At 42.4% G+C, this 418,276-nt stretch overlaps 9 protein-coding genes across 25 annotated transcripts; 6 read left to right on the top strand and 3 right to left on the bottom strand.

Annotated features, from left to right (window-relative positions):
- Positions 1-63,528: 63,528 nt before the first annotated feature.
- Positions 63,529-127,661, bottom strand: prim2 (DNA primase subunit 2). Of its 3 annotated transcripts, XM_018749244.2 has the most exons (15): positions 127,581-127,661; positions 126,746-126,849; positions 126,071-126,234; positions 124,990-125,099; positions 124,186-124,262; positions 123,813-123,933; positions 121,727-121,822; positions 121,389-121,526; positions 92,288-92,355; positions 88,155-88,227; positions 85,491-85,676; positions 73,281-73,407; positions 72,778-72,860; positions 68,076-68,144; positions 63,529-63,996 (listed from the first exon to the last, which is right to left on the bottom strand). In XM_018749244.2, the coding sequence occupies exons 3-15, from the start codon at positions 126,213-126,215 to the stop codon at positions 63,769-63,771; spliced, it is 1,521 nt and encodes a 506-aa protein (XP_018604760.1). In that variant the 5' UTR covers positions 126,216-126,234; positions 126,746-126,849; positions 127,581-127,661; the 3' UTR covers positions 63,529-63,768. The 3 variants fall into 3 exon arrangements, with proteins under 3 accessions (XP_018604760.1, XP_018604762.1, XP_018604761.1); XM_018749246.1 differs by lacking the exon at positions 126,746-126,849; XM_018749245.2 differs by lacking the exons at positions 126,746-126,849; positions 127,581-127,661 and adding an exon at positions 126,334-126,476.
- Positions 127,662-127,721: 60 nt separating this feature from the next.
- On the top strand, positions 127,722-139,535 carry rab23 (RAB23, member RAS oncogene family). Of its 2 annotated transcripts, none has more exons than XM_018749565.2 (7): positions 127,722-127,752; positions 135,775-136,023; positions 136,823-136,908; positions 137,104-137,260; positions 137,406-137,488; positions 137,731-137,823; positions 138,118-139,535. In XM_018749565.2, the coding sequence occupies exons 2-7, from the start codon at positions 135,869-135,871 to the stop codon at positions 138,255-138,257; spliced, it is 714 nt and encodes a 237-aa protein (XP_018605081.1). In that variant the 5' UTR covers positions 127,722-127,752; positions 135,775-135,868; the 3' UTR covers positions 138,258-139,535. The 2 variants fall into 2 exon arrangements, with proteins under 2 accessions (XP_018605081.1, XP_018605080.1); XM_018749564.2 differs by lacking the exon at positions 127,722-127,752 and adding an exon at positions 131,068-131,510.
- Positions 139,536-142,326: 2,791 nt separating this feature from the next.
- On the bottom strand, positions 142,327-144,747 carry bag2 (BCL2 associated athanogene 2). The gene is made up of 3 exons (XM_018749402.2): positions 144,540-144,747; positions 143,234-143,343; positions 142,327-143,088 (listed from the first exon to the last, which is right to left on the bottom strand). The coding sequence occupies exons 1-3, from the start codon at positions 144,671-144,673 to the stop codon at positions 142,694-142,696; spliced, it is 639 nt and encodes a 212-aa protein (XP_018604918.1). The 5' UTR covers positions 144,674-144,747; the 3' UTR covers positions 142,327-142,693.
- A 585-nt stretch (positions 144,748-145,332) lies between these two features.
- Positions 145,333-155,112, bottom strand: znf451 (zinc finger protein 451). 2 transcript variants are annotated; one of them, XM_018749223.2, is made up of 13 exons: positions 154,823-155,112; positions 154,437-154,504; positions 153,906-153,989; positions 153,641-153,754; positions 152,184-152,295; positions 151,931-152,084; positions 151,725-151,851; positions 151,183-151,339; positions 150,865-151,021; positions 148,222-149,717; positions 147,126-147,203; positions 146,178-146,255; positions 145,333-145,473 (listed from the first exon to the last, which is right to left on the bottom strand). In XM_018749223.2, exons 2-13 carry the CDS (start codon positions 154,488-154,490, stop codon positions 145,433-145,435), a joined length of 2,652 nt encoding a protein of 883 aa, XP_018604739.2. In that variant the 5' UTR covers positions 154,491-154,504; positions 154,823-155,112; the 3' UTR covers positions 145,333-145,432. The 2 variants fall into 2 exon arrangements, with proteins under 2 accessions (XP_018604739.2, XP_018604740.2); XM_018749224.2 differs by lacking the exon at positions 146,178-146,255.
- A 460-nt stretch (positions 155,113-155,572) lies between these two features.
- On the top strand, positions 155,573-326,490 carry dst (dystonin). Of its 10 annotated transcripts, XM_029251530.1 has the most exons (104): positions 155,573-156,205; positions 156,859-156,893; positions 157,399-157,584; positions 168,727-168,943; positions 202,815-202,876; positions 208,872-208,961; positions 210,497-210,532; positions 213,627-213,704; positions 215,485-215,577; positions 226,692-226,858; positions 228,362-228,474; positions 228,813-228,919; positions 230,040-230,159; positions 231,038-231,133; positions 231,235-231,362; positions 233,923-234,016; positions 234,136-234,290; positions 234,887-235,346; positions 235,487-235,615; positions 235,730-235,807; positions 235,942-236,103; positions 236,773-236,877; positions 237,167-237,262; positions 237,373-237,498; positions 237,975-238,127; positions 238,280-238,434; positions 238,692-238,818; positions 239,144-239,327; positions 240,000-240,157; positions 240,620-240,798; positions 240,930-241,068; positions 241,244-241,437; positions 241,582-241,744; positions 242,003-242,086; positions 242,237-242,344; positions 242,444-242,542; positions 250,324-250,455; positions 252,106-252,194; positions 252,494-252,602; positions 253,357-258,552; positions 258,683-258,832; positions 259,006-259,221; positions 259,494-259,643; positions 259,734-259,967; positions 260,933-261,085; positions 262,000-262,233; positions 262,332-262,595; positions 262,903-263,451; positions 264,399-264,575; positions 266,426-266,549; positions 267,704-267,912; positions 269,512-269,829; positions 270,115-270,281; positions 271,088-271,244; positions 272,815-272,935; positions 273,188-273,244; positions 274,522-274,757; positions 274,968-275,097; positions 275,755-275,954; positions 276,207-276,702; positions 277,257-278,725; positions 287,749-287,910; positions 288,119-288,289; positions 288,642-288,808; positions 289,712-289,871; positions 290,107-290,433; positions 290,595-290,679; positions 291,014-291,255; positions 291,719-291,925; positions 292,490-292,609; positions 292,741-292,848; positions 293,520-293,738; positions 294,695-294,898; positions 296,330-296,561; positions 296,769-296,995; positions 297,129-297,251; positions 297,462-297,563; positions 298,206-298,307; positions 298,847-299,020; positions 299,256-299,411; positions 300,669-300,866; positions 301,817-301,945; positions 303,048-303,218; positions 305,092-305,247; positions 305,580-305,786; positions 305,869-305,988; positions 306,955-307,124; positions 307,574-307,733; positions 308,792-308,986; positions 309,399-309,527; positions 310,591-310,734; positions 311,068-311,256; positions 311,367-311,490; positions 311,708-311,871; positions 313,589-313,751; positions 313,861-314,015; positions 314,135-314,209; positions 314,961-314,978; positions 318,958-319,075; positions 319,624-319,689; positions 321,019-321,209; positions 322,959-323,069; positions 324,310-324,433; positions 325,363-326,490. In XM_029251530.1, exons 1-104 carry the CDS (start codon positions 156,025-156,027, stop codon positions 325,617-325,619), a joined length of 23,016 nt encoding a protein of 7,671 aa, XP_029107363.1. In that variant the 5' UTR covers positions 155,573-156,024; the 3' UTR covers positions 325,620-326,490. The 10 variants fall into 10 exon arrangements, with proteins under 10 accessions (XP_029107363.1, XP_029107362.1, XP_029107366.1 ...); XM_029251529.1 differs by lacking the exon at positions 210,497-210,532 and having other exon boundaries at positions 319,624-319,731; XM_029251533.1 differs by lacking the exon at positions 210,497-210,532 and having other exon boundaries at positions 155,574-156,205.
- Positions 242,554-250,375, top strand: LOC108932770 (desmoplakin-like). The gene is made up of 3 exons (XM_018749342.2): positions 242,554-244,219; positions 244,315-247,542; positions 247,778-250,375. Exons 2-3 carry the CDS (start codon positions 244,369-244,371, stop codon positions 249,842-249,844), a joined length of 5,241 nt encoding a protein of 1,746 aa, XP_018604858.1. The 5' UTR covers positions 242,554-244,219; positions 244,315-244,368; the 3' UTR covers positions 249,845-250,375.
- Positions 326,491-331,029: 4,539 nt separating the features above from the next.
- Positions 331,030-347,019, top strand: LOC108932740 (collagen alpha-4(IV) chain). The gene is made up of 26 exons (XM_018749307.2): positions 331,030-331,114; positions 332,872-332,995; positions 334,158-334,551; positions 335,378-335,455; positions 335,532-335,627; positions 335,719-335,772; positions 337,292-337,345; positions 337,434-337,487; positions 337,565-337,618; positions 337,998-338,051; positions 338,921-338,974; positions 339,066-339,119; positions 339,238-339,291; positions 339,894-339,938; positions 340,025-340,078; positions 340,182-340,235; positions 340,327-340,380; positions 340,562-340,633; positions 340,713-340,748; positions 342,981-343,025; positions 343,129-343,161; positions 343,747-343,893; positions 344,494-344,670; positions 345,827-345,917; positions 346,529-346,606; positions 346,814-347,019. Exons 1-26 carry the CDS (start codon positions 331,030-331,032, stop codon positions 347,017-347,019), a joined length of 2,301 nt encoding a protein of 766 aa, XP_018604823.2.
- An 8,852-nt stretch (positions 347,020-355,871) lies between these two features.
- col21a1 (collagen, type XXI, alpha 1) lies at positions 355,872-393,766 on the top strand. Of its 4 annotated transcripts, XM_018749261.2 has the most exons (31): positions 355,884-355,939; positions 356,087-356,167; positions 359,528-359,638; positions 359,946-360,506; positions 361,891-362,056; positions 362,176-362,404; positions 363,891-364,064; positions 365,410-365,487; positions 366,188-366,196; positions 367,207-367,290; positions 368,448-368,510; positions 372,445-372,498; positions 372,578-372,631; positions 373,492-373,545; positions 374,786-374,839; positions 375,336-375,389; positions 375,479-375,532; positions 376,527-376,580; positions 383,068-383,112; positions 383,831-383,884; positions 384,375-384,428; positions 384,914-384,967; positions 385,178-385,249; positions 388,381-388,416; positions 389,641-389,685; positions 389,778-389,810; positions 390,160-390,306; positions 390,669-390,723; positions 390,810-391,001; positions 391,397-391,474; positions 392,103-393,766. In XM_018749261.2, exons 3-31 carry the CDS (start codon positions 359,545-359,547, stop codon positions 392,288-392,290), a joined length of 2,889 nt encoding a protein of 962 aa, XP_018604777.1. In that variant the 5' UTR covers positions 355,884-355,939; positions 356,087-356,167; positions 359,528-359,544; the 3' UTR covers positions 392,291-393,766. The 4 variants fall into 4 exon arrangements, with proteins under 4 accessions (XP_018604779.1, XP_018604777.1, XP_018604775.1 ...); XM_018749263.2 differs by lacking the exon at positions 356,087-356,167 and having other exon boundaries at positions 355,872-355,939; XM_018749259.2 differs by lacking the exon at positions 355,884-355,939 and having other exon boundaries at positions 356,035-356,167.
- A 5,633-nt stretch (positions 393,767-399,399) lies between these two features.
- Positions 399,400-416,698, top strand: bmp5 (bone morphogenetic protein 5). The gene is made up of 7 exons (XM_018749367.2): positions 399,400-399,971; positions 404,568-404,760; positions 408,584-408,732; positions 412,688-412,885; positions 415,129-415,205; positions 415,655-415,765; positions 416,033-416,698. Exons 1-7 carry the CDS (start codon positions 399,476-399,478, stop codon positions 416,180-416,182), a joined length of 1,374 nt encoding a protein of 457 aa, XP_018604883.1. The 5' UTR covers positions 399,400-399,475; the 3' UTR covers positions 416,183-416,698.
- The last annotated feature ends 1,578 nt before the right edge of the window (positions 416,699-418,276 follow it).

Below are 418,276 nucleotides of genomic sequence, written 5' to 3'. Positions count from 1 at the left end.
ATTGTCAAATTTGTTTTGCCATAATTTGTCAATAAAGCTGAGATCCTTTTGTAAAAATAGAAACATTTGAATGACTTGTTTCTAGCAGTAAATGCCTGCTTGATTTCTCCTGTAGCAAGTGGCTAAAATGTTTTGATACATTAAAAAAAAAAAGGAAATCATCAAAATTGAATTTTAGCAACTTTGTCTTAAGTCCTTTTTGTGTAACAATAGATAAGCTGTGTTAATACACTAAGTATTGTTAAATAATTTTAAAGTTAAGTTTTAAAGAGCTAAATTGTTCCTTGGTCAGTCACATAATTGTATAACATGTTAATGGAAAGAAACTGTTTAGAACAATAAATGGATTTTTAAACTATCCTCTAAGCTTTCATCTTACTAAACACAAATTCTGAATGACTTGTTTGCCTTAGCTTGTCTCTGAGAATGTTATGGAGTAAAACGAGGTAAGAATGGCCCCTATGTCAGAAGGACTGTCCAAATGCTTTCACCCTCTGGGTTGGCCAGCATATTCAATTCTCCCCCTCCCCCCATCAACACTTGAGCATTGCATAAATTCACTTTCTTTGTCTTCACTCCTAGGAGTGGATGGGATGCATTATTTAGATTGTCTTTTATTAACTAACCCATCAGTGTTTATTTTTTCCTCCTTTTTTTTGTTATTCAACCCAAGAAAGATGCATATGTAATTTCCAGTGCTTTAAATATGACCACCTTTGAAGGCCGTTTAGAACTCTGAATTCTCTTTTGTGACTGGTAGATCCGAAGGCTGACGCTTTTAAAGACAATAGATCGCGGGACTCAAAGGATGACTAAACATTAAGCAGGTAACCCCAATAATAACTCTAATTTTGCGTATGCCAGTCATAAATGCTAAAGTTACTAATAGTTAAAAAAGTAAACCTTCCCAACCTAACCCCAAATAGGTACCTAGGCTTTTTAAAACCGCTAATTAATGTTAACTAGAAACTTCCGGAAATTACTCAACCACAAAAAGGAAAAATAACTCATGCAATCAATAAAAGAAACTAAAACTAATATTAATGTTTATCCAGCTAAACCTCAGCTACATAACCAGAAACAAAAAGATTGCAAGAATGGCATAGGGCAATCAAAGTTTTGCCTTGGAATGTAATTTTCTTATTGTTACAATGATATCTGTCCTTCCAATACCCTCTGTCCTCATCCCCCTGAATTGGTTTACTTTTTTGATAGTAACACATGCTAAGATATTTTGTGAATACTCAGAGTAACTTGCATGCTTGTCTGGTATTCTGTTTCTTAGTGTCGGCTTTGTTGTCTTTGTTACTATTTTCAGGGCATTTTCACAAAATTAATATATTTTCTTTCAACAGGGGGCACAGGTCATACGAGGAGCTCATTGGAGCCAAAGACGTAAGTAACAGGTAAGTCAATAAACTCTAAAAAAAAAAAAAAAATAAGAGAAAAATCTGTGCAGCTTCACTGTGGATGTGAGCCAGATGTTATTTCCCATTTTAAACGCACAGGTCTCATCGTTGTAAATGAGATGCAATTAATTATGTCACGCAATAAAGCTATTGATGCACTTAAGCTATTATTCTTTTCCGAAATGCAGTGAGTTCGACAGAAACAGTGAACAATTCAGCTTGCAAAAATTTCATTTGACTGCCTTCTGAAGACGCAAAGAGCAGAAAAAAACAGCAAATGTTAAGAAGTTCCTTTTCACATTTTATTATGTAAATGAAAGCACTGAAATCAAGTAGCAGAAGGTAAGTTGTCAGTATTTGTCATTTGGACGACTAGATGCTTAAGCTTCTGGTGGAGTTCCAAGAAACAATTACTCAAATTAATTTTATATATTTATATAAATATGATTAGAATTACAGACCATATTGGATGGCAAACTTGAATCAAACAAACTGCCTGGGTTTTACACTCCTTGGATGTGATGAGATTGATGCCACCGGACACAACTGAACTTGCATTATGAGCAGAGTACTTCTGCTTTCTTCTAGATACTTCTAGTCCCTACAGAAGTAAGGACTTTGGTCATGAGGATAACAAGTCAGAGAAAGCCTTTTGACTGGCTGCACTTGTTTTCTGGGAAAGGTCTTCAGATGGGGATGTAATGAGTCACACATTAAGCTGAGGGAACATTTTTGTCGCCTAAAAATATAGCGAGTATGCAGTATCGGAAGTGAAGCTACAGTGACAGTTTTAAGGAAATTTGCTCTCTATGACATTATCAACTGCAACTGGGCTCTATGTTGTAGAATTTATCACCATTATTCTGCTGCGTGTTTCTGGCTACGTGATGAATAATGTTACATCAGCTTTAGAGATTTTCAAATTGCAGAAGTGGAATATATAAACCCAGAGTAAACCATTTTACTACATACTGTTTTTTGTGAGCTATGGTTTTGGTCAGCTCTAGAAAATGTTGTAAATAGCGGCATGAATGAATCAATAAAATAATTAATGAAGTGAATGCCATCAATGAACGAATGAAAGCCATGAAATCATTAAGTAGTCTACTAGACTGATAGTTATGTGGAGAGCCTTTGGATCTTGGTTTAATTGTAGAGCCTCAAACACCGAGCTTATTTAACATCGGAGATTCATATCTAAATAGAGGAAATGGGATTTTGAGCTCACGCTGGTGATCGGGAGTTGTAAGATTGTTCTGCATCTTACGCATCACTCTCCTGGGTTCTGCTATTGTGTGTGGACCGTTACCAACCAATTTTTCATTTGAAAACTTTTAGTGCAGAAGTCCTTTTGTACTTGTTTTTGTTAAAAATGAATGACAAAGGTGGTAAATCACTTTTCCTTTGCCCCAACCCCCATTCCACTGAAAAAATGAGTCAGTTGAAATTAACTGTGCCCTTTACTAATCTTTTTACTGCAGGTCCCAGGAATTTAATTAAACTGTCTGGCAAATTCAACCCTTTAATTACAAAAACACAAAGATTGATTTTCTTTTGCACCCAACAGAGTCCCTTAAAGAATATAGGTGTTCTAATTGCATGAAAAAGAGAAAGTGCCTATGCATATAGAGGTTCAGCAACTTTTCAATACCAAGACCCACATCTGGATGAATCCTTAAAATGTTTGCCCTGTCAGAAAATGTATGGTACATGCAATAGATATACATGTAAGAGACAAAATATCAAATATGTATGCAGGTCAAGGAACAGTAATCATAATTTCACCACGCATACCTTTAAAGGCATATTAAATGATTACATTTACATTAAATTAAATTCTTTAATTGTTCCGTTACTTTTCTGCACTACCCTTAACACTTGCTCACGCACTTCTGCTTTAAAAGTCAACCAGTGCTCATTTATTTTTATATCTGAGCATATCTGTTTGTATTACAGCTCAACTCCATTGGATTATTGTTTTGGGATATAGCTGGTGGCACATGAAGGCTCTGGAAATCTTTGGAGGTAGCAAATGTTTTGTTCATGACCATTTTTTAAATGAATGGAATAATATATGCTGGCACAGCATAGCATGTCTGTGTGAGTTTCTTCCCGGTGCTCTGGTTCCCTCTCACCATCCAAAGGCATGCAGTTCAGGTTAACCGGTGACGCTAAATTGCGAATAGTGTGTGAATGGGCGAGTGACTGTGCATGACTCCCCTACAATGGACTGGTGTCCAGTCCAGGGTGTACCCTCACCAGCCTTGCTCCCACTAATTCCAAGATAGGATCCAGCCCACTGTGACCCTGATCACAATAAGTGCTTAGTGAGTAGAGTGAGTGAGTGAGTGAGTGAGAGAATTACTGACATACCATATTTGTGTGTGCATGTTTGTGACCAGTCAATATACAGAGGCTTGCTAGAACATGACCTGCCTAAACATAGGCAGGCATACACACACACACACACACACACACACACACACACACACACACACACACACACACACACACACACACTTTCCGAACCACTTCTCCCATTCGGGCTCACGGGGAGCCAGAGCCTAACCTGGCAACACAGGGCATAAGGCTGGAGGGGGAGGGGACACACCCAGGACAGGACACCAGTCTGTCGCAAGGCATCCCAAGCAGGACTCAAACCCCAGACCCACCAGAGAGCAGGACCCTGTCCAACCCACTGCACCACCATGCCCCCCCTGCCTAAACATGTATATGGGTATTTCTAACAGTGTCTACTCAGCTGAAAAAAAAAACATCATAGCGGCAGCAACAGCATAGTGGCAAAACCTGAAATGAAATGAGTTTTACAGGTTGTTTATAGCAAAGTACCATGTTCATTACCTTTTCCCTGTTACATAATAGTCTCTGTACCTGAAACCATGAACAACCCCCAGCATCTTGTCATTAATATTTTCTGCTTCATATTGCCAGAGGAATAAATGAGCGATCACAGCTCTGTAATGAGATGAAATATCCACTCTATTTTTCAGACCTCTGCCATCTAATCATGCAGTTTACCTGAACTTGGCCTAAGCCGTCTTTAAGGATTCACTGAGTCGCAGAACCTCATTTTATCCCCGTCAATTATGAGACACGGGTGAGGAGGAAAGGATTCATTGTGATTCATTTTGCCCTGAGACCAATCAGCCAAAGTAAGCAATTTGCCATGATGAGGTGCTTTAAAGTTGTTTAGCAAGCAGATACTCATCTCATTATATTCGCCGGCACTGCTTTCAGCAAGAACGGGGAGACACTTCTCTTTGAATTAAACACGTCAGTAAGACACAGGGCGATCTGGGGAAGCCAGGATGGTCATATGTTTCACGTCTGAAGGATTATTATACCAAGGTATGAAAATCTAGCCATAAATACCAAGTCCCCATCAGAAGAAAAGAAAGAGCAATGAATTCTGCTGTGTGTCTCTTTGACAGGGTTCAATCTCTGCTATAAGGTGACAAGCGCTGTGTACCATAGAGTACACACAGTTATTTCAATACAGACTATGGTAATACTATGTATAAATTCTCCTCCACATAGTTCCAGAACAAATATATTATCAGCGTGAAACACCTGCATTCCTGGATTTGAAATGTAGGGTTCTGAGATTTATGCATGCATTGTGATTTTACTGTGAAATACTATCCCCCCAAAGACACGAGAAAAAGTTTGAAGTTTTTTTTGTCTATCTGACATTTCATACGGACATCGTGGGACTGATTCAAATGTAAGAGAATCTCAATGAAAGTAGAGCTAATCAAAGTACTTCCAAATTTTTTTTTTTCGTTTGTCGCTTCTGTTGTAGCATTCTCTACTATTCATAAATTGCAGTGTTTATAAAAATAAGTCCTGATTTTAAGAAATGGGCAAAATATTAATGAGCATTTCCATAAGGAACAGACAAACCTTCTTCATGAATATATGCATGAAACACATTTATTTATATGTTTAAGTTCGTTTTCTGTTCATGGGAGTCGTTCAATCCTATTACAGAAGTGTGAAAACTCGATTAATATGTTTTGTACGACAGACATTTCCCCGCAATGCTTATGAGCAGAAAAACCAGTTTTGTGTTTAATAAAAAGTAGAACAATGATGCTTTTTAATATTCCGTTAATGGAACAGCAGTATGAAAGCCTCAGTGTTATCTTTAAGAAATGCAATTTGTTTATATTTCTTAACACTGAAAAAATTAATCACCTCAAACGAAACAAATTTGGAAATGTGCCATAACACAGTATTTCACATATATACAAACAGCTTAAAGACAATTTGCCAAATCCTTCAAGAGCATTTAGTAACGTAAACAATTAAGGACTTTTATCCAAGACATCCTGTGACAATTTTTTCATATGTCATGCTCTGAAACATCTCTAAAACACACACACACACACACACACACACACACACATATACAGAGCTTCAAGTCTGATAACGTGGGAAGCGGAATTTCTGAACAGTGTGCAGGAGAACAGCAGGGTAATTGCTACCATTTACAGTTCTTATGTCTGTGAATAGAATTGCTGTCACTGAGCCTCCCCAAAAATAAAGAGATAAACGGGTGGGGGGGTTCATCTATGCGAAAGTGAGGTAATTACACAGACCGGCATTTGCTTTTGATTAATTCTATGCTGTCATGCTCAGATTTTCATGTGGGGATTTCAAGGGACAGCTGGCTTGCCCCCCAACACCACCACCCTCCCCCATCTCAACCGCTCCTCCATAAATTTGCAGAACGGCTCTAAATGTATTGGTAGTTGAGCCAAAAACTATACTGACCCACAAACTTATTTTTTGGACTGTATTACCCCTTGCCTCAGGTTAGATGTGATCATTAGTTACACAAGTCTATTAATCTGTTTGACTTTATGGGCTGTGGTTGGGCCCCTTATCGCCAATATGCAATGCAGAGATATGATGATAAGTCCCACAATGGGATGGAGCTTTTGAAATGCTGGCTGCCGCCGAAAAAAAAAAAAAAAAATTACTTATCTTGATAAAAGCCGGCAAGAAAATTAATTCCACATTAAATTCTCATCTTGGCCAGGGGCCGGTAAATGATTCCTTATGTATTGATTCTAGAGCAGCAATAAACAATTAATCAGGAGTCTTGTAGACAACACATGTACTGAGGATATATTAAATATAACTAAGCAAAGTTTTGTTAGTGAATGGAATCAGTTTTGTGGTTCAAGTATTGCTGTCAGGGTTTAAGTATTGAATCTTTTGAATCTTTAAACAAGGGAAAATTTAAAATGAAAAGATTTTGACATGACTGACACTGCAAAGAGCTACTGTACATTCCTTCACTGGGTAACTGAGAAATTACTGGCAATGTAAAGTCTGTTTTCTTATTATTTTTCATTATGCATTTTTACCTCGCAATTGTTAAGTTTAAATCATCAGTACTTTTCTTTCTTAACTGCTTAAAGATCCATTTCTGTGTGCGTGTTGTGGATTCATAAACGTTTTCTCTCACTTGAAAGATATTCAAGAACATTGATAATTCTACTAAAAAAGGGTCCTATACTGGGAAATTTTACAAATCATGTGGACTTATTACCATAGCTAAAAGCTACTGAGTATGTGCCTCTTTCACCAAGCATAATGTCCAGCCTAGTTATATAATACTATTTTATCTAGGGGAACAGACACAAATTCTAACAATAACACTGCATGTTTAATCGAGGCTACCTATATTATAAAATACATTTAGTCCCTTTGCTCATTCCTGGGGTGAAATGAATTTCGTTACAAGCTTTAGTACCCTTTGCTTGCTTTAGTCCTCAATTTCTTTAGTCTAGTATACAAAGAAAACAATAGATCAGTGTCAGTTGCAATAAAGAATATGAAATATTACTCACTGTTTTCAGATACGAGTATACATGTACAATATTGACGTGTGTTTGTAATTATGTTTCTTATAAGGGGGATCATTTTGCAATATACTGTAATGTATTTGTTCAGACACTGTGTTTTTCATTTCATTCATCTAGTAACAGCCATGCAGTTGATGCGGAGGTTTAGTGAAACGATGCACCTTTTCCATTGCTCTTGTCACTTTCAATGCTGGGGCCTTTGCTCCACACTATGGAAAAAAGCTACAAATTTGCCTTTCCTCCAAAGGTTCGAGAATGCACATGATTAATCTTTGACATGCAATCTGCACAGTGCGCTTTGCTTGGGTTTACTGGTTCACTGACCTTTATGATCATAAAAAATAACTTCTACATTAACGTTGCTGAGGATGGCTGGTGTTTTGGCTGAAAGCTAGATTCTGTTGCCGTAGCGCACCTAGATCATGCAAAAAAAGTTCAACCCACCTTAAAAAGTGTGCCGGTGTCATGTAGGGCTGGTGGCCCACGGCTCGATTGTTGTGGGTTCAGATCCATCTGTGTCTGTGCAGAGTTTGCATATATTTGTGTGTTTCCACCCACAGCCCATGTTTAAAGTGAATTTGTGACCCTGAATTGCCCTTAGGCTTTCAATGTTTTGACTGTATGTGTGAGATTGAGTGTGTGATGGAGCAGTTGCTCCACACGTGTGTAGTAGGTCATGATGTTTAGAAAAATATGCACAAGTAAAGGGAACATTATGGAAAATATGTAATTTATGTTACATTACGTTACATTATCTTACAGGGCATGTATATTGTAACTGTGAATATATGTATAAATGTCTTTTTACAGTGAGTAACAAATGCATGCCCTACCATGGGAAAATGGAAGCAGATGCAAAGATGGCAAAATAGGAATTAGTACTGACGGGGAGAGTCTATTTGAAAATTAATGGCAGAAATGGATACATTTTTTGTCAGAAATACTGTTTTCAAAATGTCATATTTTTAACTGCTGTTCTCTTGTACTTTAAATGCAAGAGGGATATTTGTAAGGTCGATATTTTAACGTTAACTGGCCAATGAAATGATGGGGCGGAGCCTATTGTACGCAGTTGCTTCAGTTTAGAGGGAGAAAAGGAGGAATAGAGGACAGAGAATAAGGGAAGGAAGAGTACTGCTATAGTTTTTCACTAGCTGCAGTATTAAACTTGTTTATGGTCATTGTTGGGATATTTGCACCTGTAAATAGAGCACTGGAGGGCTGCTGAAGAAAAAAACCTTTGGTGGATCCACACTAACCTCACGCTCACCTCATTACCTGGCCAACTGGGTCATAATGTGAGACCCTGCTAGTACAGTGTGTGTTACAGGGCATGTTATATAAACCAGTAAATGATTATAGGTGGTTAGTACAGTGTATTAAGCACTGTAAGTCAATCTGTGCAAATTCATCAGTGTATAATGATAAAAGTACGTACTTAGTCCTGTGAATCCGATGCTGGGAATGAGAACACGATGAGGATTGTAAAGTACAGTAGTGATCAGGTTCTGTGGGTGTTTCTCAGTTTACAGCAATACTCATCACCTCAGATCAGTATTTACACACATTATTTATCTCCATATAGTTCTGCGATATACTGAAATAACAGGGTACAACCATAGCATCGACTGCATCGCCTACACTTTTTTTGTGCAAAAAAGTTTCTGAATAGGGTGGTGTGGTGGTGCGGTGGTACAGTGGGTTGGCCCGGGTCCTCCTCTCCACTGGGTCTGGGGTTTGAGTCCCACTTGGGGTGCCTTGTGATGGACTGGCATCCTGTCCTGGGTGTGTCCCCTCCCTCTCCAGCCTTACACCATGTGTTGCCAGGTTGGGCTCTGGCTCCCCACAACCCTGTATAGGACAAGAGGTTTCAGATAATGTGTGTGTGTGTGAGTTTCTGAAGAATATTTCAGTGGTGCTACGTACCACTGAAAGGGGTCCAGCTTCATTGTTACCATCCTGATGGTTTAATATTTTCTGTTTATTCTTGGCTTAAAATTTGGATGTGTTTTCTTTCCTTGTGTTTGCAAGCAGTGGATTAGCATAAAAACTCCAAACACTATTGGAATGTATTATATGACTGGACAGGTTTGACATCTGCATGGCTTTGGGCTGGCTAATTAAAACAGCCAGAGCCTTTCCAATCAGAGGAATGCAGGTGGTAACTTGTGTCATCTTTCAGTTGCACCCCTGGTAGGGCTTGTCAGGAACCGGTGTTGAAGCCCATTTAGTTAGCGTCTCATACGTCTTCCCCGGAAGAGCATGCGCTTAATCGATGACGGAACTGACGGAAAATCGCAAACTGTCCTCCGGGTGACGGAATGGCTACTAGTTCTGCTGGACATGCGCAATAATGAGCAAACATGGGACAGAGACAGTAACAGTGCAGCTGTTGGGATTTTTTTTTTTTTTTTTCCGCAGACTGTTAAGTCACATTTCAGCCGGGGTAATTGGGTCCAGCAAGTCATAAGAGCAGAGAATATTAATGATTAATGGTCTTTGTGTCAGTGAAGTGGCTGCTTGTAATACAGCATTAGTAGCTGGTAGATCAAAGGACAGAATTAATGAGGGGAGATTTGCAGGGATTCATCATGTCTGCATTACTTTCCCTGAGCTAATTAATTCTGTTAATTTAGAGCGGGAGCGTTTCCACCACAGAAGTATGCTTTGTGACAATATCATGCTAATACTTAGGAGCTTTCAAATAAAAATACTATATAATGTGTGGTGAGCAATTAGAGCTGGGTGTTTGCTGTGGTTTGTATGGGTTAGGGTTAAGGATGGGCCTTTAAATTTTATTTGAGTAGTTTAATTAGACTGTTCAGTTGAGGTCATAAGAATGTCACTGGCCAACTTCCCAGTGAAGCTGAAATTTATTTTCCATTAATTACATTCAAACATAGAAATATTATATTGCTCAATCCAAGAAAAGGTATCATACTGGTCTACCAAGTAAGTCATAAAGGTGACAGATTGATGCTCAACGATTCAGTGCTTTTTCAAAGGCAGAAAATATACTATTACCAAATTCAAAACTGTGTTACTGAAAATAAAATACTCATCGTTTAGTTTCCTTTTGTGGGGGGGGCGCAGCGGGTTTGGCCAGGTCCTGCTCTGTGGTGGGTCTGGGGTTTGAGTCCCGCTTGGGGTGCCTTGTGGCACACTGGCATCCAGTCCTAGGTGTGTCCCCTCCCCCTCCAGCCTTGCGCCTTGTGTCGCTGAGTTAGGCTCTGGTTCACCACAAGATGTCTCAGACTGTGTGTGTAGTTTCCTTTTGAATCTGATCACTTCAACCACAGGAAAAGAAAATATTATGTATATCCTGCTGCCATGCAACTGATTCCACAGCAACTGATACATGTTTGACATCCACATACTTGTACAATGACGTGTGCGTACTTTGAAAAAGTATTCAGACCCTTTTCAAAAACGTTTACCAAATCATTTTACCATTCCCAGTGAAGCACATACTATCTACAGTTTTCAGGGAGCAGCTCATTCCGTGTCACCATAGGACTGCTGTCCATCCATCCAGCCATTGTCAATAACTGGTTGTCCCGAGCAGGGTCGCGGTGAGCCGGAGCCTTGCTGGAAACATTGGGCGCAAGGCTGAAGGGGTGGGGGTACACCCTGGATGAGACGCCAGTCCATCGCAAGGCATCGTGCAGGACTCGAACCACAGACCCACCAAACAGCAAGGCACTGGACCAACCATAGGACTGCACCATCTTGAAAAAACTTGTATTGGTTTGCCTTTGCGCTGTTTGTGACACTTAAGCTGGATTCTTCTAACTTTGTCATATCTTTAACTCTCTTTGTTGGACTAAGCACAAATGTAACAGAAACAAACTAATAAAACTACCACACCTACAACTACAAAATAAGCAGTTTTTGTTAGCCTAAGGTAAGATTTGTTTGCAGGTAGCTGGGGCTCCGGTGGATGCTGCATAGACTTTACTTTTCATCTCGTGGAAATTTCCTGTTGAAGCTGTACTGCCAGTACCAGCGTTAGCTATGTTTTAAAGTCTCTTTTGTAAAACTTCAAAAAATGCTTTATTCTGCTGTAAGCCTCCATGGAGTGTTGCTCAATTAACCCCACTGGGAGCCAAATGGTCTGTTTTAAGGCCTTTCCTGGACACTTCTTGTTTGGCAACCTAGCCTAGCCTGACACAGGCTAGTTGTCATGTTAGTAGAGCCTTAGGCACCCTTTGTCTGGGCTTAGTCTGGGCCGATTTAGCTGCAAGCTTCACAGTAAGTGTCTGAGCAAGTCCTTCAGCTCACCATGATGCCTTAGCTACATGCAGTCCCTGCCTGTTAACCTCCAGGCTGTGCTCTGCTGCATTTGTGTATGTCTTGCTCATGATTTAGCCCGCTATCCCTAGCCTCTGGCATGTCTGTTGCTGAGCAAGCCTCCGTAAAATGTCGGTCCTCAAGGCCTCCTCCCTTGTCCAGCCTCAGGCAAGAGAACTCATGCACGGCACACGGTTCCCGGTGCAGTCCGAATCAGTGCTGGAAGCAGCTTGGTATGACCATGTGGTCTATCCTCGCATGCTAAGTGCTAAATTCTAAAATCTAGTTCCTGGTCCATGATGTGCTGGCGCTCCAACTAGAGTGTACCCTGCCTCATGCAGTGTGCTTTTGGGGTAGGTTTTGGACCACCGCTCCCCTGAGTTAGGACAAGCGGTTCTCATAATGGGTGAATGAATTAATGCGTAGTTACATGAAAAAGCTCATTTTCTGCTGTGTCGCTATTCCATTTTGGTTCTTTTGACTTCTTATACAGTTGGAGATCTTTGGGCTCTATCTGATGCCGCAAACAACATGACTGAAGATGCGTAATCCCAGAACAGCTCCCAATTTGCACAATTTCCTACATTTTTGACAGCCCGTTTCACACCCGGCATTCTATTTCCCTGATAGGCTCTGAACTTCCCATAAATGGAAGAAGCAGGACAGCGGCCGCTTGGACGAACAAAGCTGCCATTCGCCTCCTGTTAGAGGAGGACAAGGTGGCCAGGAGTGCCTTGCGCTTAAGTGCGGTATGTATTCAGAGTCTCACCCCAATGCAAGCCATTGACCCGCCTCAGGCGAGCCTACACACACTGCATGAGGACCTTTTGACACAACTGATGGACCACAAAAAAGAAAAATCTACTGAGGGAGCTAAAGAAGCCAGAGGCTTTCCGTAATGAAAGCTCCAACTACGTCCCACAGCTAATACACTTTATAACCCTGGTCCTTGCTCCCCCCCCCCCACAACCTCGACTGCCACCATCACCGCCACCCACCCCCATGCATTTTCAGAACTGCATTCCGAGTTCGGAGATTGATTCAGGAGGGGGGATAAGGCAGGGAGGCGGAGTGCTGAAAGAAGGAATACAGTTCTACAGCATGCACATCAGCCTTGTTACGCATGTGTTCTGGGCAGCTCCCGGGTTCTTGTTTTAAAAAAAAAAAAAGTGCTTTAATGATCTTCTGGCAACTCGTATATTAATTATGTCGTGGAAGAATACTCTCTTCCTGAATGTTTTATGTATTTTACAGTCATATTTTTTTCTTTCTTTTTATAGAAAGTCAGGGATCTTTTGTTTCAAAAATAGCTTTATGGCGGATCAGCTAATATGAATTTTGATGTTATTATTCTTTGAACGTTGCCATAAAAGGAATGTTTGGTTTTGATATGAAAATTAAATCTCACCAAAGGGTAAGGTTTTTTTTCAAAAAAATACTATGTTGTATTGCTTTCATTTGATAATTATGTATGCTTCGTTATCAATTTGAAAAAAAAAAAACAAATCCTCTATCATCTATCCCACAGTTCACAAAACCTCCTACAGTTGCACTACTGTTTGAATAAATAAAAAAATTGAATCATGCCAGCAGAATCTGATTAAATCTTGCTGGCATGTGTGTGATCTTTTGCTCAGTGTTATTAATGCAGCTTGGGTGTGTAGAACCACTAAAGTATAGTGCATGTGCGTACTATTATTATGTATTCATTTTGTTGATGCCTTTTTCACCCGTTTGCAATGACGTACCCATAAATTCATCATGGTAATTTTTACTGAAGAATTTTTTAGGGTTAGTACCTTACTCAAGGGTACCAGAGTAGAAAAGCTTCGGTTCTTCAGTTCCAAGACAGTGGCTTTAACCACCACACCACATGCTGCTCCACGCTAAAAAGAGAAAGAATTCAAGTATCCGAAATAACTGAAGAACATAATAACCCTCCAATAACCATTTGTATTTGAAGTGTGTAATTTTCAGTGCAATGGCTGAACAGTATTAAGAATGTACTAAAACTCCAAACCCGAACTTGACTGCAACCACAGGCTGCTGCTCCCTCGGATGAATCTCCTCGTGCTGAAATTGTTGGAGCAACGAACCATGTTGCATAGGTCTGTACCACGTTACCGATTAATAAGAACAGCTGTCCGCCAGCGCAGCTGTCATCCCTTTCGTGAGGTCCACCTGCGAGAGCCGTCCCTCAGGACAAAGGGCTTAGCCTGAAGCAGGTGTGTCCTAAGCACCCTCCTCTGGATTGAAGTTGTTTATCGAGACAGCTTTCATTGTGTGGTGAAGGATTCCTATTACCAAAGCAAAGGAGACCTGCAGTGTTGTTCAAGCAAAAGCTGGCTGGAGGCACTTTAAAATCCATTTTTGTAACAAGTATGTCACAGGCCTGACACAAACGATGGACAAAAATCTCATAGCACGTGTACCTGTCTGTTCCTGGTTGTCCTTGCAGTTGCTTACCTTCAGCTCTGGTCACGATTAAGACATCCTCTAATAGCCCATGCTTTGGCTGTATCCTTGTTATTCCCATCTTGGAAATGTCAAAGGCTCAGCGGTTTCGCATGAATGCAGCTAATGAATATTCCCGCTTTATGAAAATGTCTGTATTACAAATGCAGCCTGCTGGGTAGAAAATTAAATGGCCGCCAATGGCGACTTCATTAAATGCATCCAAACACAATACGCTTTTAACCTGGATTGAATCCTATAATGGTAAGCTTAGGTATGTATCCTCTTTGTGCTTATCGATTCAGTGACTAATTCACAGAGAGTGAGTAAATGATCCAAGCAGCTGAAGCTGTCCAGCATTAACCTCGATAGATAGGAGCCCTGGTAGGATTGCAGAAATACCGACCATATTTTAAAAGTCCGTCAATATACTAAATACCTAAGAGACAGGTTATTGAGTGATATACATATTGTGCACTCCTTGTGTGAAAGTTGGTAAACCCACTGGAATTTCAGCGTGACCGTATTTCAGAAGTGGACAGCGGAATATTTCAGAGGTAATGGAAGAAACATCAATAAGACGAGGACTCAGTCCATCGACAGTTCCTTCAGCGATGCAGGGACTGTGAAGGATTATGTGATTGAAGACTAAATCATGCAACCTGACTGGGAATCAAAACGTTTGACAGTGATACAATGACACCATCTGTTTGCAGTTTGAAGGACCCCCCCCCCCAGCTCTCTTCCCCACCCGCAGATGTACTTGGCTTAGTCAGTATGAGAATTCACCATAAAATCAAAAGCCACAGGAAAGACACAAATGGAAAAATAAACCTCATCCCCATCATCATAAAGGTTATCAATTAATTGCACCGAGCCACGGTTCAATGTGCGCATGAGATCAAAGCTTGGAAATGCAAATGCGGATGGTACTCGGCCATAGGTGCGTGTGAAAGGATATTAGCTAATACCCTCCTTCATACTTTAATAAGCACACTAGTTGTGAAATTTACAGATGAGTGACTTACCCATGAAATGGTTGCACTTTCCATTATCTCTCACTTCTCCAACCATTCCTGGGATGATAGGGGCGACTCAAGTCTGGTTTCTGAATTAATCGAACACAACAGTAAAAGAGTTGTGATGATACCAGTGATAGTGCAGAAGGTTTTTTGAAAAAAGTTAAAAGTGTATGTATGATATTGAACTCATTCATGAGTTTTTGGGTTTTTTCAGCTTGAGCTTTGAAATAGTTTTCCATCCACTTCAAATAATTCAGATGTTCACAAATATCAGAGCCAAATTACTTTCAAAGATCCATTTAAGCAACAAATAAACATTTTGTTTAATTGTCCCAAATGTAAGAATATGTGATGTAAGAGGTCCCTCGCCAATAACAGCAAAAATATTCAGTTGTGCAGCAGAATTACTTTTAAGAGCTTAATTGATGTGTGAATTCTCAGATGAGAGTGCCAAGCATCAGTTCTCTCTACATATGTTTCATAATTTAGAAGCAACACTGGCATTCACTTTGTGTTACAAGTGCCTGTAATTTTATCCCTGCCTTTAGATCATAGTAATTGACAATCTAAGGTAATTAATTATGTGATGTAATGGCAGATTTGCATTGGTGACTAAAGAAAAATAAAGTTTAGCGCCGGTCAGCTCAACTCAACTCCACTACGATGCACATTTAGAAAATGGTTAGATATAATTCACACCACATTAAAAGTCTTTTTCATAGTCAAGTGTCCTTAAGAAATGCCTCGCAACGCAAGTCTTTTTCACACCATGTGCTCAGTTAATTCATACCAAATAGGCAAAATAACACTGAAACCTGGGTCTAACGCCCTACCCCAACAATGTTGGCACAGAACTGAAGCAAACACATGAGAAGGTTATGGTAAACAATTTACTCGTCCTTAATGACATTTGTAATAGAGCGAATTAGTTCAGAAGACATCTGATACATAATATAATGTATTCATTTAGCTTTCTGCAAAGCAACTTAAAATGTTGTGTTTTTACACTAGGCTTACAGTTTTTTACCCAATTATACAGCCCAGTTTTCTTTGCTCAAGCTCCTTACTCAAGGGTACTACGGGAATCTGCATCATTTAAGCACTAAGCAAGTGCTCTAACAACTACGCCACCTGCTGCCCTGGCTTGGTCATAGCTCCAGCTGCAATCGGCACAGAGAAGCACAGCCATTTGTTAATACGCACTTAGCCGGTGGTATACAGTAAGCACACGGGTTGACATTTAATTTAAATCCAAACCTCTTTGCCTTTTTAACTGATCCCATTGCCTTTCACAGCCAGTTTCTGTTGAATATGCTTTTCACGCTGTGAAAATTACACAAAACATCTCACACGTCTATATTTTCCACACATTCAAAATATCCGACAGACAATGCGTTCTTGCAATTTCAGTCACATTCTAGGCCATAATAGAAAATGTTTTTGAAGCCACACGCTATCACCGCATTTCTTGTCAGCTCTTTCTTGTTGCTCGCTGCAATACCTATATTTGCATAATTTATTTTTCCATTTTCTCCTCTGTTGCAGTCAGAGACTAATGCAGTTGTCCGGGGAAGAGCTCCGAATTGAATGCCGAGTTGTACAACAATGGAGCCTGTCATTTGCAGTTTTACGGACACACACAGCAGCAAGGTGAACAACAAACATGAATTCTTGTTTTCAGAACGCGCTATATCTAAACGAAAAGAAAGCAACATTTTTCAGGGTGAATAAAAAAAAAAAAATGCAAAACTGTTTACTCTCTTTTCCATTGTGTATGCAAAATGTTTTTTTCATACAGATTTCATTTTTTTCACCTTTATACCTGTGCTAACGTTTTTCTTAGCAATAAAAATATGATGTTTTGTATTTCAAAGGCCGTACTTTGATTTGAATAAAATTGATGGAAGCATCACACCTTGTTTCAGCACTCTGGACTATTTTTCCGTCCTCATATATTTTGATTCACCGTTTCCATCCATAAGTAAATGAACCTGTCACCCATCACCATAAAGGACGCTTTTTATGAATGTTCACACTATGCAAATAGAAATGTTCCCACAAACGAAAACACAGGCCCTTGTTCATCCGACGTTAGACAAGCAGGGCAGATCGCCGCAAAGAGGTTTGTTTCGGTGCCTTTTGGGGGAAAAAAAATCAGCATGATGCTGAATTTCTGCCCCGTTGGCAAAGTGTGCGATACTTGGATTGACCAAGAACAAATGGCGAAGGCCTCGCTGTGTCCCAGGCAAGCTGACGGCTCCGCACGGAAGGCAACGCAGGGCCCGGCTACGCCGAAGTTCATCAGCCATTCAGGCTTACTGCGAGGCCTTTCCAGCGCAGATGTCATGTCCTCTTTCCTGGCACGGCTGTGCCGCATCGCAGCCTATCAGCCGCGCAGAGGCTCTTCCGTACCAGAGTGAGCTTATCATAATCTACCGCTGTGGCAGCGTCTCAAATCTCCGCATAACCCTTCCCCTATGCCTCTGTTGTGTGTGCACAAACAAGCTTCCGTCCAACTTGCACCCGGCAAAATGTCACTGGGGGGAGTGGTTTATTAGCTCTTCCGACGGAGGCTGCGTTTTCGTAAGCTTCCTGAGCGAGACCATATCCCAAAGTCCCTTTCAGATCGTTCACATTTTTAATAATAAGGAATCAACTGCCAAAGAAAACCTTTCTGTGATATTTTGAGGGTCGTAATATATTTTTATATATGTATATAAATAGAGATATATTAGCTATACAGCTTAAGAAGGTTGGTTGCCCAAAGTCCAGATGGTTACAGTAGGTACATATAGGTTGCATATTGAAAAGAATTAAATTTCAACATTTTAGTATTTTTTATATAATATTATGACACGTTCATATTGTGTTTAGAAAGAAAACAATATTAGATGTTTTATTTGTAAAAATAGTTTATGTACAATGATGGGAATGTAAAAACTTGGTCAAATATCTACATATCTCCATGGTTGATATAATATTTTGTTGGGTTAAAACAAAACAAAGGCATGCTTAGCTATTAAGCGTGTTATTTTTTTACAGGTTTCATACAGAAGAAAGTATCCTTGATAAAAGTTGTTAATGCCCAAAGATTAGGGCTAATCTCGAGTAACCTGGTAAAGTCCAGCATGTACACTGTATCAGCACTAATAATGTGAGTTATAGATCAGCACCGTATAAGCATTGTATTAAAACACTTAATACAGAGGCCTCAAGGAGTGTATTCAAATTAATTAGCAGCCATATGAAGGAGAAATACAAATATTTGCACATATAAAAATGGTCTCAGAATTAATTTTTTACTGTGGAATATACTGTAATAGGTTTTATTCCCAATTTTAAGTTATATTTACATTTTTCTGTAAATACATTATTAATGTGCTCTTAATATATGTAGTAGTGAGGTCATTCTCAAATATTTATATTGTAAAAATGTATTTCAAAATACATTTCACTTGCTTTTCGGAAAAAAATAATGCTCGAGTCACATCACTAAATCCGTATACATTTATTTATTTATTTATTCTGATCTTTGCATTTTATATTGTCTCTTGAAAACATTATTATGCAGTCCACACAATGCCTTTCATATGCCTTGCTTGATAATACAACTGTATAATATTACCCGTTTAAAGTATAAAACATTAAATATTTACTATATCAATATGCAGCAAGAAAAGATCTTCTGGGAAACTGAATTATGAATAAGCTACAACAACTGGCGAAACCACAGAGAACTATCCGGCCGCTTAATAAGAATGAGAAGAACGGGTGTCGCAGACCTCTTTAGCGCCTCTCATCCCGCTGTTTCGTCAGATCGCAGGGCCCTGCCTCTGATGTGAGTGACCCTTCCCAAGGAGTGCCACTTGAAATGGGATTGAAGTAGATAGGAGGGAGAACTGGGACAACACTCAGTGTCTGATGTCTCCTGTTTGGCTCGCGCACAGATTGCTTTTTCATTCTGCAATGAAGTCACATTTCCGCTGCCTTTAAAAACTGGAGGATAAAGCTAGAGCCACAGCTTGAACACTTGAACACCACCCTCTTCTTGAAGCAACACTTGGTTTATTACAGTGGGTGCTGCTAGAGTGAGTGTCGGTGTGAATACTAATTAACTGTACCTTTAAGGATTAAATGTCCCTTTAAGGCCCAGGAAAGTCTATGCATATCATACACAAGTATTGTCATATTTTCTCCTGTAAATGTCAGCTCGCTGCAGCTGAAAGCGGACTCACCTCCAGAATGAAATATGCAGGCGTAACGGTTCCTTTTACGATGCACAAATGCACTTCCTATTGTCAGCAAAGTTCAGTATACAGGCATCTTGTGAAAAATGTCTTATTTGGTATCATATTCAACACTCATCAACAAACCGAAGGAGATCATCAGTTCAGCTTATTTCAGGCTTTTTTACTTGCACAGTGAGTACAACAAAGATCGATGCACAGAGATTGAAATCGCCAGGCTTCACATTTCAGTTAGATAAATATATATATTTACAAAAGTACATTGCTGGTCAATCTAACGTGGAATCAGATCCTCTCATACATACTGTAATGGAACAACAATCTGGTTTGTATAGAGCAAAGAAAATACATACATATATAGTTCAATCTGTATTTGAATGTATGTATCTTCTTCAACTTTGAAAATGTTTATATATATATATTATATGTATATATATATATAAAGTTTTTGATTCAGGGGGCACGGTGGCACAGTGGGCTTCGCTGTTCTCTGGTGGGTCTGGGGTTCAAGTCCCGCTTGGGGTGCCTTGCGATGGACTGGCAATCCATCCTGGGTGAGTCCCCTCCCCCTCCAGCCTTATGCCCTGTGCTGCCGGGTTAAGCTCCAGCTTGCTGCGACCCCTCTTGGGACAAGCAGTTTCAGCAAGTGTGTGTGTGTGTTTGATTCTTATATACAGTACTGTGCAAAAGTTTTAGGCACTTGGGGAAAAAAGCTATACAGTGAGAATGCTTCCAAAAATAATGCTCTTAAATAATACACTTCCTACAACGCTAAGTAACCATCCATCGTCAACAACCACTTTGTGTGGCGGGCTTGGCCGCGTCCTGCTCCCTGGCGGATCTGGGGTTCGAGTCCTGCTGGGTTGCCTTGTGAAGGACTGGCATCCTGTCCTGGGTGTGTCCCCTCCCCCTCCAGCCTTGTGCCCTGTGTTGCTGGGTTAGGCTCCGGTTCACCGCAACCCTGCTCGGGACGAGCGGTCTCAGTCAGTGTGTGTGTGTGTGTATTTTCTTTCTTTAACGACATACAAAACCCTTACTGTAATACTGTAACTTTTTGCAAAAGGAATGCTTGGAAATCTAAAATATGCTCTTTCCCATCGAGTGTCACGCGAAACATAGGGAGCTGGGACAGCTGGACCCAAGTGCAGCATCGTTCGTCCGGAGACGAGGGATGAGGCAAGTTCTCGGTGTCGGGGACAGGCGAAGGGTCGGTCGGTCGGCGGTCAGGGTCAGAGCGAAGATCCATGGGCGAGGTCAAGGGACTTAACGAAGGGTCGGTCGAACGGCGAACGGGACAGGAACAAGAATCCGTAGACGTGGTTGGGAAACAAAGCGAAGAGTCAGAAACCAGAGGACGTGAATGAAGAGCTAGCGATGCTTGTGAAGGAAGAGTCACGAGAAAGGGCGGTTGTCCCTGACGAGATTCCGCAAAGGTCTGGGAGTTGCGGAGTGTCTTTTAAAGGGTAGGTGCTGAACTGGAGTCAGGTGCTGTCGATTGAGTTGTGGGCGTGGACTTGACGCTGAGACTAATGCATAAGATATTAAATAACCGTCTAAAGCAAATATTTTTGTGAAACATCTAAGTGCCTAAGACTTTTGCACAGTACTGTATATGTATGTGTGTGTGTTTTTTATATATATGTATTATAATAGAGGGGGTGCGGTGGCGCAGTGGGTTGGGCCGCAGTCCTGCTCTCCAGTGGGTCTGGGGTTCGAGTCCCGCTTGGGGTGCCTTGCGGCGGACTGGCGTCCCGTCCTGGGTGTGTCCCCTTCCCCCTCCGGCCTTACGCCCTGTGTTGCCGGGTAGGCTCCGGTTCCCCGTGACCCTGTATGGGACAAGCGGTTCTGAAAATGTGTGTGTGTGTGTGTGTGTGTGTGTATTATAATACACATATATGTGCTAAAAATGCAGTTCTTTATTCTCTATACTGTGGAGCTGTTGAGTGTTATTGCTGGGTTTGGTAATTACTGTATTTTTCCAGCAAGTAGACTGAATATGACATACCCCTTGAATATACTGAAAATGTTTTCATATTTGAACAATTTTACCTTTGTTCAGTTGTCCAGTTTTAAATCACTTCTTAATACCTACTATATGATTTTCTGATTGTTCTGATGACTTTATTCTTTTTCCTCAACTAACTACTACTGATAGCATAAAGTAACAACTTGCAAGTAGAGGTGGTCCCCAACTTACGATGGTGTTATGTTCCGCGGAACCCATCGTAAACTGAAAATATCGTAAGTCGGAAATGCATTTAATAGACCTAATACACACCTCTGCGTGACAGACTGGGAGATGGGGATCGCTGCCGCTACCCAGCATCGTGAAAGAGTATTGCTCCGCATATCACTTGCCCAGGAAAAAATCGAAATTCAAAATTCAAAGTACAGTTTCTACCGAATGTCTATCACCAGCTCACCATTGTAAAGTCGAAAAAATCAGAAGTCGAGCCCTCGTAAGTGTGGGACCACCTGTACTGACTACTTCCGTTCTAAATTGGATGGATCTTTCCTATAACTCAACTAAAATACTTTGTAAATATTTAAGAAAAGAAACTTTCGATGACTTATTTGAATATTTGACAGAATATGGCCTTTTAAGAAAAACAGAAAATGGATAAATTAGTCAGACTTTCCTGCAAAGACTGTGAATAATGCAAGTCCCCATGGGAAGCATGTAAGCGCCGCCCTTGATCTATACAGGTTTGGCAGAAAAATGGACTATGTTCAAACAGTCTCTGTTCCTCAGTGAGCCTCAACAAACTGAACTGAGAATGAGCTCAAATGAAAGACTGCGAAAGCTCGCTGTGTCCTTGACTTGTTCTGCAGCACCACTGGAAAAGACCATATTGGATAGGCGGAGCGTGGGGTTGCATACAGCAAGCTGACCATTCACCAAAACAAATTTAGCTCTTTTTCTCTCTGCAAATAGCTCATTCTCTCATCCTGAGTCCTGGTTGTTTTTTAGAGTCCCGTGATATGATATGTTCACCCGAACCTGTAAAGGATTATTTGGAATTCAATTTACTGTATACTTCCTATCGATATTCCTTTTAAATTTCCAGGACATTCCAATGTCCTACTTTAGAGAGACATATGACACTGTAATACAGTGAAGAACGAATTTTATTTTAGGAAGGTATCAGCATATTTTTGTGTTTTCTTTCACTATAATTGAAATACGTTGTATAAATATACATTATACAGTCTTTTGAAGCTAAACATACAAAAAAATTGGACACGTTCATCCATTAAATTCCATGGCAACTGAACATATTTTACAGATTCCTCGATACGGCGCTATTGCCATGACTGTATATGTACACACACACACACACACACACACACACATTGTCTGAAACCTCTTGTCCTGAGTTGGGTCGCAGGAAGCCAGAGCCTAACCCGGCAGCACAGGGCGTAAGGCCAGAGGGGGAGGGGACACACCCAGGACGGGACGCCAGTCCGTCTCAAGGCACCTCAAGCGGGACTCGAACCCCAGACCCGCCGGAGAGCAGGACCCGGTCAAACCCACCGCGCCCCAACTGTATATGTATTTTACATTTATATGAATTTGCAGTTTTATATGTACTTTTTAAAAGGTAACACTGGTTTGGAGAGAACTTTTTTATCCTGAAATATTAAACAATGAGAAAAAAAAAGTAATTTTATGATAGGGCTCGTCTGTTGTGTTTCAGTTGTTGTATAATTAACTGTACTATATACGATATGAAACAGCCTGTTCTTCTATTTGACATCATCTATTTTAGTATGAGTGAGATTCCACTGAGAAAATTTTACAAGCCTTTTGTGTAACTTTAATATGCTCTGGTGAGATGGGAGACCACCAAAGTACTTCTGCACACTTTGATTTACATGGTGAGACCTGGCAACATATCACTGGCGGCAGTGGCTGGGTTGGGCCTCAGCTGACAGCTCGAACTTGTATTATCAGTGGAGACAGTGCTCACCTCATCTCTACGGAGCTCTTCTCTATGGTGCTGGGACGCGTTAGATTAAATCCCATTGACCGATGTTAACTCTGACTAGCCACAGGTCCGTGATGAATTCTTAAAAGCGCATATAAAAACATCAGAATTAAAGTCTTTGTCTGAACACTTATCTACTACACTTCAGACAGTGATGAAAATGTAAGGCAGAATTACATCCCTATGCCTTTTCTTCTACAAAGACTTGCAGTGATGTCTTTTGTACCCTAACATACCTTCCGGCTGACCCCAAACTACCTTTCAAGGGCACATATGGGCACAAAAAGTGACTGTGGAGCAAATTATGGAGCAGCTTCCATGGCTAAGTATCTACTAGGCAATGCAGAAATAAAGTCAATTCTGAAAGTACACAGTGCCCAGTTGTCCTGCTGAATTACTAGAATTCCTCTGGCAGACATAAAGGATGTCTTTGACGAACTGATTCTTGTACTTTCTGTCCTCAGGCCATAAAAAAATCACAGGTACAATTTAGCCATGCTTGCATTACATGCACTAAGTGCAACTAATTGTTAAGTATTATTATTCTACTTCTTAATGGCCAGTGGTTCATGATATGATTTGTGGGTATAAAAAAAAGATTCCAGTGTCAACATGTATCCTATGCCTGGGGATGACAAGCTGACTGCAAGCCTGTGCCAAGCGGATTTCATTAGCTATAGACCTTTCAGAATGGTGTGGCAGAGGGTTCTTCTCTGCAGATGACAGATAGATGAATTTTTTCTCCATTCTTGGGAATGGATCAATTTACAATTATTCAGTTTGGACTTTGCAAGGCCCCTGCCATCTTTAAGCACTTCTTCACCCATGCTGGCACACAGTATAACAACACCAGTCTCTCAAGACTCAAGTATATTATTGTAGAGCTGAAAATTCTATGTATCATTTTATTTATACATTTCCAGGGCTATACTGGAGCACATTTATGTGTCCGATTCCCCTGCTATTACAGTAGTAAACTAATGAGAAGCTCCTAGTCTAATTAAAAGGCAGCAAAAAAAAATCACTCCAAGGATAATTAAATCATATTGAACAAAATTGGGGATTGTGATTTGCTGATATCAATGCAGTGGAAGAAGTAATTCCATTGGATCCAATCAGGCATCTACCAGATTGGAATTGTGAACACAGCTCTTCCAAACATGCTTGATGCCTATTGGGATAAGATGTACACAAAAGGAGAATCAGTGCTTCTTTTGTCATATAACCTGTCCAGTTCATAGAATGAATGTGCTGAAAAAAGGATTGTAAACCATTACGAACACATGACTACCACAGTTTATGTTCTTTTTTTTGCAGTTTATAGTTTATTCATACAGTTTATAGTACTGCATTTAGACAGAGAAGAGGGTTCCAAAAATATTTTAACACTTACCAGGAACTAAAGCCCCATTAAATAGTATGATACTTCTCTTCATACCCTGATTCTGACAGAAATGCAATGAGTTTGCCACTAAATATTATAAAATGTTTGAGCATGACCATGTAGGAGCAGGAGTCTTTCAGATCGTGTCAGCTTTAACGTTTAAAGTAATTTTAGGTTTTCATTCCTCCACTTCTTTCATTAAAGAAGCTGTTAAAATTGTAAATGAAAACGTGAAATATCACGAAACCCAGCTGAACCGGACCTTCCACATTCCGACAAATGCAATGCGCTTGCATTCGAAACACATAAATCAGAAACCTCTCAAAACAATGAGAACCAGTGTAAAAGTAGACTGGAAATAACCAAGGTGCAATTTAACAATTTAGACCTGATGTATAATCACAGCAGTGTCCCCAAAAGTGACGGGAGCAATTAGGGGGGTGTTGGCACGATGCCATGGTGCTATGCATAGCACATTTCTTAGTGGTTCCTCACCATTATGAATTCTGCCTGCTCACGCGCCACTCACATCCCACGCTCCACTGCCCCACGATGCTGCTGCAAACCCACCCTTGCGCTTTTTTATCATTACAAAGCTCACCATTCATCCATAAATTAAGGCCCGGCTATAGCTATAACCGCTCTGACAGCGTGTAAACACGCACAACCCCGTGCACCGATCTTGTCAGACATAATTACAGAACGGAGACCCGCTCCTTTTCACGTGCTCTGCACGGAAAGATGTTTCCAAAGAGAGGCAATATTGCCAAACTCTCCGTTGCCGATGGCATATTTCACCCTTTCAGGAAGCAGGCCTTTGCACTGGAGAGAAAATTGTTTTGAAGAGAGGCTTCTGTGTTGCACAGCTGTGCCATAACACTGTCAGATGAGCGACAGATATGCCCCTGTTGAACTGAGTCCAAGTGGGTGAAGACATTAAACAAGGTGGGGTGGGGGGTGGGGGGTGCAGAATGAATCAACAAATGTATGATGCAATAATTTTGATTTTAGATGCCTCTATAATGAAAACCATTCTCATAGATTCGCTGCCGCGTATCTCGGATGGCAGGATTAAGGTTCGCTGATGTGCGATACACGTTTTCTTTGTCGAAGTTTCGGCAGTCTGTAAAAACCTGCTCCCACTCCGAAAGCAAAATAATTATTGTCATTTATGGGGATTTTTCTTATAGGGTGAGCTTCTAGCCCATACATGTTTTTGTAAAGATTATAGTTTGTTCTTTTGAAACGGATGAAAGTTCAGATAATTTCTAGGTACAGAATTAAAACTGGAAACGGAGATGATCCATCCACTAATCTTATGAATCTTTAAGTGCTAAGAATCTTAGGAAAGGAATTCTCCTCCAATACCTCTCATATTTTAATACAAGAGTATTTTGTCATATCTGAGCTTATGCTTCACATACCAGATGTCAGCATGCCTATAATTTACACCATCATTTTAATCTTGTCACACTTTCTTCTAAAATTATTTTGGTGGTATTTTTTTCCTCTGTAAAAATCATCCTTCTCAAGTATGATCAGAGCTGTTTCAGGTCGTCATTTATTGTGCATCGCTTGCAATTGGACAATGAAAACTATGGCAACATATTTTTTTTGTTCATGCCAGAGGAAATAGAAACCTTCTTCTTCTTCTAAATGTTATCATTATCTGATTAAATAATTGTGATTCATTTGCCTTGGTAGAAGGCAAATTATTCCTTATTCCTTATTCCTTAGCAGAGTGTAACCATTAAAACGATCGGCTTATTCATTTTTTCGGAAAACCAAAATGATGTCAAATTAAAAAATTGTCTGTTGTGAGTAACTGCAAAGAACTCGGAGTAATCTGTTTCAAATAGCCACCATGAACCATATCATGTAATATTGAAAGTAATTTATGCAATTTAGTTCACTTCGGATACAAACACACAGACTAAAAACCGCTTGTCCCGGCGAACCGAAGCCTAACCCGGCAACACAGGGCACAAGGCTGGGGGAGAAACACCCTGGACAAGACACTAGTCCATCACAAGGCACCCCAAGCAGCACTCGAACCCCAGACCCAGTCAAACGCACTGCGCCACCATGCCCCCCCCTTGTCTATTAAAGAAATAAATCTAAATATAAAGGTCATTTATAGCTATTAACATCAGTTGCAGTGTTACACACACTTGTATGTTACCACTTTTTAGCACCACTAAAAAAATACTGAAAGTATTGTTTTAGCAAGGCATGCTGGATCTTATCTGGGGTTATTTCTACTTGAGAAATCAAAATACATGTAATGAAACTACAGAGAACAACCTAGGGGCAAGGCTGCTAAGTAAATTCACAGTGGACCCGCTCGGCGTGTCAGGACATTATGAGTATGTAATGAACTCCGATCCCTCATAATAAATCATTTAAAGACCCTTTGTACTTCTTCACAAGCACATGTGCTGCAACTGTTTCCCTGGTACCCAGCAAAACTGGCAGCACAACATCACTCCGTGGATATCACTGGATTATAACCAGCTTAACCTTCTATATAGTGTTGCTCAGTGGCTATGCTCCCATTCCCGGAGGGCAACGGTCATAAAGTGTTCATGTCGATTACGGCCCCGCATTGACCTTACTTCATCAACAAGGCAACCCCTGGGCTTGAATTAGCTTTTTTTTCATCTTGTGACAACCTTAAAAAATTTCGCCTCATTTTCTGGAAATATATGAAGGAAAATGTCTAAAAATTTCAGAGAGCCACAAAGTGGTATTTTAAGATTTGATTCTTTTTCCTCCTTTACATTTTTTTGATTGTCTCTAGTCTCCCATTGGAGTTTTTAGCATTTCATCAAATAGCAATAACGGCCAATAACCTATTCACTAGGTGGTATACATCAACGGCACCAGGCCTAGCATTGTAAGTAATGGATGGTACCCCATGCTGCACAGTGGATGTTTTACCCTTACATAAGGTTTTACTGATGCAGCAGTTTGAGAAGAAAAGAACTCCCAGTACATTATGGGCTTATGGTCAAAACAGCAGTAGTGGAGAGGGGCTCAGCTTTAGAGCGGAATTAATGAAAATCTTCGTTGCCTTCCTTCTCTACCTTTGTGCGATTGCTTCTACTTCCCTGAACCACTGAGGTCCACCCAAGTAATGTGTCCCTCCAAAGGCATGATCGCAAAGGGGGAAATCACTGCACTCTGCGAAACACGCCAACGATTCCAGGAGAAATTGAAAACTTTATACGGAACCATCCCATGGGTCTTCACTGTATAATACATTCCTTTTTGTCCCTGAAATGGGAGTGTCCAGTGGGAACTCTAGCCCAGTCTCCCTGGTGAAATCTGTTCTGCTGTCTTGGTGTGACGGGTCCCCTGTCCCCTGTTGTCTCCAAAATTGAATATATGACAAAGTAATTTTTTTTCTCTCCGAAAGGAGCAAGGACACCAGCAGAGATGAACAATTTTCTCCTTAGGGCCCGCTTTGAGCAGCAAGATCATTTTTGAAATTGTGTAAAAAATTGGCTGGAGGGAGAGAACCAGACAAATTAAATTTAATAAGGGAAGAGAGGCCACATTGATTGGTAATATATTCTTGTTCAATTTCGTAATGGCTTGATCCGTCTTCCTGACGTCGCTGAATGATTTTCCCATCCCACGATGGTAGGAAGACAATTTGAACCATGACTAAAATTTAACTCTCTAAGAGGCAACACTAATCGTCTATTGTGATTCTTCAAAAAGCACAAAGTCGAGAGCTTTTTCTCCGCTGTGTTGATACAGCAAACTTTTAAAAATCTGGTGGGAGGAGTCAAAAAAGTGTCACGGTCCTTGTTATTAAATTTCTGACTAATGAAACTATGAAAGGAAAACAATCAGGCTTTGACATGTAATTTCATTCTTTGTTTTTTACATTTTCAGACACACACACACACACATTTTCAGAACCGCTTGTCCCATACGGGGTCGCGGGGAACCGGAGCCTACCCGGTAACACAGGGCGTAAGGCCGGAGGGGGAGAGGACACACCCAGGACGGGACGCCAGCCCGTCGCAAGGCACCCCAAGCGGGACTCGAACCCCAGACCCAGCGGAGAGGAGAACTGTGGTCCAACCCACTGCACCACCACACCCCCTCATTTTCAGACATTTTAGGAATATTGTTATATACTATTATATATAATACATATTACACAGATTTTTATTATTATTATTATTACGGGGGTGCATTGGCGCAGTGGGTTGGACCACAGTCCTGCTCTCCGGTGGGTCTGGGATTCGAGTCCCGCTTGGGGTGCCTTGCGACGGACTGGCGTCCCGTCCTGGGTGTGTCCCCTTATGCCCTGTGTTGCCGGGTAGGCTCCGGTTCCCCGCGACCCCGTATGGGACAAGCGGTTCTGAAAGTGTGTGTGTGTGTGTGTGTGTGTGTGTGTGTGTGTGTGTATTATTATTATTATTATTATTATTATTATTATTATACTACCTGTCAAAAGCTTGAATACACTTTCTGTAAACTGGTTTGTTTTCAAGAGGCATTTGGTGAACAAGTATTATCAGGAAATGAGCCAACGTCTGGCCAGCTCTTCTTCACCACCTCCCTGAGATGTAGAACAGCTGTGGGTTTCTTTGCGTTCCCTCTTCTGCCCTGTTTGTCCCACACACATATTGCCTCTGTTGCCCATGTGCACTCAAGCTTTTGGCTGTAACTTCCTCTTGCAAACCAAAAGATCAAGAGGAAACTGCCTGAAATATCTGCGCCCTGGATCCTACCACGACTTTGACCGAGCAAATTTGTGCTTGTGTCCTAAACTATTTCATAAAAAAGATACTGTTAAAATGTTGATCTTCTAATCCATCATAATTAACAACTTACACGATTCACTATTCCGCGAGAAGTTATGGGGCATCAACAGGATTGCAGAAAAATGGCTGTCACTATATGGTTTGCAGCTTTGGTGCACTGCAGTAGCCGGTTCAGGGTCCCAACCCCAACCTGCCAAAACGTCTCAATGATAAATTGTAACACAAAATCAGGACAACCTCAAGATGTTCCACTTAAGTACTGGCGTTTTTTCAACAAATTAAAGTGCTGGAGCAGAGTACCACCAGCTGAGACGAAAGTTCTCCACCATAAATTGAAGTAATAATGAAGGTCAGAGGTTGGTGAGCACAGTATTAATTAGCTGGAATAGAGATACTTTCATTATAAGTGCACATCTTTTGGTCATATACTCTATGTTGGGCAATTGGTATTTACCACATATAGTCATCAGAGTATAAAGAGTATGAGAATGACGAACCTGCTGCAGTAACAAATATTTCCATAAAAAAGCTAGATGAAAGGTTTCTCTTTGCCTAATCTCATCTATTTGTTCCCAAATCATAGCAGTCATACAAGATGCCTTTGTGTCGGCTTTTTGACATGCAGGTCTTCTGATGTTCTCGGAGTTTCAGAGAGATGTATTGAAATATTAAAGAAAAAACATACATTTTAAGTAGCTTTATTTCACAGTGTACTGCTAGCTGTAGTACAAAGGCAGCATTACAATGGAGGGGTAAAAAAAAAAAAAAAAAGACTTAAGGCTCAAAAAATCGTTTTCAAAAGTTCCCCGTCTGTGTTCTGTTTGTTTGTTTTCACATTCCTAACAACACATAAATGCCAGAGCGATCAGTTGTCAGCCAGTTTGCCTGGCAGAGACGCCCCTCATTTTTCTCTGGTGTGTTAATAGAAATTGCTGCAAACTAAAATAAGACTTGCAGAAAATGAAGATGTGTTGAATTTTGTTTTTAATTACTGTCGGTTGTGTAATTCTGCACAGGATGCGTTTCTCCTCCTTTGTTTTAATCCTTTTTTATGGAACTGCTACTATGGGATTTCAAAAGAACTAATTCCACATTTCATTTAAGGATCATGTGCCTTCAACAAATGAAAGCAAAAAATTCAAATTTCAAACACCATGAAGTCCTCTTTAGTCAGAGACACTGCAGCATTATTACTGCTAAATCTGTTATTGTGTTACTGCTTAGTCAACACTTTAATTCAAAGTTAATTACCAATTTTACCTATTTACACAGCAGATTTTTTTCCAGTTCATCCCGTTTTTTAACCAGTTTTTCAGCAAAAGTAGTTGCCCTGGAACTATATATAAATAGGTCCTGTGCCTGAACTTGAGCCCATAAATTTCAAGTCTATGTCAATAGTTACCATGATGGTCTCACTCCTGCTGTAGTACCTTTGATCACGATATTCTTAATTGCCACAGTAAAACACTTACTCAGCTATATGAATGTTGAAGTAATTGTAAATAGCTGTGTGTAAAACACAATAATAATAATAATACCTAGATGGGTATTATTATGGGTATTATTATGCAGTGACTATTTTTTGGTGTGGTGACGACCTGTTAGAGACCACAAGTAAAGCTGCCCCACCCCCCCCCACCAGGGTCCTCCAAGCCAACTAGCCCTTTGATGTTACCTGTGTTTTGTTGCAGTTAAGAGCTGTGGGGAAAGCCCAGATACACATAGGAGGCTTACAGGGTCATACATATCAAATCTACTCCCATGCCCACTACCCCCTCACATTTTTACCAGGTGGAGGCAAAAAGGCCTTTCATTGTCCTTCCCCATCCAAAAAGTTCATGGATTCCTTAATGAAAAGGAGAGAAAGACAAAGAGGGCACCGGTCAGGAGTGATAAACCCATCCCCTCCAAGGAGTTCAAACATCGTGATGGTGGATGCTGAAGCAGCCTGAAGAGACGATGGTGAGGGGACCTTCTCTCCAGACTCATTTTCACTTTAGGGCGAAGAATTTGGCTCTCCTTAAGACACCCCTTTTGAAGCTCTGCTTTCAAAGATACGACCCTGACATTGTGCACACGAGCAGGGAATGCTTTCAGCAATGAGAAGGAAGTGTTCTGAGCTTTAATTAAATGGGACAAACATCGGCAAGCCGTTAGGCTCCTCTTGACAGAGTGAGTGAATTGCAGTGATACATGTTGGATATTGAAAATAGTATCATAACAAAAGTCAGAACAACTGAAAAATACAATGCTGGCTAAACAAACACCAAAACATATTGATTAAAACGTCTTTCCAGGGCTTCTAGAATATTATTGTTTGACATATTGATCATGCATTGATTCACATAATTTTTCAGGCCTTTTGCAGTGTGCTCTGAGTTGTACATCAATTTGGAGAAAAGCATCAACCAAATAAATAAATGTAATATAAAATGTAGGAAAAATCTTTGTTTAAAGGTTATTTGGAATAAGTACTAAAAAAGTATTTGACTGACACAGGTGGAAAAAAGGTACCATGCACAGTGCTACTCAAAGAGTTTGAGTTTCCCACTTGAGTGGGCCAAAAAAACCTAGAAGTTTGAGAACAAGGCATAGTAGGAATGAGGCAATATGTTAAAATATAGGGAGGAGCAGGATCATGATCTGAAGCTCCTTTGCTGGTCATAGAGGTGGTGATGTTTACCAGGCCTACGTCATTCTCAACCAGTATCATAGCATGTATCATATGCAGTATCACATGTTACGGCCAGCTGGGTACTCCTTCATTCTTCAACAAGATACCAAAACCTGAAAAGTTGTGCAAAAACTATCTGGCCAAGGGGGAAAGTTGATCCAAAGTACCTCAGTCAACGACTTGGACATAAAAGGGCAGCTGAAAAAAAATTAAATTAAAGAGTTAGATTCCAGCAAATGTAATTAAACTTTTGACTGGTACTGCATATTAAACTACTTTTCCAATTAAATGTAATATTTTTTTAAATACCTTAAGTATATTTCTGACTGAGACAACTTGATGCAGGGATAAACTAAAAGTCATACCTCCTGAGACACTACCAGTGCATGGGTTTTTTTCCATGTTTCTGTCTCTTCCAGTCTGATTTACGTGCCCCGCCGAACGACACAGAGCTTTTGAATGCCTCTTCAAATACTCACCACATGCCAATCTCAGTTCACGCACAAATGCATTTTCCACGGAGGGATGGTCCTGTGATGATATTCTCTACAAACAGGAGTCTATTATTCAAACCATTTGCAGAAAGGAGATTTGGAAAGAAGAACATTCTAAAGTCGCTTGGGAAAGAGTTATGGTTGGGCCAGTTTACACAGCTGGACATTTCACTAAGGCACATCTGGTTTAGGCACTGGATAGAATGGCCTGCAAATGATAGTTGTTTAAGGAAAATCCTACTGCTAAATCACTGGAGGTTTTCATAGAAACACCCTAGAGCTGGTATTGTTTCAAACCTCAGAAAAAATCCTATGTACTTGTAACATGTGACAATTTGCTACATTATCCATTGGATTATGTTAGGAGACATGGAAAGGAAGTTGGTAGAGCCAAACTCAATGCAATCAATACGTGAAACCCGACTTCTCCCTGGTGGTTTCGGGACACAGAAGCTTTTAAAACTGAACCATGTGGTATTTCCCTAGGAAAAGATGGGCCACACCTCTCGACAAGTTGTAGCTGAGAAAAGCATTAGCGCAGAGAGAGAGAGAGAGAGCGTGCATTGTCTTTTCGTTCTGTCTAAAACATTCATTTTCTTACCCCGATTAAATTTTTCAACAGCAATTGCTGAAGCCATTTCTGCAGCGCTTTGCTTATTTATTCAGTCTTTCATTCATTAATTCTTAAAACCCAACAGAGTATGATCGCATAAATATATATATTTATCTGAATATTGAAGGGCTCTTTAGCTGTTTTCTTACACAGGGAATAAATGATAGGCCTCTGTGTTAGCAGCACATCATAAACACACACTGTCTGAAACTGCTTGTCCCAAGCAGGGTCGCAGGAACCAGAGCCTAACCCAGCAACACAGGGTGCAAAGCTGGAGGGGGAGGGCGGACACACCCAGGACAGGACGCCAATCTCTGGCAAGACACCCCAGGCAAGACTTGCCGGAAAGCAGGACCCAGCCAAACCCATCGCACCCCCCGACATCATAAACAAACTAGCAAAATTGTTTAAAGTGTTAAGCATTTTGCTAAAAACATGGTAAACCTCCAAAGAAACAAGATACAGTAAAATGTCAACCTAATATATTACATGGTAGAGTGATATGGCAGACGGTCTTAGAACTTATTGACTATCACATATATTCCTTATCATTTCTCAATCCACTGCTTTCAAAACATGTTGAACTAAGCTACAAAACATCTAAAAGCGTGTTTATCATGTCTTGGTATGAGGCATGACCATATATTCATCGAGTTACACATGGGAGACCCCTTAAATACTAAAAATCAGTATTGAAATAAATTTTAACAGACAATAAATATCTTATTAATGTTTTAGTCTAGGTGGGGGGTGCGGTGGCGCAGTGGCGCAGTGGGTTGGACCACAGTCCTGCTCTCCAGTGGGTCTGGGGTTTGAGTCCTGCTTGGGGTGCCTTGTGATGGACTGGCGTCCTGTCCTGGGTGTGTCCCCTCCCTCTCCGGCCTTATGCCCTGTGTTACCGGGTAGGCTCTGGTTCCCTGCGACCTTGTATGGGAGAAGCGGTTTGGAAAATGTGTGTGTGTGTTTTAGTCTATACTGTATTGTACTATACTACACTACACTATACTGTGCTATACTATACAGTGCACTATATATTTCTGCCATTAAATTCTCACCTTGTCTTTTCATTAAAGAAGCACTGCACTCACACTACCTGCAAAGCCAACAAACCCCTCCTATGTACTATAAGTGTCTGTTTTGTCGTCTGCCTGCACTGTGCAAACCGCATTGAACTAATGGCAACTGGAGGGCATGTTTAGTGTTATTTTCCAGCCTAACGCAATAGGGGACAAACAGGAGAACAGCAGAGAAGAGAGCACTTTGGGGGGACCAGCTGGAGTCTCTCAGCGAAAAAACAATAAAAGCATGTCTGTGTAGCCGACTGTCTCCTTCTGCCATTCAGCCCGTTCAATCTGATGCCAGCAGATGGGCGGGTTCCTGCCGGCTACTTACCACAAGGTCGCATGAGGATAATCCATCCTCCCTAGCCAAACAATCTCACCGGTCCACGGGGTGTCCAGCCCGACTCTGCAACACTGCGGCACGCAAATAAGCAGCTGTCGCACCCTTTCCTATACTGTGGGGGTACAGGTACATTCACAGAGTAGAGGGAACAATAAGTTAATTTGGGCAATTATCCACCAGCGCAAACCATTCATTTTGTGAGACTATTGAACGTGCAATATTGCAAACTCCCTCAATTTATGAACTCTCTGCGTTCGAAAATTCGATATTACGGCTCTTGGCTTTTCATACCCAATTTTCAATTTATGAAAAGTCAGTGCCGAGAAATTTATGCAAAGTTGGTATGAAAAAAATTTGAAATCTGAGCATCACGGAAGTGAAATAATGTACTGTAGTTGGCACTAGAGTATCAACAGCTTTTTCTTATTGGTGTCCTATCTCGTGTTCACTTTGTTTCCATGTATTTGTGCAGTGACAGTGCAAGAATGACTGCCAAGCCTCCTGCATCACAACTCACAATGAACTAACTGTTATTCTCTTCATTTCATGAGTACTGTAACAGTTCATTACAACAAATTGTCATGTTTATTTATTTTAAATTGTTGCTCCCCCTTAGGGGGGTGCAGTGGTGCAGTGGCGCAGTGGGTTGGACCGGGTCCTGCTCTCCAGTAGGTCTGGGGTTCAAGTCCCGCTTGGGGTACCTTGCGATGGACTGGCGTCCCATCCTGGATGTGTCCCCTCCCCCTCCGGCCTTACGCCCTGTGTTGCCGGGTTAGGCTCCGGTTCCCCGCGACACTGTATGGGACAAGCGGTTCAGAAAACGTGTGTGTGTGTGTGTGTGTGTGTGTGTGTGTGTGTGCCTGTCCTTATTTTTTACAAAAACTTTTGTGCTGTGTACTGGTCATGAGAAAAAAATTGCTAAATTAGTTTACTACTGCTGCCTTGAAACATACACAGTATTATCTTATAAAGTGTTTGATAATCACAAAGTGATTTATCTGTCTGCATATAGATGTCTGCATCTGTTGTATTGTTTCTATTGTTTGCTGAGATGTACATCGCTTTGGAGAAAAGAGATTGCTAAATGAATAAATACAAATGTGTTTCTTACTGTGCTGAAACCATGGGTTGATGTAGGTGTTTAACAGTGTTTTGTGATATTTGGGAAAATTGGTTTGGGCTTTTTGAACGGTCTGAAACACGTTATTATTTTTCCCCATTTAAAATAATGCGCTTTTGGTAATTTCCTAAATCAAGGGATTGCTGTATTCTCCTCTCACTGAACAAAGACTATGTTGGATAATTTGGGGTGTATAGAATTCAACAGGAAGTAAAAGGCAAACAGAGCTATGATCACCATAATAAAATACCTAGCAATACATATATAAACACGGGCAGCAAGCAGCATAGTGACTGGAGTCATCTTCCAGTTAAAGGTTTAAGGTTCAAATCCCCGCTTTTGTCGTAATACTCTTGTTCAAGGTGCTTAACTTGATTTGCTTCGGGATAAATTACCCAGCTGTTTGAATGGGTGAATAACTGTAAGTAGCTTAGCGTACAAACCTGATATTGTTGGTTGCTTTGGAGAAAAGTGTCAAAAAAAATGAGAAATATTTGGATAGGACATTTTACGAATAAGCCTGAAACTAGCAGCGCATCTTACGTCTTAAAAGTCACTAATTAATTTTCGGAACTTAAAAAAAAAAAAAAAAAAAAAAAATCGATGCTTGTGTTTACAGACTTAGTCGAAATCTCCAAATCGAGATGCACTTTCCCTCAAGGACACGCACTGCATGTGAGGATTAAATGCACTTTGTTCATTAATTGATAGATCCTTGTTCAAACAGAGCTGGAAGACAGTGGGTCTGAAAGGGTTCACGCAGACACTGTATATAAATGGCACGCGCTCCAAATTCTGATGATTATCTAGGCATTGGTATTCGGGTCCAGATCCTGGAGTGACAGAGGTGTGTTGATTGTTTGCGCTTTGCGAGGGGAGAGAAATTGGAAAAAATGGAGCTCTGACACTATCAAACTCAAAGGTAGGAGTGTTGGCGCCCAGATAAGGGAATGTCTATAGAAGCAGTCAGACCACGCAGTGGCCAAATAGCTGCCGTGAAGGGTAAAAAAGAGGGGAAAAAAACTGCCGTCGGATGACATGGCCCAAGAGACGGTGGTCTAAAAACAGAGACGCCGGCACTCGTAGCCAACTCCCCCGATGGGCAGTGGAAAAATCCAGCCTTGAGGATTCAAACAAAAAGCCCTTCGATACCTGCAGGTCACCAAGCTGAAGTAATTGGTCCAATAAATTCAGCACGGAAGCACGGATCACATATGCTCTTAACGCTACTGACGGACCTTCCCTTGCGGAGGATGGCTGTTCTTATGTGTGTTCGTTGGATATATTCAATTTCATAGCATTATTATTTTTTAAAGGTTGGCAATCCGTCCTGGAAAATAGCCTCTTGTTTCGACGCGGCCATTTTAGCTGAAAACGGGGAACGCGCTGTAGCCCGGAGGCTACCGTTCCCTCTACCTCTCTATTTCAAATCATAAAAACAAGCCATAAAAACAAGCAAGTTCACATTACTTTTTTCCTCCTGATATCAAGATACGGGCAAGCTTTGACAACAAACAATTATTCTCTGGGATATATACAGTATATCATATAAGTTACAAGTCGGCAGTTCGTTTTCCTTTCTTTTTGTGCGGCGTTGTGTTTATTGCGGCTTCAGATCTTTGAATAAACGACAAGAGCTATGGAGTTCGCGACGGTCTACGTGAAGCGTTGTGGTAAAGACCACCGAACCACACTACACTACATTATTCATCATTCATTAACAGATGCTTTTCTCCAGCGTAATGTTTAACGGTTATTGACTATCATTTCATTAACAAGGTGACTTATCAATGCTGGATTCGCTGACCTCAATTCACTGCTGTCACTCGCACAACTAAATAATGCAAAATTCACTCACTCGCTCATGGCTTTGGACCGCGGGGGGGAACCATGCAATTTGTAAACTGGTACGTCCTTCGGAACAAGTTGATGTTTTATGCCCGATGCGCATGTTACTCGCGTGCTGATCTTCTGGAAGCCCAGTGTCATGTCAGTATAATTTCTCATGAGCCTAATAATACAATAAATTCTGGACATTGAACCCCTCGCACGTCCCCAGCGGCTCACGCGAGCGCTAATTTCCTTGGACGTATATCGACGCTGGAAGGCACTGATTTTGTAAACTGCTGGTGCTTTACTGTGCTTAGGAGAAACTCCGATTTTGCGTTTGCTGAGGAGCGGCCTGTCATAAAAAGAAGAGATGGACGAGCGTTCTTGGATGGGCCTTCGTATACAGTCACGCAGCACGCAAAGGCAGCTTTCAGCTTGTCAGGATGCTAACAACCCCTGGGGTCTGGAGCTGGCCATGTGAGACAGCCACCATGATACCAGCAGTGATAACACGGAATTAAGAAAATTCGTATACGATGAAGATTCTCACTAACTTGCTATCATTAACTGATTGTCTAATCCGGGTGCACGGTGATCCGGAGCCTATCCTGAAAGCAGAGGGCACTAGAGGGGTTATGGTACTCCGTGGATGGGATGCCACCTTGTCTGAAGAACATACGTCAATTTAAATTTATAGTCAAAATCTTGGGGAAAAGACCTGAATTTTTACTTTTTTTTCAGGAAAAAAAACATCGCAAGGAGGCACAGCGGCGTTCCCCCGAAAACTGGTCCACTTACATTCGGCAAGAATAATTGTCCAACAGACTAATAAGATATTGCCTGTCATCCGCAGCAAGGTGAGAAATACAGGACATTTGCGCTTTGCTTTTTCTCTGTCAGCGCTGCAAATCGAAATGGAACGGAGGGCTGCTGCTTCGACAGCCTCTTTATTTTCTTTTTGGAAGCCATTGTGACGGTGTGACGGCTGCCCCTCAACCACGAGAGCGATTTGTTTATTTTTCCCAGAGCCGTCCCACCTTCCGCGGTTGCTCTTGATGCATTCGTTTAAAGAGGCGACAGTGTCAGCGCTCAGGACCGAAGCGTGTTTTTTAATCCATCAGTGTCAACGGGCCTTCGAGGGGATTACTCCTAACTGGGTCTCGTAGAGTCTTCTCGCTGCTTAATCTGCCCCCGGTCGAAGCCGTGGCTGCCCTGAAGGGTGCCAAGCCGAAGGAGACCCCCGCCGACCCGTGGTCCGCCCCGGATCGGGAGTCCCGCTCAATCGGTCGACTGAGCGCAGCTCCCCCCTCCGCCCGACGTCCTCCAAGGACAAGCGCCCTTGGGCCTTTCTCGGTTAACGGGAGATTTCAGCTTCCATTTCTCCTCTGGTGCGTCGCCCTGCGATGTGGACTTGTTTTTAATACGTGTGACATGATCCACTTATCGAGGCAGAGGGGCTATTTCAGGGGGAGTCTTATTCGTCCGTAGTGTAAACTTCGCCCTTGGCAGATGTGACTTGGGATCGCTCCAAGGCTTATATTTCAGCAAGAGGGAGGCACTTTTAAGACAGATCATTGTCATTAATGAGATAATTAAAGCAAACACACGTCAAAGCGGGTGGGAACTCCGAGCGGACAGGGCCGTGCCATACTGCCAGCTCCTCCGCTGCTATTTCTGTCTTTTTTTGTCACTTAATATTCCAATTATAATTAATTACATCCCCCGCAGCGCTGCTCTTGGGAACGTAATCGGGATAAAAAATGTCTGCCCGGCTCCTTTTTTGCAGCGATCTTCATCACGGGGTCAAAGTGTACATCTCCTTCGAGGGGCGGGGGGTGGAACTCAACGCAGATTTTCGGGAGGATTTGGCACGAGGAGGCTGTACGCGCACGGCCACGCCCTTGGTGGCGGTTGGGGGGGGGTCACGCTGCTCATTATAGCGAGTATAGAATAATCAGGCCTGTAGATACACCTAAGGTGGTCTATTTCCATTACAGCGTATGAGCTAAGAAAAAAAAAAACCCTGTTTACGAAGGAATCGCGGTGGCGCCCGAACGGCAGAGCGTTAGAAACATCCTGTCAGCTTTATGTCCCATCAAAGTCCTTTTCTTAATTTTAGAGGATGTCACCAATGTTGTGTTTAATCGGCTGCGACAGCGTGGCTGCAGGTGAGGCTTAGCGCGGCTGAGGAGTTGGGGGGGGGGGGGGGGGCAAAGTTAATCAAACGTGCAGGAGGTCACGTGCCTGTCGGGTCGCTAATGAACAGAACCCGAACGGAATAATGAAGAGTTTACACGCAGCCCTGGGAAGCAGGATTCCAATTTTACCACCAGCAGGGTTTTTTAAACGTGTCTCACAGCCCCGGCTAATTTTGTCCCAGGGAAGGAGCCTTTGATGCTAAACGGCACTTTGTTCTTTTTTGAAGGCGGCGATGGAAGTTTTATCCCTCGGTATTAAGCCGACCGCGGCACATTTTCAAGGTGTTCCAGGATACCGTCCGCTAACAAAACACAGGAGGAATTAGCATAAGCGTGTTTTCAAGCCGTATTAATCCTTTGTACTTCATTAATGCATGGAAAAGAGATTTAATTTCTTTCCCTTTCATTTTGGGAAAGGCCTGCCAAGAGCGTGCGGTACTGCGCCCCGCTGCCCCCGACGATGGCCGAGGTTGTCGTGTCGAGGATCTGAGCGGCAAACTGAAACTAAGGCCCGACCGGATATCGGCTATAAATGGATCTCGCTCTGATCTGGGAGTCGGCCGTCAACGTCCCCCTTTGTCTTCGCAGCTCGAGGGCAAGTTTCTGGGCAACGTGACACTATCTTGCAAGCGTCCTATTGTCAAATAGCGCACAGTTTCTTTCTGTTCTGTTTGTGGTGGCCAGGGTTCAGATCCCCCTTCCCGCTGTAGTACCTTCGATCAAGGTACTTCTATTTCGTCAGTAAAAATTACCCAGCTGTGTAAATGGGCTAAAAAATCGGAAGCAGCTCAGTGCAAACGGTGGCACGCTGGTGCAGCCGGTAGCACCGCCACCTCACAACGCGTGGGCTGTTGAGGCGTAGGTTTGAATGCAGCTCGCTCTGTGGAATGTGATTGTTTATCCAATGTCTGCGCGGGGCTCCGCCAAGTTTTCTCGTTGCCTCCCACAGTCCAAACACCATGGGATGGACTGGTGTCCCATCCATGGTGTACTCTCTCCCTGCCTGACGCCTCATGATTCCAGGATGGGTTCCGGATAGCAGCATCCCTCATAAGGACAAGTGAGTGAGTTCAGTATACAAAATTAAAATTCTACGCTCAATTAATAATAATAATAAGAAGAAGAAGAATATTAATAATGACAATAATAACAACAACAACGACAAGCACGTAGCTACAGGCCAGCTGGTAGTGTATTGCTAAGAGGTGTTGCCTTCAGATGTGAAGGTTGCAACTCAAAATCTCACCTATTACTGTTGTACCCTTGATCAAGGTACTTCTCCTAAATTGCTCCAGTGAAAACTCCCCAGCGGTGTAAAACGGTCAGTAATTACAGGTAACGGAACGTTGTAAGTCACTTCGGAGAAGTGTCAGCTAAACGAACGAATAAATGTACTACCGACGTCAGCTCCTCCTAAGACTGCACGGTGTAAATCTGACATAATTAGGAACAGACGGTTGGTTTGAAGGATCTTGCCAGAGTAATGGTGCCAAAGGAGGGACTATCTCGCAAGGCAGCAGCAGAAGAACACGATGTGGAACACGTGTGAGCAGAAGAAAGTGAGCGGGAGAGAAAGAGAAGAGCGGAGATGGTGGAGAGCGTGGGGGTAGAGCAGACGGTTGTGTCAGGACTTCTGCAACCAATGGTTGGTTCCTCCGATCCTGCTGCGTCACTATATCCTCTTCCCACCGAGCGCCGGGGAAATCACACACGAAGGTGATAGAATAAGGTGGGAAGTGGTGAATGAGAAGAAATGAGCAGGAGCCGTCCCCACCGCTCCATCTATGAGTTCATCGCAGCAGAAGATCGCTTGTCTTGCCAAGCTAAACTAGTTCCCCATTCTGCTATACCAAGTATTATAGTGCCCAGTGATTTAGTAGAAAACATGGTATGTGATACTGTCTGTGTGGTCAGGTGTTGTTTGTACCGTTCGAAATTATTAACCGTGTTCTCTAGATTTTCGGAAAGTGGGAGGAGCCTTTCTGTGACCACACCCCAACACCTGTCTCTCACTCTGGTTGAATTTCACGCTCCCTGAAATCAGGATCGGAAGGCGGCCGCTTGTGGCTTCCTACAGCTCCTGCTCATGCTAAAGAAACGACTGAAAAAGAAAACATCGTTGAAAAATAGCGAACATTCCACAGTAAAGAGGGAAAATGTAGCTTGAAATTAAATCCTGTAACTAGAGATATAAGAACAGGAAGGTACAGATGCTACTCAGCCCTTTGTCACTTGCTTCCACTTTTAGTGGAAAGTTTAAACTGTGAAAGTAGTTCCATGAGTCTTTTAACAAAAAAACAGAGCTCTGTTGTTACAAATTAATTTGATTTTAATAATGCATAAATTATAGGTTCATTTTTCAATTCCATATTGTATTATATTTCATTTATTCTGTGCTATATTGTGTTAGAATTAAATTAAACATCTAAATTAATTTGTTATCCATCACTGAGGATATTCTGCAGTGAGTAGCACCAAATAATAAAGGTGTAAATCTTTAAACACTGGGCCTGATGACATCAGTTTCTACAGCCTATAAAATGAAATATCTTTAAATAGTAATTAAGAGCAAAGTTTACTGCTGAAAATTCCAGATTTGATTAGCAATACATCTGCATTAACCTGATGGATGTGTTACATACTCTAAACCAATTAATTCTAATTAAAATTAAAAAAGTGTTTACTTATTAAGGTTGCAAATAAGACATGACATGTTACAATTATACAGAAGAAATTATACATCATTCTAGGATGAAAACTAAGTGCCCCAAATGCAGACTAATCAAATTACAGAGAACGCAAGAAAATAATTTGTACCAGTTATATTTAGTTGGAAATAGATTTAAAAAAAAAAAAAAAAAATGTGAACAAAGTAGCAATAATTGAAATAAGATTCGTAACAATTAGAAAATTTAAATTAAACCAACCATTTCGTAAAAGTCAGAAGGAAGAAGAATCAAAAAAGGTTTAAAATTTAAATTTTAAATGAATAATTAATCATTTTGTCACAGAAAGTGATGGTGGTCATTTCTTTGACAATAGAAAAGAACACACACACGTACACACATTGTCTGAAACCGCTTGTCCCGAGCGGGGTGCGGAAAAGCGGAGCCTAACCCAGTAACGCAGGGCGGAAGGCTGGAGGGGGAGGGGACGCACCCAGGACGGGACGCCAGTCCATCGCAAGGCACCCCAAGCAGGACTCAGACCCCGGCTAAACCTGCTGCGCCACTGCACCCCCCATGGAAAATAGCAGTCTAGAAAATTTTAAATGGCATTACTTATTAAAGAACACAACATGTAAAGTTTAAATGACATTATTATAACATTTACCCCAAAACAATCCAGTTGTAAGGTTATGATTTGCAGAAAACCAATCACCATCTGGCTTACGGGTTGACAGTTTAGTGGTTTTTCAAGTGTTACTTTTTCAATAAGCATCATTAGTGATCAATTCTGTCCTCTAGTTTTCATCCGAAAGTGACCCGCTGACCTGTTTGTACAGCAGGACACTTTACTGGACCAGTTCAGCTCAAGTTCTTTGGTGATGGACACAGCAGGGCTTTGAACTTCACTTGGCAACGTTCAGGTAGCAACTGCCCCTAACAACCTAAATTAGCGTCACGGGCTGAGCTTATGTATTGTGCTGTGAGGAGCAAAATGCTACCAGTGTGGCGCCTCGGTCACGTTCCACTGCTCATGTGCGCGCTCGGGGGATTCGCCGCCTCGGCATACAGCAGATACGGCCATTAAGGGCCCACCCTTTCATTTTGGTTCGCTATCCTTTTTAAACCCCTGCTCGGCTGCCAGACTTCCAGGCTTGGACCTGAGAAGATAACATTCCATGTAATCTTCACTGACAAGACCTCACAAAGTGAGGTCATTCATACCTGACCACAGGTACCACCGTAAAGTAAAGCTTAACAGCTACTAATCTCTCTAATGGAAAGAGTATTTTGGGGTGGTTTTCTGTGCTTACTAAGGATTAGGCAGAGACTGTCCACAGTTAGATGCTGGAAACAAAAGCAGGAACATAGACATATAAGATGTCATAGTTTACTGTATGTCAATTTAGGTGCTGCTTTCCTCCAAAGTAACTTAGATGTTGAAATATTTGGATGCTAGTGTTATACCATTTGTTTTACCATTGTTTTACTCCATTATTGTCATAGGACTGTATCTGTTATTTATTTTATCACCAAGGATGGCCTGGAGGACATGGTAGCGCAGTGGGGTTTGGCCAGGTCCTGCTCTCTGGTGGGTCTGGGGTTCAAGCACTCCTTGTGGTGCCTTGCGATGGACTGGCGTCCTGCCCTGGGTGTGTCCCCTCCAACCCTGTGTCCTGTGTTGCCGGGTTAGGCTATGGCTCGCTGCGACCCCCTCCCCCCCCACTTGGGTCAACCAACTTCAGCCAATGTATGTGTGAGGAAGGCCCATAGCTAAAACACACCTGTGTAGGTTTTAAATCCTCAAAAAAAGTGTGTGTATACATAGTTAGTATTAGAGTGCTGCCCTTATAACTCTTTATTTTAAATTTCTGTACTGGTGCAATTTTGGATCTCGATCGAGGCGTCTACAGCAGTAGCGAGGATTCCGACAGCACGCCTTTGTCGGGAAGGCAGTGGCTCTGAACGCCGCGCCGCCTGCCGCGGTGGAACGTTAGAGCCTTTTTGAACACAGCATATAAAATTAAGGTAAATGTGCAACACTTAGACACAGTCTCGCCGGATATGAGCTTTCAGAGGGTTCCCTCTGATGAAAGGAAACAGAATATTTGGATGAGCCAGAAACACGGCTCTTTGTTCTGCTGCTGTTCCGCCTTGTGTTCCTGACATGTGACGGCTCTGACTGGGCACGCGCTGATCCCGGGATGACTGATATGCAGCACAATTCAGGTGAACTTAAAAAGCAGCATCGAGAAATCAATAGAGCATAACTGGCATGGAAAATTCAATAATGCTTGCTATGTTAGACAGGGTAAACACCGGTGCTAGACGGGGTCCTCTGGATTGGCATTAGAAAGCACAATTGAGGAGGCCTGTAGGATCGATGCAGCGTTGAGAATTATTGAGCGCTTGGAATTCGGCGGGGGGTCTTCGGACCCGAGCGTCACACTGGCGCTATTCGGATGAATGTTTCGAGGTTGGAAGAGCACCCGATCTTGCTTCTCCATTGAGCCGTGCCATAACAAAATACCTCGAGTCGGTCTCGGCGCTCAAGGAACCGCTGGACTACGCTGGGCTATAATGGCAAAGCTTGTCACGAACGGCCTGCTGAACACCTGATAAATTCCAGACGAGCTCCCGACAACAAAACGATCAGAGTTCACGGCGATGCAAGTTACATTTTTTGTGCCACCGCATACCGGTATCTCAAAACAAGTCAGTTCATCTGGGCGCAACTCGGGCCGTCGGTGAAGGTTGGCGAGGTCGGCCAATTAAAGGAGAGAAACATTCGCTTTAGAATATCAGCAACGGCTCATCGCAAATCGAGTCAGTGTTCAAAACAAGGAAAAAAACACGCCTTTGTCTCGGCTGGTTCCGGAAGGACGCGGCGGACCCAAGCGCGGAGTGGAATTTGTGCTTTATTCAAGGAAATCCGAGAGACTTTGTCACAGGACAGGCAAGAGGTCTTCGAGGCGCGAACGTTGTTACGGGGACAATCCAAAAGGCAAGGTCGGTACACAGGCAAGAGGTCGATGATCCTAAGGAGGTACGAGGACTAAGGACTAGGGTCACGGGACAGGGAAATGACTCAGGGACTGGGGATCAGGGATCAGCAGAGTATCGATAAGGCGACGTGAGCGTGGCAGTCTTAAATAAAGTTGTACATTACCATTACTAATTTCCACATTTTCTATACCTCCATATAAGTCTTCAGGTAAGGTGCCATATTTTAGAGACTGTAACAGTGCATCAATGTATGTAAACTGGGTGATTACAAGTACAATTTATCCCTAAGCACAATATCTTAGAGTTAAGCACTGTCAACTCATGGACCGTCAAGGTCCTGGTTTCTTTTTCTAATCAGCCCCATTTCCCTGCTTTTTTCCAATTCGTAAAGCGATAGCAGCATAAATTAACGAAAAACACATTTTAAACGTAGAAATAGCCTCACTAAGAACTTCCGAGCAATTTACGCATCTGATTGCGGATTTACTGCATTGTTAGGGCCTCACGTTGAAATTGTTATTTAACCTCATCGCAAGGATGAATAACACAGAAACTATTGCGGGAGGTTTTTAAAAATATTTTGATGTTATCGCGCCACTTGCGGAGTAATCCTACAGCAGTGGCACAAATTACTTGATTATGAAATGCTGAATTATATAAACACTCTCCATTAAGTAGGTTATTTGGAAGGAAAGGAAGGAAAAAAGATAGAGGCGTTCGTCATACTTAGTTTCAAAATCATTTCCGACGTATTAGTTGATTAACCTGTGTCTTATTTTATTGTGAGCAGTTTGAACATATATACTTATACCTGCCTTCCCCAATATAAGAGAGAAGAGCATCTAAAACAGTTGACTGAGACGGCCGTTTGGAACATTACTGATACGTAATTAATATTAAACACCTAATGTACTGCAGGTAGTGTGACGAAATTTTGACTGGCAAGGTTTAGATTAAGTTTAGTCACTGGCAGCACTTTGGAAAAAAGTTGTACATTTTGTGCAGTAACCCTTTCGCATTTTTTTTTTTTTGCACATTCAAGGTTCGGCAATGAACGTCACTTAATCAGCTTACTATAAGAGAAGTAATCTCGGTACAGAAATTAACCGATCAGGGGCAGCCAGACCAAATAGTTCATGTTATGAAAGCACGCTCTAATGACACGTTGATAATTATTGATGCAAAACAGCACCAAACACAGCAGCGTGATTCCTTAATGAAACACAAGAAGCCAGGAGATGAGGATCAAGGGATATAATCATACCGGAATCCATCCTTACAAAGCAGCACATTTTTAAACATCAAATTGAGGGCACAGATAATTAACCTTTCACTAAGGAGCCAAGTCAAGCTTGGCAATAAGTGCCATTTGAAGAGAGGAGTTGATTAAAATCAAGTCTCATTCTTCCCACAGTTTGGATTTGTATTTTTCCTAATCAGCCCACTCCTTCACTCCCACACGTAAAGAGAAGTAACACACTGCTCGTTGCTGTACAGTTTTCAGAACACGCGGTTCGATTCAAATTCTCCCACTTCTGCTCTTGTGCCCTTAACTTTGGACAACAGCAACTTGCATTTGTTTTTCCCGTGGTTCTGGCAAACGGCGGAACATGGAGATCGTGCTGCCTCCGTTTTCTCCGATGCCACAAAGTACTGGTAAAAGTACATGTTAAGAGAAAATATCAGCAGTTGATAGTGTTGTGGTTAGAGCTGCTGCCTTTGGTTCTGAAGGTTATTGGTTTCAATCCCACCCACTGCTGTAGTACCCTTGAGCAAGGTACTTACCCTAAATTCCTCCACTGAACTTCTCCAACTGTATAAAAAGGTAAATTGTTGTAGGCTGTTTTAAATTGTAAGATGCACTGGAGAAAAGTTAGCTAAATGAATAAATATATTGCAAATACACACATTGACCAAAACCACTTGTCCCAAGTGGGATCGCAGCAAACCGGAGCCTAACCCGGTAACATAGGGCGCAAGGCTGGAGGGGGAGAGGACACACCCAGGACGGGATGCCAGTCCATCACAAGGCACCCCAAGCGGGACTTGAACCCCAGACTCACTGGAAAGGAGGACCCAGTCAAACCCACTGCACCATTGCAAAGCCATTCCTTTCTATTCAAAGGAGCTGGGTTTCAATACTGTTCCTGCTGTAGTACCTTTGAACAGAGTACTTATGTTGAAATGACACAGTAAAAATTACTGCATACCTACTATATAAAGACATAAATAATTGCATGGAATGTAGAAAGAAAAAGCATGCACACAAATACAGAACCCATGGACATCCCACTTTGGAGCATCACATATTTCCATTAAAATAAATAGAACATTACATACACACACCTGCTTACCATGCCCGCCACCCTAGACTCAAAGGACCCAGGTTTTAATGCTCCCCCTGCGGTAGTACCCTTGAACAAGGTGCATACACTGAATGGCTCTGGTAAATGTTACCACGGTGTATCACCAGGTATACAGTCTCACGTAGTAGCTAAACATTGTGAAGATGCCATCCTAACATATGTATCTAGTTACCAGTAAGAAGCTTCTAGTTGCCATGACTCCCCATATTTAAGCCAATGTTCAGTGAGAAGGGACCTGGGGTGAGAGACAGAGGAGATGAAGAGGGTTCCGATTCTCATCCCTTCAACACATCTCCCAGCCTAACAGTCAGAGGACACTCAATCCCAAAATTCCAGGTAAGTGAGTGCCCCCTTGGCCCAGGAACCTCCACATTGTCTTACTTACAAAAACTAAGTAGCTTCGTGTACAAAGCTACCACTGTATATCACAGGGAAAAAAGATGTCAGACAAATGATGGTGGTAATAATCGTCAGTTTTGTATTTTCCAGTTCAAATTTGTCTAATGGGCGGCACCGTGGTAAAAAGAGTAGCGCTGCTGTCTCACAGAGCCTGGGTGATGCGAGAGGACATGGGTTCGATCCCTGCTCAGTCTGCGTGGAGTTTGCATGTTCTCCCTGTGTCTGTGTGGGTTTCCTCCGGGTGCTCTGGTTTCCTCCCACAATCCAAAGACATGCTGTTCAGGTTCACCCATAGTGTGAGTGACAGAGAGTGTGTGTGTGTGTTCCACTGATGTATGGATGCGTGACCCAGTGTAAGTAGTGTATCTAGCAGTGTAAGTCACCATGGTGAATAAGGTGTGTGGGCTGGTAACACTTCGTAGAGTTCATTGGAAGTTGCTTTGAAGAACAGTGTCTGCTAAATAAATGTAATGTTTACCCCAGTGGGGGGGTGGTGTGGTTAGAGTCATCACTTTGTGCTCAAAGGACCCAGGTTTTAATACTGCTCCTGCAGTACTACCCTTGAACAAGGAACTTACACTGACTGGCTCTAGTAAACGTTACCACTTTGTATAAACATTTATACAATTTTATGTAGTAGCTAAACATTGTAAGTGACTTGGATGAAGGTGCCAGATCAGTGAATAAAAAATATGAACATAAAACACATATGAAGGGGGCGTGGTGGCATAGTGGGTTGGACCGCGTCTGGGGTTCGATTCCTCCTTGGGGTGCCTTGCAATGGACTGGCATCCCGTCCTGGGTGTGTTCTCTCCCCCTCCAGCCTTTTGCCCTGTGTTGCCAGGTTATGCTTCCGCTCCCCCCGACCCCGTATAGGACAAGCAGTTTCAGATGATGGTGCGTGTGTGAAAATACATATGATTGACAACAGAAATACTGAACTACAATACAAAACTTTTCAGACTTTGTTTGTATTGGTTGCTCTGTTTGACATCCAAGGAACTTGACCTTAAAAATAAGCGAGGTGTGTTTTTTTCTTTTTCTCCCGCACTGTGAGAAGAGAAATAGTTTTAACAGCTTTCTTCGGGGGAGGGGGGCGGGGGACCGAGAGACTGACCAGGAGGTGTGAAACGGAGGGCTAGTTGGGCCCGAGGGAGAAACCAGCTCCTGCTGATGAATGTGGAGGCGCGGAGCACAGTTTTTTTTTTTAACATGCCTTCCAGCCGCAGCAGGGGGCCAGCGGGATTTGAGTCATTTCACTTGGGATGTCATCGGCCTACATCAAGTTCAGCCATCGACAGCAGCTTATTGACTTTATTCGCTCCGAACCGTGGGCCAGTAACGATGTTATCTCCAATGCTTCCGGTAGCCCTTTTTCAAGATGATGTTGTGTTTTCTAACTTGCTTTGGACCGTGTTCTGGTGTGTCGATTCTCCACCATCTTTTCTGTTTTTCGGCAGACGGAACTCAGCAATACAATACTCTATGTCTATATAGTTTATTATTAATTACTTTTTAGCGGACGCATTTGTGCAAGACTTGGAGTGCTGGATGCGCTGCATCAAACTCCCTAGAATAATGCGCCCATCTATACCACGGCATAGCGCAATCAGGCACACGCTCACTCATTCGCTCACACATACACACATTAAGGGCATGTGGGAGGAAACCAGAGCACCCACAGGCAACCCACATAGAGGTGGAAAGAAGTGCGATCTCCGCACAGATTCAAACACCAAGAAAACGCTGCGTTGCTCACGTACGAATAATTGTTTTGAAAGAAGTATATTTGGGAAAAAAAAAAAAAAAGTTTTTTTTAAAATCCTCTTGTTCTATACTGCCTTTTTGTTCATCTTCGTCAGGTGTGTCAATCATTTCCGAGGCCTTTGTATATTAAATCAATGTTTTGCTCAACCCTGATTCAGGCTGACAGCTGTTTATAATAAAACAAACATCGTTGGCATTATAGCCAATTATGACGTATGGGCATAAAAATATCTACACATTTGAGTCAAGAGGAAAGGGGCACCCCCCTAATTGACAAATTTGGAGCAAACTGATATTGTGCATCGTATTTAAAAATTCAGGAGCTGGATATGGGAGGAAAGTGAGGAAAAACTTCACACTCGCTCAAAATCCTCTATAGACCTATAATTGTCTTTGTCTCCTTTCCCTTGTCAAACACATTACTTCATCATTACCATAGTTAGGAACTTTAATTGAATTTCCCCCACTCATTAAACCTCCCACATGAACATTATCAGAGATTCTGCAGTGCAAAATAACTACTGGATGTATCGCTAATTATTCAGCAACAGTGCACGTTGAACTTTTTACCCCCGCCAGAAAATTGCACTTGTTTATTCATGGCTCGAAATAAAGAGGGATGTGCTTGGGCGATATTCTTTGAGGGTAGTCGGGAGCAAGCCAAACCATGAAATACTCCATCCAGGAGCAACTATTTTATCACCTGCCAAAATGCTCAGACTCCCCCCCCCACAGCAAGAGGCAAAACAGCCATCTGTAAATATGTAGCTTAAGTTTTCACTGGACTTGCAAAGTTAGATTTCATTTGTAGTAAGGGGGGGGAAGTGCTGAAGTCACACATTACAGAAGATTCCAAGATACCCTACAAAATATTTAAAATGTCTAAAGAGTTAACTCAGATGAAGCTATAAATGGAAGAAAAAAAGGTTCCCAATGCTTTCACTTCTGGAATCTTATTCAGCTGTTGGAGAGCTGCATATGGTTACTGGGTCAAACCTCAGGCTTTTCGCCAATTTAAGTCCAGGTTTTGTTTCAAAGGAAGGGAGGTAAAGCAACCAGCAGATGCCAATACCTTCTCTAGCAGATTTCCATAAGTGCAGGATGTACTTTTTTTTTTTTTAAAAAAGTACCAAAAAAAAAAAAAGTTGTTTGAAACTATTTTAACCAAGCCACATTTGTCATATCTGAAACTCTAGTGTGCTGTCCTGAAAAAGAACTCCAAACACAAACATTATGTCACAGTATGATTTACAACTCCAGAAACAAGTCATCTTCAGGTAATATGATTTTTTTTTTTTTTTTAAAAGCAAACAGTTATTCTGACATCTTTACAAGTCTGGCTTGCAAAGCCCAAGGGTAATTGAAGTGAACTGGACTTGGAGATAATACCCAGTAGACATCACCCCATTTCTACATAGAAAAATGGATAAAACCAAATTGCATTCACATCGTAAGTACACAAAAACCAGTACGGAGGGATTTATGCAGGGAGAAGAAATCCACGTTTAGCCCAACAAAGAAAATTGGAAAATTCTGTTGGCACCATAGCAGTTTTAATAAGGGTTCTTCCCCCCTCAACACTCAATTACAGTACATATTGTGGTCTGTATGTGGCAGAATGTCATTTATTAGAGAAATTATTGAATTACTAAAAATAGTTGCAGGGAGAAGCAGTGCATTTCCAGACATAATAGAATATGATTGAGAATAAAAACTTAGAAAGTTCCCACAACACCAGGTGTAGCTGCATAGTTGATGCAAGACAGACAAGGTCATATGAAAATATTTCCTCTACTTCATAGTGCATAGAATTTCTTTTACACACAGGAAAATTAAAAACCGACACAAGCGCGTAGACATCAGAAGCACATTTTCCACATGGTTTCTTGCAATTGTTCGGGGCCCTTTTGCACTCAGCGACACCCACACCAGCGATTCCTTCCCGTTATAGCCAACAGTTAAATCTGGTACACATCTTAAACCTCATTTCTTATAGGCATGATATTCAAAAGGCCGTTTTTCCCCTGAAAATCGGCTTGTTTGAGGGAGAGTTGGAACATGGATTTAAAACATGAAGGCATGCAGGACAAGTGCACCACCCCGGTAAGGGGCAAAGCAAACATTTCAGTCAAAATGAATCTGATTATTGGTGGAATTTTCACATTCCTCAGCATTAATTCAATTTTTATTTAAAAAAAAAAAAAACCAAGTCTCAATTTCCACATAAAGTTTTGTTGCAATACCAAGGACAGAGGCACATAAAGGCTGAAAACGGGAGCCGCACCTGCTGATATTGACATTATGGGCGGAGGATCGCGTCATTCCGATGGATGGATGGATGGATGGATCCGCACGCGACGCCACGTGTCGCGCGACCCGTGAAATATTGTAACCATCACGGCCCCCCGAGGGGTTTACTTTAGGTTCAGCTCTTATCGTGCGGTACCCCTTCAGGCAAACATCCCGCCGCCATTATTTACCGTTGGCCTCATCTGCAAGCAAAATAAATTTGTCTCTCGTGAATGAGGCTCCGCGCTTCCGCCGATTCCGAGCGTCTTCAGTCACACTTTCGAAGGCAAGGACGCCGCAATAAACATTTATTATTCACACAGGCGAGTTTATATCCGCAGCAACTGACAAGTTGTGGGCAAACACCAGTGTCATCACTCAACGGCGGCTCCCCAATTACCTTGGTTAATTAAACATCGCTCTCCGAGACTAGTGACGCTTAATGCTTTGTGTACAGTGCAAATGAGAGCCATCACTTACAGGCATCCTCCCGTTCAGGAGACGTTCCCACGCCGCCGTCTGCTCGCGTTGAGCAGCTTGGACAGGAGCGCAATTTACGGCATATCAGCATCCATCTTATCAAATTAAGGGCCGGAGCTCCATAACGGGGAACGCGTTCTTTCGCGTCCCGGACGCCCAGAAGAGCGGTGCTGGAAGGACTAAATGGGTCACCCGGTACGTCTCCGCGGCAGAGCTCCGCTCTCCCTCCTCATCCATTAAATGAGCCATTTACGGAAACCTTAATAGATGTCCCGGCGACGCATTCGTTTTCGGGAAGCCCTCAGCAGAGGAGGAAAAAGAAAAAGCGGCGTGCTAATAAGATGCTTGCCACCCCAACCACCTTCACCCGTCGCAACGAGGGGCCCCCGGCCTCGGAGTTTCACAAGTAGCGGCACAAAAGAGCGATGGGGGTGGGGGCGGCGCCGGCACCGTGAGGTTCACGCTTGCTTTGCGTCGTCATCCCAGCAATCTGGCGTCTGCCTGTAGGATGAGCAGCAGGAGTGGGTGGAGGTGGGGGATGCAGGAACAGGTGCAAGAAAGTATTCACACCTAGTCTGTTTTCAGTCCCATTTGAGAAGGAAGTCAAGGTCTCTCAAAGACTCTAGCAGGGTAAAGCAGAGGCAAAAGGAAGGGGCTGGAGCTGGAGGGTGGCTTTCCTAGAAGGGAAAGTCAGACCTACATGATTCCCCATTTTATCCACAATCACCTAAGACCAATAAAACTGGAGGAACCAAAACAACCCCAGCAATATGGTTCCAACATAGAACACCACTAAGAGACACGTCAGCACCGAGTAGAAAAAGAAAGAATAAAGCGGCCCGCTGAGGCCGAAAAGCTCCGTGCCCATCGTGATCTCCAACCTCTTTCTTTTTTTTTCCCCTGTAGCCCCATCGGGCTTTTTAACTGGTCCACACACCTGCCTTCCGTTTCCACCTGATTGGGTGTTTTGTTCTAAAGACACAACATCCAGCATGATAAAGGGGCTCTAAGCTGATGCCTCACTGCCTGTCAATTTAGTGTATTTCAAGTGTATTCAATTAAAAAAAATCAACAGATTGAAAAAACTTGCTAATATACTGTAGTTAACACACACACACAATGACTGAAACCACTTGTCCCGAGCGGGGTCGCGGCAAACCGGAGCCTAACCCGGCAACACAGGGTGCAAAGCTAGAGGGGGAGGGGACACACCCAGGACGGGACACCAGTCCGTCATAAGGCACTGCGAGCGGGACTCGAACCCCAGACCCGCCAGACAGCAGGACCCGGTCGTATTAACATATAGTATATTACTTTTTCTTTAATCTGTTCATTTTTTTAACATATTTAATTGACAAAAAATCTGGTACGATGTTCTATGATGGACCGGCGTCCCATCCGGGGTTTGCTCTGCCTCACCCCCTGTGCTTCTGAGATAGGCCCTGAGCCACGGCGACCCCGCATTGGACAAGTGGCTGTTAATGAATGCATTAACGACGAATGCATCAAACAATCAATCAATCAATCGATCAATTCGGTACAGACAAGATATCGTTGGTGGAACTTAATCCTGGCAGTCCGGTTTGTTGTCTCCTACACAACCAAGACCGACATTCTTTAAAGTGCATATCCGGGATGTGAGGAAGGCACTCGGATGCACGCGCTCAGAAGATGGATTATAGTCTGAACCAGTTTACCGGCATTGTCCTCTACTTTACTTCCAGATCGGCGCCCCAGCATGAAATTAGAAAAAGGCGGCATAATAAGATCAAATTCTAATTTTGCTGCTGATATCTGCCTGAAATTGTATAATCTCTTTATTCAGTGAGAGGAATGGTTTTCCAGACTGATTTTTTTTTTTTTTTTTTTTTTTTTGGCCAATGGCCCTCTGTGTATGTGTGTGTTTGTGTGAACTCGGAACTCGGCATCTAAGCAATGATTATACTTGGGGAGCAGTAAATTTGAGCTTTTATCATCTGTGCAATTTTGGCAGCTGATCCTATCGCCCATACCCCGTCAAGCCAACGTCTACCGAATTTATGAGCAGTACATTCTGCTGGCTTTGTGAAAACTTCTCAGGTGCTGAGTATCCCCCCCCCCCGCCCCCAGGAAAGCGATAAAGAGGAAGAAAGTTGACAACTTAACCTAATCCAGATATCGCGGGACAAACCCGCGTGACGCGACTTAAATCGAACGGCGGAGATAAAATCGTGGATACGTTGAGTTCACTTTTTAATTTTACACATTTTTTTTTTTTTTTTTAAAAAAAACCTTAGCTATGGTATATCTTCTTCCAAGGCCTCGCTCCAAGATGCTCCCAGTAATTTGTGTCCCATACTGTGGCTCATAAGAAATGTAATCTGCCGCAGCTGTTGTCCGTAACTGTGGACCAGTAACTCATTCCGACAGCTGGGTTTGTGCTCCATGGGGAAAATATGATATCGCAGGAGCACCTCCTCCAGTTTTGGAAATGATATGTTGCTACTAGTGAGCAGAAGTGTTAAGTTAAATGGTTAGTTAATCTCACCCTTGATGTCCATTCCATCAAAACAAATCTGTAAAAACATTTTTTCCTCCTCTACACAGACACGATAGCCTTTAACGGCACTGTAAAAGACACCTGGGGCAGCAGGTGGCGTAACGGTTAAAGTCATCGACTTCCGATCGAAGGAACCCGGGTTGGAATCCCTGCTCCTGCTGTAGTACCTTTGAAGAAAGGTACTTTCCCTCTAGATGCAGTGGCGCAGTGGGTTGGACCGCAGTCCCGCTCTTTGGTGGGTCTGGGGTTCGAGTCCCGCTTGGGGTGCCTTGCGACGGACTGGCGTCCCGTCCTGGGTGTGTCCCCTTCCCCCTCCGGCCTTACGCCCTGTGTTGCCGGGTAGGCTCCGGTTTCCCGTGACCCCGTGAGGGACAAGCGGTTCTGATAATGTGTGTGTGTGTACTTTCCCTCTATTGCTCCACTAAAAATTACCCAGCTGTATAAGCGACTAGATAATTTTCAGCAGTTTAGCATACAAACCTAACATTGTAAGATGTCATCTAAATAAATGACCGTGATTATAACTTGATATGCACTCTATTTAGGTATGAGGTTGACCGTGTCCTCGGCACAGGGCGTAGATGGGTGTCTCGGAGCCCCTGAACCGCGTGATTGAACCGCACTCGCCGTGTGCAGAGCCTGCGTGTTTTCCCCACGCTCACATGGGTTTCCCCTGGGCGCTCTGGTTTCCTCCCACAGCCCAAAGATGTGTTTCAGATGAATTGGTGGCTCCAAATTGCCACAATAAATACGTGGTTGCCCTGCAATGGACTGGCATCCCATCTAGGGCGTACCCGACTTACACCCTATGCTTCCAGGATAGGCTCTGGATCAGAGCAGCCTTGCACTGGACAAGCAGTTATTGATAATGGACAGACAGATGTCAAATATGTACAATCTGTACTCTGTGCCAATAGAAATGTTGTGACAGAAGCAGCAAACTATACAGATAGTGGCACCGATATCGTAGAAAGACTCGTCCCAGGACCACCCGCTGCTTCCTCTTAATGAAGAAAATGACTTTGTCACTATCGTCAAGTGGGAAGATGAGATGCCGCAGATTACGGTGATTGAGGCAAAAGCTGTGTGTGCTTTCTGACGCTTGCAGGGCAAAGCCTTCGCAGAGCCACGCTCCGATCCTTTCGTTTTTGAACGCGGACAACCTCCTCAACTTTGAGTCGGCCTTTTTTTTTTTTATTTTAAACATCCCATCCATCTGTCTTACAATGGCCCGCCGCTTTCTCCAGCCAGGCACGGATCTCCGCCCCTCCTCCCGACGCTCGTTCGGCGCCGGGTTCTTTCTGTGTATTTTTTTTCTTACAAATTCAGAGAGTGCCTCCATGCTGTTCCCTGAAAGAGATCACACACCTTGCAGAAATAGGTACCCGCTGTTCGTATGATGGTAGTTTTGGTACCTCGCAGCTCCAGGTTGATGGGTACGACTTGGGCTCTGTCCGTGTGCAGGTTGCTTCCCCGGCACGGTCGAAACTCGCGCCCTGAAGGTATGCGAGTGCCCTGAGGTCCCTCATCTTTCTCATTTTATACGCCACCTCAGACAAAGGTATTAGCTAAATACATAATAAATAATAAAATATATAACATTAAATCCTCATGACAGCCACATACATGTAATAAACCCAAAGGAGAGATTATGGTGACACTTGCCAGACCTTATAATGTTCCCAAAGCTTCTCATAAATCCCTGTTATCATCAGAGGACAAACCGTATCATTTTAGCGTATAAACAGAAAATGCCTAATGGCCAACGGAGCAGTTATTTTTAGGGACTGTTTATTTGGTGTTAATCCATTGTTTCTTACACAGTTACATCAGAATGCCCATCTGCTACTACTGTTTTTGGGCCATTTCTGTTTACCGTCCCATTTTCCTTTCACCAGACTTGTTTTCAACGGTTTCCTTTAAAATAATACGAATGCACCGATGCCTCGGAACAGAACATGTGGATTCATCTGTAAATTACAGACCTGTCTGTCAAGATCCTGGTGACCACAGTGTGAAAAATAGAATCCAAGCATAATATCTGCTGTGGGTGTCAACGATGCGGCGGTTACACCGCGCTCTTTCTACGTAGTATATCAGAAGCTGGAAGCAATGATTTTAAAAATACATTTTATTTTGTGTGCCTTGCGATGGACTGGCGTCCCGTCCAGGGTGTTTCCCCTCCCCCTTAAGTCTTGCGCCCTTGGTTTCCTTGCTCGGGACAAACGGTGGTTGGCATTGGTTGGTTGGTTGGTTGGTTTATTTCGTGTTTTGGGAAGTCCACTTTGTTCATTAAAAAAAATTAAATGAAAGGGAAAAATGTTCCGAATGATTTGTGTCGATGGAGTGAACATCAATGGTGAAATATACCATTTAACTAAACACTTCTGTTCATAAAACAGAAGCAGGAGAGGAAGATACCTGGAAAAAGTGATGGGTGAGGTGTTATTCACGGTGAAAGTGAATTCCACGCGGTCGTTTCCTCGTCTTTCTGACAAACAGAAAGAGAAGGCCGAGCAAACGCAATAAATAAAAATTAGCGAATGTACCGGGTTAACATTCAAACAGCACAGCAGATCGTTTGACACAACTGCGGGTACCGTAGTACAGTGAAAAAGGTCGCAAAAACGGGCTCTGCCACGACGCAAATCCGTATATAATGCGTTTGGCCCCTCTCCGAAACCCACAAAAAGTTATATTATCGTTATTTTGTTATTGTAGCTAGTTCGATATTATTCACCTGCATATTTTGTTTGTAATAGTCTGTCGATTTCCTACAAGCCTAGTAAATGAAAACATTCTTTATTTCCTGTAAGTCTGGAAGTCTTAAAAAAAAAAAAAATATTGTTTTTCATTAACCTCCTAATAACGCGAGCCCACATGTTACGCGATCGATTTTTTTTGGACCCCGCGTATCGCGTTACGGCGGATTTCGTTGTAGCTGGAGCCATCACCTTACAGTCAAAGAAGCCCTGCTCCTGCTGTACCACCCTTGGTCAACACACTTACACTGAATGGATACAGTAAAAAAATGAGTAAGGGGTGTAAATTAGCAAGTCATCATAATTTGCTTCATATTTAAACTTCAGTGTCATTTTGGAAAGAAACGTCAAAGAAACACATAAGGAATAATACTTATGGCTTCGGTCCACCATTCAGCAAGTCCACCGCAGAGCACTGGTGTGAAGAAAGCCACCGAGGCCCTCGGTCACGTTGTGTTTCGACCGATTTCACCTAATAGAGCGCGGTGATGGCCCATCGTTCAGCAGCTCATCCAGACTTGCTTTGTCTTTGATTTTTTTTTTTTTTAATAAGACAAAAGCACAATAAGTTGCACCTCCGTCCGGAGTATGACTAATGCTTAATTTTTCCCTTCCACGGGGTGCGCCTTAAACGCAAAAACACTTATCCCACGCATTAGCCGCACACGGCTTGACCGCGGATTCCGCTTGTAGTAACTAATTCACAGATGCTGAAATTGCAGGTCATCATTTTTATTATGGAACACGGCTTTTCAGTTTCTTTGGTTCCCTTCCGTTTACACCGAGGCAAGCTCCTCCAAAGTATAAAATTACTCCCCGGAGAGTACAAGCAGCGGCAAAAAGTGCTTATTTATGGCATTTCCAGTGTACTTGCAGCAAGATTAGAGGGTGGAAAATTATACCAGCAGTCGATGAAGGCTTCCACGGGAGAACACTACATCAAGATAACCGAGCCTGTCACTGCCTTATAAATATGAAAGAGCATTGGGTTTCTTTTTCGAGGAAAGTGAAAATACACAATATTTAACATCTAGTCCCATTATTCAAGGCGTATCATTAAACATATTGTATGTGCACTGTTGTTACAAGGAACACGAATCGATTGTTCTAGAGACACAAAAAGGGCCTATAGGAAAAGATATGAAATCAAAACCGGGGCCACATAATAGGAAATTATTATTATTTGTTCATTTTAGCTGATGTTTTTCTCCAGCGACTTACGATGTTTGCGTAATACTTACAAGGCTTTACCCGCATAAACAGCTCGATAATAGACGTAGTTATAATCATGATTATGCAGCTGACATCTTACACTGTCAGGTTTTTACCCTAAAGTGCTTGCAGTGATTTACCCATTTATACAGCTGGGTAATTTTTTACTGGAGTAATTTGGGGTAAGTGCCTTCGTAAAGGGTACTAGAGCAGGAGCAGGACCGAACCAGGGTCCTTCAAGCACAAGATGGTAGCTCTTACCGGGACCCTACCTGATGCCCTCAAATTCAAGGGTTTAATAAAGTGGGCACTTGAAAAATATCAGCATCTCCTGCTTTTAAAGAGAGTTGAGGGAAACGGGTGTGTTTACACTTGTCCGTTTTGATCGGCGCTCTTTTCTCGGCATTGCCAGCCGCGGGGTGGGAGTCGAGCCGGAAGATGTCGTGCGGGAACCTGGGACCTGAAACCTGGATGTGGAACCTGGGATCTGGAACGTGGAACACGGCATGGCTTTCCCCAGTCTAACCACCCCCCCCCCCCGACTAAACCCTCTACTCAGCATTGAGCCCAAAGGAGCCTCCAAGGCTTGAGGGCACAGTCGTTGCCGCCAACAGGTCGAGAAGGACGGGGGGGGGAGCGCGCCACGGCGTCCCGAAAAACCCCGCAGCGGAATTCTGCGAGACGCACTAATATCGTGTTATAGAGAATCTCATTTTCGGCCGCAAGATGTACAGTACATGCAAAAGGAAATGGCACGGGAACATCCATCTTCCTTCCCCTAGATAAAGAGAACAGAATTACTCGTACAAAAGGAAAAGGCGAAGGCTTTTGTGTTCCGCCTGGCGCCGCACGGTAATCTTTTTCTTTCTTTTTCCGAATGCAGCACCACTCCAGAAAGGCTTCTGGTCCACCTGATAGGTAATGGGAGAGAACAAATCGCATTACGAGCCGCTGGAGTCTGTAATAAAGCTAATGATTGTAAATCCATTCGGCGAGGTGAGGACCGCCTCGGCAGAGCGACGTCAACCGCGGGGAAAGAAAGGGGACAGCTTTGTCAGCCGCTGTCGGAGCCGCCGAATATTAGGCATCGAGGCCCCGCACCTCGCCCGCGCTGGGAAAACGTGCTCGCTCATAGGGTGCTGCGAATCACCCCCGCAATCGCGAGCTCCACGCTTCAATCCCCTCGCCGAGAACGTGAAACCGATTTAGTTTTTTTGTGAATACGGACATTCGGGGACTCGACGCGATCAAAGGACGCGCGTCGATGATGGGACGGCGGCGCAAATCTGGCTCGGAAACTTTTCGCAGCGAAAGGCAGGTAGCGGCAAACCTACGCGTCTTTCCGAAATGCAGAAAAACACGCGGCGTGGGAACGACCAGGTAAGCGGTCGCATTTAGGTGAGCTTCTCCATTCCGATACGCTCGTTTGGAGTTCACACCTTACGAGTCCACGGTTCGTTTTTTTTCCACAACCTCAGTTTTATGCCTGCATAGTTTCTACAACTGGGGCCTTAACTCCTCGTTCGGGTACAGTTCTAAGATTTTCAGCCTCAATTACTGTAGCAATTAATTTCCATTTTTTTCATAAAACTTATCATAAAAGAATGTGTGTATTGTTTAAAAAAGCATTTTCTTCAAATTAAATCCGCTACAAATTCTATAGATACGCACACACATTTACAGCTGACGCTTTTCTGCAAAGCCACTTAAGTTATTTACAATTATTTACCCATTTACAAAGCTGGGTAATTTTACTGGAGCAATTTTTTTTTTTCTTCCCAGTGTAAGTACCTTGCTCAATGGTCCTACGGCTGAAGTTGGGATTCGAAGCTGCAACCTTTCAGTCCAAAGGCAGCGGTGCTACCTACTATCAGCTGCCCGTATCAATTGTATTATATCATACATATAATATTCATTTTAATGATTTAATGAATGAATAAATTGATTGACCAACAGCAAGAGCCAGTTCGGGGGCAGTACAGTACCGAAGCCTTTCGAATCCAGCTCAGTATGTGTGTTCACATGGGTTTCTTCCAGGTGCTCTGGTTTCCTCCCATACTCCAAAGACATGTTTCAGGTGCGCTGGCCACTCTGAATCGCCCGTAGTGTGACTAAATGAGTACCTTACAACGGATGTGCTTCCCATCCATGGTGCGCCTTGCCTCGTGCTATTTCCGGGACAGGGTGTGCACCGGACAAGCAACGGATAGTCCAGTGGATGGTTGTAGCCAATTCTTGCGCTTGTTTTAAGTCTTTAAACACTTTGCTCAGACTGTTTTATTCTCATTTGCAAACTACACATGAAGCAGCGAAACACCGAAGCTAGGAACATGAGAAAGCAACGGTCACGATGCGCTTAAGTACACACGCAAGTACGCACGCTGCCGTTTTGTCCCTTAATGACACCATTCCTTTTATTTGTCCTACCACAGGGACCAGTCACAATTCACAATGCCGGTCCAGCTCCGCTGAGTCTCTAATTGGCTCTAAATTTAGCCGCCGAAGCTCAGCCTGGGCAGACAGCGGACAAGGAGGGAGGGGGGGGCAGAGCTAACAGTCGGGTGCTCTGGACACGGCTGCAGGGGGCCGCGGCGCCAGGATGGACTGAAATAACCGGTGTGCAGAATGTCCTTGGGCAGACTCTCCTCTTCTCTCCTGTGTTCAAGCCCAGAGTGAGCATCATTATAACCAATGACGAGGAAATTAAAAAATTAAAAAAAAAAAAAAACACGCTGGAGGTGGAACGCGCACAGAAACGGTTTCCGAGGCGGTCGTGATGGCAGCAGACCGCACGAGCCGCTTACCTGTTAAATTTGGAAGGATAATTTCAAAACGGAGCGCCCTGCTCACACTTCTCAGAACATCGTGCTGCATTTTATGACGACAGAACCCTTGTGCTATACTCCCGTCCAAAACTGGGCAGCCAATTGTAAACGTTTATAAAGCGCTTATAAAACGGACCACCTAATGCTGTGCTACTCCTTTTGAAAACCTTCATTATTAGTCATTATCACAAGCTTGACACTTTTTTTTGGGGGGAATTTACAGTCTACAGGCCTCAATTACCTGAAATTACTACTTGTGTGTGTAAACTCTTGAGTCTGACATTTTAAACTATTTATTATATTTTATTTTATTATAGTCTCACCCATTCAATTCCTACAGCCGGCCAAATCTGACTGGAAACCCCACAGATGTATAAAATGAGTAAATGAGCGGACTCATTTCTGCCCTGATCTCACAAGTGCTCACTGAACATGCACATTTTCATTTTTAATGATAATTTGCCTAATAACATCAATAATGAAGCCTATATTACAGCTACTTGTGTGATATATACTGGTTCATATGGTGGAATTTGACAAATTGATTTTACTGAAGAATCACATGTCCGCATTCAAGAAGTCCCTTTAAAGGGAAGTGTCTCCTAATTGAATAAATGTAAATTTAATGTAAACAAAATGTGAATAGAAGAAAAAAATATTCAATTAAAGCTGTCATTAATTTCATATGTTTTGGATGCTGAGTGCAGAGGATGTCATAGATCCTCATGTCAATCAGATGAAAAACACCATATTCATCACAGATAAAAGCTATAACTGAGCCAAATTTGACCAAAACACAACCGGAGGGTTAAAATGTTTTGTAACCAACTGTAGCCAAAAGCTTAAGTCTGAAATAAAAAAGGAGGGAAAATAGCTGCTTACAATACGTTTTGCCCATTTGGCACGTTTTGCAAAATAAATCTAAGAAAATGCAGCAAGAATGTAAATCTACTGCTCGACCAAGAGCTCTAACGTGTCAAATGCCACGCAGAGTGTGTATATCGGTGGGACACTTGTGTTTACTTGGTTTACTCTGTTCCTCGGCAACACTGACATTTATCCTCATGCAGCTGGGAAATTTCCTGGTCATAGCCCAGCAAGCAGGCAAATCCCAGCTGGCGATCAGCCATCACAGTTTAAACCGTGGTGAGCGGAAGGGATACAGCAAACAGCACTGCTGTTCCCAGGCAGATTATCTCAAAATGAACCAAACTGCACCAATTTTCAGCATCGAATCCAGTGCGAAAAATTAAGACGCGGCACAAGGTCACGCCTTTTAGTTATCACTGCGGTCGGCTTTAAAACCGAACAGAAACTTTCACCACGGGCTCAGGATTGCCACTGCTAGGGCAATATGTGTGTATAGCATATCTCAGTTCTGCAAAACAGTCAGAGAGAAGAGCTCATATTTATTCATACATTTGAACAACAGTCTGAATGGAAGACAATTTTTATCAGTTTTACTTGAATTTTACGCTGCGTTATTATCTGAGGTCCTGGTTATTTCCTTTTCAATACATTGCAGCCATGTGATCAAAAACTACTTTCGTTATAAGCACAAGCAGAAATGTTGAGAGCCATCATGCCACGAAAAGAGTGACAGAAGAAAAAGCAGAATGGAACGTGTCATCTTCCACAAATCAGCCTTTCACTCCTCCTGGAAAAAGGAGTCCAAATCGTCCATAACCTCTTGCGGGACACGGTTGGAGCTGGAAGGTGTCTCCGGCGGCGCCTTGGAGTTCTCGCTGCCCGCGGCAGCATGCGGCCTTCGTGGGGAGTCCAGCTCGCGCTTGACCTCCTTCCCTCCAGTGAGCAGCTTCTGGCTCTCGCTAAAGTACTGGTTCGGGTGGTTCAGCGAAAAACCAGCATCGTCAATCTGGCGGAGAAAGAAATCATTTTTTGCTAATTTAGACATTAAAGATGTGATGCTACAAATGCATACAGCCAGAAGCACAAACCCAGTTTATGAACAGAAACACATTTTTAGGACTTTGTATTTCAGTGCTGGAAATGATACAACGCCAATTACTGCATATCACATCGGATTGTTGCCTAATGGAATTGCTTCAACTGGCCTATGTGACTGTGCTTTGCCGCAGACACATCAGCAACCTCCTCCACACATCCAGAGGGGCACTAGACACGGAGGCTCCGCGGGAAGAAAATGCTGCATGATCCCCTTCAATAAAATCAAAGGCGGTGGGCCATTGCATGCGCCCTAAAAGCATGGATCGATGACGATGTAATACTGCAAACTGACCGTATCCTTTTCATTTGTGAAAGTCAAAGTTCTGGGCAGTTTTCATGCATCTTAAAATACATGACCAAAAAATATTTTGGCACAGCCCACCTCGACCTCTCCGCCCCGAAACCCTCCAAGTCAGAGCCCTCCTAATACTGGAGAAAGATTGCATTTCCTTTTGATTTATTGTCCCCGCGTAAATATTTCATCAGTGAAGTATTGCATTTTGACCTTTTATAAATGCTGCGGCAGGAGGGAGGAACTGCGGCTATCTATTTGTTCTAACTCACAGCTCTGGAACAAGGCAGGACAAATGGCAATGATTAAAGTCCAGCATGGCGTGGCTGTTAATGGGCGGCATCGTCCAGGGAAGCTGGAATAGGCAGGAATGTCCACTTCACAAACAAGCACTTTTCATTGGGTGCTTTAATGCGCAAAATGGGCTTTTGCACTGCAACAATAAAAAATAGGGCTATGAATTCCATTACAGATTTTTTTTTTTTGTCTCAGACTACATTTACATTTATTCATTTAGCAGACGCTTTTCTCCAAAGCGACATACATCTCATAGAAAATACAATTTGTGCATTACATTAGGAGAAACAGAGACATAGTTACAGATGTGTGATTAAGTACACTTTCCTTCACTATATGGACCGACATTCAGCGCACAAGTAGCTGCATAAAACTTCACCAGAATATCGCTGATTCCTAAATCACCTGCCTGGTACTTTTTTTTGCGATACATATAAACATTTATGCTACATTGCAGTAATAGCTCTGTAAAGGACTGATCCGAGCACGATCATGAACATTTATACCTTACATGAGCTTAAGAGATCATGAGCGAAGTGAGATCAGGGTTTGTACAAGCCCTGCATACTATATTATATACAGCATATATATATATCAAAATTAGTCAATTAAGTAACTGACTAACAGCTAGAGCCATCCCAGGGCAGTACAGTAATGAAGCCCTTTGAGTCCAGCTAAGTGTGTGTGCTCACATGGGTTTCTTCCAGGTGCTCTGGTTTCCTCCCATACTCCAAAAATGTGTTTTAGGTGCACTGGCTACTCTGAATTGCCCGTAATGTGACTAAATGAGTGAAGTTACCTTGCAATGGATGGGCATCCCATCCATGGTGCACCCTGCCTTTTTCACAGACAAGCACTTTTTACTGAGTGGTTTAATGTGGAAAATGGAGATTTGCACTGCAAGAATAAAGTATGGCTATGAATTCCATTACAGGTTTTTTTTTTTTTTTTCTGTCTGAGTCTATTAGATCAGGGTTTGTATGAGCCCTGCAGTCCTGTTTATGGTTTCAGAGCAACACCACTTGCAACCAGTCATGCTTGAGGCCACTGGAATATGACTTTGACCTCATCACCAATTCCATCGCAGTTTAAATTATTTTTACTTATTCATTTACCTTTCTCCAAAGTGACTTACAATGTTTGATTTGTACACTAAGCTTACAATATTTATCCATTTATGCAGCTGCGTAATTTTTTCCGAAGCATTCAGGGTAAGTACCTTGGAAACAACCAGTACCGCATTGATTAGAACTGCCGTCTTCCACTCAAAGGACCCAGGTCTGAATCCCACCCTCTGCTGCAGGACATCTGGTCAAGGTACTTACCCTGCTTTGTTCTAGTAAAAATGACCCAACTGTATCAATGAGTAAATTATTCTACGTAGCTTAAAATTTTAAGCTGCTTTGTAGAAAAACACAGTGTGGGATCTAAATCTGGAAAGTTGATTGCAAGGAAACTTCTTTAACCCCCACACTACCTGCTGTCCCAAAATTATTTGTGACTAAATGGTTGTAGGTTTAAATTTTAGGAAGGGCTCTTCTGTTGTACCACGAAGGACACAAAAGCAGATCATGTATCAATAGTCCTAGAAGTTTAAAGCATACAGGGGAAAAAGTAAACATACGAGCGGTAAAAAGAGCAGGCGGTGCCAAACAAAGAAAGAACGGCTCATAATATTCCAGAAAACTGGCTTCTTTTAGAGAGCCGTTTAAACTCTTTAATGGAACTTTTGATAGCACTTCTGACAACGCAACATTCCCCAAGGGAGGGAAGACAGGCATGCAACTGCAGCGCAAAACTGTAATTATCAAAGGTATAAATTTCAATAGCAAATACATCAGGGCCATTTAGGGCAGCAGCCAAATTCACTGGCGTATGTGTTACTTCCCTTGGGGAGGGGGGGGTAGTGTTCTTAGGCAATAACGCTGATAGAATACAACTGTCTCATCCTGTGAAGTGAATACACATTTTATTGCAGAACTCGGTCCCAGCACCGAAAGAAAAAGTGCAAACTGATTGAGATCTATGATATTTCCTCTCCTGCTCTCATATCAGGCAGTTACAGTGGCAGAATCTCACGCTCAGCATTTGCGAGAGACCCAAATGACTGGAGAAATGGCTTTTGAGTGGGACTGTAGACTGGGAAAGCCATTAAAAGCCATTGTCATAAGTGTACGCTGACAAAGGCCTTCTTCTTAAGAGGCCAGATATCAGGGTTCGAGACAGGGGTGCGCCACTTACCCATAGTGACCAAACAGACATCCCTCCAAAAATTAAACTGTTCTTCTAGGGTGGGGACAGCTTAAGCCAGCTGTTTAATGACAGCTGACCTCCTCCCAACACCTTCCAGGGATGTATCGGAAAGCTGCGGTTCGGTAGTTACGTGAAATGAAGCAACTGGATATCCAGCGCTCATGCTCTCTAACCATGGATGCTCCTTCTTGCAAAGGGGCTTCATTACACGTTTAATGTTTGTGACGTTTTAACTTGAGGTCAAGAAGAGGACAAGAAGCAACGCAATAAAAAAGGGATAAAATGACTGTTATGACTGCCGATTATTGGCTTTCCCTTCATAGCAACACAGCAAGAGTGGCTTGAGTGGTTTTGAGAAAAGTGGTTTTCTTCAACTCACATTTAACACACAATTTTGAGAGTGGAACGAAATGTCCACAGTGTTTTAAGCATTTTTCTTAAAGCTCAGAGCACAAAAGAAGCTGTAAGAGCAAATCCGATTAAATATAATTACTCTCATCTTTCAGAAATAAATCAGTTTTGTTCTTGCATTACTTGAAGGAGCTTCAAGTTTCGATATAAAAAGATTCTAGATAATCTCTTGTTTACGATGAACAAGCGTCTGAAATCACTGGACAATTTGCACCAACTTCACATTTCTCAGTATTTCTGACCTGGAAATGGCTGCATATACCAGCTATGCCCTTGCTGTGGCATCCTTCTTGAGAGACATTTAACATCTCAGTGTCACGGTAACCTTGACAATCGGAATGCATAGCCAGTCAAAGAAAAACTACAGCAAAGACTAAATAATACTAAGTTAACTTAGTATTAACATAACGGCTTATCTTCTGACCTTTTTATATTTCTTGCTTTTATTAACAACCTTGAGTGGCACCAAAACTGCTGATCTTAAGGTCCCCGTTAAACAGCATTAGATCAGATAAATTAAATATTCATGGGGGTAAATGAATCTAGAAGAGCTATAATAAACCCATAAAAATTAAGCGGGTATGACAGCTAATGATGGATGTGATTACAGCGCCGGACCCTGTGGAGCCTTCATGCGCCAGTTGCGGCCCTGTCCCCCCGGTTGACAAAGGCACCCCCCGACTGCACCCCCCCGCTCCCAATTACAGCCCACTTCGAATGAGAGGCGTCCTTACGCTGTGTGTCAGCTCAAAGTACTTTTGGCAGGCCAGCTGATAGTGCATCCCCTTGACTAACTCCAGGATCTGCAAAGACAGAAATAAAGGGAGAGACGTAGAGCATTAGGTGGAGAGGGAGGGGTGGTGGGGGGAAAGCACATTTACATAAAAGTCAATTTACAAGAAACTTCGCTGTCGTCGCTTTAAAGAAAACGGAGCAAAGCGGAGCGAGCGCGACAGGGAGCGTTTAAACACTTTCTCGTGTCATGTTTCTATGATGGATGTGTTCGCGTGTGGGAGTTCAGCAGAGAGGAGCTGGGCCTTACGGCTGCTAATTACTGACTGACTTTCATGCTTCGCTTACAAAAGGGGAACTTCACTGAATTGGACAAAACCACATTTGAGTCAATTTATCACAAATTTCATATTGTGTTGAACGAAACACCAAAAATCTGGCTCAACATTAACAGTCCACAGCGCTCTCTGTGAATGTAGGCTACCGAACTGCGCCTACAGTCGCTACCAAAACGTCACACAACTTACGAAGCTCAACCTTCACTGTTCCTCTTGTGTGCAGGAACACTTCTTTTACTTTACATTCTTGAAAACAAACAACCTGTGACACCTAAACTAAACCATCTTATGAAAATTAACTTCAAAATCATAATTACATTTATTCACTTAGCTGACACTTTTCTCCAAAGCAACTATCAGCATTAAGCTACTTACAATTATTTAGCCATTTGTACAGCTGGGTAATTTTACTGAAGAATTTCAGGGTAAGTATGTTGCTCAAAGGTACTACAGCTGGAGGTTGGATTTGAACCTGTGACCTTTGGATCTAAAGACAACAGTCCTAACCACTACACTGTATTTCTTTTTATTTATCTATTTAGTTCACATTTTCCTCTGAAGTAACTTTGAATGTTAGGCTTATACACTAAGTTACTTACCATTATTTAACCATTTGTACAGCAGGGTAATTTTCAGTGTATCAGTTCCGGTGACATATACTGATTATGGGTACTGCAGCGTTGGAGAGGTTTAAACCTCGTATTACAAGGAAAAAGCTATAGCCATTACGCCACCTGTTGGGCAAATTAGGAACAAACTATAAATGTAATATACGGATCCACTTTCCTCCACATCAAATCCCTTCTGAACCCTTTACATGTAAGAGCAACGGGCATATTGACAGCTGCACAAATGCATTATACATCCGTCATTTTAAGGCTACATTCAACGGCGCTGTTTCACTTCCAGCTTTTCAATTCAATTTCTCGTGGCCCTGGCAGTTATTATCCAACGTTAGATTGAAGAGTGAGGTCGTGTGGGAGATCGATAAACGTAAAGCAAAGTTGGATGGGGCAGACACGTCGATGGGGAAATGGAGATAAACCCTGAAAGGGCTGTCGGGGCATTCTGGCTGCTAATCGCACAGTTCATAAACTCCACGTTGCTTCGTTTCATCCCTGTATTCTTTCATTTTCATGGGGTGTAAATAAAAGGAGATGATCCGAAAAGGGAGAGGTGGGATGCACTTCATGGAGGGCCTGTGCTTGCCTTGGGGAACAGGGGCATAAGTGCGTAGGAGGTCAGGCTGGTTTGTGGGGGGTAATAAATGCACATGAGGAATATTTTCAGTCACTGCAGCCCTCAGCAAGTCATTAAATGCTTTTTGAGTAAGAAGGAAACAAGTTTTGCTGTAGAAGTGCAAGAAACTGACTTTTAAAAACAGGCTCTTCAAGCTCCTCACCTCTCAAACACCTGCAATCTAATTGGGTTGGAAAAACACTTTAGTTAACCATTTTTCATAATTAGTATTCAAATCTAACCCAAAAAAGGCTTTCTGAAGATGATATGGTTACTGAAGGCAAAAAAGCAGAAGAGTATGCAATGGTGGGCACACAATCATGTGTGGACATAAGGGCCAGCTGGTAGCGTAGTCATTAGAGCTGCTGCCTTTAGATGCAAAGTTCAATTTGGTTCGATTCCCACCTCCTGCTGTAGGACCCTTGAGCAAGGTACTTATCATAAAGAACAAAAAAAAAAACTGCCCAGCTGTATAAATGGGCAAATAACTATCATCTTAACACTAAGTCATTTTGGAGAAAAGACTCAGCTAAACAAGTACGTGTAAATCATATCAAATGCTGAAATCAGAGTTCCGTGTAGCTTTTACTGGCTTTCTTTAAGAACGGCACACAATTAACAAAATGCAAATCCTTGTTCTAGAATCAGGTCACATCTTTCGGAAGCAAAAATATCTGCACCAAAGGTGGTCCCATAATTAAAGTGGAAGTTTTATTCTTTCCAATTAGCCAGCACTTTTCTCCAGAGCAATTTACAAAGTTATGTTCGTACATGAACCCACTGGCAAGGATTTACCCATTTATACATGTGTCATTTTTACTGAAGTGTTTCAGGGTACAGCAGAGAATGAATCCTGGGTCCTTTGCACTATTGTGGGCAGAAGGTGGCGTAATGGTTAGAGCTGTTGTCTAGCAGCAGAGAAGGACAGAACGGCCTGTAAACAGACACTAGAAACTACAAGGAAAGTCAGCAGAGCAGGTTAATTTTCAATTTGATTTCTTTCCTGAACAACTATGTATGCACGAAACAAGCGTCAGCACTAAAGGTGCGACTCCCAACTTCTCTAGACACCTTTGATGAATTCCTGACAGATATATCTGAAGCCTGAGTTATTCACTGTCAAATGTGATGCTCATAATTAAACTGATGGCTGTTCTTATTTATTTATTTCCTTACAACAACTGACATTATGTTTTTACACTAAGCTACAAGCTGTAACACACCTTGCACTTTCCCTCGCGTTTAAATATGGCGTGATCAACCTGGGGGGACAGAGGGGTTGAAATGACGAATTTAATCTGAAGAGAGATGTGCCGGCCCTTTGGGTCAGCTGTCCGAACAAATTAACACCCGCCCACCCCCCACCATTGCTTGCTGTCGATTTGTCGGTACCCTCACGCAAACTGCCCCTCGCACATGTATGGAACGTAAATGGTCGGAACATCCAAGGTCTTCCCTGGCGCTGGTTCTGACAGCTGCATCACGCGTCAGCAGACACAGATGTTGACACGGCGTCGCCAAACACCGGAACAGCAGCTCCGGTTGCCTCCATCAGTCAAGCCACCGATGACACAAGTAAGACAGTTACACTCTCATCGCTTATCTCCACTTGAGTTCTTCAGAAAAGTATGCACTTAAAAAAAAATTAAAAAAAAAAAGATCCTCCCACATAAGGGACTCATTAAAAGACATTCACAAACATTTACAACCTTTCTATGCATTTTTACTGCGAGTCATAAAATTTCTTTTCACTACTCTATGCACAAGGAGTACTTTAAGAGCTTCAGGGCGATACTAATCTCTGTTTATTGATCCTTTTTGTTTTTTCTCCTTGGGTTTTATTGTGTTTTAACGGTACAGAGCGATTTACTATCTGGTCATTTCATTTCACCAGAATGGCCATATGAATAGTGTTTACAAGAAGAAAACCCATGGCCCCTTTTTGGTTCCATAATGTGGAAAATCAACTGATAATGGAAAGCCTTAAATAAACCTCACCTCTAATTCTGTCTCTATCTGCCCTAATAGATTTTCTGAACATATATTATACAATCACAAAAGTTCCATTTCAGGATATGATTCAGGAAATAAAAACAGAGAAATGCTTCATATTCAGTATGTTAACTCATATACACCTCTCTGATATAACAAAACAAAGTTATACACTCTAGACCTCCACTTCCAACCCAACGAATGCACCTGGAAATGTTTCCAGTTCCACCTTGAGTATCACACTGCACGTAAAGATATATGTTCTTCGTGAGAGACCTTTATGGCATAATTAAAATAAGGCTCCCAATTAATGGAACATCTAAAGGTTCATAATTCCATAAGAACATTAGCTGATAGTGTCAGACCTTAGAAGGCTTTCCATTTCATTACATGCATCATTCAATTAAGTTTAATAAGGTGAAGAGTGCTTAAAGAGCAGGCTTAGAAATGTCCCAAAGGCCAGACAGAAACAGTGTGGGACAAGCGAACAGTTGAGCTCTCCAGAATTCTCTGAGATTTTGTCCAAAGTGGAGAACTTCTATGGACCACCTACCCACAGAGAGAACAGTCCAAGAATACATAGTGCTAGTAAGCATGAGATAACTGTCTTTACAGCACTGACTGGGTTCTACAGTCTGACTCACAATGAACCCCTTTTTTCTGATTAATCACACTAAAAGTATAATTAACTCCAGTTCTCTTATTAAAGCCCATATTCTCAGGTGTTCTGTGAAGTTATCGGCCCCTAGACAGTTACATTTGGGGTTAAATCAACTAATGGGGAAAAAAAAAAAAAAAGTGAGCTATGAAGGTAGCTGCAGAAGGTGCTACCTGCACTACATGATGGGAATTTTTTTTTTTTTGACAGAGTGGGGCTCTAGTAACATTTTTAAGCAGATGTTATAAATTAAAGATGAATATTTTCTCAGCCACGATTATAGAAGTTGGCAACGCCCATTTCTGAGATTTCAATAACACACCGCTGATCGGGGTTATCAGTGTCTTCTTGTGTTCTTATGATGGACAACAATTCTCCTTAGGTAGTTAGAACCTTGATTTTGCAAATACTGTTGGTATTTATTTAGCTCTGTGATACAGCAGAGCTCAGCATGTGGAGCTGGTGCAGAATACCAACCTGGTTAATCCCACCGGACGAGATTTTATAAGACTGCAGCTTCTGCTTCAGCAGCTCTGGGTCACTGTGGCGAAATGGACATCCTGAAATGACACGGTAAGAGGAAGGGGGCCAAAAAAAAAAAAAAAAAGGAGAGAATTACTCTTCACTGGCGGCAGAATCCTAAGGTCTTACATACATCTGTGCTGTTCAGTCAACATCTGTGACCTGAGGACCACAAAACCCAGTGAGTAAATGACATGAAAATCAACTCAATCAAATCAGCTCTAACCAGTAACCAACTCAAACCAATATTTCTGTTATGCACTTCTGATTTTTTAATAAACCTACAAAATTGTCAGATTTTCGACTACATATCATAAATACATATCTTTTTTAGAACCCGTCACACACACAAAGCATGAGCGGATGCCAAACACCCAGTCGTGCAATGACTCCAGGAGCTGTAATAGTGTCGCAGCTCCATCACGTAGGTAATGACGGCTCCTTGCTCTGTAACTTACCGTGATGATCGCCTTGGCTGGGGGGGTTCGACAGAATCACCTTCATGCAACTGTAGGGGGTGTAGTCGGTGCGCTTGCCCTCCTTCCCAAACATGTGGCGGATGCTGTAGGCGTACGCTTTGTCAAACTGAAAGGCAAGAGGTGGGTGGGTGGGGGTGGATGGCAAAGGAGGTGGGGGGGGGAGGCAGGAGGAAAAGCGGATACTGTGTCGTACATCATGTCGGTCGTGCCAGGGCGTTTTCCCACAATGAAATATTGAGCTATTAGCAGAAAAGCTGCTGTAGAGGTGTCGCCAAACGCCAGACAGCTGTGACTGGATTATGGATATCGTTGCCACTTTCCCTCTCTGTTTTACCTGCCATCTCGACCAGTACGGCTGAACACGCCGCAACCTTTCTACTCAAAGACAAACATTTCCAAAACAACCAAAGTGTGGGGAAGTCCAGTAGTTTAACAATCCTGGACTTGTGAATGTTCACATAACAAATTTGAATCTAACTTCTATTGTCTTCTCTTGCATCCATCTTCACCTGTTGGAAACGCACATTTGTTTTACTCAGAGTTGTATGTTGCGTCGGAGAAAATTATCTGGCAAATACATAACAGCAGTAAATATATATGTAATAAAATAGAAATCAATAACAATAAAAAACAAAGGCAAGGGCAAGAAGCTCCTTACTATGTCTGCAGATCCTGAGTGTAGAGGGTGCATTTTAACCACACCTCCTAAAGCTACACTGATCTCAGGTAGTCAGCAACCTCCCAAAAATATGGCGCCTGCTTAAGAAACCATTAAATTGTTTGCCTTTTGACAGGGGTCACTGCATCCAATCTTGCCAGTGATCTCTATTTACCGATCAAACACTCCCTGGTAACCGCTCAAACAGGAAATACAGCCTCCCCGCGATGGTAAAAATCAAAACGGTGTTACAGCACAGGGAGAAATCATTCATCATCATTGTACTCATCATAATCCATTAAACTTGCCATAAAACCCGTGAACTTGACAAGGTGACTAGCAGCAAAGTTGCAATAAAAAAGCCATAAAACTACTTACCACTCATATATTAATTATATGGAGGTTCTTAGGATTTAGGGAGCAATTTCTAGTTTAAAGATCACAACCTACTGTATTAAAATTGTTCTATGAGATTTCGTACGTGCCAAAAGCCATTATTTAGCCAAAGTGTCGCTGTGTAATAAATTCAGCCGCCCACATGTATATTCATGAGACACACGGCACGCTGCAGTTTAACCATAGAATACAGATGCGGTCCGATTGCAAAGGCTGTGCTTTTTGGTGTGCTGTATGAACAATACAGTAGAAGAAACAAATAATAAAAATCACTTTGGAAAATATACTAGATTGGTACTAGCAAAAAAAAAATAAAGATATTATAGTAGTGTACTACGGTCTGTGCCACCTTTTATCAGTAATAATGAGTGTGAACTATAACAGGCTGTAATGTGTACATACCTGGAACATATTTATAGCACTCTCACCATGTAAAAAGAGGAAAAACTGTTCTAGACTTAATTTATACAAGTGCAAGTTTACACCAGAGATGTTACCCTGCAAGTTGGTAAAGCGAACTGATGTGAAGACTGAACTTATGCTGAATTTACAATTCATTAAATAGGTGGAGGAGCAAGGGAGCGTCAGTGACGATGCAATGAAAGAAGCAACTGGATTTTAAAGCATAACTTATTCACAACTTTTTCAAAGGTCTTCTGAACACTATTTCCTTACAGATACTGTTTCCTATACTGACAATTTCAGGCTATTTAGTGAACTTTATGTACATGTCAATTATTTTTCACATGGTTGTTAATAAGCATAATGGTACTGTAATGCTTAAGCAAGGGGGGGCATTTATGTACTGTATTTTTAGTTAAAGCTACTATGCAGATTTAAAAAGACTTAAGCACATATCCAAAAAAAGGAAAAAATACAAAATACAATGGAAATTCTGATACGGAATTTTTTAAATGAATTGCTTCCAAGTGGGGGGGAGGGGGGGGAAAAAAAAAAAAAAAAAAAAAAAAACTAAAATCACAATGTCTGAGAAAAAATTCTGCCATGTTAAATATTTCATATACTACTGCATACTTTGCTAAACCTTTCCACCAATAAATTACATAAAAAAAAAAAGGTAAAAAAATAATATTTTAATTCAAAAACCTGCAGTAACAGCTTAAAAAAATATACTTTTTGATCAGTTGGAACTTCAGCTGAAGATGCAATACTTCTAGCTCCTAAAAGAATGTGTGAGGAATTTTCACGGCTTCAACATTCCTTGATTTGTGAATGCTCAAAATAGACTTTCACGTCTGCAATGGAATGTTTTACAGTCAATATTTTCATAGATGCAAACATTTCTGTTCACTTATGAGGCAGATTTTAGCACTTTTCAGTCAGCCCCCGTTGTGAATTGACACCTTGCAATCCAAGGTTTACATCTCTCCGATGCTGAGCACTGCGTCAAGGAACAGAATATTATTTTGTACGTTCCCCTCAAGGTGGCTGCTTGTGCTGTGTGCATTGATTATTTACTGTTAAAAATAAAACGTGAATCGTTTGCTGGGATAGTCATCTTCTTGCCCCTCAGTTTTCTTTTAATTAGATGATAATAATAATAATAATAATAATAAGCACAAATTACCTAGTTTACTACAAAGTATGAGTAATCTTTTTTATTTCTAACATTTTCTGTCTAATATTCCTTTCTCTTCATCATACATATATTATTCATTTTTGCACTTATATGTACACAGATGTTTAGTTTTTTAAATTTTATTACAGTATTTGTAATTCTTTAACAGTTATTGGAAACGTTGATAATATTACTCTCCGGTGAGACAGGAATATATTAGTTATTGTACGTGGCTTTCTGGGTGATTTCTGGGTGTACTTGGATCCATCCAGGAACAAGTATGAATTTTGCACATAAATATTGTTATATTTGTCGTTTCAGTTTACGAATTTTTCAATAATGTATGGATTTACATGGAGAAACTGGGTTCATAAAGTAAGCAATGGATGTATTTCTTTGTTCCCTTTTTAAAGTTGATGAAAATCTCAGCAAGAGGCTGTGTCCAACAACAAGAGATACCACAGATATTCAGCGATGCAGCATCTATATGACTCCTAATACCCCCCATAACCCCTTAGGACGGAAGTCCAGTATTTTTTCCAAGTAAAAATGCTCAGACCTTGAACAACACTGACAGCCAAGGAAAAAGTGGCAAGAGAGGATTATGAGTGCATCTGTGTTCAAAACACTGGCAAGGACTCGGCATTGCTTTTTGCCATATTTTTTTTTAAAAATAGAGCACTACTGAAAATGATTACCTTTATAAAGCTGTGTACCATTAAAAACTGTTATACAGAGAGGCAAAATTCAGTGAATCAGGTAAAAATGTTGTAAGAATTCAAAAATAAATGGATTGCTGGTTGCTGAAATGTAAGTTAATATTGTAGCATGTAGTAGTAGTAGTAGAAGCAGTGGTTGTATAAGTAGAATAACAACGAGAACAGTCTCCCCAGAAGACAGTATTAGCCAGAGGAAAGAGAGACATCTATGAGAAACACAGAAACAAAAAGCTTGGTAATAGATGCAGGCTGCAACAAAGAGAGAAACACAAGCATAGTAGAATTCAAATGTACTTCTATGGTTGCTGCAGGATATAATCAAAAAACAAAAATCTATCTCAAAATACATAATTATTCCTCAAAGACGATATTTATACTGTATTATTAACTAAATTGCTATGGCTTTAATTACACACAATGAACATTTCATACAGTCAGCATCATGCTTTGGCTGCAACCAGTTTAGAGCTTACTTTTTTTGCGGAATAGAGTTATCGGTAAAGAGAGAAAACCTCTTGAAGCCTCCCTGATGCGCTTCTTGAACATTTAAATTGCTGTTCCACATCAATGCCATATCGCTGATTTGAGGAACATGGCACATTAAATAATTAAATGTTATTATCTGGCATAACAGCAATGAGACGTCGCTGATCTTAATTTGTATTCTGAAACAGAGCTGCAAAATAAACACAATTAGAGGGTCTGATGACAGTAAAAAAAAATATTGAATTTTATGTTACATTGAGGGAATGCCTATGACGGTGTCACAGAAAAGTGCATAAGACACAGTTACCCTCCTTTAAGGACACCCGCCTGGCTGTTTTAATGGGATTCATTTAAAAACATTATGTGTGCTGTTTCAATTAGCGCAAATAAAAACAAGCACCCCTTGAGCTGTCTCATGTCCCAGATGTCAGTCAATTATGAGAATGCACACAAACTCTGTCCGGTAATGCAAACTTTGACTTGGGCGAAAACATGGGATGAGCTCATTAAATATCAATTTCCGTCAATTTGTTGTCTGTAACCCGCTGTGACAGGATAAATAAAATGCTCAAAGCCTGGAGGATTGAGCACTGAATACACAGCGTTTTATTATAATAAAGAGCTGCTTACTGTAATCAAGCTGTTGTAGCTCTGCTGTAAGTACAAGAAGGTTCTGCATTCATCTGCCCTACGTTATTATTATTAATATTATCAATATTATTATCAATTCAGTTACCTGACTCATTCCACCACAGTGATTTACACTTAAGCTACTTACTATGACTCTTACACATTTGGGTAATTTTTACTGGAGGAATTCAGACTAAGTACCTTGATAAAGTATGACAGGAGCAGGACTAAAACCCAGGTGCTTTTGAGTCCAAGGCGGCAACACCAATCACTACACTGCATGAGGCCCCTGAAGAAAGTATTGCATTAGGAACAACAACACCTACTACGCTACCTTGCTGCTAGACAATGCAAAACACACACACTCGCTCTGTATAGCCGCAAATGTTCGCACAGTTTTATTTGTGTTAATTAGATTAACCTTTACACGTGTTAATTAGTTTAACCTTTAATTGCATTTAATTAGATGAACCTTTCACACAAACGTATTTTAAACGCACACAAATATACACTGCACGAAGAGACACACACCTAAGGGCTATTTCCAGAATCAGCTGTACGCACTCGCACGTTCAGTTATGCAGTTTCATTAAATACTTTAGTCAATTCTTTCATTTACTTTCCAACGCTCGCACTTTCTCTTTAAAAGGTGGCCTCTTAATGCAGTACTCAATTTGCATATCTTACGGGACAGGTAAGGTACCTAGCTCAAGGGCACAGGCACGGCGTCCCAAGACTTGCGACACGCGATTCACCCCCCGGTGACAAGCCCCCGTTCGCTACGCTGTGTCCCTCCACCCACGGCCTCTCCACCGATTCTTCATCAATTAGCTGTAATAAGTCACTGTGACTGCCGGGCTCTGCCGGGGCCGCGGTGCATGTGGCTACTGGGGGCCGAAGGGAGAGTGTTCTCTGGGGCTGGCGCTCTAATTAAACAGGCAGTTGGTGCAAGAGGAAGCAGGGTCTATTTTTAAAAAAAGAAAGATAAAAAAAAAAAAATAAAGCTGCCGACGTCAATATCGGAGAGGGCCCCAGTGCCCTGTCACGTGCGGGACTCACTTTATTTGACATTGGATCGGGAGAAAATTTTTGTTCCATAAATTATGCCTGCTCTGCTCTTTCCCTTTCCCTGTGCACAGGGGAAGATGCATTTTCCTTGCCTGCACCAAGAGCAGAGCCTTACCCTTGAGCTTTTTACAGGGGACTTTGAGAGCGATGGAGGGCACTCCAGATTAGTCTTCACACACCAAACTTCCAACTTCAGTTGCGTTAATATTGAGCAAAGGGAGTGACATTATCATCCACTATTCATCAGAAAATATCTGTGTCAATTCCAATTTGTTGCACATTTTCTATCAAAAGAAATGCCTATGTCTTAATTTTTATGGTACCATGAATGCCGGCTGATTCTGATTTAATTCAAGCAGCTGAACTGCAACTGAGCATTTTCTGAACTGACTTAGTAGTCAAGAAGTTAACACTCTCCATGACTAAAATTCTGCTGTTCTCTTACACATTCTGCCCTACTCTATATAGCATGACAATATCTATCTATAGCCATGCAATGTAAAGGAAAGTACTTTTACATTTTTTCATTTAGCAGACGATTTTCTCCAAACTGCAACTCGGCGAAAAAAGAAGTGCATCAACAACAGAGATAGTGATGCGAACACATGACTCTCAAAGTCCGCTGAGTTTGACTGGACTAACCCTAACCGACAATATTAACAACAAACAGCCTTACATGAGGAGCAGCAAAGAAAATCGACAGGAATAGAGGAGTAATAGTGACAGAGAATGTGATGCAAATTTATGGAGAAGACAGGAAAACTAAAGGAAAGCATCCAGGCAGCTACAGTGCCCTGACCATGAGGTCTTTGATCAACGTGGCCAACCAACCAGAAAAGGAAACGGCAAAACCTTCTTCAAGCTTTCTTCAACCTTGTCTAGCACATTCCTCGAATTGACTTCATCTCCTACACAAAAGCAGTTCTTGGGCGTGCCCCGCATCGACAGCAGGAGAATATTAAGAGGCCCCCATTTCTTCTCACGTACTTGGCGAGTGAGATTTCGGGGCCGGGCCTCTCGTTTCCTTCCGCTTCTCTGCGGTCATTCTCCAGTCCTGCCCCTTGGTGCAGAAGCGCTCAGAAATGGGAATGTGCACTTCTCGGAAGGCTAGCCCCATTGTCGTTCTCACCCAACGGGGCGACATCGGTATGCCAAGAGCACGGAGGCTCATGCAAGCTGAATTAGAGGAGTCGCTCGTAGCGGAAGTAATCCACTGGTGAAAGAAGCGCTGGAGTATATCGGCGCGAGAAACTCAAAATGACGCATAACACGGGGAATTTTGCAGGCTGCGGAGCGCCTCATTCGAATGCAGACCACCTCCTTGCCTTCTGTCCTCCCGCTACACAGGTACTGTTCAGCCATGTACAAATAAAATGGGATACGAGGAATGAATAAAAGCACGGTATGAAACTCTACTCAGGCAGCATATGGCGTAAAAGATAAAGCTGACCGCCGACGTAATTACCGGATGCGCTTAAGGTCTTGTAGCTCTCTAACAGGAGGATGCTGCAAATTAAGTGCGGTATTCCTCTCCGAGAGCTGTAAAACTGATAGGAATCCAGAACACTCATAATTAAAGGATTATGTTAATTAGCCGTGCTGGGAGCACCGTTGAGGTGAGCGCTGTTGTCTCATAGCCTGTGTGTATGTATCACTCATATTTCCCCCTTGTACAAGTGAATGTCAACCTGTCAGGGTGTATTCTCACGATGAGGAAGGAGCGCCAACACTGGGACATCCAAACCCTGCCCATCCACACCAATAAAAGTAAAGGCAAAATTCATCCATCTACCAGTTGTCACTAACTGGTTATTCTCTGTCAAGGTCTTGTGGCAAAGAGCCTGGAAGCATATGGCATGAAGCATGGTACACCAGGGAGAGGACTCTACTCCATCACAGGGCAATCATATAACACACACTCATTCCCTCACACACTCATTCCCTCACACACACACACACACACACACACACACACACACACACACACACACACACTAGTGGAAATATAGTGTTCACCTGACATGTATATGGAAGGAAACCAGAGAACGTGCAGAAAACCCACATGAACACGGAGAAATCATGGAAACCGCACACAAGCTGAACCAGATTCCAAGCCCATATTTGAACCCACAGCTCAGAAGCTGTGAAGGACTGGTATTACCTGCTGCACCAAAAAAATGTTATTTCTATTTTTCTATCTAAAAATCTATTTAATCTATTTTTCTTCCCAAAAAACAGTGAAGCACCACAAGGATCTGTGTCACCATTAGACCGGTTGCTGTGTGACGTTCATTACATTAAAGTATTACGAGCACTGTCTGAACACTGCTGATGTGGGTGCTTAATTAGTCTAATCATCACATTTGTGGCAGCGTGTTTATTATGATCGGCAAAACCAACTGGTATCTGGAGAAAACATCACATTTTATTTGCAAGCTTCAAAACATGCCTTACTACTGTCAGAGTATAAGCCAACACATCAAAAGCAGAGAATTACATTGAGCTAGAATACCGAAAACTCATCCATTCATTATCAATAAATGCTTAGTTCACTTCTGGATTGTGGTGGTCTGGAGACATAATGCATGAGGCAGGATACAGACTGGATGGATATAAATGCATCACAAATTCATACTCACACACCCACCCACGTGGGCAACTGAATGGAACCAGTTTGTCTGAAACACGTCTCTGGACTGCGGGAGGAAACCAGAGCACCGAGAGGAAACCCACTCAAACATGAAAACTGACAGACAGACTGAGCTGTAGTAGAACCCACATCCAAACCCAGAACTAAAGCTACCTGGGGCAGTGCCCATTACTGAAAACTGAATGTAATAAATGTGAAAGTGTTTCTAAGAAAAGAACACTGGTCCATTTTTATCAATGTTTCTTCATTGGACCAGCTTAACAGTGGTTTTTTTCCTTTGTTCCTCTTCATGTGTTGGTCCACACAAACATTAGGTCTTGACACCGTGTAATCTCATCTAATCTAGTCTAGTCTAATATAATAAAATGTAATCTAATATCATCTAACATACATCTAATGTAACTTGTAAACTCAAACTAGAGTGTGAATGAAAAGCGGTCCTCTGAAGAACCAATCTGCCCAACCACGGCCTCGCAGAAGGCCGGTGGACATCTTTTAAAAACCAGCAAATAAAACAAGAGTAATCAAGTTTGCAAAAAGTACAACACCGGCATCATGCATTTATATGTCAGACTCAAAGAAATTCTAAAGTGCATATGATTTGTGAGACGTGTTTATATCGAGAAGCGCTGCTTCATGAGTGAAGCATTTGCACTCGGCCTTGATACAGCCTGGCGTTCACGCTCAGAAAATTAAAACGTTAACACGGAGTAGACATCTGGACATGTGCGAAGGAACAAACGCTATCTGGCCCAGTCGGTCTCCAGCCACCCGGAGGAGCCAAAGGTCAACACAAAGCGATCAAACTTTAATGTCGAAGTTAGTTAGCGCAACACGGCCTCCCTCGGAGTTCTGTCTTGATTTCCCGGGAAAGAGAACTCGCCAGACAAGTAACGCCTCTAGAGGAAGAGACCGGAGGCGCCGTGCAATATTGATGAGCGACTTCTAGAAGATGACTTGCTGAGAGCTCTAGAAAACACAAGTCGTCGTCATCATTTATTCAGTTTGAATGGAGCTCATGCACAAATAACAGCGGAGAACACTGATGTTCGTGGGGGCCCTGGGAATGCTACGCCGCGCAAAAAACATTCAAAATGATCCATCAGGTGGATCTTTATAAAGGGTTTACTACATTTACATTTATTCATGGCAGATGCTTTTTTCGAAAGCCACGTACAGCCCTGGATCGCTACTGCAGGCATCGCAGTGACAGCGCCTCACGTGAATTTCCCATGTCACACACACAGTTACAACCACTGACATCACAGCACCCAACTTAACTCCCCAAAAAAGATGAGAGTTCTGCACAAAAGAGCAAGATAAAAGGGCCTCATGACACCACTTCTAAAGAAACATCAAGGTCAAACCCAACGAACATTCGCTTATTCCCTGAAATGTGCTTCGTTACATACGGACTCCCACGCAGCGGCGGCAGTGCCGGTTTAGCATCTTCGTCGCATCGCTGACGACAGGCCCGGGAGACCCGCTCCGTCTGGCCCCTGACATGCAACATACATCATCTAGCAGTCCCCGGCCCCAGCAGCCTCAGCTCGAACCGTGGGAGCCGGCGCCAATCCGCCCGGAAGGCCTGACAGAGGGGGCCAGTGATTCCAAACATGGCGCATTTGCAATGGGTGGAGTGTGACCGTTTCGAGGCGCGCCTGGCAATGAGCGTCTTTAACAAGCGGGCCGGTGCTCGGCGGGTGTGCGCGCTTGGCTGTGTTTAAAAAAAGGGAGGGGGGTGGATTTGATATCTTTCGAGCCTGCGATACTGGCTTTGCGGGAGTCGAAGTGGAGTGTGTCTTTGAACTCTTGTTTGTTCCTTTCAGCCGAGTGCTGCGTGACGAATGTTCATTGCTTAAGAACCCTGCTAAGGGGAAGGGGAAGGGGGTAGCGCCGGATAGAGTCTGAGCTCAAAAAGAGGATTTTGGTACAGGCGTGCATTCTGAACCTTAAAGGGGGCAATAAGACATTTCCATCCAAGTATTAAACTTCACAAAGCCTTATCTGGCTTAACTCCCCCCCAACACACACAGAAGGGACTTGTTTGTATTTATCAAGCAGATAAACACTGGTGTACACAAAAAAGTGCTGAAAAGTCTCCTCTTCTGAATGTGAATAAGTGGCAGCTAGGGGTAAAATTCGATAACTCTGGGGGATGCTGGGAAGCAAAAGTCTCATTATTGGAAGAGTTCAAAGGCATCACTTTCATAGAAAATACACTTGCTTTTGACTATGGGAAAAATATCCTCGGACAGATGTTTCTGACAAGTTGACAGCAATGGGCAAGGTTGCGGACTTATTCATCTACTTATCCGTCAGTTCTCTTCAAGGCGCATTATCGATCAGTCCTGTTTTTCTGGAGGAGCTGGGGTAGGTCTGTCATGAATTTGCAGGCCTTCGAAATCTAAACTTATGTTTTGCCTTTTTTTTTTTTTTAATGTGTTTATCTCCAACAGACCGCTCCGCTTATACTAGGTACCGCAAACCTCTTGCAGGAAGACGCCCCAAAGTCTCGACAGAGAGGGACTCTCTTGGGGGTAGGTTAGCATCTTTAAATGAGTGCAACTGATGGACCTGGCATACTACACACCAAACCACTTCAATTCACGCTGTGTGAGAACGGTTCCTTTGCGTCTTCAGAATCTCTGTCTGCATATTGTTACAAGTGTCTTGTGGACTGATGTACATGTGAAGCAAACTTAAGGCGAAACAAGGACAACAAACAGAGATCTAGGGTCAAATCAAAGAAACCCTCCCAGGAGGTGCAAATGATGACACGAAAGTTGTCATACTTTGGACATGTCATGAGAAGACTGGAATCTCTGGGGGGGAAAACAGTAACATTTAGAAAAGCAGAAAGAGGAGGATGACCCGCAACCATACGGATGGACTCAATTGCGACGACGGACGGGCTGCTTACACCAGTAAGGACACAAGTGGAGGACAGAGGTTTCTGGAGGCATTCTGTCTGCGGTCACCAGGAGTCCCGAAAAATGTAAAATTTAACAAATGGTGGTTCTTCGACTGTGCTGAACATAACAAGGCACTAACTTTACGGTGACAAACTATCGATATGAAATTTGGTGTTTTAGACCTTAATTATACAATTAGTGGCAGAGGCTGTAGAGCCTACAGGATCCTTTCAAACTGTACGTCTCCAGCTTCTCACAACAGAAACAATTACATTTCATTCTCCCTAAGCCCAGATGCGCTCCTGTGCAAATATGTGGGTCTTATCAAGGCCTATTTGATTGAAGGCCAATTGGGAATAAACACTCTTATAAATGAGAAGAGCGCGCACAGCTGGCTACAGGGATGTAATTTTCTTGTTAAATGTACCATAGACATAAAAGTAAGATTGAATCTGGAAAGCAGCGCACTTTCTAAATTTTATAATTAAGAACATGAGGGGAAAGGCACAATAATCTCCACATTAATACAAATATCGATGCTGAAAACAGTGAAATAAACCCTACAGCGACGTGACCTTTTTTTTTTATAAGTACTTTGCCTCTATTCATGTAGCTTTTCTTAATACTCAAAAATTACCGAGGTGTAGAAAAAAGAAAATTATGCTTTGGAGATAAAAACCAACCCAGAAGTCTGAACAAAAATCGGTGCTGAGTCTAATTTCAGTTCAGATTAATTCCAATCCTGTGTAAGGTAGAGCCCAAAGGAAAATGACATTGTGCTAAGGACAAAACAGCAACGGCATTTCTGCTCTTTCCAAACCATTTCCAATCCATTTTAGTGGAGGGAAGGACTAGAACACCTAAACCTTTGTAAATTTAGAGTAGGGGCAAAAGAAACACACCCCAGTCTAAGGTCCAAATGAGATCAGACCACTGTTTGGAGCACACACCTTTCACCTCAGGGGTTACAAGAACTGAAATACTATAATTAAGGACTATGTTTTTTATGGGTGAGATTGTGTTGGGGGAAGGTTATTGGGGTGATGAGGAGAAAAGGACAGGGTTAATGGGGTAATGTGCTGCATTACCTTGTCAGCATCCACTTTGCCCCTTAGGAACTCAGCCCTCCAGAACTGCAGTGCTTGGTCCAGAGTGAGGCCGATGCCCTTGAGGAAGAGGCCGTACTGCATGCGGCCGCCGTGCCGCAGGTGGTGACTGTCCCGCAAAGCTTTGTGGAGTTGCCTCATGCATGGGGGGAAGGACTTGGTGGAGAGCTGGGCGTGAACAGGACAAGAAGGAATGGGCTTTCAAACACCTTCAAACCAACACGTAGCGGCAAAGCCAACACCTTGAATGCAGCAAAATGAAACATAAAGGTGAACCTGTCTACACCTGACTGAGAAAAACCAAGAAGCGGAGACCCACTACTCCAGTTCCCCAAGGACCACGAGGGGATCGGTCCTCTTTGTGAGGAGCCATCAGAGGATAGCGTGAAGGGCTCGAGTCAGAAATGAGTGCGGCTGAATGATGACATTTCGTTCTCTGCCATTCTCTGATAATAAACACATGAGATGAGGTGTTTATACAGGTGTCCCTAATAGTTCCTTGGTTTCGTAAGGAACACCTGCAAAGTCCAGAATCCATGGGGATTAAAAACTGTAAGGTGAGATACAGAATTTGGAACCATTTCCATTTAAACTGCATATTATCCTTTCAAAAAAAGTACACATAATCATATCATATCGCCACTCTGGCAAGGCAGTTTAATCTAGTTTAGACTTGTCTCTCACTGGGAGCTGGTAAAATGTCAAACACTAAAGATAAGTGAGATCACACCCAATTTCTTGAGGCAAAAATATAAGAACTGGAAAAAATGTAGGAAGCAAGAGTTTCTGACTGCAGTAATACCCCTTTCTCCACTTAGGGTCAGAGCAAGTATTTGAACTTGGACCTGAGTCCTTGTTCAGAGGAAAAAAAGTGGACTTCGGGGATTTATAGTGCTTTCCAAAGTCTTGCTAACTCCTGAAGGCATGAGCAACCCTTGTGCTAGCTGAGGAAGTGAGCGAATCACAATCGCAGCATCGTGTTTCCAGAGTTCTGAGGTGGTGTAACAGCGTACGGTGAACATACAAAATTAAGATCAAACACTGAATATGAAATTAGGTCATAAAGGTACTGTCAGCATCCAAGCATTCATAAATAAACCCTGTGTAAAGCCAAGATAATTTATTCCTGACTCATTAAATCACATTATTAACTACTTGGCTGAAGCCTTTGACCAAATCAATTCACAATTTGAGATTTATATAATAAGCCAATTACAATTATTTATCCATTTATACAGCTGGGTAATTTTTAATGCATTGATTCAAGGCCACTACTTTGCTCAAGAGTACTACAGCAGGAACAGGTCTTTGAACCCAGCTCCTTCAACTGTAAGGCCCTAACCACTGCTATTTAATGTCATGACTATATCATACTACGGTATATCAAAATTTTGCTAAGGAAAATGACAAAGTCATGGTGTTTGAATGCATTTCCTCTACTGCAGCCAAAAGTTAATTTGATGAAATCAGCATCAGTCCAGTTTACTTACAACTCTGAACTGGAATAAAGTGACTCGGCAGTCAAAGTTTCCCTTTCCGCCAAAGTGTCCATTAAAAGATAATGAGTAACATGCATCTATTTGACAATACAGCAAAAAACAATTAGTGTGAAGTTCAAGACAACAGTTCTCTCCTCAATAATTTGAATCTCAGCAGCCACATGAAAACAGGTGCAACAGAAATGGGAAATTCATCACAGACAATATCATTGTCCGGGTTACCTTCATACCAGCAGCAGACTTAATTATAATTACATAGCTCATTCCTGAATGGAAATTAAAAACAGAAGCAAATAGAAGTAAAAAGGACAAAAGCGACATGTCATAGACCAGCCATACAAGACAAGTGGAAATTTGTTCTCTTAACTTTTAAAAGCTTAAATATGTGGTCCAATGGATGTTTAAACATCTTGGCCTCAGGTGGAAATAACAGCAAACTACATGTATTCTTTTCCATTTTGAAAATCACAAACATAAACACTCACAGAGAATTTCATATAGCTTGACTGGGAATTCTTGTACATTTGAAGGACAAAATTTGCATTTGGTAATGGACCAATTAATTGGAACAGCAGTCGCCTCTAATGACAGAGTTGTCAGGCCTGGTGTTCGGGAGCAACAAAATGAAAAGTTTCTCCTTTCTGACCTCTGGCCCAGCAGGCTGATCTCCGCTCACCTTTTTTGCCTTGTGCCGCACAACCTGAACACCCTTCTCCATAATCATCAGATGAACACGCAGCATTAGGGAGGATTAGTTCCCGTCGCCTGGGGTGCTTTGTTTCCAGCTACCACTGAGTTCTTGGAAGTTACTGGATAATTCATAATGCGGAACAATGTAACGCAGATCCAAAACCTTGAAGGATACGACTTTTTGAGACCCAGCTGCACCTGCTTGCCTTTAACACTTCCAAGGGCAGAGTGGTAAACAGTTACCGCTCTGTAGTTCTGGTCGATATTTACATAACTATGTGTTTTAACAGAAGTAAGTTGAATGAATGAACTTCCAGCACGACCTCTGTCTCATGGTCTTGAAAAATAAAGTATGCACAAGCGGTTCTCCATAAGGAGATCGTGTTTAGGTTTTTCTTCTCCCTAGCTATCTATCGTAGGAGTTGCGGAGCAACGAATGCAAATACATGTCACATACCGAATCAATCTGTTCCAAGGAGATTTTGCCAATGTTCTTCTGGATGCTGTAATCCTGACCCACGTAGGCATGGCTGGCAGAAGGAGGGTGAGGTGAGAAGAGAGAACAAAACCGTCAAAATCACACACGAAGACAAGCCAAATGTAAAGATTCAAGCAAACACATCCCGTGTCATGTATGTGGGTATTTCCACCACCTCTGACCTCAATCAGTTGCTCCATTTGTACCACTGAAGAGCATCTGGCTATATGAGCCTCTTCAACCATTTCATGACTTAGGGTAATTAATGCAATTACAATAATTATTTTACCACATTTGCTTTATTTATTTCAAAATCTGTCTTATTTGCCTATGAGTTCTGCAAAAATGAAACAGATTTCATTTCCTCACTTGTATGGAACAATAAAGGTACAGAATTAAAAAAAAGGCAAACACAGCTGTTGAACTAAGTTAACAAAAAGTGTAACCCTTTACTTTCCAGCACACAACGTGTTGACGAGTAACACGGCACAGCGGGACTGATTGGCACTGGGTTCCTCAGCGCTCGACGTCCTCGTGTCCTCAGCGGTAACGCAAGGTGAGGCTGTCTGCAGTTGCCTCCTGTGAAAGCACAGTTTCTCCTACCTGGCACACAGGATTCCATTTATGCCCCCCCATCCCCAGTCATTTCCCTCTAGTGTGCAATTTCCGTCCCATCCATCAGAGCTTAGAGGTGACGGCAGCAGTGCTTGTTTAGCACATTACGGAGCGCTTAGTTCTCTAGGGCCCCTGCGCCCTAGCCCCCGAGGGCAAGGCCACCGTGCTAACGGGGGGTGATTCCTAATGACAGCCCGTTTCCTACGGCGTCAAGACGGATCACCTCTTGTAGATTAATTGAGCGGTGGTGAGCAGAGGGGCAGATGTCTCCACAGATTCATTAAAATGCTATCCAAAAACAAAGGGGGTAAAAAAAAGGCGTGGCAAACTGTAAAAACATCACTAAAAAGGTAAAAGAGTGAATGTGAAATTTAATTTTCCCAGCCGAGTCCAAGTACGCATCAAACGCTTTTCTTACGAGAAGCCGTTTCTGCCCCGGTTGTATATGAATTATATTAATAAAAAAAGAACAAGTGCCCCTTATGAAAGCGCCACACAGCTTTCCTTCCATTACAACAAACAGACAGGAATGCTGATGTTACCAAAAGATGCTGGCAATAAGACTCACACTTTGCTGTAGACCCCACAGGGAGCTCGACTGCATCAACACCTCAATGGCGAACCTGCTTTTTATAGTCCTCCCACACCGCCACCCCCTGCAAAAAGAGCCCATCATCACGGAAGACGCCACACGGCAGAATTTGCTTATTCCTCATCGTCTACTGGACCACGTTTCATGAGCTGTCATTTTTTCAGAGCGATGCCGCACTGCGGTGAGTTGGACTGCAAGACTGGACTTGGGTTCGAATGTGGCTCAGTGTGGGTGGAGCTTGCATTTTAACCCTTTGTTTGCATAGCTTTCCTCTGAGCGCTCTGGTTTCCTCCCACAGTCCAAAGATATGTGTTTCAGGTAAACTGGTGACTCCATATTGCCCTGCAGAGTGTGTATGTGTGATTCCTTTCAAGTACATTGGTATCCCATGCCTGCCTCACACCCTAAGCTTCTGGGGTGGGATCCGGATCACCATATCCCTCCTTTAAACAAGTGGTTATTGATAATGGTTGGATTGAAGGATATTACTTACTCAGAGGATCTTAAACATTGTATCTTCCTGTTTCTGAACACTGCCAAGGGCCCCAGAAGGCTTGATACTCACACATATTTTACCTTCTCACTTGTCCAGCTGTGACTTTGGAGGGCAGAATGAGAACTATCGGCCCACTCCACTTGTCCCCATAGACAAGGACATTACAGGAAGCTGTATTACCTTCCAGGCAGAGCGGCGTGAGACAGGGTGAAGGCTTGGTGGCCCCACTCAGGTGTTATTTGGCTAAAAGGTCCAGAAATAAATGAAAGCACCAGCTATGAGAATGACCAAACTGATGACGATTTCTAGTTGTACTTGCCATGGTCATCTTGACGTCTTAATTGTTCACGAGGAGGAGGAAAAAAAAAAAAAACTCTACATACCCTACTCACCAATCTGGATACAACAGGGTAATCAGGCTTTAAGGTAACAAGGTCAATGATTCTAATTAAGATTCATTAACTAAGGTTAAGTGAAGATGAGAGGCTGTCTCACCTATACTTGGCTTATGAAGTAATAAATCTAATTATAAATGGCAATGTAAAAAACTGCATGCATTACACAGCTGCAGAGATATGTATGGCAAACGCTGAATGTTCTGCCTTGTCAAAACAAAAATATTGTTAATATAATTATAATTACGCATTTATTAATGTGAAATTTCTCTAATAATTCCCTGTTGAAGCAGATGTTGAGTGCTGCCCACCACTTTGACACAGATCAAACTCCTCACAGCTACAGCAGCGAGTCAACCAACACTTGCGAGACAAAGACCATATCTGTCATCGGTTATACTGATGAGGAGCAGGTCCTGAAGTGCCAAGTGAAGAAGCTATGGTGTTGTTACAGCGCTCATTTACAAACCCACATCTACATTAATGCTCAGATGTAAAGGGCCTATTTCGGTGACCTTCAACTGACATTACTTTTTCTGTTCCTTTGGACTGGTTAGTAACTGTTCTCACATGACATACTGAGGACCTTACGCAAAGTTTCACAGCCAGCGCACTGTCGGCCTGCAGGATACCATCCTCCTCTGGAACCATTATAAATGAAAAAGTGTCACATGTTGGCACAAAAGCCATTCTTTTCACAGGGTGAATAGCAGATTAGTGGTAAACTCCTTTCTAGCGAGGACTCAAAAAGCAAAGAAAATGGCGAATGAGGTCCAATAAAAATTTACGGTACGTTCGATGTGGGACCAGCCTACAGTGGTTGCTTATTTGCCGGGATCCAAATTGCAGCAGAGTGCATATTTGCACGCATGTGTTCGGGGCCTAATCCCTTCTCGCTTTCCTTTCACGGTGAAGAAAGCAAGCAAACACATGGGGGTGCGCACTTGCACTGGAGACCCGGGCTGATGTGAAATGTGGCTTTATCTGGCTGGCCCAGCAAGCGTGCCCTGGTGACGGAGCGCCGCAGCCAGCATTCTGCCATTGTCACTTCAGTGTCGGCACCATCGCCAGCGCATCCAATTAAGTCTCCTTTCAGAGTTTCATCGGCGGTAAATAAAACAGCTGCCTGTACTGGTGTCTTCAGGGAGCACCGGCGTTGTTTCCCTCCTACCCCAAGCCTTGCCAAACGAGCGGCCAGGAATCGCCCGAGGACGCAGCGGAGCTGGACGGCCGTGAAAAGTTAAAGACTCTTCTTAGGCGCCAGTCCCAAGAGTGTCATTGGGCAAGTGCTGGTTTGTGTTTTATGCCTGTAGGGCCCAGGAGGTATCATTCCAGCTCTACAGAGAAAGGCCCACAGGTGGTCTGGGACTGCTGTCTCGCACAAGACAGGAATGAGCCAGAGCTATATGCTGTCCAATGGCGTGACAGACGGACACAGAGTGCTAAAAATAATGAACGAGACTGGCCGGTCCTGGCCTCACACATTAGCGTAGCTGTTCTCCATCCATTAGCACAATGGCGGCCACGGACACAGCCGACGTCCCAGAAGACAGCCATGCTGCGGTGAGCTTCGGCTAAAGGAGCGTCCAAGAAGGAAGCATCGCATGACAGGATAAAAAGAGCAGAGTACGAAAACTTATGATTACATCGATTCAGTGGGTAAAAGCCATAAAGACCACAAGACACAAAAAGGGGATATGTGAAATTCCTTCGCATGCAATTGCCACTAAGGGCTTGTAAAAGGTTGCCTCTAAATATAGAATTGTGACTGCGAACAAGCGAGAGGCAAAATAATCCTCGTCTTTTGTGCCTTTGAGATAGAGAAGTCGCAGAGCAATTCTTTATCCCCGCGGTCTCAGTTTATGAAGAAATGACAGAAAAATGAATGACCTTTAATTTGGAAGTCCTGAATACTCGCTGTTTACCTAATTACTAAAGACCTTAACCGTATCATAGACAATGGGCAAAAAAAAAAAAAAGCGCGGTTTACACCGCCGATGATGACAAGAAATACCTGAGGTGGCTAAGCAGAGGCTGGAGTCGTTCATCAGACTGCACCACCGGCAGGGACCGGGCTGTGAGCTGCAAGATAAGAACATACATGCTTGTTTAATCGCCACACAGGAGCCTCTCTTGCCAAACAGGAACAGAGAGCGAAACATAAAGTTTATTCTTAATCTGCCTATAATAAAGAACAGGACCCAGGAGGGTTGGGGAGAGAGGTAGGGGGGTGGGGGGGTTCACATCTGACTACTATTGTAACAAAGACATGTGATAATTATTGCATCCTGTCCATTGGTGGAACATTTTAATAAACTAAATTCTTTAAGCGGAACGACTTTGAAATTCTACACAAGCAGTTGAGCATCCCCCCCGATCCCCACCTTCCTTGAGCGATCTGACACCAACGCGCAGATGTGATTAATATGTTTTATGTAACTAGCCTTTGGAAATCCAACCACACACAATGGGCCCATTTCCCACTCCACACTAATGCCTCCTGAGTATGAGGAGACTTGACAGGTGTTGACGAAAGTCCTGCTACGCAATGTTCGTCGCTCTAACTACCGCCACGTCTGAGCTCGTTTACCTCGCCTCACTTCATATTTACACACGGATCTAATGTACTGATCGTGGCGTAAATGCGATGATGTTACGTAAATAATTGTCAAATGACAACTGTGAAACAAAACCGCCGCAGCCCTACTTCAAGCCCAGTCGCGTGGAGAATTTCCGAGGCCGCTCAACAGCTCCAACACCGTTCGTTCGGAAAACATGTCAAGCACAAGCTGGCCTTTGTGGGCAGGACCTGCGTTCTAAAGTGATTTCAGCATAGAGACAAATCAAGTCAGCTCTTTAGCGGCGATGACGGGGTATTTGTCAGCTCGAGCGGAAATAAAAGACAATGACAAACAGATCTGAAGTTCCTAAACAGCAGAGCTATTGAAGCGGCACTGGAGAAAAGTTTCGGAACAATTTTTGCAGGGCCCCTTTCAAGTCGATTGATGACTTTCCTCAGACCTTTGGCAAAGCCGGTATCCTTCAGAAATTAAAAGGAAGCTGTTTACATAACACTGACTCAGCAAAGTGCACAGTTTCCCCACAGGGAAAGTGAGACTGACATGCCTTTGAAATCGGTTTCCTTCACGGCGATGTGCTAAAACAGCAAGCAGACGCTCACACTGATTACTGAAAAGTTTGTATTAATAAGCTGCCAACTTGCTGATTGTAAGTGGATCATTTTAAATCGATGTATAGCAAAACAACAGATTTCACTACATTTCCCTTAATCAATGATGGAAATGTGAGGAGTTTAAAAAAAAAAAAATGCTAAGACAATCAAATTAACAGTATTTTTTATTTCATAAGGCTGACACTGCTTATTAAGTGACACAAAGAATATTTCCAGATGTGGTACAGCTGTGGTTAGTTGCGGTACTACCGCGAGGCAGAGGTCGAGGCAGTGTACCACGTACGAATCCAGTTTGGTAAACTGAAATTTAAACACTTCTTTTCGAGAATTTGCAAAGAGGTCAACAGGAAGAATCCTGAGTTACTACTAGGGGCTGCAGATGGTGGGGTGGTTAGAGCTGTCACCTTGCAATCAAGGGACCCAGGTTCAAATCCTACTCTAGTACCTTTAATCACGCTAATTATGGTGAATTGATCCGGTAAAAAAAACTACTTGGCCTGATAAATGAGTATATAATTGTAAGCAGCTTAGTGTACAAACCTAACATTGTAAGGTGCCCTGGACAAAGGCATCAGATACATGAATAATTAATTCAATTCATTCACACTAATTTCCCGAGGCCTAAACATTTAATTACCAGCAGCAGATAAGAAATCACACAGCATACACAAAGACACAAACAAATTCTGCCACTTCATATATTCGCTTTCCAAATCTGCTGCTATTTTTAAGCGAGAAGGGAAGTCCTTCTCCCACTTGGGATCCACAACTCCCCCATAGACCATAGAAATGAAACAAAGAAAACAGTTGAGTGTCAAGAAGTCATTGATTAATGCAAAAGGGAAAAAAAAAGACTAATAGTCAGAGACTGTAGGTGGTGAAAATTGAAGGAAACACATTTGACTGAAATCCTTCTGCAACATAATGGGCAGAGCACCAGAGGTCTTTTCCAACTTAAGTTCGTGGGACCTGGAAGCAACTCGCATTCTGAAGCTGCTGGAAGATCAATACAAGGCAATTGCACACGCTAAACACCATCGAACACAAATAATTGAACAGTATGCCATTACTGCCACAATTAAATTTCCCTTAAAAAATTTAATTGAGGACATTTTGTAGCATTTATGCTAATGTGTTCCTCGCAAACATTTGGCCAGCGCAAAAGTGCTTTGACCATTTCGCTTTCGCTGCAGGTCCAATTAGAACGTCGGCCCTGTGATATGCTAATAGGCAGACACGCTTGTTCATATCACCGCCCACGCCCTCGCCACCCTGAAAGTACTGCACTGGTTTGGCAATTACCGACTTTCGCAGCCCCCAGATTGACATTTACTCGTGCTGCAAGATAAGTGTTGGCTTTTTGATCCCAAAACAGGAAGGGAAAAAATGTCCTTAGAATCAACTGAAAAAACAAAATATCAAAGTGGACTTTCACTGAATATGACACCTGCATTGTACTAGGGTAACACACCAGCTACTGTAAGTATTAATTCTGCACAAGAAAGGCTGATTTTCTTGACCTTCAAAGAAAATGAGTTTCCCGGATGCAGCGTGTCCTATACATCTAAATCTTTGTGCAACTGAAATTGTCCCCCTTTTCATCTTTCAACTATTTTTGGGTCTCTGAGAGTGGCTCTGTCTGTAAAAGTAGGCATGAACTCAGGTTGTGATTCAGGTTTGAGCGGATCATCCCCGCAGCAGCACCTCCATGGGAGGTGTCAGCCATCACAGGTGAGAGAATCCTCCTCTCTGCTCCAGGCCGGAGATGTGTCTCCCCGCTCAGCAGCGCCGATTCTTAACTCCGGTATCGTGTGAAAAATAGTGCTTTCTTTGAGATGAGTGACTTTTGGAGGAACTGATTAGTGCAGTGTTTCCTGGCACGAGCAAGGGTGCACCACGGTACACACTACCTACAGAGTGCAGAGGTACTGGAGGTGGTGAGAAAACTTGAGCCCCTCATAAGAAGAACGAAATAATCCTGCAGCCAAAAGATAACACAAGTTTATTAAAATCCAAGTTGCAAAGCTTGTGCTATGCTCTCAGATTAATTCAGATATCAGTTATCCATCACAAATTTAAAAAAAAAAAAAAAAAAATCATTGTGGAACACTGAATTTTTAGTGTTTAAAAAACATTTAATTAAAAAGGAATTAATTTTGTGTGGAAATGAAGCAATATTTGGGGAGCATGATAACTGCTGCCTCATGTTTAATTTCACAAATGCCTGGAGAGTTACTGCTTTTCCTTTCTACACACCAAATCCATCACTAAATAAAAATTACCAAAGACCGTCTTCTGATGAAAATGAGTGTGACCCACTTCAAACAAGAGTCGTTATATAGTGCTTTGCAAAAGCCTGCTGATATTTCAATCTAATTATGGCGGCATTTCGGTCGGATGGCAGAGGAATGAATTAGCACAGCGATTTGGAGAATAATGCATTTGTGTTTCAAAGTGCGATCGTTCTCATTCCTAATGAGATGCTCCCTTTGCTGTGCTAACTTTGAAATAAAATGTAGCACGGGAGCTCGGGCGCCCAAGCAGCAGTGAGCAGAGCAAGGTGACGGCCAGCAGTTCCCTAGCATATAAAGAGAGCTCCACCCACAGGTCACTTTCGGGAAGAATGAAAAAGGTAAACCACCGATGTGATGTAATGTCATTCCTCACAGAAAAGATGTCCTACAGTAAGGCCTGCAGTATGTACACTTTTATGGAAACTAAAAAGCATTAAACTAAGTAATGGCGTTTCAACTGAAAAATGTACTTAAGACCATTATTTTTGTTACTATAATAAAAGGACCATAAAAGAGCTGGAAAATACACCATAATAGCTCAATATTCTGAAATCATCACTCATTTGTGCACATGGGTGTATATAGAGTAATCTAATATTAAGATTAATTGTGCATGTACAATAAGTAAACATTAAATAAAGACGACATGTCACTACTATTATTATTATTTAGCTGATGCCTTTATCCAAGGCAACTTACAATGTGAGATGTGTATAGTAATATACTTACAATTATTTACTCATTGTCAAAGCCATACATATTTAAAGCAGAGCAGGTATGGGATTTTGGCTCAGGGATTCTACAGCTAAAGAAGGGGATTCGAACCCGTGTCTTTGATAATGCTACAAGCTGTCCTGCACTTACTGCTTTTGTGCTCAACTCTATCTAACAGTAGGATGCAGCACAATTTTGCACTTTTAATTCGCTTAAAATCTTCGGGGGAAAACAGTGTGGAGAAACAATCGGAACAATCAAAAAAACTTCTATTAGAAATGAAATGGGCGACCTTCAGTTTCAATGAGTCAAGATGGATAGGACTGACACTCCGAGCGCCGCCTATTCGTTTCATTTACTGCACAAATGAGCCTGGTTTTCAGCATCCAAAAGAAACTGGAGGCGTTTCAAAGAGCAGAGGTCAAATGGCGCGAGCCAGAAGCACTTGTCAGTAGTGGGCGCTGGCATGGGCCTCGACGAGGAGTCGCCGAGTTCCGAGGCTCGGCTCGGGGGAGCTCCTCATTAGCAGCGTCTTGTTAGCGCCACACGAACGTGTTTGTTGGAAGTCAGCGCTGAGGACAACCGTACCACAGAAGTGCTGGAAAGCGGCAAACACATGGCAGAAGTGAACTGATGCCACGCACCACTCGGCAGACGTCATCGCCGCACTAGTTCCCGAGCACAAAGGTCAGGGTCTTGTCGATTTTTCCAGCTGCTGCTTTGAATTCAGTGAAGACCCCCAGCGCGTGACAGTCAGGATAAGGTTACCAGTTCACTGCATAAATCGGCTTTTTAAATCAAGTTCGGAATCAGGAGTTGACAAAAATGAGTAATTATTACATCTGATACTGGCAGTGTGGGAAAGGGTTTTCTTTGGCTTCCCCCCCCTCCGCCCAACAGCAATTTTCTCAGTGTTTTCAAATAAACGACAGCTGCACATGTAACATAACGCGCGAGTACATTTTTTTACCGTGTCACTCAGCTAAGAGGTAAATGACATGGCTCTGGCTCAGTTTGCTGGAAACTTGTAGCAGTTTTCCCATGGAACACGGCATCGTAACGCAACAGGCTCATCCCTCACTTATCTACTGCTCCAACTGTGCTTGAGTAAAAGAGCTTTTACTGTGCCTCTAGCACACAATACACCATTTGTGAGCTATGTCAGCACGCTGCATAGTAAACGGTATTGAGCCACTGCCCTCAACCTCAGTCTTTCCTCATTCTGTTTTACTATGTCGTGATTTAAAAAGCTCTTATTTCACTATCCACTTCCTTTGTTCCTCTGCTCTGTTCTCCACCTGAAACAAGTTTATACAAATAACGGAAGGCCTCAGAGCAAAAGATTGACTGGAAAAACAGACTGCCTTGTTAACATTACGGCAAAATGATGCGTGATGCAAATTTAACGCAGCCCTGGGAGCAACGCAAAGTGCAGCGTGAGCGCGAATGCTTACTTGGCACAGCAGGCAAGTCAACTGGCTGCTTCAAATTTATGCACATAGACCAACTTTAGAAATGCTGGTCTAAACTCACCGGTCAGCATCAATAGAAAACTTGCAAAATTAACTGGAGGTGAACCTGAAAATGTGTGCATCTTCTCACAGTGAGCAAAATGCGTGAGCTCATGTTCAGTGGAAATGAGGGAAAAGGACCTTCAGCATTGTTAAAACCTGGAATTTAAAAAAAAAAAAAAAAAAACAATGCTTCATTTTCTGCTCATTTTAGCATTAAAACCATAAAAAAGCACACCTAGGAAAATGTGCTTCTTTTAACCTCCCCAGATTTCATTTTCCAGGCATTTTCTGATGAAGAATATTCCAGTGGAGGCTGTATTGTTCACAGACCGATACGGAGAGACAACTTTGCCAAAAGTAAATCCTCATCTCTTTGCTCGAGTGACAAACTGAAGCCGCGCTGGCAAAATTTCAACGAGTTTCACACCACATGCCTGTATTTAAATACATCTTCCAAACTTTCAAACCAATTTCTGTCAGCTAACTTATTTCCTGTTACGAACGGTGCACTTTCATAATCTATAAATATGCAAGCGTTGCACAAAAAGGGGAAAGGCACCATTTACTTGGTGAATTTCATGTGGTGCCCCGAGGTGGCAGTGATTTGCATTAAAGGGCAATCTTGAGTTATGTTTTCCTACAAAGAGAACGCAGCAGCACACATATTGGCCATTTTAATGCTCAATCATCCACATGGTTATCTGTCCTGCTTTAGTGGATTTTTTTTAATTAACTGTAACAAATAGTTATCGTACCAATCCATTTTATTTGAAATTAACCTGCAGTTTTCAACACTGGGATCAGTATCTGAGAAAACCGCACGAGTTACAATCATTCCTGGGACCGTTTTGTGATATTTCCAAATGCAAGTCTGTGCAAAAACGGCTGGTCCGTAATCTGCCTGCAGGAACAATATTTGACTGACACAAATAAAAATGACAGCAGGAACGGGGGTGGGGGGCAGGAGGCAGGGTGAAGAAGTAGCTGAGCCGAGTTCAACCTTAGTGTCCTTCTGCTGCCATTATTTCATCAGTTTCGGCTTTTCTAAAGTGGGGGGGGGGGGGCACGCCCCCACATCCCACACAAAAGATCACGGGAGATCACGGAAGCAATTTCTTCCTCGGCTCGGGCCTGAGAGAGAAAGGTCACCTGTCTAAAAGTAAAAGGACAGCACGGCTCCCAATGTGTCCCTTATCCGCCAGGGACGGAGGCGGCGTGTTAACACAATGACAAAATTGCATGTCAGGTTGTGACACTGCAACACTCAATAATTCTGCAGGATAAAGAGCCGCTGAGAGGCGGGAGGAGGAGCAAATCCTGCCCACCCCACACTGACCGCAGCGTGAACGTTCTGTCGGATTGGCTGCAGCGTGGCGAGAAGGCCTCGCTCGAAGCGGAGCACGGGGGTCTTCTGCCATTAGGTCCCCTCCCGCAGGAAGTCCTTCACGCACGCTCCTAAAAATGAGTGTGTGTTCTGTTCTCCTGTGCCGTGATGTCCTGGGAGAGGACGAACGGGCCATGAGACACTGCGGAGAGGCACTTGTCATAGCCAATTGAATACAGAGTGGCTGCGGGCAGAGAGCTGGTTGTCCTCCGCATGGAGGTCCTCAACCTTCAAGGGCTCCTTATCCATCATTTGCCCCACGCCGATGCCCGATGCGAAAGCGTGTTTATGCAAAACAGCCGCGAAGCAAAACGAGAGCATTCCTCTCCTCGGCCGGGCGATGACAACCTCTTGCACGATCCACAGCAGCACTCCTTGGAAACCCCTGGGTGCTGATCACTTTAACCAGAGACAAAAATAGCACATGGGTACAGTGTTAGCAGCACCACTATGTTCCCTCTGCTTCTCCACACAACATTTACAATTTAATGAGCTGACCTGTGCAGCTTTCTGGCTGGTACAGGCAAAAGGTCACTGGACACTGGAAATGCTCCCTGCATTTATTCAACGGCAGTGCAAGTTTCTATAGTAATACACTAAAATTAAACTAATCCACAACAAATATGCTTATTAATGTATCTAATTCTATTTTGTACACAGAACAGTTTTTTTCCCCTCATCTTACACCTAACATTACACAACGAAGTTTGTTACAATAATCCATTATTACTTATGAATTCAGCTGAGACATTAAAACAAGTAAGTCTTAATGTGTCAAGAGCATAAACCCAAGCGCCCTTGTTTGACAGCACTTAATAGCTCATACACACCCCGACACTTAAGGTAGATGAGACAACTCAAGGCTCTAATGCCCCTAAACTTGCTTGTGTTATGAACATTTAGGAATATATTATCATTGGCTGTAGGGGTCAACACAGTGTTCAGCTTTTCAAAACTTAAGGCACTTAGTTTGTTGGCAAAGATGAAGAGAGGTGGCAACATCTGCAGCTACTATTCTCCTAACCATCACTTTTCAGTGCCTTACAGGCTCATCAGTGTGCAGTAATTATGTCACAAGTGTCCAAGTTGTAAAATGCAATCCAACTAAAACATTTACATTGACATTTACATTTATTCATTTAACAGAGACTTTTCTCCAAAGCAACGTACATCTCACAAAAAATATGTATGCATTACATCAGCAGAAAGAGAGATTTAGATGCAGACATGCGATTCTAAGGCCTAGTTTGGTTCATATGGTGGAAAGAAACTATGTATACATCACATGAGTAGCTGTATAAAACTATCAGAATATCCACGATTCCAAATCACACTGCAGTTTTTTTTTTTTTTTTTTTTAAATATATATAAACATATACGCTACATTACAGAAGTAGCTACGTGAAGGTTTATCTGTTGATTAACAGGTATCATCTCAAGGTGATAGTGTATGAACATTTACACATTGCATGAACTTAAGAGATCATGGGTGAAGTGAGTTCGGAAGAAGTGAGTTTTAACACCCTTTTTAAATGTGGACAGACATTCATCAGTTCTGAGCGAAAGGGGTAGGTCATTCCACCACATCGGAGCCAAAACCAAGACCTGGAGCCAGAAAGAAATCATTTATGCAGTTAAAAAATATTTTGTTTACATTCTTGCAACAAAATAAAATTACAGATATATAAGCCATGATTGTGGAATGGTGTACAGCAGGTAGCACTGGTGCCTCACAGCCTCTGGGCTGTGGGTTCAAATTCCCTTCTGTCTGTTTGAATGTTCTCCCCATGTCTCCATTTCCACAATAGGAATCAAAGTAGCGTGACCCTCCTTTGGACAAGCTATCCTCCAAAAATAATTTATTAACTGGTAAATTTAAAGCCCTCATTTTTGCCATATTTCTCACCCAATTCAGTAACCGCTAAGCAGGGTCACCGTAACCCAGAGCCTATCCCGGAAGCACTGGGTACAAGGCTGTGTGGGGGTACATCGCAGGGTAGCCACGCACACAGTCACTCACCAATTCACACACCTCAGGTAATTTAGTCACCAATTCCCCTGAGCTGCATGTATTTGGACTGCGGGAAGAAACGGAAGAGCCCAGAAGAAACCCACGGAGATACAGGCAGAAAATGCAATCTCCACACTAAGTGGGGATCGAACCCATGATCTCTCACACCACCCAGGCACTATGAGGCAGCGGTGCTACTCGTTACACCACCCTACCATACTTCTCACATAATATGAAAATTGGGTTGATTTTTACCACATGTAAGTTGGTTCTAATACTGATAACAAACAGGCCAAAGCAAGTTCTGCAATATCTGCCATTTATGGAGGTTTTTGCTTTGGAAATTTAATGTGGCGAGTGGTCCACTCAGGAATAACTAAGTCTTTCATCCCTGCATAAAGGCAACAGCACATTCAGAACTACTTAATAACCTTCCAAGGATATTTAAGGGTCATATTTCATTTCCCTGGACCAATATTCCTTTGCTATAACATTCACTACAGATAACCTGAGACAGTTTGTTCTTTGTATCTCACAATGACAGCAAAAGAGCTATTAAAGGACAAAAAAGGGACAATTGTCTTTTGAATTCCCCATGATTCCTTCACACCAATTATCATCATCTCGGGAAAACGATGCTTTAAGTTTGACAAAAGCTTTCCATGCTACAACTGGGAGGGGAAATAAAATCCTAACTGTGATCACCCATTTGCTGTGTTTAATAATGACCAGAGTTCTTCACAATGTCCAAAAAACTTCAGAATCGTATTCACTCATCCTAAGAATAAGAATAATTGTGTTTCTTTCATATGGAAAAATTCTGCTCCGATTGTTAAGTACTTCACCCAGTAAAGATTACGTGAACTATTGCCACACTGCATATTTAAATAAAACAAAAAAATTAAAAGGATCTCCAATATGTAAAACTGTGACAGTATCAGGGATCTTGAGATGTTTATAGTATTCGGATATAGTATTTGCAGATGATCTCCTTAAAAGTTGTATTTAAAAAAAAATCCAAGTTCGGTCACCAAAAGCCCACTTACTCCAGCTCTACTGCGAAATACACAATTTCCATGTTTCTCAGAAGGGCATCCTTAACACGCCGGCGGTGTCAGCCATTCCACCTCCAGACTCCCCTTTAAATATTCATTTAATTTCTTCACTGCTGCCTAGTTTGTCAACTTCTCTGGTGAAATTAAACTGTAGACAACACTGATGGAAAACTGGGGGGGGGGGGATTAATACAAAAACGTGTTGTACCTTAAAGCCAACACACACACACACAGTATGCGGTGGATATGTGAAGATTAAAACATTACTGCTTTAATGTAAAAACAAAAAATAGGATAGAAGTTCAATAAGCAATTTGTCTTTGAGAGGGGAGAAGAATAATAGTGCGCCGTGTCAGTAATTCCACTCTGGAGCCCTCTCCGCTGGAACGACCGAGAATTTCAGTAGCACTTTGACTAGGGATGAGATGAGGTGTTTAATATTTAAACAAACCCTCTCCGAAGAACCGGGGAGTCACAAATAATTAGAATTCTGAAATATTAATACGGGTGGCTTTGGCTGCCTGCTACTGACGCCTTTATCAAGGTTGGAAGAGAAACTTCTTTGGCTGCGACTGGCAAACTGAGGATGTGTGTGTGTGTGTGGGGGGGGGGATGACAGCCTGTTACCGTGTGAACGGGTTTCCCTGGCGACACTTTGCCAGCTTTCACATAGAGGGAAAGCTGTGGGCCGCTTCACACCATCTCTGAACCCCCCCCCCCCCATTTTTTTTCCTGATGTAGTCTGACATGTTCAATCTTTAGCCACATAAAAGGCAGCAAGGGAAGGAGAGAAAGAGGCACATGATTTCTGAAACATGGATTATTCATCTTTATCAAAAATTACTCCGTACCAGTGGGGCCACACCAAATGAACGTGTCATTTATTAATGGTTAAAACAACATGTACGTCAGTCCCTCGGTAAAAACACTGTCTGGCTTACGCCAAGTCCTGCCAACAGGGTGTAGGATGCCCTTTACAACACTGGAAATTCATGGTAGTTAAATACTAAACTAAGAATGGAGTACTAAGAAGTGCAAACGAAACCAAACAAACAGTGGAAATTATTAAAAAAGGGGGGGAAAAAAAACAGTTTCAGTGTTAGCGTACCATATACACAGACTGAAAACTGACTATTACCAGTACTTTGAGACACCTCGAAAAAGAAATCTGTATTCTTATTTAATAATTATAATAATAATGGCAAACAACTAAAATAATCAGTTTATTCTGAAGCAAGCTGAATATTAATGCCACACTATTCTACCTACAAGTCTCTGAAGCAAGGAGTTCATGTCCATAAACCAAACCAAGCCCCAAGGGTCCTTACAAACAAAACATTTAACTGATGGGACTGAAGAAAATGCTTTTGGTACCCCGAAAACCACCCAACTCATGGTGATAGTAGTGAAAAGCCGTACAGCAGACAATTTGCCGAAATAAAAAGTAATTATTAAGAACAAAGGGCCCATATTCCAAAGTACAATGGCAACAGTGGGGCTGTAGTGCGATAAATGTTCGAGATCCAGCAGGTCCCCCCCTCAAGTAGGGCCTTGTCCCTGACAAATGGGCGAGCCAAATAAATCAGCTCCCGCAGTTGCTCCACAAGGAGGTCATCTGCTCACAAAACATACATCACGAGACGGCGACCTGGCAGACCGACAGCTCCAAGACTTAAGTGCTACAGATTCCCCCTGTTCTTCGCTACATCTTAATGGGACTCTGCAGAGACGGGCCGCTTCTCCCCCAGCTTCCCGCTTTCGGCGGCAGGTAGGGTAGCAGTTAAGGACACGATCTTGTAACAGGAAGGCTGCCGCACGGAGCCGAACTCTGTGCTATTGATGCAGTACTCCTGAGCAAGGTACTTACCCTAGTCGGCTCCAGCGCAAATACTCAAGCAACAAATTAATAATTAACGACAACATAAAACTACTTCCTTTTCAGCAAATGTGCCACATTCATCTGTCTGTGTACTATTTGACAGGTATGTAAAATATTAATTCTAGACAGAACTACTACATGGATGTTACTGTCTTGTGTGTGGGAATTGCCCAAAAAATTGAGCTTCAATTAACCCCAACATGAGACAGACTGTAATGATTTGCATGGAAATGGGATTTTTCAAAGACTTGCATCAAGTTGAATTATTGGATACTGTCATCTCCTTATGCACATCTAAATTATTGCTTTAATAAGCTTCATGTTTCATTTTAGAAGGAAGAAGCCAGGCTATTTTTAATCATTTTGTAATAGACCTACAACTGTACGTCTCAGTTTTACAAGAGTTCGAGAGATGTAAAAGTGGCTGGGTGGGTGGGAACATCTTTCTATAACTACATACGGCTGTAGCGTCACATTGATAGATATCTACAAAAGGATGGCCATTTCATCTCGTCGGTTACTAAATTCCTCCTAGTGGACCAAATAAGCAGGCAATATTTGCAGCATAAAGCACGTTTGTCGCTGTGGAAAGCTTTTACTTGAACCGAGATGTATTGAAAATGGTACTTTCCTTAAAGCCAGGCAAGAGTCCAGCACTGAAACCAGTGTTTCCATCTAGGCCACATGGCTTTTTCAGGGCTACTCATTCTCTTGGTCTTTCCTGGTTACTACACATTCACATCCACATCCGAGTTCCAGAGCTTTCTTGTGGTTAACGAACACCCCCAAGACCTCGTCCACATACCCCCCTTTGAAGCGGTCGCAATAAAGCTACTACAAGAGCGTACAGTCGGTGTGGTAGATAGAGCAAAACGAGCATTTGAATTTAGATCGTATTTTTGCCTAAACTCCTTTTGGTGGAGCTGGGAAAGGTGGGCAAAGACTTCGCTGGCAGCATAAGAGAGATCCTGACAGTCTCAAGGGTAAAGATTCCCGTGAGATGTGAACATATGAAGGTTGAGTCACAAATTCAGCCGGCTAACCACAACTTCTCACTGCGAGCCCATCAACAGCTGTCACTCACCGTGCTGTGCAAAATGACACCTTTACATTTGACTGATACCTTGAGTGAAGTCTGCTGGTTTAAATCTGCTTTAAAAACAGGACAGAGTTTATTTTTAGCCTCTACCTCTGGTGGGCTTTTCTTTTCCATAAAAACGCTTAGCTGGAAACAAAGGTAGGATAATGGACTTCGGCATCTTTGAGCGGTACAGTACATGTCAACATATCTGTCTCTGCAAGACACACTCATCAACTGAGTGCATCGCATTAAGACTTTGCGGAAGGTCGCAGCTCAGGAGTGATTCCGGGTACGACTGAAATTTACTTTTCTGAAAGGTCACCTTAATAAAGATACTTTTGTGGTGCTGGGGAACACAGAGGAACCCAGCAGTGCAAATGGGGGGGGGGGCGATACTGAGAAAGCTGGGGTGAGAATACATCTTTTCTAAGGAAGAACTAATTTTAAAATGTGTGTTTTGAGAACAAGTGAGAACTGCGGTAGTTTATTGTTCCTCTCATTATGCTTTTGCTGGTAGCTTCAGCAGTAAAAGCAGGAATTACATTAAAAAAAAAAAACGTATGCGTATTCAAGTTTTTTCCACTTTTTTTGAAAATATAATCCATAGCTTTTTTTAAGTTACCAAGCAAAATTGATAAATCTACTTTGAAAACTGATGGCGGAGATTAAACAGTGCAGAAAGAACAAGCTGTTTCTGTGAGGAAAAACACACATTCTACTACTCATGGCTGTAACTGAACGAGTAAAGAAAAGTCCCGCTTCCTGAGTAGAAATAGGTGAGAAAACAAACTTTAAGACTTGAGATTAGAGTCTACCTCAGAATACATCTGCTTCTTCCTAAACTCCAGGCTCTCCGGCCAAGATTTACATTATTTGCTCTGTCACGGAGAACATTCTGCACAAAAGCAATTATACACACACACACACACACACACACACACACACACACACACACACACACACACACTTTCAGGTAACATTTTAGCTAATTTACCACACCGCTTTCTTAATAATGGAGCATTAGAGCTATGCTGAGAGAGGACCTGGAATTTATTGTGGAATGTCTGTAACTTTAAAAATCAGAGGCAAATTACTTTTTGGATCAATGTGTAATGGGTAAGAACTTTTAAGATCAATTCACAAAGTATACACAACACTTATCACACCAGAGCAACACAGCAATACTCAAGAAATTAATCTAATATGAAGAACAAAATTGATTCTCTACATCCCTGGACATGAAATTTTGTAAAGACCGAATAGGATTCCCGGAAAAAAGGTATACACACGCATCAGGGGCCTTTCGCCTGACCTCGTACAAGCATTATTTCTGGTAACTTAAAATTAAACACTAATTTCTACAGGCAAACACCTTGACAAAAAACCCCACTTCAAAGATTCGCAAAGGCTTTTATGTCTATTCCAACATATCGCTACTTCCTCGTGACAATACAAAGACAAGTGCTTGAATGAAACAGCATTACTGTATCGCCTTAAAAATTTCCGGCCCCTTTGATGCCGTCTAGGAGGAGAAAATCCATCTCCACTCTTCCTCGAGATGAAACACACGGGTGCTGTAGTCTGCGACTTCACCTCCATAGCCTGTCAGATTCACAGCAGCGTTTAAAAAGAAAAAAAGGAAAAAAAAAAAAAGCTAGAAAACGTGTGTGTCAAACAGATCGGACGTTCCCCTTCTGACATTTTTATTGATACAAACAACCTCAATACATTCTGCTGATGGCAGAGTGACAACTGTTTTACACTAGGGATACATAGGTATAATTACATTAAGGTTTTAATCAACATGTATCACGCAGAAAGACCCTAATAACCATGACATGTCAATATCGGCCACTTCCTGTAAACGATTACGTGCAAATAAAACCCACAGGCACATGCACCTAATGTAAAATGCACATACATTTATAAATGTACATGTATGAGTATTGAATCTTGTGTGGCAGGTAATAAGGTACCGCCGTGTTGATTAGACCAGACTCCAAACTACTGCACAGGGATTTTAAGTCTAGAAGCCCCAGAGGTGCATAATTTAAAGTTGAGCGACATATAAGGCAGAGTAGGGTAACATCAGGTAGGGTAAAGAGTTACCAAGAACTAGCAAGGTGAATGCTACATATGGCGCAGTTTCATTTTCACCGATTAATTTTAATGAAATAGACTCATTTTGGCTCTGTGAGGGGCTTTGGTGCTAATGAGGTTAGGAGAAGCATGAGGGACACACTGCCTTGTGTCATTACCAAGGACAAAATCTCTGCAAGACAAGCAGAGCACGTGCATCTTGGATCATGCAGAAGTGCGCACATATTAATACAAACTGTACCGAAACCAGTTTGAAATCAAAAACTTACTGGGTACCACAGAATAAGACCAGTTAAAGCATCCTGCTTTGACTAAGTATTTAACACCAAACAGCAGTACATAATCACTACATGAGACCATTTGTGTGTGAAACAAGTTTGGCAACAGTGTTTTTTCAAGTCTCTCAGTGAAGCACTTAGAAACTATGCTAACGCACAGTTATTAGGCAACAGGCAAACACTGTGCTTTCCTCAAGTTTTCGACAGTCCATGTACACAGGACTTATTCTTGAGAATGCAGGAGAGGGACTGATGCTGTAGAAAAGCTTCCAGACTGAAGCACAATGTGTGGATCTCTGTGTATATTTCGTCTGTGTGAGAACAAGGCTGAACCTTCCACATCCATATGAAGTTATGCCTCACTTATTCATTTATCACGATGACCTCTTGCACAATGCACTGTCACGGTGGTTCAAAGCACAGGCACAGGATGTGACAACCTGGTCGGAACACAAACTGATTGCAGAGAAATCACATACACTCATTAAGACACACCAGTTCATCCAAAATATGTCTTTGGGCTGTGGGAGGAAACCCATGTGAAAACAGAAAGAATGTGCGAAATCCACACAGACTGAGCTGGACTCAAACCCATGTCCAAACCCACTGCCCAGGCATGGTGAAGTACCAGCACTATCTGCACTGCTGCTGTGCCACCCTTGCTGCATTGATCCATTCTTGATAATTTCCTCATCCAGATAATTTTTTTGTGAACCAAATAGAAATTAATATATTAATAAATACGAATCAGCTGCGCCAGCAACATTTAGTTATTTGTATGGAAAATGTCAAGATTCATTCAAAAGACCACAAAACTTTAAGCTGTAATGGAAGGTGTTAGCAAAGGGTGTGAATTTCTGCAAAAGCATCGATTTCATTCACAATTCATGTGGTGGTGAACTGATTCAAAAATGATTTGTTGTACCTTTGAACAATTCAGCTTGACTCCATAAATATTTTAGGCTGTGTTTAAGAAATGGAGGGGGGGGAAAAGAAACATTTTCACGTGTTATCCCTTACAGAAGTAAAACAATGATATTTTCACGCCACCAGTCATTAATGTGTACTTAATCATTTTTGTCATCTCTTGAACAACTAATTTCTAAAGAATTTAAGTTTAAGTAGTACAAAGAAAAAGGTAACACTAATACAAATACACTTAAGCATTTTTTTAAAACTTGGATCATTGTTTTATAGTGATAAAGAAGCTGAGAGCTGTGACCTGAATAATTGGGTAAATGCTACTTGAATTTTGATGTATTTGAGCAAATTCTACATTAAGGGGCAGAAACAATAACCATCGTAGGTACAGCAAGACTAGGGGGTGCGAACTCCACCTCAGAGATAACGGGAAACATTAACAAGGACACATGGTCAATATCCATCACTAACATGTCAGTCTTACACAACTGCCAACCAGGAGGTAAAGGTCTTGAGATTCTCTTGAACACTGGTTCAACCTTTCCATAAAAACCAAAACCTGAAGACCACAGTGACCACCTCCAGCAATGTTTTACCTTCAAAATTTACAAGCTTAATACCAAATCGGTCAACATGATGCATTGCTTTCAGCGCAGTGCTTTCACTTTTTGGGTTCAGATGCAATTGGAATTCTTTTTAGCACTATATAGAGCACAAGGGCATAGAATATCAGTGAAAAGCATTTACCTGGTGCTTTTACCAAACGTTTGAACGAGACTCAAGTAAATGCCAGCAAATTCTGTAGAGTCCCTCTTACTACTGGGCAAAAACTTCAAACAGACTTTGAAAGGTAAATTGCTCATAACTATGAAAAAACCCTGGGGGGGAATACAGGTAATGTACAGCATGAGATCAAATAGTTTGATTGCTCGAACCAGGCTGATATGATATGGTAAGTTTAAACCAGAATATTCCTCCAACCAAGTTCAACATACAGGGGCCAAATGAGCAAGCTCCAAACTCATACTGAAGCAAGAACAGATTCTAAGAAAAAGTGTTGTTCACAAATAATAGCTGACCACACTTCTACTTGCTGAATGCCATTAGCAAGGACAGGAAAACCGCTTTGTGACAGTTACATTAGTTACATAAGGTTTTGATTCATCAGCAGAAACTGATTTACTGCAGGAAAGGGAAACAAAAACATTTCCATTACAGTCAACACAATTTTCTAAAGCAACTTTATTCAGTAGTTGTGGCTATTTGTTAAAGTCAACGTTATGCAACTTTAATAGTGCAATAGTTACCAACATGTTATTTTCCAAACAAAACCTAAATTCAAAAACTCATTTCTAGCGCAATTACACTGTGTACACTAACATTTAAACAAGTGTCTTACAATATGAAGCTATCCACAGTTAAATTTACCTATTTATATAACTAGTCAATTTTACTGGAGCAATTTGTGAGTACCTCAAGGGTACTACAGCTGGAGGTTGGATTTGAACGTTTGTGTCCAGAGCCATCAGCTCTAACCGCTTCACAACCAACTGCCCCATAAACTGTCATGGCTCTAAAAAAATATTAACTTGCTTACAGTCTATACTTTAAAATAAAATAAAATAAAAAAAAAAACTGCTGAAGAAAGGCACATTTACACATACGTACCTCCTGGCAACACGAGACAGTTTACATTTACACTTGCAAAAACTTTTCATATTAACTTGCAAGTGACAAAACATTTCACCCTTAGAATACCTTTTTTTTTTTTTTTTTTTTTTTAAAACTGTCGGGGCAGAAAAAAAGGAAACCAACACCAACCCCCATCAGCCTTGGAACACTAGGGGCCATTTCAGACAGCAAACTAATTTACACGTAACTCTCAGGAAACTATTTTGAGTCTCCTTAGGGCATCACCTTGTGATGGCGTGGGGGGATCCGCCATATGAGGATTGACACCTTTGATTTTCCATGCCGCACCTGATGTCTCGGATGCACTCGGGGCCCAGGTGTACCAGGTGTACCAGCAGCGCGTGTTTTCACTCGCCAAGGACGAGTGGGCTAACGACACCAACACTGGCTCAAAGCGCCTGTAAAGGGTGATGGTCATTTGGCAGCATTTGCGCCGGCTTTCGGGAAGCATTTGTAAACCAATAATGCAAAATGTTTTAATTATTTATTTTTCCTTAAGTGGAGAAAGTGCTGAACGGTGGTAAAGTTAACCAGAAATGACATATCCCTACCCTGCTGTCAGAGAATCAGTCTGGCAGAAATATAGAGGAAGTCTGGACTGCCAACAATGATCTTGACCTGTCAGTGTGAGTAATAAAAAGCCCTTTCCCCACCAAGCTGTGGTGCCATCTTCCTCATTGCCCCAGTTTTGCACATTACAGCTATTTTTACTAGGTACACATTAATGCATGCCTTCGCTTTTTACCTTCCTTCTCAAAATTCGTTCTATAGTGGCAACTTCCAACCTAAAATCCTCATGACTCATATTCATTTCTCAATCTTAAAAAACTAAGTCTCAATCCTCAATCCTTGCACTTTCAGATTCTTAAAAGTCTTGATTGTTATTAATAGGGACAGTTGGTAGCGTAGGTGTTACAGCTACTGCCTTTGGATCCAAAGGTCACAGTTTTGACCCCCACCTCTGGCTGTAGTAACCTTGAGCAAGGTACTTAGCCTTTTTTTTTTGCTCCAGTATAATTACCCAGCTGTATAATGGTAAATAATTGTAAACTTGTGATAATTGTAAGTTGCTTTGGAGAAAAGCATCAGCTAAATGAATAAATGAAATGTAATAGTATCCAATCTATGGTGAAATAGCAGGGACACAGTGGTCACCATTTCTTTGAAAAAATTCATCCAATTATGTTCTTTAGCTCATAGTTTAACTGTAAATCATATCACTAAGCAATAGACCCACACCCCCATTCCTTTAGCAGGAATTCAATGTCAGAGAAGAGGCTTATCTGAATATATGGTTGTGGTCAAATTTATTGGCACCCAAATAATTCTCACCATATCTCCTAAAATTAAAAGAAAATAGAAAATAAAAAAAAAAAAAAAAAAAAAAAAAAAAGGACTCCTCACTATATTCATTTCATTGATAACTTAAAACTAAAAACAGAATGATGGAGGAGAAAAAAAAAATTCACAACACAGCTTCTAGATGAAGAAAGGCTTGAAGAAAATTATTGGCACCCAAGAATCATGACTTTAGAAATCATAACCCCGCTGAACGCTTCTGACATCAATTAGATGCATCTTCCCACGGAAATTTTCCCCACTTATCAGCTGCAAATTTTCCTAATTCTTCAGTGTTACTGCAGAAAGATGTTTAGATTTTGTGGTGCACACATTCAAGGTGCCAAAGTAACCCCACAGCATTATGGATCCTCCACTATGCTGTAGGAAGGGTGGCCTTTTCTTTAATGGCCCCATTTTGCCACCTGTAAATAAAGGACTGATTTGCATTTCCACACATTCTCATTTTATTTCATCAGGCCACAACATTTTCCCAGAAACACTGAGTGTTGTTCAAAAGTTTAGTCCAGCTCCTTTGGGTCTTTCTTTCAGCGAATCAGTCCTACATTTACAGACAAGAAGAAACAAAAGCTCATTTGTTGGGTATTATTTTTAAGAATAGACTGCTGCAATGTGGAAAAACGCAACAAAATTACATCCAGACACCCATCACCAATGGATTCATGAAAAGTCCCAGTAACTAAAGGCAAAAACAGTAAAGTGTATTTAAAGCCAGTGAAACAGATTGAAACATTAAACATCTCTTTAGAGTTTGTGCTGAGGTTAATCTGGGGAAATATTGAGGTATTGAGGTAATAAAACCCAGAAGCTTAAACGGAATTCCCAGTCGTGTTTAAAATGTGTTGAGCTACTCAGCTAACCTGCTATGTGCTAGCAACAAAAGAACAGCCAGTAGTCAGCTTATCTATGAGCCTAGTTGATGTCAATCATGCTTTTCCCCCCCCCCTTTGTTGTCTAGTTGGTTGCAGGTGTAACAGAGTATGACTGTCTATCAGAATACATTTTCTACACCTAATCTAGTAATTTAATCCCATTGCAGCCTATGCTCACAATATCATAAAACTTCCAAGAACACAAAATGCTCTGAGGTTTTTTTAAGAGAACTTTCAGATATGAAATATGTACTTTTACTAACATATTTTAACATGATTCAGCATTATTTTAGCATAATGCTAAACAGGTCTTATAAGGATCTGCTTATGCTACAAATGCAACCTCAATGAATTATTCTTAGAACAGTCTTAACATCAGTGTACTTAACTCATTTAAATTAATGCTGGTGAATTAACTCAAGTACAATAAAATTAACTATATAACTCAGTTAAACTGCAAACCAAATCTTAATGTCATCAGATATTGTTTCTGTATGACAATGTTTGCCTCAGTGCCTGAAGTTATGATTTTCCACTTTCAAAGAGTTTATGTGCAGGGATTGATTACTTTAACAAAAACCCAAAGAAGCCATTTCTTCCAAAGTCAAACATAAACAAAGGGTTTTTTGAGCACATGAAAGTCTACCACTCTTCTTACCTGCTCTGGCAGCTTCCCTTTGTTTTTATTTCTCTTTTTCTTTTTTTTTTTTCCTTGCCTGAAGATTTCTATTCGGAGTGATCCTGAGACAGCAAAGTTGGTATAGTGATGAAACCCCGGATACGGCATTTGTAACGCCTGACATCAAACGGGATGCATTTGCTCACATACAATATGTTTTTTATGGTCAGTTTTGTCACAAATGACCCATTTTAATAGAATCAGCAGGTGGCCAATATCAAAAACTACAAAGGGGTAAGGGATACTGATTTAAATTATAATATATATATATATATATATATATATATATATATAAAAAGGCACTGGGAGTTCAAGTGCTACAACAGTGCTCTGCTCTCCTACCCTTGATCCACTTTAATGGTTTCAACAGATTATATTGGTGTAAAAACTTGTCTGAAAACAGGAGTCAAAATTGGTACTTGTGGAAACTGAATAAACGCAAATTAATTTCTAACTATATCGCCCCCCAAATGGTTTCTTTAATAGAGAAACAGTGGAAAATTCAAAAATGTCTTAACTGGAGCATGTTACTCCAACTATTCTGGGCCCATGTGAGAGCAACATCTTCTCACGTGTTCTGTTGACTAATAAGTATCCACACACATACACACGTAAACATCAGAAGTGTTACTGAACAGATACCCTTGGCAATGTGCTTCTTGGTCCATCTCATAAGGATATCTGCTCAAACTATCAGATTTTGGGGTCCCCTTTCCAAACATCCCTCCACCCATTACCAATACCCGCTTATCCAGTGCAGTGTCACAGTGGTCTGGAGCCTATTCTAGAAGTAGGGTACTCCCTAGATGGAAATTGCACACAAATGGACACAAAATAACTGTCAAAAAAAAAAAAAAAAAAAAAAAAAAAAAATCACTGAGTGACAACAGTTTTTCTTTTTAAAAGAAAGCTTTTTTTCCCTTGTCCCACCAAATTTGAGGCTATTTGTTCACAAAAAAGCTGAACTTCATTGTAGTATATGCAAGTGAAGGACTTATTCTTGGGTCTCATCATCCTGAATTTCATACAGCTTCATAATAATTAAAAATTATGAAAAGGTGGCACAAGTGACACACCGATTCCTGCAGTAATATATTTAAATAATATGACAGCAGAACTTTTGATAAGACTAGATGTCTGAGGAGAATTAAGTGGTAAGTTGGATGTAAATCAAGCACCCAAGAGAAGAGGAGCATGATTAGATTTCTCAAGAAAGTTTCATTCTGGCAGCACTTTGAATCCTTTTGTACAATTTCAATCTGAGATTATACAGATAACCTGTCTAGTTAAAGTGGAGCTGAAAAATTCCACCCACCATGAAAAAGTGTCTACAAAATGCAGGGTTATGTAGTCCAGAGCCTATTCTAGAAGTACAGGGCATGAGCAAGGATGTGCCCTTGAATGGGACACTAGTTGATCACAGGGAATGTAAATAAAGTAGTACACAAATGACTCTACATGCTTCAAAGCTTGACTTCCTTGAAGTTGAGAAATAGCTGCTGTTGTATAACACAGAACTGCGCACACACGTACATGCAAAACAAGGACTCTTCACTTTCCCCAAGCGTGACAGTTAACTGGGGAACTGCAGCCATGCACAAAACCCACACTTACGTAGTCAAGAGCTCACAGCCGAGTGGCACCCAAAGCGGCAACCTCTCTAGTTGGCCAGGAGAGGCAGCAATTGACAGGATCGCTGAGCCACCGAAACTGCGCTGTTGCATTTGCTGAAAGTGATTGGAGCCCCAAACTCCTGGATATTTCTCTCACTTAAAGCGATTGTTCCCAGAAGCTGCTTTGTCAGTTGATTAATATTCCATCACTCTCCCTGAACAGCACCAGTCTTAGAGTGGTGCACCATGGGATATTTGAGAGGAGCCAACGTATCCTAAAATAAAAGCGCCGTTCGATAACCAAGCAGACCCGAGTTAAAAATTACTCACATTGTATTTAATCACGCAATAACAGGCCCTTGTATTCCCTTGGTTCCGAAGTGCAAAAAAATGTAAATTGGAAACTGTAAGAGGTGATGCATCTTTCTTTGTAGTTGCTGAATAAATTTTTGCACTATGAAAGTGGAACTGTCAAAGAAGTGAATTTACAAGTTTAAAAAGCTATTTCAGTATTCAGCTGTCTCCTAGCAACAGGAATCTGCTGATGTTTTCTGGGCGAAATGTGGTGGAATGGATACAAATCTTGTTTCAGTTGTGTCAATGGAATGAGAAACAGAATGAGAGCAGTTCACTGGCACCGATTTCAACCGTTTCCATTTCCCTCTTGCACGGCAAATTCATTCGCCCTTATTTGAATCACAATGTTGACTTATCGACTGGTAACAAATGACAAAGATAGCGCTCGTGGCACCTTTATAATTTGAATTTCCCACAAAAAAGCTTGAATATATAGCAAATTGCTGTACACAAAACAGACACCTTACCACTTCCGCAGCTCAGTCAAGTTTAAGATTTAATCTGGCCATTTGCACAGAAACTCATGTCCACCCATCCCCTTCAAAGCTATTACCTGTCCTCAATGAAGAGGCACCACAGCGGCATGTATAAAAAACTAAGACATCTCCTGTTACCTTTTCTAAGTAGCTCCGCTCCAATTAATCAAGCGATCAATCGGTGTAACTGACCTCACCAGTGCTGCAGTCTCTTAACATTTAAATACACCCTTCAGATGTTTTCTAACTAAACTAAAATCTAATGTCAATGTGACACACTGATATATCTGTGGTCTGGAGAGTGACCTGGGCGGATTTAAGGAGTTTTATTGTAGAAGGAAAGCCTTTCTGCCAAAACCAACACCTGGAGCACAAAAGCAGAACTTTTGCCCATAACACAAATGATACACATAACAAAGAGTGTAGCACCTCATAGCTCCAGTTAAAAAGTTATTTCCTGGAATCCATTTTTAACACCATGGGGCCAGGCATCCCAGAGCGCTACTCCCATCTCCTCTCCAACCATAAGCAGAAGTTGTTCAGCTGAAGCGATACCCCCCACGCATCAGTTAGAAAGCTAAAGCTATTTTCTAGGTGGAATTACAGTGCCCCTTGAAAGTATGTGAACCCTATAGGGATGGTCATTATTTTAATATGTTATACAAGAATAAAGTTATAAAATCTAAATCTTAAAAAACTCATAAAATGAATAAAATGACTGATTTCTATACTTGATTCTACTTACCTACTTGGTTTAAGCAATGCAACTTAGGCCTCATGTAGTTTTGCATCTGCACTACTTCAGTGTTTTTACTATACACACAGGTTCCACTAAACCAACATTTAGAATTGATCACTTGATACAATAGGTGTGTGTGATTATCAAGACTTTCTCATTAAATAACCATTTTGTGGCAAAACTAAGAGACACAAGGGCTTCACATACTTTACACAAGCAACACTGTATGTGATCCAAGGTACTCCGTAGGCAGATTTGGGGGATCGGGGGGTGGGGGGTGAACTGTTAAACACATGCCCTAAATAAATAAAAATTAAAAAAAAAAAAAAAAAAAAAAGTTTTCACATTTAGCCTCCCCTGCCGTCAAGCTGTCAATCGCACCATTCCAATGGTTCTCTCTCTCTCCCTCTACACGGGCATGTGTCAAAACACCTTCTTTAGAAATCTATATATATATATTAATTTCACTTCAAACATCTGCTTTAAAAATCACTAGATTCAACATCTTGCATTCATACCACTTATGTGGCAGCTGCTGCAACCTTCAATAAGTTTTTCCAACAGCGGACCTCCGCGGTGCAAATTTATTAAGCGCAATTTTTCCCCATATACATTTACAGATGAAACACTTAAACAGCAATAGCATGAATTTAACATGTTATTTATACAGCAGTACACCAGAGTGCCCTGGTTGCCACAAAGGTCGGGGGCACAAAGACCTGTTTGCAGAGGTCTGTGATAAACGTACTTCCCAACCATTTCCATTTATCGTCCGCTTGTTCCCGTCTCGTTGACCTTATTGCACACTTTGCTATTTTAGACAATCCATTCTCATTTTATCAGGATGGAAGAGATTTATTAGCCTCAATAAGTGTGACGCTCCTTTATTGCCCCGTCTTGTGTGAGAAACCCGGGAACCAACTGAGACGCTGACGCAGCAGCGCGCTCTCTCAGGTGTGCTCACTGAATCTGTGTTTTGAGCTAGACTGTACAAGTCCACCAAGCCTCGCCGTGACCCCATACTGCATGAATTCCCGCACCTGCGTGATCTACCACGGAGGTCTGCCAGCATACAAAACAGCCAACCCAGAAGAATGAGATGAAGGAACAGGAACTTATGTAAACACACAAATAATATTCTGTTACTATTACCCTGGAGACCCCGTGTGGGGTCAGCAGCATCTACAGTATTCCCAGGGTATGCTTGAATCCGCAGGCATTTTTCCACTCCCTTATTCTGCCAAAGGTGAATTCAACCAGTAAATTACAACCACGGTTCCCTCATTAATATTCAGCAGTGGCACTAAACCTAACTATTATTTACATAAGAATAACAAATTTGAGTGACAGTAGCATTTATACAGCAAGGAATCATGAAGAGACAGCGATCATCTGCCTTTTGCACCTGAGCATCAGCGTGGGGTTATTTACTGCAGTTCTGCGATGTGTAAGAGCACCTGCCTATAAAAAGATGAACAAGGAACCGACAGCTGAAGACGGCAAGGGTGCTCATGAAAGCACCTAATAACACTGCCACATCCTGGGATGCAACTAAGCAAATCTCGCACTTAAATCTCAAATAACAAAAAAAAAAGAAAGAGTAAAACAGAGACATTTCACCCAGTGTAATATTTTTGCCACTTCTGCATCCTTTAGGTGTTCTAGGACTATTTTATTTCTGCTTTCTGGCACATGCTTCTGTTTTTAAGTAAAAAGGCCATAACTAATGCTCACAGCATAAATAAAGTTACTAAATGTCCAGGCATTAGGTTCTTTAAAAAAAAATCAAATAAATAGCATGGTGGGTAAATTAATGTTGACTGCAATATTACAACTTTGTTTTTTTCCCCCCCTTACATGATCCATTTATTGGAAAAATTCAAGCAGGAAACTCTGATAAGTTTGACTACTAATTCTAACCGTTACTATTCCCAGTTCTACTAGACCTGTCACATTCAAAACTCTACAATAATGGCATCCCAGTGGGGAATGGACGATGTCCTGAACGCGACTGCATATGTTCTGAATATTACTATACCATTGACAACTGGCATCTGCATCTGAAGGCCTTCAGCAGAAAATTAGAACTGATAGGATAAACTGTAATCCAAGTAAGCCAATAAACAGTGTGAAGTCTGCATCCACTCCAGATTACAAAGTTGCAGGGAAGGGGATGAACTCTTGACAAATAAATCAAAGCCTGTAAATACACTGGACAGATGAATGGATGGACAGGCAGGTGCCCAGACACTCTGCACAGTCAATACAGTTAAAGCCCATTGGCTTCCATCATTTCCAGGCAAAACTTATATGCTTCACACCCACACAGATCGATCCACATTTCTCTAAACTAAACCCATAGTTGTGCCACAAAACCCTGCATGTCTTCAAAACTCTTCAGATGATAGATGACCATTTAGACAAGCAGCAACATTTACAACAGGAGAAATAATCTCTGCATCTTCTCCTCCAAATGACTCAACTCCATTGTAAACTGTAAAAAACCATTTGCAAAAACCCAACTTGTCTTGCACTAATACTAGCATACAGGCAAGAAAACCAACTGGTTGGTTTTGTAAATTAAATTATGACACCCACTGAAGAAAGCAGCATTTCTGGGCCCCAAGTGTTACAGTTGCTGCTCTCACCCTCAAATCTCCATCAGTATCCTTCTGAGGCCTCCCACACCAGGGTAGCTTTTTTAATCTCCGGCCAGGGAAGAAATGACTCGTCACTCCCACGCCACAGTACATTGTTATCAGTTATGTCCAGGATCTCATTGGCACGACCGCCGTCGTCATCATCATCGGCGGCATTCATCTCCCCCAAACCCGCGTCACCTGAGCTAGGAAGCGGAGGCTTGGCAAATGTACAGCCGCCCCCGTCCGGCACAGCGGCAAACTTACAAGGAGAGGGCGACTTATCTCCTTAGAAAGCCTCTATCGGTGCTGGGTGGCCTCAGAGAAAAGCTTATGCTGCCACCCTTTCAACACACGCAGGATGCAGAGCAGTACCACGTGAGCAAATTAGAACATCCTGCAGACGGTTTAATAGCTCGCTGTGTGACAATAAGACCTTGGACCCAGCACCAATCAATCAGTCTCTCCCTCCCCCCCCCCCCTTGTCTCTTTATGTATAAAAGGATCAAATTAGCTTGTTCTCAAAAGGAATAGCTGGAGATCGGCTGCTTCACGCTGCATTCGGCTCGTGCCGTTTACACGGCTTGACAATCTCGAAATAAGTAAACCCCGTCGTAAGCTCGATGACAGCAACGGCAATGCTTTCACTGTAAACCTCTTAGAAGGATGAGCAAGGTGGAGAACGTTTTCGCAGCACTTCAGGAATCTGGCCAAAGCACGTCAGCCCCCGGCACCTTTCACACAGAGCGTGAGTATCCCCGGTAACGACAGGGGTGTTTTCCCAGCATTCTCCCAGCCATTGAGACACACAGCATTTGCCTTTCAAAGTTGTGCAAAAAAAGAAAAGAGAAAAAAAAAAAAAAAAAATCAAATAATCACTTAGTCAAGGCAAAAAGATATTTTTATTCAGTTTCCCTTACTTGATGTGAAGGCTGGTAAGTGTGCCATTTAATGCACTTCTACTAGCTATCAAAGACTGCAACTTCTTTCACATTTTAATGCGTGACCTTTGATGACTAGATATGAAATGCAGAAATACAGAATTTAATTTTCAACTTCAGTAGAGTTAAACATGCAGCAAAAAATCCTGGCAAAAACAACTCAAATGCCAATTCTTTGAAGTTCCAATTTTTACAACGTGGACTGTATTAGTCTAAACTGAACCTAAATAAACCCATGTCTCCCTGACTGCAAGTGAGTTAGCAGCAAAGTCCACGCATAAAGCCCGTCGCTCATGCTACTTTCTACACAACCTTAGTGAACTCACCAGAAAATTTTATTAATTTGGTTAAATTACATTTACACATTTAGCAGACACTTTTCTCCAAAAGAACTTCCAATAAACACTATGTAGTGTTATTAGCCCACACACTTTATTCATCCCAGGTGACTTACACTGTTAAATACCCTACTTACAATGAGTCACTTGGCCATACACCAGTGAAACACACTTTCTTTCTGTTGCTCACACACATTCTTTTAGAATCACTAATCTATCTGAACAGCATGTATTTTGACTGTAGGAGGAAACCAGAGCGCCCGGGAGAAACCCGCTCAGATACGGGGAGAACACGCAAACACCACACAGATTGAGAGGGAACTGAACCCACGTCCTCTTGCACCACCCTGCTGTGCCGAGACAGAAAAATTAAACATAAAAACGGAAGTGCATAGCTGCAGCACCAATCCTGGAGAGCCCGTCACATAGGTTTTAGAGAACATTTACATTTACGCATTTGACAGAAGCTCAATTCCAAAGCGACAAAGAACTCTGAGTAAACAAGTGCACTAGAAGATGAAAAAGAGGAGGTGCTGGGGAAAGGGGGGGGAAAAAAACCCCACTTACAGGCTTCATGAACACTGGAAACTATTTTAAGAACCTTATTTACACCTGAAACATCAGGTAGGCGTCATAACGCATTACCTACCCTACCAAAATACTTAAAGGGACGACTGAGCTTAAACTAGCACACTCCGAGATCCTTAACCACTGGAATTTTGTGTCATGTTATCCTGAGTAAAAATAAGTCCCCCACAACCATCTAGGAGCAGCACATAATATAGTGGCTACCCCAGAACAACATACTTAGCCGGACTGACAATAAAAATCAGTTGTATCAATAAAAAACAGTTGTTAAGTTGCTTAGTTTACGAACCAAATGTCTGAGTCACATTGAACAAAGATGTCATATAAATAAAATAAATATTAGTCTTTCCACGACAGTGACAGCCAATACAACAGCTCACGATGAAGCAGTGACTTACGGCCAGCGCTTTAGACAGTCTTGTGCGGTAGTCATTGAGCACAATGGTGACAATGTCCTGGTGGGGGACATACGCAAACCCATCCTTGACGAAGACCTTTCTCATCCGCACTAGATCGAGCGCATCTTGGAAAGGCACCTGCAGCAGAGAGAACAAAGAAGAAAAAAAAAAGTCATATTCCCCATCAACTGTTTTACTGTCAAGGAGAAGAGTTTAAGTACAAAGACAACAGCACTGCTCTGTCCTGTGCATCACAATGATGGCAGGACTACTGAGGGGGGGAACAGGATTAACCGACCACATTGTCAGAGTGTGGCTCCAGGAGCCGATCGTATCACCTTGTAGAAGTCCTGCTCCTCAACGGTGCAGCCACTGAAAGCATAACTGGAGTTAATCAGCTTCTCCATCAGGCTTTTCTTTTCCTCAACACTTATCTGTAGAGCAAAAAACATTTTACAGCGTTATAACTCCATCTTGACATGTACAAAGACCAACACGTCAAGCAGAACACTTTCGAGAAGAAACAAACCTATGTTATATCCTTAGTACAGCGCAGTTTTTATAACTGCAATCATTACTAGTTTACTGCAGTCCATTTTTAATTAAGACAAATTATGCTAAACTAGATGCATAGTCTAATTCTACATTTACAAGTTGTCATCAATTAAACATTTTATATACAGTTACATAACATTTATTCATTTAGCAGGCACTTTTCTCCAAGGCAACGTACAACGTTAAGCTACTTTTTTACTGGAGCAATTTACAGTAAGTATAGTGCTCAGGGGTCCTACAGCTAGAGGTGAGACTCAAACCTGCACCCTTTGGGTCCAAAGGCAGCAGCTCTACCCACTATTCTATAAGCTGCCCCTATACATACATAAATATGTACGTACATACATAAATTTGCTTATTCAAAAAAAAACTCCTGTCTTCCTTGAGTTTCACTGGAAGGCTTCAGGTTTGTTTTTTTTTTTTTTAAAACTTTTTGTAGAACCTGTGTTAACACTGAGCAGAGCAAAAAACCATTTTAATTTGGAAAGGCACAAATGGTTAAAGTGAGAGGGAATAAAGTCTACGGCCATAACTGGCTGCACTTCATATGTTATTTTGCTCATAGAACAAGACTAATATTGTCCAAGTTGTTATAGTCATCTGTCCAAACAAAATGAAAACTTAATTATCGATGTAAAACGTACGTGGCATTTCAGTCTAGATGGACATTCCAGGGGGAAACGCACACCTTTCCAACACCTCTTTGCCCTCTACAGAGGTCTCTCAAGAATCCACAGAACACCAACCCCATCTAGTGACACAGCACTTCGCAATCATGTATTTAGGGGCCAGCAGGCAGTAAAAACTACCCAACTGTATGAATGGGTAAACTAAGTACCCTAGTGTACAAATCTAAAATTAACATCGCTTTGAGGAAAAGCTTCAGCTAAATGAATAAGTTAAGGGAAATTCTGTGCTTTTGTGAGTCCTTTAAATCCCACTCCTCTTCAGCATTTCATTTTGGTAGATAAAAGGTTTGAGTTTGTCCAAGTTAGAAGTGTGCATTCTTATTAACAGGAGCTAAAACATTCATATTCAGTGTCTGTATCCTTCCGCTCTTCTCCAAGCTCTAACCATCCTGACTTCAGCCGCTCACACCGCTGTTATGACAATTCCAGTTAATGTACAACGAAAATCACGCAAATATTAAGTCAGAGTTATTATAAAGCACTCAGTGTTTAACTTTCATGTTCAGTAACTCAGCAGCACATCCTTTCAAATCAAATCCCTTAACTGGCATGTTGGGTTTCTTTCAGGACATGGCCTGGGATGCTCTCCAGCAAAATACAGCGCATTTGCGTCATGAAACACATAAATGATAAGTTAAGCCAATGGCGCCCCCCTTTGACGATATGGAGGAGCTTCAACTGTTGTGCAGATGTTCTACTCTCCAAAATAATAAACCCAGTAAGACCTCCACCAGACATCAGTTCACATAAATATGAAAGTTGAGCCATAAAACTGAAAATGTCAAGAACCAGAGGAAGGACATGATCATGATTTTATTGTAATTCCATTGAAACATTTTCCATAGCGAGAGCAAAATTAACAAATTTGACCATTTCATTTCTTGACATATTTATTGTACATCAGTTGTACACCACAGCCCACTTACCGAGTTTTCCACATTAGCTTGTGTCTGCTCATAAATGTCCAATATGGTTGCAGTATAGCTTTTGTTGACGTAGTTATTGTAAATATTAAAAACCACAAAAGTAATTTTTTGCTTATGTTTTATCCAAAGCAGCCTTGTGAAAACCAAACTAAAAACCTTCAGTCCACATCCATAACAATCATGCCACCTGCTGCACAGTAACAACACATTACTGTTAAGGCCATTAAAAAATTTTTTTAAACAACCCATCTTACCGTTTCATACTGCAGACTGTTTCGATGCAGAAAGTCACTCTTGCTTTTAGGACTCAGATCATTAAAGCGGTGGCGAAAAAGGTCCATTTCTTGTTGTATAAACCAGCGCCTCAGGTCTTCTCTGTAAATGGACAGTTTGCCCATCGGCCTCCATCATTTTTAGACAGACCTCATTTCCACAAAAATGTACACAGACAGCAGTGTGAGCCATTAGCAGAGCACCTTACACACACCAGAGGGCCAGCACGTTTGCAGACTGCTCCCCTTGAAATATTTTGAGAAAAGCAGTCACCTCCATTCAACAAACAACGAAACACACATAAGCACAACACACACATGGCTCTGGAAGAAGAACAATCAGAGTATGGCTCACGTCTGGCAGTAAGCAAGTCGCAGGATGAAGTGGGAGATGTGATCCTTCCTCCTTTTCTCATACTCACTAGCCACAGCCTGGGGATTCATAAAGTAACACAATCAAAAACAGATCCTCTCTCAAACACTTCCATGAACGTAATATGTTTTTGGAGACAAGGTTCTTTATGGTCTACAGCCCACCAGTGCTGAAACATCTCAACACCCCTCAAGTGAACTGCAAATACACAAAAATTAACATAAAAAGCACAAGTGGGTTTTTGTTGGTTCAGCTGCCTTTCAGAACACTGAATAGAATCATACAAGTCACGAGTCTGAGCACACACAGGCAACATGTGCAATATTTCTATCGGGAAAAAACCAGACAGAGGTGTCCTAGATCTCAGGGAACTGCTGCCAAAGAGCTGGGGACATGGCGCCTTATTTCCTGCTCACCAAATGGCTTGTGAAAAAACTGGTTCCCACTACATGTACTCAAACTTTTGACTGGTATTCTATTTCTAACAAAAACTTTTTGCAGGCATTGCAGAAGTAATAAATCCAACCACAGCTACTCACAGAAACAGTTAGGAAAATATGATGAATAGATATTGGAACCAACTGCTGAATTCCTTGTTTTGTGCTGAAGTCTAATCTAGACCTCATAATTGGAAGCCTTTTGATTTGGTTTCGGAAAAATATGAAGATTAAAAGCAGTTCCCAGCAGCCTCAAACTTTTAGGCATTACTCACAGTAAATCTTTTGCACGTGCCATTGTCGAGAGAATCCAGCTCTACTTGAGCACAGGAACTATGAAGGTACTTACTTCTGTCCTGTGAGGAAAGTTCAGGCTGGAGATCTCAGCGTGCAGTTTCTTGCTGTAATCTTCAGAGGTCTTGATGTGAGTCACGCCCAAATTCTCCACCGTTTTGAGCACTACGAAGTAAAATCACGTAATGAAACACCCTTTTTCCAATTTATTAAATTCAGGGAATCCTTCGGATGTACTCAACAGAAGTGCACCCATCCCTCGCATAACGGTATGAAGTGCCTCCATGAAATGATCCCACTTGGCAAATTCCTGTTGTGAGGGGACTGACTTATCATTACCATCCGTTATGGGGAGGGGAAATTGGTTCACGAGCAAAAAATGTAATTTCTAAAATATGATTCAGGGCACAAAGACAATATGGCACATTTACACTAGATTTAACCATGAAATAGACAAACTGACACGGGCGTAGGGAGAAACCTCTTGGGTCCCAGACAAACAGCGTATGTCTGTCCTACAATGACAGACACACGTCTGAAAAAAGCCACTGCGCAGAATAAAATGTCCACTGACCATATATACAGAATAAAATATCAGCTGATCCAAAATAAATGAATAATAGGCCCAAAAAAAAAAGCTGCACGCATGGAACCACGCATAAAGAAACCAATTCCTCCCAAAACATTTGAGGAAACTGAAGTCACGCTGGATGTTCTGAGGCAACATGCTACAACTTTCCAGTGTATCCATGACTTTACCAGCTATAGGTGCAGAATATAGATTTGTAACCAGAAGGCTGCTGGTTCAAACCCCACTGCTGCTGCAGTACCCTTGAGAAAGGTAATGATGCTGAATTGCTCCGGGAACGGGGGTGCGGTGGCGCAGTGGGTTGGACCACAGTCCTGCTCTCCGGTGGGTCTGGGGTTCGAGTCCCACTTGGGGTGCCTTGCGACGGACTGGCGTCCCGTCCTGGGTGTGTCCCCTCCCCCTCCAGCCTTACGCCCTGTGTTGCCGGGTAGGCTCCGGTTCCCCGCGACCCCGTATGGGACAAGCGGTTCTGAAAATGTGTGTGTGTGTGCGCTCCGGGAACACGCCCAGGTAAATAAATCTCAGGGTAAGAAAAGGCGAGCCTCACACTTCATGCGGTCCACGGCGAATTGCTCAAACTCAACCAGGGAGATGTTCTCCAGCGGCGGCTGGGTGTACAGCTGCAAGCAGTGTCCATAGAGCTCCGTCTGTGGGTTTTCGACTCCCTTCTTCTTGCGGCCCCCGAACAGCATGCTGGCGTGTCTGCGGATCCTAAAGAAACACAATTACAGTAAAGCATACAAGCTGTTGTGTAAAATAACTTAAATATTATGTAATGCACAATCTGAATCTGCCTCATTCTTCTTTTACCTGTAACTTTTTTTTAAAAACTTTCTTATATATTCTCTAGCGTGGTTTACTCCCTATGCCCGTATCGAGTACAGGCTCAGTCTGATCTCGTGTTATTGCAGATCAGTATTTCATACAAGACAGTCTGACTATCATCTGACTGTCTTGTGACCCTGTAAACACTTCAGCTTTGTACTAAAATAACAGTTACATAAAGGAAACAGCTGACTAAATAACAGAAAAACAACAGGTGGCACAGTGGGTAGCGCTGCCATCTCACAGCCCCCAGGGTGTTTGGACATAGATTCAAATCCTGCTCATTCTGTGCAGAGTTCGCATGTTCTCCATATGGGTATCCTCCAGGTGCTCTGGTTTCCTCCCACAGTCCAAAGATATACGGGTAAAGTGGACTGCCAAAAATGCCCATACTCACAACTGTATGTGTGGCAACCCTGCAACAGACTCTGCAATCGATCCCCCTTCCACCCCGAAGCCTTGCGCCCAGTGATTTAGGATAGGCTCCGGACCACCGTGGCCCTGACCAGAACAAGAGAGTGCGAGTAAGTGTGAGAAATATACTATATAAATATAATAACCACAGCTTACCAACTTTACAAATGTTACATTAGATCTGTAGTACATGTTTAAGTTAAAGCTCAAATAAATTAAAAACCAGTACTACAGTAGAGAGCCAGGCAGTGTCGTCTGTGTCTGACATGATGGTGAGTGACATACATCGCTGGAAAAGCAAACTGTGAGTGTGAGGCACAGTGACGTAGACAGAAAAAACAAACGAACACTTGACTTTAGCGATAATAATAATAATAATAATAATAATGATGATGATGATGATGATCATCATGCTGTTCTAAGTTAATAATTATAATAATCATGTGTTTGACTGGTGGTGGAGTAGTAGTCATCTCCAGCTGCTGAGCCAGCCTATTTTTTTAAAAAAAGAAAAAAAAAATTGATCCATAACGTATCACCGCAGTCGCCGCGGCTTATTATTGACAATTTACGTGGGGAAAAGAAAAATAATAAAACTGTGTGTTTTCTAAAACGCGTCATGACCGCCGCCGGCGTTTCTCCTCACACAGACACAGCAGCTCAACTCCGCAATTCATCTACTCATAGCCTTGATTTCGTCAGCGCTGCACCAGAAGCACACATATCTACACACGAGGAACGTTACAAATGTATACTTACTTTAGTTCTCAAGTATGTTCCAATTAACACACACAAAAAAAAAAAAATTCGTCACTTACTTTAACTACGTCAATGACGTCCGCAAGCTCCGCGACTACTTATCGATTCCCGCCAAGCCGCGGTTCTGAACAGAGCGCGCGTCTGTGACGCACTTCCGGAAAGATTCTTCTTCGCTATATTTTAAAACTACAAAGATGGAAACTGAAAGCACTTTACTACCATCTATTGGCCGTAAGTAGACGAAACATTGCGTTGGTCTTTTACTGATTGTGTCACGATTATTCGTTTTTATTTCCTTTTCTGACGCTTAAAGCGTTCATATTTGATCTATCGATGCAATCAATCAAGATGTAAGTTCGTTTTACAGGTCACAGCATAATGACCACACTTGAATGGTCACTCATTCCAAAGGAAGTTCTTGGAGAGGTACACAACAATTTATATGTATTTAGCAGACATTTTTGTCCTAAGCGACTTCCAGTGAACTTTATACTAGTGTTATCATCCCACACACCTTATTTACCATGGTGATTTACACTGCTAGATACACTACTTACACTGGGTCACTCATCCATATATCAGAGGGACACACACACTCTCTGTCACTCACACACTATGGGGGAACCTGAACAGCATGTCTTTGGAGTGTGGGAGGAAACCAGAGCACCCAGTGTAAACCCACACAGACACAGGGAGAACATGCAAACTCCACACAGACTGAGCAGGGATCAAACCCACATCCTCTCACACCACCCAGCACCGTGAGACAGCAGGGCTACTCAATGTGCCACCGTGTCTCCCAGCAAAAAAAAAAAAAAAGCCTACGGAGCTGATCTGGAGATGTTGGTGTGAGGCAGAGTATTCCTTTAAGGGGATGTATGTCCCTTCCATGTAATCTCACACACACCCAAGCAATCCAGAGTGACCACTTCACCTGAAACACGTTTGTGGCTGAGGGAAGAAACCAGAGCACCTAGAATACAGGAATAGCGTGCCAACTCCACACAGCCTGAGCTGGATGGGAAACTACATTCAAACCCACAGCCCAGGCACTATGCACCAATGCTGACCGCTGCACCACACTTGGCCTCACGTTGCCTTTCGGAGTATATTTTCAGGGTGGTTATTAGCCACGTGAATCCAAGCTCACTCATACCATAACCATAAAGTCATAGACAGGAAATGACAGATCAGCATTAGTGCAACATATATTCATGGAAATCCATTACAATGAATTATTTATTTGCCGTATAGGTGCTCTTCCCAGAACAAGCAACAAATCTAAACATTTAATATGGTGTCAGGGAAGACAAATACACAGATAGTTAAGGTATTCAGAGTAAGTCCAGAATAGCACTACTCTCCTCCCCCCAAAAGTTCAGTGATTATTTTTTTTTAACTTTGTTAATTTAATTAACTTCTTCTCCAAGTCAATTTAAAGTATGTTATACTATAAATTATCATACACTGTATTTACTAAGGGGTGCGGTGATGCAGTGGGTTTGACTGGGTCCTGCTCTCCGGTGGGTCTGGGGTTCGAGTCCTGCTTGGGGTGCCTTGCAGTGGATTGGCGTCCTGTCCTGGGTGTGTCCCCAGCCTTTTGCCCTGTGTTGCCAGGTTAGGCCCTGGCTCCCTGTGACCCCATATGAGACAAGCAGTTTCAGATGATGTGTGTGTATTTAATAAGGGTATCACTAAAGTTTTATTATACAATTTATACAATTCATCCTCAGCCCAGGAATTCATACAGATTTCCCCAATTCACATCTAGGGGATGGACAGATTATTTGCTGCTGTTGTATGTGTAAATCAATAGGGGGGCGCAGTGGTGCAGTGGGTTGGACCGGGTCCTACTCTCCGGTGGGTCTGGGGTTCGAATCCCACTTGGGGTGCCTCGCGACGGACTGGCGTCCCGTCCTGGGTGTGTCCCCCCCCCTCCAGCCTTACGCCCTGGGTTGTCGGGTTAGGCTCTGGCTCCCCATGACCCCGTATAGGACAAATGGTTCGGAAAGTGTGTGTGTGTAAATCAGTGACTAAGGTCTGATGTTCTGGGCAGTTTGTAATTAAAGGAGAGGTGTCCCTTTGCCTGTGTACTGGTATTATACCGACCCTGTGATCACACTGCTGTTCTGCCTTTGGCAAAGGGCCACAGCCCAAAAGAGTCCAAATAAAGACAGATTGTCAGTGCTCACGGCCTCCACCCTGCATATTAGCCATTTCTACTGAGAAAACCCCTTTGTGCTCTCAAACTATGCACAACCGCAATTCCTAAAAAGTTGGGACAGTATGGAAAATGCTAATAATAGCAAAAAGGAGTGATGTGTAAATTTGCTTTGACTTGTATTGAAACACAAACAGTATAAAGACAAACATCATGTTTCACATCACCGTGTTATTTCAACTTGCCACATCGATATTAGTCCTAAACTACCCTCGTCCCAACTTTTTTGGAACGTGTTGCGGGGATCAATTTCAGAATGAACGTATATCGTCGAAAAACAATGCAGCCAGTTAAGTAAAACATGAAATAACTTCTCTTTATACTGTTTTTGTATGAATACAAGTGAAAGTCAATTTACAAATCACTCCGTTTTGTTTTTCTTATTATTTTCCACAGTGTTCTGACTTTTTTTTTTTGGAAATTGGGTTGTAGATCTGTATCAATTTGCAAAAAAAAAAAAAAAAAATTGATCATATTGTATCCATCCAGCTTACATTTTTTCACCGTCACATTTTTCCAGGGTCGCAATGTTAGAATAAAGTATGTCAAATAATTTACATATGTATACAGCTCTATCAATTTAGGGTAAGTACCTTGCTTAGACATACCATGGTAGAAACTATGATTTAAATCTGGACCCATTAATTACACTTTACCACCATGTTGCCCAGTGCAGTCCCCCCACATGTACATTGCAGGACACATTTCCCATCATCTTGTCTATGTTTTTGTCCAAATTGACCTGGATCCTTCACAATATAGGTGTTTGTCGAAGGAAAACAGGCTTAAAATGCCAACAAGCTGCAAGTTTCTCAATTGCCAAGAGTATGTACACAACTGTTAATAGATAAAGCATAAAACTGTGTACCTATCTGGTATATTTGGCAGTGTACCTGCAAATAAAAATGGCATTTCTTTAAAAACAATATGAATTCCACATGATAATGATGATGATGATGATGATTATTATTATTATTTATTATTATTATTATTATTTCTGTGCCCAATATGACTTAAAAAGGATGTCTGGACTGCTTTTGTACGAAACAATAGTTGATGAACGAACAGATTGTATGTGTTAGGACTGTACATGACACGAGGTGGAAAAGAACAAGACGATCAGTTCTCGCGCTTCATTCCCTCGGGAGAAAAGGAAGATTCATCGGGAAAAGTGTGATATCACTTCCCTTCTGGCTCGTTGAAGTAGGCAGAGAACGCTGAGCCCACGCGCCGATCCGAGATCGGTGGGAACAATCCCCATCGTGCGCGAGACGCCCTCTGGGTACTGACTACAGCTGATCCTGGGTCGGTGAGCGGCGGCGCCGCGTTACCGGAAGCCGCGAGCGTTTATAGCAACCGGCCACTGCGGGGATAGAAGCAGCTGGGAAGGATGAGAATAAGTGTGCGGTGCGGCGCCGCGCTCCCTCCCTGAGCGTCACGAGTAGTTCGCTTCGAGTTCCTCCGTGTTACACACACACACTCGCGCATAAAGGCAGTTTGGGCGTTTGTTTTGCTGTGCGCCCGGGTGGAGCGAGGCTGCCTGGCTGCTGCGCCGCGGTTGGTAACGGCGCTCCGCTATGAAGCCGCAGCGTCTCCAAGGCCGCGGTGGAAAAGACCTCGAGAGGCGGTAGAAACCTCTGGAGCTCCTCTCCAGCGCCCTACGCTCGTCCTCCGCGCTCCAGTAAAAGCCGAAAGGGCCCAGAGCTCCTGAAAGTACCGTTGTTTGTTCCAGTGAGAGGTGTGACATGGTGGTGCGAGTTGCACGCAGGTAAGGAACCCCCTGGAGATGCCTTCAGAGAACCGCTTGAGTCTTCCAGTCCTTGTGTGAGAAGCTCCTAATGGAAATAGTAATCTTCTTATGTTATGATGTTGAAAACCTCTCTTCTCTGAGCTCCATGTCTGGTAAGGAGCCTGTTGAGAAGCTCTCCAACATGATCTTCTGACCATTTTTCTGCAGGTCTTCATTTCCAGATGATTGAGAACCTCCTAAGGCTTAATGGTCATGTTCTCTTACAGCAAAATGCTCAAAAAGCACTTTTCTCAACTCTTCTTCTCCAAGGTTTGTTTCCTTTCCTTTTTGAGGAACCTGTGGAGAACCTCACTTTGTACCTTATGTTCCCTTGACTCTTTCCTGTGGCTCCTCATATGATGGTCCAGATTCTGGTATCTCATGTTCATTTTGTGTGGGAAGAAACACTTTCTGAGAGGTTCTCCTCTCTAATGTCCCTTTTTGGTTTTGTAATTGTCTGATGACTGTTGAAGGCATTGAATGTTAATTTTTCTGGTGTAACACACCTATGAACCTCTCTCGGATTGTTAATTTTCCGTTGCGCGTGGTTTTATGTTGGACGTTGCGTTAAAGTTGACTCTCCGTGGTTCGTTTTCTGGTGTAATAAACGTGTTGAAAACCGCTCTCTCGTACTGTTTTCTCTCGATCATCATTTTCAGATTGTTTGTTTGTTTTTTTTTCCTGATGTTCATTTGCCGTAGTAACAAACATTCTGAAATCCTCTCTTGTGGAAAACTTCTCTTGCTCATCATTTACAGATGGACTCTTCTCTCTATAAGAAGTACATGAGAACATCTCTGGTGTTCGTTCCCTCTTGTAACGCGAGATTTGAGAAGCTCTCCTGCGAATTCTCGTTCCCTGTTGTGAAAGATGACTTTTGAGAATCTCTCTTCTCCATTGTAGTTGATACCTGTTGAGAGAACCTCCCTTGTAATGCCTACTGACTAACTCTGCTCTATTTTGCATTTTCCTATATTTACATTTATTATGTAAACTGTTTTTACCCAAAGCGACTTATAATGTCATGGTTACAATTTTTTCCCCATTTATACAGCTGGGTAATTTTCCTGGAGCAATTTAGGGTAAGTACTTTGCTCAAGGGTTGTATAGCTGGAGGTGAGTTTCAAGCCTACGACTTTTTGGATGTAAAGGCAGTAACTCCTACCACTATGCTACCAGCTGTCCAGCTATAGGAATAGAAATGCGAGGTTTTCCTATCGTTTAACTGGACTCTACTTATTTTGATCTTGATATGCATGGCACAAGTAGACAGTTTACTCACACTTGCCAGATGATTCAGATGTGTCTCCATCTCATAGCCCTCAAATATTGTACGTCGCCTTGGTTCCAGTATAAAGTGGCTTGAGTGATTGCAACATTTTTCTTCAGTAAGCGAGTGAGTTTTTTTATGTAGTATATACTGGAAAAAAAAATAAATTTCACTTTTAAGTGCCTAAACATTCTTCTCAGGCCTAAAATTGCAGCTAAACTTTAAGGGATTGTTTTAGAAATCTACGGAACTCGCGCATAGGCATCTGCCCACACACTTTATTCACCAAAGTGACTTACACTGCTAGATACGCTACTTACAATGGGTCACTCATCAGGTAAAAACTGACATTCAATTTGGAATGTGCTGGTAATCTGTGGGCCTTTAATATTTTTGCACTGGACTGGAATTGCTTTACTATGGCCTTTCATATTTTAGGTCAGGGTTATTACTTTGGATACATTAACTGTACTTTAGTTATTCACTTAGCTGATGCTTTTCTCCAAAGTGACTTACAGTTTTAAGGTTAGTTATCACAAACTTACAATTATTTACCCATTTATACAGCTGGGTAATTTTACTGGAGCAATTTAGGGTAATTACCTTGCTCAAGGGGACTGCAGCCGGAGGTGGGGATCGAACCTACGATCTTGGATCCAAAAGCAGCAGCTCTAACCACTTTAGAATCATGTGTCTGCGTTCTCGTGTTTCTCTCTGTTGATGTAATGGACTCATTGTATTGGTCCCTGAGATGTACGACGCCTTGGAGAAAAGCGTCTGCCGAATGAATGAATGTAAACTGACGTGTTGGAAAGAGATCTTCGGTTTGGAGTTTGCTGTCCGTGGTGTCACGTAAGGGTTGTATTGTTGCGTACTTTTGAGTATGCTTTCAGAATCTCGCTGGAGTGCATCTGAACAGAGTAAAATGGACAGCTGGTAGTGTAGTGATTGGAGTTACTGCCCTTGGACCCAAAGGTCACAGGTTTGAAGCTCACCTCTAAATTACCCAGCTGTATAAATGGGTAAATAATTGTAAAGGAGCTTAATGTTGTAAGTCGCTTTGGCGAAAAGCATCAATTAAATGTATAAGTTTGAAATGTGTATTTTCAGCTTGTATTGCTCCCTCTTCTACTGTCCGTGGCTCACCGGGGTATCAGGCATCATAGGCGCGGTAACTCTACCCTGTTGTAAGACATTTTAATACGGTCCTCTTGGCTGCTCTTGAAACCATGTTGGCAGATTGGTCTCCTCTTTGTCAGCACTGGCACTTCTGGCAACGGTCTAGTGGGTGTTTTTAACCCCCCCCCCCCGAATATAAAGGAATCGCTGCTGTGTACGTGGGCATGTTTATGTGAGGTTGTCATAATCCATTTTTCGAGTTGTTATGTGGTGATGTAAAATATGTGGTAAAATCCTGCGTTCTCCACACGTGACAGGAATATTTTGTTAAAGTGTATGTTATGCGCATTTGACAGAGCCGTGACCCGTTTTCAACACAGACAGCAGGGCTTAGTTTTGCGATGTGTGTAAATTTAATAAATAAGGATCGCACAGCGGGTAGCGCTGGTGCCTCGCCACTCCTGGGCTGTGGGTTCAGATGTGGGTCCGAATCAGGGCTTTGTCTGTTCACCTCATGTTTATGCAGGTTTCCTCCGGGTGCTCTGGTTCCCTCCCACAGTCCAAAGAGGTGCATTTCAGGTGAATTGGTGACTCTAAATGACCCTTTTTGTGTGTGTGTGTTGCAGTGCTCTTCTGTAAGGAAAGCAACTCTGCATACCCCCTAATGTATCTCGGGGAGGGACGTAGGTACCGTAGTCATTAGAGCTGCCACCTTCAGATGGGAAGGTTGCAGGTTCAAACTTAAGGATGACATCAGGGTATCCCAGCAGACCGTTCTATGGACAGGACAGGGTGCAGGTTTGCGCCGTGCGGGATGCCTTCCAGATAAGGCCGTGCTTTCAACACGTGCTTGTAAGGCCAGCGCTAAGCTCCTCTGTGGTTCATTGCCTTAGAAGAGCTGGGGGCGGGGGGGTGGCTGTGGAAGACTTCATTCTGGATTCCTCGGGGTGAACGTAATCTCCTCGGAGCCTCTGCCCGGGACCCGTCGTCCAATTTGGACAGTGAGCTCTTGTAAACATTACATCAGGTGCCGTATTGGGTTACGTCTCTCCATTCGGACACGACATCGTGGGAGAGGGACCTGCATTGTAGTTCTGGTGTGTGTTCTCGTGCCCCCCCTCCCCCCCCCACTGGCCCCCTGGGTGTGGATCATGTGACCCATGTTCCCTGCAGGTAAAGAGAAGCTGCAGTGTTACCATTGTTTCATCAGCTTGAGTTGAGTACTTTTACTACCCTTTTGAATTATTTTACATTTATTTATTTAGCGGGCACTTTTCTCCAAAGCGGCTTTGATGAACTGTGCAGTGTTATCAGCCCACACACCTTATTCACCGCAGTGACTTACACTGCTAGATACACTACTTAGAATGGGCCACTCATCCATACATCAGTAGAACACACTCTCTCTGTCGCTGTCATTATTGCTGAAGGCCTAATTTCTCTCATGCTTTTTGGATCATAATTTAAATCAATAAACAGGCACTGGACCTCTATTTAGCGCGGTATAATTACCTTCTCACTCGCTGTCAATAACAGCTTGTCCTAATGCTGGGTCCCAGTGGTCCCAAACCTGTCCTGGAGGCACACGGTTAGACAAGGTAGTATCGCTGATTTAATTTTTTTTCTTTTCTCCTCCTTCGTATTTCTGAGGATATGTATTTCTATTGCACTCTTTCCCCCCCTTCACCTGCAACACTTTTTCATTCATACACGATTTCAGGGGTAACAGGTTGTTTTTCCAGTTAAGCCGTGGCACACGGCGAAATTTCATTGTCGGTTACTGAATAGACGTTCATGACATTGTAGTCTTTTGAGGGGGAAAAAGGCTGCTTGTCGTTTTTGTTGTTGCTTCAGGTAGTGCCCTTGTGATCCTGTGAACAGTCTTGAGAGGAACCTAGCAAGACCAGAACTGCGAGGGAGCCGCGAGGCCCCCCCAGCACTCGCAATCATGCTGGAGGAGGACATGGAGGTGGCCATAAAGGTGGTGGTTGTGGGCAATGGGGCCGTGGGCAAGTCCAGCATGATCCAGCGCTACTGCAAGGGCATTTTCACCAAGGACTACAAGAAGACTATCGGCGTGGACTTCCTGGAGCGCCAGATCCAGTAAGAGAAGTCCTGCCGAGTTCCCCTTCCAAAGTGGGGCTTTGCCACCATGAACTCCCTTCTTTTCTCCCCTAACTGAGCTCTTCATGTCCTGTGATTTGGCTCTTAATCCAGCCATGGTGCATCAAGTGTGTTATCGTAGGGCAGTCAATACGCTTTTTTTCCCCTAATGTGTGAAACCACATTTGTCTAAGTCAGAGGTGTTTTTCTGGAAATTTGTAAAAATAGTCTTAACTTAAGCGAAAGTCAGTATGTTTTGAACCTTGATTGTATTAAATCACTGCTACTTAGCTAAATGTTACAGTATATAATCGGTTGACATCCAGTTTAAGGGTATGAATGGCAGAGGTTTCATTTTTTTACCGGCATTCTAAAAATATCAAACATTCAATTGAAAGCAATTTCAAGTAGTCATAAAATGCATTTAATGTATTATTTGAATCATACTCTGCTTTCAATCAACAGCCCAGCGAGTATCACTGAGTTCTGCTAGCATAAAAACTGCATGGGTGGACGGGGGCTACTCCCTGGATACATACGCAGCTATGTGTTGCATTTTTTTTTTTTCAAGGACTCATGGTTATCTGCATAATTACTGTTCAAAATCTGAAAAATTAATTACTTGATAATGATGGACATACAAGAGACATTGTTCACTGTTGACCCTTCTTGAACTCTGCATAAAATACTATTTTTGACACATTGACACCCCCCTCTGAAATTTGGATTTATTTTTGAATTTTGAAGTGTTATAATAAAACTACATTTTTAGTTTGATTAACTCCCCTCTGCTGTCCAGAGTGAATGACGAGGATGTGAGGCTGATGTTGTGGGACACCGCAGGCCAGGAGGAGTTTGACGCCATCACCAAAGCCTACTACCGCGGTTAAGTACAGCCTTCCCTACCGTGTCAGTCGCATGCGTCGACGAACGATTCTCACTTAAAATAATGGTTTTATTAGAGGCTAGGAACTCCGTGTGAGTTGGTTTAAGCCTCAGTATAAAGAAAAACATATGCCAGAAACTGCAGCCAGGTGAGTTTCTATCCAAACTTTCATGACAATTGTTTGGTGGCCACAGGGGCCCAAGCCTGTGTGCTGGTCTTCTCCACCACGGACCGGGAATCTTTCGAAGCCATCACCAGTTGGAGGGAGAAGGTGGAGGCCGAGGTTGGAGACATTCCCACGGTCCTGGTCCAGAACAAAATCGACCTTCTGGATGAAACGGTGATAAAAAAGTACGAATTGTGCAAGCGACCGAACGTGGAAACCCTGGGCTCTGTAGAATGACAGTGACATTGTAGTCTTGCTGTTGAGATGAATGTTGACAAGGGTTTCCCGCACATTGGCTTGTTGAGTTATCGTTCTGCTTTCATTCTGCAGCGAAGAGGCTGAAGGCCTTGCTAAAAAGCTGAAGCTGAGGTTTTATCGTGCATCTGTGAAGGAGGATCTCAATGTCAACGAAGGTGAGCTCCATCTCTTCGAATTGTACTCATCATCACACTTGTTATGGTTTACCTCAATTAGGGGTGTAACTCATCATGAAACAACTTCTTCGTCAATATTTACTTGATAAGATATTTTTGGCACATTTTGGAACTGTACAAATCCAGGACTGTGAGGTTTCGAGTAGGTTTATGGAATGATTGAAATGTGTTCACTCAGACCTTTTAAATGATTTGCTATTTGTTTCTGGTTCCTCCTTCAGTTTTCAAATATTTAGCAGAGAAGTATCTGCAGAGACTCAAGCAAAAAAGTGCAGAGGAACCTGAAATAATCCATACAACTAGCAATAAAATTGGTAAGGTCTTGCTCTTAAATGTCCTGCTGATGTATGCTTAATGGAAATATGATCCTAAACGATAATGTGAGTACACTTACGGACAGGGATTTTTTTTGGCTGTAGTAACTAGAGGTTTTTACAGTAATTAAACATTACGCACTGGAGATAGTGGTCTTGTAATCTGAAGGTTGCTGGTTTAAATCCCACTTCTGCTGTAGCACCTTATTGTATAAATGGGTAAATATTGTAAAATTGACAAATGTAAGTTGCCTTGGAGAAAGGTGTCAGATTTAACAAGATTGTTCCTAACAGGTGTTTTCAACACTGTCAGTGGAAGTCACCCCAGTCAGAACTCCAGCAGTGTAAACGGGCGTGAGGTCATCAGCCTGCGGCCAAACAAGCAGAGGACCAAGAAGAGCAAAACCCCTTTCGGTAGCTGTAGGCTGCTATGAAAGTCACGAGTGTGTTCACGTGGACTGCCTAGTGCGCTCCAAGACAGGTGTGCTGTCAGGGAGAGATGCTTTTGTGTGATTGTTGGGGCACGTTCACGACGCTCCGGGGTAGAGCAGCGACGACTCAAACCCAACCCATGTTCATAAGGCTGTTTGTGAGGTTTTGATGACCCCATCTAACTCTCGATGACCAGTGTTTGTTTCCATTCCTTTCTCAAGGACGCCAGTGCAGGATTCAGGAAGTATCCCAGAGCGGAAGCGAAGTGCGCAACTTCCAGTTACTGGTCTTGGCAGGGTAAAGATAATCTGAGCGGTTTACGTTTTTGGTAGCTATATTTGACTCGAATATTTTAATTCATTTTCCGCATTCCTCCTGGCATCGAGCGTCCGAGGGTTGCAGTCGTCCAGGTCTAGTGCTGCTTTTGATCCGCTGTCCTCGTAAACGTGCCCCGTCGAGCTACCAGACTACCTAGCTTAATCTGAATTGAACTCTAGCTCCTCCTCCTGGCTGTGTCTGGTAGGACAGCCAGAGAGAGCTGTTTAGAGAGCAGTGCACCAAGTCTGAATGGAACGTACATATTTCTTTCTAACAATTTAGTATATTTTCACACACTGTACAGATCAGCATAACATTGCACTCGTTTAGAAATGTATGCTTATAACAGGTTACCATCTGTGCATTTTACTGTTCATCTGTGCAATATGTTTCTATTAGATATATACAGATCACTGGGTCTTATTTTTAATTAGACATGGGATATGCTTCAGGACATGGTGAATGAAACATATTCAGGCAAACTTAAAAAAATGTAACCATGATATTTTTCTATAGCTTGAAAGTGTTTATCAGACATTGGCAGATTGCCTGCAGTTTTAGAGGTAACAGTGCCAAATTGTTTATATTTGTTGCCTTTTTTTTTTAATCATAATGGGGGGAAAAAAATGTTAATGCAGCATTTAAATAGTGCTACAGTAAATTTGTGTATTAAGTATACACATTTATACAGAGACTGGATTGCATCGCTGCCTGTTTCACGAAAGACCACAGAGCAGTGGGTTGTCTTAAGTGGAGCGGATGGGTTCGAATGAAGGCTTTAAACGTCCTTTAGGTGGCATCCTCCTTAACCGGTTAACTCGTCTTGCTACGATGTGTGGTCTTTCGTCATTCTTATTCTTTGGCTAGCTTTCTCACCAAGCTTTTGAAAAGAGAATAATTAGAATAACTAAGACGTGGAAGTGTGTAGCACTGCTGCATACAAAGGTGTTTTTTTTTTTTTTTTTTTTTTTTTTTTTTTTCTTCTCCCCTCCTTGCTTCTGATCAGCAGGGCACTGATTGTATAAATCTCTCGTAATATGTCAGTGATTTTAACACTCCAGTAGCTTTACATACTCATACTTATAGTTTTCCCTTAAGATTGCTTATGTATTGTGGATTGTTGTATTTCATGGTACTTCTTTATTGTGCCTTTTCTTTCCACATGGTACCAATAAGAAAATGTAACTAGCATACATGTATCGATGTAAAACTCTTGCTTCATATTTCTGCTGCTGTTCAGAAGACATTTAAAATTGTGCAGTGTATTTTATCAGTTCTTATTTTCTTGATTTGATGGTTCTTTTATTAGGAAACTGAGGGGGTGAGTAGAAAGACGTCAGGTACACATAAGGTTTGGCCGAAGTTTTTATTTTTTATTTTTTATTTTTATTTAAACTGCACTCAGTAGCTAGACTGGAGCTGTCTTCTGATTGGCACCTTTTCAGATCAGAATTGCAAGTGTAAGTATGGTGGCGGGAGGCCTATGTCATTATTAATGGGGGGGAAAAAAAAAATGCCCCAAAGCCAATGAGAAGGTGTTTATTTTTTAGGCAAAACCTGTGGATTGCTGCATTTTATCATTTTTAAACACATTTTGCACTTTAGAAATAATCAATGTTATTCCCAAGTGATAGTTTTCCTTCTTTTTGGTCACAATTCCCTAGTCATTGATTTATTTTATAAAATCAATCAATGTTCAGTCTCAGAACATCGATTAAAAGCAGTGCAACTTGCTCCCCCCCGCCCCGTTCCCAGTGAAGTCTTTCTCAGGTCAGAGATCCTCTGCTGGGGCTCAGAGATGTGGGAGGTGCTCTGCCAACACCTTTTCTGGACTTGGCTTTAAAGAAAGTGGGCATTGAATTTAAAAGGTACCACTCCAGGTTGGGCGATGAAATCGAGCGATTTTGCAGGTCGTTGTTCATTCAGTGTGTAAATGTGATTCTAATATGTCAGTTTATGCTTTTTGAATCTTCAGTATTGGGGAAACTGCATGCTGGTAAGTTTTCGTAACTGACTATGAAAGTTGTATCACGGCACAGTGCATCAATGCCTCTTCAACATGGCAGAGTGAAGTGATCGTTCATATTGTTCTTATGGTTTTTTTTTGGTAATTTGTTTTTTTTTTTTTTTATAGCTATAACTGTCTGCCTGGCCTCAACAAATAGGTTTTTATGCCATACTTGTATTTAGTTACAAAATACTATACACAGCTGGTTTTTGCTTTGAGGTTTATGTGATATATTTGGAATTGCCGATAGTGTTGAAATTAACTGCCCCATTTCTGATACAGTGAATGTTTGCCATTTTTCTTAATTTCCACTTTTTTAATTGGAAAAACTAGGTAGCAGTTTCACAGGAAAGTTTAACATTGCAATCAACCTTATTTTTTTTGACTAGAAAATAATGGTTAATAGTGGTTAAAGGGGTTAGTTTCACACGCATATTCACAGGACAAGGAAAGGTGAAGCTTTGTAGGAAAACACGTCTTTTGCATTTTCGATATGCTGTAAACTGACATTCGGTGAGGATTAGATGTCAGACATGCTGCTTTGTTTCAGAAGTGGATTCGTATCTGGAAAGCCAGTGTGCCACATGGAAATCTCATGTCCAGCGCTTTAATTTCTATCATCAATCTAATGGCTACTTATGACATTAATAAAAGTTTTTGGACTTTAAACTGGTTTTTTTTTTTGTGCGTAATGGAATGATTTCATTGTTTGTACAGATGACGTGTCTCAAGACTTGGAAGGTATGAGTCGGTTTTTTTTTTTTTTATTCACTGTCTATAGGTGTAACATTTAGATGTTAACAGCAAAGTGAAGTATGACCAAGTGAAAGCTGTTCCACTGCAAGGGTGAGGGGGAAAAAAAACACTTGGTGTCTGTGCAGGTTACATGAAGATCTGACTCTGCAAGAAAAATGTGACATTTATCAAAAGTAAAAACCCAAGGTGTGCACACAGTGTCATTTCATGTCACATAAAGCTTTTAAAAAAAAAAATACTGTTGAGTGCTGCTGTTTCCTCTCCAAATGAGTGACAGACACACTAATATTTGCCATGTGGTTATTGAGTTGCTGGGCTGACAGAGAGCAGAGGGCGCTTCACACATGCGCTAGAAATTCCCTCGTGTTCCATATTGGGTAAGATGCCTCTCTTTCTCCGCTGCAAATATAGCAGGGAACTCATTACCAGTGAGGCACAAAGAAAACACCTTAACGGGAGAGGAATCTCCGTTAACTTTTTTGGAAATTTATACAAACGCCTGGCTCGTGTACTACCTCACGTAGCCATTTGGAATTTTAAAAATGTGATATTTCAGCTCTGCCATTCCATTCAGATGGTACTTGGCCACATCGGTCCAGGATGGGCTCCGGATGATTGCGACCCAGCATTACACACACACACACACACACACACAGTCTGAAACCACTTGTCCCAAGTGGGGTCGCGGTGAGCCGGAGCCTAGCCTAACCCAATACCACAGGGCACAAGGCTGGAGGGGGAGGGGAAACACCCAGGAGGGGCAACCAGTTCGTCACGAGGCACCCCAAGCGGGACTCGAACCCCAAATCCACCAGAGAGCGAGCAGGCACTGATCAAACCCACTGCGACCGCCCTGACCCAGCATTAGATGAGCCATCATCAATACTGATTGTTAATCATTGTGTTAATATTAAGTACTTCGAATGACAATTACAGGTTTACAATTCTGATCATTTACATAATTGCCAAAGTCTTTTTTTATTTTTTTTTTTTTTTTTTTAAACTTTGGCCTGAACTAACTTTGCTATTACCTGAGCGTGGATGCTCACAAACGGCCGAACGCAAAAACCTAGTCATACTTTCACCGTATTTGAGGTATTGTGATACAAACAAGTTTTTACTGCCTTCCTTTTGGGCAATATTGAAACTAGGATATTAACCAAGTTTACAAGATGGTCTAAAAGTTCTTAGTATTTGGTCACTTACAAACATCCTTTTCAGAGACTGTACTTTGCGTTGTGGTTCAGCACCGATCGGTAAAAATGCGTGCGCCTAGTATCCCGAGTGACAAGAACGTGCGGTTAGAAGCAGAACGCCAGATCCTCTTGAACGTTGCTTTTTCGTACGACGTTAAGATTATTTGCCGTTGACGCTTTGAAACTCGTCAACTTTCTGGCGATCCATGATGCGAATCGTTTTGCTGGAGTTGTCAATGTTCCTGATCAGCGTGTCTAGTCTCCTCTTGATCTTCTTCTGGTCTTCCAAGGCACAGCTGATGACGATGTTCTGGAACTTCTGGTCGATGGGGACCGGGGGAGCCTCGGTGACGCAGGCCGCGTGCAGCGCCATGAGTCGCTTTCTCGCTCCGTCCATATCGTCTATCACCTTCGAGGCGACGTCATCGATGATGGACGTTGCCTTCCTCAGGGCTTCCTCTTGCTCGGAGTTACGGATGGTTTCCACTGAAACTTGGACCGTGAGGGTTCTTCCCAACAGGCGATGGGCGGTTAAAGTGAGCTCCTCCCGTTCTCCTGGGAAACCAAGCGGAGATGTCACACGAGTCAGCGATGCAGCGCGTATGCAAGGTCAGTTTCGCATTATTGTTGTTCGTCCTCTCGGTATGACACCGCAAAACTGATTAACAAGCACGTGCGTTTAGATCCACGCCGCACACACCGTCACTGATGGTGCGCATCTCCTGACTGTTCTGGATGGACTGGATCATCTCCAGTAAACTCTCCTTCTCCTGCTCCATGGCTGTTGCTGACTCGCGTAGAGCTTCCACCCTTGGAACAAATGAAAAATGTATCAATAAAACACTGATGAGGGTAGGAGATAGAAGTTTGCAGATGAGTTTGGTAAAGCAGTACCATAAATTGGAGAGCAAAATGTACTTATCGCACCATTATTTAATATCTACAACGAGAAAATAAAATGACAGCAGATTAACATATATGCTTACGTTTGGTAAAACTGAAATCTAACTTCCAGCGTAAGAACTGACTTTTCCCAACCTTATTATACTCATACAGTGACATGAAATTTTAAAAATAATGGCAGTAACAATGAAGATGGGAAATTAAGATGTGCTTATAGGTTTGGTAAAATAAGATGAATAATTGCTATAAAAACCCCACAATTATATAACCTGTAGAGCGATTTGACAATAAATCCTATGATTATTTTACAGTAATTCCTTCTTTAATATAACATGATAATGAGTGGTTACTTTTCAGTAATTGATTAAAGAAGGCGAACATTTTAATACTTAACAAATGATAAGCATGTGACGAAATCAGATATAAAGCATTAAACCATTTACATCCAGGTCCTGAATTACTATATCATTTGCTGCTGCCATTTAAAATAATTAATGAATGAATGAATGGGCAGCCCTGCTGTCTCACAGCGCCTGGGTGGTGCGAGAGGACGTGGGTTCGATCCCCACTCAGTCTGTGTGGAGTTTGTATGTTCTCCCCGTCTCTGCGTGAATTTCCTCCGGGTGCTCTGGTTTCCTCCCACACTCCAAAGACATGCTGTTCAGGTTCACCCATAGTGTGAGTGACAGAGAGTGTGTGTGTGTGTGTGTGTGTTCCACTGATGTATGGATGAATGACCCAGTGTAAGTAGTGTACCTAGCAGTGTAAGTCACTGTGGTGAATAAGGTGTGTGGGCTGATAACGCTACATAGAGTTCATTGGAAGTTGCTTTGGAGAAAAGCGTCTAAGTGAATAAATGTAAATGAATAAATAGAAAGTTTGGGAAAAGGCCCCACGAAAGTTCAGTTCACTGTCACGTTCATTAATTAAGGCACGCGGACTATTTCTATTTTTAGGCGCACGCCCCGTTTAATAAAGGTCCCGAAACACCTGCTCCTCGCGCTGGAACCCGGGAAAAGCGCGCGTTACACACACACACACACACACACACATATGGCGGAACATCCAGACAAAAGAGGGAGAGTTTTGTCCGGGAGACTCACCGGCGCTCCAGCTCGTCGAGACTGTCCAGCAGGCGGCCCGAGCGGTCGGCCATGGACACGGTCCGGTCGAACCTGCTGCCTTTGGCTCCGAGTCCTTCGCTCATGATTTTGTGCTGAATTTTAGCGTGGGCCATGTCTTCGCTCGCAGCCGCGCGCACCGCCGTCTTCCAGCGCTTTCTGCGGCGGGCCGCGCGCCACGATCAACATTTCCAAACATGGGCTGGACGGAGCGACCCCTCCCTCCCCTCCCCTCCCCTCTCCTCTCCTCTCCCGCAGCGGCGCGTGCGAGGTCCCTTCATTGCGACACCAATCAAATTTCACAACATCGCTTTTCCCAGCAGGTACAATATAAGTCATAAGATGTAGCGAGGATTCTGCTCCTCCAGCGGTGACTGTTGTCCCCGTCACACACAGAAAAAGAAATTTAAAAAAAAAAAAAAAAAAAGGATCTTAGTCCTCATCCTAGAATGAGCGCCCTCTGTGCCTCAACCCTGCTGAATCCCCCACAGCATCTAGGAAGGGCCCTTAAACCCGTCTCTTTCGGACTGATTTTTCTCCAACCTCTGAATAAATTGTTGGCCCATCAATAGCCATTTATCTGATTCGCTTCCACAGGCAGATACTTTAGAACTGATCAGAAGAAAATGCTTTAACCACTACATGTGTCCATCTAAAGCTCTTGCTGAAATGCCCTTTTAGAGTCACTTGGAAAACAGCTGCTAAATGAATGAATAATTCTTAAAACACCAGAGAAAGGAAAACACTTTATTTCTGATTTACATATTAACTGGTTAAATTTTTTTGCATTACATTGCTATTTTACAACTTTTCCTGGGGGGGGGGACGGGGGTACAAAATGAAACAAGACCACTTCCCTGACTCATTTTTCCAGTTTAAAATTCCTGGAGGCTTCGTTTGAGGGCTTCTTCCATCTCTGCAGAGGAAAATAAAGTTTATAAGAACATAAAATTTGATCCCAGGAGGCACTGTCTAATGCAGACATTAACCCTTCCTAAGCCATGGACCCTTCAGAAAAACACCCATGGATAAATTTGAAGGAAGCATAACACTGAATTCATTGCACTGACAGTTGATTACCTTCACACAGAATCATACCATATATATGTGTGTGCATATATATATATATTATATATGTAACATGACAGTTATAAGCAACTTTTATGTAATTACACTCAGGTTAGGAACTCCTAGTTAAAAAAATAAACCCCATTCTATTGAAACCAACCTCTTCAGTGTTACTGATTACACACCCAAGTGCTCGAAAAGTGCATTTCAGAAAAAACCCAGTCCTCTTTTTCATTACTTCATAGGCAACAAAAACGTACATTACAGAATCATAGAATTTAGTGCTAAACTACAAATTCAATGAAGCTGGAAAGCTCACGACATTACTGACAGCTCACTCGACCAGACTGAATAAAAATGGGTGTAATTGTTCAGAAAGCTTAAGCTTTGTAATTTAACATGCTTTGTGACAGTTCCCCCTGTGTGCACTGGTTAAACATACCAGACTGAGGTCATTCCTCATGCATGTATGGCTGGTAAAAAGAAATTTATATTAACACCCTGCAGGTTGTAAAAACAAAGCCAAGGGTGGAGAAAATTAATGTAACATGCCTCTATCAAATTCGGTTCTGGCCCTTGCTTCCTCTGCACTCAAAGCCAAGGCACACTTCAAATCTTCTTCAAATGTGTCTGGAACACACAGGGGCAAAGGAGGTCTTGAATAAGACTTATTTCAAACTGCTAACAAAACTAAGCTATAAACATTTAACAATGAAGAGCTCTGAACAGCCTATGAACAGAACTGGAACCGGAAGCCTGTCCATAAATCACTCTGTTTGAAACTACTACCACTAAACTGTAATCTATGATAATGCAAACATTCCTCTATTTATTTGATCCTAGAAAAATCTCAGAAACAGCTACAAAAATAAATACTTAAGACTTCTCATTTTAACAGTTCACCCTGTAAACGAGACCAGCTGGAAACACTGTGGAAGTGAGTTGAATTAGGTGGTGCCACACCCCTACTGTACATCAGCTCAGCAAATAAGCAGCAGTTTACAGACATTTCAGGAAAAAAGTAAAACTGGGAAGAAATAAGTATCTGGGAAAGTGTTTATCTTCAAAAATCCATAAGTTGACCATTTGTGTTTAGAGCCCACTTTTATCCTACGTCACAGTGAAATATGACATGGACCCTGGACTATCATAATGTGCATTTCTATTCATAAAATTTCATCGGGTTCGGCTGGGTCCTGCTCTCCGATGGGTCTGGGGTTCGAGTCCTGCGTGGGCTGCCTTGCGACGGACTGGCATCCTGCCCTGGGTGCGTCCCCTTCCCCCTGTGTTGCTGGGTTAGGCTCCGGCTCACCGTGACCCCGCTCGGGACAAGCGGTTTCAGACAGGGTGTGTGAATAACAAGCAGACATGATGTAAGTGTGCAGCTACAACCAAATGCAGGCGACTCATTTCGAGCAGCTCTTCCACCGGGGAACAAGTCTCCTTGGGCAGGTTCCACGACAAACAAGAGCAGGAGCGTGGACTGAGTGTGAGACCCACCTCTGTCGACTTCCGTCGCCTTTTTCGCTTCCTCGGAACTTAAGGCAATGGCATGTTTGACATCTTCAAATTCCTCTGCTGGAAAACAAGATTTTAAAGCGATTAAAAGGACTAAAATCCCCCCCCCCCCAGTTGTTTCATTATTTACTCTTTATTATTCAGTTCTTGCTATTTTCTGCTTTTATTCTAGTAATTTTTTTTTTACCGTTTCTTGTACATTTGATATTTTATTAGTATAACTATATACATATATCTATTTTTTCATCGCACAGTGCTCTGGAAAATAGCTTTAATTTCTTCCTTTTATGTTTAGTCGTACTTCTAAATAACCTCTACCTCTGATTATTTACGTATACATTTGGTCCACGACTTACGATGGGGTTACGTTCCGCGAAACCCATCGCAAGATGAAAATGCATTTAATACACCTAACCTACCGAACATCATAGCCTGGAATACGTGCGATGGCCATTACGGGCTTGCCGCCTTCATGCTGGGTAATTATCTTGAGTTTCTCCTCAAGAGTAATTGCCCTCCTCCTCTTCTTCCCAGCAGTAGCAGGAGAGATAGATGTGCATCCATAATGTCACAGAAATGCCCAAAACACAGCGTAGATACAGCGGGCAGTATATGTATAGCGACTGCATGGCAGACTGGGAGATGCGGAAGAGTGTGTCGCTCCACATATCCCTTGCTCGGGAAAAAAAGATTTAAATTCGAAGTCCGGTTTCTACTGAATGTTTATCGCTAGCACACCATCGTAAAATCTTAAGATTGTAATTCTAACCATCGTAAGTCGAAGAGCATCTGTAGTGGTCATTACTAAACTGTAACCTCATGCAATGTCCTTCAGGATTAAGTTCTCATCAATCTATATTTTAATGAAGGGATAAAGTTTATTATTATTTAGCTATATTCCATTGAAAAGCATCACCTGTATTTCAGACTTTTCAGGTTAACAGGGATTCAAGCACGGACTTAGTTAGGAGTGACTAGCAGGTAAGCTACATACATCAGGGGTTCCCCTGACTGGCACCACAGAATATTCCAGAAGTCATTTACAGAGAAACACTGTCCTGCTTTCGAAGGGACTTGCCATTCGCTTCTGAAGAAATCTCCTCAGCATCCAGTGTCAACGGAGCTGTTGCCGTGGCGACCGCCTTTCCTCCGGCCGTCCTGCTGCTCAAACAGGGTTCCACGGAGCAATGCTGGGAGTGGTAGTGGGTGTGGAACCCGGGTACGTCGGCGTAACTCTCCAGACAGGAGCCACACACAACTTCGAAGGTTTTCTCCTGCTTTGAGGCACCGTGAGCCACCTGCATGTGGACTTTCACCTGTCTGTATGAAGAGGATGGTACCCCGCACACCGAACACGTGTAGGAGCAGAGGCCTTCGCCAGCAAGTCGCTTCATGCAGCGGGTGAAGACGGAGTTCCTCTCTGCCTTGTTCATCTCCCTCCCCATGCAGGCACACTGCCGGCTCGCGCTCTTTGTCTCCGTGGCTGAAGGGCCCGGAGCGGGACTCGCGGAGGCGTCCTCCACGCAGCAGTAGTCCTCGCTGTGCAGGCTGCGGTAGTGCTCCAGGAACTCGGCTTCCGAGTCATACTGCATGCTGTCGCAGAGCCCGCAGAAGTAGCGCACGCTGACCCGTCCGCCGTGCTCGTTACTGCAGTGGCGCCGCACCGTCGCCTCTTTGAAGAACCTCTGAGGGCAGTGGCCGCAGAGGAACCTCTGGAAGCTGTGGCTGCTCACGTCCCGGCAGTGCTTCTTCACAGCCGCCTGGGACTCAAAGAGGTCCTCGCACATGCGGCAGAGCCACTTCTCGGACGGTGTGGTAGGTAGGATCCTCGGCGCCCCAGATTTACGCGATTCGGCAGAAGAGCTGGGCATGCTGGAGGATGACGGCTCATCCTCCTCCTTCTCTTCCTGCTCCATTACCTCCTGCTCCTTGTAGAAGGTGTGTCCGCGGTGCGCGTCACTGATGTGTGACAGAATGTCTCTCTGTCGCGGCATTTCCACCCTGCAGCGATGGCACCAGAAGAAGAAGTTGGAGAGGTGGGCACCGCCGTGGAAGCGGCTCATGTGCAACCGAGCGATGGAGGATTCGCCCATCTGTTTGCCGCAAACCCCACACTTGAGGAATATCTGATTGGCTGCCATGAGGTGCTTACTGGCGGACGACTCCTCGGAGAAGCGCAGGCCACACTCGCAGAACCATGCTACCGTACCCTCAGCTCCAGGCTCTTCCTTCAGGGACAGCTTCCGTCGCTTAGCTGGAGACCAGTTGTTGAAGTCCTCCGCATCTTTCTCCTTCTTCAGTGCACTTTCAGGATTCACACGTTCCGACCGTGATGTCATCGACTTCTGCGACCGAAGACTTTCGTAGTAGTTGCAGTAGTGCAGTACGGACTTCTCTACGGTGCTGATGACCTCCACCTCATGTTCCGTCAACTGTTTATGTCTCTCGATTTGACCTTGATCGCAGAAAATCTCCTGGCACTGGCTGCAATGGCCCTGCGCTTGCAGCTCTTTCATAATCTCCGCCACGGTTCGGTCCGACTCCGCGATGGCACCTCCCTGCCTGCAGTGCACACTGGGAAAGATGAGAAGTGTAAAACATGAGGACATGAGAAAAGAAAGGAAAGTCCTTTAAATTAGAAACACACTGTATCTTTGCTATTCTTTATTACTCTGAACATGTTTTTAGTATCAGGTAACACACTAGTACATTAGTTAGAAATCCACTTGATACAGTATTACATACACTACTTAAATACTTTCCCTCTGTCTCACACACACACACACACACACACACACACACACACACACACACACACACACAACGGATGACTTTAGAGTCACCAATCCACCTGAACAGAAAGTCTTTGGACTGTGGTAGGAAATGGGAGCACCTGGTGGAAACCCACACAGACACAGGGAGAAAACATACAAATTCCACAAAGACTGAATGAGGATCGAACCCATGTCCTCGAGCAACGTCCAGGTACTGTGACACTGCAATGCTACTCTTGCGAAGTCTGATGGAGCAGCAGCTCCCAGAGATGTAGAACACTTGTGTGCTGCTTTACTTTCACTCATACAGTATATCTGTTGCACAGACAACCTCATTATCAATGGGCGAAAAAGCTGGTGTTCAATGTCAATTTGACTGTCCCACTGTAAGAGTGAGGGGGAGGGGGCTGGACATGATTTGGGAGACAAAAAGATGGCCGATCAACATCTAAGGTTCTGCAAACATTATTAGCTTGAACCTTTCGATGCATATTTTCTTTTTTTGTCCTGTGCTCTAACGGACTCCTCATAAATTAACAGCCTTGTTATTCTTCCGACAGCTCGCGTTCGCTGCCCATCTGTCCTTTCGCAAACACCAAGTGTGACATCTTCAAATTTTATTTTTCAAACAAGTGACATTAAAATTGACAATTATTTTATCGCATTATTTAACCCTTTTTGACCCAAAGGTTTTCCAGTTGGATACTTTTTCAAACTGCAAAATTGCAGTTTTGCACATTTTAATATTTTTAGTTTGAATTAGGAAATGGGATTTGCAGTGCCAAGAGGCACCTGTGGGACAAAAGCAGTTAACTATGAATGTACTACGGTATTTCAGTATACAGGCTTTTATTGGTCAAAAACGTGCATAGAAATTATTCGGATCCTATGTAAGGAACCTACCGCACTTTCCACAAGAGTTGCTCTTATTGCACACACACACTTACTTGAAGTGTGCCCGTGCTTCCATGTGCGAACCCAGCACCTTCTTGCACAAGGTGCATCGGACCCGAAAGGCCACCTCCTTGCAAAGCGCAATGAGACGGTTCTTGGCGTACCGTGGTATAGGAATTGGGGTGGCTGTAGCATTTGTGTCATTGAAACCTGTAAGGTAGGGAGGAACAAACATTACAAATAAAATGAATTCCTGTGTATCTGCACAGTGGAAAAACCACACACGCTCATTTGCACCACGTATACTAAAGGATGTGCCATTACATTTATGGAATATGCATACTTTCATAGGTGAGATGAAGTGTCCTCACCGTCTCTTATGGAGTGAACAAAGTGATTCTTGGCAGCCATGTGCTGGAGACACTCGTCTCGGATGTTGAAGAGGAGGTAGCAGGCCGGACAGGCGAAGCACAGGATCATCTGGCAGGTCAGGGTACTGGTGTGCCCGTCTGCACTGGGGGAGGATGTCTGGAGAAAGACAGGTGATCAAAGACCCCAAGAATTACGCAGTACACCAACAGACGCACAGAAACACCAAAAAAAAAATGAGAATGGATCTATAATAAGGATAACAGTGTAAAGTATTAGACAGAAGTCAGGATACAAAGTATTTGAGTCTATTAAGAGTCCACAGCAGAGGAAAAAAGTAGCACATCACAACTAATTAGGGCCAACTTTACATCAGTATTTAGAAATGCAACAAAATACAGTTGCTGCTAAGTATGGCCAAGTCAACAACCAGAGAATTTTGCTTCCAGAATTTTCTATGTGCACTTGTGTTCCAAGGCTTGAAAAGTGTATGATATAAAATGGGCATGTTCACTTAAGGTTTTAAATGCCAAGTGGCTCTTACCTTGGACCTAAGGTGAACTCTCCATGCCTCTTTGGTGTCAAAGTGCCTGCAGCAAGCCACGCAGGCGTACAGTGCGGACGGACTCCCTCTTAGGAGAACGGTGGGGTCACAGGGCGAGTGATCAAATCTGCAGATCAATCATGGAGGTATGAATATGTGGAGGGAAGCATCAGCCATGATGTGGAAAGCAAGGACTTGAGCGCGACCTTTTCAAGTGGCCCTCCAGGAGAGGAACGCTGTCGTAAACTCGGCCGCAGTTGATGACGGGACAGGTATGCGCCTTATCTTGGGGAATAGGGTGCGGAGAAGGTCGGCGTCTTCCCCATTTGGCTCCAGAGTTGAGGACACCTGGCTTTAGTCCTGTCATTAAGAGACAATTCTGACGTTCTCTGCTTAAGAAATGTGCCCATATGTCCAGTTCACAAGAGAAAGTCCAATGTCGGGCTTTTAATTCAGCACCTGGCATTTTTAACCAGATGTCCACACAACGCTTGGCGTCGTAATTATCGCCGTTGCTGCGGCTGAAGGCCAACTCCTGACGACCATGGGCTTGCTGAGAGATTATCTTCTCCTGAAAGGAAGCACACAGACATTAAAGGCGCCACGTGCAAGAATTACAGTTGGCGCGAGTGCCTCACAGCTCCTCGTCTCTGGGTTCGAATCTGACTCAGCCTGTGTCAAAATTGCACGTTGTCTCCAAATAGATGTACTTCAGGTGAACGGGTGACTCCAAATTGTCTTAAGTGTGTGTGGGAGAGCGAATGAGTATGTGTGTTACACCGCTCTGCTGTACACGAGCAAACGATAAGGGGCTTAGCGTAGCGTATCCAATATTACAAGTCACCTAAATACGAGTCAAAGCTAAAGCTAAAGCACTGTGCTGCCAGGATAGGTGCCAGGCCACAGCAACCTTGACTTGAATAATCGGTTAATGAAAGCGATTGAGAGTGAATAATATGCACAAGCTGAGCGACAATGGCTTGCAACCACAGCAGCGTCACACAACAACCAGTCTTATAAATTACTGACTGTTTGACGTACTATTCAGCAGGAGTTTTGTGCCTCTGCGTTTGTGGGACGCACACGAGATAGTGTGGATCATACACACTGAAAGCACTTCATGCAGGAACTTGTACCAATTTTACCGCCCTGCAGGCTCTGCTGTTGACGCCCCTCTGCTTATGAAAACAGAACTCCTGTGGTAGCTGTAAAAATCAAAGAATCACAGCAGAATTGAGAAGGTAACACTTAGCCAGCTTCGCTTTATGACGCCAATGACTCCCTGCATGCTCACAGGAGCATTTAGAGAGATCCGACTTACGGCGGCTGCTCTTGTGCTTATAAACACCGCAAGTTGCATACACACTATGAAAAAAGTTGACAGCTGCATTAAACCATGTGCCACACTATCCCAACAATAGCACTCAAACATCTTGTCCATTCCCCTGAGAAGAATACTTCTCACCCACATATGACCCAACATCAAACCCCTTCACTCCTCTGTTATACTTCTTACCCTAAAACAAAGAGACATGTGTCTAGTACAGAGCAGTCCTGCTCAGCACTTCTACACATTCCTAGGTTCCCAACGATCAGAGAGGACGCCCCTCAACCTCAGCAGCCCTTCAAACCAGAAAAAAGGTTACAACATTGATTTCCAGCTCACACCCCATCTGCAAGACTGCCAACCAGTCCATATGTTCACAACAGACAAGTTCCTCACTTATTTATTAGTTTTCATCTCGTGGGGCCAAATGATAAGACGTTACTGAGCGCTCAAAGGACGACGGGTGCTAGACAGCTCATCATACAAGGGCCAGGAGAATTGGAAGCAATTAACAGCTGTCGCCGTGAACTTCCACTTTACCGATGCGTGAATTGCATGAACAAAACATAAACCTTTCGGATACACAAACCTTAAAGGCTTTGCACTTTTCCGCTCTCTCTTGTTTCTTAACTGCAACTTGGCGGGCCAGTCTATCCAACGTGGACGCAACCTGGGCTTTCTGCCGGTCAATCTGCTCTTCAATCTTCAGGAGTACATGCAAACATACATTGCACTTCATGAAAGACATTTCCAAAGTTCCACTAGCAGAGGATCACACAGAGGGAGCTTACTCCCTTACAGAACACATGTTGAGTTTCAAACACATACGTATGCCCCAGTCTGGACAGACCCACCGTCTCAGGAACTGTCTTGCGATCTTCATCTTCGACATCGCTCAGTAAGTCGATGCATTCCAGCACTGGCCTGAGAGGACCCTCCTATTAGGGGAAAAATCGTGAATTTCAAAGACCACTCGAGTAATGCATGACGTCGCTGGCTGAGGAGTGGGATCTCTACACGAATGGAGCAGTGCAGCCCATCGCAGGGCACTCGTTCATAAATTCACCCTCACACACCTCCTGGATCTGAACACACTCACTTTAGCCAAGGATTATACTGAGTCTGCTCATATTGTACTTGCTGCAAAGTGCAAAATAACATGTATTTCTTTAGCTGATGCTTTTCTCCAAAATTACTTACAATCACACAATGCTATCAACCCCTTTATACAGCCGGGTAATTTTACGGGAGCAATTCAAGGTAAGGACCTCGCTCAAGGGTTCTAGAGCTGGAGGTGGGATTCGAACCTGAGTCAAGGCAGCAGCAGCTTTAAGTGCGATCCCACCTGCTGTGAGAGCAACGACACCGACACGCGATCCACTTACTGAGACAAACTGCACCTCCTCTTCAGGGTCTTCTGCCACAGGAGAACTAGCCATCACCACTGCCTCACCTGCAAAACACAAATACACACACACACACGTGACGTGTTACTTTCCATGCACTTATTAGTTTAAAACCAGCAGTTTGCAGGCTGGATGCTGGGTTTAAACTAATAACTTAAGTGCATGGAAAGCAATGGGTCTGTGAAACAACTCCTCTGCATCCGGCATGATCATGACACCAATGGAACTCTTATGAAACCTTTCAAACACCCGAAAATAGTTACTTATGAATAAATTAACTGATTAAATGAAATTAAACCATGACAGACTCGCAATTGCACTAAGTTAGAGCAATTTTTAGAAATGTAAACAAGACCAGAACCTACCTGGTTTACGTTTCCTAACGCAGCTACTAGCCTCCTCAGTCCAGGCTCGGGTCACGAGTCCGTTATTTTATAAGTAATACATTATAAACTGCTTGGTTGGAGCGTTTAAACAATATAACCTCCTGTACACAAAACCGGGGGGGACAGCAAATCAATACCTTAACGCATTACGAAGAAAATATCACATTTTTGTCATTTAGAAAAGGACTAGCCTCGAAAACCACGCACTGCCTAAATGCAAGCGAACCCAAGCGCGCGATACATGCACGCAACGGCCTTCCGCGGGAAACGTCCGCGTAACCGGAAGCAGATTGAAGGGGAATTTTTGTTGATGGCGCGTTGATTTCTGGGAAATGTAGTCCAAACAGCTCTGCGACGCAGTCAGCCAGAATGCTGCAGTGTGCCTGACGTTAACTCCACAAGTGGTCAGTTCGTTCACCCAGAATGAGTCAGGTTGGTCTGGCTTCAAAGCAGATCATTCAAAAATGCGACATTTCCCTTAAACTGAAAGTAGCAGAAGAAAACTGCTTTCGCATTTAAATCTATTTATTATTATTTTCATAAGCAATAATGGCTTGATACGTCAAAAATAACTAACTACAGAGTAAGTGAAAGGCATGATCATGATGATGTCACTGTTTTTATTTTTTCTTCAAATAAATATATACCTTTATTAAGCGGTCCCATCGATATCCTTACTCTTTAAATACAGCAATGTGAAGTCAGAATTAACTGCGCTGATGCATTATGATTCTTCTGCAGACAGCCTTGTTTTTACCTGCTTTAGTTTAATGCGTTTATTGTAACATCCAGTAAGTAGTGTTTGATTGGGGATTCTGGGAATGAATCAAACATGGGGGGACATGATGAATACGTAGCCGGGGGGGAGCGAGACCTTTAAATTCCTCTCTCTGCAGCAGCTTTGCTGAGCTCAGATGCAGATGCAGATCCCATGCTATAAAAAAAACCAGACCAGAGCCCGGTGTGTGATGCTGAGTCATGGATTGTTGCCTTACATCATTGAAATCAATAGAGCTCAAGGCTGCTCTCCAGCCCGGCTCCGGATGCTCCGCCGGACCGCCGTCCTCTGTTCATGTGGACATGTAATTTCACTTATTCGGATGTGATCCGCGATACATTATTATATAAAGACTCCGGCAGCAGCATCAGCGTCCGCGGTCCTCCCGCATCCCCGTCCTACGATGATCGCTGCGGCGTTCCTGGTCCTGCTCCGACCCTACAGCATCCAGTGCGTCCTTTTACTCTTACTGCTCCTGCTCGGAACCATCGCCACGATTTTGTTTTTCTGCTGCTGGCACCGCAGGCTCCGCAGCGGCAAGCATCCCATCAAGTCGGTGCTGTCGGGACGCTCGAGGAGCCGCGGTGAGTGCTGCGTCCACGCGCCCTCCCTCCGGCAACACACGGCACTCTCACACACACATCTGCTCATTTTTTTCCTTGCCAAAAAAGAAAAGAAAAAAAAAATGTATATATAGGTATATTTCTCCCTTTTTCACGCGGTGCCCTATTTTAGCGGCGGGCGGCGGCGGCACGTGCGCAGCCCGCGCGAGCCGCGCTCGTGAATTATTATTGCAAAAATGTTCCTTTTCTGCGCACATCGAGACTGCGGCAGAAGCGTCGCGGCGGATCGCGGGGCAAGAGCCGCGATTCATGCCGTCCACACAAGACACAGCTCCGCGTCCTCTCCCCCATCCCGCCCGTCCCTCTAGTCTCACCCAGTTTTCATATTTCACCTCCGCGAGACATGATGATCATCCGTCCCGCGTGCTGAGTACCCGCGTCATGCAAATGACCCCCCAGGAAGATCACAAGTTGCTTTGCACGATCAGATGTTACATATCAGTGAAATAATAATACACACCTTTCCTCTATAAAGTCACACCTTGTCCACATCACTCAGGATATGATGACACCTCCTGGACCAGTTTGCTCAATTATGGATTTTTATGCGATGAGCAATCCCTCCATGTGATGTACTTGGGAAATGTTAGAACATTTTTTTTCCTTTGTTCCAGAAGTTGGTCTCCGGACGTATCACTTCAGGTCAGAGGTAAATACTGTATTTTTGTGCTGTGTTTGTCAAGGTTATGGTGAGTCCCATAGTCCCTTTGCTTTGAGTTCATGGACTGCTGAGGTCAAGGTGCTTTTTATTTCTCTATGTATCTGGACTTGAGCAGTTTTGGACTCTTTTTAGTGTTTGTGATGAAAGCTGCTTACAACTTTGGAGGAATAATGTCAAGAATATTTTACCAGCTGGTAAAACTGCCTTTTCCAACAGCGCTTTTAACGCTGCAGCCTTTGCATAAATCCAGCTGTGTTAAAAATAATAAAAAAAAATGATAATCATCATGAAATGTTTGCATCGCACACGGGTTAACGAATTGCTGCTGTGATGTGATCAGTGTTGTCAGTCTGCATTTAAATGAAGCCAAAATAAGATGTGTTGAGGAGGCTGCAAATAAGTCATTAGTATGGTAAATAACAATGATGGATGTAGTAAGAGAGCTGCGCCTCCGCTCTCCCGCTTCCTGGCCCATGTGTCATTCCTTCGACAGGGCTACAGGCACAGCCCTCGCCATGCCAGGCGGAGTACTCGGGTTCGAGTTCCCGAAGAAAACAAAGCTCTAGTGGAGATCCCCGAGAGCGACCAGGACACCTCGGTGGTGAGGAAGCGCAAGGTGAAGAAGAGGGTCCAGCCAGAATTCTACCAGTCTGTGCAAGTGACCCCGACACGCAAACCCGTAGGTGTCCTTCCCCTTCGCTTCTCTTCTCAAACATTCACAGTGAACTGAGAAAAAAAAAGAAGAAAAAAAAAAGATAAGTTCACTGATTATTCAGAATGTTTTAAAACATACTTAAGGAAATATGCACTGCCGGTGATTTTTTTTTTTTAAACACTTTCTATTGAAGTTGTATCTCTGAAGGTTGGTTTCTGAGGAAATGCAGGCACCTTTTTAGTAAGGAGCTAAAAATAAATCCCATGCAGGGACTTGATAGAGAATAATGATGAGAGAGGACATGGCTGGAGAAAAGAAATAATAAATTCCCTTTTAAGTGAACAATGGAGATGAAGAAACATTGTTGACAATGAACTAAATCCTATGAATCCTATGATGGCACATTTTTTTGTGTGACACTTGTCACAATATTGAGCTAAAACCACATAGGCTCTTTATTGAGCATGGAGCCTAATTTTATGTTTGTTGCAGATAGAATAAAACGGGAAGCTCGCAGTTCATACCGTGTGCTTGCGATAGAGAGAAAAGCGTGTGCTGTTTAGAAATTCGACCACAGCCTGGCTGAAACGCCACCGGATATGTATCAGCGAAACGATGCTCGTCTCTTTTTCTGGAATGGCTCCTTTCATTCTGATCTCATATACAGCAGGGTGCACTTTGAAAGGTTGGCCTAGAACAAACAAACTGTGTCAAAAGATGTGTGCCAAACTGGAAAAAAAAAAAAAAAAAATCTGAAATGTTCAGCAGTTAATGGTACATCATAAATCTGAGTAGCCCGAAGGCAATTATTTCAGAACCCGACGGATTATTAGAACGATAAATTCCTTTTGATATGACACACCGCCTATATTTTCCCATAAAGTGCGGCTATTTTAGTCCCGTTTGACTGAGCTGCCTGTAAGGGTTCGAAGCTTTGATTTCAAAGGTTTGCCAGTAAATTGCCATCCAGTACTGATAATATCGGGCGTTATTTGAGAGGACTGAGCAACGTGCATAAAGAACGCATTTGCTTTCTGATTTCTCCTCTGCTGTGCATTGAGGCTGATGGTTTTGCTGAGACTGTCTGGCCGTGCAGGTTACTCTGTTGCCCTCAGCGCTCGCTGATGCCATTGTCTGGATGCGTACGTAAAACCAAGCTGACATCACCCTTTAGGGAGGATGTTAGTTTTTTCCGTTTTATGACTCCTTTTAAAGATTTCCCCATGACAAGATTCCCATTTTCCCAGCACCGCCTGAGAACCTTCACAGCAGATGGTGACCGAGAAGCACTGAGTAAAAACCTCCTTTTGCAGGACACAAAACTGTTATGATTCACCTCACAGTGATAATAATTAGGAAATTCCTGACTCTTATTCTTGTGGTCATTGACACCATCCATCCATCCATCCATCCATCCATCCATCCATCCATCCATCAGTTGTCCAGTTCAGGGTCGTGGTGGTCTGGAGTCTATCCTGTAAGCAAAGTATATGAGGCAGGGTACAACCATGGAAGCGATGCCGGTTGCTCACCCTGTTTATGAGGGTAGTATATATGAGCCATAGCTATATACACACACACACACATTTTCAGAACCGCTTGTCCCATACGGGGTCACGGGGAACCGGAGCCTAACCCGGCAACACAGGGCGCAAGCTATATAAGAAATATGAAATATTTTTGCTTGTATTTTTTATGTGAAAACTTGCCATACCTTTGAATTTTTATTACTTTGGTCTATTATTATTATTATTATTATTATTATTACTATTATTATCAACATATCATCGTAAAATGAGCAATCACATCTTTGTGAGAAATTCGTTCATCCTATAACAACCATGGAGACAGAGACAGTAAATAAAGACACAAAGAGGCCAGTAGAGTGTTTGCCAGTAGCCTGCTGGGCGGCCCTGGGCAAACAGAATGGTGTACATTCAGTTTGGAACAAAGCCAGCAATGTCCTCTCACTGCTCAGTAGGAACAAGGTGCTTTTACCACAGTGAATTCCTACAGTTCTTACTTCTGTGATGAAGCACCACAAACGCTCTGTGTGTCTCAGGTCAGGGAAGATGGACAGCTACATTATTCTTTAGAAAGTTAGCTGACGCTTTTCTATAAAGCAATTAACAATTGTAGGTTTGTGCACTGATTTTACACTGATTTACCAATTTATGAAGCTGGGCAATTGAGGGTGCTGTAGAGGAATGGGATACAAACCCGGGTTCTTGAGTGGAATGTATTGGCTCTCACCACCAGCTGCCTCCTGCCCAGTGGATGGGAGCGCTGAGTATGCCCCCCCACCGTGTAGGAATGTTGCATCATGGGATGTGAGATATGAATATTAGTCAGGATATTAATATGCATCATATCCAGTGGAAATGAAAGGGATGAGCGTGATCAGACCATGCCAGGAAAACACACCCCACACCATTATGGAACTGTGATGGCTCTTCCCTAAGAACCGGGGTCTTTGGTAGTTTTAGATGTTATACACATCCGCAAACTTGCATCCTCAGCAGCCCGCATATGCTTTTCAATGAATCCATATCACTTTCAGTTATCCTGGTATGTTCTGCTACTTCCCGACGGTTCACTTTAGGCAACGTCTGTTCCCCAATGGCCTGGTGAGTGGGTCGTTGAGGATTCAGATTCTCTCCTGCGCAGTCAGATGGTATTTTTTTAATATTTAATCTTTCTGCGAAGGTTCTGTTGTGGTTTGAATAAATTAAATGTTTTTGCGCTGCAGGGCAGGTGGTTTGATTCCAGCCTCTGATGCGTCTGTGCAGCGTTAGGAGGTTTTGCTCATGTTTGGGTGGGATGAGGTGGGGAGGGATGGTATCTGCTGCACATTGGATCCCCTTTCTGACACCATGTTCACATGGGATCCCTTTGCTGACACCATGTGTTGGGCTTCAGGTCATTGTATCTCTGGTATGATAGACACTGAATAGAGGTATGAATCAATTCAGGCTAATCTGGATCAGTTGAAAACCCTGGAAAGGACAAATGGGTAATGAAGGTATATGAAAGTGAGCGAGCGACTAACTTGGGTCAGTGAACTTTTGCTCACTTTCATATTTATTTCCAATCAAACTTTTCATTCATAAAAGCAACGAGCCCTTTTCCGCTGCAGAACTGGTTTCATCGTCCTCCCTGTGAACTACTGTTATTCGTATTATTTATCGTTTTACAAACATCCGAATGCTCTACTTTTCTGTTCTACTCTGTGTTTCGCTGTAAAAAAAAAAACTAAAAAACGTTCCTCGGCCATTGACCGCGTTCTGAAGTCACGAAAAGATTATCGCACACATCGTGCAATGAGTAAATAGGTAAAAATGATGACACAAAATACACAATGGTATTTGCAGCTGGCCTGGATGCACTAACTAGCAAGTGGGACACATTTTTAAATTTAATCTTAACCCAGATATCGTGAACTGCAGCTAAGGCTGCATATAGTATCAGAATACTGCTCGGACGTGATGTGCCAAAACAGCCTTATTTGCAGTGTGTTGCAGTAGTTTTTATTACTCAGTTGCCTAAATGACTGCATCACTGGTTGCAAATGATAATGCCGTTAGGTCATAATCCTTCATATGGATAAAAAAGACAAAAATAAATTATCAGATGTTTGGAAAGAAAGGGGTGCGCGGTGGAGCAGCGGGTTTGATGGGTCCTGCTCACTGGCGGGTCTGGGGTTCAAGTCCTGCTTGGGGTGCCTTGTGACGGACTGCCATTCCCTCCTGGGTGTGTCCCCTCCCCCTCCAGCCTTATGCCCTGTGTTGCTGGGTTAGGCTTTGTTTTGCTGCGACCCCACTTGGGACAAGCAGCTTCAACCAGTGTGTGTGTGTCTGTTTGGAAAGAAAATCTATCTAGAGGCTTCGAACTGCATTTCATTTTTAAGCTCCCCGCTGACTTGCTGCTCCTGAGTAAATAAAAGCAGTAATATCAGGTTTGTGCAAAAAAACTTATACTGGTTTGCCAATTTATGCAGTTTGGCAGTTTTTGTCAGGCTGGCAGAATAAAGAAAAATGCTACCTGAAAAGCCCTAAGCAAGTCTGTTAGAAGGTTACTGGAAGTTTAGTTGTTAGAGCTGCTACCTTTGGTACCAAAGATTGGAGGTGTGAATCCCATCTATTGCTGTAGTACCCTTGAGCAAGGTATTTACCCTAAATTGCTGTAGTAAAAATTACCCAGCTGTATAAATGGGTAAATAATTATAGGTAGTTTATTATTGTAAGTTGCCTTGGAGAACAGCAAAGAGTAAATACGTATATTGATTCCCAGGTAGTCAAAACATAAAACAAGTCATCTTACACATGGTAAAATAGAGTGTTTCAGTTTGGTTCTTGCCATTATGCAGTAGGTTGGATAGCGATTAGATTTATAATCTGGAGGTTGCAGGATTGAGCCATCTGCTGTAAAATAAAAAAAAAAAAAAAAAACGGGATCCAATGAAAATTCATTCTCCTGGAGAATTTAACCCCTTTCTTCCTCCATCACTTCCATTCCTGGATTACAAAGCTCTACAAACTTTACCCATTTATACACTGTCAGTTTGTATATTGTTAAACTACTTGTAAAACTCAGAATAGATGTGATTTCTTCATTATTATTATTCTTATTATTATTAATTGGCAGATTTTTCCACGTGTTTTTTAGTTGAACTACTTGTAAAACACAGAATAGATGTGATTTCTTCTTCTTCATTATTATTATTAGGCAGATTTTTCCAAGTGGTTTTTTTTTTTGTTTTCACCCACTGCTTGTCCAGTTAGGAACCTTTCTTAGAAGTGTGTCAGGATAATTTAAATAATATTAAATTATGACAAAGAATTTATGCATTTTTTATATTTTTTTCTGTGAATTTCATAATTTCTTTGATATTTAGTGTGCGTAGAATAAAACATTAGCCTATTTACGAATGACCTAAGAGGGTCTTTGTCTCCCTCTAGTGGTCTCTTGGTGAAATACTGTACTTCGTGGGGGGTATTGGAGCAGCACGTGCCGGAGCTCCTCTGACTTCCTTCTAGATTTTTTCACATGGACTGAAAATATTTCGGGGTTTTAGAGAATTTCTCTTCTTTATGTCTCCTTTCTTAATGGTCTAGTGAGATTTTGTTATACATAAATAATTATATATTCACTTTGGCTTATTAATAGATTTACTACTAAAATTACTAATGACTAGATAATTATAGATTTATGTTTCATTGCTGTTCACACCTTACCAAGATGTATTTTTAACATTCATAATACAATGCCCATAGCCAGAATAACTTAAAAGAAGAAAACATTTTTATACCAGTAGGAATGAGTCAGTTTCAGTGTTTTGAATTTTGTCATCTTCTGTCCAAAACAACTTTCATAATTACAGTACATTTACATAACTTTTATTATTTATTATTTAACTATTTGTCTACCAATGGTTCCGTTTTATTTTTTCCCCCATTTTAAAATGAAATAATGCCTCTTATGCCATGTGAAAAAACTGAAACAGTACTACTTTAAATAATTTTTGCTTTGCTTTGAAACATTCACGAGCTTTGGTCGCAGTTTTGCACCATATTTTAATACTGCAGTTGTTTATTAAATCTGTTTTATGGTCATTTTAGATATGAAACAGGGTGTTTGAGAGCCGGACGTCCTGAGAACCATGTTGTTGGGAGTTTCACAGCACTCGCTTGGCGGATTGCGCCTGTGTTCGGAGAGCGGATGAAGACAAAGGGATCATGCGAGAGCTCCAGAGGGTGTGTCCATCCTTTTCCCCTGTTTCTAATTAGCGTCTCTCACACTGAAACAGAGCGTGTGTACAGCTGCGCATTAATCTGTTGGTCTGCAGGGGAGGTGACACATCTGGAATGAGACAAAGCACCAGCTCACTCCTTATAAATAAATCCGCTGTTGTGCATCTTCGCTTTCATTTGCCCCCTTTTCCCAATGAAATAATTTCTTTTTATTTCATTAATTTATTAGGTGCTCCATGCATGCGTAGCCTTTCTGGTACCGTTTACACAGGCGTGGGCCTTGCGTGTTCACGAGGGTGTGAAAATGTTTGTTTTTCTAGTTCTGGTGTTTCAAAAAGGCAGCACTGTCCGTCCTGGCCTCTGGGTCACAGTAGGAAGACCCGGTTCATCAGGAGGAAGGTTTGCTGTGGGTCCCCAACCGGAGGGAAATGCCAGGAAGGCCGGCCTGAGGGACGCGTGTTTTCAAAAAGGGGATGTACTCATTGTGCCGTCTTTAGCGGGGTACGAGCAAAAACGCTCCGCTTGAAGAAGTCAACATATTTGATTTATATCATCCATATTCATATTCATGGTTGGATTTTATGAGGATTTTGCAGGAGAGCTGAAAACTGCATCTTAATGCAAATCCTAAAAAGAAAAAAACCCCAAAAACCACATGCATACAGCCATGGACATATAACGTGTTCTGTGTTTATGCGGGAACCATTTCTTCTGTTAGTTTTATTGTCAGATGTCATAATTCAGTTTCTGTGTTAATTCTCCTCAAAACTGTACTGTAGGATGTTTCATACATCATATAATCCTCTCTTGAGTTTTTACCGTTGTCTTTTTAACTACATAAATACCATGAATACCCATATACCCACCCAAATACCCATCATAACTTGTTTACACGTCATATGAAGTTACTCCAGTGATACACTCTTTCTCTTTCATTTCCCTCTATGAATGCAGTCCTGCCAGGTGTCGTTTTGTTGTTTAGCCACGTCCTTTACTTTTTGTAGGGTGAAATGTTGGCTTTGTATTATTCACTGAAATTTAATATTTAGTTTTTGAGAGAATGTCAAAAAACAGCGTGGTCTTTAGTCGAAATCTTCAAGTTTGACTTCACTCCCTGCTCGGTTACTGTGCATTTTGTGTAATATTTCAGCGCAGTGCTCCTATTGTTCTCTAACGATGACTTGCGTTCAGCAATGTTAGTTTTGCAGCCCAGGAAGAATGCCAGTCGATGATAAAGCTGTTCTAAATGGACCATTACTGGTTTCCTTGATGTTCTCATTCAGCCTGAGACACCATTTGACTGGCAAATATACAGTTTGTTGGTGGCAGATTAAGACGGACTGCGGCAGGTATACATTGTCTCCCCGTCTTAAAAATAACAGTTACAAATTGTTGAAGAATGTAACATTTTTCAGTTAATTAAAAAAAAAAAAAGATTCACCATTCCATTTTCTGTTGCAGACTGACATGCATTTCCGCGCTCAGCCCTTAGTTGGCAGTAAAACGCTCTAATTTAAAACCTAATTTTCATGTAGTCCCGGGTTTAATGTAGCTTTAATTTAATAAGAAAGACTAAAATGAAAAGCCTTACAGAGTATTTTTACTGTAACTACATCCAGGATTTTTAGACAGCATGACGCAAAAATAAACTGAGGGAGATCTATATTATTTGAATGAGTTGGCTTTTTTGGTTACGTTAATAAAAGAAAACTGAATGTGGCCAGAAACTAATGAACTTCAGAACATCAGAAAAGCAAGAAATCGAAACGCAGAACAATGACAAAGTTTTTTTAGATACGGGGTCACGTTTGCTATCTCTTTGCTGTTAGCACCACACATGGGATTCAGAAAACTTTCCTAGTTGTGTGTGATTCAAAAACACTTTGCAGAGGCAATGAAATAAAACACACACACACACACACACATTTTCAGAACCGCTTGTCCCATACGGGGTCACGGGGAACCGGAGCCTAACCCGGCAACACAGGGCGTAAGGGGACACACCCAGGACGGGACGCCAGTCCGTCACAAGGCACCCCAAGCGGGACTCGAACCCCAGACCCACCGGAGAGCAGGACTGCGGTCCAACCCACTGCGCCACCGCACCCCCTGCTGAAATAAAACAATGTTTCTTTAAAAATTATTTGGTAGAAATAAACTACAAAAGTAAAACTCCATAAAAAAATTACCTAAATTTAAATTAATGGACACTGCTCTTTACTTATGGCTTTAGGCATCATTTTGCATGATTTGGAGTGAACGTGTGATGGAGTTGCAACTGGAATTTTTCCTCATTGAAAATAATGGAATAAGTAATTTCATTGTCTGGATTTTCAGAATTCCGGAGGTTTCCATGATGAATTAGGACCATTTAACAGGAGATAAGTGTACCTGATTTTATCTGAAGGAAAGCTTTTTGCGTGATTCAATGTTAGGTGCAAGTCCTGCCACGCTGATCAAGGCGGCTCATGTTCAAAGGTTAGGGTTCTTGAAATCGATGGGGTGAACCATGGATTCTTCTGAGTGGTTTAAAGGTAAAGGGATCTAATTGTGCGCATGACTTACAGTATGCCTTTCATGCTTGAAAGGCCTTGAAAGAGTTCAAGGTCTGTATCCTCAGGCTAAAATAAATGTGGTTACAATGTGTGCAAAACTGAAATCTGGTTGGACATTGAGTGCAGCCCATCTGCTGGAGAACCAGGTGGAGACCTTCATGTATGGCTGGCTAGACGTCATTCGTGACATTACTGCGACAGCTCGAAAGAAACACCCTGATGTGTCAGAGATTCATGGGGCTGACCTCATGTCTTGTACCTGTTCACGCTCTATCTGGTCACACCCTATCCGACGTTTTTCATACTTCTCATCACAATTCTTTTACTGCTGTTTCCTCTTACTAAAGCTATATATCCTACATCTGAACTGACAGAACTCATACACACACACAAAAAAAAAGATAATAAAACAGCTCTTGCCCATACAGTCTTAGACAGGCTCAACTCTAACAGGCAAAACATATGAACTATGTTCATATAACTAATGGAAAATATCCTGTATTTACTTCATTTTTCACTTAGCTTTTAGAAGCAGTATAGTAAATTTTTTTTCAAAGCGCCTTTTACAATCATGAAATACACCATATATTTTAAATAAAACTGAAACACTCATTTTTTATTTTTTGTAACATTTCATTTCAGATTAAAATGCATACTTCTTTGAGTTTAGCTACATATCTGTGATACAACTGATATCAAGGTACCATATAGCAGGGACCTTGGGTAGATTAGAATTAGTGTTACATAATAACAACTAGGTTTTCGACTTAACACAGCTGTGAAAGGAAGACTGTTTGTAACTCGATTTGTTTGTGACTCTAATAATAGACCTCTAATCAACCTCAGATAAAGCTATAAGGAATTTAAAATGAATTTTAAGACCTATTTTCATTTATTTCATTTTCGTCACCCACTCATTCCATGCAGGGCCACTGTGTTTCAGAACGTAACTGGGAAGCACAAAGCATTAAGCAGGGCACATTGTGAATGGGATGCCAGTCCGTCAGTTTACTTTTATTTTAATATATTTTATTAACTTGAAACAACGTGGAACATTCATAAGCATCTAGCCACTTTCACTTTGCTTAATTATCTATACAAGAAATAAAATAATAATAATAAAACTCATCCAAATCTATGTGCTTGGTAGGTTCAGTAAAATCTTGTTTACAGCTATTATAAATAAAAACATGCTGTAAGGCTTTCAACATTTTATTATCTTGGAGCTAAATTTAAACATATTTGAAATGACTGAAAATAAAAACGTGCGATCCCCACAACTTCCAATTTTATTGCCAATTTTGTACCGATTCACATCAAAAATCTGCAGTGTTTGTCATCTTGTTATCTGTTAGCAATACTCAGAAACAGTAGACAGCAGATGTGAACAGTGAAAGTGCATTGAACAATCTGGTTTTACACCCTTCCTCTGTCGAAGTGCATTTTACTGCCAACTAATGGGAGGATGTGGAATTGCAGGTAGCTGTGTGACAATTTTTTAGAAAATAACGAAAAAAAATACAGCTAACATAAATAAATGAATAAACATGAAGTTATCTACCTCAAACGTTTGTAATACATGGACTCAGAGTACAGGATATATATTATCACAGGCGTAACCAGTTGGGGGGGGGGGATGAAGTGTCACCTGCTTTGTCTCAGCGTGGCTTTATTTGGCTTTATTTGTCCATAAATTTATTTGTGTATAATTCCAGAGATTACTGCTGCAAATATTTTGGTTCCCCAATACCTGACAAAGTTCTTCTATTACTCTACATAAAAAAATATCAGAATTAGCGTTGTATAAATAGATTTTACATATTATCAATGTATATCAGAATTTGTGTTCTATATATGTAGCATATGTACAGTATTTATTATACATACGCACATTTACATAAATGGCACCATATGGTATTTATGATATTATATATCACAATTAGTGTTGCATAGGTGTGTTCTGTCTGTGTATATATATATATTCAAAAAAAAAAAAAATCAACAAAAAAAAAACATCAGTCCGCATCATCAGTAGACAACAGCAGGACAAAGGAGGATGTGGAGTAACACTCCCCGAATCAGGAACCGGGCTTCACACGTCACATGGTCTCCGTGGGGGACGGCGGCGCGTCCGACCGTCCGTGGGCGTCTGTCTGTGGGCGTTTGTTGTGGGATCGGAGCCCCCAACGGAGCGAGTCTGAGAGGAGAATGAGCGAACCCGTCCTCCGTCTGCGAGTTGGTGTCTCCCTCTCGGAAGCATGAGGCAGTGACGGCTCCCGCTCTCCACTGACTGCTGTTCACTTTCTCCGTGGATTTGACGACATCCCGCTCGCCCGCGTGGGGGGTCTGCGGGGCATCGTCGGAAAGGGCGTGGCCGCGGATGTGGATGCTGAAATGACACATCGGTGGGGGAGCTTCACCTAAGCAATAAGGAAATAAGGCGAAAGGCGTAAAGGAACACGCGTGCGGGATCTGCGGCGGCGACTCACACCATGTACACGGCGGTGAGTCGAACCCACGACCTGGCGGGGGAGCCACACGCAGTCGTTTTCCTCTCCCTTCTCCGCGGGGCCTTTTCATGTTATTTGCTTTATATTTAAAGCGAATTTCAGGTTACTTAGTGGTGTCTGGTGTTCGAGCGCAGGCCACTGTGCGTGTAGTGCGTGTCGCGTTCGCCGAGCGCGCGTGTGTCTCGGGCGTTTTTTTTTTCTTTTTGCCCTTCCTGATGGTAAGAATAAAGCCCGTGTGTACATGTCTGCATGACTGCCTTCATTGAGCGGAGAGCAAAAGAGAAACAAAAAGCCGACAGTTTTCCTTTCCCATTGTCCCCCTCACTCCCACTCCCACTCCCACTGCCACAGAGCTCCGGGTCCGGGAACGCGTCGCTGCGCTGCTCCATGTCCTCCTCGGCCGACCTGTCGGATGACGGCGACGATGCGAGCTTCAAGTCGGGCTCTATGTCGCCGGCGCCCGGGGACACGCTGCCGTGGAACCTGCCGAGGCACGAGCGCTGCAAGCGCAAGATCCACGGCGGATCCGTGCTGGACCCGGCCGAAAGGGCAGTGCTGCGGATCGCCGGTGAGTCCGCGATGTTCACTGCGTGGACCGAACAAATGAGGCATCATCATCATGCTGTGGCTGTGTAAGGCTTCGAGCAGCATGTCTGGGTTTCGCGTGTCATGTGGGCTGTGAAAGGTGAATTACACAGTACTGTACACTGAGACTGTTACACTGGTGAAGCTCTTTATACTTATATACATGCGTATGCGTAAATGCGCATGGATAATTATTAATGCGTATGTAATGCATTGTTCTCCATTGCTATGGATGGTCATAAAAAGAAATGCTGCTTTCAATTGATACAGCTTATAAATAGCTACATATTGCCATATAGTTAAGTTATTGAAGCAAAAACACTGTGCAATTAATAATGGAAATATTGTTTTCAGCAGGTTTTGGTAAAATGCACTCAGATTATAATATATATTTTTGAATAGGTAGAAATAGTGGTTATTTGCTGTGTAGTGTTGTTTTCAGCAGGTGCAGGTTACTGCTGAAAGAAATAGTGGGAGTTTTGTGTAGTTGTTGATTATTGATACATATTGGTTAAGGTTTTCCCATTTGGTGGCTCTGTTGGGTTGAAAAAACCTTTCAAACACAGTCCAGCTGAACATACTGTGGGTCTGTTGGCTTTGCAGAGCTGGAATTTAATGCTCATTTTGGTTGGAGGTACATTGTTTTTTACATCTCCTGGTTGCCTGTTTTGCAAAAATGCTGATCGTGGTAATAGATACAAAGCTGTTTTCTAAATCTCCTGGTCATTTGTCCTGAATGACCTAATATCGATGGTGTTAAATGACCTCGGACTCCTGTTTCTGACACTCCTGGTCACTTATGTCGAATGACCGCTGCTGGAACCCAGTGATCAAACATTGAAAAGTCGTTGTTGACTATTTTCTATTTGCTTCAAAACATCCAAATGCTGGAAAACAGCAAATAGGCTGAAATAATGCTTAATTTTTGATGCATGGATGAACTGAAACCCAGGAACAAGATGTCTGGTCGTTTTGAACGTACAAATTGCTTCGCAAAATAAACACAGGTCTGTAACAAAAATACCATGGCTAAAAATGAAGAAAGTATTCAATTTTGAAACATATGTATCCAACAAGCTATACAAAATTGCCACTGTACAATAGAGAAACACTGTGGATCGGCCCTTTCCTATTCCCTGTGGTGTCATGACAAAGGCATTGTTTATTTGTGGGTGACTGTGTGCCATTAGGTTATTATAAAGGGTGGCATTTTCCCAGGGAGATGTTGCCTTTTGTTCCAAACCTTGGCCATGAAGGAAAATTCTGTGCTAAATACAAAATAGCAAAAATACTGACATATAACATTTATAATGTGGAAGAAACACTGAAGCTACTACCGTTTGTAAAATAGCCTAGGCACCATGTTTCAAAAGATGCATTTAAAGAAAAGATCTAAAAATGTTTCATTTCTATTATTTATTTATGTATCTTTTCATTTATTTCACGTGACATTACATCAGCTGTAGGCTTTGATGAACGGGTTCTGTTTTAACTCTTCTGTATTATAAACCACAGGCGACTATAGCTCAGTTGGAACCGGTTTTTCTGGTTATGTTTATGAAAAAATAATCATCCATTGAAAAATGATTGGATATTAACGCAATAATTGCCCCCTGCTTGCTTTTATTGAAAACGCCTCGTCTGGAATGCCAGCCGGGACCCTTCTGACAGCCGTGAACTCGACGGGCACTAGGACCTAGGTGACAGACTGGCTTGCCGGCCCTTTTCCAGGATGACACATGTGGATCCGGCAATAAAGTCAAAAGACATGCTTTCAATAAACGCTAATATAAAAGATTGAATAGTTTCACAGAGCCGTGACATTTCTAAATAAAACTGTAAAATTCAACGAGAGCCGGCACAATTCCTGCTTATCCCAATATTAAAAAAAATTATAGCGGTAGGGAGCGGTTTTGCGATCGAACAGGTTTTCAGTTGGATAATATAAATAAAAACGTAAAAAAAACCCTCGATCCTTCAGTAATAATACCCAGCTGTATGAAAGATGTATCACAAGTCATTTCAGACAAATGAGTCAGCAATATATATCATGAAAACAATAAATAATATCGCAGCGTAAAGTGAATAATCCATGATGCATGATGATGATGATGGAGGAGGAAGGACGGGGACGCTGGTTAGACTGTCTTGATGAGCTGGGAGCTGCCGCAGCGATGATCTCGGGTTACTGGGACGCAAAAGGGTGGGCGCGTGAACGCGCGTGCCCGGCGCATACGTTCGATGGGGAAGGGTGGGTACGGGGGTGGCATCGCGCGAAAGCGGCTGCTTGGGCTTTAATGAAATTGGAGAGGAAGTCGAAGTGGTCACTGCTGGTAGCTGATCGGGGGAGAGAGAGAGAGAGAGAGAGAGAGAGAGAGAGAGCGAGAGAGAGGGGCGTTTCCTTTAATAGACACACTGGTCACTCTCGTCCCTCTGCGGCTCCCGGCTCGAGTCTCTCCCCCCCGGCCCGTCCGCGTTCGCGAATGCTGGGCTGCCCGACCCCCGGCTCCACCATGGCTCATTTCATAACCCCGGCGCCTTACATGCTGGCGGACGAGAAGGACTACCTGCAGGCGTACGAGGACGTGCTCGAGCGCTACAAAGGTAACGTTGCGCATCTCCTCCTCCTCCTCCTCCTCCTCCTCTTTCTCCCTTTTCCATGCGCGCCGCGATCAACTGGGACACGCGAGCGCGGCCGTGCCCCGAATAGCGCGCGCGATCGGACGGGTAAACAGGCGGTGCGCGCGCCACCACCCCCCCCCCCCCCCCCGCAACGGGACTCCCGCTCCCGAGACCCCAAATACAGCAAGTTTTCAACGTTGTTCCTTGGGCCGATTACCTTGTTTGTGCCGCTTTGTTCCACGTGAGCGCCTGTTTGTTGTTGCCCAGGCATCAAAAATCTGTCCGTTAATAAGATTATATTCCCCAGTCTCTTATAGTGCCGTGGTTGTGTGGGACGTGGGTAGTATACCCAGTCCCGTTTAAAAAGGATTACAGCTAATACAGGTGATCACATTAATACTTCTCGGTGCAGAAGTTGACGGGATAATGCGGGATAACCAGTTGGGTTATCAAAGAAAAAAAAAAAAAAAAAAAAAAAACTTTAATTTAAATTTCCTTCTGCTTATATTTAGCATGTGAATTCTAGATTTCAGAGCCCTTATGTGCATGAAGTATTTATAAATCTCTGCAGGGCACTTATTAATTCTAGACTTGTTCCTTCTATGTTTTTCTTACCAAGACTATTATTATTGTTATTATTATTATAATGTGTAATCTGCCATGTGCTGTTCTACAGTAAACTGATTAAATTTGCCAACACGCTGATGAAGATGGAGAGCACAGCCCTAAAGAAACTGTCTGCTTAGATAATGAGCACATGGCCTGGGGCTGTGGCTGAGATGCATTAGCAATGGAATATTAACTGCATTGCCCGACATCTGCCCCGAACCCCTTCCCTGTAATGTGTGCACCGGCTTGCCGTAACTGCAGGCCTTCGTGGCCCACGGGCAGCTCCGCAATCGTGGCAAGTGTGCAAAAGACATTAGTGTTTTTGTCGCCCGTTCGACGGCGAAGCTTCCCGTCAGTCTCGCGCTGAGCATGAGGTCATTGCTGAACGCAGTGGAAGGCTGAGATTTGGTGCAAAACTCTGACAATGAATAGGAGTGGGTGTCCACGGGCTGAACGGAGCCTGCCCTGCCCTTGACCAGTGTAGTGTGTGGGGAAAATGGTTAGGGGTTTCTTAGAGAAAAGCCCGAATCGTTTGTGATCTCTAGTCCTCCTCTGGCCTGGAGTCTAGTGTAAGCGCTGAGTTGGATTTTCTCTCAGCTGTTGACTGTCATAACTAAGAGACACTCAGCTGTGCCAGGGGCTTAGCCGCCTGGGCTTGAGTCTAATGGACTTGTATGATGTAGCACCATGGAATCCATCACAAGTCAAACTGTGATTTCACTCAAATGTCTTCACTGACAATGTTGTGGTTTGCTTTGAATGACTTTCACAAAATACACCTTTTAAATATTACTCATGTTGAATGGTAACTTATTAACTTACAGCAGGAAACATTATTTAAAGTATATAACTGAAAACTGGTGACGCACAAAGTTCACTTGTGGGACAAACCGATGTTATAGCTGATATGCTCATCGTTAAAATATTAAATTGAGAAACGTATGCGAAGAGAGAAAACTTGTGCTGTCAAATCTGTTGCCTTAGAGGCCTCTTACAATTAGAAGCAAAAAAAAGGTAGATGGGTTACAGATCTAAGAAGCGTCTCCTTCTTAGATTTTTTAGATTTTTCCAAAATCTTTACATTCTTAGACTTTTAGGCAAAGTGCAAAGCTCCTGTTGATGCTTTTCCCGATGTCTTTTGTCAGGGTAATTCCATTATTTTATTTAGAGATCTGGGTTGGCATTTAGGGACATTTGGTTGGAGTCAGCTGGGCTCACATGGCTCAGAGTAAAGCCCCCAGCACAGGGAATGCTGCTCCATTGTCACCCAAGTTCACTGTAGCAGCGCGGTCAAAAGCTGTTGATTTCACTGTGCAGTCCTCCAGTGATGAAAATCAGGATAATAGGAGGAATTCTGTGCGCTGAGAACATGTCAGGTTGGGTTGCGGAGCACTGCGGTGAGATGCCGGTCACTGCCGGAACACATTCCACATGCGCTCCCACAGTTATGCCTGCTATTATGAGCTGTCGGGCTGTTAGTCACATAAAAAGCATCTTGTGATCGGTGAGACACCGAGTGTGCTCCAACAGTGACTCGGCAGATCCGACACACTGCAGAACTCTCCGTCTGAGCCTTTGTGCTGCCGGTGTAAGGAGACACAACATAGCACCTTTGTGCGATTCCATCTCGGTGTAGTATGTGGGTTATAATGATGGATGTGAGCAAGTGATTCTTCGCTGGGTCGTGAGCAGAATCGCTGGCACTCACTGCACATGCCAGTTTGTAATAGTCGAGGTTCCGATAAATAAGATGAATAAACAACATGCTGAATCATAGCCATGGCTGCACTGGCGCAGGGCAGCTCCGTACAGTCCTTCACAGCACATTCGTGCTGTTTGAAGAATGGTTCAGTGTACTCGAGGACTACTTTTAAGAGTTATTTGTGTCCAAGGGTTGTTTTTTCGTTCCAGTTATTCTGCATTCCCTCATGAGGTAGAGGATGACCATGACTGAAATGCTATTTTTTTGAAAGAGCTTTTTCACTGGTTAAGTTCAAGACTTTAGGGCATTCTATTAATCACACTTCCCATGAGGCTCAGAACATCATGCCTCCGTAATCGCTGTTTTGAGACAAACTGTAGTGTTGCCTTGACACCAAATGTATTTCCAAGATGTCTGATAATTTCCTGCGCCAAAGCGTTTTATTTATTAGGATGGAGGACTTGGGCGCTTTCAAAATGTAGCGCTTAGATCCAGAAGGGGATGGAAGAATGAAATGGGAAGGTGTGTGTTTTGTGTACATGGGAATCAGGTGGTATTTATCTGCAGTTCTTGTATAAATTGGTTTTGTGTGACCACTCAAAGGTTAACTCTGGAGAATTAATCTGAGATCATTGTTTGCCTCGAGAAACTACTTTCGACAAGAAACAAAGTGGGATCATTTTGCTGGAGTTTTTGCATATTTCCACAAATGATACGACTTCCCACGTTTAGTGTGTGTCCTTTTACAATTATTTCTGCAACTTTTTTTTTTCCAGAGGTGGAATCAGAGCATGGCACCATTATAGTGGAAGGAATGAAACAGAATCTGAAACAAAACAGCCTGGAAAAAATTCACTGTATTTCCTCTATTTTTACTGCAGTATATTAATGCCTGTTTTTCATTGCAAGAGTGTGAATGGCTTGTAGGTATTTTAGCGTAAATGAGTTTAAATGTCACAGATATAAAGCAAATCTAAGTTACATTTGCTTTCTATGTTTTAAAGTCTCCTTAGAATGGAATCATAGCAGTAGTGATTGTAAATATACCATTAGAAATGTCTTGAAAGTTTTGGAGGGAAAATCTCGTATAGAAAGCCAATCTACAAAGCAAGCAACTAAAATGTATAGAAGGTACATGATTACTGTGCTGTTTCGTCCATTATCGTTTTGAGTCACTTTAACCTGTTAAGTCTTGATTTTTCAAACGTTAATGATTGTTTGGAAGAGCAGTGACAAACAGCGGCAGCATGATAGTGAATATGTTTTTACGGTTGAAGCATTCCTGAAATTGACTGCTCCTACTGATGGGAAGTGGAGAAACAGTGGCACAGCTGTTCTGGAAACAAAGAGCCTTACAGAAAATGACCTGCTTTCACTGTGTTCCTCAATTTTTCCTCGCTTAATAGTTTTTTTTTTTTTTTAAAAATTCCAGCCTCCATACATGCCAGGAGACTGTAACTGTAGGTCAGATGGTTTTACAATGGCAGTGACGCTGGGATTCATTAAAATGAAGGGTGGGTTCAGAAACGTATACTCTTCCTCAAGTTATGGCTTTATTATTTTCTTTGATTTTCCTGATCAAGTACAGCTAGTACACGTTTGAGACCTTCGTGGATGGCATTTGCCCCCTGACATGTGTTATCAAACAGATGACATTCGCTCAAAATAAATCGGTCCAGGCATCAGCCTTTCACGTTTGGTTTTCTGTAAGAAATAATGGAAAATGTAGTATAATACAGCTTGAAGACTGACCCACCAGTCTGTAGCAGTAGTGGTCATGAATGCCTTTAGCATGCGGACGTTCACATGAGATATATCATGAGGTGTACAACACAGGTGTGGTGTAACACAGTGTTCTGCTCCTCTATTGCCATATGTTCCAATAAATGCTTTGTTAAGGCCCATCATTCCATGCTGAGATATGCATGATCTCTCTTTGGATCTGACTTTGTTATTTAGAAGTGCGCCGTGACCAGCCTCCTGTACTTTGTTCTGCTAAGCGTCGAAACCAAGACGGGTCATATTTGCCACGGTGTGCAATGCTTCACGTTCAGCTGACACGTTTAACATTGTGAGCTGTTCTGTAAAGGAAAAAAAAAAAAATCCTGCGTGTTAAAGTAAAGACTTAACGTGATCCTTATGATGTGTATTGTGATGCCGAGGGCCGAACCTTGACGGAAATTGGGAAGTTTTTGACAGGCCGGTGTTCAGTTCACATGATCTGGAGCTGCGTTCTCAAAACCAAGGGATTATACTTTCTACTTTAGTTTTTTCCCGCGGTAATCCCTTGCCTGAGTGAAACAGTACACTGCTTGAACAATACCTGCACCTCTATAAGTCTGAGCATGTTCGCCTGGCTAAGTCCAGGCCATGGCTGGATAATCATTCACAATGGAGAGCGCATAGCAGCATTCTATCATGGGGCCGCAGTGTTCCGGTAAAGCCTCTTGACGGGCACCGTGGAGAAGTGATGTAACCTATTGTGGCTTCTCAAACGCCGGGTCCCCCCATCTGTTGGTTGCATTAAAGGAGTGTCGAGATTTATTGGGCGGTGGGTGTGTGTCTCGCTCCACTCCGCTGATTGATCGGTTGCCTTCCCTCGCACATTGTGCGGCCCTTTTTAATCATTTACGTAGACGGCAAGAAAAGCCGACGCATTGTCCTTTGAGTTGGTGAACTCGGTGTGTAACCATGTAGTGTGCGTGCAGACTCGAGGAATGTCTTTTTATAGCATTGTGACAATTAGCCCATAGCATCCACTTGGCAGCTTGCTATTGTGAATTCAGCCCAAGCTTTTAGCTTCTTCTTAATGCTCATGGTCATTAGTTCCCGAATTCACTGATTCACACCCTTAGTTATGAATGTACAGCATCTGAGGACAAGATGTTCTATTAATTCTTATGATATGAATACAGCTGGATGGCTCTCTCTGGAATGGCCGGGATTCTCGTAGTACCTCAAAAGCCAATTTCCTGCAAGAATGCGCATGGGGCAGCTGGTAGTATAGTGGTTAGCTTCTGCCTTTGGACTTAAAGGTCACAAGGTTGAATCCCACCTCCAGCTGTAGTACCTTGGGCAAGGTCCTTATCATAAATTGCTCCAGTAAAATTACCCAGTTGCATAAATGGGTAAATAACTGCAGGTCGCTTAACACTGTAAGTCGCTTTGGAGAAAAGCATCAGCTTAACGCAGCATTTAATTCCTCAATCAGAAACACTTTTGACTTGAGAAAGAGTTGCGGCGGATCTTGCCGAAGCACCGCAAGACTGATGTCAGACCGAGAAGTTAGTCTGAAAGAGGCCTTGTTTCAGGAGAACTGATTTGCATTTAGAAAGACCGTTAAGTGCGAATCTGCTCACGTCGCTCTGTATGTGGTGTCCGCATGGGGAAGCATCGTGTATGTTGTGTACACTGTTGACAGTAGTTAAAGTACAAACATACCTCCGATTTACATGCACTTACCACTGAAAATGTCGTTTTTTCACAGGTAACTGTCATGTGCTTTTTCTTTATTGAAGGAGCTGTTCTGCATTTCACAAACAGTGCATGTATATGATCAATGAAATATTATTTACTGAAGCCTGTTGCTGTGCATTTCACAGTGAATTATTAATATTTTCGCAGTTTTTTCCCATTTAAAAATGTTCATATTTATATATACATATCTAAGAATGTGCAGAAATATATATTTATTCATATAGTCGACACATTTCTCCAAAGCGACTTATAATGTTAAGCTACCAACAATTATTTGCTCATTTCTACAGGTAGGAAATTTTACCGGAGCAATTTAGGTTAAGTCCCACTGGAGGTGGACGTGAGATTCGAACCTGCTACCTTTGGATCCTTAAGCAGCTGCCCCATATATAATATGGATTTTTTTTTTTTTTCTTTGCTCTCTTTTGTGACTCATCCTATTAGCTTGCTTCTAGTTGGTTCAATGACATCAAAACTAAATCAAAGACCCGTAGATGGATTAAGTGACTAACAGATGGATAAAAACTGTATTAATTCCAAAGGAAACAGCAGAGGTGCCTAATGCTGAGTGGCTTTCGAACCTCTGACTGGCAGGGACCGTTTCCAGTAATTCCTGCCATCCTAAAATAACCACTGCTCTGTTTTCGGTGGGGAGCGCCGTTGGACCTCTCTGCTACCGTCTCCGGGAGGAGCGAAGCTGTACTTAGGTCCTGCGGGTCGTTCTGCACTAGCTGACGATAAGGAGTTCTAATTTAATGTTCCGCACCTCTCCGTCTTCATGGTCGCCACTTTTAGCTGAGCAGAACGTTATCCTTCATGTCTCTAGATTTCATGCTCAGATGAATTACCGTGACGCCGACCATGTGACTTGTCAGTGACTCATGGAGCAATCTAGGCCATAAAGTGATGGACTTCATATATCATATGGCAGCTGGGTTTAAAAAAAAAAAAACAGGATTTGAAAGATCCCAACGAAACTGTGCAACAGCAGTGTTTTTTATTTATGAATAATGTACCGCTATCGAACAAATGAACTCCTGGCAAGTACATGCCTCGTAATATCTTCCTGGAGTGTAAGAGCTGGTGTTGATATCTTTTTTGGCACCGGCCTTGTTTAATGGTCGGTGATAAGCGCTTAGTGTCTATGCAGTCTTATGCTGATTGTAGAAAATATGCTCATGGCTGTCACCACCTGGAATAGTCTTGGGCAAGAGGTGACATATCGGGATTTCATTTGGCTGTGGGTATAAATTTTATATATGGGGCCAGTGGGTGGCGTAGTGGTTAGAGCTGTTGCCCATGACTCGAAACAGCTTTGCATCTTGCGCTTGGTTAGCACCCTTGATCAAGGTATTTACCCTGAAGTGATACTGTAAATATTACCCTGCTGTATAAATGGGTGAAATTTGAGTCAGTTGTTAGATGCACAGACCTAACACTGTAAGTCACTTTAGAGAAAAGCAACAAACAGATCAATAAATAATAAAATGCAGGCATCTAGAAGCATTGACAGGTTCTGCCTGGAAGCTGGAAGCTGATAGTGTAGTGGTTACAATTGCTGATTTTGATTCCAAAGGTTGTAGGTTGAAATCCCACCTATTGCTTCAGTACCCTTGAGTAAGGTATTTACTCTAAGTTGCTCTAGTAAAAACCACCCAGCTACACAATGAGGTAAAAAATTGCAAGCAATGTAATATTTCTGCAGCAGCTGGGATAGTGAATAAGGATCTACACATGTGACTGAAAGGCTACAGGTTCAGATCCCTGGATGGGAAGTGTTGCTGGACTTCACTGGTTGCAGAAATAGTCCTGCTGTGATTTTGTGTCTGGTCAGTAGAAAATGTGAATAAACTGTTTACAGAAATGGGGGGAGGATCGTGTTTCCTTTCTGAGGACGATATTTTGAGGCCACATATATCTGCTTTGAGTGCCAGACTCCTTCCAGCACTGTGAATAATGTGAGAAGAGATCTTTGCACCTTCCCTGCACTTGAGATGATTTCAGCTTTTATATCTGAATACCGGGTTTGAGTGTTGCTCTTTGTACCGCGGGTTGGGTTTTGGTTTTCGCTCCCCGAGGGCCTCTCCACAAGACAGTTAACTGGCCCCGGGTGTCCAGATGCCATTGATGGGGAGCCGCACGTTCGGCGTGTTTTGCTGTAAGATCAAACTCGGTCATCTCAAGTCTTAAGGTCATCAAATTTCCAGGTAATAAAGGTCATTATCTTTCACCAGTTTATATGGAACTGTTACTTTTGACCTTTTCCGTGCCATTTGGTCTGTATCCTGCAGCACCGTGAAGCATGAACGGACAAATCCCGCTGCTGCAACAGCTAGAAAGCTGTGAAATGTCATGGGTGGAAACAAGATGGCAAAACTGCTCCTGGTGATAAAATGATTAAATTATAATTGCATTTAATAGCATGAAAGTGTGTTTTTTTTTTTTTTTTTTTTATGAGGACCTGGAAGGTATGTTGATTATTCTTACGCCTTCGGCAGGAAGATGTATTATATTATATTATATTATATTATAAAATGCATTATATTGGAAAGATCCAGTGCAGATTCCTCCACAAATATGTGGTTGACTCAAGTGACGAAGTTACTACCAACAGAAAAGTTAACATTGGAGCTGGATCGTAATTCTGAGGAACTTTGGACGTGTTGATCATCTTCTTGGAGCTTCTTCAATGGTTCTTCCTTTTTTCCTTGTGCTGAGCTTGTATCTGTATACATTTACATTTTCTTGGAATACTGATTCTATCTCTCATGTTGTTACGACCCTGTTTTGTTGTTCATAAAAAAAAATTCTTAACAGAAAAATTAGATTTTTCTCCAACTGTTGTCCTGATTTGATTTGCAGGGCAATCCTGCTGAATTCTTGAATATCCGAGCACCCTTATGGAAGTTATTAGAACGTGCTGCATGATCATACCTGCGATAAGTGATCTTTTGACTCAGAGCCCTCAGTCTGCGCATGTGGACATATTTGCATTTTCTTAGTGTACTGCCTCTGTCTGTATGCTGTTGTGACCCTGTGCTGTGTGCTGCTTATAAAACTAATATAGGTACGTATATACTGTACATATATACATATAAATATGCTGTTTCATGGCGTTACTTAATGAAGGCTTCCAGTTCCTTTTTTGCCGCCTGCACCCTGCTCAACCTTTCTGTTCTTCTCTCACCTTGGTGTAATATTGAGATTAAACATGCTTTTCTGTGCAAGAGATTGTTCTCCCTGTGTGCAGCTTTTGTTTGTTAGTGAGCTCCAAGGTCCAGCCAAAGAGGGATTACCGCGGTATTACTACCAGCAGTGTGCTTCAGACATTTTTCAGCCGCTCATTGGGGAAAAAACGCTACCCACCCGCCCGTCCAGGCTCTCGGCAGAACACCTCTGTAATGAGGGACTTAATCACACTTGCATAATGCTTCTCGTTGTGTCATATGTTATTAGTTAAGTGTTCCAAATGAGCTTGGCCATCGCTATGATAGAATGCCACTGGGATTTGTAATGTAAGACCCTGTTTTTTTACACGGGAAAGGTTTGAAGGTGGTGTGTTCCTGTAATGACAGCAGAGGCTGTATTGATTAGAGCTGTTGAGTGCAACTGGAAAATGCCGGGTCCGAATCCCCTACTTGATCAAGGTCCGTATCCTGAGTTGATCCGGTAAAACTTACCCAGCTGTATAAATGGGTGAATAATTGTTCAAAAATGAATAATTTCTAAACTGGCCCTATGGGGCGTGGGGGCGTGGGGGCGTGGGGACGGGAGGTAAACAAATGAAAGGGTAAAAGTCATGAGATTCCTATAAGTCACATGAAGGCCCCTTGAGAAACCACTTTCAAAGTTTCTTTAACAATATTTGTTGCATGTTATCATATTTAGGAGCAGATGACAAGCAGACCGCTGGCAGTTGACATTGTTCCTGTGGAGGTTTCCACGGTCACAGTTTGCTGACTTGTTCATCTTATCATAACGTGACCGCTCCTTATTTGGCGGCGTCCAAAGGTTTGCTGTTGACTGGTTACTGAGCTACAAGACCTCACAGGTTGATCAACAAAAGCAGCGATCGCCATAAATCGAATCACTGAGAGGTTTATGGAGTTGGACCACAGTAATTATGCTTTATGCGTGCCATATAAAGACACATTATGCTAATTAATAATCACAGTTATTCTTGGTTCCACCCCCCCATTTTAGTTTTGAATGAAAAGTTTCAGCTGTTTGTTTCTGAGTTGAAAAGCTTCCATGTTTAACATATTGTTTAAAAATTAAACAGAATAATCCCCCTGAGTTTTTAGAGATCTACGGGGTGCGGTGGCGCAGCAGGTTTGGACAAGTCTTCCTCTCTGGTGGGTCTGGGGTTCGAGTCCTGCTTGGGGTGCCTTGTGATGGACAGGCATCCCATCCTGGGTGTGTTTCCCCCCCCCCAACTTTATGCCCTGTGTTGCTGGATTAGGCTCCGGTTCACTGCAACCCTTCTTGGGACAAGCACTTTCAGTGTGTTTGTCTTTTCAAAGATGGACTTGATTTTAATATGGGTTCATAGTTGTACAGTGCTGCTGGAAAGTACAGGAAGCCCTTGTGTCCCTTAGTTTTACCACAAAACGGTTATTTAATGAGAATCAATGTTTCTCATGTGACGCAATATGTGTCTAACGACCAATTCCATATGTTGCTTTAGAGGAAATCATGTGTGTAGCAGAAACACGGAAGCAGACCGGGTCAAAAATAAGTGGAGCTCAAGTTGAATTGGTTAAACCGAGTAGGGAAATAGAATCAGGTATGTAAATCGTAATCCTTTATTAATTTTATAAGTTTAACATTTAGATTTTGTGAGTTTATTTTAGTTTTTTTTACAAGAAGATCAACCATCCCTATGGGGTTCACATACTTTCAGGTGGAATGGCAGTTTAATTGTTAATTTTGCAGGATCATTCATGCACTTTTCTTACAGGTCAGCGGAAAAATATCATTTGTCACTTATTTACCGAAGAGAATTTGGTAGCTAGACTTTTGGTCGTAAGAGAATTTTGTATTTCAACTCAATTTAATCTCCTTTTTCCCCTACGAGAACGACGGATTGTTGCCTGCTGAATTTCTCCAGACTATAAGATGAAATGATAACAAAAAATGTATAAAGGAACGTGACTAATATCTTCAGTGGTTCACACCGCGCTGATTTTAGGAATTTCATTGTAGAGCATTGTAGAAGCTTTAAGAAGACCTGCTGATTTAATAAGTAAATAAATGCATAAATAAATAAAGTAATTATTTAAGTAGATAGCCAAATAATTACTCTGCATTTTTTCAATGACTCCGCATTTTTTCAGAGGAAGTCTTTCATATCGTTGTCAGTGATCGCGCCCCACTGATGGCCCTGACCTCGGATCCAGATCCTACAGTAGATTACCATGTGCCCTTGGTAGATTTCCTGCTTCAGTGATTATTTAATTTTCAACCCTTTCTGGGAAGCAGAGACTTAATCTTTGCTGGCGATTGTATTGGCAGGTAGGTGTCAGATCTACTTGTGGGCTTTTTCGGCCAGCACTCTGAGAAAAGCCTCGTCGACAGACCTGCTCTATTGCGCCATTTGGTGTCATGTTCCTTTTTTAAAATATGTGTTCCAATCTCGTTCGGGGTGGGGACTTGGTATTGTCACCTGCTATTTTCAGGTGGGCGTGTGTAATTAATCTATTTTCATATCCTCTCCCACAGCCATGTCATAGACAGGGAGACAAAGTAATCTTAAAGATAAAGAAAATCCCTTTTTGAAAAGCTTTCATGAAATGGGGATCATATGTTCCAGAGATTTTGATATATTCTTCTGTGATTTATTATTTTTTTCATCCCTGGTAACAAGGTTCACTGTTTTGTTGTATTCAGTAAATTGCTTGACTGTTACATATTATACAGTTTTACATCATGTATCTTTGCTCCCTGTGACGTGGATGGAGATGATGGAGGGAACTGGGAAGACATCTGCAAATGGTCATCTGGTGACCCTGTGCTCTCTCCTGCCTCCCAGCATGCAGCTCCTTAGCCTTCTTTGGTCCTGCCTGTTGGATTCAGCATCGCCGCAGTGAGCTCAGACCTCTTGGGTCTTTTGGGGTGTGTGCAGCGAGACTGCAGAAAGACCGCATTGTTTCAGTTGTAGCTGCTGCTGCCAGGGCTGGGAGGTTCATCTGCGTGGCACGTCGCCAGGGTGGGTGGACCTTTGTTTCAGGGCACTGGGCGAGTTGCTGTGTGTGACAATGATGTGCTATCACCAAGTTCTTTGAGAGTACTGGACAGGGTGGGGAGCAGGGGCTTGAGCATGGACGGAGGGGACTGACTTGAGCATGGACGAAGGGGACTTGAGCATGGGCGGAGGGGACTGACTTTGAGCATGGAGGGCGGGGACTTGAGTATGGAGGGTGAGGACTTGTCAGACCCTTGGTGTCTCTATGCTTTCACTATCGACATGCAGAGACCGAGGGCTCCTTACCTGACTCAGGTGGGCGTGAACGGAGTTGTAGAAGCAGAAGTCTTTGGATAACACTGTTTTCAATAATACAAAAATGTGTTAAAACAGGGTTTTTTTTTCAGTCTATGGGTCATTATTGGTAAAGCTTTATGTCATTTACCAAACTTGACTGCAGGAAGTGTGTAATGTTCATGACGCCTTTAAATCCACTCTCAGTTAGGTCGGTGCTGCCTGTTTGTCCCAGTGTATTGATTTCCGGGACCGAAGAAGTTTCCGACCCCGGATGCCTTCCTGTCCATTTGTAAATCAATGTTGTTACTGAGCTGCAGTCGGAGTAGTGAAGCTGTCAGGAGAGGAGAAAGGGCGTTTCAGTGTCGACTGAGGGATACTGTGGTACTGAGTTTGAATTTGCCAACCGTCGGAGCCCGTGTTGGTCAGCCCTTGAAATTCTGTACAATTTTCATTCCGCACTTAACTGTAAGGTTATGACTCATAAACAAAATGTTGTTTTAAATTCAATTTTAAATGTTTCGTTTATTTTTAATTTATTCAGATTGATTAATTAAATTTTAGATGAAATTTTAAATAAATACATCATTCAAGTAGAAAATAATTTGAGACAGCATCATGGTAAGATTATGTAAATCAGGAGTGCTTAAATTGGATTTTATGACACCCATTTCAGGGTGGCATGTCTATGTGATATTCCAGAAAAAAAATAATTATTGGGTTTTCGGCTTGCTAAGGGACCAAATAGCGGGAGAGGTTAAATTTCAGTGGCTGAATTGCTTCTATACCGTTGTGCTCCAGACAGTAATTTCTCAACAGTTTCCTGTGTTACATGAAAGTTAAAATGAATTTTTCTTAACTGAGCTCACCAAACTCTGGTCCTTACATGGAGACGGAAAGCATCGCCTCTTGTCCGGCTGTACTTTATTTCATCTTCATAAATTCTCTTGCCCTTGCATCATATTGATTTATGCTTCATGTGCTGCTAGTATGTAGAGCAGAGAATTTTTCAAGGCCCTGCACTGAATGTGCCGGTGATTCAAAACTGGACTGAAAATGAAACACTGTCTGTTACTTATACAGCTGAAATTACAGGAGGTTTAATTTAGTCATCATAAATCATAGTCGGCATTAATACCAGACATATTGCCACGCCCACAGCACAAGCGACAATGCCTGACTCTGCACTAGCTCCTGAGTAATCGCTCACCCTATAAAGACCCTCTTCAGCTCCCGTACCGTTGCGGAACCTCGTTTGGGACAACCGCCCTTCGTCGCGTTACTTCGCGCACACGCTTACTCTATTCTCTGTTCACGATCTCCGGTTTTTGACTCCTTGCTTCGTTTTCCGACCACCTCCATGGATCCTCGTTCCTGTCCTGTTCACCGATCGACCGACCCTTCGCCCGTCCCTGCTTTTGAGAACTTGCCTCTTCCCTCAACTTCAGACGAACAACGCTGCACTTGTGTTCAGCCGTCCCGGCTCCTTGTGTTCCACGTGACACATATGTATGTTTAGCCAGTCATAACCAGCCCTATATATATCCTGCAAATACTGTACAGTCGTTCATAAAGGGCTGGCTAATATAACGGATTTTATGTAGTTTATTTATGGTCCTAATCATCATTATTTACTTTTATTCATTTAACTGACATTTTTCTCCAAACTGGCTTGCAGTGTTAAGGTTCTTACAATGATTTTTCCTGTTTACACAGCTGTGTTATTTTTACAGCGTCAATTCAGGGTAAGTACCTTGATTGAGGGTATTACAGCAGGAGAGGGAATTCACACCTTGGTCTGTGGATTGCAAGGAAAGGGCTCTTAATGCTATGCATCCATCGTTGTCATCCCTCTTACACTATATGACGCCACCCAGTTTGCTTTATAAGATTTGCACTTTGTTTTCAAAAATATCCTCTGTCCCTACATCTTGTAATTATAGTACCAAAATTTCTATAAAACTTTTGTCACATGTGGGACCAGGTAGAGAATTTATCATTTTTTTTGTTTGTCTCAGTCTTTTGGTCATATGTACGTAGTCATTTTTTGGCGTCGTCGGGAGCACAATGGCTGATAGGCCTTGACTTATGTGGACTTGTGGCATTCAAGGAATCGGATGTTGACATCCGAGCCTCGCAAGCTCAAGTAGCACAGAGCTCAGCTGTGAAGGATGTAGGAAAAATTATGCCTGTGTGTGTCGTCATGGTGACTGAATCTCAGTGCCGGGGCAACTCCCAGTAGGGTTGGGCCAGATGAGGTCATGGTGTGACTCACATTCACTCCCCTTGAGCACCGTCGCCACGGCGATTGGCTGGCTGCGGTTGACCACAGCTTCCTTTTCATTGGAGAACGGAGGGCGCAAGGAGACAACCCCCCCACCCCCCCCATCCAGCTGTAGCACGAAGATCTCCCTCCTTTGTTTCCTCCCTTCGTCCTCCCCTTCCTTGCTTCTGAATCCTTGCGGCTCCACAAAAGCCCCAGGGGGTTAACATGCTGAGGAAATTAGATTTTTTTTTTTTGATCGTCCATGTATTCCCGATACTCCACATTATGTTTTATTTTTGTTTTTCTCTTACAAGACAGACTACGTTAGATGAATACTGCGATATTATTTTTAATTTTTTTTTTTCATTCCAGAGTATGTTGCTCGGAAAAATATGATTACATCTGTGACATAGGAATTCTAGAAAGCTATTGCACCAGCCATTATTTATACTGCAGGACTCGGGGGACTGGAAATGGTTGGGTCGGACAGTCAAAATCTCTTTTTTTAAAGATTTGTGTGTTGCTCTGTTAGTAATTATTAAGTAACTGGAGTTACTAAATGCAGGAGTTATCTATTCCAAAAATTGTAAACGGTAGAACTCTCTGAGATTGAAGGCCTGTCTTAGAGGTAGTTCATTTGGTTTTATTCAGGGTAGTGAACCCTGTGAACTTTCATTCCCTTATGCCATTGTAACCATTAGAGCAAGAATATCGATTAGGCTGAGTGATCAAATCAATTGTAGTTTTTTGTCAGTAAATGGGTCTGTTTTACAGGATCTTTGTGTGTTACATGTTCCTGTTTCCTCACATATGAGCAGAAGAAGCTTTTATAAGTGGATTTTCTCCAGCTTGGTTTGGTTTCCTGATATACTTAGGTAATACGGTACATGACAGCAGTATTTTCTGGAATGCTTGTTTTGTGTCAGCTCAGCTGTGCGAGCTGTAAGCCTCAGGACACTGGCCTGATCATGAGTGTTGTTCATTCTGTCAGTCATGCACGCACCACCCATCCACTCCACGAATGTAGCACGCAGATCCATGTGGCCTGATCCATGATAAACAACGCCGCGCTTCGTGGCACAGGAACACGTTCGCACCGTTAAAACTAGTCAATAAGAAAGACGGAAATGCACTTTTCCAGGAACGGACCATGCGCTGACTCACTCGGATGTTCGCAGATGGTGATTCGTTGGTGGTCATCCTGAACTGAGAAGTGGAACAGGTTCTGGACACTTTGCTCCCTGTGGGTGGACTTCCTGGCTATGGTGCCTGTGTACATTTCTCCCCAGTGACTTCGATACCGGGATCCAGAAGCCTTCCTAGGAAGGGTACTTTGCGTATCGCCAGGCTGTTCTCCGACTAGGCCCAAAGTTTTCTGGCAGGATTGTGGGGGACAGGCTTGCTGGGGGGGAGTGTCCTTCCCTCGGAGAGCTGTACATCTGGCCCAGGAGCAACAGCAGGAACGTTGCCTCGACTTCCGACAGATCTGCGTTTCATTCTTCCCCTGTTCAGATTCTCCACGCTGATAACATAGATGAGATCATAATGGACGCGGGGGTGGAGGACTCGTGTAAACACCTGACGGGTTACGCAAACCAGATGGTGAGCAAGACTGAAAAACACGCCAAGCCTTTGCTCACCTGACCTGTCGCAGCATAACCAAAAATGGGTGATAGCAGTAGACAAGTAAGAAACCTGTCTAGATTGTTCTCCCTTTCAGAGCCTTTCAGAGCTTTTGGATGATTCTAGTTTATTGACTTGCTCCCGACGGGCCAACGCCACTGAAATAAAGGTGATGCCTCAAGTTTCTGCACGCGGTCTTTGATGGAAATTCTTCTTGGAATGCGGACTGTGCTAAACATGGCTTTTTCCTGCATTCTCACACTGAGATCGTCGCGTGGATTTTGACGTTGGGCGTAGAGCTGCCTTTCGCCCTTGGGCTAACACCCCACCCTACCGGCCTTCTCTCATGAATGAGAGGATGTGCTTCTGTGTTACACCATTGAGCAGCTCCTGTTCTGCACTTCCTGACTGGGCCTGGCTGCCAGAAGGTGGCTGATGTTGAGGGTTTGCCAGATTCCCAGCAGGGGTTCCCGTTGTCCCATTAAGACAGCTTCTGGCAGGCGGTTTGACTGCAGAAACCAAGTGGGACCAGGAGGTCACTTGCGGACCCAGGACAGTCTGCCTCTCTGATGGTTTCTTGCTCTCTTCTGTTCTAGGCCCGATGGTTAAAAAGCAGACATCTTAGGTGTCCATCGCTTCCCCTTCCTCCAGTCAGATTTCCACAGTGATAACAGGCATTGATGGTGCACCGTTTAATGGGGTCTCCACCCCAAGCAGCAGAAGATGGAAACCCTGCTGTGCAGCGTCGTCCTTCGAAACTTAATGCCGGCTCAGAATCTGCCCAAAGGGGTCTCGTTCTCTGGGGATAACCTGAAGGTCCATCCTGGGGTTTGCTGACAGTAAAACCCACAATGGAGCCTGTGTAAGTGTAAGTCAGCCTAACTTTTCTTGTGCTTGCTCGATTGAAAAACATTGCAAGCTGACAGATGTAAAACCCTAACACGGCTTTCCGAATTGAACTTAGGAAAGGTACACATTTAGTTACCCACAGAAGCTTGACCGTTGTTATTGTGGTTGACTTGGGCATCCAGAATTAAATACAAGTGTGGGTGGAAAGTGGTCATTTGTGGCTGCCATCTGAATTCCAATTGTACCAGGAAGAAATCGGGAGAAATAGCAAAACAGTATCAAAGTTACTTATTTTTCGATGTATCTATCTGTCTATGCCCAAAGATTGCTCTTCATAATCATATGATGGGATTAGAGGCCATTTTACAGGACTGGGTGCACCCTATGGTGCAAACAAGGTTCCCTCATGATGTTCCATGTTCTCGGATGATAATACCCTCATACAGAGTGCTAAACGAATTCAAGAGTGGTGTCATAAATACCAGCATGAAGTCAAATGTCTTCCATGGTCTCCCCAATCACCAGATCTTAACATCACTGACCCTTTACGAGAATATCTGGAGCACAGGGTTTGAAGAAGATCTCCACCTCCTTCATCCCTCGAAGTGGAGGCTTTTCTTCTTGCAGAATGGTGTAATATGTCCCTCACACAGGTCAGGACTTGTATGGCAGCATTCCACAAAGGAATGAAGCTTCTTTGAGGGCAAAGGGTGGCCCTACTGCCTATTCAATCCTTCATATTAATATATTATTGAGCGCTCACACTTCATCCAACCGCATAGTTTTGGTTGGACCATTGGGTGTAAACTAAGCGATTTAGTTATACTTTATTAGCTTTAAAATATTATGATAAATCATACTGGCATTAAGGGGGAACGGTGGCGCAGTGGGCTTGGCCAGGTCCTCCTCACTGGTGGCTTCAGGCAGTGTGTGTGTGTACGTGTACTGGCTACTGGCATTGTGCTGCATCATTTGAGATGAGTACTTCTGCCGGTAGAAAACCGTTATAACCCATGTATGAAATCGTCACGATCTGTAGCATTTAGCACTTGTACAGTTTTAAAGAGGTAAGGAGGCACCCGGGGTGTGTGATGGGCAGTGACTAAGCAGGACACACTTGTGTCACTGTGATGCCTATTTATAGCCATGCCCAGTACAGTACACTTGAGCTGACGGTGTTGGATCCACCTTTGTGCCAGATCAATGCCTTGCCCCCTAGACCACACTGCGAGGTATATGACCGAGATTGCTGCTTGACATCTGAAGGAGAGGCACTTGCTGGAACTGGTCCGGGTTACAGTGGTGCCTGCAGTCTGCCATGAACTTTCAGCCTTTTGTGTACAGGCCACTGAGGCTCCAGATGCCTGTATGAAAATAACAGAAAAAGGCACATACTGCAACAGCGTGGTAAATCATGTGCTGTAATATGAGTTATATGGCACAGTAGGCAGCATAGTGGTTGGACATGCCACATTACAGCTGAAGAACCCCGCTTTGAATCCCACCTCTTGCTGTAGTACCCTTGAGCAAGGTATTTATCTTGATTTATACTGTAAAAAGCAATACCCAACTCTATAAATGGGTAAATTATTTTAAGTAGCTTAGTATATAAACCTCAGATTGTACATTGCCTTGGGCAAAGGCATCCAATTGAATAAATGTACACTACGGTTTAGGAGAGGTGTCTGAGGAGCATGCATAGGGCAATCATTCCAGAACCAACGAAATAAGGAATCAGAACCCTAATGGCAATTACAGTTATTCACAGAAGTGAATAATAGGGTACAGTGCATAGAAGTGTAGTAAAAGGTTAGGTAATACTTTATTAATCCTCGATGTGGAATTCACACACTGGACCAGTAGCTCAACATGACACATAACATCAGAGACTTGAGGTGACACGTAATTGCAAAGTGTGGCATGGTGCTACAGAGAGTAGCGCTTGGTGTGAAAGGACATGGGTTTGATCCCCACTCGGTCTGTGTGGAGTTTGCATGTTCTCCCCATGTCTGTGTGGATTTCCTCTGGGCGCTCTGGTTTCCTCCCACAGTCCAAAGACATGCTGTTCAGGTTCACCAATAGTGTGTGAGTGACAGAGAGTGTGTTTCACTGATGTATGGATGAGTGACCCTTGTAAGTACTGTATCTAGCAGTGTAAGTCACCGCGGTGAATAAGGTGTGTGGGCTGATAACACTATGTAGAGTTCATTGGATGTTGCTTTGGAGAAAAGTGTCTGCTAAATATGTAGTGTAGGTATATTGACAAAAAATTCCTCCTGTTCATCTAAGCATCTAGTTGGTGGCCTTTTCAGTTTTGTCCCACCATTGTAGTTCCCATCCTCTTGGGCAGCAGATGGCGTGGCGTTAGCTGTGTCCGCTAATTGATTAGGTGGACCGAGGCCAGGCGGAAGTCGGAACCATGGGAACTTCTTTGCTTGCAAGTCTTACTGCAAATATGCTGACTCAAAAAACTGGAATTCACACCTGCCGATACATGTCGAAAGAGTAGACCACCGAGGGGGGATGGCACATTTTACATACTGTGAGTGGAGTTAATATATAGTGGCTCCTAATTTCACAAATGCCTAAGTTCTGAATTTCCGAAAAAATGAACTTCTGTAACATATACACACACACACACACACACTTTTAGAACCGCTTGTCCCATATGGGGTTGTGGGGAACCGGAGCCTACCCGGTAACGCAGGGCGTAAGGCCAGAGGGGGAGGGGATACACCCAGGACAGGACGCCAGTCCATCGCAAGCCACCCCAAGTGGGACTTGAACCCCAGACCCACCAGAGAGCAGGACCGTGGGCCAACCCACTGCGCCACCACACCCCCTCTTCTGTAATATACTTATTTTTAATTGCATTTTCTTTGCTTTTCTGTTTTATAAAATGTCAACTTGTTCTGTAGTGAAAGCAACTTGTTATTAAGGCTGCCAGCCCATAGCTGTCAGTAAAATGCATGCTACCATGGAATAGGAGTGTAGGACCATAACTATAGTCCCGTTTGCATCTTATTCTTATATCACATATTTACTGAATGAAATGATGAGCAGTCGTCATTGAATAGGAGCTTTTTTCAGTCTTTATAAATTTAATCAAGACTTTAAAATAAATCTTACAAGTTTTTTTTATTCGTTATAGCTGTACCTTCGACTTAAGTACAATTCATGTCTAAATTATTAAGCTTGTGTTAATAAATGGGGCTATTGTTATAATCAGGCTGTGAGTCCCAGCTGTGTCGCTGGGAAGCTGAGGAGACAGAAAATTTTGTACAGATGTATTAGAACTCTTGTATGGATCTTGTACTGCTGGTCTTCTTTGCTTCTGACAAATTACGTTCTATTTTTACACACTAATGCTATGTTGTGTGGGATCAGAGGAAAATAAACTACAGGCACCAGTTCCACAGTGTCGAACAGACGTCTACATTTGTTCGGTTAGCTGATGCTTTTCTCTAAAGCAATTTAGTGTTACTCCAGCTACAGTTCTTTACCACCGTACAGCTAGATAGTTTTACTGGAGGAATTGAGGGTACCTTGCTCGAGGGTACTACAGCATTAGGTGAGATTCAAACCTAACCCTTACCCTTTGGAGATAGCTGGTAGTGTAGTGATTAGAGATGCAGCCTTTGGACCCAAAGGTTGCTGGTTGAATCCCACCTCTGGCTGTACTACCCTTGAGCAAGGTACTTACCCTAAATTGCTCCCGTAAAATTACCTAGCTGTAGAAATGGGTAAATCGCTGTCAGTAGCTTATTATCGTAAGTCACTTTTGAGAAAAGCATCAGCTAAATGAACAAATGTACGTGCAGTCCCCGGATTACGAACGAGTTCCTTTCCTAAATCTGTCTTTAAGTTGAATTTGTACGTAAGTCGGAGCAGTTCGGTACAGATCGTGTGGTGGTCCGACTGAAAAGAACAATATCTTTTGTCCTGCCACGTACCCATGAGCCAACGAACCACTGTAGACGCGCAATGTTTTGATGCAAGTTGCAAAGTAGCGCCCGTTCGTTATTACAAACCATTTTATGTAAATCAAATGTTTAATATAATAGGCTTTACAGGGGATGGTTCGTAACTACGGGTTGTACTTAAGTCAAACGTTCGTAACCCAGTGACTGCCATTAAACCTTTGACCTTTGGATCCGAAGGGCGGAACTCTAACCACTACGTTATCAGCTGTTCGGATTTATGCTACGTTTTTGGATGTGGGGCGGTTTACTGTTCAAGTTTGAAATCTGTCAAACTCCCGATAAGGGAAGCGTTGCAGATAGTCTGCTTTCTGTTCATGCAGTCACCAGGCCCCACGGACAGATGGTCGCGCTGAGTGCATCCCTAAAATCATCCAGTTGGCCCTTCTTTTGAGCTGTGAAGTCATGTCTTGTGTTAACAGCTGTGTGGCAAGTTTTATTTACAGCAACAGTGACTAGCTGAGATTGCAGTTAATATTAGATGCCCATCATGCTTCAAACCAGTATTTCTTAACGTAAATAAGATTATCGATGGCTCAGTGGTTTGTGCTTCACTCCAGACAGGGCACCCTGTGCATTCTGGGATTGACCCTGGATTAGTGAGACCCTGAGTGGATAGGCAGTTAATGCAAAAAGACAAATGGACGGACATCTACTGGTATTTAAGCATTCTTGTAATTGTTTCCAGCAGTAACGGAACATAACTAGTTGATAACATCGCCATGGCTAGTATATTAACAAAGATAAATATTTGTTCATATAAGTTATGTAATGGGTTCTGAAACCCTCCCTCATTGCCAAGGCTGATGTGCACTGTTTACAGTCCCAGCGCTAGTCAGTAAGGTTGTATGATTAGGCTTTGCGTTACATTTACATTTATTCATTTAACAGACGTTTTTCTCAAAAGCGACGTACATCTCAGAGAACAATACAAAAAGTTCATTACATCAGCAGAAAGAGAGATTTGGAGGCAGAAATATGATTCTTGAGTACAGTCCATTTGTCACATAACACCATATGAACCAGCATACATTCCATGAGTAGGTACATATAGGCTTTTCAATTATTAAATGAATTATTAAATATCATTAAACACAAACACATCCACGTTTACTGAGCACGAGATCAGGGAGGAAGAGAATCTGAAAGAAGTGAGTTTTGAGAGTTTTCTGAAATAGAGAGGGAGATTCAGCAGTTCTGAGTGACCGTGGGAGGTCATTCCACCATATTAAGACCAAAACCAAAAACCTTTGTGCTTTTTATTTTGGATTGCTTGTGTGTGGGACCACCAAGTGGGCAGAGGTGGAGGAGTGTAGCAGTGTTGTTGGGATGTAGTGAACAATCAGGTTTCGATAGGTACCAGTGCGCAGTTATTTGCCTTTACCTCTCATCAGAATTCTTTTTGCATCTTATATGTGACAATATGGTATGAAACTTCTTGTTCCTTTAGCTGACACCTTTATCCAAGGCAACTTATTGCATGAGGTTTACATACTAAGGTCTTTACAGTTATTTTCCAACACAGCTTGGTAATGTTTATGCTAGCAATTCATGATAAACACATTAATCAAGGGTACTATAGGGTAAGTGGGAACTCGTACGTTGAACCTACAATTGCAAGGCAACACCTCTAACCCACAGTCCACTCACCTGTCCTTCCTTACGAGTTCCAGTTACTTTACTTGGCCTTGATTACTGTGCTGCTTGCTGTGGTGCCAGATCATTTTTTTCACGTTGCAACTGTCTCTAAGTTACACCCAAGGTGCTGTCCTTGGCAAACTGAGGATTAGGATGACTAGTTATTAGATGTCTACGATACCTTATTTGGCTCCGCGGTATGGGAGGGTTCTCAGATCAAATCCCAACATTAAAACACACAACCCATTACCTTTGCAGTTAGGCCAGAGCCCACATGACTAAAGTAATATTCAGAATTTGTACATTTTCAAAATGCAAAAGTGCTTTCTTTCAGCTCGTTCAGAAGTGGTGTATTGTATTCTTTATTTATCAAATGTCGCTTTGTCCTCCGAACCCTCAGCTGTTTCAGTAACTCCTATTTTCGGCCTGTGAACCGAACTCCCGGTCGATAGTGTAGGACAGACTCAGAGCCTTGGAAGGGGGAATAGGCAGAGACACATTAGTGTTTTTGGGAATAAAGATGGCAAGGAATTTTGAACAAGGTGTTTCTACTGCGTGTGTTCTGACAGTCTTAATTTCAGTTGCCTTTTGTTTTACAAACACAACTGGGGCCCTAACACACATTAGAAGCTCAGTAGTACAGACATCTGGTGAATCACAGTTTTGGTTTCATAAAATCCTCGTATACAGCTATATTAAATAAATTTAAAAAAAAAAAACCCACAACACCTTTTTTTTTTTTTTTCTTCAATATTTTCATTCACACTGACTTGCATTAAGATGAACCAAAATTAACTAATTTGAAATGACTGAAAATGAAAACAAAAATATTGTCTCTACAAACTCCTGTGTCAGTAACGGTGATTGTTTACTGAATCTTCCCCTAAACACGTCCAGTATTTTTCATTTTGATCACCAGCACTCATGAACCCTATATGTGAGCTGCAGTCTTTGTTTCTGTGGTCAGGGGTCCATAGCTGTCCACAGATGAGCATTCATGGGCCTGGACTGTGACATCAGTGTCCTCGGATTATAGCTGTCCTTTGACAGACATGTTGTTTTATATTAGACCTATTCAGTAGTGGGACAGCTGGCAGCATGATGGTTGGAACTGCTGCCTTTGGAGCTAAAGAGCATGGGTTCGATCCCCACCGCCTGCTGTAGTACCCCTAAGCAAGGTATTTACTCTCAGTTGCTCCACTGAAATTATCCTCCTGTGTGAATGAGTACATAACTTCACATTGTAAGTCCTTTTGGAGAAAAAGCGTCAGCTAAATGATTAAATGTAAATTTCAGTGTATCCACAGAGGCCCCCACGTTACCACAGTACAATTCCCTGGAGGAATGAGCAGGTACTTGTATTTGGACCCCCAGAGATTTATTTTTCTCCTCTTCTTTCAAGCTGGGAGTTTTTTTGTTTTCCTCTCCACAGTTGCCTGGCTGGCTTATTAAAAAAAAAAAAAAACAAACATATGTATATCCTTTGCTTTAGAAAAAGAACATCTGTATTGCATTCCCTTCCCTTCTGTAGCTTTCCTCGGAATGTCGTTCAGTGCTTTGTGGCTTTGTGGTGAGAAGAGCGCAACATACAATTTAAGTGAATTGAATAAGCTGTAAACAGTGTGGAAAAGAGTTGAACTCAGGCGGTCCCATACTGTTAATGTATTTTTCAGCTATTTAGAAAATAATTCAGTGGAAAGTACATATGCATGTGTGTATGTGTGTATATATATGTACACATACACACAGGTGGTCCCCGATTTACGATGGGATTACGTTTCCGCGAAACCCATCATAAATTGGAAATATCGTAAATCGAAAATGCATTAAATACACCTAGTACACACCTTTGCGTGACAGACTGCCGCCGCCTAGCATCACAAGAGAGTATCGCACCGCATATCACCTGCCTGGGAAAAAAAATCAAAATTCAAAATTCGAAGTACCGTTTCTACTGAATGTCTATCGCCAGCCTGCCATCGTAAAGTCGAAAAAATCGTAAGTCGAACCATCGTAAATCGGGGACCGCCCGTATGTAGGTATGTATTGGCATCTTTTGAAAATTCGTAACTTTCCCATTCGTAACACGAGGAGACGGCGCACTCTTTTCGGTTGTTCTCAGCACGCGGGAAACTCTTGTCTGGCACTTGGAGAGTGTTGCGTCTGCACTCTTTGTACAATCTACAGACTCAAGCACTGCTTCTTATTGTTGAATGGGGAAAAAAAATCGTGCCGAACGGCTACTATAGCGTCGCCATCTGGTCAAAAATGTAAGCCCCGTCCATCTGCGTGTTTCAATATGACGAGCAGAGTGGAGTTTCCTTTACTTTTCCTGTGCCGCTGTTTAAACTTCCTTCAGCTGGGGCAGCCGAGATCTCGCCTCCCTATTCTCTGAGCCTTAACACGGTAACCTGTTTACGCATTCTTTTTAAACCGCCTCTGGACCGGACAGGACAGGACAGGGCTGTGGTGTCTATCAGTGCAATAAGACGACGGGCACTGAACTGAAATCCAAAGGACGATTAAATGAAAAATAAAAGCACGAAACCCCCGCAAAGCATGTGGAATTTAGTGATATCATCTTAACGATGCTGTCATAAGTTTGATAAGACAAAAGAGGCCTTTTCTCCAGTCCTTTCACTCAGTTGACATGTCTCACAAAAAAACCGAAATTCTCCGTCTAGCAGATAGAGCAAAATAACCTGGCAGGTGGAGTTTATGGGCAGTTATGTGTTTATTGGGCGATTTAGCCAAAGTTTTATTGATCATCGACTCCTGACGACGTGATCGGCTGCTGTTTTGTTTCTTGCGATTGCTCCACGTTTCCTGAAACATAACAATATAGAGTACGGTGAACCCATAACCCGCCTATCTTCTAGTGACTGAGCTGTAAAACCGGAATTTTAATAAACTTTAACCTTTAATACCATTTGGCTGAAATTTGACATTGAAGCAGAATTTTTTTTTTTTTATTGTGCGTAATGTTTACATACATACCATCGCTTAAAGAAGAAATTAAATCTCCACAAGGGAGCGCTGTTCTCATCAGGAATGACTCCCCCATCGTACATACTATATGAAATTAATGTTTTTGTTAAAGGCCACTTACATTGTTAGACTGATCAAGTGTACAAGGATTTGTCAATTTATATACCAGGGTGTTCTTACTATTCTTACTGTCAGTTTAGGCTAAGTGCCTTGATCCAGGGTATTATAGCAGGAATGGGATTCAAACCAACAACCTTCACATTAGAAGGCATCATCCCTAATAGCTACTGTAGCTGCAGCAAGATGAACAGTTATGAATGAAATCAGTGGAGAAATAAGCATGAAACTTGCAGTATAAAAATCGTTTTGGGTTGTGAGCCGAGTGGCTAGCTGGGCGGGGGGGGGCATGTATTAGGTATGACTTCCGAGTTCACAGCTGTCTGCGGTTTACCGGGCTTCTGTGACATCTGGTGGAGTTAGTCCGCAGGTGGGTGTTGGTTTCACTCTTGAGTTTGACGGGACATCTGGTGTCATATTAAATCCAGTGCATCGCAGTGACTTAACGAGTTTTCTTCGGCATTCCTGCAGATATTATCCTGCAGATAATAATAATAATAAGGATCCCATATACTGTACTGTTTTTTATATGTTGTAAACCTTCCTAAGATTATCCATGCTGACATGCTGGTGACTACTGTCCAGGTACCATAACACGTGTCAGTTTGACAGCCCAAACCAAGAGTTGGTGCCCAGCCCTTGTAGTCTTGCTTTTTTTCAGTGGATCATCTCAGTTTATGTACAACAAGTGCTGAGAATGCAAAGTGTGTGTTGTAGCGACTTGCAGCGGCAGGGCTGGGGTTGCGGCACCGCGGCGCTGCGTCCCACCCGTTGACGGATCACAGTAAACAGCGACTGTCTGCAGGGTGGTGTGTCTAGCGCTGCCGGGAAGAGTCATGGGGCTCAGTAAGAGAGGCGGCCGTGCACCAGGCAGAGCGGGAACAGTGTGGTCACCTCTGATTTTCATATTATTATGAGTTTTAGTTCTCCAATTGAATTGGGGTTAAATGCTTTGAGTACAGGAACTCAGCAGTGTTCATCCCTGGGAGTCAGAGGCCCTTATTGGTAACTGTGCTGCTGCTGTCTGCTGCTTATTTGCATGAATTTCTGTAATATTTTCATAGTCACGTGTGTACAAATATTTTTAGTAGCATCGTGGTTAGCTTCATGGTTCGAATCCCATCTCATGTGCTAGTACACTTGATCAAGTAGTACTTACCTTGAATTGATACACTGGGAATAGCCTAGTATATAGAAATATCCAGCTGTATGAAAATGGGTAAATCACTGCAATTCACTGTAAAATTGAATATCTAACATTGTAGATCTACTTGGTGGAGTTTTCAGTTAAAATAAAGACCAGTGATGTTTAGTATGTGTTCTTTTCAGTGTGTGTGTGTGTGTGTGTGTGTGTGTGTGTGTGTGTGTGTGTGTGTGTGTGTGTGTGTGGTTCTTTCTCCTTCACCTGCTTCAGATGATCCTCGCTCTGTAATTTGCTCACATTCCAAGCAGTAAAACAACAAACTCAGCACTGTGTCTTCAGTTTCAAGCTTTTCATTTACTTTTTCAAAAAAGAAAAAAAAAAAAAAGGAATCCGTGTTGTGGATGGGACATGGTTCTGGAAATAGGGCCCCTTTCTACATGAAAACAAAGCGACTCCTTACATAATTTGATTTCAGTGTTAAAATGCAGTACACTAGCCTTTCAGATGAGCTTTGTGTGCTCAGTTGTAGACTGGAGCAGTTTGGGTTTCTTTTGTCCCAAATAATCTTTTTTTTTTTTTTTCTCCTCTCAAACAAAATGCAGTTTGTACTGCGAGCCGATATCTTTACCTTTGTACTCAGTTCTTCAGCGTTTCCAGCAGTTTGAGTCCAACTTCTCTGGAGTTCATTATATCTGAAAAGTTGCTCATCCAGTCCAATGAAACCATGCTGTTCAAAACTAGGACAAACATCTCCCCTGAAGTCACATAAATATGTGTTTCATTAATAAAAAAAAAAAACAAGTTTTTGTATCAGTCTTGAACCATTGTCATGTATACATATGGGACAGCCTTGGGCGGGGGGGGGGCTCTGACATTTAGGGCTGTGTTTAGGATGCATTTTAAAAATTAAGTCCTGAAGGCTCTGGCTGGAGACTGATTTGATTGGATCGGTGGGGGTACATCTGTGTGTGTGTGTGTGTGTGTGTGTGTGTGTGTGTGTGTGTGCGCGTGTGCGTTGGGGTTTCACACTGCTTATAAAGGAGGCTTCTGAGACTTCATCCTACAGCATGAATGACACATTGACACTTCAAAAAATGATATAAAATTAAGATTTCTTAATTTTTTTTTAATGTAACTTTTTTTATCGATTAACAAGACAACAGTTCTGGGTCACAGCGGTACTGAAACAGAAACAGCACGGTGCGAAACTGCAAATATATCCCCATACATAAAACAAGGGCGGAAGGTTACAGTATGTCACAGGTGTGATCATGTAGCACCGAGAAGTTCCGGAGAGAATTATGATGCGGGTGAAAAACCGGGAAAACAAACACAACAAGAAGTGGTCTACGAATACCTTACTCTGTTTAGTACACCATTTAGTGTAATTTTGTCAATTAAGTACTCAGGGAAGTGGCATCCACCCGTAAAGCATTGGTAACTTCTAGAAGAAAAAACAATAGATAATTTTTCCCGATTCGGGCAGGTCTAAGAAGAAGGAATCGGGCATGTGACTGAGATTTGCAATGGGTTTAAATTTTTGGCAGCTGCGCGGCTACCTGTTTAAATCATGTGCTGCGGCTCCAATGGATTACCGATTAAATGGGCCGCACCGCGTCCAGGAGTCACTTTATAAACACCAGCTGGATCGCGGCCGCGTGTGTCACATGTCCGCATACCATTGAGCGTGAAAGCGAAAGCGGTGGCGCGTGCTGAGCGGGATAGAGGCAGGTAAACTGCAAAAGCGTCCCGCGGCAGGACGAGGCAGGGCCGGGGTGCTGAGTAAACAATCCTCCCGCAGCCGGGTGGCGGAAAACCTGACGGGACCCGTTCTGGTCGGCCTGGTGGGAAGAGGGTGTAGCTGCCGCCCTGCGGGAGGGCGGGCGGGAGGAGCCTGGTGGGCCGGAGCTCCCCGGTGACCATGCAGTCCGTCCCGAGCGCTGCAGCGGGAACATGTGGCACCTCGCGGGGAGCGAGCGGGAGCGCCGTGCTCGCCTGGTGGCCTTGATGTGCTGCATGGGTCAGTGATTCTCCTCCGTTTCTCTGCCTCTTCTTCTCTCCGGAGCTCAGCTCCTAGAGCTTTTCACCTTTCCTAACACGTTTGCCGCACGTGCAAAACCCTAACCCTAACCGCCAACCGTTAACCTTAACCCTTGCGTAATTCAGTCCGGGGTCGCTGAAGGGTGAGGTTGTTCGTGCCGCAGCTCCGCTGTTCGCCGGATGTACGTTTGCTGCATTTCGGTGCTCCGGCAGGACGGGGATCGTGGCAGCTCCCTTTTGGCTCCTTCCGAGAGGCGGAGATTTAAACCGTACAGATGTTATCATGATCATGTAATTACTGTACTTCTCCGCTTGCCGTCGAGCTGGTGTCACCGCGCCGGTCGGCCCCCCGCACACCCACACACACGTGTTCTGGGGGTTTGCACACACTGTCTCACCGTCTCTGATAGGTTCCACACACCAGGAAGTCAGAGCTGTCGGTGACGTTGTCTTGGAGGGGGAAAAGTCAACGTTTACTTGTCCTGGTTAACGTTAGGATAAGGGGCTCACGCTTTGTCTCTGTAGTATTTTTGGAGATTAGTTTTTCTAGATACTGTTAGAATAGGTTGTGTTGTTTTTGACTGTCTCGGAGTAACCATTTCGAGCTCCTGTACAATGCATACATTACAATGTTTTGGGTTTTAAAACTTAAATTTAGCCTTCTTTTTTTTTTTTTTTTTTCTTCTACCAAATTATATCCTGCAGTGAGTTCAGATTTGGAATACACACACCGTGCCTTGGGCACAGTGTGCATTTCCATGGATACCAAAGAAAAAAACAAAAAATAGTGTGGTCGATGGTGCGCTTGAGGATCCAGCAATGAGTAATGGAAGTAAAGCCTCATGGAAGTTTAATCCTTTGAATCAAGCTGCTGGAAATATGAATTATAAATTGTGCTCGGGTGAATTGGGTTAATCATTGTATGTAACGGGCGCCATCGTCACTGTTCGAAATATAAAATCCTTGCGTAATTATGTTCGCATTTCACACTGCCAAAAAAATATTAATTTATCTTTATACATTTTGTTGTGATACTGTGTGGTAATCTCTCATTAAATATTTTTTTAATCCATCTCTCATGTGCCTGCTTGATTTAATATAATCTGTCAGTAGATTTCTTACTGTCATAAATTTATCATAAGTGCATCCATGCGGGACTTTTTATCATGCAAATAAAGGAAAATCATGGAATGAATACTAATGCATATGCCTAGATAAACAGGCAATAAATCTTAAATGGCTCAGCCGTTTGTTCTTTCGAAAACATTTAGCTAGCACCCAACATCTTTGTGAGAGATCTTGTGATGTCAGAAGATGTTCTTATTACTTATTAATGAATGTTTTTCTTTGCATGTTTCAAATTACAAATGACTGAAACAGTGTTTGCCTTCATTTTTAAAAATGCTTGGTAGTTTCCGTAGGCCATGTGTCCGTTAGCTATAGCAGCGTTGCTAGGCAACAAGCCACCTTATTTAAAGGGACCACACACGGGACTGCTTTTTTCAATTGGTCAGGCAGGCTGTTTTTTTTTTTGCCGAGAAATGTGGATAGCATGTATAATAATAATGAAGATAAATCAGCTGTTACTTGGAAGCTTATACATGAAAATGTAAAAATAAAATTGCTTGTAATTTTTTATCCCTTGTCGAAAATGTGTAAGCAAAATGTTTACCATAACAAATCCAATTTAGAAGTAATTTAGAGTTAGGTTTTGGAAAAAAATATTAGAAGAATGAAGATTTTTTTTTTTTTACGTTTTAATAATTCTTCAAATAGTGAATGCAGAATTGTTTCACTTTCTGAAAGGTACTTCTAATAAATGTAAATAATGTTTTGTGACATTAATGAGAAAGTCGCAGGGAAATTTCAGACATGTTGACTTGTTCACACATTGTAAGACCCATGAAATCTAAAATCTCCAAAGCTTCAAACTCAAGGTGACAGTGGCACGAAAGCGAGGTGCTACCCAGTAGTTAACATGTAAGACAGCCTGATGACTTTGTTATGGTATACTACGGTATGGCATTGATCAAACTTGCGATCAAACTCAATGAGTTATTTTGTTAAAATAATTTAATGTCTGTCCCTGAACTCTTGACACGCTTTGCTGGCTGTGCTTTAAATTAGTCAGTAGTTTGCGTGCTGTTTTGGTTAATAGTAAAACTTAAATCAACCTGCATCTATATCAATAGGCATAATAAAGCAGGAGAGGGGTGTCCCCCAAATAAGCCCAGTATTTTCCCCAAATATTTGTGTTTGTTAGCATGATAAACAATATGTTACTTCAGAAATTTTACTGATGTATTTTCCTTTTTTTCCAGATGAAAGAGACAGAGTACAAAAAAAGACATTCACAAAATGGATAAACCAGCATCTCTTAAAGGTAAGAACCTTTTGATTGTCTTCCGTACATGGTTTAATTTTTACTCACTTATATTACAGTTATGGATTTTAAAAAAAAATAAAATAAAATTTCTTCGTTGGCCGTACATTTAAAAAACAATTCTACGGCGTGAGCAAAAATAATTTGCTGAGTGAGACGGCCACTGTTCTTCAGTGTTTGAAGTACAGCTATGAATAAGATAAGTGATAAATGGTGAATCAGACCGATAAGAAGAATGATTGAATTATCTCACAACTAACCTGGCTGAAACCAATTTAGCATGACGACAAGATGAAAAGACAAGGCAAGTTAGGGTAGAGGACTGAGGTGGAATTCGGAATTTATGCAATATTCTGAAAGTACGATATTCTCTGGGCAGAGACTTGAGTACGGAGTGCCAACAAAGTGGTGCTGTGAAACAACCAAGGTATACTTTGGTTGTTGTGTCTATATCTAAATCTCTTCATCTGTTACTGACTGTATGTTTGTTTACTCAGGGGGGTGCAGTGTGTTGGACCACTGTCCTGCTCTCCAGTGGGTCTGGGGTTCGAGTCCCGCTTGGGGTGTCTTGCGATGGACTGGTGTCCCATCCTGGGTGTGTCCCCTTCCCCTCTGGCCTTATGCCCTGTGTTACTCGGTAGGCTCCGTGACCCTGTATGGGACAAGCAGGTGTGTGTTTTTACTCTGAACTGGGACAGCTGATGGCACAGTGCTTAGTGCTATTGCCTTTGGACCTAAAGGTTGTTATGTTCAATCCCCACCTCTGGCTGTAGTACTCTTGAGTACTTGCTCTAGTAACATTACCCAGCTATACAGATGGGTAAATAAGTGTAAGTAGACTAAGATGGTAAGTTGCTTGGGAGAAAAGTGTTGGCTAAGTGAATAAATGTAACTGCAAATTGCTTTGCCATAAAACATCTGTTAAATGAATAAATGTAAATATACTGTAAGTAGATGTGTATGGGGGGTGTGGTGGCATAGTGGGTTGGACTGGGTCCTGCTCTCTGGTGGGTCTTGGGTTTGAGTCCCGCTTGGGGTGCCTTGTGATAGACTGGTGTCCCTTCCTGGGTGTGTCCCCTTCCCCTCTAGTCTTACGCCCTATGTTGCCGGGTTAGGCTCCGGCTCCCCGCGACCCCGTATGGGGCAAGCGGTTCAGACAGTGTGTGTGTGTGTAGATGTGTATGATATCATTGGTGGTCATACAGATGAGGAAATTAAGGCTCTTGGTAAATAATGGTTTTGGGAGGTAAACATGTGGTATGTTACAGTATGTAGTCTGTATTTTACAGGGAGCTAAATGGTGCCGAGGTATTTTACACTAAAGCTTACTGGTGTCACTTGTTGACTTGTGTGAACACTTCAAGGCCTTGGACTGATCCTTCCTGGAATTGTTTACAGAGTTGATGAAACACAAATGGGGATGTTAAGGTTTTTACCACAAGTCGCTGCAAGGATGTTCGTCAGCGTTGGCTGGCGACTAATATATACTGTACCGTACCAGTCCTGGGGGGCACGGTGGCGCAGCGGGTTTCGCCGAGTCCCGCTGTCTGGCGGGTCTGGGGTTCGAGTCTCGCTTGGGGTACCTTCCTACGGACTGGCGTCCCGTCCCGGGTGTGTCCCCTCCCCCTTCGGCCTTGCACCCTGTGTTGTCGGCTTAGGCTCCGGTTTGCCGCGACCCCGCTTAGCACAAGCGGTTTCGGACAGCGCGTGACAGAGTGCGTGTAGCAGTCCTGCCCAAATTTTTGGTTGAATCATTATCCAAGTGGTGTTTCATGTGCCGTGCCGAATAGGTCCTCACACGCTCCGACGCTCCTGAAAAATGGCTCTGATTGACATTTAATTTCATTGTAGCGGCTCGTTTAGCTCGGCGTCGGGATGTACGGGTGCCAAGGAGACGTCTTGAGTTCCGTGTGCCGCCGTTTCATGAGCATGGCTTCCTCCCACCGCGGGGTAGTGCATCTGGGGAGCTGAGCTAACTTGAAAGGTGGAAATACATCTGGTTCATGTTCCACTGGAAAGCGAGAATCCGCAGCAAGCAGATACATGTGCAGCACGAGCGCCGTGGAGGTTTTTGTATGAAAATACCGAAGCGTTTGCTTGTGTCCGAGCTAACGGTGCTGATAAACGTGACTTTGTTCTTTCAGCTTGCACTTTTCTCCAAAGCGAGGAAAAGTGATTTACCCATTTGTAGAGCTGGGTAATTTTTACTGCATCAATGTTAGGGTAAATATCTTGCTCATGGGAATTACAGCAGTGGGTGGGGTCCGAATTCTGAGGTAGGGATCGAAAGATCCAGAAAAGGATACCAGCCAAAATATATATTCCAGAGGATTTACAGCACCAACTCTTAAAATGTCTTGTTTTTATACAAAGGCAACATTTTTATGTTTTTGAGCAAGTTTCTTCATTTCGCAACTCAGCTTTCAAACACAACTGGGTCAAGAGGTCCATTTGTTAGTAAATCCTTAGTCACTTTTACCACTGAATCACCGTCAGTAGAATCTTAACGGTACAGATGAACCTTTCCGTCAATTTATTTAATTGAGATGACGCTGTAATAAATAAAATGCACCATTCCAGTAACCCTGTCGACGTCGTCATACGTTGCAGAACCCCTCATGTTGTATTATATAAACCATAAGGACACATAATGATGAAAAATTTACATGCATGAATGCTTCCATTTATAATACTACATTTTTCATTAATTTTACATATTGCACAATGTAACAATTTTATTATATTTTTTTTTGCATTTTCCATTCAGTTTTGTTAGATGAAATATATTTTTTGCATTATTTCGTACTACATGTCAGTTTTTATAAATATATACCAGATTCTTTAAATTAGCAAATTTTAGTGAATTTTGATACTAGGTTCCAAGTACCAAATGTTCCAGTACCTTTTAGGATCTGATATTTTTTAGAATGTTTTGGTACTTTCTAGAATGTTTTGGTTTCTTCTGGAATCTTCCGATGGCTGTAAAATGCCAAACCTAAAGTGACACTAGAAGAACTTGCGATACTTCTCTAATCAGTAAACAAAATGTGTGTGTGTGTGTGTGTGTGTGTGTGTGTAATCAAGATCGACAGAAAAATCGACATAACTAACTCTGAAAAATTTTCTTGTGTTATTCATGTTAAAACGTTACATGTTAGAATACTAACACAGAATTAAAGTACTTTAATTTTTAAATCTGTTTTCTTTTGCTTCTTCTCCTTCGCACCTCCAGAATACTCACGTTTTCACTAGCTTGCCTTTGTACAAAAAGTGATGAGAAGAAAAGCACAGATGAAGCATTCTATACATAAAACATGATCAAAATAATATGAAGTGGCTGATAGACACACTGACTGGGTCAGCAAGAAATACGGTGCCTCGTACAGCAGGACTTGAAAATATTTTTCTATTGTATAATATTTTAATATTTTTTATAATGATGGGATGGCCACCATAAGTATGGGTCACAATCGTTGCACGTTGTAAGTTGAGGACTACCTGTAATCAACTGCCATGTCCCACGGAGCCAAGATTTCAGACTCGATTTTGTATCGTGTTGTAATTTCCTGGTGTTCTGATTTGTTTTTTACACCATTAAGCCAACGGCTAACTGTCCAATGAGTTCTACTGTAACTCCAGAGCTAGAATTCCTTCTGGAAGTGTGTCATACTCCAGTTTGGGTCCCCGGTGTCCTGTCCCCTGGTGCTAATCTGTCCTCCGCAGGCTGAGATGCTGAGTAATATGGGGGGGAATGTGGCTGACCCAGAAAGAGCGGCCGTTGCCTATTTCTGCTTCACAGCTGTGCCCGTCGAGTGGGCCTCGTGAAGGGTATTATGGAGATGTGGGAGGTCTAGGTGAAAGCAGGTCATCGTGGAGACACACTAGCCTCAACGCTGTGGTATTCGGAGCAGTCGGGAGATGGGGGACCGTGGTGAGGAATTTCTTTAGTATCTTTAAAAAAATGTCTGAGCTGCTGAGTAGAGATGGTGTGATGCAAATTTAGGGAGGTTTTAGCAGATCGGGGAAGAACTAGGTCTGATAGAGATGTCGCGAGAGCCTTCTTGAAGACTGAAAGGGATTCAGCAGCTCTGAGGCACAGAGGGAGCTCATTCCACCACATCAGAACCAACACTGAGAAAATATGGACTTTCCATTCTGAACCCCTTGTGAGTCGACCCTCCAGCTGGTGAGAGGCCTGAAGAAGAATCTCCATCCACCCTCTGGTTGTTCTTGAGTAAAATGGGTCAACGGGAGACCTTGTGTGAGGCAGAGAATGTGCTTTTCTGCAGGGAACTTTCATGAAAGGAGTAAACACAGGATTGAAGGGAATACCTCTTAGTTCTGTCTGTTTAGAGTTTGTGAACCATGAGGAATGTGAACGTTATAGATCCTGTAGGCAAGTGCACCAGCAACAGCAAGCATTGTGGGTAAGGAAGCTGGCTAATGAGGAAAAGGCATTCTGTCCCTAATAATAATTCTTACATTACATTATTACATTATTTTTGTACATTATACATTATACATATTATAATACATATAATATACATAATACATACATTATACATATCGCTATACATACATTATTACATCATTAATACATTGTTGCATATAATATTGTTATTTTGTCATCTTATTTGCCTAGTCTCGCTTTTTCATTTAAATTTATTCATTTAGTTCACTCTTTTCTCCAAAATGAATTTAAGTTACCAACAACTGTTTACCCATTTATACAGCTGGGTAGTTTTACGGGAGCAATTTAGGGTAAGTACCTTGTTGAAGGGTACTCCTAGTTCAAATCGAGAACAACCTAAAATGTGAGGATTATGTACTAAGCTGCGTACTCTTATTTACTCATTTACACAGCGGGGCAATTTTTCTTGTTTCGGTTCAGGGAAAGTTCCTTGTTCAAGTGTATTATAGCAAGGGCGGGGACTTGAACCTGGGCCCACTGAGTATAACAGCTCTAACCAGTAAACTTGCTAAGGAAAATTTAAAAAAAGGGTATAGATTGTAGCTGAAATCTGCGTAAGTCGCTTTGCATGTGTATGCTAGGAAACGGGTATTTTATTTGACGTGAAGGTGTTTTTGGTGTCCACCACCTCATGCAATAAAATGCTGCTTCATTCCTGGCTACCGAGAGAAAATCAACTGAAACCGTGAAGTAAAGTGTCTTCGTAAGGTAGGAAGGGCAACCTCGTGCTTCAGGTTTTCAAGAACAGGTTGAGCGGTATTTGAGGTAAAATTACACTGGTAAAGGGAGAGGTGGGGCCGGTGATTGTTTTGCTTCCGATTTTACCTCTGAGAAGGTGTCTCCATGGTGGAGGGGTTGTGAACACTATTATGCAAAGTAAGCACGGCAAGAGGGCGGAGTCAAGAAAAAAGGGGTGTGGTTTCATGCTCAAGCTGGGCCTTTGGTGAATGTTGACATTAAATCCTAAAATGTGCCCATTAGAGAGATTAGGACGCAGATATGGGAGCGGTTATGATTTTCTATGTGTTCCAGGTGATAAATCTAATGAGAAAATTGAAGGCAACAGGTGGCGCAGTACCCTTGATTATGGTACTTCTCTAGTTCGTACAGTAAAAAGGACCCTGTTACCGTAATTAGCTTAAGTTTTTTTTTAGTCGCTAGAAAAGTGTCAGATGAAGGAATAAATAGCTACGAGATGTTTGCAGCATATTCTAACCAATAGCGTAGCGTGTTTGCTCAGGACCTTCGACTGGTCGCCAAACCCCTTTTGTTCATGATTTCACACGTCTTATTAATACCAATATTCGTTAAAGTATATTCAGTATTTCCTGACGAGGCTTCAAACGGCGTATTTCGGACATTTTGTACAGTCGCTTGATGACTTTTCCGATGTCAAGCTGTTATGTGAATGTCAGTGTCCCTGAAAGTCCACCCGCCCCTTCCCTACCATACCAGCACCATGCCTCCCACACGGCCGTTAATACTCATTAAACGTTCCGGTCTGCTCCATTCCCCTGCCTTTAGGTACGGAAGCACGTGAACGACCTGTACGAAGACCTCCGAGATGGACACAACTTGATCTCGCTGCTGGAGGTCCTGTCGGGAGAATCACTGGTGAGTAGTGAGTGTTTCAGAGTTACACACACACACATACACATACACACACACACCAGCCAGCACCTCCAGCGCAGACCTCCACACACCCCTGTTCTCTCTCTGTGCTCCGCTTTCACATCGTTGGTCTTCACACGTCACCGGAGCTGTGCTTCACATCACCTCCCTACTTTCTGTCACTACAGTCAAGCTCCAGGAGGTCATTAAGCAGTGTGAGATGGCCTTTAAGGAACGGGACTCGTAGCCAGGATGTGCGCAGCAGAAGGTGCCATGCTGTTGTACCTTAGAGTGAAAATATGTATTAGTCATTCTCAAAAAAAAATTCAATTTGCAGAGCAACTGATTACACGGAAATATTTAAAAAATAGCCATAAAACCTTGAACATTTACTGTGCTGGATGTTCTAGTGGTGCAAAAACCATAATACTTGCAGTAAGTGTGTTCATATCAGGGTAAATAATTGAGCTGTGCAGATATGACTTGGTGAGTGATGATAACCAATCCATTAGATCACTAAAATGGCCACTGAAAAGGTTTGTGCCTCATGGCATTTACTAATATTCATTGTAACACATGTACATTCATTCTACATGTAAATGTAATGTAAATGTAACACCATTGCATGTTACATGTCAACTCCATGTACGGACATGGACCGAAGCCTTTTTACTATCGATGACCTAGAAGGTCATCGCAGATTCTCGGACAAAGTCTGCCAATGAGTGTATTAACCAACGAGTGTATTATTGTTCATGATACCGTATATTAAATTTCTTTATTTAGCGGTTGCTTTTGCTCAAAGTGGCTTGCAGTGTTAAGTTGCTTACGGTGACTTACCCATTTATACAGTTGGGCAATTTTTACTTAGGGTAATTCAGGGTAAGTACCTTGATCAAGGATAGTACAGCAGGAGGTGGGATTTGAACCCGAGTCCTTCTGGTGTCCTTCCAGTATTAGTTAGTTAACGGCGTAATAACGTGTATTTCAGTAGCTGTATGGGGGAGTGATGTGCTGAATTGTAATTGGCTCTTTCTTTAACAAATGCTTAAAATGAGAAATTTTTCCAGTTTTAAATCACACACATATAATCAGGACAATGAAGCCTTTCACATGATTACAGTGATGGCTCAGCTATATATTATTTACAGTTCATATTATATTTACAGTTTAACATGAATTCAAAAATTTTGGAAAGGCTTTTTGGAAATTTAAAAGCTTTTGAAATAACCTTGGACATGTTTATTAAAAGTACTCTATTATTGCTTCAAGGAACATAATGCATATTCCTTTCAAATTAGCATGAATTAACTATTTTATTTATATGCTGCCCCCTACTGGAGTGGAGGGACTTCTCCCGAGTGGCTGCCTGGTCCCCCTTTCGTTCATAAATCTTGTTTCTGCCTTCTTGTTTCCTGTCTTCCATTTCTTCATTGTCTTTTCACTCTTTCCTCTTCATCTGTGTCCTTGCATCTTCCCCATGTGTGTTTTTTCTTTTTTTTTCTTTTTATGTCCTCCCTGGCATTAACACGGGTAAGCCAAGGGAGCGTGATTTTCTGAAGACATTGCGGTTGGTGAGTGGGACTGAAGCATGTACGGTTGAGCAGCATGGAGATGCACAGGATGATGATAAGGGGGTAGGTGTGGATTCCCCGCCCTCCTCCCCCCTTGGTAACAACACTAATAGCGTGTGCCTTGGTCATTAACATGAGCGAGAATCTTGGGCTTTTTCCGGATTCGAGACAACGGTCTGAAGAAACGCCACCACTGGTTTGGCCATGAGGTCTATTGTCTCCTAATGATCTCGGCTTATTTTAATGTCGCCACTGTCGCTGAGAAAGTAGGAGCTGATGCTACACTCAGGAATACTAAAATTATTTTTACAGCCGCCAAAGTTAGTGCTTGAGCTGAGAACTAGGGCCCGGGTTCATTTTTTTATAGTTCAAAACATAATATATATGACTTTAATATGCTTTTCGAATTGAATGAGTACCTGTTAAATCCACAAAACGTAATTGAAAGTCCTCAAAAAGCTTGTTTTAACAAGAATTGTTTTGAAATCATCTTCCTTCTTTATACACAGGTTCCTCCTGTTACGAATGGCTTTTAATGAATTTTGAGAGATGCAAACATTTTACATCATATTTATTTTTTATTGTATTTTTTTTCACCCATCTATTTTAGAATTAAGTGAACGAGACCTGTTCTACTCCACAGAGTTGCAGCAAAATGCTCTTAAACGACAGGATTATGGACCTGCCTTAATTCAGCTCACTACCACAGTGTCTACATCTTATGTCTAGTATCCTGGGTGTTGCTGATAAGTAAGTAGATGCAGAATGTTACATGTGTTTATGGAATAAATCAGTCAGCAATTGAATTGGACTCCTTTTTTAAATAAAATTTTAGTAACACTTTAACACACCCATTTTCTGAACCACTTGTCCCATACGGGGTCACGGAGCCTACCCGGCAACACAGGGCGTAAGGCCGGAGACACACCCAGGACGGGACACCAGTCCATCGCAAGGCACCCCAAGCAGGACTCGAACCCCAGACCCACTGGAGAGCAGGACCCGGTCCAACCCACTGCGCCACCGTGCCCCCGCGCCCCCCCACTAATAACATTTTAAATTAATCTTGATTTTAATGTAGCTTGATTTGAACAAAAATATTAAAATAAGAAAGTTTTGTCATAGCTACAGCACATCTCTTATGTTTAGAGAAGCTAGACATTAATAAACCTTTTATTGAGTGTGACTTAGTGCTAAAGTAACTTCGGAGTTACAAACAAAACGAGTTATGAACAGTCCCAGTTGTGTTCGTAAGTCGAGGAGCCACGGTATAGTACGGTACATCTTGAACTCTGTTGTGGGCTGTGGACCGACAACACTGGAGTTCTGCATTGGAGCTGAACCCAGGCCCTTACTTCCAGCCTCATGTCCAGCTTTTTGCACCATGGCACCACACCAGCCAATTAATTTGGAGATCTATGTACATCGACTCTCCATGAAATGACATGAGATGAGGATGTGCCCATGACTCATCAAAGGAGCTGGACAGGAAATTAGTGGATGACTCACTTAAGCTGAATTACTGCTTTTGTGGACATTATTGCTTCACGTCTGCACTTGGTGTAATGCCTCAGCTTTTCCTGTTGGAGAGGGACGAAATGAGAGAATGAGGAGCGTCTTTAGCGTGTCTCTGCCGTCCCTGCGCCACGGAACTGTGCTGTGATGCATCTTTCATCTCATTAAGTCATGCTGCCGCTCCAATCATCCCTTGGCTTCCCGCTTGTAGAAACCACGCTGTTCAGCATGAGTTCACCGCAGTCTCTCCAACACATAGGGAAGAGTAGCGTCTTACCAGGATTTTATCGTTTAAAGTCATGTGCTGTCCATTATAAACATGAGCGCTTGGACCTTTAACCTCTTTTAGTCCACGACAGTTTTTGTACATTTGCATTTATTCATTTAGCTGATGCTTTAGTCCAAAGTGACCTGTGATATTTACCCATTTATACAGCTGGGTAATTTTTTTCTGCAGCATTTTTAGGGTAAGTATTATGACTAGAGGTGGGATTGAAACCTATGATCTCTGGATCCAGACGTGGCGGCTCTAACCACTACGCTACCAGCTGTCCCCTATATATTATGCATAGACTATATTTTGAATATACATTATGCATAGAGCATTGAGTATATATTGTGCATGAAGTATTTATTAAGAGTATATTATACGTAGAGTGTTAAGAGTATATATTGTACAGAGTATACAGTATGTTGGGCATATATTATGTGTATTAAGAGGATATATTCTGCATAGAGTGTTCAGGGTATATATTATACATAAAGTATTGATTGACTATATTTGATGTGTACAGTATATGTTAACCATATGTATTATGCAAAGAGTATATGTATGTTAAGAGTATCTCAAAAATAAATGTACTGAATTGAAATTAAGAAAAGAATGCTGAATTGGCAAAGAAAAATTTGCAAAGCACAATAAAGGGATGATGGGCACAGAAAATGGCATTTTTCAGCTGTTGAGACATTTATTTTCCGGACGCGGGGGGAACTGACACCTCCCTGTGTCGACACAGGCAGCCGGGATTGGAAACCTGGTGGCTTTTTCTGTTTGTGCCAAAAATCAAGGGATTAACATAGTTAAAGTACAGCTTGCACATCCAAAGCTGTGACTGTATCACATCACCCACCTGTGCACAGCAGTTACCAGGGTTTTACGGGAAAACGCAACCAATTAGCAGCAGGACAGTGTTTTTAGTTTGATTTGGTACATGATTTCCTCTGTTTTGCACTAGTCTCGGAGTCAGTGGCTTTTTAAAATTTAATACGTAGAGATTGTGGCCCGTGCGTGCATGTGTGTGTGCGTGTGCGTGTGCGTGTGTGTGTGTGCGTGTGTGTGCATGTGTGTGCGCGAACCCAGCAGCAGGGGTAGAAAAGCCTGCACTTCAGGTGGACACACTTCACCCTGTTCCCTGCAGAAGATAAGTGTGGTTAAGACCCTGGGGGGCCTGTCCTTCCGCTTCCCTGCCCCCGATGCAGGGTTGTTGGGTCGCGACCCTTTGAAGAGCCACCTGTGAAGGAGTGGCGGGACATGTAACTATTGTGTGGAACTGACAGCCTCCTCCCCCCTGTCCTGCAGCCACGCGAAAAAGGCCGGATGCGCTTCCACAGGCTCCAGAACGTTCAGATAGCGCTGGACTACTTGAAAAGACGCCAGGTAAGAGGACCGAGGGACATCCCAGCGTCTCGCACACAGTCCCAGTCACAAGTCTGAGTACGCTTACTGGAAACGAGTTCGTTTCATGTGTTCCCAGCTCTTCTGCAGCTGATCCCAGAGACGTAGGACACTTTGCTTTCCGCTCCTCTGTGCAGTTTCTCCCATACAGGTGTAGCCCGGGTGTACTCAAACTTTTGACTGATGCTCTAGGCCACGAGAGAACTTGTTTAGTGGGAGATTTCGGAGCCTCTCCCAAGCCCGGGTGTGTGACACCCCTCTTGTTCACATGTAGTGTCACCCTGGCCTCCCAGAATCCTTCACACGGGTCTGTACCTCACTTTCCCATTCGGCCGCAGTAATTTCGGGGCCATCGGAGCGGAGTTCACGCAGCTGTGCCGAGACATGACGTCACCGACAGCTCTCCGCGCTCTCAACAAATGACTCATGGTTTTGGGCATAAGGCCCTCGTTTAGAAAAGCCCCACACTGCCGTCTTTGTCATTTTCAGCTGGTTGTGCTGCACTGAACCTCGTAGAAAGCGCATCGCTCAACGGTGCTCGAATAATAATAGTAATAACAAAAAACAACAATTATAATAATAATTCATTTAAGTGACGCTTTTCTCCAAAGTGACTTTCAGTGTTATTTGTAATTATTTACCCGTTTGTACAGCAGGGTAGTTTTAACTGTACCAGTTCAGGATGAGTTCCTTAACCAAGGATACTGCAGTGGCAGCATTCAAACGAATGTCGGGGTTTGACTCTAACCGCTATGCCACCTGCTGTCCTGATTTGAAACACTGCAGGAATTGCAGTAAACCCTGCTTAGAAAATACACAACTGCGCCACTTTCTGTCAGAGGGGTTTTTATATTTTTCGAAACGCAGTTCCAGTGTTAGAATGAAGCTGACGTGTGTCAGCCCATCTTTTGTGTGTTTACAGCGAGAATAGAAAACACAGGGCTACACACTGAATTCCATTATCAGTTCAAAGGGCTAATTGCCATTATTGTCGTTGCTGATGTTATTATAATAATAACGACAACTATATCTTATTATTTTGTTCCATCTCTGTATTAAAAGCACTAACATGTTTGAACAACACGGGTTCGGTCGGGTTCTGCATTCCTCTCCTGATTTTCCTGCTGTGCACAGAGTAAAATTGTGTACAGAATCAGAATCACAAGAGATTTACCTTGTTTTACTGTATCCCCAGTTAATTTTTTTTTTTAAAAAAATGGTCAGGCCAGTTTTAAGGACTTGGTTGAAGACTGTCAGATGTAGTATGGAATCGATTAACCCTAATAGACTGGCAGCATTATATGTTATGGTTGGAAAATTATGATCTTTGTGATGCAAGATCCACTAATTAGTCGTAAGAGGTTTTCATTTTATTATTATGTGCTTATAAGATTAACAGTTGTTTGTGAAAGGAGGAAAAGTAACTTTCTGCTGCACTCTACTGGTACATTGTGGGTATTGGAAGGGTAAAACGCAGTTAAATATTGAAACAATTGTTAACACTGTACATCTAAAAAAATAAAATGTATTTGTTGTGTGGAATATTCTTATCCTTATCCTTATCCTTACTGTCTAGCTATACATACAAAAGGACAATTTTTTGTAATACTCAGCCTTGAGTTCGCAATAGAAACCATTAATACTGGAACTACTTGAACACGAAATGAATGTTTTTGGTTATGAAAAAACGGGGAAAAAAAAATCTTTTTCGTTATGACCCATGGAAATTAAAATGTATTTATTTATTAATTAAAATTGACAGGTTAAACTTGTCAACATAAGGAATGATGACATCACAGATGGGAACCCAAAACTGACCCTGGGCTTAATATGGACCATAATTCTGCACTTTCAGGTAAGACTGCCTTTAAAATGATCTTTTCACGAGATCCTGTTTAAAATGACTGCTTCAAGTTGTTGAAGTCTTTCCAAAAATAGCTGTGCTTTCTTTCGATGCATTTCAGACTGCATCAGCTGTTGCTTCTTGCAAACATTATGTGTTTTTTTTTGACATATTGGAATGAATTGCTCTGCTGTGAGGGGGGCATGGTGGTGCAGCGTGTTTGGCTGAGTCTGGGGTTTGAGTCCCATTTGGGGTGCCTTTCGGCGGACTGGCATCCCGTCCTGGGTGTGTCCTCCCCCCCCCCCCAGCCCTGCACCCTGTGTTGCTGGGTTTGGCTCTGGTTCGCCGCGACCCTGCTTGGGACAAGCGGCTTTTGATAGTGTGTGTGTTTGCGTGTGTGTGTTGTTCTGCTGTATCCTTCCAATTCCATCTATTCGAATGTGTTTTGACATTGTACTTCACATTCCGACCACTAGAGGCAGGATAGTCCAATAGCTGGCAGTACTTCCACTGTATGTTTAAAAGTTTTAGGTTTATTGTTAAAACCTAGGAATCACACACACAAACTGTATTCCTAAATGGTCTGAAAACTTGCTGTCAAAATTCACATAAATGGTTGATTGTGATGTTTTTTCTGTGATACTTCGGCGTCAGTGATGACTTAGTAATGCTTTAGAAGAATCCTGGTTCCTGTTTCAGTTATTACCAGTTTTGGTCACCTAATCTGATCGTGCAAGAATCTGGAATCGTGGCTTTAATAGAGTATTTACAGAGTTCAAAAAAACATTTTATCTGCGGTATTGTCTTGGGGGGGTGCGGTGGTACAGTGGGTTGGAGAGGGTCCTGCTCTCCAGTGGGTCTGGGGTTTGAGTCCCACTTGGGGCGCCTTGCGATAGACTGGTGTCCCGTCCTGGGTGTGTCCCCTCCCCCTCCGGCGCTACGCCCTGTGTTGCTGATCTAGGGTCCAGCTCCCTGCGACCCCATATTGGACAAACGGTTCAGTGTGTGTGTGTGTGTGTGTGTGTGTTGTCTTGAATGCATAGGTATGGGTGTGTGCAGCTGCATCAAGGTGTGTCCCTGTTGAGCTTACATGTTAATACAGGTCAAAAAAGGATTGCCAGCCCAAGTAATCACCCACCCAAATGCCAGCTGAAGAAGCTTTAAATGGCAAAACATGTTAACATGAATTTTCAAGAGACTATGCAGCAGTTCTGGGTGTGGATTTGCAGAAGCTGGTTGTGCAACATATTAAAGGCATAGTTTAATGTGGTCTGTTTACCTGTTTATTCATGTGGCTGATGCTTTTCTCCCAAACAACTTACAATGTTAAACTACTTGGAGTTATTTAGCTATTTATACAGCAGGGTAATTTCACTGGATCAATTCAGGGTACATTACTCAACCACATTACAGCTGGAGATGGGATTTGATCTAGCAACATGTAGATTTCAAGGCAGCAACTCTGACCACTATGCTACTAGCAACCAGTAGCACTAGCTCTCCTGCTCATTCTTGCAGTGAAATTTTTACCACAGCAGAAGAAATATCTTGCTCAAAGGTACTGGAACCAACAACAGATGAGTCACACGTCTAATTCTTGAACCCTTTTTTCTCTCAGCTGCTGAGATCCACCAAGATTAAACTAAGAGCGGAAAAACCTTGTTAAAGACCTTTAATTTTCCTCATGACTCCTTACAGATTATAGAGCACAGCTTCAATTTAGAAAAGGTGAAATACAGACGGTGCTGTATAAGGAAAAAAACATCGGCCACCCCATTGCATTGTGAGTTCAGTTTTGTCGTTAAGAATTTATTTACTCCCTTTTTTGTGTTGTTGCCGGGCAGGTAATCCGTGACTAGAATCGGATACAAAGCGCTCTATAAAGATTTTGTGCCGGTGCAGCTGTGTGGTTCAGCAGTGTGTTTACTTTTTCCACAACCTTTGTGTATGAACACTTTGTACCGTGTCCCAACGTCAGCAATTTACTTGGCACGGCTTTGACCCCTGTTTGAAGTCGGTATCTGTGCGTGGGACTTCTCTTCGCGGTGGCCACCTTCAGCGAGGGCCCCCAGGGCTCCGGGGCTGCATATTCTGGAGCGCACTCTTTGTGAGCCCCGCACATGCTGATTCCAGCTCTTCTGACGGTTATTTGTACGTGCAGCCTCACCCTCTGGAGGTGAGGTGTGACCAGGGGAACTGGGCTCTGTAGACTCTCAGGCAGAGCTTCCCAGGTCAGATCCCGCAGAGAAGAAAGGATGGATCTCGGTCTGACTCACTTTGAGTGTGACTCGGTGAGGGGAGGAATGCGCGGCTTCTATCCAGCGGCTTCCCTCCGCAATCCATTGCCACCCAATCAACCGAAATCCACAGCCTGTCATGTGCAGAAAAAATGGAGGGAAAAATTGATTGACCTTTTCTAAATAAGAACTGAATGTAATAGAACAGTTAATGGGATAAAACGGGTGTTTTATTAAGTTTGAGGTCGTAAAACATGTTGACAGGCAGTTTGGGTGACTTGTTGGCTTGTTTGTGTGTGGGGGGGGGGGGGTTTACCTTGAACCTGCCGCTGCCATTCTCACGCGAGGCTTTCAGCAGAAGTGCTGGTGGCTACGGACCTGTTGCTTCTTGATCGGCCGAGGTGCAGGGCACTGACAGCGACGCCGTGCGTCACTCTGCCTGCATCTCACCTCTGGCGACAGCGATTGCAGGCCCGGAATCGTGCGCTCGCTACGCGGCGTGCGTCAGGTTGGAGCCCTGTGGGTGCGTTGCGTGGTCACTCCTATGGTCAGTTAAACCGCTCAATTTAAAATACGAAAAAGCAATTACATTTCTTGAAAAAAAAATGTTTTCAGTCCGAGGTATGAGGTCTCAGTGTTTCTAACGCCTCAAAGTCATTCATGAATGTCAGGCATTAGGATGATTTAGCACAGGTACTGTACATGCGTAAGTGACAGTAGCCTTTCACAGCAGCCACTAATTAACTTCATATCCCCCACATTTGTGACTATTCTATCACAGCATTTATTTTTTTGGAAATATACCCAGTGTTTGACAGAAATCCAATTATGGAGTACTCTTTGTGACTTTTAAGTCTGATTCCAGCTCTTACATGACAAATAAATCCATCAAGGCACCTACATGCTGCTGCTAAGCACATTCGCCCCGAGGTAAAGTTATTTTCCTCATCACACTGTCTGTCATTCATAACCACCAAGTGTGGATATCGAAAGCTGTTGCAGTGAAAAACAGCACAAGTGAGTTGTAAACGGGTGATATCTCATTAACTTTTGTCTTTTAGTCGGCTTCGTATCTGAACGATAAATTTAAAGTTCAGGTTGTGGCGGTCAAAGCTCAGCCTGGAGTCACGAGATGACCTGAACACCGCGGCTGCTCAACGTAACAGTGGAAACTATCAACGTGCTTTCTCAGCCAAATGCCTAACCTTACACATGAGGTCATCTGTGGCACGGCAGATTTACGACAGCAGTACGTGACGCCTGGGTCCTGTTTAGCCCGCTGGAATCGAGCAGTAAATGGCAGAGAATTGTGCCGCTGCGTGTTTGATTGACTGATTAGCGATAAGTGGTAATCCTGCTGGCTGCTTTGGTTGCCTTAGCTACAGAATATTGGATTTCCGGGAACAAGAGCTGTTTTCTGTTTTCAGGTGCAGAGAATGCTGTCACTGCCTTTGTACTGCACAGAGGTTTTAAGATTAGAGGCTACATTTGATTGGCTTGGACTTTGTGTTATTATTATTATTATTATTATTATTATTATTATTATTATTGCTTATACTACTAGTGGGGGGGGATAGCTGGTAACATAGTGATTAGAGCTGTTGCCTTTGGACCCAAAGGTCACAGGGTCAAGCCTGATCTCCAGCTGCAATACTCTTGAGCAGGGTACTTACCCTAAAATTGTTTCTCTAAAAAATTACCCAGCTGTAAAAATGGGTAAATAATTGTAAGTAGTTTAACACTGTAGGTCACTTTGTAGAAAAGCATCAGCTAAATTAACTAATGTACTACTAATCATAATATTTCTATTATTATTAACCACCTGTTGAATTTATAATAATAAAATAATACTAGAATAGGGTGACAATGAAACATAACATCCAGAAACCAGAACCTGACCCAAAACTGAGACAGATGTTGGTCCCATGCTGCAAGACGACCAAACTCACATGCTTCTGTATGAAAATTAGGCTTTATTGTTCACCATTTTTTTAGCTGAAACCTTTCTTCGAATTATAGTGTTAAGTCTGTGCGCTGAGTTACTCGCAATGATTTACACTTTTATATGGCAGGGTAATTCATATTATTACTTGCACAGAAAATATGTTTGAACTCTTTTAGAGGAAGAAACTGCCAATTTTCTTTTGGTCTTGTCTCAGATGAATGTTACATTCCAGAGACCCAGATGCTGTACGAGAAAAAAATTATAGCAAAATGACTCCATCAATCATTACACGATCTGGCAAGTCGAAGCAATTCTGTAATCAATCAGAAATAATGATACAGACTCTAGTTTAAGAGAGTTTATGTGTTTTCAGTGGCAGGTGTGCAAGTTGCTGAATGCCATAGGCTGAGAGACTGTAACCTTCACACAGTGTGCCAGTGAGTGCAGCATCAGGTATCAGAGTGACACAGATGTTATTTTTAGTCCAGGTATGCAAAAATGTTTTCTGATGCTCGACCAGTGAGCATCACGTCCTGAGCAGATGTCAGATGAGCCGACAGCTCGTATGATCCCATGCAGATCTGTCATTCAGATTGACACAGAGAGTGTTTGATTATTTATTTAATATTATTATTATTTTCCTCAACCATATTAATTCTTGTCAGAAATATTAGTCTGTTTAGTGTGTATGTGCAATAGTTATTGTCGACGACTGGAATATAATGTTTTGCAGAGCAATACACTCAAAAAGTACCACAAAAGCATTAGCCGGCAATCTGAGAATGCGTCTCACGGGTTCCTCCTTCTGTTTTATGTCTCCTCTTGATTTTTGGTTTATTTCCCCCATTTCTGATTAATTAATTCTTTAAGGCCCTGTACTGTAATGTGACAAGTCCCCACTAAGGCTAGAAAAATTTTCATTTAAAGAGGAAATACTCCATTTGCAGCATTAGGTTATTGGCTAAAGTACATTTTCTGCTTGCAACAGTGTGAACTATAGGCATTTAACCATGTTGAAACACCAGACTCGTACATCTTGGCAGTGTTGAACCATTTAAAAGGGTATTGCATGTTGTAATTTAAAATCAGGATAGTTTCCGTTACATAACAGCAGTGCTCCCAGAATGAACCTTTTTTTAAACAGTTTTAACTTGTCGTCTTCAGTCATGCTCTGACCGCGTTTATCCGGATCGCTGGTCTTACTGCACACCTCAGCCTTTGTAATCATCACTTTTTGAGCCCCAGTTTAACGGGAAGCACAAAAGGCTTTGTGGGCTGTGCCAGATTATCTGCCGCTGTTGTCGATGACCCTCGCAGTTATTTTTAAAGCCCTCACCACAGGCCAGGATTCCCTGTGCCTGATGCCGCCCGGTTGGAATCGGCGAACTTGCTGAGCAGAGGTTTTCTCATACGCCGGCCGCAGCCCAAGTTGGGTGGTGAGATTGCGATCAGTTGACCCTGCCCTGTCTGCCTCATGGGAAAGCTGGCGTGGAACAGGCTTCTGCAAGGTATTGCTGCTCTCGTTGGACCTAGTCTGGACCTCACAGGAGTGCAGAGGAGTGTGGGCTGTGTCTCCTCGAGCTCCCCGGACAGTGTTTGTTTTGGAGCAGCCGGTGACGGAAAAGTTTCAAAGGTCACTGAGAATTCCTGAGGGCTGCGTGGAGTCAGCAGAGAGAGAGGGAGTGAGAGAGCAGGGGCAGGGGTTGGCAGCGGATATGCGGCAGAGCTGGACTGCGACCTGATTTCAGGACGTTTTTCAGTTACGTTTGCTTGGGAGTCTGCAAACCGGATCGTGAATGGATCCTCTCCTAGAGTGACTTCCACTGCGAGGAGACGTTGGTGGATTTCTTGCCAGTGCTTCCCCACCAGCTGTCTCTATCACTGTAGGAAAATGGCTACTCCCTTATAGGATGTGAAAGGAGGTCTGGATTGAATTAAGATTTCTGGAATCCCCATTGTGTGTGGAAAAGAACCGCTCAGGCAGACGGATTCCAGAAGCGGAATGTGCGACTGACAACTATGGGGAATGTTTGCGGGTGCGTACGGAGCCCCAAGGAGGAGTGCTATGTTGACCCGACCAAGGCTCCGCTCAGTCCTGAGTCGAAGGAACCCAGAGGCCGGCGTTACTTCCAGAGGAAGAAGAAGAGGAAATCTGGGGAGTTTCAGCCCACTGACTCCCTTAGGAGTCGAGGAAAGGAGAAGGCTGAAACTGATGTTTCTGTGGATGGAGGCCATCGTGAGAGTCAGTTGGGTTCAGTGTTAGGGTCAGACAGTGATAGTTTTCAGGTGCATGTGGGGGATGCGGAAGTCCTCCCTGATAGCCAGCATCGGAAACACTCACCCGCACTTCCAGAGAAGCAAGCGTTGGCTTGTGAGGACTCTGATGGTTGGGTGGTGGAGAAAGACCAGAAACGATCTCCATTAGAAAACCGGCTACACAAGGTGACAAAGCCATCTAAACATTTAGGTCCAAAGGAATGCGTGCTGGAAAGGCGACTGCTTCGACAGCAAGTCAAGAGGGCAGTGAGCTTTGGCAGAGTAGAAAACCTGCTTCGGACTCTGGGTAGGGTTGAGAGGGGGAGGCATGGGTTTGGGAATGGCCCTCGAAATGGCAGTACTCGTTGGAGTAGAAGCATGGAGGATCTGTTATTATCTGGAAAAAATTCTGGGCTTTCCAAAAGCTCCAAGAGAGCACAAGTCCAGAACACAGGGAGGAGACCCGATGGATCTTCTGCAACCTCCTTTGTCCAAGGTTCTGTGGATAATTTCCAAGCATCATTTAGTCACTGTTCAAGTCAAGATGAGAAGGTAAACTAGGCTGAATGCATGTCCAGACTGATTGGGTACATTACATAATTATATATATTATTATTTTTTTGCTAGCTGAGTCAAAATCATTTTGCCCATTTATACAATTGAATATTTTTCTGAATCAGTTTAAGTAAAGTACTTTGCTCAAGGGAACTACAGCAAGTACCCACCTGGGACCTGAACCAGCAGCTGTCAAATTACAAGTCTGTAACTGTCTGAGGAAGGACACTTATGTTCTTTACATGATTTGTTCACAAAGTTTTAATCAGATTTGTTCTGAAAAAATGTTCATTGAATATGAAGCATAAAGGGACTGTAGTTAAAAAAAATGCTTCCAATGCATTGCTTTACAAATCTAGAATGCAGTACATGTATTACTAAATATGGTAAACTTTTTAGCTAAGATAATAAAGCTCAACTTTGTTTGAGGTATGTGGTGCTGCTGTGAGTCCAAACTGCAGGCTGCAAAACTTATTTTGACAACAGCTGTTTCTATGGTGATGGTTTTCTAAGGATGGGCTACTGGCACTTGTTTGCTTGTTGGTTTGCTTGCCTGGTGTTTCTATTTTGGCAGTCTGGGAACACACAGTGTTCAGTTAGTCTCTAAAGAAGCCAATGACTTCCTCATTACACTCTTAACATTGTCTGCTCTTACCCGTCTTTCAGTGACAGTGATTTAACACCAGGAATCAGACAGGAATCTGCAGTTTTTGTTTGATTACTGGTGTCCCCCCGAATGATATTTGAATATACTCAGATTAAATATTATATCTTAAGCATTATTTTGGACCACAGTACCCGTCGAGTTGTTATGCTCCCGTGACTTTGCATGTCTTGAGCACGTTGCTGTAATAACACTTCGCCCGGGTATTTATTCCACTAGAGCTGTGAGGCATATTCTTACCATGTGCAAACTTTTCATTAATGTTGTTTACATTGAGGTTATTATACAAATAGCTAGTGATTAAAGCTGTCACCTTCCAGTCAAAGGTCCCTGATTTAAATCCCTACTCCTGCCGTGTTGCCCTTAACTTAGATACTTACCCTCAATTTTGAAATTACCCAGCTGAATAAATGGGCAAACAATTGTAGTTATACAGTTTAAAAACCTAACACTGTAAGTTTCTGTGGAGAAGGGATGTCTGCTAAGAAAAGGCAGAATTACTGGTAGAAGAAATAGAGCTGCTGACAAAGTGTTGGCATAACCAGTGAACCCAATGACTGAAAAATATGCCAGAGCTGTAACGTAAATGAGCATCAGACCTGTACAAGAGAGTAATGATATTTTTCAATGAAAGGAGGCACTCTCCATCAGTACAGATGTGGAATGTAAATCCAGGAATGGTGCAGTTTTCAGCAAGTCCATGCACTTTTGGCAGCTTGGTTGTGTTCTGTCAATCAGGGTGTTGTAACACAGGCCAACTTAATACATAAAGGGAAGTGTGGATTACTCCAAACACTTTCTACCTGCAGCGATATCAGAACTATAAATGCATTTATGTAGTGCTAAATCAATATTTGACTGACTTTTATTGACCCAGCACATGGAGAGAATAATGTTACTAGCATGGATTAAACACTCCAAGTATTCAAAAAGATGAGAATAGGATTAATCAAGCAAACATTAAGCATCAGGGCTTTTGATATGTAATTCAAGATTAGCCTTGAAGCAACAACAAAGACAAACCTAAATTATTTTGATCCAATATCCACTCATCGGGGGCGTGGTGGTGCAGCGGGTTTGCCTGGGTCCTGCTTTCTGGTGGGTCTGGGGTTCGAGTCCTGTTTGGGATGCCTTGCAATGGACTGGCGTCCCATCCTGGGTGCGTCTCCTCCACCCTTGAGCCATGTGTTGCCAGGTTAGGCTCCGGTTCACCGTGACCCCACTTGGGACGAGCGGTTTCAGACAATGTGTGTGTGTGTCCTCCCATCATCAACACCTGCTTACTCTAGGGTAGCTAATTATTGCATTATGAGCCAGGATGGTGCTGGATTTCCCTTTGCAATTTAACCAGAAAAAAATACCTTACAATTCAGCCAGCTGCCTTATTCGGTATTAGCGTTGTTAAAACCCACACCCTACCGGTTAATTATAATGACTCAATATATCTCATGTTACTTCAGCTAATTCACCTCCTGTTGTTACCAAGATTTTTAGGAAGGGCCTCCATAAAACCAAAAACTGTGAACAAATATTTAGATGCCTCTGGCTAGAGAAAATATATCATTACCTCTGTGGACAACTTAATTCTTTCACCCAGGGCAATTTGAAAGCTAACAACATCATGGCAAAATTAATATCTTAGTAATAATAAGAGATTTTCTATATATGGAGGGATCTAAATGCATTTTTATTTTTGAGTAATTTTTGGCATTTGTGTCAATATAATGCAGCAAAAAAAGTTATTGTGCCTTTTTTCTTCTTTTCCTACTCAGACTGACTAGCTGGGGTAAGGGTGTAATATGTATGTAATATGTCTTTTTTTTTTTTTTTTGTTTTTATTAATACTGGGCTCAAACCACCTAAACATCCCTGGGAAACTGTGAATATGGACATTTTTTCAGACTTATTTTAGTCCATAGTTTGAGGGTTTATTTGTCCAGAAAAGCAGCAGTAATTTAAATCTGATGCATTTAGAACTGTTGCACTGGAAAAGTTAAATGTCTGTTTTTCTCCCTCTTCAAAGCCTCTCGGTTGCTGCGCACTGGAAACTTGTTATTGTGATGTTCATTTCAGTATTGAACACTGTCATAACTTGTGCTAAACGGATCGTGTGCCAAGACTTGCAGGGCGTTTATTACCATTTTAATTTTTCCTTATTACGAACCAGATAGGCATTCATATAATTGCCTTAATGTTTATGTAGGAAACAGTGTTAAAGCATTATGAATAGATTTACCAAGAGAGAACTGTGTATTAATTTAGCATGAGCTTAAAGTGATTTCTTTGTGTATTTCAAAGTGAGAAGCACCGAGAAAGCCGATTGTATGAGTGTTTTTGTCGTTTTGGATGCATGGGTGTGCTGAGAGACAGACACCTTTGCAGAATCTGACAGTATTTCCCTGCCTTGTGAGAGGGGTCACTTTTGGGACACTGTGTGGCAAACCGTGAAAATATGAATTGGTCAGCAATACGCTGCTGAAAATAAACACATCTGACAACACTGTGAGTCAAGGATGACACCGTGCTTCCCGTTGAATGTTCCTTCAGTCAGCTTGATGACTTTTCAAAACCAATATTTCCCTTAAAAAGTCCCACTGTTTATAAGGAGTGACATTGTGATGTTGCTGAGGAATTTATTCAAAGGGTTTTGAATGTTAAATGAGTGGAGAGGGAGGCGGAGCCTAAAGCATTCAGGGGGAGGGGCTAAAACATTTGGGGTTTTTCCATGGATTTTTCATGGGTTAAAACCTTAATATCATAAACTGACCTTATAATCTTGTCTTTTAAAACATGTCTGTATAATGGTTTTCGTGACGGTACAATTCGGTGGTTTGATTGCGTGGGAAATAATTTTGTCAGACACATTTTATATATTTAAACATTTATGACTCAGAATGAATGTAAAGGTGACTTTCATTGACACATGAAACCATTTAACCTAGGCAGCGGACAGTCCCGTTTACTTTTGTCCGGAAATGTTAATATTTGTTTTTCTTTTCCCCACTGAGATCAAACCCCTTCGATTTTAAACGAAGCTTAGTACTATGCTATTACCTTAATGTAACAATTTAAACATGAAATTCACAAGTATTTACGTGTACAGTTTTTGTCTTTCATTTCTTTGAGGAAAAACACTGCCAAAAGTTTTTTGTTAAAATGCTGAGTTTTCTTAAACTATAGCATAAAAGTATAAAAACCACTGTGGCACAGTCACACCTTTTATTATTTTTTATTTACTATTTCTATTTTCTATTACTTTGCTCTTCGCAGTTTTGCTACTACATATTTTACCAGGATGATTCGCGTTAAGTATCTCACTCAAGGGTACAACATCAGGACCACTGCTGGAAGTTAGAAGTGGTACATAGCAGGTTTTCCCTTGTGTATCCGTATCTGTTGTCAATCCTTAAATGTCCATTTTCACTGGGAGCGGAAATTAATATCCGTTTTTTGGACCCTTTCTCCCCAGATCTCGGACATCCATGTCCCCGGGGGGTCGGAGGACATGACTGCCAAGGAGAGGCTCCTGCTCTGGTCACAGCAGATGACCGAGGGCTATGTGGGAGTCCGCTGCGAAAACTTCACTACCTCCTGGAGAGACGGAAGGCTGTTCAGTGCCATCATTCACAAATACAGGTGAATATCTTTTGACGTGCCTTTTAAACAACAGGCGCTCGGGACGTCGGAATAGCTGTCAAAGAGACGTGTCCACGTGTCTGTGTGGCATATTTCTGTTGGCTGCAAAGCTGGAATGAAGATAAATCAGTGCTTTTAACGTGTTGCCATTTGGGATGCGAGGATGCGGCGCCCCTGCTGCTCCTCGTTTAAGGAGGGCTCTCGTTGCCAGAGCCGCGATACACAGACTGTGATTTGTATGTGTCCGTGGCGTGAGACGTCTTGTCGTGAAGTTTGGAACAGGAAACGGAGGGAAGTCCCTGGCAATTTAAGTGCGGGAGCCGTGAAATTGAAACGTGAAGGTGCAAATTCAGAAGCACGGCCAACTGGTCTGTTAAGTTTTTTTTTTTGTCTTTATTTATGTCCCCTATGTGTTCATTGTATTTACCATGGTGCTACTCTTGTTTTCCTCTGCTCTTTGTGTCAAGGGGAGTCAGTAGGGCGTTTGCTTTGGGTACACAGCGCTTTGTGCACCAGAACCGTGCAAACAGAACCCTTTTCTAAAAAGCTACTGAACATGGAATTGTATTGACCTCTGACCTCCGTTGCCCCTGTTGACCCGATGTCCTTAAGCAAGCACAGATTCATTACACTGGAAAGTCCAGGGCTCTAAATAGTGCATCTTCAAGCATTTCCGCTCTGGTTGAGTAATAGTCAGAGCTGTGTGACATTCTGCAGTTTGGTGCTCATTAGTTCAGGGAACATTTGTACATCAAGTCAATCCATAACATCGAGACACAAAATATTATATTATATTATGATTGTCAGCTGTTTTTTTTATTTTATAACATACAGTATAGGTTTTGAGGATCTAAGTAGATACCCTCTCTGACAGCAAATAACAAAATTTCCACCTGTATTTGAATAATAAAAGTTAAAAAAAAAAAAGTGTTAAAGTAAGAGTTTTGCCCAACTGTACATATGGTTTTCATGTTTAACAGAATAACCAGATTAGTATTTATCAGGTATAGTATAAATTACTTATAGATAGCGTGTCACATCTTCAGTAACCTAAGTAAACTAATCTTGCAAACTAACTTTTAAATAAACATGTGTAAAATATGTATATAATACACTGTATGTGTGACACATATAATTCTGTATCATATGTAGTGCCTAATCATGTGCACAAAAATATGGTGCATAATTTTACAGTTATTAACAGTTTTAATAAGCTTAGATAAAGTAATGTGACATGAGATTTAGTGTTTTTCCCCCTTTTTTTATTTGAATCTTACTGAATTAATAGGTTGAACAGAATTGATGACTTATTACTTATGGCCATTGTGCTTTGTGTTGCTGTGCTTCTTCACTGGATTTCAGTGACAAGTTTACCACAGGTGGTCCTCAGCTTAGGATATAACAATATGTATTATTATTATTATTATTATTATTATTATTCAGCCAATTTATGTATGTGTTTTTGGCACTGGCTCACCATATGTGGCCTCTCGCTTCCTTCAGGCCAGACCTGGTGGACATGAGCAAAGTGTCCACACAGAGCAGCCGCTCGAACCTGGAACACGCCTTCTGTGTGGCGGAGAAGCTGGGCGTCGCCAGATTGCTGGACCCTGAAGGTCACCTTTTGTTTACTAGCATCACCTTTCAAACCAGATTGTCATGGTCATTGTCACGGTAAAACTTTATTCAGAACTTCCTGGTGTTAAATTACTTTTGTGTGTTTCGATGGAGATTTGAAGACGGTGTGCAAAGTTGAAATTGTTTAAGGACAGACGTGAATGAGGTTATCGATAGTTTCGTATGATCTGTACGGTGCATCTGTCTTCCTCCCGGTCTCCATCCACAGCAAACGCAGTTAGTGTCCCAGGCATGTAACTTTACCACATTTCCCATGTAGAGGTAAGCAGAGCTGACGTGCCGCGTGAGTGTAACTGCCTCTTTTCCCCACGATCAGACGTGGACGTGCAGTCTCCGGATGAGAAGTCCGTCATCACATACGTCTCGACGCTGTACGACGCGTTCCCCAAAGTGCCGGAGGGGGGCGAGGGCATCGGCGCTAACGTGAGTTTGAACGACTCCGTGTTTCTGCCTCTGCGAACAGCAGCTGTTTATGATTTATCAACAAAACCTGTGTACGGCAGAAGCAAATAAATCGTATTCCAAAGTTCCGCAAAGCAAACACGCGCTCTAAACGAATACACGTGGACGGCCGTGCAAAATGTTCCCAGTTAGCACGAGCTTCTCTCAGAAAGACAGACGCCAGAATTTTTAAGTCAACATGGATTCAGAGCAGATCCACGGGATGCTTTCTCTTTAGGTTCAACGAGCAATTCTGCAGAGACGAAGCCTTGAATCTCATCGTGTTTTTCGCGGTTGTGACTCTTTCGTATGAGAGGAAAGTTGTCGTAAGCAGTACTCGTGTTGCTCTGGAACCCGGCCCTCTCCCTGGTGCTCGTTTTCAGACCCGGAGAGTCTGCACTCCATAAATAAACACATCTCACGGCCTTTTCTCGTACTTCCACGTTACCCAGGCTACGCCCTGTGAGCGTTAGAAAGTGAAATGCGCCTTTTTTAGGGTGCTTATGTAAATAAGTTTAACCACGATTTCTGGAAGCAGCACCTCCCTGCCCCCCCAAACTCCCCTCCGCGTGACCGGTCGTGTTATATAAGACATTCCATCACGTCCGTGTGCTTTCGCGGAGAACTTTAGGCGCTTTTCTTCGCTCATGCCGGTGGAAACGTAAATGTGGCGGCTTGTTCTGGGATGTCAAAGTTACGATTTCAACGCTGGAGCCTTTGCCAGCAAACTGTGGCAGCAGCGTTCAGTCGCTGTGTCAGTGAGTCAATCAGCGTATAAATGCAGTTTTATTTAGTGCAGCACACGAGGGCAGACATGCTATCGCAAGTCCATATGGAATCAAAAGACTGTTAAGCTTGCCAATATTGTAGTTTTTCTTGGAACATTATCGGTTGTCCCTTTTTAAGGGAGCTGAATGACCATAACTCTTGAAAAATACAGTGATATGAGTACATACTGCATATAATGACCTAGGTTCGCTGATGAATTCATATGTCTTCTGGGTCAGTCGAGGAGGACATGGGTTGGTATGTAAAGCTGTCATAATAAATAAATGTAAAAAAAAAAAAATAATAATTAATTAATTTGTTTGTTTTACAACAGGATATTGACATCAAATGGGTCGAATATCAAAATATGGTCAATTACCTGAGCCAATGGATCAAGCATCATGTAGCAGTCATGTCAAACAGAACGTTCCCCAACAATCCAGCAGAACTCAAGGTGAGAATGCTCTGGTTGCCCTAGCATTCTACGTCTCGATGTTAAACATTATCGTTATTTACTTACGTGACAGCATTTTTCAAGGCGACTTTCAATGATGGTTTTGTGTCTTAAGTTGCTCACAGTTTTTCTACCCATTTATACAGCTCTGTAGTTTTTAACCAGAGTAATTCTGGGTACCTACCTTGCTTGAAGGTCCTACGCTGGGAGTAAGGGAGCAAGAAAATGAACCCAAGATTAGAACTACAATGCCAAGGTCTTCAACACTTGCAGCCCAACCTGCTCAAACGTCTATGAGTTTCTAAATAAACCTTTTTAAATAATACTCCATTATTCTAATAGCAACAGTATCAAGGAGTACAGCTTTCATTTAGGGTTATCTTCTATTTTTCGGTTCTTTCTGCATTAGAAACATGCAGAAAGTGGAGAAATACACGGTACTTTCGGAATTTATATGGAAAAAAATAGGGAAGAAAAATTTTCCCATCAAAATTGGAAAGTACTGTGTGTTCCTCCACGTTCTGCATGCCTGTAATGTTGGTTGGACCCTGCAATGCAGCTCTTGAAGGCCTGGGTCGGTTATAATGCACTTCTGTTCAGAGAATCATATGAGAACAGCACAGAGGTCCCCGTACAATTGAATATTAAGCGAGCGCTGCAGTGTTGTGCAGAAAAACTCAGGTTTGTTTCAGACCTTCTCCAGCTGCCGGTCAGGCAGGAGCACTCGCTGCTCTCGCACCCGCTTCTTTCCGTGTGAGTATTACCTGAGGGAGAATGAGGATAGAACTGCCGTGCTGCCTTCTTTCGTCTGCTCTGTCTGAATTTACAAATGCCTCCTTTGGAAGAAGCATACTTTTTATTTTCTTGTACCTCTCCAGGCGCTGTATACTCAGTATTTGCAATTTAAGGAGACCGAAATTCCCCTAAAGGAGAATGAGAAGTCCAAAATCAAGCACCTTTATAAAATGTTAGAGGTGCGTATACTGATTTTTGTGTCGAATTGCTGTCTTTCATTTATGCTGTAAATGAAGTCCAGTTTGGGAATCTAACAATGTGCCCTGTGTGGATCTGACAGGTGTGGATTGAGTTTGGCCGCATACAGCTGCCTCCTGGCTACCACCCCAACGATGTGGAGAAGGAGTGGGGCAAGCTCATCGTGGCCATGCTGGAGCGCGAGAAGAGCCTGAGGCCCGAGGTTGAAAGGTACGAGGAGTTCCCCGGTTTTCTGTCCCGCTCGGGACTGCCGCTCGTCGGACCACCCAGCCATCGTCATTCTGATTTATAGGTCCCCCGCCGTAGTTCCGCTTACACCGGCTACCTGGAAGTCAACCCTCAAATTTGCTTCAGCCGCAGGGTTGGTGTAATAAAAGTAAAGTTGAAATACACTTAATGAGTTAGTGTGTGACAAGCAAGGGGCTGCTGTTTTGGCCTTTAACTTAGACTTTTCTTCAAGGCATCTAACAAAATTAGGTTTGTACACAAAGCCACTCACAGTGATTTATACATTTATTCATATAGCTGATGCTTTTCTCCAAAGCTACTTGAAATTATTTACCTATTTATACAGCTGGGCAATTTTAACTGGGTCAAGTTAGGGTAAGTACCATGCTCAAGGGTACTACAGCTATAGGTGGGATTCAAACCTAGGACTTTTGGCTCCAAAGGCAGTAGCTCGAACCACTATCTTTGTGTCCACATACAGCTGGGTAATTTTTCTGTATTAATTAGTAATAAGTACCTTGATCCAGGGTAGTACAGTAAGAGAGGGGATTTGAGCCCAAGTCCTTTGAATGTGACATGATGGCTCTTAACTGCTACACCAACTTCTTTGCCCGAATTCTTTGTTGAATTATAGTTGTGTTTACCTGTCATGCAATATTTTATGATATGTAACCAGGGTTTGAAGGAGGACAGTCACACAATGGCTGGTTTGATTAATTGTGCAAATCTGTAAAATGCACATATCAGCGTAGATATCAGTGTCAGCCTAGCGGACACGGATGGTCAGAGTCGTACACACACTCTGCTCTCTGTATGTGATCGGAAAGACTGAAAGCTGCCTGCAATCACGGCTGAACGTTTCTCTTAGCAGTTTCTCAACTGGAGAATAAAATATGTGTCAAATATTTCTCCGAAGTTTGACAGATGAAAACTACATTTGATTTTCTATTATTATAACAAAAAAGGAGGGTGCTGTGGCGCAGTGGGTTGGACCGGGTCCTCCTCTCTAGTGGGTCTGGGGTTCGAGTCCTGCTTGGGGTGCCTTGCAGTGGACTGGCGGACTGGCGTCCTGTCCTGGGTGTGTCCCCGGCCCTGCGCCCTGTGTTGCCGGGTAGGCTCCGGTTCCCCGCGACCCTGTATGGGACAAGCGGTTCAGAAAATGTGTGTGTGTTATAACAAAGCAACCAAAGTGAAAATGAAAGTTTCCTTATTTTCCTTTCTTTTAAACGGACTTCCCAAAGTACGACTGCCAAAAAAAATTAAATCCAAACTGCTTCTTAGAATTGATGATTTCAATATATTGAGATGCAAGCCAGTATGGCGCATATGATCTGATGAGGAGTACTTTCAAGAGGTGGTTTCCAAGCAGAAGGTGACTGGGAATCGCTCTTTATCGAAAACTGGGAGATCTTTATCTTTACTGTAATTCATTTTGTTGTGTTAAGCATGGGTGTTGTGGTGTAAAATTTATGTTTTGAATGACTCATCTTTCTCGTATGCTGACACGGAGCAGATTTATATGCGCCATTCACTGTAAACGGCTAAAGTAACAACGGAGGAAATTTACAGTGAATCGACGCCTTGTTCACCGTGCCAGGATCTGAGAGAGATACAACCCCTTTCGTGAGCGCTCTTTAGCGGCTTTTTTTCAACATCGGGTTGGTCTCGACATGTCTGTTCCAGAGGACAAAAGCATTGGCACAGGTACCGCGGTGCAGGGTATCTTGGAGTCTGAGCCATTCTTTAGCTCTTACTGTGGTTCTGCACCGGGTTCTGGCAGGAAACCTCCCAGTTTGTTGTCATTCTGCGTGTGGCAGCGTTGAGCGCCCGGCTGTGCCGAGCATTTCGACGCTTTTGTCGAAATCCTCGCCCATAAGGGATGGAGTGCTCAGTAATTTGGAGTCTGCCTGGCCCTAAGTAACGCATTCCACACCTTCCGCTGAAAACGGGCCTTGTCTAAACCTGCGGCTCGTCGTCGGCGCTAGCATGAAAATGCGACATAAGCTTCGGCGCCCGGAGCGAAATATTCTAGAGGGGCGGATGGAAGTTCGTTGGATCCTTCTCGTCGTATTTGAGCAGACGCGTTGGAGCCTATAAATAGGAGCCGCTCGAAGCCCGGTCCGCCACTCGCTCGGATGCGCACGCCACGGACTGGTGGCTCACAGCCGAACTTCAGGGTGGGGAGGGTAGCCCGATTCTCTGGTGGGAGCAATAGGCGGTGGTAATGTCTGCCATGCACAGCAACCTGGCATACTGCAGCAGCATCTCGTCCGTGAGCAACAGCACCCTTGCCAGCCTCGGCTCCTCTGAGAACTTGCTGTCGGGTTCACCCGACCCGCTGTCGAGCACTCCTCTTATTCTCAATAACAATACGCTGTTTGAACCACGGTAAGCCACTACCCAGCGGGACTCAGCCTTCGTCCTGTGCCAGCTGGGCGGTTTCCTTTTCCATTGTATGCCTCTTCAGTTCTTCGCTGTCCTGGAATTGCGATCCGGTACAGTGGACCCGCTCTGATCGTCACTTGCTGTTTTCTTTTTCCAGGATGGACATGCTGCAGCAGATTGCAAACAGGGTTCAGCGGGATTGTGTGGCTGGGGAGGACAAGCTGGCGTTGGCGCGAAACGCCTTGCAGTCTGTAAGTGACGGCAGTGACTTTATGTGGTCCGGACAATGTCCTATACACACGATTCTGGCTTTGATGCTTTGACGATATTAAAAATTTTATGCTCTAATCCTTATTCACTCTCCGCCCAGGATGCGAAAAGACTGGAATCCGGAATCCAGTTCCAGAACGAAGCTGAAATCGCTGGGTACCTTCTTGAGTGTGAGAACCTCTTGAGACAGCAGGTCGTAGACATTCAGATTCTCCTGGATGGGAAGTTCTATTTGGCAGACCAACTTGTTCAACGGTGTGCAAATTACTCCTAACTTTTAAAACAATATTATAATTAATATTGTATTATAATAATTCTATTATGCTATGACAATTATACTGCAAGCACAACAGTTAATGATATTGATAGATGTAAAAGAATATGTATTTTATTTACACAAAGGAGTGTGGAATATATTGTGTCAGGTTAATACAGATTCTAAAAACTGAAAACTATGCAATTAACAAATACACAGCTTGTCTTAAGATCTAGTATTTACATATTCATATTAACATAATTTTATGATATGCAGCTAGTAGCATAGTGGTTAGAACAGCTGTCTTTGGACCCACAGGTTTGAGCCTCACCTCTGGCTGTAGTACCCTTGAGAAAGTTAGTTATCCTGAATTGCTCCAGTAAAAATTACCCATCTGTATGAATGGGTAAATAATTGTAACCTTAACATTGTAAGTTGCTTTGGAGAAAAGCATCAGCTAAATGAGTAAATATATAAGGATGATTATCCTGCAAAATATGTAGTGTTAATGTATTAAATTAATTTATCTTGCTTTTTCATAGAAATTATTCTAATCTATTAACGTAGTTTCCTTTGCGCCCCCTTTGTCTTTTAGGGTATCTCAACTCCGGGACGCTCTGCTCAACCTCAGGACCGAGTGCTCTTCGGTCTATAGCAAGGGACGCACCCTGACCACAGAGCAGACCAAGATGATGATCTCGGGGATAACGCAGAGCTTGAACTCTGGCTTCTCCACGAACTTGAACACGGGTCTGACCCCTTCATTGACCCCCTCACTGACCCCCGGGGGTCTGGTGACCTCTGGCACCACATTCACCTCCAGCCTGACGCCGTGCCTCACCCCATCACTCACGCCATCGCTCACCCCATCCCTCACCCCATCGCTGCAGCCCATGGTCATTCAGACCGTGGACTCCAGCACCCTGCAGCACCTGAAGAGCCTGCAGATCCGCAAGCCCCTGGGCAAGTCCTCTCTGTTGGACCCCAACTTGAGTGAGGAGGAAGTCAACATGAAGTTCGTACAGGACCTCCTGAACTGGGTGGAGGAGATGCAGGTGAGGGCTTTCATAAGAAAAGCAGGAACCTGTCAATGGAAGAGATCAGATTTGAGAGGAAAGATATTTATAAATGTACTAGGAAACTCGCGTTGAGGTTGAGATCTTTGTCCTTCATGCTGTGTTCCCTTTTCTTCAAGGTGCAACTGGATCAGGCAGAGTGGGGCTCAGATTTGCCGAGTGTCGAGTCACATTTGGAGAACCACAAAAGCGTGCACCGAGCGATCGAGGAATTTCAAATGAGCCTTAAAGAAGCCAAAATAAGTGAGGTAATGTGTTATTTTTTTTTTTACTCCGAACGCCTGTTTTATGCCTCCGCGAGTGTAAAAAGCGAATGAAATATAGCGATTTCAATGCCTGATAACTTTTTTCTTCTTGTAAAGATCCAGATGACCCAGCCGCTGAAGCTCAGCTACTCAGAGAAGCTGAGCAAGTTGGAAAACCAGTACGGGCGACTGCTGGTGAGTTTGCAGGCGCTCTGTTAATGTCCGTGCTTGTGTTTCCTGGTGGAACGTGGAGGATAAATAGTTGGGTGGTGCTGGTGTGAGAGGTCTCCTGTTTCAGTGTTTGTCCCCGTGCCCCCTCCCACCCCCAGAACTCATCAAGGAATCGTCAGAAACATCTGGAGAGCCTCTACGACTTTGTGTCGAGTGCCACCCAGGAGCTCATCTGGCTCAACGAGAAGGAGGAGGAGGAGGTCGCCTTCGACTGGAGCGAGCGCAACAGCAACGTGTCCAAGAAGAGGGAGTACCATGCCGTGAGTATCGGATGCTCGATTTAACCCTCGGCTGGGATGGGCGTGTTCGCAAAGGACCATCAGCATTTCACACATTAAACTTTAAAGACTGATGTTATACCAGAAGGCCAAGAAGGAGCGTTATCAGGTTGGGGCTTCCTCTACAGCCAGTACTGGTATGGAAACGTGTACAACTGCTGAAATATGTATTATGGGCAACTGCTTGTGTAGCGGTCTGAGTCACCACCTTTAGATCCAAAGGACATTGGTTTGAATCCCACCTACTGCTCTAGAACCCCTCGGCTAGGGATTTACCCTGCATTAACTAACCTGCTCTATAAATGGCTGAATAACTGTAAGTATCTTAAAATTGTAAATTGCTTTAGAGGAAACCATCAGCTAAATGAATAAATGTAAATGAAAAGAGTAGACTGCCTCTAAATGTTGTGGTTGAGTAAAAGCCCGGTATGCAGGAAATGAATATGTAATTAGTGTCATATTTATACATGTAGCTGTTTAATTAATACTCTATTTATACAGTCGTGCAGGGGTACAGCCTTCCCAAAGCATGCATTGGGCTTGATGTCGGCTGATGTTGGATCTGAGCTAGAGTGAGGAGAGGTACGGCGAGCCAGGAATGTGTCTGAATGTCAAGGACACGCCCTAAAGTGTTGCCTTTTGCTCCTGCAGGAGCTGATGAGGGAGCTGGATGAGAAAGAGACAGCGATCAAGTCTGTGCAGGAGAAGGCCGAGATGCTGCTTCTGGAGAACCATCCTGCCAGATTAACCATCGAAGTAAGACTGACTTCCCTGGAATATTCTGGAAGCACTGAACACCAGCAGTGTGCTCTTTTCCCTTTCTCTTCCGAAAATATTAAAGATCATCAAATATATATTTGCTAGTCCCTTTATAATTTCAGCTTTTGATAGGCCAACATTGACACAATGAAAACGTTATGAACGGGGTTAATTTCAATTGTCCTGAGGTCTGTGGTGTTGGATTATAAAATAAAGCGGATTATGAAGTTTGCTATGTATTCCAGCAGTGCCATGTGCTGGGTTAATTTTTGGACCCTTTTCTCAGGCGTACCGGGCAGCAATGCAGACCCAGTGGAGCTGGATACTGCAGCTGTGCACCTGTGTGGAGCAGCACCTGAAAGAGAACAGTCAATATTTTGAGGTTTGCCCTCAGAGCTGCCGTTACTGAACCGATTTTGCTTCGCCACAGCACTCATTTCAACGCGAATCAGCTGCCGTTAACTCTTCCGGATCTTTCTGCTTACCTTCCAGTTTTTCACCGATGCCAAAGAGTCCATGGATTATCTGAAGAACCTCCAAGACGCCATCCAAAGAAAATACGGCTGTGACCGAACAAGTAGCTTACACAGACTTGAAGATCTGGTTCAGGAATCTATGGTAAGGTGTAATTGTTCAATAACAATAAATACGTGGTAGTAAACACAAAAGCAACTTTTCAGACCTTGTTGTTTGTGGTCATTTGAGAAATCGGATATAGTAGTGGATTGTGCTATATCTTAACAACGTGAAGGTCCTGGGTCTGAATATCCTTCCTACTGTAGTACCCTTGAATAATGTACTTAACCCTGAGCAGATACAGTAAGAACACCCTGCAATTTAAATAGGTAAATCATTTAAAGTTAACTAATACTGTAAATCACCCTGCACAAAAGTGTCAGTAAAAGAATGGATAATAATAATAATAATAATAATAATAATCTTAGTTGAATCCAGGTTCTTCTGCGCTAGTAGGTCCACTATGAACTGACATAAAAGTGATCTGAGGTGTATATTATAAAACTGTAGTCAGATTAGAATTCAGAGTTAAACTCGGGCTCTGCGTACCGTTGAGCGTGGTTGCGGCCTCTTTTTAGGATGAGAAGGAGCAGCTCCTTCAGTACCGCGGCACTGTGGCCGGACTGGTGGGCCGGGCCAAGACCATTATCCAGCTGAAACCCCGCAACCCTGAGAGCCCTGTCCGCACGTCCATCCCCATCAAAGCCATCTGCGACTACAGACAGATTGAGGTATGGCCCATTTGAACAGAATACATTCCGCATTCCTTTTAGGAGAAAGACTTTGTCTACCCAGGATGTTTGATTTGGCAAAATTAAGCCCAAACTCTAGGGTTCTGGTTCCATTCCTCTTGCTTTGAGTGTGTTGCTCTTCCACCCTGCAGATTACAATATACAAAGACGATGAGTGTGTCCTAGCCAACAACTCGCACAGGGCTAAGTGGAAGGTGATCAGCCCCACCGGGAACGAGGCCATGGTGCCGGCCGTCTGCTTCTCCATTCCTCCGCCGAACAAGGAGGCAGTGGACATGGCTAGCAGGTGGGAAAAAGGGAATCCCCCAAGCAAAATTTCATACAACCGATGACTCTGGACATAACTGGTAAAATCAACTCGAAAAAACAAAGGATTCATTTTATGAAATAAAGGCTCATTTTATCTGGATCCAGCTTGATAGATAGAGAAGTGTGAGAAGCGCAAGATGTTTTTTCATTTTTCTTTTTAAATGAAGTCATTAGTTTTTGAACAGCATGAGAGTTACTGTTTGTAAATAACCTGTGATGTCAATGTCCTCTCAGGATAGAACAGCTGTATCAGAACGTCCTGGCGCTGTGGCACCGTTCCCACATCAACATGAAAAGCGTTGTCTCCTGGCACTACCTGATGGCCGACATCCAAGCCATCCGCAAAAGCAACGTCGCCTCCGTATGTGTTCTTTGCATGTTCTTGCATTTGGCAGCCGTAGTCATCATACCTAGAACATGTTTGATTGTATGAAGTTTAACTGATTTAAACACTGAAGTGCTCAGAGTGAGGAAGCCACTGATACTAGGCCTCCCAGGGGTTTCACGTTCTCCCCTTCCTCACAGTAGGAGTTTTTTTGTTTTCCTCTCCTCAGCTGTCAGCTTGCTTTTTGGAACTTTCTTCAGCACTCTGTATCACCTCGGTGAGAAAGGCACTGCACAAAAATGTACTGAACTGAAACTGAATTATTTTTGGAGTGTTGAGGGGTTTCTGCCCTGTTTCTCAGATCAAGACCATGCTGCCAGGCGAGCATCAGCAGGTCCTCAGCAACCTGCAGTCCCATTTAGAGACCTTCTTGGAGGACAGCGAGGAGTCTGAGGTCTTCACTGTGGTGGACCGCACCCAGCTGGAGAGGGAGGTGCTGTCCTGCAGGGAGTACTACGAGGAGCTGCTGAAGTCAGCAGAGAGAGGTAAAGCTGAATTTGTTTCCCCTTTACTATTGGAACTGCTCCCTTTTAATGCCACATTGATTGCTGGGAATGGAAACGGTACAATACGGAATTACTGCTTAACCTGCAGTCACCTTCATCACAAGCCTGTCTGAACATGACTGAAGTCCGGTATAATTATCTGAGGTTCCGTTTAAGAAAATAAGGTTATACTTACATGAAGGTAGAAAACCCTTGTTTCTTAATCAGTCTGGCGATATTCTGGTGGTAGTGCTTTGCCTTAACTAATAAATTCACACACACACACACACACACACACACACACACACACACACACACACACTGTCTGAAACCGCTTGTCCCGAGTGGGGTCACGGCAAGCCAGAGCCTAACCCGGCAACACAGGGCGTAAGACTGGAGTGGGAGGGAATTCACACAGGATGGGATGCCAGTCCATCGCAAGGCACCCCAAGCAGGACTCAAACCCCAGACCCATCAGAGAGGGGGACCCAGCCAAACCCACTCTGCCACCGCGCCCCCCAACTAATAAATATTAATTTAATTGGCCGCGAGTTTGTTTTCTTCCCCACTCTGATCAAGGCCATTTTAAAATGGTTCTAGATCGTTCTGATTTTCTGACATCACAGTTAAAACTTAGTTTGACTGATTGTTGCGCCCCCTTGTGATTGACAGAGGAACATGAGGAGTCGGTGTACAATATCTTCATCTCAGAGATGCGGAACTTCCGCATGCGCCTGGAGGGCCAGGAGGAGCACCTGATCCGCCAGATCCGCACCCCGCTGGACCGGGACGACCTGCAGAAGAGTGTGATGCGAATCGCGGAGCAAGAGGTGGGACCAGCAGCTGACTTTCAATTAACATAATTATAGTGAAATAATAGAGTAATTTATTCATGAGTTCCAGCACTTTATTAAAGGTATCAGAAAATACATTGCTCAGGATCATATGTACCAGAAAATATATTGCTCTGTTCTTCTTTTTGATCAATCCAGCATTCATGCTGTGTGTGCTTAAATAAACCTTTAGCCAAGGTAGTTAATGAAGAATTGTCAAATATTTAAGTACGCCTATAATCAAAATTAAACTCATTATACAATATTAAATAATGCAAATTGTGCTTTATGTTTTACATTAATAACGTTGCAGTGAATTTTCCATGTGATTTAAGCATTATTGGAAGAGATTAATTTTTATTTGTAGATTAAGAGAAGGCATTTAATGCTGTGTATTTTAGACTTTTTTGTCTGATGCACGGTTTCCTTTGTGGGTGACCCCTGTCCTGCTGTTCACAGAGAGCAAAGAAAGAGCTGGACCGGCTGAAGGAGGAGCTGGAGGCCATGCAGGAGAAGTGCGAGATGTTCATAAGCCAGGCGTCAGCCTCGCCCTCTGTGCCCAACCTCTCCTCTGAGCTCAGTATTCTCATTCAGAGCATGAGCCAGGTCTACTCCATGTCCTCCATCTACCTGGAGAAGTGCGTATCCACCACTTTCCATGGCCTCTTGTTCCACTGAGCTGGATAAACTGTCAGAAATTAATTAAGACTTGTAGCAACTGGTAGCAGGAAAGGTACAGAAGTGAGTGGTTTTGAATGTCCTCCTGCAGACTGAAGACTGTGAGCTTGGTGGTGAAACACAGCCAAGAGGCAGAGGCCTTGGTGAAGCTCTACGAGGCCAAACTCTGTGAAGAGGATGCAGTCAATGCTGACGCCAAGACGATTGAAGCGGTCATGAGCACACTCAAGGTAAACCAACAGATATGTTGACTTTCCCTGTAGTCCAATATATGGTCACCTGCTTTAATTCATGGTGTTTTTATTAACATTTACATATCACTGGCTATTTAGAAGTGTATGGTTCCAAAACATATTTTGTGAAATGTGTTAGTTTCTCATGGTAAAGCATGTTATGCATTTCCAGCAATGGCGCACAGAGATCGATGAGAAGCGGGAGGTCTTCCATGAATTGGAAGATGAGCTGCAAAAGGCCAGAGCCATCAGTGACCGCATGTTCAAGACGCACAACGAACGTGACTTTGACCTGGACTGGCATAAGGAGAAAGCTGACCAACTTAGTGAGAGATGGCTGAATCTGCATTCCCAGATTGAGAACAGGTCTGCACAAATAGTTGTATAATTTTTTCAGAAGTGCACTTAAGCAAACCCCTTTGAAAAATGAAAAGTATACCTTAATTCTGTTTTTTTTTTTTTTCCCCCCAAAGAAAAGGTCTTATGCCTCTTTCAACGGTTGTGTTTCAGACTTCGAGATCTGGAGGGCATCAACAAGTCCCTGAAATACTACAGAGACACGTACCACACCCTAGAGGAGTGGATCAACGAGGTGGAGGCCACACAGTTGAAAGCACAGCAGAACCAGCTGGAGGACAGCAAGGCACTCGCCGAGCTCCTCAACCAGCAGAAGGTTTCGCATTTCTAATATCAGTTACTACTTTTTTTGATTCCTTTAACTAACATTTTTTTCTAAAGCATTTTACGATGATTTGCGGTTTCGTGCAGAAAGAAAATTTTACTCCATTCAGTGTAAGTACCTTTTTGCGTAGCAACCTACCTGTTGCCCCATCTGTAAATTGCAGTTTAAAGGATTTCTATTCTGTTTTACATAATCTAACTGTAGAAACTAGACTATTGCTTCAAAATTTATTTTTCCATATGTCCGCAGATCCTTGTCTCAGAAATTGAACAGAAACAATGCAAGATTGATGAGTGCCAGAAGTATTCAGAGCAGTACTCCGCTGCCGTCAAGGTGACTGTTTCAACTGGTGCCTAATCTGGAGTTTTAATAAACACGTTTTCAGTCTGATGAAATGTAAAAATGCACCTGCTTCTTTGATAAAGTTCATATGGTCTTTGGATTCTGAAGTACTATGGATAACAGTGGTGTTTGTGCATTCAGGACTATGAGCTCCAGCTGATGACATACAGAGCGATGGTGGACTCCCAACACAAGTCGCCTGTGAAGAGACGGAGGATGCAGAGCTCATCAGATGCCATCATACAGGAGGTGAGGAGAAATTGCCCTTAAAATTACATTTAATCCATCTGGTGCGACTGGAACGTGTTGAGGAAATTAACTGCTTTAACACATGGGCCTCCTCTTCAGTTCATGGACCTCCGGACGCGTTACACCGCCCTGGTTACACTCATGACACAATATGTGAAGTTCGCCAGCGAGACCTTGAAGAGGACAGAGGAGGAAGAGGTAGAGTACCCTGTAACGATGCTTCATCACAGATACTTATTACAGGTTCTTATTCAGTCCAACTGATGATGCACTTTTGCACATAGAGAAATTAAGGAATGAAGCAGACTCATACACTGCAATGCACGTTTGCACTCAAACAGAGTTATGTTTTAGGCTGTCTTATTTCTATTCTGTTTTACTCTATCCCTTGCTCTTAATGGCATGCATAACAATTGAAAAACTATATAGTTAAGAAAAGATTCCAGTTGCACTGTTGTCTTGACCTCTGCATGATTTTAATTGCAGTTGCAGGTAGGGGGTAGGCTTTGCATGCTGGCTTATTTAGACATTTAATTTATAGACTGTCTGGTCTTAGATTTTTTTTCTTCCCATTCATTTATTCACTTCTAATGTAACCTGTGATGTTGTGCTCAGTATTCTTATGTTGAAGGTAAATTCTGGCCCTCTGTGGATATGGGAATATGTGACCTGTGGTGTGTAATGTGTGAGGTTGCACTCCATTGGACACATTCACAAGAAAAAAGATCATGAGTCAGGCTTGGAAGAGACATGCAGACCTTCTTTCCTAGTATCAGATCAAGGACTTGTCATCTGAAACAGACTGCAGCTCCAAAATGACAACAAAACAAAGTTTGATCATACATTGATGAAGCGGAAATCCGTGCAAGTGCATACCCCTTCCGACAGCCATAATTTTCTCTTACTGTTTACTGAAGACGGAGATGAGTTAAAATAATTTAAGTCAATTTTCATGGTTAAAAACATCAAGCTGTTCAGTAATTGGGAAAGATTTATGATGCGACAGTGAGGATATAGAAAAAGTTTATCCTATTTCAACAGGCCCTGAGCATCAAAGTTGCCCCGATGACCAGTTTGATAACTTTAAAATGAAGACTGCAGGAAATGTCAGTAGATTATAATCTGCACTGCAAGATCTTTCACGAGGGCACTGTTGTTAGCTAGTCAGTTCTGGAGGAAATACAAATTAAAGACACTTCCAAAGTAATTATTCAGCATTTCAACTCTCCATATGATCCTGAAGAGTGAAAAACATTTTCATTTGACCCTATGATGAGATGTTAAAAGTTCATGCAAATAACCAAGACATGAATTTGTTCTTAATACAAATTCTCAGATGCCAGTCAGCATTGCTGTCAAAACCACATGCAGTATGGTGGTGTTGAGATGCTGCTTTAAAAATATAGAAAATAAAGTCAGTGCCTGCTTTTAATAGAAATCTTCAATGACATCATAAAAATCTGGGGCATCTTTTTTTTTTGAAAAGGATAGAAATTGATTGCATTTGATTAATTGACATTATTTGAGAGTTCATACAGTCATTGCAGATGTTGTACATATGCCAAAGGAAAACCCCCCAGGTATCAAAACTGAAAATCAATATTTAAACAACCCTTGATTTTTATTTGTTCTTCTGCTTATTTTCAAGATAAATTGTCTTTTTTTCTTCTGGGTTTGCAGCTTCATTTCACACTTTAATCTGTGGGGAACTAAAATATCGATACAAAAGATGCAGTCCTTTGTATCGCTGGTGGTGATGGATGTTTTCCTGATCAAAAATGTTGCTTTGTAGCTTAGTGTTTGAAAATCATACGCGCTTTCACATGGTGGAAGGTGGTGGGAGATTCTTTATAGTTCAACTGAAGCTTCAACTTGGTAAGTGTGCCATCATGTGAACCATTGAATTGGAATTCTTCATTAATTATTTTTATTTGCACTGGAATGGTAGATGATATTGCCTTTCATTGTAGAGAAAGAGATTGTCCAAAAGAAGTGAGCACGTCACCTGGACAGAAAGTCTGGAGATGCAAAAAATGGCAAGTGAGGAAGAGGTTACCCGGTTAAAGGGACATGTTGCAGAGCTGGAGGCCATGCTAGCAGAAAGGCAGCACCACCTGGAACGTGTACAGGCAGAGGTGGATGCACAAAGAAAGGCCATAGACGATCTGACCCTTCAGAAGTCAAAAGCAGAATATGAGGCACAGCAGTACCGTGTGGAGCTTGAGACGATGGTGAAGGCCCGGGCTGCTGCAGAGCAGGAAGTTAGCCGGGCACGTCAAGAAGTCCAGCAGTCCGAGGCTAAGCGGGCTTCCTTGGAGGAGAGCTTGCGGATGCTGAAGAAGAATATTGAAGAGAGCACTCTGGCCAGAAGGAAGCTGGAAGATCACCTCAGGAGAAAGGACTGTAATGTACAGGACTTGGAAGAACTCAGTCGAACCCTAGAGCGAGAGCTTAAGGCGAAAGAGGCGGTGGAGGCTAACCTTTTGAGTCAAGTACGAATTATGGAGAAGGACCTGGCCCAGCAGTCAGAATCTAGGGGAACTCACAGTGAGTTTCATGGATCTGTTGTGAGGGACAGCATCCATCAGACAAGCTTCTCTAGCAGCATTCAGCACCTGGGTTCAGGTATGGACAGTGTGCTGCTGCAGAGGGACCAAGAGGCAAAGAAATCTGAAGTACTTCAGTACAAAGTGGAAGAGCTGTCCAAGGGTAAAATAAAGGCTGAGACAGAGGTCAAGACTCTGAAATCTGAGCTGAACTCCGTGCTGGTGCAGAAAACCATAGCAGAAGAGAAAATTCAGCGTTTCAGGGACCTCTTAGATGAAACAAATAACAAAATGAAAAAGCTCCAGATTGACATGGATTCAGAAAGAAGCACCAACCGTCAAAAGTCAGAGGAGCTGAGGCAGGAAATTACAGAGCTTAGGAAGTCAGTTTATATCTTTCAAGAACAAATCAAATCTTTGCAGAGAGATAAGTCCTCACTGGAGCAGAAAGCCCTTTTCCACAAGACGGAGGTTGAGGGTTTAAAGGAACAACTGAAAATGAATCAGGGGAAGTTACTTCAAAAGAACTCTGTTGAACAAGAAAGCAGCAAAAAAATTAGAAGCTTGGAGGAAGATCTGGCTGCTAAGCAAGCTGAAGGAGATCAGCTGAGATTTACAATCAATGAACTGACAAGGGCAAATGTTAAACTGGAAAATGACATCAAAAATCTAATGGTAAGTATAGATTCTTTACAGCAAGAAAAATCATTTTCAGAACAAAAGCTCAAATCACACAAAGGAGAAGCAGATAGTTTAAAAGGACTACTCCACAAAACCAAAGAAGAATTTACCCTGAAAACAAAGTCACAACAAGAAACTCAATTTAAAACTAAAGCTCTGGAGATGGAACTAGACAAGAGCAATCAGGTAGTTGCTCAGTTAAAAAAGAATGTTGACGAACTGAAGAAAACCAATCTGGAAACCGAGCAATCTATGAAGGCCCTGAAATCAGAACTTGACAAGGTCACTATGGAAATGGGCAGCAAAGATCAACAAATAAATATATATAAATCTCAAGCTGACAGCGCAAAAGTTCAGGTGAAAATCATTGAAGAAGAACTGTTAAAGAAAACCCAAAGTTTACATGACCTTCAAATTAAGTTGAGGGACTACAATGAGGAAGTCAAGCAAACATCAACTCTCCAAGAAAAAAATAAAGCCCTGAACCTGACCATAGCAAGCTATGAAAAAGATATCATGAATCTGAAGTCTGAACTTAACTCTGCTGGCATTGACAAGAAGATTACTGAGCAGACTGTACAAGAGCAGAGAACTGAAATAAATGATTTAAACCTTACATTAAGGAAAGCAATGGAAGAACTTAAGAAGGAGACTACAGAAGGTCAGAAATGCAGTTTTAAAGTAAAGGAGCTAGAAAATGAGCTTCAGAAATCTAGACAGACAATGAAAGGTATGACTGAGAACAGTGACAAAGTCATTGCAGATCTCAAAAGGGAGATTTCAGGTCTTCAGAAGGACAAGGCAATTGCTGACAAGCAACTATCAACTCTGAAGGCAGAATTTGAAGGACTGAATAGTTCTTTGAGGAGAACGACTGAGGAGTTACAAAAAGAAACCCAGCAGGGGAGGCTCCACCAGTCAAAAATCAAAGAGTTGGAAGGGGAAGTTCAGAGGAACAAGTTAACGTTGAAAGAAGTGACCTCAAACTCGGACAAGTTTATTTCCGGGTTTAAACAAGAAATTTCTGTCCTTCAGAGGGAGAGAAGTTCTGCTGAAGAGAAATCCCGCTCACTGACATCAGATATCTCCCTTTTAAAGCAGAAACTAGAACAAACACAGGAGGAGGTCAAGCGGAAGCAGAAAGAAACTTTGGCTTCCCAGCTGAGATCCCAAAAGCTGGAGGAGCAACTTGAGAACTGCAAACAAATGCTGGAGGAGTTGAAGGGCAAACTTGACTTGCAGAAAAAGGGCTATGAAAGACAACTAGAATTGGTTGAGAAGGAGATGGAACAGAAGCTGCTGATGAAGGAAACCAGTGCAAAATTTGAATATGATAAGAAGTCAAGAGAGCATTTGTATAGCACAGAAACTGCTGAAAGAGAAACCAAATTCCTGAGGCAGGAGATAGAACAACTTAAGATGTTCAACCAGAACACTCTGAAATTGAAGCAGGAGGCAGAGCAGCAGTTAGATGCACTTCGTTTAAAGGTTGATCAATTAGAAAAAGAAAAAAACGTTATGAACCAAGAGCTAATTAGCGCCAAAACTCGGATTACTCAGTTAGAAACAGAGAAAATTAAGTTTACAGCCAGTACTGTGCAGACAGACAATATACGAAATGTGACGGCACAAGAGAATGCAAAGCTTAAGCAAAAATTGTCTGACACTGAGCAGAAGCTGCTCTTAAAGGAAATGGAAGTGAGGTCCCTCAATGAGCAAAGTGTATCTTACGTTAAAGAAGTAAAAGGACTACAGGAAAAAATTCTGAAGTTGGAGGTTGCCATCAGCTCAGAAAACAAGAAGTTTAAGGATATGGAGTTGATGAATCAAAAAAATCATCAGTGTGCTAAAGATGAAGAGGTTGCAAAACTGAAGAATGAGTTATTGGTTGCTAAAAGAATGGTGCTGTCTGATGAAGAAATCAAGGCTAAACTCGAAGAAGAGCTAAGAAAACTGAAAATTTCATTGGAGGTAAAATCCACACTTTCATTTACTTCTGAGCCATACTTGTAAAAAGATGTATTCATTGTACTATGTAAATGTGTGATGTTCATTTTTTCCAGATTTTGGTATTATTTTTAGCACATACTGCTTTCTCTGAGTAGGTTGTAGCAATTTAGTTATATGGTGTATATTTTTTTGACAGTTCTAAAATTCTGTCTTGAAAACACTCTGTTCTAATGAATGTAACATGTTGTTTCAACAGATAGTAACCAGAGAAAAGGAAAAAGCTGTCGAAGAACTGAGGGCAAAGCAAGAGAAGACGAACATTTACAATGAAACAAAATTGCTAAAAAATTTAAGCGGACCACTGGAACCTCAGGTCAAAAATGTAGAGACTTCCAGTTACTCCCACTCCCAGTCAACCTCACTGGTCCACATACTGAACATAACTGAAAAAGAAGATTACACAGGAACTACAAACACCACCTCAGCATCTGAGGAAAGGTTATCCAGTAAAGGCCAAATGTCTACATCCAACTCAATTACTTATAATTTCAAAGACTTCCCTCCAGTTGTGAAAGATGTGGTGAAAACAAATGAAGTGGGACAAACTGACCATCTAGAAAGTTTTCAGTTGCAGGGTCTTAGAAGGCGTGTGACTTTTAAACATTTGGTCACAGCTAAAATTCTCGACATTGGCACCATTCAAAAGTTAAAATCGGGCCAGATAACCTGGGAAGAGGTGGAGGCTCCTCTTTGTAGGTTCATAGGAAAGACGTGTGCGATTGCGGGTGTGTACTTGGAATCAAGCAAGAAGAAGGTCTCTTTCATGGAGGCAGCAGAGAAAGGCTTTATAGCTAAAACATATGCAATAGAATTTCTCGAAGCACAAGCTGCTACTGGGTATATGATAGACCATGTAACAGGTACGACCTATTCGGTCCTGGATGCAGTTGGAAGAGGAGTGGTTGGCAAGGAACTGAAGGACAAGTTGCTTGATGCTGAGAAAGCGGTGTGTGGCTATGCCCACAGTGGCAAGATATTGTCTGTGTTCCAAGCAATGGAGGAAAGAATACTTGATAGACACAAAGGGCGAAAGATCCTTGAGGCTCAGATTGCCACTGGTGGACTGATAGATCCACAGAGCGGCTTAAGACTATCACCGAACATTGCACTCGATCTGGGCATCTTGAACAGAGCCACCTTACAAAGTCTGTATGAACCAGTAACCAATCCTAAAGGGTTCCACAGCATAGAAACAGGCCAGAAAGCTTACTACTGCGAGTTGCTCAAAATGTGTGTGTACGATGTTGATGGCGGCGTATTCCTTTTGCCCTTTGGCGATCGACATCTTTCAAATATCACCCCCTCTAGCACACACCGAGTTTCAGTTATCAACAGCAACACTGGTGCAGAAATGTCGACAATTGAGGCATATCAGACCAAATGTATTGACAAGAGGACCTATCTCTTTTTGTCACAGCAGGAGACTGAATGGAAGGAAAGTGAAGTAGTAGACTCCAGCAGAGGAATGTTGCATGTTTTGACAGACGTCAGAAGTGGCCGGCAGTTCTTCATTGAACATGCCCTAAGTTTAAAGATGCTGGATAAAACGGATCTGGAAAAATACCGGTTGGGGGTCCTAAGCATTAATGAGTTTGCAGACCTCTTGATCTCGAGGAACACCGTCTTTGAAGATCCCCACTCCCCTATATCTGGGCTGTGGGACATCAGTCTGAAATCAAGGGTTTCCATATTCAAAGGATTCCAGCAGAATCTTTTGGACAGGCTTACTGCAGTGAGGCTGCTAGAGGCTCAAACATGCACTGGTGGGATCTGTGATCCATGCACAGGAGAAAAACTGAAGGTCACTGAAGCTGTCCGAAAAGGGCTTCTGGATGACACATTGGCCCGCCAACTCTCACAGTTTGAGCAGGCTTATAATGGAATCGTCCACCCGCAAACTGGGAAGGTCCTCACTGTGGCTCAGGCTGTGCAGCAGAACCTTTTCCCCAGAGACATGGCACTCAGATGCTTGGAATTCCAGTCTCTAACAGGAGGGCTGATCCACCCGCAGACTCATTATAGAGTCCAGTTGGAAGAAGCTGTCCGAAGTGGATTGATCGATGAGGCTACTCTCTCGCAAGTGAAAGATGAGAAATCTCATGCGAAAAGTCTAACCTGCCCAAGGACAAAAAGGAAAATTTCCTTTAAGGAAGCTTTGGAACGAGGGGTCTATGACAGCCACACCGGTCTCAAACTCATTGAGGCAACTAAACCTTATTCTGTTGGTGGTGCCTCATCATTTCAGTATTTTTGGATGTATTGATTGAGTACAAATAACATCGTAATGGTTTGGTTTTCCACTATTGTAACAATTACGTCGGACTATAACTGTGGGTCAAATGAAAATGTAAATAAAGTAAATGTTGGTCGCTTTGTGTTGTAAACATGTATTGCTGCAGCACATAACTAATTACAATAGTGGTTTATGTGTTCTGCTGTGATTTTCTTTTTACTAAATTTCATATCAGTTTTATTTTAGTCCATGTAATCACTGTTTTGTTTTCATGTAATCTTTTTCAAATCAATTGCCAATGCTATTCTCAGTTATCACTTTCACACAAAAGATTAAGCTATATTGGTCTAATCGTGGCTACTGGCTGGGCGGTTTACTTTTTAAATCCTTATATGTATAGGGTGGAGGGTTACCACGTTACTTTTTTTTTCTTTTTTTTTTTTTTTTTTTTTTTTTGTGAGGTGGATTGATTTAACAGACATTGTGACTTTCTTTCCCCTGAATCCCAGAAATCTGTTGAGGAAGAGAAGAGAGAGCATGGTGACAAGGTTAGCAAGTTATTAAACTGGATGTCCAGTGTGAAAACACACCTTAGCAAAGAAGATGGTAAACCCAGCACAGACACGTCTAGTCAGCCCCAGGTAAACAGCATAAGAAGATCATAAATTAATCAAATCTGATGTTTACCTTTTTTACAGTTTTTCTCACCAGTGAACTGTGCCGTGTCACAGTTTCGAAGAACGCCTTGGCTGTTTATAGAGCGTGGTCAAAATGAAAGAAAAATAAAATGGAATGAATTACTAATGATCTTGGTTATTGACATTGTTTACATAATGTACATTTGCCTTTGTTCACCAATACAGTCCACAACATCGAAGTACCCCCCAAATATTTTAAAGTGATTTTCTCATATGACAGAAAATACAGAATGCATAACATCTAAAAATTAAACACCATTCTCATTAATATCTGTTTATTTATGAGGTCATAATAATATTCGTGTCTGGAATGTAAAATCTAAAGCAAGTCAACAACACAGAGATATGAATAAAGTTTAATGTTAAAAACACATATTCAAAACACTTAAATTTTGAATTAAAAAAATTAACAATAACTTACAACCCACACAGAGCCCCATATCAGTGTTTATTGCACTAATTTGATATTCTTTTATGTTGTAAAAGCATCTATTGACAACTCACAATAAGTGACACTGAAGGTGTAATACACATGGCCATTGTGTGTGTGTCATACATACTTCCATGCCTTTCCCTATTACACATTAATTCCCCCTTACTGATGTCATAGTAATAGGATTTACAAATGTGCAGAACATATTATATTTAAAACATTTTGTAGTGTTACTTACTATATGACCTTGTTTTTTTGGCACACAGCTTTATCTAAATTACCATTCAGTATAAGGCAATGGTTTGTGTGGGCCAAGTTGGCAACCTATTTCTCCAGCCTACCCACTCCATTCAGTTCATAAGCATACATAATGTGGCATCCCTTTTTCTGGAACCTCTGTAAATAAAACACGGTGTTTTAGGTACAGGTTACACAGCACCATAATTGTAGAATGTTGTTAATAACCCAAAAATTATACAAAACAATTAATTGTAGCAACTGAGTATTTAAGAGGAGTAAATTCAGCTAAAAACTATTCTACATTTTCCCCCCATGGCCTTGAAAGTTTCACTCCAGCGACAATGTTACCTAAGCATTTTGTTTCTGAAGCAGCTGAAGAGATTAAAGCGTTATGTACCCAACTCAAGGGTAAAAGTGCAAGTGCCCTTGTTCCCAACATGCTGAAAGCTTTTATATTTTGTCAGTTTCTAATATAATAGGGAGGACTATAAGCTGCATTACAGATATTATTATTATTATTATTATTATTAATATCAAATGATGACATTATTATTATTATTATTCTTTTTATTATTATTACATTTCTCTGTTACATTAAGTTGTTTGCAGAGAAAATACAAATTTTGCATTTTCAGCCAGGAAAAACTGCGTTTACCAAGTGTTATTGCAACAACAGTATACATATTCTGAATATAATTTAAGTATTTTAATGGCAGATTTATAAAGGACTTTTACAAATCGATGTAGATATGTGACCTCTTTCAACAACTTTACCATTATATATTTATCTGTGTTCTTCATAAGATGCTTTGAGCATAAACCAGTGTTATATGTTTATATATGTTGTAAATTTAATTGTGCTTATAGAGAAAGAAAAGCATGTTGCACAATAATAATATGCATCCAATTTCTGTCTGCAGGTTTCGATGGAAGAGTTGGCCACAAAGAAAGAGCAGATTGCGGAAGCACTACGGAGCACGCAGTTGATGCTAACGAAGCACAGTGACAAGTATGGTTCATATGATTGCACAGTTATAACAGTACAGAAGGGGCAGTGATTTCTGTTCAGTCATTGCTTTAAGTTGTGATTTTCTGTGCTATCCTTATTAATACTGTCTACTTTCATATTAAGATGCATCATATTAAAACATTATCTTTAATTACAAAGACAATGTTTTCTCAAGATTTTAACGGGCATTTGGTAGATCTGCACTTTCAATCATCATGTTAGGAAAATCAAAGTGTTATATACTGGGTAATGTAGTGTCAGTGATGAAGAAATACCACTGTGATTATTGTCTGTTGTAGAATGACTGAGGAGGAGAGACAGGAGACCAAGGAACAACTCAAGGCTCTTCATCAGGCCTACAGTGACCTGTCTCAACAGCGCATTCAGCAAAGCTCCACAGCCGAGCCGGTAGGAAGCCGCACACTTTTCATATTTTTTAATAGGGTCACTGAGATCAAATATACCATCCACGTCTGCATGATGAATTACTAACTGGGTTATACTTCCGATCGATTTGATCTATTGCATGTGAGGCCAAGTTTCTCTCGTTCCACTCTTGCGCAAATGTTTTAAAGGTCAGTTCACCTGACATCCAAAGGACAAGTGAGTACGTTGTGCAAATGATGAAATGAATTAATGCAACTGTTGTTCTAAGATGCTGGGTCTTCAGTGACGTCATTCTATAGAAACTGAGTATGCTGTAAACATGCATAGCATGGATGTCTAATATCACACACATCCTAACCTTTCACAGCGACAAGAGACCTGAAGATCTTCTGTCTTTCCAGGTGTTCAACTAAAATTATGCACAATGTTTTGTCTCTGACTAACTCTGTTTTTGCAAGATACACAGTACTCTGTTCACAGATGCATGGCTACTTTAATTGTGTCCTTCTTGCTGTTGAAACACTGACACAGCATTGCACTCTTGCGTGTCAACTGTTAACATTCATATGCCTGTCTGAGTGGTGAGTAAACCTTTAGATTATTATTATTATTATTATTATTATTAGTTTATTTTCCTGATGCCTTCATCTGTGGCATCTTGCAATATTAATATTATATGCAACATTTCATGTACTACTTTTATATCAAGTATAATGTGATAATTTTGAAACAGAGAAGGTACAATGGAATTAAGGTAATTTTGCTTCTTCTGCAGGATTTTCAGAACGTTGAAGGAATTTTGGATGTGGAAAGTGGATCAGTCTTTTCACTCTGTCGCTCAGTGCAGAGTGGTCTTATAGACCAGTCTACTGGGATCAGTCTTCTTGAAGCACAGCTTATAACATCTGGACTGATTATACCAGAATTCAGAATGTGTCTGGACTTGGAAGAAGCTTACAAGCACAATCTGGTGGATGAGCCCACTTACCAGCAGTTGCAGGATTTAAATGAGGCAAACAACTGTATCTTAAATGGCTTGTATGCTTTGGAACCTTTGCCCATCATAGCTGCAGTGAGAGATGGTGTTATTTCAGAACAGATGGCCCTTAAGATGATCGAAATCCAACTGGCGACAGGTGGGTTGCGAGTAACGTACACAGGGGATGTCCTGAATCTGGAAAAGGCTTTTCAGTATGGACTGATCCCCGCCTCACTGTTTGTCAAGATCCTAGAGAGGCAAAACAACTGGAAGGATTTGATTGACCCCAACACAGCAGAAAAGGTTTCACTCATCCAGCTTGTGCAGAGAAGCCTCATTCATGAAGAAACAGGCCTTCGACTGCTACCAGTGAAAAAAGGAAGAAATGGAACCATATCCCTAAAGTCTGGTAGAGAGATCAGCATCCTGAGGGCTGTCCACGAAGGCTTCATTGATCGTGAAACCATGCTGCGGCTTTTGGGAGCTCAGCTATTTGCTGGTGGCATCGTCGACCCTAAAACGGGTTGCAAGTTTACCATTGAGGAAGCCTTGACAGAGGGTTTGATTGATCAAGACACCGCAAGTGGGATACTTAGCCTTCAAGCCCAAAGCGGAGGCATAGTCCATCCTCACAATGGCAAAAGGCTTACAGTCGATGAAGCCGTTCAATGTAATTTAATGAGTTCTAGCAGTGCACTCTTAGTCCTGGAAAAACAAAGGAGTTTTATGGGTCTCATATGGCCACATTCTGGTGAAATTTTGACTGTATCATCCTCTCTGCAGCATGAAATAATAACCAATCAGCTTGCTTTCAGACTGCTGAATAACAGGCAAAAAATAGCAGCCTTTTACATACCTGAAAACTCAGAAGTTGTTGGTGTTGATGCTGCCACAGAGTCTGGACTTATAGACAAGTTAACTTCTGATGTGTTGAAAACAATTGAAATACCGGATGTGTTCCCAGATATTGATGAATTGAATGATAAGTTTTCCACATGGCTTTCTCTGCGGGACCTCCAAATTGAAGGTTGTCATCAAAGCACAGTAGATCTAGAGATCGATGGGAAAAGCATAGTTACTCCTTCACCTGCAGAAGCAAAGCAGTTGTTTATTTCTTACCTTATGATGAACAGCTACATGGATCCCAAATCAGGACAACGGCTTTTCATATTTGATGGCCAATTAAATAAAATGGCCAAACTTTTCATAGATAACATTGTGGATACAGGTCAAGAACTTCATCAGAATGCCAATCAAAATACTGATGTCTCAGACTCGAATGCCACTTTGGGAAAGGATATCAATGAGAAAATAAATGATGAAAGTCCAGATGGTAATGGTAGCTATACTACAGTTAAACAACGCTTACACTTTAACAAAGAGATGCAGAAGCTGCTGGAGAAACAGTGGACCCCAGATGTACATGAGGTTATTCTGAAAGAGGGTGAGACTAGATGCTGTGAAGATGAGAGAGGAGTACAGTTAAAAAGTGACTATGAAATGAATGACAAAACCATCCACAATGCGCAAGATTTCCAAAGATGTGAGATTTCATCTGAAATCAGCCTTCAAACCCAAAAACAGACCATCAGTCCCATTGAGCCAATCATCTCTGAAGCTGAATGTAGACCTTTCAATGCTTCAGACAGCTTAGGTAGAGATTCCAAACAATACAATATTTTAAGAGATGCTGTCAAAATTGAGGATAAAAGATTGAGTCCTACAGCATCCAGTTCGGAATTATACTATGATACAAACACAAGCTCATTTTCTACTGAAACAATCGCAGGAGCACATTCCACTGGATCTCCAGTTAATCGGTCAAAGGAGGAGAACAGCACTGTGTCTGCAACATTGCCAGCTGAGTCACATTCAGCAGCTGAAAACCCCCCAGAATGGCCATATTGTGAGGGAGTTTGGCAGGAGAAAGGAGAGAGAGAATATGCTATTCATCTTTTGAAAGCTCAAGTGGAAGAAGGAGGAATTTTAGATGTCACATCTGGAAAGCGATACAGTTTGAATGCTGCCCTCAGCAAAGGATTAGTTGATGAAGAGACCACTTTAGAGGTTTTAGCGTTACAGTTCCAAAATGAAAGCGTCATTGGTAATCAAACCCGCAGCATTGAAATTCTCAAAGAAGCTGTAGCAAAGGGCTCAATATCTTCACAAGTAGCACTGCAGATTATGGAACAGCAGAAAATTCTTGAGGGCTTCTGTGATCCACAGTCTGGAAAGTCCGTAAGTATTAGTGAGGCTTTGGAGCAAGGCCTTATTTCTGATGACTTAGCAGAAAAATTTTTCAAATCAGACAAAGCAATAGAAAATACTCCTGAAGAGCAAAGTTCAGCCCTACTGGAAGGCCCAGTTGCTACTCGTGTACAAGAAAAGTGGGATGTTTTAGCTGGTCATGTAAGTAAAGAATATGCAGATGCAAAGATGTCAACAAAGACTGTAAATACAGAGCAAATATGTGGAATAGGTGCACAGGCTGAAGGGGTGTATAGGGAAGATATAGAGTATATATCCGTCGACACAAAACCAATGAAGTACGCTTCTGAAGGGTCATTACATTCAGACGCTGTGAGTAAAGGACTTGAAGTTAGATCGGCGATTCCCTCTGTTTGCTCCAATGAGGACTTCGGGCCAACTGAAAATTCTGGTTTGAAAGGCCTTACTGGAGAGAATGCAACTGATCATGCTGTCATTCAAAGTCCCATCCATATGAAGGAAGCATCTCGTAGCAGTTTGAATGGTTTTGGTGGGAGTGTTGGAGGAGCAACCAAAGAGTCAAATGATACATTAAATCATGTGGAGCTAGGAGGCTCATCAGGAAGTTGTATATTGCTTAGTAACCCCGTTCCTGAGCACCTCTCTGTCAGTGCAGATGATAGAAAAAGTGAAAAAGAATATAATGACTACGATGCAAATCAGAAAGTAAATCTGTATCCGGGTAGTTCTTCACTTGTCTTCAGCGATAACAGCAATACCTTGACTGAGAGCGTTCAGAATGCTGATGGTCACAACATCACTGGAAAAAATGTATCTGAAGTGGACTGCCATACATCAACATTAATAAGTTCAGACAATGTTTTGAAGCGTGCAGTGTCAGATGATGTTCCATGTAATATTTCAACATCAGTAAATTCAGTGGCTTTTTTGAATAATGCCGTATCGAATGATGCTGTTCCGGTCGATCTCCAGAATGAAACTGTGCTCTTGAACCCTAAAAGGTCTGATTTTTCACCCAGAAGTATAATGCTTCAACAACCCATTTTAATGGATGATGGAGAAACTGATGATGTTTCCTCTTGTTATGATGTTTATCCCACTGAGAGTGAGGAGCATAAGCAAGGGGAGGTGAGTAAGGAGGAATGTTATGCTCAAGGTGACCAATCGAATGGCGAAAAGGATGAAAAATGTCCTGAATCACTAAAAGTAACTTTGGGAGGAAGTATAAATATGACTTCAACACAGATCACCAAAGTGCCCAATTCCACTGTAAACAGCTTAATGAAAACAGAAATGTACAAAGCCTCAGATGGACATTTAATGTGGAGTGAGATTTCACAGCTTCATTTGGAAGAAGATGTACAGAAGGAACCACCTCCAAAAATACAGTCTTCAGAATTTTTGGCCAATTTGCCCAATACTCCCCACAAGGATATAAGCACAATAGGTAACCATGGGCACAGTGATCATGAGATGCCACGTGTTCCTCATTCAATGTCCACAGGCATGTCCACACCATGTCCAGAACACACCTCTGAGAAGGAAAGCTCAGGAAGTGCTGTCAATGTAATGTGCATCACTGAAAACCCAATGAATGTTGCTGTTGAATCTGTCTATGAAGTAGAAGGATGTGGCACAAATGACTCCAGAGAAGATTATGGCTGTCAGAACAAGTTACTAACTGAAGGAGCCCAGGCAATAGTTGATGCTGTTTCGCATGTGGAAAATCATGCATCGAAGAAAAGTTGTGGAGATTCCCAGGGTCCAGCAATGCCCACCCACCACGTTCTTAATTTGGGAGTTGAAACAAAGCTTGAAAGAATCTCTCAGAGTAGAGGGATTGATGATGAACAAAATTCAAGTGGGACAGATGAGTTACCAGTTCAGTGTCACCGTTCAGTGTCAAGTGTCATTTTAGAGCAAATGGAAGGAAACCTTTTGAAGGAAAGTTTAGTAAGAAAGAGCACCGAATGCTGCCCCCAGTCAAATCCAGACATCAGCCATGAACAGAAAACAAGCTGTGCTGATGATCAAAGGCTTGATTCTGTGAAGTGGAGCGATCTAGATTTTGACAGTGCCCGGTTGGAGTCTAATGCTTCAAATTCTAGGGCCATACTGACTGATAACATCACACCACCGTCTGAAGAGATGATGAAGAGTAGCCATTGTGAGCAAGTTCAGAGAAACTTAGAGGTTGTGAAAGTTAATGAAATTGAGAAATTTGAGTCCCAGACCATTGGAGATGTCAGAATAGTCCAGAATACCCCTGAAATCATCCCCAAGACCCCCAGAAGCCCAAATAGTTTAGGTACCATTTATGAAGAAGGAGAATCTGTCTCAAGTAAAACTGCAGGCTTACTCAGTGACTTTTCGAAACAGGAAGTTCCATACTCATGTGATCCAAAGCAGTTTGGAGATCTGGAAGAGCCCCTCAACGAAGGATTATTTCAAGGGGCATCTTCCAATGTCAAGGAGCAGCTCACATCTCAGCTGCTGCAGGTCATTCAGTCGGTGTCATCGGGTGCAGAAACAGCCATGCTGAAGGACATCATTGGGAAACTTACTCACGCCCTGGAGAACCCTTGTGATGAGGATGACCGCAGCAAGATGCACAGTGATGAGACTGGAAATCAACCCGCTGAAGAGGATGCTGGGCCAAGTCAGGGAATCGGCCTCTCCACGGCCTCCCCTGGGCATCTGCTCACCCATGGTTCGGCAGCGAGCACAGAGGGTGATGACGACAACACAAAAATCAAGTCCAGTGTAAGCTGATAAATATTTTCCATTTTTAGAGTGTGCTAAATAAATAATTGTTTTTAATCCACGGTCGTTGTTTTGTTTACATGATCAAAGATGTCAAATAAAATCCATTCATCCATCCATTTATTTTCAGATGCAGTCCTCCACTCAGAACTATTTAGAGTGTGTGGGGAGACTTCAGGATCATTCAGATGCTTTGGAGGAGATTAAAAATGAGTTGGAGGCACAAGGTCTATTAAGCAGCAGCATGGAAGGTTTACACACTCAGCTGGAGGAAACTAAGGTTAGCTCTCCTTTGCCCTTCCTGTCAACACAAAGCCATTGTAGCACCAGATAGGGCAAACCAGACTTCTTCTTTGCATGAGCTTCTCAAGCTTTTTCCTCCTGTTAATTCTCTCTTTGCAGTAACAGATTCGCTGTTCGCGCCCTCACCAAGCTTGCATCCTCTGTTTGTAGTCGCTAGAGTCGCAACTTTCCGCCCTGGCTGCCTTTCTAACCAGCGATCTGGTGGCTGCGGAGCAACTCCTGTGGTCTGCTAACAGACACATCCCCACGCAAATCTGCCAAGACCTGGCCACGGCTTTTAGAGACGTGCAGCTCACGTTTTCCGAAGTTCGCGCAATGTCTTCTGAAAGGGAGAGTGTTATAAGACAGGCCATTGACAGAGAAAAGGTTAGTGTTTCTTGTTTATGGTGTGAAAATGTGGGAAAAAAAAAAATAAAAAATTATAATCAATATCAGTGCTTTTTACTCTGATTTATTCAATAATAAATAATCCTTTTCACTGATAGATAGATAGATAGATAGATAGATAGATAGATAGATAGATAGATCACTACATTAGTAAAGAAGTTTACAGCATTATTATAACTTCCAGCAACATGTCAGCATTTTTTTATGAAATGTATGAGATCAGACACTTTTTAAATTTCTATTCGTAACAGTTGCACTTGGATTCCTCATTCCACGACCTCCTAAGCTCCCTTCAGAACATCTCCGCTTTTATTGATGACACTTCCGATGTTGCCTCCAAACTTGGTATTGCAAACACGGATGACTTGGACACAGTGAAGGACCAAATTGAGCAAAATGAGGTATTATTTCGCAGGAGGTATTTAAGTTCAGTTGTCAGTGAATTCGGAGAAGTTACCAGATATACATTGATCATTCTGTTTTTATCTCAGGATGTGGAGAGAAGTTTGTCGGGCACTCGGCAGCAGCTGGAGGACGCAGCATTTGAGGTCCAGAACTTTATATCGGAGAACGCCCAAGTCCTCAGCCCGTCACAGAGTAGGAGTCTCCTGAAGACTCTCAGTGCTACTCAGAGGGCCTTCAAGGATCTTACAGAGGAGGTTTCTACTCAGCGGAACACCCTCAAGCTCCAACTGGAGATCAGGGTGGACCAGAATGAGCAGAAGGTTTGAAGTCCGAAAAAGTCGCTCTCATTTTTGAATCCGTTTTTCACGGAAATATATAATGCAAATTGTTTCTTTAATTGCGTATTGTCTGCTGCATCACGTGTATCAATAGAAAAAATTTCCAGAATGAGCTGCTCATCTGCTAAGCTGATAGTACATTTACATTTATTAGTTTAGCTTACGCTTTACTCCAAAGCAATTTACCATGTTAAGCTACATACAATTATTTAACCATTTATACAGCTGGGTAATTTTACTGGAGCAATTTAGGGTAAGTACCTTGCTCAAGGGTACTACAGCTGGATGTGGGATTCAAACCTACGACCAATGGCAGCAACTCTAACCACTGCACTACCAGCTATCCTCTATAGCAATAATAAATTGGGTGCACTGGATGTTGATTGCTTTGGTTTCCACATTGGCACTTTTCAGTACTTTACACTGTCTCATGCTATGAAACATCAAATCCGCATCCTTTTAGTGTCATTGATACCATGAAAGGAAACCAGTCCATTGTTACACTTTGGATATTTCGTGGAACTGCGTGGTTAGATACCTATAGCGTTAGTGAAGTCTCCAGTATTTCGTTGGAAAAATGACTGCGCCGCATGTCTTTTCAACAAGAGCATCTGTGTGTCCTTGGCGAAAACCCTAACCTCTTTCCTGCTCGTCTTTGCGTTTTTACAGGCCTCAAGACACCCAATACCTTTTGAATTGTAACTCCAGAGGACAAAAAGCAAAACTCCTCCACTGTGTGCATGGATGCTTTACCACACAGATGTCAGCACTAACCCACTCGAGGGGACTGTCTCCCCTTTCGCTCTATCTCTTCCAGTGTTGACATCCCGCAGTCTCCGCAAAGCGTGTCATGTTTACAGCATACTCATATGATGTATAGGCAGCGGAATGTCCCTGGTGGGAGCTGAGACACGGAGGGCCTCTACATCGCTTTCTTCCCATTGCAGAGCGTCGTGGAGAAGCAGAGGGAGTACGCAGAAAAGCTCCAGGAGGTGTGCGACAGCCTGACCCAGACCGAGAACAAGCTCATTGGACACCAGCAGATGGCCCTGAGCAGAGACAGCATGGGGGACCTGCAGCAGTATCAGCAGGAGCATCAGGTAGGTGTGATCATAGGACATGACCCTCAAACTCTCGTTCGGTGTCGCGTTTCGATCCCCAAACTCATAACATTTATTGTCATTTAATTCTAAGAAAAGCCATTTCACAGTGTTACACTACTTACAGTGATTTACCCATTTATACAACTGGTAACTTTACTGGAACAAATCAGAATAAGTACCGTGATCAAGAGTAGTACAGCTGAAAGCAGGATTCAAACCTGCAACCTTTGGGTCCAAAGGCAGCAGCGCTAACCACTACATTACCAGCTGTCCCCTAGGTCACATATTAACCGGTGTAAACACGTAATTCTTTCTGGGGCAAGTCAGGATAGGAGGCACCTTGCTCACAGCTACTACAGCAAGATCTGGGATTTGAACCTGCGACCTCCAAATCTAAAGATAGCCGTGCAAATCACTATAGAAGGAACTATTCGTTGTTTGCAGTAATGGACTAGTAGTGAAATAATTCTTGTTAATTTAATAAGGCTGTGATGATAGATAGATAGATAGATAGATAGATAGATAGATAGATAGATAGATAGATAGATAGACCATGTACAGTTCAACGCGAGGAGCTACTGCATTAACCCTCAGTTTGAACTGTTCTTAATCATGTTCGAACAGGCCGAGTTAAACCAGAGTGAAATAACCTTTGTACACGTCTTTACGGCGTGACCTTTATGTAAAGTGTGAGCAATCATTGCGAGACGATTTAAAACAGTAGTGGTTAGAGCTACTGCTTTCGTGGCCCAAGTTGCAGGTTCGAATCCCACCTCCATCTACCCTAAATTGCTCCAGCTGTATAAATGGTAAATATTTGTAGGTAACATACCGCTGTAAGTCGCTTCGGAGAAAAGCATCAGGTAGATGAATTAATGTAAATGTTACTTGGTCATGCGTCTGCTGTAAAGGCCCTGCAAAAGGATGTCCAGGCCAACGCCGCTGCCTTGGCGGAGGTCGTCACCAGCACCAAGAAGTTCCTGGAGGACAACCGGAGCAGGCTGAGCCCGGAGCAGATCGCCACCATCGAGAGCAAGCTGGAGGAAGCCAAGGCCAAGTATAAGCTGCTAAACCAGAGAGCCGAGGACTCGAGAAAAGACCTGGAGAAGGTTGTGACGACCGCCATTAAACAGGAGACCGAGAAGGTAGGGAAAGCAGAGAATGTGACGAAGGACTTAATCATTTCAGACTTTGTCTTTAACGTGCTTTCCGAACTTGTGTTTTTCGGACATCTGATCTGTAGGTTGCTGCTGTGGAGCAGATAGAAGAGAGCAAAACCAAAATCGAGGGTCTTCTGGACTGGATATCCAACATCGGGAAGGACAAGGAGAAGGAAGGGAGTGGCAAGGATGAGCTCACCAAGCAGAACGGCAACGTGGCGCTGGAAACTGCGGAGAAGAGCTTGCTCAGGTGCGAGGACGACGCCAATGGGAACATCTCCGTTACGGACAGGAAAGGAGACGACACTCAAGAGCTGGACTTGGACAAGCAGTGTGACCGGGTCAAGGTACGTGTGCTGTGCTCCAACTTTTCTTGGACCAAAACAGGTGCGTGCTTCTTGGGCAGCAGGTGGCGTGGCGGTTAACTTTACTTCCGTCGAAGGCTTGAATCCCACCTCCTGCCGTAGTGCCCTCGGGCAAAGTACTTAACCCTGAGTTGATGCGGTAGAGTCCGATGGTTATGTGAAGTGTATTCACAAGGGGTCTCGCCATGGCGAGTTCCGAAATTGTCACGTGAAGTATTGCGTCGATCCGCGTTCGACCGCTTCCGTCCCCGAATTCTGGAGCCGATCGAACCTCCTCTGCGTCCCACAGGCCCATTACCAGGAGATCCTGTCCCAGCAGCAGGACCTCATTATTGCCACCCAGTCAGCGCAAGCCGTGCTGGACAAGCAGGCCCAAGTGCTGTCCCCGCAGGAGAAGGAGAAGCTCCAGCGGGACATCCAGGAGCTGCGCGACCGCTACGAGGCCTCCCTGGCCCAGGCCGAGCTGCAGGTGAAACAGGTGCAGTCCGTGCAGGAGGAGCTGCGCAAGTTCCAGGGCGACTGCTGCGAGTTTGAGGGCTGGCTGGACGAGGCCGAGGCCGAAGTGTCGGGGCTGGGGTCGCCGACGGACCGGCCGGACGTCCTGGCCGACAAGCTGCAGCGGCAGAGGAGTTTCTCCGAGGACGTGATCTCGCACAAGGGCGACCTGCGCTTCATCACCATCTCGGGGCAGCGCGTGTTGGACGCGGCCGAGGCCTGCGGTCGCGCGGACGCCAACGGGAGGGACGGCCAGCTGGGCGTGGATACCTCGAGGACCTGCGCGTCCGTGAAGGAGCGGCTGGAGGCGGCTGCCGTCCGCTACAAAGCGGTCCATTCCGAGGTAACGTAACTGACTTCCGCAGCACACTTTCGTAATCTTCCCGATGTTTCGTACGTGTTTTTATACAGTACGGTGCTGCTTGAAAGTATGTAAACCCTTTGTGTCCCGTAGTTCTACCGCAATCAAATTATTTAATCACATCCAGTCTCATCTGACTTTATATGTGTATGGTGACCAATTCCATATGTTGGTTTAGAGGAAATCATGTGTGTAGTAGAAACACGCAAGTGGTGCAGGTGTCAAAAATAAGTGAACCCCAAGTTGCTGATTAAACCAGTAGGTAAGCAGAATCAGGTGTGTAAATCATAGTAATTTGTTCATTTTACGAATTGATTAAATCTGTTTATTTATTGAATGAATCTATTTTAAGATTTAAAGTTTTGATTTTAATATTTTAAATTGACCTTAAATATTTGTCCATTTTAATTTTTTATACAGGAATAATGACCATCCCTATAGGGTTCACATAACCTTCAAGCAGCACTGTAGTAGATGGCAGCAATGGCATTTTCCCTGGCACTGAGTTAGTCAGTTTTCCTGTGTGAAATACTCACAAAATATTTGTCAGTAATATGACAAAATGGAGGTCTTTAAACTCTTTCTTTAAATTTTTTGTAAAGACCAAAATAAGAATTTGTTCATCAAAGTGTCCATTGTGTGTAACATGAAATGTCTAAATGAGCCACTAGATGGAGCTGTTCTCATAATAAATAGACCTTCAGTACTAATGTTTGCACACTTGGCACATTATAAGTACTGCTTTAGAACATCATACTTTTTTTTGGATGGATACTTAAAATATATAAAAGGTAAATATTCACAAGCTCGTCAGGTACTTTTGGGCCCGCACAATATAATGATATGACCCCGAAAAGCTTCAGCACATAAGGGGTTAATGGGGGCATTCCCGTGTGATGGATGCACTTCTTCTTCGGCACGGCTATTAGTGCAACCAGCTGGGCAGCAAGCTCAAAGACGTGGTGGACAAATACAAGAAGTACGAGGACACGGCCGGCAGCCTCCTGAAGTGGCTCGACGGCTCGGAGGAGGAGGCGAGGAGGCAGCAGTCGGACCCAATCGCCGCAGATCCCCAGACTCTGCAGAAACAGCTGGAGGAGACAAAGGCAAGCGCTCATATCGCCATTCCAGTCCGCCACCCTTCTTGTAATCGTCGTCATCATCATCATCAGTGTATTGTTACAGTATGCAACAGAGACGCGGTGCAATTCATGCCAAGTACCCAGTTTAAAGGTACTGCAGTAGGACCCCCGGGTCTCGAACCAGTAACCCTCAAAGTATAAGTCTGGGATTTTCACCACCATGGCTGCTAGCAATATTTGAACCAATATTTTACAAGTCACTAATAAGTACGCTTCATTTATTGACTTTCAGTACCTGCTTATTCAACTTGCGCCATATTCCCATCCAGGGAATTAAAGGGCAGCAGAGGTAACCTCATGCCCTAAGAAATAAACTTCCCTTTTTTAGGCTCATTAAAGAGTGTGGGCGGTTGTGCGCCTTGCATATCTTTTACAAGAACTCCAGACAGCCATTTATCAGAGCTCACTCCCACTAGATGTTAACTGCAGTTCTATCTCCGCGCCGTACACTCGCTTTGCCTTATACAGTCCTTGTACTATTTATAGGGCACGGTGTGAAAACCACCACAGTCGGAGCACAGAACAGCAGACGTCTGATTTAAGGAGCGGCCGCTTGCACTGGGGGGTTTTAATTTTTTCCAGCGAGAACACGAGAAGCCGACGCGAATTGGCAAAACGATGTTTTCTTGCGATGGAGGGGGAGGAATCCCTCTGATGCAGAGGATAGGAAGGCAGCGCCGTAGCCTGTTGCGTCTCTTCGTGGACGTGCGGCGGCCGATTAACACGAGACACGGTGAACAGAGCGAGACAATGAACCTGTGTTTCGGAAACCTGACACCGCCCCCCCGGTTAAATCCTGGAACTTGTCTGCCAGCGGTGGGACGCAGGGGTGGAATTCGTGAAATTATTTAGGGTGGATTCCCATATGAGGGTCGGGTGCCAAAATTTCCCATCACCGTTGACACATATTACATTGTCCAGTATTTTTAACCAAAAAAATAAAGACAGATGCCTTTGTACAGTAAATTGATGGTAGTGCTAATATCGAATTAAACGTTTTCAGCATCGCTAGTGTAATTTTCTATACAGTCTGCAGTCTTTTTTGCAGCATCTGTAGCAGGTGACCTCCTTACCATCTAATCGGCAATAACAACACAGGTGGCTGACAGGAGGTGTGTTATAATATCAGTCATGGGACTGTATATCGTAGAGCAGGTAACCCCTAAAAAAGCTGGGCAGCTGTAGCAGTCGTAGCTGTTGCCTTTGGACCTACAGGTTGCAGGTTCGAGTCTCACCTCTAGATGTGATACTCTTTAGCAAGGAATAAATATAAAATATGTGGATCACTTGTGGAGAGTGACTTCAAGATTTGAAAAAAGCACATTGCAAGGTCTGGCAGGGATGACAGACTCAGTCCTCCTTAGCATCCAAGGATTAATATTTTTAGGTATTAATTTAGCTCGTCCTTTTCTCCAGAAGGAATTACAGCGGGGGGCTGCTATAATAATCCACTCAGAATTATTTACCCATTTATGAATCTGGGTAATCTTTGCTGTATCAATTCAGGGTAAGTACCTTGGTCAGGGGTATGACAGCAGCAGGTGGGATTTGAACCCAATACTTTTGATTTCAAGGTGACAACTCTAAGGTTCTTTGTGCTTGGGGTAGCTTGTCCTTGAGTTTTTTTCCCATTCTGTACAGCGAGTGCCCGTTTGGGGTAAGATCTGAGTGACCCTTTGACCTGTCTAGCAATTTCAGTGCAGAGTCGACACAGAGCCCCCACCGGGAGCCCATTACACCAGTAAACCAGTTATGTGAGCGGAGACGGGTGGGGCTCCGGAGATGGTGAGACAATGTGCCCCTCTCGCCCGCAGGCCCTGCAAGGACAGACATCGGGACGCCAGGGTGCCGTGGAGACGCTCCGCAAGGTGGCCGACGCCCTGCTCACGGCCGAAGGGGACCTGCTGACCAACCAGGACGAGATCCAGGAAACAGTTGGTGAGGAAAACGTGCTGGACGCACTTGCAGGCCTCCCTGTGTCGTGTTGATTAAAAGGGAGGACGTGGGGTGCCGTGTCCGTGCGGCACAAAGACGATTTAGTGTCGGGTGCAGAGGTCAGAGAAACTGACCTCTTCTTTAATGGGTTCCTGTGTGAAGCCAAGTATCGTTTTAAATTGAGAGTTATTGAGTGCTTCATTACGTAGGTGGATGGGTGGATGGATAGATGGATGGATAAATCTTTATTAAGTCCAGGTTGAAAACTGACTTTGGTTGCAGCAGCATACAACATACGACATACATTCATACAGGCATAAGACATATGTATATAGACACACACACACACATTTTCAGAACCGCTTGTCCCATACGGAGTCACGGGGAACCGGAGCCTACCCGGCAACACAGGGCGTAAGGCCGGAGGGGGAGGGGACACACCCAGGACGGGACGCCAGTCCGCCGCAAGGCACCCCAAGCGGGATTCGAACCCCAGACCCACTGGAGAGCAGGACTGTGGTCCAACCCACTGCGCCACCGCACCCCTCTGTGTATAGACATAAACACATAATTCATCCAGGGCTGCCCTTAGTAATTGCAGGGACCAGTTTGACCCATTTTGCTGGGGTCTCCTTGATTTAAGATTTCAGATTAGGTGGCAGGAATATATGCTATCCTCTTGTATTACAAACATAACAATGTCTATATTAATCATCTTCTATTTTGACATAAAACATGTTAAAACAAAACTAGTTATGAAGGAATCTTTCTTGCTTGGTGGACTTTTATGTGTAATATCGCAGGGGTGTTGAATCTTTGGGCATTTTTGACTTTGATGAGATTGAATCAGTTTTAAATTGCAAAAGCTCTTTTTTCCCCCGACGCCACTGAGACCGGTATTGTAAAATATATGCACGTTATTAAAAAATTTGGGAATCCTGTAGCTCTGTCGTTCATTGCATGGAATTCCGTGATTTTCAAAGGCTGTCGAGACGGAAGATCTGGCTTCAGCACTGGTCCCCCTGCGTGGGGCCCTCGGTGGGCATGGGGCCTTGTCGGGTTAAACGGGTTCATTTGGTGGCCCTGCATGTCGCTAATCCCGAAAGGATCTTTCAGTTGAGCACGGTCACTAATCCTAATCACTGCAATTGTTGCAGACGACATCGCCGAGAGGTATGATAACCTGGCCAAATCGGTGAGCGACCGCAACGAGAGGCTGCAAGTCACTCTGACGCGTTCGCTCAGCGTTCAGGACAGGCTGGACGAGATGATGCACTGGATGGAGGGTGTGGAGAAGAGCCTGGAGAAACACGACCCAGTGCCTTTGAACTCGGGCGCCGTCGGAGACCTGCTCAGCAAGGAAGCGGTAAGAGTGAAGTCCACATACTGGTGGTGTATGACTGCATGGGGAGAATAACCACATTATTATTACTAATACATTAATAATAATCCATGTAATAACACACACATATACACTGTCTGAAACCATTTATCCCAAGCGGGGTCGCGGTGAGCCGGAGCCTAACCCGGCAGCACAGGGCGCAAGGGGGAGGAGACACACCCAGGACGGGACGCCAGTCCATTGCAAGGCACCCGAAGCGGAACTTGAACCGCACGCCGGAGAGCAGGATCCGGTCAAACCCACTGCACCACTGCTCCACCATGTCCCCCTCCACGTAATAAGTCATTCATAATAATGAAAAAACCTTTGTAACACAAACTCTCACAACTCAAAGACATACAGTGAGTAACATTTGTTTCAATGGTAAACATTTTCAAATGCTCCTGAGCACAAAAGTGATACCCATTCATTCTAAAATGTCACCAAGTAATACAGTTACTTGAGTATGCAATATTAGTAATCATAACACAGCATTACATGGTTTCTTCCCTTCATTTATTACTTTGAATTGTTGTATGATTTTTTTATATGTGCTAGATATTACATAGTACTCATAGTATGTCCTTTTGGAGAAAGGTGTCTCCAAAGTGAATAAAAGGGGCAGCTGGTTGTGTACATGTTGGAGCGCTACCTTAGGAGCCAAAAGTCACAGGTTCATGTTTCCTCTCCAGCTGTACTACCCTTGATAAAGATGCTGCCGGGGAATTCTACCTTCCCCCAAATTGCCCCTGTAAAATTACCCGGCTGTATAAATGAATAAATAATTATAAGGAGCTTAGCATTGTAAGTTGCTTTGTAGAAAAGCACCAGCTATATGAATAAATGTCAATGTCTGGCACTGCTGAGATGTTGCCAAATTCCAAGTCTGGTCTTTGTGAAGAGGGAAAGAAGAATTGTAAATCAAGGTAGGGGGACTAAACTAAACTAAACTCCTTGTGAAGTTGGAGCGGCTGGTAGTGTAGTGATTAGAGCTGCTGCCTTTGGACCCAAAGGTTGCAGGTTTCAGTCCCACCTCTGGCTGTAGTACCATTCAGCAAAGTGTTCACCCAAAATTGCTCCTGTAGAATGACTTAGCTCTATAAATGAGTAAATAGCTGTAAATAGAGTAATCCTGTAAATTGCACTGGAGAAAAGCATCAACTAAATTAAATCATGAGTTGAACTCTCAGGGGGGCGCAATGGTGCAGTGGGTTGGACTGGGTCCTGCTCTCCAATGGGTCTGGGGTTTGAGTCCTGCTTGGGGTGCCTTGCGACAGACTGGTGTCCCGTCCTGGGTGTGTCCCCTCCCCCCTGCAGCCTTTCGCCCTATGTTGCCGGGTTAGGCTCCGGCTCACCGTGACCCCGTATGGGACAAGCGGTTTCGGATGATGATGTGATGAGTTGAATTCTCGACACTTGACTGGCCGTATCTCAGGCATGACTGTAGTTATTTCCCTAGAGCACAGCGTCACACTGCACGCAGCCAGCTGAGATGTGTCCATCCTACTTTCTGAAAAAAGTTGACTCCAACAACCAGGTGGCGCTCTTCCTCTAAAGCCCTTCCTCTTGCTTTCATACCCTAAGGCCCTGGAACAGGACATTACAAGCCGTCAGAGCAGCATCTCGGCCATGAAGGCCAAGGTGAAGAAGTTCATAGAAACTGCGGAGCCATCCGCGGCGGCGGCGCTTCAGTCCAGGATGGACGCCCTGTCACAGCGCTTCTCCGACGCCAGCGCCCAGCACAAAGAGAAGGTGAAAAAACTGGAGCAGCTTAGGGACAAGGTGGAGCTGTTCGAGAAGACTTCAGAGAAGGTGCAGCAGTTTGTGGCCAAGCGCTCGCAAGATCTGTCCGAGACAGAAGGACCCGGGACGAATGTGAACGAACTCTCCCAGATGATGCAGGTACAGCTGCGGCCCTGATGTTCACCTGCCATTGAGCGCTTGACGTTTCTCAGTATCAGCTCAGTCATTATGTACCGCGGTGTGATTATTAACTGCTCCCTGTTGTCAGTTATATAGTTAAATTAAGTAAAAATGGCTATAAACATAATATATTGAATTCAGTAAATCAGAGTTATACAGGTAAATGACTTATAGGTTAACGTAGTGTGACCACTTTAGGTTTAACTCGAGAATTCCATCTAAATCTGTGTCTCGAACTACGTTTCTCCAAATGGTCTTCCGTAGGACACTAACGCTGAGTTACGGGAACACACCAAGGACATGGAGATGCTGCAGAAGCTGTCCGGCGAGCTGTCTGAGATGGGTCCGGAGGACAGCAAAGCTCAGATTCGGGGCAAGATGGAGAGCCTGTCTAACAGCTTCAAGACCTTCAAAGACACTGTGAAAGAGAAGTGAGTAAAGAGTAAAAAGTAAAGTAAACCCCCCTGATGCACGGGTACAGGTGCTGTTATGGATTTTGCTTATTTATAGGATAGTAATGAAATGTCGTGATGGATGCTCGTTCCTTGTGTGTCACTCTCCCCACTTGTACTATTGCAGGCTACACTGCTCTGAACAGTTTTGTTATATACGTTATACAATATAGAAATGATATAATATGGACCAAGATATTCGTTATTTCTTAGTATAAATAATTTCAGCAAAAGGAAAAAGATGAGCCCAACCCTTTATCCCGCATTCTGTCAAGCTCCCATAATACTGAGCCGTCACTGGGTATGAAAACTACAGCAAACCGCCGTTTAGAAGGGTTAAAATGAAATTTTTTATTTTATTTTTTCTCTTTTTACAAAGAACGGCATCCGTTGTTATTTTATTATTTCATATTTTCTTAATTATATGTTGATCTTTAATTGTGCTGTTTTGCCTTCCTTAATTTTTAACCAGCACAGACATTTCATGGAGCTGACCACTGTTTTGAGCTATTGCACGGCAGTATTAATCGTAGCTGTGATAATAACAGTGTTTATGCATAAATCCTAAATGATAGGATTAGACTAGACTTATAGACTATACAGTTCCTATAGACTATATAATTATTTTATAGATTAGAGCCACACAATCATTATAGGCAGCCAGAGGTGTCTCATCTTTTAATGGCCAGTCCAAAATTATATGTATTATTTATGTTTGTTTATTATGCCAGTGTGTTATGAAGGATGATCTCTCCTTTGAAATATACATTTGCCCTGCGTTGCAGGGAGGAAGAGGTTTCTTCTTGCCAAGATCAGCTCGCTGAGTTCAAGTTGGCCTCAGGAGCCCTCAGGAAGTGGATTGACGAGTCAACGGAGAAAGTACCGGTCATCCAGCCCTCCTGCAGCGAGGAGGGCATGGCCAGGGACCTCCAGAGAGTCAGTGTGAGTCAGCGCAATTCAGCGCTCCATCCTCAGCGCCGCAGAAAGAATGAATCCTACGACACCTGAAATTTGAGCGCAAACTGTCCGCCAGCTGTGACTAAATGGTCTGGCCTTTTGGGGTGGACTTTGAAACATCTGCATGCTACCCTGGATGGAGATGATGACCGGTGAAGGGAACATAAAAAGACTTAGACACCCTCAACTCGAACACTATCGGTCGAAAGTATAAGTACACATGGGCAGCCTGTTCAGTCCCTGTATGAGACAAACTGGGCAGAAGAGTGAAAGTCAAGCAACACACAAAGCAACAAATTGCTGCTGAAGAGATGAGGAGACATGATGCCTCAGTTTCTTTTTTATTGGGTTTTATGTATAGCACTGGGTCAAACCGAATATAGATAGGCAGTACACCAAGAAAAAGCAAATATGTCGATATACATAGTTCAGATTGAAGAGGTAACAACTTATCGCAGGTATAATCATTTGGCACTTTCAAATAACTTCCAGAAGGCTGCCCAGATATTCCAGAAGTCACTGGAGTTGTCATGCAAATCAAGTGTCAGTTTTTCGAGTTGCAGAGATTGAAATACTTCTGTCATCCACATGTTTCCTGAGGGATCGTCAGATGTAGACCCCAACATTAAAATACATTTCTTTGCCGAATATGTAAGAACGGATAGTGTAAGCGGATAGGATCATGAAGAAAGGAGTTTGGGTTGAGATTTAACAAGAGAATAGCTGGGGAATGGCGGCTCGTTTCATCATCAAAGTCGTTCACCAAATGCCTTGTGAACAAAAAAAAAAATACGAGTTTCTAGCGAGTGTACTCAAACTTTTGACTGGTACCGTACATTATGAAAGAGATTGTCATAATTCAGTCCAGTGAAAAAAAGCATAAATGCGTATTTCTGACTAAATAAACGTGGTTCTTACTGAAACAGAACAGGAATACCCCCAACCCCTTGTGCAAAGTCAACGTGTTTTCAAGGCTCGTGTGCCTATGATGAGCCATACTGTAGATGTGGGTGCCAGCGGAAACACAGAGGAGCGGGTAATTTAAAAAAAAAAAAAAACTGTTGTTGTGACTCACGTGTAAAAGAAATTCCCATTTGAATCACCAACACTGAGATAAATCGCTAGACATGAAATCGCGAATTTACAAAAAAGAGATAGATAGATAGATAGATAGATAGATAGATAGATAGATAGATAGATAGATAGATGGACACTTTATTGAGCTCAAGGGAGAAATTCAGTATGAACCTCATATAAATGAAGAGCTCTAACATCAAAGGCGCTCAGAATAAGATTTCTGCCTTCAGTGGTAAATCTACGTGCTGAAAAATTATTCCAAGGCAAAGTGGGTGAGAAAAAAAGCTTTGAATTAAATGGCTGTGGGTTGTATGGTCTGCTTTACGATAGACATGATGTAGAAGATAAATTAACGCTTTCAGTGGGTTCTCCCACCACCGCTAAACTTTCTTACACCATAGGACTGAGAATTTGCAACTCTTTCTATGTACTGGTGTGAACTGTTAGGAAGATGAAAAATATTATTTTTCCCCTGTAGGCCTTACTCGAAGAATGGACTTCCAAGGCGTCCGCTGTGCAAGATATAAATAGTAAAGGATCTGCTCTTTGCAGCCTTATCAGTGTTCTGACATCTCCAGCCAAAACCAAGAACAAGTCAGGTATGCTGCAAAAGTGACTCCCCTCTCCACGTATCCTTTGGAACTCGTAAATCTTACACATCTTGGCATGGATTTGGACTAATGCACAGCCGTGGTTTGGGGCGAATGAAGGAGGTTATTGTTTCCAGTCCTTCTGTGAACAAAGATCGAAATTACAAAGTTGAAATGGATCACTTTCCATTATTACTTTGAGATTGTTGTTTCATGTAAATAATACATTTACAGTATCCTTGTCTTTGGTTCTTGTTGTAGGCTCTGCTGTTATAAATGGCTCTGGGTCTGGGACTCATGCCTATCTGACCAACAAAGGTAAAAAAAAATATAAGAAAAATCACCATGGATATGCTGAACTTGTAATGGCATATTTTACACGCGCATGTGTGCTTGTGTAGAAAATATGCAAAAGTACACACACACACACACACACACACACACACACACACACACACACACACACACACACACACACACACACACACACACACACTTTCTGAACCGCTTGTCCCATACGGGGTCGCGGGGAACCGGAACCAACCCGGTAACACAGGGCGTAAGGCCGGAGGGGACACACTCAGGACGGGATGCCAGTCCGTCCCAAGGCACCCGAAGTGGGACTTGAACCCCAGACCCACCGGAAAGTAGGACCTGGTCCAACCCACTGCGCCACCTCACCCCTCTATGCAAATGTATATTGTTACAATTTGTAGATGCACTGGTCCCTCAAATTAAGAACACTGTTGGAACTGGGTCTGTAATTTATTGACAACTCCCGAGTAACTTTTACCACTATGTCAGAATAAATTAAAGCTTAACAATGGATGTCACTTGATTTACTGGTTATTTTCTCTAAAATATCAGATAAACATATAATAACTGAACCATTCTTTGTCAGATTTGTTAATATTCTTAATGACTTGTAGCTTAAAAATAAATTGAAATTGAAAAAATTCTCAGCAAACCGTTCAGTTCTTATTGACCAGTTCATCCCATTAAGGTGCAGTGTCCTTCATCTTTTTGTTGATCACCAACACTTATAAACACCAGGCATAAGCTGTAAACACTGTGGAAGTGAGTTGAATTTAGGTGGGTTTATCATTGTGCGCTCTTTACTGCCATCTGTCATCTTGGCATATAAACACGGGTCCTGTTCCCTCAGCTGTAAACCGAATTTCTTTGAAAACAGACATGCGAAGAACATACCATTGAAAATAAACTGCAAAATTTGTAACGCGATTGTTTGCACTACGAGGAGGCTGCGGACTTTAACGGGTTGTGTCGTGTAGATGTAGTATGAGAAATGAGAGTGTATAGTATATGTGTGCTCTGAGGGCTGCTGTAGTTATCTTTGTACTGTAATAACTCTCTGCCTGCTTTCTATGTCACTATAGCAACGTAGTATATCAACACTGTGCTGAGAATTTAGTGTCTTTCGGGGTGGAGTGTAAATGGTCGTCTCTGAAAACAGAGCATGTTGGGAGGATGTTGAGCTTAGCCAGGACATGCAGGTTCTTTTTGTTGAGTAAGATGTTTACAGCAGGAAGGCTGAACCGTTGAAGGGAATGTGTCTGGTTTTCAACCCCCCACAGAGCTGATGACTGTCCAGCAAAACATTTCGTACATCAATGACGGTTATGAGAAGCTTGGTGACCTTCTGCGGGGCAGGGCCAGCGAGCTGAACAGTGCGATGCTGAGGGTTCGAGAAGCCCGGGCGGATGCTGACTCTCTGATCAGCTGGTTGGATGACATGAAGAAGACTGCGGCAGGATGGGATGCGGTGTCCACTGAGGCCAACTCCATGAAAACCCAAGTGGAGCAGCATAAGGCACGTTCCTCCACGATGGTGCTTAAGTTGTATCCTGTTAGATGTTCCTAGCTCCCAGCTCAGGTCCTGTTGCTTTGTGCTCCTCAACTCTCTTGAACGAAGAGGCCTTTCCCAAGCTCTAGGAGATGTTGTAGCTATAATGGATGACACTATCTATGACAGGGTAATGGATTACAGTATGAACTCTTAACCATACATTAATTTTCTTAGGCTTTTGAAGAAGATATGAAACAAAAGGAGGAGAAGTTTCAGCAGCTACGAGAGAAGCTCCTGAAACTGATCCAGGATTATCCTGATTCTCCCGAAGTTGGAAAGTGGAAGCAGATTCTGAACCAGATAGGTATGCTTCCCACTTTCCAGTAGGCTTTTAGAGTCTGAGCTCAGTTTGGAGTGGGGTGTCTATGTGTTGTTCTTTGCACTGACAAAAAGTCAAAAAGTAGCTTTTGCTACCTGTCCCATTGTAGGATTGTATGTTTATTATATGTATTGTTTCATAAACATTTATTCTTTGATGCCTTTCTTCAAAGCAACTTATAAAATTAAGATTATATCGTACAATATAAAGTAACTTACATTATTTGGTTATTTAGTCATTTATACAGCTACGATACCTTACCGAATATATTACCGAATAAATACCGTACCGAAGGGTGCTACAGCAAAAGGTAGGATTTAAACCTTTGACCTCTGAGTCAAAAGGCAGCAGCTTTAGGCACTGTGTATGGCATCTGCTGCCCCTGTTGGAACGTGATATTTTAGCATATATTGCATTTAATCATTTCAAAGTGGGGAGCATGCCAAGACAAAGTTCCACTATGGTGAACGTTGAAGTTAAATTTTATTAGCTGACTTTGAAAAATGCTGTTGGAAATGTGTAACAATGTGACATGCCAGCGATGTCTCGCTTGGATGGGAAGAAGATGAGAAAGCGGCCTGGTGGGGCCCACCTGTTTGTGTGTGACTCACAAGAAACACGTTCCTTCATGGCCTTGTGCAGATGAAGCCTGGAAGGACGTCAGAAAGTCGGTGGAGGACAGGAAGCAGCGGTTGGAAGAGTCCTCGCGCCATCTGGAACAGTTCCGGACAGCTGAGGAGCAGCTCTGCCAGTGGCTTTCGGAGAAGGAGCTCATGATCAGTGTGTTGGGGCCCCTCTCTGTGGACCCCAACATGCTCAACACACAGAAGCAGCAAGTCCAGGTACAGATTGTCTCTCAGGATAGTTCCCTAGAGGCTGAACATTCAGGATGCAGTTTTTAACGAAAAATAATAAAAACCTGTTGAAGAATTTATATAAATGTATGAAGCTGCAAAACACCATAGGTGGGTTAGACCAAAAGCAGAGGCTGTAAGATTCCTCTCTGGAGTTTCATTTATTTTTGCGTTGAAAATTAAATCCATGTGTCGACAGCTCTTCGCTAAACTGAAGTTCTTTGATGTGTTTCCCGTTAGATTCTGCTGAATGAGTTTAACGGCCGGAAGCCACAGTACGAGCAGCTGAATGATGCCGCTACCGCCATTATGAGTTCTCCCAATGAGAAGGACCCATCATATGATGTGGTGAGGGATCGACTGGCTGCCGTGACCCAGAAGTGGCAGGTCCTCACTGGCCAGCTGGACCAACGGTCCGAGCGCATCGACCAGGCGTTGGACAAGACCATGGCATTTCATGGCCTTCTCAAGAGTCTCAGTGACAGTGTGGCCAACCTGGATACTCAGCTCCAGAGCCAGCAGGGTCTCAGCAGCCAGCCAGATGCCGTCAAGAAGCAGCTGGAAGCGGCCAACGCCGTCTCAGCCCAGCTGCGGGAGGAGAGGAAGAGGGTCAAAGAGGCCGAGGCCTTGTGCTCAGATCTCGCTGCTTTGGTTGGCGAGGACTATCTGAAGGCTGACCTAAATCGGCAGCTGGAAGGTGTCACCAAACCATTCAGGCAGCTTGAGGAGAAAGCAGGTTTGTTCCCTCACCTGGTCTCTGGTTACTGCTACTGGGATATGCTGGTTTCTGACGGTTCCTCAGTCTGTCAGCATGGGGAATTATTCATGTGGTAATGATGCTAATCTTACCTCCCTAATGAATTCATGCTGACAAGATCATGTTTCTGACCTCGGGGAGTACGTCAGTGGTATTGTGGTTATTGCCAAGCCTGAAATAAGGTCTATACTCATCTTGTTGAATTAACTATGCATATGTTAAATAATAATGGCTCTCAAAATTCAACCAGGTCAGCATATTTCCTCCGAGTGCAAACCTCAACAGCCCTGACTGTCATATTTAATGTAAATAAATGACTCAGCAGAAGATGTGGATGCTTAATTGTCATAGCCAATGCAGATTATATGTATACGGTATGACTGTATGGTATGACTCCCACATCTACATTGGATTATATGAAAAATAATCCTATTGACTCTGTCACTGTTGAGCTTCCAGGTCAACATCAGCAAAATCTTGCAATATATAATGTTCTTGCCTTTTCCTTCAACACTGAATTTTGTGTCCCACAGGGAAGAGGATACAGCAACTCAACTCAGCCTTCGCCAGCTCTCAGCAGTTCCATCAGATGTCCAAGGACTTCCAAGGATGGCTGGATGAGAGGATGCAGGAGCAGTCTAAACCCTGCCCAGTTTCTGCAAAAGTGGAAGCTCTGCAGCAGAGTCTCAAGGAGCAAGAGTCCTTCCAGAAAGTGCTGAGGGAACAGGAGGTGCCCTATGAAACTATTGTCAAGGAAGGCGAGGCTCTCTTGCAGAATACAGAAGGGGCAGAGAAAGTGGCATTGCAGGGACAGCTCTCTGCACTGAGGTCCAACTGGGAGGAGGTTAGGAAGAGCTCCACTGATAGCATGGAAAAGCTTCAGACAGCCCTGCAGAGGGCCGAAAAGTATGTTGAGCATGTGGAGAAGCTGAGCTCCTGGATCGAAGAGAGCGAGGCCAACATTGACAGAGTGAATCTCAGCATTGACCCAGCAGAAGTTGAGATCTCCTCCTCACGGGTGAAGGACATCCAGAAAGACCTGGACAAGCATCGAGTCCTGGTGGAGATGATGAACAATGCCGCTGATAGCCTGTTGGAAGTGGCGAAAGCTGATACCGAGGTTGTCAGGAATGAGAAGGCCTCCATCAACCAGAGGATAGAGAGCATGACTGAGAAGTTGCAAGAGAAGAAGGAGTCTTTGGATAAGATTTGCCAGAGACTGAAGGAGTTCAATGAGACCCATAAGGAGGCCAAGGGTCAGCTTGCTGGTGCTAGAAAGCAACTGGAGACTCATGAAACCTTGGGCACCCAGGCTTATAGCAACAAAAACCTTACTAATATGAAAGCCCAGCAGAAAGCACTATCTGGAGTTCAAACACAAGTTGACCAGTTGAAGAGTCTGGCTCAGGGTCTGGTGGTTGATGTCCCAGATGCTGAGGGAGTGACTGACCTCCTGTTGCAGGCCGACAGCCTGGAGAAGGAGTACAGCTCTGTCAGCAAGGAGATGGAGGAGAAATGTTCGTCCCTGGAAGGAAAATTGCAAGGCATCGGACAGTTTCAGAACAGCATCCGGGAGATGTTTGCTCGGTTTGCAGACCTGGATGATGAGTTGGATGGAATGGCAGCTGTGGGTCGAGATCTAGATACCTTGCGCTCGCAGAAGGATGACATCAAGAGCTTCGTTGCCAAACTCCGTGAACTGACGACAAATACTGCCAACGCTAGCGATAGCTGCAAGAAGATGCTGGAGAATGAGGCCTCACCAGATCTGCAGGGCCTGAAGCGTGACCTGGAAGCCTTGAGCAAGCAGTGCAGCAAACTTATGGACAGAGCAAAGGGTCGGGAGGACCAGGTGGAGAGCACCCTCACCCGTGTGGAAGAGTTGTACCACAAACTACAGCAGTTTGCAGAGAAGCTGGGCAAGGCTGAGAGGCAGGAGGAGTCCCAGGAGCCAGTCGGCATGGAGATTGAGGTCATCAACCATCAGCTGAACGCATTTAAGGTAGGACATCATTGTGCCTTAAGACATATGCCAGTTTTTCATGTTAGATCATTTCCTTCACACATAACAGCTTTCATGTTAAAATAGCGCTATGGAGCTTTGGGCGAAGTTATTCAAGATGATTCTTTGTTGCGTGAATGCCGCAGAATTAGAAGAACAAGCTGAAGCCGAAGGCAGATTTTGTTCTGCAGCACATGTGAGGTTGTCACTTACATTAATGAAGTCAAGTTGCATCTGAGGGTTTTTGTGCTGCCCTGTGTTCCATCATGATTTTTATTACCATGAAGGAGCTGAAATGCAGTCGGGTTTATTTTTTAATTTGCCAAAACTGAAAACATACACACCAGAATATCAAAATATGGGCAATAAGGTGGTTTTCTACGCGATCACTACAATTTAGAATTTCTGGAATAATTTTCACATTAAAGTTACTGTGGGGAAAAATAAAGGTACCAACAACCATGTTGACTCTTGGTGCATAAAAATAGACCCCATAAAGCAATTTTAATATAATATTTTTCACCTTTTTGTTGACTTTTCACTATTTTATCACATTCCCACAAAGCATAATATCTATTGTATTGCCCAGATTTTTAGTAAAGTGTATAGCAGGTTCACGGTGGCACAACGAGCAGCACTGCTGTCTCATAGTGCCTGGGTGATGCGAGAGGATATGGGTTTGATCCCCACTCAGTTTATGTGGAGTTTGCATGTTCTCCCTGTGTCTGTTTGAGTTTCCTCTGGGTGCTCTGGTTTCTCCCACAGTCCAAAGACATGCTGTTCAGGTTCACCCATTGTGTGTGAGTGACAGAGAGAGTGTGTTCCACTGATGTAGGGATGAGTGACCCAGTATAAGTAGTGCATCTAGCAGTGTAAGTTACCTTGATGAATAAGATGTGTGGGCTCATAACACTACATAGAGTTCATTGGAAGTTGCTTTGGAGAAGAGCGTCTGCTAAATAAGTAAATGTAATATAGTAATGTGCAGAATAGACAGTGTTTCCACAGTCAACAGCATTTTGAGGTTTTGAGTACGATAGTGGTTTAGATTCTCTGGGTCAGTGGTTCTGGCACGTGCAAGCCGGTCCTATGGGGTCCTCCGCTCCGCTGTGCCGGCGAGCATCTGGCGCTAATAAAAAGAGCCCCCTCCCTTGACCACGAGCCATTGTTGCGGGTGACAACCCTGGAGACAGATGGTGTGGCAGTGTGGTGTCATATGTTAAGGAGCCCCAGTGCACCAGGCCAGGGTTGAGTCCAGCCCTTTTTGCGCTGTTGGAATGGCTCTGCGTGGGTGAACACCTCCGTTTGCGTGTAACGTGTGTGGAAAAAGTGCTTTGTTTCACCAGTTGGCCTCTCAGCGATTCGCTAATACTCGAGCATCTGTCCCCGTTATCTGCTTGTGGCTCCCTTCTCTCTGGCAGGCACTTCAACAATCAGGATTAAGCAAGACAGCCTATGCTCAAATTTATTGCCTGATTAGACAATGAACTTTATCTGGACTCTGTGCATTATATGAAAAATTCTTTTTTGGATTGCTCTGTTTCATTGTAAAGTACTGATGACTGTTTTTGACGATTCTGGCACTTAAATCAAGGAATAATGTTTTTAGCAGTGACGTCAAAACTGGGTCACAACAACATAGAAACAGCACACAGAGCAATTGCAAGTACATCACATGCATAAAATAAAAACGAAATGTTGCAATATTTCACAGGTATGACCATGTAGCGCTAAGACATTCCAGAAGAGTGACAAGGCACATCAAAATTCCTTTAAATTATCATGTTATTATTATTTTTTTTTTTTTAGTGTTATCATGTAGATCAAATGTTAATTTTCCTAGCAGAAGAAAGTTAAACATTTTAGACATCTACATATTTATAGTGGGAACTTCAAGCGTAGACCGTAGCAATAGAATACTTTTCCTTGGCAAATATGTAAGAATAATCAGTCTATGTTCCATAATTTAATAAAAAAAGGAAACTGGGGGGGGGGGGGTGTAACAAGAAAATAGAGGAGGGGAAATCAAAGTTTTGGCTGAAGATGTGTTGTATGGCTAAATCAAGTGTCCCAGTAAGCTTGTATTATGTCACATTTCTAGAAAAAGGAATCAGAACGCCCGGAACGGCCTTACATTTAAAACACAGCTGAGATGTCACTGGAATAATTTATCTGGAAATATTCCACACAAGGGGCTCTTACCACATTTGTGTTTCGATTGTTCTATAGAAATGTTCACAGAACGTCTGAGCTGATTATCTACATTAAATTGAGACATAACAGGCAGCTCTGATGATCCATTGGAACATCTTGTGGTTGGTTCAACAGCTCGTGGGTCATACTTCCCAGAACATCGAAGGCAATCAGTTAAACATTTGAGTAGTTTGAGGAATTCAGGACTGCAGAGCACGTCATGGGCGGGTGAGAGAAACTGCTATTTCACATGTAGGACCGACCCGAAGCATCTTTTTTCTATTTTGAATGATTAAAAAATAACTCCACCCTTTGTTGCATACTCCTTGAAGCATAGTCATCTTTTTATTCAGTGATGTAACAGCTTGTCAGATATTGGAAGGAACAGAAATATTTGGCAAGAGTACTCATTGGAGTTATGAACAAATATTAAGGGACAGACATGAGGCGTGTCGCTCCACCCCTCGTTTACGCCCATGTTTTCATGTACCCTGTTTTCACCACTGGAGCTAAATGATATCCGAATGGCCGGTTCAAAGTAGCATGTGTCCTCCAGCTTTATACAATAAATGCGCTCGCGGATAGATAATTCCACTATCAAAGGAAACAAAGAGATTATGGCAGTTCGTATAAAGTGTAACTCATAACAGGCAAATGACAAACCTGTGTTTGCTTTCATTAAAAGCACTGCATAAATCACGACTGTGCCTTACTAGTTTAAATCCGTGCTTATATTTTGGGATGTCAAAGTTGAGCAGCGTTAACATAAATCCCTACAAATATTCAGATGGTTCCAGGAATTTAAATCTGTTAAGATATTGTCTGCTAAGAGGGATTGATGGGTCGTTTTATGTTGCATCAGTCACAGTCGAGCGACCCACTTTTCGCCTCTTCTCTTGCCCCTTTCATTGTTCGAGCCCAAGTCTTTTTGCAGTGGGTGTTGGCTAACATCTAAGCCCCGACCAGAGACACAGCATTGTAACCATTTATCCTATTATCCGGATCCAGATTCCCATGAAAAGGGTCTGTCTTGAGATTATGGCAATCTGTAATTGACTAGTCTGTATTTCGAGATGTGGCGTGGAATGGCTTTCAACGAGACCAACAGTGAATCAAAGCAGCCACAGAGATGGCTGTAAAATTTTCCTTCTTGATGATCCTTTGCATTTTTTTTCTTTAACTTCATAGATACAAGTGTTATAATGAGCTGCCGGGTTGATTGGGTTGTGTGCATAATACAATTCAAGTGAAATGCAATGCATCCACTGATGTTGAACTTATCAGGCTTGATGTTTGTACTGATATTAAAATTAGATTCTGCTGAAAGACTTCTATGTGGTGTGCATATGTGATTGAAGCGTTGTGTGTTTTGCGTTGGCTTTAGCCGAACGCCAGTGATTTACTCTTTCGGCCTGATTTCTGTTGCCGTTGTCTGTTTCGTACCATGAGTGTTGGTGAATTTTGATTTGCAGTCCTGCCGTAACCAAAATGTAGGGCTTGTCCATTTGAAGGGAGCCGTTCCCGGCTCCTCTGCTCAGACGTTACCTCAGTGTCTCCCGTGAACGCAGAAATCCGGGCCGGCCACCTGAGTCACTGCCATTCCACGCACCGCAGGCTGCGCGGAGGCAGGAGAGCCATTGTGCTCGCCACAAAAAGTGCTGACTCATCACTCCCCCCCCACGGCCTCCCATGTGGAAACCCAACACCGCGTGTTATGCAGCCTTGGTCCTGGAGTACACTGTTGTGTCACGATGGAAACGACTTTCCATCAGGCTCGAGTGGCATGCTTTCACTCCGGCTTTTCTGTCAAACCGACCTTAGATGGTGTGGATGCTGCCATAACACTTCAGCCTGCATTTTACCTGTTTTGACTGAAACCGCTTCTCTCTCCTCTCCCGATTGACAATGGCACGTTTCGGCAGCCCGCACTGTTGCAGGAGGTTGAAGGTTAGTCCTGTCAAAAGCCTTGCTTTGTTCGCGTAGTCTGTGACACACAAAAAAAAAATCCCACAATCTCACTTTCCCTCCCCTTGTGGGCTCAGAACCAACCAATGAAACAGTTTATTTTTCACCGATTCTTTTATTTATTAAATTATTTTGTTTTAGGGTTACTATTTATGGATATTGAAATGCTTCTAGTGTAACTTTATATGGGTTTACATGACACACCTAGCCCATTTTTAGTTTAATGCGTATGTTCTTGATTTTACGTAATGTGAAACTAATGGGAGGCCATGGGTTTCACCCCGTCACCAGAAAGTTACGTAAGACCATTGGTTTTACCCCAGTTTGTGAATCGTGCTCTGTAACCTGGAGTTGCAGTGGAGCCAAACGATTTACTCCACCTTTGGTCAGTAGCGTCGACTAATAGCAAATATCGTTAACACCAGAAAATAATAATGCATTAGTTTCAGGGAAAGGTTCTGAACCTCTGCACTCTGTGGCAGTTGTTTTAATTTACTTTTAAGCATGCGCATCACTTCTCAAAATTAAATCCGTCACCGAACACTGCAAGACCAGGAAATGCTGAATTCTAAAAATCCGTACTATGTTCGGCACGTTTCTTAACACTATTTTTACAACTGAATGGAGACGGCAGAGATTATAGCCTTGAACAAACGTTGCAATTTCCGTCCACAAAATCAGTGGCTTCTCCCAGTATTTATTTTCATGCAGTGTAATCTTTTGATTTTTTTTTTTTTACACGTTTTTTGTAATTATTTTTTATGTCTTATGCCAAATTAGCTATCACAATAACACCCCAGATGCTGAATCAGGAAGTTCAAACGGGAGTGGCGGTGAGATCACTCTGGTGCTGTAAAGGAACTGGAGAGACTAATATCCTGCCTGCGTTAATTCTCAGCCTGGATTATGTCAGAAAGTATGAGGGATTCCAATGGTGAATATCCTTTCCCTAAATCCCCCAGATCCCTTTAACCGTTCGCTTGTGTCCCCGCCTGCTTCCCTCTCCGTGCAAGCGACCGGGAATCGCTTTTGTGTGCCGTAAAATGTCTGGATAATCCACCTCGTCGCTCTTTCTTCTTCGCACCATAGTGGAAAACAAAAATAAACGCCTTTATTTTCCTGCGGCCCCCTAGTTCTCCTTCCCCTTATTGCCCGGCTGCTCACCAAAAAAGGCCGCCGTTGGACTTAACAGGGATTCGGGTGTAAAATTTCAAGGGACTTTGCCACTCTTGGCATTCTCAAAGTAATTAACAGAATATCTGCGTGGAGCCTGGAAACGGGTCTACGAAAACAAGGCGGTGTTAAAAAAAGAAGAAGACGGGATCTATTTCTGAACTGTGTGATGTCACCGGTGTAGAGCAGCTGCCCAGGCTGCGTTTAAAAAAAAAAAAAGACATGCCTTCCCTCCCTCCGCACCCTCCTGTGGAAGAAGACTGATGTTGCAGGGTACAAAGATGACTAAGATGTTAAGTCATGTGGGCTGTGGAGACAGAAGAGGGGAATTAAAAGGGTCAAGCGTCCACCAATCAACATGTGCCGGAGCCGAGGCCGTGCACGAGTGGAGCCGCGGCAGATGTTGCCTGAATAACCAGAAGGGGGCGGGGCGTCCAACCCACTGCCGGGAGGGTGTCTGTCATTGCGGGGCAGAGTCGAGGGAGAGCAGCACAAGAGGGAGAGTGTTCCTGAGTGAGCGCGTGTGTGTGTGTGCGTGTGTGATCTCAAGCTCCGGCCGCTTTTGGAGTGCCCTTTGTTTTCAGGGAGCTGCCGGATTAGCGCCAGGCTTTGGACACTTTGCACCGGGGATAGCTTTCAAAGCCCTCAGGCCTTCGAGAGAGGAAGCGGCTCTGGGAGACGGTTACCCCGGGTCGTGCTTTCTGCCGGATGACTGAGAAATAACGCTGGAAGTTTCTCACAATGGGAAGTGAAGAGATGCGCGGGGCACTCGCCGGAGCAAGGTGCATCAATGGGATTATGCTCTCTCTGCGGACATTATAGCCACTCGCTGAAAACAAAGGGGGATTCGCTGTCTCCGATTTGCCTGTTTGGATCGTGCCAAGCCGAGAAAAGGGAACCGTCTTACTTTTTTTTTATTAGATCTTGCTTTACATTTTATATTGAGATTATATTTTCTAATTTTCTTTACAGCCCGTGATTGTAAATAGCTACCTTGTCTCAGCTCGGGAAATGTTATAAGTATAGGCTTTTGTTACTTTTTTAGCTGAATATGCTACTTGTGTGTATTTTAATCACCACAGCACATATTTTATTATAGCACAAGTTGTATAAATAATTTATTTTTTATATTTGTTGTTTGTGATAGCCTCAAAGTATTTATACAGATATGTTATGTAATTTATAGCGGATTTGTTTTTGCACTGAATATCAACCGTTACCTCACGTCTTGAGTAATATACTGAAATTAGTTAGACGTTTATCGGTGGTTACTGGAAAGGGAAGGGTCCTTAAGTATGGGAAAACCTCTGAGCAGACCGGACTGTCTTCGCCAAAATCCGTCATGCGTGGGGAAGGGTGAGGAGGAGGACCTGAACATCGAGGACTGCTATGTTCCCCAGAGGTCCATTTACGACACAGTCAGACTCAATGAGCAGATTGACTCGGGTTCAAAGGGCAGCCTAGCGTCACGGCACTTTGTGGGCACTCTGCCCTACAGTCACCGCACATTGGACCTGAGTAGCCTTTGTGGGAACGGGGTGCTGTCCTCTTCCAGTGCCTTCGAGCTGCGTGGCCGTGACGGGTCCAGACCCGACGAGCGCGTGCCCTTCGATGGCCTGCGCCTCAACGGCGACATCGTTCGTGGTGCAGGCACTGCCAGGCCTGGAACTCACCTGCCAGAGGAACGAAAGGAACAGCCGCCCCAGCAGGGCCGCCGCCGCTCCTGGCGAGCCCTGGGCCCCTGTGGCCCCGGGGATGGTGCAAGCCTCTCCGGTACTCTACGTGCAGACTCTGCCGAAGAGGGCCGCCACCCAAGCAGGAGCGGGACTAGCTCGCTAACCTCAGAGGACGATTCGGGCCTGTATAGCCCCACGGCCGAGCGGGAGCGCCGAAGACGGCGGGGCGCCCAGGGTCCTGGAACAGGGACGAGGAGCATGTCCTCCACAGAGGCCATGCACATCTCAGAGGAGCTCAAGACAGGGTGTTCCTTCAGTTCAGGGCAAGAGGAATTCCCTTTCAAATCTGGTATAGACACTCTGCCCCCACTGGGTTACTACATGGCTACATCTCAGCACGAGGCACAGTGGGGGGATGATATGCATGGGGTCAGCTTTGGGCCTACAGATGTATTGGAAGGTGATGAGGACTATCGGAATTTGTATGTCCGCATCCCTATGTTACTGCCTAACGGCACGCGCTCTGCAGGCCGCGACTCTCTGGACTACAATGAGCTTCCAACTGCTGAGCTGGTGGTTGACCTTCCTGCTGAGGAGGACTGCGAGCTGGTCAGTGTGGTCGTCACGCAACCCGAATCGTGCATTAGTCGAATCGGACCGCCAGATTTAACCACATCTAAGGAGAAAGTGCCACCGGACCCGGACGGCGGGACCTCGGACTGTGACATGGAAGAGCTAGAGGACTTTCTTTGGTCGGTGGAGAAGGAGGCATGTTTAGCCAATGGGGGCGGCCAGATGTTCAGGCGCATGGCTGACGAGGAGATCGAGAGTCTTTTAGCGGTGTTAGCCGCCTGTCCCGAAATTGACCTAGCGGGCCTCTCCACCCCCCAGGTACCTCGAACAGGATATACTTTTTAGGAGAAACTCAGCATGGGCAATTTTACTGTCTGGCCCTGCAAGTGTTTAGCTTGATAAATGTGACACTTCTGATTACGGTATCCTTGGAAACGTGCCTCTTAGTGCTTCTTGCATATTGAATTACGGGATGCCTGGATTGAACGCAATGTGCTGACCTACCTGTGACTAGCTCCTTATGATCTTCCACAGCTGTGTCTTAACTGATGTCAATAGCTCCCCTCTTCAGACAGCTTCCTCCCTACTGAAAGTGTTTTTGCAGAATACCGGCTCCCACATTTAAAAACAGCTTTGTGCGTGTAGTTGTTTTTTGGGAACTTCTCAGATGATAACAGCCTGATAATATAACATGTTGGTATGATTAGATCAGTCATGCGTATGAGCTATTTTTCCACTTCAGGATAAGTGCAGCATTAATACAGTAAGAATGAATAATTTTGGCATTATGTTAAACAGATCAGGGGGGCACAGTGGGTTGGCTCTTGTCCTGCTCTCCAGTGGGTCTGGGGTTCAAGTTCTGCTTGGGGTGCCTTGCGATGGACTGGCGTCCCATCCTGGGTGTGTCCCCTCCCCCTCCAGCCTTGCGCCCTGTGTTGCCGGGTTAGGCTCCGGCTCCCCCTGACCCCGTATGGGACGAGCGGTTAAACAGATCAAGATCAGCGATGTGTATTAGTGTCAGAAAGTAGGTTTCTTCCCATAAAATCTGATTTAATGATTACACATAAAATATGGATTTAGATATAAAAGACCCCTGGTTTTGCAACCTATGGGTTTTTTTTCCCTGGCATTAATGCAACAAAACAGGAAGCAGCAGGTACTCTAGTGAGATGGATCTGATGGTTGCCGGTTCAAATCCCACTTGCTTCTGTAATATCCTTTGTGCCAGTAAAAAAAAATACCCAACTGAATAAATGTATAATATTCCTAGGTTTCACCTAAATGAATACATGTGAATGTAACATAATAATCCTGCTTAATTCCCAAAGACATTACTAAGATCTAAGGGGCTGTCCAGTCTGTATAGCTGTTTATTTTCATTTCTAAGTGTTTTTTTTTTTTATTGTCGCCCTCAGTGCAATAATTATAGTGCTTTGGTTCTAGGTCTTTCAGAAAGATGAAATCGAGCCGCTACAGGCCAGCCTGCAGGACCTCAACAGCCTTGGTCAGGGTCTCATCCAGAGTGCTGCCAAGAACACCAGCACACAGAGCCTTGAGCAGGACCTGGAGGATGTCAACACCAGATGGAATACCCTGAACAAAAAGGTTACCTCACACTTCGTGTTTCCTGTCACACCTATGGAATGAATATTGCTTTTCTGAACCAGATCACAAAAGGATATCCTGCTAAGTCCTCCCATGAGGTGGAACTGGTTTACCGGGCCGGTTCAGCTCTTTGTTTTGTTCATCAAGAAGTGCCCGAGCGATCCGGATTCGCTCACGCCGCCGTGTTTGTTTGAAATGCTTCCATCAGGTCGCCGAGAGGTCGGCCAAGCTGCACGAAGCCCTGTTGCATTGTGGGAGGTTCCAGGATGCCCTGGAATCCCTGCTCAGTTGGCTGACAGACACGGAGGAGCTGGTGGGCAACCAGAGGCCCCCCTCGGCAGAATTCAAAGTAGTGAAAGCGCAAATTCAGGAGCAGAAAGTGAGTACCTTCAAGGCATTATTAAGCATAAGCAGTACAATTTTGCAGATGAAGTCTAATTTTCTCTAAATCCGATCACCAAGGTAAATTAATAGAAAGTGTGTAGTGTATGATCAGACCATACTTTTTATGCACTTATGTGTATGTAAATACAATAACAGTGTGAGCCAGAAGGTGTTTAGAGCTGTCACTTTGCAGCCGAAGGACCTGGGTTTGAATGGGGAAAAAAAAAAAAATTGTGTGTGTGTGTGTGTATATATATATATGAATTGGAATTATCCATTATAATTTGTGCATGAAGTCCTAGTAATGACGTCAGTTTGGATACACACTCTCTGCTTGTGTGCATCAGCTTCTACAGCGGCTGTTGGACGACCGCAGGCCTACGGTGGAGCTGATTAAACAGGAAGGCGGGAAGGTGTCTGACCTCGCAGAGCCTGCAGACAAGGAGAAGATCATTAAGGAGATAGACAGCCTAGGCCAGAGATGGGACGCTCTTCTCAAGAAAGCAGAAGCCAGGTCTGTGCGACAGCCCCATTTAATCAGCCTGTCATATAAACAACGTAAGGAACATTTTAAGGACAGAAAATATGCATCAATCATTAGCCAGGTGTATTATTAAAGAATGTGCCAGCAAGTTGGAATGAGCTCCCTCTGTCACTCAGAACTGCTGAATCTCTGTCAGCATTCAAGAGGGATCTCAAAACATATCTTTTCAGACCCACTTCTCTACTATCTGCTTTACAAATTTTTCCATATTATGTGTTTAAATATATATACATTGACACATATATTTGTGTATATATATATATATATATATATAACTCAGTCAACTATATATGCAGCTACTCATGTAACGTATGCTTACAGAAATGGTGGTATTGGACTAAGAGACTACTTTGAGAATCGGGTATCTGCATCAGTATCTGTCCATCTGTTGGTGAAATGTACTTTTGTTTACTCTGATTTGTACGCCACTTCGGAGAAAAGCATCCGCTTAAAGGAGTAAATGTAACCGTAAGTTCCGTGTTAGTGTTGCTGCCTATTATTGTTAATTTTTTAGCTCATTCATGGGAGACTTCTGGAACGTTCTATTACACACACAGTCTGAACTGCTTGTTCCTAACGGGGTTGCGGGGAGCCGGAGCCCGGCCCGGCAACACAGGGCACAAGGCTGGAGGGGGAGGGGCTACACCCAGGACGGGATGCCAGTCCGTTGAAGGGCACCCCAAGTGGGACTTGAACCCTAGACCCACCGGACAGCAAGCCCCGGTCCAACCCACTCCGCCACCATGCCCCCCTTTCTAGTGAACAGTCCATAGTAAAACAGATGTCGAAATAATAATGTCAGATGATGGATGACAGATTATGCGTTATTGTTTTATCTATTCACACTGCGTCCTCTGTGTTGAACTACTGCAGGCACAAACAGCTCGAAGGCATCCTGGTGGTGGCGCAGCAGTTCCACGAGACCTTGGAGCCCCTGGTCGAGTGGCTGAGTGCCACCGAAAAACGTCTGGCCAACTCCGAGCCTGTCGGAACCCAGACCAAGAAACTGGAGGAGCAAATTTCCCAGCACAAGGTGCCAATCGTGACCTCTTATCATCCCCGCTCCTCACCTGGATCATTTCATTCCTTTATTATTTAATTTAGTTTTCTCATGCCTTGGCTGTGTTATGTTGATCTGCTGTATTTTTATTCCTCTGGCTGTTTGCGCGGTCATTATTCTTTGTTTATTTAATTTTTAGTCCCATTTCTTTTGTTTCTTTGTGCTTGTTTTCCTGTCCATTTTTCCCCCCTTCATTCCTGGTAATCAGGCTTTAGAGGAGGAGATTATGAGTCACAGTAAAAACCTGCACCAGGCGATCAGTCTTGGTCAGATGCTCAGAACAATGAGCTCCGCAGACGACAAGGAGCTGGTCCAGGCCAAGCTGGATACGGCTCAGACGAACCACATTGAGCTGCAGGAGAGGTGCCGGCGCAGGGCTGAGATGCTGCAGCAGGCCTTGTCTAATGCTCATCTCTTCGGGGAGGACGAGGTGGCTCTCATGACCTGGCTCAGCGAAGTGCACGACCGACTGAGCCAAGTGTCCGTCCAGGACTACAGAGCAGAAGTGCTCGAAAAGCAGGCGGCAGAGCAGCTGGTATTTTGTTTCCTTGCGGTCGCACTTTTACTTTTGTTTTTCAGTTGCATTCTTCATTCATCATTCTGTTGCGTTCTGTTACTTTGGTTCTTTTGCGTTCTCGACGCCGTTGCAGCCTCATTTGTCTCTGCAGTCGGTAAATTTTTGTTTGCCCGTGTTAGGCGCTTCACGAGGACATTGAGCTCCGAAGACAGAATGTTGACCAAGCAATTTCTAAAGGATTGGAGCTGCTGAAACAAACAACAGGTGAGTTGGTGGCGAAGGCGGCTGGTACGGCGCACAAGGTGGCGTAGTCGTTAGAGCCATCCCGTTCCACTCAAATGACCTGCGTTTGATATTCTTGAGCGACATTCATTCCCTGAATTGCTCTTGTAAAAATTGCATCTATAAACTGGTAAACGTGTGACGCTTCAAATTCCAGATATTTCATTCACATTAATGGAAAATCACGGAAACGTGAACTGAAAAACTTAAAGTTTGTTGCCCATTTAAATTTGTCCTGCTTTATTCCATCATTTGAGGGATTTCATAAATTTATTCTTAAGAGTAGATAACTCGTTTTTGTCTGCTCCCGTTGCAGGCGATGAAGTTCTAGTCATTCAAGGGAAGCTAGAAGGAATCAAGACAAGGTATGCAGAGATCAATGCAATGAGCAGCAATGTGTCCAAGACCCTGGATCAGGCACTGTCCCTGGCTGTGAAGTTGCAACACACCCATGAAGACCTGACCCTCTGGCTGGACAAAGTAGAAGCTGAACTTGAGGCATTTGGAGCCCAGACCATGGTAGGAGAGCAGCTCGCCCAAGCCCAAGACAGACAGAAGGTAAGCACCAACCTCGATTTATCTTGCCCATGAGGCATCGTGGCATGCTGTTTTACGAGGTCTTGCCAAAAGTTACCGCACTGTTGGGTTTCATAACTTTGATGCTGTAGAAAGTATTCATCGATATAATGTGGCATGAAGGAATTTATCAAGAAACAACCCAATTTTTGTTGCCTTTGATTGGATTCCAGCTATAACAATTTTTTTTATAAGGTCGTGAGCATTCCTATAAGGTTGGCTGGTACAAACTGGTTAGCATTAGTTGACCTATTGCTGAACTTTTTAACTGGTTCCTTCACATGACAAAATTTTGGCAGTTTGATTACATGCTCTCCAGCTCCCTGTCAGTTTTTGGTTTGAGTGTGACTTCAGTAGAATCGTCACTGCAACGCAAACGCTCGGAAAGGAACGCCTAAGGAACGGTGGCCGATTTCCATTGAGATCGTGCTTCCCGTCCATCCAGGAGTTGCTCCAGGAGGCCAAAGATCACAAATCGCAGCTGGACGCCCTGAACGAGGTGAGCAGCGCCCTTCTGGAGCTGGTGCCTTGGCGGGCACGCGAGGGACTAGACAAACTGGTGACGGAGGACAACGAGCGCTACAGGCAGGCCAGCGACACCGTCGGGCAGCACGTGGACCAGATCGACGCTGCCATCCTGAAGTCGCAGCAGGTGAGACGCAGCTCTGTCTAGGGTGGTAGCGGAGGGTAAATAAATAAACAAGGACACAATGGCCCGCTTCTCTCCGCTGCGTCCAACAAAGAGACCCCCCTCTGATCAAAATGCAAATGACCCCTGTGGGTGATTGGTGCTTTTATGGTGCAAATGCAATCTGTATTCAGACCAAAGTTCTGCTTCGCTTCAGCCAAGAGCCTCATGGGAGTCTCCGTATCTGTTATTGTTGCTCACCAGACGTGGTGAGCGGGCAACTTGCTTTCAGCGAATTTGCATTCAATTATTTGCTCATTAAAGAGCAAAGGCCATATGTTGAGTTCTTTTACTCAAAATGTACATAAGAACCAAGTCCCAGATTTTCCAAGCAACACCAGTATACTTTCAGTTCTTTACTCACCGTGGCTTTTGTTCAATTTTTTTTGTACACGGTTAGTTTTATGATCAGGCAAGTTTTCAGTCTGCTATATATTTAAGTATTATAGTAGTACTGTTCCATGTGTTTGGACTGGGATTCCGTGATGTGCCTGCGCTCATTTCACTGGGTGTGTTTTTTATGTCCAGTTTGAGCAGGCGGCCAACAATGAGCTTGCCTGGCTTACTGAAGCTGAGAGGAAGTTGGCGTCGCTGGAAGAGATTCGGCTCGAGCAAGACCAGACCACGGCTCAGCTGCAGGCGCAGAAGGTCCCTCTAAAGCACCCGTTCCCAGAAACGTTCACCTGTCGCTTTTTTGACTCTCTGGGGATAAACACTGGCATGAGGTGTCCATGAGAGGCATGTTCAATAAGAGAAAAAACCTTTTCCCTTTTGGCCAGACCTTCTCAATGGATATCCTGAGGCACAAGGATGCTGTCGACGACATCGTGAAAACGGGCGAGGCCATCATGAGCACCAAGGATGAAGAAGAGAAGCAGCCTTTACGGGTAAACATTGTTCCCACAATAAAACCTCTCATTCATTACGGAAGTCGACCTTCCTTCACTATTTAAAGGGCCGTTGTATGAATTGGCAGCAGGAGGTGCAGTGGTTAGAGTTCATACATTAAAAATTGCGTAGGTAAACAGGTAAGTCATTGTAAGAGTAACTATAAAGTATTTGGAACATAGAGTAAATTGCCTTCGTTGATAAATGAATATATAATAATAACTGATTTAAAAATTTGCAGCTGTATAAATAGGAAGAGATGCTTAATGTACCAACCTGATATAGTAATTTGCCTTGGAGAAGGTGTCAATTAAATGAATACGTGTAAATTAATATCTTCATATGCCATTTATAGTAATTTTAGTTAACACACTTGTCCGGACAGGTTAGACAGACTTTCAAGCATTTAATGCGGATAAAGAAAAAATATCTTGAATCTTGCTTGTTCAACGACAAGGCTCATTAATAAAACTTCTCTAGTGAAATATCCAGCTGTATGAATATGTTAATCACTTTGGACATAGTCATCGGTTAAGCAACTGAATAATAAAACTATAACCTCACAGTAAGACAACAGCATAAGAACAATGAACGCAGAGTTCTGAAATGTTAAAAATGTTTCCCCCAGACCCTTTGTTAGAGTAGACTCATCATTCCCTTAAACAAACAGGACAAGATCCAGGCTCTGATGGAGAAGTACAATGCTGTGAGTCAGTTGAACTCGGAGCGCTGCCTTCAGCTGGAGCGCGCCCAGTCGCTGGCCAGCCAGTTCTGGGAGACCTACGAGGAGCTGTGGCCTTGGCTCCAGGAGACTCGCGCCAGCTTCGACCAGCTGCCCATGCCTGCCATCGAGTACGAGGCCCTCAAGCAGCAGCAGGAGGAGCTGAGGGTGAGAGCTCTGCTGCTCCCTACCTACCACTCAACCACCTGTGCTTTTTTCACAATCCAGACTTTGACACGACACATATTTGAAATTAATTTTATTAATAACAAGGGTTCCTAACATGTGGTCCACAACGTGCAGGGAAATATAAATCTTTAAATTAAATTTAAAAATAAATAAAAAAAAAAAAAAAGGCACTGGCTTCCTTTGAAAGTAGCACTATTTAAAGTACGTAAACCAAGTCTAAAATTATTAATATGCTATTACTGTCTGTGACATTATTCTAAATGAAGGGAATTTCAGTGCAATAAATTTAATAGCGTATTTTCACTGAATTTGTTTGTGGACATTTTTCTAGGAAGGGTCCTAAGCATTAAACAGATTCTTAAGGTGACCCATGGTTTAGAATAGAACCCCTGGTCTTCAAATGTATGGTCTGAAGCTTTTTCTTTCAGGTTCAGTGCAAAAAGCTGAAACTGTAGCATTAGCTGTTAATATTCATATATATTCTATCCCTTATTCAGCATTGGCCAGCTGAACCAAATTTATTAGCTATAGAACTTTGGCTTTCATAAGTTCGTATTTCTCACAATTCCTTCCCCTCTGAGATTTTTGTTTTCCTCTCCTCATTTGCCGTTTGGCTTATTTCAGATCAATACACTAGTAAACTACCTTGTTTATTATGTCTTACGCTGTTTTATCTTGTGTGCTGTTTTCCAGTGCTGTCACCTTGTTGAGAAGAACACCATATAAAAAAATTGAATTTTATTTATAACTAATGAAGCCTTTTGTATATTTTACCCCAGAAAGTAAACGAAAGTTCAGTAAACTGAACTCCATTTAGTTTACTTGTATTTTGTTTACTTGTTAACATCTGATATGTCAGTCACCCGTACATGATGGTACAGGCTCTTGGATATGTTAGCCCTGCAGTCTGGCTCATGATGCCGCTTCCTCTCCAGCAAATGCGGGAGCTGATCGCCGAGCACAAGCCGCACATCGACAAGATGAACAAGACGGGGCCGCAGCTGCTTGAGCTCAGTCCTGTGGAGGGGCAGTCCATCTTGGAGAAGTACTCTGCTGCCGACATGCAGTACACCCAGCTGAAGGCTGACGTCAAGCAGAGGGCATCTGCACTGGATGAGGCCATCTCCAAATCCACCCAGGTGATACATAAATGCATCTGTCTTCTGCTCTTACGTTAGTTCATTTAACGGATCCTTGCTATGCAGTTTGTGGCTGACGCCTTTATCCAAGGTGATCTATGGTGCTAGATATCCTACACTAGGCTCCTGACAATTATTCACTCATCTTTACAAAAGAGCAGTGTAACACACACCCGGTAAACGCAGTTTAGAGTCACCAGTTCACCTGCAGCACACCTCTTTGGACTGTGGGAGGAAACTGGAGCGCATGGAGGAAACGCATGTGAATACGGGGAGAACTCCGCACAGATTCAATAGGGATTGAACCCATGTCCGAACCCAGAGCCCAAGAGCTGTGAGGCACCAGCTCTATCCACTGCTCCGACACACTGTCTCTTGTCTCTTACAGTGTGTTTCTTACAGTGACGTCCGCTGTTCTCACACTGTCCTCCATCCCCTGGCAGTACGATTGCCTCAACATGTTTTTCAGTTGTGTTTTTTTTTTTTTTTTTTGCATTAAAAACACTTTTAATCTGCCTTGAATGCCAGATCACTGGTGTGTCCCGGAGCCTTCTAGTATCAACCTGCTTTTTAAAAGACACAAGTCTTGCCTTGTACTGTCAGGTTGTGTTTAATAAATTGGGTGGGGCGGGGGTTCAAAATTAAATTTGGTTTGGTTTTACAATGACTGCTGTTAGTGACATGAAGAGATTTTGTGGAAAGCTGAACTTTGTAATAATAGAAGTGTTGAAGATATATTCCAAAGCAGAGGATGTTTGATAAGGTGCCAAAACGAACAGCAATGAAAAAACCTGATTATAGACCGGACTTGTTCTGAAGCTTTGTGTGTCAAACGCATTGTCTGTCACATTTATTTTTTATTAACTAGAAGGATGAGACCAGCAGCTATGAGTCTGTGGATATTCTCAAAAAGAAATAAATAAAAAGAAATAAAATTCACTTACATTCCCTAATAAATAATTTGAATATAACTTTAGAATGTTTGAATATAACACTTGCATAACTTTAATTCCATAAATGCACTTAAGCAGATCTGGGGCAAATATTTTGCATTGGTGAAATAAACATGCTTGCAGTATCAGTCACAACTGTGGGTGCATTTGTTGGAAATGATTTTTTCCTATAACTGAAAATGTTTTCCTACCCGTTCAGTAGCAGTTCCCAGAGATGTAGGACACTTGTGGGCGCTCATCTGTCCAGTTCATTGTATATAAGTATTGGGCACTTTTCCAGGTGTACTCAAAGTTTTGACTGGTACTGCACCCTACAGCATTTGTGAAAAGCACAGATGACAAGTATTTCACATGCGAGTTGTGCAAAACTTGATGCTCATTGTTAACTTCAAAGAGCCGAGCTTGGCACGTAAAACATGCAAGGAACCCGGACAGTCTGCATGTGCTCACACCGCTTCTCTGGTCCTCGGGGTCTTAGTTCCACGACAAGATCGACCCCATGCTGGAGTCCCTGGAGCGAATCGTGGAGCGGCTCCGCCAGCCTCCCTCCATCTCTGTAGAGGTGGAGAAGATCAAGGAGCAAATTGCGGAGAACAAGGCTGTGTCTGTGGACCTGGAGAAGCTCCAGCCAGCCTACGAGACCCTGAAGCAGCGTGGGGAGGAGATGATCGCCCGCTCTGAGGGGGCAGACAAGGACATATCCGCTAAAGGTACACCATGCATTCCATGTAATTACATTGCCATCTTCCAGCAAATTACAATATCTTAGCAGTGGTTGGGCATTGAAGCGATTAATGTAAAGTTCAGCTGTTCCATGTGGGTTTTAGTGCCACAAGTCTGTAGCATGCTGGATGGAATTTATTATGGTAAGTGTAAAGTGTTTTTTTTTTTTTTGTTTTTTGTTTTACTCCTTTAAGCTGTGCAAGACAAGCTGGACCAGATGGTGTTCATCTGGAATGACATCCAGGCACTGCTGGAGGAAAGGGAAGCTAAGCTCCTGGATGTGATGGATTTGGCTGAGAAGTTCTGGTGTGACCACTGCGCCCTCATCGTCACCATAAAGGACACCCAGGACCTTCTGAAGGATCTTGAGGAGCCTGGCGTTGATCCCTCGGTGGTAAAGCAGCAGCAAGAGTCTGTGGAGGTCAGTGGAAGAAAGTTGAAAATGAATTATTTATATCTTTGATTGTACGTATGCTTATGATGCAGTCATGAAACATCTTACTCTTGATTGCTTCTATCCAGTTTACTATGTACCAAGTTTGTTGACTTTTCAGAGCTTCAAGGAAGATATAGATGGACTCCAGGACGAATTGGATGTGGTTCACAACCTAGGGGCAGAGCTCATGGCTGCTTGTGGGGAGCCGGACAAGCCTGTCATCAAAAAGAGCATCGATGAGGTAATGCCATAATGTCTTCCGTGGTGGACCACAGAAGAAACAAATGTTGAAACTCTTCATGGATGTCAAACATGCAGTTGTCTTTTTCATTATCTATCTTTGATATTAGCTGGCATGGTGAATATATGATATGATATCATTTTTATAGGCTTCTGTAGAGATGAGTTAAGTGTACACAGTTCATGACAAGTGGGCTCCAATCTTTCCCAGGTAAACTTGGCCTGGGAGAACCTGAACAAGAGCTGGAAGGAGAGGGTTGATCGGCTTGATGAGGCCATGCAGACAGCAGTCCAGTTTCAGGACAGCCTTCAGGTAACAACATCCCGCAAGAAACACCATGAACAACTGGTATTATCAGTAAAGCTACTCCATCACAGTTTTTCTGAAACGCATGTAAAGGGCTGTCCTTCTCTCAGTTTGATCTGATCACCAGTGCCTTGATCTTCTTTCTTGAGTAGGTCAGAAGACTTTGTCCATTTCACACTTGGACTCCATTGTCTCCTTCCAGCAGCTGGAGAAGCCTATTGTTCTGCTCCTGAGGGCCATAAACCTTTTTTCACAGACATGAAAGATGTGAACAGAAGGGAAATTAGTATTGTTCGGACATGCTCTGATGACATTTACAGAGAGCTTTTGATTAAATGGGCTGCACTGGTGTTTGCTGATAGCGATGACATCATAAGTACGAGCTTGTTTAGGAGTTGTTCACTGTAAATATAAGGTGCCACATCAGTTCACATCTGGCAGCCATTCCTGAGCATGGAAAAGGAAGAAAACACCAAAGTCAGCCTTTTCTTTAAAAATTTTGTTTAAAAAAAAAAAAAAAAAAAAATGTGCGGTGTGTCAGTGACTGGTTTGATCAGGGTGCATTGGCAATCTAATGTAAGTAGTAGTTTAATCCACTAAAATGTTTTTAAATTATAAAAGTCACTGAGTTACTTCTTACCCCTACAGGGCATGTTTGACTGGGTGGACATCATCGAGGGCAAACTGGACTCAATGCCGCCTGTGGGGACTGACCTGGAGACGGTGAAGCAGCAGATTGAGGAGCTGAAGGTACTGTGTTTCTCTACAGGCTTCTGTACATCTCAAATCCTGTGCACTGATTGAATATTATGGCTTGAATTGCTGTGTGAAATATTCCAGTCTTTGTTTCTGAATCTCAGAACACTTGCTACATGCTAGATTTTTCACAATGCATTTGTCTGATCAGGCAATGAGGTCTTCCCAGCTCTTCTGCAACAGGTCCCAGAGATTTAGGACCTGTAGCATGTTACTTTGCTTTCATTGTTCTGTAAAGTTTGTCCCATACAAGAATTACCCAGCTTGCCCAATAGTACTCAAATGTTTTAACTGGGTTAAGGTATCTATGTGCATACTTGTATTTTATATAATAATTTGGACTAGTTGTAAGAAGTTCAGCATTATACAGCATTGTCTTTATAATGTTTTTTATGGGTGATTTCTGAGTCATGGCACATGCTTTGTTCTCAACATGAATTGTGGTTTTAGACCCTTCTTGTGGTATAAATCTCAGCATGAGATTGCACATCTAGTCATGAAAATGACATGGGGCATAAAATGTTTCTCCACAGGAGTTCAAGAGTGAAGCCTACCAGCTGCAGATTGAGATGGAGAGACTCAACCACCAGGCCAGCCTTCTGTTGAAGAAGGTCGCAGAGGAAGTGGACCGATGTGCCATCCAGGAGCCCATGACGGAACTCAAAATGCTGTGGGACAACCTGGATGACAAGATTATAAACAGACAGGTCTGCTCACACTGCCTGGGAAATATGTACTTGACGTAGCCAACTGATGGCTTCACAAAGAACCCATTTAATTTTTTTTCTAAATTGCACTAATTGTTTACTTATTGGTTAAGTCAGGTATGCGATTCAATGAGAAACTGCACAATTAATGACACCCAATAAGCCTGAAAGGAAATCTCCAGGAAACTGCTGCTTATGTTCTTGACCTTTTCAATGAATGTTGTAATTCCTGCAGCACAAGCTGGAGGGCGCTCTTCTGGCCCTCGGACAGTTCCAGCACGCACTGGACGAACTTCTGACGTGGCTGACCCACACAGAGGAGCTGCTCAGCGAGCAGAAGAAGACCAGTGGGGACCCCAAAGCCATCGAGATTGAGCTTGCCAAGCATCACGTATGTTTCCCTTCTGTTCTCGATACCACCATAAACATACGTGACTACAGTCTCGAATAGGGTGTAATGAGAATAACTTCTTTTGGCTCCGTTGAGCTCATGTTTATATTTTGAAGAATGGAAAATAAGTTCTCTTTTCATGTTACCTGAATCGTGCTGAAAAATAAATGAGTGTATTGAGCGTTTTGTTTATAATTGCAGTTAGACAGTGTGGGTCATTATGCCAAAGAAATAAATAGTTATTATGGAGCCATTAAGCATTCTGTTTTTTCATCAAATAAGGAAATCATAGCTCGCTGGAATTTTCCCATGAGCCCCAGTTCTTTTCAGCCAAGATCAACAGCAAGCGATAACCGACCACATTTAACGTAAAAGTGAGCACTTCACCTCCTTGAGGTCACAAATCCATCTTTGGAGTAAAGTGCAACTGAAAGTGTTTGAGTAATTCCAGTGTAAGATGATACACACCAACCACAGTTCAGGTTGGGGTTGACCATTCATGTGGGCGGGTTTCTGAAATGTTGAGGTTTTCCAGGTTAAAAATGGAGGAGAGCATTTGCTCTGTTGCTTCATGGGCCTCTGCCAGCCTGTAACATTTTTAAAGGATTTTATCTGATGTTCATTTTGAACTTTATAGGAGGCTCCTGTTCCTTGTTCTTTTTATTCTTTAGATGTTCTTCTCATTGCTTCGGATGGATAGGACTTGTTTGCACATGTGTGGTGTTTGCACAGTGATGTTGAAATAATGAGCTTTGATTCAGCTGTGTCATGACCTTGGAAATTACTTGTGATTTTACTTTGAAGATTGTGCTGAAATTATTTTTAATGAGCACCAGAATCTGACAATTATGTAAGTAACTACATGACTTTATATATGAAGATGTCTAATGTAGTAGAGATGTAGAGACATTGTTGTGATATTATGAAAGAATATGACCCCATAGGGACAGCAAGTGTAGTGTTTAGAACTGTCACCTTGCAGTCCGACGGTCCTGGGTTCAAGCCCCTGCTCCTGCTGTAATACCCTTGAGAAAGGTACTTCCCCTTGACTGATACTGTAAGAATCCCTTGCTATATAAACAGATGAAGTGCTGCAAAAAGCTACCTGTACCAACTCTACCACTGTGGATTGCTTTGAGGAAAAAGTGTCAGATAAATGAATAAATAATACATTGATTATGTATTTCAGGGTTAGTGGCAGACCTTTCACCAGTTGGTTAATCAAGGGTGTGATTTTTTTGTTCTCTGGGAATCCAGGTGCTGCAGAATGACGTTTTGGCTCACAAGTCCACTGTGGAAGCTGTCAATAAGGCTGGCAATGACTTGATGGAGTCCAGCGCTGGGGAGGAGGCCAGCAGTCTTCAGAGCAAGCTGGAGAACCTCAACCAGCGCTGGAAGGCCATCCTGGAGAAGACAGAGCAGAGGAGACTACATCTGGACAAGGCCTTGCTCCAGGTATATGCTCCTCAAATCCTTCCAGATGTTTTATATGCTCTGGCAGGGAGGTGGAACCTGGCAGGGGCATCTCTCGCACCTGGGGCCAGGTGCCATGATTTACAGCCCTTGCTTCGGGGTGTAGGTATATGGTGTGTCAAGATCACAAAAAGAGTGTGTAGCTGTAGGCGTGGAGATGCAGTGAACCTCTTAACCTCCATGTGGTTCTTTGTTTTTCTTGACTTTGAGTGAGTGTTCTCATCTTTGAAAAGGAGGGAAGAAATAAAAGAAATTGTGAACCAACTTTTTTTTTCATACAAGGAATTTTGAAAGGATTTTTATCAGGAGAAAATGGGCCTATGTGACTCTAACGGTCGTCTGGCTGGAGAAAACGGGAATGTGTTTTACAAGGTCTGGAAGTTGTGGAAGCTTTTTCTATGAGAAACATTAAAAAAAATGATTCATGGCCTATTTTTAGAAACCTTTACTGTGAGCTGTTGTGGTAGTAGCATGAAAACTATGCAAAAAAGTATTGTCGTATAATATTTTTTTTTCAGCCGGCATTTTTTCACTTAGACAAAAGCAATAATTACCAATTTATAAAAAAGGATCAATTTTCTCATAAATCCACCCACCTGCTGCAGTACCCTTGATCAGAGTGTTTACTCTGAATTGACAGAGTAAAAATTTCCTGGCTGTTTAAATGAATAAATCACTGTAAGTAGCTTAGACAGTCCTAACATTGTAATTTGTCTAATAATGGTTAATAATACAATTGTTTTCCTTTAAATCCCTGTAAAACTGTTCTTTCAGAGCCAGCTGCAGGAATGGGATGTTGTGTCTGAAGAGGGACTTAAAAGCTCACACATTAAGAGCTTAGAAAGCCTGCCTTTCCTCACACCTTTTCACATATTACGACCTGTTGGGCCCTTTGTTCTCCAACTGGCTGCATTGTTCCGATGTTCTTGCAGGCCCAAGGTTTCCACGGCGAGATTGAAGACATGCAACAGTGGCTGAAAGACACGGAGCGTCAGCTGTTAGCATCAAAGGCAGTTGGAGGTTTACCAGAAACGGCCCGGGAGCAGCTTAATGCCCATCTGGTAGGTATTTAAGAATATGAAAGACCCATTACAGATGGCCAACTCTTAGAAACCAGTGAAGCTTCGTCCAATTCTTTTTTCAAGCGTGATAAGTAAGTGGCATCAGACTACGAAAAAGCACACAACTGTGACCCTGCAAAGTGTTGTGGATGAACCTGGTCCTCGGTGATCTTTTGGGAGAGGGTCCACTCCCCCTTGAATACTTATTAACTCAGGCGCTTAAGATTTATCGTTTAGCTTTACCCCGGGCTACCATTTAATTTACATTAGAGGTGGACAAGCTTGAGTTATTTTCCAAGTGATAAAGTTATCCTTGTGCCTCATGCAGTGAAACGCTCTGCATAATTACAGAAAGATGTCAGGGGGATTGGTCACTGCAGCCTTCCCTATGTTAAATGTGGTACAAGGCTGTGATGAATCTTCCTGATCAAACATGATAGGACTATTCCATAATAAATTCATGGTAATTATTAGCTTTATTTAAATAATAAATGTGCTTATTTGATGCATTTGGAATATATTTTTCCCACAATTTCCACTTGAGGTTACCCTACATATTTTGAAAATGAGGCTTAATTAGTTGCATATGATAGGATAGAAATGGTGGTTTGTACTTTAAATGTCTAAGATGCGTGGGATGCAGTGTCACAGTGGGTTGTGCAGGTGCCTCCTGAGCTGATTGATGAGCGCGGGGTTCGAATCCAGCGTAGAATGTGTGAAGTTTGCAGGTTCCTCCCAGTGTTTGCACCCCGCTAGATATCTATGGAAGGAAGCAGTGGGAAACCACTTCCATTCCTCATACATTACAAACTAGAAGTTGGGGTTAGTCATGCATGAAATAGTGCTTCTGCATATGTATTATATGCAGGTGTATGCATGCATATACTGTATATGTGTGTGTGTGTGTGTGTGTGTGTGTGTACATGTATATGCGGGCAGACACAGGTACAATGTATATAATATAACATGCAGAGGACATAACACGGTCATTCCGCGAGTGCTGTATTTTGACCCAATAATTAAGCCTGGCAGTAACAAAGTATATGTACAGTGTAGTAAAGTGAGGGGCTCGTCTGATCATGCCTCATCCTCTGTTCCTCAGGAGCTTTGCAGTGCTCTGGAGGCCAAGGAGGAGCTGTACCAGCAGCTCTTGCAGAAGGGCCAGCAACTCCTCACCATGGTCCACGAAGGCCAGGACATCAACACTGAACAGGACCTCCGCAACCTACAGGAGAAGTGGGAGTCTGTGCAGACTAAAATAGCGGAGAGGAAGGTGAGCCATTTGGAAGAGCGGTCTGCACAGGTGCCAGGCTTGCAGACAAGAAAATAGTCAGCCAGATGCTCTTCTTATCCTCGGGAGATATTGCAGATAAGGAACATTTTTGATCAAAACCAAAAAAATGAGGGGAGCAGGTGGTGGTAGGAGCTGCCACCTTTGGAACTGAAGGGCTCAGGTTCTTCTGCTGTAGTACCACTGATCAAGGTATTTCCTGTACATTGATTACAACACTTTGGAGAAAAGTGTTAGTTAAACAAGTCAGTGTAAATGTAAGACCCTACATAAGGTCCCATGTGCTGGTGATTATGTGCAGGGAGCAAGGGGGGGGGGGTGGTCGCACACTGTTGCCGAATTCCATCTCGTGAGCTAAGTTATCTGAGTCGCCATGGAACAATGTGACCTTCTGATCTACGGGCTTGTCATGGAACGAAAGAACGGTGGGCGTGACGTAACGGCACAAAGAATGCCGTAGGTGTAATTTCAGGACGGTTTTGTTCCGCTGACTTTACCCATTTCCTTAACGTATCAGCCGCCTTTGTTAATGAGGAGACCTTTTATACACGGTCGCAAGATCGCTGAGAAAGCAGGGCAGCGTGTGGTTGCGCACTCACAATGGAAGAGGACAGGATGGGTAATTGGGCTCTTATTCCGCTGCCGGTTCTCATTAAGCCAAATCTGATTTCCCTCCAAATGACAGAACGCCTATTTAACAAAGTAAACAGGGCCAGGAATATACCTACAGACAGTTATTAGAACGCTAAGAGACAATTAGCATGCTTCTGGAGACTCAGAAACGTTCTGTGCGGTTCCTTTCATTTGATGATTCACTGCAACTGTGACACATGTTTTTGTGTTTTAAGTTTCCCTTACACAAGGGAAACAAAAGCTTTATGCGAATTAACCTTTTCCGCTGGCTCTGTTCTGCTTAACCGCACTCATGTCTAATGATTTCATTTGTGGATCTTTATAGGATCCATGCTCTTTCAAGATCCTTCCCTTTTCCTTTCATTTAGGCAGGGAAGTGAATTTACACTCATACGTCAATGTGTTCATTTAGCAGTTGCTTTTTTACAAATCGATCTACAACTCAATTATACAGATCTATAGATATAGATCCAAAGACTTGCTGTTCAGGTTCGCCCATAGTGTGTGACAGAGAGAGTGTGTTCCACTGATGTATGGATGAGTGACCCAGTGTAAGTAGTGTATCCAGCAGTGTAAATCACCGCGGTTAATAAGGTGTGTGGACTCATAACACTACATCGAGTTCATTGGAAGTCACTTTGGAGAAAAGAGTCTGATAAATGGATAAATGTTAATGTAGATACAAGATCACTGATGAAGTTTGCTTTATACACATTTTTCAAGTAGCTGCCAGTAGAGGTGAGAGTTAAATAGTAAATAGATTTGTGATCATGGTAGATGGTGTGGTACAAATTTATGTAGCTGCCAGGAGGTTTTGAAGGGATTCAGCAGTTCTGAGAGAAAGAACCACACCACACTGGGACCAAATTGAGAACTGATGGACTTTTGGTACTGGACGCCTCATGAGCAGGACCATCAGGTGGTTGGAGGTAGAGGAGCGCTGCCCTTCTGCAGAGGTTTAAAAGTCATGATTTCCTACAGGAAAAAGAGTGCTGATCCTTAAGAGACTCTAGTCAACAGTAGCCGGAATCTTGAACTTGATATGGGCACACATTGGAAGCCAATGGAAAAAGCAGGGCAGACTTCCTCTGCCATCACATGAGCCTGAAGAAAGTTTACTTGTAACACATTGGCACGCTATTGCGGTTAAGTGGGCACAGGCGGTGATGCTCATACGTGCTACTGACGGTTTTCTTCTCACTTGCCTTTGTGACCAATTCAGACCAAACTGGAGGAGGCCCTGGCACTCGCCCTGGAGTTCCACAACTCCCTGCAGGAGTTCATCAACTGGCTGACTCAAGCGGAACAGAGCCTGACCATGGCCTCCCCCGCGTCCCTCATCCTAGAGACCATCATGTTCCAGATCGACGAGCACAAGGTGAGCTTACTTTGCTGTTTTGGGAAGGCAAGAGTGTGGTTCAAGGCGCTTGATAACACAGAAAGACAGGCGGTGTAGCACTGCAGAAGCACGTCTACTGTAATCCAGACAGATTACAAACTGTGTATATGCATTATATAGAAAAATGTAATTTCTATTTTGGCACTCAAGCTTTTTGCCAATTTTTTTTTTAAAGATCGGGTTATGCAAGTAAATACATGATTCGGATTTGGATTTTTTTAGATGCAACGTGATTAAAATTCTGCAGCCTTTTTTAAAAAATAGTGTTTTTTTTCGTTCATGTGTGACTCGCTGTGCCGCTGGATCACCAGGTTTTTGTGACGGAGGTGAACGCCCACCGTGAGCAGATTATCGAGCTGGACAAGACGGGTACGCACCTCAAGTACTTCAGCCAGAAGCAAGATGTGGTGCTGATAAAGAACCTGCTAATCAGTGTGCAGAGCCGCTGGGAAAAGGTGGTGCAGAGGTCCGTGGAGAGGGGCCGTCTACTGGATGATGCCAGGAAGCGGGCCAAGCAGGTGAGGTTCCTCATCCCGCTCCTGCGCTGACTATAATGCTGTACACTGGACCATTGCTTACAGATGTTATTGTTTCTCCCAGTTCCATGAAACCTGGAACAAACTCACAGAATGGCTGGAGGAATCGGAGAAGGCCTTGGACTCTGAACTGGAGATTGCCAATGATCCAGACAAGATCAAGATGCAGTTGGCCCAACACAAGGTGGTAACTTTAACCGCTCAGTATCTATCTATCTATCTATCTATCTATCTATCTATCAAAGGCTTTGGGGTAGCTGATGAAGCCATGCATTAGTGCATTTCAGTATGAATTTCTTATCAAATGGTGTCCTGGTGTCTGGTGTCCAGATTTCTTCAGTTAATCCTGTCCTAATTCCTAAAAACACAGAATTTATTGCATCATCCTCAATTTTGGATACTCTTGATCTTGGCAGTAGAAACATGTTATGAGTTTAACCTGCTGGGTGAAGAACACACTCTCCCTTTCCTGGCTAAGGTCATGTTTTGATGAAAATAGCAATTGGTGAATACTGGGCAAGCTGTATCGATGTATTGATGGTGTTTTAATAAGAATAATAAATGTGCAAATGCTCTGTCTTGACGGTTGGGCTACGGTTAGGTCAGTGAAAACAGGCTAGCGGAGGTAGAGCAGTTGCTTTGAAGCCTTGATGACTCAGTTTCAGTCCAGGAAGCAGAACTGCGATCGATGATATTACGTGCGATTACAGGAATTGTGTCGTTGCCTTCACAGCTGCTTTGTCTAAAATCCCCTGTAATTACAGTCCCTCCCGGGATTCCTTGTTTCATCACAGGAAACAAAGCCATGCTGCAGAGTGATGAGCTCTTCATCCTTTAATGGCACATGATGAACACATGAGGTTTCACTTTGCGGTTTGCTGAGAGTTTATCATGCTCCGAAACCGTTGCAGTCATTACGTTCGGTCAAGTTCTTTGCCGATTTAAATGGCGATTAGTTAAAGCTGTCAGAACATCATAGAAATTATTTAAATTAATTTAGAAGCTGCCTGGTAGAGTTAAAACCATTTGAATGAAGCAATGAAAATGCTGTGAATATCTGATGCAAGTAGGTGAAGCTGTTGATTTTAAAGATGACTTTAAGAATGAATCCTAATTATATTACCTTTAATCTGGCTGCATGGACACCCAGGAGTTCCAGAAAGCTCTGGGGAGCAAGCACTCGGTGTATGACACTACGATCCGCACGGGCCGAGCGCTCAAAGACAAGACGTCGCTGCAGGACGACACCCAGAAGCTGGACGACATGCTGAGCGAGCTGCGGGACAAGTGGGACACGGTGTGCGGCAAGTCCGTGGAAAGGTACGCGTCCCCGCACCCTTAGCTGTGGCTCGGAGACACGCATCTCAAGAAACCACTTTAGGAGTGATGAAGGGCACCGCCGTTCCGTGGTGCCATTGTCGATGCACCCGGTCAGGTCCATGCAGGTCAAAGATGAACCTATTTGAGATCCTTATTTCGAAAGCTTTCTGTCACACTTGGAGACGTGAATCAGTCTTCAAAGAGGTATATAAACACTTCCATTGATGGAGGCACTCCAACAGTGGCTCACCTCCTGAACTTTTATGGCTTTTTACCGCTTCAGATGATAGCCACTTATTCTCACTCACCCGAAGAAAATAGGAAAGGCGGCTCGCTAAGTGACAATCATCTGGGCCGGTATGAGGCGAGCGCGACTCGCTTGGTAAACATACCCCGCCGGTCCGTCCCCTCCTTGCCCTCCTAGCGTCAAGTTGTGTGTTTCCTTCCAGGCAAAACAAGCTGGAGGAGGCCTTGCTCTTCTCGGGCCAGTTCACGGACGCCCTGCAGGCGCTCATCGACTGGCTGTACAAGGTGGAGCCCCAGCTGGCCGAAGACCAGCCAGTCCATGGGGACATTGACCTGGTGCTGAACCTCATCGACAGCCACAAGGTGTGGCATCGTCAGTCCGATCCAGGCAGACTTTTCCCCATTCGGGCCAGTCAACTAATACTTTGCCTTCTTTCCTCTTTCTGAAACATGCACTTTGTGTTGAAACAATGGATTGAATTAGCAGCGGCATACTGGCAATTAATACCGTGTTTAGGTTCTCTCTCTCTTTCCCTGGTGTGTGGGCTTTATAAGAAATGGCACCCGTGTCCAGGGCATGCTACCGTGCTCTGCTTTGTTTCTCTGTTTATTTTTAGAAGTCATCGTTCAGCTCACATGTAGGACTTTGACGCTAAAGTTTTTCTTGTCTTCCTGTTGAAAAGTGTTTTGTGGGTAATAGTTGTGACATGAGGCACTAATGGTAGAGTGACGGAATTTCTGAGTCATTACAGAGGATCAGATACTTAGTGCAACTAAAGCCTTAAGCAGAGTACCGTGGGCCTCATTACACACACACACACACACACACACACACAAGGCTTTAATGTTAGAAATGGTGAGGTTAGGGTTAGGGGTGACGCCCCTTCGTTTATTCGCAGGTTAGATCTTGTAGAAGTCTTGGAGATAATTATGGTAATTTAAAAAGTTAAATTGTAAGACATTAATTTTTTGTTATCTTTGAATTAAGTTAGATTTAAGACTAATTCGAAATATCAAGAACTGGAAATTTGTTGTTTCCTCGCACTCCTGTTCAGTCCCAGTATTTGATCGATTCATCATCGGTTTATCCCATAATCACGTGCAACATCCCCTCTTGCTGTTGGTCACCAGAACTCAGGGACACCAGTCCCACACTCCATTTCTTTAGTGCATTTGTTGGATGGCCGTATAATCACCTGTTGCATTTGCGCCACAATAAAACAAGTTTAAGAAAACAGGTCAGTGAAAAAATGCTGTTTGAAATAAAATACCTTTGAAAATTCACACTTCAGCTGAATATACATTATAATTATAAATTGTGCTCTTTCAAATCAATTTATAAGTGTAGGATGTGCCTGAAAATGGAAATGGTGTTTTTCGAAGCGCTAGTAAATGGGATCTCTACATCTCTCCTTGAACAGGTCTTCCAGAAGGAGCTGGGCAAGCGAACGGGCAGCGTGCAGGCTCTGAAGCGCTCGGCCCGCGAGCTCATCGAAAATAGCCATGACGACTCCTCGTGGGTCAAGGTTCAGATGCAGGAGCTGAGCACACGCTGGGAGACGGTGTGCGCCCTCTCTGTGTCCAAGCAGGCGCGGCTGGAGCAGGCACTGTGCCAGGTGCGTATGGCCTGCCCTGCCCTCCCCCCCCCGCGTCAGGCCGTGTTCCCGCCAATCTCCACCCCTACCCCCAACCGCGGCTCAGCTGCCTGGGGCTTAGTCACAGCTCGCAGCCGTGGACCCGATGCTGTCTTCTCCTCAAGGGTGCAAGGGGGGAGTCATAACTGTGAGCTTCCTGATCCCCTGTCTTCAGTTGTTATATAAGAGCAGCCTTTCAGGTGATGGAATAAACATTATTAAACCCTGAGGGCCTAGTCAGGGTGTACAAAAGCTTCCAAGCGCACCGGACAAAGGTTCCCTGCACTGTCTCGTTTGATGGATTGTCCTGTTGGGGCCTTCAGCATCATGCTGGGGCTAGGCGGTGACCCTGTGTGACCCCTGTGTGACATCTGTCTGGCCTCTGCACTCCCAGGCAGAGGAGTTCCACTCCACGGTCCACATCCTGCTGGAGTGGCTGGCCGAGGCCGAGCAGAGCCTGCGTTTCCATGGCGCCCTGCCCGACGACGAGGATGCCCTCCGTGCTCTTATTGACCAGCATAAGGCAAGTGCAGCTGCATCTCGCACAGCATGAGGAAAATATACTTCTATAAGACTAAAGGGGATTGGTGTGACTGTCTAAAAACAGCATGTGGTTTTTGATTAATATTAGTATTTATTCATAATTCAGCGAATGCAAAACAACTTGTAATGTTAGGAATGTGCTCATAATTATACACCCCTTTATACAGCTGGATAATTTTTACCAGAGTAATTCAAGGTAGGTATTCAAGGGGTGGCAGCCCAGTTCCTTAGATTGCAAGGCAATGACTTCAACCAGTACATCACCTGCTGCCTTCATGAGAGCTTTAAAAGCAAAAGCCTGAAGGCGCTGTTGGGATTGAGCCTAGCTATTGTGATTGAAAGACAGAAAGCAAGTAAGTGACAGCAAGTATTTATTAAAATGAGTAATGGGTGGAACATTATATTTTACGTCATAATAGTGCCTTCATTGTAGATGTAACAAGAGCAAGTAGCCTGACCTCCACTGTAATGTAATAGCCTACTTATGGTATAAAATCATCACTTGGCAACACATATAAGAGAGTGCCATCGATTTTAACATATGTGAAACGTATCCAGACATTGATTAGAATGTAGTTAGGGTGTAGCTTAAGTGCACTTTTAAAAAAAAAACCTTCCACCAGTCATAAGGTGGTTTGTAGCTTTGCCACAATTGTGCTCTGTAATTTTTTTTTTTAAATATTAATTTTGTCATTATTGGATTATTTTGGAAGTAATCTGGTACAAACCAAAATAAAAAATCCTCAGCCTTTCTGCTCTACATTGTGAGGTTGTTTAGAAAAAGTGCTGCCTGTGGCACGTCTCAGCCTTTCCATGTGTGCTTTCAGGTTGTCTTTCGATGAAATTCCTATTATATTGAGTTCTCTGTGAGAATGATCTCAGTGATGTATAAATCAGAAACAGTCTGCACGGTATTGCTGTTTGCTTCAACATAATTAGGCATTGATCTGTCTGAGGAACGACTCGTTGGCCGATGATCTTTGGATTCCTCCGCCGCAGACATCGCCAGTCATTAATGGGAAACATGTCTTGTGCTCTTGCAGGAGTTCATGAAGAAGCTCGAGGAGAAGCGTGTGGCTCTGACCAAAGCTACTAGCATGGGTGAAGCCATCCTGGCCATATGCCACCCGGACTCCATCACCACCATCAAGCACTGGAATACCATTATTAAAGCACGATTTGAGGAGGTCAGTACAATGCCATCCAGGAACTGACTCAGAAGCCATGGTGTTGGAGCGACATGAAAATAAGTAACAAAGAATTTTTTTGAGGGGATCCAGTGATACAAAGTTCTAAATAAACCAATAATGTCAAACTGATGGCTTATAAAATTTATAAGAACCTTATAAAAACCTTGCTGTTTTGCATTAAGTCATAGTAAGGAATAGTGTAGCATTATGGTACCTTCAGGAGTTGTACAAACAGAAATTAGGAGCATTGTCAGATAACCTGGGGTCCTCCTGGGTGGCTGTTTTCTTGTCCTCATGAACTTAATGGTGTCATGGTGTGGATCCCTCCAGGTCCAGGCTTGGGCAAGGCAGCACCAGCAGAGGTTAAGCAGCGCCCTGAGTGAGCTACTTGCCACCCAGGAGTTGTTGGAGAAGCTACTAGGCTGGCTGCAGTGGGCCGAGACCACCTTGAACGAGAAGGACAAGGAGCCCCTGCCTCAAGAGATCGAGGAGGTCAAGGCGCTCATCGCCGAGCACCAGGTGAGGAGGACATATCTGTTTTGTATTGGAATTTGAAGAGTTAAGTGGATTGGGGAGGATATTAAGCAATTCGTATCATCTAAAAATACCACTTTTCCACTTTCTGGTAGACTTTCATGGAAGAAATGACTAGGAAACAGCCAGATGTTGATAAAGTCACCAAGACTCACAAAAGGAAGGCGGAAACCCCAATGCAGTCCCAAATCCCTGTCCTGGACAAAAGTCGAACTGGAAGTAAGGTCCCCCTGAGGGTGTCAAAGGTCTCCGTGTGCACCATCTGGCCAGGTCTTGGTGCTAGGCAACCACTAACAACATCCTCATAGTTCAACTTTTAAAATATGTAAAGACAGGCTGCTGGACTTATTTTGCATGGAGTGGAAGAAATTACACTGAAGTCAAGGTCTTATACTGTGTTTAATTGCTGAGTCGACCTGTGTTTTCAAAACCTCAGGAAAGCGTTCACCCACGCAAGGAATGTACCCATCAGCATCCCAGGCCCAAATTGAGACCAAGAACCCCAGAGTCAATCTCTTGGTCAGCAAATGGCAACAAGTGTGGCTGCTGGCCCTGGACCGCCGAAGGAAGCTCAATGATGCAATGGACAGACTGGAGGAGGTAGTGCATCACTTGGATGACTGTCATATGACTATGTCAGGGGGGCACGGTGGTGCAGTGGGTTAGACCTCGTCCTGCACTCCGGTGGGTCTGGGGTTTGAGTCCCGCTTGGGGTGCCTTGTGCCGGACTGGCGTCCCGTCCTGGGTGTGTCCCCTCCCCCTCCAGCCTTATGCCCTGAGTTGCTGGGTTAGGCTCCGGCTCCCCGCGACCCCTCTTGGGACAAGCGGTTCAGACGGTGTGTGTGTGTGTGTGTGACTATGTCAGAGCTAGTGGTCTTATTAGTCCCTGATGAAGTGTTCAGTTACCATTATTATAAATTAGATAGATAGATAGATAGATCGGTTGATTGGTTTCAACAATCATTAATATTACTCCCGCTACTTCATTTACAAAGGTAATGTGTTCACTGGCAGAAGTCTTTAAATCGAATAAGCATTTCCTATTTAACCTCGTAATTTAGAGGAAATTTCTTTTTTCAGAGATTTTTTTTTTTCTGTTTTTCACAAAACGTTAAAAAATACGATAATCTGTAAGAAAATAACGTTACAGTAGCATCTACAAGTATTATGTAATCAGTGGAAATTGCCTTACATTGCTTTTTATCTTCCATGTCTTTCTTTGTACGTGACATTTACCTTGTATTTGTTTATTTCGCAGATTCTTTTCTCCATAGTGATTTACTAAGAGTTAGTGCATAAAAACAACACATCACGATCACACAGATGCAGTGTGTCAACTAAGTAACAGTCCACCTAAATACTGGCATAGTTTAGCAAGAAGCTCATCTATATCTCCATATCCCCTCTCCCTCTGACAAAATTAACATCATAATGGAGTCACAGATAAAGTAATCTCTAGTGACAAGCACCATCTGTAGCATCCCGTAAAATTATCTGCAAAGTGCTCATGTGGATCTTCATCAAGTATGTAATCATGCTGACTTAGTCAGAGGTAAAAGTTTAGCTGGAATAGGGGGGTTTTGAATCCTTCTTTTTAAGAAGACAGTGGCACAAAAAATAATTCAGACATAATTTTTAAATATTGTCAAATGTTTTTTTTTTTCAAAAAAGCAAAAATGTGACGTAACAAAAAATTATGCATATACTAAATATAATTTGGAAAAGTGAAAATTTGTTTTTAAATACAGTAACAAGAAATTTGCATACTTATTTAGAAACTTCATCATTACTAATTGAGTTATGAGGTATACAAGGTTGCCTATACTGATTAAGAAGCCGGTTTTTGTAGCTTAGACCAGGGTTCCAGTCAGGATTACGGTATTAGCTTACTGTGACCAACAGTCGCGTAGTCATGGAACATGTTGTGCGTCATTCCACTGAAAGGAGAGGGTTTATATCATTCGAGGTCTCTGAGCTGGCCACTCTGTCAGCACCTGATCGCACAAACTTGCTGGTTGCGTGCTTTGAGACGCTTCGCTTCTCCGGTTGCACTGAAAGTTGAAGGTCTCTGGCGCCTTTGGCTTGTGTCATAGGCTCAGAATATGTGAACAATGACTTATGATTTGGAACTACTTGCTCTCTGCTTTCTGGCATAGGAGAGTTGGGAGGTTAGACAGAGGCTAGCGTTGGAGCAAGGCTTGCTGAGATTGTGAACTCTTGATCTGCATGTTCTCCTCAATGCCTCTATTGCAAGTTTAGTCCAGCCTGTTGCTCCTTCAAGTCCAGAAAAATAAAAGGTCCCTGGTTGTCTTCTCAGTTGAAGGAGTTTGCCAACTTTGACTTTGACGTTTGGCGGAAGCGATACATGCGCTGGATGAATCACAAGAAATCTCGTGTGATGGACTTCTTCCGCCGCATCGACAAGGACCAGGATGGCAAGGTCACGAGGCAGGAATTCATTGATGGCATCCTTTCCTCCAGTAAGTTTCCGTTCTGTTTGGTCAGCAAGACAAAGTCGGTGAAAGTGGAAAACTCAAAGCCCATGGGGCTAACTGTGTTTGGCTCTTTGTCTTGCCCACCCCAACGTAGAGTTCCCCACCAGCCGGTTGGAAATGAGCGCTGTGGCAGACATCTTTGACCGAGACGGAGACGGCTACATTGATTACTACGAGTTCGTGGCCGCCCTTCACCCCAACAAGGACGCATACAAACCTCTCACCGATGCAGACAAAATTGAGGATGAGGTATTTGGCTCTGAGCTCTTCTAAAGATGCAACATGAATGTGTCTCAAAAGAAATAATTCCTTTGTTTATTATTGCGTAAAATTCGTATGTGCTGACTGTCCATGTTATTTCTTCTCAGGTTACACGACAAGTGGCAAAGTGTAAATGTCCGAAGCGATTCCAAGTGGAGCAAATCGGAGCCAACAAATACCGGGTAAAACATCCCAATCGCCCAGCCACTCAGTTCATACACTGTCAAACCAGCATTGTCGTTTTGATGTATCAAGGCGGAGAATATTCGCCTCGACAATGTAATAGCTGTCGGCTAATTCGATAAGCGTAGAAGTAGCTATTTAGCGCAGCCATGCATGTTCCCACGATTGATTCGGGAGGCCCTTTTTCTGAGAGCGGACCGGACGGCACTGTCCGTGTCTGTTAAGGCCTCTGATTCAAGACGTGAAGAATGCAGCCACCAGACACAAGGCAAGGAGGCTGCCTGTGTTTATCCGCGATGATGAAAAGTATGGTTGAAGATAGAGGGATGGCGACTTTAATAGTGGAAAACTGGCTTTTTCCCCCTCCCTCACCTCACTCTGTTAAATATCTCCCAAGCTGGACCTCTGTGTACTACTTTGCCTTTGCCAAAGTGTATGACTCAATACATTTTGTATGCACTTACACATTGTGCTGTTTGATGAGCAATGTGTCCTTGCATTAGAAGTGCTGGATTCAATTTATATTAGTGTCAGTTTTTAACAGGCAAACTGTGGTACTGAACAGTACAAATATTAACCAGTTCATGCATGAAAGATATAGTAATCATAAAAAACCCTAATAATATAGTAAACATAAGATGTTTTGGAATGTACTATCAATATACACTGTGGCATAGAGGTTTTAAAAACTTTTTTTCAATGCCAAACACTAATATATTTTATTGTTTTTATTGTTCTCCCCATCAATAGTTCTACCTTGGAAATCAGGTATATTTGAACAGTATTTCTTTCTTTTTGTGGTGCAGTGTTATGCTTAATTGTGTCACTTTGGGGAAAAAATATATATTTTTTTCCCCTCCTGGTCTATTATTGTCTATAAGCTTTTCAGACTCCTTAAGGGAACAAATGAGATTTGAACTCAGAAGCGGATAGGCCAGAGGAATGCTTTCTGCCGCCCTTGATCCTGAAAGGCTTACCCTCCTCTGGAGCTTGGCGTAATATCTCAGAGCAGCTGTTCAGGTGGTGTTTCCGCCGGCACGGATTCCCGCGGCATTGAACGGGGTCCAGCCAGGCGTGGGAAAGCAGTGGGTGCAGGTGGATGGCTTTGGAAGCCCTCCATTAGGCCTCGCTGTTTGTTCTGCCCTCACAATAGGGGTCCTACCCCGACAATGGGGCCGCTGTCATGGATACACCTTGACAAATATTGCGCTCCGGCCCCACCTTGCGAAACCTTTGTGTGATATGCAGAGGCGGGGAGGTTGCTGATGACTGCAGAGATGCACCGCAAAAGCTGTCAGCCCTCAATGGATATTGTGGGAGAGCGGCAGAAAGTGTTCCTTTTACTTTTGGTTATAATGTTTCACTGTCAATATGCATAAATGTTGTGTCTCAATTTGCACTGTAAAAGTGTGGAAAAGTGATAAAAAGATGTAACCAATGTGGCCGCTTAAGGTCAATGATTATTGTTTTAAATACTGAACGGTAAATTGTATAATTAAGTGCACATTACTGCTTATCTGCTTTTGAGTTATCAGCTCAGTATGGATGAGTAACATACAGGTAGTCCTTGATTTACATTTACAACAACCCAGACTTACGATGGCCGTCCCTTTAGCCTTATATTATTTTTGAGTCTCGACATTTGGTTATGTTTAACAACGGCCGCTGCATCTGCTGTACAGTAACATTGGCTGGATGCACCAAGACACTGTATTTCTTATTGACTCAGTGTTTCTATCAGCCATTGCGTTTTATTTACTGAAAGCCTTATTTGTGTTTCAGTACAAATTACTGTTTTTCAGTGGCTAAAATATTAGTATTCTGGTGGTGTAGAAACGGCAACGGTGGAAGAAAACAGATTTAGCAATAAAATTGAAAATAACAGTGCAGGATTAAAATATTATGCTATATTTATATTATCTTTAATTGTATATCAGTATTATTCAAACATGAATAATTTATGAAAGTAGTAATAAATTATAATTTGTGAATAAGATAGGGACAATTAAACATTATGTAATGCAGCATAAGGGTATTTGCGACTCACAGAAAAATCAAATTACGACCAGGTCGTCAGGACAGAACCTGTAAATTGAGGACTACCTGTAATGTGTATATTTTTTCAGTTGCCTGTCCAATACATTCCTTTTCTGCTTATCCATTGTTACTGTTGGGCAGCTTTGGCATTTAATGCTAACTTTTTTTTACACTTTCCTTTAATGCTTTTGCGAGTTGCCTGCAGTGACTTACCACTGAACTGACTCTCTTGGGTCTCCGCGGTTCAACGTTATTATGTCTTCTTTTAAAAAAGCTGGTCAAACTTTTTGTTTTTCTTACTTTTCTGCTTGTTCTCCAGTTTATCTAAGGTGTAATGAGATGAATGTGAAGACGTTGTCCTGCGCAGGAGCAGATGCATGCTGCAAAGCCAGCCTTCATTTATCATATAGGCGTAAAGGCCCCGTGCTTTCTGAAGCTCATGACATACAGTGCCTGCTGAAAAGTTTGAGTGCACCTACTGGAAACCAGTTTGTTTTCCCTTAAAGTCTTGTGTGAGCAAGTTCGATTCGGAGAAAGGAGGCGCCATATCTTCCCAGCTCTTCCGCAGCAGTTCCCAGAGGTGTAGGACACCTGTGCGTTGCTTTGCTTTCACTCTTCCCGCCAGTTCCTCCCATATAAGTGCAGCATAGCCGAGGTTGCCTGGGTGTACTCAAACTTTTGACGGGCACTCTTAAGTACATTATGTTTTGGTGGTAGGATTTAACTTGGAGGACAGTGGGGGTTGTACGGTAATATAAGTGCAGTGAGTTTGTATGTTGTAACTTGTTTTGTTTTGACCCATGCATTTTATGTCATGTAAGCCAATCTCTTTTCCATTGGGTGCTGCCAACATCTACTGAATCAATTCTTTTAACAGTTTGGTCTCGTACACTGCTTACATGACCCCTTATTCGCCGATGAGACAGTAGCATACAGGGACAATCAAAATGTAACCCCCCAACTACACGTTGCAGTTTTGGAAAGCTGTATCCTGGTAAATGGTTATTCTTCAGCGTTTGTTGTGACTTTCCTGCCAGATCATTCTCCAGAAATCATCTCTCTTATCTGATCACCAAATTCACCAGTGAACATTAAATCATCACCTGGGTCATGTTATGAGACAAGTGTTATAATCCTAAAATAAGAGGCTGTTTAGTGACACGCGTCTACTAGAGGGTCATCAAACTGTGGTGGTGTTGAGTGTTACACTGTGGTTGGTTATTGATTAGACATGATTGATCCCCGATAGGACCATCCCACATTTCGTTTCTCCGTGTCCCATTGGACCTTAGCCGCCTTGGTTCTGCATTGTCGTAAACACATCCGTTTTGAATATGGTGATTGGTAGTGATAGATTGATAGTGCCACCGTTCTTGTTGTCGATCCGCAGGAGATTTCTGTTCACTTTTTCTTTTCAGTACAGAAAGCATGAGGCCATACCTGTCGTTCTGTGTATGAAACAAGTCTTCCCTGGCCATATCCAACTGGCTGACTTGCAAGCGAATCGCACTTAAACACCATTCCAGTTCGCACTGCTCACCAGTCACATCCACGCAGGCCTCCCAACTTCGGGGTCCCTGATACAACATCTGTTAGAGTTGTTTCGCAAAACGATGCGCGAACAATGCTGCGGCGCTCCCTAGTGGCACCAATCTAAATATTCCACAGTATCTGCAGTAGTGACGTATCGTTCACACGTAGAGTAAATATTTCACAGTCTCTCCAAATAAAATGTATACACATTTTAATACAGTTTTAATTTCTGTGGAACCAAAATATGACTGACTTCATGTTGCGTGTTGCTCATTCAAAAGATGAATCACGTGAAAAGCAGTGATTTTGTGTAACATTATCTGAGCACAGAAAAATGTGTATACATTTCTGACACATTCTGTATGCGTACTACATATAAACACATAATATTATACTATATGTAGAGAATAATACCATATAAAGCGAAAAAATATTATAGAATCACATATCTGGAGCATAAGATGTTCTCTTTACATTTGGAGAGTTCTATAGATTTTCAAAGACTTTTTAGATTTTTTTCTTTTTTTTCCCCCTTTTTTTTTTTTTTTTAAATTTAAGACATGTTTTTACACTCAAACCAACGTAGAAACTGTGCACACGGTTTAAATTCCAAAGTTTTAACCAGTTGGATTGACCTTCCATCTGTGTCCCCGGTGTCCCTGGGAATGAAGCATTACCCTTGTTATTGTGTGACTATCCTGCTACTCGAACTGAGCAACAAGAGAAAGAAACCAGTCCACAAATTTCGAAATAATTCATATTAAGCATATTTTATCATCAATGTATATTTTATACAGGTACTTTTGCATAATTTAAATTGGTCACTGGTGATCTGGATTGATTCTGTCCACTGAATTTGAATTGATCCATCAATTTTTGAACGATTTCATTTTGAAATGAAGGAGCACTCCGCTGCTCAAATGATTAAAATAAATTATTTCCTCGCCAAAATGTACCTGAATTTGAGAACGAATAAGTAGCATCACAGCACGTTATAATGTTGTTAAATCAGTGCACCTCCGTGATTCCTTTGACGAGGGGCTGCGGTTGTGTCCTGGTGCTCCTTGCGTTGCACAGTTGGCTTCTGAACACCTCTGTGGTTGTGGCAGCTGCCGGACGGCGGAGCCCCTCTGGTCTCATTTGTTCTCCTGCTCCGACCCCCCTTCCCCCTTTCCAGTTCGGAGACTCTCAGCAGCTGCGTCTGGTGCGGATCCTCCGCAGCACGGTCATGGTTCGAGTGGGAGGCGGTTGGATGGCGCTGGACGAGTTCCTGGTGAAGAACGACCCGTGTCGAGGTGAGTCACCGTCCCGCTTCGTCGCGAGCGGGCCGCGCGCCGGAAGACACCCGCCACCTTCATCACACCCTTACGCACATTCCTCATAATCAGATTAGTCTAAGCAACGTATACAATACATTCTGATTACATGCTTCGTGTACTTTTTTTTAACGCTACACATAATGTTTATACTGTAATGGGCAGCAGCCATGTGCAGAAGATGCACTAACTACTTTTGACACATAAGACATGCAAGAAGACGTTGTGTTGTTGCTGTAAGTTCTGAATACTGCTGAGATTTTATTAAGTGTTACTTTGTGTGTGTGTGTGTGTGTGTGTGTGGAGGGGATGGGGGCGTTATGTGCAGCAGTTGCTTTGGTAAAGCCAGCATTTACTCTCATGCTTTCTGGACGGCTGGATGTGAACAGCTTGCGGTCTCTTGCCTGTTAAGTTTCTCTCGTTGTATTTTCTCGTATTTATTTATTTACTTACTTATCGATTTGTTTTCCTGCTAAACGTGCCTACTGCTTTCCTCGTGACAACAATCCTGTGCCATTTCTTTCTAGTTCATCACCACGGGAGTAAAATGTTGCGCTCGGAATCAAACTCTTCAATTACTCAGTCTCCTATAGGTTGGCAACTCTCACACTTTCTCTCCTTGCTCCATCCCGGTGGTATGTGTGCACCTGCCTGTGCCTGTGCGTGCGCACGCCTGCGTGTGAGTGCGTGTGCGCGACTGCGTGTGTTCATTGCGGCGGCGTCACCTCCATCAACGGGCTTTACTCGTCATCTGTGTATGTTTCTGTCGCTTCCACTTGTGTGCGCGCCAAAGTGTTTCTTTGCATGCCGTTCACTTGCACTGAGCGTCATCTGCATTCGGACCCACGCTTCACCTCTGGGTGGGTGGGGGGGGGGTCCTGGTGTTTGCGCCATCTCTGAGCTGCCTTCCTCTGCAGTGCTGTGCCGTTGGCTTGCTGTCCAGCTGCAGTGTCACCTGCGCTCCCGAGCAGAGCATGACAGGGTCTCGGTGAAAGGCACAAATCGCAGGCAAAATCTTGATGTACCGATCACAATTTTTGATACTGAATCTATGGTGGCATGTTTTAGGTCTTGGTTGTCCACCAAAGCCGTCTCTAGCCGTTTCACTAGTTCGTGGTTTCGGCGGCCTAGAGCATATCCCGGACGCATAGCGCATGAGGCAGGGTACACCATGAATGGGATGCCCGTTCATCACAGAGCGTGCACACACACACACACACACACACACACAATATAAGGGCAGTTTAGAGTCTCCAGTTCACCTGAAACATGTGTTTTGACTGTGTGGACGAAACCCACACAAACACGGAAAGAACCTGCGAACTCCACATATTTTTTGAAAAATTAATTGTAACAGTTGGTTATCATTAATAAGAATGATTATGGTACATTGTACAGTCTTTACTAGGGTATCGCAGTACAGTGCAGCGTTAGTTTTCAATGGTTTGTTTTTTTTTTTGGTAACTACAGCAACTGAGGATATTGAAGGTTATTTTGTTGAGCGTTCACTCCATTCTCATATGTCATGTCATGCTGTTTGTTTGGGATAAGATTTGTGTTACAAGAGACACAAAGGGGATCTGAAATTGTAGCCTCTGGAATTCAGATCAGATGGCTTACGTGGCGGTCATGTTCACTGTGGTTTGTTGTGTCCATCTGTGCAGTTACTAGAGTAAATATGGCTTAGGTTCCTCATTGTGATGACAAAATGCATGTTCTTCATTCACATTGTGGTGTTGGCTTCAATTTCCAAACTCAGTCTGTGCCCAGCGAGTTTGGCCTTATTTTAGCTGTGCTTTCTCCTATAATAGCAGGCCATAGATATACCTTTTAACACGTTAAAGTTCTTGCCTGCGTGACGTGGTTGAAGCCAGCGTGGGTTTCTTACCATGTTGTGCTGATGTTCTGAACTTTTCCCTCAGCTAAAGGCAGGACGAACATGGAGCTCCGAGAGAAATTCATTCTCCCGGAGGGCCCCACGCAGGTGATGGCGAGCTTCCGGTACAGGGGTCGGAGGTCACGGCCTTCTTCCAGAGCAGCCTCTCCGAACAGGTCCAACTCTAGTCAAAGTTGTCCTGTGCAGCCAAACCCTGTTGTGACAGGCACTCCCAAGGTGAGCCGTACACACCTAAGCCGCTCTTCTTCTTTAATTTGCCTCTAGATCTCTTTGATTCTTGCTCATGTTAATTTACTACATACACACATTGCACCGAAGAGCAACTGAACACCGGCTCCTCAGCACACACACACAATTCTTAGCAGAGCTCTGATTATACTTTGATTTGTTTGCGAATCTAAAGTTACTTTGACCAGTAAGTTGCTATCAATAATATACAGGTGGCCCCTGATTTATTATGGGGTTATGTTCTGCGAAACCCATCATAAATTGAAAATACTGTAAGTCGAAAATGCATTTAATACACCTAACCTATCGAATGTCATAGCTTAGCATAGATGCGATGGCCATTACAGGCTTGCCGCCTTCATGCTGGGCAATTATCTTGAGTTTCTCCTCAAGAGTAATTGCCCTCCTTTCCTTCTTCCCACCAGTAGCAGGAGACACAGATGGGCGTTTCTGTGACATTATGGATGTACAAAATACAACCGCATGACCGACTGGGAGATGCGGATCGCTGCCGCTGCCCAGCATCGCGAAAAAGTACCGCATATCGCTTGCCTGGGAAAAAAATCAAAATTCAAAATTCAAAGTACGGTTTCTACTGAATGTTTGTCTCTAGCTCACCATCGTAAAGTCGAAAAATCGTAAGTCGAACCATCGTAAATCAGGGACCACCTGTATCAGTAATACGCCCCTCAATTAATTTACTAGTTAGGTTCTGTAAAAACATGGGATACAGCTCCGCTAAATAAAGAAATTACAGTTTAACACTTCTTATTTAAAAATGTATTAACTCTTAGCTACAGTAAAATTAAAACAAATGCTAAAGGACTGATAATAAAATGCGTTTAATATATTGTCAGTTGTTGAGTGAATCATCCATAGACGTGAAATGTTTGTCATCTTGTTAACGATCATCGACGTGAAGGAAGGAGCATCAGACATAATTTTTTCCATATCATCCATTATTTCATTGATTCATGAATGCATTCATTATTTGAAAGGTGTAGTGACTGACAGAAAAGAAGTCGTTGAGTAAACTTCTCATTTTCAGTTTCACGTAATTTCCCAAATTATTTGAAATGTTCATAAATTTACAGCATCAGTCAAAAGTTTGAGTACACATGCTTGAAACCAGACCTGTGATTCGGGGGGGGAGGTCAGTCTTATGGACCAGCGAATCAAAAAGACAAATATTTGGGTCCAACCACTGACTGTTTGTAGGAGCGCATGAGTTGTATCTGTGCGGTTCCCACTGTCCAGAATGGAGGAGCAGAGTGATGGGCTGGGCCTGCTTTGCTGGTCACGCCACACTGTTGGCGATCGATATTAAGTCCACGGTGATCCGAACCAGCACGGTACTTCAGAGATTTGTCATTTCGTCTGGATTACGAGGGCAGTCCTTCGTATTCCTGCAAGGCAACAACCCAAAATGCAGCTCGGAGCTGTGCAAAAACAAAAAAATTTCCAGTGGAAGAAAGTTGAGCACTCAATTATTAACAAAATTAATGATCCGAATGTAAAACATTGTCAATTATGAACAATTTTGCAGCAAGTGTGCTCAAACTTTTGACATACACTTCACCTTTGTTTCACCTTCTCCCTAACCTTTGTTTTTCTCATAGTTTTTCGTTTCTTTGATTTGCAGCCGTTTAGCCATTTCACTGTCATTCCGTGTTGTCTCGGTTTGGTGTTCTCCGTCTGAACCCCCCTGTGTTTTGATTTTGCCATTATTCCTCACAGACTCCCCAACATTTAACCCGCAATTATGATAAACCGTGGCTGACAAACAGCAAATGCTCCACGCCTCTTAAATCCTCCGACTCCTTTGAGAGCCAAGGTTCATCTACAGAGGTATATCGTGGGAACGCTCACGACGAAGGCCCTTCGTTTCCTTACTAACTTCTCCAGCGCTAAGACGCCCCAAATATTGATCAGCTGAAGTCCCCAGGCACTGCCTAATAACATATGTATATGATGGCATGTACTATTGCACTCTTAATGATTACTGTCAAATCTGGAACAGACCTGGACTGTTGATTATTGTATTGCATAAAATACAATAATTTGCAACCAGATCCTTTATTCGTACTTCTCCAAAAGGAAGAAGTCTGTTTGGTCGACTTCAGCTGTGTAATGAAGCTCACTCCTGTGAAAAACTAATAAGTAGATTTTTTAATCAATTATAATAATTATTATTATCAATTAATTATTAATTATTTTTTAAATGTATTATTATTTCATATTTAGCCTTAAGCTTTACTAACTGCACTAAGTGATGTTGCTGTTTACTTTGCTGTTTGTTCCTCTTGCAAAATATTTTTCACTCCTGTAAAAGTGTGGTAGGTACAGCAGCAAGAGAATTAAAATGTGTGTGTGTGTGTGTGTGTGTGTGTGTGTGTGTGTATGTGTGTGTGGAAAATCTTAAAATAAAAAGGCTGGTTACTACGGAAACAGGTAGGGCTGTGGGTACATCTGCCCTTCAGTTGTGGGTATGTCTTTCATACCTGAGCTCATCCTTTCTGCAGCTGCCAAATTGTGCGTCTTCATTCAAATATTTTGAAATGTTTTTTTCTTTTTTTTCCTTAACCAGAGTTATTTCATTTCACTCCATTAATCTCTTCCATAACAATGCACGTTTGCTTCACCCAGTATATATAATCTTATTTTATATATATTTATTTAATAAAATTTTTATTATGTACATATATAAAAAGTATATCTAATTATATATAATTTTATGTGTATATATATATATATATATATATGTATATATATATGTATATATATATATATATATATATAAGGGCCTTTATGAGTTTCCAGATAACTATATATACACATATATGCATATATATATATATATATATATATATATAGATATACTATATATATAGTTTTGTGTTTGGGGCTCTATTCTTTGCCCTGTCCCCTTATCAAACATAGTGCGTGGGCTCGGTGAGAAGTAAAACCCACATTGCTGTGCTTCTGTACAAATAGCTTTTGGAGCAGCATGTGTTGCAAAATGAACGCAGTGCCTCCCGTGCGGAGTTGCTGCACCCCGCACTTTCTAACAACCCCCTGTTCTCCACAGAGCACGCCCATACAGGGCAGCAAGCTACGGCTTCCCGGCTATTTGTCGGGGAAAGGATTTCAGTCCGGGGAGGAGGGGACCTTGATCGCCGCTGCTGTGACGAAGGCGAGATCGCAGGCGATAGGTTTGTGCAAAAAAAAAAAAAAAAAACAATTCTTCACAATCCACGACACCGTAATTCTTGAAACAAAGTAAATCACTTTAAAATTTAAATAGATATATTGAGGCCTTTAAATAAATTTCTATTTATACAGCTGTTATCAACAGATTATTATTATTATTATTATTATTATTATTATTAATTAACAAAGGGATAAGCTATCCCTGTCTTAATGTGTCTAAGAATGTGCTGGTTTTCATTACAACTGAGCTCTTATTCACTCAGCCTTTACAGGAATTTTGACTCAATGTGATCTGGTGTAAACAGGGAATTGCTACAGGTTCATATCCCAGAAGGCCACCTATGAAAAGATTAACGCATAAATAAATATAAATAAAATGCTTAAATAAAAGGCGCCATGGTGGCGCAGTGCTGCCACCTTACAGCATTTGAGTGGTGCGACTAAACATGGGTTTGATCTCTGCTCAGTCTGTGTGGATTTCTATGCTGCTTCCTCCAGGTGCTCTGGTTTCCCCCACTGCCAAAATATGTGCTGTTCATGTGAATTGGTGACACTGAATTGTCTGTAGCGTGTGAATGTCTGTGTGGCTACCCTGTGATGGACTGGCATCCCCTCCAGGGTGTACCCTCTCTCTGGGATATGCTCTGGATCACAATGCTCCTACTCAGGTTGGGCAGTTTTTGAAACTGGATGGATGTAAAATAAAATTATTATTTAGGTTCTCAGGGCATTTTCTGACTGAAATCATGTGACGCATTTCATCAAATTTGGTCAAAGACCCAATAAATACTGAATGATTGAGAGCTCTGCTGGAATGAAAGCCAACATATACCTGGGGCAGGACGTCCTCCCGAATCTTAACCAGCAGTTTTTGGGCTCCAAGCTCATGCCCTCCAGATTGTTTAGACTGTACCTCTTCTTGCCCCCCCAGATTTGAAAAAGACACCCAGTCGACCAGGAAGCAAAGCCGGCAGCCGAGGGAGCAGCAGAAGGGGAAGCGACGCTTCAGATTTCGACATCTCCGACATCCAGTCGGTCTGCTCCGACATGTCCGAGACTGTGGCCGACTCCGGCCGACCGGGGCCCCGTGGTGGCCCCCGCCCCCACGCGGGAAAGCCCTCCAAAATCCCGACACCGCAAAGGCGATCGCCTGCTGCTAGCAAGCTGGCCAAGACCTCCAGGAGATAGTCTGGATCTGGAGGACCCCGTGGTGGGAAGGAAAGGGCATTCGGCCCATCTACACAGACACGCTGCACAATACTACATGTGCGTTGATTACTTCAAAAACAACAAAAAAAAAAACTGCAAGATGTAAAATATCATTGAGGAAAAAGATTGTTTAATATTGAGCGAGATTGGAATGCTAATGGCCTTGTGTATTTGTCTTGTATTTTATTTTATGTGAATAATGTTATGTCAAATTATAATTATTATTATTATTTTATTGATGCCATACCTGGAAAGGTTAGCAAAATTTAAAAAAATGAAAAAAAAAAAAAAACGAAAACGAAAGACTGTTGTAAGGCAAACTAACAATTTTACACACGTAAGTAACGGTAAACACTATATTTATTGCTCTGGAGCGTTGCTGAATGTACAGTACTTTCCTGGAAGCGAACCTGCACACCAAGTACAGCACAGGGCCGTACTCAAGAGTGGACAAAGCAGTTATTGAAATCTATTTAACATGCAAATACGAGCTACCAAAATGCATTACAAGGGCAATACAGTACACCTTACGCGAAACACCATGTGATTTTTAGCCTAATGTTAACGTGATGATAAGGAACTCGTGCTCCAATACGGGGGCCTTGAGCACCTATTTACCTGCGCCTGCCATTTGTGTTCTGTTTGACTCCCCTTACAGCATTGTGTGCCATTTTACTTTCTTTCAAAAAAAAAGGCAACGTTGTGGCTCTAACTAGTAGACTTTATTAAGTGCATTTGAGTCAATGTGTGGTTCATTTTGCTATGATGGACAGAAACACTGTAACCCTTTTGTAATAAATCTGCTTGCGGAAAGCTACCACAGTACAACACATTTCACTTTCTTCCATCATTCCATGCTTCCTGGTTGTCTGTTTCTTGTCCGCGCTGCCGAACCTCCGGGAGAGTCGTCCGCTGCGTGCGGTAGGGTGGGATTGCATTTTTCACCATGGCGGAAAAAAATAAAATTTGCTGAAAGTATTTGTCAGCACTTGAAGAACCTGCACAGATTGCTGAGATCCCAGTTTTTTTCTTCTTTCTCTGTTTCCCCACATCCGTTAATGAAGGTGTAACGATACAAACGTATGAATATAAATGCCTAGGTGGTGTAATGGGACCGAGGTTCTTCGAGGTCAGTGTATTAATGTGATTGTGCGACTGCAGTGAATGAACAGTGTCTGTGGGTTTGGTTAAGTGCACATAATGGCCTCGGCAGTAATTACCAATTCGATGAATCTCCGCTCGGCGATTTTTAAATTTCGAAAAATTGGTTTCATGCATGTTCATGGGTCATCATTCTTCATCTGCTTTGCACATCTGTTGGTTGCATATCGTTTCATCAAAATCATCCACTACGTTTTTTTTTTTTCCTCTAAGATTCCACAGTAGTTTAATTCATCAGCCTTAAACAGTAGAAAATTGGTAATTTGACAAATATTTTGCATTCTCCTTTAAACTACTGAATTGATTACTTAATACTTAGAAGAAAACAGGAATTGGGCTGAATCCACTGAAATGTTTTGTTGGCAATGAGCACATTTGCATTTCATTAAGAAAATTAAATTACCAAATGATATCTGTAAAAAAATAAAGCCTCTAACACTAATTCAGAAATTCAGCTATACATTCATGTAAGAATGAAATTGATCAGTGCAACAGAGTTGGTGTATTTTGTATTTTCGTTTTCCGTAGATTTTTTCCATACGAACACGAGATATGAATAAAAACAAATCACCATCCAAATGCTGGTTAATGCAAGTATATGCAATGTTTAAGAAAGCAATTATTTCTTTATTGGATTGTTATTCATTCCTCATCAATGGCAAATCTATCAGTAAATGTAGCATTTTATTATAAAGTATTAAAAAGAAAAGTGAAATTATGTGTTTGTTTATTTGGTTACTATTTTTCATTTTGGATGTGTAGTTTGACAACATATCTTATTTAAAATGTATTTAATACATTGCATTATACGTATGCCATTCCAAACCACTCATCAAATGGCAGGGTCCTTTAATGAAGAGTTTGTTCTGAAAAAATGAAACACAAAACTAGACATTTTAGACTCATCTGGGCTGCTATAATACAAATTATCTACCTGGATGTGACTTTCAAAGGATATGAAGGACATTGAATTACGTTAGGCTGATTTTTGCATTTTCCCCTCCGGTCGAAATAGTTGTATAGCTTGGCTCCACCCTTACCAACCACATCGTTGTAGTTATGAAATGTTAATCTGCAATTTATCCAGGAAATCGATGTGCTGAGAAAGCACTTTCTGGTTCGGGCACCTAATAAATCATTAAGTAACTGGTGGATTAAGGTCTTTAACCTTCGGAAACCTTCAGAACCTTATTCTTTACGTGACAACAGCTAACAGCTGATCACAATTTTGCTTAATTTTAAGGCTATCGGACTCCTTCAGATTATCATTAACTCATAAAGTAGAATCGCTTCCAGGTTAGAGGGGAACATATTGTTCTTCTTTCATGGGTTTGAAAACACTAACAATGATTGAGTGGAAGACTGTTAGGTCAACGGATGGTTTGTGTTTTGGATAACTCCTTGGGATTGTCATGGTAACTGGCCTTTGTTCGCCATGGAAAAGACGGTTTCACTCTAATTTTATTATTCCTGAGAAAAGTTTGATTAACTGTGTATTACAGCTTGCTGAAGCACAAAGCAGTAGCCTTTTAAGGTATAAAATTTTACGTGTGAGACAAGATAACACCCTGGGGTTATTTTAAATCCACTTAAATTAATTACTTGTTTCTTAAATATCTATTGAAGCTTAGCAGAATGTAGACACAGGTGCACTGTGATTCAGGGCTGCCTACAGCTATATTTGGAGTCATTGCAGCCCAAGTTAAATTATGTTTGTCAAACTCTGAGTTCAAAACACGGCAAATGCTTAAATGTTCATACTGAAAAATACGCAGCTGTGCACAGCTTCTGTTCACGGCCTGACCGATGACGTTGAAAATTAACGGCTATTAACCAAAACAAATTAACCCCACATTCACTGCCGTAATTTTCGGTAAGGACTGGCATTGTCAGGCAAAGAGACGCTGTGGACACCAGTGGGTGTAAGTAATAATGCCATGGCACCTTGATGCGAGAATGCAGGAATGCATTAGAAACACAGAGTAAATGCACTAAAGTGGGTTTTTAAAATATGGGCTTTCTTTAGTATCAGCTCCAATAACAAATTTAACCTCTATCTCTTTTAATGGTACTAATTACTGTTTTAAATTTACATTTATATTAATTTATTTAGCAGACGCTTCTCTCCAAAGCGACTTCCGATGAACTCTGTGTAGCGTTATCAGTCCACACACCTTAGATAGAAATTTATTTAAATTATTTATTTAGAAATTAAAAAAGTAAGGCCTCAGATTTTGCATTTAACTGCTAAAAAGCTGATTTGGTCCCCTATGTGCTCCAGATATTGTCCTCAGGCTGCTGTGGAAAGTGAATTTACTGCTTTAAACGGGTTAGTGTCTGAAGAAAATGTTGAGTCTGGATGTGACATACTGCACTCCTCTAAAAACGAGACACTGTCTCTGTGTGCATACGAACCTCTTTCTTTCTTCAGAAACACTTTCTCTTTGGAGCACTAAGGTAGAGTGAATGAATGAATGAATGTGCAGGGAGTCCCAGTTCGTGGCGTTATTGCTCCTTTTATGTTTTAATTTAGATCTTTTTCTCAGAGTCTATAGCTAGGAAAAATCATATTATTCCCCATCATATTATTGCTCTACATCAAATATCTATTCTGTTATATACAGTATGTAACACACACACATTTTCTGAAGCGCTTGTCCCATACGGGGTCGCGGGGAACCGGAGCCTAACCCGGCAACACAGGGCGTAAGGCCGGAGGGGGAGGGGACACACCCAGGACGGGACGCCAGTCCGTAGTAAGACACCCCAAGAGGGACTCGAACCCCAGACCGACTGGAGAGCAGGACCCGGTCCAACCCACTGCGCCATTAATCATGGAAATTAGTTAAAGTATAGATTTTCCAGATTTAATATACTTTAAGAATCTGCATTTTTGGTATTAAAACTTTCCACTGAAAAATAGTGTATCTCATTAGTGAAATGGATTGTTGTACATATGTTAATGACAATATTCAGTTATAAATCCTGATAAAATCTCACCTAGGAGAGGCACTTGGTAAATACAGATGAGAGGCTTGTGAAGGGCAGTGAACTCCAGTCCCAGTGGGATCTAAAGGAGCATGCAGTTCCCATCAGGACCCAAAGCGGAGTGGAGAGCCAGGATCAGATGGTCAGAAGATCAGATGGTCTGGAGAGAAGATTGCTTCTTCTTCTTCTCCTTCCCAAGTCACACACGGGCCCAAGGATGATGCTTTAAAACGGGTCATATGGAACAGGCTGTGTGACCTGCTGGAAAGAAACCTCATTTTCACCAACATGTAAGTATATTACATAATATATAATACTTACATAAATATGCAAATATTTACACATATGTACATACACATATATAAATAACAATTAGCTTACTTTATAAAAAAAGAATTATGCACCAGGAAATTAATTTGTCAATTCATTACAACGGTCTTCTGCATGTTCTACATCTAAGCAATATTTTCAACATAATAAAAGGAATGGTGGACTAACACTAAGTCACTCACTGACTATTAATTTAATTCATTAAAATATATACAATTCCATCTATTAACAAAGATTCAAGAATGCAAACAAAAATGTGGAATATTTATTTTTCTTTTATATTATAAATTTTTTACTAATTAAGGGCTGTTTGTTATTTTAAAAAAATGGAGTCCACCATTTGTCATTTTATTTCAGTGCATATCTTGCTTTAGTGTGAGAATTAAAAAGCAGTTTATTCAAGTATGCAATGTAATGTTATACTGCCGGTATTAAAAATATAATGGAACATGCAAAATATGTGAATCTATGTTTTCATATGTACAGACACATGAAAAAATAAATATTGTTAAATATTTTGTTTAATTATTTTTTATTTCTTCAATAGCTGTAACGACAGGTTACATTTTAAGGTAAGCAACTGCTCTGGTAAAAGTTACTCTAATGATACTACATTGCATAGTATATAGCTAAAAGATGCCTTGAACAAATAAACGGGGTATGACCTCAAAAATGATAAGAAATACCTAAAAATGTCAAAATATTACTAAATAAGCATTTATCTTATGGGTTTAAGGGGCAGCTACAATAAAATAAAAATAAGTAATAAAGCTGTTTAACCTCTTACTTTAGCCATTACCATTTTTTTAATCTACTATATATGCTCAGATTTCTGTAAGCACTGTATGAGTTTACTGTATATATTTATGTATTTCTGCAGGTCTAAATAATCCCTGAATTTCATAAAGAAATGAAAACTCCACCTTTTAAAATGCTCCTGATTTATTTGGGCTTCTTTGCTCTTCGCAAATCCGTAATATGCCAGGAATTACCAAGTAAGTATCTCAAGCAGAATAAACTAAGGATTTACTCTTTAGCTGTTTCTTCTGTGCACTTTTGTTACAGACGAGTTCGATCGGCAGTCCTCCTCCCATTATTTGACCCATTGTTTCGTGTATTTATTTTGAGCCATTTTTCCAGTGCTTCCACCTATTGCAGTCTGTCCATGAACACACAGAGCCTTTCATTTCGGAGCTGTTCTCAGGACGCTGGCGCCTTTCCCAGCACAGACTGCGGCTCCCCTGTATGGGCAAGAGGTGGCAGTACAGACGCACCGACGAAAACTGCTTAGGAAAGCCTTAAAGAGAGTGTACAGCCAGAGCTTGTGTTTCTGAGCCACTCCTTAGGTAACACACATATCAGCCAGGACTAAAACATGTTCATGGGTCTCAGAGGATGCTGCTGAATGGGTTGTTAGCATATTAGGGTATTTGTGTATTGAATGGGGTGGCGTGCGGTGACGCAGCGGGTTTGTCCGGGGCCTGCTGTGTGGAGGGTCTGGGGTTCGAGTCCTGCTGGGGGTGCCTTGCTGCGGACTGGCAACCTGTCCGGGGTGTGTCCCCTCCCCCTTTGGCCTAGCGCCCTGTGTTGCTGGGTTAGGCTCCGTCTTGCTGCAACCCTCCTCGGACCAACTGGTTCTAGACATTGTGTGTGTGTGCGTGCGTGCGTGTGTGTGTGTGCGTGCGTGCGTGTGTATTGAATAGTAGCACGGTGGCACAGCAGGTAGCGCTAGTGCCACAGCTCTGGGTCACTGTGGGTTTTCTCCCACAGCCAAAAGGCATGCCTGTGCCAAGGCAACAGTAAAGCACTTCTCTACTCTCCCCCACCATGAAAGCCACATGTGGAGAACATGCGAACTCCACAGAAAGGACCAGATCTGAAAGCACAGCCCAGTACCACCTGCTGCGCCACCATGCTCCGAAACCCTTACCTCCCCATTCACCGTAACTGTAGCAAAGCACAAATTCAGCCAAACAAATGGTTTTAGGCTCAAGTGATGTAAAGCAGAGCAGCGAAAGGATGTGATTTACCGTGAAGACTCATTTGTTAAGATGCCAGATTCAAGCACATGCGATGGCAGGTCTTGACCACATTCCCAACCACCTGTTTCCCGAAACTCAAACTGGCAGTCACCTCCCAATCCAGGGAACATTTTCCTGACACCGACCCAGCAAACTCCTTGGAATAGACAGCGGCATGACTGCCACAGTGCTGGGTTTGCTGTCCTCGTGTCGCAGAGCCGCACAGCGTCCGTAGTCCCCGGAAGTGCTGAATTTCGGGCCTGGAGAACATTACCCAGAATACCTGGGGCTGGAGCCCGCTGCTGGTTTGCGCTTTCATCGAATTGCTGCGAATTACAGGATGCGTTACAGAATGATGCAACATACTGGTGCAGCAGGTCTGGCTTTATTAACTGCACACCATATCCTACACTACCTGCTCTGCACCATTGGCTGCTATTCTATTCTATTATTCTATTCTATTATTCTACAATAATGGATATAGAGCATCAGTCATTAATCAGGTCACTGGTAAGGTGTGTACAGTCATTTTCTTAGGTTTTTTAAATGAGGTTGCTGCAGTGATCCTCTAGGAACTTAAACCAGCGACCTTCTGGTTACAAAGCTGTGTTCTTTACCACTCCATTTACCCCAGTCTTTAGTGTATCATTCTTACCCTATACTTTTACTTTGCCCTTGTGTCTTCTATTTCCATCCTGTGCCCAAAACCCAATTAAAATCTGTTTGTCAAGCCTTTGATCTACTGGAGGAATTTCGGCTGACCGACACCACTGGAGTCAGGACCGTGGATGGATCCAAACCGGGTGCGGTGGCCTTTCGCGTGAATCCCTCCATTCACCTGAGAAAAACAATGAGGTAAAGAAAGCTGTTGTGTACCAGCTATGAATGCTGAGACCTGTGCTGCGTAACTGATGGATGGATGTTGCTGCACTCATTACAGCGGGCTGCTACAAAATTTGTTTAAATGTTTAAAATCACATCCTATAGTACCTTGGAAAAAGTGTTCACTCCCCATGAAAGTTATCTGCAATATCTGGATTACAAATTATACTGTACTTACTCTAACACTAAATTATCAGAGCCAATATAACTTATTTGCAGATATTTTAAAGAAATGAAAAACTGAAATATGCTGCTTGCGTAATTATTCAAATGCCGTACATCAAAATACGGTAGAGCCACCTTTTGCTCCCACAGCAGCTTTGAGTCTTTTGGGGTAAGAATGTACCAGCTTTGCACATCATTCCAGAGTTATTTTTTCCCCATTCATTTTGACAAATCTGCAACAGGTAGCTCAGATTAGTTGGAGGATGCTGGCAGACCTCAGTTTTCAAATAGTTCTGCAGATTCTCGATGGGCTTGAAGTCACGACTTTGACTGGACCACTGCAGGACATTCGCCTTTCAGTTTCTGAGCCACTCCAATGTTTCTTTGGCCTTGGGGTCGTATCTTAAGAAGTGAAAATCAGTTTCGCTTAGTCGCGATATGCTTATGCGGTAGTGGAGATATTTTAAAAGATATCGTAACGCTTACAAACTGTCCATGTATAACTCAGTAGGTGTAAAAATATTTAACCTTTACTTCCGTGCTGCTGGAAGGAGCCTTTACAGCATTTTAGGGTTAATATACTGTATACTGTTTCCTGCCATTGTTTAATGTACTGGTTTGAAGTTCAGATCCTGAAACAAAGCAGGCTCCATCTCTTCGCTGGCTATTTGCTTCTAGTGTTGAGGCCGAAAATAAAATGCTGCCTTCAGTGAACTTTGTCAACTCCCTCTGTCACGTTTGTTTATTGAACAGCAGCAGTGATTTATTATCTCCATGGAAACAGTGGAAACCGTTGTTGATGTGTGGGAGTGAAATCAAACCTCAGATATAATATCGCTACTGTTTAAAAAAAAAAAAGTTGTGGAAAACAATAAAACATCCACACTGTAACTGGATCGCTGCATTAGTGAACAAAAATGTGAAATTATGGCTTGACATTTTGAATTTTGTTATGCCTTTGCACATGCAGCGAAGTGTATCCGAACGGCCTGCCCTCCAACTACTCCATCATCGCCACCTTCAAGATGAGTGAGCACAGCCTGAAGGACAACTGGGACCTGTGGCAGGTCACCGACCCCAATGGGACTGAACGGGTGGGCCTCCGTTTCCACGGCAACCGACGCTCGCTGGACTTCTTCTACACCGGCCCTCGTGGTGCGAGGATGGCGCGCACCTTCCAACGTGCGGACAAGCTCTTCGATGGCGAGTGGCACAAGCTGGCGCTCAGTGTCGCCAGCAACTGGGTCAAGCTGCTCATCGACTGCCAGGAGGTCAGCGCCGAAGCCATTGATGAGCATCGGCCAGTGATCAGCGAAGGCTACACTGCCATTGTGAAGAGGGCTGTTGGTGACCGCTCGGTCTCTGTAAGCGCACACCTACGCCTTCTTGATGTCCTAACATACAACTCTTTTATCATCTTTCAGCCGCATTGATATTTTATCCATCTAAATGGTTTGAGTTACACATGGATGATACTTGTGTGGGAGGAACAAAGACAGAAGGGTGAAAGCAAAGCAACACATAGATACATTGCTGCAGAAGATCTGGGACGACATGTCAACTGATTTGCTGATCAAACTAATCCACCAAATTAAAAAAAAAAAAAATAAAAAACCTACTGTCCAGCAAGTTTGCTCAAACTTTTGACTAGCGCCGTATTTTAAAAAAAAAAAAATAGGAAAGTGTGTGCTGTACAGCTGAAGTATATAATGTAATATATGTCTAAGACCTATTAACAGCACATGTTGGGTTTACATGTATTCGTTTAGTTGACGCTTTTCTCCGAAGCAACTTGGAGTGTTAAGTTACTTACAATTATTTACCCATTTATACAGCTGGGTAATTTTGCTGAAGCAATTTAGGATAAGTACCTTGCTCAAGGGTAGCATAGCTGGAGGTGGGATTCGAACCTGTGAGGCAGCAGCTCTAACCACAACTCTACCAGCTGCACCGTAAAATAAATTATACTTACTAAGTGTAATAATGTCATAATAAAATGGTACAGTTGAGCGCTTAATCCCGATTCTGGGCTGGAAACCTAACCCCTCATCGAGATCCTACTGATTCCCGCTTCAGGGCTGGTTCAGTGGTTTCTGGGTTTCCTTCTTGCACTTTCCATCTCTCGTCTTGTTGATCACCTAGAAGTGGGATGGATCCCCTGTGACCCAGAATGCCTTGTGCTCATGACAGGTGGACCTCCAGCAGATGGAGCTCTCCTGTGATGCAGACCAGGCGTACTCCGAGGGCTGCTGTGAGCTCTCCAACGTCGTAAGTGGACAGATACCATCAGCTGGTGGTTCCCAGCACGATGCTACAGTCTGACATACACTTCTTCTCCTTGTAGTGTGGGGGATATGCTGAGATTGGCCTCACAGGGGGGCGGGACCCCTGCAGATGCCTTCATGGACAGCCTGGAGTGCAGGGACCTCGAGGACCAAAGGTGAGTCGACCGACTCTGCCAGACTTTGCCAGATCAGTCAAGAACATCATGCTGAGGACCATCTGCATCCAGTCAATGTGTTTATCCCCAGGGTCACAGAGGGCTCCCAGGCAACCAAGGAGAAGCAGGCCGAGTTGGAAGCTGGGTAAGAACTGCTCAAATGGAGTCTTAGGACTCGTTGAACCGTGTCAGGTTCAAATGAACGCTCCGCAGGCAGTTCCCAGTAATTGGGATCATAAACAGCTTCCAACTGCCTTCGCCACAGTGTCTGATTGTTATTGTAAGGGACGTGGTGGAAGTGGTCTCTGGAAAATGCCACGGCTAATTTAAGAGCCGTAAAGAGTTAAACCGAGAGCCGAGCGAGATCGGAAAGCCCCCCGCTTGTAAGGGAGCTCTGCAGTTGTGGAAAACGGTAATAGAATGATAGCTCGGAGACGGAGGGTTGGAAACAGAGCCGCGAGCAGGAGCTCCCAGCGACGGTAAACATCGTCCACTCGCATCCCAAGGGCTGCGCACAAAAGTGGAAAAATATGGCTACTGAAATCAGCTTCAGCGTGCACCAAATGACACGTCACAAATAATTAGACCGGACCCTTTGCAGCTTTTTCCAAATTGCTATACATCTACTCGGTGTTGCATCATTCAAAAACCACAGTGTTCGCTCAGCCCTGATAGATGGGGGAGAATAGCAGTTCGTACAAAAGGAAATCAATCAATGTGACCGTGCACATATTAATATTCATCTCATGTTTTTTTTTTTTTTCCTCCGAAGCAACTTATAATATTAGGTCTGTATACTGAGCTGCTTACCATTATTTTTCCATTTATATACACCCACACCACCTGAAACCGCTCGTCCCATACGGGGTTGCAGAGAGCCAGAGCAAGGCACCCCAAGCAGGACTGGAACCCCAGACCCACCAGAGAGCAGGACCCAGTCAAACCCGCTGCACCACCATGCCACCGCACCCCTTCCCATTTATACAGTTGGGTGATTTTTACTGGATCAGTTCAGACAGCTCAAAAATAATAACTGATCTCAAATGACGCCTACGGAACTGGGTAGGTGGTGAGGAAAAGGGTTTTCACGAATAAAGTCGGCCAAACACTTGCATATTTATTTCTGATACTCCTCTGACTGATACTTTCCAGTAGTTGTTGTATGACATTAATATATTTGAAATGGATCTTTCTTATCCAAAATAGGCAACCGTGAGCTTTGGTGCTGAAACCAACAGCATTTGTTTCCACCATAGTGAGGAGGCGAGACAGGAGCTGTAGGAAAATGTGCGGCCGGCCGGTTGCTTAGAGACAAAATACTCTTTGTCAACACTTTAGTTGTAATCTGTGTAGTAAAACGTTGTTCGGCTATTAACCCAGAAACGATCGGCGTGCACGATCTGGAATACCAGTGTCCGTCACGACTGAGAAGCCTGACACCTGACCATGGGTGGTCTAGTACCATGGAAACACCTGGCTGAAGTTCACAGTCATTGTAATCACGGCTCATGCTTATAGTGCCTTTCAACCTGCTGCCAACATATTTTTCAACATATTTCCGAACTTTGTCTTGTTTTCCATGTCCTCATTATTTTATGCTCTATTATGTTCAATGTGCTTTACTTTGAATGGCGTATCAATAGGATTGCGCTTTGTTTCTGCAGGGAGTCCGAGGGAACACAGGGGATTATGGTCTATTAGGAGAGAGCGGTCCTAAGGTAATATGGACAGTTTCTTATAATTCAGGCACAGAGCATATCTTTTAATCTGCGGTCTAAAAAATCAGTGTCCCTATATGTTCTGTAGGGGTACCCTGGAATAGGAGGAGAAAAAGGAATGAGAGGACTTCGTGGCCCTGCGGTAATCCACTGCTCAACAGTATAAAGAAACATCATTTCACTTCCCGACGTCAGGACTAAATTGCTCTGGTTTCGCAGGGTGACAGAGGCCTGAAAGGTCTGAAGGGTTTGAAAGGAGCAGCTGGTTTCAAGGTGAATAGCATCCACTTTACACTGTTTTACTTATCTGGAGGCACGGTGGCGGAGCGGATAGCACTACTGCCTCACAGTGGGTTCAGATGCACCTCAGTCTGTGTGGAGTTTGCATGTTATCCCAATGTTTGGGTGGGTTTCCTCCCACAGTTCAAAGATGTGGTCACTGTAAATGGTCCCTAGTGTGTAACTGTGCCTGTGTTAAATCACTCTGTTGTTTGGATGGCTAGATAACAGTAATAACGCTGGAGGTCCACCTCCCACTCTACTTATGTTCAGATACATTCTTTGTTTTAATAATATGCTATCATATACAAACATGGCAATTCATCTGCACAGCCTCCTGTTGTCTTAAATGATATCCTGTATGTTTGTACAGGGGGTCCGAGGAGCTCCTGGAGAGAGAGGAGAAATGGGAAGACAAGGACAAGGGGTAACTTTAGCTGAAAACATAGCAAGTCAATATAAAAACATATTTTTATTATCAGACATGCCAGTTTGGCCAAAGGTTTCTGTATATCCAGAATGTTCTTCCGCTGTATTTGCTGAGGCACATAAATGAGCTTCTATTTGAACTACACACACACATCATCTGAAACCGCTTGTCCCATGCGGAGTTGTGGGGAGCCGGAGCCTAACCCGGCAACGCAGGGCGTAAGGCTGGAGGGGGAGGGGACACACCCAGGATGGGATGCCAGTCCATCACAAGGCACCCCAAAGCGGGATTCGAACCCCAGACCTACCAGAGAGCAGGACCCGGTCCGCGCCACTGCGCCCCCCCCCACACTTGAACTATTTCATTTAAATATATTTACATACTTCTATTTGTGTAAAACAAGCTTTTCTCAAAGAGATGCACAATTCAGAGAAAATAAAAGTGCATTTTACCAAAAGATGGAGAAATATAGATGGAGATGTATTAACCTGCATACATTACATGAGTAGCTGCATAAAGGATTGGGAGAGAGTGTAATTGTTTTAAAGAGATAATCAGATGTGTTTCAAAGTCCTTTTAGAATGCAGAAAGGGATTCAGCAGTTCTGAGTGAAACTTGTGTAAATAGCAAGAGTAAAAATTCCTTTATACTTCTCACGACTGCTTACCTGCGGTTTGTACCATATTTTAGAGTTTTGAAATCCAGGCAGTTTCAGTACAGATTTCACCCTGGTAAACCAGTTCTCAGCAATTTAAAATCTGAGCAATAAAGAATGCAAATCGAAGCATGTAGAAAGAGCCACTGCAGGGTTTATTTAAGGCATGGGAAAAAGAGCAGATTCTTACAATCCCCTTGTGCTTTCAAAGGGGGATCTTGGCGAAACCGGATACGAGGGCATTCCAGGGTACCAAGGAGTGAAGGTAACGCTAATTGTTTTCCGTTAGCGCTCAGGGACGCGCTCACCTTTCAGTTCCTACATCACCTCTACTTGACCTTGTCATGTGCTTGTAGGGAGATGAAGGCGTCTCGGGTGCTCAGGGACCCCGAGGACCCAGAGGTCGTCAGGTATGCAGAAAAGACCCAGCGTTTTGTCTGCACGGAGACAAGCGGATTCTTGGACTAAAACGCTGTAAAATATCCACCCAGAACAAGTGAAGGCAGCATTTTTTTTTGCACATTCCAGGGTATCGTCGGTGACCCTGGAGAACACGGGACTCCAGGGCTCAATGGGAAACGTGTACGTACACAAAATGCGTCTTCTGACATCTACTTCCGAGAAACAAGAATGACCTTTTCCATAGCTACCATATGCAGAACATCTATCACGTGGTATTTACTTCTATTAAGTCTAATGGCAGTAAAGTTTATTGTGAAATGAAGTGTTTGGAATCATGGCCCATTTCTCGTTCATTGCTTTGAACAGCGTATAAGAATAGTCCACTATTCTTAACTACGGTACATTAATTAATTAATTAGATGTTTTTCTTAAAAGCAACTACTTCACTGCTTACAGTGATTTATCTATTTATACAGCTGTGTAATTTTACTTTAGCAAAGCAGGGTGAGTACCTTTATTGAGAGTATTACAGTAGGAGGTGGGATGCAAACCTTGGTCCTTGAAGGCCTTTCACAGCAGCTGTAACCATTTTACCACCTGCATAATGATTTACTGATGAAAAAATTCTGTAAAAAGAACAGACACACTAAGACACGCTGTACTTCAAAGGGTCTCATAGATCTAATCGGTCTAATACTTATTATGGGATTTTACCTTTCATTATATTGGTAATGCAAACTGATTTGATTTTAATGTATCTTGATTCTTTTTGTCATAACAAGGGTATTCAAGGCCCAGCAGGAAAGCGTGGCAGCATTGGACTGAAGGTAAATTATTCAGGTCATGTGAACTGGAGCCCAAACGCTTAATTTTGCAACAAAGAAACTCAGATCCAATTTTATTTTACTACCAGGGTATTATTGGTGATCCTGGTTTGCCTGGGAGAGATGGAGATCCTGGAGTAGAAGTGAGTCATTGTTTTCAATAACCTACTTTTTCCTTTGGTTTCTTATATGCTCAGAGCTTTATGTACGTACACTTTATGCAATTTCAATACCTGTCCCTTTCAGGCCTATCAAGGACCTCAAGGTTCTGAAGGTCAAAGAGGTCAAGACGGAGAGAAGGTAATGGCCATTGCGGGTGTAATTATTTTTATTTTTAAGTAAACTAATATGCCGAATGCCACAGTAAATGCATTGTATTTGTCTTCTACAGGGCGAAAAAGGTGCTCAGGGACCCCCAGGGAATATGGGTACAAGGGGATTCCCTGTAAGCTGCTTTTTAAATACAACTCACAGTCACACAGAAACAAGCAAACAAACACACACACCCACATACACACAGATATTGTGCAATCAGTGTATTTTCCTCCTGGGAATATGACACAAAGAATTAATAAACTTTGATTTCAAATATGTTTTCTAAAGTTTTTTTTTTTTTTTTTCTCCAGGGCCCACCGGGCTTTAAGGGCTCTGCAGCAAAACCTGGACGACCTGGGTTCATAGGCCCACCTGGACCAACTGTAAGAACTCGTTCCAGATCTCTTTGGATTATGGATTTCTTTGCGTTCAAGACACTAACATGCGGCATTTCTTTTCTAGGGACATGTTGGATTACCTGGACAACCAGGCGCTAAGGTAATGCAGAGTTGTATTTGCCTTTTGTCTGTTTTTTCTGGTCTCCATTAAAAAATAGTAACTGTTTAAATTGTAATTTATAGACCATACAAAAGAATTTGCTTCCACATACTTAGAGAAAGTTTTCTTAATCTTACTGAGAACCAGTAAGATAGATGGTTCATTCTTCATATTCGCACACTTTAGAGGACATGTATGTTTTCAAGTGTCCTTATAGGGGAGATTTGGTGCTTTTAATTGATACCACATGTTTGGGGGTGGGGCTTGGACAACTTCTTATAAATCCTAGAAGTATATCCAATAAACTTTTTTTGCTGGTTCTCGGGAGGTTATGGGTTATTTGTTTCCTCTTATTTCCACCACATTGTGGCTATGCTGGTAACCAACAGTGAACCAAAAGCAAGGCAAAAAGTTATTCACCGACAGTATCTCCCCTTTGATTCCCAAAGTACCACTGAGGGAGTGCAGTACTTCTTCGTCACTTGTCCACAAATCCTCTTATCTAACAGTAGAGTTCCACCTGGAGTCAGCATGAGTAGAGGATTTGTCTGAGCACCTGCTTGCATTAAAATTGGATTTATTACGCCCTTCCACCATTATCTCCTGCGGAACACTGCTATTTCCATTATTTTCCATTGTGAACACCTCAACGGTAGATCCACCTAGGCTATAAACGCTAAATCACTGACACAAGGTTTGTCAAGATCAGCGCGCAACGTTTTTTATTTGACAAGAGATTACTGTGACTCGTAAAGCCGAACGGGATTCCCTCCATTCGTTTTGCTCACGCTTCACACTGACAGATGATGCAGCCGTTATTAGTTTTGCCAATGTGTCTGCATCAGATGAGCAATACTGTCAAGTTTGTCACACAGAATGCATGTCTATATAAGCATGACGGGACTCATGGCTACTACTAATGAAAGACACGCTATTAATCTTACCGATAATGACACTAACTGCTTGGCTGCATTTACAACCGCATTTGTGGATGTTTTCAGGCCAGGCATGATCTAGGTTCCAGCTCGATGTGGCCAGAGACGGTCTGAGCGTAAAACTGCTCTTTGGACAATTTGCGAGACGGCTGACGTTAAGTATTTCGAGAAAGTTTGAAAACACGAAATAGATAGGTGTTTCAGTGGCTGTATCTGGTCACACAACGTTTAAACAGCCCTGATTAATTTGGTAACCGAATCTCGCGTAATATCAACAGAAGCGCTCCATGGTTCTTCAGCAGACCCCAGAACAAATTTGCTGAAGCTGAAGTCCAGGCCTCAGCCTGGCTGCCTTGACGAAATGTTGGCGAAGTGTGTGATAATATTTATATCTGAGGAGACAGTGAGGATTCAGAGAGGAGCACCGTCCGTCATAACTTCCGTGGTCATTTATAAAGGAGCTTTAGAAAGACAAACCCTTGGGGCTTGGCGTTGGTCCCTGTCTTCATATGCCTAAGCTTGCTGAGTCCAGGCTTTCCTTGCGGAGCTCCAATGAGTCAGACCTGCTCTTTCCCACAGCTGTTGTGTGGCACCTGCATTGTTTTAGCCATTCTTGATATGTTACAAAAACAGGAAAATGTTACTCCACGAACAATTTTCTCATATATACAGTAAAAACATCTGCTTGTCTTCTACTGGCCATGTTGTAGTTGCTGTTGCTATTGATTCCTAGGCTAGATGGCTATAGCACATGCTGGATTTCTGGATTAAATTCGCACAAAAAAATTTATGTTTAATGTTTCATATTATACTGTCTTTTCCCAGATTTTGTAATAAAGTGTTAAAATAAAATCTGCAGAAAAAACCTGTAATAACTGAATACATACAGGTTTGTTTACGTGATCATTAAAGGGGACAGTGAAACACCTTGAAAGAGTACAGCAGCAATACTGTCCCCTTAAAAATTGTGAAATTGAAGGCTATTTGGATTATTAGGATTTGATCCTGGGAAATTATATGGTTGCTTGGATTAGAATGGCACTTTCTGACAAGGCAAGAGTGTTTTTTTTTTTTTTCCCCTCAGAAACATCTTTTTTTTACATTTACTTTTCACAACTAAGGACATGTAGACCTCTGTGGAAAAACTGGATACAAACACATCCTGTTGCTGACTCGGGAAAATATAAAATGTCAGTGGCTTCTAGACTATAAGAAGTGACCTGAGCTATACATATTATGGTACCTTAGTGTATTGAGAACTAGAGAGTAATTTTCATATTTTAATTGTCTTTTACAGGGTTCTACAGGTGCTGTTGGTGTTCAAGGGGTAAAAGGTGAAAAGGTAATATAAAGAATGAAACCTGTGTTATTAACCTTTAAACATTTAACTGAAACATGTCTGGTGTTATATTTTTTGTTTATAATGATGTTCTTTCTTTTTTAAGGGTCAAAAGGGGAAAAAAGGCCCGAAAGGCCAGGTAAGGTGACTAATATAAGTTAACTGTTGAGCTGGACTGTTGCGACAGAATATCCGTTTTGAGTGCATAATGTGAACATCGTCAAAAAAATTGAAACACACGTAAATACATACATCTATATAGAGTGTATTCTGGCCAGGGGGTGTGGTGGTGCAGTGGGTTGGACCGGATCCTGCTCTCCAGTGGGTCTGGGGTTCAAGTCCTGCTTGGGGTGCCTTGCGACAGACCGGCGTCCCGTCCTGGGTGTGTCCTTACCCCCTCCGGCCTTATGCCCTGTGTTGCCGGGTTAGGCTCCGGTTCCCCGTGACCCCGTGTGGGACGAGCGGTTCAGAAAATGTGTGTGTGTGTGTGTGTGTATTCTGGCCATTTGCTTAATGTGACTTCCAAATATTGTAAAGAGGAATTTTATGATTTTATTACCTGGAGTTCGTCTTGTTGTGTGCGTGCCTTTGTAGTGTGAGCATTGTGATCTACTGCAGACTGTTACAATACACCACAGTATAATGTGGTGGTGGTAAGTTCAAAACCAGATGCATACCTCCAGTAGGGTGGGGGTCAATGTAACTGAGGTTTTTGTGTGTCCAGGTGGGAGACAAAGGTGAGCAGGGCCCTCAGGGCAGAGAGGGCAAGAGGGGCCCCGTTGGAGAGCTCGGCCACTCAGGACCGCTGGGAAGCAAAGGTGTTCGAGGGGATGAGGGTCCGGCGGGATTCCAAGGGCCACCCGGACCACCCGTAAGTCCACCCAGGCGAAGGAAATGAATTCCGTACACAGCTAAAAGCATTTTAACTCTCAGCCTGGGTGAAGTTCAGGCATGTGCAGCAATTACGTAGTGATGGCCTTGCGTAGAGGAAGCACTAAATCTGCCCTCTTGTGACTCACAGGGTACAACCCACAGAGGGGCTGGGACTTGCCAAAATGCCGTAAATGCAAAGAAAGAAATGCCTTTTTAGCTCACAAACAGTAGCGATCAATCCAAACCAGGAGACTAACCATGCGTAGACCAAAACCTGCTTCCGAGCCCATGTTGTTTTTCAAACTGATTTATAAGACACCACGCCCCATCCTCTTTAAAGACAGGCAGCCTTCGAGATGTCGGGAAATGTGCAGTAACCATTATGGTGATGGGAATGCTTGTAAACACTTTGTCATTAGTGCTGGTTTTATTCAGGGCTGTACCACAGTTTCATTTTCAATGAGAGCAACGAAACATGGTCGGCTTCCTGTGTTTCCTGCTTGTTAAAAATCAGTCTGCCTCCTCACAGGGCTGTTGACTTGTGGCATTTCGATATCATGGTCTTGTATCCTCACCCTCTGCACTGTCTCTTGCCAAGGGGCCGACCCTCCCTGCTCAGCACGTCATCGAGGTCTGCAAGAGGGTGGTCATGGAGCAGATGTCTGCCTTTGCCAACTCTGTGAAGAGGACCTGCGCCACCGTCTGCCCCCTCTACGGCGACGTGCCCATGGGGCTCCCCGGCCCCCCAGGACCAAAAGGCCCCCCTGGACCACCCGTGAGCATCTCATTTTTGCATGCATGAACTGCATTCTGCATCGGCTACATCAATATAGACTTGAGGTCCAAAGACATTTTCAGTGAACCCTCTGCATTAAAAAAAATTAACAATCGCAGTCTATTTAAAATCCTTGTCGAAGGAAAAAGCAAAGTATCAGCAAAGCACAAGCATGCCTGACCACAAAAGTATGATTTTAAGCACCATTAATTGTGTCAAGGCTCTTGCCTTGGAACACTCATAGACAGTACATGCTCCATACAATATTCTCCTCCCGCTGCACCGTAGCCAAATCAAGTGCTTACATAGTGCGGGGGCTCCACTGAGAAGGGACTCAACCCCTTGGCTCCGTGGGCTGGAACGGGAACGTTCAAACTTTCCACGTCCCTGTGAAGACAAATAAGAAGTCACAGGCGAGGCACTTGCACAGCAAACTGCTGTTGGAGAGGATTCCTCCTGCCCACCCTCCCCCTGCCCAGTGGAAACACTTTTCCACATTCAAAGCGCAATGCTTTTTTTCAGGTCTTTTAAGCATTTTTTTCCCCCCTTTTCCCCTTCTTAAATGGCTCTCCGAGGCCGGTGTAAGTTCACAAAGCCACAGACCAGAAAGAGTTGAAAATAATAAATTAATTCAAACGGTCCATTGTAGACGTGAGACCCACAAAATAGCTCTTTCGGATCCAGTTTCCAGGATTTAATGAACTGAGAATGAATCACTTTGTCAGTGTCACCAGTTCTGGTGGTCAAAATGAAAGGATGTTTAATGTCATTGAAGGTAATCACTGCAGTTGCGCTAAAATCCAGCACAGTATGGGCTTGGCATATCTCCTGCAAACATAGATTATAGGTTAATTTAGGATTTCTTCAAGCAGTCATACTGTTCAAATTCCAGTATCTTTGACCTCAAATAACACTTACTCACTTCTTTACCTTGAATTGATTTTGTTCACCTGTTGCCTTGCATTAATGGATTTCCATTTTGAGATTTCCTAGCCACACTCAATCTTCCAAGCTGTATGAAATGGACATGGTGGCAATCAAGACTTGACTATAGACATGCACCTAACAAAAACCCAACCTGTAGGGGTAAAAAAAAAAAAAAATTTCTACCAATGGCCACTGTATACTTTGTCAACCTGCTGTGTTGTGATCATAGGGTCAACTTGGTGAAGATGGAGTTGATGGAGAAGTGGGACAGCAAGGATTTTACGGAGAGGCTGGTGATCCTGGAAGAAAAGGAGAGCCTGGTAAGTGAACAAGAAAGAATGCAGATGGACTTTAATGCCTGTCTGGGTAAATCCTTTTTACTTCATCTCATATCAAATAAATGTGTTTTTTATAAATTATACTGAGGCACATCAGTGCATGTAAGGCTTGAAAAGTCACCAGGTATGAGGTTCCACTGGATAGCCTTGCTGCTACATTTATTTAAGAAAAAAAAAAAACAGTTTACAAAACTCAAACACAAATCTCTGTCAAATGCAAATAAAAAGGAAACGGCATTTCAGGCCTAAAAGATTTTTGCAAGGGTTGCATTGTGTGAGGGAAAAATTACTAAAGAGGAAAGTATAATTTCAGTTTCAAGGTATGAGGGTATGATAGAATTTCGGTGGCATTGCCATTTTTCTAAAGTGCTTTAATGGGGCACAACACAATGGTGAAAGTCATGGTGCATTTTCTCTCCAAATCCAATGAAAAAGAAGAATATTTATGAGCTGTTTTACATATTAATTCAGAAATGATGTCAGACCAGCACAGGATTGTTAACGGATATGGCTAGCATGTTGTCGTGCATGAGCACTTCTGTATGGGGGTGGTATGTAGATGTGTTTTTTAACCATGGAAATATGATTATCAGGTGAACAAGGAGAACCTGGAGATAAGGGAGCTCAAGGGTATGGATTACCTGGCTACATGGGAGACCCAGGACCAAAAGGTAATTTCTCTTGTATCTTTATCATTTAAACATTGCAATATGAATATGGCTTGTCCACACTCATTTTATGATCTGAAACAGTGCGTCAGTTATGGTTACTGTGAAATGTTCTTCATCGTTTTTCTTTGAGACCTTTCAAACATCAACAGTTAGTAAAATATGAATAATAGAATGTCTTCTCAGTCTATTAATGGTCCACAAAAACAGGCCAGCGTGGGAGACCTGGCAGGGCTTTTGACGGACAACCTGGCCATCCTGGAGAGAGCGGTCGTGTGGGTCAACCTGGGCTGAGGGGTCATCCTGGTCTACCAGGTGCACCCGGCATCTGCTTGACATCAGGGTGTGACTTGATCAACTCAACATCGAATGCGGCACCAGAGCAGACAGCCCAGACGTTCAGGAGACGCCCTTAGAGACAAAAAAAATTCAACTGGATTGAAAGTGAAGCAGGGGATATGAATACCCATAAAAAATCAGTGTTTCATTAGTTGTTTAATTCAAGTTCAGTACATTTTACTGAACACAATTTCACTTTTAATTTTGAGGTGCATGTCAACCATCTTTCACAGCCTCGCCACGGTGACAACTAGATTTCGATCACATGGGCAGGAAAAAATGTGATGTAAGTCTGGAAGAAATGTGATATAATGCTCTCAACATTCAGAATTCTCCAAGAGTTTTACTGTCATTTATAATAAAACCTCAAAAACTATGACAAACTTTTTTGCTTTATTGGAAAAAATGCTAGCTAGTACTAAAGGTTATGCAAATGTACGCAAAACCTTTGCTTTCTTTTCCTGCCTACTGTAATCACGTTTAGATATTGAATAGGTTCAGGTCAAATTAAATCAGATGAATTACAATGAATTGATTGTGTTGTATTTAGAGACCATAAGCTGTTCGGAAAATGGTTAATGGTCACCTTGGACAATAGTGTCAGGTAAATTAGGGTTAAGTACTAAATTAGGGTTAAGTACTACATCATATTTTTAATTTAGTCATCAATCCTATTTTAGTATTATTTAATAATTATAATAATTTTTGTCTTATTTTGTTTATTGTCATTATAATTCAAGGTCTGACAAAGAGTATTAAGTCATATTGTTTAATTGCCTCAGCAGACTGAGTGGTACAGAAACGAGGAACGTTGTGAAAATGTTCTGCCTCAAACCTAAAGAGAATTAAAATGGTGTTTTGTACATACATATCCACAGAGAGCTTAATTAAATAATATTTCATGTATAGAAGTCTGGGAAAAAGCTCTAGTGGTAATGCAGTCATGAGGAATCTTTTTTATTACATCTTTAATATGCAAATATGTATTTCTGAAAAACCTTGAGTGACAACTAAATAAACAGATTAAACCTAGAGGGATGTTCAAAGTCTTTGAATGAGAGAAATAACAAAAACAAGGTAAGGTTATGTATGACATAACACTTACTGGACTGATCTTATTTTCTCAAGGAAATTACTATTAGTATTATTACTGTTCAAGTGAATGGAAACACTACTTTCAACCAGATGTAGCTGTCAGGTGATCATCTGTCCTGTCTTCCCTTCTTGACACACTGACTATCAATGATTTGAATAATCTGCGAGAAACCATAAAGTATTTTAATTTTATTTATAAGGCTATTCAATCACTTTGGTGGGCTCACCACCTGCCGGAGAAACCGTAAGGGGCCGGTGCATTGTGATTTTGGGCGGTGGTCGGGGCCGAGTGCCCGGCCGACCCAAACCTCGGGCGCCAACTCTGGTTTTTGGGACTTGGAATGTCACCTCGCTGGCGGGGAAGGAGCCTGAGCTGGTGCGGGAAGTTGATGCCTTGTGGCATCCTATGGAGGGTACTCCGGGATTATGGGGTTCGGGGCTCGTTGCTACTGGCTGTTCGTTCCCTGTATGACCGGAGCAGGAGCTTGGTTCGCATTGCCGGCAGTAAGTCAGACCTGTTCCCGGTGCATGTTGGACTCCGCTAGGGCTGCCCTTTGTCACCGATTCTGTTCATTATCTTCATGGACAGAATTTCTAGGCGCAGCCAGGGAACAGAGGGTGTCTGTTTTGGTGGCCACGAGATCTCGTCTCTGCTTTTTGCGGACGATGTGGTCCTGTTGGCTTCATCAATTCAAGACTTTCAGTGTGCACTGGGGAGGTTTGCAGCCGAGTGCGAAGCGGCGGGGATGAGAATCAGCACCTCCAAATCCGAGGCCATGGTTCTCAGTCGGAAAAAGGTGGATTGCCCCCTCTGGGTTGGGGGGAGTTGCTCCCTCAAGTGGAGGAGTTTAAGTATCTCGGGGTCTTGTTCACGAGTGAGGGAAAAATGGAGCGGCAGGTTGACAGACGGATCGGTGCGGCGTCCGCAGTAATGCGGTCATTGTACCGGTCTGTTGTGGTGAAGAGGGAGCTGAGTCGTAAGGCGAAGCTCTCAATTTACCGGTCGATCTACGTTCCTACCCTCACCTATGGTCATGAACTCTGGATCATGACCGAAAGAATGAGATCGCGGATACAAGCGGCAGAAATGAGTCTCCTCCGCAGAGTGGCTGGGCGCACCCTTAGGGATAGGGTGAGGAGCTCAGTCACCCGGGAGGAGCTCGGAGTAGAGCCGCTGCTCCTCCGCATCGAGAGGAGCCAGTTGAGGTGGGTCGGGCATCTGTTCCGGATGCCTCCTGGACGCCTCCCTGAGGAGGTTTTCCGGGCTTGTCCCACTGGGAGGAGGTCTCGGGGAAGACCCAGGACACGTTGGAGAGACTATGTCTCCCGGCTGGCCTGGGAACGCCTTGGGGTTCCCCCAGAGGAACTGGAGGAAGTGTGCGGGGAGAGGGAAGTCTGGAGGACTCTGCTCGGACTGCTGCCCCCGCAACCCGGCCCCGGATAAAAGCGGAGGAAGATGGATGGATGGATGGGCTATTCAATCAGAAGCACTTTAAATGTTATAGTTGTCCCTGTTGGCATTTATCAGTCCTGTGATATAAAAAAGAAAGCACATCTTTCAGTTTTGTGGTTTATTTGTTATTACAAAACTTACCTTCATATATTCCTCAGAGTAAGTAAACCATATGTGACAAATAAAAAATCGTTCGGGAAAGCAGGCGGTGTGGTGGTTAACGCTCTTGCCTTCTAATCAGAAGGTGGTTTTTTCCGTCACCCCTGGTGGAGTAGAGGCCAAAGACATCTATCCTCTCTTCTGTTCTTGAGGTCTTTGGTTTTCACTTCTGTTGGTGTTTCTGTAGCAAGCTGAGTTTTTATATCCGGACTTGAGACCAGCATTGTAGTTTGTAATCAAAGGACCTGGGTTCGAATTCCCAGTCCTGCTGTAATATCCTTGATGAAGGTAAGGGGAAGTATTATAGAGCTGAACTCATAGCGACCACTCAAGTGGTTCTTCTGCACTTGTCTTTGGGTTGCAAGCATGCAAAGTCCAAAACACCCTGTGCTGGATTCAAACCAATGCTCAAGCCAGCATCTCCAGAGCTGAGTGGTATTGCTGTCACCTGCTGTGGCATCGTGCCACTTGATCAATGTACTTATCCTGAATTCCTCCAGTAAAAAAAAAAATCAGCTGTAGAAATGGATAAATAAAAATGTTGCCTAGCATACATAAAATGTTTCAAGAATGTTTTGGAAACAAATGTCATCTAAAGGAAATATTAGTAGCAGATTTTATTTTGTCATGATTTATTCAATCAAAAATAAGTAAACATTAAGATGTTGTGTGTGAAAGAGTAAAGGCACCCCATGGCTCAGTAGCTTGCAAAAATCTTCCTAGGTCAGCAGTTACCCGAAGTCACCTTTTTCTGTATGAATTCATCAATCTCTTGCATCATATCAGCGGATTTATGGCTCAGTCTTCCTTTGAAAACTGTTTCATCACATTCATATTTCACATCAGTTTCTGAGCAGGAAGGGGGCGTGGTGGGTTGGACCGGGTCCTCTTCTCTGGTAGTTCTGGGGTTCGAGTCCCGCTTGGGGTGCCTTGCGATGGACTGGCGTCCCGTCCTGGGTGTGTCCCCTCCCCCTCCGGCCTTACGCCCTGTGTTACCGGGTTAGGCTCTGGTTCCCCGCGACCCCGTATGGGACAAGCGGTTCTGAAAATGTGTGTGTGTGTGTGTGTGTGTGTGTGTGTGCGTGTGTTTCTGAGCACAAAATATATGTAAGATGATCTCAGAGAGTCTTAGAATGGCTATTACCTCCAAGGAAGGTGGCTAATAACCATCCAAGCTATCCATTTTGCAAAAAATATTCCCACCTGTCCCCATTAGCCGACTTGTGAAATTCTTAGACTTGCTGTGCAAATAGTTTGAAAAAGAAAGTTAGAATTATCATATTATTGAGTTTAAAATGAAGTTGTCAATAATATATTATTGTATGTTTTATATTATATTATTATAGTTATTAATATAATTCCTTGGACAACTGGAGCTAAACATGGGAACACAAAACCACAACATTTATATGAATTTACTGTTTTACAAAGGTGTGTTGCCATGGTGAGCGACACACTGCACGTGCAGCAAGGGGATCCAGCAACGGGACATCAAGCTTGTTTCCTGGCAATTGCATCTGTGTTTTCCTGTTTAAGTTCTTCCTTTGCTGCATTCTCTCCCACACCTCCAGCAGTTGGGGGATCTTGGGCTGCAGCCCTGTAGCTTCCCCCTCAAACCCCCGAACCCTGGCCTTCCCAAAGCACCTCCTTCCATGGAAACTCTTTTTCCGCAGTACAACCTTGTCAACCAGATGTCTGCTTAACTTACGCACCACAGTTATCTGCCCTGCATCCTGGAATATTATCATGTTCATTACCACTCAATAATACAAAGACCAGGTAACCAGCTACCTTGTTCGACGTTGTAGAGAAAAGTTTGTGTTCAGAGTAAAGCTAATGTAATATGTAATGATTTGTAATTAAATTATGAATCATGTTCTCTGGGTGATGAAAAACTACCTATTCAGTAAAAAAGTGACTCATTTCCCATGTTTTCATAGCTGTCTACCACTCAAGAGAAAGTAATTTAAGTAGTAGTTTAAATGAAATACAAAATCAGGAAGGTTATTCTTTGAGAAAGGAGCAGCAGTGTGAAAATCGTTTTGTAGACTCTGCAGAAATGTGGCTTGTCTGAAATACTGGTGTTTTAATAACAAAGCTTGATAACCACATCAGTCATACTTATTAATCAGAGGTGAGCAGCCAAAAACAGTAGTCAAGTAAAAGTAACATTACTATCAAAAAGGGTTGCTCTAGTAAAAGCACGTCCTGAAATGTACTTGAGTGAACATAAAAATACCTGCTCAACTACTAGTTAAAATAATGCTTTTTAAGATTCCTAACCTCTGACAATGAAAACATCAGCGAAGGAAGGTGCCCACTTGACAACCCCAGCGAAGTGCTCGCGGTGGCTCCTGGTGAGGAAGGTAGTACCTGTCCATGATGCAGGCTGATTTGGAAGTGGATGGAGATATTCTGAGGAGGGGTGAGTGCCATATAGGGTTTGAGGAGGAATGGAGTACTGGTGCCATGGTTGGTTTGTGTCCAGCTCCCCTAATTTTAGCACAAGGGTTTGAACATCCTTCCCTGTGTATTATCGTATAAGACATTGTTTTAAGTAATGGAAAAAGTACTTTTACGTTCAAATAAAACTATATACTCTCAATTCAGCCATCAAAATGAGAAAGAAGCACACATTTGCTTGATAACAAGTTGTACCTAAATTGTTATCAAAAGCTATTTACAGAATATTTTGTTGGTAATGTTGACACTGATGTTCTGCTTTGAAAGTGTGCAGAGGCAGCTGCTAGCATAATGGTTAGAGCAGCTATCTTTGGAGTGGAAGATTGCAGGTCTGAATCCCCCTCTAGTTGTAATACCCTTCAACCAGGTGTTTGCCTTGAATTGCTCCAGTAAAAATTACCCAGATGGGTGAATAATTGTAAGTTGCTTAAGAGAAAACCAAATGCATTAGGTCTTCTCCCAGATTCTAATATTAGATTAAGAGCACCTAGTCAAACAAATAAAATAAGTAAAAATGTGTTACTTGAACAGGGTTACCCATCACCAACTGGCAGCGTATGAAAGGAGACTGCACCCTTACACATAGTAACTACTTGCCCCAGTCATAGTTGCAATAACTGCCATCAGGCACATACCATAATTCAATATCAGTCCTTTGCAGGGATTTTAGCCCTGTTATCCTTGTAGAACCACTTTAATTCAGAAACAATGAGAATTTTCAAGTATGAAGTGTTTTCTTCAGGTCTTGGCACAGCATCTCTGTTGGGTTTAGATGTGGACTTTGACTAGACCACTCCAAAGCTTAAATTTTGCTTCCTTTCAGCCCTTCTGATTCGGACTTGCGTTTATGTTTTTTGACTAATGTCTTGCCACAAGACCCAACTATTCTTCAGCTTCATCTCATGGATAGATGACCAGTTAGTCTTTTTAAGAACTTTGTGACACAGCAAAATTCATGTTTCCTTCAATTATGGTAAGCCGTATAGATCCTGGGCAGCTAAACATCCCTACAAAATCACACCGTCACCACCATGTTTGAATGTTGGTAGAACATTGTCTGATTTATGCCAGACATAATGCGACACATGTCATCCAAAAAGTTCCACTTTTGACTCATCTTTCCATAGAACATTCTCCCAAAAGGCTTGGTGATCATCCAGATATTTTTTGGCAAGGGAGACTAAAACATTTACTTCTGAGTTAGTGCTGCTTTCCTTCTTGCTACAGTCCCATGAAGCCCAGTTTTGCCCAGCATCTTTCAAATTGTGGAGTCATGGACATTGACCTTAGTTTCAGCAACAGAAGCCTACAGTTCCTTGAATATTTTTTCAGGATCTTTGTGACTTCCTTGATGATTTTAGTCTGTGCCGTGGGAGAAATTTTGGCAGGCTGGCCACTCTTGGGAATATTCAATGCTGTTCCAAGTGTTCTCCTTTTGGATTTTGGCTCTCGTTCCAGTTTAGTGGAGTCCCAGGGGCTTTGTAATGGATTTTTAACCCTTTCCAGATATTAACAACCTTTTCTCTAATCATTTCAGGGATTTCCTTTGATCGTGGTACAATGTACTTGTTGAATCTTTGTGCTGGAAGCTTAACTCTGATCATGAGGGTCATCATAAGTGAGGTCTATATTGACTGCAAACAAGCCTGGGGTGTTCAATCCTCTTGCTGTCATTATCAGCCTGCTTGTTGCATCTTGCTCACATCAAGTTTAACTCAAGATATTCAACTAAACCTTCTCTTACATTTAACAAGTTTTGCATCCAAAATGTTGGAAAATGTAGCAAGAGGACCCAAGAAAGAGGTATTTTCCAGCATAGTGTTTCAATTAAAGAGGCATTAGCTGATACGATGCAAATCGCAGGTTGGACATTTGTCATTTTGGGAGCGTGATTGCCAGACTCCTGTCAGTGAGTTGACTGACACAGTAGGCTATCACCGGGACGTGAGCCACCAGAGGCCGTCTAGAGATCTGGTTCAGGAAACTGCTGTTGTTACAATGCAGATTAAGGGGAAACACAATAAATTATACAAAGCCATTCCACGTGCAGAGGAAAATAAACATGCCTAATCATAGTGATACCTCTTTTTCTTGTTGTGTTTTTTATAACCTTGGCAGTTTCATCGAATTTCCAGAATCAAATGTTGGAAACATCACCTGCTTCCCTGTGGATATTATTGCTAATTTCTACTGAATCTGTGAAAATGGAGACTTCCACAGAAACGTAAATAATATGCACTTTGAAGTTGCAGTAGTTTTTATCACCGTCACTTGTTTAACCATTTTTCAGTGATGCAGCATGTGTGAGGATCACCGGCAACCTCTCTCCAAAAAAAAAAAATCAAAAAAAAAAAAATCAGCAGATTTCATCTTGACCAAGACATTGCATGTGTGTTTTGCTGCTTTTCTGGTGGCCATCTAGTGCATGGAGGAAATGTTGAATGAATAATGAAGTTAGCACTTTTCATGTACAATGCTGAGTCATTTGTTATGATAAACTCAAAATGGGAAATGGCTCTATTTTAATCCTGGGGAAAACTGTAAAAATACAAAAAAACATTTTCCCATCATTTCTGTAATAAGATTATGCTGCTAAGATGTTATAGGAAGTTATGTGCTTTCTAGGAATTCAACATTTTTGTACACGTACAGTAAAACTAGTAAAAGCATGCTTTCTGAATCCCCAGAATGGTTCAGAAAGCCTTTTTCTGACAAAGTGGGAGTTTTTACACATGCAGGTAATCATCTCACACACACACACACACACACACACACACACACACACACACATCATCTGAAACCGCTTGTCCCATATGTGGTGCGGGGAGCCGGAGCCTAACCTGGTAACACAGAGCGTAAGGCTGGAGGGGGAGGGTACACAGCCAGGACGGGACACCAGTCCATCACAAGGCACCCCAAGCAGGACTCGAACCCCAGACCCACCGGAGAGCAGGACATGGTCAAACCCACTTCCCCACTGCACCCCCCCCCCGGATAGTCAACATAAGGCTAATATGAGATTTTAAAAGTAAGCAAAGTGCCAAAGGCAAGCCAACAGGCATTCCTTTCCCTTTCTTTCAGGAACAATGCAGCTTACATGTTTTTGGTATTCCATATTTATTTATGAGCAATGGGTAGCATAAGGGTTATGGAATGTATAAAGTTTATTTTGAAAAAGTTAAAGACTTGCTGAATAACAGAAATTGGAAATTTCAAATAAATGTTAAACACATAGAACCACAGCTGTAATAAATCTGTGCCTTGTGTTAAGCATCTGATTGCGATCCAGCAAATACTTCAACAGATTTCTTTTGAGTATTAATCATAATTCATATCTGTTATCCCTTCATATCTAGCATAATTAACATTTACACGAAGAAGGCATGCAGTACAAATGTGAAAAGAAAAACTTGCAAGGTTCGCGAGGTAAAGGATTTTTTTTTCCATGTTCCAAATAGGAACAAGTATAGCTGTTCAGAGCAGAACATGAGCAAAAATGATGGGATTTAATTTTATGCAAGCTAAACAGTTTTATTAATATAAAATCAAATGTTAATGAGGGAAATTACACATTAATAACTGAATATATGCATGCAAATGTGGATTTCTGGTTTTCAGTTGCAACCTGCATCCAGACCCATCCGGTGCTCTCATGCCCGGGTGGACACCTTCCAACTTTCCAGTGCTTTTTGGTCCAAAAGAGGCTGTCCTCCTTCGGGTTTTTAAAAAGCTCCCCTTATCGGTGTCGTCCTCCCAGCCAATGGTAATTGAGTGTGGCGGACAGCCAGTGGACGTTTGGCGAGAGCCTGGGACCCGGGTCTCCAAGGGTAGGCCTTCTCTCTCTCTGTCTCTCTGTCTCTCTCTCCCTCTGTCCTCTCCCTCTCTCTCGTACATGCGCGCACACTTGCTGAGGGGAGCAGCTGTGGTGAGGCAGCCTACACTCATGCAGCCTCCTCTTGCTTGGCTCTGCACAGGCTTGGTCATAGGGCACCAATGAGAAGGTAAAACAAGGGCTGGAAAACACGAAATTCCCACTCTCATTTACCCTACTGCTGGTAAGTGGACACAGCTTTTTCACCCAATCCTTTTGCAGAGAATCGTTCCACTATTTGTCCTCTTTTGCAATTATGGTATTTCTGCTTGGCATTAGGGGCTGCGATGAGTCAAAAGATGCTCATGTGATACTACTGATGTTTTTGCACACTTACGCAATGTGTTTGCAGATCTCTGGAAAGTACATTGCTTTAGCAGGCAGTTAGTAGGCAGCGATATTAGAAACAAGAAATCGTGGCAAGACTGTAATTTAAGAGTTCCGAAATAATGAGCACATTGCCGCAACGTGTTTTCAGAGTGCATGACATTTCCCTCAGTCCCATTGTACGGAAACATATGTGAGCAAAGCAGAAACACGGCACTGCGTGTAGCGTTCTGTTTTCGTACCGCTCTTTCGGATCATGCAGGAGTCAGACCTCCAGGATCTGTGGAGAGGCAGCAGCACAAGAAGGATATTAGGACCAGTTACCAGTCCTTATTTGTGCAACAGTCACATGCATGGAATGAATGGAATCGCGGTGCTGTGCTTTGTCTAAGGGTCCCGCTTCATTGATGTCAGGACACGGTACTTGCGGTGAATGAATGCACATATGCATCCCACTTCATTCAAGCATGCGCACATCGATTTCGTCGATGTTGCTTGAATTCAGTAGGCATCAGTGTTCAACAGAAAAAGGGGGGGGGGAAGAAAAAAAAACCTTCTTTTTTGCCAGCGGGGTTTAGTTGAAAGAACAGCCCAACATTCTGTGTTTCATTTCTGCACACAATGTGGATTCCCCTCCAGTGGAGAAAGTGGTCTAGCACAAAGTGATTGAATTGGTTTTATGGTTTTGATTATTTGAATTTTGTCCAGTGGAGGGGGGACTGATATAATGCCTTGGCTTTTCTTTTTGTGCCTGAGGATTGTGGCCATAATTAATTTTCCCCTCATCTTGGCACACTAATTGAACATGCTTAACAGCAGTTGTTGATTTAGAGATGGAATAACTTTCTTTTTTTTTCGTTGCAGCAGAAGATTTAAAGCAGCAACATTAAAAAGCAGTGGTTGAAAAAACGGGGGTCCTTAGCTTTAAAGTAATGGAGCCGTGCATGAGAGGTTGGGGGTCGTGTCTTTTTGGGGAAACCATCTGATCGATGTACAGTATAAAGTGACTCGAAGTTGACACTACATTATTAGATTTGAGTAATGCATTTTCTTTATTTCTTTGAATACTAAATTGATTCCAGTGTGCACTTTTATGGCATCGGGCTGCTCTGGCTTAGACTTTGCTTGCCATCCAAATGCCGATGATATGAAAGAGGAGCAAAGCAGAGGATTCCCCCCCCCCCCACCCCCAAAAAGGAACTCATTCATCAGCCCACTCGCATCAGACACAGGGGTGCAGAGAGGGAATCACAGCATCCATATGTCATTCAAATAGTTCAAAACTCTGGAGAATTCGCATGAAAAAGTAAGATTGCGTAACTTTTGGCAGATGATGCAGCGAGGACAAATTTCGGCTTCAGTTTTGGATAATTTCCACAAATTGGTTTCTGAATTGTTGCTTTATCAACTTTTCATTTTTAAACCATTTAGAGGATGGAAAAGAAGACAGGGGAGAAAAGATGGAAAAATCTTTATCGGGGATTTCCCCAGCAGGCATCTGACAGAATCATTGGCAGGGGTGGGGGGAATAAGAGGAGGTGTGGGGGCAAGTCATTCCATCCTCTGTACTAAAGAACAGGAAGAGAGGAGTTCATGAACAAGAAATTAGCTTCATTATATTTGTAAGGCATCTAAAAAAGGAAATGCAGTTATTCATATGAGGGCTGTTGCGCTGATTCAAAAAAAGAATACGATGATGTTGGGGAGTCCCACGGAGATGCCAGAGTAAAAATGTTAAACAACTAAAGGCAGTTTAAGTTCTTCTGACAGAGGTTTACACTGATATTTGGTACCTTCCTAATGGTGTGGTTTCCAGTATGGTTTAGTGATTCTCTGTCATTCAAACTACATTATATGTTTATTACTTTCAGTTAAACTTTATATCTGGAGCTTGACGGGAAATTTTAGCAAAGGTTTGTGGATTCTCAGTCCAGCGGGACGTAATTAAAAAAACTTCAGACAAATGACAAGCCTTGCCATAGACTAAATAGCCCAAAGGAATTTCAAATTCTTTGTTTCACTATGGATAACATATTGTTCTGAATATTAGTGGAATATTTTCCCCAAAGTGACAGGTTGTCCCATAACTGCAGTTTTTTTGTTGCCTTCATCATGACCGAGAGAGAGGTGTATGGAGAGATTTATGGAGTGTTTGTGGTTGCATAGAAAGTTCGGAGGTCACTGACTGGGATGCGGTTTGTGAAGAGCCATCATATGAGGCCATAACCGCTATGCCACAGAACAAGTCGGGCTCTTTAGGAATGGATTTATGTATTTGTGGTTTCTTCATATAGCAAGCGATCTTCACGTGGTCTGCAAAGGAAGGGATATTGTTACAATGCAACACAGTCCAGCGTCAGATCAGCCTCGACTGTTGCGGGCCATCTTAGGCCAGCGCTGCCCCGTTTCGTCACAAATACATGTGTTTGGTGGCCGTCCAGAGCTGGAATTTCGTTGTCTGACGGTGCAAATGGATTCCATGTGGGATCAGCAGGGACGAAGGGGGAAGCCAGTTCGGGGAAGCCACAGGGACGAGTCTGTGCACATGGTGCCGTGTTCCAGCACCCTCCCAACCTCCCCCGATCCCCACCCACCCCCGCCTCCCCAAGTGCGTCGGTCCAAGAGAGTGCTTGAGTGAGCAGCCAACCCTTCTGCTGCTGCTCGGCGCCACATAGCTATATGCCTCCAACTGGGGGCCAACAAGTGGAAAAACGTGCTCACAGCGTAGTCCCGACGGGATTCACCCAGTTGGGGGGTCGGGGGGGCACACCCCTGCAGATGTTCGTTCATCAGAATCAGATCATTTTCTCTATGTTTCTGCCTGCCAGCGATAGACAGTTTCCTTCCTTGCCCAACCCTGACAAACAGCACATTGGTTCCATCTTTCCTGCAGCATCACTAATTTACCACCTTTCAATGTCTGCTCTCAAATGTGCAGTGTCAGCAAAACTGTGACGTACCGAGCCCAAGAGTTGTTGAACTCAAAAAATGCAAAAAAAAAGATGTCATCCCATGGTTTTACTGCAGCATTAACTCTGCTTTTTCTAGATGCTTCCAACATGTGAGAATAAACCATGCAAGATCTTTCCAGCATCTAATAATAAATCAATGCTCCTGCCAAATATGTGAAATCCAAACTATTGCACCAATACCTTCAATACACACTTGAAATGAAAACTGATACATGAAAAATGTAGGTTTTGTCCTGTTTCTTTAGGATGAACTGGAGCCATTATGGATCACAGTAAGAAGTCCGCGCATCTTGTCTTTCTAGCACTACTCTACATGGTCCTACCAATGTTTTGTGCAGCACAGAACATGAGGCTAAGTAAGCATGTTTATGTCCTTACCTTTGCATATACATTTACATCCAAGCTAAATATGGAGGACAATCAACGTTTGCTGTGTGAGCCATTTTCTCTTTGAGACTGAAGTGGACGACATGTTGAAACAGAGCAGTTTTCCTTTCCTCTTCTTTGTATATTGTCATTTAGAAATGTATTCTGCAGCATGTTTTCTCAGAAATCTGTTTATCATTTAGAACCTGGAAAACTGAGCAAACCATGAGCAGCGCATGCAATGCACGAACTGTAATTCCAGAGCAAGCAGTAAGACTTTTTCTCCCTGCTTTTCAGGCTGCCGAACGGCTCCTAGTGATTTAGTTTTTATTTTAGATGGCTCTTGGAGTGTGGAAGATACAAACTTTGAAATAGTCAAAAGGTGGCTGGTGAACATTACGTCCAGCTTCAACATTGGGCAGAAGTTCACCCAGGTGGGGGTCATCCAGTACAGCGACAACCCCCACCTACACATTCCACTGGGAAGACACTACTCGAGCGAGGAGCTCATCAAAGCAATGGAGTCCATTGAGTACATGGGAGGGAACACCAGAACAGGAGAGGCCATTCAGTTTGCCAGCGAAAGGCTCTTTGCCACCTCTGAGCGTGGCCCCAACGGCGTGGCAAAGATTGCCATCGTCCTCACGGATGGCAAGTCTCAAGACGAGGTGTTGGCAGCGGCAGAGGCTGCCAGGAAAAAGGGAATCATCCTGTTTGCCATTGGAGTTGGGTCCGAGACCGAGGAAGGGGAGCTGAAGATGATTGCCAACAAGCCTCCTTCCACATATGTGTTCTACGTTGAGGACTACAAAGCCATCTCCAAAATTCGTGAGGTCATACGACAGAAGCTGTGTGAAGGTACAATTAATATTGCTCTTCTAACTGTACGATGACAGACAACTTCATCTATCCATAGCCATTGTTGTCCAGCTCCTCTCCACTGTCAGGATTTTTGGAAAGCACGATAATGGAATGTTAAGCTGTGAATTGCTTGCGTAACATGACGAAAATCACCTTGTTATGTGAATTACCTGAGTAATGTGATAATTGCAGCTATGCGGCATATCATCCTGTCATCTTGCCCCCAGTCTAATATTAATATTTTAGATGCTCCGTTCTGATGCTTCACCAAAAAACCCTTATTCTAATCTTATTTCCTGCATTTGAATACAGTTCTTTCCAGTCTGTCATGACAGTTAATCCATTCCAGACATATGTAAACCATTTGGAATTGGTGACTCTTAACAGAGCCAGCATAGATTAATTGAATTGTAATACAGATGTGTACTCATTTTTTAATGTGTTCTCATTTTATTTATGCTGAGCTATAAACTGATTGTAAAAGTAAACACCTAAAAGCTTCATTAAGTGACTGCTGGTAGTGGGTAGCTGGTAGTATAGCAGTTACAGCTGCTGCCTTTAGACCCAAAGAGTCCAGGGTTGAGTCTCACCTCCAATGGTGGTACCTTTGAGTGAGGTGCTTACTCTGAATTGCTCAAGTAAAACTACCCAGGTCTCTAAATGAGTAAATAATTGTAAGTTGCTTTGGAGAAAAGTATTAGCAAAATTAATAAATTTAAGTAAAAGGAGCATTGAATGGAACTGTTCCAACAATCATCTTTATTTGCCAAGGTAAAAGTTTTAATTCCTGTACTAGTTCTTCTGGATTCTTGTAACAAATCACTGTGAATATGTGTCGTACACAAGGGAGAAGAACTTTTGCCACAATATCAGAATTCCAAATTTTATTTATGCAATGACACTCTGTATAACACTACCATAATGCTGGTACAAAACATGAAAAAGGACATGTAAGGAAACAGTCTTAAAGTTGGACAATGTGATATGTAGGTTTAGCTGTTGGACTGAGAAAGAACAAGTAAACAAGGTAAAATAGCACCTTCTCAGATGTGATTTGGCATTGTGAAAGCAATATGAGTGTTTTAAGGGCAAATATCACATTTCTTTTGGAGGGTTGTTCCTAAAGATGCATTCTTGCACAATGTCCAGTTCTTTACGCCAAACTTTTTTTACTACAGATTCTTTACTCAAGTTTTAGTGCCAAATGAAATAAGCAGCTGAGTTCCTTGGATGCTTAACCTTTGGTAACCTTGCTTCCTGGTCATACTGAATATGACAAGATACCATTTCTAAGAACTGAGCGTTCTTGTCCTGCAACAAAACACTTCTCTAAATCACTTTTTCCATTTTTATCTCTCTTTCCCACTACCTGTTGCTATAGAAACGGTTTGTCCAACAACGATCCCAGTGGACACTCGTGACGAGAAAGGATTTGATATGCTCCTCCATTTGGACTTTGCTAAAAAAGCCAAAAAGACACAGGGATCTTTTTATGGTAAAAAAGCCTATCAAGTCACCCCACGGGTTGATTTAAGTGAAAACACAAGGTACGATAATCTGATTATAGTGTGACACTAAATATCTGTCTTTTGCAAATGATCTATTACTTTAAATGTAGATCATTTTCCTCATTTAACCTAAATGTAATTAACGGAACGCCATCCAGGACCCTCTTTCCTGATGGACTTCCCCCTTCCTATGTGTTTGTGGCCACGCTGAAGTACAAGGGGTCAGTGACTAAGGAGAAGTGGGACTTGTGGAGGATACAGGACCTGGAGGATACTCCCCAGATGGCCGTCACACTGAACGGAATGGACCGTACAGTCATGTTCACCACAACCAGCATGGCACTCAATGGCATCCAGACAGTGGTCTTCACAAAGTCACCGGCAAAGGTATTGTCTGCTTCACATTTTTGACACTAGAAATATTGCAATGACCCATCATCGTCAACAATCATTAAACCATACTGTTTCAACACAAGAACCTAGCTAGCTTTAAGAAGATCCAAATCAACCATCAATCCATTCTTAGTAGCCGCTTGACCTGATGAGGGTCGCAGCAGTCTGGAGTCTGTGTTGGAATCACTGAATGCAAGGTTGGTGAGGCACACCTCTGATGGGACAAAGATCTAAACCTCAGAGACAAGTTTAACTCTCCTGGTTGCGGTGAGAACCTGCAAGATGAATAAATAGAGGAACAAATACAACTGACTTGGTAACTCATACATACTATATAAAACTGGCAAGGAAGGCTTTAGATGGTGGAAACTGGCAAGCAGATTAACTGATATTTAGGGAAGTTACTTCAAAGCAAAGGATTTCCAGTTCTGAACCACATGGGACACTGGATGCTTCCTTAATGATTCTAACATTAAAGAGTCATATTTTTCATAGGTAATTTTTAATTTGCCAATATTTCTTTAATCCATCTGGTACAGCTCAGTGAAGGAAGCTTTGGCATCCTGAAAAGGCTGCTGCTGTGTAAATGCTCTTTAGCAAGGAGGAATACATTTAGTGCTCTGATCTGGAATATGTCATTCCACTCCGAATGAGTGATTACTTCTTTGGTAATCTTCAAAAGGAGAAGGTGAATGGAAAAAAGGCCACAATTCACTGAGTTCCCATTGAGTAAACTTGGTAGATACTGTCTGGCACCCAACAGTGCAGATGATGCTCCTTAGCTTGGAAACTGATTTTGTTCTTTACTGGCTACCGACCTTGGACAACACTTTGCAATGGCTTCCATACATGCTGCAGCCAGACTTACCAGATTCCTTAAATTCTCATCACCATATGGATTAAAAATCAGTCAGATATGGAAAGGGGAAACTGAGCTTTATAATCCACGTCTTTTCAATTTCACATAAATCTTCCGAATGGGCGGTAACATGAAGGAAGCGCTGCACCTGTGAACGACTAGTTTCTTGGTAAAAAGTAATTCACCGTAGATTACATTTTATTTTCCAGCAATTAAAGATAACACATTTTATTACACATATTTACTTCAGTCCACAAGCCGCAACAGTTTTTACTAAAATCACTTAACATGGCTGATAGCAAAAGCTATGATTTCTTGTTGGTCTTGCATTACTGAGCATCATTACACAAAGAGTCGCATAAAAACTACATGACCTGTTGGAGAGAGTGAAAATTTTGATTGAGCCTCCAATTTTCCACAAGACTAACATAGTGCATGTGATACAACAATGAGCACCATCTTATTAATTAATTGTAGACTGCAAATTAGATCACAGACACCAGTAAATGCAACAGAACTGTATGCATGTGATGTCACTGCACAGATGTTTCTATGACAGCTTGTTTCACACACAATTCACTTTTTTCACTGACATGCTCATTGCATTTCCTCGACATACAGAAACTGTTTGATGAGATGTGGCACCAGCTGCGCCTCCTTGTTACAGAAGAAGATGTCACACTGTATGTGGATGACCTGGAGATAGAAACGTTGCCTCTTGAACCTCCCATCGGCATCTTCATTAATGGAAAGACGCAAGTGGGGAAGTATGTCAGCAAAGAGACCACTGTACCGGTAAGTCAGTGAAAATGGGTGGCACAGCGGAGCAGTGAGTAGCACTGCTGTCTCACAACATCTGGGTGGCGTGAGAGGATGTGGGTTCAATTCCTGCTCACTCTGTGTGGAGTTTGCATGTTCTTCCCATGTCCTGTGGGTGCTCTGGTTTCTTCCCACAGTCCAAAGACATGCTGTTCAGGTTTCTCTATACTGTATGAGTGATAGAGAGAGTGTGTTCCACTGACGTATGGATGAGTGACCCATTGTAGGTGGTGTATCTAGCAGTGTATGTCACCTTGGTGAATAAGGCGTGTGGGTTGATAACACTAGATAGAGTTGATTGGAAGTCACTTTGGACAAAAGTGTCTGCTAAATAAATGTAAAATGCAGGAGAGAGACATTTCAGCAGTATTCCAGATGTTCTGCGCTGTATGACGGAAGGCAGCATTGCAAAAGGAAATGACCAAATCTTCAAAGCAACTAAAGCTAATTAACAATATTGTGGTTTCACTATAAAATTTCTGAAAGAATTAAATGATGGGAAAAGGAGTACTTGCTGTCTTACATCCTTCTAGTCCTCATAAGGAGACACTGGCATCAACCACCACTGTAGTTAACAGCATCTGGATTTCATTTTTATTTTTCTAATGGTGCCAGTTTAAAGAACACCAAACATGCTCCGCATTCAGTGCCAGAAATACAGTTTTCTGGAGGACAGGAGCTATGGCCATAAAGCTATTCTGGTCTGCTCTAACACCTCTGTAAGTGGTACTGTTTGATTATTATGGCAAAAAAAATGACAAAAAAACAGAACATTCAGATCAGTAAGTGTTTCACAATGACTTTTCAACTTTTTGAGTGGCAAAGAATTCCGGAGCTGAAATTACAGCTGCACATAAAACGTTTTAAAACCGGAAAATCGAGTCAGAGGAAATAGGGGGACGTAACATGGAAATGCAGATGATTGAAGCTGCTACTTTTTTAACCTGTTCAACTCATGCAACTATATAACATGGAGGTTTGTATTTCTGAAAAAATTTTAAATCTTATAAGCAAATTGATATATAATATATTAGGCCAGCATTTACAGGATTAAGGTTAAAGGAAACAATGTTATTCAATAAATGTGCACAGATTTATATTACTTTGTTAATAGACAGCTCTTTGACACTGGAAATTCAATTAATATTTAGTTGACCCCAATTTTTATACCGAAGACAGAAGTATGTTGTATAGATTAATACATCACATTTTAGATATATGATATTTATAATGACACCTTCAAAATCTCCATTTTAAAATCAAAGCTCAGGTCCTTTCACCAGTAATTCTTTTAACATCACATTCAATCTTCTCTGAACAGTTTGAGATCCAGAAACTCAGAATCTACTGTGATCCTGAGCAGAATTTCCGCGAGACGGCCTGCGAAATACCAGGAGTTGTGAGTACAAATTGGCTCTTTCGCATCCAGCTGTACAACATACCAACCCTATGAATCTCTTTCTATTGACAGAAAACTCATTTTGTATTTGCCTGGAAACATCCAAAATTCTGTGCTGTCATACCACACATCTTGTCACAGTGCATTGGCATTTTAATGATATGTGGAAAGTAGGACCTGGTGAAATAAGTATTAAAAGAAAATATTTTTTCTCTGTGGTGGTGCATTACAGAATAATATCCAGAGCACATATATTACCCCTGATTGTTTTTTTTTACAAACCCAGTTTGTGACATTATTATTTTTGACTTTTTGCTTGCTTTTGTCCTGTGAGTTCAGCACTCCTACCATAAGTGGGCGTTTGCACACGCTTCGTCCATTTTGCTTTTATTTGATTTTTCCAGCCGAACAATAACTTTGAGAGGGGTGTAAGAGCAGCTTGCCAGACATGCCCTGCCTTGGCTTTTCCTGACACCAGTAACATGTGGAGCCAGACCGCTCCATGGTTATAAGCCGAGTGTTCAGTGACAATCCAGTGATGGACAGGACATGACTCCAATGGCCCATGGCTCTCATCTAAACACCCTCCGAATGTCATGTAACACTGTGTAAAGGCAGTTCATGTGCAAACCCCTCAATAATGATTAGTGCTGGCCAAAGCTGTACAGGACATGACGTAATTCATTCCTTTTCTTTCCAGGACGGAGAGGTACGTATGTTGGCAGATGGCTTTGCTCAGTTTCAAAGTAACTTCTATTTTCATTTTCATTAACTCAGGTAAGGCTGTTTTGCTTCTGCTCTCATCAAATGTGCATACAACACATCTACATTTTTGGCGAGTTAGCAGTTCAAACATAATACAATAAGTGTGTATTGCAGGCTAAAGCCTGGGCACACCTCATCCATGAGACTGGTAACTGCACCTGGGATCAGCCTGTTAATGGAATAAGGAGCCTCAGGTGCAGCCAATGAGCCAATAAAGGGCTTGGAGCCCAGACTTTGAGAGGGAGGAAGAGAGTTTGCTTGTCTACACAGCACTGGTGGTTTACCTTTAGCTCGCATTAGACTTTGGAATTGTTTTATAGTGCTCTACTTCGTTTGCTATATTTGTGAAATATGGGAGAGAGGAATTAAAGCATTTCCAAATTCTCTGATCGCTGTTCCGTGGTCCCATCCTGGATCTGGGATGCCCCTACATGCTATCATCACCCTAAGCTGACTCGAGTGAAATTTTAGGTTCGGAACCTTGTCAAAGAGGTTAAATCTTCTTTTTGCACAAAATGGTGACCCAAAACCTATTGTAAATCATTAAACATTGCCTGAAAAGCCCTGTAGAAAGTGGAATGAAGTTGGGGTTCTCCACAATGTGTTTGCTCCATTCGGAAGTCCAGTCTGCATTTGAATTCATTTGAGACACTTGTGAGTCCAGTGGAAACTGCACACTGGCCAGCTCTGCTTCTACCCAATGGGCTGGCTGCCACCGTGCTGTGTGTGTCTGCTCGTTCTGTGCTACCGTGACATCTACAGTGCCAAACGAATGACTGATAAAGGCTGTTAAGAGACAAGCAAGAAATGCATTCTCCTGGCTCTGGGTGCCATTTTCCACTGTTATGCAAAATATGCCGATTGTGATTCGGTTTTTTAGGTTTTAGTGATAGAGAGCATAAGGCCTTCAGACAAATGGCGGGTGGATGTTCTGATTGTGTTTTTTCACAACAGTGCTTAAATGGCCCTGGCGATATTGAAGTCACCCCGGAACCATGCGCATGTCCCCCTGGACCACCTGGCGCACCTGGTTTGAAGGTCAGTATATGACGGCAGTAATTTTAAGCGAAAACAGCAGAAGATCTGAAGGAAGATAGTTGGAAGGTGAACTGAATATACTCAAATACAATCATATAAGCAATGATTCTGATATGGAAAAAAAAAAAAAAAATCCTTCAGATTTTCCAGGTGTGTCTGAACAGAAAAATGCCAAGTATCTTGAGGGCATAGTGACCAGTTTTTACTGTGTGCAATAATTAGTCCAAGACTACATGACTAATGCATTAGGTTGGCCAGAACTGAACTCCAGTATGTTTGGACCTGGGTGGTCTATCTGTAATGCATATTCTTTAACCAATCAAAAGCATTCACCAAAGAGCACATTTCTTCAAATATATAACTCTTTTTCTTTGGTCACCTGCAGATTGTCTATTTCTCATATCTTGTCCCCAAGCGGTACACATATATGAAGAGTTGTGTTTATTTTTGGAACGCTTACAACTTATTCAGTTTATTACCCTAAACACTTTTATTGTTGTTAAAGGTCAGGAAATTTAACTTGTAGGCAACTTCTGTTAGAAAAAAAAAGCCCATCAAATAATACTGTACTACTTCATATTAAGACATAATTGCCTGAGGGACCTCTCATTATTTCATTAATCACAGTCAAAGGCACCATTGTGTTTATAAAGTTAAAGTCAAGCTAGAGAATGAGCTGGCATTTTTCAGCAGCCCTTTGCTGAGAACAACATTTATCATTGTTCTCAAAATGGTTCTAGCATGGCTGGATCCCAGATGTATTCTTTTCCCGTATCTGAAATATTTTCGAAAGCTCTGGAGTGTTTTGTATTAAGTGCAGACTTAGTGGGCACAATTTTACTTTTATGATGTTGCAAATGTTGCCTTGAAGTCTAATGCTTTTTTAAAGGAGGAAAAACAATGAGTCGCCACCGAAACAACTTCTACACACACTGATTGCTTGTAAAAAATTGTCAAAAATCTGCAATAGTTTATATGTAGAAGAAAACTTTGAATATAGTGTATTTTCTCTCTTTGTTCAACACGAGTGACTGCTGTACATTTCCACAAAGTCATTACCATATACAATGTAAAAATAATAATCTATAGAAAGTTGCAATTGTTTTGAGCAGATGTCTTTTGACCTCTTCTTAATGTTGTGTTTTTTACATCCAAAGGGTGAACAAGGACACCCTGGAGAGCCGGGTCAGCCTGGTCCAGCTGGTGCTGAGGGTAAGCCTGTGAGTACTACATAGTTTAATATATGACCACCAACATGCAGCACACATACAAATACAAATGCACATGAACAATTCAAACTGGACACCATCAGGCCGATGTGCTGCATAGTGAAATCGCAGGGCTGATGAAAACCATGGACATGTTCTCTACCAGAAGCCTTCAAAGCTTGAAAAAAAATTATACAATTCTCTAAAAGATGTCTTTGGCATACTGTGTCAAAAAACTCTTGTTTCTGGCAGAGGCGATGTTAGCATTTCTCCTAACTTGGAAAGTGATGTCATTATAAAGGCCTTCAGGATAATATTAATAGAATGCTGCACACGTCTTAGAGCGATTCTGTATGCCTGTTCCAACCTTGGTTCAAGATGGTACAAAATTCCTATATCCTCTGGATCTGGAGCCATTTATTTTGTTTTATAGTCAAGCAAGTGATATTCATACCTTTAAATTAAAGGTCTATGCCCATGCTGGGCATTTTCTGATGGCGCAATACCAGCTCTTGCAAATGCCAGTTGGATTTCATTTGTCTCTGTATCATTACACACACTGTCTGAAACCAATTGTTCCCAAGCGGGGTCGCGGTGAGCAGCAACACAGGGCGCAAGGCCGGAGGGGGAGGGGACAAACCCAGGACGGGAAGCCAGTCCATTGCAAGGCACCCCAAGCAGGACTCGAACCCCAGACCCGCCAGAGAGCGGGACCCTCTATATCATTAGCTAGAACTTATGGAGAAATAATCACATCTGTGTCACCGACAAGCCATATGTGAAAAAGCTTCATAACATTTCAGAAAATGGGGGAGCAAACTTCTCCTTAATCTGCAGATTCAGAAAAGCTGAACAATTTGGAAAGTATAAAAACATTTGTGCATCATAAGCTCCCATAGTGACTTTGTTCAAACTGTATATTTTTGAATCAGTAAACACACTTTTTCCAGTTGCCAAATTTGTCGTTCTAAACATGGTGTCTTCATTCCAACATTGGCCCATTTTTCCAGCTGGGAGAGATAATATTCAATATTTCAATATTTTATAGGTAAATGTGCTTTGTACATGCTTCTGTAGTGAAAAGGCTGTGTCCAGGCATAGCCGTTCAACTTAACAGCTTTCATTCAGCGTACAATTAATATCTCAAAGTCTTATAACTTCAAAATATGTGAATTCTTGCAAAATCAATTACATGCCCTGTTTCATATTCTAGACTGTTTACCAACAGCTTAGAAATGATTACAGCCTAACTGATTATAATGCTGAGATGGCTTTTTAGGGGGTAGGGAAATTTAGACTTCACATGCCTAAGCATAGTGTCACGAAGGAGACTTTTTTTCTGGGAATCTCTTAAATGGGTCAAGGGGGCAGATGTACAGTTGTTCTATGGAAACAATGACCACTTTCGCGGGGGGAATTGTAACTAGATGAATCACAGAGGGATAATAAATTGATTTTTTGTGGACATTTGTAGGTTGGCATTCTGGCTTCGCTATGCCCTTCCTTGGAGAATGACTCACTTTTTACTGGGAGGAACTGAGGCTAGGAAAGTGGGGGGAAAAGGGGTTTTCTAAATGATCGCAGAGGAGTGTGCTGCAAGTCTGCAACGATGTTGGTCAATGAGCAACACCTGTGTGCCACATCTGCTCCTGGCTGCTGTTTTCAGATGATAATCATCTGGACGGGAAGTTTGCTAAAAGCAGGTTGGCTGTGTTTTTGAACATTGTTTGCCCTTGCAATTATTATCACTTTAAAGTTATAATGCTTCTTTTCTCTTAACATCTTAAATTAAATGTGCTGCACATTCAGCCCCTAAAGTATTACATAGAGGAATTATGAAACTATGCCGATGAATGCATAAATGACAGCTCCATTGAGAAATGTGCCAGCAATGTTTTTAATATAAATTATATGTACAAAGCAAGAAAGCATTTGTTTTCTGATTATCAGCTCAGAAATAAAATCAAGAACAGAAGTGCACATTCAGTTTAAAATGCCTTCATGCACACTTGTAAATTCTTTAACTACGTTTGTGTTCTTTGGGGGTTTTGTATTTTGAAAGCAGCTTGTTGATTCTATTGAGGTGAAACGCAACACTGGCTGAAATCCACATTTCAACTTTGTGTTTTATTGCTTTTTCCACATTTAGACTGAGTGCATTGTTAGTAGTACGTGGGTGTCAAACATCATGGGTTTCGTACTAAACCTAAGGTCAAATGTTTCCAAGACGCTCTTTGTACAGAAAGAGAGCTATTCTTTGCAGAAATATTGTGACCTTTAACCGTATGGCTCCGTAGACCAGTGCAATAAATGCAAAATGAAAGGGTGTCTTTCAGTGTGTTCGCTCCTTGCTAATGAAAGACTGAGGTTATTATGAACACTAATGAATTATTATCATCTGTCAAATGAAAAGCGAGGAAACAGTTCTAGTCATGCCATTTATTGTATGATTGCAGTGTAGTTACAGTGGTATGCTGAGTATATCATACACACTATCTGTTTCATATATAATTCATATAAGTAATAGACAGATAGGATGTTTTTTAGTCACCAATACTAAAATGAAAAGTACATCCAATATCAAAGTCCATGACTCCAGAGTGATTCAAAAAGGAATTTAACATTTTAAGGCAGGTAAGTGTAGGCAATGTCTGAATTAATAGTATGTAGAAATATCAGCTCTTATTAATCACAGTTTTTTTCCATAACAGCTGCAATTCTGGAGCACTTGCACTGATTGAATTATATGATTCATGTGTTTTCTTGACATCCTAAACTCTGAAGTATACTGCCCTTGGAACCTAAAGCTGTGCAGCTAATAGATTTATAACAGCAATCCATAAATGAAATTTCAAAGCAATGGAAAAATGGCTTTATGTTTCATGGTCCTTTGAGCAGAGGAGCTATTGAAAAAAAAGTAGTTATGGTTTGAAAAGTGTGAATTGTTGTGGGATGACAAAGACCTACAATTAAACTGTGGAAACCTAATGATTTGCAGTCTGGGAACGCTTAAATAAAATGTGTTCAGTGAAAAAATACTGATATTGTTTCTTGGAGCTTGTACCCTTACTCAGGTATATAATTGATTCTGACTGGAAAAAAAAAAGGTGTATGATAACTTCCTTGAACAAAAGCAAAATAATTTTGTTCAATATGACCTTATCATCATTCTAACTTACAGTATTAAGTCCATCAGCAATGCTATATGTATGTATCTATATGTAAGTATATGTCTGTCTATATATATATATATATATATATATATATATATGTGTGTATATATATACTGTGTATACACACATTTATTTGTTTGTTCTAATGCAGTATGAGTTAAGCAATTGCTGTTACTCTTTCTCTAATACTTACAGGTGATTCTAGCGTAATGGAACTATAATGTGTTATATTTTTCGCAAGCTTGTTTATTCTGGGTAGATTCCAGCAAAGGGAGAAGATTCTTGATCGTGGTTTTCTCTACTGAGAGTAAATTATGGCTTTTGGGATGATAATGCTCTCCACAGTTTTCCTTAACACCAAGGAGCAGAAACAGTTTGACTAACTGTTTCTGAAGCAGAAACGGTCTGACTAATTGATGGGATCCTCGTCTGTCATTCCACTTGTGGGATACAAGGGATCGTTGTGGGCTGTGGAATTGGAAGATCATACGCTCCACATCCGCAGCAGTGATGACTGCTGTGCTTCACATGAAGGTTTATTCCTTACCCAAGTCACAGCAGTGGAGCATAGTGGCCCTACAGCACCCATGATAATCAGTAGCATAACTCTCTAAAGTGTAAATGACGTTATTTACAGCGTAAATGACTTTATTTATGACACAAATAAAAACTGCAACCAAATGCCTGAGCTTTTCTGAAATTTGTTTGAGAAGCTTGAATTAAAACGAAAATTAATTAATTAAATAACTTTATTCCTTTTGTCTGTTTGTTAGGGTGCCCCTGGATTAAGAGGAAGTCCTGGATTTCCAGGCTCCCCTGGTGTGCAGGTATTAAACCAGATGTGTCTAAGGTTCCAAGCAGTACATCGGCTGTCAGTCACTCTGAGCCACTTGTGTTCTCCTCCAGGGACCCCGTGGTGCAGATGGCTACAAGGGAGAACAAGGGAGGCCCGGTGACCCGGTAGGAAATCTGACCGCTGAATACAACTGTCTCGTTGTGGGTCTGTGTGCAGTACAGAATTAAGAACTAATACAACACAAAATTAAGCAAACAAATATTCACAGCGATGGAAATAAAGGTATAAATCTAACATGTAGATTGACACTTCAATTTATTCTTATAGATCGCTCTTCTCACGTAGTGACACAAAGCGCTTTGACACAGGTATAAAGTAAGAAAAACAAATACATCAGATAAAGAAACAAAGAAGACAGTTGACTATCTACTGGCCACGGAAGAAAGGAAAAAAAAAAACTCCCATCTGAAAATCGAGGGAAAAAAAAACCCCTGGGGGTCCAAGGGCCAGTGGCTGCCCACCCCTCCTGGGCATGTAGATTAAGTAACAGTTCTAAACCAGTGTATGAGTCATCACGATATTGTTGCTGTATGGTAGCTTGAATTCCCAGCTCATCATGGTACATCTCGTCCATCATGGCAGTTGGTCATCATCTTCAGTTTTATGTAGGGAGACAATGCTCAACAAGAAGAAATAGTTAACAAGTAAATTTTATGTGCATTGGTATAGAGGTGGGAGAAACAAACACAGCCAAGGGGAATTCCATTTCGCATAACTATGTAATAATGACTGTAATAGACAGAAGATCCATTATAACTATCCACTGTTATTATCCATTATCTACTTGGTAATCTATATTAATAACTACATTAATGTGTAATTTGATACAGTCTTCTTGCTCGACCAGACAATTTATAAGCGGCAGCAAAGTCAGCAGGCATATGAAATTTTTTGTTTTTTAAATGAATGTTTTCCTCAGTGTGGTATAACAGTAATACTATGACTGATTCATGCAACATTTCAGGGCGAAAGGGGCCTTCCAGGATTACCTGGGTCACCAGGGCTCCATGGTGAAAAGGTAAAGTTTAAATTTACACAAACCATGATTGTATCAATCCTTGTAATATGAATGTCACATATTTGAAATTTCTGGAGAATAAAATTTCATAATCTGCCCCATTTAATTTGCACAAAACTTAATATGCCGTCTCATTTTTCTCATGGAAAAATTTTTCGGATAAACTCATTTTTCGTAACACAGTTGAGAATAATTGTTTGAATAGTATGAGTTCTTTAGTTGCTCACATAAGAGCAGCATATAAGATGAAGTGTATGTATAACAACCGCAGTTAATTAAGGAAGTCGTTGAGGGTTAAACAAATTGAAGTTGTTGATGCTGGAAATCCAGAGCAGACTACATTGTCATGCTGATGTATACTTGTGGTCTAATGTTTAACACTAAAAGAAGTCAATGCTTCAACAAGGATAAATCCCTAAAACAAACGCACTGTCATCTGTAAATTACAGCGAATTATCTGAAATCATTCCAGATACATGTTTAAAGCCATTAACTGACATTTAAGCTTGTAACAACCTTTTAACACTTTAATCATTTGCAGTTCAGGGTTACATTACACAAGGATAAGTAAAAATGTATCCGCATTAGTGTTTCATTCATTTTACAGTCATTTTTTGCAGATACTTTTTGACTTATCCTTTAGTTTTATTGTTTGCTGTAATCTGCTTTCATGTCAAATTACATTAATTACTGCTGTCGGTATTTTGTTAGGACTGTAATGTTATTTAATATTCAATGTGTAATGTTATTATTCATTGCCTTTTTCATCCCTTGTGCTGTTAGTCATTTTGCTGTTTATACAAATGTTTCAAGATACTGTTCATTTACTTGGTACTTACCCACAAAGTTTAATACAATTCAGTGTTCTGCTTCATAGTCAAATATAACTGAAATCCAACTGAATTTTGATAGAGTTCAACAGAAACTATTTGTATTATGTATTGTTTCAAGTTGTTTGCCTCCTGTGACTTTCAGGTTTACCTTTACTAATTTAGCTAATGCTTTTCTCTGAAAAAGGTTTACAGTGTTTAGCTACTTGCAATTATTTACCCATTGATACAGCTGGGTAATTTTATTAGAGCAATTCAGGATAAGTACTTTGCTCAGTGGTATCACACCTGGAAGTAAGACTTGAACCTGCAACTTCTGGAGCCAAAGGGAGCAGCTCTAACAACTGCACTACCAGCTGCCCTATTAAATGTTTATACATTTTCATGATCTGTTTCACTCGTTATTTTAGGGTTCTACTGGTCCTCAGGGACTCCCTGGCACACCTGGGCAGGATGGGAAGATGGTACGTATGAATTACTGCTCTAAACTGCTGATCAGTTTGTTATGCTTGAAAAAAGGATGGCTCACAGTAGCGTTTAATAACAAGACCTAGTGCTGAATCAGTCACCAAAACAGCAATAACTTTCAGAATAGTCAAAATCCCTGCTTTTGTTATTAGCTTTTGTGATATTTTCTCCAAGGCAAAATATAGTGTTAAGTTTGTACAATTAGCTGCTTCAAATTATTCATCCATTTATACAGCAGGATATTTTTTATTGGAGCAATTCAGATTAAGTACCTCGATCAAGGGGGGTACAACAGATTGAAAAGTGATTGTTGTAAAACCCACATTACCTTGCTGTAACCATAGTACTGCACCTTTGACATCATTCAAAATATTTACTTAATTTACTTAATATTTAGTTTTCTAAGTGACATGTTCTTGAATGAATTTACTGGACTGTCCATTCGGTAGCAATGGTGTTCAACATTCCTCAGTCTCATACTTGTCCTTTCAGGGTGAAAAGGGGAGTGTGGGACCTACTGGACCACCTGGACTTCCAGGATCTCCTGTGCGTACAAATACTGTTGTCTTCCTGGGACTTCCTTCATAACGTTGACAAAACGTATTTACTCCTGCGTTGCTTCATTTTCCACTCAGGGGCGGCCTGGGTTCAATGGGAAAGATGGGGAGCGAGGAAGAGATGGCCAAAAGGTTTGTATTCAGCCAGATTGCTCTGTGAAATATGAGGAGTTGAGGGAGAAGGCAATGGAGCCCGAATACGGTTGATACCATTAGCCAGGAAGTTGACGAAGCAAAAGAATAAAGGCTGCAAAAAGTGCTAGAACAGCATTTGCTAATATTTTTTCCTGTGTTTTGGATAATCATTGTGATGGAAGTATATTCCTTTAGCTAGGTCATGTGGTGATCTCTAAGTAGGTTAGCACCATTGTTTCCTCCTTGTTCCCTGGCTAAAATCTCTATTACAAGACCTTCACTGACACATGGTTCTCATTATCCGTGATCCTGTTCGTCACTATCTAGGTGGTTGCCTACATTATAAATCTTTGATTATACACTCAGTTTTGTATCTCTGAAACATATATTACTCTCTTGATGTCCACATTTGTTTCTCTTTCTCAGAGCTGAGAAAATTTGGAGCTCAGGCAGGGAAAAATCGCTCCTGTGCCTTTTCCCAACCTCTCGAGTCGGCCAGTTGTTCCTAATCATTTCTCTGGAAGTCTGCTATGTATGCAGAGCACGTATTAAACACAAACTGCATGTGGCTCTGCAGTTTCATTCCATTGGCTTTGCAGTGAGGAAGATCTAAGCTCTACAGACTGGTTATCCTTTGACAGAGTGTTCTGATGCTGTGTTTGAATCTCTTGTACTCGGCACGAGTAGAGATTTGTCTTACAGGTCGGCCCTGAACTGAGATGTAGGCCATATGCGCCCAGTTCCTATCCTTCCCAAAAACTCATACTTCCCAGAGATCATTAAGCCGTAACTTTTTCCCTGACATGGATATCTCCGGCAGACCTATGAGCCAAACAACATCAATCTCACTAAAATGCTTTAAACCTTGAATGTGGTATCCCTAACACTCTCTAATGACATATTATGGCATTTCCTGCCTTCAAAGCAGTTGACTTACAAATCTGCTTTTTTTTCAACATACTAACTGTCCTGAAAAACTAACCGTTTTTAGGGAGAAGCTGGAAAACCTGGTATTCCTGGAGCTGATGGAAGACAGGGGCACCCTGTAAGTCATAATTACTTTTTGGTTGATTCAGGTGCTTATTAACATTTTATATTAAACCTGCAAAGGTTCCAGATGCCATGAAGTTGACAGAAGATGCACTGGGAGTACTCTACCTAGCTTTATGAATTTTTATGATGCAATCAAGGTCATACTCTTATGATGGCAGTATGGAAAACTAGTTTCTTTGTTGAACTGCATGCATCTGTCATAATCTGCTCATAGAAACGGCATTACCTATTTATCAGTCTAGAAAGATGTGGAAAATAGATTTTTGTCTTCATATTTTACTGCTTACTTTGGCATATTTTTTCATTTGTGAAATGATAAGCCTGAAAAAAAAACATTACGTAAATAGGTATTGTATCAGCTGCTGTTTCTGTTTCAAACTCATAATTGAGTCAACTGCTGGGAGTCAATTACTGTGTTTTCTCTTTGATGGGCAACTTTGAAAATAAAATGTTAGACCAGGGTTTTTGTGAGTCTTCTAATTTAAAAATGTAATTAGTTACTGTATGTAAATAACAAAACTAAGCAGAGTCTGAGTGATAGATGTCTGTCAGTCAGGTGTGTTGTAATTTTCAAAGGTGTTAAAAAAAGGTAGTCATAGGTTCTCTTTACAGGATCAATATTATTGTCATTTTTGTCGAATCAAGACACATGCTGAGGTGGATCTATATCTAAAGAAGGCCAACTTGATATATTCTTCGGCTTTTATAAAATTTTTGTCACAAGCCCCCAGATATTTATGTTAGTTCCCACTAGTTGATGTAAAGAATAATCTTAAAATATTTAAGAATTAAGGGGGGCGTGGGGGCGCAGTGGGTTGGACCGGGTCCTGCTCTCTGGTGGGTCTGGGGTTCGAGTCCTTCTTGGGGTGCCTTGCCACGGACTGGCGTCCCGTCCTGGGTGTGTCCCCTCCCCCTCCGGCCTTACGCCCTGTGTTGCCGGGTAGGCTCCGGCTCCCCGCGACCCTCTATGGGACAAGCGGTTCAGAAAATGTGTGTGTGTGTGGGTGTATTTAAGAATTAATTAACTGAATATCTGCAATGTAAAACATCCAGCATATAACCTCACTCACCCACTCCCTCTCTTTAGCTGCTTGTCCACATCAGGGTTCTAGTGATTCAGAGCCTATTCCAGAAGCTCAGGACGCAAGGCTAAGTAGGGTACACACTAGACACTAGCCCAGTTCAGGGTAATAATAGTTATTATTTTCACATCTTTGGAATAGGGTGTTTTTTTTGCTCTTAGATACAGAATTGGGAGTAATTTTGCAACATGTTCCCGTGTTCCTTTGCAATCCCTTTAAGACAGAAATTGTAACATCTGCCAAACATCTGCATGCGTTTATCATGAAAAAACTGAGTGAGAAGCCATGCTTTCTCAATGTAATTTCTCTATGGATGCTTACCAAATCATAAATGTGTTTATTTACTCAACTGTTGGTTAACAAACAAATGTTTTACCTATTTACTTCCATTTCTTTACTCGAGGATTTTTAAATTCTGTATAATTTCCCCAATATCCACATAAAACAAGTCAAAAAAGTGCACCACTACTTCACTTAGCACAGTATTATTAGTTTCTGTGGAAATTTAGATCAATAACAAAGAATATAGTTTAAAAAAAATTTACTTCATTAATCTGCTATGGGGGGTCATGGTGGCATGGTGGCACAGTGGGTTTGACTGGGTCCTGCTCTCCAGTGGGTCTGGGGTTTGAGTCCTGCTTGGGGTGCCTTGCGATGGACTGACATTCTATCCTGGGTGTGTCTCCAGCCTTACGCCCTGTGCTGCCAGGTTAGGCCCCGGCTTCCCGCAACCCTGCGTGGGACAAGCAGTTTCAGATGATGTGTGTGTGTGTGTGTGTGTGTGTGTGTGTGTGTGTGGTAAACTTATTGTAGCTATTGTTAATACCTTCACATACAGTTATATTCTGCACTAAAGACACTTTTGTCGAGCTAAGCAATATCCACTTTGCATACTATGTTACCGTTTTATGCAGGTGGGGTATTTTTACTATACAATTTGACGATAACTACCTTGCTGTGGGAGGGAGATTCAAACCCAATTTCTCTAACCACTAAGTTACCTGCTTATTTTTTTTTTTTCTTTTAAATTAATACAGCTGCAAAGACATATTAGTCTAAAAATTATATTATTGAAATGTAATGGACCATACAAATGAGTACCTATTGTACTTTCCCATTACCTGAAACCAAAAAACAGTTTGGGAGCATCGATAATCCTAGATATATGTTGAAAAAATGCTATAAGATGTAGTTTTCGCAGCAATTTACAGGTAAATGAGCAGTGGAGAACACATTTTTTGAGCTCTGGCCCTCAAGCCATGGCACTAATGTATAAAATGCTCTGTATATTTTAATTTATTAGTTCATAAATTACAATGAGCACCATATGCCGTGCTAATGAGCCACCCTACATGTGTCACCCACTGAGTTTTCCTCTTTCTGCAAACAGAGCAAATAATACAGTGAACAGTATTTAACAGGGAGATTAGGACAACATAGTGCATTACATCATTCCCGGCTCATTGAATCAAAGTACATGGAGGGGTTTTGTAGTCAGCTGGATTTAATGTGTCTATAAAGAGGATCCTTGTTTGGGATCTCCCTCTTAAACCAGACAGACTGTGGATTTGCTGCTGCATGTCATTTTTACTTAGAGGTGATTTACTGATAATTTTAGCAGGTTCTGGTGTCAGGGTGTATTTAAAAAAAAAAGCAACATCCAGAGCAGGTCTTTAAGACATCTATTCCCCAACATATTTAGATGGTACTTGAACTATCTGTGTTTCTGTAAATGAATATATAAAGCAAAAATCGACTATATGTGGACTGCTAAGCCCCTGTTGAGGCCCCTGTTGCACAGAATGAGCAAACAGACCAGGCCCCGGCTGAGAGCGTTTGTTAAAAGCAGAAACTGCAGTAACTCAAAAAAGATGCCCTTGCTAAAGTCTGACTGTGCCAGGGTCTTGTCCAAAAAGGAGACCGAAGAAAGACTGAGGAAAGCAAAGAATTGCCAAGGGTGTATTTGGAAACTGACAACACCTTGATGAAGATATTATTATTAAACAATTGCTTGATTTCATCTCATAACTAGGCCAATCCCCAGACAGTATGACACAACGAGTTGAGCACTTGAAACATCTGTAGATGGCAGATACAGATCTTTCTTGGTCGCACGTGTTATGACCTTCTACCCGAAGCGACCACCCGATTTTTGCAGGGTGAGGAGCCCTTATCACTCATGCTTACTGTATTCTCCCATCGAGACAGATCGTACTCATTAAAACAGAAAAAAAAAAAAAAAACATCTGGTTTTGGCTCTGCTGCTACGGGTCTGGCGTGAGCAGACTAGGGGAATCCAAGACGTTACGTCAGCTGACGTCGTTTATAGTTCCGTGTCTCTGGCAGTGGAACTTTCAGTTGCTATTGGAATTTCAACTACTACTTTTATAAACAGTGACAAATAAAAAATTATTCCAGCGAATGTACAAAATTAAAAGAATGCAGCGAAACCCTCAGGTTGTATTTCATATTGTTTTATTTATTCACTTACTTTTTTCCAAAGTGACTTGAAATGATTTACCCCATGTAAGGAACTGGATAATTTTTATTGGAGTAATTTAGGGTGGGTACCTTAATCAAGAGTATTACAGCAAGAGGGGGGATTCAAACCTAGGTCCTCTGAGGCCCATAATAGTTACTACATGTCCTGTACAGCAGCCTTCATTGGCACAAACAAAATTTTACCACCCCAGTTTTCAAACATTTATTTGAATACCCTATATTTTTAGACCAGTCAGACATCAGATATATTTTCCTAACACTGCTTGCTAGTGAATGTATGTTTTTTCAGTCCATGACTCTCTAGCCATAACATATCCATGGCAATGCAGAATGAGGATGAGAGGGTGACTAAAAAACATTAACGCTGTGAAAGCTTCTTACATATGCATAGCTGAAAAATGTTTTAAAAATATATACAAGCTATGAAGGTGGAACCATTGCTGCTGATTTTACTTGACTTGGTTCCATTAGTTCTCAGATGCAGCTGTCATTAATGTTAGCAGCAATGACAGCTGAGTTTTCAGGTCTAGAAATCTGGGCATCTCAGTCTTGGGCCTCATGTAGACTTATTAAACACGCATAGTTAGTCGAGAATAATAAAGCACTTTATTATTTATTATTTAATAAAGCACACAATAAACACTTTTATTGTGTTGGAGTGGTAGATTAATGTTCTCCACTATTAAAGACATGGACCGAGTTATGTCTATTGTCACATACACTTTTTTTTTTTAAAAGTCAATTTAAAGGTTAAGAGGAATCCCATGTTTTTCAATATAAATCCCTGTATTGGGACATTTAAGTTCTAAAAGTTAAGTGTTAAGAGTTACCTTGTTCATTTCATCTTAAGTTCTATATTCCCTTTAAAAAGGGGCAGGTGTTTAATGTATTTTAAAAGGGAAACGCAGGTTGCGTTGGGAGCACTTAGAAACATTTGAAAGTGACGGGTTAGGTGAAAATCTTGCAACCCTAAAATAATTTACAACTAACTGTAACTTTTGTTGGAAAACAGATGTTGCGTGATCATAAATTATCAGTTTTTTTAATGTTATTGAGTGTCATTCAGTATTTTTTCTTTTTTTCTCGTGCTGAATAAGATTAAAAGCATAAACATTAAACCCATAAATCCAATCCCTGGTACTTACAAAGAGGGTCGCAATTTTATGGATCTGTTTATGGAACATGTACTGAATCATTCAATCACCTTCCAACTTTTCTCATTTGAATTTACACATCTTCTAAGGTTCTCTTTAAATTTTCTTGCAGCTTTCAGTGTTGTGACTAGATCTAAGGGAATTGACAGATGACAAATGCTGTTTTATATGTACCATGGATACCACCAGACATCAGGGTTGAAAGTTAAAGTAAAATGTTTTTCATTTGTAAAATGCTGTGCCAGTCCATTGGAAGATTGCTTAAATTCAGTTCCCATTCCAACAGCTGAAGCAAATATGAGATTTGAGATTGCTTACTCTGCATTTTCTTTTAAATTCTGCCAAATCAGAGGCCTAGTAAAGAAGTCAAACCAGTCTTTGTATTTCTTTGTGCCCAAGACATTTCTCATATTTCACAGAAATCAAATTTTTCAGTTCACATGATTTATTGCTTAGCATTTCCTGCATGTTGGTATCTAAATATTTCCTTTCTGTTTCATTAAAAACATTTTGTCTTTAGTAGCTTTTTTTTTATAAGCTTGTTTTTTTTCTTTCGTTTTTGATGATCCAGTTAATATGCTCTTTCTACCCTTTCATTTGTAATTTTCAAATAGTGATCCTGAAAGTCATTTATTTTATTTTAGTAGAAGATTTTATGGCTTCTGTCTTAACTGATGCCGGTTCTTCATATACAATATGACTTCTACTTCTTAGCTATAGAAAGACCTCACACAAGCCAACTGTTATGGAGTGGAATGTCCAAGAAGGATAGGCAGCCACTGGTACCTTGATCCCTAGAGGTTTATTTTCCTTCTGTGTTCTTGGTCCATTTTTGTTTTCCTTTCCTCAGTTGCCAGAAGTATAACTGTGAACGGTATACTGGTAAACCGATATTTTATTGTCTTTCTTTTCCATCACTGTGTCACTGTATGTGTCCTCAGTTGTTCAACACTCTGTCACTATGTTGAGAATACATGTATATAAAATGAGCTGAACTAACCTAATGAAAAGCAGAAAACATGTATTAGTCTATAGTTCAGCCAAATATTTCTCAATAGAATTTAAATTAGAAACTGAAATTAAATTAGGAATATAAATTTATTCATGCCATTTTTTTCCTGGCATAGCTTCTGGGATGTATCATATACGTTGTTCAACAATGATGTGTAAATCCAGATCAGTGCGCTACCTTCTGTGGTCTGAAGTGAAACTTTTCTCTGAGTTTGGGAAGAAAGTGCAGTGGATTTAAAAACATGCTGCGAAAGACATTAAACTTTGTTTCTGATGAAGCTACCAGAGCCACAATACATATATGAGTAATAGAGACTTCCAGCAAACAAGAAAAGCACATCTCCAGACTCATAGATGCTTGTTTCTTCAGAAATGAAAGCTAACAAGCACCTCTGTTTTTTTTTTTCCAACATGAGGGTACCAATGTAAAATACTGTACTACAGCTATACTGTTTCTCATGAAATGAATGTGTAAAATTGCACCTCCTTTCCTTGGTTAGTACTATTGCAACGCTTCTCATGTTTGACAGCTATATGATCTTCCGCCATGAACTGCATGTCAATTCTTCAGCATTGTCAAGCCCGGTGAGACCACACATTGAACAGTGCTCTCTGGAGCATTACATAAGACTGGTTTACAGCAGAGTGAAACGGTGAACATAAAACCATGCCATGGGCATATTGTAGTAAGCTATGTGTTCTCTCTCTCTCTATCTCTCTTTCTTTCCAGGGCATTCCTGGGTTGTCAGGAAGTGTGGGCCCAAGGGGACCCAAGGTGAAGTCCTGTTTTTCCGATATTATTCAACAATAGCCTCCATGTTTGGGCTGTGTTTCCTTTTTTATTATTTATTTATTTCCACGGTTAGACAACAGTGAAGTTCTCCTGATTGCCTTTGTGATCAGTTTTCCAAAACAGGATCAACTCAGAAGTCTACCTTTTCCTTGTTATCGATAGTGTCCCATCACAGTCATAACGCACATCACAACACACTGGTAAATTTTTTTAGGTAAAACCTGAGACACATACAATGAACACACGAAAGGAATAACAACTGAAGTTAGTGGATAATAACAACTTCTAAGTGGATGGATTTGCATGATAGATTCAAAATGTTTTCTTGAATGATTCTAGTATTCTTATATTGATACCAGTGTTTGAACAACGACAATTTGACTATGAGGCATTTCAGATAAAAGCAATTCCATTCTGATTGATACCACAGGAGTGATAGTCAGGTAATGGGATCTGAGTGATAGGTCTTGAGAGTGATAATTCTTGCTAAGTTTGCAAGTATCACAACCATCCAGTCGACATCTGTTTTAACTTCGTTGTCCAGTTGCACAATGGGTTCCCTTGGCTACAAAACAAGCAACTTGGGCTATGGAGATAAATTTGGCATTCCCTTGAAATGAATTTAGTTCAGATTTCTAGATTGCAGTTGAGGAGTTGTTACAGTGCACATTTGCTAACCACGGTATGATTCTTGTTAAAGGGGGACGCAGGGCTGCCAGGAGAAAAAGGAGCCAAAGGGTCGCCGGGAACCCCTGTGAGTTCTTTGTACTCATGAGGATGGCTGAAGTATGTGGATACTGGCAACACTGCAAAGTAGTAGAGTAGCAGTGAAGACCTCTTGGTAATGGGTTTCAGTCCCACACAGGACTGTAATGTTTTACTTTAGTGGTTCCCAAAGATCTTTTTGTGTCCCCCAGCCATAGCAGAAATCTGTTCCATCCTAGAGGACTCACTGAACTAATTGATGGTTTGATAATTACTTGATGAGCTGAGTGAGCTATACTGGTGACTGAACCAAACAAGAACATATAATGGTTGGAAGATCCCCAAGGATGGATTTTGGGAACAACTGTGTTAAATTAGAAGGCTGCTTTTGCAGGGAATCTTCAACAGCAACTATTTCAAAGACTGCACATTGAAAAGAAGGAAAACACATTTCAATGAGGCAAGTTCCCAGGAACTGTATTTTTCTAACATCAATTTAACATCAGTTATGATTAAGAGATTCTTCTTCTTTGTCGAAGGGTGAGATGGGTTTGCCTGGCATGACTGGCTCTCCTGGAAAACCTGGATTGAAGGTCAAGGAATTTTCTTTTTTTGTCTATGGAATCACTACCATTTATTTCAACTGAACACATGATTTCTCGTTAATTTTATTCAGTATAAATATAACTAAAAACAGAAGTGGACCACTGGTTTACGTGTATAGAACGTATATAGAATTTCTGTTTGGTGCATTTAAATTTAGTTGTTTAGTTTTATTCAGCATACCTGTATGCTGTATTGAATCTACCTGTTTTTTCTGCTACTTTCATTTGTTTTTGTTTGCTGCTTGTGAAACGATGTATTTAAATGAAAACATTTTGTGGTTGCTCTTTAATTGTATGGGCAACTTGAAAGAGCTAATGTAAGACAGGGTTGGGGGGTGTTGGGCAACAAGGGGACATAATCTAGAACAGAACAGGCAGTAAAATTTGTAAAATTGAGCATGATTTACATCATATGTTTCTGTCAGCCCCAGAATCAAGAAATCTTTTCATCTTTTCATTCTTGGATAATAAAGGGCAGTAAAGGTGAACATGGACAACCAGGGCAGCCAGGAAACCCAGGGATGCAGGTGAAGTAACAAGTTCTTGTAGTTTCTCAATTTCACATTCTCATCCTGAAGTTACAATTTCACATAGATTAAATAATGGTTTCCCTACCTTGTCACTACGTCCCTAATGTAATCACTCATGTTATTTCATGCATGAAGGTCATTGTATCAATGTGTCATGTTAATGATAATAAGTGTGGCATGTGGCTGATCACTCTGATTTGTCCAAAGGGGAAACCAGGTGACCCCGGAATGGCAGGCCAGCCAGGACACTCAGGGCTTCCAGGGATGAAAGGACAAAAGGTATTCACTGCTGGACCGTTTGTATTTCTTTTTCCTACTCTTCGTGCTCGAACTTGACATGGGGGAAAAACAGAGCAAAATGCAGCAAAAAAAAAATTAAACCAACCTTCTCATGATAAGAGTTGCGATTAAACATTGTTACCATCTTGATAATTTGGTCATTTAAAATTTGTACTGGAACTTGTGGGAAATTTTCCATTTTGGGTCAATTTTGACATAAATGGAAGCTTTTTGCAGGATTTTATAGCTTTCCATTTTTGGTCATTTTGATCAAAAGTGTGTTAGCTATATGACCAAAATATTTTGCATGTCAGATTGTAGTTTTTATGAGGTGTAATTATGTACTTCTTGATGACTCTTTAACCAAACATAATTGTTAGAATTACAATTATTGACGTGGCTGAAACTTTGATAAGATCGAAGTTACAAACACATTAACTTAACTGATTTTCTATTTCTTTTACCATTACATTTTATACAGTTTTACAAAGGAAACTTTTGACAGATGAGTCAAATGTAATGTGCTGTATATAACTGTCAAAATGTCAAAATCCTAGGTAGAAATCCCAGAATTTCTACTAGGCCATGTCCTTATCTGACATGTACGGTATACTGTTTTTATGCATTTTTAACAGGAATTTTTCTTTTATCATCTTCATATTGCACACATCTAGCACAAATCCCTTGGACAAACACATGAGTGAAACAAATGGTAGCAATAAAGGATGATAACATCCTCAGTCTATTGTCTGCCTGCAAAGTGTTCACAAATAAGCAACATAAAATTCAGAGCACAATGTACAGTGGACTTCAAAGCAGCATTTGCAAGTATTTGAAGCGCATACAATAACAACAATGCATGACCAACGACCACGTTGCATGACCGAGCTCACATTAGTTCCCCTGAACATCAGTTCTTCACCAAGATGTTCCATTTACATTTACATTTAATCATTTAGCAGACACTTTTCTCCAAAGAAATGCACATCTCATAGAAAATACATTGTGTACATTACATTAAGAGAAAGAGACATAGCTGCAGACGCGTGATTCTTAAGTCCACCATATGAACCAATGTTCATTGCACGAGTAGTTGCATAAAACTCAGAATATCGACGATTCCTGATCACCTTCCTAGTATTTTTTCTGAGATACATATAAACATTTTGCCAGAAGTCATTATGTAATTTAGCCTCAGAATTTGATGTGGGTATTCATTAAACATGTCCAGTGATGCACAATTCTCACAAACCATGTTGTTCATCACTCCTAACCTCAGCTGTTTGTCATCTTGTGGCCTGACAGCCATAGGGTTTTACTGTAACTCTAACTCAGTGGAATCACTGTGTGGTTTTTCCTTAGAAATGAATTTCAGCAAGTATAATTGCCATCTAGCAGCTTCCCTGCTGAATGCAGTGCCTGGGAACATTAGTCGAGAGGAAGCCAAGGATAACAGAGTAAAGTTAGTCTTTGTGATGTGGTTTTGTCATCTGGATATCATGGCGAAAGATGCAGCCGATGTGGTGGTAAAGGGTTCTAATTTGGTGGGAAAAGGAAAAGAGAGCGGAACGTGAAATAAAAAAGGAACATGAGTAATTAACTTTCAGCAGTCACCATACAACATTCCCTGAGGCAATAAGGAAAGACAAAATACACACACACACACACACATTTTCAGAACCGCTTGTCCCATACGGGGTCACGGGGAACCGGAGCCTACCCGGCAACACAGGGCGTAAGGCCGGAGGGGGAAGGGGACACACCCAGGATGGGACGCCAGTCCGCCACAAGGCACCCCAAGCGGGACTTGAACCCCAGACCCACCGGAGAGCAGGACTGCGGCCCAACCCACTGCGCCACTGCACCCCCGAAAGACAAAATAAATAACTAAAATTATATTTCTGTTCCTAAGAAATTATAAACAAGGTAGCACGCAAACAGAAATGAATTTTCTGATTTCAGCTATAAGCTGTGCTGTTATGTATGTCAGTCTTGTGTGAGTCTTTGCCATGTGTAACCCAAAATTACAAGCAAATTTTGCCAACTGAAAGACTAACAAAAGTACAGCAACAAATCTTTAAACCATCTTGACACTTCAGGGAAATGCAGATCAGGTAGTGGTAAAGAAAATGCTGTATTACCTTTGATCAAGGTACCCTGAGTTGATCCAGTAGAAGTATCCAGCTATATAAATTGATCAAATCTATGAGTAATTTTTCAGTGAAAATACTAACAAAATTCTGATTGCTGTTAACAAGATCCACCCTTAATATTAAGACACCTTGGGTCCCATAAGTGGATGTCAAAAGGCGTGGTAAATATACTTCAGATACCGAAGAAATGAGGGTAAGCTTTGTCCATCTGCAGAGTAACTTTGGCATATGTAGCGTCTCTCAAATGTGTAACATCCATGAGAAAAGTTAACATTTGACCTTTATTGTGATTTTTTTTAATGAATTTTGGAAGATTTGCTCACCTTTTTCAGCCCTTTAGGTAGCATTACGTTACATGACAACCACTAACAAATATGGTAACCTTTGACTCATGTGGTTTCGATAAATGCACCTGTATGTTCATTCAGTAAACAGTTCTCTCAACTGAAAATGAAAAAATAATACCAATGTGGAAATGGGGATTTAAAAGAAAAGCACATAATATTTAGATTTAACACATTTTGTCACACGGAACCGAGGGAGCTGGAACGGCTGGACCCAAGTGCAGGATTGTTCGTTTGGACTCAATGGATCAGGCGAGTTCTCGGTGTCGGGGACGGGCGAAGGGTCGGTCGATAGGCGGTCAGAGTTAGAGCGAGGATCCGTGGACGTGGTCAGGGGATGAAGCGAAGGGTCAAAAACCGGAGGACGGAAACAGGAAACAAGGGCTGTGTGAGAACAGGACATCGCGAAGAAGGACGGTTGTCTCAGACGAGATTCCACAAGTGTACGGGAGCTGAGGAGGGTCTTTTAAATGTGAGTGGTTAGTCAGGTGCTTGATTGGTATCAGGTGCTGTCGACTGAGGTGCGGGCATGGACATGACACATTTATTCTTTTACTGCAATAAACACAATTTATAAGGTTATAACTATGGATACTTTGAAATGGTCTTGATTCAAATTTTTCTTTATTTCCAGGGTGAGAGGGGTGATCAAGGTGAAAAAGGAAGGGAGGTCTGTATTCTTCTTTTAATTTGACTCTTTGCTTTTTGCAAACGATGCAAGACTTGCAAATATTGACGCATTTAATATTTTGTAAAAATTGACCCATACTGTGCACGATCATTGCCTGAGGTGTGACTTGCTGTGCACAACGTGAAAAAGCCGTGTTGGGATTTGAGAATAAGATGGTGAAGCTGGAGGCCAACACTGGGCATTGTCTTTAGTAAAACTTTCAACAAGTATGGTACATCTTGATAACAATAATACTGTGGAAATCCCTGTAAGGCCTCATGAGCATTTAGCTCTCAACAATAGCTGACAGAACAAAGCCATTGCTCAACCACTGCCAAGGCTGGGGGGGAGGAATATCACTGGCAATCCCTCAGTGGAAAAACTCGTTTAAAGCACATTAAGGTAATTATTTCACCACTGCTGGAATAAACAACAATATATTGCTTGGTAGCAGGGAATATTCCATTTGAGCCATGTCCACCAAATATTTACAGCAGCAGAGAAGCAGTGACAAAGCCAGGAGACTCAGCATATGAGATGAGTAGGAGATGCTGTTTTCGCATTGATTTTATAATCAGTGCAGCTTTCCTCTGGTTTTTATATTTATGAGTGCCAAGAATAAGGGACCCCACAAATTACAGAAAAGAAGTTCTTGTTCCTGAAGCCCTTGCATGAAACTGACTCTATAAAGTATATGAATGCAAAATGCAAGATGAGCAAATTCATTTTATCCTTCTCCTCTGTCAGATATATAAGACAGTTTTAATGGATTAGTTGTTGAGGTTTTTTAATTGCGTTTTCTGCGGAATTTTAGACATTTAAAACATTCTGGTTTCGTCTGCAGCGCCAGGGTTACGCTGACAAACGAGAGTTTATTTACTAGAGCTGCAGAACTGCTCACAGTTTAACATCAGGAATAGATCGGAAAGCGTGATTATGGATTGTATTTTTTTCCATTTGCTAGAAACTGTTCCATGTATAATCAGACAGGAGGTTTACTACATCCTTCCAAAAGTGGTCGCTTTAATTTGGTAAAATTAGAATCATGTTCAACAGCCTCCCAAATTCAAAGGAATGGAAAGCTGGGGGAAAACATATTTCTTGGGGACAAAGTAAAGAACGGTATTAAATCAAAAAAGACAATTTCACCACAGTATTGCTGAAACATGTCAACCATACAGTATGCTTTCTCCAAAAAGAAACTGACCGAAACTTTTTCGATAGGGCACAAATGGTGAAAAGGGAGATCCTGGAAGGCCAGGAAATCATGTAAGCGTTTATTTTAATAATTTCTAATTGCATGTAAATGTAAGGATCTGCAGCACCACCAAAAAACATGCATTTGTTATTTTAATTTACAGGGATCTCCTGGTCTGCCTGGGAAGAAAGGAGAGGTATGGCGATCAATGAAAAGAATTATTGAAGCTGTCATATATTGTACCAAAAATGGCATTTCTGATGAGGAAAAGCAAAAATAGTCTGGATCTATTTAAGGCAGGAATGTCCAATAATTGTGAAAGTACAATTGCTATGTGCTTAATCATGAAATTGTTTTTGATAGTTTCGCTTGTCCTTCATTGCAAGTGGCGAGTTCAGATAACACGGACACCCAATAATGTCCCTTTAAATGTGAATTTAATTGTATAAGCATCTGTTTTACATTTATTCCTTTTGATGGCATTATTGTATAACAAGTTAATTGTAAAACTTATAACATTATGCCTGGCCTTTTGTGAATCATAGAAAGGTACAACAGGAGATCCAGGAGTGAGGGGGCTGACGGGCCACCAAGGACAACCTGGGCAACCTGGTCCAATGGGTCCGTCCGGCCCCCGTGGGCTAAGCGGAGAGGTGGGCCCAACTGGACCACCCGGACCTGAAGGGAGACCCGTATGTATCCAAAACATATTGCTTGAACAGTCCAAGTAACTCCTGCTAGAGTCTCCACTGAGGTCAATGAAGTGGTTTAAAAGGCATCTCTCAACCGAACACCATTTACACTGATCCAGGTTCTCAGCTGTTAACAGCTCAAGCCAAGTCGTAAAAATGAGAAAAATTATGAGACACGTGCCCGTCCACAGGCCTGCCATAAACAAAATTCCTGTTTTCACTTTTATTTTCAGCTGAATACATTTTTTGAATTTGTCATAGCATAATATAATGATGTGATAGCTGCGTAGCTTACCACACACAGCCCATTTATGAGATCTGCTGGTAAAAATATCTGCCTAAGCTGATCCTCATATCTGCAGGGAAGAGAAATGTCGGAGCAGCACATTCGGCAGATCTGCAGGGATGTCCTGCGAAGTAAGAGTAATTTTCCAGGTTTTCTCTTATTTTGTAGCACAGATGTTGAGGTTGGTGACTGCCATACCTGTCTGTTTCCCACGCAGCTGAGATTCCCTCACTTCTACACAATGCCCAGCCCAGAAGTTGTGACTCCTGTCACATGCGACCAGGATCTCCGGGCCCTCCAGGCCCTGTCGGCCCCCAGGGGTCCAGGGGCTTTCCAGGGATACCTGGCTCCAGTGGGCTGCAGGGGAATCCTGGCCTACCTGGACATCCTGGCATCCCTGGCTTAAAAGGTACTCTATCAATGTCAACATTTGGACCATTGAACAGTCATGACCATTGGTCAAGGTGCACCTTAGATGGCTTTGTACAATTTCCACCCCTTTGTGTGTCTGAATCTTTGCTGATGGTACAGTTTTCTGAAACCCTAACCCATAACGGCAGAGTATAAACACTAATGGAAGCCAGAGATGCTGAACCCATGCCAAAATTAAACAAGGATAGATACTAGGGATACAGAACTCATACTAACATTCACTAAGAGCTTGTGAAGTGTTTGTTTGGCATTATGTTCTGAAACAAGGCAGCTCTACTTCATGGACACCACAGGGCTGCATAGTTGTCCTTTAGCTCTTGTGATGTCAGCCAGCTTTTTTGTGATGTCTTCATACCATTTATGTGCTTGCAGGAGATCCTGGTGAAAAGGGGGAGAAAGGGAACCCAGGAAGAACAGTGACAGGGGAGCAGGGGGAACCCGGACCACCAGGTAAAGTGCTTGGAAGACGGTATAAATGAAGGTGATCGACTGTATAACGCCCGAGTCTTCACACCAGGTTCTGGAAGAAAAAAGACGGACACTGAAAGTCTAAAGAAGTGTCATCCCCCCTAGGAGCAGCAGTGAGGATCTATGGATTTTTTCCAGCGTATTCATGTTTTCACCCACAATCGTAGGCAAACATGAACAGGAACATCATCCCACAAACTCAACCCACGGTGATGCTGAGCGGCCATAATTTCCATAATTCCTCCTACTGTGTCCAGTGCAAACATTTGTACTCTAACCAAAACTTTGGAGGAAACCCAACTGTCAAAACAGAGTTCAGTCTCAGGCAGTTGGACATACCTGTTTCTTTTGGATTGCTTGCACCACCATTCTGACAGCGCTATTACAGCTATGATTATGAGCATTATTGGTATTATAGTGATTATTCACTGACAGATTCATAGAGCCTAAGAAGGTATTAGATATTGAAATTATACATTGGAGCTATTAAAAATACGTTTAATAAAAAATCATCTTATCAATGGCCGAGTCCAGAGGAGCTACACTTTATATCTGAGGTGTTATAGGTTCATTCTTCTATCCTCAAAGCCTCCTTTGTTTGCTTTGGAAGGTCCTATGGGCCCACCAGGAGCCAGCAAACCAGGATACCCAGGCAAGCCAGGACCTCCGGGCCAGAACGGGGATGAGGGCAAAAGAGGCAACCCCGGGGTTCCTGGGCAGCCCGGCGTGTGCCACCCATCCCTGTGCTACGGCGCCATGGTACGGAGGGACTCCTTCGGGAAAGGACCCAACTATTAAACATTGCCGCCACGCCAGTCGGGGCTTGGTGCGAACCACGTGAAATCAAACAAACCGGAAAATAAGGAAATCTGTCTAATCTCAGGAAGATCACTTAGTAACAGTATTGCGCTCCTTTACGGGGTCAGGAAGTACCTCTTGCTGTGTATTTAAAAGTAATTCATCCACGGGCATACGTTTTATCTGGGGATATTGCTGAGCGGAATAATCATGGAAGTTGTCGGTTGCTTTCTTTCGCCACTTTCCATGGTGCGTTCCTTTGGTAGGGGCCTCAGGCTAAAAGCAGGAGGAGTTTTTGGAGGCGAGTCCCGACACGGATAATTGATTAGTGTCTGAAATCGGGTCTCGCCACCGGCCAAGTGCACCTTGGGACTACAGCAAATTCCACACAGCTGTATAGCCTTGTGTCCAGGCTTACATAGGAGCTTCGCGGTGCCGTACTGGTACGAAATTATCAGTACAAGAGCTCCAGTCATTTCTACGGGCTTTAGAACGTGGCGCGAAACCATAAAGAGTGATGGCACAGCAGGTCACAATGCGTTAACCACATCCGCTGCCTCTTCCAGTATTTTACATTGTTTTATCCCTTTAACTCCCATTAAACCCCCATAAGTCCCACACAGCCAGTGAGGCTTAAGAAAATGACACATTGGTAGCGCAACATTACTGTTGGAGCGTGCCAAAAACCCCAGCTCTTTTTTCACTTTGTTGCACTGCAGGTTGGAATGATATTGCATCAGGAAAAAGAAAAAAAAAAAAAAAAAAAAAAAAAACAGCACGGTGCCACTTATGATGGTACTATCTGAGTGCATTTAACACGTTTTAATACAACATACATTCCCGGGGTGCAAATGGCTATATAATTGCGGTATAATTTTTCTGTATTGTGACATAAATTAAATGTTCTTACTTCTAGATGTACAGGAGTGTGTAATGAACACAATATGTATCAAATATTAATTTTAAAATCGGTCTCTGCGTTTTACCACACAAATAACCTGAGAACAGTTTAACAAGTGCGAGTAAAGGCAGGATGACAAACCCAAGCCTCTTATGTTGGCAAGGATAAATATCATAACATTGTGGCTCCAAGCAGTTTTCCTCAGTGCTGGTGATGAGTTTTTCAAATTGATAGATTTTCAAGATATTCGAATACAAGTAGGTGAGAATTTTTTTCCCAATTATTGGAAGCAAGAGCATTTTCCTGAGTCCTCCATATAGGTGTATTTATATTTAAGATATTAAATATAAGCTGTTTGACACCTCCTGAAATCTGAAATCCTCTTGATTACTCTATCATACGCTTCACACGAATGTGCCTGTTATGAACTATACATCCGTTCCTCCGCTGTATAAATTACAGCTGCAGTCTTTGCATTACCATTGTTATTTATAGAAGTGTCACTTAATTTGTACTAAGAAGTTGTATTTGTGGGTGCAGTCTCCTTTTTCAGTGATTAATTTTATTACTTCTTTGTTGACATGACTTTTGTATTGCCATTCATTTGGTATCATTAATAAATACTTTTTTTAATGACTTGTGTGTTCATATACATTTTCAGTTTTTCCCCCCCCCCCCCCATCTTTTTCGGATTACATTACTTGAAAATTCACAATCGATTAACATTTCCTTACTTTTGTTTTCAAATATGACACGGAAGAATAAAGTAATTTTCTGGATTCCCCTTACTTTCCTAGGTATTTGACATTCTTTAAAATAAGTACATTTTTTCCTACACTTGTCACATGTAACCTGCAAGCATAACTTTTTGCTATCTGGTCTTAAGGCAGATGTTGAAAAATAGTTTCCAGGTCAGATATATTTTCTCTAACACAAACGTATTGAAGATCATAGCGGCTTCATTTTAAAAGGCTATATTTTTATGCAACGAACCAGTTTTAAATTATAATTTTTATTAAATATGATGATAATGCTTTAATTCCCAATCAGTGGGGGGCGTGGTGGTGCAGTGGGTTGGACAGGGTCCTGCTCTCCGGTGGGTCTGGGGTTCGAGTCCCACTTGGGGTGTCTTGTGACAGACTGGCATCCTGTCCTGGGTGTGTCCCCTCCCCCTCCAGCCTTACGCCCTGAGTTGCTGGGTTAGGCTCCGGTTCCCCGGGACAAGAGGTTCATAAAGTGTGTGTGTGTGTGTGTGTGTGAGATGATTACCTGCATGTGTAAAAACTCCCACTTTGTCCAATCTGTTCATTTCATTGTGGTTTAATTTGGTTAAATTTAAACAGCCTTCTATTGAACTATTTTCAGTTTGAATAAGTGATAAAATAAATAAAATAACACACACAATCTGGATGTGAAACTGCTGGCAAAACAGAATGACCAAAAGTAAAACTGAGCTGTATTAGTTTCCGTTTAAATTAATAACAAGCAGCTTTTTTGCTGTGGGTTCAGACATTGGTTTTAATCCTTCTCAGTCTGAGTTTAAATGTTGGTGTGGTTGCCCTCCAGGTGCTCTGGTCTCTGCCCACAGTGCAAATACAAGAGTTTCAGGTTAAACTGTGAGTCTCAACTTACCATAGTGTGTCCATGCATGAAGGACCCTGTGACGTGCAATGGACTGGCATTGTGTCCAGGTTGTACCCTGCCTCGCACCCTATGCTTCTGGGTACTCTCTGGACTCTGCGTTGAACAAGCAGTTATAGATAATTAATGGATTGGTAGTGCAAAATTATCTTATAATGTCCAGTGTAACAAGATGTGCACACTTCACCTCCCAGCTGGTCTGTCCTCCTGCCGAGAACTCTATCAAACTGGTCACCTTGCTCATTTGGCCAACCTCTTTGGTTAAGAGCCTGGAAGTAATGATCGACTCAAGTCGGTCTTTCTTTCAGCATTTCGAAGCCACAACCAGGTGCTGCATATACATCCTGCACAACATCCACAGGATCCTCCCCTATCTCACAACAAACTGTACGCAGCTCCTGGTCCAGGTCCATCCCACCTGGACCACCGCAACTCTCTCCTGTCTGGTCTTCCAACCTCCTCCACCAAACCTCTACATCTGTCGCAGAACGCTGCTGCACGAGTCGTGCTTGACCTGTCGAAAGGCTCCCGCGTATCCTCCCTCCTCGTCTCTCGGCATCTGCTTCCTGTCGCTGCCCGGATCAGAATCAACACCCTGGTTACGGCCTACGAAACCGTCAATGGATCTACAAGACCTGATCACTCGCTACACCCCAACCAGGCTGCTACACTGCTCCACCTCTGCCCGCTTGGTGGTTCCACACACAGGAAGCCCAAAATCAAAAGCACAAAGGTTTTTGGTTCCGGCCCCAATGTGGTGGAATGACCTCCCCCCCTCACTCAAAACTGCTGAATGTCTCTCTGTATTTCAGAAGACTCTCAAAACTCACTTCTTTCAGATTTTCTTCTCCCCTAACCTCGTAAGTGCTCCATAAACATGTACATGTTTGTTATGTTTAATGAGATCTAATAACAATTTGTTTAATAATTGGAGAGCCTATACGCACCTACTCATGGAATCTATGCGGTTCATATGGTGGAATGTGACAAATGGACTGTACTCAAGAATCTCGTGTCTGCATCCAAATCTTACCTTCTGTTGGCATACATCTGTTTGGAGCAAAGTGTCTGCTAAATGTAAAAATATGTAAATGTAATATTTTTCAGTGTGCACAACTCAGAGCCCTCTGGTTTCATCATTTTGCTCAAAGGCAAGTCCACTACAATGAAGATGAAAGGAGAAATGTTTAAATAATAGAGCAGATGCTAGGGGTGGATGATTGCTTGGGGCCATAACCCAGTGCAGTGGTTGGAAAAGGAAAAAACAGCAGGTGGGTGGTCCCTATAGAATATTCATTAACATCCTGACCTCATGTTACTGCAGGAATGCTTCTGTTAAATGTTTGGGAATTTTTAGTCAATAAGTTATTTAAGGTATTGTCAAGGCGGATGTATCAAAAACTATAGGCTATGCTCACCTTGCCTCATGTGTAGGCTGTTCAATTTCATCATCCTGTGATGCCCTCTAGTGATAAACATTTGATATTAAAATATTGCTCATATTAGTTATACATCATGAATGATGATGGTTTTCTTCAAATAAAGTCATAAATACGACAAAAATATTAAAACTTAATTATACACATTTTGTAAACACAAGTGCATACTTACGAGTTGATTGTGTACCAGTATGATCACTTACATATACCTATAGGAACACACAACCACTCCCGACATAAACACTACAAATCATAAACACTGTTATAACTTCTGTAATTTAGGCCATAAACCTTCAACATATTGAGAAAAATCAGCAAGGCTGAAGCCAATTACAAATATAATTTTAAGCATAAGAAAGTGTGAAAGAACATACCCACTTCATAGAACTTCTCTCTCTGTTCTTTTCAGTCACTGTCCTCCAGTGGGAATGAGGAGGTATTAATAATCAAAATCTTGGAAATTCCAAGACAACAAAAATAACAAATAAGAAATGCAAACAGCAAATTTAAAGAAATCCAACTGCCCCTTCTTTATCGGTAATCGGTATGGTTGTCCAGTGCAGGGGCCCAGCGGTCAAGAGCATATCTAGGAAGCCCAGGCATAAGACACGATACACCCTGGACAGTCCAACATGAGGCAATGACACACACTCATTCACTCACACAGAAAGAAAATTTGTCTTTGGACTGTGAGAGGAAACCAGAGCACCCAAAGGAAAACTACAAATGAGACACCTACTGAGCTGGATTCGAATCTGCATCAGGATGCACGTCTGATGAGTGTGAGACACCAGTGCCAAAAACAACAAAAAAATATTCTTCTTCTTCTTATTATTATTATTATTATTATTATTATTCCTGTGATAACCAGGCTCCAGTTCTGTGTAAAAGCTAAAAAAAAAAACTCTGCTTGGGTGTCTCAAATACTTTAAACATAATGAACTGAGAACATTTACATATCACGCATGACTTACGTAAGGGGGCAGCTGGTAGCGTAGTGGTTAGTGCTGCTTGTTTTGGCTCTAAAGGTTGCAGGTTCAATCTCCATCTCCAACTGTAATACCCTTGAGCAAGGTACTTGCCCTAAATTACACCAGTTAAATTACCCAGCTGTCTTAAGGGGTAAATTATTGTAACCTTAACCTTGTAAGTCACTTTAGAGAAAAGTGTCAGTTAAATGAATATATGTAAGTGATGAAACAATTAATCCAACGTGACGTTACGCAGCGCCACCTACTTTGAACTGTAGATGGCGCTGTAGATCTGCGCGCTCGACCCTGAACCGCTCCCCGTTTGCCGAATTGGGATCTTACGCGTTTTTGTGCCTTCTTAGCGCGTCCAAATGACTTCGTGAACCCTCCTCGTGCCTCGGGCACAACATGTAAGGGCAGTGACGACACTGACTCTAATTAAAGGCCTCGCGGCTGCGGCGACGCCTTAATCGCCCTTTGAAATGCTAATGAGATGCGTGCTTCGCTCAAGCGGGAAACACGCTGAGGTTTACACGCTAAAAAAGTGGGGGTGTTTTATTTCAATCGCTGCTACGCTTGAAACAGTTGTCCTCTACATCAAATAAGTGTAAATAATGATGTAACATATAATGCTATACATTTATTTCTAGCACGAAATGCATCCAAGTTTGATATAATAATATCTGCACATATATTAAGGGTTTATTTCACTAACCATTTCAAATGGTTGTGTGTTATTTGTTTTTGTGAATACTTTATATCAGTCAGTAAGTATCTTTAAGTGTTTTACAAGCGATGTGTCAAACGCCCATCATCCGCGAGGTGCTTTTTGTAGTGGGAAATTGCTGAAGTCATAGACTGTATTAATTTAATGGACTGGCAATTCCGACTAAAAAAAAAAAAACTCCTTGGTTTGGTGAGGATGAAAAGGTCCTTGCTGTGAATAATGATTTAATTGTGTCCAAGTATGCACGAGCCCCCAGGAGAGACAGGTGCTGTCGAGGAGGTATTAGTGACTGGGTGGAGTGTGCAAACAGGGCATTAAATGTCCCCTCCTCATCACTGCACATGACACTGTTACTCAGTTACTCACCGGGTGTAACATTACACACATGTTCATAATCATAATAAAACCCAACAGCAGCCCTGCTTCACCCTTCTAGATCTGTTATTTTATGGCTGAGCGGGGAATAGCTGTTACAACCAGTACTGAAAGCAAAAATCTTTTACAGACATACCTGTTTTTTTTTTTTTTTTTTTTTTTTTCCAGTAAGGGTTATATAAATACTCAGCCAATATAAATGTTCAGAATTTAACCGTTTGTCTGAACGAGAACACTGTGAACGAAAGCATGTAACCAGGCTCAGTTAATAAACACTGTGTGAAATGTAACAGCATATACTTTTTATGTAAACATTAAATTTTACTTTTTACTTTTATATGCAGGAAAACATCTTGCAAAATGCGTTTATATGGAATATCTGATTGTAGCGGTTTTTATATAATAATAATGATAATATCTTAGTGTCTCATTTATGAATCTCTCTGCTTTATAGTGAAATTGTGCGAATTTTCCGGCAGTTTGTGCCGCGCTGGTTACGAGTCGTTTCAAGTTACAAAATATCTCTCATTTCACGTGAGACTCTTTTTTTCACTGAAGTGGTGGACGGAGCTCCCCGGTGTGCTGTGGGACGGACTTGTGCGAAACCACTGCTTTCCACACACACACACACACATACACACACACACTCACACTCTCCATACACGTTCACGGCTTCCAAGTCCGACATCTCGCCTCTTTCATTTTTTTTTTTCTTTTTTACGCGTGTGCGTGACGCGTGTGAGAGCGAAGCCAGACCCTGCGTGCGAGTTTAAAAACAGGAGTTCCCAGCAGAGGGGTAACACTTCACTCTGCTGTACTGTGTTTTTACTCTTTGATCGCGTTTCCCTTTCCCTCTTTTACGGGATCTTCGCCGAACTGCAGGAGCGGAACTCCAAGGCGCTGCGTGCGTCTGAACCACGTGGATGTGAGAAGTCGGGAGAAGAAGCGCGCGCGCGCGGCTCGCGGGACAGATGCGATGAGAAGAGTGACCGGAGAGGGGTGTTTACGCGCACAGGACTTTTGACTGAAGACCTGTCCCACGCGGAGAAGGCCGATTTCAGCCCGGGTACCCCGCGATCTCCCGCCGCCCGGCATGGAGACCTGACGGCCGTTCGTGCGTAAAGCGTGTGGATGAAGGTAACCGAGATGAAGGCGTCGCGCCTCTTCGCTCGGCTCGCCCTCGGACTCCTCCTGTGGGTCTGTCTCGCCTTCCCGCAGCCCGTCCACGGCGGCGGTTTGGCCGACAACCACGTGCACTCGAGCTTCATCTACCGCCGGCTGCGCAGCCACGAGCGCAGGGAGATCCAGAGGGAGATCCTGTCCATCCTGGGCTTACCGCACCGCCCCAGGCCCTTCTCTCCGGGGAAGCAGGCGTCCTCGGCTCCTCTCTTCATGCTGGACCTGTACAACGCCATGGCAACCGAGGACGAGGACGCCGTGCTAGAGGAGGCTGGGAAACTGACAGGGACCCAAGAAAGGAGCCGAGGGGGACACCGCGCAGGGCAGTCCCGTGCGCCCCAGCCGTACCGGGCCGCGCCGCTCAGCAGCCAGAGTCCCCCGCTGGCCTCCGCACATGACACCAACTTCCTCAACGACGCAGACATGGTCATGAGCTTCGTCAATTTGGGTATGTATAAACAAACAAATAAACGAACATACACTACAAATACAAATACAACAGCAGACAGCTCTCCAACAGTCACGCGCACGCTTTTGCCTGCTGAACACCATCACGATCGGACTTTCCCCGAGTTGCCAAGGCTACTAAGTTGCTAAAATTGCCCGATGTCACGCCTTCGCCTGGCTGCCTGAAAAGACGTGCCCACGAGAGGAACGCGAGGCTGGACGCGCGCGTCGGAGCGCGCGACCGCCGGGGCTTCTGCGTGCTGTCAGTTACGAGCCGCCGCGCGGACGCGCGGCACAACCGCCGTCCTCACTATTTTCATAAAATTAGGATTGAGTCCTTTTTGCAGTGCAGCAATTTGCATTCGTTTCATGTCGATTATTATTATTATTATTATTATTATTATTTTATTTTACACTTGCTCGTTAATATTTAATCAACTGATAAGTTGTTACAGATTGTTACCCATTTTTTTTGCCCTGAAGTCACTACACAAATGCAAAGGTAACGTCAATATGGTTAAGATAGAAAATCAAATAGAAATTTAAGGGGAAAAAGTTTACTGCGCTGTAATTCATAGTTTAAATATTTTGCGTTTGTCACAAAGTCAAGAGATTTATCCATATCTTTTTTCATTAATCAGTTGGTTTAATAACAATTTCTTATCGGATAGGTGTAGTTAAAAATATAAAGCCCAATAAATGTGTGTCATGAAACTTGACAAAAACAGTGCAATTACACCCATAAGAACATGTGGCAGTTTGAATAACAGTGAATGAGTTTAACAGGAAATCTCTGATAAGTAAGTTTATATATTTAATCAGTTTAACCTTTAATCTTTATACCAGGACTTTTAGAAACACTGAAAACATTTCATTGTGGAAGTTCACTTAGCACAGATATTTAATTTTTGCATCTGTACCAAATTTGTATAACACTGGTAAATTGTGACTGACTCCATAAAAGTTTACAGCAATAATAATAATTATAATAGTAACAACAAACATCAAGTTTAAAAATAATTGCATCTGGAATTTGAACTTGGTCATTTAGTACTGATATTATACATAATACATTATACATAATACCTGGATGTTACACCTTTTTATTCTCCATGCTTTTCATTTGTGTTCCTTATTCCTGTGCTTAACAGTTCTTAATAATGTAACTTTGACCATATAAAGTCAAACTAACCAATACTGAGGACAAAAGGACTCTTTCTGACTAAATTGTAATAAGTATTTACATTTTTTCATGACACATGCAAGCCATTGAAAAAAACGTTCCACATACATCTGGTCACTATAAAGTTCTCGTAAGATGATTTCAGACAATGAGTAAAGTATAGGAATACACTGAATCAAACATTTAAATAGTGTAATGTTTTCCACATACAATCCGTATTTACGGACTTTAGTTGTTCCGACTCTGATGTGACCCTGTCTGAATATCTGATGCACACCAGAAAATTGTAGTTTCTTCCTTTTCTTTCGTTAGGTGAGTAGTAGATGAATCGCGTAGCCTTGATGAATTGAGATCAGATGTAAGCCAAGTGCCGTAGAAGACTTCTACGTAGGCTACAGTAAGTTCAACTAACATGACATTTTTGGCTGTGTTGGAAAAAAGCCATAGCCCACAGTAAGTGGATAATGATGGTTCTGATTGGTACTGACCAATAAAAATCTAAAAATGTTGTATAATCCATTTTTACATGTCATGAGTAATAATCTAAACTGTAACATTAAAAACATCTGAAATGACAATGTTGCTCCCTGCTATTTTGGCACCTCCCAAAAAAAATTCAAGTCTGAAAAGTGCATACAGGGCTGGAGCACGAAACTACATGCAATGTTTGAAGTAGCAAAAGCTGTATTGTGGTTGGATGTGTTCTGTGTTTGGAGAACAGCGTTTTGAATGGGTATTTGGGGCAAGATAATAAGGATGATTAGCACTATATTGCTTCAGTAGCCCTGACCTTTCACCAGGCCGTTCATCGACTTATCAGATGACTGACTGACCTGGGAATAATTGGCCTTAATTACTTCCTGTTGTTAAAGAGAGGAAAAAGTTTGAATGAGGTCCGTTTTTCAGATTTTTTTCCCTACATTTATGGTAGCAAGTTGTGAGTGCGGAAGCTGATTAAATGCTTTACCGTATTATTTTTACATTCCGCATTCATCTGTGTACGCTACATTAAGTGAGTGCATGGAATATGTTGATAATTTAGTTCCTGTACATACATTCCCTTGTATTATATTACCATATGCACTTTTGGCAGAGGGTCGTTGGGTAGTCGGCTTCTGTTATAAGGTGGCTGAAAATGTGCCGTGCGTGTATAGAAGAGAGGTTGACCCTAAGACCAAAAGATCTTTACTTCATTTGTAAACGGGCACTAAAACAGGCGAGAAACCAGGTACCAAGAAGACAGTAAGTGTCGATAAGGTGCTGGTAGGAGGGTGCCACATTTATTTTCTCAAATCGTCCATTTAAGTAAGGAAGGAGGTATAAGGGTAACTAAATCACAATTTTCCCCTGATTTACTTCCATCCGCTTCTGGTTATGAGTTAAGCTGGAAAACACAGTGCTTTAATTCCGATGAAGGACAGAGAAGTCGGTTAGTCTGCTTGCGTATTATTAGCTCCAACGTGCACTTCATTTATTTTGTCTGCTGTTTTGTGCCCGTGAAGCATCTGCTTTTATAGCTTAAGTGAGCTTTATAAGTGGTGGCGTTCAAGAGGGTATTTCTGATCTCCGGCTTGATCATCCATGTGGTGGGAATCCTGTTCAGGTCCATTATGAAAAATATATGTTTTTGGATATTTTCTAGTTTCCATTCATGGAACTGCACAGAAATGACTTTTCCTTTCCACTGCTTGTTTTGAAACAAAGAGGCTGTTCAGCTGCCTTGCCTTCCGTGCAAATTCTTTATAAATACTTAAATCATATGCTTTATTAACCATGTCTCTCACTAAGGATTTAGCCCATGGTTTGCAAGACTCACTTGTGATTAATTAATTTTAAAGCAGCCAAGCTAAGTGCCAAATACATAGATAATCTGAAGAAATCATCACCCAGTCGTTGCATATATACATTTTTTTCTTTTTAATACTAGATATTGTTAGTCACATGCTTTTTTCCTAATAGTGTGTATAACCCAAACACAGTACAAGATTCTTAGCGTATGAGAGTATTCTTTGATCGTCTAGATACTGATTTTTAAATTTCAAGAAGCAGAATTTGTCAACTTATAATGAGGGACCTAAGACTATTGGCATTCACTTAGAGCTACACTGATCTCCACGGTGTAGCGACGTGGTGAAAGCGATGCTGCCATATCCCAAATTCGAACCAAACAAACAGGGGCATGATCGTAATGAGGTGTCATTTTCGGGGTCGTCCCTGCCTGACCCTTTTGTGTCTTTTCCAAAGCTTCCCCCATCACTCTGCCGCTATCTGCCACCTAACATGTTTGATATTCCCTGCCTCTGGTTCCAATTACCATCTTTGGCTGGGCTTAAGGAAGCCTCACTGGTACAGCTACTATGTGACCTCTGACCTGGCTGTGTTAAGTAACTGCAGGTTTCACTGTAGATAAACTATCTGTGAGACGCACTACATCACAGCAAGCAGCAGAGCGCAAACGTTTCACTCCCTTTGTGCCTTGGCTGCTCCGCAGAATTCTGATGTTCTTCAAATTTGGATTTTTTTTTTTTTTTCAAGCACTGGCTTTGTGCACATGTTATCCCCTGGTGTGTATTACATAGTTCACATATATCTTCTTTTTAGCATATGGTGATTATGTATGCTACTAGGCTCTAAAGCTATGGATCATAGTAACGCTTCACAATGCACACATATTTTTGCGGAGAAGGACGTAACAGCGCATTCGTATGCCAAAAGCTGTATTTTACTCCCAAGTTTTTTGTTATTGTATCACCGTTAAGAAGTACGAGACGTTACTCTCGAGGAAAAAAATACATCATTCTGGAGAGTATTTCACACCCAGAGAAACTCATATCTAAACATCTCAAATCTCTGATGATAAATGGAACTGCGAGGTCTGCCGCCGCGAGCGTAATAGCAGTTCGGCTGCGGAAAGGAAGTTCCGAACGCGATATTTGTTTGAACGCAGCCAGCTAAACCTCTTCTGGAGATTTCTGCGTTTCATTCCGTTTTTTGTCAGTCTGAAGGGCCGGGGAAAGTGTCCTTAATTGAAATGGGCCTGTTTTTCTTAACTGACAGCCCATTCATCATGGAGGGAGGATGCAGAGGAGCACAGAGCCTGGCCTGTGTGGAAGCAGCTACCTGCGCTCTCTTGACTGATTTAATGGACTGGAGGCTGCTTGTGTTGGGAGTCAAAATGTTTGCACTGGGCCCGGAATGCTAAAGGTTTTGATAAATGGCCTATTTTTGGCCAAGCGCAGCCGCTGACATGCCACTTTCAGGACAGCGCATTCTCCGTCCCGTTTGAGCCGCGGCGAGCCTCTCTTACGTGCACCTCTGGCGTTTCACTTTGAATGCATTTTCAGGCGGCGGAGCGCTCGAAAACTTCTGCACAAAAAGCTGCTGAGTTTGCCTAAACTGTTCCTTTTTTTTAAGTTGAGAGGGATAAGGATTTTTCACACCAGCGGAGACACTTCAAGGAGTTCCGGTTTGACCTCACTCAGATCCCGGACGGCGAGGCCGTGACCGCTGCTGAGTTTCGGATCTACAAAGACCACAGTCACGCCCGGTATGAGAACAGCACCCTGAAGGTCAGCATATACCAGGTCATCAAGGAGTATCAAAACAAGTAAGTGGAGAAAAATCTCCTCTCTGTTAAGGACTGAAAACACTGTTATCACCGAATATGCAAAACAGGAATATTCAACCACTGCTGAATTCGGGATTTTCACACAGCACACGATACAGTTGTTGGAGCAGTTGGTATTTACCCTTAATTGCTCCAGTAAAAAATTTCAGAGCTCTATAAAAAGGTAAATATAGGTGGTCTCCGGATTACGATGGGGTTATGTTCCGCGAAACCCATCATGAGTCGAAAATATCATAAGTCGAAAATGCATTTAATACACCTAATACACACCTCTGCGTGACAGACTGGGAGATGCGGATCGCTGCCACTGTTCACCATTGCAAGAAAGTATCGTACCGCATATCACTTGCCTAAGGATAAAAAATCAAAACTCGAAATTTGAAGTACGGTTTCTACTGAATGTCTATCGTCAACTCACCATCGAAAAGTTGAAAAAATCTAAAGTCAAACCACTATAAATCGGGGACCACCTGTCATTGTAAAAGTAGCTTAGTGTACTAACCTAACATTGCAAGATCCTTTAGAAAAATTGGCCAGCTATTGAATAAATAATTATCAGGGTTACATGTGTCGGTGAATTTATGGATTTTATTAAACGTGAGCTCAGGAGGCCTTGTTTTCTTTTCACAAGTAATTTGTATTGGAGGTAATCCCTCTAATGCTCTGTGTAGTCTGTTACACCTTACATCCAGCTGATAATATAAACCTGCCATAGCTAATCTAGACAAAACACAACCTCAAGGAATGGAATGAGCAGCCCATGGTGTGAGAAAGAGAAGGAGGTCCTTCAAGAGGAGGTCTGAAAAGGGAGCGGCCATTGTTGGGGGCGAATGCAATTTATCACTCAGTTTCTTCATGAGACCAGATTCCCCTCTTCCTTCTAAAACAACTCTCATATTCTTTTCAACTTAGAAGAACCAGGGTTCTCAAATGTCTTTTCTTTATTGTTTATTGTGGCATCCAGAGTAGCTGAATGTGCGGGGTTTTCCGTAACTCTGAAGGGAACTCTATACCGATGACCACGATTCATCAGTTCCCACTCTATTAGCTAGCTTGACTTGTGACAAATGGGTTTTCCTTACGACTCTTTTGTAAATCAGATTGATTGTATAATTGATGTATAAAATCAGAAAGCACTGACTAAATCAGATTTGTCACTTCTGGACAAATGCTATGTTAGCATGAGATTTTTATCACAGTCTCAACTTCACAAATGCACCTTGTGGCATTTTGAGCCAAATGCCTACTGGCTGCCAGAACTGAGGTTACAAAAGTAATGTTGTTTTTTTTTTTTTGGAAAAGTTTTTAAAAAATATTTTTGGACAATACATATATGAATTATTATTCATCATGCAACAAGCATCAAAAATAATGTTTCAGGCATGCTCACAGAAACGGATCTCTAGAAACGGAGGGTATTGCTCGTGGTTTACTGCGCATCTTTTTAGTTCTTCGAACTTTAAGACCCCTTTGTCTTGCTGATCCTAGAAAACAAAGTGTAAGACGCAAGCCGGTGGCGAAAGTATTACCAGGCCACATAGTTTTCACATAAAGAAAATTCCCCCAAACAAAGACATGCTCAAAGTCCTTCATTCTTGCATTTATAACAAGACAATAATGACGCTTCCCTAAAGCAATAGATACTGCAGAAGTTCAAAGCTTCGAAACGGTAATTTAAGTGTCAGCCAGAGCAATATTAAACTGAAGAAAATGTAAATGTTTTTAGTAGGGTCTGTGAGGAGCTGTCCAGAGTTTTCAGCCTTGACAGGTTTTATGAAATTCTTATTTTTGTGACATAGCTGATGGTTTTATTCAGTTCTAATTACATCGATTACACTGAATATATTTACTCCAGTTGTTTTTCTTACAGTATAAGGTAAGTACCTTGATCAAGGGTACTGCAGCAATAGCAGGGAAATTGGGCTTGAACTTGCAGTGTTCATGTTGTAAGCCCACATCCTTGTTGTAACTTAGTCGTTATGTTTTCTATGCCTTGTTATACGTGTGAAGTTCATGTATGTGTGTAATTTATTTTCCATCAAAGGGAACTGCTTAGAATGGAAAGCTATAAAATAGTGCAGTTTATCGTATATTATTGTCCAAACGCATTGCATTTCATACTGACTTTTCTTTTAAAACATCCTGAATGACATAATTTCCACCAAATGTGCTGCTAAAAACTACACTTTTTTATTTTATTTCAGAATAAGTGACATTTCTCAGTGTTCCCAGTGCTGTGGGTTTGTGGGCAAGATTTAGGGCTCATATCTATGGTGTCCCAGCCCTGGACTACTTCATTCTCGCTCTGTCTTCCACGATAAAGTCCTTGGATAAAGGCAATCCATTAGCAGGTCACTTGCCGGTTGACTACTTACGATACCTTGGAAGTCCATCACTTATCACTCTTGCTAGTATCTCTGCTGCCTGTCAAGCTGCATCTGTTTGCAACAAGTTTATTCTTCATTCTTTTCCCCTTTAACTGGGCAGAGGCCTGGAAATGGGTTGGATGAGACTCATAGAGCTGCATGTCAACTTGGCCAATTCCCTTGCACAACGTCCTCAATGCAGGGCAGCGGCGTAGCTCAGCACACAGGGCTACCCTTAACTCAATCCCCACGCTCAAGTGGAGAGCTATTCGTGAGCTCGACATGTGAGATACGGTGCTCCTGGTCCTCAGGAGAACTCCTTGTTAGTGAATTCCCTGGCTGAAGGTCACAGCGAGTGCCCTGCTCCTGATCCAAGATCCACATATGTTCCACAACAGCAGCGTTTCATACACATTTTGCAAAGTCCTTGAAGGGCCATGATGTACTGTTTCTTTGTGTAGAGCAAGCAAACAGCCATTTGTGAAAATAATTCTAATATGTTATCACCAAATGTGATCTGTCTGCTGACCTGTTAAGGCTAAATTAATATGGCCCCTTTCCGGACTTCTTACGCTTGTGAAAACAGATCATCGCTAATCCAGTCGACAAGTCATTAGTTCCCCCCTTCGAGAAAGGCGGTGTTTATTTTCTTAAAATGACACTCAAAGACAAAGGACAATAAACAGCTGGGGAAAAACGGTGGTTTGAGACACATTTTCGGTATAAATCCGCACGCAAAGACATCGTATGGTGGTGTTCATTAGCTGGTGGTGCCGTATTTATGTAATCAACTCGACGGCAGCGGGCCAGGCCCTCCGACTCGTTACCCCATTTCTATGTCCGGAGCACCCCGGGGACGCATTCTTCTCTCCTTGTGTGGCCTGCCTAAGGTTTTCAACCAGAGCTTGCATAGACTAACAGGAGACACTTGATTACGACCTGTTTCTGCCTTTTTAAATGTGTGCAAGAAGGAAAGGAAAAAAGAGTAGCGTTCCAGATTTAATATTTCCAGATGTTTAGAGTCCCCTCAACTCTTCTTATTTTAGCAAAATCAGCTGTTGATCACAAACTGACGTGCAACCTCCAGTGTTAATATTCCTTTGCGTCCACTGTCAAGACTTAAAACACTGTATACATAGGTGTCTATCTTCATCGAAACCTTTGAATGTTTTAATCTTCTTGGTTGAGATGAAATAATTAATACACCGTTAATAACCAATAAATGTTGACTAGTGCTGTTTGTAGAAGACAAGCAAGTCTAAATAAACAGCAGTTTAAGTTTGTAAACTTGACTTGTGACGTTTAGGTGGACATGGTCCCTGTAGTCACTTGAAAAATAGTGGCAAACATAATTAATTGGAAAGTTACAATTGTGAATGCAAAGGCTAAAAAATATTTTTTTCAATCACGACTGCAACATTTTTACCCCCGTACAGAGATGCAGAGACGTTTTTGTTAGATTCTAAGAAGATAAAGGCTTCCGATGGCGGCTGGCTGGTCTTTGACATCACAGCCACAAGTAATCACTGGGTACTAAACCCTCAGCAGAATATGGGCCTCCAACTCTGCGTCGAGACCATGGACGGTGAGTACCACAAGAGGTTATTCTTCCATTCTTTATGGTTCCCCTGACTCAGATCTGCTGTGTCAATCATACTTAATCCACAAATTCTTTAGTTAAACATTCAGGAGTAAAGCCTTTTGGATTGGTTACAGTCTATAATAGACATTTAAATGCTCAGGAGTAAAGCCTTGTGGTTGAATTGAAGTATATAACAGGTAGATTTGAGTTAAAGTTTTTGAATGGGTTGTGCTCTATAGGAGGTAGATTTTCAAGAGTAAGAACTTTTTGATGGGTTTCACTTCATACCATGTAGAATACATAGGAGTTACACCCTTTGGATGACATACTGGAGAATGCAAAGGAGGAATACATACACACACTCACTTTGTCCTCTTGAGGGAAGAACCAAGTGTTGGTCACATAGAGTGGATGTCAAAAGTCTATAGACCTTGCTGAAATCTCAGATTTTGTTGATGTAAAGACTGAAATGAAGAAAAATCATAAAGATTTTTCACCTTCAATAAGGTCTTGAATCAAACAACACTGAAGTGGAAATGAAAAGATGACTTTTCGAAAGAATCTTTTAAAAATCTTTAATGCCGTAGTAGCATAAAGTATGCGCATGTTTTAACTAATACTTTGAGGAAGCCGTTTTTGCTTTGATTACAGCTGCATGTCAGTTTTGAGAGGTCTCTATCCACATTGTTTCACTGTTGTGTATACCTTGCAATGGACTGATGTCCTGTCCACGGTGTGCTATGCCCAGCCTGGCTTTCTATGCTTTCACGGTAGGCTTTGGGTCACTGTAACGCTACACTAAGAGAAGTAGCGATAGTGAGTGAGTGACTCCTACGACTGATATGTTTTCACTTGACTTTTCTTTTCATTTTCTGTTTAGATTGGTCTTGCTGTGCCTTGGCAGTTATTATTAAGTGCTGCCAAGTCAACGTCGACTCCTGGCGACCATATGACTATAGAGGCCTCTAGAATGTTCTGTCCTCCTTTTGAGTCCTTAGGGTTTAAAAAAATGTATCTCTTGTCACTGTGATTCAGTCCATCCATCTTGTGGCTCGTTGTCTTTTTCTGCTGTTTTCCTTCAACTTTTCCAGGGATTACATCTTGCTGCTTGGTACTGTTAACAAAATTGCAAACCGACAGAATGTATGTTTTCAGAGAGCGTTTTGTTAACATGTCATTGTCAGGGAACAGTTTACTGCATTTACTGCATAGATTTGAAGCAGATGGACTGTTCTCCTAATGTGCCGTTCAGCACCTTTCCTTGTTCCCGCAAGTGGCCAGTAACAAAACCTAACTGTAAAAAGCATCAATGCTCTGAGTATAATTTCAGACATAGAGCACGATGTCTGTTTTATGGGGCTTGACTGTCTGCACTATTGTAGCGAACCCACTGGGGAACCCGTGGATGAAGAGCGCAAGTGGAACATTGTCCTCGCAGAAGCGCATTGACAGGCGGCGGATGTCATGTCACCAGCGGGATGCTGTGATTGTCAGGATCCTCAGAGTCACTTAGGCCTCTTTTCCTGAGGAGTTCAAGTGCAGGGGGGTAGTGTATGAAGAGTCACTGAGGCCTCTATGGCTCCCCATGCCTTCAGGAGAAAGCCAGAGAATCCAGGAGAAAGCATTTCTATTTACATGGGAGGCCTGTTTAAGGAAAATCTGGTTGTTTGAAGTTTCAAGCTGACTTTCATGTTAGATGTGCTCACTGTTGGACCTACAGTGTATGTTGTCTCATATTTTCTGTCCTTATCATGAATGTATTGTGTATTCGATAGCTTCAACTTTCTTACTATGGTACATAGTATTACATTAATACTTGCTTTCTTAATGGGATGCGCAAAAGACCAGCGCAGAAGAGCCACCTGGCCCTTAAATGTAAAATAAACATGTTCAGACATGGTAGGGAATATCAGATTGTATTTTCTTAAAATTCAATAGCCTCAAGAGATTTTTCTGAAATGACAGTAAATTTAAAACCCACTACTGTTTGAATGAAAACGCCATACTTGCAAAATCTAATAAGTGTTGTCCCAGTTTGACTGTGCGATTTTGTAAAAATACAAAGATTTTTCTCTGAATGACTTAATATCTTTTGACAAAATTCCTGTTTAATTTCCTATCATGAATGGGAGCCGGTTTTATTCCACCAGTAAGCATTAGAACATTAGGACAACATTAAAGTACAACATAAAAGGTAGAATTCTACAGAAAGGTAGAATTGTTCGGAAATATAATGACAAAAAAAGTATTGAAAAAAATGCATGCTAAGCAGAATTTATCCTAGGTTTTGAACTATGATAAACACTAGTAAATGATCATATTCAACGTATCACGTTTATGCAGTTTCATGTAGATGCGGAACTGCAGTTCACGATTTATCCAGTGATTTACCCAGCAGAATGATGAATTAAAGATAAATGAATACTAAATATGGAATAATTTTTCAAACTGCTTTTTCTCGAGCTTCAGTTCTCCATATGTTTCAGTTCCTTCACAGCTAGTTGCACTTTTTTATTGGTCCTTCCTTCCGTACTTGTCCAGAAGAAACCGGATTCTGCAGCACAAGAGTTTGTTTAGCGGCAAATTTATTGCTATAAACACGAGCATCGCTGAGCATCATCTGGCTCATAAAAAAAATCTACTTATCAGTTGACCATCAGTGATCACATCTGTATAAACTGCGCTGTTTACCAGTTTAACTTGAGAGTGTTAAAGTGATTTGCCAATTTTGAGTGAAACATTTACAAATAAGAATTCAAATACTTGGTGGTGGAGTTCCAGAGTTTAGATAGGTGATAAATTCAGTAAGATTAAAAGCGTCCGTGTCATCTTTGTCATGGCTTGGAAACACAATAATGCGACTCACCGGTTGTGATTTGTGTGTTGCAAATGGCACTTTATGGGGTAGAACGAGGAAAACATTTGCAATGGTTGGATGGTTCTTTAGTAATGATGGACGGTCCGGCTTTAAAGCTAGAAAATGTTTTCTTTTTAAAACCGAAAGACATTGATGAACTACTCGGTGTGGGATAATCTGTTCGTCTGAGACACCGGCTCATGAAATACGATGGTAAATCTAAACTGAAGCAGCTGCTTGACTTCACGAAGACGCTTCTGGCCTCATGAAATGCATCAGTTGCTCAAATCCAGCAGCTTGAGTTGCCACCAGATGTAGTCAAAACAGTAGGTTAAATTGATCTACAATATATTCTTCTAATCCTTTTTCCTGGGTACTTCAACATTTTTTACTTAAGAGTCATTGTTCTTCCAGGGGTAAGAAACACGTATGTGTAGTATGTGCTCAACTTCTGTGCTGAATTTTCTCTTCGCTGCATCTTGATCCAATACTCAGCGTTTACAAGTTCCTTAAACATGTGTTTGGACCAACAGCACTACTCTTCTCAGTCTTTGATCCACTTACAAAAATATAATTGATTGCATAGGCGGCCAAATTGAAGCAGTGGAGGGTTTTTGAAGTGAAGCTAAGATTTCTTTTGACGTGATGTGAACAAACCAGCTTTGATTTTTGTTACGGTAGCGCGTTTGTGTGCCGTATGGCTTTATACATGTTTTACTGTTCAAGAAGTAAAGAAAAGTCTTTAAACACATATCATTTGGATCCACTTCTTTCCTGACATCCTACCTCCTCCATAATCTTGCATAACACTCGACAAACTGTATACCCTATGTCACAATCACCTCTGTATTTTCTATCAATTCTACGTGCAGCTGCTCTTGTCATGCGGGTCGTGGAAAACTTGTGATGCTGGAGAAACAGACCACACTTCTGTGATCATGTGTTTGCTTGTTGTGTAATGCACTTTTGTTTAGTCTGAGTTTTACGGCATTTTGGAGGAAAGTGTCTGCTAAATGAATAAATGTAAATGTAAATTAGCTACAGTCAGATGACGCGAGAGCCATGTCCTGCTGTCGATATGTCACGTGTTTTTCGTTACAGGCCGCAGCGTCAACTTCAAATCCGCTGGCATCATTGGTAGAACCGGCCCGCAGTCTAAGCAGCCCTTTCTGGTGGCGTTCTTCAAGGCCAGCGAGGTGCTGCTCCGCTCTGTGAGGGCGGCTGGAGGCAAGCGGAAAAATCACAGCCGGAACAAGTCGGCAAGCCCTCAGGAGACCTCGAGGGCCCCGAAAAGTGGAGGTGGGACACAATGCATGCAGCACAACTCATGTGCACACTGTAAGCATTCTCCCAAAAGTGCACGTGTACCATGTGTTTCCCATTTTATAATATTTTTAATAGTGACTAAGCACGCAAAAATCTTTTCTTACTTTTCCTTAATTAATAGGTACGTGCAATGTGAAATACATAATATTAATATTTACTTGCTGGGCAGTGGACTACCATCTGCCTTGTGCACGGTGCTTCTAGATAAGATCCAGACCACCGGAGTCTTGCACTGGACAAGCAGTTTCTCAAGGAGTAAAATTTATTATATTTAATGCTTGTTATTTTTGTCAGTATTGGATTTCTTAGGTACAGTATAAACACATGAGCGTATTTCTGTTTTGTGTAAAATTTTAGTAGGATTTGAAGACACACTGATATACTGAGCACATTTACACCCATAAGTGCACATATTGATTAATATTTTCCCCAAATATTTATAGTCTGAATGGAACGATGTAATTAATCGGCTGAAATCGCATAAGGATGGGGGACCAAACGCGGCTCTACGAGAAGGAGCAGAACGCTGAAAAAGCATGGTCCAGAGCATGTCTGTCAGACTCATTTTTAATGCACTGTCATTGCATAAAACTGGTTCCCCCATTACACACTGCAGGATGTTATGTCTACTCAAAGTAGGCAGTGGTTGCCAAGGATTCACATAAGAGCCCTTTGATTAGCATGCTAGACCCACCCCCCCCGCTATATCAAAATGTCCATGATGCAAATTGGATGTTCAGTGAGCTGTGAATCTGACGCCAAGGCCATGTATAACAGAAAGATAATTAAAGAGCATCAGCACAATGGTAGTAATGTCTACATGCCTTTCCTCCCTGTTGCCACGGACTCGGCTTCCCGCGCTGCCATCACAGCCTCAAGCTTCTGCAGAGACAGCTGTTCTTTTGCATCTAACAGCCCATCATTTTCAGGCACAGTGGAATAGGATTAAACAAATATTTCATTTATTCAGCCCCCTTTTTGTGATGTAACACATACCACTGTGTGTTACTGTCCAGAACGTCTGCTGTGACACTTCCTGAAAGCTCATGCCAGCGTGATCGACGGTGGAAAGTAAATAGAAGTGTGAATTTTAACATTTTGTTAAGATTTACGTTGGAGCACACTTTCTGTTGCATTTTCTTGCTGAGTACCTTTTGCCAGCTATGAAGTGTTTGGTGATCGTAATTTAGCATTTCTACTTTGAGGCGTGATGGTGAGAAAAGTTCTTGAGCAAGAAAATGTAATCAGGTTGACACAGGAATCCACTATTTACCAAAACATATCATTTCAAGTAAACAAGTCGGTTTATATGGATTAGGGAGTGATTTCAGTAGGATCAGTAGGCTTTCAGTAGGATTTCACTATGATATTCTCATAGTCACAGTATTAACACTGGGATGTAGGTACTTACTGATGGATAAATGTAAGGGGGCGATGTAGAATTAAAATTGTCATTATTTTGGTGTTTCTTTCACACACTTAAAGCCAATGAGCATATGTATCACCCACGATGTTCAGCACATCACTTCTCAATTTTTTTATTTTCGCCACACTATCCAGTATCAATACTGAAGTGATCAGTTCCACATCTTAGTTTCAGTGTGGTGATCAGAGCACAAAATACCTAATAAGCAGAGCCATCAGTCACTGTTAGTACACTAACCTCACTGGAAATGTTTTTGTGCAGTTAGTACTTATTTACAATTTCATATGGAAAGGCTTCGCGGTCCATGTCTATTATTACATTACATGATGCCAAGGTTGTGGTTTTTTTTTTTTTTTTTAAAAAATTCTGGAATTCATTTTGTCTGTTTTAATTAGTGGAAGGAGCTAAAATTCCTCCTGAGCTCAGTTTTGTGTTGCCAAGGTAGAGCCTTGAGCAAAGACCTCTACTAGTACTATAATTTAGATAATGGTCCACTGTGCCCTTATATATCAAGTTATTATTGATGCACCCTGGTCTAGAGTGGAAGAGAGAGAGACCAGTAAATCAAATGCACTATCCTAAAAGGTATGCAAGGGTACATATGGTAAAGCAAACAGGGATCTCAGTGTTTCCCAAGCCCATGTTATTTCCAACAATTAAACTACTTTGAACGTTCATCGGTCCCACGAATAGCCCTGATACCATGCTTATGTCTAAGATGCGTTTCAAATGTATGAAGACCTAAACAGTCTTTTTGGACTTGATTTTACTTTGTCTTTTTCAAAATCAGACCAAAACACCAGTGAGCAAAAGCAAGCCTGCAAGAAGCATGAACTTTACGTCAGTTTTCGAGATTTGGGGTGGCAGGTAAGAATGCATTTTCTTCTAGGAGGTTTTTCTAATTAAGTGAACGTATTTTAATTATGACATAGGATAAACATAATGTCCAACGCATTTAAACTCCCTGGAAACATTAGTACACACCCTTCAGATTACAAAAAATAATTTACAATAAAGTTTAATAAGGTTAATAAGGTTATAATAAGGTTTAAGGTTTATTAAATGTGTTACAGATAAAAACATAATGCTTCCTTCAGTAAGTTTCTTACACTGAATTGCTGTTAAAACCCTTTGTGTTTGTTAATATTTGTGATCATACTGTAATAATATTGTCATGTTGCACTAGAATTAGCCTGACAGTTCCTGTAGTACTGAAGGAATTAATATGCACCACAAAGCCATGTCGAGGTGCATCAGGGACTATAAATGGGTCCAGTTCCTTTTTCCATTGTAATTGTTCCTCATTCTTTCCGAAGGACTGGATTATTGCACCTGAAGGTTACGCTGCCTTTTACTGCGACGGAGAATGCTCCTTCCCACTCAACGCACATATGAATGCAACAAATCACGCTATTGTGCAGACTTTGGTATGTGGCCTTTTTGTTGAAGTTTTTCGGAACATGTTGGTGTGATGTTTACCTCTCTCAGGTTTGGAACACACCTTAATTTTCTGGTGCATCTAAGTTGTTTTTTATTACCATAAATATGAAATATGCTAATGTTTATTATGGCACCCGCACCCACAAAAAAGGCACTTTTTCTGAAACATAGAATTCAAACTGTACAGTAAATGCAAAGTTGGGTGCAGGTCTTAGACTCGACTGTAAGGCTGTGCTACTTCCCCCCCGCTACAGGTCCATCTAATGTTTCCTGACAACGTGCCAAAACCCTGCTGTGCCCCAACGAAGCTGAACGCTATATCAGTGCTCTACTTTGACGACAGTTCAAACGTTATCTTGAAGAAATACAGGAACATGGTGGTCAGGTCGTGCGGATGTCATTGAGGAGGTTAAGCTGGGCGAGTCTGTCTCCAGATGTGCAGCGTCGCTGGAAAACATATCAATGTTCTAGATGCGTATTCTGACGTGTGATGTACAGTGTTATGTATATATTAGTTCCTTCTACTTATTTATTTTCCCTCATTTCTGTGACAATACTCGTTCTTTTCACCACTTCTAAATTAGAATTGAGGGCTTGATTCAATCCATTTGCAGTGTTCCTCGACACCCATAGCGACTGTTGGCCTCTGTGTTTGTTAACCAAAGCTCTGTGTTGAGGTCATAGTGTCTTCCGGTACTTTAACAGATCACCTTTCACCTTGTTGCAGCGATCCTTAGGCAGACTGTAAAGTCTGAGTGATGTATGACATTGTTCATTTGGCTCATTCGCCCAAACCTGGGCCTTTTTCTGAGTAACATCACATGAATTGCATTACTTTTAGAAGCATATTCAAACTGTATTGATAGTAGCTGCAACTGAAAAAAAATTTAAACCCAAAATTTAATAGCAAAACACGATTAACACCGTAATGTACCTGTAGTTTTAACATTCCATTTGTTCACTTAGGTAACACTTTTTTCCAAAACAACTTACAATGTTAAGCTATCTACAATGATTTACCCATTTAAACAGCTGGGTAATTTTTTTTTTTTTTTTTTTTTTTTACCAGAGCAATTTAGAGTAAGCTCCTTGCTCAAAAATACCATAGCAGTAGATGAGGTTCCAACCAGCAACCGTCAATCCAAAGGCAGCAACCACAACCACTACGCTATCAGCTGCCCTGGCCAGGTTGCTGTGATCTTCAGGTATGGTATTTGCTCACCTTCCAGTGAACCATATGGAGGTGTTACCTCTCAGTCCGTAGCGGCTTAATAAAGGGGCTACAAGCTACATGTTGCAGCTCTAAACCCTGTGAGGAGTTAAGTCCGGCATCTTGATGTGCTGAATCATGGGATGACTTTTTTATGTGTATAGTTACAATATTTTGAAACACATGCTGGCACTAATGGGGGTGCAGTGGCGCAGTGGGTTGGACCACAGTCCTGTTTTCCGGTGGGTCTGGGGTTCGAGTCCCGCTTGGGGTGCCTTGCGATGGACTGGCGTCCCGTCCTGGGTATCTCCCCTCCCCCTCCGGCCTTACGCCCTGTGTCACCGGGTAGGCTCTGGTTCCCCGCGACCCCGTATGGGACAAGTGGTTTTGAAAATGTGTGTGTGCTGGCACTATTTTCCTTAGTTGCCACTGTCACGGTCATGAGTCCATGGAGATTGTCCTGCTAGGAAGGAATTAGTTCACACATGTTCTACAACAGTATCTGTGTTATTTCCATTAGATACTGCTTTAGTCATTATCTAATTTGGAAGCAACGCACACTGTTTTCTCATTAGTATTTTGGTCCTTTTTTTTCGCAGAACTGACTGAAAAAAGTTCGTTTTTGCCAGTGTGATGTAGGTTCTTTCATTACCTACAATCTTGTTTCTTACTGACTTACGTCACACACCATTATTGCAGTTTTTGTGTATGAACATGTGTAGGACAGAAGGAAATGGCCTGTGGGAGAACACATATATAATTTAACATCCAGTTTTTTTCTGCATGCATTGCAGGTGGATTGAATCAACCTCCCTTGTAGGATATGAATAGCTTCAAGCATACAGTATATAACTACAAGCAGTATATCACAGCCGTGTACAAACATATCGATACAGCTGTTTGTAGCATTTTTCTATAGGAAATTATGCTTGGAATTTACATGTCGGGTTGTTTTGGTGAAATGGGAAAGGTCTGCAAATGGGCAACCCCTTACCTATAAAACCGATTTACAACATTTCCTTTAAACAGGCCTATAGACTTTTAATTTATATGCCCCTGGCAGTTATTATTTTCATCATGGAGGGCATTTATTTCATTAACCACTCAAGCAAAGCTTGTGTTGCTGCTATGTTTAAAGAGGTTTGAATTTCATAATAATGGAAACGTGTCGTTTTGTTTCTAACTTAGATCTAATATTCAAAGCATTTGTAGCTTTGATTTAATTGAGAATTAGCAATTTCTTAGCAAATTTTGTGTTTTTCTTCAGTTAAGGGAGTCCGTATTCTTG

This window comes from Scleropages formosus, chromosome 4, assembly GCF_900964775.1.
Source record: "Scleropages formosus chromosome 4, fSclFor1.1, whole genome shotgun sequence".
NCBI classification, from domain to species: domain Eukaryota; kingdom Metazoa; phylum Chordata; class Actinopteri; order Osteoglossiformes; family Osteoglossidae; genus Scleropages; species Scleropages formosus.
Note: the sequence above shows the minus strand (reverse complement) of the source record. Positions and strands in the feature narration are given on the sequence as shown.

Excerpts from the sequence above, each read along its gene's own strand:
- LOC108932770 (XM_018749342.2), top strand. The coding sequence starts at position 244,369 with ATGCAAAAAATGGCAAGTGAGGAAGAGGTTACCCGGTTAAAGGGACAT. Across the intron at positions 247,543-247,777 it reads AACTGAAAATTTCATTGGAG|ATAGTAACCAGAGAAAAGGA; the intron begins GTAAAATCCACA and ends TTGTTTCAACAG.
- dst (XM_029251529.1), top strand. The coding sequence starts at position 156,025 with ATGATCGCTGCGGCGTTCCTGGTCCTGCTCCGACCCTACAGCATCCAG. Across the intron at positions 231,363-233,922 it reads CTGAGGCCCGAGGTTGAAAG|GATGGACATGCTGCAGCAGA; the intron begins GTACGAGGAGTT and ends TTCTTTTTCCAG. Across the intron at positions 309,528-310,590 it reads CTCTTATTGACCAGCATAAG|GAGTTCATGAAGAAGCTCGA; the intron begins GCAAGTGCAGCT and ends GTGCTCTTGCAG.
- LOC108932740 (XM_018749307.2), top strand. The coding sequence starts at position 331,030 with ATGAAAACTCCACCTTTTAAAATGCTCCTGATTTATTTGGGCTTCTTT. Across the intron at positions 337,488-337,564 it reads GAGGACTTCGTGGCCCTGCG|GGTGACAGAGGCCTGAAAGG; the intron begins GTAATCCACTGC and ends CTGGTTTCGCAG. Across the intron at positions 338,052-338,920 it reads TGGGAAGACAAGGACAAGGG|GGGGATCTTGGCGAAACCGG; the intron begins GTAACTTTAGCT and ends GTGCTTTCAAAG.
- prim2 (XM_018749244.2), bottom strand. The coding sequence starts at position 126,215 with ATGCTGTTCGGGGGCCGCAAGAAGAAGGGAGTCGAAAACCCACAGACG. Across the intron at positions 124,263-124,989 it reads ACTTTCCTCACAGGACAGAA|GCTGTGGCTAGTGAGTATGA; the intron begins GTAAGTACCTTC and ends ATGAATCCCCAG. Across the intron at positions 123,934-124,185 it reads CGACTTGCTTACTGCCAGAC|AGAAGACCTGAGGCGCTGGT; the intron begins GTGAGCCATACT and ends GTCCATTTACAG.
- rab23 (XM_018749565.2), top strand. The coding sequence starts at position 135,869 with ATGCTGGAGGAGGACATGGAGGTGGCCATAAAGGTGGTGGTTGTGGGC. Across the intron at positions 136,024-136,822 it reads TTCCTGGAGCGCCAGATCCA|AGTGAATGACGAGGATGTGA; the intron begins GTAAGAGAAGTC and ends TCTGCTGTCCAG. Across the intron at positions 136,909-137,103 it reads CACCAAAGCCTACTACCGCG|GGGCCCAAGCCTGTGTGCTG; the intron begins GTTAAGTACAGC and ends TGGTGGCCACAG.
- col21a1 (XM_018749263.2), top strand. The coding sequence starts at position 359,545 with ATGGATCACAGTAAGAAGTCCGCGCATCTTGTCTTTCTAGCACTACTC. Across the intron at positions 374,840-375,335 it reads CTGGGCAGGATGGGAAGATG|GGTGAAAAGGGGAGTGTGGG; the intron begins GTACGTATGAAT and ends TTGTCCTTTCAG. Across the intron at positions 388,417-389,640 it reads AAGGTGAAAAAGGAAGGGAG|GGCACAAATGGTGAAAAGGG; the intron begins GTCTGTATTCTT and ends CTTTTTCGATAG.
- bmp5 (XM_018749367.2), top strand. The coding sequence starts at position 399,476 with ATGAAGGTAACCGAGATGAAGGCGTCGCGCCTCTTCGCTCGGCTCGCC. Across the intron at positions 412,886-415,128 it reads GAGGGCCCCGAAAAGTGGAG|ACCAAAACACCAGTGAGCAA; the intron begins GTGGGACACAAT and ends TTTCAAAATCAG. Across the intron at positions 415,206-415,654 it reads TTCGAGATTTGGGGTGGCAG|GACTGGATTATTGCACCTGA; the intron begins GTAAGAATGCAT and ends TTCTTTCCGAAG.
- bag2 (XM_018749402.2), bottom strand. The coding sequence starts at position 144,673 with ATGGCCCACGCTAAAATTCAGCACAAAATCATGAGCGAAGGACTCGGA. Across the intron at positions 143,344-144,539 it reads CTCGACGAGCTGGAGCGCCG|GGTGGAAGCTCTACGCGAGT; the intron begins GTGAGTCTCCCG and ends ATTTGTTCCAAG. Across the intron at positions 143,089-143,233 it reads GATGCGCACCATCAGTGACG|GAGAACGGGAGGAGCTCACT; the intron begins GTGTGTGCGGCG and ends TTGGTTTCCCAG.
- znf451 (XM_018749223.2), bottom strand. The coding sequence starts at position 154,490 with ATGGCTAGTTCTCCTGTGGCAGAAGACCCTGAAGAGGAGGTGCAGTTT. Across the intron at positions 152,296-153,640 it reads AAAAGTGCAAAGCCTTTAAG|GAGAAGATAATCTCTCAGCA; the intron begins GTTTGTGTATCC and ends GCTTCCTTTCAG. Across the intron at positions 151,022-151,182 it reads TGTTCACTCCATAAGAGACG|GTTTCAATGACACAAATGCT; the intron begins GTGAGGACACTT and ends CCTACCTTACAG.